At 42.6% G+C, this 502,207-nt stretch overlaps 2 protein-coding genes across 3 annotated transcripts in view; one reads left to right on the top strand and one right to left on the bottom strand.

The window, feature by feature from the left end:
• Positions 1-57,434: 57,434 nt before the first annotated feature.
• On the bottom strand, positions 57,435-442,801 carry Tmem178b (transmembrane protein 178B). Its single transcript, XM_004851291.3, has 4 exons — positions 442,118-442,801; positions 316,252-316,365; positions 98,818-98,955; positions 57,435-66,998 (listed from the first exon to the last, which is right to left on the bottom strand). The coding sequence occupies exons 1-4, from the start codon at positions 442,497-442,499 to the stop codon at positions 66,748-66,750; spliced, it is 885 nt and encodes a 294-aa protein (XP_004851348.1). The 5' UTR covers positions 442,500-442,801; the 3' UTR covers positions 57,435-66,747.
• Positions 442,802-496,731: 53,930 nt separating this feature from the next.
• The window catches only part of Mrps33 (mitochondrial ribosomal protein S33), an 8,404-nt gene continuing 2,928 nt past the window's right edge, over positions 496,732-502,207 (top strand). The window contains exons 1-2 of one of the 2 annotated variants that reach the window (XM_004851289.4): positions 496,732-496,882; positions 501,146-501,387. In XM_004851289.4, coding sequence (XP_004851346.1) covers positions 501,173-501,387 — 215 coding nt within the window. In that variant the 5' untranslated portion in view covers positions 496,732-496,882; positions 501,146-501,172. The other variant, XM_004851290.4, reaches the window with a different exon arrangement.

Here is a 502,207-nt window from a genome sequence, read left to right as displayed (position 1 = left end):
TAGCGTTCACTCCCTCCATATTCAGTAGATATTTGTTGCATGTCTACTACGCAAATGCCACCAGCGTAGGCTCTTGGGATTCATTGGCGAGCAGTACAGAGAATTCAGACAAAAGAAATCTCTTTCTCAGGAAGCTGACGTTTCAATATGTGTGTGAATAGAGCTATAGATGTAGATGATATAGATATAGATACAGATTTTTTTTTTAAATTACATGTTGAATGGGTCCAAGAACTCGTTGGCAATATGCTGTTCATGTTGCTGGGCTCCTTCTCCAGGACAGGTGGCCTAACTGAGGTCTTCTGAGTAAGTGGCAACTGGTCTGAGACCTGAGAGGCAGGAAGGAGCAAGGCTAGCCAAGGTCCAAAGGAAGAGAGAGTCTGGCAGAGAAATGGCATGTTGGAGGCCAAGGAGGGTGAGTCCCAGAGAGCTGGGAAGAAAGGTGTGGGATGAAGATGGAGAGGTAGGCAAGACGTGGTGATGTCGGAGCCCAGTACACAGATCACTGAGCTGAAACTGCAAAAGAGGAACAGATGTAGGAGAGCCTCTCGTTCTAGTATCAGCCTCTCCATCCGGGAGAACAAGATTAACCCCTGAAGACAGAGTGGGATTAAGGTGACAACTTTACTAGCCTTTATCTGCCATTTGTTTGCCATTCCCCAAGGTGCTGCCCATAAAGACTAAAAGTTCTTTTTCTTTGTTTTGTTAGGTTTCCAAACTCACTGTTCTTTGATAAAAATGCTATATAAACCAAAGATCAAAATCACTGCTTTTGTTTTCTTGTAGTGTGCACAAGTTAATAAATATGCTTATTTGCTCTTGTTAATTTGTCTTTTGTTACAGGAATCTGTCCCAGCTTATGAAAATTGAGAAGAAATTGTATTTCCTCTCCGATAGAGGTAAAGAGTTTGAACATTACACCTAGTAAGATGGTGTCTTAGTTACCTTCTTGTTGCTGACACCCATGACTTAAAGAAGGAAAGGCTTATTTTAGTTCACAGTTTGTAGAGGTTTCAGTCCATAGTCAGCTATCCAAGGCAGGATAGCATAACTGAAGGACATAGCAGAGAAGAAATGGCTAGTAGCATGGCAGGCAGGAAGCAGAGAGGGATCAAAGGAAGAGGAGGGATACAGACTCTCCCAGGCTGTGCCCACAGTGACCCACCTCTTCTCACCAGGCTTCACCTCCCAACATTACACACAGCTATAAACCCATCCATGGACTAATCCAGTGATTAGTATCACACATGATGAGTCATGTCCCAAAAGCCCCACCTATAAGCAGCTTTGCAGGGACATCTAAATATACACCAAGAGATGGGATTTGGTCAGGGAATGGTGAAATCTGACTTACATTTTACACATCTCTCTGGCCATGCTTAAGTGAGTGGATTCTAGAGAACAAGAAAGAAGCCAGAACCTCTGTCCTTAGTGCTTCATATTGGTGTGGGGACCAAGTCAAGCAACATAGATTTCTTTCTTTCCTTCCTTCTGTCATTCATTCAGCCAGCCAATATTTGGTGAGTGGATGTGCCAGGGCCCACAGGCCCTGAGGATGTTGTTTTGTTCAGCACTCTTCATGGTAGCTGCTCTCAGTGAGCTTCCAATCCAGTCTCTGTGATCCCTACATGTAGGACTCCATCCTGTCAGGTCCTCCTAGATGGATGTGTGAAGGAAAATGAGCACATTCAATGATGTTATAGTACAATAAAGTATATTCCATGCTCTGATTCCTAATGGGCCATACTACACAATAGTGTGAGCTTTCTAGCCCTCTCTCCTATAATCTCCACCTGTAAATTAGGGAACTGAGGAGCTCATCATTTAAAAAAATAACCTCTTAGTTCTAAAATATTGTGATATTAAGAGAATGGGATGGGAGACATTCTTTTTAACTTGTCTTTTCTAGCCATCTAAAATGTTTGTATTTGGGAATGAGTTGCTGAATTGATGTCCTATGGGTTAGAAAAACCAGGTCTTGATGCCAAGCAGTTAATGGGCAGGTCTTAGCCTGGGCTTACACATGCTTTAGGGGCCAGGGGGAAAAAAGGAGAGAGAGTTTCCTGAAAACAGGAAAAATTCAGCTTTTGTGGATTTTCCATAATTTTCCAGTCAGAAAAATATTGGGAAAAGCTTTTTTAAAAACCCACATATATAAATGCTTTTTTCTGTTTTAGAGCTGATTTTGTTTTTGCTTTAGATTATATGTGCATGGGGAATACTCTTCTCATTTCTCTTTTTGTGACTTTTAAAGACAAGAATTCAGTATTCCTGTGACATCCACATTACATGTGGGTGTGAATTTGACTGCATGGAATGTTCCTGTGCTTTTAAGTTTTCCTGTGATTCTCCCCTTGAACCAGAAAGAATACAACCCTCCAGATCCACTTTGCACTTCTGTCTACCAAAACTGTAAGATAATAAATTTGTGTTGTCTGAAACTACTAAATATTCAGTAATTTGTTACAGCAGCCACAAGAAACTAATACACATTGTCTTTGAGTGTGCTTCCTAGAGAATCCAACCTGTGACAGATTGCTATTTCCACACTTTCAGTGACTCAGTATTAAAATTCAATTATTTCTGTCTTCCATTTTGCTTGTGTAGGGCCACTCCTACACTCATCTGCAATGCAAACGTGTAGTCTCCCATTCCCCCTCCTCTCTGCTCATCTACTATGGTTCAAATGTCCCAAACTGAAACTTCATGGTTTACTTTTGTAATAGTAGTGAGAGATGAAACCTTTAAGGAGTGATTAGCTTACGAGACCTCTGCCCTTATTAATAAATTAGTGCCATCATCCTGGGGGAGTGTTCCTGGTGTCAAGGGTGAGGCACCTGCAGACTTACACTTATTTGCCTCGACTCCTCATAGGCCCATTTCTAGTTTAAGCTTGTTTTAGTCCTACATGTTGACCTTAGTTTGACTTGGAGTGATCTGAACCCTAGAAGAAGCAGACTGGGCCCTTAAATGCCTGGAGCAGAACCTTAGGCCCAACCCCTAAGGCTCAATGATTTCATGCCACACATCCACACAGATGTGCACAGGCGGATAGAAGGGCTGGGCTTATGTTCTCCTTTTTCCATGTCCTTTGTTTGGCATTGCTAATCACTGAGTGATGTTCCCAAGAACAGAAAAGTAATCCCTAGCAGCTGTTTGGAATTTGTCCTTATCTTCAACTCTTACCTGGGAAAAATGTTTTGCATTGTCAAGGATAGTGAGTTGTGTCTCTTTCCACATTGAACACATGGCCATATATAGTACCTTTTACATATTGAAATAAGCTACATATTGGAAGTATGAGCTCTCTTTGTTGAAAAAATGAATTCATGTCCCCTTAAAGACGCTGACTATTAATTGCCACCTATCAACTTGACTGGATTAAGAAACACCTAGCAGGTTAGCAAAGCACAGTTCTGGGTATCTCTGTGGGGGTGGTTCCAGGGATGACTGGGACATAGCCCAGCACACTGAGAAGGGGAGTCCCACCCTAATTGTGGTTGGCACCATCCAACAGGCCTGTAGCCTGGATGGAATAAACGGGAAATAAGGAGGAAGTTGTCATGTGTTTGAAGAGCTCCATCCTGCTTGAGCAGATTCATCTTTTGCTGCAGCTTGTGGACATCAGTTTCCAGTTCTTTCAGCCTTCCAGGGCAAACTCATACTAGAAGCTCTCCAGGGAGCTTCCAGGGCTTCAGTCTTGTCCTGGTGCTATACCCTTGATCCCTGTTATTCTGTGGCTTCCAGTTTCTTGGACTGATCAGCTACTAGATCCTCTGATTCTCCAGCATGCAGAGAGAGCGATTGTGGACTATGCTGTAAGCCTACCTAATAAATTCATATATATTTTTCTTATATTCTATCAATTCTGTTCCTTTAGAGAACCCTAACCAATGCAAAGACATTGGATAAATGTGACATTGGATATATCCAGTAGCTCCCAGTATTGGAGGAGGAAAATTACTTACATTTCAATATATGTGATAACAGACCATCCTGGAAACCAGTAGCTTCCCACTATTCCAGCCCGGAAGTAACATTCTCTTGTCTCAGAAGAAGTTAGAGAGAAATGACCTCTGACCAGATGTAAGATGAGAGGAAGTTGGGACAAGAGTGCCATGCTCACTCAACATAGAGTATTCAAGTCCCCAATCAGAATGCGTCCTACTGTGGAAGAGTGTAAGAGAACATGAGACCAAACCACAGGAGAAAGAAACAAGATTTAATATTTCAATATTTCCCATTAATATTTCCCACATTTCAATATTTTCCCATTAATAAGAATTGAAATAGTCAACATCACTACACAACACACACACACACACACACACACACACACACACACACACCCCATACTTGGAACTTCTCTCCCAGTTGCATGCATCAACTACATAACACTGAAACAGCAAAGACGGTCACCCAGAATGTTGTCTGTTGATTTCCTGGGAAAAGGTCACTGTGCAGCTCTCACTCCCAATTACATCTGTCCGCCTTTTCCACTTACCTGAAGCCTGGTGGTAGAGTCCATCGCAGGGGTGGGAGTCAGAATGGCTGTAAACTCACTGCCCTAGAGCCTGAATGCTATAGTCCAAAACAAAAAGTCAAGGGGAAAGGAAGACTGGTTGAATAAAATAAACCAAAGGTAAATATGAACTCTTTCACCACTGATCCTTTCTTCTACTTGTAAATACTCACCATGTTGTGCTATCATGTGATGTACATTTTACTTTCTTATCCAACATCCATTTGCCCCGTTCTTGCTAAAAGGAACTGAAATTTGCTCAGGAATCAACCCCTCACAGTCCCAGTCCCAGTTTGCCTGTGACCATGTTGCAGGTGATTGCATGACCTCGTTCCTGTTGGTTTACTCTCATTTCAGGTAATCATATTAATTCCTCTTCCACTGCCAGTGGTTATATTAGGATCCTATGGTGTAGATCAGTTTAGTCCAAAGAGTCTTAAAAGGAGGTCTGTTGAGAGATCTTTAGAACAAGTTTCATTCTTAAAAGTGTGAGTTCAAGAAAGAAATGATGGTCAACCTTGAAAACATCATTCTAGGGAAAATAAACTAATTACAAAAGACAACATAATGTATGGCTCAACATACCATATGACTCATTCTGGAAGTATAAACATCTAGATTTCTCAAACACACAGAAATGGAGAGTAGACTAGACGTTGCCTATGGCTGATGTTGGGAGGAGGTTAGGGAGAAATGGGGCATAACTGCTAATGGATATGGGATTTCTTTTGGGGGTGATGACAAAGATCTAAAATTGGTGGTGGAAATGGTTGCACAGCTCTGTGAATATACTAAGCACTAGTAAATCATAAACTTTAAATGGAAAAAGTATATGGTATATGAGTAATATCTTAATAAATCAGAAAGAACAAAAAAAGAAAGAAAGTCAATCAGTTGATCCTATTCTTTGCCAGAAACAGGGTCATATAGGTCTATGTAATGCCTGAAGCTGCTACTGTCATTGTTTGTCTGTAGAGGGAGCACCCTAGGGCAAAGCCACATCACAGAGGATGACAGAGGAGAGACCTGGGTCCTTGATGACCTCTCAGAGCCCAGTGGTTGTGCTATGTCGGGAGCTTGGCCAAACTCTGTACATCCTATTATGTGAAATAACAAGGCCCCTCATTGTTTAGGTGAAAGTCAGGGTTTTCTGTTCCTTGGAGCCATGAGTGCCAATTTGATAATCTATAAGCCACGGGCTACTGGTGAGTAGGAGGGTTTTAAAAATGATGATGTTCAGGTTTGAAGGGGAAACAGATGGAAATCAATGACAGAAAAAATAGTTGACATCAGTGGTATGCTTGACCTTTTGTTGTTCCCAGAATCCTTCTCCAGTCATTTCCCTGGACCTTGGACCTGTGCTATGCTCATTTTCCATACTTCACTATTAGGAAAACAGAATTTAAAAGCTCAGGAAAAAAGAATGAATAGAGGGCTGGGGATTTAGCTCAGTGGTTCCACCGCCTCTCCCGCAAGCGCATATGGGAACAGATGTTCCCCAGAGTGGGGGCTTCTATCATGAGAAATATGTACAAGTTCTTTTAACATTCATTTTGGTGTATTTACTTACTTTATGCACATAGATACTTCCTTAGACTACTTTGTTAACTCTAAGAAAAAAATATGAAATGGTGTTCTTGTGATATTTATGCTTAAAATCCTTTCCTTATTGTGACCTTTAATATCCACTGAATCTACTACTACCAGATTGGTAACATGTAAATGAGGCCTTTCCAGGAATCAATGGCATCCTAGGAGAGAAAGTATTTTATTTTCCACATTAGCACACGGGACGTTAGAAGAATTCTCTATAATACACTGTCACCATGATCTCCATGGGCCCCGTATAGTCACACATAGTCCATATGACTTCCCATCTTAACATGTCCCTTTGTCATCTTTGCCATTTCCTTCTCGACTCCAGCTGCCTGTTCAATATGAGGCTGAGAAGGAACAAAAGCAGGGCCCACACTGATGGTATCAAGCAAGATCTCTTCCCAAGTATCCTGAAACAAGGAAGAAATTCTACAAGAGAATATTTTTGTTTTATTTTTATTCCTGAGTTGGAAGTGAGACCTCTCCCTGAGCCATTAGGGAAAAAACCCTACCCACCCACCTAGGAAGATGCCAAGCAAGCTAGCTTCCTATCCCCACACAAGTTCAAGGTGGAAAAAAATCTCTCTTCATAAATTAAGACGGCAAATATGTGACTGGATCGAGAAACACCTGGAAAATTAGTAAGGCACACTTCTGGGTGTGTCTGTGAGGGTGTTTCCAAAGATAACTGGCAGATGGGACAGCATACTGATGGGGGAGAACCATCCTGAATGTGGGTGATTTCATCCAATAGGATGGGGCCCTGCATGGAACAAAATCAGAGGGAGGAAGCCCATGACAGAGACTCTCTGGTTTTCCCCTTTTTCTCTGCTTCCTGGCAACCATGAGCACAGAAGCTTTCCTCTGCCATGCCCTTCTGTCATGATGTTTCACTTTACCACAATCTTAGAAGCAATTGTGCCAGCTGACCATGGACTGAAACCTTTGAAATCATAAGGCAAAAACAAGCCCGTCCTCTTTTAAGCTGATTTATGTCAAGTATTTCATCACCCTGCTAGAAATATGACTTAATATGAAAGTCTCAAAACAGGGAAAGTTAATATAAAAATTGGTCCCAGATGATAATACCTTGAATATCTGGCAGAACACAAAAGGATTCTAGGGGGGAAGAAGATGTCCCACACATCAATCAGGCCACAAGGAATTTCCTTTATTCCTTCATCCAAAAAAATATTTGCTAATGTCTTTTACTTACCTTTTTTATATTTTCCCACCTTTGCTCATGTTTGTTTTTAATTATAACAACTTACCTAAATGACCAAAGAACCAAATTTTTTAAGAAAAATGATATAAATTATATCAATATTTTAGTTTTTCTTATCAATTTAATACAACCTCTTTTGGCAGTATATTAGTCACTTTCCCTTTGATGGGGCAAAATACTCAACACCTATAACTACAAGGAGAAGAAGTTTATTTGGCTCGTGGTTTTTGTGGGTTCAGTACATGGCTGACTGGTTCCAAGGCAGAAAGAGCAGGGTGGAAAAGCACGATGGAAAACATCATGTGGCAGCCAGCAAACAGAAAGAGAAGGGAGAAGCCAGGGACAAGAATACACCCTTCCAGGTCAAATCCCCAGGGACCACCCTCTTTCGACTATGCCCCATCTTCTAACAGCACATTCAGCTGTGAACTTTTCACAGGACCAACACACTCATGTGTATAGTGTCCCCGTGATCTAATCACTTTTTAAAATCTCCACCTCTGGACATGAGCATTCTTGGGGAATATTTTAGATCTACCACAACATGCAGTAAGTATGATAATCTTTTGGCTTTTATGTTGCAAATATTTTCCTGCTTTATTTGCCTTTGTACTGGACTAGTGATATGTCTTGGGATAAGAAACTCTTGAATTTGTGTTAAGTTGTAATCACATTCTAAGAGTCCTTATCTAGTGATCAGAAATTTAGGTATATTTCCTACAAGTTTTCCATGGTTTTATTAATATTTTAAAATTCACCTATAATTATTTTTTCTGTATCAGCATGTACGGAGATCTTTCCAATGTCTTCTCTGATGCTTTTCCATTCATTCATCCTCTGACTCCTACACATCATCCTTCCTCTCTGCTCAAGAGTGGTTCAACCCAAGAAAGATTCCCTGAGCACCTGTGTAATGAGGTTTCAGGACTTGAAGGGTACTCGATGGCAGAGCACTTGCCCATCATGCATGAGGCCCTGGAATTCAACCCCAGGATCTAAAAAAGAATTTTTAAAGTGAAATTCCTTCTGTTAAACTCTCCCCTAGCTTCCTGTCCTTTATGGCATTCAGAATAATCTGTAATTACATATTTCATTGTTTATTTGTTTAATGCCTGACATCCCTCCTCCATGAGATTCTAATTTCTATGAGAGCAAGAGGTTATTCTTTTTCCTAAAAATACACATATCCTCGAATACATATATACATATACATATATATATAAATTAAAAACTGAATAAAGGTTGCACAAGCCAGGGCCATCCTCCACTCTCTGCCCTCCCACATACAAAATTCCATTTATATTCACTCAGTCCTGCCCACCACTTTCCTCCACTGCAGCTCAGGAGAGAAGGCTGCCTCCTCTCATCCAAGGCTCACCCATTCGCCTCTGTCCTGAGGGAACCCCTTCTCCTCCCTTCAGGAAAATCTCTTATCAGTTAGCTCCCTGCTCTAGTATTTTCTGTTTCCATCTCCACTATCTCAGCAGGAAACCTACTCAAACCTGTCCACCTGAATATAGAAATATATCAGTTATTGACCCTTACCAGTCCTTGTAAGATTTAAAGTAAATCATATTGACATATAATCTACATGAAATAAAACGCACATAATGTATTTAATTATATAAATTGACGACTTCTGATAAATGTATGCTTTCTGATAGTGGCCATAACAAAGATGTAGAACATTCCCAGAGTGTTTTTCTGCCCTTCTGTCTTATGCCCTCCAATTTACTCCAGCATCAGGCAGCCAACAGTCTGCCTTCTGTCACTGCACATTCTGTTTGTCTCTGCAGTTTCATATAAATGGGGTCTTACACTATGTAAACTTTTGTTTCTGGCTACTTTCTCTCAACACAATGCATTAGTACTTTGTTCCCTTTATTGGTGAATAGTTATAAGTTGTATGGATTTACGATATTTGTTTATCCATTCAGTTACTGATGAACATTTAGACTGTTCAGGCTTTTTTCTATTATGAATAAAAGTGCATTCAATACTGGTATATATGTCTTTCTCCAGGCATATATTTGTGTTTTCATTTCTTTTGGGTAAATACCTAGGAAAGTGATGGCTGGGTTGTATGGTAAGTACATGCTATATATGTTTAACTTTTTAAGACACTGCTAAACTCTTTTCCAAACTGGTTGGACCATTTTCCCTTCCTAGAAGCTGCATATGAAAGTTCCAAGAGCTCTGCATCCCTGCCAACACTTACATCAGTTTTTAAACTGAAGGCAGCTTAATTTATCGAATGTTTTTCTAGTAATTCTATTTTGATGTGGCTTCTATTCAACTGTTTTGCCTACTTTTTAAAAATATGTAATTTTTCTGATCATTAAATTGTAAGACCACTTTACATATTTAATTTAATTTATTTATTTATGTTTGGTACCGGGATCCAACTTGGGCCCTTGTGCTTGCAAGGCAGGCAGCGGCACCACTGAGCTACATCCCCGGCCCTACATATTTTAAATACAACTAATTTTTCAGATATGTTTTCCAAATGTTTTCTCCCGGTTTGTACATTGTCTTTTCATTTTTATAAGTCTTTTGAAGAGCAAAAGCTTTAAATTTTAAAGTATAATTTAATGATTTTTTTCTTTTAGAGTTCATGTTTATTTGACCTCTTTAAGAATTTTTTTTGCTTAACTCAAACCATTAAGAAATTTCCTGACTCCTTTTAAGTGTTTTATAATTGTCATGGTTACATATAGGTCTATGACCCATTTTAAGTTGATTTTGTGAAAGTTGTGAGGTAAGGATTGAGGTTTAATCTCTCTGTACGTCCATCCAGTCGTTCTGGCATTATTTGTCAATATACTACCCCTCCTCCTTCTGACTGACCTTAGAAAGTCATTAGCTCACATGTATAAGGAACTGTGTACTCTTTACTCAGCTCTATGGGTCTATGTGTCTGTAGTATGGTATTATACCAGTACCATACCATCCTGATTAATAAGTCTTTTTAGTAAGCCTTAAAATTAAGTAGTATCAATTGTTAAATTTTGTTCTTTTTCAAAACATTTTGGTTCTACATTATTTGAATTTTGATATGATGTATAGAATCAGTTTTTCAATTTATCCAAAGAAGAACTACCTGTAATTTTAAGCCCAATCATGTTGGATCTATAGACCGTTTCAAGGAGAAATAATCCTTTTACAACATCAAGTCTCCTAATCCATGAACATGACATCTATCTCCATTTAGTTATTTAATTTATAAGTGTACAGGACTTGTACTGTACTTTCTTAAATACGTTTTTCGTATTTTAGAACTATTGTAAATGGTACTGTTTAAATTTGAATTTCCAACCACTGTAGCTAGAATACAGAAATACGTTTTTAATATTCACATTGGACTCTGAAACCTTTCAAAACTCAATTAGTAGTGATAATTTTTTTTTTTTGTAGCTTGGAGGATTTTCTGTGTACACAATCATGTCATTTGTAAATAAAGGCAGGTTTACTTTTTGCTAATTTGAATATATTTTTTCTAATTTTATTTGCTTCTATTTCCAGGGTATTATTGTACAGAATTGGTAATTATGAAAATTCTTGTCTACTACCTAATCTAATGATAAAAGCACTTAGAATTCCACCATCAAGAGTAAGACTAAGTATACGTTTTTCATAGATGTTCTTCATCGTGTTCAGTAAGTTCTCTGTATTTCCTAGTTTTTATCATAAATGGTGGTTGCACTTTTTCTGCATTTGTCTGCAACTCCTGGCCAACACTTAGGGCTGGGATGTGAGTCCTAGTATCTTGGTCCATTTTGTGTTGCTATAAAAAATTATATGAAGCTGGCTACTTTATAAAAAAAAAGTAGTCTTAGTTTTGGTGGTTGGAAAGTCCAAACAGCATGGTAGCAACATGTAGTGAGGCTGAGTCACAATACACAAAAGGGGAATTTGTAAGAACAAGAGAGCAAGAAAGCAGGGAGGGGCCAGGCTCTCTCCTTTACCACAACTCACTGAGGGAACTTATCCATGCCTAAAAGTCCTGACCCTTCCTGAGAGACAGCAGTAATCCATCCCAGGAAGGTAGAGCCCCGTGACCTAATTACCTTGAGCTAAGCCCTGCCTCTGAAAAGGTTTAGTACCTCAACACTGCCACGCTGGGGAGGTCAAGCTTCCAGTACATGAAACTTTGGGGCACACATTCAAGCTACTCCCTAACCATACCGCCCAGTGTGGGCAATGAGTCCACTGGCAGAGGCTGAATGACAGGAAAATACAACAGACAAGTTTAAGGTGAAAGAGTCACATAAGCTTAGATACTTTCCCCCTAAATCTTCCCAAAGCTATTTGCAAATTAGCAGTTAGAGGTCTAATTATTCCAATTACAATCACTCCTGAAACACAAAGGACTGATAATATGATGAATATTAACTTGATCAGGTTGTTTTCCTAACATCAAACTGACAAGTGCTGAGGAACTCAGAATAGGTGTGAGAGGTATCCATGGAACTGTATATGCTGGGATGGGCAGAGAAAGATGGGCTGCTGGAGGGGGAACATGCCACAAAGAGAAGAGAGATGTCAGGGAGAGAAATGAAAGATACCACAGACACATCTTACATTTTCAGTGACAGAGCTGGTGACAGTCATTATACCTTCAAATTCCTGCTCTCCTATATTCATTATTTCTTGAACAAGGACGGTTACAAACAAGTACTTTAAAATAAAATTAAGCTTTGAGCTGTTTTGGGCATATACATCTAAGAACTATTTCAGAGAACCGCATCTTTATTCAAGGTACAACTATCTCTCTGGTCCAGATCTCTCCAATCAACTTCTCCAGCATATTATTGTCCAGGCCAGCATCCCTCACAGTGTTTTTCGGAGTAAAGTTAATAGACACATGTACACATAAGCCCACACTCTCAAAACCATCATTGCCACGACCAACAATAATTCCATGAGCTTGGGGACATCAGGCTAAACATGTGCTTTTATGTTAGAACTCAATTGAACTTTGGTATAAAAATGAACATGATGAATGTCATATACTGTACAGTGTTGAATGTAGTATTTAAGCGGGGAATGAAATAGACTTCTGGACTTTGAGTCTAATGGACTGAAGTGGTATGGTAGGAATACTACTAGTCTTTGAAATAGGAAATCTAGGTTCCATTTACAGTATGTTTTAGTTACTTTTCTCATTGCTGAGACAAAATACTCGACACCCAAAGTTAAAGGACAAAAGTTTTATTTCAGCTCACAGTTTGTAGAGGTTTCAGTCCATAGTTAGCTGGTTCCAAGGCAGGGTGGCATGGCAGAGGAGAAATAGTCCATGGTGTGGCAGGCAGAAGGCAGCAAAGCAATGAAGCAGCAGCAGCAGCCTGCCTTTCCCTTTTATCCCATCCCAAACCTTTTGGATCGTGTCACCCACACCCAAGTGGGCCCTCCCAATATCATTGACAATAAACCAACTAGTGAACTAATCCAACACCACACACCCTTAATCCCAACATCACATACCCTAGATCCAGCCCCCTCCAAAAAGCCCCACCTATGACCGCATGAGGCTTTGGGGGAACATCTAGAAACAAGCCATAATACAGTATTATGTCACTGGGGGTGGTGATTTAAAATTTCTGAGTTTCTGTTTCTTTAGTAATTTAAACACAATGCTCTAATGAATCTCACAGGGCTAGTCAGGGAGAATAAATAAATTAGTAGATACAAAATCACCTAGTCAGTTTCTGCTGTTAACTAAATGCAAGTTGTCATTTTAATTCCAAACCATACGTTTTCCAAGAAAATCCAGATTTTTAAAATCTACTGCAAATTGTGCAATGAATAAAAGTATCATTAATGATCAACTCATTAATTATGATCTAATTCAGATGAAAATATATATACAGAGAGGAACCTAAAATGTTATAACTAGGAAAAGAGATATAAACTAACATTTTTATAGGATAGTAGTGGCAAAGCTATGGCATGTGTGCCACAGTGGGAACACCGAGTCCTCTCTGCTGGCATCTGAGGTTTTTTTTCTAAACTAAAACCTCAGTATTCAGGCTTAATTGCAGTGTTGGCACTTTGCAATAAATGAGTGGGTTTTGGATTGCAATTTGAGGACTCAGTCTGTAAAAGTCTTGCCATCACTAGTATAGGACATTTAATGTACATGTCATAAACTTCCACTCACATTATGAAAATTCTAGTTCCTTCATGGGAGACAGAGTGACACAAGCCATTGGGAGGATAATTTGTGAGTTTAGACTAGAATAAAGCTGACTGGCCCATCATCAAAAGACTATCTATGCAATTGCTACAAGGCAAAGCAAATGTTAAAAGAAAGGAGGCTTGATGAAGCAACAGAGCAAAAGGGAAGGAACGGTCCATCCACTTGGGGTACTTGCCTCATCAGACATTTGACCTTGGGCATTTAATAGAGACTTAGGCTGAATCAGATTCTCTTTTCAACTTCCTAGGTCTTAATTTCCTTTGCACAGCTTTAACTTTTGATCTTGGCCTCATTGTCCAAAATTCCTCAATGCCCAAAATTTCAAAATGATTGACACAAATAGAAAATTCTGCTACTAATTGTGTATGTAATTGCAGAGAGTAAGTTATATCAATTAAAATTCTCTGACACTAATCCTAAAGCTCTCAATTTGTTCGTTAGTACTATATAGTCTCTTATCTTGGACTTTAAGAGGAAAGCCTCAGTCCTTGCAGTTTTAAAACAGGGCATTTGAGTCCTGGTCGTCTCTTTTGTAGTGCAGCCAGCCTGACAGTGGCCACTAGATGGCGCTGAAGATCCAGCTGTAGGGGGCGATTTGGAGCTAAAATGCGCAAGCACGGTCCCCACTCTGGGTTGGTCTACTGGATAGCGCTGGGCTATTTCCTTTGTTGTCCTTGTTGGGGGGCGGAGAGGGTTCTTGTCTTGAGTCTGATGCAAATATTCCCTCTGTAGTTCTCAGCAACTGTTAAGGGAGTCTAGGGCTTGGTAGTAGTAGCTCCAAGCCTGATCAGAAGATCGCTACTGACCCATTCTTTCTGCCCCCTCTCTCCACCTTCCCTCAAGTCCCCAGGTTTGGGGGCCTATCCAGCTCTTCCTCAGTCATTTATGCAAATGTCTATTGCTCACAGTTATGTGGCAGGCAGACACCTAGGAGTCTTAATCTGACCTCAGTAGCATGCCCAGCTACCATGGATTAGGGTGGCAGCTCAAGCCCTTCACTTAGGGGACCAGCATTTCTGGTCAGGAGCAGAGGAGGAATATTGTGGCTCTTCTATTCCTAGCCAGCCCATCACCCACCCCTTTACCAATGCACACCATCTTCATGAGGACCTATACTTCTCTGTATCAAGCTGCTGCCCTCTTCACCTTCTTTTTCTCCTTAATGTAGCTTTGAATATTTGTTTTAACTCTAAGACAATGTAGTCTTTGGCCATTTTTTTCCAAGTAAAAACTCTGTTGGAAATATATTCACAAATTGGAATATTATTCAGCAATGAAAAATGATCTATCAAGCTACCAATGAAAAATCCTGGAGAAACTTTAAGTGCACATTGCTAAGTGAAAGAAGCCAATGCAAAAGGCTACATATTGTATGACTCCAACTATGTATATGACATTCTGTAAAAGGGAAGGATATGGAGGTGGTAAAAAGATCTGTGGAGTACAGGGGTTTCCAGGGAAGTGAAGGTATTCTGTGATACTATGACAATGAAAACGTATTTCTCACATATTTGTGAGAAGCATGAAACATACCATGAGGAGAATGAGTCTTCATGCCAACCATGGACTTTAGTTCATAAACATGTATCATTGCTGGCTCACCAATTACAACAAAGTAATGTGCAAGGTTAATAATAGGAAGAATTGGGAAGTGGGTACATGGAGATTTTCAGTACTTTCTGCCTAATTTCTCTGTACAAATAAAACTGCTAAACAAGATAGGCTATTAATTTAAAAAGAAGTCACTTAGGAAAGATCTTACATTTACAAAGGGTACTACAGTTTTCTAATCAATGTATTTTATTCTTAAATGAGTACTGTAAGAGGGAAAGAAATGGTATTGCCCCAGGTTTGCATATTTGAGGTTAAAAAAAAAATCAAGTGACTTCTCAAGGGCACACAGCTAAAAACAGTAGGGGAAGAACTTGTACCCAAGTCATGTTATTCTAAGCTACAGGGCTCTTTACTTTACATCCTGTACAGTTCGCAAGCAGAGGAATCGGTGCAAGACTTTTACGTTCCTCAGTGATCATTACTTTTTTTCTCCTAGGGTTTGAGACGTGCTCAACTCAGAGGAATAGTGTAAGTTATAACTCAAGACTTCATGCTAAGGCTGAATGGCTTAATGTAAGGATTGCATGTACAAAACTGGACCTACTTTCTCATCCCAACTCTACTGCCAGTTCTTTTCCCCAGTGTTTCTTAGAAACTTGGCTCCTCCTCCCTACTTTTAGAAAAATCCATTTAAGCAAGCGTGAAAGCAGAGAGAGAAGCTAGGAGAGGCTAGGGACCCTTTTATGGAACTTAGCACTCAGAAGAGAGGTGGCTCTCCTTAGAGAATCACAGCAAGAGGGGCCGGGGATTTAGCTCAGTGGTTCCGCCACCTGCCTCACAAGCGCAAGGGCCTGAGTTTGATCCCCAGTACCAAAAAAAAGAAGAAGAAGAAAAAAAGAATCACAGTGACACTTTAGGGGAATGAAAATCCCTAGCAACAGAACACTCAAGAGACCCCAGTTTTATCTCCTTTTGGGAGACCATCCGGACTCAGCTTGAGACGGTACAAACCTCCACATTTCTAAAATGAGGTGGGAGAGTGAAAGTTCCCAAAAAAGGCATCTGCTTTCCCTGATTTATTATTTAGACCTTTGCCCAGTTGAGTAGCATATATTTATTATTTTATGAAAATGTATATATTCTGTGAATTCCTATTTTCAGCCAAAACAATGAGCTGTAAATAAAGTAGGATAATTGCATATATATATATATATTTTTTTTTTTTAAAGATATGACTGGCCATTTCTGTTTCCTGAGATTGTAAAGCAGTTCACAATAACTACACTAAGGAACGTGATGTGCAAAGATGCATTTGGAAAGGACTGAAGTAGACAGGGGCATCTACACAGGGCCAGAGCTCAGGCCGGGCAGTAGAGATGTGTGGTGTCTTTAGGGTTTCCAGAGGATTCACCCCTATTGCACTAAGCACTGTCCAGCCTCAGCAATGGGTCTGAAACTGAAAACAATGAAGATGAGATTGCAAAGGGAGAGGCCAATTTGGAAAATGAAGCGATGGTTGGTGAAATGTACCCAGAAATTTGAACTTTTCCTATAGGGAATGAAAGCTGCACTTCAGGAAGTTATAGTAAAGATAACAGATCCATATTTATTACAGCAGGGCTGGGCTCAAGAGAGACAGCCCCTGTTTTCATGGCGCCTGTCACATTGTGAGTGCGGTGCATACTCTACTTGGGAGCACAGAATGATGGGAAGGCGGCCTCGAGCTGCTCATGTTCTCACCCTTGTCCAGCCTGCCTGATCTCCGATACTGCTGTTCCCCACAGCTTACCCTGGGCACCTGTTATGGGCTGTGTCCTCCACAAAGATGTGTTAAATCCTACCTGCAGTATCTCAGAGCCTAAACTCTGTCTCACAGGTAAAGTGAGTGAAGTGAGGTCATACTGGAGTAAGTGAGCCCTTATTCAACACGACTGGTGTCCTTAAGAGAAGAGGAGGCAGAAGTACTCGGGAAGAGGGTAGCACATGAGGACACAGATGCATCAGGCAAGGATGCCTTGCAAGGATGAGGCAGAGATCGGAGTGCAGCATCTTCAAGCTGAGATATCCCAAGGATGGGCAGCAGACACCTGGAGTTAGAAGAGGCAGAGATTTTCTGCTACAGGTTTTAGGTTTCTGACTTCCAGCCTCCAGAAAGGTTACCCAGTGGTGGAACCTTGTTAGGACCACCCTGGGAAATGAACCTGGTTCTCATCCTGCCTCACTGCTGCCTTCATGACCTTATCCATAGCCAGAACTTAAGGAACCATCTGTTGGCTGATGATCCCCCAGGTTCAGATAGTAAAACTATATTAGGTGAACAGGGATTTAATTCTACACAATGGGAAAAGGGAAAAATTCTTACCTTTCCCATATTTCCATTTCTATAAACCAGGCTTTGGCTTCATTCAATCGGGGAAGATATTCTTGGGGAGAAGGTAGGTATAATGGCTTCAAGGCAGAGAGGAAAAGAAGGGAATTCCTGGAGTTGCAGCTTCTGAAGACTCAGACATGGACTGACAAGGGTTTCCAAGGATAATTTCTTTCTTTTTTTTTTTTTTTTGGTACCAGGGATCAAACTCAGGACCTTGTGCTTATGAGGCAGGAAATGGCACCACTGAGCTAAATCCCTGGCCCTCCAAGGATAATTTCTAAATGTTAATGCTGAGTTTATAAATCAACCCTGAGGTTAATGCATCTCTATGACATTTCCAGCTACCCCTCCCCTCAGGCCCCTCGACATGTGCACAGGGACATCTCACAAGCATCTCAGACAAACTTGTTCCAAAATTAACTCTGGACTCTCCTCCCTAACCAGTCTCTTCCTGTTTCTGTCACCACTATGCTAACCCAAGCCATTACGATTGTCCTCTGAAATTCACTGGAAGTGGCCTCACTGTGACCCCTGCTATTCCATTTGCCTCCATGGACTCCATTCTCCACACAGCAGCAGTGTGCCCTACCTATTCTGCTTAAACTATTGACAAATCTTCCCAGTGTCCCTAGAAGAGTCTCTATAATCTTCAACGTGGCCACAAGGCGCTGTGCCATCCCCTGCCTACTCTCCAACTGCACCGTATGTCACTGTCCTCCTGGCTCCCTTCATCCTGCTCACACACATGTGCCAAGCTCCTTCCCACCAGGCTGCCTGCTGCAGGCAGAGGGAATGGCACATGCGAGGCATTTGCATGGCTCCTTCCCAGCCCCACCCATGCCTCTCGCAGGGGCCTTCCCTGACACCCTCTCGGGCCACCCTGCTCCTTCTGTGAGGACTAATGCAGGTGCACTCATTTATTAGTTTCTTATTTATTGTCAACCTCACTGATCCTCCCCATTCTGCCTAAATGAGAGGCCTTTTGGGCACAGGGACCCTGTCTATCGTGTTCATCAGTGTAGATTTGGTGTTGGGTACACAGTAGGCACTCCAGAAACTTGAAGAGATAAATGAATTGTGCAATCAAAATCCCACAATTATGGCATGTTCTGGGAAGGATAAATAAAACTGGCTCTGAGAACAAATAATACCACAACCTGACACTGGCTGGTCTGAGGAAGCAGGGCTGGAGTTGAAACCCAAAGGACTGGCGTGTGCAGCCAGGCTAGAGCCTGAAAGGTGGAGTTGACAAAGTAAGAACGAGAAAGATTCAGGAAGAAGCTAGTGAAGCAGGCCAGAAGCAGCCCAATCAGTTTGGACTGACAAGAAGCCATCTTAAATTCAGGAATGACTTGGCGTGACCAGGTTTGCCTACTGAGACAACTCTGGCTGCTGTGGAGACTTTGTCAGATGGGACTGGAGTGGGATGGAGTGAGGTATGGATGGATGTGAAATGGGATGGGAAATGACTGGAAGTCCCCAGAGACAGCATGGAAACTGTGGCTTATGCTAGGGTGAAGGGCAATTCCCAAAGATATTTACACAGATATGGAAAGAAGACAAAGACATGGTCCTTGCCCTCAAAAAACTTACTTTTCTTGAGCATGGAAAGGTGTTTGGAGGGCAGACATGGTTAGTAGATGAGGCTAGGAACAAACAAGAAGAGGCAGGAGTGAGACCTGCTAAAATAAAATGCTGAAAGTATTAAAAAAAGAATTCTGGGAGTAGACAGCCAGGAATTGTGGGAAGATGAAAATCAGAACTCCCCTGCCCAATGCTGTTGGTCACAAAAACACTGTGTCACAGAGGGGCTCCAGCACACACCGGTTCATCACTGACAACCGTGTTTGTATTAACAGTTTTGGCTTTCAGCCCATCTTCATGCACTTTCAGATCTGATTTTTTGGTTACTCAACAGATTGCACTCTTGGTTGCCTTTTAATTATTGAATTACTTTTCTTTATCTGCAGCCTCTGACCAGTAACCTTATTATAACAATTGCCCGAACTGAATAGTGTGCAATAAAAGTCCACAGTAATGAAAATGCTTAAATTAAATAAAAAGAAAAATCTCCTAACATGTAGCAGAGCATGCTGAAATGGACTGTATGAGTCACCGACTATATAATGATTTATTTTAGAAGTTATGTCATATAAAGAAAATCATATTTTGATCTCAACATTCGATACCCAGGCCAGCTCTAATGCACTTGTCACAGAGCCTCTGAATGAAAGTTTCATGTACAGATGATTAATCTATAAATAATATCCTAATAGTCTGTTAGTAGTTTATGACTATTTTTTTAAAAAATACTTCCTAATGGCTGTACTAATTGTTTTATATTTCTTTCCATTGTCCCTTACATGTTTGTAATTTTGGGTGAATGTATGTGTTTTATGCTGTGATCTCACTAAAATCTCTATACTGTGGTAGCCAGGAAGAATCTGCTTCAGTTTGCCATACTATTTTAAAGAAGAATAAGAAAAGAAAAAACAGTCTCATACAATATTAAAGAAAATCCTAATTTTGTGACTTGTGAAAGCAGAATGGTTTTATAAATAGTTAATGAGAGCTATATTCTAAGTTCTGTTCCTCTTTCACGATAACAGCAAAAAGAAATAGCATGATATGAAGAAAATACCATTTTATCTTCAAAACTCAAAACTTTTCATACCAAATGTGTGGGTTTCCCACACCAAGTAAGTCTGACACCATCTACCAGGGGTCAGTGCGGGCCCCCAACTCAGATGCCAATCATAAGTAGTAGGGACCCAGGTCCCTAAACACCCCAATTACAATGAGTGAAATTGAAAATGTAATAAAATATTTACCAACAAAGAAAAGCCCAGGTCTGGATGGCTTCACTGCTGAATTTTACAAGACATTTAAAGAAGAACTAATGCCATTACTCTTTAAACTGATCAAAGAAATTGAAAGGGAAGCAATACTTCCAAATTCATTCCTGGAAACAAGTGTTACTTTGATTTCAAAACCAGGGAAAGGCCCAACCCAAAAAGAGAAGTACAGGCCAATCTCCCTAATGAACATAGATGCAAAAATCCTCACCAAGATACTGGCAAACAGAATACAGAGGGTCATCAAGAAGATCACACACCCTGACCAAGTCGGATTTATCCCAGGGATGCAAGGATGGTTCAACGTTCTGAAATCAATAAATGTGATACACTATATTAACAGAGCCAAGGACAAAAACCATATGATCATCTCAATAGATGCAGAAAAGGCATTTGACAAAATCCAACACCCATTCATGATAAAAACCCTACAGAAAATTGGAACAGAAGATCTTTATCTTAACTTGATTAAGGCTATCTATGAAAAACCAACAGCCAACATCGTACTAAATGGTCAAAACCCCACACTTCTGTCTGACTTGGTTACAAATCAGGGGTCCCCAACATCTCCTTCCTCAGGTTTGATAATTTGCTGTAAGGGCTCACAAAACTCATAGGAACACTTACACTTACTGGTTTATTATAAAAATATTATAAAGGATATAGACGAATAGGTACACAAAGTGAGCCGGAGAATGGTCTCAGCCACAGGATCTTGTGTCCCTAGGAGTTGAGGCATGCCACCTTCTTGGCATGTGGATGTGTTCCCCAACCCAGAGGCTCTGAGAACCCCACATTTCAGGGATTTTTGTGATTTCATCACACAAGCACGGTCAATTACTAACTCAATATCTAGCCCCGCTCCTCTTCCTGGACAATGGAAGTTGGGGCCGAAATTTCCAAATTTCTAATCACAGTTGGTCTTTCTGGTAACCAGCTCCAATCTAGGAGATCATCAAGAGATGCTTTTATCACTGGGAAATTCCAAGGAATTTAGGATTTCTGTGTCAGGGACTGGAGTCCAAAATCAAATACTGGCGTAAAAGATACTCCTGGTATCTCTATCACTTAGGAAATTACAAGGGTTTTAGGAGCTTTGTGGCAGGAACTAGGGATGAAGAACAAATATAAATATATTCCACCAAAAATGTATGCACTCTCCAGGAAAAGAAAAACTTGTATAAATATTTAAATACTAAATTTATTTATTGAGATTCCATGAGATTAATACAAGTTACCTTTGGCCTCTACAATTACAAGAACTGGTCAGCCACATCCTCTGGTCTCAAAGTCCACCCCCATGGCAGTCCCCTTTTCTTAATCTGACATCATGTCAGCCCACAGCCCTCTCAGCATCCTGGCTTAGCCAGGTCAATAGGTCTGGATCAGCCAGCTCAGCTGGCTATGGGGAACCCAAAGTGCTGCCTCAGGGTCCTACCTCCAGTCCCTCCCTCAGTCAGTGCCTGGTGACTATTACCTTGTCACCTTGGACAGGTTGGTATTAGCTGGGAGCCACCTCTAAGATGTGCCCAGGGACATGTGTGACAGCGCATCATTCACCTGTTCCCTTCCTCTACCCTCCTTTGAGAGAGAGAGAGAGAGAGAGAGAGAGAGAGAGAGAGAGAGAGAGAGAGAGAGAGAGAGAGAGAGAGAGAGAATTGCTCACAACTTACAGGAGAAAAATGTTCATTTTGGCTCATGGTTTCAGAGGTTTTAGTCCATGGTTGGCTGCCTCTGGGGTAGAAACATCACAGTGGAAAGGCATGGCAGAAGAAAGCTGCTCATTTCATGACAGCTGGGAAGCAGAGAGGGCAAGGGAGATCCAGAGGGTGGAAGGAGACAGGGACAAGAATATCTCCTTCTAGGTTATGTCCCAGTGATCTACTTCTTCCAGCCATGCCCCGCTTCTTATCACACATTCAGGTATGAACTAAACATGGACTAATCCACAGATGGGTGTAGTGTCCCCGTGATCTAATCACCTTCCCAAGCCTCACCTCTGAACACATGAACCTTTGGGGGGAACATTTTTTATTCAAACCCTAAAGTGCACACACACACAAACACACACACGTATGCATTCTACCCTGGGAAAGACAAAACAAATCTAAATGTCCTCTCACCCTAACTCTGTCTTTCCTTACCCTTTATATCCTTCTTCCTAGCACCCCTGGCACAGGTCTTTGCTCTGTTATGGACCTCCAGGTTCTAAAACCCACCCACCTAGCCAACCAGACAGGGATATCGAGGTGTTAAAGGAGGTGTTCTAGAATTCAGAAAGTCCTTCTCTCTTTCCCTAAGGTTTAACTCTCAAGACAAAGCACCTGATTATGCAGTCAAGCGAGACTGGGCACTGGAGGTGACCAGCTGCCTCTTAGTTCTATATCAATAATGGTGAATCTTTTAGAGTTTTCAATGATACAGCAGCCCACTCCAGCACACATGCCATAGGTTCACCACCACTGTGACCTATATGGATTCTGCCTTCTTCCCCAGCTTGGTAAACTCCATGGCTCAGGCATGGAGGGATAGAGATAAAAGGAATAAGGAGAAATGAAAATAAATTATTTTGACATGACGCTCTTCTCACCTCAACCATCTACACTCACAACAACCTACCCTTTCCTTTCATTCCCTGTACAGCTAAAAGAGAGCACAGGGAAAGAGGGAAATGGAAAACGTTTTAGGCCTCTTGCTGGGTAAGTGGGGGCAGAGACAGAGAAATAGGGTGAGGGCCATGTGGGAAGGGAGCAGAGTAGACAGCAGGAGAGGGGAGAGGAGAGCCAGCAGCCAGACCATCCAGCTGAGAATGCAGGGCAGGGTGGAGCATCCCTGAGGCTCCCTTCTGGATCTACTCCAGGCAGGGAATAGGCTGGGGGAAAGGAGGAGTACATTTTTAGCCTGCACCTCTCCATCCCTGGAGTCAAGTTCTGAGGCAAGCAGAGGGGAGCTGCAGGGAGTTGCTACTGAGCCCAGCAGAGATTTAGCACATTGATTCTTCCTTTTATTATTTTTTTCTGGGCACTGTGGTTTGTGATTGAGTGGGGAGGTTGGGGAAGACAGCCAAGGCTTTTAAAGGTGCCAATACTCTGGCAAGAAATAAGGAATCCTGGCTGCTAAGAGAGCCTAGATACCCCGTCTTCCCTCTTGTGCCTCATTTTTCTCTTCCTCTCTGTTTTCTTTAATGACCCTGCCTGTCAGCGAGGTGGTCAGAAGCTGTGATGAAGCACAGAGCAGGCCTAGGAGAGGTCATGAGCATGACCAGTGATGACCTTGAGCACATGGTGGCTCAGCATCTGGCTCCCTGACTGCCTGCCTTCTTTCATTCTTCATCTGTTGGGTAGGTGTGCAGTGCGTTATGCACCAAGCACCAGGTGTATACCTGGGAAGGCATGCTTCTGCTCTCAAGAAGCTTAAACTCTACAAAGATTGATTACACTAAATAAAAGACAATAAGCAAATAGGCGATCATAGATAATGGTAAATTCCACAGAGGAAAGCAACAGTGCAGAATGAAAGAGAATTACCTGGTCAGATTGCCTGTTTTGAATGGTGGTTAGGGCAAGTGACATTTAAGCTGGAGCCCAAAGGAGGAGTTAAAATAGAAGTGAAACCTGGATCACCACCCATGAGCATGGTGTGCCAAAGAAAACAAGAGAAATAAGGAAAAGAGCTCAGACTGACTCTTCAAATCTAATAGATCAAGGTTAGCAACTCCACCCCATACTTTCCATTATGCTTATTCATTAGCATCACATGTAAGTTTGGATCTAGTAAAGGAAGCAGAGCAAGTGTATTTCACGCTCTTCAGTGGTACAGGCCTACTACTTTTTTTTTTTTTTTTTGTACCAGGGATTGAACTTGGGTCCTTGCACTTTCGAGGCAGGTGGCAGAACCACTGAGCTAAATCCCTGGCCCATGGCCTACTACTTTTTAAAGTAGAACTTTCCCAATTAAATTATAAATGATGCTATAATTTTAAAAATACTTTTTATAATGAAAGTCAACAAGCAAGCTTACTTATAAAATTAACTTGCTTCCTTATTTTCACTGGGAAGGGCCTCAAATTCTTTAATAAGAAATTAAAAGCATTCCCAGATCTTTCTTATATGGGGGTAACATTCCCAGCTTATAGAGGTTTGGGTTATTACAACCGAAGGTCACTGAAGGATGTTCTATGTTGCACTCAAGAAATACTTACTGAACACCTAAAGTGTGCCAGGCACTGTTCTTGCCAAGAGTGCAGCATTGAACGAAATGGACCATTAGAGACTGGGTCCTTTTCTCGGAAGCGTTTTTTTTTTTTACTGGGAGGAGAGAGTCAATAAATAAACAGATCAATAGGCAATAGCTAGAAAAATTAGGCAGAGAAAGGGACAGAGAGCGAATCACAAATTCCCAGTTCATTTTCAAATAAGAGAGGATGATATTTGAGCATAGACCTAAAAGACAGCAGAGGAAGAGAATTCCAGGCCCAGAAGATACAAAGGTTCCAAGGTGGAATTATATTTGGTGTGCTCTAGACCAGAGATCTGGTATGGCTGATGTCAAGTCAGGGGTATCTTAGTTTGGGTGATCCTTGAGATAAGGGTTTGTGCACAATGGTTAATTCTGGAAGTGATGTTAGGAAACACTGTGATGGAATGGGGAAGTAGAAAGAGAGAAGAAAGGAAAGCTAACAAATTGGACATCAGTGAGTAGGTTAGCACTGTGGGGAGCTGAGCTCAATCCTATTGTGGAGATTAGTGGTGGAATATGGCTCAGAACTGCCCAACTGTGGGGTCAGAGGCTGTTAATAACTCATGTCGTATTGGTACAGATGACTCCTGGAACCTGCCCCTCAGCCCTTGGGGTGGATGCAGGAAGGCGCTAGGGCATGGGATGGTGTCTGCAGGTGACCGCTTGGCAAGCAGTGTCTACTGGAGGAGAGTGGGTAGGAGATCAGAGAGGAGGCAGGGCACAGGTCATGGAGACCATGACAAGGACCTTGGATTTAATTTTTGGTAAGATGGCAAGCATTTGAAGAGTCTGGGCAACATAATCTGATATCCATCTTGAAATAAAAATATGACTACTGGAGAGGGGGCAGTACTGAGGCAGGACTGGAAGTAGGAGAGCCAATTAGAAGGCCTGTGCAACAACAGAAGCAAGGGCACAGGGCGTTGGCAGCCTGATGCCAAGAAGTAACTAATGTCCCAGTTTGTATAGAGAGCACAGCCTATAGAATTCACTAATGGATTAGATCTGGGACAGACAGGAAGAGAAGAGTTAAGACAAGCTATGTTTTCTGGCCTGAGAAATTGAGAGGACAGATGCTTATAGAGGTGGGTTGGGCTTAGGGAGGAGCCATTTAGGATCTGCTGGATGTAGAATGCCCATATTAAATCAAATATGCACAAGGAGGGTGATGGCCCAAACCTGAGTCCCCATGCAACATACTGCAACCTAACTTATCATGCAAGCAAACTGAAAACCTAACTTATAGACACCCATGTCTTAGCTAATTACAAACAGCTGAGCTTAAGTCAATCACAGTCAGCCAACTGATCATACCATGTTCAAATAAGGCAGACATGCTCTCCAATAAGCAAGTTATTTCTGTACGTTACTTCCGTTTTCTCTCTGTACTCACTGTCCACTTGATAGAGTGGTGCTCACTCAGCTGCTTGTGGTTCTGAGTGCTGCCCAACTCATGTATTGCTTCTTGCCAAAATAAATTCTGTTAAATTTAATTTGCCTCAGAGGAGCAGAGGCCCCCCAAGCCGAGCAGCTGAGCTTTTTGGGCTATACCACTGCCCTCAGTGGAGAGGAGCAAAGCCCCGCCTAACACTGAGGAGATGAGCCTCATGGGCGCCAGCATCAACACCCCCCCCGCACGTTGACATGAGAAGACACATAAACAAGTCTCAAAACCAGACTTCCAGATCACCTAAAGCAACCCCAAAAGGGAAACGAGATGGAATAATCTAATATTCAACCACCTGGACTCCCTGAACTGGCAACAAAAGAGGATCTGGGAAAAATGAAATCAGAAATAATTTCTCAGATAACAGCAGAGATTGTATCCAGAGTGCAAGGCATGATTAATAAATCTAGAGAAGACACGGATAAAAAAATAGAGGATCTGAGGAATATGATGGAATCCCAACACAGAAAACAAATGGAATCCATAAAACAGATGCAAACAGATTTCCAGGAGATGAAAAACTCCATTGAAAGTTTATGAAGCAGAATGAGCCAATGTGATGATGGAATTTCAGATATAGAAGATAAGATTGCAATTAGTGACCAGGAAAAGAAAAATTGCTTTAAAATTGTAAGGGACCATGAGAAATCAATCCAGCAGCTGCTAGACAATGCAAAGAAGAATAACATAAGACTGATTGGAGTCAATGAAGAAACAGGAGAGAGTGCAGATGACATAAAAAAACTTCATAGGAGTGATGGCAGAAAACTTCCCAAGCAGGGGAAAGAGCTTGACATACAGAGAAGTGAGGCATATAGGACTCCAAATAGCCTTGATCAAAAAAAGTCTACACATAGGCATATCATTGTTAAGATTCCAGAAACACAACAGAAGAATAAAATTCTACAAGCAGTTAGAAAAAAGAAACAAATCACATACAAAGGAAAGCCCATCAGAATCACAGCAGACTTTTCAACGCAAACCCTCAAGGCAAGAAGAGCTTGGAGTGACATATTTCAAGCCCTAAAGGAAAACAGCCTCCAACCCAGATTGGGTGTACCCTGAAAAACTATCTTTCAAAATTGATGGAGAAGTAAGATACTTTCATGACAAAGAGTATCTTAGGAAATTCATGAATACCAAACCAGCACTCCAAAAAGTTTTAGAAAATATCCTAGGAAAAGACAATGAGGATCACAACCCTAGGAGGCCCAGCAGAATGAACCCATCAGGTGTGACAAGAAATTAAATGTAAAGGGGGAGAATCCAACAAAAAGAAAAAGTCATGACAATGATAAATTAATACGTATCAGTTAAAACTGTCAATGTTAATGGTCTCAATTCACCAGTCAAAAGAAATAGCCTGGCAGAATGGGTCAAGAAGCAAGATCCAACAATATGCTGCATACAAGAAACACACTTAATTCAAAAAGAAACTCATAGACTGAAAGTTAAAGGGTGGAAAACAATACTCCATGTGACAGGAACCCCCCAAAAAAAACAGGAGTAACTATCCTCTTTGTGGATCAAGTGGATTTCAAACCAACACCGATTAAGAGAAACAAAGAAGGACACTACATCCTTGTAAAGGCAACAATCCAAGAGGAAGAGATGATAATTATAAATATATATGCACCAAACACAAGTGCACCCAACTATATAAAACAAATACTAACGGACATGAAAAATCAAATAAGCACTAATACAGTAGTAGTGGGGGACCTCAATATCTCATTGTCACAAATAGATAGATCAACTAGACAAAAAATAAGCAACAAAATACTAGAACTCAATCATACTCTTGAACAAATGAACTTAACAGGTGTTTACAGAGGATTGCACCACATAAAATCAGAATATACATTCTTTTCAGCTGGACATGTGTCATTCTCCAAAATAGACCATATACTCACTCATGGAACATGTTTAAGTAAGTGCAAAGGAATTGAAGTTATCCCTTGTATATTATCAGACTGTAGTACAACAAAATTGGAGGTCAATAGAAAAGAAACTGCAAGAATTTCATAAACACATGGAAATTAAACAACACACTTCTGGATAACCAATGGGTCACAGAGGAAATTGAAGAAGAAATCAGACAGTTCCTACAATTAAATGACAATGACAATACAACATACCAGAATCTATGGGACACAATAAAATCAGTTTTACAAGGGAAATTCATAGCAGTGAATACTCCTATTAGGAAAACAGAATGAACCCAATTAAACAACCTGATGCTGAACCTCAAGCTTCTAGAAAAGGAAGAGCAGGACAAACCCAAAGCTCATACAAGGGAGGAAATTATAAAGATCAGAGCAGAAATCAATGCAATGGAGACTAAGAGAAAAATACAAAAAATCAATGAAGCAACAAGTTGGTTCTTTGAAAGAATAAACAATATTGACAAACCCTTAGCCAACCTTATCAGAAAAAGGAAAGAAAAGGCCCAAATCCATACAATTAGGAATGAAAAGGATGAAATTACACTGGACCCAGCAGAAATCCAGAGGATCATCAATACCTACTTTGAGAACCTATACACCAATAAGGTGGAAAACACAGAAGAAATGGACAGATTCCTATATATGCATGAATTATTAAAGTTGAATGAAAAAGACCTAAAAATTCTAAACAACCCAGTATCAATCAATGAAATTGAAAATGTAATTAAAAACTTACCAAGAAAAATCTGGGTCCTGATGGCTTCACTGCCGAATTCTACATTAAGAGAGGAACTACTGCCACTACTGTTTAAACTCTTCAATGAAATTGAAAGGGAAGCAATACTCCCAAATTCATTCCTGGAGCAAGCATCACCTTGATCCCCAAAGCAGAGAAAGACCCAACTGAAGAAAAGAACTATAGGCCAATCTCACTAATGAACATAGATGCAAAAATCCTTAATAAGATACTGGGAAATAGAATGCAGAAGATCATCAAGAAGATCATACACCCTGATCAAGTGGGATTCATCCCAGGGATGTAGGGATGGTTCAACATATGCAAATCAATCAATGTAATACACTATATCAATAGAGCCAAGGACAAAAACCATGTGATTATTTCAATAGATGTGGAAGAAGCATTCAACAAAATCCAACATGCATTTATGATAAAAACCCTACAAAAAATTGGAATAGATGGTCTCTAACTCAATCTGATAGAAGCCATCTATGAAAACCCAACAGCCAGTATCATACTAAATGGTCAAAAATTGAAATCCTTCACACTAAAATCAAGAACAAGACAAGGATGTCCACTATCACCACTCCTGTTCAATATAGCTTTGGAAACATTAGCCATGGCAATTAGACAAGAGAAAGAAATAAAAGGAAAAAAGACAGGAAATGAAGAAGTCAAATTGTCATTATTTGCAGATGACATGATACTCTATATAGAAGACCCCAAGAACTCCACCAAAAGTCTTCTAGACTTAATAACCAAATTCAGTAAAGCTGCTAGATACAAGGTCAACACACAAAAATCAATAACTTTCCTCTACACGAATGACAGACTCACTGAGAGAGAAATAGGGCAAACAATTCCTTTTACAATAGCATCCAAAAAACTGAAATACCTAGGAATCAACCTAACAAAAGAAATCAAAGACCTCTTCTGTGAAAACTCTAGCACTCTGAAAAGAGAGATTGAAGATGATATGAGAAAATGGAAAGACATCCTTTGCTTGTGGGTAGGAAGAATCCACATAGTGAAAATGGCCATACTTCCAAAACTGCTATATAGATTCAATGCAATCCCAATTGAAATCCCAGCAGCATACTTCACAGACCTTGAGAAAACAATCCAAAAATTCATTTGGAACAAAAAGAGACCTAGAATAGCAAAAGCAATTCTAGGCAACAGAGACATGGCAGGGGGTATCAGAACCCTCAATTTGAAACTATACTACAAAGCTACTGCAATAAAAACAGCATGGTACTGGCAAAGAAACAGACTAGAGGACCAGTGGAACAGATTAGAAAATGCAGAAACAATCCCAGACACACTCAGCCACATCATCTTTGACAAAGGAGCCAAACACCCTCACTGGAGGAAAGATAGCCTCTTTAATAAATGGTGCTGGAAAAACTGGGTTTCAACTTCCCAAAGTTTAAAACTAGACCTATATCTCTCACCATGCACTCAACTAAAATTAAAATGGATTAAAGATCTAAATATTAAAACAGAAATGCTGAACTGGCTGGAACAGAGGTTAGGTAGAACTCTTGAAGACATTGGTATAGGAAAGATTTTATGAACAAAACCTCAGTTGCCCATGAACTAGCACATACAATCAACAACTGGGACCTCTTCATATTAAAAAGCTTCTGCCCAGCAAGAGAAACCACCAACAGTGTGAAGAGACAACCCACAATGTGGGAAAAAAATTTCACCTGCTCTTCCTCAAAGGTCTACTATCTAGAATCCATAAAGAACTTTAAAAAATCAGACCTCACAAATTTAAAGGCCCAATCCAAAAATGGGCATCTGAAATGAACAGGCATTTCTCACACAAAGAAATACAAATAGCAAATAAACATATGAAAAAATGTTCAACATCAATCGTCATTGGAGAGATTCAAATGAAAACAACACTGACATTCCACTTCACTCCAGAAAGAATGGCTGCTATCATGAAATCAACCAATAACAAATGCTGGCGGGGCTGTGGGGAAAGAGGAACCCTGCTCCACTGCTGGTGGGAGTGTAGACTGGTGCAAGCACTGTGGAAATCAGTATGGAGATACCTCAAAGAACTAGGACTGGAAGTCCCATTTGACCCGCTATTCCACTGCTGGGTATCTTCCCCAAAGAATTAAAAGAATCATACCGCAGTGATATATGTGCACCCATGTTCATAGCAGCACATTTTTTCAGCTAAAACTTGGCAATAGCCCAATGCCCATCAACTGGAGACTGGATAAAGAAAATGTGGTTTTTTAAATAAAATGGAGTACTACTCAGCCATAAAAAATGAGAAATTAGAGACATTTATAGCTAAATGGATGCACATTGAGGCAACACTCTTAAGTGAAATAAACAGGACACGTGTAAATACCAAATTGTTTCTCTAGTGTGAGAAACTGAAAATGTAAATAAGGACTAAAAGGTATAATAGATAATGTGAAATAGGAAGAAAAGGGGCAAAGGGGAAGTGGGAGGGGTAGAGGAAAGGAAAGAAGGGAATGGAATTAATATGAGAAAATGAAAAAATGGAAACAAAGTCTTTGTAAATAGGGAGGGATGGAGGGGTGGAAGGAAGGGCAGGGGAAGGGGGAAAAAGTAAGAACCAAGAGAGACTATGTAAAGGTGCAAATTTCCAATGATGAATGTCAGTATATTATGTACCTATAATGTACCAATAAAATTAATTTTAAAAAATAACAAAATAAAGTCCTCAAATTTAAAAAAATTAATTTGCCGAAAAATTTGAACACCTATTAGATATCCAGTTGGAGACACTGATGAGATAGAGACGCACATGTGTCTGGGACCTACCTAGTGCTTTGCTGCTCATGGCTTTGGCCGAGTCCCTTGTGGCCAAGCCAGCGTTTCCTATCTGGGCATAATGCTCCATCAGAGTCTTCAGGCCTGGGCACTTGCATTCTCATCCCGCCCTTCTGAGTACGTACCAGTTTTTCTGGGCTCTTATACCCTTTCTTCCCCGTCCCTAAAAAACAAAAGATGAACAGGTGGTGAGAAAGTACCATATGTTTGGACAATGACCATTGTGAGGCCTCCTTTCTTCTTATTTCCCACTCTTTTCCAGGACCTCCTGAACCAAGGCTTAAGTTGTGTTGCAGCCAAGTACATAAACTCTTAGACCTCTGCTCCACTTCATACTCACAAAACAAGCTTTGAGGACAAGGTTTCTCACATATCTTGGTTCAGTGTAAAGGGTACGTGGAACAACCTACACAAGTAAAGATACACATCATAAAGTTAATGCTAACTCTTGAAGTAAACCAGCTCTAAAGCTCAGTTTCTCCATACAATAAAGGTTTATTTCTTGCCCACATCACAGGAACCTGTCCTGGTGACTCTCTTCCATGAGGTGACTCAAGGACTCAAGATCCTTCCAGGGTATGTCTTCCCCATCAGAGTCCTTCACTTCTGGAATTTTGGACACTCTGTGGCTGCCTCTAGAAGTGGCACTGGTCACTGGCCACATTCCCTAGGCTAGAACTCATCATACTGTCGGAGCTAAGTGCAAGAGGGGCTGGTGAGTGTCGTGCTCACTCTGCTACAGTTTATCCCTCTTATTAAATTAGTACTTTGACGCTTTGGTTTTGTTTTCTCTTGTGCATATTATATGGTGGCTTTACTTTGCAAAGTGTGATCCATTCTTGGCGAATCAAAAGATAGTTTCAAAATCTACAAAGTTGGTAACCAAACCATACAGACTCCAAGGGAAATCAAGTCACAGAATTCCACTGACCACATGTCATCCAGAACACTGCACCCTGTGTACCCAAGAAAGGACCCAATAAGTTACCTGTTCTCTGTTTCTTACGTCTGGGAAGTGTGTCTAAATTTAGTAATTTTTAGGCTCTCTTTCTATACTTTCCCCCTAAGCCAGATGCTACTGTGGTCACCTGCTACCCATGGGTAGGGAGGTAGCTGAGGAAAAGAGATTTAAAAAAGAAAGAAGGAAAGAAAGGAGGGAATGGCCTGGGGTAGGGGAACAGGGAAAAGACAAGAGCTGGGCTAAACTCTGACAATAAAAACAAGCAAAAGAGAGAAAGGAAGAGTAGCTGCAGGGAAAAGGCCCTGGAGAGAGGAAGGGCGAGGGAGGGGCGAAGGTAGTCAGGTTGCAGACCTGGAGAGGAGAGAGGGAGGGGGAGAGGGGAAGGGGGAGGGCCCGGGAGGTGCCCGCGCGGAAAGTGGGAAGGGCCCTTTAAGAGGGTGCTGGGCCGCTGTTAGCAGGGGCCAGAGCTGTGGCCGGCGAGCTCATTGGGCGCCGCCAGCCCGCAGGCTGCCATTGGGGGAGCCGCACTGCTCACCTCTTTGAGCGGGAAGGGCCTGGGAGGGCGGAGGCAGACAGAGAAAGGAAGGAGGGAAATGGGGGACGGGGCGGGGAGGCTGCCGCTGGAAAAAGCGCAAAGCAGCCCCTGTGAGCTCGGCACGTTAGGTGTTCGAAGCTGACTCGGTTTGGGAGGACACACTCGCCCTACTCCCAAAACTCAGGCCTCCCACCCATCGGAGCTTCCAGCTCTTGGGCTGTCCCAGAGCTGTACCTGGCCGCACCTGGGCTCACCTGGCAGCTCCCAGCCAGGAGCTCGGCTGCCCCCTGGACCTTGTCCTGCTCCGCGGGAGAATACAGTGAGACTACCCCGGAGCGCGAGGTGGGGCAGTGCAGACTGGAAATAGAGGACTCAAGAGAGTGCTGCGGATCGGGCGGAGCAGCAATGGCCACGGAATCAGCCCGAAAGGGTCAAATTGGCCTGTTTTCTCCTCCGAGCTCTGGCCTCTGCCCTTTGCAACATTCGCAGCTAGGGGCTATCAGCCCACAGCGCATGTGCAGAAGTTCAGGTAGCGGGAGAGCCCAGGAGCTGCCTGGGGGTTGATCCCATACAGGTGGAACTGGGCAGGTAGGGTCGAGGGGGATGGGGGTCCTCCAGGGAAACTTCAAGCCGAGGCATCTGTGGCCTCGAACTCTGAACGCCTTAGTGTTCCATCAAGTCGGCCTTGATTCCTCTCTCTATCGCTCTGTCTCTGTCTCTGTTTCTCTTTTCTTTTTCTCTTTTCCATCTCCTCTCCCTTGGCTTTCTTCTTTCTGGGCCACAGAGGTGTTACTGAGTATACAGCACACTTAGGACAAAGGGTATCCCCCAAAGCCACTCCAAAATGAAGGTTCTTTTCATTTGGGTGGCTTGGAAAATTGTATTACTACCAAGTCTCCTCAACTGCTAAACTCCCCACCAAGGCTGCCAGTAAAAATCGCACGATTTATAGCTGTTTAAAACAAAGGAAAGGAAGATCAGGTGCTCACAGGTCAGCAGAGTTTTACAATAAGAAAATCTGACTCTTTGAGCCATTACAGTTTCTACTCCAAAGGTTCATAGGTGATAAGAACAATCTTAGGATTGTTAGAAAAGATTGGTTAGAAAAGATTCCAGTTTAATAGTCCTGGGGCAGGACTCAGGAACATGGCTTTCACAAGCCCTCCAGGTGACTCTGATGTCCTTCATAAAGTAATAAATATTGTTTTACTTAGTAACCACACCACTTGTTGTTCAACCTACCCTCTGTTTTTCCCTAGACTCAAACTAACTTACCCTGAAATTTTAATTCTTTTTTTCTGATACTGGGAATTGAACTCAGGGCCTTTGGACTGAGCCACATCTCCAGTACCTTTTTTTTCTTTATTTTGAGACAGGGTCTCACACTAAGTTGCCCAGGCTGGGCTCAAACCTGCGATTTTCCTGCCTCAGCCTTCCTGAGTGCTGGGATTGCAAGTGTGTACCAAGATACTCAGCTCCTTAAAATTTTAAATGTGAAGACATAACATTTTGAGGAATCTTCGCTTTAGCAACTTTGCTGGATGTCAAACCTACTAACACTTCTCTCCTATGGGAAACTAATATATTGGCTTTTGAGTTTATTAGAAGAATACATTGTTGCCAGTTCTATAGCTCCTCCTCTGCAGGTGACAGAAACAAAGAAAAGGACCAGTTAAGCCACAGATTCAAAGTGGTTTCCCCACTAGACGGTTTGCAACAATCAATAACAAACACCGAGGTTTATTCACTAAACACTTTCCAAAGCAAAGATCACACGCTCGGGATTAGATACAATTCTGCTTCCCAAGCAGCTGTTCTAAGAGCTTGAGGTTTAAAAATCTAAGCCATCCCGGTCCATTTAATTGGAATTTAACAAGATATTTAAGCAGATAAGGTAATTTCTTCACACACTCAGATAATCAGAAACAGATGTGACTAGAATAGTAAAAATCAGGAGAGAGGAAATCCTTCTAGTTCAAGAATTTAATCAGAGTCCCTAGTCGCTGACCTGTAAGGACCCATTCTTCCAAGATTCTGCCATTTGTTTTTCACTGTTCAATTGCTTCTTGGCTCTGGCCCATCATTCCAGCCTGTTGTGAACATTTGGAATCTGGTTTAATCTTCTCTCTCATATTAGCTACTCCTTTAACTTGGATTCATCCTCCAATTTGATTCGCAGGCCTATGAAGAAGTTCTTTCAAGCTGGCAATAAAAACCTGGACCAGGACAGACCTGTGACCATACTGCAGTGAAAGCAGACCCATTCACTCGTCACATGGACACTGCCCCAGCTTACACGTGGAACCTCAGTACATACCTGTCATCGCACAGAGATATTAGGGGTATTTTCTGTAGAAGGTAAAGGACACATAGTAGATGACAGTCAGGCCCAAAGGGATGGGGGCAGTGGGAGCGCATGGAGATGGATCAGAAGGACTACAGGATACTCATAATAGTCATGAGCCATGACATTGAGCTGCCCTTTCTTAGCATTGACTGCACACCCATCTCATGCCTGCACTATCTTATTAATCCTCCAAGATCTAGTGGCCATCAGCATGGGCTCTGGGGCCAAATGACTCATATTTGAATCTTGACTCCAGCCCTTACTAAGCATTGTGTTGGAAAGCTAGTTATCTGCTTGAAGAGCCTCATTTGAAGATGACAACAGTAATGGCACCACTTGTGGGTTTGTGCAATTAAGTAGGGATCTCTAGCTGCTGTGACAGATAAGCCCTTGAGTCTTTAGGGCTTAATATACTATTAAAGGTTTACTTCACACAGACAACAGTCCAAGTGGGTGTTCAGTGAGCAGACCTCCACATGAAAATTAGGGACCCACGTTCCTGCCCTTTTTCGATTCTGCTAACTGCTGGGTAGAGAAAGATCACTTGGGGGTAGGCTGGGGGGTGACAGTAGGGATTATGGACCAGACCTAAAGGTGATGCACTTTTTGCCATACACAGAACCCACCCACAGGGCTTCTTTAATGGCAAGCCAGGCTGGGAGACGGAGTCTTTGTGTCCAGGAAGAAAAAGAAATGAATTTGGTTACTTGCATAGGTTAAACATAAGTTCTTTGCAGCAGTACCTGGCACATAGTAACTGCTCAGCAAATGATACTGATGATTATCATTCCTTCCTTGTCTCCCTGGTGCCTGTGTCCAAGCTATCCCAACCTTTCCTTCAGAGTTCCCTCAGACTTAGTCTGTCCTCAGATTTGCGATGTTTGAGGGCTTCTGAGAACCTTCAAGCATGGAAGCTGGCTCTGTTCTGAACATCTGGCATCTTCCCTGAACTTTAGAGGTCACCATGACACCAGCAGGATATGTGAGGGACATGAGACAAGGACAGGCTCTGTGGGTCTGGACTGCTCCCTGGAGACCCCAGCAGGCTTTGCATGGCAGACCCCCTCCTCAACATTCCCAGTATGGTTTTTTTTTTCCCCCTAGTACTGGGGATTGATCCCAAGCCCTTACTCATGATAGGCAAATGCTCTACCACTGAACTACAGCTCTACCCCTTTTTAGTTTTTAGTTTGAGACAAGGTCTTGCTAAATTAACCAAGCTGGCCTTGACTTTGAGATCTTCCTACATCAGCATCCCAAGTAGCTGGGATTATAGGCCTGGCCCCAACATGCTTTTTCATTAAGGCTAAGGAGGCCTTCACAACAATTTTTGTCTTTTGCAAGAAAGCACATGATTTATGATTTCTTTCTGTGCAGTCACCATATCAATAACTGAGTAAGCAACTTAATCTTTTCACCTTCTACCCCTAAAACCCATAAATATAGTCTTGCTACAAGGTTTGGAAGGGGGATTGGGCATAGAATTTTGAATATGGTAGTGTAGATTTTTATTTTCTATCTTGATGATAAAATATTTGCAATTCTCACATCATAGAACAAATTGAACTGAGTTTTTTGCAGTTTATATATAGATATAATAAACTTGGAAAAATCAATCTTGTTTTTGTTAGCATAACGTAATATGAGGTTTGATCAAATGATCTGCATGTGAATTCCAGCTCCATATCTTAAAGCCTTTTGATTACAGGTAAATTACTTGAATGCTCCAAACCTTGATATTTTCATCTGGTAAATGAAGAGAATAACTTCATACTTGTGTCACAGTGTGGTTTTGCATGGTGCTTGGCAATGGTAAACTAAACAAATGGTGGTTAGTTTTGTTGTAATGTTGATCCTACACACATACACACAAATACACCATGCACATGCCCATTTCTTTCTCTGTAATGTTGAAGTACATGTGCTCCTTCCCAGAAAACCAGGAGTGCCCTAAATGGAGTCTGAAAGGTTTGGAAGTTGCCTGTGGCATTCTCATCCTACATTTTCCACCACATGGACACACACATCCACTCCCATTTTCTTTGAATATATGAGATAGATGTCCTCCAAAGGTTATTCTCTAAGCAATCTGACTTTGTAGAAGCCAGGGACTTTAAAACATAGGTTCCTGACAGGTGAGGGGTGCATATGAGAAGGAGGCCACCTGAGCACAGCCTGGCTGAGGCTAGGGGTAAAGAATCCTAAGTGCCCTCATGTCTCACTCCATCTATTTGTTAATCTTCCTGATGGCTCTGTTTCAAATTTTTCTGAGGTTCTGATGATAGTCATGACTTTAACCTAGGGGGAAAAATGCATTTCTGGCACACATGAAAGTTTGCAATCAATTTTACTGGGTTCAAAATCCCTCCATAGCCATTCTATGGATTGCAAGTAAAGATGCTGTTAAGGCTTATATTTAGATGTCCCCCAAAGCCTCTTGGACTTATGGGTGGGGCTTTTGGAATGACTGGCTCATGGGTGTGTGATGGTGGATCGATCCACTGATTAGTTTAGCATAGTTGAGTGTGACTGAATGATGGACTTAATGAAGAGGGAAGACCCACCCTGGGTGTGGGTGGCACCAACCAATAGGCTTGTAGCCTGGATGGAATAAAAAGGGAAAGAAGGAAGGCTTGCTGCTTTTTGCCTGCCACACCATGAGCTCTTTCTCCTCTGCCATGCCCCTCTGCCATTCTGCCCTGCCTTGGACCCAGCCAACTGTGGACTGAAACCTCTACAAATTGTGAGCTGAAATAAACTTTTCCTCCTTTAACTTTAGGTGTGTGGTATTGTTTCCCAGCAGTGAAAAAGTAACTAAGACAGAGGCACTGCTCATGTGGTCCACTTATTTTTTTTGTTTTTTGTTTTTGGTACTGGGGATTAAACTCGGGACCTTGAGTTTGTGAGGCAGGCGCCAGAACCACTGAGCTAAATCCCTGACCCAGGTCCACTTGTTTTTGCATATGTGTTTAAAGAGCAGCCCAAGGCTAATGAGAGGAAAGGCATTGCCCTCCTGTGCCCTGGAAGCCTAGTACAGGCTGCATTTGATGGCTGTGATTGGAGGCAAGGAGGCCAGCTAGATGCTTCCAGAGATGAGGATCCTGATTTGAGGCAGCAGTGGATAGGAGGGAGAGGAGACTCCTTTGGATGCAGAGGAGCATTCATCACTACAGGTATTGGGTGGCAGTGAAGGAAAGGGAAATTCCAAGGATGATACCCATAGGGGGCAAGACTGCCTCATAGTTCAAAAGAGGGCCAGAGAGGAGATTTTGGAGTCAAAATAAAACCTCAGGTGATTGAACCTGCAGGATGAGATGAGAAATTGCACAAAACATGTATTGTGTGGGAGAAGACGGAGGCCAAGATCCGAGTTGTGGGAACACCAACTTGAAAAGCCATTTGTATGCCTCAGGCTTCTGCCACCTGTTCCACAATTGTCCTATAAGTTTTCCTCAGGTCAGATCACTTCACTCTGCCTTTGTTAGTTTATTTTGGAAAAAAAATGTATTATCACAATAAGAAATGAGAAAGTAGTATCACTTGCCATATATAGAAATCCTAAAAACAGATACCAATAAAAAATATAACAAAAATCTATTTCTGCATTCTAGATGGTTCAGAAGAAAAAAATTCTAAGTTTTAGTCTTTCCCAGAAAAGGAAGATTAGCAAGCATGGGAGAGGTGTTAAACCTGTACTTACTAAACTGGGATGTTCTCTTTGTTTAAATCAGAAAAATTGGAAGAGAAAAGAGAATCAACTTTCTCACCACACAGCTCACATTTTATTTAGTGCTGGCAGGGCTCAGATCTAGAACATTGCATCCTATTTTATGCAGTGTTCACACCCTGCTTGTGATCTTGTACCATCTAAAATTATCCCCCCTGCCACCAGTGCTATGAATTCTGCACACTGGAAAAACCAAGAGTGATGGAATCATGGTGTCTAGGCAGGGCCAGGAAAGGAGCGGTCAGTTCTGGAGGCTCAGGGAGGCCGGGCAAGTCAGGGCCAAAATGCACTTCTTGAATCAGGCAAGCAAGGATCATGATATCTTTAGAGGAGTGGATGTGATTCTACGGTGAGGGATGACAGAACATAGACCATGGAAGAGTGAATGAGCAGCAATGACAGCGACAGGCATTGAGGAGCTTGGCTGTGAAGGGAGAGAGAATAAGGGAGAGATAAGAGAGCCAGGGAGATGTTTTGCTTCTATTTATAAAACACTGGTACATTTGAATGTGCTTTTACCTGTTGGGAAAGGAGGTGCACACACAGCTGTAAGTCCTGGAAAGAGGTCATAATAGACAGAGCAAGGTCAGATCAAGAGTTCAGATCAAGGATATTTTCCTTACTTTCCTTAACTTTGAGGGTAGGAGGTGAGGGCACATGCAAGCAAGGTGATTGTTTTGACTGTGGAAGCAGGAAGTGGAAGGAGTGGAATTGGCTCATATAGTTATGGAGGCTGGTACTGCAGGATAGCCTGGCCAGCTGGATACTCCGGGAAGGGTTGATGTTGTAGCTCAAGTTCAAAGGCAGACTAGGGCAGAATTCCTTCCTTCTTCCAGTCCTTCGAATGAATGAGGCCTACCCATATTAGCAGAGGATACTCTGCTTTACTGAAAGTCTCCTGAATTGTTAATGTTGCCTTTAAAAATACCTTCCTAGCAACATCCAAGCTGGTGTTTTACTAAATATCTGGGTCTTGTGGCCTGGTCAAGTTGACACATAAAATTAACCATCATAAATAATATAGTCTCATACTTATCAATAGAAAAGAGATGATACAAAGATAGGACTATAGCAGAGAGAATCCTTTGGATTCTAGAAGGTTCTGACTCTGTTGACCACACAGCTCCTAATGGAGCTAGCATGGGAGCCCACTCCATCTTCAAGAAGAATATCATATTAGCATAGATAGATCCTAGATCCTCTGAAAATGAACCTTATAAACAATTTCTGATTATGAACTCTCGTTAACAAAACAGCTGGGCATCCTCCTCCTGCCTCTTAAGTAGCAGAATGTCAATGCTTCAGAGATAAATTCTATGATTATCATTCATTCTTTCTTCTTCCTCTGTTTTTAATATGAGTCAAAAGCATATGGATTTATCTCACTGGGATCAATTAAATTATTTACTTTATTTTCAAGGTTGCCTTTTCTCGGTGTCATGGGATTTCCACTGGGGCTTATTCCTTTGTTTGCTTACAAGCCAGAGGTCTTTCCACATCCATCCTGTCCTTGGCAGGAATCCTTGGAGAGTAGCCTGGTGGTAAGCCACCTGCTCTGGGTTGAGGGTGGATCTATTCTAGTCTTAGACTTTGTGATCTGGACAAAGGAACTGAGTATGTGTCTGCCACATTGTCAGGCAATATTAAATTTGGCAGGGAAGCTGAATTCTAGCAGAAAAAGCATGCAAAATAAGGCTTAGAAATTGGGGGGAAATTGTCCCACAAGAAAAAAAATTGAATGAAACTCAATAGGAATTACATCGTCATAGAATTCTAACTTGAGATTTGCAACGAGCTATGTGACCTTGTAGAATGTGAGCCATTCCTCAAATATAAAATGGAAAGTTATACCACACCAAAACATTTTGGAACCAATGAGCCTTTGAGAAGAAGCTCCCCATCCTTAGACTTTATATACATTAGAAAAAAATGATTTATTCTAACATTAAAATGATTATGGTCACTTCCTCTTGGTTTTCCATTACCTGAATCAGAGCAACTCACCCCTCCAGTCCCACTGGCCCCTGATCTTCTCTTGGTAGCACTTGCTGTACCCCACCTCACATGGTTTACCTGTCTGACTCCTCTTCTGGGTTATTAGCCCCTTGATAAGAGCATCTATCTTCAGCACAGATGCAATTATAGATCTAACTACATTTCAATCTGTGGTTGGTTGAATCTATAGATGCAGAACCGTGGATATAGAAGGCTGATTATGTTGGTTAACTTTTTTTTCCCTACCTCAGGTTCTCTTCTCATTATATGTCATAATTCAGCAACTCTCATAAAATTGTAAAAGGCAGAAGATGAGCACAGTTCTTTAGCTCTTTGACCAGCGCAAAGTATAGGGAGAAAATGCCTTGTGCCTGAACACTTCTGGGTGGAGAAAAATCATAACTACATTGGCCTTGTTTTTTGTTTGTGTTTTTTTTTTTTGGTACCGGGGATCGAACTCGGGCCCTTGCGCTTGCACAGCAGGTGGTGAAACCACTGAGCTAAATCCCAGGCCCAACATTGGCCTTGTTTTAAAGTTATATCCCAGTAAGTTTGTGGTCAACTGAAATATTAAGAGGACTTCGTGTGGCTTTCTGCCAAGCTGCATTTCCTTCCATTCTGCATATGTGCAATTGATCTGGAACTCAAAATTTAAGATTTTGTGTTTTTTGAAGTCCAAAATCACTTTGAATTCAATGCTGTCCATGATTACATTAGCAAACCTTCCTCATTTCAGGTCATGAGTGAATTTCACATACATGTATTTTCATCTTTAATCTCAGTCTTCGCTGAAAGGATTGAGGCCCGGGTGAAACTTCGGTGGTAATCATCCTGTCCCACATTGACCCAAGCCCACTCATAAAGCCTATGGGTGCAGATCATGAGCTGAAAAGGACTCCCAAAATACCATCAGGTATCCCTTATGTCATCATCTTATCCACAGAGATCCAAAAATGATGTTTCAAAAATATTTTCTAAAGTACATCGGTACATTTTCCCACAAGCCCCTAAAGCTTGGCAGCCAAATAATCTGTTAACATATAAGTGAAACAAAGCTTATGGTACATCTTCCTAGCATGTACGTGCATCTTCGTAGCTGGTCCTGTTACCAATGTTGCTCCTTTCCAGATGTTCACAATCTACTGCTCCTGCTTCGGAAGGATGGTCATGAATCACTTACCAATGAGAATATGTTCTGATGTATTTGTCTGGGGATGATTTTGCAGTTGTGAGAATATCACAGAGTGCTTACGCAAGCCTCAGTGGTATAGTCTCCTGCATGGCAAGGCTATGTGGTATAGCTTATTGCTTCTAGGCTATAGACCTGTATAGTCAGTGCTCCTGAACTGAATACCATAGACAATGAGAGCACAAAGGTAAATATTTGTGATCTAAACAGAGAAAAGGTACCATAAAAATACTAGGCAATAGGAATCTCTCAGCTACTTTATAATATTATAGGACCACCATCATATATTTGGCCCATCATTAGCCAAAATGTTGTTGTAGTGCATTGACTGCAAATCAAACTCAGACCATGCATTGGAATTGATACTCAGCTGCCTTTCCATGACTGAGAATCCACTGATGGCCATCTTCAACTCTATTTGTCTCTTTCATGATTCCTCAAAAACTAATAACTGTGACTTTTAAATTGCAGTATAAGTTTATTAAATGAATCATGTTACTGAGCCTTAAACATAAACTTTTGGGGTTGGCCTTAAAATGTATGACAGGGTCATAGATTCCCCACTTAAGAGACAAGATTCTGCGATCAGAAAGTGATTATTATTGATTCCTGATTTTTAAAACCTGATTCTGCAGGATTAGATGATTTAATGAGCTTTTGTTACCTTGAACATCTTCAACTATTAAACATAGCTATCTGTTGATCTGCTGCTTATCCTCATGTGAAGATGCTTAAAATTTTTTTCTCTAATTGACCAGAAGAATCAATACCTCTTACTATTCTGATCTTTGATGAGGACCATATGAAGGCCTTGAATGATAGCCCTTGTATCAAGAGTCCAAGCTGGTCTTCCCAAAGTGCCAAGGACTTAGAAGAAGATCTTCTAAATCAAACATGCCAGATGGAGGAGCGAAGGCTCCATGCAGACTTGCTCTGATAATTCTTCAGGTTGCCAAAGAGGAGCAAGTGCCAAGGCACCAGGTGATAGGAAAATACCCTAATGCAGAAAGAGTTTTCTGCACTCCTGTACTCCTTGTTCAGAATGTAAGTCTCGGAATTGATGGAAGACATCCATGTTCTTGTTTCCAGGGTGTGTGAACCAGAACAAGCTTGATGAATATCCAAAGTCTTAGAGAGCTAAGCCAGGCTTTTCCTTTCCCCCTGATTCTAGAACTCCAAAAGTCCTTTCCAAAGAGTGCCCATTACGAAACCCATTTCAGGGGCAGAATATCAAAGTTTGAGCCTTTGAGAGGTAGCTTAGGGATAAAGCAAATTGCCTCCTTTTTATACCACATTTCCCCCCAAATAAGACCTAGCTAGAAAATAATCAGCCTTGACAACTAGAAATGAAAAATGCCAGCCCCACCAGCCTACCCTTGCCTTTTTGGCCGTCATTAGTCTCTTGCTCGGTGGCTACTCTGTAAGGCAGGTAAGGCAAGGATGGGCTGATGGGGCTGGCATTTTTCATCTCTAGTTTTCAAGGCTGATTATTTTCCAGCTAGGTCTTATTTGCAGGGAAAGAGGGTAGGTAAAGAAACTGAAGCCCAAAGAGGTTTAATGACTTGGCTAAGGTCACACAGTCAGGAGATAGTGGAGCAAGGCCTTGAGGGCGGGATTTGCAGTTCTGGGCTTCCTTCATTATAATAAGCTGTGCTTTCTTTGTTCATGAGTTGTACTTTCTCTGTCAGCTTTTATTTCTGCCTTTCCAATTTTAAGTGCCTTTTCTTCCAAGACAATAGTGAAAGAGAATGGAGTTTGAATAATTCTGGCTTCTGCTAATATCATGCCACATTTTCTAAGAGTGGGAATATATAAGGTGGTAAATTTAGACACAGGGAGGTCAGTCATGGGGAGATAAGGCGGATGAAGACCGATTAGATACAGGTGGGACACAGAAATACCAGTGAGGTCAGAGTTGACCACAGGTGAAGGATGCAGCCAAGGAGTGCTATTGCTGAAAAGCCAAAATGATACTGAAATATATTTATAGAAGGATGCTATGCAAAGCCCAGGAAGCGATCACTGGGCTACAGTCTATATCAGTCAGCTCTCTGTTAAATATGATGCTCGATTTGTCACACTTTGGAATATCCAGAGGGAGGAACAAAGCCATAGGAAATCATAACTTAGAGTCAAAGTTAAGGAATTTGGGTTGCTGACGGCAATGATTTTCACAGATTCCACCCATGGTCTGGTTGCTTGCACAGGTAAGAGGAAAGATGGGTAAAGAGGAGTTTTCGCAGGCAGAAATTTCCCTCCAAGCAGCTGGCTGCTCCACACAGAATTTTAGAAGCTAATCCTGTTTTTTGCTTTTTGGTCAGGGTTAAGGTTCTCTGTTAAGGTTCCCTCTAAAGTGCAAATAAGGATCAAAATGTATAATTGGTAATGTGAAATAGGAAGAAAAGGTCTAAAGGGGTAGGGGAAGTAGGAGGGGTAGGGGAAAGGAAAAACTATGAGAAAAGGAAAAAATGAAAACAGTCTTTGTAAATAGGGAGGGGTGGAGGGGTTGATGGGAGAGTAGGGGCATGGGGAAAAAACAAGAACCAAGATACGTCATGTAAAGGTACAAGTTCCCAAAGATGAATGTAACTGTATTGTATACCTAAAATGTACCAATAAACTTAATGAAAAAAAAAAAGAAAGATTCCCTCGAAGTCTTGAGGTCTTATTGAGTCAGTTCTCACCAAAGCTGGCCTCTCTTCCCATGCAGACTCCTGCTGTGAAAGTTTCCCCTCCAGGTAGTTTCTCGGGCAATTCAAGCGCACAGTGTTTGAGCAGCCACAGACTTGGGACTGGAGCCCCAAACTCTCCATAGCAATCCCCTGGCTCCACTTGGTTTCCAAATTTGTTTTCAGCCTGTATATGAAAGATTTTCTCACTCTGTCTTTACCAAAACCCTGTGGGAATCTAAATCGCTCCCATCTTACCCCTGTACCTGAGTTGCTTTAGAAACCAGCACTCTGATTATGATGGAAATATATAGGTCAACCACAGAGACGTAGCACTGACTTCCAGAAGTTAAACACACAGGATTTTTCTGATTTGATATATTTTACACAGTCATTCCATACTTTACAGTAAGATGGTGACTTTAAAACAATTCTGTGCCATGCCTTATTTGCTCTTTTATGGCACTTACACTTATCTGTGCCCTCAGAAATGAAAAACAAAGACACACAAGTATATCATCATTGGGATTACATATTGAGTTCTTGTAGGTCAATGACTGAAAGTAGAAACGTCCCAGAGCTGCCTTTCTCCATCTCTCCCCAAAAGACATTTCTAAGAAAAAAAATACCAAGACACTGCTTCTCAACAGCAGTAAGAGAATGTCAAAAGCAGAGTCCAGGGCTTGACACTGGGGGCCAGGTCTCCCTAGAAGCATAGATTTGCTTGCTCTGTCTGGCCCCACAGCTTAGGGGCTCTTCTCAAGAGAGCTCTGGGATACACAGGCCAAGGAAGTGCTGAGTGTTACAGAGAATGTCCCGGTCCCCAAGTTTGTGCCATCAGAATTGCTGATCAAATATATTAACATAGAAGCCAGGAATGGTCCCACCTCCAAACATCTTTAACATATAAATTTGATGATTAAGTTTCTAATACATGAAATTTGCGGGACATATTCAAACCATAAGAAGCCAAGCACAGGCTTAGTGACTGGACAGACTTGGGATTGAATATCAGTTCTGTCAATCCCTTCCCCCAGCACAGGAGGAGTCTCAACTATGTCTAAGGACAAAGCAACATACCTTCCAGAAATTGCTTGTCTTCTGTAGGATCAAATTATATGTCTGGTGTCTTCTCCTTCATGTTTTGTCTTATATATCTTTCTATCCCAACACAAGGATTGACCTTGATTGTTTTAATGACTGTATGATATTCCACAACATGGCCATATTGATTTTTGTCATTTCCAAGGATGAAGATGAAATTGTTTACAATTTTTGCTGCCATAAATATCCTTGTACAAATATCTATAAATGAATATAGCTGCAGCAAAATCCCCAGAAAGAGAATTTCTGCAAGTGCTTTTAAAATTTTGATTCCCCACCCAATAATGGTACCCAAGGAAGCTTCTCTCGACAAGGGATAAGGAAGGGAGGATGGCAGATGCAATGAGGAAGGATCTAACAGTCCTTTTGTTATCCTTTCACCATCCCCAAAAGCACTGTTGCTGCTATTTTGGGGGTCCTTGGGTGCAGAGGAGAACACAGTTGAGCTTTTCTCAGAGGGGATGTCTGCCAGACTCTGGGCTTATTTTTGGCAACTCAGTGACACACTCCCTGCCTTTCCAGGGTACTCTCGGTTTCCCTCAGCAATGACCCATTTGTGGCTGAATATTTTGCTGGCCTTTCAGCCCTCACTGCCTGTTCTGCAACCTCTTCTGAGATTTGATATGTTGATTCCCTGAGCAAACTGTGAGATATGAACCCCCAAAGTGGAATCTTACACTCTATGTTATTTGGCAAAGCACACGAGTAAACATAATAAAAGCTTAAATATTAAGTAATAAAAATGAAATGCTAGGTGTTACAGCACTTAATACTTAAGGTTTTATTATGGAAAATGGCAGGGATATATAAAAATAGAGAAAATCATATGCTGTGCCTCTGCACTTCCTCCCACCCAGCTTCACTGATGATCAACTAGTGACCCTTCTTGTTTATTTGTACCCACCAATTCTCCACCCCCTGTATTAGGGAAGCAAATCCCAGACATCTTATTATTTCATCCACAGCTTATCATTTCATTCATATTTAAGTGTCTACTTTCAAAATACAAGTTATTTTCAAAAAGGTATACTCACAATTAACATACCAAAACAAATTAACAATAATTTTAGTGTACTTAGTCAAGTTCAAATTTCCAAATGCCTCATAAAAATTTAATGTGACTTTTAAATGTCAGGAAAGCAAATATTCAGAGCCAGGAGAATTGAGTTCAAATCTCAGATTTGTCCTTTTTCCCACAGGTAACTTTAGATAACTCCCTGCCTTCCATTTGCCTCTGATTTTTAGAATTGTGTAAGTCTGGAAAAGACCAACAAATCCAATTATTTTCAGAGGATGCTGATCATGAGAAGAAAATAAGAGAAAAAAAGCTCCCTACAGTAATTGAAACTAGCATCAACTTTTATATAACTTCTTTATATTAGTGACCATATCAATAAATGCCCTCTGAACTCAATAAAAGTTACAAAATCTATCTACTCTTACCCCATGAAGGATGCATTAGAGTCAGAGGATATCCTTCTCATCTCTTCTTGGTAGTTAAGTGCTTTTCAAAATGAAGTAGATATAAGAGCTGCTTTCAACTTAAGGCACATAAGTGTGTGTGTGTGCGCGCACTCGTGCGCACGTGTGTTGCTAGGAATTGAGCCCTGGGCCTCCTGCATGCTGTTGGCCTCCTGGCTCCTGTTGGAGCCACACCTCCAACACAAAGAACATCATCTTAATACTCTATTTATTTAAAATACACAGGCACTCCTTTAAAATAACCTAATGTAAGGAGACTAGAAATGGGGACAGGAGAAAGGAAGAAGAGAGGATTTGTCAACGATTCTGCAAGTCAAGTGATGCCACTGGAAGCTCTTGTGTCACATGAGATAAGAGACACACGTCTAAATTATAAAGTGCCATAAAACTGTTTTTAGAAAAATGAGGATCTCCAGAGTGTTCTCAGTTGTACCGAGCATTTTCCTACTGAATTCATATTAGCAGCAAGTGGATAAAAAGGAAAACATGTACCTCTATCAAAATTTAGAAGACAAGGTGGAAAAAGAAAAAATAAATAGCTCTATCTTAGTCTGTTTCCTGTTTCTAGAACAAAATACCTGGCAATTTTATAGATGGGTAATTTATGAAGAATAGAAGTCTGGTCCTGGAGGCTGTGAAGTCTGAGGCACAGTGCCAGTGTCGGCTCAGCTTTGGTGGGGGCTCCCTGCTGTGTCATAACGCACGGGAGACCATTCCCTGGCGAGAGACAGCACAGAGAGAGCTCCCTTCTAAAACAGTGCTCCCTTGATAACTCATGAATCCCTCAATCCACTGATCTGCATGTAGAACAATCCATTTATGAGGACTTTGCCCTTAGGACTCAATCTCCTTCCTCAAGTCCCATCTCCAAACTTTGGGGGTTAAGTTTCTAATACATGAAATTCACAGGACACATTCAATACATTGATATAGAAACAAAAACATTGCCAAAAACTTGTGGAAGTTTAAAAAGAAAAAGAAAACAACCATTGCTAATACCTTTTCCTTGATTCAGGTGTGTATGGAGCAAATGGTGGACCCAGTCCTGGAAACAGGGAGGCAGTGAGCTGAGGCACCTGCACTTCTCTTTGTGGCCTGGTGAGGGCAGAATGGAGCATGCCTTCCACAGCCCCAGCAGCAGGTGAGACAAGGGTGTGCACCTGTCCACTGTCCCCTTAGCATCCGTCCGCTGTTCCTTTTTCTTGCGGAAGGAGTTTGGGAAGGACGAGGAGTAGCTACCTTCTTCCCCTTTTGAAGTCAGCCATGCCGGGATTGGAAGAGGCTAGGTTCTGCTATTCTAATGTCATCCAGAGGGTGCCATTTGTGCCCTTTACCTGAGCACAAATGCCCACATGTCCAGTGGCAGTGTCTTCTCACATAAAGGTGGAGAGAACGGTAACAGGCCAGCCCCATGCACAGATCACAGGACAAGTGATGAAGCTGGTGCTTCCTGATGGATTATGAGGAAGGCAGAGACTGCAGAGGGGGGCCGCTGGGGAAGTCTTCACACAGCCTTGAGAGAGCTCAGGTGGGTTCTGTGGGGAGACAGGTGGTTGGTACCCTCAGCTGGCCAGTGCTGGTCAAGAGCAAGAAGATGCAGACTCACAAAGATAGCAAGACTGGAAGGGCTGCTACTTGGCAGTTTCCACAGACCTCTTCTCTCCTTTCACATGGTGTCTCCTGACCTGGGGCACACATCCGAACACTTTGTCTCTTATTAATAAGCCTCTGTGATCACCAGGCTCTGTAGATGAGGAAAGGGGGGAAGGAAAGAGCATCTTTAAGCACAGGTGGAACTGGTGATTTGAATGACTGCTTCTCACCAGTGACAGGAGAGAGAGGAGCCAGGAACAGGGGCAAGGGGAAGAGCTAGACACCAAACAGTTCATTTGTTCATTGTCTCCAGAAACCATGAAAACTGAAAAACAAAAACATTAGCAGGACCAGCAGAACTTCTCCCCAGAACTTCTCCCCAGCACATATGTCCCTTCCCACCTCCTTTTCAGAAGGCTCATGGTGGATACTGGCCATAAGCAGTCCATGCCCATGGGGTTCCTGGTAGGCACAGGCTCCTGTCTTGTTCACACACTGCGCTGCACACATACTGCACACCTACTGTGTGTCGGGCAGTGCCCTAGGCTCTGGGGCTGCAAGTCAGACAGACAGAGTCCCTGCCTTTGGGGCATGTGAGGTTTTAGGGAGGGAGACTGACAGAATAACAAGCAGTCAAACAAAATAATTACACATTGGGACAAAAGCGCACCACAAAGCGAGGGTCTGGATTAAGACTAAGAGAAAAGGATTTACCTTGGGTTGGAAGGCACAGAGGAGGTCTTCTGAGGTACTGTCATTGAAGCCACAACCTGAAGGATGAGTGAGAGAGAGGGGAAGAAGCAGATGTTCTCAGCAGAGAAACTGCATGGCAGGTAGGGAGGCAGTGGCATGCTGGGCATTGCTCGAGGAACTGGAATTAGGCCAAGGTGGCTTCCAGCTAGTGTGTAAGGAGAATTAGGTGGATGAGGATCATCAGAGAAGGCCAAATGAAGTAGGGCTTCGAAGGCCACTGAAGGTGTTTGAGTTTTATTCTTGGTCCAACAGGAAGCCATTGGATGAGTTTAAGCCTGGGGGGTGGTGTGACTGGATGTATGGTTTAATTTCAGTATGGCTTCCAGGCACAGACCAGATGGGAGGGTGGCAGTGGAGGGATGTGGATCCCTGAGTGGATTATTTTGGTCCAGGTGAGAGGTGATAGAGGCCAGGCGAAAGGACACAATGGGATTCCTGCAACAGACCTGGCTCCAAGCTCACTTGTGCTTTGCTTGTTTGTTCCCTTTAGTAGGAAAAACATTGTAAGACAAAACAGCTATGAGACAGGCTCTGCAGTCAAACCCTTAACCCACTTCCTGTGTGACTCTGGCAAGTCACCTTAATTGCTGTCTGGAAAATGAGAGTTGGCTCAGAGATCAGATGACATAATTATAAAAAGTGCTTAGCATGAGGCCTGGTACACAGTTACAAAGCCCCAAAATGGAAGTTAATGTTCTTGGTTATTGGAAGCTTCAAATCCAACAGCCCAGTGCCTGCTTTCATGGGGTGAAGATAGGAAGAGCTTTCTTTCTCCTTGACAAAAATATGAATCTATAATAAAATAGATTTGGATTTATGGACGGAATCTATGAAAGCGTAAATGTAGAGATGTTTAAGAATTTTGAAGCTATAAGCTACCTAAAGGAAGGAAAATACATTATGGTCATCATGAACATAAATTTTGGAGCCGGAGAGATCTGGGTTGTGAACCCTCAGTTTCTTACTCAGCGGCGGTGAGCCTTGGGAATGATACCTAACCTCTCTGAGCCTCTTCTCATCTGTGGTCATTGCTAATGGCCATGCTTTCAGCACAGGGTCACGGTGATGAGCTGATTAAAAATATACTAAAGGGCTTGGCTGGCACAAGGCCTAGGACCTAGCAAGGGCCCGGCACAGGCGTGCTAGAGAAAGGGTAAAAACTTATCCTGTGCTGGGGAAGGAGAGCATCTCTATGAAAGGCAAAGCTTCTTCCAAATGACAAGGGTACCACTGAAGAGTGAGACTGCGTGTGCACTCTGCTTCTTTGAACAACAGACACTTCGGTATAGGTGGGGCTGCTACAACAAAGCACCACAAACCAGGAGGCTTAGACAACAGAGATTTGTTGTCTCACATTGCTGAGGCTGGACGTTTGAAACCAATGTGTTGGCAGGCTTGGTTCCCTCTGAGGGCCTTGAGGGAGTCTCTGTTCCATGCTCCTCTTAGCTTCCAGTGGCTGCCAGAAGCCCCTGGTGTCCCTCAGTTGCTGGATGAATCACCCTACTCTGCATTTACATTCATGTGGCATTTTCTCTGTACGGGTATCTCTAGGTCCAAATTTCTTCTTTTTGTCAAGACACAAATCATACTGAATTAGGACCAAATCCTAATCATCACATCTTACCTTGATTATTTTCAAAAACCATGCTTCCAAGTAAGGTCACATTGCTAGGCACTGGGGGTCAGGGCCTCAGCATCTTTTTGGGAGGGACATAATTCAATCCAGCTCAGTAGGCATGCTAGTACTCTTCCCAGATCAGAATAAGAGATTGTTACAAATTTCCTAGTGTGAAGGTTGGGGTTGGAGTAGGGGGGATCTGGGCTAATTCTTTACAGTTGAACTCCATAAATCACCCTACCTGGGAGGCCCTTCTTCACCAAGTCAAATGCTCCTAAAGAGGCAACAGGACTTTTCCTACAGGCAGCCAATCAGAGACAGACATGGCCGCTCTGGAACCTGTAGTAACTCCTATACAGACAAGAAATGTTGACTCCACTTCCTTCACAATCTGCCTCCACTTTTGTTGGGATTCAGCCTTGTGATTGCATCACTGGGCCACTGCGAATGTTGTCCAGGTTGTGTATGCCACAAATCAAGAGGATGCCATTTACATTATAGTCTATTTTGTTAAAAGAAATACATAGAAGGCTTGAGACCACAGCCAGTCCCTACACCCCAGTTGTTCTTAACTGGTTTTTCCCAGTTGCCCGGCAGGCTTACTTCTGATCTACCAGTGGGACTCAGCAGAGAGAGAGAGAGGAAAGAAAGATGAAAAAAGTCACCCTAAGACCATCAATTATAATGATAAGCACCCAAGGAATTTGGATGCCACAGAAAGGATTGAGAAAACCAACTTCAAAGATGCCATTGTGGGATGGGGTACACAGGATAAGTAAAAAAAAGTTTTTATCTTAATTGAACACTCATTTTTTCACATCTTTTGAAATGGTGCCTTTTTCTTTTCAAGCGGACATAGTCCTTCTTGTAAATAAAATCCTCAGAAGGCAACTGACAACCATGTTTAAGCTAGGTCTCAATGTCCTCAAACTCTCTTAGTCCAGTAGAATGATCTGTGATCCTCAAGGACACAACAATGCATTTATGTTGTCATAGACAGAGGACTGTGTATTCTGATACAGATGGCTAGAGATCTTGTTGGCCTGGGATTCACTATGCAAGAGTTGTTAACTCCATTCGAAAATATGTTGGAGTGCCATGCTGAGTGGCTTATACTCAGAGCTAAAGGGGGCCAAAGGAAACTCCATGTTACGGTACTTGGCAGATGCAATCCTTGCTAAAAAGTTGAGCTATGGAGAGAAAAATTAAATAATGACTCATCAACACCGCAGTGCGGTGAAACCCTTACAATGTAGAGCACAGCACAGTGGAATGCAGTCACATCAAACACTCAATTTAGAGTAGGCTCTGTCACTCCCTGCACCATTCCTCCTCCCTCTACCTCAGGATCCAAGTGTTTGACCCAGGGGCATCCACATCCATGTACCTGGAACACACATTAGTCCCACACCCTCTCCTGCCATCTTCTTACTCATGGAGAATTACACCACCTTTTACCTCTATTCTTTTCTCTTGATTTTTCTCTAAGTAGCTTATCTCCATATTGACTACTATGTACTTCTCTTATTTCATAATCTCCCTCTCCCCGACACTATACTGTCAGGTCCTGGAGGACACAGATTTCTGTTTTATTCACTGGTCCATCTCCAGGGCCCAGGACCATGCTTGACACAAAATATGTCCTCAAAAAACACATAGCTTAGAACATGAAGTGGTATCAGAGAGGTGGGCTTCTACTCCTCAGCCTTTAGACCCACTGGGGGTGCCCGCTGGAGCTCTCTCAAGAACAGGCAAAAGCAGATACTTCTCCTGGAACAATCCAAGTATGCTGTCCCATGTGGCTGAAAATCACTTGCTCTTGCGTACACCTGCACAGAAGCAGCTGTGGTAGAGTTGGTGCTTTCCTGACACCTGCTTATTGGAAGAAATCAGACTCAATTGCTTGGCTTTGTTCCCCTGGTGCCTACCATAACAGCCAGGCTTAGGCTCAGCATAAGAGAGCTTTCTAGGGACATTAGTTAACACTGATACCTAAAACAGTCAACCTGAAAGTAAATAGTAATTACTGGAGATTGCAAAGGGTGTGAGTAGATGGTGTGTGTGTAAAAGGGAGGTTAGATTTGAACAGTCCTGCTGTGTGCATGAATGGAAGTGTCACACTGAACCTCATTCATATGTACAATTAATACATGTTAACCAGAAATTTTAAAAAGGTAAAAAAGTGATACTTGGTCTGATGGTGGCTTTGAAACCTCAGCCTGTGACTACCTGTGTTCATTGTCCTTTGAAGGCCTACTATGACCTTGACCCTAGGTAAAAGGCACTAGCAGGAGTGTTGAAATGAACTTTTAAACCACGTCCCTAGGCAAATGGTCCAAACCAGTGGATACCTTAGGACCACCTTAGATCATATGAAAACTCAGTTCTGAGGCCTGGTGTGGGAGTCTGTTCCTCCAGGAAGATTCCCAGTGATGATAATGCAGGTAGCCCAGAAACACCCCTGGAGTGGAGAGGTTCGAGTGCATTTCACTCCTGGGAAAGAAAGGAAGGACTCTGCAAAACAGAGCTCAGATTTCATCCTCTTCTGAACTAAAAACATTGCAAAGCATGATTTTATCACACACAACTCACTGTATGCCTGTGTACGATAGTGCAATGACTCGACAGTGGTTGAATACAATACATGTATTTGCATTTAAATTCTGCGTGTGGCAACTGTGCCTCAGCGCTTGATAGGGCGAGTGAGTTGGGTTCCTGTGGGATATTGAACCGTGGCTTCTTAGATAAGATGGAAAGTTTTCCTCATAAAGAAGAAAGGCAAATAGCATAGAGGATGTGAAGGGCGGCTAACAGGCCCTGTGACAGTTCTGGGGAGGCATCCTGTCATGTTTGTCACATTTGTTGACTCTTCCATTTTAAAGTAGTCTGGGGGGCAGGTGTGGGAAGACCCAGTTTACAAGGACATGGCTCGAGGGGGCCAAGTGACACAATTTGTATGGAGGGCTCAAGTCCAGATCTGCTTCAAGACTCAAGACTCAAGCGCCTGTGCACCTTCCATGCCCTACCCCACCCCAGCCTCCTGTGAAGGGCACAGGGATCTTTTTGAGGAGAAGCAGATAGAAAGAAGACCACCCACTGTGCAAAAGGCCAAGCCAGGCTTGTCTGTAGAGGATCAAGAGGAAGATGGAGGATGTTTGAATGCCTGCAAAGGAGCTTTAACATGGACAGGAAGTTTGCTTTGTTTGTTCTAACCCCTCTTGTAGTTTAGTGTGCAGTAAGGGTTGACTCAGCGGGCCTGGGATGACCAAATCCTGCACATTCTGAGAAAAAGTTTGACCCTTGACTGGCTCCTAAGACACTCAAGCCTGTGGAGTTCCCTGCCTGATGAGGGTGCCTTCATTTACGTGACTTGGCTGAGTCATGCTAGACAGTTTATGCCAATAGTGTGGTTGTGTTTGAGGTCAGTTTGACCTCTGGCAGCACTGGAGACTAAGTAACTACAGTCAGTCACTTGGGCACTCCATGTCTGCATGACCAAGCGCCCCAGTATCCCCAGGTAGCAAGGCTTATTTGGGCTTCCCTAGCTGCCAATACTCCGTACATGTCACGAAGCCTTGCTGGGAGAATTAAGTGCTGTTGGTACCAATCCACAGGAGGGAACAATGGAACTGTGCCCTTGGTCTCTCCTGAACTGTGTCCTGTGCACCTCTGCTAATTTTAAGCTGTGTCCTTTCAGTGTAATAAAACATAATCTTGAGTATAACAGCTTTTCTGCATTTGTCAGTTCTTCAGGCAAATCAGTGAAGCTGAGGGTGATCTTGGGGATTCCCACAACATTTAAGGAATTTAATATCGACAATTAATGATCAACAGGAGGGTTTGGATGGGAGACTTGATTTGGTTTCGATCAGTATTTATTGAGCACTTACTACACACCGCGCATCACTAGTCATCAAGCTATAAAGATGAGTGCCTCAGAATTCCTAATCTTCTAGACAATTTAGTTCCTGAGGAGATCCCAAGGGAAATAATGATTTCATCTGCAAATGCTAAGTGTCACAAAACACAGCATGGTACCCGGGGCTTGGGGAAGAGCACAGAGTCCGAGGTGGGCATTCTAGGCAGGATTTCCTGAAGTTCCCCTCCAAGGGCCACCCTGGGTATTTTGGGGACTTGGTTACAGATGTGGGAGCAGCATTTCTGCAGTTATTCCACAGCTCTCAGGATAGGGATATTTGTGCTTAGAGGCACTGGGCCTGGGGTGAGGAGAGTAGGTGCATTTGCTACAAACCCAATTCTCTGTTGAACTTGGTGGATTGCAGAATTCATCATAGATGAGGAAATCAGAGTTGTGTTTCATTAGACAAAGAACAGACTGTTCGTCTCTTGTAGCTTAGCCCAGGCTGTCAACATGCCATGGGGTATTTTGCCTCAGATAGCTGCTGGTGACTCCACCCGCCCTTCAGGTCAGCTCCTCCCCATCTATTCACTCCCAACCCTCAGGGTAGGGTTCTGTAATTCTACCCACTTCCCCCTGAAGGTACAAAGGCTGGAAGGTCTTGCACACTGAAGATCAGTGGTGTTTCTATCCTTATTCTCTTCCAAGTGACACTGCTACCCAGATGGGTGGGTGGGGGCTTAGGCTTCTGGTCTTCCATTTCTTCACATTCTTCTCCACTCACATCTCTCCCCTCATCTATCCCATACAGTACCTACCTCTGACCTGCACTTACTTTTGACATGGCTTATTGTCTACTTCCATTGCTGCCAAGGTGTCTCCTTATTTTCTAAATTTCACTGTTTACATTGTGTTTGTGTATAAGACTAGATTCACACAGGTGGGTCTTTGTGTACAATGCCCAGCATTGTGCACTTCTCCCCACAGAGGCTACAAGCCATGGTATTACCTCGAAGACTGTAATTTGTGTCACACCCACCCGGCCACTCTTCAAATGTACCACAGGGATGCAACAATATACCTCTCCTGCAGGATTCCTTCTTCTCTTTTCAGTATCCCACCTCCAAGGGACATAGTTCCCTCTTTCACTGCCTAGCATCTATGTTTAGGGGATTGTTTGCTCTATGAACCTGGTGGGAAGTAGCACTCACTACCCAAGAGAGAAGCTAAAAAAGGCTCTACATCTGTTCCCCTAATTTCCTTCACTAGTGCACCCACCTGGGATTCTGACACAAGAGCTACCGCCTGAGAAAACAGGGATGTATTCTGGTGGAAGTGGCAGCAGAGGCAGTCACATGCATCCTAGGGTGGAGGCAGCAGCCTGGCAGGTCCCGGCGTCCAGAGACCAACAGTCCCCAGGGTCCGGGTCACACCAGGATATAATTCTGGCTGTCTGTTTCTTTCTACCTATGCGACAGGCTTCCAGCTCCTGTGTTTTTTCAAGAAACTACTTTTCCACTTACATCAAACAGAGCCAGTTCCTTTCACTTAAACTTAGAGATGCTGATTGAGAAATGAGACCACTTAAAAACCACTTCCTTCCAGTCAACTTCCATTTTCCCCCAGCTTTCCTACAAAGGCGCGAGCCAGAAACTTTTAAAAGGTAGGTGTGTAGAAAGGAACGGCAACTTCAAGTTAGGGGAAAAGATGATGAAGACAGATAACTAGAAAATAGGTTGAGGAGCTAGAATGTAACTAGTAATTCTAGCATCTTGTAAAACCTTTTAAAATTTATTAGTCTAAGTAATAAGAGAAAAGAAATAAGTTTTCCTCTTTTTCTCTGGAATCCTTCTCCATCTTTTTCCCTTTCACTCAACCTCAAAGCATGTACCTTTGGCCTACACATGATTGAAATGTTTACTGTCTACTTCCTTCTGGATTAGCATTTTCAGTTGGCTATCTCTGAAAGAGCTGTACTATTTATTTTTATACAAAACCCGAGGGAACAATATTATTCTCTATCAAACATGGCAGCCTCTGTACTCCCTACATCCCATAACCCTCAAGCAGACAGAAGACACCATTGTTTAAAACACACAACATGATCTTCTTTATTTAATTGTTTAATCAGTTTACATTCCACAACTGACAGATTATTTATTTTTATTTTTTCCATGAACAAGTCATTTAATTAATTACCAGACACTTTTTTCTTCAATCGATGGAAATACAGTATTTCTGCCAATTTGAAAAAGAAAATTGCAAGATGCAGTCAGTTTCAGTGAAGTCCCCAAATGCTCTCTGCTTCCTCAGTCCTTTCAAAGTCACAGGAACCTGGCAATTTCCCTTTTCATTCCCCCCTCCCACTTCCCTCCTAAATTGCTCTCAGAATATCACAAGAGTTTCAAGATCTGGTTTGGATCACCTTTCCTGTAATTAATTAATTATGAGAAGGAACAGACAGTACAATAGATCTGATAAGATGTAGCATTCTTGTTAAGATTAAACAATACATTTATTCACATCATAAGAACAAATTAACATAATATTTAATCTTATTTTAGCACCAATATCCACAGGAATTGCTGCCTCCAAGGGGAGAGTCATTTTTAGAATCCTGCAGTATACACCACTTTTTATCTAACCAATCAGAAAGCACTATGCAAATTAAAGTGAAGGTAAGTAAATTTATATTGACGGAGCAATAATCTGGTGGACCATAAACACTCCAGGTGTTTGAGAGCTTTGTCGGTGATGGCCCTTGTCTAATGACCATATATAAAACATACTCACCAAATTGGCTCGTTTTCTCTTGCTTGGTAACACAAGGCTCATAATATTATAAATGAATCAAACCCTTGTCACACTGGCTCTTCGAAAAGCTGTGAGAATGCCCAGCTTGTATTTTATTCTGTTCTATACACTAAGATTTCACTGTTTATCGTTTTCCCCCTGAACAAGTTTCTTCAAACCTATGAGAGGTCTCTAAGTAGAAAAGAAAGGTGGGCAGTGGTGGCCTAAGTCACAGTACAAGGATAGAACTTGTCACTGCTACCTCCTAGGAGACCTTATTTCTCATTAGCTTGTGGCTGCCACTCTTCCCAGTGTTTCTCCTTTTTAACATTCGATTGTCAGATAAAAATGTAAGGAAATTGAGGGATGGAGAAAACAGCTCCAATTATTGGTGAGGTGTTCTTAGCAGGTGACCAACCACCAGATTCAGAAGGTTGTGGAGTGCTTTACTCTTCACAAAGAGAAGGCCTGTCTGCCCCTCTTCCCTGTGAGATAAAGGACATCTGAATAAGAGAGGGCAGTGGCTGATGCTCCTACAGCCAAAGAAAATGACCTGCTTTACCCTCTAGGACTAGGACAGGTCCTCAGGGCCATGCCCAGGGATAGGGCTGGCGCCCTCTGGGGCAGATGTGACATGCTGTTCACAGCTGTGGCTGTCTCCCTCACTAAACAGATAAAGCAAGAGAGACGCCTGGACACAGCTGTGTGCTATCTATCTCAACCAACCCACCTTCTGCCTCTGTCAGCTACGATGAAATCTATGACATGCGTGACTCACCATTAAGGGACATCCTGCCTTATTTCCTAATGAAGAAAATAAATCTGTACTGTCCAGGTAGTGGCCAGAAGCCATGTGCAGGAAATGTGGATGGTCTAAATTGAGACGTTTTCTCAGCATAAAATGCACATTGGATTTAAAATATCTCATTTGAAAAAAATTAAAAAGTACATAATTTCTTATGTTGATTCCATATTGAGGTGATATTTTTGCTATGTTGGATTAAAATGTAGTATTAAAATTAATTTCACCTGTCTCAGTGAACTTTTGAAAATGTGGCTATTAGGATACTTAAAATTGCGTACGTGGCTTATATCATGTTTCTGTTGGACAGTAGTGGTCAGAATCACTTTGTGGGAGCTGGTCCCAGAGATGATCAACATGGGCCATTAGAGAAGTTGAAAGTTTAGACTGAAGGTGCCTATAACCATGAGTCAGAAGGGGTGCTGGCACTGAGCGAGCTCGGTGTGGATCCCCTCTTTGGGGTGGTCTTGGGGGCAGGCAGCCCTTTGTACCGGAGGATTACCCATTTCCTGGTTCCTCTTAGCTTTGGAGCTTTCTCTGTCGCTATACTGAAGGCATTCTGGTGATTCAGCTGCTTCTCTATTGGGAAGGTCCCTCCATCTAACCTCCACCTCCAACCTGCAGAAGACCATGGTCTCCAAACCTCCACCACCACCGCTCTTCATTCTCACTTGGTAGTATCCCTTGGCCAGACTCCCTGCTTCTGATACTATGAGAGCCACATTTGTAGAGCGAGTCACAGATTACAAAGCAGTTCATATCCATCATTTCCTTTGATACTCTTTCTCCTACCAGTCCAGTACAGAAAGCTCTGTCAGTAGAAACAGTAAAATGAGATCATCAAAGTGGGTGGGAAAAGGCATCTGAGAATAAAAAGGTCGACAAAAAGGCTTTGAACTCTGAGCACAAACTGGCTGTTCACTTGAGGTTACTTTCTGAGGAGTGAAAATGTGGGGCAAGAGTGGCAGGGAGAAAAACTCTCAGATTTACCTCAAGGCAGTCAGCACACACCAACCAGCATGGGCACAAAGTCTCTGAAAATAGCAGCAGAATGGACCAGGAGACATAATGTCCAGGTGTCCCCAGAGACCCTTAGCCCATTAGGCTGAGAGGACACGGAGACAGCATGAGGTAACAGGACTCACCTGAGGCCCAAGTGAGCCAGTGACAAAGCTTCTGACGCCACCCCGGAATTTGGTCTTTGTGTTGGTCTCTGCCTCGACCTCCACCCTTCTGAATTGGATGATATGCTTTTGCTTTTTGGAAGATATATTTTTCTTAAAAGGCAAAGCCCTTCAGAACAGAGAGTTCTAAGCAGACACTAGTGACTCAGAGAAGCAATTAGAAAAGTCTCCTTCACCATGGTGTCCCTCTTTCCAAGTGCCACCAGACGAAGGATTCTAGGGCAGTCCACTTAATGTCCTCAGAAAACTGAGGGCTACATCATTGCATCTTAGTAGTTGCCATACCCCTCCCCTTTATATTCAGTTTCCATTTTTATTTGTACATTTTTACAGATAGTCTTGAGTAGCAAAACAGTCACACCATGGGTGGAAGCGGGAAAGGGTGAGTCTGCAAAAGCTCTCTGTGTGAAAGGCCTCATCACTCTCACGACACAGACACACCAGCACACACAGATGAGAGGGGGTCTCTGGGCCACCCGAAGAGGAAAGGAAAAGCTTGGGTTCCAGGAGAGAGAGGGGGACACAGGGTTCCCTAGGGAGCAGCGCCAATCCTTGGCGTGAAGAGTAGGAGGCTGGCATCTGTAAGAGATACCAGGTTGAGCTGCCGCCGGGCAACTCCCAGGTTGAAGCAGTGTTCTGCTTCTTGACACTGGACAAACACCCGTGCAGTTCGCCAGTTTCCCCCATTACTGGCTGGGCTGTCATTATAAAGAGAACAATGACTTGGACTCCCCTTAGGGAAAGTCTCAACACAATATTGATGTTTGATTCACTGCAAAGCAGAAAGTGTGGGGAACCTTTTGGAAGTGGATTCTTGTCTCATTTTGAAACTAGGACTCAGTTTGTTCCATACTTGGAACGTCTTAGTGAATGAGCCATCCAGGGAACTTTTATAAAAACCCACAGGCTTCTGATGAAGTCACTGGCTTTGCCATCTGACAAGAGAAAGCAGATCCTAGCCCACCCTAAACTTGAAACCTCATTAAAACCTTTCAGGATCATTCATTCCCACCACTTGGGCATGTACAGCTAGAAATAACATCCAGAATTGTTAATAAGCTAGAAATAATGTCCAGAATTGTTAATAACAAACAAGGTACTAACCACACGCCTTGGTTCAAAGTCAACTGTTTCAGCTCATCTATGCTCTTTGCCTCATGTGGTTTACTTGTTGCCTCACTTCTGGGAATAATCAAGACGGGTGAGATTACCCCTTGCAAAACTGGCTTTGGACAAAGGAAGTTTGGAAATGGATAAAGTAAGTGAAGGAGCCAATTTCCCTGGAGTCCCCAAATGAAGGGAAAAAGAAATCTCATGTGCTTCAGTGGGCTAAGTACAACCAGCAACCAGGATGACCTTTCTCTCCAGATTATCCCTTCAGCAGCGAGGCACAGAGTCTACAGCGGAGAATTCCCTTTCGGGGGTGGGGAGGACTCTGCCGCTGCAGGATAATTGGATCAGTGCATAATTCATGTGACACTTCATGTTTGCAAATCACTTTGCAATTTCTTTGTCACCTTTAATATACCATGAGGTAAAGAGTTATCACTATCCTCATTTTGTAGATGAGGAAGTTCAAGTATGGAGAAGACACAGTGCCCAGAGTCACAAATCATTTTAGTGCAGAGCGGAAATGAAATTTACAGTAACTGCATTGTACAAGTGGAGCTTAATTAGTGACTTACTCTGGCTTCAGTGCTCTTATACCCATGATTAGATTGAGGTGGTACCTGGAAAAAAGAAGAGCAAGAGGAAGAAAGAGAAATTCCCTCAAACAGAAATCTTTTCGCCCTGTTCCACCTGCCCTCTAAGTCTGGCTTTGAGTTTTCAAAGGCCTCTTTGCTATCTTGGGGGCTCAGAAGCCTGTGCTCCTGCTGCTCCTGTGCTCCTCCATACAGGCCAGTGTGATTCTGAGGCCATTCAAAGTCCTAGCCCCATCTGTCAATCCAAAGACGACCACTCACTGGGGAGGATTTGGGGTTATGGCCACTAAAATTGAGCACACTAATGACATCTCAGAGTGATAGAATTATGACCAATCTTGTATTCTTTGTATTGCATTTTATTTTTCTAATCTACAATGTGCATGATTACATTGGATTTAAAAAACCCAATAACCAATAACATATTCTAAGAACTAGGAATAATGTTTCAAAAACCTTTTGCACCACGGCAGCATCAATGAAAAGAAGACAAATACAGCCTCAGAAGTCAACTGCTTCAAGAGACATCAGAATCATTTGTATGCATCACCTCTGGTGGGCCTGCTTAAAAATCTGTCCCTTTTCTCTGTCACATACCAGCTGGAAGGCAGCACCAAAGACAATTCGGCTGGTAGGCACCAGTTATTTCTATCTGTGGTAAAATCAGCTCTCACTCTGACTCATCATATTTCCCTGAAAAGAGTTGGATGTGTTCACTGGAATGCTTAGTCCCTGGAACAGAGGGAAACTTACAGAAAACCAACTTCACTTGAACTATAAGAAACAACCGAGTACCCCACACCAGCCACACTGAAGGATGACCAGGTGTATTTCTTCCCACCACTTCCAACAGATATTTGAAAACTAGTTACTGCTCTCAGCATAAGCCAGGTAAAGATTGTCCATTCTAAATGCCTCTGAGTCCTGTATTTTTTTCATTATTTTGAATATGACTCAGGTAGGTGGCTTTGGAGATCCAACTGGCACATCTTTCCATGAAATTGGGTTAATCATACATGGTGGTACTTTCCTACTGGGCCTCTTATCATGAGTATGGACAAATATTGAGACAGTATCACAATATCCTCTCCTCTTATGGAAAGAAAGGCAGCACCACTGGGTGGATCCACTAACCCCTAGTGAGAGATTACACCAGTATGGCACTTAGGGCCCTGGGTGCTGCATAGGGGCATGAGGTTAAGAAAGGCTGGTCCCCACTTGATTCTGTCCAGTCTTTGTGCCTTCATGATCCCTGGAGGTGAAAGGGTAGAGTTGTTGAAAGGCTGAGGCTTGTGGAAGGGATGAAGCTGGAAGAGGCACAGTTTTTTTACATTTTATATCTTGGTGCCAGAGAGCCACAGGCCTCCTCATGAAACCTACAGCCACAACAAACAAAGAGACTGCTTGGGATCTATCTATTCTCTAGAGAAGAAGTATTTAACTATTTAATTGATGAAAGCAGATGCAGAAGGAAAATAGAAGTGAGTGGGGAGAGAGGAAAAGGAAATAGAGAAACCACACCTTCCAAAAGAAGAAAAAAGAAATAGGACCTCTCTCTAGGAGACACCCCAGACTCCCAAATCCCTAATGTAGTAGGGAAGGAAGGAGGTTGGCTTGCATGGAGCTTGCAGCACTTGCTTGAGTATATACCTTGCATACACACAACTATAAGGAATTTGAACTTGACCTGAATTGGAACTGGGAGCCTTACTGAGGCCACTGGTCCTAACTCCCCTGAGAAGGGACTTGGATTTGAAGTTAGTAGCATTTGACCTAGAGCCTCACAAGTCAAGGATCTTTTCTTCCTTGTCCATTGTTTCTTTCTCAGCCACCTCACAGCCAGAAACCTTCAGTAACAGCTTGGAGGTGCAGGTTTTTATCTGTGGTCAAACCCCTGTGTGTGAAAGATCAAAGTCATCTTGGAATTTTTCCCATTGGCCCAGGTCTACAGTGGCTTCCACCCTGACCATGTGGTTGGGAATGTTTTTTGCACCCAAGCAGGAGTAGACCCCAGCACGTGTATTTGTACCCATCTGAACCCACTATCAAAAAAGCCACTCTATGGCCCTGCGTTGCTGACTGTGAGTGGAGCCAGATGGTTTACACATTTCAGGGACGTTCAAGTTTCAAAGGGATGCAGTAAGCTTTGTCAAAGGTCTGACACAAAGCTAAATAATTGGATAGAGCACATGACTTATTTATGTTAAGTATGGAATTTTTAAAAGGTATAAATAATGATGGGTCTAAGAGGCAGTATCTTGAAATGTGGTTACTTATGTTATGGTTGATAGTGAATCATCCCCTTTAGAATTATTTCCTCTACCTTTCTGCAACTGGAAAATGACTGGAATTTGCATCTAGTCACAGACAATCCCCTTCACCTAAACGGAAGCTTGTGGACACCTTCTTGTCCCTGCTTTTTTTCGAGATGCTTGGAAGGGTCTCAAATACAAGGCCTCTCAATCTGAGTTGCTTTTCTTCACTTTTCCTCAAGCCCAAGTATGCCCTTCCCCTTAAGGGTGAAATCTAACCTTAAACAAAAACAGAAAATAAAATTCCCAATGGAAAAACTGGGTTTTCTTGCAAATCATTTCCCTTCTCATACAATAAATCCTTTGTCTTAAAAAATAACTCCAGAATTCTCAACTGGAAGCCAATAGCACTTCTTGCTTCCCAGCTCACTCCCATGGCCCTGCACACCCATACCCAGGCACTCATGCATGGGACCTTTCACAGAAGCTGACCAGGGTTCCTGGAGAGGAAGTCTTGAGTTGATACAAACATAAAGATGCACCAGATAGAGGCGCACATACACACACACACACACACACACACACACACACACACGCACGCACTCACACAGAACCACATCAAACCCATTCATTCGCATCAGATGTCCTATCTGGGTATGTGTTACACACATACACAGTCCAAAAGAGCAGATGAAACAGGCAGGACTTACTGCCTGGTGGAGAGAAGAGAAAGTCAGAGGTTAGTAGGTGAGAAAGGGGCGGGGTCTGGGGGAGACTGGCAGGAAGATAGGCCGGAAGACACGTAGATGAAACAGAGCACATGGGGAAGGAAGGCTGCTGAGTGGTTGGCAAAGTTCCCAAAGCATGTTTGTTATGAAATAACCGGATGCTCCGCTGTGTGACCATGGCTACACCAGGCTGTGGGTTCTGTCATGCCTCCAGGGCTGCTCGGCAGCAGCTGGGCCTCTGGGGTGATGGTGAGCTGCTGCAGCCCTAAGGCATTCACAGCTCTCTGGCTGACTTCCCTCACTGGCACTTGTGATGCCAATTTGCTCAAGTGGGCCTGAGACAGGTGGTTTATTCTGCCTCTGTTTGGGTGCTAGCCACTAAGACAGCTATTTTGGGATTCATGCCCTTGAATATCAAGAGGAAAAGGAGGAGGATGGAAAGAGTCAAGATTTCTCCATAAATTTACACAGTATCATACAAACTTGAGCCTATGGGAAATGGAGGTGCTTTCTGCATGTGACCCATTTCCTTTCATCTGTACAGAGGTCACCCCTAGGAAAGGGGTAGATGTCCAGTGACAAAGGACAGCCCCAGTGATGGGGAGTGAAGGTCTTGTTTGTTATACGTACTTGTACAACAGCAACCAGAGGCAACATTCCTTCTCCCTCCTGAACCGTGTGTTCCCCCTCTTCTCTCATGGGTTTTGTGCCCAGTTGTGTCTTGAACTTCCAAAATTAAGAGGACTAAATCCTGTGGCGTCCCAGACTGCAATGTGAAGAACCATAGGGTCCTCTGGCCCAGTGGTTTTGTTCTCGTTTCTGCCCTCTGGGAATTTGAGCTGTACCAAAAATAATTTTTTTAAAAATGCAACACAAACAATAAAGCCTCACACTCAGAAAACATCCACCTCATTCATTCATTCCTCCCTCTGTCCTTCTCCCTCTCCCTCCCCCCTCAGAGATCTGCAGCTGCAGCGTTGGCACCCATAGAGGCCTGGCCCCTCATGGTACTTCTTAGGTCTCCTGGCCTCCATCTTGGGCCACAAAACTACTACAGTGATAGACAACAGTCATAATGCAATATTTTCATTTAAAAGGTGGAAAGGAAAAAGAAAACCACCCAAAATACACGCACAAGCACACACGCGCACACACACACATCACAGCATTACTCCAAGGCTCCGATCTGCCCAGGGAGTGCAGCAGGGAGGACAGGGTGGCCTCTTGTTTAACTGGTGTAAGGCAGCTGGAAGGTAAGACTGGGTTTTCTGAGCATCCACCGAAGTGTCCTTTTATCGATGTGGATCGTGCCTCTCAGAGTGTTCTCTCTCCTTCCCACCTCTCAAACTTTGTCCAAAAGTTTGGCCACAAAGAGAAAATTTGCTTTCCTGTTTGTTTTCTCATCCATTCCGTGTGTGTCGCTGGTGGGCCAGAAGGAGCTCAGAACAGGAAGAGCAGAAAATGAAATGGTTCTGAAATAGCCTCAGAGACGTGGCTACATTCTGTGAACTAGGGGCCACGTTTCCCTGGGAGATGAATGGGGGGTGATGTCCTCTCTTGCTGGCCCAGAGCATGACACTTCCTTCTCTACACCTGGGTTGCTTCAGACCACTGCCACTGTCCCTTCCAGCTCACCACCACATCCTCAAGAGTGACGGGGATCAAGGTGCTATCACAAGTGGTGGCGTTTGCTCTGTCTTCAAGAAACCATGAAGCCAAAAGTCAAGAATTGATGGAAGAGCCACAGGATGGGAACACTGTCCCCATCTTGGTGATGAAACAACACAAAGTCCGGTGAGATGCAGGTGCCTGAGCCAACTCAACTCTACCTTGGCACTGGCGTCGTCTTGATTTAGCTTTGTTTTATATATGTATATTATATATATATTTATATATATATATATGTGTGTGTGTGTGTGTATGGGTTTGTTTTTTTAGCACACTGTCCCATTCTCGGGTCTGGATTTAGGGCAGTTGGTCCTCGGGACAGGTTGAACAGAGGGGGCCAAGGTACAGAAGAATCCCGAGATGAGTGTGAGTCCCAGGCCCCCCCATGCACAGAACATGGACCATCCATAGCCATGGCTGATGTCGTCAGGGAGTCCATACAGGTATCGTGGGTAGCGCGACAGCTCGAAGTTGATCCCAGCCACACAGGTACACAGTGAAATGATGCAGAAGGTTCCTGGAGAACAAAGGAAACAAATACGGGGTGGGGACATAGAGGAGGAAAGGGAGAAGGAGAAGGAGAGAGAAAGAGAGAAGTTAGGATTATTACATTTTCAATTTTCTTGAGTAGGAGAAGTGAGGAGATCCAAGTAAGAGCAGGCTACTACCAACGGCACCATCTGAAAGTATTCACAGGGAGAAGAAGAATAAGTGATCATCACTTCCTTATTCCCTAATAATCACCCAGTCTTTGACAAATTCAGGAAATCTCTTATTTGGGAAAGTATCCCAAATAAATGTCTCAATAGCGTTTCATGTAGGATGGAATGAGGCAGGAGATCATTCGGTTTCTTTTTCTAAAGCACTTTGAATTCATTGTCTTTCTTTGGAGACACAGGAAAGATCTCATTTGGAACTTCTTTAATAGGAAAAATTTATTTTTTTCTTTCTTATATAGAACATCTTATATAATATCAAGTGTTCTTATCATCTATTCACCAATGACTCTTTGGCCACCAAGAGAAAATGTTCCTGCTCAGTTTGTCTTCTCAAATTTCCAACTCCTGGAAATCCTGTTTCCTATAAGACAACATTTCCCAAAGTATTCTCCTTGGGAAACTAACCCTCTGAGATCCTTTGCAATATGCATTTCCATAGGACATTAAGGCAGAAGTACAGAGGACAGTCCAGAGTTAGGGGCACAGCTAGGAGGCTAATGTAGTAGTCATCAACAAGCAGATATGAGGCTCTGGTAAGGTGGGTGCAGAGCCTGAAGACTCTAATGGCTTAGTGAATGCTTGTTTTCAGAATGACTATTTGGAGAGACAACTGAAAGTATTGTCATTAAGTATTGGCTATAAACGTAGTATAACTAAAATATGTCCTGTGTGTCTGTATGTCTGTCTGTGGGTGCGTGTGCACATATGTGCATTTGAAGTGCATTATAAGTGTGCACATCTGTGCGTGTGTGTCTACAACTGTATGCATGCACACATGGCACCAATATCACTTGTGAGAATAGAGTTCTCAAACTTGCAGGAGTTACAAAGCATCCAGGTTCCCTTACAGTCTACCCCAGAGCTCAAAGTGAATTCTCTGGTGGTTCCCAGGACGGAACAATTCTCAGCTCAGACTTTCAGAATCAGAGTCTCTTAGGGGAAAGCATGGGAATCTTTTGTTTTTTGAAAGTTTTTCAGACGACTTTTGTGGAGCAGCCTGCTGGAATCCTGTGTCAGGGCAGAGAGACTGTGTGTGTGTGTGGGATGCCCCCTCTGGGTGCAAATAAAGGGACAGCAATTGAGCAGAGGGGGCAGGACAAAAGCAAAGTGTGTCTTGACAGTTTCAAATAATCCAAATTGAACAAATCTAAGCTGGCCTGCTCATGTTTCACACATTGCTGTTATGCCTCCAATTGCTGGCCAGGGAAACTATCATTGAGTGTGCAATGATATAATTCCTAGATTTTAGGACAGGACAAGTGTGTGTGTGTGTGCGTGTGTGTACGCATGAGTGTGCACATGCAGTGTCATCTAGCAGTGGCATAAATTTAAATCTGAGCTGCCTTGGGAGGACTGAGGCACTGGGAAACATGGATCTGAAGCAGGATAGAAAGTTCTGAGCTAGGGATATGGATGGAGTTAGCACCTTATAAATCAAAGCTCTGGATGTGACAGAGGTCCCACGAGGGCTTGACAGAATGTATATCTGTGTAGGATACTGTGGAAAATGGGGACCTTTGTTCTCATTAACAGTGGCACTATTCTCTTTATTAAGTCCAAGGATTAGTTTTTCAAGAGAATGTCTATTGCAAAGAAGTGGTAGTCTTCTCAAGCCACCTGTGGCTGAAAAAGCTTGATGTACATACTTTGATGGTACATTCTGCCAGCAGGTTGGGCAAGACACAATGGATGTGGGTGACAAATGGTGAGTGGAGAGATAAGGTCCATGTGGAACTAAATACCAATTGGGAATAACTCAACTTCTTTTTTTTTTTTTTCTTTTGGTACCAGGGATCGAACTCGGGACCTTGCACTTTTGAGGCAGGTGGCGGAACCACTGAGCTAAATCCCCGGCCCCTCAACTTCTTGATAACATACATCTTGTTAAGTGTTAATATGGGCATTGTTATGGTATGGATATGACATGTCCCTCAAGCCTCATCTGTTGGGGGTTTAGTCCCCAGTGTAGCAGTGTCCAGAGATGGGAAGGGTTGGGAAGTGACAGGATCATGAGGTCTCTAACTTCATCAATGGATTAGCCCATTGATGAGTTCATAGCTAGATGGCCTATTGGGAGGTGGGGCTAATTGGAAGAGGCGGATCACTAAGGGCGTGGCTTTGAGGGTATATCTTGTCCCTGGCCTCTTTCTCTCTGGCTTTTCCCCTCTCTCTTTGCTTCCTGGCAGCTATGAGGTGAGCAACTTCCTCCTCAGTACACTTCCACTGCCATGATGTTCTGTCTCACATCTGCCTCAAAGCAATGGAGCCAGACAACCATGGACTGAAACCTCTGAAGCATGAGCCAAAGCAAATCTTTTTGCCCTGAAGTTGGCTTCCTCGGGTATTTAATTACAAAGATTGAAAGCTAACTAACACAGACATCTTCCTGCCAATTGTTCTGTGATTCTGGAACCTTTAAAAAATTTTTCTTGTCATACGCCAGGTGTGGTGGCGCATGCCTATAATCCCAGCACTGGGAGGCTGAGGTAAGAGGATCACTGTGAGTTCAAGGCCAGCCTGGGCTACATGGTGAGTTCAGACAGCCTCAAGTGCCTATGGAGACACTGTCTCATAACGCCCCCACCACCACCACCAAAGTTCCTCTCATCAATACTCCCATGGACATGAAAATCTTATGGTTCTCACTTAAAATGATCTTTTCAGCAGGCCATCTATGCAATTTGCTAGGACATTTTCCTCCACAAAGATGGAAGAGTTGGAACAAGCTTTGTTTGTTTCCACATATGCTACTCTTTTCTGTTGTGAACAAGGATTTATATTTTTATGTACTTCTCTGTTTATAAATTCAAATTGGAAAATGTACCTTAATAATTATAAATGGACAGATGCAGGCATATAGATGCTCAAGAAGTGAACCACGTGAATAACGTATTCTCTTCTCTTCCTAAGCACTGCATTCTGACAGTCTAAGCAACAATGTCCTTTGACAAACATCAATCCAGTCCTGGAGAGTTGGGGAGAAGGAAAACAGGGGGCAAGGGCCCTGCGTGACTGAGTTCTCTGATGTGATTTACACAATTCTGCCTGTAGCTTGGTAGTGAACTCAAAGAGTTCAGGGTGTCAGAACTTTCCCCACTCACTTACTGGAGTTAGGTGAGGACCTCTGGGGAGTGAAATGCAGATTTTAAATGCCTTTTTTGGAAAATATGTGTCAATGAAAGGAAGCAATATCTATCACTGCCCAGGACTCAGCCTCCTTCGTTCACTAAAAGTGCAGCAGTTCTTTGGGCAAATAGCACAGGGCTGCCAAGAGCTGCTGAAACATACAATGGGCTTCTGTTCAGGAAAGTCAATATTCAGCCCTCTCTATGGGAAATATGAAGTTGTAAACCATGGTCTTGGAGGCTAGGTCTTTAGACTTTGTCATTGGGATTCTCATGAGCACTTCATGAGTCCAAGAAAGGCAATAGTGATAATGCACAATCACGCCTTCTTCGTAGACCCTCCCCCCAACTTGGGTTTATGGGTTTTGGCCTAATTCCAGCCATACCCCAATACTAATCAGAGTTACAGTGTCACAATTAAGTGAAAAGGACTCAATTCCCAATCCCTTCCATCAGGGAACAAGGATCTCGTCTGTGTTGTGAACACGGCCGTGAGCAGTGCCAAGTGTCACCCTGGCCAGGCAGTATGCTGGCAGCAGTGGCTGTACTAAGCAATGTCGGGCCTGGAGAAGGCACAGGTTGTCTGTGATAGGGTGGGGGAATTTCCTGTGGTAGTGGGCTCCACAGAATGCAGAATAGATGATCAGCAGATATTTGTTGAACTTCTATATTTGAACCAAGCACTACACTAGATGCTATCAAGATACAAGGGAGAATAAGACATGATCCCTGCTCTTAAGAATCTTTAATTAAATCTAAAATAAAAAGCTAAAGAAAGGAGCTTATGACCTAGTAGGAATAGAGACATGCATAAATGAAAAGGTGAGGATGAAAGGAGAATAGTACTAGACTAGGGGTTAAGATAGCTGAGTTTATCATCAGCTGAGCTCAAGGTCCCCTCGTTTGTGAAATCAGAGATGATTTTAAGGTCCTTCCCAAGTCTAGCAGTGCTAGGAAAAGAGTAACTCTGATACAGACAGTAATGCTGGATGAGGGAGGGTTTCCCGTGGGAGTGGGTCCTGACAGAAAAACGAGATATTGGCAGGAAACAAACAGGAGGGGGTCCTCACCTGCTCAGTGCCCCACTGTCCTAGAAATCCATGTCTGAGATGAGACAGTATGCCACACACCCCTCCCTGCACCTCCCTGCACCTCAACTGCGAAATGTTCACCACTATCACCCAAGTCAAGTTTCCATCATTTCTCACATGAGCCACTGTAATAGGTCACTAGCATCCTGCCTTCTACTTTTGTCCCATATAGTGCCAGTGATATTTTAAAAATTTAATCAGTTGATGATTATTTCCTTTCAATAGGTTCCAATAAATGCAATCCAAATTCCTGTAGCCTACCCATATGCTCTTACCTAAGTGGATTCCACCTACCTGTGACTGAGTTTCCCACCTTGACTTCTATAGCGAGCTACACTGCAGCCACACTAGAGAGCATTTTGTTTCTCACACTTACTAAGCATATTTTACCTCAGGGCCTTTGCATTTGCTGTTCTCATGCCAGATGGCCTTCTGGCTCCTCTTGGATCTCAATTCAACTGTCACTCTCAGAAAGAGTCTCCCTGCCTTCTTCTGAAGTGGTACCTGCCCTGGTAGTTTTCAAATCACATTCCAGGAGATGCCTCAGGAACTGCCACTGGAAAAGAGGGAAGGAGTAGAAAAGACTGCCAGATCTCTCTCCTCCGAGTAGAATACCTCTGCTTTGATCTGTTACCTTGGGTAATTTCACTGGAAGAAAAGATTCTAGTGACAAACATCTTTGCAAACCACGGGCCTCACCCATTTTCAAGGAGAACCTAAAAATGTCATTGCAGGAACACTCCTTTGGACAGCAAAGTCCAATGGCTGCTCTATCAGTGACAAATCCACACTGTTGGCAGAAATAGCTCATCGATCTCAACCTTCATTCCTGCTGGTCCTGTAAAGGCCTCAATCCATCCCTCTAGGCAGCCAGCGGCAGCCAGCCAGTCACATCCGGCTGGAATGAGAAATCAAAACTAATTACCCTCTCTGCACCAGGATTCTCTCTGGCCTGGGCCTGCAGTTTGAGGGTCCAGTTAGAGGAAGATATGGCACCACCCCAAGCAGCTGCGGGCTGAGAACTTGCACTAACAAGACCTAGGGTATGCAGGGAGTGGCGCCCTCTAGATCCCGTGCTTTTTGTGACCCTATTTGGAGATTCCACCTGGGAGCAAGAAGCTGTGGTAGATGGGATAATGAGCTGTGTACACACACACACTGCCCTTTGACAAGGCACCTCCTTCTTTTGATGTCTGTCCCGCCTGAAGCTCTTCAGTGTACTGGATGAACAATGCACCTTGTGATCATCCACCCTGCTCTGGACACCAGTCTCTTTCTTGGGTCACCATCTGGATGAAGAAGGGGAGACTGTTGCAGAATTCTGGGATTGCTGCCCCCTAGCGGCCTCTTCCACTCCAGATAGGATGAAAGACAGGCACATGCTTTCAGGCCCAGACTCCTGTTTCAACAGCAAATACAGATTCCTCGTCATCTCCTTCACATTGCTGTCATCTCTAATTAATGTTTCTCTGGTTGCCAAATACTAGACTCTAGTTTTCTTGCTAATTTTAGTTTCTTGGCTATTTGACAAGTTCCTCCTGCTTGGATATCTCTTCCTTCAGTTTCCAAGCTGCCCTGAAACCAGGCTCTGTTGCACCTCTCTAGCTGTTTTCTCTCAGTCTTCCAGGAGTTGCTCAGCCTTCATTTGTCTTTGCCAACTTTATGGTGCCTGGCTCTCTTCTTGTCCTGTGTTGCACACTCTCTGGCACCAATCCATGTCCTCTTACTGGGACTACCCTCAGCACATGAGTGATTCACGTATTTCCCTCTTCCCACACCCTGCCTGAGGGACACAGAACGTCCATGGCATTCCCTGGCCACACATGGATTTTCAGAGCTACTCCTCCATGCTATGATTTGTATCCATCCTTAAAAGTTTAAGTGTTGGAAATTTGATCTCCAAATTCATATGTTAAGGATATTTGAAGGTGGTGCCTTTAGGAAGTGATGAAGTTGGGGCTGTCACGATGACATCAGTGGTATTATAAGAAGGGGAAAGAGACCTGAGCTAGCATGCTTTCTCTGTCTCTCCCTATCCTGCCATCTACCCTGTTATGAAAAAGCATGAAGCCCTCACCAGATGCTGGTGTCATGCTCTTGGGCTCCCCAGCCTTCAGAACCATGAGCCAAATAAACAATCTTTACAGGTGACCTAGTCTCAGGTACAGTCATGTATCACTTAATGATGGGGACAGGTTCTGACAAATGCATCATCATGTAATTTTATGATTGTGTGAGCATCAAAGAGGTATATGAGGTTCCTACGAGACAGGAATTTTTAAAGCCCCTTTACAATCTTATCGGACCACCATCATAGGTGTGGCATTGCTGACCATCGTTGTCCACATGACTGTATTTTGTAACAGCATCAGAAAATGGACTATCACATCCAATAAGCCAAAATTGCCTTGTTTCTTGGCTTCTTTTACTTTTCAAAGCTTTTGCAGAGAGACCAACCATCCCTGCCTGTTGGAGAAGAAAGGTTCCTAGAACTTAAGACTTCCAGTCCTGTAACTGGGAAGTCCTGGGCTGGAAGGAGAATTTGCCAGCTTACCTTCTGGCTTCTTTAACACCCTCCTCTCCACTCTGGGGCCACCAGGGAGGCTTGCAGTGACTATTTCAGTGAATCCCTGCTCATGAGCTACAGAGAGCATGATGTTTTTGCTAGTAGAAACACAGAGATTTGGATCTTGGAATATGTTCTGATGTTAAGGAATGCTAGGCCAGGATAACATTGTCTGGGAACAGCGGATTCTTCTGTGACCCTGAAATGTCACCAGGGAACACTTAATCAGCAACCCAGTACCATTTTAAAGGTTAATGACCACGCCATCTTTAAGCTGATATGGAGAGTTATGGTATTAACTCTTGCTCAGCTTCCTTCTGAGCACTAATTGCAGATGCACAAAGCAGACAAGATGGTGCCACCTGTGTGGTTGTTGCCAAATGAGCCTACGCAGGAAGAGGAGGGTAGAACATGTGTTTCCACGCCCCTTAGGGATCCTCCGAGAAGAGTGTATATTGCACTGCAGTAATGCCCTGGCAATGGACCCTGTAGAGAAATAGCATCAAAATTTAGGCCTCAGCTAGCAGCAGAGATGCGCTTACTAATTCAAGATGCCATCTCCTAGGAAACCAAGGAGTTCATGAGGGTTCTCACAGGGATCTGGAGTGGTTACATATTGCATGCACAAGCTTTTCCCCAAATCTTGGCTTTTTATGTGACCAAGTTGTGCCCAAAGCTTCATGAGCACGGATTCACCGAAGCAGTCACTGCAAGCTGGCAAATTCTCTTCCCAGCCCAGGATTTCAATTTTTGCAGCTTTCTGGAGCTAGAAATCCATTTGTGTGACATTTTCTGCTCCCAAGATTGAGGAATGACGCCCTGGTCCACTCCCTTGTTGCTATGTGGGTTGAGGGGCTCTATTCTGACCAGAACCCAGCAGGTCTCTGCAAAGCTGGTGCTGCAGAAGTGCCCATGTGGATGTGCAAATCAGGTGTCTAAGCAGATGCACCTCAAGTCCTACCTAAGATAGCCCCCTCCAATCCCCACCCAATCTTTTTTTTTTTTTTTTTTGGCACCAAGGATCAAACTCAGAATCTTGTGCTTGCAAGGCAGGCAGCGGAACTACTGAGATAATCCCTGACCCCCCACCTAATCTTTAAAACCATAAAGGAGCAAACAGAAAAAGAATCCTTCCTCCTTCGACAGTGCCACATTCATCCCAGGAAGCCAGTGTATACTAATCCTTCCTTTGCTTAAATTAAATGCCCCAGCAGCATCCAGCTCTCAAGAGCACTTTATAGCTATGTTTCAGACCTGCATGGAATATAAACAGCCATTGAATTATACTCCACCGCATCATCAACTGTCAACAGGCAGGTCACAGGGTTTCACATCAAAGGTGCCTTAAGGATTCACTGGGATGAGGCAAGGGATGGGGGATGTGCTGAGAAAAAAACACACTGGCCGGGTTGGGGCCACGAATTCGGACAAATTCACTCACATTCTGCACAAATGCTCTAGGACAAGATGCTGCCAGGAGTGGAACCCAGAAGCCATACCTCTGGGACAGGCAGGAGTTTTCATTCCTGAGGCTGTCTACTCCACAATGCTGTTCTCCACCCTGGCATGTTTAGGCCACAGTAGTGCAGTATCCCCAGCTCAAGCAGCCAAAAGGACTGGTTCATTCATCCAAGTCAGCACCACTTCTAAAGAGAATACAGTTGGCTTTCGTAGTTATACACCTGCAGGTCCAACCAGCTGCAGATCAAAACATTTGAAGCAAAGATTTTGTCTGTGCTGAATATGTACAGACGTTTCCCCTTGTGGTCATTCCTGTAGCAATACAGTATAACAATTATTTACATAGCATTTATATTGTATTAGATACAAGTAATCTAGAAATGATTTAAAGCACACAGGAGGATGTTTGGATATTTTATGTAAATTTTATATGAGACTTGAACATCCACAAATTTTGGTATCCCTGGGGAGTCCAGGAACCAATTTCCCTGGATACCAAAAACTGACTATACTTCCAGATTCCTATCATATAACCTGAAGTCTTATCCAGTGCTTTGTATACATCTACAGGGCGCCCACCAAATCTGGAAATGCAGGTGTATAAACTGAATTGTGTCCCTGAAAAATTCATGTTGAAGCCTTAACTGCCCTCAGTACCTCAAATGTGACTAGATTTGGAGATAAGGCCCATAAAAAGGTATTTGGAAAGTTATTGTAACCCAGCATGGCCAGTGTATCTAAAAGTATACCTTGATTTAGTATAATTGTTTTATATTTTTATATGGTTTTTGGTCTGTTAGTCTGGCTATTAATCTGTATTTATGAGAATGAACTTGATAAGGACTCAAAAATAAATAAATGCGATGCTGGCAAATTAAAATAAAACGGGGTGGAGGGGAAGGGGAAATAAAAAGAATTAAGATGTGTTATGTACATGTACCAATTCCCCACAATAAATGTAATCATTACTGCAAATAGTACATGCTAATAATTTTTCTAAAAAGTAGATGTTTTAGGGGCCGGGGATTTGGCTCAGTGGTTTCGTCGCCTGCTGCGCAAGCGCAAGGACCCAAGTTCGATCCCCGGTACCAAAAAAAAAAAAAAGTAGATGTTTTAAAGTACATATGAGAAAATAGTAGATATTAATACTTTCTTGCATAGTATAAAAACATAGCTCAGGGCCGGGGGATTTAGCTCAATGGTTCCGCCACCTGCCTCCCAAGTGCAAGGACCTGAGTTCGATCCCCAGTACCAAAAACAAACAAAAACCAAAAACCATGGCTTTATGGTCTGGGGTGTGAGGGTCAGCGGTAGAGTCTCCACTTGATCTTAGCCAAAAGGCCAAGAAGCTATCAGCAGTAGAGTCTTGCCTCACATACACTGGCTGGGAGTTTTATCCCCAGCCCCACCTAAATAAATAAACAAAATGAAAAAATCATAAAAAGGGAGCTTACACGCGGTGATCAAGGTGGGCCCTGATCCAATGTTACTTGTGTCCTTATAGAAAGAGATTATGACATAAACAGAGATCCCATGGGCTCAGCCACACCTGTACAAGGAACAATTATGGGACAAGGCCAACAGCAAGGCCATCTGTAAGTGAAAGAAAAGAGAAACTATCTGGTAGCACCTCAAACTTGAACTTCCAGCCTCCAGGACTATGTGAAAATAAATTTCTGTTGTTTAAGCCACGAGGTCTTTGGTGTTTTATTATGGCCATCCTGAAACTCTAACAGGACAGGTGAGTACATAACAATAATTGGCTTCTTAATATTATATTGCAATATATGATAAAGTAAGAATATGTTTCCAGACTTGATGGCCACCCCATAGCCAGAACAGGCATCAAAACATAGCCATATAAACTAATAGCCGCTGGGAATCTTGTGATTTTAATTTTTCACCGTGTAATCTCCCTCGTGTATTTATTCTCACTCCTACTCATGTTATGTTTAGATCTATACTAAAACCAGAGCCTGTGCAAGCTCATCAGGGTCAAAGTGCTGCTGTTCAGTCACCTTGACTGGACTGTGACCTTCCCATCCTCTACCCAGTTCTTGACACAGAGTCCTTGAAGGTATCCTTTAGAGTCCAGCCACATCCTAAATCCCCCAAGAAGCCTTTCCCAAGTGTACCCAGCACGAGACAATCCTCACTTATTTTGAATCCCGAAAATTTCTATGGTCTGAAACAAGAAACCCAACAATTAACCATAGAGAATGCTTCTTGTCTTGTTCTCTGTTTTAGTTTGTGTTCAGCTAGTCTGCGAGTTTCTCAAGAATTGGTGTTGACAGAGGTGTCTCCTTTTGAATGACACACAGCACTAAATATCATTTTTATATCACTTGAAGAAGTAGGACTTTCAGTTATGGAAATAACTTTAAGTGAAATATGGATTTCGAGACCTAGAGGGGAATGAAGTAGACTCTTTGCTGGTCCTCCAACTCTCCTGCCCTCCTCCTAAATTGTGAAGTGGATGCTGAGGTGTTTGTGCACCTGTTGTGTGTGTTTGTGTGTGCACCTGTGTGTGCACATACGTGTGTGTACCTGCATGCATGCATGTCTATATGAGACTACTTTGCGTTTCAGCTGGTACCTTGGATTTCAGGAAGCATTTTTATTTTGCAGAAATTCGGCATCAGAATAATGCCCTCTCTGCAGGATTATTTTGAAGAGCGATAATAATACATGTGAAAAGGCTGAGAGAAGTTAAAATTGCTTTCTATATGTAAGGTGCAATATTAGAAATGGAAAGCTTTAAGTGAGGTTAGAAAAATTGTTCTTAAGGGCAAGAAAAAAAGGTAGTTGCTGTTTTCATCTCCAACAGCCACTGCATTCTCACACTGCCTTGTCCTGGGGTAAATGCTACCCCAGGGAGCAACTGTTCTCAACAGAGACCAGAGGAAGTGCTCACCCAGGACTGTTCATTTTGTGCACTTTGTCAGAATCAGAACCACAGAACTCGAGGGGTCTCAAAATCTATTTGCAAAGACAGACCTTCCTGGAAATGAAACTTGTCTTTGAGGTTGTGGGCTCAGGGGCCACATGATGACACTGTGGGGTTGTGAAGATGTTTGGTGTAGCTGCGGTTCTGACAGAAGGGTAAAAGGAACCAGCATGTTATGGCTTACATCTAAATGTGCCCCCAAAGCCTCATGTGTTTGAGAATGAGGCTTTTGGGCAGTGACTGGATCATGGGTGTGACTGGATTGATCCACTGATGGGTTTATAGCTGGGTATGATGAAGCCTGGTGGGAGGGGGTGGGTCACTGTGGGTGTGGCCTTACATATGTATCCCTCCTACCTTGAGCACTCACTTCTTCCTGTCTACCACTCCATGGACTGTTTCTCCTCTGCCATGCCACCTTGCCTTGGAGCCAGCTGACTATAGACTGAAACCTCTACAAACTGAGCTGAAATAAGCCTTTCCTCCTTTAACTTGTGGCTATTTTGTCCCAGCAATGAGAAAGTAACTAAGACACAACCCTAAAAGGATACTGGGAATCACTATACAACATGAGTTATGGACATTCCTTTTTAAATTTCATTATCTTGCCAGATGTGGTGGCACACATCTGTAATTTCTCATCACTTGGGAGGCTGAGACAGGAGGATTGCTGTGTGTTCAAGGCCAGGTTAGGCTACATAGTGTGTTCAAGACCAGCCTTAACTACATATTGAGACCCTGTCTCAAATATCAAAAAAAAATTCATTACCTTACTTTCAATTCATTATTTTTCTTAATTAAAAAAAATTACTGGGGCCAGGTGTAGTGACGTACACTTGTAATCCCAGAATTGGAGAGGCTAGGCTGGGGATTTAGCCCAGTAGTTTCACCGCCTGTTGCACAAGTGCAAGGACCCAAGTTCGATCCCCGGTACAAAAAAAAAAAAAAAAGAATTGGAGAGGCTAAAGTAGGAAGATTGTCAGGAGTTTGAAGTCTACACAGCAAGATCCTATCTCGTCCCCCCTCCCCAAGAAAAAAATCTACTGGGGAAAAGTTACAATCCATTTAGGAATGCATACAAGATTTGAATAGATGCTATCATTTTCTCTCCTTGATACTGCCATCTCTCCCAACCTAGATATCCATTGCTGAGAGGTGTATACTCTGATAGTTGTTTTAAGGAAAAAAAAAACCCAACTTTTATGCATTTTTATAAATTTTTTTCCTACAAAATCATACTGTTTTGTACCTTGCTTTGATCACTTAATGGGCTTTTGATAACATTATATGTATCTATACATAAAATCTGAATGAACATAATGTATATTCCACTGTATGTATGTACCAAAGTCAGCACACTTCCATGAGTATGTGCATGGCTTCCAATTTTTCAATATTACAAAGAATCTCAAAATAAATACCCAAGCTGGGGCTTTTAGAAGTGCTTCTGGAGAGGGTCTGATGTTGGTCTCTCTTGGAATTCTGAGATAGCCTGGGTGGCTGCCGCAAACTTCCATCTAAAATGATGGGAAACTGCATTTTCACTCTTTAATCTACACAGCATACTCTCCTTTCTTTTTCGCTTTCTTTCACCACTATTCTTTCTTATGAGAATTCCATTCTGCAGTCACAATGTTCAATTCAGACATAGCCACTTAAGCCTCAGTTTCTGTTTCTTCTACATCTCTTGGGATCACTGTGAGATTTTATATATATATATATATATGTGTGTGTGTGTATATATATATATACATATATATATATATATTTCACATAGAAGTCCCATGTTAAACTAATGTACTGAAGCTCTCAATGCATGTGACAAAGTAAATATTTGATTTTTCTGCAGAGCCTAAACTATTTGCCTGCAGAAGCATCTAAGAACTAAACTATCCACTCCACTTTCTTCCATTGGTCCAACTAAAAAAATAAAACTAAATTCCCTCAGGATAACAGGGATCTCTCAGGATTCCCTCACTGTACTTTGTCCACCTGGCCGTGGGTATCTTATGCTTCACAGAGGAAGATCTGCTCCGAGCTGTGTATGTAGGTTGGGATGGAGAGTCTGGTAATGAAGTTAATTAAGAGTGCAGCATCTCATATTTTTCCTTGTGAATCTTCAAAGCTTCGTATCCATCTGGGCTTTAGTTTAGAGCTGAGAGTTAGTGGGATCCAACTGGCTTCTCAACTAAACTGAGAGTGGCTTCTACAGCTGTGCAGAAAGGAACATTCTCAAACTGTGATGAGTGAGCTTCCAAGAGTAGAGCCACTTAGAGCATGCCATCTTCCTGCCCTGCTTCTCTTTTCTCCAACTCTGTCTGGCAGATGACAATGGTCCATGGAGCAAACTGTGAGAACCTCTTGGGCAGAAGGCAATCTTGCCTGGGTTTCTTGCAGAGGAATAATGTTTGAAATAGCATAAAGCCTCCTGTAGAACTCTGGCACTACAGCTTTCTGGTTTCTTTCATCATTCACCTTCCTATGTACCATGCACCTTAGTTAGCTTTCCTGTTGCTGGGAGAAAATACCTGACACCCACAGCATAAAGGAGGAGTAATGTATTTGGTTCATGTTTTCAAAGGATTCAGTTCATGGTCAGCTGGCTCCAAGGCAAGAATATGATGGTGGAAGGGTGTGGTGGAGCAAGCTGCTTAGCTCTTAGTGGCCAGGAAGCAGAGGAGGGGGACAAGGAGAAAGAGGAAAGGACAAGAAACAAGATATAGATCGAAACTCCAACATCACGTCCCCATATCCCACCCAGACACACCTAGAGGTGTGCTTTACTAATCTGCTAGGCATCTCTTGATGCAGTCAAATTCACAGTCCCAAGTGATGGTCACACCATGCAAGAAATTTACAAAGAAAGTCACACTCCTCCCCCACCCCACCACCACCCAGGCTAGCACGAGGCCCCATACACTGGCATTACATTTGAAGCCCTGTCTTGGTGGCCATAAGGCTCTTCTGGCTTACGAGGTATCCCAGCCACCCAACAGGACAGCTGCAACTTACAGGGATGTGGTTTAATCAAAAGAGTATTCCACTAAGGATCGCAAAACCTGGGTTCTGGCCCCATGCATGGCCATAAAGTGAGAAAATCACTTCATCTCTCTCAACCATAAAATACAGGGATAAGGTCCCTCATTTCCATCTAAGGAACTCTACAACTCTAGGTACAGGGTAAGACGGTGCCATTCTGTGACTCCTTGGATTAGCTGTCACTTAGTTTGTCTAACAGGAACCACTTGGGGAGAAGTTGCTGCTTCTCACCTCCTGGCAGGCACAGAAGGGATGGTGGGTGAGATCATTAGATGTCATTATTTGACATCGATGTGCACATGAGCTCTCCTCTAAACTGCTTTGATTTTAAACATGGAAGGATGGGGACTCAGCTGTTGAAGTGTCTGGAAGAAATTGGCTCCTGAAAGAAATCTCTCTGCCGTCTGCCCTATCTGATCCAAGCCAGTGCCATGATAATTAGTAGAGGAAGTAGCTGGGGTGGTAGCCAGAAGATCAGGCAAGCCTGCCACCTGGCTTGGTTTATGTTTCCATTTGCCCGGCACATTTGTCAGCTTGGACCTGGCCTTTCTTTGGAAGGAAAACCTATACCCAAGTGATCTTTTTCCATGCTGTCTCCTCTTCGCTGGGTCACTGAACACATTCATAGCTTTAGTAGATAAAATGTTTATATATAATATTTATAAGATAGGTATTATTCCAAATGCCTCACAACGATTAGCTCTCTTAATCCTCCAAGCAACCTTAGAGATTTCAATGAGGAAATTGAGGCACAGAGCAGTTAAGTCAGTTGTCCAAGGTCACACAGCTATAAGTACTGGAGCCAGGATTCAAGCCACTCATTATGTTGTCTCTCATTATAACTATTTCATGCACATGTGTGTTGCTTCTCCACTTGTACCGAAGTCAAGGTTAGCAAGAAGCTCTTTTTCCTCAATGAGGCCCTGTTCATAGCAATGCTGAAATAAGATTTATCAACTAGCTAAGTGAGATCAGGAGAAAAGACTGGGAAATGTGGTCCTAGGAGGTTTGGGGTGCCCTTCAGATGCATGGTCCAGTTAGTAAAATCTTGCCAACTTCTTCATAGAACTATGGAAACTGATCTCGACCTGAACATAACCTCTCTGACCTTTTGTGTCAGGCAGGAGGGTGACTCCCTCTGGAGGAACATGAGTTTATGTGAGCAGAAGGATATAGAGGTCAAGAAAGGAAATGAATCGAGATCAGAGCGCTACATCTCTTTCCATGAGAATCTTTGTAGCTTCCCAACAAGTTGGAAAGTAATCCAGTAGACAGAGCCAGTGGTGGTCAGAAGAGCCCACAGGAGCTGTGATGGGACTCAGCCTGGCACAGGCGTCCTCCTCACCCTCAGCCCTCCCCAATCTGCTGCCCTCAGCCCTTCCCAAGCCGTGACCTTGGCTTGTGCCCTTCCAGCTCTCCTTTCCTCTTAGGCACTTGAGGAATACTTCTTTATTGCTCTTTTTCCTCCCACCTCTGACTTCAAACTCTAATGAGCAAAGAGCCACAGAAGGAGGTGGACAAGGAGAAATACATCAGCTTTATTACCAAGAAGGCTAGTTCAGCAAATGTGGCTTGACTTCTGGCCATAGTCAGGCTCTCCAGAGGGGCCCCCAGGCCTCCATTGAAGGAAGGTTTTCCTAAGGGAATATTTTGGCCTCAAGAGCAGGTATGCCCACCCTATGGCCTATCCTGGTGGGCCAGAGAAAGAAAGCAAGACAGGCCTCCAAACAGACCTCCTGGAGCTGGCCTTGTCCTGGGCCTTGAACCCAAAGGCTGACCACACAGAAGAGTAAGGGAAGAAGAGCTGTGTGGTGTTGGGCTCCACAGGGTTGGCCTCCCCTCCTCACCCCACTGATCAGAGCAGGCAGTGTGACTCCTGCACCTGTAGTCAGTGGAGCCCTAACATGATATAGACCCTCCTTGGTCAGGACCCTCCCAAATACAGCAGCAAAACTTCCCACTTTATGGGTCTTTAATGAGAACTCTGAGACAAGGAAAGCATGGCTGACCAATGTCTGGGGGCCACACTAACTCAGGGGCCATAAAAAGCCGTGACCCGGGCCTTCTGGGAACTGTGATTTCCACAGAACTTATCTGGAAACATTAAGAGCTGTGCTACAGAGCACTTTAATTGTCATTTTTAAGAAAAGTGCAGCTGAGCATGTAGTAGACTTACTCTTTAACTTTATATAAAGCTGCTTAAGCATTTTTCCTTTTTTTTTTTTTTAGTAAAAGGAATGTTTGCTTTATTCGCTGCCATTACATGGAAATATAGACCTGGCTTCTGAAAAGTTGTCAGCTCCAGGACCAGGAGCAGCTTCCCTTAATAGGTGGATATGAAAAGCTCTTTGAGGGGCAATGGCAAGAATAAGGCCAGTTTACTTCCGACTCCCCCATCCTTAGCTCCCTAGTGAGGGTGCCCCTGGCTCACCAGCAGAGGGAGCTCCTGAGCACACTCAGGATCCCTATTATGACACCTGCCACTCAGTGCGCCTAATAGCCCCACTCCACTTGCCTGGGTACCCTTAAGGACAGGACTCATACATGTTTTTGTGTGTTCCAGGTGCTATCACAGTGCCTAATATTCAATCAACAGTTATCAAATTGAATGTAGTTGATAAATGAAACGATTAAGAAGTGCAATAGAATTGCCTTTAAAAATAGGAAAGATTGTTGGAGGAAGTTACTGACCTTGGTTTTTGTCACTTTAGCAGAAAGAACCTAAATGAAGTAAATGGACACTACCAGAAGCCCCATTAAGGTTTAAAATAAAGAAGACAAAATGACAACTGGAGTAAACAAGGAAAGGACCCCTTGCCATCATGGAAGTTTTGACCCAGAGGGGAGACAGGAAATGACTTGAAATCTGTGCTGCAAGATACAGTGAGGCAAGTGCCTCAAAATGGTATTAGTGCTGAGTTCCTAGGCAGAGTCTGGGTTTACTTAAGACAATCAAAAGGTTCCTGGACCACATAGGCTGTATGTTGAACCTTGAGGAAAGCACAGGGCTTCAAGATAGAGAATGGAGACACAGCGCAGGTGGAGGTGAGTTGTCTATTTGAGTGGAGAACAGGACATGGGCCAAAGACACCTGATAGTGACTGACGCAAAACCCCAGCCTGGGGACACATTGGGTTTTATTCTCTAAACATCAGGGAGCCACAGAACATTTTTCGTCAGAGAAATGACATGATACTAGTGTATTTTAGAAAAGCAGTGTGCTATAAAGGGTGAATTTAGTGGAAAGTAGGGAAATAAGCATTTATGGCACACTTATTCTCTGCTAGATGCTTCTTTTTATCTGCACAACAACCCTACAGGGCAGTAAGCACAATCTCAATTTTACAGAGGAGAAAATGCAGGCTCAGAGGCTGGCAGCTGAATGGTGGGAAAGAGATTTCTACCAAGGACTACAAGACTCCCAAAGTACCACAGTCTTTATAAGGGCCAGATATAGCTGGAGGAATGGAGGGATGGGAGTTAGTGGAGGGGGCACAAAGAGCACTGGAATGGGAACAACAACAGATGTTGACAAACGAGGGAAAGGTGAGGGTGAAATGGAAGAGTGAAAAATGATTCAGATGACAGACCGATCTTCAAGGATGTCAAGAAAAGAAGCTTATGCTTTGAGGGAAAGGAAAGGATAGGAGCTGACATCCATGGGGTGCCCTCGGCAAACAAGGTAAACACAAAGCACACGTGTAATGTAGGCAGGGAAAACACAAGTCTGGTTGAAGGTATGTCTGAGACTAGAAGGGTAGAGCTGTCTAGCAAACAATTAGCAAACATGAGACCAGAGCACCAAATAGATGTTCTATACAATGGCTCGGACTCAGAGAGATCATTATCACCATGAGTGTGGGTGTTGTTGACAAGGGGACATGTTTACAGGGAAAAAGAAAAGTCAAAAGTCACAAGCAAAGAAAATAGAAAAGGCACAGAGGACAGGAAGAAAAACATGAGTGTGTTGTCATGGAAGACAAGAAAGCTTCAGAAAAGACAGGGCTAGGTGAAGCCTGTGGAGGTCAGGACAGGTGACAGGTGACAGGCGAGTCAGAGAGGAGTAAGCTCATCGCTGAGAAAGCAGCTTAGCTCTCCTGGCATGGTGAGGACGGAGACCAGGCTGCGAGGGGTGAAGTGGCTTGGGAGTGAAACTATAGAAGTAATAAGTGAGGATTATTCTTTTTGCCTCATGAGCCCCATGCTTTGCCTTTTTTCTCAGAAGATAGGAAAAGATAAGATCCTCAGCCAAAGACTCATTTGCCTATTTCTCTAAGAAACATTCCATGAACAGAATGAGCCTCCTCCTTTCTGATACCTCCAAAGCAACACCATTCGTCTGTTGTGATCAGACGTCTGCGTGGGGTCATCTCTTGTTCTACCAGGTCAAGAGTTGTTTGCGGATCAAATTATGCCCATAAGTTAATCACTGTTGGGGGGATGATGCTACATGAAAATTAAAAGCCAAGGATTATCAGTCAAGTAGATTTGAGTTTGAGCTTTTGGGCAAGGTGCTTGAACTCTCAGCAAGTGCTAGGAACTGCAAAGAAGGTAAGAATTAGTGGCAAACTAAGCACTTTTATAAAGATGTACTAAGTGCTCACTGCATGCCAAGGATGGGTCTAAGCATTTTACACATCAACTAATTTAAATTTCACAATACACCTGCAAGGCATTTATGATGCTACAGGTGGTAAAACCAAAGTATGCAAAGGGTAAGTGTGCCGAAGATCATAGAGCTTTGACTCTGTGTCCAACCTCAAATGACCCTTACTGCTTCTGGACTTGGTGCTATTTGGTCACACTTTGGCGGTGGAAGTGATTCCCTCAGTGCCCTCTCTCTTCCTTATGTTTCACCCTAAGTACACCTCTACCTGCTCCTGGCTGCTGGGAGTGGAGGAGAACCCTATGGCTGATGGTTGGAACAGGTGATCAGCAGTGTGTGTCTGCCCTGCTCGATAAGTCCTCAGGATTCTCCCTCCATCCTACATGGCTGCCCCCTAGCATCCTTTTCTCCACATGTCCCAGGGACATGGAAGAAGAGCAGGGGTTGGTGTGAAGACCTTAGATTAAGGCTCCACCATTCACTCACTCCCTGTCTCTGGGTCTAATTCTTAGCTACAAAGTGAGGATGGCAATGTCTTCCTTCAGGGATGCTGGAAAGATGGCAGGAAAGAGGGTTTGAACAGTGTCTCCCCCCTGACAAGCGTGGATACTCTGTTTATCGTTTTCCCTCTCTGCCTCTTCAATTTGCCTCCAAAGGAGGTTGGAAGTCAAATGAGTTCTTACCCTTCCTTCAAAGCACTTTCCCTCCCTAAGAATGATGAATGGGTAAACGATGGCCTCTTTTCTCATAAAAGACATAGTTCTTTTCTCTTCATAGTTTGCACTTAAAGTTATCAGTCATAAAAGGAAAAGTTAATTTATCACACTGATTGATCTAGGTGTCTGACTCCTCTCTAAGACTATGAGCAACTCCAAGGCCAAGAGAATTGGTTTTTCTTTTTCTTTTTTACTTTATCTTTCACAGCACCCAGGACTTAGTAGGTACTTCCCAGCAAATTGTCCATTTAACAAATAACGAGCATTGGGCAGACTTCAGTGATTCATTAAAGTGAGGACGGGTTTGCCCTTTCACAGCCACGTCTTAGACATCTGTATTTAGAGCATGTGCATTTTTAAAAGCCCAAATCAAGACCTGAGGATGAGGCATTATTTAATCACAGGAAAGTATATTTGAAATCAGGGAGGGATCTTCCTTCTCCAATTAGCTTAGACATGATAGGAAATACAAGCCACTACCCATCTGTCCACCAGAGCAGAGTCCATTCATACCTCCAGGGCCACGTTGGTAAACCCTCGCCAGTGTAAAGTTATGAAGTCTCCCAAGAACCCTCTCCCTTGGGCTCTCAGCCTCTGTACAGTGTGGGTGGCTGGGCCCACTAGGCTTGGAAGGTGCAGAGATGCTGCCCAGGACCACGATGTTCCTTGCTGAACACTGCAGTGGATGCCCCTGGGCCCTGCTCCTCAGCTCTCTGATCTGGGCCAGTTCTTAAGTTTCCAGTACCCCAAGGGAGCTGGGAGCCCTAACTCCCATTTCTACACTCCAACCTGCCCACTGACAATGAGTCAGTCCAAGTACTAGGGGTGAAAAAGAGCATTAAGAAGTCAAAGAACCCATTTCCTTGGGTCTGCCTATTTTTGACCACCTCTCACCTGTCCTTAACCCTTCTAGTCTCCCCTGTTATGGTTTGTGTCCCAAAGCCTCACGTAGTCCTAAGTGGGGTTTTTTCAGAGGTAGCTAAATTTAGAGTGTGTGACCCTAGGAATTGATTCATGGTGCAATGCTAGACTCAAGGGCACTAGAATTAAGGGTGTGAGTGCTACTTGCTCTAAGTAGTCTGGATAGGACAAAAGGGGCAGAAAGATGCTGTTAAAATCCCTTGTTGCTTTTGCTACCTTGTGGGTACCATGAACTGTCTCCTCTGTGATGCCCCTCTGCCAAGTTACCCTGCCTCAGAGCCAGGTGATTATGAACTGAAACCTCTACAAACTGTGAGCTGCAATAAACCTTTCCTCCCTTAACTGGGTGTCAGGTATTTTGTCTCAGTAACAAGAAAAGTAACTAAGACACACACCCCCATCACTATCCTCACCATTCCCACCCCCAGAGGACAGGAAAGAAGAAATTTCCCCTCATTTACACCTGTTCCATCCTCTTAATAGTTTCCTGGAAGCAGCTTTTCAGTAGAAGGAGGGGCCACTATTTACTCCAGAAACAAGCATTTTTCTCTGATTTGTGACTGGCTTTAATGGCCAGACCTTGCCTGAAAATTCCCTTTCTCTGAAACCCCTGTAGGAACATCCCAGAAGAGCCCAGGGAGGGAGGCCTTTGAAATAGCTTAGAAATTACCTCAGTTTCCATAGTAACCAAGCACTGTGGAGTCACCATGGCATTCTGGGGCTTTGTTTCCCCTAGAAAGGTGGTGGAGAAACTGTTCTTCCCCAACAACCACCCCACAGAAGAGAGAGTCTCCCAACTGCCCTTCCCCAGCCACTCTGTCTGTCAAGAGTCCACTGTGTAGAAGCAAAGGGAGTGGTGTTAATTCTGCCTCAGGAAAGACATGGGCTCACTGGTGCTGAGAGAGGCAGGCCTTTGGGGGTCAGGGTCCCAGGCCTGGTAATTCAGACACATCTGGCATGTCTATGTGGCGTAGCAGACCAGCCAGGTGGGCACCAGGCCATGAGGAAATCATCCATTCTATGAGAGAACAAGAATCAAAACCCTAACCCACCCTTGGCTGGACACTGAGAACCAAGGCCAGGCCTCACTGTCCATGTGAACATGGCTTTGCTCTTCTGCTTCTGGGACTATGCTGCCCAATAAATGGGTTATTCGTTACAGGAGCTTCCCGAAGATCCGTCAACTTTTCCACCAAAAGCACCCATAGAGAGTGCGTTGTCCTGAGATCCTTTGAGGCCCTAACCTCTAAATTCCTACCTGGCCGTTCCCATCAGTTTTGGATTCTTACCCAATCCTTGTGTCATTGTTCATACCCAACCTCAATCAAATATCTGCTGTGAAATAATGGCCTCAAATCAAACTTCTAACTCTCAGTAAATTCTGTCCCAGCTCCTCTCTTGGAGACCTCACCAAACTTTTGGAGGTGATGCTCTCCCCAGTTGCATGAGCAGTACAATCAGCTTTCTCTTCTTGATGAGTGGTATTCACTATATTTGGGGAGTCAGCCTTGTCCACAAGGGACATACACATGTTTTGTGAGTATTTAGTCATCAAGACAGCAGACTTGGCCCTAGTCAGGGAGGAGAGGAGCTACAAGCAGATTAGAGAATAGATGTGATTTCTTACAGTCTCCTGCAGCCCCTGCAGCCACAGGCTGTGGCAGGCTAGAGGTGGGGGTTGAACTGGCTACATGCCTATGCACCTGAATGAGCTGCCTTCATGCTGATACACTCTGCTGGGGCCCTCTTGAAACGCTTGCTAATGTCTGAACAAGGAGTCCTGGGCTTTCATTTTGCACTGACTCATTCAAATTGTGTAGCCAGTCCTGGGTGAAGCAGAGATATGCTCACGGGTACACAGCACTGCTGTACCTCTGGAGAGTATTACAGCACCCCAACACTGACCTGGCCACGACAGGCATGGACCCAGTGCTCCCCCCACCTCCAACCTGGAGGGTCCAGTTGTAAGGAGACACTGATAAAAGTTACACAATATTGAATGTTGCCCAGAGGAGAGCTCCAGGGCAATTTGTGAAACAGATGAATGGCAGGGAAGAATGGGGATCGATTCCCCTCAACAAAGCAAGCCCTTGAGCACGGCCCCCAAGGCCCTTCATGACCTGCATCATCTAGACATCTCACTGCACCTGTCACAGTTGTCCTCCTGCTCAACTTTTCCCAACTCAACAAGCTCATTCCCATCCTGGGTCCCTGGCACATCCCAGGTTCTTTCTGTAAGGAATGACCCAGCCCTAGTCCTTTGGGCAAGACCTTATTGCACTCCTGAGAAAGCTTCTCCGCCCTCCTCCATCCACTGGGTTATTAAAGCCTCCATAACTCTCTTCCAGTCTTATTCCCCCGACAGGTTCCATCACCAAATGTGTCCCATGTATTTATGGTACTTGTTTTGTGCTGTCTTTTCAACCAAAACACAAGCTTCATGAGGACCTCATCCCATATTCCCCAGTACATTCTGAGCCAACAATCTCTGGTACATAGTAGACAGTCATAATTTACTGAATGAACAAAAGCATGAACCAAAGTGTAAGCAGGGTGGTGATCAGCCAGAGAGACATTATCAGTCTAAGGCTTTGTGTTTCTTGTTGCTATGGCACACAAGGTGTTGTGTGCTGTTGGTAGAGATGTTACGAGGCTGCTCAGGGCACAGTGTCACTGGAGGGAGTTATTTTAAAACAAAATCTCAACAACTAAAATAATAATATCTAAAAATTTACTGAGAACAATCCGGGCATTGCTGTAAGCCCTTCACATAAGTTAACTCTGTAATTCTCACAGCTATGCTTGAATCGGATACTATTATTAGCCCTTTTTAATAGATGAGAAAATTGAAGCAAAGCATAAAAGGCAGATAAGGGACATTCCAATTCACATGGCTAGTCCAAGGCTCCTTTGATTCAGGACCAGATCTCCATGAAAGAAATCACAATTCTCTCTCTGAATGGAGTGGTTCTACTTCCTGAACAAGGGCTCTGACCCCAAGTTAGGTGGCAGGGGATGGCAGGCAGCTCATGGACAAGTGCACACTGAAGAAATGGGGGTTGGCTTCCTTTACTGGCTCTTCTAGGTATTCTCACCAGCCCCCTTCCCTCCCATCTCCTTCCAGGATCTGCACATCTTGGCATTTCATCTGGGAATTAATGGCAAAGCACCCACCCTGCTCTGGCAAATGAGTGGCACTGTGGCTTTGTTGAATGATCAGTGGGCAGGTTATTCTGATGTGACCCTCACTGAGCTAAGACTGCTCACTGTTCTCTTCTGAAGCCTGCACCTACAGTGGGGCAGCCCCACCGAGAGGCAAGGATGTGACCTCTTTGGATCTGTTGCTACTCTAGATGAAAACAAAGTCACCCTGCTGCCTGGGTTGCTGGAGTGGTCGGTCCTGGCCTCTGGCTTTGAATTAGGTAAACCAGGATATTTCTTCCTAATCTTCCTGACAACATGTCTCCCATGTTCTAACTGACGTGATTTACTCCCCCAGGGATTATTTTGAATTACCAAATACTAACAATATTAAAAAATGTTCCTTCCAAGGGGCAAGACCTGTTACAGGATATAACAGTGGTTTGTGAATCTCTGCTTAAGGTTTGGCAGACTGTAAGGCAAAAAACATCAAGAGACAAGTTGTAACATTCTAGTGAAGACTCACATAAAACTATAAAAGCAGATTAGCAGGGTCGGTGGGTAGGTTTTATGCTAGAGTCACCTTTGATTGGTCACAATAAGATTGTGGACACTTCTCTGCCTATTAGAGTGGATTTTTCTTAGGGTACACATATTATAGCAACAGCTATCATTTATTATGAGCTTTGCATTTTAGTAAGTCATTGGCTTATTGAATATATTCTCCCTCTACAGAATATCTAATATAATCCCCTGCCCTTTGTCTCCCTTCTCTGACCCATGAGTCATGCAGTCATGATCTGAAAGCTGAAGTTTAAGGCTTACTCCCCCTGATATTATAAACACTCAGTCTCATTCTTGTTTCTAAGTACAGTGCTACCTCAGTTTATGAACTTCTTTCCACAATTCTGGTCCCAAATTGAATTAGACGAGAACTGAATCAAATTTCCCTATAAGGTCAACATTGAACCTATCCATTGAATTTGATTTGGTTCTCGTCCAATTCAGTTTGGGACCAGAATCGTGGAAAGAATCAAATTCACGAACCGAGGTACCACTGTAGAGCCAGAGCTAACAAGGGCAGCTGAGAGAGGCTGGGAAGAAAAGACTAATGGGGAATGTTCATGTGGTTCGACTTTATAAAGGTCCCTAAAATTACTGCCTAAATGAAACAATCCTCAAGGCAAGACACCATCACCTTGGACTTTTCCTTTTAGGTTCATATGTTTTCAGAGATGCTGGGCCTTTTTATCAAGGTCATTATCTCCCAGAAAAGGGGTATTATGCTCAGGGTCTGGGGGCTCATTGCACAGCTGATCTGCTCTCTGACAAGAGGAAGAAGCAGCTGTAGATGCCAGACATTTGGTATCATTGGTTTACAAATCACCACAATCACTCAAGCCTAATAGCCTGAACTTCTTAGGGCATTCTTTTCGTTCTCCATGACTGGCTGGGAGGGTACAAAAGGTCACACTGATCACAGGTGGTAGGAAGAGAAATTTAATGATTTCCTTTTCCCATTACCATCCATGCCCTCTGGTCTGGCCACCATCTCCTCCATCTGCCCCCTTTGTGCTCTGGGAAGGGAAGAAAAAGAAAGAGGGACTAGGCCTGCCAGTACTAGCTGGGGACCTAGGACAACTTGACGTAATGCCTCTTGTGTCAAACACAGGGAGGCCTAGCCAGACAGTGTCTAAAGTCCCTTCCATTTCTAATATTCTAGAATTCAGTTTAAAGACAGGATGCTCTTCGTGAATTCACATATAATTCACACTCTACTTCCAAAAGGAATTTGAGATAGTTTATAAGAGAAGGCGACAGAGCCTAAGACTGTTCAAATAAAGATAAAAAGAGAATAAGGAAGCCCACAGAGCAGGAGATGATTAGAACAGGAATGATAGATAAGACAGGGTGGTTTTTTGAAGAACTGCTGCTCTATCGAGACAAAAGCAAAAAAACTTCGTTTGTTGCACATAATTTACTTTTCTAACACATTCCCTCAGCAAATCTTTATCAAGAGTTCCCAGCACGGGGACACTCAGGTGGTGGCACCTTTTGCTGAGGCAGACAAGGCGCCGAAGCTCATGGAGCTGACATCTTCGTGCAGCCCCAGAGAAAATGAACAAATACAGAGAGCTAGAATACTACAGACATCTAGAGCCCAGATCTTGGTTTCTAACACCCTTACTCAACAAACAGAAACAAGACTCCTCGGAGGATGGCCTGATTCTAAGGCTGGAGCAGGAAATACACACAGTGAGACCAGAGCACCTCATAGTGTCAAAAACCAAGTGCTCATAGAAGCAAAAGAACAAAACAACAAGGAAAAACAAAATCCTGAATGGATGGGGGTATGTCAGAGGGGCTCAGGGCCAGCAGACAGAACTCCCAATGGCCAAAGCTAGAGCAGCTGGAGCAACAAAATAAAGTAGAATTGGATTGTAACTCAGAGTGCAAAATCAACACCCATGAGTCCACACTGATCTAAACAAATGACTGAATAGATTAATAATTGGAGGAGAAGATAAACTTCTTCCACGTATAAGAATCCCAAATAATATATGTGTCTACTCCACCTAATGGAGGGTCTCCATCCCAGGTACTGCATCTTAACTCCCCTGTTCCTCAGGCAAGGGTCTCGCACAGTGACTTTCTTCCAATGAATACAGGATGGAAATGGGGGGCAGGGGGGAGAATAATTTTACAGTGGAGAAGTATGACAAACACTACTTGTGCTAGGTAATCAGGGCAATACACACAATCATAAATCATGTTGACATGATGTGATAAGAATGGCACTTTACCTCTGTGATCTCCTGCTCCTAACTCATATAGCAGTCTAATCATGAGATAAACATCAAACAAGAACCAACAGAGGAGCATTCTCCAATATGCCTGACCAGTACTCTTTCAGTCTTCCAAGGTCATCAAAAACAAGAAAAATCTGAGAAACTCACAGCCAAGAGGCGCCTAGAAGACAGGAGAATTAAACACAGTGTGGTCTCTGGATGGCATCCTAGGATAAAAAAGGATACCAAGTAAAAATAAACTATGCATGTTAGTTAATAACAATGTATCTATGTCTATGTATTAATTGTCACAAATATGCCCTATTTGTGTAACATGTTAATAAAAGGAGAAAGTCTGCAGGGGCAGAGGCTAATAATCTGTTAACTATGTGCTCTCTTTTTCTTTAAATCTAAAACTGTTCTAAAAAATAAGTGTTTGAAAAAAAAAATTTTTTTAAAGAGTGTCTAAAGGCCAGAGACAAAAGTCAGGCCCCCTCTCTTGCTGGCCTTGAATAATAGCTTCCATGGGCTCTGTAAAGAAATTAATCCTGCCACCAATGTGCCGATCTTGGCAAAAGACCTCAAGCTTCATGTGAGACTCCAGACCAAACCACAGCTTTCATCATAGGTTTGGGAGAACCCAGATAAGCCGTACCTGGAATTCTAATCCATAGGATTTATGAGATAATAAATGTTTGTTGCTTTAAGCTGCTAAAAAAAAAAAACATACCAAAACAAAGCCAAACGTAACAAACATTTCGGGAAAGAGTGAATGTGCTCAAGAAAATTAAATTAAATTAACATGTAGAAAGTGCCTGGGTGTCTTCATTAAAATGGGTGGTTGAAGATGCTTCTCAGAGGGGAATCTCTGAAGGGGAATCTGAATCCAAAACATATTCTGGGGAAAGCTCTGGCCAAGGGATCAGCCAGGCCCAGGGCCTTGCAGTAAAACTTTGTGTGTCCAGGGTAGAATGGCAGCCAGGATGACGGCTGGAATGAGCACTTCTCTGTTTCAGATTTAACTATTTCTGGATTAGAAAGAGGGCATCTCACACTCTATGAAATAACTAGCAACCAAAGCAGGTGCAAGGGAAGGAATAGAAAAAGAGGTGAGAGGGGCCGGATCAGCCACATTATAGAGGGCCTCTAATGAAGCATAAGGAATTTGGATTGTATTTCCAGTTCAATTGCAAGCTGATGGACCACTGACAGAGACAAGTGAATATCTGATTCAGGGTTTGAAAACATTATGCTAAATGCTCTGTGCAGGGATGACACAGGGTGGCCAGAGTGGGGCAGTCAGACAGGAAAGAATTTTCAGCATCAGCCCAAGTAAAAGATGGTGGAGCCTTAGATCTGTCTGGCTCAGGGAGAAAGGACAGAAGACCTCCAGTAAGTGTTAAGTGTTGGAAGTTTGCAGGGTTCTTGATGGGGTGGCAGGGACCGAGGTGTAGGATTATCTGCAGACCTGTCTGTGTCCCTAAAGTACACCCAGGGAGGGAGTCACAGTGGACCGTGGCACTCACACACTCCCTCACCATGCAGTCTTTCCCTGTGTCGCCCTGTTCCCGAGCTTCTGAGAATCATTGATGATTCATCAGGACAGCTGCTGGCATCCAAATGGTGCTCTGCCAGTCTGAGCTACATCTTCCCTGGAGGCTCTGCCAAAAGGGAAACTGGATCCCCACCTCCCCCAGCCTCCTGGCCAACAAAGCCATCCTGCTTCATGAATCGCTTCCTCTGCATTGAGCACTAATTTAACTATTTCTTGCTAGTTATTTCACAGGGTGTAAGAGGTCCTCTCTTTAACCCACAAATAGTTAAATCTGGAACATAGAAGTGCCCATGCTGGCCATCATTCTTCATGTGGGGACAGAGAAAAGGCTGTGAATAGAATTCTTCCATGTTTATTCTGGCCCAGGCAGTTTCACCTAAAGTTACCTGCAATTCCATCTTTGGACACCTGACTCCAAATGGATCTTTTTTATTTTATATTTTACTTTATTCTGTTTTCTACCTGCCCAGGCCTGTCAAGCTCTTGACACTGCTGCTATTGGTCTTTCCTGGGTGAAGGCTAAGGCTGTGGGGCATTTGGGGGGGGGGTCTCACCTTGCAGGAAACATCTGCAGTGTGAGGGACTGATTGTTTCTCTGTGTCTGGGAGGTGGCTGTCACAGGTGGCTGATTCTCCAAGTTCTTCAATAGGTCAAGCGTAGATTAACCCCTAGGGGACAGGGACAGGCAGGTTCTGGGAAGGGTGGGTGTTGAAATGTATCCTTAACACATCAGCTCAACGCCTCACTTCCGTGGTGCCTGACCTCTCACTTTAGCTCCCACAGCTAAGCAGGGGTGGGGAATGCACAGCCTGCTCCTGAGTCTGTCTTTTCCCCAGTTCCTAATGAAATCAAGCTCCCGGGTCAGCAACTGGCAGCTGGGCTTCTGGACACCAGAGGCTGTGTCCAGCCCAGTGAGATCAGACTCAGTTGTGAGAAGAGTCGCCTCCAATCCCCTGGAGCTGCATCTTGCAAAATAATCTAAAACACCACTCAAGGCATCAACAGCAAGTGCCTTTGCTCTCTTCAGCCCCGCTGTTGGTGCCTGGCCCAATGGTATCCATGAGTATGTGAATGCCACTTCCCTCCCATCCTCTTTCAAGAAGACATCACTTCTCTGAGGGACAAAGCTAGCAAAGCTCCAGGGTGGAGGAGAAGGCTTCGAGACCTGTGAATGACACAGATTCCCTCCAGCCTGGACGGTGCCATGGATAACAGTTCCTGGAACAGCAGCTTCCCCAAAGCCTATGTCACACTAAGACTTTATCAAATAGTATGGCTTTGCCATTTTTTAAAAAATCCAGTGCATATCCAAGAAGAGCAAATTTATTTAGGTACCCTGGTAATCAGGGCTTGGATGGGCCTTCCCAGCGATGCCAAGGCCCATGAGCACTGCTCTGTCTCTTTGTGCATAAGGCTTAGAGAAATAGTCATAAAAGATCAGGTTAAAAAATCAGGAGAGGTCTTGACCAATCAGTGAGACCCTAGTTTCATATCACATTGGAACTGGAAAAAATTCTAAAGTTCTCCTCTCTCACTGGTTCTTGGCTCTGATTGCATTTGAGGGTTACCCTAGAGGCCTAGAGCTTGGCTGGTCCGGGTAGGGCTGGGGAGCAGCATCAATTTTCTATAAAAGCCCTCCAGGTGGCTCTCCTGAGCAGCAGGTAAGACCCACTACCCTGGCAAGCAGAAAACAAGGTTCTGTTCTTTTAGCCTGCGTGGAGGCTACAGGCTCCTCACTGAGCCCAGGGCTTCTGGCCAGCTGGCCTAGAGCCCCCGCTTCAGGGTGGTGGCTCAGCAATGGGGAGCACAGCTCTTACCTACTCAAGGTCGCAGGTGAGTGGGAGGTGACCCAGTGGCCTCACAGCAGTTACAGCTGTTGGCCCAGCCACCGGCACTCAACTCTGGCCTATTTTTTGCCTGATGTGTAGGACGTGGGGAAGATAAAGCAGCCGATGCCGTGCTGGCTCCACCTCTGCAAGCTGGCTGAAGCAGCGCAGAGGAAGGAAGCTCTCAAAGAATTGAATGGTCCTGGGCTTAGCGCCTGGGCAGGACCCGAGCCCTGTGCCTGCCTGAAGAGATGGCACGGAGTGGAGCAGGTGCCCAGGAACTGCAAACAGCGGGAAAGAGACGGAGATGAGAGCAAGTCAGGCCCCAGGGCTCCCAGATTCCCGCTCAGCCCAGCTCTGTTTGCCCAGCTTTTCTCCAACTCCTGGGAGTTCTCTCCAGAGCCATAGGAAAGCCCGTCTGCTGGAGCTTTCTTTGTGGCTCCAAAGGCGACTTAGAGAAGCCTCACTCCGAACAGAGTTGTGCCCCTTTTGTACATTTAGGGGTCCAAGTAAAGGTTGGCTTGCAGAGGGGGAAATAAAAAGAATGCCACTGCCAAAACTCAGCGTGGGAATGGTGGCTTAGCGGGATTGGTATTTCACTGAAGGGACAGTCGTACAGAGAAGGTGAATGTGACTGTTTTCCACAGCCATTGTCTCTGTCAGAGGCCGGACGGGTGTAGGGACTGCTGTGAAGAGCCACACATCCCCTCCAACGCCCAGCCTCTGTCATATTCGCAGGCATGGACCCAGCGGAGGCAGCTCTGACATGAGACATCTCCATCCTGATGGCAGAGAGTTTGATAGCTCCTTGGAAAGTCCCTGCTTGTTTGGGTACTGAACGGATATGCTTTAAGGAAACAGTGAATCTGCAGGCTCCAAGTCAATCCTACAAAGATCTCCTCCCCGAGGTAGAGCTGCCCTGGCTCCAGGGATCTCTGTGCATGGAGAGGGCCAAGCCTCCTTTTCCCCCAGCCTGATCTGTACAAAGAGCCAGCAGGCCTCCACCTCCTACCTCTGCTCAGGAACCCAAAGCCTGGCTGTTCACAAAAAGGACCTGGGTTGGGCATTTGCTCAGGGGCTGGGAGCCCAACGGACATTTGTCCCCGTGTCTAGTACTCATTTCCCTTCTCTCCATAAGTATTCCTAACTCCCTCCGTCCAAGCCCTATTCCCCACCTATCAAGAGTCGCACAACGCATCCATCTACCTTTCCCTGAACATCCAAACCTGCAGCTCTGAACTGTGACTCCAACCAGGAGACCACAAAGAATGTTCTAGCTCTGATGGGAAGCAAGAGGCACAGCAGACGGTAGGACTTTCCCTTCCAATGGCTGGAATCTATTCCATTTGGCTACATAGTTCTCCTTATGTACAATGCTATGTAAGCCTATCAGGTTGGCACCATGATCACCATAACAACAGAGGAAGCAAGACAAGGATGAGAGGGGCCAGGGCCATCCCATGGTCTTATTTTCAATGAAGAGGAGGTGTGGGGAGCCGTAAGTTGAGGGTGAGCATAGGCCTTCAGAGGGGATGCTAGCTCCCCAGGAAGTACCTCCCTCCTTGTCCCACACAAAGGCCCAGGGCCCAGGTATATAAATATTTCAGCACCTCCTAGGTTTCTTGCCTTCCAGGTCTGAGATCTGTAGCTGCCATAATACAAGTCTTCTAACCCTAGAGTCTCTCTTCCATGCCAGCCAGTCAGATCCCAGAGGGTGAGGACCACATCTTTTTCTCTTGTATCCCATCTATCCCATGCCTTCCTGCCACTCTCCCAGAACTCCAGGAGCCAGGACCTTTCCGCCCCCATCCCATCTCCAAGCCCGTGGCCTTACCTCCCATGAGGAAGAGAAGCCCTGCCACATACTGCATAAGGCCTCGGTCCCAGCAGCAGCCTAGCACGCCAATGATCCAGCCGAAGAGGATGATGGCCACTGCCATGCCCATGAAGCCAGCCGTCATTCTACGCAGGTCTGTGGGGGAAGCAGGTGGCAGAGGTGAGCATCAGAGGCTGGTAATCAGGGTCCATGCACCCTAGCCCTGGGGTAGGATGGAGAGGGGAGGGCACTGCAGGGGCAAGAAGGCTCCTGTCAGCCAGCACCGCCCTGGTGCAGAGGAGAGAGACCCCCATGGGCACTTTTGTCCTCCTGTGCACAGAATGCCAGGACCACAGGGTTGCTCAGCATAGGAAGAGCTCAGCGCCATGCATCTGTCATTGCTTGTGCACCTCACATGTGCCAGGCAAGTGCTGTCCTCCCCATCCATCTGTGTCATCCTTGGGAGACTGGTGCTGTCTTTATCCCTCCCTGCAAAATGGAGCAACTTGCTAAAAAGACACGCAGCTAGTAAGCAGTAGAACCAGGACTCAGGCTGGCCTGGCCAACCCCAGCAGTAGCCAGACTCTCGGAGCCAAGAAAGCCAGGGCAACAGGCTGTGGGAGCTGAGCAAGGTCTCAGCAGTCAAGCTGCACCTACCGTACACCTGCCTCCTTCCTCCTGGGGTCTTGTGGGCTCTCGATTGTGAGAGAAGTGCTGGGCTGGGGCTTCCTGTGCTTCCTTGCTCAGGACCCATCAGACAAAGCCTGGAGTGGCTCCAGGAGGAAGGGGGCTGCCTGAAGGGCAGTATTTTTAGCTGAAGGGAGAGGGCAGAGCTGCTGCCTGGGCTCAGCTGGCTACTCAGCATCTTTCTCAGCCCACTTCCTCCCTGGCCCCTGCAGTCCTGTGTCTAGAGGAGGCTGCCAGAGCCGCTCACCCAGGCCTCCCCAGCCTGGGTGGTCTCCCTGCAACTCTCCTCTCCTTTCCCTAGAACCAGCCTTCCTGCTGGGAGCACCCCACCCCGTCATATTGGGCACTCCCTCCACCTGCCCCAGTGCCACCTACAGCTCCCTCTCAGCCACCTGTACCTGAGCCCATGAACCAGCCCCAGCCCACCAGCAGGAGTTCAAGTGGAGCAAAGCCATTTGCCTGGTCTCTTCTGCAAGATCTGGCTCCCCCAGGATTCAGAAAGGGCATGGCCTAGCAGTCTGGAGGTCCCCAGGGGCATTTCCTCTCCAAGCAGGGGTGAAGAATGAGGCGGAAAGGAGGGCGTTATACAAGCACACGTGGTACCGCCTGGACAATCTCATCTTACCCCAGAGAAAGAAATGCCTGAGGTTTCTTCAGGGAATGCCTGGGGGTCTGTATGCCTCCAGAACAATCAGGCCAGCACCTCTGTTCCTCTCACCCCAGCCACCCCTACTGGGGACCATGTGGAGTCAACTAGAGGACCCAGGCGCAGTGTGGCTGGAGCCCCTCTGTGCAGTTCTGGTTTCCTTGTACAGAGTAGGACCAACACAGTCAGTCCAGGGAGGAAGCTGCTGGGGGTGGGGAGGGGCAGGGCACAGAGGGAGGATCGTGGCTGACCCTCCCCTCTGGTGAGAAAGGCTGACAGGGCCGGTCTCAGAGGTAGCACTGGGTGGGGGTGGGGGGGCTGGAGAACTGCCCAGCAGATCTCTGTCCTGCCCGGCTCTCCTTTACCTTCCCAGCGGCCCCAGCACACCTGCCCAGGCCAAGCAGAAGTAACACTCACTGCAGTTACTTCTGCAAATGGCCAGTGTTGCCTAATTACCATGAAGCTCTGTGCTGATTGCTTGTGTCACCAAATGACTCAGATGAAGCTCAGTCAAAAGCATTATCTAATCACAATACTAATACCACAGCTAGCTTGCAGTGAGGGAAAGGAGGAAGGGCCATTCCTGCCCACCAGCCAGTCCCACTTTTATGGAACCACCCATGGCCATCATGTCCCTCTCTTCTCCCTAGATATGTCATTGCCACCAGACTTGGCCTTAGGCCCTTCTTTCTTCACCACAGGGAACTTGATTGAATGGGGCCTGAGCTGCCTCCAAGGGCTAGGTCCCAGAGGACACTTGAGCCCATCAGGATTGATTTCTGGAAATGGGATACTCTTTGCAATCGATACTTCTTCTCTCCCTTCTGTCTTGAAGGGCAAGAAGGAGCTGGGAAGGGGAACAGAAGGACTGACTTCCAGCATAAGATAATTTCCCTTTGGGAGGTTCATATGCTCTGGTGCAGGAGGTACCAGGAGGTCGAGCTGGCATATTCCTTCTGGGCCCTTCCCTTTTTGGTGCAGGAGGGTTTCCAGCAGGGGCAAAGGGATCCTATCACCTCTGGCAGCAGCTGAGACCCACAATCCCACTGAGCCCCTCTGCTACAGGCTGGACTTGAACTTGGTCTTGAGCACTGAGGACCTGTCCCCCACCCCCACCCCGAGGAAACACAGGAGCAAAGGTGCTGCCTGCAGGGTTAAGTGGACAATGGGTCACTTCGTGTGAGTCCGCTCTGGCCACAGATGGATGGAAAAGTGAGCTGGACAGGAAAGCCAAAGGGAAATGCAAGGCCAAAAAGAAGGGAAGGTGATTGTTGTTGGAAGATGCAAGCAAAGTGTTTTACTTAGAAGGAAACACACACACACACACACATACACACACACACACACACGTAGAAAGGCACAGAAATAGGGAGAACACTTCCTCTTCTAAGTGTTCTAGGCAAACACTTGTCACCTGGGTCCCAGCTCAGGGAGGACAGTTGAGATTAGCATCTCTTCCCTGTCTCCCACAGGGTTTGGCAAAGAGAAGCAGAGGGCTACGCTAGGCCACTGCCCTGGAAACGAGGATGGAAACCAGGGTCCTGCCTGTGAGTTGCCACTGACCTGGGAGGGTGCTCGTGTCTCCCTGTGGGTCTCACTTTGCCAGAACTGTGCCTGAAATGTGGGTTATTGTGTCCTTGGATTTACATGGTAGCTCAGGCAAAGTTATAAGGTAGACAGGAATGCTCCTCTTTTACAGATGAAGTAAGCAAGATCCAAAGATGATAAATAACACTGACAGACTCAAACCCAGTGAACTAGAAGAGTAGTTAACTGCATTATTGAGTTATGTAGAAAATAAATAATGGAATTAAAGATTTATTAGGCTATAATGCCAGATTGAACCAATGTATCTAGCATTTCTTCCTCCCAAACCAAGCGAGAACTACAGTTTAAATTTGGGGTTTTGTTTTGTTTTGGTTTGGTTTTTTGGTTTTTTGAGGCAGGGTTTCCCTTTGTAGTTCAGGCCAGCCCTGAACTCACTATGTAGCCCAGGCTGACCTTGAATGAGGCGATTCTCCTGCCTCAGCCTCCCAAGTGCTGGGATTACAGGCGTGTGCCACCACGCCTCACTTAAATTTGGTTATTTTTTGAAAGACAGAAATACACAAGGATGGGGAAAATAGGAAAGGAGGTGATGACAGGAGTAGGAAGCCTGGGAGTTGTGGAACTGACAGACAGTGTAACTGACCTAGAGGAAGAGCCAACCAGAAGCAGCATCAGGGATGCCTGCCGAGATCAACCCTCACGGTGCTATGCACGCAGACTGGCACACAGGTGCCCTTAGATCAGGTAATTAAGCAGAGGGGAGGGAGATCAAACAAGGCTTTGGAGCAAGGTGTCGGAGAAGGACCTGGATCCCTAGATCCCCTGTCCACTCCATGCCACTGAGGGGCACCCCTCACTCCCCACCCAAGGGCATGAGACAGAGAATTCAGGAAAGCGGTTGAAGGGCTGAGGGTTGGCCGGCCCACTGCAGGGTCAGGGTACTGCCCTAAGCTCACTGCCACACACTGATAGGGTGGCTGTGTGCCTTGGCTGGTCAGCCTTGCCGTGGAGACCCCAACCCTCTTCTACTTGGCTCCCACAAGCTGGATGCCAGGCCTTTGCCTCCAGCCTAGATACAGGGAGGGGACTTTATGGCCCCATGAACAGCTCCTTGGCCACTCTACAGTGAAGCCCTAAATTGACTTGGGATCCCCTCACTGACTCAGTGTTCACAGCTAGTTCTTCAGCACTTTACTTTTACACATGAGCAGATAAGCAATTATCTCCACACATCTGAGAAAAGCCCATAACCTGGGGGTGGGGTGGGGAGACAGTTTGGGGAGACAAACTGTGCAGGAAGAAGACAAACATAATTCAGAATGATTAACATCCCCGGAGAGATAAGACCGGAAAGATATTGCCTCTATGAAGTAAAAACAAAGTATTATTAAAAAAGACTAGATGGGGAATAAAAACAATACCTTAAAATAAAAAAGAATCAAAGAATCAAACTCTATAAAATTTTTTATTATAAACTCCATTTATGAGTGGTCCTATCCATGCTCCAAAAGGACTTAAGGAGGCTTATAAACCCACACAGTAGACCAGCATAAACTAATGATGTGAAGGAGAAAGAAAGGGAAGATGAGGCCAGGTGTCACATTCATACGGAAAACTTGGTCCGTGCAGCTCTGAGGAAGGTCCCAAGGTCCCCATACGCAAATTCAGAGGCATTAGCGTACAGCGTCTCCATTGTTTTAAATGTCTATGGCATTTTGTTTGCACTTCAGTCTCCACTGCCACTCTGCCTGGGGTATGGCCTCATGCAGATGGCACCATTGCCATCCAGCTGCCTGGACCTGTGGGTCTCTCTCTCTAGGGTTAAGAGACTCTGTTTAACTCCTCCAGGTCTTCACTGTGCTCACAGCAGTGTTTTGCACTCACGAACTTACATAGCTTGCACTCCTTTCCCTATTTCTTTCTTTTTAGATAAAAGGAAGGAAGGGGGTAGGGAGAAGGAGGCAGAGAGGAAGGGAGAATGAAAAGAAAAGAGAAGGGAAAGGAAAGAAAAAGAAACAGAAAAGGGGAAGGGGAGGGAAAGAAAAGAAAAGAAAGGGAAGGAAAGGAAGAGAAAGAGGACGAAGAGGAAGGAAACCAACTCACCCCAGACCTTGGAGAAAGAGCGTCCTGAGCTGTCCTAAGAAGAATTCCACTGGGAAGAACCTTAAATGTAAGTTTGACTTCTGTCCAAGACTGAGATGAAAAATTGTCTCACGATTCATGTTGGGTTTGAGTCCATTTTCTGCCTTGCATGACCCTAACATTTAACATTCTAATGTTTGAGATAAGAAAGGTGCCTTCCAAACTCTTTTGAATTTAGTTCAGCGTGGCGGAAAGGAGTGGGCAGAGTGAGGTTGATAATGAGGCAGGGTGGAGGAGGAAAGGCAAGAAGAGCCATTACAGGGAGCCAGAAAAAGCAGTTCTCCCTCATGGAAAAATGTTGATTTTGAAGTTTACACTCTTATTACCATTTAAATGGAAAGGTATTGCTTGCAACTCTACATGGGAAACCACGTATCTGCATTTAAATAAACACCACTTAGAGAAGGAAAATATATATTGGGCTCTGAATGTTTTCTATTTGCTCTTTAAAGATCTTGCACAGAAAAGTGATAATGATTGGAATTTTTTTTTTCTCTTTAAAAAACAGAATTGGTGAGGGGAAGCAAGCAGGAGACCTTGCTTGGAGGGTAAAGACTGGGTCTAGAGAAGGGAGCTAGATGTATTAATGGTACCAACAGTCAGAGCTCGGGGTTGCTCTGTGGATGGGAGCCACCCGGGCCACGTCCTCTGCTGGCCTCCTGGGAAGCTCGAGTGAGCCTCACTGCCACAAGCTCTCCCTTCTGCAGACCATGAGCACACAGCCCTGGCTGTGAGGGTGGGAGAGGGTTGGCTTCCCTGGGAGTCGACAGTCATTCAGACACTGATCAAGGTCGCAGGTATGGAGGGCAGGGCAGAGTGGTGAGAACAGAGCTCCAGTGTTTTTGCCCCAAGGGGTCAGTCAGTCTAGGACTTAAGAGTGGAGAGGGAACACGGAACTTGCTAGCCATGGGTGGGATCCAATCAGGACCAAGGGGCTCTTAGGACAGGGAATGTCCTAGGGCTCAATCACTGCAGCCATTGTCTTTGAACGAAGTGGGTTTTGATGCTGGGGAGCAGTACAGAGACATCATCGGTGGGGATGAAAGAATGGATTCTGAGAAACAGGGTGCCCCAGTTCAAATTCCACCCTTTGGCCTTGGGAACTTGAGCAAATTAGTCCATCTTTCTGGATCTTAGATTCAGCATCTGTGAATGAAGGTTAGGACAACACTCAAAGAGTTATTAAGAGGACTAAGTAAGTTAATATGGGTAAACCAGGTTAGAGCTACAAAACTATAAACAGAAATGGAAGTCACCTCAATTACAGCAATTCTCTTTTTTCACACACTGCACTGCAATCTTTGCATTTGCCATATATGAGCATCTAAGGAATCAGGTAACATGCTGAGGGTGCACCCTTATTTAAGGAACTGGTACCCAGAGGGAGCAGGCTTCTGGAATCTGTTCTTCTGTCTTGCAGGTACCTGAAGAGGCCAAGTGGATGGCGTTATTTATGAATATGGAGATGGACCCACCCTGGGGTGTTGTTGTTGCCTGTCTTCCAAGGACCAAAACAGCTGGAGGCTATGGCAGCTAATAGCAGAGGTGCCAGTGCCACCGAGGCTATTTGAACCCTGGGCTCAGTGAGTACATTAAGGAAAACGGAAACGGCAAAGTACCTAAGCATATTCGACATCTCAGTGTAGCTAAAGTTAAGGAATTATTTTCCTGTGAAATTAAAATAGTTCTTAGGGTTCCATAAGCAGTGGCTGATGTGGGGTTTCGGTCCCTAAACACTGCTCTCTCCATCCCTGTCTCTCTGTTCCTCTTCTTTGTTTAATTCATTAAGTTTACTGGTACTTTTTAGGTATATCCTATGATGACATTCATCATTGGGAATTTGTGCCTTTACCTTATATATCTTGATTCTCTATTCTTTTTGAAACCCCCTACACTTCTGCCTTACAAAGCAAAGTCCTCCCCTTCCCTCCCAGAAGACACTGTACTCTCTGCATCATGGCTTCCCAACATGCTGTGTCTGGCAACTCATCACCCTTGAAGATTACCCTAAAGGTCAATGTCTCTGGGTGGATATTGTGGTACCTCAGCAGACCCTCACATCCAGCCTTCAGGGTCCCATAGCACTAGGTTGATATTGCCACTACACCTTATTAGAATTGTTTATGTCTTCTCTCCAGTAGATTTAAGCTGGTTCAGGGTTGTGTTTGTGTCTGGTTTCTTCTCTCTTCCTAGTTCCCAGGGTGTTGCCTGACATACGCAGATGCTCAGCAAATATTTGCTAAGTAAGTTCACCATCCCATCCTATAACAATTACTTAAACTGTTGGCACCATGGAATAACACAGGTGAGAAGAGTGTATCCTCACAATTCCACCCACTTCAGTGACTCAAATGTCATTGTGACTTGAAGCCAATTTTTTTCTCCTTCAATCTCAATTTTTTAAAAATAAAAAGCCAGAATTAACTATTTCTTAGCAATTCAACATAATTTCTTATTGTATACAAAGGACCCATCAGATTCCAGATGACACACAGCCATGACGCTTAAGCACGTGCAATACACCACAGATTACAAATGCAACAGACCTTTCCGCACTGTCCCTCTCCTAAGTCAGGAAGAGATGGTAGGGGAAAACAGTTGCTGCAGAAACAAGAAGTGGTTTCTGGGTCAGAAGACAGGCTTGAAGTTTCCTCCTCCTCAACCCTACCTCTGGATTAGAGAGCTGCCATAAATAGGGATATTATCTGACGCTGCCATATACAACTCGCATCCATTGTCAAAACAATGAAAGGCAAATCACACAACTTGTGCTCGCCTGATGAGAGCTAGGTCAGCAGCTACAGCAAGTGCTCAAAGACAAAAAGGGAGAGAAAACCCAGCACCAAGAGACAGCAAACCACTCCCCCGACAAAAAAGTCCACACGAATGGCTTCCTTCTCCCCACCACACAATGCTGAACCAACAGCAGAGTACAGAGGCAATAGCAAACGGACACCACAAATCAGCTACCCAAATGGACCAGGGCAATCTGCTCCTCCACTGAAAGCTTCCATTTCTCCTTCACTACCTCAGGTGTCACTAACAGGGCTTGAAGTGTAAAGAACAGAACCCTGAGGGTGCTTTGTGAGAATGTGACCCCAGAGAGTCACTCCAAGCAAAGAAAGTTGGGAGTTTTAAAACCTATGGGCACCTTAGAGGGTGCTAGACAGCCCAGAAAGATGTTCTAATTGCTTGGGAACTTCTTGATGGTAAAGAAGTTGAAAAGCCCAGAGAAAGGGAAGATAAGCAGGAATTCACATTGGTTGTCCATTCACTATGGGCAGGAAGTGTTGGGAAACATGCATGCACATGTCAGTTCTTTGCCCCACATTAGGCAGCTTTCCCATTACTGACACACAATACCCGATACACAAAAAGGAAGAAAAGTTTACTCTAGCTCATGATGTCAGGGGATTCAGTCCACGGTCAGCAGGCTCCAAGGCAGAAACATCACAGTGGAAAGGGGTGGCATAGCAAGCTGCTTAGTTCATGGGGGATGGGAAGCAGAGCAGGGGACTAGTGCCGGAGAGGAAGGGGACCGTATGTACTACCACAGGCCATGGCTCCGTCACCCACGTGGACACAGTGGCTTGCTAAACTGCTAGGCCTTTCTTAACCCAGGGAAGTTGACACATCAGGATTAATGCTCCGTGAGGTAGACACTGCTTTTCCCACTTTGGAAATTTAGACAAAGGATTTTAACTGACCAAGATCACACAGTCAGTAAGAGGCAGCTGGGAAAACATCTCTCTTCCCATGCCCTTTCCATTCCTGGTGTTCCTCATATTCTGTGCCACTTCAAACTCCAGAAGGGAAGTTAACATTCAATAAAATGTTATCCTGTTAATTTTATCCTGTTGAAGAATGCCAATGATGTAGAAAAGTGGACGACAGAATATTAAATGAAAAGCCATGCACAAGCCTACGTGTTCTACATGACCTCTATGCTGCAGGTGTACACACAGCGCCCATGCCTGTCACCACAGGAGAGGACAAGTGCACCAGGTGTCAGCTAGGGCCCCCTCTGGCTTATGACTTGGGGAGGTGTTATGGTTTAGATCTAGAGTTTACCCTAAACTCTCGTGTGCCCAGAGGCAGGCCTCTTAGAAGGTGATTGGATCAGGGGGACACTATGCTCATCAGTAGATTCATTCACTAATGAGTCCATTAGCTGAGTGTGCTATTAGGAGGTGAGGCTTGATTGGAAGAGACAGGTAAGTTGGGCGATGGCCTGGGAGGGTGTACGTTTTAGTTACTTTTCTCAGTGCTGAGACAAAATACCTGTTGCCCAAAGTTAAGGGAGGAAAGGTTTATTCAGCTCAAAGTTTTGGAGGTTTCAGTACATAGTCAGCTGGCTCCAAGGCAGGGTGGCATGGCAGACAAGCATCACAGAGGAGAAACAGTTCATGGTGGGAAGAAGGTAGCAAAGCAAGCAAGGGTCAAGAAGAGCCTCCATCTCTCCTTTATACTGTATGCAGACTACCTGCCCTAGGGCATGTGTAGCACTCACGTCTTTGATCCTACCCAGAACGATGCCAAACAAATCAGTGCACTGATTTAGTAATCATACATCACACACTCTAGATCCAGCCACCTCGGAGAAGTCCTCCCATGACTGCATGAGCTTTGGGGGGGACATCTAGACACAGGCCATAACAGTATATCTCCTTCCCTCACGCTCTGGGCTTCCTGGCCATCAGGAAGTGAGCAGCTTTCCTCTGCTATGCTCCCTTGCCAGGCCTTTTTTTTCTGTTTTGTTTTATTTTGTTTTTTGAGACAGTTCAGGCTGGCCTTGAACTCATTATGTAGCCCAGGTTGGCCTTGAACTTGTGGAGATCTTCCTGCCTCAGCCTCTGGAGTACTGGGATTACAGGCATGCACCATCCTACCCAGTGACTCTTGCTATGCTGTTTCTGCCTGGAGCCAACTATGAGCTAAAAACTCTAAAAGCCATGACCCCAAATAAACCTCTCCTCCTTTAAACTGCAGGTGTGGAGTATTTTGTCCTAACCATGAGAAAGTGACTAAGATAGAAGGTTTGCTTGTTCTCTTCTACAATGAGAATGTATTACTTTAAAAACCAAATTTTGAATTCTTTGGGAGATGTGGGCTTTACTGTTTTTAAATAGCTCTCCATACAGATCGTGAGCCGAAGGCAGGCTGCCTAACAGGAGCGATGACACAACCCAGGGGTCTCAGGCCTCCAGATCCTTTCTTAAAAGGGCTTCCTTTTAAAAGACTCTGCTTGTCTCCCTCTGCATCTTATCTGCAGTTTCAGTTTCCCGTGATCAACCAGAGTCAGAAAATATTGAGTGGAAAATCCCAGAAATAAACAATTCAGAATTTTTCAGCAATTTTTATTAAAGTATATTGTTATAATTTCTCTATTTTATTAGTAGTTATTGTTGCTACTCTCTTTTGTACTATTATTGTTACTCTGACTAATTTATGAAATAAACTACTATAGGTACTTGTGTATATGCAGGAAAACACAGTGCTTAAGGTCTGGAGTGTGGTTTCAGGCACCCATTGTAGATCTTGGAAGGGATGGACACCCTGCAGATAAGCAGAGCTAATGAATGTACTGCTGCTCTTAAATCACTTATTTTTAACAATGAATGCTACAGACCTGCTATGCTTCCTTTTGGCCAAAATGTGTACTGTAGAAATACTCGCTTTCAGCACTCCAATCTGGGTCAGCGCTGGTTGGTGGCCAGGAACGGGGTGCTCAGTTGTCACTGTCCACAACTGCTGTTCTCTTTTGCATGTGACACTTTTGCGTGTGCACAGTTCCCTGAGTACCCAACTCTCCCACTGTATCCTGCAGTATAGGGACAAGGTGCTTTGTGAGCAATCTAGAACCTCAAACAAAACTCATACAAATGTCTCTATAAAAAATTTCTCATCCCAAAATATCCCTTCACCTACTGAATTCCCAGTAAACAAAGCACAGCAATTTCTGTTTGAATGCCAAAATGTCATGGGAAAAACAATCAAAATACCGAACTTGAGGTTATGTAGCCAGCATTTGTGTCTGGTTCTGTACATCTTGGTTGGGATGCATTGTACAGATCACAACCAAACTGTCTTACTCTGATCAAGGACAACAGAGAACAAGCCCGTTCTGCCTCCATAATCTACATCTCTGTTTTCCAGTATGGTAGCTACTGGCCACATGTGGGTGTTGAGTCCCTAGGAGGATTAATGAGCACTTGAATTGAATAAGTGTAAAATACACACCAGGTATCAAAGACTCACTGTGAATTTCTATAAATTATCTCTTAAAATTATTTACATTGTTACAAGTCGATATGACCATAATTTAGATATATGGGATTAAATCAATATAAGATGAAGATTAATTTTACCTATTTCATTTTATGCCTTTAATGTGGTTAATAGAAAATCTTACATTACATACGTGTTTTGCATTATGCTTCTATGGGACTACACCACTCCAGAAGAGGTGCACAGCCTTGTGCAGACAGACCTTGCTATGAGGTGCTCCAACCCAGTTCTGCAACTTGTATGTAGTGCACCCCCACCTCGAGTTCACATACAACAAGAAACCAGGAGACTGGGGAAGGAGGCTGGGGAGTGACAGCTCCTTAGGAGAGAGTCATTTGAGAAATCTTTTCCCTCTTTCCCCATGGAGGCTTCTCCATTCCCACCTACCACAAACTCAAGTCAAGGAGAGAGAAAACCACTTGGAGAGCTGCATACTTGGGTGCTCTCGGGCTTGGAGAACACAAGGCGTAGTCCATACCTGTGGCCTGAAAAATGAGACATGAAGCTGAAGCTGCCTGTGGCAGGGGAGCCAGGACCACTATGAGTTCAGAATTTAGCTGTGGGAGGAGCTCAGGCTCTTTCCACAGGCTAAGCTATGCCAGCAAAGACTAACACACTCTGAGAAGATGCTACCCTAGGGCACTGCCAATATGGTGAGATGACTCCTCCAGAAAGTCCCAGTAGGAGGCAGCACCAAAAGTGGGATGGAGGAGGGAATGAAACCAGGTCACCTGGACAGTGCCCTGCCCACTTCAGGAGACAATGGTGCACTGTTGTTCCCGCAAAGCTTCTCCAAAGAAATTACAAAATTGCCCTACAAGAGATGGAGCCAGCATTTGGGCTCTGCCACATGGAAAGCACCAACAGAGACACCAGGCATATGAGGCTCCCTGGGTCTTTTACCAGCCCTCCTGTGCCCAAATCCAGATCTGGAGGAACCAGAAGTTCTAGCACTAATGGAGAGCAGACAGAACAATGAGAATAATGAAATGGAACAGATCTCTTTTCTTTGTGCAGGTTCCTTTGAGACCAAGCTGGGAAAGAGAGAAGATCTAAACTAGATATAGGACTGGTGTTTGGATATCTAATCTGATTCAAATTTTAACAGCTCCCAACAAAAGCTTATTAATGAATATCTGAAAAGTTATCCAAAAATCTGTCATTGAGGAATGGAAAGGGAGATTAGACATAGTGGGCTTCAAAGGTTGTAGTAAGAAAAAAAAGTTGTAAGGTATAGCCTTTTTCATAAAACAGTTAGATGACCTTATATGAGCCATCCCTGAAATAAGAATGACACACAGTAATAATAAAGCTAGAGTTTATGTGCTAAGCTTACCCTTGTCCTAAGCACTTTCTATATATTATCACATTCCTTCAATGGGTTTATTACACTCCCCTTTTACTGAAGAGACAATAAGGAGATTGCCCCAAGCTGGAGGCTTAGATGCAGTAGAATGAGGAGAGACCTGGCCTGACTCTAAGGCAGTTGCTTTTGATCACGGTGTTCTGCAGGCTGCTAGAGTCAGGGATCAAATGAGATTTATAAAAGCCCTTGGTAAACTATAAAGTGCTACCACAAATGCCAGCGATCCCTTATGTTCACTGCTAGGCTACAAGACAGAGGAACAAATACAATGGACCCGTTGGCTATTATCAGTATCATCTGATGTGTATTTAGCCATCCAGGGCAGACTAGTCTTTTCAAACAACATGGGAAACATAATACTATCGACTTTTTTTCCCCAGTAAATCTTTTAAATTCTGCAATTCTGGCAAATTTTGTTTTCTAATTTAGAAGTACAATAGCAAAGGGGCCTAAAAGAATATGTGCTCACCTCCATCTACATATAAGTAAAGATGTTTTCCGAAGGCCATGTGCATGTGAGGACAGGAACAGGATGGGGGGAGAAAGATGACTTTTGGGGGGGGTGTTTAAAACAGGGTCTTACTATGTAGTTCAGGATGGATTTGGGCTCATTATGTAGCCCAGACTGGCCTCAAACTCATGGCAATCCTCCTGTCTCTGCCTCCCGAGTGCTGGGATTACAGGTTTGTGCCACCCCACCTGGCTAAGAAGGGTGATTTAGAGTAGAAAGAACCATGAGATCTTGGTGAGTGCCACCCTGGAGACCAAGGATGCCCACTGAGCCCGTCTGCTAGCTCTGGTACCTTAGCCAACTCACATGATTTCTGCATTTATGTGCCTTCTTTCTGCACTGGAGGTAAGAACGCCCTTCCTCCTGGGGTACTTGATTCTGCTCCAGTAATTGCAATTCTCAATGACGTTTTTACAATATGCCAGCTTGTCTTTACTTCAAGAGACAAAGCAAAATTGGAAAATAAAAGGCATGTTATTAAAACACTAATAATACCTTATGGAGCCATTTTTGAAGAATGCTGGGGGAATCATAAATTAAATGTGATAACAAGGACCTTAGAGGAAAGGTTCCTGTTCGTCTCACAGTGCTGGGAGTGACCATGCCTCCTCCTCTTCCTCCCTTAGGCAACACCTGTGGCTCCCTCCCTGACAGCACACAAGTGGGCTTGCTCATCTCTCCTTTCCCCCATTTCTTTCTCTGTGGCTTCATTGACTTATTTTCGAAGGCTGCCAGTGACCCAGCCTTCTTTAGCAGACAGGTAAACTCATTCAAATAAACATCTTGCCCAGAAAAGAACTTCTGTAGAAGGAAACTAAAGTTTATATCTGCCTCCCACTTGAAAAAAATCCCATCCATAGAAAATTCGTTCTTTGGGGACATCCAACATTCATTCATCAATTCATTCAGTGCATGCTTACCAAGCAGCTACTATGTGCAAGAGATATAGCAGTGGGCCAAGCTGAGTCCCCGGCTTCATGAAACATACCTTCCAAGGAGAGAGACACATTACATATGTACATGCGTACATATATACGCATGCATATATATATATATATATATATATATATATCAGGTGGGGATAAATGCTATGGAGCCAAACTACATAGGTAAATGGGATGGGGGAATTGGAGGAGGTGCTATTTAATATAGCAAGTCAGGGGCCAGGGATTTAGCTCAGTGGTTTCGCCACCTGCTGCGCAAGTGCAAGGACCCAAGTTCGATGCCCGGTACCTATATATATATATATAGCAAGTCAGAAAAAGCTCTCTTAATAATGTTACATCTACGTTAGGTACCTGAGAAGGGGAGGAAGCAGGCATGCGGTTTTCCTGGAGAAAAGAATTCCAGGCAGAGGGAATACTAGTAAATACAGACAATGAAGCAGGAACCTGCTTATCCTATTTGAAAAAGAATAGATATACTATACATTCTATATATTCCTATGAGATGTTTTTCACCTAATAATTATTATACATGCTGAATTAGAGGCACATTATCTTAGTGGTCTGTTAAAAACAAAAAAAAGTATTTGGTATAAGCAGCTATATTCTCTTTCAGGGAATAAATACATCTTTAAATTTTCCATTGTAATAACAAGGGGGATCATGGAGACTTTTTCTCATTTAAATTGCCTTGGCTAAGGAATCTATTTGGTAAATCAGTCACCAGGAACTTCATTTGCCACACTTAGAGTTTACATTTCATCCTTAAGTTCACGAGGAGCCATGGAAGCATTCTAATCAAGGGAGAAGCTGGCTAGGTTTCTGTTCGCCCTAGGAAGATAATCGTGGTTGCAGTGTGGAGGGCCAGTTGGGAGGGAGGGCATCTGGGAACAGACAGTCCTGTAGGGTGGGAAAATGAGGTAAGGGATGAGAGGAGAAAAATAAAAGGAAAATTACGGTGAAAACAACTTTTCAAGAGCTGTTCCAAATGGAGGGGGAGGCCATGGAGAAAGGACTTAGGATGCCAGCTGCGGCATGGGAATGTAGAAGTTGGTCACCCTCTGACCACAGGCAGCTAGGACAGATAATTATATTGTGGCAGAGACTCACGATGTGCATCAGATGGTGTTGGGCTCTTGCGCAGGGACAATGTGACCAAATATATATGTTCTTGTCTCTATCTTCTATCAGCTACATAGCCTCTGTCAGATAGCACCTGTTTCTTCTCAATTTCAATAAAAGTTCCCTACAAGGGAATTTTTATCACTTTGTACTCCTCATCCATTTAATCTCCCACGTTTCTGGCCTTCTTTGGAGCAGTGATTCAGAGCTAACAGAACCTGCATCTCCTGACTGCAATTCCTAAGGCGCCAAATAAACTCCTTTTTACTTCTGCAGTTTCTAAGCTTGGATGGATTCAGAGAACGCAGTTGAAACAATGGGAATTGGTGACTGAATGTAAGAATTAAATTAGAGATTGGGATGAGTCACTGATGACCTCCAGGTCTCTAGATTGGATGACATCTTCGACCAAGACACAGAGTAAAAGAGGAAAAACAAAAGGTTGCTGCTTATTTATTATGTTTTGTTTTTTGGAGGGGAGCTGGGAGGATAGATGAAAGGGAAAACCTTACAAAAGAAGAGAGATGTCAAATTCAGTTGATTAAGTACCAAATGCATACACGGCAAATTGGAGATGTCTCTGGTGGCCCTCATCGTATGGGTCCAGTGTATAGGAAAGAGATTAGTACATGAGCCACCGCTTTGAAAACATTATAGTTAAAGCAGAGATACTGAATGCCTGCTCTCCCAGAGATGTTACATAACACAAGAAGAAAAGAAGATTGAGGACTGAATTTATATATCAGCATTTAAGGTAGGAGAAGGAGCAGAGAAGGAGAATCAGAATGGATGGCCAAACAGAGTTGTATGGAACTCAGCGTGGTAGACATCACGATAGTGAAAGATGAAAAGGTTTCTCTTGTGGCTGATGTTGCTGAGATCAAATAGACAAATTAAAGCTTTTGATGAAGACTGGCTGAGCACCAATTGTGTTCCAAACATCATGCTGGCCTTAGGGGATAAAGTTTCTACCATAGCATGTTTCTTGCCACACGGAGCTTCCTAGATTCATAACTAGGAGAGGTGTCATGTGACCTTCACAAGGGCTCTTTTCGTGGAAGCCAATTTCACTGAATTACTAGGAACAAATGGGAGGTAAGGAAGGAAAAGTCACTCCTAAATACCAGGCTTCAAGTAGATTGGTAGGAGAGAAGAGGGAAGGAGTAAACGATAATTAAGGGAAACAAAGAAGGAGGGGGACTGTTTTTCTTTAAAACGTGCAAGACTTGAGCATATTTATATGCAGAGGAAAAAGCACTGGCAGAGAGGATGAGCCTGAAGATACTAGGGATTCTGCTTTCACTTGCTCTGAATCTTACCCAGGTTACTAAGGCAGACAAACATGGAGACTCAGGGAAGTAAGTGTCCCTGCTTCCACTTGGAAACGTGGACCGCAAAACAGAGTGCTGAAGGACACTGGGTCTGTGCCGAACTATCTGAGGTTCAATCCCAGATCCACCTCTTACTAGCTGGGTGACCTTAATGTTTTCATGGCTCAGTTTCTTCATTTGTGAGCAACAATTCTGATAATACCTACATCACAAGATTGTTGTGAGGATTACATTTGTATATCACTTAGAGGTTTGCACAAGGCTGGCGATTTAGCTCAGGGGTTCCGCGCCTGCCTCGAAAGTGCAAGGTCCCAAGTTCAATCCCCGGTACCAAAAAAAAAAAAAAAACAACAACTTAGAGGTTTGCACAAACAAGGTGCTGCACAAGTGCTCAGAGATTCGGGCTTAGAGACACACACACAATGTGTAAGTCCACCCACCCACCCCCCAGCTCCCAGGCATGCTCAGTGGAAGGAGTTGGCTGAGAGAACAAAGGGGAGCAAACCTTGGTATGGGAAAGGGAGGGAAGTGGAGAGCAGGTGGATAAACTTCCAGATGAGAGGCACCTTTCCTGTTTCCTAGGAACTGAGGCTCAGCTCAGGCCCTCATTCTCTCTGCAACCTCATGAGTGCTCCTACCTGTCACCTCCATTCTGGAGGAAGTTCAATCCTAGAGCATGGTTGGCTGGATTTCTCAGGGCACATCTATTCATTGACTGACTCATTCATTTGTTCTTTGGCTGAGGGCCATCTCTCAGCCAGTTATTTTTCCAAGCACTGAAGATATAAGATGGGGAAGACACCAGCTCTGCACTTGAGAAGGTCCCTGGTCCTACAGCTTTGGGCTTCTCTTGTCCTGCGCTGCTACCATTCTGCTGCTGCAGTCATTCAGTCACTTGGAGAACTGAGGCTGAATTCTTCTGCTGTGTCTCTCCCAGCATTTAATATATAGCAGAAGCTCTGATCCTGCACAGAATGAAGGAATGTGCCTGTTGTATTCGCTGGGAACATGAATGAGTAGGAGCCCACAGTGTCTTATCACCATGAGCAGTTAGCAAGGGAGAAAGGAGCTGACATTTATTTAGCACTTATTATGCACCAGGCACTCTTGACAGCATACAGGACACAGCTCACTTAGAGCCAGGTGATGAGAAAGCCTTTTCTATTTGTTTTGTTGAAAAGTGAGGCCTAACTTTAATGTTTCCCATTTTCTATGGCTAATTTGCTATGCTCAAAGTGTCTCCCATAACTGGAAGCATTTTTTATGCTCCATGTGTAGTCGGTCACTTTTGAATTTTGCTGATGTTTTGCTGTTAGGTCTTTTGTTAAGTAAATGCTCATTATATAGTTCATATCTGGTTCTACAAGAGACAAGCATCCCCACCCCTTTGGCCCTGTGTGCACCAACCTCTCCCACCACCCTCAACATTATCTTTGTTCTGTGGCAGGCTATCCAAACCTGCTGAAGCAAGGTGTTCACTAATGAGGCTAAGGTCATTGGCAGATATATGAAAACCTAAAACAAAACGGGAAACATTTGGGCAAAACATTTTTTCAGTTTCAAAACATTTTCAGTTCTCCCATACGAGTTAAAGTGTTTGATTTACCAAGTTGGAAAAAAACTAAATGGATCATGGATTTTTTTTTAAAGTGTGCTAGATAAAATATTTAAGGCAAGGACCTTATATATTGATGTCCAGTCTTTTCTGCTTCCCAGATGATCTCTAAAGAAATAATAGGCATGTCATTTATCTGAAACTAATCAGTAGGCCTTTATATTTTTGGTGTCTTCATATTGAGCAGCACAGAACAAATTTTCAAGTTCAAGGTACATTTCTCCCTTCTGGAGATACCATCTTTGTCGCTGGAGAAAAAGAAGGACAGGGTCTTCTGTGTTTGCAGAACTTTGGGTGTAGAGGTGAGGGAAACATTCCTGGGCCCTGCGCTTCCCCTCCTAGGTCTGGTGTTTTCCAGATACCCTTGGGGAAGTTAGAAACAAGTAACTCATTGCCTTGCCTGCAGCAAAGGTTCCTGATGAGAATACACACGGCAAGATCAAGGTTTTGGATCTGGAAGTTGAACCTGGTTCCTTCTGGCTCTGGGAATTTATCAAAGAATGCAAAAAGGAATATTCTCTTTGTTGAAAGGTAAGAGTTTAAGTTTATCTACACTTATAATAAATTGTACTTCAGCTGTATTCAAATATATTTGTAATCTATATGCCATGGTTTATATCTAGATATCTCCCAAGAGCCTCACATGCTCAGAGGTGGAGCTTTGGAGAGATGATTTGGATTATGGGGGATTATAGCTGACTTGCTGTTCGGAGGTGGGGTCTGGTTAGAAGAGGCAGGTCACTGGGGGTTTATCTCCCTCCCCAGCTCCTTCCTTGATATGCTCTTTGCTTCCTGTCCACCATGCTGTGAGCAGCTCTCCTCCACCTTGGCCCCTCTGCCTTGGTGCAAGCCAGCTGGCTACGGACTGAAACCTCTACAAACTGCACCAAAATCAACTTCTCCTCCTTTAAGGTGTGGGTGTTGAGTATTGTGACTCACCAAGCAGAAAGTAATTCAGACCCTACATAAATCAGAGCTGAATATCTACTAATCAGATGTCTGTTACATCTATATCAGCGGTGCAGAGCTTTCTCCTGGCCTTCCGATCCATATTTCTCCTGGGTTTCTTGGCATGTTGATAGGGGTATTCTGATATATCTCTAATTCTGAACTTCTAGAACCCAGTTACTCACCTTCACCCTCAAAGTGCTCCTCCCCTACTCGTGCCAAGGGCATTACCAGCCTCAGGATTCCCTGATGTCAGCCGCATTTTGAGTCCCAGTCCTTCGTTGTCCCTTCATCTCTGTTCAGTTGTCAAGTTCCCTTGATTTTGTTGCCACGCTAAGTAATGCACTTAGCTCTCTTCTCCATCCCCAGACGCTGCCTTTGCTCTGGCCCTCCTTCACCTGACCCTGAGCCCCATGGACTCAAATGAGCCCGAGCTTTGGTTTTAGGCTCACACCTGTCTTTGTCACTTCCTTTCCTGTGGGTGGCAAAATGCTTTCCCTAAAGGGCCCTGCCCCATGTCTGGGCCTTAATAGGAGCTCAGTTCATGCCAGTTCCACCCCCAGGATCCTTTCCAGAGTTCCTTCGCTCTAATCCATTTATGCTATTTTCAGATGAATTCTTCTAGCGCAAAACTCATTCTCTCACCTCTGCTCCAGCCTTGCGTGGCTTTCTTCTATCCTGGTAGAGTCCACCTCAGTCACCTAGGGTTTGGGTCCCTTACTGCCTGACCTTCATGCCAGTGCAGTTTCTCTCTCTCCCTCTCTCTCTCTCTCTCTCTCTCTCTCTCTCTCCCTCTCTCCCTCTCTCCTTCACGGGGTCCATGTTGTGGCTAAGATGAGCCATGAACATTGTACCCTCCCCACGAGCACCCTCTGACTCAAAAACCTTCTCTGCCCTCCCGTCACTCACCTTTGTTTGAGCTGAAGTGGAGGCAGCTGCACCGCAGACACCCAACCTAACCCTTCACCCTTTAGACAGATGTGCTCTCCTGCTTATGACAGACATGGCGAATTTAACCTTATGTGTGAAAATAATGAGGAGGAAAGCATGTGTGGAATTTACCCAACTTCCGGCACTCTGCAGGGATGTTTAGTTTTGAAAGTTAGATAATGTTTATGTTAAGGAGATTCCTTCACTAAATATATAAATTTGTAGGCTAGTGTATTTGTGGGTACTGTATGTGGATATGGACAGATTAGACAGATACGGAAGATGGATATAGTTAAAAGCTACATACTAGCTTTCTATATGAAATTTCCATCTCTCTATATAGTAAATTAGTTTGAAAAATAAAAGTCATTTGAGAATCTCAGGTGTATTAATTTCCAAATGTTACGGGGTGACCAATGGTATCTTTTTATGTGAGAAGCATATTGCAGACATTAAAAATCCTCTTGTGAAAAACTGAAAACAGCCTCAACTGTTCCAACAATTGGGATAGGGTTAAATAAATGATGGTCTACTCACATTATGGGCTATTATACAGCCATAAAGCTGATGTTTATGAAGAAATTAAATGATGCTGAAAAACCTAGATATAAAGTATATTCTATCTGCTCCCGGATATATAATTATAATGATTATAAGCACTAACAATAATACAAAGCAAGAAAAAAAAGATAAAAAGAAGTACACCAAAAGGTTAATAACTGGGGAAGAGGATTATGGGTGATTTTTACATTTTTTATCCTTTGCTGTGGCTTCTAAAGTCCTTACAATAAGTATGTGTTGCTCTTACATCAAAGAGAAAAATACTCAAAGCGTTATTTAAAGACCAGCATAGAAACAAACAAACGTCCTTAGGCTTTGATAAGAAATATGGAGAGAAAGGAAGTTCAAACAGCTCTTTTCAGCATCTTCAGGCAGAAACTGTCGCTCCTGGAGGCATTTGGTTTCCACAAAGCAGGTTTCCTCACAGCAGCCACTGGGCCCCAATCCCTGCAAGCAGCTGCACACTGAACCCCACCAGTGACTCCCACATAGGCAAGATGATCCCAGAATGCTTGGAAAACGGATCCAAGGACTTGCAGAACAGAGTGTTTGCTTGTGAAACTTCTCGGCTCAAGACCGACAAGGCCTACCTGAAGAAGTCTTTCTTTTCTTTATTTGGTTTTTCACATCCTTAAGAGTGCTTACTGTGCCACTGGTGCCCTAGGCAATCTCTGAGTCGGTCTCTTTCCAGGGTCAGAATATACATGGGAGCTTCCGAAAGGAGCATCCGTGTTGGGGTTGGGGGTGGAAAAATGTGATCTGAAACCAGTTTTCTACAGAAAAGGAGAATTAGAAAATGCATATGGCCTGAACTATGTACCAACGATAACATCCTGAAGGTCAGACAGAGGATGGGGGTGGCATAATGTTGTCTTGGACATGCCACCAAGAGGTGCTCAGTCCATATTCTTGGTTGACTGATGGACACTTCTTATGAAAGATCAAAATGACATTACCATAAAACACTGTCAAGCATGTCTCTTTGTGAGAGTAGGAAGCTGAGGGTTCTTCCAAAGACCCAAAGAACAGCCAAAGACTTCACCACTTCCAGTGATATCTTTAAACTGCAGCTAAATACTAAGAATCTTGAGACCCACAAGTGTCTGGAGTTGGATTTCTGGGTTTCAGCACTGGTTCCTGTCAACCATGTGATTTGGGGCCTCATTAAAGCTCAGTTTTCCTGTCCACAACATGGAGTTAATAACACAATGTAAGGGTTAGAGAGCACTATTGTTTGGATATAGTTAGAGTTTGTCTCCTCAAATTTCATGTGTTAGAGGCTTGGGTTGAAGTGGGGAGCCTTAGAGGTGGGATCTAGTAAAAGGTGGTTAGGCCATGGGCGCTACCCTCAGAACGGACTGAAGCTGGTCTCACAGACTGGATTGGTTCCAGCAAGAATGGGTTGTTACAAAGCAAATTCAGCTGCCTTGGCTCTTTCTTGCTTCCTGTCTGCCCAGTAACCTCTTCTGCATGCCCTTCACCATTGTGCTGCCATCTGCCTAGGGGGCTTCACCCGAAGATGAATGGACAGCTGGAGCCCTGTTCCTGTACCTCTAGAACTGAGTTCAATAAATCTCTCTCTTCTAAAAAAAATTAAGTATCCAGCTTTGAGTATTTTAATACAGCAACACACAGTAGATGGAGCAACACACAGTACAAGGGCTCCTACTCGGCCCATACGAAGGTGAGCCACAGGGGAACATGGGGTCTGGGTGTGCTCCACTCCCTCTGAGTTCCACTGGACACCCCACTGGCAAAGAAAGTCTTTTTCCATTCTCTCATCTGAATCTCTTTAAATATTTTTTAGGAAATGACTCAGATCAAACAAAACCCAAAATTTTGCAGAATCTAAATGCATGAGTGCAAGTTTTCTTGTCAATAAAAAGCAGGAACTATGTTGTCAGTCAATTCATGCTGCTGCAGCCCTCTTGGGTCCCTAACTCACAGGCTGCCTCTGAACTTGCAGACGGTGGGGCACATTCGAGCCAGTTGTTGGACAATTGATGTCTGAACAAGGCTCGTACAGAATTTATAACTGGGTTGGATTTTACACTTGGTCCCTGTGTCCCCCACTCTCATCCTTAGAGTGCCTTGTGTTTCAGCAGTGACAACATTTATTCAGCACATATGCTGTGTGGAATAAGCCATGGCTCTGACGACTTTTAAAATTTAACTTGTTTAATCAGCACAACAAATCTTATGCCTCAGAGACAGTTTGGAGAGACACCTTGTCCAATGGAGTCACTTCTTACTGAAAAACGACAAGTTGACTCAATTCAATGGTCTTTGGAAATGTGGCGATCAGAGGGGTATACAGAAGGGGTAAGTCATTCGAGCTCAGCCTGAAATCCAAGAACCACTGAGTCACTGTTTGCAGAGTCCAGCGTTGGAAATCTTGAGACCCAGAGAATTTCTGTCTCTGAGATCATGGGTCCCCCCATCCTTCATTCCCGTGCATCTTGGCATCTGAAGCTTGTCCCCAAGGCCATTCTGGACTGGTCTCATCCACCCAGTGACCTGAAGGAGACTCATCCACCAGACTCACAAGGACAAAGAGATTCTGGATTCTTCAAGATCAGCAGCAAATAGCAGTTGCTATTTGTAATAAAAATGTTGACCTTTTAAAATGCAGTTCAATTAGTGCCTTTCCATTGATTGTTTCATTCAGCGCCGAGCACTGTGCCTCCCAAATAGCTCCATAAATGTGCTGAATGGGCACCTTGATGTCTGAGTTATACTTTTACATGGAATACATCAGGCATGATGGTTTTGTGAATGATCCAAGCTAAACCTAATCTGTTTTTATATCCTAAAGTTAGGAGAATGAGTTTGAATCAATAAATGGAGCTTTAAAAGAAGTTATGTTTATATTTTTTATTTTTCCCCAAATGTTCATTATATGATTTAATTTGGGGGGAAATGGTTCCTTTCTTTTAAAATTGTATTTATGCGTAACAAAATTTACCATTTTAATCATTTTTTTAATGTATAGTTCAGCAACATTAAGCACATTCATTGTTGTGCAACTATCACCACCACCCACCTTCAGAACTTTCGCTCTTCCCAACTGCAACTGTTGATAGCTTTTTTTTTCCCCAGTACTGGAGACCAAACCCAGAGCCTTCACACTGACCTACAGCCCAATCCCTTTTTTGAGACAGCATCTTGTAAAGTCACTAAGTTACCCTTGCTGGGCTTTAACTTGTGCTCCTCCTGCCTCAGCCCCCTGAGTGCTGAGATTACAGGCATGTGCCATAATATCCAGCTTGATGACTCATTTTTAACATGATCATCATAGCAGAGCAACCACAGATGACAGTGTACCAGAAAAGAGGGCAGAAGATCAGGGTTAGGACATGGTCCTGCCTCCCCATCTCTGAGCCTCAAATTCTAGGTGTCCTGGTGACTCTACCAAGCCAGGGCATGGGGTAGATTATTACAACCAATGCTACCCTTGGTTTAAAAAAGAAGAAGAAAACAGGCAACGACATAATCCAAAGGGAAGTCGTGGAAGTGATAACAAAGACAGAGTGGACAGCCCTGCCAGGTGAACGTACCTGCTGGGGGTTTGCTCAGTGGCACTTGTCACAGCTGCATTGGCAAAGTGGCTCCTCCTGGCTGGCAGCTGTGGCATAGAGACGGGCTCATTATGCTGCCCAGACATCCCATGAAGCGCTGGAAGGTGCACCAAGTAAAGCAAAGCACTTGGAATAGAAACGCAGGTCCCTGCATCCTGGGAAGAAGCAGGAGACTTCCCAGAGAGGTGACAGGGTGTTGCAAAAAGAAGGAAGGCAGCCAGCAAGGGAGCCTGGGACAACGGTGGGGAGGCAGTGGGCTCAAGACCCCCTGGTGGCTGAGCCCAGGGCGCAACAAGGACAAAGGAGCTGCCAGAGGTGCACAAGTCCCCAGGGCTCAGGAGAGAAGAGAACCCCCAGCTCAAGCCCCAAAAGAGAAAGGCTGAGTTTGAAAGGATCCAAGAACTGGAGTCCCACATTGTGTTAATTAACAGAACTATGATTTGCCAATGATGGCCCAGCAGGGACGATCATCTGTTTGATGGAGGCTCTCGGCTTTCCTGATGGAATCTCAAGTGCATGAGCCATGAAATTACTTCAAAAAAAAAAAAAAAAAAGACAAAGACAGTCAAAGAGGATGAGCACTTGTGTTTGTGGACTGCAAAGCCTCTTGCTGATCTTTCTTGAAGGGAGCAGGCTAATTACAGAGACCAGAGATGGAACAGAAATATTCAACCATATCATCTCCCCCAGGAAAGCAGAGTGGAGAGCACTTAAAATACACTTGGTGGCATTTTACTCACATTATCCCATGGAACCCTTTCAACACCACACTACCATCCTCATTTCACAGGCGAGCAGCCACACAGAAAAGCTAAGTAACTTCCCCAAGGTCACACAGCAAAGTGGAGTCAGCACAGACATTCTGTGTTCCATCCTGAGACATTCAATAGCTATCTCATGATTTTTTAAAAATGACCTAAAATAAGGTCAGCACAGGTTCCAAATAAAATGCAGCACACTGAGGCATTTCTTCCCTCTTCCCCACTAGTCATCTGGAGTGCACTGTCCACTGGTCTCCCAGGCTCTTTGTCACCCTCACGACAGTGAGTGATACATGGTGGCCTTCTTCCAGCTCGGAGTCTCCACATGGTCTTGGCATCTTCTTCAATGCACACTGTCATTCCACAGCTCAAAATCTTTCCATGGCTCCCCATTGCCTTTGGAATAAAACCCAGATCTTTGACATGCTGCTCAAGCCTTCGGTTTCTGCTGCTCTTCCACTCTCTCTCTCACTGTTTCCTGCCTTCCTATCTCTTGCTCACAGATGCACTGGTCATGCCAGAGCCCACTCAAGGGCCACCTTCTCTGCAAAGCCTGCTGTACCAGTTGAATGTTGGGCTTCTTTTCTGTTTTCCACATTGCTGTGGTTTGAATGTACCTTCAAAGTTCATGTGTTACAAACTTTCTCCCTAGCCCAACAGTGTTGGGACATTTAAGAGGTGAGAAGGTCACAAGGACTGTGCCCTCAGGAATGGATTAATGTCCTTATTGCAGGGGTGGGTTTGCTACCTTGAGAGTGAGTTCATTAAAAGAATGTTCAGCCCTCCCTTGGTCTCTCTCACCCACATGGTGTCTTCCATTATATTAGGACACAGGAAGACGACCCTCACTGGATGTGGGCCTCAGCCTTGGACTTTCCAGCCTCCATTAATTATGAGCAATGAATTCTGTTCATTGCAATACCAGTCTGTGGTATTCTGTTTTAGCACCAAAAATGGACCAAGACACACTTACCTCTATTATAGTTCTTTCCACACTGTAATGATCTATTTACTCATTGCCTCCATAGACTTCTCCTTCCTTCCATTCATTCATCCATCCACCCACCCATCCACCCACCCTTCCATCTACCTACTTGTCCATCCATCCACCCATCTATTCACATATATAACCTATGCTGAGGGCAAGAACCACTACTGCCTCTGAATGGTTGGCTGTGTCTCTCTCTCACCTCTAACATAGTGGCTCAAAGTGTGATTCAAGCATCAGCATGGCCAACCTGGGAACCTGTTAGGAAAATCTCAGGCTTCACTTTGGACCTACTGACTGAGAAACTATGAGGCAGGATCCTGTCTTAACAGGTTCTCCAGGTGGAGAACAAGTATTCTAATACAATGCTTGGCATATTGTAGTCAATAAATGTGGAAGGAATGAATGCACAACTGTCACTAGGAGCCAACCACCTTGGAACCTTTGGAAACTTCCTGCTGCACCTTGGGAGATGGTCATTCAAACTTTCTTGGACTAGCTCCCCTATCTTGCCCAGAGGCCCTTGGCTCAAACTTTTTTCAACCCTGTTTTAGCTCTATTGTCAAGTAGATGGATGACTTTGAGTAAATCAAGTCAATGAATCTTCAGATTGTGTGTACAATCTTGGAAATCTAATGAACCTCAGGGTCAGAAAACTCAGCTAAGAGGCCCTTACTGGATGACGGATGTGTCCTCTCTTATCCTCCATCCCTCTTCTGAACAGGATGACTGCTGCTATAGTTTGGGTGTGGACTGGCCAAAGGAAATATGGACAGGTTATGTGTTGAAGGTTCCAGCTAGTCCCTAGCTTGGTGCCACTGGGAGGTGGTGGAACCTTTAAGAAGAGGGGCCTATTGGTAGGTCTTCTGGTCATTGGGAACACACCCTTGAAAGACATTATGGAACCCCAGTCTTTTCCGCTGTCTTTTTCACTCCCTGGCTATGAGGTGAGCAGTTCTTTTCTGCCATGAATTCCCACCATCACGAGCCACCATGGGCCCAAAAGCAATAGGGCCAGTTGATCATGGCTTGAAATCTCTAAGGCCATGAGCCAAAGTAAATCTTTCCTCTTTTTAAATTGGTTCTCCCAGCTATTTGTTATAATAACAGTGAACTGTCTAACAACCTGCCTGTCTTTCGGGCTCGGCATGCATAGCAAATAAGGATATCTATGTGAATGCACTTCAACTTTGAAGCACTTTTTACATGTTAGTTACTACGTCAAAATGAGATATCTGTTGAGCTAAGTGTACCAAAGTGCTTTAGCTCTGAAATTCTATGGTTCTTTGAAGTCCAGATAAACTCCCATTTCAACAAACACCATAAAAAGATGTGCTTCTTATAGAGAGTGTTGGGTGGGTCATGACGGACGTTTAGGCATAAGACTGGGTCCTAACTGTTCTGTTGTTTCTGTGTGACATGGGAAAGTTAGTTACCCTCTCTGTACAGAAGTTTTCTTCTCTAGAAAATGGGTGGGTGGTATATTTGAGTATGTTCCAGATACTTAAAACATATTGTAAGCGTTTAATAAATGTTGAGACTCATGGCTGTGAATGCACTGTTGCTATTGTTAATGATGCTGGTTTCATGCCTGAGGGGAAGAACACAAAATAAGAAATCACCTGGTGGTAAACAATCCACAAACAATAATCTTAGTCATTGCAAACTTATTATGTGATATCTCATTTTATTTTTTTGTAATCCAGACTATAGAGAACTATTTCTTTTGGTTTGGTTCAGTTTTATTTAGTTTATTTAGACATAAAATAGGGAAGCCTTTCCAATCTTTAAATATCACATGGACCATCACTGCCAAGAATTTTATCCATGGGTGCTACATAGCACAGAGGTTCCCAAAAGCTAAAAGCAGGGCTCAGCAAACCTTTTCTATAAGGGGCCAGATAGCAAATACTTTAGGCTTTGCAGGCCATACAGTTTCTGTTACTCAACTCTCCCATAGCAGTACAAAAGTATTATAGACAGCTAAGTTAAGTAGAAATATAATAGACAGTCAGACAGGGCTGGGCCCTCAAGAGAGTCCGTGCAAAAGATGAGAACACATTACAACTGTGGCCGGAGACGCATCTGCTGGGGGCCAGGGCTCAAGATAAAGACCAAATGACCAGGCCTACATACTTCCCCAAGGGAGAAGACGAGTGGTAATAACACCTGGCCCAATAAAGTCTGGATAGACATCAGTCACCCTAGTGGGGTCCCTTCCTAAAAAAGTTCTTTTTTCTTTCCACGTACACTTGCTGCCTGACTTGCTTCCCCATTGGGTCAATATTACCTAAGCAGCTGTACTTACAATATTGGATCAACCTGAGGGGCACATACTTGCTGGTTGATGATAGTTTTGTCCCACATTTTACCTACCTCATGAATTTGCTCTATAAAACTTCCTTTAAGAAGTGGGGCTCGTGGCAACCCACTTGGGCCCCCTCCTGTCTCTCAGGAGCTAAAATCTCTCCCTCTCAATAAATATTTCCTACTCTTAAACTCTGTTTCTTAGAATTCATGCTTTGATTTTGGGGAACACCAACTCGGCATATCTAACATCTAGGAGATTGGTAGTTATATTATTTCCCTTAAATCATTTGCAGGTCCTATATCAAAAGGACAATGCACTTGGTCAGTTGTGTCTGTGCCTGCTCACATGTAGAGTTTGCTGGCTACTGGCTTAGGAAAACCAAGGAAATAGAGGTGCAAGAATCGTGGCTCTCCATTCCCCAGCCTCATTTAAAATACCTGCTCTTCCTCTTCTTCCTCCTCTTCTTGTTCTTCTTTTACTTCTCTTACCCTATTTTGTTTTTTGGCTAATTTATTATAAAGAAACCAATTATCTACTCTATATTATCTCTAGTTCATGTATCCTGGGGGTGTGAGATCTAGAAATCCATGAATTGTAATAAAATTCCACGTCAACTTCAGAATTTGAATAATGAAATATTCGTTACAAGATTTTATCTTAAATGGCATTTGAAGGCCTAGTACTATAGAACAAAACTAGCTAATGTCAGCCTACACAAACTATTTCTCTTTCATTCTAGTTAGAATATGGTACATTTTATTAAGTAAAAACTTATGCATACCACATGTATTTCCACTTATCTCTTTCTAGGAGTTAAATTTATGGAAACATGGTCCTTTTGACCCCACATATATTACAGTGATGTGTAAGAACATCAATATCATGATAAGTAACCTTACCCAGCTGCTCCCTCAGTAACATGGGGTTGAATTAGTAGTTGTTTTGTTGTTAGGAGTCTTTAGGATTCAAAGTTCACAACCAACTCTGGTACATTCTGAGAGAGAGGTTTAGGGGCTTGGTCAAGTGCAGGGTCCAAATGAAAGGCAAAGAACTAGGTAATGAATGGAAAAAAGTAGGGACTCCCTGACATCTTAGGACAATGGCCTCATGGGATACAAGATGGAGAAGGGGCCAGAACACAGGAGATGAAAACCGGAGGCAGGGACCTTCCTGAGAAAGGAAGGAGCAGAAACAATTCCTGCACATTGCCAGGAAGCTAAACAAATCAGATTCCAGTGATACTGCACAGGGCTTCTGACATTCTGGTAATGTAACATTTAACATACAACGTGCAGGGAACAGATGTGAGCTAGAAAATGACAGGGTGGGGAGAGGTGGGTGTCAATTTTATCTGCCATTTGAACCTGAACAGCCCAGTTTTAGGAAAACAGATAAAAACCAATAAATAATGTAGCATACCTCCTCTGTGCCCCGTGGCAATGGGCTTCCATTTTAATGAGGATTGAAGGCAACACAGACATTTTGACACCCTGACACATTCATTAAAATGGAAATCTGTGTGGAGAGCCTGCCATAATAGCTTCTCAACACTAGGAAGCCCATCTTCACTCTGAAGGGACCCAGAGGTTCCGCGGTGGTGAGAGAAGAGCCCCACAGCCATTGTCATGACTCATGCCTTCTCCTTCAGGCTGGATCTTCTCCCCTATGAAAGGAGGGCACTTTTTTGGACTTGAGCAGTAGGGCAGGTGCACAAAATGGAAAGGCACCCAGTTTCTCAGGAGGCCCAATTTAGCTTAGGGGAGGGAGGGACTGCAAGGATAACAACAAACTAATCTTCACATTTATATAAAAGCGCTTTTATATAAAGTGGCTCACTTGATTCTCACAGCCTGGGAGACAGACGAGGAGTGGCTTCTTATATCCTAAAGCTGGGAAGCCAGCCCCATGTAAGATCTAAGTCGAGGTCAAGGTGAGTTGTACAGACAGATCACAGCCTTGTCTCTGGACTTCCAGAAAGGCCTCTGGCATGGCTGAGGTCCCTCCTCTGGCCAAGTCCTGGTACCTATGAATGTGACTTTATCTGGAGAAAGTCTGTGAAGATAGAATTAAGTGCAAATGTAACTAAGTTGAGGACCTCAAGAAAACCACACTAGATTTAACACGGGCCCTAACATCCAATTACTTGGTCCATGTAAGAGAAAGGCAAGGAAGACTGGGACCTAGAGACCCAGGGGAAAGGTCAAGTGAAGGCTGGGACCGATTGAAGCTATTTATCCACACACTGAGGAAGCTGAGGTCACTAGAAGCTAGGAGAGGCAGGAAAGAGCCTCCCCAGAGTCTTTGGAGGGAGCAAGACTTTTCAGAGATCCCAATATGGACTCTGGTATCCAGAACCATGGGAAATTAACTCACCATGCCCAGCTTGTGGCAAATTATCACAGCCAGCCTTGGAATCTTAATGTAATGGTGAGAAACACCTTATTCTGCTCCCCTCCTGGGTGGCCATGAGTTCCAGTGGCATATTGGAAATGAGCACCTTTTATAAGGTGCAACAGACAAAGTAGTGCAGAAATCATTTTCTGGAGATACTTGGGTTCCTGCAGAGAAATCTGCAGTTATTACCCACAATTGCTTCCTTCCTCCAGGATTAGGAGCTGTCAGAGAGAGGGATTTCCTGTAGCAATAGACAAGCTAATAAAGACTGAGGGTGGACCACGCTCCAGGCATAGAGCTAGGAGTTGATGTAGAGTAGATTATCTCACTTAGTACTTTCACAACTCTGGGAGACAGGATCCATTATTATTCCCATTTCTAGAAACAAGAAAACAGAAACTGAGTACCCTGCCCAGGATCAAGCTTAGCAAGTGACAGAGGCAAGATTCCAACCAGGAGAGTCTGAGCTCTTCCCCATCACAGGAGGATGAATAATCATGAGCTTTCATCCTGCAGGGCTGTGTGCCTCAAATCAGGCAGCTGAAACCTCTGACACTAAGTTCTGCTATGAGCAGCTACACTGTGCTCAATACTGGAAAACACACTTGAAAAATGACCTGATCGAATCACAGCAGCCCTAACACGTCTCTTTACAGCAAAGGCTGATGCTCAGGGAGGGTAAAATAGATTTCCAGGATCACACAGAAGGTCCCGGCTAGATCTCTTGACTCCAAACCCTTACTCTTTAAGTCATTAGATGGATCACATGGGACCCTGTGAACCACTGCCCTATCTACCTTCCCAAGGTCTTCCCAGGAAAACCAGGGGCAGAATAGCTTTGCCATGGTGTCTTGCTTCGGCTTTCACCACCACACAGGATTCTATCCATGGTCTCTGTGACCCCCCAAGTCAGTCTTTCAAACAGCCACAAGCCTAGGGCAGATGAAATGTATACCAGCCCCATAAAGAGTGACAGCATTCCTATGTCCCACTTGGGACAAGCCTCCACATGATCACAGAAAACAGCACTCAGAGTCCTGCCCAGGGCGGTGGGCTCCTCCTTACAGGGGCTCAAGGACAATGAAGGCTCCTTCCCTCTCTCATCTCCCCCTCCTTTTACTCATAAGTCAGTGCCCTCTGCACATGCTTGGCTGCTGCCAATACTCGGGCTCACCTTGGCACAGCTAAGTGCCTATAATAACAGGCTGGTTGGAGCTCAGGTAATTACAGACCCAACTAGCCAAGGTTGTGACATTTGTCTCCTGTAGTCTGTCAGTCTAGCTCACTCCATACCTGTCCACCTGTCTCCAGGCAACTGCTCAGACTTCGACTTTCCTCCTGCCTTTCTTTTCTCCTGTCCTCCCCTTTCTCCTTTTGTCTTTGTATGGACCTCTGACATGCTTGATCCTGGGTGGCTGGCATGGCACACTGAGGTACACCCACTGCACCCCTGAAGAGCAAATTATTTGATCCCTGCCAACACGCAGCTCCCAACACGATGGGTGAAAAGTCAGCAGGAATGACAGGCAGGAGAGGGAAGGAGAAAAGGATCAGGAAAGAAATCCGACTCCCTTTTCTGCAGACTGCACAAAGGAGGGGGCCCCACCTCTGCAAGCAGACAGGCAGACACCCACGCTTCAGACAAGGGGAAAACGAGGTTAGCTCAACCCACAGGCATTAAGGAGCTTCTGCCAGGAGGCTTCCTGCTCTTTCATGCCAGAATGGATTCCTCTCCCCCAGAGCCTGAATAATATCTATTGTCTGTGAGCTCCTCCTCTTAGCCCTTCTTTGGAGTGCCGTGATCAGCCCCCAGAGGGCAGGACTGTGCCTCTCCCTTCCTTGTGAACCCTTGGCACAGTGGAATACCTTACATCCTGGTATACCCAACAAATGTTTGAAGTTATTTTATTGACTGAACGCAGCACTGGAGATTGAACCCAGGCCTTCCCACTGAGCCACTCCCCCACCCTTTGTAAAATTTTTCATTTTGAGACAGGGTCTTGCTAAGTTGCCAACTGCCCAAGCTGAGCTCAAACTTGTGATATTCCTGCCTCAGCTTCCCAGAGTGCAGGGATTACAAGCATGCATCACCATGCCAGGCTGTTATTTTAATGGAGGAAAAAAAAGTCCCTAAGGCCATCCTTTCTGGTGTTTGAAAATAACTGTCCAAGAGTTGGAAAAGATTTACCATGGATCCTTTCACTGTGGGGTTGAGAGGTGTTTGCCTGGAGTTATCTGCTTCTTTAGGGGTATGCACTTTGGTTTGATTTGCTGTTTACTATTGATTAGGCCATTTACAACTTGTCAGGATAGATGTTAACTTTTAGGAAACTGATAGCAAGTAAATGATTCTGTCCAATAGCCAAGCGAATGAACATGGTTCTGTAGAGATATAGTGATTTTTGTCCTGCAGAAAAGAACCCTAGGGCTATTCATTGCCCTGTGGTTCATTGTATCTTACCTAGCAATCTTATTCCATTTCATTTTAGATATAGTTCCCTATGGAATATATAATTCTTCCTCTTTAAGGGGCTTTGAATCTACTCTGCCATCATATTTTCTCCCTCATTAATTAATGAGTTGAATAAATTTTGCAACATACTCATTCAATTTTGTTATGAGAATCACACTTTGAACATTTAAAAAATTACACTTTGACATTGGATAGAATCAGCATAGGGGGAACCCCAGTCTGTAGCTGCCCTAGAGGATCAATTACCCATTGGAGACTTGGATCATTAATGGCACTGGCTCACACTTTGGTTCCTCCTAATAGTGTTCCCAGTATGGACTCCCAGGAGGAGGAGGAGGAGGTCCTCAGTCTTTGGGAGAAGGTTTTAGAGAGTAAGGAAGAAAACTTAGATTATTGAAACAACTGATTATTGTCTGAGCTCCTCAGGTCAGATGGCAAAGAGGACAGGTCAGAGGTCATGATTGTGACGTACCTTGTTCTTGCACACTTCCTGTTTATTGTGTGCTCCACTGGTATCTTCTCATTCTTAGAATACTCTCATGTTCTACCACTCATACTTAAGCCAAGATCAAAGGCTACCTCATCCCAAAGCCTTTTTTGACCACCTTGACCCTCCAGGAAGAACAGGCTGCAAGTGTCTTGTTACAGAGGTTCTTGCTCTACAAAGGAATTTGAACCTTTTTCCAAAACTGCATAAAAAACTTAACTCCAACATAGGACTGCTAGCTGCCTTAAACAAGAGTATGGATCAAAAACACTATTCTGGGAAGGGGTGGATGTATTCTCAGATGTGTAAATACTGAATAGTCTCTCGAGTGTGAGAAACTGAAAGTGTAGATAAGGATTAAAATAATTAAAATGAATAATTGATAATTTGAAATATTAAAAGGTCCAAAAGTGTAGGGGTGGTGGGAGGGGAAGGGGAAAGGAAAGAAGGGGAAGGAAAAATTATGAGAAAAGAAAAAAAATGGAAATGAAATCTACGTAAATAGGGAAGGGTGGAGGAGGTGAACAGCGCACAGGGAATGGGGAAAAAAATAAGAACCAAGATACATCATGTACAGGAACAAGCACCCAATGCTAAATGTAAACATATTGTATACCTAAAATGTACCAATAAAAGAATTTAAAAGAGAAACAAAAAGGAGGGCATGGGAGGTTCTAGGAAATACAAAAGAGCCTTGGAAAAGGGAGGGCAAAATGGATCCAAACTAAGGGGACACATCCATCCCAGGGCTGGAAGTGAAACCCTGGGAGGTACTGGGAAGATGCAGGTATGTCTGCAAGAATAAGCCAAGGACAAGGACCTGTTGGGCTCAGTGAAGGGGGAACTGCAGAGAGGACAGGGTAGAGAGAACACTGTGCGTCTGAGCTTCGGTATTAGTTAATTTGGATTTGTCTTTCTTCTTATTATCTGGTGAATAGATTCAGAAAAGATTTTTTAAAATACAATCATTAAGCTCTACCAGTATGAACAGCTATAAGGAGAATGTCGGTGGTGGGCGAGTGGTACTCACAGCACTTGTAATGCCATGGTATGATTATTTGCATCCTTGCTGTTACTTCCACTTGACCATGGTGCCTTGAGATCAGATACCAGCTTGTATTCATCTTTGTGTGCTGGTACCCAACAGAGTTTGCTATAGAGGAGACTAATGGGTTTTAAAGTTTAAAGTTTAAATATGTATTTTTATTGTCCCCTAAGTTTTCTTTTCAAATAGAGAATACCTGTGCATTTATTTTTAGATACAACAAGGAAGGAGCAATGAAAATCCCAAGACCCAAAGTAAGACATAACTTTCAAAAGGGAGTTAAAGCAGAAAGTCCCCGGGCCCAGTGGAAGGAACAAAAAGATCCACAATGATGTAGACATGCCCTTGAAGACTTAGCAGCCTAGAAGGCATCTGATTCCTAGTTTAGTGCAAGCAAAGACAGCTAACAAATCAACACCTCCAAACCATCTTTCGAGAAATGACAGAGACGTACATCTAGAAAACAGGGTGAAATCAGGTACCTGGCAGAGGCCCAAGGGTGTCTAGCAAAGTTAACTAAGGACAAATCACCTTCCTAGGGCATTTATGATTATAAGGAATATTCCATTACTCCAAATTCCTCATGCATTGGCAACTGCCTCACTTGGGCTCAGGGAAAGAGCCTAAGACTGAGTCAAGCGGCCTGAGTTCCTGTCAGGATTCTGCTCCGACTGCATATCAGCTCTTATATTCAAATGTGATTCCATCACACCCCACGTTTCCCACTCTTGTCCCATACCTGCTTATTCTGGTCATCAAGTACAGCACTGCCCAAGTCAGACACAGAATGAGGTCCAGGGCCCACCAGATGGCTGCAGCTCAAATCTCAGAATAAGGAGAAAAGCCTTATACTGGCCTACACTGACTTGGGTTGAAGGCAAGGTCAGGCACCCAAGGATGAGAAGCCAGAAAGCAAGAGGGAAGTTCAGATGGAGGAGAGAAATCCACGAGAATTTGCATTGATGTGAAACCTTTCCAAAATTAAAGAGAACAACAGAGGCAGCAAACAGATGCCGAAGCTGTGCTGCCTGCATATTCAGAGCGCACTGATTGCGGTTGATGCTACCTAATGCAGGAGGGCTGGGAGGCGATGTGCCTTCCTACTGATGAGGGTGCCTTTTGCACCACTCCCCTCATTGCCTCTTCCTTGGAAATGTACAAAGGGCTTCAACAAATACTGACAAATAGTGGGGCTGCTGTCCTGCCTCAGTCGCCTCTGGGCTTTGGGATCTCACAGAAGCCAGCTCACCTTTCTGGGTCTCACAGCCTCATCATTAGAGAGGGTTGGACCACAACCATTTTGCCCTGCCAGCTAGCCCTGGAAGCTCCCACCAGCGGCCATTAGAACGCAGCTCAATGGAGCCTTCTGCAGCACCTCCTGCAGCTTTCAGAAAGCACGATTCTCCATCAAACCAGCCCAGCAAATCTGATTTTCTGCTCCCTGCTTAATAGTCTAATTTGCCTCCCACATGCTCTTGCAGATGGCCCAGTGAAAAGACCACACGTGTCTGAAGCTCCAAGCCTTGGCAATGAGAGAAACCTCACTGTTGTATGGAACAGGCACAGGCAGCATCAGAGTTGGGGGGCTGCCCACCACTGGGGTGTTCCCCAAACTTCATGCACAAGGTCTGGATTCCAGCTGCCACCACACAGTGCTGTCAAACCAGGGATCTCTTCATCCTTGGTGTACCTGGATGGCAAAGGTTTTCAGAAGCTTCAGGCTTGAAGAGGGCTCTTTTTCAAAATGGGCCTTTAGAACTTAAGTTTGTGCCTCTGGTTAGACTCCAAGAGTAGCTACAAGTTGTACTGTGAAAGTCAAGCAAAGATCTCAAATATTCTGAAGTTGGCCTTTGATGCCACCCTTAGCCCTGGTGGAAATCTTCCTAGGGGCCAGTGTGCTAGAGTCCTGCAGAAACCCATCCCTGCCTCAGTGGCCACTCGTCTGTACTCCCCACCCTACTCTCAATCTCCTGACTCTTGAAATGAACCTAACTCAGATCCAGTACATCCAAGCTGGGCACCTTCCCATTTCCCCTGCTACCATGTGCCAGAGGTGAATCTTATGGCTCCAGTCCTCTTCTGAGGCCCTACTTGTCCAGGGCTACAGAAGCCAGGTACTGGGCTGCTGGGAGGCAAGGTGGGCAGGGCATTCCCTTCTGGCCCCAATAGGACAGAAGAGATGTACTGCCAGCGTTGCATAGTAGAAACTGGAATATAACTTCCCATGGAAGTATTTGCAATGCTGATTCAATTCCATCTTATCCAATACAGAGGAATAAGAAGGCTTCAGGTGAGCAAACCAGAGGCTGGAACTAAATGACTTGTTCATAGCCACATAGGCAGCAAATGAGAGAGCTGAAACCACAGCCAAGGCTCCCAGCTCCAGCTCCATTATAGAAAGGCCAAGTGGGCTTTTACTTACTGTGGGGAGCCTGCCACCAATTTATAGCATGGTTTCTAACAGAGATTGTGTTCTGAGTTCCAAATCTCCAACCACAGAGAAAGTCTGGATCATGCTCATTCTAAATTGGAGACCAGAAGCTCGGTGGGTCTGTAGGTCTCAGCACTTACTGGAGGGGTCTGACATTGCTCCTGGAGGTTCTGCCAACAGAGGGACTCTGATGTTAAAGCATGCCCAAGAATTACTGGGGAGAATAATCCTTTCTAATGTCTCAGGGCCAAGTTTAGGTTGTCTTTTTCTCACCACACTACTGTCAAGGGAAAAAAGCTGAAAGTGACAGTTAGTCACTATGATTTTGGAGAGAAACTTCCACAAGCTCATTACTTCAAGCACCCACTGAAGTTCTACCTGACTCTCAGCCTTCAGTCAAGGCCTGCTGGCACCACACTGCTTTCCAGGGTGATGATGGTGACACTATTCCCACTTCTCCTTGCCCCTTGCCAACATGTCCATGGGCCAAAAAGTAAGTTCAACCTGATGACATTTTGTTCTCATGGCTCTGTTTCTCCCCTGAATGACAATAATCACAAACGTCTTAGGGTTGCTGTCCTCAGATGAAATTGAGGGAGAGATTTCAACAACACCTGAATCGAGGTGACTACAGAAGTGGGCTCTTCCCCGACTCTATCGTCCTTCCTTCTCTTATTTAGACTCCAACAGTGAGCTTCTTTCTGATCTTCCTCTTGGCATCACCTGGACTTCTAATAGACTGCTAAGTGGTCACCATGCTGACTGTCTATGTTAAAAGTGTTTTGTTCCCTGAACCTCATTCTATTTTTCTTTAAACTCACATCGGTAGTGGCCTTTTACCTAGGAACAGATGAGGCTATTATGGAGAGGAGGTGAAAGGCAGTGGGCACCTACGTGTTGGTTGAACTCAACATTGTCACTCCGTATTTCTGAGGCTCTGTTTTCTTTCTGTCACACGAGAGGCCTGAACTGGTTGAGCCCTGAAGGTCACTGTGGCTGTCCAGGCCTTAGAGGCTCTGAGCCAGTAGGCTCACGGACTCCCTGAGGGGCGGCAGATGAATGGCAAGGGACATCTTCATGAACCAGGCTGGAGAAGGGCAGATGGGAGTGGGTGTCAGTGACAGAACAGTGGTAGGGTATTGGCCTCTTCCGATCTTTGGGAAGAAATTCTTTCTCCTCTCCCTTTGGGCTTTGGATAGCAAAATCCTGGGAGAGGAGGTACCCAAGGAGATGGGCACAGTTTAAGATGAGCCACAGATGAGGCACCCCTGCTTGATAATGTGGCTCTTCTCCTGGGGTAGTGACATGCCCCTCCTCACTCACTTTTTACTCCCCATCTTTGGGGGTGACAAGAGCAGAGGGGCCTTCAAACTTCTCGTGTTATCCTGCCTTACGGGACAGGGCAACCACACAGAGGGGAAGGTCCCCGCATCTCCACAATGATTAGAAGGGTGAAGATGATTCTATTACCAGTAATAGTATGTTGTAAATATCCCATCTCCACTTGTTAATTAGTGCCAACCCCTCCTCTTTCCTCTTGAATGTGAAGCAGCACTGTAACTGTGACATTTTGCGGGTGATGCTGTTTATTATACGTGGTATTTCAGTGGTTTGTGTAGGAGAAAGAATTAATTATAGCTCCCTGGCTCCAATCCGTTTCCAACCCTTTCCCAACCCCCAGCCCTGGCCTCTTCCCCTTTCCCTGATATAGAAAGCCATATGCATATAAATAGGCAGAGTAAACAGAGTGCAGATTTGCTGAGGGGGAGCAGGGCATCCTGGGGCCAGCACTGAGCTAGCAATGTGGGCTTAGGTTTGGAAAAGAAGCTTTGGGGACACTGAGGGTCACTGTGCTTCAGCTTCCATGTCCTAAGAAGGGACTAATAAGCGTGTCAGGAGACTTAGAACAGTGAACTGCTGGAAACTGCCATGCTGTCAAGATGTATGGTTCAATTCTTCAGAAATGTTCGTGCTCCTGTGAAACCCTTCTGGAGTGTCTGAAGCCAGGTGTCTTTGTATAAGGAAATAGTCACATTTACTTGGGAGGCTGAGACAGGTGGGTCACAAGTTCAAGGCCAGCCTGAGCAACTTAATGAGACCCTGTCTCAAAATGAAAATGAAAAAGGGCCAGGGGTTGTAGCTTAGTGGTAAACTGTCCCTGGGTTCAATTCGAAGTATACCCTCTCCCTCCCACACACAATCACAGTGATTAGATCCAGACAAGCAGATGCTTGCAGGGGCTGCTAAAGCCAGGACATGGCAATGGGACATGGAGTGAGGGGTCATACTGATGCCCAGTAGCAGGAGGGGCCTGGGGATCAACGAAGATCTTCAAGAGGGCAGAAGGTCAAAGGTATCAGAGATGGGAAGCACATATTTAAAACATGGGACAACCACTTTAAAATGGACCAGACACTAGGAGAAATTTAGAGTAGAGAGGCAAAGGAGGATTTGGGGTGAGATACTGCTGAGAAGAAAATATTTGCATATTTATGTTATTCCTCTCATCTATATCTTAGTAGAATTTGAGAATATGCAAACTACCCAAAGCATAGATGCAAAATGGAAAATGACAGAACTTGATGAAAATGCCATAGATCTACATTAGCAGTGCTGTGGGTGGAAAATAATATCTATATCAGGGGCTGGATCCTTGGGATGGAAATATCACACAGCCTATGATTCTACACAGGGGCTGTGATGTGACTTGTGTTACCATACATAGCAGAAGGTAAGGAATGTTATAATTTATAATCCCCTGGACAATCCTTGAAGTTAGATATTATTACCTCAATTCTATTGATCCAGAAACCGAAGTTCAGAAAAATAGATTTCTTGTCCAAGCCTAGATAGGCAAAAGTGGCAGGGCTGGGCTTCAAACCCATATTCAAGTCCTGAGTCACCACACTGAGCCACTTCACGTGACAAACAGGAGGGCTAGTGCTTTATATTAAGCCACAGGGCTGGAGGTAGGGAGGCCATGTCAGAGCCAAACTCTTCTAGGCCCAAGCCTAAGTTCTCACCATCAAACCACAACCCCATGTCCAGTTTGGATGCCTTGAGAGAAACACACCAAGACCACAGGTCAGTCAGGTGTGGCCCAAGCTTCCTGGAGCTGTGACCTTCTTCCCACTCTCTCCAGTGTCTCTTATGAGGCACAGAGTTCTGCTTCAATTGTTAGAGGCCAAACTCTTGCTCAAATGTCATAGCATCAATCTTTAAGCAGAATCTCCCAGAAATAAAACCACAAGTCAAGAAGAAGCCAAGTGACAAAGCTTTCACATGATTTACTGAGACCAGTAAAGGTGGTTATCTTCAAAGCGTCTAGTCTTTTCAAAGTAAAGAGCTCATAAATTAAAGCAACAGAAGGTAAATGCTATTACCAGTAATAGTATGTTATAAATATCCCATCTCTACCTGTTAAAAATTAAGCTGTCCCTTCTGTCTAAGGAAAAAGATAATTCTAGGCTACTAAATTCTTCCTTAATTAAGGTGGAAATCATGTCTTTCCATGAATTTCCCTAAATGGAGCGTCTTAAACCTGAAATGCACTTGTCAGGTTGACCTACCCAACACTCTCCACTACTAAATTCTTCCTTAATTAAGGTGGAAATCATGTCTTTCCATGAATTTCCCTAAATGGAGCATCGTAAACCTGAAATGCACTTGTCAGGTTGACCTACCCAACACTCTCCATGTAGCTCCCAAAGAGAAAATGCGTGTGTGGTCTGTGATGACCACAGAGCCTAAACATCAAGGAAGAATGAACTGAAGGTTTCCTGGGAAACACAGGAGCATCTTGTCAGGAGATTCCTGAGCTTTTTGTCCCTAAGGACCTTCCTCTTTGGGACCCCAGCAGCTGGTATATCCGGTAAGTGGAGCATTTCTATGAGTAGCACCAAATGCAGGGCATTCACTAATGTCTGATCCTACAAGTTTCAGGGTTTGGAATTCTTTCCCATCTCCCAACCTCTTAGTCACATCCCACACATGTTCCAAGACCCTTCAGCCTTTGCTTTTTCTTGGAACTTCTCTGAATCCTTCATTCCTTCATTTCAATCTTACCCCTTCTTTGAACATCTGCTACCATGTGCACTCTTGGTTAAAAACATGGATCCTGTAATTATTATGCTTTTATTAGTTCTCCCTCTTCTGGATTCAACTGCTTTATATTTCCCTTGACTCTCCCTCAGTGCTGAGTAAATAGTTGTCCCTAAGTAAATATACTGCTGACTCACTAACAGATTGAGGACTTAGGAAGGCTTGGCTTCGTGGTAGGGAAGATACAGACTTGGATGCCCTGGGGAGAAAATGCCCCAGTCTAGCACCTGGGGTTGACATCCTTCCCCAGGAATACTTTCTTCTTACCAGCGAGGGGAGAACCCTGCAGGGAAAAATGAGTTATCAAACACACTGTGAATTCCCACATCTAACAGGCCACAAAAGCACAGGCATTGTTCACCTCAGATAAGGAGACTGGGAGGTGGGGCGTGCAGAACTTCAGGTTGTTGGTAGCAACTCACTGTCAGTCTTTTTTTCAGACATGATGAAGATTTGGCAAAAGCCTATGGCAGATAAAAGTCCCTTTAGAATCTCTATGTGGTTTGCCTAGGGGTAGGGAATTCACCCTTCAGTCTCTTTTTGTCTAAAGATCTTATTTTCTTTTTTGAAGTTCCTATGTTTGTGATACATGAATGGTGCATTCATTTTGAGGAACTGATCAAACCATGATCCTTTCTCATCTCCTTTCCTCCCATCCCCTCCCCATTTCCCTGATCTCCTTCCCTATTCCTTATTTATTTTACTCTTTATTTATATTTTGGGTTTCTCATATAAGAGAAACCATGCAATATTTAACTCTATGTGTCTGACTTATTTCAGTCTCTCTCTTAGATCCCCTCCCAAGAGTTAGATTTAGTCCCCAAGGCCCTAGAGGAGGCCACAGGTCACAATGCCAGATTTCAGTTGGTCTCAGCGCTCCCTGCACAGAGCTTCCAGGGATTGCCTTTTATCCACTGCAGAGTCAAAGCCTGTCACATGTGACGCTTGGTTATCTGATTCTAGTTTGGAAAAAGAAAGCAGGAACTGACATTCATGGGACAGTTGTGGACATTAGAATACAAAGCAAAGGTGATGTTAGGAAATTGTTACCTTTGTTGGATAGGATAATGACAATGTGATACATAGGGGGCCTGAGGTACTTAGGGATGAAGGGTCATGATACTTGCAATTTACATCCAAGTGATTCACTACAAATAAAACAGTTTTGATAGAGAGGAAAATGAAATAAATATAGCAAATTGTTGGTATTTGTTGGGTTTGGATTATGGTTGCTCCATTTCCTTCTCAAGTATGGGGGCATAAACCTTCTTTTAAATGAGATCAGAGTTTTGTGCATGATACGGGCTCAAGCACTAAAGGTCAGAACTCAGAAATTATGATCTTGTCTCTCAATCTCAAACTATATTAGCTAATGAAATAGCTTTTGAGGGCTAGAAAGTTTGAGTTTTGTTTTTAATCCAAGTGCTAAGGTACGGGTATTTATTGTACTTTTCTTCCAATTTTGCAAATGTCTAAAAATTTTCACAATTAAAACAGTATGGTAATTTCTCTAGAAGTTAAACACAGAATTCTACTTCTCACCATATGTGAAAAGAAGTGAAACACCTATTTCATACCCATTTTCACAGCATTATTTACAATAACCAAAAGGTGAAAGCAACCAAAGTGTCCACTGATGGATGAGTGGATAAACAAAATGAAAGAGAGAGACAGAGAGAGAGAGAGAGAGAGACAGGACATAAATATGACTTAGCCTTAAAAGGAAGGGATTTCTGACATGTATTATGACCTGGAGAACATCCAACTAAGTGAAGTAAGCCAATCACGTAAGGACAGGTACCATGTGGTTCCACTTGCTTGACGTAGCCAGAGAACTCCAATTTATAGAGACTTAAAGGTGAATGGTGATACCAGGGATTTGGGATAGCAATGGGGAGTTTCCATTGAATGGGGTCAGAGTTTTAATTTTGCAAGGAAAAACTCCTAGTGATGAATGATGGTGATGGCTGCACAATAATGTAACCCGAATGAGTGCCACTGAACTGCACACTTACAAGTGGCTAAGATGGTAAACTCCATGTTATGCACACTTTACCACCACACAAAATTCATAATAAAGAGTTGAAAGAAAGAAACTAAGCATACAAATAGTAGGTTCCTGCCTAGCCTTTAGGTGGTCTCGGCTCTCCTGAGCAGCTCCTGTCCAGCCTCTTCAGCCCTCCCTCTCCTCTTGCTGACCCTGCCATCTGAAGTCCTTCTGCTCTTCTTCCACCTGTCAAATCTCATCTATGTTTGGAGTCAGATTTAGGTGCCATCATTTTTAAAAATTACTATTTATTTTATTTTTGTGGTGCTGGGGATTAAACCCAGGACCTTCATACTGAGCTACATCTCAAGTCCTTTTTTTATTTTCTATTTTGAGATGGGATCTCACTGCTTCCCTAAATTTCCCAGGCTGGCCTTGAACTTGCAATCCACCTATCTCAGCCTCCCAGAGTACTGAAATGACAGGCATGTACCACCACACCTGGCAGATACCATTTTCTTTTAAAAACCCTCCCCAACTCTCCTGCCCAGATAGATTCTTTTCTTCTCTAATGCCTACTGCATATGGTCTGCATTTTCCATAAATGTTTGCTTACAGATAAAGACAAACTCAATGTTCAGACACTAGCCCAAATGGAATACACTGTCTACATGGATCATCTGCATTTCCCTTCAGAGGTGGAGGACTATAAATTTTCTGTTAAGGAAATATGCACATTAGAAAAGTTATGGGTCACATGAGACTGAGGGCTAAAGGTCAGAACTGAGAAATTATGATCCTTACGTTCAATCCCCAGCCACAAATAAAGTTTCTAACCAAATGTCATCTCAGAATGGGCCAGGCAGTTTGAGAATTTTTGGCTTTGAGGACACTGAGGCAAGGTAAGCCGAACTGTAGGATGCAAGATGTGACCTTAGAACCTCACTGGGACACGAGCCAGCCCTGTGAGGTTGGGCTGAGCCTGGTCCCTGTGCTGAGGGAGCAGATCCCACCAACAAATGTAACTCACTTCTGAGGGAGAGCAGATCGCACAAAGCCGGAGATAGACTTTTGAGATAGAGTACATGCAAACACAAACAATCAAAGAAACTTGAGCTCAGGAACAGAAACCATGAAGATAGGTCCATAGTGAGGGCCTGGGGTTCAAAGCCCACAGTGTATGTGGTGAAGAATGGTGTAGAACACAACTTCAAATCTGGGTTTTGTCCCTAAAACCAGAAAATAAGGAGGTTTGCAGAGAGAGAGGAACAATCATTTACACTTTTATTCAATTTTCCTTTGCCCGCTCCTGTTCTCTTTTAAGCCTAAATGATTCTATCTCTTTTTTGAAGGAAATTTTTAACATAAAAGGAATGGATTTTAGTGCTTGAAGTATTGCTAGGTGAGATGCTAAATTGTCCCTTAGTAGTAATTGCCTTGGCTAGTACAAGATGTTTCCAGCACATGCTTGGTCCCTGAAGGCCACCTTCTGTCACATATTCAAAGCATCTAAAAGCAAACAAGAATCTCTCATTTTCTAGGCATCCCAGGCAGACCTTTGGGGTCCCCATACCAGTCACCCCTTTAAAAAACTGAGGTCTCCAAAAATATCCTTCCCCCTCCAAAAAAAATCTCCAAACAACTCCTTTTTCAGACCAAAATCTGTAGACCCCCATACAATTTTCTCTCTTGAGATTAACTTAGACATTTCTGAATGATTAAAGCTTTTGACACTGATCAAGGACAATTTTGAAAGTAACGGGGATTGTCACTCTATTGATAACTTTGACAGCATGGTACTGCCTGGTGACAGCTGGTATAATTGGTATGCTAGTGTGTTATTATTGGCTAATCAGAGATTTTAAGATCAGAAGAACAGCAGAACCTCCCACACCCATCAATCTTCCCAAGATTTAAGTGGTAAATACATAACAGCTCTCACTACTGTGTCTTTTACTACACTGTATTAAGTTGTGTACAAATGTAACCTCTTTCTTCCATTAGGCTGTATAAATGGAAGTCCAAGCCTGGATATGACCCAGTTTCAAAACCAGTTTACTAAAGAGACCACTCTAGGGTCCACAAGGAGCTATTAGGAGAGCGGATATGGCTTCCTGGGGTGGTGAGCTGATAATAGAGGAAACATACTCATTCCCTTTTAAGTTACATGTTACCCATGTAATTGACAGAGGAGAGCCAAGAATAGCTCCACATTTTTTACTATGAATTTTCTACATATATCCTCTGGATCTAACATAAACAGTGGTATCGGGGAAAACCTTGCTGGCATTTTCCTGCTGGCTGGGGGCCAGGGGAAGGAGCTTTTTTCTGCCAGCTTAAGGACACCTGGTTAGGCCCCTTTTATGAGGCCCTGTTAATCAGAGGTAGTGAATACTATGCTACACTCAGCTGGACTTTGGAACCTAGGAAAATACATTGAAACCCTACTGCTGCCAGGAATGAGGTACACAAGTCAGCCTTTGGATTGGCCCAGGATGCTTATGAAAATACGTTTGCAGAAATTTCAGGAAATCTAGGATATTTGATTTTTTTCACTATTTTTGTTTGAGTAGATCACTGAAATGAGGGCAAGTCTTCCTCATGCCTGCCTTACTTATCCCCAAACTGTTCATAAAATTTCCAGCCAGGGCAACTTAGCAAGACACGGTCTCAAAATAAAAAAACAAAACAAGAGCTGGAGATGTAGCTCAGTGTAAAGACTCTGGAGTTAGTCCCCTAGTACCACACACACACACACACACACACACACACACACACACACACACAGACAAATGCTCCAGCATTGTAAAACTTCAGAATAGCAATGGAGTTGGGCATGGAAAGACAAATGCTCACTACCTAGGTTGCAATGGCTGATGGGAATAGTTAATACCAACCAAATTGTTGTTACTCCAGTCCTTTTTGTCTCCCCTTAAATCATTTTGAAGATTAGGTTTTTGTATGTCCAACATCATCTTTCTGATTGGCAAGATATCGGGGCGGGGGGGGGGGCGCGATAACCTCAGGAAGAAAAAACAATTTGCCTTCTTGTTGTTTAGAAGAAGTCAGCATGAATCAATTAAAGTATGGAGAATATTTTTCACCTAGGGAAATGTATATCAGTCTCTAGTGAGTTCACAGTTATACTCACAGCAAACCAGGCTATCATTTATCACAGGCAGCCATCTCCACACAAAGCCTGACTATTTAAGCAACTGAGGGGGCAGTTCAGGGTAAGCTCTTATTGAGTCTACCCTCCAGTCTGTCCCTGTACCAGGTGTGTAGGAGCCAAAGACACACTGAGCTGCTTCCCAGGAACATTTGAGTCACCTGATAGCACAGAGGAGCTGGAATAACTGTATCTGTGTAAAGGAAGCTGCTTACTGGCAGAAACGTCATCTAGATCTTCCCAAGTGCCTCAGTGGACACAGTCTTACACCCACAGAGGCCCATGCCCCACAGAGTCACCGGATGGAAAGCTAGACGGATGTGTGGCTTGGCAGGTTTTCATGTTGAGAAGTTATATTTAGCAGACACTTTCCAGAGCACGTGGAAGAAGGCGGTTTCAGTGGCAGGTGGATAGGAGGTGAGAGAATGGGCTTCCTGTAGAAAGCAGGAGTGGCCACAGGATGACCACGGCGGGAGGAGTCTGCATGAGCTCTGGGTGAGGCGACAGAAGAACAGAGCAAGAGTGGGTGGCTGAGCAGCCCAGAAACAGAACAGTTGTGGGTGAGGCATGTGACGACGGGAGACAAGTGTCAGGCTGCAGGGAGACACAGCAGGAGGTGGGCGGGTGGGCAGAGGGAGGCCACCCACTGTGTGAAAGAAATGGGGGCACGAGGATGTGTGGAGGCTGAATGTTTTTTCCCTTTATTTGAAGGCCTCTGCTAAATATAGCATTTCACCACGGAAACCTCTTCAAAGTCCTCTGCAGCCCTGATAGACGAAAAGATGGGCTTGAGGGGGGCTTGTCTTCTGTGAAATCCATTGTAGGTGGGGACAATGTGTGGTTTACCTCTGACCTATTTAGATGAACAAGAAATAAAATTTGGGTCTCCAGTAACTCAGAGGAAAGAGTGGGCTGTAACATGTTATGAGGACCATTTATGAGGAGTTTCAGGATCCCAAGCTATCTTTCTTGTTCTATAGTGAGTGTTTTGGTTTCCTTATCTATAGAATAAAAATAATATGCACTTGTCTTACAGTGTTACTCTAAAAACAAAATCTGAGAGCATGTAAAGTGTTTAGCCTAGTGTCTGACACATAGCAAATGCTCAACGATGCAATGTATTATCTAAGGTTCATTCCAACTCTAATATACTTAGCTTCTATAAATTCTGTCAAAGCTAGTTTAATCTTCCTCCAAAGCAAGAGAAGCTTAAATGCCCTGAAATTTCATGAAAGGTTCCTAGGAAACATGCCTGCCCACCTCACAATCATGCCCCATCGATAGAGAGGGACCCAATGAGCAGCCAGCCTTCTGGTATACCTGACAGATTCTGACTCAAGCTAGGAAAATTAATTTTTTCTCCTGAGATTTTGTAATTTGGGGCACAAAAGGACAGTGGGTATTACTAGAGCTGAGTTATTGAAGATGAATACAGGAGAAGACCCTCAGTATCATTTTCTGGGCACCCAGGACAGCACCGGGACCTGCCCTTATATATATGCCCCTTTTCAAACCTGGGAGTGAGCCCAGCATCCTTCTTGCTGGTTTACATTGGCCAGAGTTAATATTCTCTGCTTTCATACAAAGGACAGGTCAATGATAAAGCACATATACACATAATCACATTATTTTGAAAGAAAGTCCATTGCTTTTATGATCGTTTCAGAGCAGTATTTGTGACTCTCCCTTCCCATCTCCCAAGAATGGTTAAAATCCTAGAACTCAAGACCTCGATGAGGTGAGGTGGTGGGGAGAAAGCTCTATGGAGAACAAAAGCAGTGCTTCATTCGATTTACTGGGGAGTGAAGTTTCTGGAGCGGATCTGAATGCTCTGACTTCTCCCATCATTTGGAGTCCAGGGAATGGTACTGAAGATCCTGCCAAGTCCCTAAACGATCCTTTGTAGTAGAATGCCACCAACAACCAGATAAGAGTTTTAATCGAGTCATTACCCAGGAGAGAAAGGAACTGAAGGAGGAAATTGGGAGCACTAATTAAATTCATGACAATCCAGAGCCCAGAAGATGGGAGCAAGGTTTTAAAACTACCACAGCCTCTCAAAAATCCCTGTTATTTTAGAAGCCAGCTGCTCCTGGGGCCCAAGCTTTCTGGTCCTCCTGACTTTGATGCACAGATGTTGAAAGGTGCTGAAAGGTAGGGGGATGTTGTGGGGAATCCAGAGCCCTACAGAAAATCTTGTCATCATTATGTAATCCAATGAGTTCAAAAAGAAGCCCCAGGAAAAGGGTTCTATCTCATTCTACAACAAGCCCAGGTGGGGTCAAACTAGGAGTCGGAAGCATTTTTTTAAAATAGTATGATATAGATGGAAGGGGCTAGCTTTGAATTCTCAGAGTTGCTCTCCTTAAAGGGTAGAAGTGGAGCCAAGGATGTGACAACAGCCATTCCTAGATAGCAGAGACTAGAACAACAGGTGGCCCAGGGATAAGAGGAAATGTTCTGATAGTGTCCAGATGTGTAACTTGCAATACGGCTGAAAACAGGCAGGACAGATAGGTAGAACTGGCTAAAAAGGCATGGTCAGCCTCCTGACAGAAAGAATCGTGGGAAACACCACTTGCTCATGTTATCTGAGCAGTAACAGTATGCTTTTAGAACCCAGAAGACTTTTTTTCTTCCTAATTTGCTCTAAGGTATGACTTAACTATACATAGAGTTCAAGGTTAAATGTATATGTTTCTAATTTTTTACTGCATATCTCCATATAAAATTCCAAGTGGCTGAGTTGTACGAAGTATCTCTGTAAATCCTAATTGGGCTTATAGAAAGTCAGCCCACTTTTCAGAATGCCCCAGAAGGGACTATTTTATGGCAGGTCTCTAATTATGTATATAGACCCCAAGGGATCTGGTTCAACTTTAAGGGTTAGTCTTGCAACATATTATTTCAGTAATGGACACACTACCTGTGTTGCAGCTCTGACGTAATTAAGGACCCTGAAACATCAGGAATAGGGTCATGAGATTTATCTTGAAAAATATGGAAAGTAAGGGAAGGATTCTCATGTTGATGCAAAACAATTAGAGGATCCTTCCGAAAGGCTATACAAATGTAAGTTAGGATGATCATTTGGAGCAAAGAATGTTTTGGGTTTAATTTTGAATTTGAGGATTCATAACACACTTAGAGGAAAGGTTTGGTTTATCTGGGAACAAAGAAATGTGAAAGTGGATAAGGGTACCAGCAGGCTTCATAAGAGGAGACAAGTACACTAATTATGCATGATGGATTTCCATGTTTCATCATTATCGGAATACTAGGTAGTCAATGAGATCTCAAGAACTTGGCCTACAGAAAGTAGATCCCTGAGAACATACTTCAAAACATATAGGAAGATTAATAACTGTGCTAGGCAAGTGTCCCCTCCATATGTTCAAAATAAAAGTAAGTCTAGAGCAATGGTTCAGTGCCAGTGTGAATTCAGGCAAGGGAGATAAGTATAGGCCAGGCTACAGCCTCCTGCCTTGGCCCTGGGGTCAGCACAGCTTGTGACACAGCCACTGAGTCCACTTGCCAAACTCCAGGTTTTCAAGGTGAGTGGTTAGCAGCATGGGGAAGTGGTGGTGAACTTACCCAAGAAGGTGCGGTGCCTCTGTGCCTTCACGCTGGTAGATACAGCTGTGACATCTGCATTTCTCAAGAGACTCCAGAGGCACAGCTTAGAGCTGAGTGCATCAGGAGGTCTGTTTGGGGCTAAATCATTGGTAAGAAAGGCTAGTCTACCACCTCGAAGGCCCAACTCCATGCTTTAGTGCCATTTTCTCTTTGTCATTACATAATGTACTAACGTTCATAGGGATCATTTTATAAATTGCCTTTCTTGTGAAAGAAATGATCCATTAAAGAAAGCCCATTGCTAATGTTGGTAGTAAATGACAGAAGTCCTAGAAAATGGTGTTTTGTATAAAATAAAAAGCAAACTATTGAATTTGGCAACAGATCAGACATGTGAAATAAACAAGTTCACTTACATGGATTGCGGAAATAAGAAAATATAATTTATGAACGTTATAACTAGTACAAAAACTGAAATTTATGGGAAATTTTAAATAGTGTAGTAATATTCACAAATTGGTGGACTGTCAAGGTCTTGGGAAGCCCACCAGACTCAGTTCTAGGAAGGCAGACTTTGTCTGGTACTTCACAGAGAGCAGGGCCCAGCACTCAGAAGGCCAAAGACAGCCCACAGCCAAGGAATGCAGTACCTAGTGTCCATGTGTAGAATTTAGATACTGATCTAAGTGCAGTGGGAAGCCTTCAGCCATCTGTACGAAGCAGGTGACAGGATATAGTTTCTGCTTTAAAAGGAGACCCACTTCATGTCTGTGGAGAACAGCTGAGAAGAGGAGCATTTGCGAAGGAAGTAGACAAGATATAAAGAGGTAGACTGGGTCTCACTATGAAGAAGATGCCTAGGGTTTACCATGTGGAGGATCACTGTGGTATGGATTTGGGGTTGTCAACTGGTTCAAGATAACCCTGGAACCCATAGCTTCACTGATGGAGTGGGTGGCAGGTTGCGAGAGAAGCAAGCATAATTTGGGCGAGAGGCTGGATGGTGGAGCCATTGATTGGGATTGTGAAGATGGTGAAACTGGTTTGGGGGAAGAGAATCTGGTCCTGTGGGACTTGCTATGACTGAGGTGAGTGCTAGACATCATGTGGAGACACCACTTGGACCACAGATAGATGCCAGTCACTGATCCTGGAACTCGGAGAAGTTCACAGAGCAGATATGAATCTAGTACTAAAAATAAATACTCTTCGCATTAAAAAATGGAAAAAGATCTAGTGAAGACAAAATAAGTATAAATGCATTCAGTTGCCTTTAGTTAAAAGAGAAAATGTACTTTCCTTGTGGGCAAAAGGGGAGAATCTGAATTGTCATCCTAGCACATGAAAGTCCCTCCTACACTTGTCAACCTACTCTAATTACACAAAACCCCAAAGAAGTAATTAAGAATTTTTTTAATGTCAGAAATGTTGGCTGCCGAGGCCCTCCTTTTCTTGAGAGTCATTATATTCTAATCATACAGGGTTGGAGGGGTATCTGGAAAGAAGAAATGGAAATAGAAATACATGTTTTAAATAATAATTATTAAACCAAAGTATGTGGACTCAGTAAAGAAAAGGAAGAATATACATAATGAAAGTTGTTTCTTGAAAGGAAGGAAAAATTTCATACAACACAGGTCTCTGACAAAGCAAGTGTGACACAGGACCTTCAACTAAATGCAAATTACTTCTTTCACTAGTACAGGGAAAGAATCTACATCTTTATTCAGAATGGGAGGGTGGAACTGTCTGTTACTTGGCTTTAGGATCCAGAAGAACTTAAGAAGTATGAGCAAGGTCACCAGAGGAAAGCCAGGAGAATCCGTTACTAAACTGGCCGCCATATTCAAATAGGGCAGGAGGGTCATATCACTGAATTGCACAGAAAGGTCATAGCCATGAGCCCGGTGACACTTCCTGTCATATTATGGGATAGTGAGAGAAGCATACAAAGGAACTATGCTGTGTACTATATTAGATGTGGGCGGTGCTGTGGTTATGGGAGAGGAGGATGGAAATGTGGATAGAAGGTGGTGATGGATCTGTCACTAGGCACCCAGCAGCCGCAGTGTTACCTCTGTGGTGCCTGTTACAGGTCTGTTTCCTTCTAGATATATACTTGAACCTAAAATTTCCCAACAGACTGGGAGGTGTACGTTTCCCCTCAGAGATGGTGCCCTGCCCCTAAAATGCACAGAGTAACACGTTCAGCTGACTCACTGCCCATGTGGCAACCAGCAGAAAAGCTCCCACAGACCTGAGGGTGATTACAACTTCTGTGACTGACTGTCTTAAGGATCAGGATGATAAAGGCATTCAATTAATATTTGCTTATAGAAGGGCGTAGAATCTTCTCCCAAATAACCTTATATGCATGCACACAATGACAAAAAAACTGCCTGGATTTTCACTGCTAGAGGGGAAAAGAGAACAGCACTCTTCTTAAGTTTAGTAAAATTGCTGGTCCTGACCTGAATGTGGTGGTACCTGCCTATAATCCTAGAACTTTGGGAGGCTGAGGCAGAAAAATTGCAAGTTCAAGCCTAGTGTGGGCAACTTTGTGAGACCCTATCCCAAAATAAAATTTTTAAAGGGCTGGGAATGTAGTTCAGTGTGAAGATCCTGGGTTCAATCCCCAGTACCCCCCCCCCACGGGCCTTGGGCCTGAATGTGGCACAAAATAATCTTAGTAGCAAAAATACATTCTATTTGAGTGAGGCATTTGGTAAAACATGTATTCCAGTCAGGAAGGCAAAAACATTAGTAACCTAAAAAGTAGATCTCACAAAGAAGGAGTGTGGGATATCATTTTCTAAAACTACAGAAAGGTTTCTGCAGTTGAACATAAGCATGATGGAATCTCCTATTCAATTGCTTAGAAAGATCTTCTCAAAAAAAAAACAGGATATGATTGAAAGATTCAGCTGTTCCAAATGTTTTTCTATTGATCTAAAATATTCCTATATTTCCCATACTTAGATTTTTGTGCATAATCAACAAATACTGACACAAGTCACTTTCTTGTCCTCCCCTACTAACCACTGTTGGACTATAATAGGCTATTGAAATGCTCAGCACAAATGTCTGGAGACTTTAATCAAGTATCCCCCAAAATACACATTTAGGACTAAAAATTGTGTTACTGAAATAATGCTTTCTTAAAACTGAACTAAATTTGTTTTCAAATTTACATTTATGGGTCTGGTTGGCACATGATGTGAATTCTTAGTTTATGTCTCAAGTAATAAGAAGAGATAGGTAGAAAGGCCATTCAGTGTGAAATTCTGTAAGTTCATAGGCATTTCTAAATTCTCTGATAATAAAGCATTTCAGGGAGATGTGTAATATACCTGAACAACCCCCAACTTGAGAAAAATCTGTCAAGATATTTTCCATGTCTGCCTAAACCAGAAGAGAGAGAAGGGGTGGAGACAGAAGTAGGGATCATGAGGGTCCCTGAGAGAGAACACCTCATCTAGGTACTGACAAGGACCCTCATGTTGCAGAACACTAGAAGGACACAAGCTCTCTACTGAACGAAGAGTTTGTGGGAGAAGAGCAAGGTCTAGGATTTAAAAGATATTAGTAAACCAAATAATTTTAGAAATAATGTGACTGTTCTGGGTTTTCTCATCACAAAACTGCTGAGGGGTTCCGGCCCTTTTAGAAGGGTTTGGGGTGCCCTGTCAGCTGGCCATCTAAAAGAGCTGGGGGCTGCAAAGCCTGTCTGAGTGGAGAGGATGGGTAGAGAGACACAGGGACACCTGCCTGGCTCTCTGATGTCTCTGTGGTTCCTCTTGGTTGGTGCTTTTCCCCAGCAGGGCATAGTTTGGAGACATCCATGTGTCTGTCCTTTGGTGCTCATGTTATGCACTATGTAATAAGCTTCAGTAATATCACAGGACTTGGACATCCAGAGAGCCACAGATGGTAATTCTGAAATGTCATTTAGCAAATGGCAACAGAGCCTAGTCCCCAAGTGTGAAGGGATGTCCACTCGGGAAGAGTGCCTGGCTAGTAGCTTTTCTTTTTAACTCTAACATCCCTTCCTTTCTCCTGCCACCCTTTCTCCAGTGGCAGTGAAGGCTCTGGAAATTGCACATAACTCCTACAAGGGAAGACTACTACTCTCACAAAATGAAACCAGATTTTCCAAGCTGAACATGGGAAGGAGGAGCTCCAGGTTGGCGGAGGGTCTACATGGAGGCTAAACAAGGAACCCAGGCTTTCTGCCCCTGAGTGTCACATTTCTTTTAGACTCTTTATTTATTATCAGCTCCACCAATGCCAGAACCCTACTTGTGTTTCCATTAGATAATGCTCTTTCAAAAGTGAGCAAAACTTAACTTCTTCAAGCTTATATCAAATTAACTTGTGCTCTGGTTTTTTGCAGGGGAGGTTCAAAAAAATATATGGACTAGATTCAGAGGCTCACTTCTAGAATAAAGTATGGAGAGGGAAATAGTAATTTTTTTAAAGTCACTAGAAAAATAGTAGAGAGTCATGAGAGATGCTACCTTAGCCGAGGTGCACTTTGCCAGTGGTTAAGTCATGTTGCTGTCCCACACCTCCTGATAGAATGCAAGAAAAAGTGTGCCTGACCTCCATGGCGTTCTGTTACAAAACCTAGACCCCTGTCTAACTATGAGAAAAGCATCAGACAAATTCAAAGCAAGGCACAGTCTACAAAATACCTAAGCAGTATTCTTTCAAAACTGTCACGGTCATGAAAAGTAAGGGAAAACCAGGAAACAAGCACAGACCAGAGGAGATTCAGAAGATGCAGCAACCACTGTAATGTGGTATCCTAGAGCAGAAAAAGGACTTTAGTGTGAAAAGTGATGAAATCCAAATGAAATTGAGTGTTTTGGTAACAGTAACATGTCAGTGTTAATTTATTAGGGTTTTTTTTTTTTTTTGAGACAAGGTCTCGTTATATAGTTCAGACTGGCCTTGAACTCACTATGTAGCCTAGGCTGACCTCGAACTCATAGTGATCCACTCGGCTCAGGCTCCTGAGTGCTGGGATTACAGGCATGTGCCACCATGCCAGGAAATTTATTAGTTTTGACAAAAGTATTTAACATTAGGAGAAAAGGGGTGAAAGATATACAGTAACTCTATATTCTCTGTGCCACTTTTTGATAAATTAAAAATTACTCCAAAATAAGAAGTTTATTTTAAAAATACTTGAGTTCCAATAGATCTTAATACAAAATGAAATCTTAGTTTTTTTGATGATTTATGGTGATGTCTTAAAATAATAGAAGTTGCACCATACACTCCAGAAAATTATAAAATATAGACGAAAGTAAAACACACATTTCTACTACTTGGGTATCCACTCTTCCTGACTTAGGGAATATATTCTCTCTGGCTCTCTTTCTAATATATGTGCACATGTATAGTTTCTAGTATGAGATCTCAGAATACATACTGTTCAAAATCTTTTTTTTTCCTAGTCAACCAGATCTTCTTTTCCCTTTCAGAAAATCTGCATTATCACCCAATGAATGATCTTACCTTATTCAAAGTCCTCCCACCAATTTCCTTTCAGCTAGCTTATTCAAACCAGCACCTAATCCTGGACAATAGAACCTGACAGTTATGACCCTTAAACATTTTTAAATCCAGCAAGTTTTCCCTATTGATTTGTAAAGACACCAGGCAAGTGACCCTGCAGAATATCTCAGCTTCTGGATATGTGTGATTACTTCCTTATGGTGACGCTTAACTTGTTCCTGTGGTTCCTAGAAACTGAAAGATCTACCTAAAGTCTTGATGAATTAATGCTAAACATTTTTGTCTAGAATATGTCATAACTGATGTATTGTATTCAATTGCATCAAGAACATACACCATCAAGTTTTGACGGTTACCAGATTAGGGTGATATTCCTTATGTTGTATACTTCCTTATGTTTTCCTGTTGAAGTCAGAAAGCAACATGTATAACCAGTGTGATTTTGGTAGTATAACAAATGTCCTTTTCCCCAAAAAGCTATATTTCCAATGATTTTTAACATACTGCCTGAATTAATAATTTCAATTGAGATCAGTGAAAATATTTTTAAAATTCTATTATTGTTGGCTGGCTTTCTTCTGTGAAGTAGAACAGTCTCTAATCAACTGAGGCTATTTGGTAACCCTTAAATACAGTTCCTTGCAGAAAAGGCAAGAGAAATACTGGCTGAAACATTTAAATATTTTACTTATGGGAAAACAAAAGGAAGATAAACCCAGGAGTTTGTATTGTCTACAAAGATTAAGACAGGTGCTCAAAGGACTGGAACAACTTGAAGGTCACCTGGCCTTTGTCTCTGGGTAGCTGCTCCTGGGCTGGCTCCATCTGAACCAGGCTTAAAGCCAAGAGGGCTCCTCCTCTTGCAGCTTGCCGGGGCTTGCCCTCTCTGTTTCTATTTTCTGTCTACAAATTTGGCCTCTTCCCCAAGAATGGTATCTCCCTTTAAGTGAGCCCCCTATGTGCTAATTAATAGAACAGAGCACTAAGTTCTTCCAGGCCCAGAACATGACCATTTCTAAATACCCTACAAGAGCCTATGGCTTCCTAAATTTAAAAAAAAACATAGCTTCCAATAACCAAAAATTACATAGAGTAACAGGGTGCTCATTTTCTTGTGGCTTTCCTAAGTGAAAATTGTGCAAGAACCCCTGGAGTCGAATTATGTCCCCTGGAACACAACTATTTCCTACCGTAGTAAGAAACGGGATGTAACACAGTCTGCTTCTAACACAGTTCTGTCTGTCATAATCAGCATCATAAAAGGTTTCTACTGTATTTTTAACTCCTTATTTTTTTCATTTAAAAACAAGGGCCTAACTGTGACTACCTCTATTACGCAGGTACAATCAGGAGGGATGTAATGGAAAGATTTACTTTTTGCAATTCACATGGCACACTAGAAAGAACCTGAAGTGATGGGGTCAGTGTTTGCAGGCTTTGAGCAGTTTCAAGTATGAGCCCTATGAAAATCTTTCCATTGTTTCAGTGTTTCAAGGTTGTGTAATCACAGGCATAAGGGCTCTTGTTAACTATTAACATTTCAAGAAAATAGAACAACAGTTAAATGGCTTAAAGAAACAAATGAAAGCAAATGGTCATACTTATCTTCCAGTATATAAAGTGAGAAGGCAAGCCGTCCATTATGTCTGCAAAATCTTGAAGGAAAAGCATCTGTCAGTACCCAAGGATACCTTAAATTATGAAAAAGAAACAGCACGGAACTAGGAAGATAGACTCTCAAATCCCAGCCAAGGGATATGGGGGCACACATCTTACAACAGATACAAAGTATACACTGAGTAAGATGCAGGAGGTGTTGAGCCTTGGGATTCTGTAACTGCATTTGGTTCTCTGCCTTGTTGCGTTCAGCCTAGGTGGAATCAGGACTGGGAGATCTCTAGTAATGATTGCATTTATCAGATGAAATGTTCACAAATTCAGTTCAATGCTAGAGATGAATCTAGAGTCACACAGAGAAAATTGGCTGCAAAAGTAAACATCAGAGTAAAATCAAGTGACAAGTCATTGATGTGGGAAAGGAAGTCCCACGAATGCTTAAGTAATCATCACATGGGATGTGGGACACATGCAGGAAAACCTGGAAAGAGGCAATCACACAAACAACAGGAACTCTTGAACTTCACGCATGTAAGGGTTCTTGTCTATACCACTGGGCTCATTCTCACTCCACGTCCTCCCATGAACAATTATTCTTTCTTACCCACCTAAGTGCACTTATTTTTTGATGATGGACATGACAAAGAGGTGAGAAGAAGGCTGTGTGCATGAGAGCATCTGCACGTGTGGTCCACACTGTGTTCTCTGTGTGTGCACACAGGTCATGTTTCTCAACAGTGGTTAGCCAATGGGGTGCCTGTACCCTGGAAATCATCTACAAGATGCCACAGGCCTTTAGAGCCTCAGGCTGCTGGTGGGGTCCTACTCAAATGCTGGTTTCAAATCCAGAGCATGTACTAAACACCATCTTAGTACCACAAGGCTACCAAGGGGGTACAGCTGCCAAGTGTTTAGTCTGAGCTTCACATTAAAATGCTGGAAAGCTGAAACACACCTTGGTAATCGGCTCAGTGCTTCTGTTCTTATCAGCTACAGGACAGGGCCCCCTTCACAGCTGCTGTGTAAGACATTAGATGGGAGGGGTGGAGGTCCTTTCACTAATCAGTCATTTTAATATGATTCAAAAAAAAGAATAAAATCTTGTCCTTTGCAACAACAGGGATGAGCCTAGAGGACATTATGTTAAGTGAACTAAGGCAGGTGCAGAAAGATAAATCCTGAACATTCTCACTCACATACAGAAACGGAATAAGTTGATCTGATAGAAGTAGAGAGTAGACTACTAATTACTGGAGGCTGAAAGGACAGACAAAAGGAAGGGATCGAGAGAGGTTGGTTACTGGATATAAAATACAGCGAAGCAGAATAAGTTCGAATATTTTGTAGCACAGGTGGGTAACTAGTTAACAATAATTTATCATATATTTAAAAATAGCTAGAAGAAAGGATTTTGAATGTTTCCAACACAAAGAAATGATAACTCTGTGAAGTAGTGGATAGGCTAATCACCCTGGCTTGATCATTATGCATTGCATACGTGTATCAGATATCACACTACGCCCCGCAAGTGCATGCAATTGCTACATGTCCATTAAAAATGTTTACTATCATGGCCCTTTCCTTCTTGTCTGTTAATGTACATCCCATGGAGATGGGTGTAACACCCAACTCAATGTTTGCCCACATAAGAAATTTAGTGCACTACTTGGAATCCCCATGCACAATTTCAGGGTCACATTCTGACTGCTGAGCAGGCATTTAAAGACTTTCAATCACCTACCTTGGAACTCAGTGATACTGCAGTTCGTGGACCAGCTTACCCTTCCAGGGCCAAGTTCTCATTCGCCCTGCAGTGGAGAGCTGGGCTGCTTCAGGGTCTCTTGGAGGTCGCTTCCTAGAGCTACCTCACTCTGGGGGCTGCTCCTCCCTTGAGGGCAGCCTGCACCCAGTGGCTGGTGAAAGGCTTGGTTCCCCGTCTCAGTTGGGTCTTCTCTGAAGAACCAGCCAAGCTCCAGAAGTCAGCAAAGGCCTTGATTGCAATTTCATGGCACCTCAGCCTCCCTCACCCTGTAATGGTTTTTATCTAGATGTCCCTCTAAAGCCTTGTGCAGGACACATGGAGCTTTGGGGGGATGACTGGAATTAGTCTGCTGATGAGTTTCCAGTTAAATGTGATGTTGGAGGTGAAGCCTGGTTGGAGAAAGGGGGTCACTGAGGGTGTGACCTGGAAGGGTGTATCTCCCTTCCCTCCCCTCCCGCAACCTACTCTCTGCTTCCTGTTCTCCCTGCAGCTCTGTTCCCTATGCCTCTCTCCCTTGGAGCCAGCCTACTATGAATTGAAACCTCTACAGACTAGGAGCCAAAATTAAACTCTTCCTTTAAGTTGCAGGTGTTGGGTTTTGGGTCCCAGGGACAAAAGTGACTAAGACGCCCCACCCTGGACAGTCCTGCTGCCCTCCCTCCCAGCAGGTGTTACTCCTAGATGGCCTCCTGCGTGTAAATCTCAGAGCCTCACAGAACACTTCCCAGGGCCCTGACCTACGACAAGCCCCACTCTCAACAGCAGCTCCATGTCAGACACCAGAATTTTTTTTGTACCGGGGATCAAACTCAGGATTTCACGCTTGCCAGGAAGGCACTGTGCTGCTGAGCTACATCCCTGGCATGAATTTATTGTTATTTGGTTTGTTTGGGACTGCACGTTATCAACATGGCCACATTCATAACCATCCACGTCATCTACTCGTATGTGACAAGTTTGGTTCTCATATTAAATCTAATCATCAAGTTCGTACATTTACTTACTGTATCTCTTTCTGGGCTACACAAAACAGTTTTCAAAGTAGTTCTCTGCATTGTCAAAGCATTTCTCCAAGATTTTCTTCAGAAATTTGTGTTTGTTTTGTTTTTTGAGACACACCCTCACTGCATAATTCAGACTGGCCTTGAACTCACTAGGTAGCCCAAGCTGGCCTTGCATTCACTGCAGTCCTCTTGCCTCAGCCTGCCAAGCGCATCACCGTGCCCACCTATGTTCAGAATTTTTTGATAATTAAAACTCACATTCATTTGTGAACCTAGACACGTCTAGGAACTTCTTGTGTGTCTCTTGTGAGACTCATACAGCTGGAGAGGGTAATGCGGCACGCCTGTCCTCTGGGATTGCAGAGGAAAAGACTCTGATGGGGGACAGGCAATGGGTTTGGGAACCTACAATGTGCCCAAGCATGTGACTCTTATAATGTAATTGTTGCATGAATGGTAGCCCTACTGAGCAGGTGACATTTCAATAAAGAACGGAAGGAGGCAAGGCAGTGATTCACGGGGTTCTCCACAAGGAAGATCTAACACTGCAAATTTCCTGAGCCGAGATCATACCTGGTCTGCCTGAGGAGTAACCATAAGGCCAGTGGGTCCAGGGGGAGTGAGTGACGGGACAGTAGTTCATGATAAGAGACACAGCCAGGGTTTATAGGTGATGGAAATGATCCTTGCTGCCCCACGAGCTAGGTCAAGTGGAGAAGACTGAGTTTGACTGCTGGATTGGCAATATGGCAGCCACTGGTGACTTGGACAGTGGTAGATTTTCTGAAGTGCGGCAAGGAGGGTGGTGAGAGCCAGAAAGAAAGGAGAGAAACTGGAACCAGAGAGGATAAGCTAACTCTTCTTGTATAGCTTTACTACAGAGAAAAGATAGGGAGAATCTGTTGTCAGGAAACATAGGATTGAGAGGAGACCGTTTTAAAATGAGAAAATAATACATATTTGTACATTCCTCAGACTGGTCCAATGGAGAAAAAGGGGAAAAACACAGCTAGAGAAGTAAGAATTGGCATAAAAATGTCTTGGCAAGTCAGAGGAGACAGGATTAGTGAGGGGTGGAAGGAAGAGGGGAGAAAGCAGTTTGTGTAGGTGAACAAGTAAGCTAAGATGGTCTTGGCCACTGGACATTTGATATTCTGGCTCCACTGATAGGCCTAACTTTAGAGCAGAAATGTACACTGAGTTGCACACTTTAGATGATCTTTGGTGTTCTGGGGTCATGCATTCTGGTCTCATTGAAGGGACCAGGGATGGCTGTGACAAAGATGTCTAGTTTGTCTTAGCCTAGTGCCATTCAATGACTTTTCTTCTAGCCTGACTTATTCTGTGTTCACCTAGTAGCTTCTACTGCTTCTGCTCAGAGATTGGCCCACATGGGAGGAAAAAGAGCTGGTCACTCGAGCAACTGAATATTCCTACACGTGACTGTTGCTGTGTCAGTGTGAGTGCATGCTGTAGCTCTGGTTTCCTACAGCAGTCCCCTGAGCTGAGTAGCTGTGCATCCTCTCAGGAAGGGATGGACCCATTCTCAGAATGCTGACACTACCATGCTTCTGAGCCATGTCTAGAGATCAAGGAGCAGGCGCCTCTGTCCAGGTGGAGATCAACATGCATATCCCCACCATTTACAACGTGTAAAGAAAAGAGCTATGTTTCCTAACCCTTAGGAACAACTAACCAACTTCTAAGGGGCCAACCTGGTAAAAATCACTCTACTAGATATTGGCAAAAATCTCAGAGCCAGAATCTGAAATGCCTTGTCCTCCTTATCCTGACCTCACTCTCCAAGACCTGGCATGAAACCTCTTCCTCTCCAGGAAATGCTTAACTACTTCAGTCTAAATGAGATTCTCTTTCTCCTGAGCACTAACAGAGCTCCCTGCCTACTGTCCACACTGGAACACATTATCACATGTTGCTTTCTGTGACCATCTGTTGCACGTCACTCTCCTCCACTGGATGGGAAGCTTGTTGAGGACAGATGCCATGTTCTGCATAATTTGCTCCTGTTTCCCAAAGCTCAGCAATGTTCCAGGGGTGCCCAGCCATGTTCACATGGCAATGCTTTTCCAGCTCCCAACATAGGGCACAAGACTGGCTTTGCTTCTGCACTGCTGGCCAAGAAGAAACCTGGATCCTCGGTTCCTTCTCTTGGCTTTGTTGGCCATCACTTGTGACACCCTGAGACTGGGTCTTCTCTGCTTGAATCTCTGCAATGTTCCTCTCCTCCCTGCTGTGGCTCAGTAACACAGGTTGGGCTGGCTCACAGCACCACCTGGGCAAGGATCCTCCTTCCTCAGTCCTGTGAGTGCAAACCAGCATGGAACCCACTGCTATTTAGGATGATTGAGGTCTGGGTCTGCCTTGTGCAGCCAGAAAGAAGGACAAAATAAGCAGAGGTGTGTTCTTTGTTGTTGCTTTTATACTTATATGATTTTTTTAGGTTTGTTTTTCTCCAAGCTATGTGATTCTATGAGCCTTTTCAAATGATAGAATATTTCTCTACTTGCCAGGCACATTTCCATTTTATGGTTTATTTAAAAAGTTGTGTTTAAAAAAAGTCATTGTGGAGATGAGGTAGGAAGTAATCCTGGCTCCAGGGGACAGATGGAATGACCCACTGGGATTGTGCCATGTCTGTCCCCAAGAGAGAAAGTGGCAGAAAGTATTTGTCTGAAGAGAGTTTCCGTCAACCTGGGCTCACAGCCAGTCTGCAGAGAACAGGCTGCATTAGCAATGTGCAGAGCAAGTGCTGCCCCGCTCAGCATCCTTGCTCTGGGAAAAATCAAAATACCTTCCTTTGAGCTTTCTATTTTTCTCAGACCCACAAACAAGGAAGGAAACAGGAGGCCAGCCATTTTAAACAGCTGGAAAAACTCGGGAAGCTGCACTGAGCTTTGATGAAAAGGCAGAGCCAGAGAGATCAACAAATTTTACCTTCTCTATGGAAATTGTCTTCCCTTTCCTTTGCATGTGCATATGTACACACACACACACACACACACACACACACACACACAAACCTGCACTCACACATGCGCACAGGCAAAAAATCTTAAAGGAAATTCCTATACAGTATCACTTAAGAAATGACATTTTTCTTAATGCAACAAACACACATTGGCTATCTTTTCCTTATGGGGAATGAGTGGGTCCATAGGGTAAGAAAATAGCTTTTAGCTTTTGATGAGCAGAATGAGGTGGATGGTGGCCTGGGAGAAAAAGAGAAGCCAAGTTGAAGCAGAAGGGATGTTTCTCTTTCCACAGCTTGAAAAGCTCTTGAAGCCCAAGCCTGGTGGGCAGGGAGAGCAGAGAGCCAGGGCCTGTTCCTGAGAGCAGCCTGTCTGCTGGGGCCCAGGCCGCACAGAGCAGCTTCTCCTACCACGGCACTCACTGTAGTTCCTTGCTGAGTTCCTGGTTCAGATCCAGACATAGGGAACTAAGCGGGAGTGGTGTGGTCTTCTCTTGGGAGACCAGATCAAGGAGACTACCAGACAGAAGGGATTCAGGAGTGCTATCATTTTGTTGGAAATCCTCGAGGGAAAAACTCACCTTTCTGCAATCTGGCAATATGTATCCAGAGCCTCACCATGTTTATTCCTGCTTTACCTCTAGGATTGCTATGAAAATAACCAGACATGCACCAACACTGACACACAGTAATATCTGCTGCATGATACAACAGAGCAAAAATAAAAACAAAAGAAATGCACACACTGAGGAACAAAGAGAGAGGTACTCGAGGGGAGAATAATATTCAGTCTGCAAGTCTCATATTCTTGAAGTACTCTTAACTGCAAAATTGTTGTGATATGTCCCATTAAAAAACAATCACAAGTTTATAAGCATAGAGCCTGTTGAAGTAAACAGCTAATGAAGTAAGTATACACTTAAGATAGATACACTTCAGGCACTTTACTACATGTGCATCTCAAAAAAGTACAAATATGTAAACAGCATATTATAACAAGTCTAAAGAGTGGCTTAGTTATATTTCTTGTGTTGTTGTTTTGTGGATGTTTGCTTGTTTGTCTGTTTTACAGTACTCAGGATTGAATCCAGGGAGTCCTGAACTACCTTCCTAGCACTTTTTATTTTTTATTGTGAGACAGGGTCTCACTGAGCTGCCCAGGAAGGACTAAAACTTGGAATCCTCCTGCCTCAGCTTCCCAAGTGCTGGGATTACAGGCACATGCCACTATGCCTGGCAATAGTATTTCTGACAATTTTTTCTTTTTATATTTTTCAACATTTCCTTACTTTTGAGGAATGAACATGGCCTCTGGCCCCCACCTTGGGTTTGGGGCCATTCAGCCCTCACTCCCCTGCTCCTGGGGCCTGCTGGTCTCCAGATCTTCACAAGCCCCAGGGTCCACTGCCCTCCAGGCCTTTGCACTAATACTCTGTACCTACAACCCCACCCCCTTTGCCTTCCCTCTGTTGAGCCCTGTCCACTCCTCTGTTCAAGGCCACTGCCTCTCAAGGCTCCTCGGTCCCTTCCCTCCATTCCGTGAGATGAGGTCAGGTGCTCAACACAGCCTGGAATTACAGATTGCCTCTGTAATTATTTGTATATTGACCAGTAAGATCTTCTGGCTTTAAGAGAAAGTTTTACCTAACATTATGCTTCCAGCAGCCGGCCTGATGCCTGGTCCCTGCTAGGAGCCCCAAAAGTAATTTTTTAAATTAATGAATGAAGGATCTTCTCACACTATTGTCAAATAACTATACTGAAAAGAAGTCCAAACCTTTAGAAAAAGATAGAAATTGCCAACCCCCTCCCTCTCCCAGTGCAGGGAGCAGGTGTTGGGGGGTCCCGTGCCTGAGAATGAGGCCTAGAATCTCAGTGGCACAAACCAATGAACAATAAAGAGACATAAATAAAAAACTGTCCATAAAGGAGCAGTTCCACCACCCAAACCTGCAGATTCAATTTAGTATCAGCAATCTGTTTTAGGGGTCAAGGAGATTGAATAGTTTTAAGGTCTGTAAAACAGATTATAAACTGTCACAGACACATGGCAGAGTGTATTGTGGGCTGAGTGGCCCACGAAGGCCCTGGAATGAAAATACAGCAGAGGTGAACCGAGAATCTCATCGAAACCAGTTTTAAGGATGAGTGGGAGAAGAGGAAGGGTAGCTATGTTCTTTAAAGAGAGCAGAAGGGAAATGAGGAAGGAATATGGAAATGGAAGAGAGGCAAAGAATAAAAGCAATGAAAAAACAAACAAAATGGTGACATAAAGAAAATGAAGGGGAAACTCAAAGGAGGCTGGGAAAGGGTGGCCTAGAGCACACAGGGGCTGAGACGCCAAGAGCTCTGTACCCTCTTCCTTTCCTCAAAACAGACAACATCTGAGTGGAGGTTTTAAACCTTCAGAGATTTATAGGTCTTAAATACAAGGAAATCCATCCCTCTGGGTTTTATGCAAAGATTTGAAAGCAAGATACCTTGAAACTAATTTGCTATGACCCTGCGTACCATTTATATATTTAGGTTTTTGCAGTACTGGGATTGAACCCAGAGCCTTTACACTGGCCTGTTTCTCCACACTTTTTACATCTTTTTGAGACAAGGTCTCACTAAGTTGCCCGGGCAGGCCTGGAACATGCAATTCTGCCTCAGCCTTCCAGAGTGCTATGAGTATAGGCACGCACCATCATGCCCGATTACACTGATTTTCTTTAAGAAGGGAAACAGTATATTTCCCTCTTGGGCCAGAACTCATGGACATGGCTTCAGTGCAGGGAGGGGAGAGGGTGGTCAGGAGAAGTAAAAATGAGAATAGTGTTAAAGGGTTCCATCAGCAGGTTCCCAGGGCTCCAGGGATACGGCAAACAGGTTATTAATAATAAATACTACAAGCTTTTATTTTTAGGATATCTCCAGAGGAAGGCACACACTCAACAATCATCACCTCTGACCTTTTCACATCCCTTCCAGGGCGAGAACAAACTGCTACCATACAGTGCTCTCTGCTTTATAGACATGTGCCCCCACACTGCTGCATCTGGTCTGCTAAGCAGCTCCCAGAAATGGGTGAGACAGACCAAAGACAGAAGTGATTTGCCTGAGCTCATCCTTATGGGCTGAATTGCACCCCCTGAAAAGATACGCTGCAGTCCTTTTCCCTGGCACCTGTAAAGGTAACCTGGTTTGGAAACAGGGTCTTTGCACATCTAATGAAGATGGAAAGTAAAATGAGGTCTACTGGTGTAGGGTGGGCCTTTCACCCAATATGACCACATCTTTACAAGAAGAAGAGAAGAGACACAGAGACAGGCACACACAGAGAGGAGAATGCCACATGAGGGGAGGGACAGAGATTGGAATTTTGCAGCTGCAAAGCACAGAACACAAAGGTTTGCTGGAAACCACTAGAAGATAGGGAAAAGAGCTTGGCTCTGCCAACACCTTGAGTTTGAACTTGTAGCCTCCAGAACTGTGAATGAAGCAAACTGTTGTTTTAAGCCACTTAATTTGTGGCACTTTGTTCAGCGCCACCAGGAGACAAATAGAGTCACACAGGCAGTAGCTGTGGGGTGTGACTGAAACCCTGGCCCCATACTCCACACCTGTTCTTGATGCATCTCCAGTGAGGGGCACCCTGTCACCATGAACCCCTAGGGCCCAGCGGATCGAGCTGCTCTCACAGTCTCCTTTTTCTCCAAGGTCACCAGCCACCTCAAGCTGTTTACTAAAGTCCCATCACACAGCATTAGCGAACCCCAACACCAAAACCCGTCCCGCCTCACTTGGCAACCCTCCTAACAAGTTCCTGCACTCTGTGTGATGACCCCGTATGATGAGGAGAAACTCTGATATCTCCATAAAGCTTTGTGGAAAAACAGAACTTAGTAGTGATATTTATTTAGTGCTCTGTGTCAAGGTCTTCAGATCCATTTCTCATCCTTAGAACACCCTTACAAAGTCCACTGGGAGTCGTCACCATTCCTATTTTACAGATGGGGAAACTGAGGCTCAGAGAAGTTAAAGAAATATGCTCTGATTTTTACAGGTACTAGGAGCCAGCACACGAATCAAAGGGCTTTGGTGTTTGTTTTTTTTGTTTTTTTTTTTTTTGGTTCTGGGGATTGAACTCAGGTCCTAACAAATCAAAGGGTTTTAATCCCAAAGCTCACCACTAGCACTGCCTGGCACACAGCAAGATCAGCAGCAGCCAGTGGAGGCCTTCAATCTTGACTGACTCATTTTACAGATGGAATTATCCTTGATGTTTGCCAAGGTCATACCCCAACTTGCCTTCAACATATATTAAAAGGGCCAATTTGAACACTGAATGTCTACAGGAAGGGTTTGAAGATAATGATCTGGTTTGAAAGATGGAGTTTGCAAAGCTGCATTTATTTACCCAGTGTTTTACTAGATTAGAATTAGAAGGCACCACGTATCCCTAGGAAAGAAGGGAGGAGAGAAAGATTTCAAGATGAAGTTGCAGGCTCCCATATAAGACCTTGGCACCATCATCAGACCACAGATGTGCTTTGTTTAATCTACACATTAGTTTAAAATTTTTTCAATGAGTTACAACAACAAAAGGTCAGAGGACATTACCTTCAAATCTTGATTTCCAACTTTTATTGAAAAACTAGAAGACTGGCAAGATGAGATTCACATTCCCACCACAAGCATCATGAGTTAGAGCAGAGAGGTGACACCGCATGTTATCCTCAGTCCCTGCCACTCCCCTCATCCCACACAGGGGCTGATGACAGCTGCCTTTTACAGCCCTCTTTACATCAGGTCAGCTTTTCTTATCTCTACCCAATTTCACTCTTCTGGGCCATCTGCCTGACTTGTAGACATTTTAATATGGAATCACTGACCCAATTTTTTAATGTGTTCCTAATACTTGGAAACAAATATTTAGGAGAGATATTTGCTTTTAAAGGGAGCATGGCCCAGAAGCATAGCACAAATAAATGTATCTCTAATTGTAATAAGATGGTACAGTTACTGGAAGTTATTTTGGGGCAGGAAAAGGTTCTAACCTTGTGAAGTAGGAATTGAAGGAGTTAGTTATGGAATAAATCAAAAAAGTCACATTTTTATTGTAGGCAGAAGACATACAAACCCATTACCTCCAGAAGATATGACACTATAACCAGATCCCAAAACAATTTTATATATATTCATGGGTAATAAATACATAAGCAGCTATCAGGAGGGAGTCAAGTAATTCATGGAGTCTAGTCAACCTTTACATACCACAGGGAGGTCAACTACAGCATCTTCTCCATTCCCTGGGCTTATCTTTATTCCAAACAGCACTGTGCTTCAAGTGAGCATCTACAAGAGACTTAACTTCCACAGAAATTCCTTTTTCCCACTCCTGCACGTACTGAAAACAGAAGGGGATTTTTTTTTTTTTGAGATGGGGTTTCACCATGTTACCCAGGCTGGCCTTGAACTCATGATCCTCCCAAGTAGCAGGAATTCTAGGTCTATGCCACCGTACTCAGGTAGGAGAGGATAATTCTTAAGAGATGTGTGAAACTCACTTTGAGAAAACGTTCATCTCACGGGGCACAAACAGCACTGCAATTAGAGTCAGAGGATTGAATGCAAGTCCTGGTCTCCCACTTATTAGCCTAACCTTGGCCAATCGCTTCACCCACTCACTCCCCCTGCCTTCAAAATTCAAATACTCCCATCTGTCGATGTCAACGGGTCACTTGGAGGGGGACAAGAGCCTGGTGTGGAAGCATTTTGTGAACTAAGTTACGATACATGGAGTAAATGACCAACCAAAAGGTACCTGAAACAGACCCAGGGAAGAAAATAATGTGTAATGCATTTTTCTCCAAATAGTTTAGCTCTTGATGCAAGATCCTAAAGGAATTCCTAACTGTTTACTAACCCTGCACAGGCAGATCCCTAAGGTTTCACACCAGCCCCATTCGTGAGTCACAATATTCTGATTCATATTAAGATCTGCTCACTTTTTTTTTCCAAGCATTAATGAGCTACTCTGTTTTAGGCCCTTGGGACTTTTCTGATGACTTTGTCCCTCTAAATTTTCTGCCCTGCCAGTTCTCCCAAGCCCACTGGCATGAGACCACTTGGCCTGTGTTTTCCCCAGAGGCCAGACTCTTGTCTGCCTTCCCAACTCTTGCCAGAGCTGCTCAAACAATTTCCCTCGCTGTCTGCCATGTTTCCAGCCTCATCTGATTTCTCCAGGGTCTTTCCAGGTGCCTGGCAGACAGTCACCTGGACTGGATGGCATGGACCGCCCCTGAGCATTTTCCTGGAGGTTTTTCTGTCACATCTCCTATAACTTCCAAATTTTTCATTGCATCTCTGCCCAGCTGAGGTGGGGGAACTCAGAGACACTTTCCCAACACTCGTGGGTGTCCAGAAGTCAGAAGGTCAGTGAGGTCACAGCACTGACCTCAAAGTACCAAATGCTCCCCAGGGTGCTCCCTTCTCTCTGGAGCAAACTGCCCATGTCCTAGCCTCCTGACACCTCTTAGATTTGACATTTTTGTCATAAAATTATCAAGGCCTCCTTGTTCTACAGAACTCTTTTCTTTTAGTGGACAAATTAACAGCCTGGCTAATTAATAGGTCTTTTAAAATGTACATGTGTTAAACTTTCATGCTTAGGAGAGATCCTATGTGGTAGTAGCAGTGTGATAGGTACCAAGGGTCAGCATTTTACAAAGAAGCATGAGAGATGGTCAGGCTACAGGGAACTTGTCTGTACATCTCAAAACCAAAACAGGTCCCTTTGTCAGGACTACAGGGTCATGTGTTTATTTCCTTGTACTGGAAGTGAGTGAATTTTGTCCCAGCAAATGGCTCAAACAGAAGCTTGAAAGCTGGTATCAAGTAAGGGTCCATTTACCGAAACCCAGGGCTGCCTTGTGCTGGGTGGAGATTGCCTGTCATATCTTAATCTGCGGGGCCTACTGAAAAACACTAACTGTGATCACCAGATAGTGAGATTCCTTCCATGACTCCATGCACTAATTAGCAATGGCATTTGTCAGGCTCGCTGTCATGCAGCAAAGGGTCTGGAAAGCTGAATTAATTTAGCCATTGCCATGCACGAAAGATTCTTTGCTTGTAAGAATAATCAACCTTCTCACCTCTCTTCCAAGAGGAATGAGTTTGAAGGTGTCATGAAGACAAATTTCCATTTGTGGTCTGTACTGCAGTTAGAGACTGGTTTGCAAATTCTGAGGCCTACAGGTGCTGTGAGGCAGCTAATTTTAATGATGAAGTGGGCCTGGTGTAAGAAACATACAACCCACTCTATCCATTCTCTTGTGTTCCACTATCAAAAGAGACAGTCACTATTATGAGACAAACAACACTGCAAGAGTGATGATGAACTAACACATCAGCCTTAGTGTCATAGGCAAAAAAGAGGATCATGGTGGCAAACTAGAGAGCACTTGCCAAGCTAAAATTGGACAAAAGCCACTCTGTTCCAACCAGAGTGTCATGCAGCAATGCAGACCTAATGTTGCCAGGATAGCTGATTGTTAAAAGAGGCCAGGAATATGAAGTTTTACATAACATCTCGCAATGTCTCAGTGTCACCAACTAATCTTTTAAACACATATAGTAACCAGCTGAAGCTAGTTATTCTCCTACTCTCCCCCAACTGTGCAATAGACCCTGAGAAACTGAAGATTTTTTCCCATCCCAAAGATTTTTTAAGTTCTGGTGTTGCAGGGCATTCTACAGGTTACCTGACACTCCACTTGGGTTGCTCATCCACTCTTGCTCCCTCACCTCAGATCTTGGAGGGATGGTTCCATTGTGCACCCAGGCAGAGGAGTGAGGACCAGAGTCATGGTGCCACACACAGCCAGGGGCTGGGTATGCTCACAGTCAGGACAGGGGCTCAAGACCCCAAACAAGACTTCCTCCTGTGAAAGAGTTCCTTATTCTGGCCCACAGCCCTGGAAAATATCCATGCAAGCCATTGTGCCTTCCCTGGTTTAATCCTCTCTGACCTTTCTCTCTCTTCTCTCTGGCTGGAGAAGCTCCACTCCTCCACTGTTTCTCTGCTTTGAGGTCCTGTCTGCTGAACTGCCTGTACTGATTAATATTCTCTTTGCTGGCTGCCCTTACAGCTCCAAAATGTCACCAAGGCATCTTTTGTCCCCTTCAACCAAGGAGGATTGGATGACAGTTTGTTACCAAATTTCCTCTAAAATATTTGGCTCTTACTTAAAATGTTTGAGTCTTACTACATCAAAAAACCAGAACCTAGAACTTGATTCTCATCAAAATCCCAGATGGACAAAGTAGTCAAATGCTGTATATTAAGCCCAAATCAGTCAAGAACGTGTTTGGCCACAGGTATCAGAAATCTGACTCATGAGAATTGTTTATTTACCCTACTTGACAAGGAGTCCGAAAGTGGATTATTACAGGACTAGCACAGGGGCACAAGAACATCAGGATGTGGGGTCAGCATTCTGTTTTTCTTGCCAGCCCATCGTGCTTGTCAGACAGCTTCAGCAGCTGCAAACAACGAGCCTACACCCACCATGCTGAGCACAAGGGAATGGAGAGAGAGAGGGCTTCCCCTCATCAGGATCTGGCCTTTTAATTGGAATCAAAATCCTTTCCAGAAGCCTTCAGAAATGCCTCCTTTCCTCTTATGACCCATAACAGTCCCATGGATATTCCCAGATGCATGGAAGGCTGAAAAAGAAAGTATCCATCAGATATTCATGGGTTTACCATGGCTGGCTCATGTCAATCATAACATTCTCCAAAGTTGTCAAAATGTACCAATAAAAGAATTTAGGGGAAAAAAAATACCTTCTCTATCTTCCCATCCCTGTCCTTATTTGAATCAAAGCAGGATTCTGTTAGCGAGAAAATGACAACCATGTGGCTACCATAGAGGCAAAACATGCCACAAAGCTAAATTTACAAAATAAATAAAACTCTCAGGATGAGGAGCCATATACCCAAGAATTCTCAAGGAACTCAAGAATGATACTGGGCTGCAGCCTACTCCTACAAATGGCCACCACTTCCGGAGACTGGTTTATTGAAAATGCATCCCCTATTCAGAACTCCATGCAGACCCAGAGAAACGGCAGGTGGATGTCAACCATTGTGAGCCACATTGTTTAGTAATCCTTACAAGGTTATCTGTCACAAATGTTTACAGTTGTCTGGTAGAGTAGGGCCAACAATTGAGTTAATGATAATGGGTCAATTAGGAGAGATTGGAATTGAGGTTTGGAAAGGGTGAATCAGAGAGACTGGATGAAAGCATGAAAAGACAGTAAGGAGAAATTCTACACAGAACTTTGCCAATACCATCAGGTGCATTAATTATTCAAGACTTAGCCACAAGGAGGGCACTAGGCTGACAGGCTACACCCTGGGGCAGAAGTGATGAGTGCTCCTCACTGAGACCAGATGCACTCTGGAGAGGCAGGGAGAAAACAGATCATCAATAAATCAGGTAATCAACACAACACTGGAAAGCCTGCTTACTAGGATAAATGTCTGGATTCTGTATAAAGGGTCTCCGAGTTTCTTGAGGCCATTCCAGTCAAACCCTAAACACAGCTGCTGTCAGTTATGGTAACTATGAATGTCTGTGCAGAAAAAAATGCAGAAGTAAACATGCAGACTGAACATCTGGGGTTGACTCATAAGGCTCTTGAAAGTAAGAATTCAACATCCATTGGTGATTTATCTAAACTACATCTCTCTGGGATCTAATATTTATAAAAATATTCATTTTAAATAGATAGCAATAAATTCTAAACATTTCCCGATAAGGGGAAATCCAGACAGTTCAAAAAGGAAAACTCATGTCTGCTGACTTAGAATTCTTTGAGAAAGGAAGAATATACTGTCAATTTTTTTACATGGCAGAATTTCTTTCATTAATAAAAATTTCCTTATTCAATGATTGTTAATTGATACAATGAGTGGTCCTGGGGTTGATGAGATTCATATACGAAGAATTGGTTTTAAAAAACAAGTATATTAAAAAGTATCTCTCCTCATGACAAGATCCCAATGATGAATGTAACTGTATTTTATACCTAAAATGTACCAATAAAGTTAATGGGGAAAAAAATAAATAAATAAAACAAAAAAGTTTACACAGAAAAAAAAAGTCTCTCTCTGCAGAAAGAAGAATAAAGTGAAGAGCTTGTTTTCTCAGAGATGAGCACCAAGCCAGTCTTGCGTAGCATCTTTATAAATGATGTAGAGGAGAAAAGACATAGGGGTAGGGTTGTCTCATAGATGATACAAACTCATGTGGAGAAAGGCCAAGCTATTGAAAAAGAATATAGAGAAGTCTTACAAATCCATAGACAAGGTAACGCACTTTGATATAAATAATCCAAACTACCCATGTGGAGCGAAATACAATCAGTTAAGAAAAGATGATATCCTGAGGATCCCAGGCCAGTCTGCTGCTGAGAACCCAGGTCAGGAAAGTGTGGATCATCTCAAAATACAAACTGGAAATGAGCCAAAAAGGCTCACCTTTCCTTTCATAAACCATGACATTTCAGTTTCTAAAATGCTCTGTTCAATTTTGTCTTCAAGAAGTATATTAGCACTAGATTTCCAGATAAGAGCAGCTAAAATAGTCTTCAGGATACATGAGCTATGTATGAAGATAGATTTTCAAAAAAGCTGAGTAACTGTTAGTCTGTAAAACACATCCTTCACTATTTTGTGTCACAGACATTGTTAGCAATGCCTTGTATTTATGGATGCCTCCTCAGGATAATATTTCTAAATATATAAAACAGAATACAACAGGCCGGGGATTTAGCTCAGCGGTTTTGCTGCCTGCTGCACAAGTGTAAGGACCCGAATTCGATCCCTGGTACCAAAAAAAAAAAAAAACCAGAATACAACATACTACTAAAGAAACCAATCATGATGCTATCTAGATACCAAAAACATCTCAAAACAAATTGGTGATATAGTTGATATATGTGCTTCTTTATTAACACAGTAACATGAACTCGCAGGTATAATAATTCCATACTTTCAAAGTGGAGATGAGCATGAATGTATTTCAATATATCGGCAATAAATATGGCATTAAAATATCTGATGCTTTGAGCTGGGATGGTGGCACATGGCTGTAACACCAGAACTTCTAAGGCTGAAGCAGGAGGATCGTTGCAAGTTCAAGGCCAACCTGGGCTACATAGTGAGTTTGAGGCCAGCCTAAACTACATAGTGAATCCTTGTCTCAAAGAAACAAACAAACAAGCAAGCAAAACAATAAAATATCTGATATATAGTGGTGGAGTGTTTCAATTAGATGTTAATGAGAATAAAGACACAATTTTCCCATCTAAATTCATAAATCTCCTTCATTTCTCCTATAGGCCCCTTGGGGGTTTAGGAACCTGTAGTAGTTTTTCAGTTTCTGTGATCAAAATGCTTGACATACACAAACATAAAGGAGAAAGGTTTACTTCAGCTCATAGGTTCATAGGTTTCAGTCCATGGTTGGCTGGTTCCAAGGCAGGAACATCACGGCAGACAATGTGGTGGAACAAAGCTGCTCACTTCACAGCAGCTGGGAAGCCGAGTGAGTTGGAAAGAAAGAGGAAAGGCCTAGGAAACAGGGATAGTTCTCAAGATCACATCTCCATGGCCCACCCAGACATATGTGCTTTACTATCTGCTAGGCACCCTCAATCCAGTCAGGTTGATAACCATGGTGGAGAATCACAGACTTCAGGTTGGTGCCCTGAATAAGTCAAATAAACTTATGCCACATGCCAAAGGACATGAAAGTAGGTAGGGGGAAAGAACACAAGAAACATGACTGAAGTGCTGTAGGATCCAAAGAGGGCAGTTTACAACAAGCTTTATAAAGCCATGCACCCTCATTATTTCCTTAGATGGGAACTGGAAATATGAGAAGATTCACACAAGGCTTGGACAAATTTGTCCATTTAGCCACAAAAGACTCCTAAGTGAGGAGAGCGGGAGGCCTACTTAACCTTTACTATTGGCATTAGGGAAGACAAGAGAAACCTCATTTGAGGATATCATTTGTAACAAAAGACAAAGCTGGAGACAGTGGGTGCAAACTAATATGGCAGTATTTCTTTCCTTATTTGAGAATCCACTCTTGCTCTAACTAAATCTTTTACTGTGTTCACAATTAAAACAAATTATTACACCATGCACAGTAATTGCATAATGTGCAGTTCTTCACAGACCTCACCTTCAAGTAGTGAGCACTAAAAATCTGTACTCCAATTAATGGACCACAAAATATTGTATTTGCAGTGATGTAGGAAGAGAGAGTGCAGAACCCAGAGAAGAAACTGAAAGGAGAGAAGGCTTGAAGCCCTACTACTCAGAGTAGCAAGAGGGAGAACCCAAGTTCTGAGACATGGACTGTAGGGATATGGATCGAGGACAGAGAGGGGTCTGAAAGCCCAGTGGAGTCAGTACCTAGGACAGCACAGCTATGAGCAGAATCTTCCTTTCTGCCTTTGTTCTAGAAGGAATTTAAACTCACTCTGAATGTCCATCTGGGCTTCCCTGACTCCCACTTGCTCTTCCTATCCATCACATACCCACCCCATGTCACTCAGAATTAAAAGCCTTGACGTTGTTATTAGAGCTTCTTCCCCTCGATGAGAAAACCAGTGATCTTCATTTGTCCGAATCTCTTTCAATTCATGTCAGATCCATGACTGATGAGGGATTGTCGGGAGTCCTCAGGGGTCCCTGTGTGTCTCTGAGGCTCCATGGCAGGGAGAAAGGCCTGTCTGGCCATGCTTCTGGTTTTCTCCTATGGTTTTTTTCATCCCTTTGACTTCTTTTATTTCCTGAGTTAGTCACCAGGTCTGAACAGTAGCCAGAGCCTTGACAATATTAGCAAGAAAATTTGATTCCTTTCAATAAAGTTGGAGACAGTCCCCTAGAAAAATTAGTACTTGCCCTGGGTCTCTCGCTGCCTCCCGAGGGACAGTCCTTCATCCTGCCACCCCTTTCATTACAGCAGCAAACAGCCTGCTTGAGGAAGCTGTTTACTTCAGTCTGGCCACTTTTAGTGATTTTTTTTTTCATTAACATGAATAACTTTGTTTCTTCTAAGCAAAACAAAGGCAAAATAAAAACTTGAGGGGAAATACATTAATCTTAAATAGAGAGCAGCCAGAATCTCTTAAATCTGTAAGGATATTCAAAATCAGTTCACAAAAAGTGTGGAGAAAGCCAAAGACCAGAATCCCCAAAAGAGTGAAACTCAGAGCCAGATCTCAGAAGGTGGAACAAGTACTCAGTCACTTATACTGCAACTACCTCGTGGAGACCTTTTAAGCATGAACCACGAACTATGGAGCAAGGTGATGGAAGGAAAGGACTGCAGACTCCTTACAGCCTACCATGAGAATTTGAACTAGTTCTGTTTTGCTTTCAAATAATTTGATGCTCACATTCTATTCTCTCACTTTATGCTCTATGAGGAAGAAAGGGTAGATTTATTCTTATCTAACTAATGAGAAAACTGAGACTTCCTCAAGGTCAAATGGCTTTTGAGGGGCAAGCAGCATCTTCAGACCCCAAGTCCTATAATAACTATACAATACGGTGCTACTGTCCATCAGTATAACAAAAACAAACTTCATATCTTCCACTTCTTTCTGGTTGGATTTCATTCATTCTATTACTATTAAGTGACAGCTGGTGGAGAAAAAGGGTTGAAAAGATAGGATCACACTTAAAGGAGGTTACAGAAAAAGACAAAGCAGAGAAGAGATGATGATGATGCAGAATCATTGTAATGGAAAAGGGAAACTGGAGCTTATACATGAAATAAGAATACAAGTCTGAAGCCATCAAGCAGCTGTAAGAGCTGTTTTGAGTTCCATGTACAGCTCCTAAATAATGTAGGTATCTTTTTTGGGAATAACCTGCCCTCAAAGCGAGTTAAAGTCTTTAGGCAGACAGCTGGAGAGGGATTGTTCTTGTCACAGTGTACAATGTACATAAGGCGAAATATCTGAGAACCATTGGCATTTCAAGAAACTGTCAATGGTTCCTTTTTTCTCAAGAATGAAATGCGAGTTGAGCCTAGAGAGATGGTGGAATGAGAACGAGCCAGCTAGAAAAGGTCCAGCCTGGCAGGGAGAGATCGTCTGCGGTCAGCCTTTAGGGTGGGGGCATCCACAGAGGAATTCTCCCAGGGGAGTGTCACGCCCAAGTCCGCACGTGAAGGGACATCCTGGCAGCAACATGGGCTCAGCCAATAGCTTGGCAGAGGAGGAGGGATGGAGTTGGGGGACAAGCAAGAAGGTTGCACTGTTGTCATAGCAACAGATGAAGAGGACTGAACTGAGGGGGCGGTGGAAAGGATGCATCTGAGGAGTCATTTAAAAGCAAAATCCACAGGACTGTGTGTCTGAATATAGGAGCAAGGGAGAAACACCATCCAAACAATGTTAAATAATTTCAAACCTGGAATTCCTCAACAACAGAGGTTGTGTGACGTTCACCTTGGGTTCTCCCTTTTCTCAAGCCTACACATTTGGGAATGCTCAACCAACTTCTCTGAAATCATGCTGCTTTCAAGGTCTTATTTGTCAGCCACAACAGCATATTAAAGATGGGACACATTAATTAATTGTTTCTTATCCCTAGGAGTAGCTGGTTCAGGGATCCAAAGCTAAAAGGTGCTCAGAAAGATTATGAAATTAAGATTTCCATGTTTTCAAAGAATGACACGAGAAGGAAAAGTAAAGCAGCCATGTAGATAGAAGCAAAGAGGTGAACTGATGTCAGTCTCTGGGCAGACTCTCTACAAAAATGGCCAAGCTTATTCTACTTCCTCACATTGTCCTCCTTCAAACGTGACTCTGAAGTTCTCCTATCAAGGAGTGGAATCTATTTCCCATGAATGCAGCAAAAGTGACCTTGTACTTGCACACTCATGCCTTGCACCCTGCAACTCTGTCAGAACCCCATCCAGCCACCATACGAACAAACCTTGGCTGCCCTTTGGAGAACAGGAGGCCCCAAGGAGCAGAGAGAAGCCCTCCCAGCTGAGGCCATTCTGGACCAGCCAGCCCAGAGCCAAGCTCAGCTGACTGTTGATGCAGAGTGAGTGGCTGGCAATAAAACTGCCCAGCTGAGCCCAATCCACAATGTCAACTGAGAAATCTGTGCACTAATGTTGCTTTAGCCACTCTGTTAAGGGATTACTTGTAGCAAAAAGCTAAGGATAAATTATCTTTATAAAAGATAGTCTTCCTTGACTCTCAACTTTGGATGTATGTGCATGCATACTTATGGGTGTACTAGGGATTAAACCCAGGGCCTCACACATGCTAAGTATGCACCCTACCACTGAGCTACACCTCCAGTCCCAGCTCCCGTCTTTGAAGGAAATCAGTCTATAGGACAGTTCTTGTGATGGAGTCTGGTCATCACACAACTACCACCACCTTGTGCTATATACTGCTGCATCCATCACCCAATAGTGATGGGATTAGCTTGAAAGGAATGTCAGAAGGTAAACAGCTCAAATGTGGCAGAGGACCCAGGTATGGGACTACCATTGCTGGGGGAAAGGGCAATTCTTTGCAGGATGGACAAGACCTTTATAGTTTAAGTAACCAGGAGCTGCTCATTACTAAGCATTGCTACTTTGAACATTGAGACTCAAACACTAAAACCTCCAGGAAAGAGAGAGAGAAAGAAATGGGAGGGACATTTATACCATAATAAAGGCATAAATGGGTATTTTATGTACTATTCTATTTGTCTGAAATATTTTATAATTTAAAATTAAATATTTTAACCTTCTAAAAATACATTACATTTTCTTGCTGTAATAACATTACTTTCATCTTCTCCCTTACATTGTCCCCAGGGGATTCCATGCTAATATTACTTTTTCTACTCACTACTACATTAGGAGATACAAGGTCAGCAACACCATATTTAATATATTTCTCTTTTATAGCATTTCATTTATTTATTCATTTATTCAACAAATGCTATTAAGCATCTTCTGTGTATCAGGTATTATTGTGGTCAGTAAGGATAGTGAAATGAACAAAACAATTTCCCACTTCTCAGAGCTTACATGCTAGTGTAGGAGAGTAAAATACAAATACAGTAACAGGGCCTGGGGTGATGTGTACCCTTAAAGTAAAGTAAAGTAAAGCCTGGTCAAGGATTAAAAGGGCATTGAAAGGGCTCTTCTACATTCTACATAGGAAAGTCAGAGAAGGAATGATCAAGCTGAGCCTGAATGAGGGATATTGGGGGCAGAGTGTTGTAGTGCCATTGCTGGTTCCTTGCCTATTTTTTTTTCCACTGTAACATCTTAGAGGTAGGGATCGTGTCTTCATTTCAGTATCTTCAAGCCCATTACAGTCTGAAGTATGTAGGAGGCCCTCAATCTTATTGGCTGGCTGGCTGGCTGGATGGATGGATGAGTAGATGGGTGGATGGATAGATTCCTCAAAGTTCAGCAAATAGGAAGAAGGAGCTACCCTGTCAGTGAAGCTTTCCCCGACTCTGTTGTTTAATGCCACTTTCTGCCCCAGCCCCACCCTCTTATTCTGCTATATCTTCCTTTATTCAATAGCAGTGATCACCTTCTGACATACCTGATAAGCGAATAACCTTTGTTTATTGCTTGTCTCCATTACCAGAACAGAAGCTACTAGAGGACAGGGATGTTTGTTTTGCTCCCCAAGCATTGCTCCCAGCACCTTGTGCAGTGCCCAGCCCATAGCAAGAGCTTGGTGAATGTCTGAAAAGGACTTTGCCTGTCTTGGTTTTTCTGAAGCATGTTCTGAAATCAGTCTGGGTTCCTCTCCTTCTACTTATATTCTCCTACAAGATGTCTGCTTCTTCTTCTTCTTCCTTTTTTTTTTTTTTTTTTGGTACTGGGGATTGAACTCAGAACCTTGCACTTGTGAGGCAGGAGGCAGAACCACTAAGCTAAATCCCCATCCCCCAAGATATCTGCTTTTAGGATGATCTATCTTTCCATTGTTCCATCCAGAGGTTGGAAGTTACTCCCATGAGTAACTGACATTTAAAAGCACATCATATTTTTTGGCAATCTCAAAAGTCAAGTAAGCTTGATCCAGAGGAAAATACAAATCAGATATAGAATACTTTAAAAATACAAAGCAATTCTGATCTATAAATAAACACTGCATTCTTAATGAACTGATAACAAAGTCAACTACTAGAGTACAGAAGAAAAATATGATGGAAAAAATGCAAAATAGACTCATTATTTGTCCACTCTTTTCTTTTGCTGTGTGTCTGCCACTGTGGGTAGGTTTCCTGGTCCTGTCAATCAGCAGCACCCTGTCATGAACTCTACTTGTCACTCTCAAGAGTGGCTTCCTGAGCATCCTCAAGGCTCACTAATGCTCTGACTTCTTTGTAATCTAGTTAAGGTTTCATTAGTTTAACTAGGCTAGAGATGTTCTTTTTTCAGACAAAATCAGCCTTCCACCCAGAGTAATATACATTAACTGAAATTGCTCCTTTTCGTTACAGGCCCACTTGAAGCTCATATTCTGATTTCTTTGTAACCTAGTTAAGGTTTCATTAGCTTAACTAGGCTTGAGATATTCTTGTCAGTTAAGATTTGCTTTCTGCCTGAAATTATCTTTTGGAAATGGCTCCATTTTTCTCACAGTCTAAATTAGATTAACTAACTTCAGGCTGCTTTCCCCCATATTACAATTTGCCAAGATGGCCCAGAGATGGTTTCTCTCTTGCAGAAATCTGTCTAACACTTGACTCCCCACTCAAGGTGCCACCCCCACACAGACTTCTCCCCACTCCAGCTCTCCCCAAAAAGCCAGAACCAGTATCCTTTAGAGACCACACTGTCCATCTGAGGTGCATGCAAAATGCAATAGATTGCATAATTCCTTCAGTTAGGAATTGAGAAAACTGTCACACACTTTGGGCTTTACTACAGAACAGACTTTGATTCATTGATTTTGGGATCTCATTTTTTTAGTAGAACAAAACAACTGTAAAATTTAGAAACAAAAATCAATAAAAACAACCCATAACAGCAAAAACCAAGATTTTAGGTAACACAAAAATGAAACAAGATATAATAAAATGATCTGGGTAATACAAATCTCAGGAGGAAGCAACAGCATATTCAACAGTGTTGTTGAACGTGGTTAGACCAGTTTAACCCCCCCACACACACACCAATCCCAGTGAATATTGTTTTTAAAAGGTGCTATAGTCATAGATGCAAACCTTTGGAAATTAAATTTTGGAGAGTTTTATGACAAAGCCTATCTGTACAGTCATGTTTCCTAGGTAACTACCGAGACACAGCAAGATTGTCACAGTAGTTTGTCCTGGGTTGCATTTATTATGTACTCTTTCCACTCGAATGGATGCCACGATTGGCAGAGGTGGGGGAGGAAGAAAGACAAGAGGGAAGGGAAGTGGGACAGGAAGGTGAGGGAGGGGGAAGGCAGAGGAGAGAAGAGGGTTAGGGAGCAGAGAGAGGCAGACCAGAGCTGATCTGGAGCTTATACAGGACACTCCATGCAAGAGCAGAGAGGGTGTGAGCAGGAAGTCAGACGCACCAACCTGCTGGTCATGGCTCTCCTAGCTATGAGCATCTTGCTGCACGGAATGTGATGCTGATGCTTAAAGCCTAGTATTTTTCCACAATGTGGCTTCTGTAGTTTGTATATGGTTTGTCCCCTCCAAAACCTATATTGAAATTTAATCTCCATTGTGAGACATTAAGAGGAGGTTCCTTTAAGATATTATTGCCTCAATGAGTGGGTTAATCATTCACATGATTAATGGGTTAACGGGTTATCCAGAGAGTAGATGTGCCATTCAAGCCAGTATGGCTAGGTCTCTGGTGCTCCCTGTCTCTCACCAAGCAATGACCTGAGCCACGTTGGGATTCCACCACAAGTCGGCAATAGCCAAATGCAGCCCTTCAACCTTGGACAAGAGGCCTGAGCAAAAATAAAGCCCTTCTCTTTATAATGTGCCCAGTCTGCTGTCCTGTGTTATTAGCAGCCCAGACATTGGTTCCTAATCGTGTCATCTGATGTTCAACTGGTCCAGCAGTAGCACCTTCCCTCACTGAGGGACAAATAGCTCTGCTGGGCACCCTCAGAAACTGCATGCCAGTCTCCAGTGCAGCACAACCCAAAGGGATCCCAAGGGAGTCATGTCCAGCTTACGAACTGACTCTCACCTTACATTCTAACTCCAGAATCTATATACAATGTCATGACCATCCTCCACACTGTATTTAAATTTTATGGAAATCTAGGTAATACCTGGTCTAGTGGATTCCTTATGGGCTAAGAAGCATCTCTCATTTCTCGATGAGTAATTTACCTTGTAATAGAAAGTAAAAAGATGTAATTCCATCAGTATTTGTCGATGTATGGACATTGTTGGAGTTTGCACATCTCAGTGGTTTGCTTTCTTCTCCCTTCTTCCATGCAGGGGAGAAACGTGAGAAGTCCAAAGGAAGTGAACAAGAAGAGGGGTGTGTGTGTAGAGTTGTGTGTGTCAAGTGTATAGGCACAGACTTGTAACCACAACCTGTATCTGGGGTTGCTGAAGTCAGAACAAGGAGCAAACACAACGACACATAATTCCCACTCACAAGGTACTAATCACTGTACACAACACTGGTTATGACTGAAGCCAAGAGGTGGGTAATGTCCTAACAGGAACTGATTTTCTAGGTAACATTTTGCATAAATTTGGAAAGAAGGAAGTCTGGTTGTAATACTAGGGTTGATGAACAACTTCCAAGAATTGAAATTGTGGTCTCAAATTGCACCTAGGTCTTTATTATTTTAGTCTCTCTCTACCTGATTTTCTATAGTTTGGTTTACTCTTTTCTATATTCCCTATTTAGTAAATATGTATTTTAAAATAAATTTTATTTTATCCAATTCCCACCTCAAGCCCCCTCCCCTCCCTATGTACACAAGCTTTGTTTCCATTTTTTCCTTTCATTTTCATCTTTTTTCTTGATGCTTCCTTCCTTTCTCCCTCCCTCTTCCCTTGTTCTCCTTCCCTCCTCCCTTGTTCTCCTTCCCATTGGGACACTTTCTTCCCATTACCCAACATCCATTATATATCTCAGTCCTTCTTTCCACATTCAGTTTCTCACAACACAGAAACAATGCTGCATTTAAACATATGTGTTCAATTTATTTCTCTTAAGAGTATAGTCTCAAGGTCCATCCATTTCACTATAAATGTCTGAAGCTCATCCTTCTTTATGGCAGAGTAGTACTCCATTGTATTTAAAAAAAACCCACATCTCCTCTCCCACCGCCATCCCACACTCCTAGGGCAGAGAAGCTGAATGGGTCCCAGCACCTGGAAGGAAGCTCCCCTGGAGCCATCCCAAGCTCCTAGGACAGAGAAGGTGAGCCGTGTGGGTGCCAGAAGCACCCCCCACCATGGAAATGAGAAGACACATAAACAAGCCTCAAAAACAGACTTCTGGATCACCTAAAGCAACCCCAAAGGGAAACAAGATGGAACAATCTGATACTAAACCACCTGGACTCTCTGAACTGGCAACAGAAGAGGATCTGGGAAAAATGAAATCAGAAATAATTACTCGGATAACAGCAACGATTGTGCTCATGGTGCAAGACATGATTAATAAATCTAGAGAGGACACAGATGAAAAAAATAGAGGATCTGAGGAACATGATGGAATCCCAACATAGGAAACAAATGGAATCCATAAAACAGATACAAACAGATTTCCAGGAGATTAAAAACTCCATCGAAAGCCTGCACAGCAGAATGAACCAATGTGAGGATAGAATTTCAGATATAGAAGATAAGATTGAAATTAGGGACCAGGAAAAGAAAAATTGCTTTAAAATTGTAGGGGAACACGAGAAATCAATCCAGCAGTTGCTAGACGATGCAAAGAAGAATAACATAAGACTGATTGGAGTGAATGAAGAAAGAGGAGAGAGTCCAGATGACATAAAAAAAACTGTTCACAGAAGTGATGGCAGAAAACTTCCCAAGCAGGGGAAAGAAACTGACATACAGATAAGTGAGGCATATAGGACTCCAGCTAGGCTTGATCAAAAAAAATCTACACATAGGCATATAATAGTTAGGATTCCAGAAATCCAACAGAAGAACAAAATTCTACAAGCAGTGAGAGAAAAGAAACAAATCACATACAAAGGAAAGTCCATCAGAATCACAGCAGACTTCTCAATGCAAACCCTCAAGACAAGAAGACCTTGCAGTGATGTATTTCAAGCCCTAAAGGAAAACAGCCCCCAACCCAGATTGATGTACCCTGCAAAACTATCTTTCAAAATTGATGGAGAAATAAGATACTTTCATGATAAAGAACACCTCAGGAACTTCATGGATACCAAACCAGCACTCCAAAAAATTTTAGACAATACCCTAGGAAAAGACAATGAGGATCACAACCCCAGGAAACCCAGCAGAATGAATCCATTGGGCGTGACAAATTAAATGCAAAGGGGGAGAATCCAACAAAAAGAAAAAGTCATGACAAGGCTTTTAAAACTTTTGACTTCATCTCCCTAATGAGTGTATAATTCAATCTTGTTACTGTTCATGATTAGTATTTTTCTGATTCTAGTGCTGCACACCTTTCCTTGTGCTGTACTGGCTATTTATCATCTTATTATGTCTACTTTTTAACTGAGTTGTCTATTAATGAGCTCTAAGAATTCTTTATATATTCTGGTCATAGGTTATATGCATTGTAAATATGGTCTGTTTAAGGACTACTTTTCATTTTAATGATGTCATTTAAAGTTCTAAATTTTGATGGAATTCATTTATCAATTTTTTTCTTTTATACATCATGTCTTTTGTATCCTAGGTAGTTCTTGCCTACCCTGAATTCATAAATATTTTCCCTTATAATTTCTTCATAAAGTTTTATACTTTTAGGCTTTCATATTTAGGTTCATAGATCCCTTCAAGTTATTTTCATGTATGGAAAAAAAGAGCTGAGGTTAATTTTTTATATACGGGTATCAGGTGTTCTAGTGCCATTTGCTGAAAACACTATCTCTTCCTAGGCTCTTGAATCAAGTTTATATTCTATAAAATGCTAATGTTAAATAATCTTTCAAAACTCAGTGGACCATATATGTGTGGTTCTATTTCTAGATTCTCTGTTTTATTCAAATGATCTATATGTCTTTCCTTACACCAACACTGCCTTGATGACTGTAGCTTTAGAGGAAGTCTTAAAATTAGGTACCAAACATCTTCCAACACTGTTTATTTTCTTTTTCTTTTTACTTTTCAAGGTCCTTTGTACTCCTACATAACTTTTAAATTTCAATATCCAAGTCTTCATTTATACCAAGTATACATAGACCTGAAGTTTTATACATACCTTGTGTTTTCTAATCCTGCCAAATTCAAATACAAGTTCTAGGGGCTCCTAGAGATTTCTTAGTATTTTCTCTGTAGATGATCATTTCATCTACATATAAACATTTTGCTTCTACCTTGCCAGTCCTATCCTAATTGTGTCATTTTATTGCCAGACTATTTTGGTGGGGCCTATGTTTCAAAGTTTAATGGACAGATGAAGAGTAAGTATATTTGCCCTTGTTCCCCACCTTAAGGATAAAGCATGGTATCTTCTCCATTCATATAAGGCGTTCTCACTGAAAGTATGGAGTACATGTCTTTAATCTGTTGAGAAGGTTCTGTTCTACTTCTAGTCTCCTGATAGCTTTTACCATGAATACGTGTGGAATTTAGTCCAATACTTTTTCTCCAACTAGTGACAGGATCATATGGCTTTTTCCTTTCCTCTGTTAAAAAGATGACTTTTGGGGGGTGGATCTTCCAATGCTGAACCAACACTGCCATCCCTATAACAAGACCACTTTCTACATCCTGCCAGATCTGACTTCTAATAGTTTGTTTTGTTAAACAAATTTCTATCTATGTTGATACTTTTTTCTTCTATCATCTTTATCCCGTTTTAGGATCAGCACAATGTTGATTTCCTAAAATGAGGGGAGAAGTGTTCCTTTTTTCTGCTTTAATTGTTTGATATAATTTATCAGTTAAAATGTTTATGAGCCTGCTGTTGTCATATAGGTAGGTTTTCAAGCTAGGAATATACTTTCTTTAATAGGTGCTATTCAAATTTTATATTTCCTCCAGAGTTAGTTTCATTAATTTGTCTTCCAAGGTACTTCTTAGAAGTCATCAAATTTATTTCAAAAAAGATTTTTGTAATATGCTTTCTATATCCTTTTCAATTCTGTAAAATCTATGGTAATGTCTCCTAGATCTTGATATTGTAATTTTAAAAATGTGTAATTGATATTGTGTAACAGGAAGGAAAGGTCTAAAGGAGCAGGAGAAGTGGGAGGGATAGGGGAAAGGAAAGAAGGGAAAAGAAAAAAATATGAGAAAAGGAAAAAAATGGAAACAAAGTCTTTGCAAATAGTGAAGGGTGGAGGGGGTGAAGGGAGGGCAGAGGAAGGGGAAAAAAATAAGAACCAAGATACTCATGTAAAGGTACAAGATCCCAATGATGAATGTAACTGCATTTTATACCTAAAATGTACCAATAAAGTTAATGGGAAAAAAAACCCATATCTTCTTTATCCACTCATCAGTTGATGGGCATTTGGGCTGTTTCCAAGATTTAGCTATCACAAACTGTGCAGCTAGGGCTGGGGATTTAGCTCAGTGGTTTCGCCACCTGCTGCGCAAGCACAAGGACCCAAATTTGATCCCTGGTACCAAAAAAGAAAACAACAAAACATACTGTGCAGCTATAAACATGGGTGAGCATATATCGCTGTGGTACAGTGTTTTTAATTCTTTTGGGAAAATACCAAGAAGAGGTATAGCTGGATCAAAAGGAACCTCTAGTTTTAGTTTTTTTGAGGTATCTCCACACTGATTTCCACCATGGTTGCACCAGTCTACACTCCCACCAGCAGTGGAGAAGGGTTCCTTTTCCCCCACACTTCCTCCAACATTGGTTATTGGTTGCTTTCTTGATAGCAACCATTTTTTCTGGAGTGAGATGGAATCTCAACATTGTTTTAATTTGCATCTCTCAAATGACCAGTGATGTTGAACATTTTTTCAAATGTTTATTTGCTGTTTCTAATTTTTCATCTGAGAAGTGTCTTTTTATTTCAGATGCCCATTTTTGCATTGGGTCTTTAAATTTTGGAGGTTTGATTTTTTTGAGTTCTAGATAATAGTCCTTTATCTGAATACCTGGTAAAAAATTTTCCCACTCTGTGGGTTGTCTATTCACTCTGTTGGTGGTTTCTCTTGCTGCGAAAAAGCTTTAAAATAAGATGAGGTCCCAGTTGTTGATGCTTTGTAGTATTTCTCGTGTGATCTGGGTTTTGTTCATGAAGTTTTTGCCTATTCCTATGTCCTCAAGTGTCCTATCTATTCTCTCTTCCAGCAGATTAAGTGTTTCTGTTTTAATATTTACATCTTTGATCTATTTCAATTTTAGGTTAATGCATGGTGAAAGATATGGGTCTAGTTTCAATCTTTGGCATGTGGAAGGCCAGTTTTTTCAGCACCATTTATTTTTATTTATTTATTTATTTATTGGTACTGGGGATCGAACTCCGGTCCTTGCGCTTGCAAGGCAAGCAACGGAACCACTGAGCTAAATCCCCGGCCCATCAGCACCATTTATTAAAGAGGCTACATGATGTATTATTATTATTAAGTGAATAAGTGAATAGAGATTTTATGGGTAAGATCTGAATCACATAATAGAGTGAATTTCCTATCTTGCATCAGCTGGTGACAGGTTATCCAAATTGCAATTCTAATTTGGTGCACAAAAGTCCTAAAGCTTAAATGTTAAAAATGCTAGCCTAGGGCTGGGGATTTAGCTCAGTGGCACTGTCCCTGCCTTGAAAGTGCAAGGTCATGAGTTCAATCCCCAGTATGAAAAAAAAAAAAGCTAGCCTAATATTAAAAGTAGTATATAAAGTAAGTAGTAAAGATATTTTAAATGAATATTTATAATTTGACTCAGTAATTAAATCAACCTCTTCAACATTTTTCTTTTTTTTTCCCTTAAATTCTTTTATTGGTACATTTTAGATATACAATACATTTACATTTCTCATTGGGATCTTGTACCTTTACATGATATATCTTGGTTCTTATTTTTCCCCATTTCCTGTCCTCCCTTCACCCGCTCCACCCTTCCCTATTTACAAAGACTTTGTTTCCATTTTTTCCTTTCCTCATAATTTTTTCTTTCCCTTCTTTCCTTTCCCCTACCCCTACCACTTCCCCTGCCCCTTTGGACCTTTTCTTCCTATTTCACATTATCTATTATACTGCTTAGTCCTTATTTACACTTTCAGTTTCTCACACTAGAGAAACTATTCTGTATTTACACGTGTGTCCTATTTATTTCACTTAAGAGTATCGCCTCAATATGCATCCATTTAGCTATAAATGACTCTAGTTTCTCATTCTTTATGGATGAGTAGTACTCCATTTTATTTTTTTAAAAAAACCCACATCTTCTTTATCCAATTTCCAGTTGATGGGCACTTGGGCTGTTTCCAAGTTTTAGTTATTACAAACTGTGCCGCTATAAACATGGGCGCACATATATCACTGTGGGATGATTCTTTTAATTCTTTGGGGAAGATCCCCAGCAGGAGAATAGCTGGGTCAAATGGGACTTCCAGTCCTAGTTCTTTGAGGTATCTCCATACTGATTTCCACAGTGGTTGCACCAGTCTGCACTCCCACCAACAATGGAGAAGGTTTCCTTTCTCCCCACAGCCCCGCCAACATTTGTTATTGGTTGATTTCTTGATAGCAGCCATTCCTTCTGAGGTGAGGTGGAATCTCAGTGTTGTTTTCATCTGCATCTCTCGAATGACCAGTGATGCTGAACATTTTTTCATATGTTTATTTGCCATTTCTACTTCTTTGTCTGAGAAATGTCTGTTCATTTCAGATGCCCATTTTTGGATTGGGTCTTTACATTTGGGAGGTCTGATTTTTTTAAGTTCTTTATAGATTCTAGATAGTAGACCTTTGTCTGAGGTACAGCAGGTGAAGATTTTTTCCCACATTGTGGGTTGTCTCTTCATACTGCTGATGGTTTCTCTTGCTGTGCAAAAGCTTTTTAATAAGAAGAGATCCCACTTGTTTAATCCTTATGACAATCCTATGAGTATGGGTGTCCCTGTCTTCATTTTATAGATGAAAGAAATGAGAGATTTGGTGACTTCTCTAGAATCACACAGCCAGTAAATAATAGAAACCAGATTCCAGTCAGAATTTTTTTTTAAATTCTTTTATTCATACATTTTAGGTATACAATATATTTATATTTATCATTGGGTGCTTGTACCTGTACATGATGTATCTTGGATCTTATTATTTCCCCATTACCTGTGTGCCCTTCACCCTCTCCACACTTCCCTATTTATATAGATTTTGTTTCCATGCTTTTTCTCTTCCCATATTTTTTCCTTTCCCTTCTTTCCTTTCCCCTTCTCCTCTTCACCCCTACATCTTTGGACCTTTTTTCCTATTTCAAATTATCAATTATTCATTTTAGTCCTTATTTACACTTTCAATTTCTCACACTAGAGAAACTATTTGGTATTTACACGTGTGTCCTATTTATTTCACTTAAGAGTATGGCCTCAATATGCATGCATTTAGCTATAAATGACTCTAGTTTCTCATTCTTCATGGCTGAGTAGTACTCCATTATATTAAAAAAACACATCTTCTTTATCCAGTTTCCAGTTGATGGGCACTTGGGCTGCTTCCAAGTTCTAGCTATTACAAACTGTGCTGCTATAAACATGGGTGCACATACATCACTGTGGTATGATTCTTTAAATTCTTTTGGGAAGATACCCAGCAGGGGAATAACTGGGTCAAATGGGAGCTCTAGACCTAGTTGTTTGAGGTATCTCCATACTGATTGCCACAGTGGTTGCACCAGTCTGCATGCCCACCAACAATGGAGAAAGGTTCCTTTCTTCCCACAGCCCCGCCAACATTTGTTATTTGTTGATTTCTTGGTAGCAGCCATTCTTTCCAGGGTGAGGTGGAATCTTAGTGTTGTTTTCATCTGCATCTCTCAAATGACCAGTGATGTTGAACATTTTTTCATATATTTATTTGTTGCTTTTACTTCTTTGAGAAACGTCTGTTCATTTCAGATGCCCATTTTAATTTGAGGGGGGTCTGATGTTTTTCAATTCTTTATATATTCTCGACAGTAATCCTTTGTCTAAGGTACAGCTGCTAAAAATGTTTTCCCACATTGTAGGTTGTCTCTTAGCTCTGCTGGTGGTTTCTCTTGCAGTGCAGAAGTTTTTTAATAAGATGAGATCCTAGTTTTTGATTCTTTGTGCTAGTTCCCGTGCTACTGAAGTTTTGCTCATAAAGTCTTTTCCTATGCCAATGTCTTCAAGAGTTCTACCTAACTTATCTTCCGGCAAGTTTAATGTTTCTGTTTTAATATTTAGATCTTTAACCCACTTTGATCTCAGTTTAGTCCATGGTGATAGATATAGGCCTAGTTTTAATCTTGGGCAGGTAAAATCCAATTTTTCCAACACCATTCATAAAAAGGCTATGTTTCCTCCAGTGAGGATGGTTGGCTCCTTGTCAAAAATGAGGTAGATGAGTATGTCTGGAGTTGTTTCTGTATCTTCTAATCTATTCCACCGATCCTCAGGTCTGTTTCTTTGCCAGTACCATGCTGTTTTTATCACAGTAGCTTTGTAGTATAGTTTCAAGTTGGGGATTGTGGTACTCTCTGCCTTGTCTCTGTTGCCTAGAATTGCTTTTGCTATTCTAGATCTCTTCTGGTTCCAAATGAATTTTGGGATTGTTTTCTCTAGTTCTGTGAAGAATATTGTTGGAATTTCAATCGGCATTGCATTAAATCTATATAGCAGTTTTGGAAGTATGGCCATTTTCACTATATTGGTTCTTCCTACCCAGGAGCAAGGGATGTCTTTCCATTTTCTTATATCCTCCTTGATCTCCTTTTTCAGAGTGCGGCAGTTTTCAGTGTAGAGGTCTTTTGCTTCCTTTGTTAGATTGATTCCTAGATATTTCATTTTTTTGGATGCTATTGTAAAAGGAATTTTTCCCTAATTTCTCTCTCAGTGAGTCTATTATTTGTATATAAAAAGGCTATTGTTTTTTGAGTGTTGACCTTATATCCAGCTACTCTACTGAATCTGTCAATTAAGTCTGGAAGGTTTTTGGCACAGTATTTTGGGTCTTCTATGTAGAGTATCATATCATCAGCAAATAATGACAGTTTAACTTCTTCCTTTCCTATTTTTATTCATTTTATTTCTTTCTCTTTTGTAATTGCTGTGGCTAATGTTTCCAGAACTATATTGAACAGGAGTGGTGACAGTGGGAATCCTTGTCTTGTTCCTGATTTGAGCATGAAAGCTTTGAGTTTTTGACCATTTAGTATAATGTTGGCTGTTGATTTTTCATAGATAGCCTTCATCAGGTTGAGATAAAGACCTTCTATTCCAATTTTCTGTAGGGTTTTTATCATGAATGGGTGTTGGATTTTGTCAAATGCTTTTTCTCCATCTATTGAGATGATCATATGGTTTCTGTCCTTGACTCTGTTAATACAGTGTATTACATTTATTGATTTACATATGTTGAACCATCCTTGCATCCCTGGGATAAATCCAACTTGCTCAAGGTGTATGATCTTGTTGATGACACTCTGTATTCTGTTTGCCAGAACCTTGTTGAGGATTTTTGCATCTATGTTCATTGGGGAGATTGGCCTGTAGTTCTCTTTTTTGGTTGGGTCTTTCCCTGGTTTTGGAATCAATGTAACACTTGCTTCCAGGAATGAATTTGGAAGTATTGCTTTCCTTTGAAGAGTTTAAAGAGTAATGACCATAGTTCTTCTCTAAATGTCTTGTAGAATTCAGCAGTGAAGGCATTAGGATCTGGGCTTTTCTTTGTTGGTAAAGTTTTAATTACATTTTCAATTTCACTCATTGTAATTGGTTGTTTAGAATTTCTATATCTTCTTCATTTAACTTTGGCAATTCATGTGTATCTAGGAATCTGTCCCTTCTGTGTTTTCCATTTTATTACAGTACAGGTTCTCAAAATAGGTATTGATGATTCTCTGGATTTCTGCTGGATCTGTTGTAACTTGACCTTTTTCATTCTTAATTGCATGGACTTGAGCCTTTTCTTTCCTTTTTTTGATAGGGTTGGCTAAGGGTTTGTCAATTTTATTCTTTTGAAAAACCAACTCTTTGATTCATTGATTTTTTGGTATCATTCTCTTCATCTTCATTGCATTGATTTTTGCTCTCATCTTTATATTTCCTCTTTTGTACAAGCTTTGGGTTTGTCATGCTCTTCTTTTTCTAGGAGCTTGAGGTTCAGCATTAGGTTGTTTATTTGAGCTCTCTCTGTTTTCCTAATATGGGCATTCACTGCTATAAATTTCCCTGGTAGAACTGCTTTCTTTGGGTCCCATAGATTCCTGTATATTGTACTGGCATTAGCATTTACTTGTAGAACCTGTCTAATTTCTTCTTTAATTTCCTCTGTGACCCATTGGTTGTTCAGGAGAGTGTTATTCAATATCCATGTGTTTGTGGGGGTTTTGTGGTTTCTTATGCTATTGATGTCCAATTTTATTGCACTATGGTTTAATAATATACAGGGGGTAACTTCTATTCTTTTGCATTTACTTAAACATGCCCTATGAACTAGCATGTCTATTTTGGAGAATGACCCATGTACAGCCAAAAAGAATGTATATTCTGATTTTGTGGGGTGGAACACTCTGTAGACATCTATTAAGTCCATTTGTTCAAAAGCTTGGTTCAGTTCTAGAATTTTGTTGTTGATTTTTTGTCTAGATGATCTGTCTGAGCTGGGAGTTTAGCTCAGTGGTTCTGCTGCCTGCCTAGATGATCTGTCTTTGTGATAGTGGGGTATTGAGGTTCCCCACTACAATTGTATTAGTGCTTCATTGGTTTTTCATATCCATTAATATATGTTTTGCATAGCTGGGGGCATTCGTATTTGGTGCATATATATTTAGGATTGTCATCTCTTCCTCTTGGGTTGTTCCCTTCACAAGGATGTAGTGACCATCTTTGTCTCTCTTAATTAGTTTTGGTTTGAAATCTATTTTGTCTGCCAATAAGATTGCTACCCCTGCTTTTTTCCAGGTTCCTGTCACACGGAGAACTGTTTGCTATCCTTTTACTTTCAGTTTATGAATGTCTTTTTGCATTAGGTGTGTTTCTTGTATACAGCATATTGTTGGATTTTGCTTCTTAATCCATTCTGCCAGTCTCTTTCTTTTGATTTGTGAATTGAGGCCATTAACATTATGGTTATAATTGATAAATATTGACTCATCCTTGTCGTGAAGTTTTACTGTTGTTGGCACTTTTATTTTTTATTTTTCCCCCCTTTCCCTTTAGTTTCTTGCCTTGCCTAGTGGCTTCACTCTGTTGGGCCTCCTGGAGTTGTGACCTTCATTGTCTTTTTCTAGGATATTGTTTAGAATTGTTTGGAGTGCTGGTTTGGTGTTCATGAAATTTCTCAGGTGTTCCTTGTCGAGGAAGTATCTAATTTCCCCATAGATTTTGAAAGATAATTCTGCAGGATACAACAGTCTAGGTTGGAAGTTATTTTATTTTAGGGCTTGAAATACTTCACTCCAGGCTCTCCTTAACTTGAGGGTTTGTGTTGAGAAGTCTGCCATGATTCTGATGGGCTTTCCTTTGTATGTGATTTGTTTCTCTTCTGTAACTACCTGTAGGATTTTGTTCTTCTGTTGTGTTTCTGGGATCTTGACTATTACATGTCTAGGTGTAGTTTTTTTTTATCGTGGCTAGTTGGAGTTCTATATGCCTCACTTATCCGTATGTCCAATTGTCCACCTCTGTCTGGGAAGTTTTCTACTATTACTTCTGTGAACAGTTTTTTTTATGTCATTTGTACTTTCTCCTGTTTTTTTGTGGAATCCTATCAGTATTATGTTATTCTTCTTTGCATCACCTAGCAGCTGCTGGATTGATTTCTCGTGGTCCCTTACTATTTTTAAGAAATCTTGGGCCGGGGATTTGGCTCAGTGGTTTCGCCACCTGCTGCGCAAGCACAAGGACCCAAGTTCGATCCCTGGTACCAAAAAAAAAAAAAAAAAAAAAGTAATCTCTGTTTTCATGGTCACTAACTGCAATTCTGTCTTCTGTATCTGATATTCTATCTTCACATTCGCTCAACCTGCTGTGAATACTTTTAGTAGAGTTTTTAATCTCCTGGATATCTGTTTGAATCTGTTTCATGGATTCCATTTCTTTCCTATGTTGGGCAATCATGGTTTCCATTTCTTATGCTGGGCATTCATGGCTTCTAGCATGGTTCTGAGCTCATCTATTTTTTTTATCTGTTTCTGTTCTAGAGCCTCTAATCATGTCTTTCACTCTGCTCACTATCTCTGTAGTTATCTGGGAAATTATTTCTGTTTTGAATTTTTCAAGAGCCTCATTTATCTGTTTTGTTACCTCCTGTGCTATCAGTTCAGGGTGTCCGGGTGGTTGAATATCATATTTTCCCACCTTGTTTCCCCCAGAATTTGCCTTTGGTTAGCTGGAAGTCTGTGTTTGTGCCCTGCCAAGGTGTCTTCTCATTTTTAATTCTATTATTGGTGCTGTTTTTTGCTTTAATACCTGGGCTGATACTTCAATATTTCCTATTTTGAGTATCTTTATTACTGGTGTTTAGAGCCCCTGTGAAGTGATTGCTTCTCAGAGATATTTTCCAGGTATAGCTGGACTTTTTACGCTTTGAGTCTGTAATGACTCTTAGGCAATCTCGTTTTCAGTATACCAGGGAGGACAACTGCTTAGATCAATCACAACACCTTAGCCCAATTGACACAATCAGCAGCAAACACAGCTTAGAAAATGATAATTTGTGGTAGCAGTTAATCTGTTACCTTTAATCTCGAGAGCTAGATCAAAATCTAGGGCCAGCCCAAAATATGTTTGTAGTAAGTAAATCCTTCAATATGGCAAATTTACCCTTCGGGGTAAGGATTTAGCAGGGGTTGGGGAGGGAGGGGTAGAGAGATAGAGGGAGAGGGAAAGGTTAGAGGTGAGGCTAGAGGGCATGGGAAGATCACGCAAATTGTGGGGGGTCTGTTGAAGACAGGAGGAAAATACAGAGCGAAAGACCAGAGACAAGTACAGAACAAACTGACAACAACAGGGAAGCTAGAAATTGTATTCACCTTCCTATAAAAGTGACAGTTGAGAGGACAGAGAGAGAAAAAAAATTCAGAATGGGAGAGGAACAGGAACAAAGAGGGAGAAAAATATAGAGCCAGAGGGATAGAGAGGGGAAAAAAGAAAAGAAAAAAAGAAAAAAAAAATATATATATATAAAACAAAACAAACAAAAAAGGGTCTTCCTTAGTATATGTCTCTGCTGTCCTGGTAGGCAATGTGGGCAGCAGCAGTGTGTGGGTCTAAGTTGATTAGTCTCAGCAAGCCAGCTGTAGTCTACTGAAATTCAGGCTGATTTCTGGCTACAAGGTCCAAGTTGAGGTCCCTGACCTCCTGCAGGATTAAACTCTGCAAGGTTCTACTGCAGGTTCCAGCTGTCCTGCCCACTATGTGATCCCACCAATTTACCAACCACGATGGTCCAGTGTGCTTTTATTGAAGAGTTTTTCTTCACTTTCCCAAGGGCTTCAATTTTCATTGAGGAACGTCAGAAAGGCCCCCTCTGTTGTTCACTTCTGCTCTATCTTCTGGGGCTCATTACCATGGCCTTTATGTTCCCCCTGGTGCCTCTGCTGTGCAAATTCAGATGCCACGCAGCACGCGGTGTCCACCCCCTGGCGGGCTGCTGGCATCCGCGGGACCAGGCTGTGGCGGGGCGCCTTCAACTTTTTTCTTTATGAGATGGATATTAATTTTTTGGCCCCATCAGATCTTTCACGTTTCCTCTGAAGCACCAACCATCTGTCCCAAACTCATTACCTAGCGACAATAACGACAAGATGACCTAATAGTTGAATATAAGAAGGATAGCACGACCCTAATAAACGTACCACAGCTTATTCCATGGTAACTTTATCATTCACTGTAACGGTGTCACCTTCAGCCTAGCTTGGCAAGGAAGGAGACCAAATACTATAATAATGAGGATAGAAAACAAAATCAAGGTAGGAGACAACCAGTTTTTCCAGAATCTGTGTGAAAATTATTTACTACCAATCTCACAGTGTTGACATTTGCGGGTAAAGATTTTATCACAGAATTATTTAGCCCCTCTCTAATTTGATTTGTAAATTTGGAAGATTTTGAGAAACAACTTGCCATTAATTTAGGCACTACTGTAAATGAATTTGTGACAATTTGCCCAAGGTTAAGTTCAAATGCAGCTGTCTTCTAACTATAAATGGAAAAGAGGGAGGAGTTCTAAGTACTAATAGAAATGAAAGTGCCCAAGAGCACTTTTGCCACTTCTTACTTATTTTAGGGCATAATTTCTTCCCAAGCTCTTCTTCATGACATTTTTGTATTTGATGACTACTTTAATTTCTTCATAAAAGCAGAAGCTATTTCTTTTTTTTTCCCAGAAGCTATTTCTTGACTATGTTCTGTAAGCCATTAGTTCAAGTTCATTAATCAACTAATGAGTCATTGCCAAAGACTTGGCAGGGTCTTATTTCTGTAGCTTTACAGCTGAGACCACTGAGTCCTGGAGTTCACTGACTTGTCCCTAATGCCACAGCCAGCTAGAATCAGAGTCACAACTAATATCCAGGTCTTCTGATTCCCCAAGTTTGAGCTCTTGACCTTCCCCAGTGTCTGGTTGGCTTTCTTTTCTTCTTCCTCATTTTCTTCCTTCCCCCTCCTCCTCTCTTCTTCTCCTTTCCCATCCTCTTTCTCTTCCTCCTCCTTCCCACTCACTCTCCAGACAGAGCTTGAACTCAAGATCCTCCTGCCTCAGCTTCCCTGCTGGAATTACAAACTGTGCATCACCACACCCAAGTTCCAGTGACTTTCAAACTAATCTTTGAATTTCTAGGAGCCCAAGGAGGTAGGTTTCTGGGCTTCTGGGTCTATCTTTATTGTTTATATTTTAATCTTCCTTCTGTGAGATATTTTCACTAAATAAATATAATTAAAAGCCATGCCTTTAAAAAGTCTTGAAATCACATTTTTAAAATATTTGAAAGTTTAAAAAAGCAGGCATCTAATATTCTAAAATTATATTATAACTCTTCATTATAGAATTGAATTCTAGAAGTTAAGTTTTTTAAATGCTATCTGAAACATTTAGAGACTAAAGGGCCATAGGGCCAAGATTCTGAGTTTAGGCCTTGAAGTCAGAAACTTGGGACCAAGGCCTCCACCCTGTGACTGAGGAAAAATGATTTAACCACTCTAATCCTTAGTGTCCTGGTCAGCAAAAGGGGATTTATAAAGCTTTATGGCATCAAGGATTAAATGAAATACTTCATGCTAATGGCTGCTGATGTCGACATGGTCTTTATTAGATAATATCACCCTAATATTAATACTAGAGAAATGCAGATCAGCATATTGTGAGGTGACAGCGCACTAGGTATTTTCACATTTGCCACGATTTAATCTGCCCTCTCCTCTGCAGGGTGAGCAGGTAGCTTTATTTTACTCCCAAGGAAGTTTGAGAATCATAGGTCAAAGTCATGGATTCTGTAGGCTACAACAGGAGACCAGTGGCTGGGGTAGCTGGCTCCACAGTTGTCTCTGAAAAGCAAGCCAGAGGGAGCAGAGAGGCCTTTAAAAAACGCTCCCATCACATCTGCAACCTCAGACAAGCCTGATTGTGAGCTGGGCAGCTGCAGGAAGGTCAGCAGCCTGGACACCAATCTGCCCTTATGTTCTGAGGTTGCAAATGAATCCAACAATAGGCCTAGGATTTGGGGAGCACCAGCCCACAGGCCTCTCTAGGGGGTCATCTGGCTTTGGAAACTGGAAGTCAGAATCTCAGGACCAGTCTGAGGGCACAGAGGTGCCTTGTTTCATTTGCCCGGTTCAGCATAACACATCTTTACTATATGTGGCCTTGTCAGATGCAAGGCTAGAGTTAGTGTGACAGGGATGAATGAGATCTATGTGGTCCAGGGATATGGCTAATATCCAAGCAGCGTTTGTTAGAGCATGGTCCCTGAACAGCAGCATGAGCATCTCCCAGAAGCCTGGTAGAAATGCACACTCCGTCATCCCTGCACCACCTACTGAATCAGATCTCTGGAAACCAGCCTTACTGCTGGGCTTCAGCAAGCCCTCCAGGTCAGTCCGATATCGCTGAGGCAAAGGAACTAGTGGTGTAGGATGTGTTTAATAAGAGTGGCTAGACAGGAGCAATAGAAAATAAAATAATGACAGGAAGTTGGCATTCTGTCAGAAAAGGTGTCATGTAAACCCCAGAGCATGAAGAACCTACCAGTGGTGGGCAGAGTTGTCGATCAGGCTGAGAGAAACTGCAGACTGATGCAATGTGAGACAGGGCAGAGAGTTTCACACCTCACTGACTGCAGACACTCAAATGGAAAAAGCCAGACATGATTGAGTCGTCCAAATGTGAGGAGAGTTTTGTTCAAAGTGGATACTGAGCTTACTCTCCTCCCCCTCCAAGAGAGGAAAATGAACTGAAACTTACCCAAAAGAGATTCCTTGTCAACCGAGGGGCCAAGCAACCAGCCAAATGGGCATCGAGCATCATCCTGAATGTTCTCCCCTCCCTGAAGGTCAACAGGAAGACCAGGGATGTGAAAACTAACTTGATTTTAAGGATAAAACAAGCATGAGCTTATGTTTTAGGCCTATTTCAAGACAGTCCTCACTCAGAAGGTTTGAGAAAAGGCTGAGAAATTGTAAATACAGTTTTTAAAAAATATGCACTTTTAACAAAGGATTCCCTCTCCTGGCTCAGTTGATCAAGTTTGAGAAATACTAGCTAGCAATTCGCTCATCCAACAGCATGAGGTTGGAGCTAGTCCTCCCAAAAGGTCTATGAGTCCTCTTTTATCCAACACTTCTTTGCTTTTCAGTTGTATTTTTGATGGGATTTGTAAATATCAATGAAGAAACATAGGAGAAGATAAGACTAACTTCTGAAATGGAAAAAAAGTCAATGGACTCCTACATCAAGGCAGCATGAGGTTGATGAAGAGGAAGTGGAAGTTTTCTGAGCTTTTTAAGACAGGAGGCTTGCCAGCATTTTTCCCTTTCTAGTTGAAAAGAAGATTCATTTGAAACTCCAACCCATTGCCCCTAAGTTGAATGACTAAAATGATCAATCAGTAGATCACTAGACATGAGATTGGCAGAGCCCTCAGTGGTCATTCTATGCAGCCTTCCAGCCACCCCAGAAAGCCACTCCCTGGGCCTCCAGAAATGGAAACCACCCCAATCCCAAGGCAGGCAGTCTGTTGCTAGGGACATCTTCCTCACAGCAGGCTGGACACACTTCCTCTCTTAGAAATGAGATGGGCATGCTGTCTTCAGATTTGTGGGTAGATTCTTTACTTTCTTAAGAGGAGAGGTGGGAAATTAAAAAAAAAAAATCTTAATTGGATTATGCAAATAACCCAATGACAACACAGAGGCCCAAAATCATATCCTATGTCCTTCACCTTTTCCTCCCCTCACCTTAGTGGCTTAGCAAACCCCACCATTTACCAAGTTGCAAGGGTATGATGTAGAGACAGGAAGAAAGAAAACCCCATTTTGTTTTGTTTTTTAATTCTTAGATGTCATCTTATTCCCTCATTTTTATGGCCTTTTGTCTCTGCCAGTTTCCATGGCAACATCAACCAGTTCACATCCCTCTCTCCAGCTTGCGTGTAGATAATTCCAAACGGGGTCAAAAACAGCTCTGGGTTGAAGAAGAAAGTGGAAGATTCACTTCTTTCTCTGCAGTTACGTGTGCATTTGTTGTGAAGGTGCATATATCTTTCTGTGCATTGATCTCACTCAGTATATTTTGGCTGCAAGTGCTTTTTCTTTAGAGTTTACATTTGTTTCTGATCTGAGGGAAGGGAGCAGTGAGTTTCATGGTCAGCAACATAAATGAGAACATACAGATACACAATTAACCTAATATTGAAAAAATAAGGAGCATCACATGGTCTTAGAGAAATAAGAGCTATAACATTCTATATGCACCTGAGAAAGAAACTATCTTCTGCATGTGTACTGGGCTCATGCAGTGTTTATAAAACCCTTTCCAAGTAATCAAACTATTAGATAGTTTCATGTCAAGGCATGAGATTTTGCTTTTATTTTACTTTTAGTTGTTACTTTAGTGTTTTTCCACTGCAATTGTCCTGGTGTCTTTTGTGCTTTCCCTAGATATTTTTTCCTACAGTGAAGATTGTTGCCAACTGGTGGTGGTATGGTCACAATTAGGATCCTCTGAGAAGCGCACATCTGTTGACATAGGCAATTTGGGGCTAAGACTGAAATAAGTATGATTTTACTTTTTTTAAGACATTAATCCGTATTTAAATACAATGTCTTAATACATTTTACATATCAAATTAATGTAATAACAGAATTTATTGATGAAATTTCTAAAGCAAGCTATTAAATAAGATAAATATCTCAGAAGAAAGCAGTACTGGTATTAGTTTTCTAATGCTGCTAGAACAAATTATCACAAATCTTAAAACAACACACTTATTATCTTACACTTACGTAGGTGAGAGTCCCCAAACTGGGCTTCTTTTCTTTTGTTTTAAAGGGAAAGATTTATTTAGCTTACACTTTGTACAGGTTTCAGTCCATAACTGGCTGGCTCCAAGGCAGGGTGGCAACAGTTCATGGCAGCAGCAAAAGCAACAAGAGACCTTAAGAGCATCTTTCTCCTCCTTTTATCTTATTCAGACTACCCAAATTGGGTTTCACTGGGCTGAAACCAAAGTTTTAAGTGGACCACACTCCCTCAGGAGTCTCTAGGGGGCAATCTCTTTCCTTGCCCTTTTCCTGCTTCTAGAAACTGTCAGTATCCCTTGGTGCAAGGCTTCCTCCATCTTCAAAGCCAAGAATGTCACCTCTTCAAGTTGCTCTTAATCATATCTACAAGGTCCCTTTGCCACATAAGGTCATGTGTTCATAGGCTCCAGGGAATCTGATGTGGGTATCTTAGTGTCTATTATTCTGTCTTCCAATCTCTTACATCAGTCATGTCTAACAGTAATCATGTTTCAATTTGATCCTGGTCTTACTCTTAGACTTTAACACAATGACCTTTTGCAACTTGCCCTAAATTCTTCGTACCGACGAATGTCCTGCTCTTTTACTTCAAGCCAGGATGACGGCAAATGTTTTTGCAGTTTCTACCAGCATGAGTAAGTCCACTCAAGGGCAGTCTGTGGCTGTGCCAGTTCTTCCACTCCTTTCCTCCACCCACACTCACTCCATCCCAGACAAGGGCTCTCCATGGCCTGTTCCCACCTATAGCATTCAGGACTGGCTTCTGCTATAAGAGTGACAAGTCCTTGAAGATGGGGTGAGAATTTGCTTAAATGTTCACATTTTCTTTCATGAAACACATGAATGATTTTCTTTTCTATTTGATTTCATATTGAACTCACCAACTTTTTTAATGCCCTACCCTTTTTCAGTTTCCTTTGCTGATTTTAACGTATTTTAGTAGACCTCTTGCTGAAGTGTAGTACTAGGTTTCTGACCTCCTATGTGGCCTGACTTCTGAAATCTGACCAGTAGCTGGGTGGCTGTCTCCTAAACCAGGACTAATTCCAACAGTGTCCCAGCTGCTCAGCTCTGGATGCCCTGCCTGGGGTCTGCCACCCACTGCCCTTTCTCCTGATTTGGTCTACTAAGTTCCACCAGAGAGTTCTGCCTTGCCCATCCTGGCTGTATGAACTGTCCACTGCTGAAATGATCCATCCCTGGCTTCAACCCCTTCCCTTGGGAGGACCATCTTTCTACTCCTTAGTGAGAAGAAATCCAAAGAAATAGAAAGCTAGAAAGCAGACCTAAGGACATTGCTATAGTTGTCCTCAACCTGCATATGAAGAAACTGTCCTGCTCAGGGATTTATAATACATAGCTACCTGTTAAAGATATAATCATATGATCACACACACACACACACACACACACACACACACACACACAGAGAACCTTCTCTCCTAACACCTGCTACAGAAGTCCCCATGTGTTTCTGAAATAACTATTTACATTTTAATTGGCAGTTCTGGCCTCTGGGTCAGAGGTAGCTCCCTATGGCACAATAGTTTGTGATGGGCAAGAAATGCACCCAGAAAGAACATCTCTAAGACCCTGTTTTAAAAAAAAAAAAAAAATGAGCGTATGCAGAGATGTCATCACTGACCAGTGTGAAGTAGTTCTGACAGCTGTGAGAGGCGGAATGACAGAGCCAGCCCCATCGCCCTCTGCATATTCATCTACCGCATAGCCATTTGGCCTTGTCACTGACCACTACCTGCCTGCATCTTTGTAGGCTATCAGACATCATGAACTCATTCACCAAGCTAAGCAGCCCAGGTCTGACAGGCGGTGTGGCACTGGTGCCTGGGATCACTGAACAAGGTGCTTCCTTTTTCTTTTGTTCTAAGCAAGAGAACAGACATCACCCCTGCCTTCCTTCTGCCACCGTCCAGGGTCAAGTAGAGGGCAGGCACTCGAGGGTCCCAGGTGTTTTCATTACTAACCATCTTAATGAGATGGTTCTGGCCAGAATAAGAGTGCTCTCCAACCAGAACCTTAAACACTACCTTTTCATGCTTCTTTGATTTCCGGGGAAGAAAAAATAAAGTTGGGAATGAACAGAAGGAAAGGTTGAGAGAAAGTTCGATTATATAATTGACTAATTTACAGCATTTCTCCACTGATTATAATCACTTTTAAACAAAATAGGCTTATTAGTGAAGGTTTTAACCACATTATGACCAAAGTTTTACCATCCTTCCCTCTCTAACACCTCTATTGCTCTAATTACTTTCTCTCACAGAATTTCAAAAATACAGTAACCTTGCTTTTTAAATATCAACCAATCTGCTGGATCTCTCCTAAATATTTTCTGCCTCTGTTTTGATAATGTTTGAAATGGACAAAAAGGTCCCCACAACCTCTTTATTGTCAAAATGACGAAGTACACGGTGATGTATATAGAAACACATACATACACAGATACAAAAGCACACACATAAATAAATGAGAGGCGTAGCCAAAAGCATAGAATAGGATCACAATCATCACTTATTAACTCTCAGCTTGGGAAGACTGCCGAGTATCTCCGAGGCTTACATCTGTCATCTATAAATGAGGCTGTTAATATTGAAAAACGAAGGTAATATTTGAATCTTTCATAGAATTTTTGTAAGCATTAAGTGAGTAAATACACAGAAAGCATTTATAACTGCGTTGCAAGGAAGTTCAGGGAGTCTCTTGTCGCTGATTTTAATGGTGGTGGTGGTGGTGGTAGTGGTGCTGTAGTGGTAATCATGGTGATGATAATTGCGGTGATCCTGTTGGTAGTGATAATGCTATAATGGTGAAAAGTTACAGAATATGTATTTATTGGGTGAAAGAACATTAGAAGTAAAACTATATATGTACAATGTGCATTTTTTAAAAAATACACTGTCCCATGGATATATAATCTTTACAATAAAACTGAGATTAACCAAGCCAATCCTTGGGTTAGGAATTTTACAACACTGGCTCTAGAAATCACAACAGGCCAAATGAGCAGGTATTCTTAGACTCATTGTACAGGTGAGAAAACAGAGGCTCGCACCAGGAAAGAAGCAGTCAGGCTACATAGTGGACAATGGTGCATCCAGGATTTTGCTATTGAGCACATATTCTCCACCCTGCCAGTCTCTCATCAAAACTCAGTGTTTCCCACAGGATAGGGCTTCCAGGGAAGCAGGCATTGTTTCATAAGTGTTTCATCATGTGAAATGATCTAAAGCTGCAAAGCATAAAGCCTTCTTTAAATGGCCCAGGAATGGCTCCCCAAAGAGGACTAAACCTCAACCGCAGAGTAGGCTCTTTTCCCAAAGATACTGGGAGGAAAATAAGAAAGTTTCTCCAGCTTGAAGCGAAAAGAATGTGGCCTTGGAGCCACCTGCCAACTAGACACATGTGCACCACTGCCACTGCAGGTTTCTCTCTAACACACTGCCTAGGCAACTCCCTCAAAATGCCCAGCTTCCCCAATAGGAGCAGTCACAGATGTCTTCTATACAAGCTCCAGAGATGCAAGCAGATCCCACCCTATTTTGCTAACAGGGGAGAGGTGAGACAATGAGAAGTTTAAAGGGGAAAAAAATAGCAATCCTAAACTGCATGCTGTACTATGACTATATTCTCAGGCTTCTCTCACCAACAGAAGTTGCTAATGAGCAGCAAGACTGTCTATGTGTGGATTCCTTTCTTCTGTTCTCCCAGAACCACTGAAAGGTGCAAATGAGCCACAAATCTGCAGAGTGCCAAACAGCAGGGAGAAAGAGTGATGGAGGCAATGGATCAGCCTTGGATAAGGCCAGGGCCAATGGTCACACTAAGACCACTGAGGAGAAGAACGAATGAAGAGTAGGAGAAAGGGAGAGGGCACTGCCGGGCACTTGGGGCAGATACTTGGCTGTAGGAGGGAAGGAGATCAGCTGAAGGCATCATTTATGTGACCCCAGGGCTGCTTCTGAAGTTCTGTCTGTCCTGGACCACCTGTCTTTTTGTTTCAGATTGCTCCTTCTGTCCCACAGCCCAGCTGCCAGTTTTCCAATGACAGGCGACACCTGCATAGTAGATCCTGGGCTAATCCCTACTGCACCCCTCAGCATATGGCATCAACAGGATTTTCTAAAAATTCCCAGCGCTAAGAGAGCCCTTTCTCCACTCTACCCTCTGCTCCAGCTCTAGGAACCTTCTTAGAATAACTGGATCAAGACAAAGGAGACTTTCATTCATTCAACAAATGGTTACTGAGCACCTAAAATGTGCAGGAAGCATTTTAAGAACTGGGAAAACAGCTGCAAACAAGACAGAAAGAGAGACCAGGAATGGGAAACTTCAGCTAGTGGAAAGTTTAGGAACTGCGGGGACTCAGGAAGCACCCCTATGTCCCCTTTGGCTCCTCCACAGTTGGACAGAACCAAAACCATGAAGCAAGATTGGGTCCTACCTGGCCTCACTTTTCTCCTCTGTTCTCAAGACCCAAGTAACTACAAAAGTCAGTCTGCCAGCACCATTTCCAGAGCACAGTCCAGGGCAGAGCCCCAGCACCAGATGCTGAGGCAGGAGAGGAGGACAAGGCACCAGCATGTGTACTAGTGGCTGTAGTAGGGCTGGGGCAGTGAGCAAGGACCTCAGTGCACAGGCCGGGAGCCCTGGGGGCTTGGGCTGGGACTGAGGGTCCAGGTAGCACCATCCTCCTACCCACCACTTGAAGAGGTCACTCATGCTGTGGAGCTGGGGAGACTGCTTGGTCTCCTGACCTCGATTTCCCCTCCCTTATCTAGGACATGGTTTAGGATGTCCCCCCAAAATAACCATGTTTATAATGGTTTCGATCAGAATCACAGGGGATGCACTAACCAAGCAGTTAAAGTCATTGTCTGCTATTGATTCAGCAGCCCTGGGGGAAACTGTGGGCACCTCAGGAAAAGCAGAGACAAAGATGAAACAAAAGAGCCTCCAGAATGGTTTTCCCCACCCCTCCTAGGACCTGCCCTGGACTGAGAACCATTTTCCAAATCTTTACCAGCTGCCTGGCAGCTTGCCACAGATCAATAAGTCTTCTCAGAGCTCCAACTTGCAAAAATATTTACTGTACATAATTTAATAGAACCCTCTCCTGGATAAGGAGCTGACACTTTTAATTACCTGCATCAAGTGCTCTCTTCCTATAGGATACGGGACGCACATGGCTCAGAATGCCAAGTGCATGCATTTCTCAGGCTCTGTGCTGTTGATGTGAGGAGGAGGAAGAGAAAGTCTGAAGACTGCGACTTCCAGGTGAGTCCCTGGGGCAAGGAGAGCTAGACATAAGTTACTGACTTTTTTCCCTAGGGAAAACTTCAAGTACTGCCCCCCCATCCTTTTTTTCTCCTATCTGCTCTTAGATCTTCACACACTGCACACAGATTTTTTTTTATTAGCCTGAAAAAAATGAATCAAAATTTTTTTCCCTATACAAAAATGGGCAATGCATACAATTATTTGTGAAACATTAAGCGCTATAAAAATCAGGAGTTTACATTATATAAATATAGTGGATCTTGCATTTTTCAAAGATTAATTTTGGGGGGAAGTAATATTGTTATTATTATTGTATATCCTTTTATTGGTACATTTTAGGTGTACAATATAATGACATTCATCATTGGAAATTTACATCATTACACAATCTCTCTTGGTTCTTATTTTTACCCCCTTCCCCTGCCCTCGCTTCAACCCCTCCAACCCTCCCTATTTACAAAGACTTTGTTTCCATTTTTTCATTCTCTCATGTTAATTCCATTCCCTTCTTTCCTTTCTCCTACCCCTCCTACTTCCCCTTCCCCTTTGCCCCTTTTCTTCCTATTTCACATTATCTATTATATGTTTTAGTCCTTATTTACACTCTCAGTTTCTCACACTAGAGAAACTATTCGGTATTTACACATGTGTGCCCTATTTATAGATTATATACACAGATTTTTTTTTTTCCCTGCTCTTTCTAAGGAATTTTGTTGTGTATCTTTCTTCAGACTCAGCCTGGGAGAGCTAGCCCATAGGGTTCATCTTTTTCAAGTCCCCAAGGATACATGACTGAAAGTATACAACTAGAATGGACCAGCAAGAGCCACAACACCTTCTGTGGGTCAGACAGACACAGCTTCTCAATCACCTTTATATTTAAGTTGCAAAATAGACCTGCGTGAAAGTGATACTAGCCCATTTTTCAGATAAGGAAACAAGTTCAGAGATATTCTATCATTTGCCCAAGGTCACCTAACTAGTAAGTTGCTGAGCCAAGTCTCAAGTGCACATCAGTCTGACTGAAAACCTGAGTTACATCTTAAGCCCATCCTGAAGAAGTCCCATATATTCCCAGAGAATATGTAGAAGTCCTACCCTTATTTCTATACCATAGTTGTGAAAGGATGAACAGATGCTGAACTGTTTTGGGCACTCTTCTGGCCTCCTCCTGTGTGCTTGGCTCCTTCTCCAGGCTACTGCTTCTGGGGTCCTGGGAAGACATCCTCCCATCTTCCCACACACTGGATGGAGCTTGAGTCCAGCCTCCACCCAGCTGTGGCCCTTTCTGGTCACTGCATGGCATCTTCCCCAGCTTCCCCTCCAGCCAGTATGGACAAGAGGTCACTGAAATGTAAGCATTTCTCTCAAATGCTAATTAACTTCCTTTGGCATCTTACACAAAAGCAATCCCCTGGCAATCGTGTTCTGCATAGCACCTAAAAAATTTGTGGGTGTACAATAAATATTCAGCTCCTAACAGTCCCACACTTGCTAATGATTGTGTGGGTGCATTTGGTTTTATAGGCAGAAAAGCCAAATAAGAGACTGCTGAAACCAGAAAGGGAATTATAAACCCAAAGTAGCTGTGTTTTACGGTGCCAAAGAGATGGTGCTGGGGAAGCGGGGAGGGTGGGAATGGAAACCTCAACACCTCCATGAATCATGAGTAATCCTGGACTGGCCTGGTCCCAGCAACGAATATGTAACTGAACCGCAGGAATGCTGTGACTAATGCTGTTTTCAACACCACGGATTATAGATCCATTGTGAAGACAGGTGTTAATTCTGGGCCATCCGGAAAGACTACTGTCCTGCTAGGAGCAGTGAAGGGATGGGTTGGAGAGGATATGATGGGTAAAAAACTAGGAAATGTAGAAGCAACAGTGGATTCAACATGGATGGGGGAAACGGTTCAGCCAAGTGCTCTTTGGTGTGAGCCAAAGGAGGGTCCTGCAACCTAGTGAAGCTGCATCATCCAGCAAGGGGAAAAATGAGCAGCAAAGAAACAAAATATATCCATCATCAAAACACTGAATGAAGCACTGGAGCCATTTAGGGTGGGGTTTAATTTATGACATGCACTACAAGGTGGAGAAACACTAACCAAACCTGACACATTTGCAAACTTCAGGGGAGATGGGTGAAAAGTACAGTTTTGTACAGAAAGAGCTGCAGGCAGGAGACGAGCTGATCTGCATTTTGCACTTCTATTCTCTGGGGAAACAACTGTCATGCACGCAGCAGATGCACACATTGCTGTTTTCTATAATTTGAAAATAATGTTTAGAAGAAATGGTTGAAAATCTCCTTGGACATTTGTGTGACACTGTTGCATGTCTGTAAATCAATGCTACTTCTCTGAGAGGAGCTGGCGCTAGCAGAACAGTGTGCAGAGGAGGACAGGAGAAAGCTTGGGAAAAGAAGAATGAGGACACAGTTGCCACAGCTGACAGGACTGTCGACTGATCTGAATGAACAGAGCTTAACCCACTGTGTATGTTCACATTGCGTATCAGTCCATATATGGACCGCGTGATGTCACTCACCCACCAGATGAGGGTGGTGGGCCTGGAGAATTTTCTTTGCCTTTAGTATATCAGTATATTCAATTTTTGATAATATAATATGTTATTTGGGGAATTGGAAGGAGTTTTAAAATATTTGGAAGATGAGAGGAGTAATTAGCACCTAATCTGTATATTAATGAACAGAAGTGTGCACAGAGATTTGGAAGAGGGTCTTCCATCTTGGGCATCAATGCAAGATTATTCAGAGCAATGAGTCAGGCTAGATTGACTTGGATTGACATGCGAAGGCCAGAACTGTGTTGATAGAGAGTCACAGCCAGGAAGGCATCCCCTTGCCCATTGGAAGAGTACAGTTAAGGCCCTGTGAACAAAGTGGAAAGCCAATCCAGAGGATACAGCCTTGGGAGGAGTGTTCTCAAAGGAGTTGGGAGGATCCTGGATGGGAAAGTAAGGGGGTTAAACCAAGGCAATGGTATGGACCAAGAATTATAAACAAGGACATCACCAAGAAAATCCCAGGGCCAGCCATTGACCCAGGAGGCCACGTAATAACTGGCCCAAAAGTTCAACATAGTCTCCAACCCCTCTCCCCACTGCATCACCCCTGAAACTGTCTTCATCAAAAGCCAGTAACCTCTTTGATCCCCTTCCACTTCCAACTATCCCTTCTCCATTTCTCTCTTTCTCTTGACAGTTGAACTGTTCAGAAGAGATACTGTAATTGTAGTCATTATATCCAATTTCTCATCTCCTATTTTCTCCTGAAACCAATACAACCACATGTTTTTCTTCCTCCACTTCTCCAAAACAGTTCTTATCACGGTCACTCTTGCATTTGTGTTGTCAAATCCAATGGAAAAGCAGACCCTTTTCCCTACCCCATCAATAGCATTGATCACAGTCCATCATTTCATTGCCTTGAAATGCTTTATTCACATGGCTCCAAGCACCGTCCCAGAAGGTTTTCCTGCTAACTCACACAGACCACAGCTTTTCCATCTGCTTTGCTAATTCTTCCTATTTCCCCAACCTCTTAACTTGGACATATTCCAGGGCTCCATCCAACACTTATCTTTTCTACTTAGATTCACTCCCTTAATGGTATCATCTAGTCCACAGCTTGAAAGACCATCTATATGTCATAGACTTCCAAATGTATGTCTCTAGTCTCTAGCTCACCTTGAACCCAACACTTGTAACCCTCTTGCCTACTTAATATCTCCACTGGGATATCTAACAGCATCCCAAATTCAACTCATCCAACACGTCCCTATAAATCCAGCCCTTCTGCTCTCTTCCTCATCTCAGTGACAGCAATCCCACAGTTGCTCAGGCCTGAAGCCTTGGAGTCAGCTCTGACTTTTCTTTGACACTTCCCACCTAGTCTGAAAGCAAATCCTGTTGGCACAACCTTCAAAACACAGATTTCAACTATCTCACAAGCACCATGGCCATCTTCCTGGTCAAAGCCTGTCATCTTTGCCTAGATTATTGCCAAGACAGGGTCCCTCTGTGACTACCCTCTTCTCACCCCTAGTATATATTCAACAGGGGGAAACCAGGGGGATCCTGCTCCAAAACCCTCCAAATCAAAGAATTGCCTTCAAAGCCATCAGCTTATTTGTTTGTTTCTTACTTTCTTTCTATCTTTCTTTCTGGTACTGGTATTTGAACCCAGGGCCTTTCCACTGAGCCACATCCTCAGCCCTTTTTGAATTTTTAAATTTGGAGACAGGGTCTCACTAAATCACTAAATTACCCAGGCTAGGCTCAAACTTGCAGTCATCCTGCCTCAGCCTCCCAGAGTGCTGGGATTACTGCCATCACACCCAGCTTCACTGATTAGTTTTTATCTACACTTTACTCTACATTTCCCTGCTCTGTGTCAAGACCACCCCACACCCACACCCATATGATCTTCTCTACCCAGCAGCCAGTGTGATCTTCTTAAGAGAAATCTGATCATGCTCCTCTCCAATTAAGAGCTCTCCAGTGGGGGTCCTGCTGCCCTTAGGGGGAGGCCTAAATTCCTCACGGTCACATGGCTGTGTCCTGAGCTCAAGCCATCTCCCTTGTGGGCCTTAGCAAGCTCCTTCAGCTTGTACCAATCCCAGGTGGGCTGTATAAGTTAACTGTCATTAGATACCTTCTGATGAGCTGCTATCTATGTGAGTTTGATCTCTGCAATCAGACTGTTTTCAGCTCTTGTGAACTAGGATAACACCCCCGTTTTATTTTCTGTCCCTCTATCTGCTCCCTGATTACAGCAGTTCACCTGATACTTGTCTAATTAATGGGGCAGAACAGACTGTGTATCTTGCATAAAAGGATGCCTGGTAAGTGTTTCTGGGCCACAGGTTGATTTTCCTCCCCAGCACATTTGCAGTGACCATTATAAAATGTTCTATCTCATAGTTGATGTGCTAGCCATTAGGTACAACTCATTTTTCAATTCCTTTGGGCAAAAAAACCACCAAGAACAAATGACTTTACCTGAATATGTTGTAATGACAGAAAAACTTCATCCCCTAGGACAAGAACAAAAGGCAGCCCTGCTGATCTGCTAAGTATCAGGATGAAAGGCTGATGATTTAACACAGTGGTTCACGAGGATGTTCGCTAGCTTGTGGAATCCACTACATAGCTAGGGGAAGGAAGCGGTAATGAGGACAGCAACCACGATGGCAAAGCAGGCAGAACCCCAGCTCTCCTCCTGGAGGGTGCCCCAGATTCTGCCCACAGAGACGTGGCCACACATCTGTTCCCTCGTGTAGGGTACTAAGGATGTTATTATTTCATTTATTTTATCATGGTGTGCTTTTCTTGCCATAATAAATTTCTTCCATGAAATTTCTTGCCAAATATCTCAAGGTGGGCTGATTGGAGGGGGTAATAGATGGTGCCTCCCTTGGAGAGTTTTAGAATAATCAATGTCAATGCCTTAAGCACTCTACCTCCTCATTCCAAGTCTCAGAGGTTGACTCTAAGGGCACAGGAGTAATAAACTTAAAGACACCATAGATTTGGGGGGACATGTTAATTTATAGGAGAATCAATCTAAGAGGAAGTATAGCATATCAAAATGAGCTGTGAGTCCTGAGACCTGATTCTGGCTGTTAATTCCCTGAGTCACCTTGAGCAAGTACAGAACCTCTCTGAGATTCCCTTGTCTGTACAAGGGAGGATGGGGGAGTATAGAAGATCTTACACTAGCTCATCTTCAAAGACCTTTGCAGGTCAATGAGCCTGGGGTTTGTTATAGGAAAGGAAAATGAAAGGCATCTTTGGCCTGGATCATTTAGCCTGGGGATGGTAAATGACAATGGCCAAGCTCTTTGCCTCACATCAAGGAAGATCCAGGACAACAGCTTCAACTTCCTCTACTGAGCAGAGTACACACATCACTCCAGGCATTGTAGCAGGATATAGCACAGGATGGAGTCATCAGTTTACAAACCAGAGTGGAAGAACTCACACAACTCAGGCACACTTCTCCCTTGGTTCTTTGTTTAGACCACAGGACCTGAGTGGCACAGTCACATTCTCAGTGGCCCATGTGTCTTGTTCCTTAGGCCAGAGGTCTCCCTACCATGTTATCTGACTTTTATGAGCTGAAAACTCTCTCAGCCTCTAGCCTCTGCCAGCTGGAACAAAAACAAGATCAACTGTCTTTCTTCCCATCAGCAGGTATGTCTAAGATCCCCACCACCACCACCAAAAAAATAGAAGTATTAGATATTAGATACCACTGGCCAAAGTTTGGAAGGAATCCCCAACTGGCATTCCTCTCCACCACTCCAGTCACAGAAGCAGTGGCTCCAAAAGAAACACAATAACCGAGAAATAAAATATATACTCCACATTCTCCCTTGGAAGTGACCTTCATTTGGGAAAGAGAAATGAGGATGCAACTGAAGGTCTTATGACCCATGTACAAATGACAGGAAGACCAGCAAAGATGCAAAGTTGTCTGTCTGTTCCTGTTCATCTTCAAAAGATTTGATCTCCACTTCCAAGCTAGCTGAATATTGCAAGTTGTAGGAGGTACTCAGAGTGCGTGATGATCCTGGCAGAGATGGACAGACTCAGTTTCTCTCCAAGCTGTTATTAACATTTACATAGAGCTCATGTTGAATTACACACACTCTACATTATATAGATGTGGTGCTGCTAAAAATTATTTCAACTATAACTACAACTTGAATAATAGAACACCTTCTATTAAAAATACCACTGTACCTTTTAACAGGCTACCAACATTTTGCCCCAATTATGTTCATAATTTAGAATGTATAAGCTTCATAAAAACCCTAAGACATAAATAGTGCAAATTAAGTTATCCCAAATTTACAGACCATGTCTTTATCTCCTACCCCAGTCTCATTTTGCCTATACCTCATTTTAGCTGCAAATGCATTAACGACACTGAGTAATAAAACACAAGGATCTTCAGTAGGGATATAACAAAATTAAGGTCATCCCTGAAAGACTCTGAGGTTCTTACAATGTCCTTCTAGTATGCTCCATTAATAATTAAAAATCAGAAGGGAAGGAGAAGTTGACACTATAGGTTATTAGATTGTTACTATCAACTGAGGCTTTGAATAGAATAAATATAGCTTTCAAATTACAACATGATAAAAATATTACTGCAGATAAATATATTATAGCATGTTGCCTAATATGGTGATCTTGTGGCAAAGCCACATTCTCTTTATCGTTGCAAACAGAAGAGCCAAACTCAACCTCAACTGGAAGAGGCCAAAGTCAAAGGAGAAAGTTCATGGACCTCAGGGCTTTGTTTAGAGTAAGTGCAGTCAGTTTAGAAATGGGAGCTATGTAATTTCTGACAAGAACAGTAAGCAACACTGGGAATATGCGTCTTCCGGGGAAAATCAGGCTGGCTGTTTGCATTGTTTGCTCTTCTATCTATGGGATGTCTCTTGAAAGCACCTGAGAATAAGTAGGAAAAATCCTGATCTCATGAGTGCTCAGGGTGGGGAAAGGATGCCTGAAACATCTAAAGCGCATACTTACATATTTTCACGCATTCACTTCTAGTTTCAGCAGAGAAAGGGAGGAAATCAGAATCAAAAAGCAGATCAGTGATTTTCTTCATGTTGCTTTCTCGCCTTCCAGCACCTCCTCCATCATCCTCAGCCTGCAACCTGCCTTCCAGTCTATCCCTAAAATGGTACCTTTCTTTACAACTGTGCAGCAGATTGTGAGCTTTATCTAGAAACCAAAGGCTGTGGTTAAGTTACATGCCATCTTTGTTCATTTTGTGCCACACACTGAGCAATTTCCAATGAGAAGAAATTTATTTATTGGCTCATGGTTCCAAAGGCTACAAAGTCCAAAATCAAGGGGCCAGCATCTGGCAAGGGCTTTCTGGCTGCACAATCCAATGGTAGAAGAGCAAAAAGAAGACAAGAAAGAGAGAAAAGAGGACTGAATTTGACCTTCTATATGGAAACTACTCCTGAAATAATGCCATTAATATATTCATGTGGACAGCACCTTTATAACCTAAACACTCCTGAAGGTTTCCCCTTAAACAGCTCTGCATTGGGTATCAAGTTTCCAAACACATGAACTTTGGGGAACACATTCAAACCACAGCACATAGCTCGTCCTTATCTCCCCAAGAGGGATTTGAATATATTATGATCCATTTATTTGTCAAATGCTATAGAATGTACAATGAACAGTGAACCCAATGTAAATGATAGACTTTGAGTGATTATAATGTGCCCGTGTAGGTTCAGCTTTCTTAACAAATATACCTCTCTGATGGGGGATGTTGACAGTAGGGGAGGTTATGCATGTATAGACACAAGGGATATATAGGAATCCCCTGTACCTTCTGCTCAGTTTTTTTTTATTAAGTTTGTTGGTACATTTTAGGTATACATTATGATCACATTCAATATTGGGAATTTGTACCTGTACATGATGTATCTTGGTTCTTCTTTTTTTCCCATTTCCCTTCTCTCTCTTCCACCCCCTTCACACCTCCCTATTTACAAATAGTTTTGTTTCCATTTTTTCCTTCTTTTCTCATATTTCCTTCTTTCCCTTTAGTTAGTTTTGCTGTGAAACTAAAACGGTTCTAAAAAATATATATAGTTTATTTTGCAGTACTGAGGAATGAACCCAGGACCTTCTACTGAGCTACATCCCCAGCCCCATTCATTCATTAATTCAATCACTCAATCAATCAATCATTCATTCATTTATCGATTTAGAAACAGGGTCTTACTAAGTTGTCCCAGCTGGGCTTGAACTATTGATCCACCAGCCTCCACCTCCCAGAGTGCTTGGGTTATGGGTATGTGCCATCATGCCCAGCTAAGCTTATTAATTTTTATTTAATAAAGGATATCAACTCTCTGCTCAACACTGGATATTTCCTCTGAAAAATGTTCCATAATGAGGTATTCCTGTAGAAAACTTTATGAACTTTGGACCTCATAAAAAGAGGCCACAATCTACTCAATTAGGAATAGTGAGGAAATTTTGATCAAAAGAGTTTGGGGAGGACCTAGAGAACAGCATTACAGGTAGAACAGCAGCATGGAAAATAGGATCAAAAGGACAAACTGAAAGCATGTCACCGTCTGGGCTACAGTCACATTGCCCAATTCAGTAAACACTCACCACATGTATTTATATTTAAATACCAATTGAAATTAAAATGCTAGTTCCTCATGCCCACTAATCACATTTCAAGAGCACATTAGACACAGGTGGCCAGTGGCTGCCATATTGGACAGTGCAGGCAGTGACATTTACAGTTGTTGCAGGAAATACTAATGGACAGAGCTACTCCAGAACAGGGATCACAAACTTTGTAAAGGGCTAGAGAGTGAATATTTTAGGCTTTGGGGGCCAAACCATCTCTGCTGTAACTACTCAATTCTGCTATTATAATGTGAAGACAGCCATAGCTATTATGCAAATGAATGGGCATAGTTGTGTTTTAATAAAGCAATTTACATAAACAGGATGTGATCTGTAGGCCAAGATTGCCACACCTTGGTCTAGAGATACTATTCATAATCTAGGGGCATTCAATTCCCAGGAGGCATTAATTATTGTGTGGCATCTACCCATAAGCCCTACAAACAATAGCCAGAGATTGAATAAATAATATGCCCAGCTTTTCCCTGAATCTCCATCAGAATATCTCTACATTATCATGACTGATATAACACACATTCATTTCAAATCATGATTGCTGTCCAAAGAGTATTGGTCATTGTCTATTCAAGAAATGAACCATGAATTTTTGTCTCTTTTATTATGTTTTTCTAATAAAAGTAATGCACATTTGGTTTAGAAAAATGAGAAAGTAAGATAAAGAAAGGAAAAGCAAATCACCTGAGTTTCTACTTGAGAGATTTTAAACTATTGCATTAATATGTAAATATAAATACATGGTTCTTTGTTCACTGCCATATACAGTACCTAGTACCTAGAATAATGGTGAATGATGTTGGACATAATAAATGTACACTGAATGAAAAAAATGACTGAATGCCATAAAAAAGGCGTGTTGAGGATGGACCTCAAGAATTGTGTTAACTGCCTGGATCAGTAATGCTGAGTGAATGTGAGAGTTTCTACTGTGGTCTATAGTTTTCATCGAATTATCAAAGCTTTCTGGGACACAAAAAGGTGAAGGATTCTGCAGTCACACCTGAGCTGAACCTAGCAGGCCTTCACATTTCTGTACACATACAGCTCAGTTCCCGGGAGAGGCAGACATGATTTTCCCAGGCAGTCTTCCATGTTTAACCAGAGCCATCTGTCTGGTCCAGACCATCCCAGGTAAAAAGCTGCTTAGCTGGACTGTAATTCACTAGGGGGAAGATGGCAGGAGTTTCTGATGTGGTTTATCCAAGTCTGAGAATAAGGACTTAGTGTACAGAGAAAGATCTCCTGTGGGCTTCACAAGAAGTTCAAGATGGTTTCATCTTCTTTGAGCCCTGTCAGTTCAGCAGGCTTGAGCATGATGCTAATGCAGTCAGACCATAAGCCCAAGCAGCTGCGATGGAGGTGTCATCATGGTTTGCCCTAGGTCCTAGAAGATGGCAGGAGGATGAGCAGAGCTCTTTCCACAGTGCTTGGGATGTCCCTACTGTGGGTAGGTGGTGCCCAGGATGACAGACAAAAGCACACCACCATGCTTGCTATTATTAACAATGAAGAGTTAACACAGGAAGGCTAGGAATGTTTCATTCTCGAGATGCTTTTGTAATCTGGGGGGAAAATGACTTGAGATTTATAGAACCCATTTAGAGTTCTCTCAAGCATTTTACCTGCATCTGCTCCATAAGGATGCAAGCTTAGCTTTCTTTTCTCAGTCTTCATAATATAGCACAGTCAAATCAGTGCCATTAATTGCTAAGTGTAAAGGGCTTTCTGATGCCTAATGAAATCTTTAGGAAGGCAGGCTCTTCAGAAGCAGTTCTATTTATAGACCGTACATTTTTCCTGGCCTCCTCCTCCTCCTATCTCTGAGAGCACGGGTAGGAGGCAAGAATTTTTCTGCTTCTGAGAAAATGACCATCTGCCCCTCATACTTATTCTCCACCTGGCATCCCAATCCCAATTGTGACATCCTAATCATTTCCAAGAGCAAGCCACTATACTGTCAAAAAGATCAGATTATGACTTCAATGGGAGAGAATGGCTAAGAGCTAATCATCATTTCAGAAACAAAAGGCTCTGTTTTATGCAAATAGACATAGTAATAAAGAATGTGCAGAGATAGCCAACCAAAAATGTAATCTATGGTAAACAGATTTATGACTAAAACAAGATGTGTGCACACATAAAAAAAGTAGCAAATGATTCTTAAAAGAGATGTTATACCCTGATTTAAAACTATGATGAGGAAATCAACTAAAATCAAACAGTTGCATTTCTCAAAACTGGGAGCCAACCTGTGCCTTAAATGAGACACAGCTGTAAAGAGAAATTGTTCAAAGTCATACTGCATCTCAAACCTCAGCAAGCCCTTTCTGCAATGGTCTGAACGTGGCTTGTCCCTCCAAATTTCATGTTGGTGTTTAATCCCCATGTGAGGGATTATGGGGGTAGAAACTTGATCTGACTACAGTGTTCCAGGTTGAGGCCTCTGGGAAGTGATAAGGTCATCAGGGTCAAGGCCCCATGATTGTAGCCAGTGTCTTTATAAGAGAGACACAAACCAAAGGACACACACACACACACACACACACACATTCTTACTCCCAGACTCTAACCTTGTGGTGCTGGTGCCCAGCGCCACCTAAGGCTCTGCAAATAAGACAGTCGTCGCCAGACTCAGCCACTTGCTCTGTGACCAGAACTGTGAGCTGAAATAAATCTCTTTCTCTATAACTTCCCAACTCTGTGGTATGGGATTATCATCAATAGAAAACAAAAAGATACACCTCCTCTTCAACCAAGCACCCCCACTGGCAGAACATTCAGCCCCACCTCTGAGAAGGGCAGTTTCATTCTTAGTCACTCGCTTGGGGTAAAGCCCTGGGATTCTCTCCTTGTCTCCTCTCTCGCACTTGTATCCATACACAATCTGTCAGTAAGTCTCCTTGGGACCAAGTGTATCCGAAGTCCTGGTGCTTCTTACCATCTCCCCTGCTATCACCCTAACCCAAGCCACAACATTCTGCTACCTGGAATATTAAATAGCCTCCTGTCTCTCTGCCTTCAGCCATGATCCGACTAAAATATAATTCAAATTATATCACCCTTCTAATCAAAACCTTCCAATGCCTTTTCTTCTAGGAAAAGCCCCAGGACTCAAATGATCCAACTCCTTACCTCTCTCATATCATCCTCACTAAGCTCTCTCACCCACTCTACTCCATGTTCACGGACCTTCAGGCAGTTTGATTGTTCTAGCACTTTGATGCCTCAGGCATTTGTACTTGCTTTCCTGCTGCCTGGAATTCTTAACTGCTGATATTCCTATGGATAGGTCCCTCAAATCCATACCCAAAAGTCCTACTGTGGCTAAGACCTTTCCTGAAAACCTCAATTTCTGGCCCCAGCCCATAACACTTCATACCCCCTTCCCTGCTTTTCCCCTTCTTAGCACTTATCATGCCTCCACACACTGTATCATCTATTTATTTACCTTCTTCATCATCTATGTCACATTAGAATTTGGACTTGGAATTTTTTCCTTTTGTTCATGTGTGAATCACTACTATACTGCTTAGACCAGTGTCTGGCTCTCAATAAATTCTTGCTGAATATATGAACACTGAAAGCGTAGTAATTGGCACCCCAACTGTTAATTACAAGGAAATAATAGAATGCAATCAGAAAAAAATTAGAAACAGCTTAAAGGCCTACAAATAAGAAATTGGTTAGGTAAATAATGATGCAACCATAAAAAAATACATGATGCAGCCCCTAAAATAATAATGTAGCATTTACTCACTATTGTGGAAAGATCATCACATATTAAGTTAAAGAAGGGGCTGAAAAACAGCAGGTATCCCCTTAGCCCAGTGTAAAACATTAGATGCACATGAAATGTGAATGCATCTCATATTTACTATAAAAGTCCACTTGCGTCTATGTGTATGTACAGAGAAATGAGAAAGAAGGAGGAGAAGTAGATGAATCAAATTTTGTAGAAGAATTTGAAGAGATTTTTGCTTTCTTTACTCCCTGTGCATTAATTTTTCTACAACAAGCATATTTTACACAGAATTTCTTTTCTTTTTTTTTTTTTGGTACCGGGGATCGAACTCAGGACCTTGTGCTTGCAAGGCAGGTGGCTGAACCACTGAGATAGAAATCCTGGGCCCTACACAGAATTTCTTTAAGAGTTTTCTCTTTAACATTTGCCAGGGGTTGGGGAGAATTGCCAGGGGTCAGCTACCAGCAGAGGACCCAACTAAACTTAACATCTCAGAGAAAGAAGCATTCAAACCCCTTCAGTTCAGCCTTCCAGGAGCTGTCTGACAGCTTGCTCTTCAGAATTCCAAAGAAGATTTACCTCATTCCCTTAACAACAAAATGGAAATGGTGAAACACAAATAAGAACTTTAAAAATCAGGTCCAGAAAAAGCAAGAGCCAAAAGTCTAGCTCACTAACTACCATTTCCTTGGCCCAAACCACAAAGTATAAGGGGGCAGGGGAAGGGGTGTGCTCACAAGGAATATTCTTCCTTTCTCAGCCACCCCTTCTCAATCTACCCTTGATCTCTCCTTTTTTTTGAGGTGCTGGGGATGGAACCCAGGGCCCTGTGCATGCTAAGCAAGTGTTCAACCACTGAGTTACTTCACAGCCCTTAATCTCTCTCTCTTATCTGGCCACTCAGCCTCTGAAGGCCCCAATATAGGCAGATTGGGATAACTGTCTTCCAAATATGCCCCACACATTGTCACCTCGGAGCCTTGTTCCCATCATGCCCCCATCTTGAATGTCCCCTATTCTTCTAGGCTTGCTAAATCCTCTTCCTTTAACAAAGCATTTTGACCTCAGACTTCCACGACTCTGTACTCTCGTAGCATCTCTAACTGTCACTGAAGATATATTCCTTTGTCATCATGGGACAGGCACTGAGAAGACATGCGATAAAGACAGGCTGGCCCTGCACCTTGAACAGTTCAGATCCCCAGGAAATCTGTAGGCATCTAAGTTGATTTCTACCTCCTTCATTCCCAGACAGACAGAGCACTTTGCACAGATGAGGAGCCGCACAAAGACATCTTGGCAAGAATGATGATGAGCCCTGGCTGCCTTTGGTTAGTGAGAAATGGCTTCTGCTTCTGCTTAAATCCAAACCCCAAATCCTGGAGCAGGGACTAAGCCCTGTGCCCCAGAGCATCTCTATCCCTGGCTGCACGTGTCTCACCTAGGGACCATTTTTTAAACACTGGAAAGGTGGATCAGGAACTCAAGGATAGAGCCACAACATTGGTGCCCTTTAAAAGCTAATTTTTCAAAAGCGGTTCCAATGGGTTCCAAGCCAGGGTTGAGAACCAGTGTTCTGGTCTCAAGACCATTTTCCCATGTGACAAACATAAACTGCTTCCCTCTTCCGTTGGGAATTCATCCAGGCCTGGTTCTATCAGCAGAACAAAGCCACAACTGCTGGGAGCAGTGCTGAACCCTTAAAGCCATTGTCCAGGAATCACAGGAGGTAAGAGAGAAAAGATGAGAATAAGCCCTTGACTGCAGGGTGAATAATGGCTCTTGTGCTGTGCTTGCCTCCTTGGCATAGCTTCCTCAAGGAGTCTAGTCTGATTCATCTGGCCCCAGTGACCTCCACAATGGGGGCCATAATAATACCCAACAAATGCCACTTGCCATGGGGGGTCAGTGAGGTTCTGCTGTGTGTATAAGTGCTGATCTTTGAGAGAAGAAATGTCCAAGCCCATGAGGGTCAAAGTCTTTGAGAAAGGCTATTGGTGTCTAGGATCATATGCCTAATTTTACAGGGTGTTCAACCACTAAAGAAGGGGAATTCCCAAGCTGATTACCAGCTGCATTTCTCTGGCAGTGTTGGAGGTGACCAGGGCTGTGGCATTTGGTCTTGGCCACTTCCAGATGCTGAGCTCACCCAGATGTTAGCACAAATTTAAAACATGGTAATGGCCAGGAGATCCTTGATAGAGAGGAGTTGTACTTGGAAGGAGTGCATTTTCCCAGGAAGCATGAACAAGGGACAAGGTCCCATCTGTGACCTTGAATGAGGTATATTCTCAATCATAACTCTAGGAGCAGACCCAGGTGAGCTAGGACAGGAAGTGAATTCAAAAGCACCCTCATCTCTGGTAGGTTCCTCTGCAAGGGAGGCCAGTCTTTGTCCAGCCAGCTCACAGGTTCAAGGGCTATGGCTTGGAGATTAAGAGCAGGAGTCCACCTGAGCACCCAGGTCTCCTTCCCAGACTACTTAATAGCTAGGTGACTTGGAAGTTACTTAACCCTTCACTGCCTCAATTTCTTTCTCTGTGAAATGGGGTGATTATGAGAATACCTCAATCATCGGGTCTTTTAAAGGTTTAATACAGGGTAACATTCAAAATACCTAACAAACGGTATGGTAGCAGCATGCTAGACAAATGAAAGAAAGAACACAAGAAAGATGACTGGATGAGAAATGTGCTACAGAAACTGGCCTCCATATTGGATACTTTCAGCATAAAAACAAATGCTGAGCTGGACCCCTATGCTCAGGCAAATGAATTCAAACTAATTTGAGCACCCAAAGACTAATAAAACAGTGACATACACTACAACTGTCCAGCTCAGTCTAAAACTTGAGTCTTCTGCCATTGTGACCAGGTTCAGAGGAACACATGGCTAGAAGCGCCCAGGACAAAGCTGTCCTGTTGGTCAGTGTGGCATTATCATCCTAGAGAAAATCTAATGTAAAACATTGCTCTTTGGGATGTATCTTAAAAGCCAATTTATTTCTATAGACTCTCCTGCACTCTCATTCCAAATACAGTGGTCTAGTGGGATCTTCAAGTCTCTCTTAATTTTATGCTACTCCTAAGCCTTCTGCTTTCCAATTTGCTCTTCTGGAGATTAGCTAGAAATATGTTCTACAGTATTTGACAATTCTCTCCAACCATCGCGGTGACTAGTTTTTTCAATTGCTTAAAACTTGGTAAAATGGTTGATTTTTTGGCAGAAATATCTCATGTTCAAGCTTAGATCGAAGGTAGGCATTTCTGGCACATATGGTTAAAAAAAAAGATGTCTTTAACTGAGTTAAGACAGCATGGGAAATATACATTCATTTAGCCCTTCTCCAAAAGTTGATTTCTAGCCGTTTAACAATATTTGACAGCATCATTCTTAGCATATGTGGTGGAACTCTTGCGCTGCTCTCTGTAAGGTAACATATTATAAAACCAAGATGAGCTGCAAACCAGACAAAATTAAAGCAGCAAGTCCAGGCTTCTGAAGTGGGGCAGAGGGTTAGCTGTCAACAACTGGGTGAACCTGTGCAGGTCCAAAGAGAAGAGGAATATTTTCATGCCCAATACATCTCTATTTCTCACTGACTAACTAGCAATATTTGCTTTAAATATGAGGGAAATTTTTGAGTATCAGATGAAGGATATACTCAAATAGATGAGGGCTAAAGAAAAACAGCAATAATTTTCAGAATCCACACACTTGAACTTTTTTCCCTACTAAATAAATTCAAGCCTGGTTGGATATGTGAACACTCAAGATTTGAAGGACTGAAACACCCAGCTATTGATTTTTCAGCTGCATACCCATGTCAAAATACATTCTATGAAAGGATAGTCAGCCATCATCAGATGTTATGCATTTAGGCTCAAAATTTAGTATACTTGTGTGTCATTTACACAGGAAATGTCATGTTGTGGGCTCAATTAATTATTTAATGGAAGAATGTGTGGATGGATGGAAAGACAGATGGATGGTCAACCCATACCAGCCCAGGCTATGATTATATTATAGTCATAACACAAGGTCTGAAAACAAAAACTTGTTCAATAAGATATATTTAATTAAATTTAAAATAAATTTATTTTTCCTTCTCAAATACCCACCTTTGCTTTTATAAAGCTAAAATCTAATAATTATTTAAAAATAAATATTAGGTGATAGATAAATGCTTCTGGCATTTTACATTTGTAGATGTTAACAGAATTGCATTTTGCACTTACAACAACCCTATTCAGCCACCACAGTTACAATTTTTAAGGTGCTTAATAGATAGCCGGTATAATCTGTTTCTTTGTCACCAGTCCTGAAATTCGACAGACCCAGATGAACTTTGGTCTTATCCCTAGTCCCTGGGAAATCACTCTGCTCTAACTCATTGTGAATCATATCTTGGAATGAAATAACTCCAAGGACCAGATTATGCCTTGGAGTTTCCGATCAGTTTTGTGCCTCAAGTCTGATTACAGCACATCTTCCATAACCACACCAAGGCTCTTTGTCTTAGCATCTGATCCCTCCTGGGCAGACACCCCAGGAATGTCAGCCCCGGGGTAAAGGTCATCTTGGCATTCAAAGTCCTCCCAGATGCTCCCATGCACCAGAGTTTTCTGTAGTTCTGGTACCTTGCCACCTGGGTTAAGTAGCTCCTGCTAATTATAGACCCAGCCTGACCTGCCCTTTTTGCCTCCTCATCAGTAGAAAAGCTCTGCCATTCTCACTAAAGCATCTGCAGCCAAGTGGGCAAAGCATAAGAGGGAGGATTATCCCCACAGAGGGCCTTTCTCTGCTCCAGCATGAAACCCTGTCCTCTTTTTGTCCCCACTTGGACAAAGACAACCTCCCACTCTACTACTCAGAGAATAGGAAAGCTCAGTCCCTGTGGAATCTCCAGTACTAGTTGTGCTGCTAGAGGCTGCTTTCAGATACAATGGCACTTCTCAATGTCATCAAGAAAGCAAATGGATAGGAACTTCCACCACCTGCCTTGGCCACAGAGAGCTTTCACAAGAGCTCCTCAGGACTGATTTCTATAAGGGTTTCTCCTCTCCTCCATGGAACACAGAACACGCAAAGTTTCCAAAAAGATGGAAGGTAAATTCACAAGCATATGGTCTATGTAACTTAAAAGAAAAAATGGAAATGTTTGGATTGAAAAGTTAAGAAAATCTTCCCAATACACCTGAGAGGGGCAAGAATAACCAGCACCAAAGCCAGAACTGAGGATTAGTGGCAAATACTCGCTCACAGACTCCCATGTCCTATTACTATTACATGGGTACAAGTACAGTGTCATCTGGAACTGGAGAGGTTAGAAACATCACTTTCAGAGCCAGGTGTGCTGGTGCATGCCTGTAATCTACCACTCAGGAAGCTAAGGCAGAAGGATCGCCACAAGTTTGAAGCCAGCCTGGGCTACATAGTGAGTTCAAGGCCAGCCTGAACTATATAGCAAAACGCTGTTTCAAAAAAACAATTAAAAAAAAATAATGTGACACAAAATTGATGGCATCAAGCAGTTTTATGTAACACATCCACTTAGAAGACTTGTAAGACACAAAGGAAATGACTACGTGCAAAGGAGTTAGAAAAAGAGAGCTGATAATTAAGAGTTTGTTACCACCTAACTCAATGCAATCCGAAGAACAGACACTGTCCATGGACTCATGAGAGCAGAAATGGTGCCTGTGTCCTCAGCACTTAGCAGGTGTTCAGTGAGCACTTGTGAACAGCAGAGGTGAATGTGTAGGCACGTGTGGGAAAATGTGTGTGTGTGTTGCCAGAAGTCCACAGGTAATTCTCCTGGCTCCCCCAGAATTTGAAAGACTCCCCAAAACCCATTGCTCTAATTTTTCTCATGATCACCAATCAATTCCCTGGTTTAGAATTGGGTTGTCCAGATGCCTTGATGTCTTCCAAATATCATGCTAGGAAGTGAATCTGAGCCTATAAATCCTTAAAATGTGTACATTAATGGCAAATTCATACCATGGAATGCTGCTTTACAACCAGGGTTTATGGGTTTGGTGAACATTAATTTCCCCCTCAGAAAAGGTGGTCAACTGTTAAGTAAGTGGCTGGATTTGCCAAGCTCAGAACCAGGTCCAGCCTCATCAGTCAACCAATCTCTCTTTAATATTCTTTAATGTAAGTCATCAGATCGGAGTCGGGTTTAGCAGTTGCAACATGTGGTATTGCTTCTTCATTCCTTCTCTGGGCTTCAGACATGTGATAATAAGCATGATTCCACCCTAGGCATCACCCTCACAGGCTCATCAAGGAAGAGCCAACAACATGTCTTTAAAAACAAGGATTATATTAGTATGTCTTGGCTGTCAATCATCCACAATCAGGCTCACAAATAACAAACAGAACACTTTTTGATGAATAAAATTTATTTTTACATATTGATGGCAAGTTGGGAGGGATGAGTAGGCTAATAATTTTGTAGAGAAAAAAAATTATTTTAAAAATAGATTTCCTTGATTAAAATAGAGTAGAAGTCTCAGGTGACCTTAAACTTCATTCTGTATCCAGTGCTGAGTAATTCCTACATGCCAAGCCCCAGATGAGAGGGGTGAAGATGGCACAAGCGGGAAACAGACAGCTCTTGCCTTCAAGAGGCTTGTAATTGTGTCAGGGCAGTAAAATATAAAAAGAAAAAGAAAAATTTCCACATCCAAAAATGAAATTGAAGTATCAACAAAAGGAAACAACACAACAGATGAAATGCAAAAGAAGGACGGTATGTGATTAAATAAGTGCAGGCAGAGTGAGATTGCAAGAACAATGTGTTCCCTGGGTAGACACAGCCACCAAGCAGCTGGTCCATATTCTGCTGGATTTTCATGAGATGAGAGCACTGGGTAGGCATAGCTGAAGAGAGCCAATGGCTTGGCCACTAGGGTGATGGAGACCCCAGAGGGAGGACAATGAGCATTGAATGATAGAGTGAATATCTACAGAGAGGGAGGAACCCAAGAGTCATGGACAGAAACAGAAAGAGCCATCACTGAGACTGAAGGAGAATGAGATACAATGGTGACAGTATGGCTATGGGGCAGCAGCAAGCACTGCTGAACAGAAGAGAGAACGAAGATGTGCCAGGTCCTGCACTATTGGGTTCCTCACACCATGCCACCCTGTAGGCCAGTGAGGATAGAAGGTAGGCCACATGGGGCCAGGCAGTGGGACATGGGAAAGGGCACAGAATGAAAGGTTACCACTCATGTGAGCAACCACTAACGTAGCAGGGAATGCGAGAGGATGGGCTGAGCACACAGCAGCCTGGCCAGCTGACACTCTCATCGCTGCCCTAGCAGAAGCAACACTTTCCCAACACTAGTGGAGTAAAAACATTCTGCAAGCAAAGCACTTGCCTCCACTGAGCCAGGCCAGCCATGCATCTTGCAGCAGAAAACCATCCCATGGCACCAACAATGTGCGAGAGGCCTGAAACCTGCCATTGCGAGAGCTGAGCCAAATGCTGGCTCTTCCCTCTCCACAATGTTCATTCCAGCTGGCAGGGCTTGAATGGCTATAAGATGGGGAGAGATGAGAAAAGGAATCTCCTGGGTTTCCAGGCAAAGAAGCCATGGTGGTGCAGCTAAATAAGAGAGGTGTCAGGTGGTGGTGACACTCAGAGGAAGAGGAGAAGGCTCAAATGGCTGCTCCACAGGCAGCCAAAAGTTTTTGCTTTGTTTGTTTTCACCTCATTGCTTGTAGATCTCGCTGGCATCATTTAGCAGAAGCTCTATCAGCTTCCTGTCTCTCCCTATCAAAAGCTGGATTTAAATCAGTGATTTCTGCACTTAGTGATGCTTTTGTCTCATCGGGGAGGTCCTGAGCCAAGTGTGCCTCTCCATCTTTCTGAAATACAACCCCTCCCCCAGACACACACCAATAACACAGAAAGGGCAAAATCAGACCTTTTTCCCAAACAGGAAATTATGTCCAGAATGCCTGTACTTGTCCACTGAAAGGCACAATTTCATTCCACTTCCAGGCTGGCACCTTAAGAACGGACTTGGTAGCAATAGCCTTAACTGTGGAGAGCAATACAAGCATGAAAACAAAGCATTTTAGTCAAGGTCATAGTCTTTGGGGGCCCAAAGCTCCTTTGGGGCATAAAACTTTCTCTAGTAGTTGTGTGTGAATTTGTGCCTTCAACTTCAAAGATCTAATAAAGTTTCCTTGAAAGAAAATTCTTATGGTTCATTTCCACAAATTAGCAGGAGGCATATGGGTATTCTCAGGGAGCACTTAGATTTGAACCACAGAATGGCAGGATTCTAGGCAGGGTTCAGCTCTATCAAGTGATAAGAGACATAATTATCTGGAAAAAGGCAGATGGATAAAAAAGGCCTGATTTCCAGGCAGACCCAGGATGGAAAGGGGGATTTCTCTGTTTGATGATCTTAGTGGTTTTCAGAAAGAATGTGGTGAGGACGGAAAAGAAGAAATCACAGCAGAGTCTTGAATCCCAACTCTTACAACTAGAACATTCTTTCCTATGTGGTCAATGCTAGAATGAAACATGCTGTTTCACTTTCTCTGATTTTTTTTTTGAACAATGACTCCAATACCTCCAAACACGTTCTTTAAAAGCTTTCTCACTTTGCCTTTTCCCTCAAAGATTTAACTAGCCCTACCTAGTTAAAACTACTTTAACTTGAAGCTTTATGATGCTTATCTAAAAAGGATCATCCCCATTCTGATCAACCAGTTGCATCTTTTGTTAATAAAAAGAAATACAATTAAGAGCCAATTCTACTCATTTGAGTTGTCTGAGAAATTTCTCTTTAAGAAGCATCCACCTGCTTTAGAAACCACATTATCCACCCTCTGTGGACCACCAGGAGAGGATCTAAATTCTGCTGCTCAGTTGTTGCCCTACATGATCTGCAGGTGCATCTTCTTGAGAATGCAAATCATAGAAGAAAATTTAAAACCTGTTTTGGAATAGGTGCCCTTTGGAGACTAAATTTGCAAGCTGAAGATTGGGGAGGTTATTTACAGAAGCCTTATCCTGGTGGAAGCCTTAGAAAATTTGTCTCCCAAATGACCTCTTAGGACATTAAAACACCAGAGCTTTATTTCCCAACTCAAAGAATGTTGTCTCTCCTATTTTAGCTCTCTGTGGAGCTTACTCTAGTACTTACTCATTCTCAGCCACAGAACATCTTCACATTAGTCTAAGTTTCTCACAGAGGTGTGATTCTATTTCTTCTGCCCCTACCTTTCTAAAAGTAGAACTCTTATGCACCTTGAGTCTACAATGCCTGGAAAGCAGTTTCATTCTGCTCTCAGACTCAAGAATGAACTTGGTAGCAACAGCTTTAAGTGTGGAGGGTAATCTCACTAAGGTAAGGGGCCCTGATAGTTGGACTTGAGAGGGAGGAGGGATAAGTGAAGATAAGGTATTGTTGAGACCATGCAGAATGTGAGATGAGACATCTAACTATTAGGTAGTTGAATGGACTCAGCTCAATTTCAGAAGAGAGGTCCGGGTGGATGTTACATATTAGTGAGTAGAATCTTTAGCATATGGAAGTCATTGAAGATGTAGGAATAAATACGACTACCCAGGGAGACTAATAGAGGAGTAGAAGGCACAGGGCCCCCACTGGAAGTGGGATGCAGAGGAGCCACAAATTGTCTCTGTTTGTATATGTCTTTCTCAGCCTTGGTTTCTACTTGCACAATGGGTACATCCTGTGGGAATTCATTGCTTGGCCCTGAAGGTCCAGTTATCACAAGCCTCTTCCCCGGTCTTAGGTTCCAGCTCCCAACAGGGTGCTGTCCCCTCATCCCAAGTCCACTCTTTCTCCCTGCTCACTTCCATCCTAAGATGCCCCCAATAACTGCTCCAAGCTGTGCTTCGCCTTCCCTGAAAATCTTTCCTACACTGTCCCACCTTGGTCAACTGACCAATAGAAATACGCTACCCATGGGCTTTCAAGCTAACTGAATAAAATCAAACAAGGAAATCAAGAGAAAATACTTTTCAAAGTATTAAAAAGTGGATAATCACAAAGAAAAAAATCAATAGATTTGAACACATAGTCTAAAATAACAAAATTAAATCAAATGTAAAATAAAAACTTATAGGAAATTTTATATTTGTAAAATTTTAACAAATTTATTGGAAAACCAATAGCAGAAGAATTAAAAAATGGGCAAAGAATAACAGCCAGTACATGAAGCACTCAAATATCAAAATATAACAAAATATGAAAAAAATAAATCTTTCTAATAATCAAACAACTTAAACATAAGAGTCTATTTTAGCTTATGAAATTGTGCAGAGCACCAAGTAGCAGAGCTGCCCCCAGCGCAGAGGAGGTGAACCTTCCAGACCAACATACCATGGCCCCCAGCGCCAAGGAGGTGAACCACGCAGGTGCAAGCAGCACACATCCCTCCCCCCCACCCCACTGAAAAGAGAAGACACGTAAACAAGTCTCAAAACCAGACTTCCAGATCACCTAAAGCAACCCCAAAGGTAAAGGACATGGAGCAATCTGATACTCAACCACCTGGCCTCCCTGAACTGGCAATGAAAGAGGATTTGGGAAAAATGAAATCAGAAATAATGTCTCACATAACAGTAGAGATTGTGCCCATAGTGCAAGGCATGATTAATAAATCTAGAGAGGACACAGATAACAAAATAGAGGAGCTGAGGAACATGATGGAATCCCAACATAGGAAATAAATGGAATCCATACAACTGATGCAAGCAGATTTCCAGGAGATTAAAAACCCCATTGAAAGTTTACACAGCAGAATGAGCCAATGTGAGGACAGAATTTAAGATAAGATTGCAATTAGTGACTAGGAAAAGAAAAATTTCTTTAAAATAGTAAGGGACCACGAGAAAGCAATCCAGCAGCTGCTAGATGATGCAAACAAGAATAACATAAGAGTCATCAGTGTCAATGAAGAAACAGGAGAGAGTGCAGATGACATTAAAAAACTGCTCACAGAAGTGATGGCAGAAAACTTCCCAAATAGGGGAAAAGAACTTGACATACAGATAAGTGAGCCATATAGGACTCCAACTAGCCTTAATCAAAAAAAAAAAATCTACACATAGGCATATAATTGTTAAGATTCCAGAAACCCAACAGAAGAACAAAACTCTACAAGCAGTTAGAAAAAAGAAACAAATCACACACAAAGGAAAGCCCATCAGAATCACAGCAGACTTCTCAGTGCAAACCCTCAAGGCAAGAAGAGCTTGGAGTGATGTATTTCAAGCCCTAAAGGAAAACAGCTTCCAACCCAGAGGGATGTACCCTGAAAAACTGTCTTTTAAAATTGATGGAGAAATAAGATACTTTCATGACAAAGAGCACCTTAGGAACTTCATGAATACCAAACCAGCACTCCAAACAATTTAAGACAATATCCTAGGAAAAGACAACAAGGAACACAACCCCAGGAAGCACAGAAGAATGAATCCATTGGGCACGACAAGAAATTAAATGAAAAGGGGGAGAATCCAACAAAAAGAAAAAGTCATGACAATGATGAGTCAATACGTTTCAGTTATAACCATCAATGTTAATGATCTCAGTTCACCAATCAAAAGATATAGACTGGCAGAATGGGTCAAGAAGCAAGATCCAATAATATGCTGCATATAAGAAACACACTTAATTAAAAAAGAAACACATAGACTGAAAGTTAAAGGGTGGAAAACAATACTCCATGCGACAGGAACCCGAAAAAAAGCAGAAGTAGCTATCCTCTTTGTAGACCAAGTGGATTTCAAACCCACACTGATTAAGAGAGACAAAGAAGGACATTACATCCTTGTAAAGGGAACAATCCAAGAGGAAGAGATGATAATCATAAAGATCTATGCACCAAACACTAGTGTACCCAACTATATAAAACAAATACTAATGGACATGAAAAACCATACAAGCACTAATACAATAGAAGAGGGGGACCTCAATACCCCATTGTCACAAATAGATAGATCAACTAGACAAAAAACAAGCAATGAAATACTAGAACTCAATCAAACTATTGAAGATATAAACCTAACAGATGTTTACAGAGTGTTTCACCCCACAAAATCAGAATACACATTCTTTTCGGCTGCACATGGGCCATTCTCCAGAATAGATCACATACTTGCTCATAGAACATATTTAGGTAAGTGCAAAGGAATTGAAGTTATCCCCTGTGTATTATCAGACCATAGTGCGATGAAATTGGAGATCAACAGCAAAAGAAACTGCAAAAACTTCATAAACACATGGAAATTGAACAAAACGCTTCTGAATAACCAATGGGTCACAGAGGAAATTAAAGAAGAAATCAGACAGTTCCTTCAAATAAATGACAATGACAATACAACATATCAGAATCTATGGGACACAATGAAAGCAGCCTTACGAGGGAAATTCATAGCAGTGAATAATCATATTAGGAAAACAGAGTGATCACAATTAAACAACGTGATGCTGAACCTCAAGCTTCTAGAATGAGAAGAGCAGGACAAACCCAAAGCTCATAAAAGGGAGGAAATTATAAAGATCAGAGCAGAAATCAATGCAATGGAGACTAAGAGAATGATACAAAAAAATCAATGAAGCCAAGAGTTGGTTCTTTGAAAGAATAAACAAAATTGGCAAACCTTTAGCCAACCTTATCAGAAAAAGGAAAGAAAAGGCCCAAATCCATGCAATTAGGAATGAAAATGATGAAATTACAACGGACCCAGCAGAAATCCAGAGGATCATCAGTACCTACTTCAATAACCTACATGGCAATAAGGTCGACAACACAGAAGAAATGGACAGATTCCTAGATATACATGAATTACCAACGTTGAATGAAGAAGACCTAAAAATTCTAAACAACCCAATATCAATCAATGAAATTGAAAAACATAATTAAAAACTTACCAACTAAGAAAAGCTCAGGTCCTGATGGCTTCACTGCTGAATTCTACAAGACGTTTAGAGAGGAACTACTGCCACTACTGTTTAAACTCTTCAATGAAATTGAAATGTAAGCAATACTCCCAAATTCATTCCTGGAAGCAAGCATCACCTCGATCCCCAGAGCAGAGAAAGACCCAACTGAAAGGGAGAACTATAGGCCAATCTCACTAATGAACATAGATGCAAAAACCCTTAATAAGATATTGGCAATGCAGAAGATCATCAAAAAGATCATACACCCTGACCAAGTGGGATTTATCCGAGGGATGCAGCAAATGAATAAATGTAATACATTATATCAATACACAAATCAATAAGTGTAATACACTATATCAATAGAGCCAAGGACATAAACCATATCATCATCTAATAGACGCAGAAAAAGCATTTGACAAAATCCAACATGCATTTATGATAAAAACCCTACAAAAAATAAGAAGGTGCCTGCCTCGCAAGTGCAAGGTCCCGAGTTCAATCCCTGATACCAAAAAGAAAAAAGAAAATTGGAATAGATGGTCTCTACCTCAATCTGGTAAAAGCCATCTCTGAAAAACTAAGAGCCAATATCATACTAAATGATCAAAAACTGAAATCCTTCACACTAAAATCAGGAACAAGACAAGAATGTCCACTATCACCACTCCTGTTCAATATAGTCTTGGAAACATTAGCTACAGCAATTAGAAAAGAGAAAGAAATGAAAGGAATAAAGATAGGAAATGAAGAAGTCAGATTGTCATTATTTGCAGATGACATAATACTCTATATAGAAGACCCCAAGAACTCCACCAAAAGTCTTCTAGACTTAATAGCCAAGTTCAGTCAAGTAGCTGGATAGAAGGTCAACACACAAAAATCAATAGCTTTTTGCTACACGAATGACAGACTCACTGAGAGAGAAATAGGGCAAAGAATTCCTTTTGCAATAGCATCCAAAAAACTGATATACCTAGGAATCAACCTAACAAAAGAAACCAAAGACCTCTTCTCTGAAAACTCTAGCACTCTAAAAAGAGAGATTGATGATGATATGAGAAAATGGAAAGACATCCTTTGCTCGTGGGTAGGAAGAATCCACATAGTGAAAATGGCCATACTTCCAAAACTGCTACATAGATTCAATGCAATGCCAATTGAAATCCTAGCAGCATACTTCACAGACCTTGAGAAAACAATCCAAAAATTCATTTGTAACAAGAAGAGACCAAGAATACCAAAAGCAATTTTAGGCAACAGAGACATGGCAGGGGGTATCACAACCCCCAACTTGAAACTATACTACAAAGCTACTGTGATAAAAACAGTATGGTACTGGCAAAGAAACAAACCTGAGGACTAGTGGAACAGATTAGAAGATGCAGAAACAATTCCAGACACAGACACACTCAGCCACCTCACCTTTGACAAAGGAGTGAAACACCGTCACTGGAGGAAAGATAGCCCCTTTAATAAATGGTGTTGGAAAAAATTGGGTTTCAACTTGCCAAAAATTAAAACTAGATGTATATCTCTCACCATGCACTAAACTAAAAATCAAAATGGACTAAAGATCTAAATATTAAAACAGAAACTCTAAACTGGCTGGAAGAGAGGTTAGGTAGAACTCTTGAAGAAATTGGTGTAGGAAAAGATTTTATGAACAAAACCTCAGTTGCCTGTGATCTAGCGCAAACAATCAACAAGTGGGATCTCTTCTTATTAAAAAGCTTTTGCACAGCAAGAGAAACCACCAGCAGTGTGAAGAGACAACCCACAATGTGGGAAAAAATCTTCACCTGCTGTACCTCAGACAAAGGACTACTATCTTGAATCTATAAAGAACTTAAAAAAATCAGACCTCCCAAATGTAAAGACCCAATCCAAAAATGGGCATCTGAAATGAACAGACATTTCTCAGACAAAGAAGTAGAAATGGCAAATAAACATATGAAAAAATGTTCAGCATCACTGGTCATTCGAGAGATGCAGATGAAAACAACACTGAGATTCCACCTCACCCCAGAAAGAATGGCTGCTATCATGAAATCAACCAATAACAAATGCTGGCAGGGCTGTGAGGAAAAAGGAACCCTGCTCCACTGCTGGTAGGAGTGTAGACTGGTGCAAGCACTGTGGAAATCAGTATGAAGATACATCAAAGAGCTAGGACTGGACATTCCATTTGACCCAGCTATTCCCCTGCTGTTTATCATCCCCAAAGAATTAAAAGAATCATACACAGTGATATACGTGCACCGATGTTCATAGCAGCACAGTTTGTAATAGCTAAAACTTGGAAGCAGCCGAATTGTCCATCAACTGGAGACTGGAAAAAGAAGATGTGGTTTTTTAATAAAATGGAGTACTACTCAGCCATAAAAAATGAGAAATTAGAGACATTTATAGCTAAGTGGATGCACAGAGGCGATACTCTTAAGTGAAATAAATAGGACACACATGTGTAATTACGGAATAGTTTCTGTAGTGTGAGAAACTGAAAGTGTAAATAAGGACTAAGCAGTATATTAGATAATGTGAAATAGGAAGAAAAGGGAAAAAGGGGAAGGGGAAGTGGGAGGGGTAGGGGAAAGGAAAGAAGGGAATGCAATATAAGAAAATGAAAAAATGGAAACAAAGTCTTTGTAAATAGGGAGGGATTGAGTGGTTGAAGAGAGGACAGGGGAATGGAGAAAAAATAAGAACCAAGAGAGATTATGTACAGGTGCAAATGATGAATGTCATTATATTGTACCTAAAATGTACCAATAAAATTAATTTTAGAAAATAAATTGTGCAGAATTTTTAAAGATAATACTCAGTTATGTTAACAATTTAGAGAAAGAGGTAATTACATATACTTTTGGCATTGAGTGACCCAAAAGTCCCATTTTTTGGCATCAACCCCAAAGAAATAGTGCAGATAAGATATACATGCAAACTCCAGAAGAAGAGACCTTCGTCCAACTATCATAAAACAAACGCCTGGAATGATAGGTCTCCCACCACCTCAGCAGCTATTATGTATAGTAGCTGCCCTCTTCCTATCGTGCCTTGCCCCCTCCCCTGTGTGACATCATGCCAAGATGGTTGCTCCCACCAAAGAACAAACCCTTCTTCCCAGCATTCCCCTGTTCCCGCCTAGAGAGTAACCTAATACTCGCTCACCTCCTACCAGCTAGTGACATCACCAGCTCCTCCATTCCCTAGTCACTACCTCACTCAACCCCACCTCAGCCCCTACAAACCCCACCCCAGTCTCTATAAAAGACTCTCCCTGCCCTGGCCATATTGCTTTTGTCTCTCCTTTGTTCAGAGACAGCCCGGCAGATCTATTCCCCTAATAAAGGCTTGTTGTGGCCTGGTCCAAAAAAAAAAAAAAAAAAGATATACGTGCAAATATATTATGTGTAGAATTATTCATAATAGTGAAAACTTATAAGTAAATTAAATTATAATGATTAAATATAGACTCCTGAATTATATAATCAATATTTTTACAGTGTTCAAAACACATATCCAGACACACATCTTTAACCTGCAAAGAACATTTAAAAATCAAGAAATATATAAGAAATGATTGCACATGGACATGTAATTCATAGACTAAATAATCAGTACCCTTTTTTGTTTATCAAGTAATAGAAGATGAAATTAATATCTATCCCTAATCTATCACACCAAAAAACATTTAAGCATAAATAATATAATTACATTAAGAATATCTAAATATGAGCAGCCATAATAAAAAGACTAGAAAAATATCCACCACAATGTTAGCTATGGTTATTTTTGGGTACTGAGATGACCACTGATTTTTATTTTATTCTTAGTTCTTATCTCTAGTTTCCAAGTTTCTACAATGAGTATATACTACCTTTGTAATAACAGAGATATACTGTAATTTTAACAATATGTTGATGATAATGGAAAGGGCCCAGGCAATGGTTTACAGAGCAAAAACCAAGAGACAACATAGAAAACAACTGGCATCACTGATGGATATTTGCATCATAGAAGAAAAATACTGGAAAGAGATGTACCACGCCAAGCTGTGAGCTCCTTGTGGAAATATGGTTGGTTTTTATTTTATTTCATTTTATTTTTTCTGTATTTTCCAAGTTATTTTAAAATGCAAATACATTGTTATCATAGAAAATAAAATGCATTAGTTGAAGCTCTTTCCCTTCTGGTCAGCAAAATAATGCCTCTCCTATTTCAGCTGAAGCCCTGGCTGCTTTCTTCCAGGCCACCCCTCTGATCCCTTTGGCTTTTCCTTTTCTTTTTTTCCTTGGTGGTACTAGGGATTGGACCCAGGACCTTCACACTGAGCTATGTCCCAGCCTTTTATTTTTTATTTTGATACAGGGTCTTGCTAAGTCACTAAGATGCCCAGACTTGGCTCAAACTTGTGATCTTCCCGCCTCAGCCTTCCAGAGTGCTGGCATTAGAGGTACGTGTTACTCCATCCAACTGGTCTATTTTCTTGATTCTCCTAGTGCTTAGCAATCAGAATATCCTTACATTCTGTCTGCTTCACATTTGCATTCATGCTCTGGAATGTTATACTGAAGGAGACAGATATGACAAAGGTGACCAATTACAACAGAGGCTGGGGGTTGAGGACCGAGTCCTCATACCACCTGCCAAGACCATCACTCAGCTTGGCCAGGTCACATAGCCTCACTGGGATTCAGCTTTATCACATGTAAAATACAAAGGTTGGGCTGGATGCATGGTTTTCATGTTGTTTTGGGGGGTGTTACTATAGGGTGATGGGGAGACCGTGTGGGGGGACCCAGGCCCTGGGTCTCACCCTCACCCACAGCCTCCCTAAGCTCCCGATTTTACTGGGGCTCCACATGAAAATATGTCTTTAGAGAGGAATAGTTGGGGCTGGGAATTTAGCTCAGTGGTGCCAAGCCTGCCTTGCAAACACAAGGTCCTGAGTTCAATCCCCAGGACCCCACAAAAAAACCCAAAAAAACAAAAATAAACAAACAAAAACCAGAAAGGAACAGTTCAGATTGTTTACAAAACAAGCTCTAAAAATATAGGTAGAAAACCTTCAACACAATTCCGATGCCCCCCCCTCACCTAGGAAACTGGATTTGTCTCTTCTGCGAGGCAGATCTACAAGTCTATAGAGTCAGAATTATTTCTCTCAGCTGGGGTTCTATTTCATTAAAAAGGAAGAAGATGAAAATGTATGAGTTCTAGAATCAGAGAATCTTATTTCTAGTCTTGGTTCTGCCCCCAACATTCATTTGATACGTAGCTTGTGGCAAGCCATTTATCTCTGACTCCCACATTCTCCATCTTCAATGGAGACATAAATTGGGTCTCTATCACAGACTAAGTAAGATACCATAAGTGGCCAGGCGTCACGCCACATGCCTGTAACCCCAGCACTCTGGGAGGCTGAGGCAGGAGCATCACACTTTGAGCTCAGCCTGGGCAACTTAGGGAGACCCTGTCTCTAGAAGAAAAAAAAAAAAAAACGGGCTTAGAATGTAGTTCAGCACAAAAGTCCTGGGTTCAATCCCAAGTATGATAATCAATCAATCAATAATTACACACACACACATCATGTACCAAGAACAGAGTGGCTTCCTAGAAATGAAGAGGGGACTCAGAGCAATGTTCCCTTGGTTCCTATCTATTCCATAGTTCAGGAAGGCAAATGTGGGCTCTTATGGGAGCCAAGGAAGATGGGGGTGCACCCCACTCCCCTGACAATCACACCCTGTTCAGGACTCTGTGACTCAGTGCTGCTCTGAAATGCTGGACTCGGGCCCAGAAGTGCTCTTCTAGGGTCTACATGATGGGAGCCCCCGGTTGGGCTGGGAGCAGGAGCCATGGGGGCGGGGTACTGCGGAGGAAAGGAGCTGGCACCAAGTGAGTGAGTAAGTGAGTGAGTGAGAACCAAGTGTGTGCCAAGACCCCCTGCCAGGGCCCATCCTCTGCCAGCTGGTGTGTGTGTGTGTGTGTGTGTGTGTGTGTGTGTGTGCTTGCACCACAGTCAAAGACTTGCATCATTAACAAATTGCTAAAATGTGCCCTTACAGGAATTGCTACACAAGTAATAGTTAATGCTTGCTAAATTAATCCATTTTACTTTGTTTTGTTTTTTGAACAAGGTCTCACTAAGTTGCCTAGGCTAGGATCAAACTCTCTCAGAGCACTGGGATTATAGGTATGCACCACCAGATCTGACTTACTTTTCTTTAAAAATATATCCACTCTCTTAACTGTAAAAAAACAAAACAAACAACAACAACAAAAAACCACAATTTCTGGCCAAGGATTTAGCTCAGTGGCACTGCGCCTGCCTCATAAGCACAAGGTCATGAGTTTGATTCCCGGTACCCCTCAAAAAACAATTTCAGTAGTCAGGCTAAACCAGACAATAGTCTAAGCATTATTGTAGGGAACAAAGTAGATGCAAAAATGATACCAATATCTCCAATTTTCCACTATTTAACCAACCAATCAAAAACTAAAAAGAAAAGGGGAAGAGGAAAATAAAGATATGTCATGTACAGGAACCTAATAACTTCAATGAATGTAAACACAGTATGCCATAACATGAGCTACGATTAATAATATCAATAAGAATGAAAATCGATCGGGATAGAGGAATTAGAGGAGGAGCGAGGGTGGAGGAAGAGAAAGAGAAAGGGATATTTTAAAGCTGTAGTATGAACATGGGACCCACTCCCCCAGAAGGACTAAACTGCCTGTACTGCAAACATATACTAATAAAATTTTTTAAATATAAAAAAGGGAGAAATTCTATATAATATAGGCTCAGCATGTTCCAAAGGATCCTGGGCCAGAGAAGGAACATGTAATGAGGTCACTACCCTATGAAAAAGCCAATCTATTTTGGAGATAAGACCAACACCCAACAGTGCATGAAAATATAATTGAGAATTAATTGTGTGGTACAGACTACATATTTAGAGGTTTGGAAAACAGAAAGTGACATTAGTGTGGGTTGAAGACATCAAGGAGGCCTTTTGGGAAGAAATAGAAGTTGACCTATGGCTTGAAAACCAAGCAGGATGCCACAGGTATGAAAATGGTTTACTTTGGGGAAAGCAGGACCTGGAGTCGCTGTGGTTCTTTAAACAGAGGGATGGCACAAGGAGAGCAGAGTACAAACAAATAAGACTTGCAGAGAAGACAAAGTAGACTAGAGCAGGCTGAATTCAGGGGACAAAAGAGATTGGGTGAAAAAAGAGAACAGGCTCTGAAGGTCATGGGCACCCCATATGCTTTGCTTCCAACTTCCTCCTTGAAGCTAATATACTTGCAAGAATGAATTATATTAATAATGCTTGATTCTTCAAAACTAAGTAAACATAGCACAAGAAAGACATGCTTTTATTAAGGACATCTTTTTGGGATACAGAATTTCCTTCCTGGGATACAGAGCATGAACCTGTAGCCTCAGGTCTCATGAGTGCCATTAACACAGCCACGAAAACACATCCATCCTCTCCTTCCCCTCAAGCAAAGGGCATCCCTCCACCAAGGCCCCTCTCACATGCTTCTCTGAAAGAGCACAGGTAATTGCTGAATACTGATGAGCAAGCAGGAGAGGATTTCATTTCCATCTCAGCTTGGCACCTTCCTTTTCCCTAAGTTGATTGGGTTTATCTAGCCTTACAGAAAGAAGGGACTATGGTACATGGATGACAGTCAGAGCCGAGGAACCCAGAATGTGAATTCAATCCTATTAACTTCAGTTCAATTGATGAAATATACCCAACACCTACTATGTGTAAAGAAATTGTGAGCTAACACAGAGGATACAGATGCAGAGGAGCTAGTCCATGCCCTTGAGATTTTTCAAGAAACCAGACAAGATAATCCAAGGTATGTGTGTGTACAATATTTGGCAGACACCAAAAGAGAGAACCAGAAACAAAGAGCCCAACTAATGGGAGAGCATTGAGGGAAACCACAGAAAGACAGGGCATCTATGAACCCCAAGAAAAAGATGAAATTTAGACCAGCAGAGGTGTTGAGGGAGAATAAGCTCAACAGGAGCAACAGTAGGAGAAAGGCCTCATAAAAAGGAAAGCATAGGCCATGACCCCCAACAAGAGATCCATTTATAGAAGATCAGTGCCTACTAACAGCATGGTCATGAGTAGTTAAAGGATATAAAGTACTTAGAGCAGTGCTCAGCCCATGGAAGGTGTTCCCAGACCATTGGCCACTGCCTTTATTGTTCAACCACATTTACTAGTGGTTATTATTTACCATTAGAGCTATTACCCCTTCTATTTTTGGTAAAGCAAAGTGATGGCAAAACATGGAAAAGTGATTGGGGATCATAAGAAAGCCCAAACTGTTCCAGACTATAAAATATTTTTCACAGTTTGTGTGTTTGGGGATTTACTTTGGGAACATTAATCTAGCAATAGGATAGGATAGAGTGGAGTACAAAGAAATGGAAAGTAGGGATACCTATAAGAGACATTACTGAAAACCCCAGCCTTGGGTCTCAGTCTCCTACGAGGCAGTGTGACGTCTACAAGACAGGAGAGAGAGAGAGAGAGAGAGAGAGAGAGAGAGGAGAGAGAGAGGGAAGGAGGGAGAGAACAAAAGACACAGAGACTTGAGAGAAGCTGGGTCTTGGGCTGATCTAAACTTTTCAGGGCAGCAAAGACAAAAGACATCCAGTGTTTATTCATTATGGGAAGGAAGGGAGCTGGGCAGGCCTTGGGACACCTGCTGATAGTGGTTGTCATAAGCAGGGCTGTAGAATGAGGACACTAGCATATCTTTTGCTGAAGAGAACAAATGGTTAATTCAGAGGGGAAGAATTTAGTTGGAGTCAAGTTAACCTTGACTGGAAGTGAACTCAGCAAGGTCCTGTTACTTTTAATGTAATATAACTGAATTATGGAAGGGCAAGAAGCTTGTGCCACTTATAGCCTGCTAATACTGGGCAGAGATGTCTGCTACAGGTACCGGATAAGAAGTTATTCTTCTCACTTGTTGAATATCTCCACAAGAATCAGGTCTAGGAGGTGCAAACGGAGTGAGAAGTGCTAGGTCCTTAGGGGGTATGCAGCACAGAGATGTTAAATTTTTTTAAAATGAGGAATGGATGCTGGAGACACTGAAAAGGAAGTCACATGACTTACAACAAGTTAGATATGGAAGGTGAGAGGAAAATTCTAAAGAGGACTGGACTAGGAAGTGGCTACAGAATTGCAGTGCTGCTGAGAGGCCAGATGGTAGGAGTTTCTTGGTGCAAGAGGAGGAGAAAGGGACTGATAGCATGCTGAATCAAGATGGTGGAGCAGAGCTGAGGGGAACTGCCCAACGGGAAGTTGGGAAGCAGACCTGAAAAGCAGGAGACTGGGTAGTGATGATGTAGAAGGAACTGAGAACCCCTACACGATGGTGGCCACAGTAGTGATTCGGGTGGCAGTAGTGAGAAAGCCCTGAGGAAGAGAATATGCAGGAGAAGACAGCTCAGAATAGAGCCTCGCTATGGGAATGTCCACATGCAGAGGCAGAAGGTGGGAAGAAGATGGGTGAGGACTTGTGCACAGAACTAATGGAGCAAATCCACTGCCTTCTCCAAAGAGCCTAGAATTGGTTCAGAGGAACAAAGTCCTGCTGCCCACCCCCCCACCAATCATCTGCTCTTTCCGTTCTCCTCCATCTTTATCTCTAACCACCAATATATCACAACATGTGTAAGATATCATGGGTAGGAGAATAAAGAGGAGAAACAATGCAGTACTTTTAAAAAAAATAAAACCAAGTAATAACATGTGACTCATTGGTATTTTGGACGAAGGTGGTTACTTTCAGTCCTAAATATCTGGCCCTTACAATAAGCCCTCATCCCTGAGCAGCTCCATTATTTATATTTATTTATATATATATATAATATTCCTTCTATAAAAGAATATAGAAATTCACATCCAAAATTCTGACTGGTCAAGAGATGCAGATGAAAACAACACTGAGATTCCACCTCACCCCAGAAAGAATGGCTGCTATCATGAAATCAACCAATAAACAAATGCTGGTGGGGGTGTGGGGAGAAAGGAACCCTTCTCCATTGTTGGTGGGAGTGCAGACTGGTGCAGCCACTGTGGAAATCAGTATGGAGATACCTCGAAGAACTAGGGCTGGAGGTCCCATTTGACCCAGCTATTCCCCAGATACTGGGTATCTTCCCCAGAGAACTAAAAGAATCATACCACAGCGATATACGTGCACCCATGTTTATAGTGGCACAGTTTGTAATAGCTAAAGCTTGGAAACAGTCCAAGTGCCCATCAACTGGAAACTGGATAAAGAAGATGTGGGCTTTTTTATAAAATGGGTACTACTCAGCCATAAAGAACCAGAAACTAGAGACATTTATAGCTAAATGGATGCATATTGAGACCATACTCTTCAGTGAAATAAATAGGACATACATGTATAAATACTGAATAGTATCTCTAGTGTGAGAAACTGAAAGTGTAAATAAGGATTAAAATGATTAAAATGAATAATTGATAATTTGAAATAGGAAAAGGTCCAAAGGTGTAGGGGTGGTGGGAGGGGAAGGGGAGAGGAAAGAAGGGAAAGGAAAAATTATGAGAAAAGAAAAAAAATGGAAACAAAATCTATGTAAATAGGGAAGGGTGGAGGGGGTGAAGGACTCACAGGTAATGGGGAAAAAAATAAGAACCAAGATACATCATGTACAGGTACAAGCACCCAATGATAAATGTAAACGTATTGTATACCTAAAATGTACCAGTAAAAGAATTTTTAAAAAAAATTCTGACTGGAATCTGGTTTCTATTATTTACTGGCTATGTGATTCTAGAGAAGTCACCAAATCTCTCATTTCTTTCATCTATAAAATGAAGACAGGGACACCATACTCATAGAATTGTCATAAGGATTAAGAGGAGGGCTATGTTCTGTGGACTTAGCACAGTGCCTGGAACTTAATAAATAGTAATTTTTGTCTATGTGTACTATTAAAGGAGACCATGACAATAAATGTCCTTTGTTCCTTTCTTTGACCTGCTTTGAAAAGAACTTCACATTTTCTCTCCCTCAAGAATTGATGTCATTACTCCCATTAGGTAATGGGAATTGGTAGAGGAAAAATGTAAGAATCATTGATCCTAAAGCTCTCTCTCCCCTCTCCCCTCTCCCTTCTCCCCTCTTCTTCATCTTCTTCCTCCCTCTCTCTCCCTCTCCCTCTCTCCACTAGACTGGATGCACATCTTGCCTGACCTGGAGTAAATAATAGCAAGGGCAGCCCAGGGTCTCATCTGTCTGTAAATTAATAAGCCTTCCTCCCAGCAAAGTTGATGCCCACTGCAAGGTCCTGCTGAGTTCAGAGCTCACGAAGTGTGGGGAGGCCATGTCTGAGAGGTGTGCTGCCTGAGTTACAGGACATTAGCTACTGTTATAGACCAAGCTCTTACAACAAGTGTCTCACAAGGATGGGATGTGGACAGATTCTGAATCTCCCCTTAATTGAAAAATAATTGTTGATCCTAACCCATCACAACAATTCATGGATGATACTACACACATGGTATTTGGCCTTGTACCTTCTGGCATCTACACAAACCCTGCTAACATAGGTGATTACTCCAGCTAGACACATTTCCAATTCCACAGAAAAGCTACAAGGTCATGTGATTAAAGAGGAGGAGGCACAGCAATGGGCAAAGACAAGCTAACATCCCCACGGTGATGCAGACATCCAAAGAGCAGTCTGGCTCCTGGCAGGAGGGAACAGCACTGAATAAAGATGCACTACCTCGAGGAAGAACCTAGTTGCAAATTGGTTAACCATTTAAATGACCAAATTACCCCAGACATAATTAGGACAGCATTTCTCCCCCCTGGAACTCCTCTATGTGAATTAATGGACCCTTCTCAGTGAGCCAGGCTAGCACTAATAGCATTTTCTTTCCCTCGGACCATTTAAATCATTAATCCCTTTTCCAAGCTGGCATTTGTGTTTGCATCTTCCGTGCCCAGAGGTCAAGTCTCTATCAGGCTGCCTGTTGCTCTCTGGCATGCAGTAATGGTGGACATCTGTCAGAACAGGAAGAACCCTTCCTAGTACCATGTGCACTGTCTTCCCAGGGTGGGAGTTAACACTAACCCAAAGAGCACTAGCCTGGGACACAGCTTTATTGGTGCCTTGCAGCCTGCCAAGACTATTTCCTTCTGTTGTAGCAAAACATACATGACATAAAGTTTGCTGATTTAACTATTTTTAAGTTTACATATCACTGGCATTAAGGACATTCACATTGTTGTGGAACCATCCCCATCATTCACTTTCAGAACTTTTTCATCTTCCTACACTGAAACTCTTCACCCATTAGACAATAACTCTATTCTCCCCCACACTCAGCCCCTGACAATCACCCTTCTATTTCTGTCTCTATGAATTCACTACTTTGGGGACCTCATCATTCAAAAGGAATCATACAATATGTGTCCTTTTATGCCTGTTGTATCTTATTTAGTATCACATCTTCAAAGTTCATCCATGTTGGAACATGTATCAGAATTGCCTTTGTAAGGATGAATAATATTCCATTGTACGGACAGATAGACCACATTGTTTATCCATTCATTTGAATTTTTGCCTTTTTAAAGAAATGACTAGCAGCCATAAAACTTTCTTTGCATTATAATAAAATGTAACACTTAACCATTTATCAGCATACAGACCAGTGGTATTAAGTACAGTCACAGTGAGGTACAACCATCACTGCCATCTGTTACAGCTTGTAGCTAGATGTCCCCTCAAAGCCTCATGTACTCATAGGGGGTGATTTTCAAAGGTGATTGGATCTAGGGTGTGTGATACTGGGATTAAGGGCATGTGATAACTAAATTGGTTTAGCATAGTTCTGGGTGTGGATAATAGAATCCCCATCCTGTGTGTGGATGGCACCAATCAATGTGCTTGTAGCCTGGATGGAATATAAAGGAATAGAAAGCAGGCAAGCTTGCTACTGCTGCTGCTGCTACCCTGCCATGGACTGTTTCTCCTCTGCTGTGCTGCCCCACCATGGAGCCAGCTGACTAGAAACTGAAACTTCTACAAACTGAGCTAAAATAAACCTTTCCTCCTTTAACTTGTGGATGTCAGGTATTTTGTTCCAGCAACAGGAAAAGTAACTAAGACACTATCCATTTCCAGAACTTTTCATCTGCCCAAGCTGAAACCCCATAACCATTAAATGATTATTCCCTGTTCTTCCTCCTCTTCAGCCCCTGGAAACCCTTCCAAGAATTTGTCCTGTACCCAGCATCAGCATCTTCATATGAAAATGGACACTGTCTTCACAAATGTGAGCCCAGCAGTTGTTTCAGTGCCAACGAGGTCACAGTCATTCCACTCAGGCTCCTTTGTCTGGGGGACAAAGTCTCCCTGGTTCCCCCTTGAGTTCTCCTTCTGAATTGGTGCTTCCAGGTAGTCTTGGTGGTGGCTGGATTCGAGGACCCCTGGGAATACACCCAGGTCCCATGCACACAGGAAAGAAGCCAAGCTTCCCACATAGCAAGGAGTGAGTTGTTCCTAACCTTTATACAAACCTATAAAACAGTGTTCTTGGGCTGATTAAACACACTTAGCTCAAGGCCAGAAAAGCCAGGACAATGAGAACAATCTAAATAAAGTTCCCATTTTTTTCATTCCAACCTTTCTGGACCCAAACTTAAAAAAAAAAAAGAAGAGGAGGAGGAGGAGGAGAATGTGTTTTGATTACTCATTGTTATCTCCTGTAAGAAGAAAAAATTATAAATATCATCCACCCAGTGGTAAAACACAAATACAGGAATTTGCCATCTCCTTAAAGAGAAGAAAAATAAGTTCCTGTTGAAATTAAGAATCTCACTTTTGGCAACAGAGCCAGTGTCAACTTTATATTTGTGCATGTTTATTAGAGTTTAACAAAGAAGAGAAATTTTATGTAATTAGTCACCAGAGGATACCCACACAACCCCATAAACATAACAGAAGCATATTGACAGTGGCATAAAAGGAAACGCTAATTAAATCCAAATTTCCTCCAAATACTGCCAGATCTTTCAGGTACAACCTCACTTCCTGGGCTACAGAGCATTCTCTCCAATGTACCGGATTTTAGAGTTGGCGCTGCAATACAATGAAGAACCTTCAGGGGCAAAGTTTTACTCTGCAGCTGGAGCACACCTTGTACACCCTAGGAAAGTAGAATGGAGGTCAAAGGAGGATGCATGGATGGGTCTCAGTCAGGAGAAGTAGAGAGAGCAAGCTGAGGAACTTTCTAGAAATACAGAAATGTAATGCAAGGTAAAGACACCATATTACAGTAACACATGCCTGCCCACATTTATAGCCACACAACACATAATAGTTGAATCACAGAAGCAGCCTGTATGTCCATCAACAGATAAATGGATAAAGAAAATGTGGTATTTGTACTTGATGGTGTACTATTTTGCTATAAAGAAGGATAAACTTTGTAGGAAAATAGATGCACCTTGAATTCATGTTTCCTTCCTTTTAAATTGTATTTATTTATTTATTTATATTAGTTTGCAGTACACAATGTTTACATTCTTTGTGTGGACTTGATATGTGTGTATATAACACATCTTTGATCTTTTTTTCATCTCCTTTCCCTCCCTTCCCTTCCCACTCCCTTCATCTCTTAATCCCCTTCTCATTTGGGGAAGATCTCCTTACTTCCTACTATCTATCTTTTATTTTTCTCTTTATTTATAATTTGAGCTTTTCATATAGGAGAAACCATGTGATATTTAAGGTTGTGTGTCTGACTTATTTCACTTAACATTATGATCTCAAGGTACAGCCATTTTTTTCACAAGTGACTCAAGTTTATCTTTCTTTATAGCACAGTACTATTCCATTGTGTACAAATGCCACATGTTCTTTATCCATTCATCTGTTGATAGACATATAGGATGCTTCTAAGATTTAGTTATTATGAATTGTGCCGCTATAAACATGGATATGCATGTGTCACTGTAATGCAATGTCTGTAACTCTTTCAGGAAGATACCTAGAAAGAGAACACCTGGGCCAAATGCAATTTCTAGTTTGAGTGTTTTGAGGAATCTTCCATACTGATTTCCATGGTCATTGTACTAGTTTACATTCCCACTAACAATGTAGAAGGGTTCCTTTTTCCCCTGCAGAAAAATTCCTTGCCAGAATTTGTCGTTATTTGATTTTTTGTTGATAGCCATTCTTTCTTGGATAAGATGGAATCTCAGTGTTTTAATTTACATTTCTTTAATGTCCAGTGATGAATCTATAATGTTAAGTGAAAAACACAAGCTTAAAAATCATATGGTCAATCTTATGTGAGAAACCTAAAATATAAATAAATCAAAGAGCAAAATAAAAGATGATAGGAGATAGGAAGATAGATCTTTAGCAAATGGGAAGGGGACTAAGGGGGGCGGTGAATGCAAAAAGAAATAAGATGTGTCATGTACATGTACATGTCCCAACTCCCCACAATGAATGCATTCATGATACACTGCAAACATGGACTGATAAAATAAAGAACTGTGGGTTAGAAAAAACTAAAGAGCAGAGGTGAAAGAGCTGGACAGGGAAAAGGAAAAGAGAAAAGAAAGAATGTGAGGTCTGGTAAGGCACAGAAACAGTACAGCATGTGGACTGAGTGGGGAGGGCAGGAAGGAGCGGTAAGGAAGGGAAGGGAAGGAAGGTAGGGGCCCTGGAACTCTGTGCTACCCCGTCCACACTAACAACCTCAGCAAATGTTAGAAATACACGCTTTTCCCTGCCACCACCAGATGTCACTTAGTTAGATGTCAGGCACTGGAATGAGCTACACATGTGGTAAGGAATGGCAGGATCCCAGAAACTAAGAGGTGGAAGAAGATGGTGTCCGCACTCCTGGACTCTTGCTCCTCTCTGACATTTCATCAGAGGGACGCTGTAGATTGGGTCATGAAGGTGCTGGACCATCCTGCTAATGGACCAGGAGCATGGCCCTTTCTCCTCCATTGTTTCTCATCTATCTCTCCAATGCTGAGGCTTGGCAAATAAAAACAACCTTTACACCTGAGAACCATCATTGGCCCACCAAGAATGTGAGTGCCCAAGGATGTGCCCTACCGGTTCCTGAACAGAACCAGGGCGACCATGTGCCTCTGGCTGGTTAGATGCTTGCTGAGTGAGACAGGCAGAGGCACTCACAGAAGCACATGGACTTCGAACAAACCAGGCCAAGTGCACCCTAAAGGGGGTGGCCACTGCTTGGCTCCTCCTAATCGCTCTGTGAAGGTGTGAACCATTACCTTCCTGTGATGTCTATTTGATGTTAACACTGAATTTTAAAGGAACAAAAGAAGCCACTGCATGGACCTCACCAAACTGTTGCCAGAAGCCTACATTTTCTGGCCTCTGGGCTCATGGTCAGAAAGGGACCAAAGACAGAACAACTTCATTTCCTATCCTCTCCTGTTCTCAGTGGAAATTCTGCAGAGAACCAGGGGAAAGATCAGGAGGGGTTTCCCTATGATGCCAGAGCAGGAAGGCAGGGAGCCCTAAGGAACAAGGGGCTGGGAAGCTAAGGAGGAAGGTCTGGCCCAGGAGACCTGGGGAAGGAGGGCATGGAAGACCCCTGAGGGAAGCCTACAGGTCTGGAAGGTGGAATCTCAACCCTGCCTCAGGAAAGGCAAGCAGCAGCATCTGGATAGCTGCCAGTAAAATGGGAAATGCAAAAGATCACTGTCACAAACACAGACTTGCTCTCTAAGAGAAAGTAGGCAGTGGGTCAGGCCCCTCTCTAAAATAGCACCCTAGCTCCTCCCAATACCAATGGGCAGATTTCTTTTTGCTCAAATCAGACTTTTCCGGTGACTCTTTCCTCACCCAGCCGTCCCAGAAGCAGCCTCCTAGTCCCACCTCCTGCAGACAAAAGCCCACTGTTCCTGCACAATCCAGGTGTGTGTGCAGCCAGGTGAGCTGGGAGGAGGGCTAGCAGGGCTCAACATCCTAGTTTGTAAAGTAAGGTGACCTCCCAATGGCATTTGCAATGTCACTCAACCTCCAATGACCTTCTTCACACAAAGAAAGAAGTAAGGCTCTTGGTACTGGCATGTGGCTTGTGCAGCTGCAGATGGGTGGTGCTCAGTGCTTTTGAGGACTGACTCTCTCTTCACCATACTGACTGGCATACCAGAGCCTTCCCCTTCAACAGGTTCCAGAAAAGTTTACTTCATCCTGCCTCACTCTGATGACCATAAATACCAGATTAGTGTAATGGGGACCACTGGGAACTCATTCGTATCAATTCCAGAAACTTAAAATGAAGTCCTGGAGAATTCTGCACACACTGGGATACAAGCTCTCTCTCTTCCCTGCTGGGGCCTCTTTCAGAGCTTCCTTTCAAGTGGTTTCATAAAGATAACCAAGCTCTGCTTTGGGTTACAGCGGGGTGGGAAAGAAGGACTAGGATGGGAGCATCAGACAGTCCCTGTCCTATAGCACCACCCTCACAACACTGCCTGGGATCCTGTGAGTCCATGGTTTTCATTCCTTTGTTGAAGTAGAGGTTAAGGGCAGGTGGTTAGACAATCTTGGCTCTGCTATTAGCAGCTGTGTCACTTAACCTCTGTGCCTGGGGGATGGTCACAGGACTGGCCACATAGAGATGCCTTGAGGATAAAACACTGCAATACATACAAAACCCACATACAAAGTTTAGCCCATGGCAAAGTCTTGGCCATGGTACCGCCATTAAAATAATATCACTTCCTATTATTCTATTTAAGCCAGTAATTCTCAATTCCCTAAGGATGCACCTTGCTGTACACGCAAATAGTGACAAAGCAGACAAAGCTTCCTCCCACCAAGCAGATCACCAAGGCAATGTGAACTGTTGACTGATTATTATTATTGCAGAGACCCTGCAGCAGGAGAAGACTGTGGCATGAAGACAAGGAAGATCCACTTAATAAGAGGAAAGCAAAGAACAGATGGTAGACAATGCAGAGAAAATCCACTGAAACATATCAAGAAGGCTTCCGGGTTGTGTTACCGTGCTGCACAACGTCACTACAGGGGAAACTGAGGGAGAGCATAAGGAACTCTTTGTCTTTCCCTGCAACTGCATGTGAGCCTAAAAATCTCAAAATCAGTTTGTTAAAAGAAGTCTTCTTGAAGCTCAAGTCCCTAAGATTCTTCTAATCCAAATCTGTGCACCCCGAGGGAGCTGGCTCTTTTAATACCGTCTCTGGCCCAGGCTCCCAGAGAGGAGGGGCTGTTTCTTTTCATCTTTGCATCCCCAGCCTAGTACTGTGCCTGGCACACAGGAAACTCAGGAGAAATGTTACATCAATGCATAAAAGGAATAATCCTCTTTCCCAAACCCCTTTCCCCTATAGATTAGTTAAAAATACGCCTTCGCCATTGGCAGCAGCAAAAACGTTTACGGTTTTGTTGCATTTGATTTTTCCCTGTGTCTTTGGAAGCCTCCATTAGAAGAGACATGTGCACAAGACTGTCAGTGGCAGACACCAAGCCAGGAAAGGTTACCGAGAATGCAAACCAGTCCCATTAGCATCAGGAGGTTAATGGCAACAGGGCTGTGGCTGGACCATCTTCAGATTTCTGGAAATGTGGGACAAAGGTTAGTCTCTCTTCTGAGCTTGTGTTCCCTCCTCTCTGCCCTCCTGCCTGCCTCCAGTTTGGCAGCCAAAATATCCACTCTAATTTCATTCCCAGCTCTTGGCCATGTGCTTGATGAATTGCCTCTCTTTACACAAGATAAAATGAATGAACAGAGGAATCAGCCCCCTGAAGACACCAAAGGCAAGGCCAAGTCTGTTTGCTAAGAAAACACCCCCTACTCACCAACCACAGGTAGCTGCTGCTTTGGCCTCTTCTTCGTGCTTCATAACAACCCTTGAGCATCTGGCGCTGCCAACCCCTCAGCTAAATGTGCTCATGAATAAGGACACCAGACCGGGGATGGCGGGGGGGGGGGGGCAGGGGGGCGGTAACACAGTAGACCAAGAGATAGTTAATTCCCAGAGAACTCAAGAGAAACAAAAACCAAAAATGGATGTCACATGCTGGGTCAGAGGTTGCACCGCTAGATGTCCCCTCTTCCCATGGGCCTCCCCAGGGGTCTTTCCTGAGCCCTCTGTACACATTCTCAAGCTGAATACCTCACTTAAATTTCCCTAAGGATGCTAGGAGAAGCAAGATTCACCCTACAAAGGTACTTGATCTCCTGCAATCCCCATTCTCCCTCACATCCTGTGTTTATATTTTTAGACTCTGGGTGTCTTCTCTACCTACATTCCTTCCACAGAGTAGCAAAGCGAATACACAGGCGTAGACATCCATTATCTCCAATGCAGGTAGGTAGCTCCTTCAGACCATGAGACCCCACCAAAGGAAAGAGCACTTTTCACCACAGCATCGCAGACCCTCCTTGTCAAGGAAGCAGGGCCCAAACATAAAACTGCAAAATTACATGTGCAAGGGGAGTTTCACCAACTGGGTCAGTTTGAAAAAAGCCCACGTTTGATGTCTGCACAGGTAACTGCTCTGCACCTGGTGAGATGCATTCCAGAAGGATTTAGAACAAAGAAAAGGTAGAGAGGGCAGGGGTTTCTATAAGACATTCCCTGTAATTCTCTGTATGAGAGTGCTGAGGATGAAATGAAGAATATTCGAGATGGATCTTCTCCCATTCTTTTCCCTATATTCTCTCAAGGAGCCTGAGCTCCAGAAAAGAAGGTGGGTGGAGACTTCTGTCACCCTATAACCAACCTGGTTTCTGCTGGGTCAGGCTAGGCACTGGAGGGCGACTGAGTTTCTTGAGGAAGAGCACCATGACTCAGCTTATTGTGCCCACTTACAAAGATCTAATTGGGAGTCTGAGTTTAGTTCACCTTTTTTGAAAGCTGTAACAGCGGAGACAGGATGTCTCAGAAATTGCTGTTTCGGCCAAACATCCTTGAACTCGACCAGCTCTCGGGAGAGATGGCATCCTGCTGCCTTCACTTTGGATCTGAGACCCTGGGTCTCAAAATAAAGTGCGTGATTCCTCAGAAAGGCCCTGTTCTCTTTTTTCTGGATTTAAGTAGCTGACATAGGCAACGTGGGAAGGTGACTTCAGGAACCTAAAACTTTACCTTGACCACTGGTCATCATAGCAGCCACTCTTGCCGTTTTCTCATTACTCCTGTCCATATCACTTTCTTTTATCCTTAGAGCACCTGAGGGCAGAGGGTGAGAAAGATTGTTCCCCATAGGTGAGAGAGAAAAACAAACTCGCCCAAGGTCTCCTAACTACTGAGTCTGCCGTCCCCTCCTCTGCCACCACACAGTCCTCTCCTACTGACCTCAGGCCTTTAGGGGGTGACAATGTTGAAGAGAAGAACCTTTGCCACCTTCCACATCAACAGGTCAAGAGAGAAACCACAACATGTCCACCTGGTACCCTCACGGATTTTCTAAACCCAAAGACTCGGTGGCGCACGGAGTCGCCACCTATCATTACAGATTTATAGACTTTCAGTTGTCTTTCTGTGACAGGCATGGTGCTAAATACCTGCATGAAACTTTGGCAAGCATCACACAGCAAACTTTCCTGCTGTTAACAACAAAACCCCATCTTTTGCTCTCCCAATAACACATCAGAGAGAAGCAAAGAGAACTTTTGTTGTCTATTGTGCAAAACCACATCAAGCAGTTCCTGGTGACTGCTCAGCTGGAGACTGAATCCAGTAGAGCCAACACCCTCACTCATCTCTAGTACTTTCTTCCCTTCCATTTCCTGCATCCCTGTCTTTGCCACCATCCCACTACATCCTCATAATTAGGGGGCTGCAGATGCAATCACTGCATCCGAGCTCCTTGGTATACCCACCTCTGAAGGTCACTTTTTGCCCAGGAAAAAAAAAAAAAGAACAAGAATCGCAGTCAAAGAGGCCCAGTCAGGAGTCTCACCAGCACAGCAGATTGTTCCCAATGAAAGGATTGCCAGAGGGAGCCGCACTCCTGGTGGGGGTCAGCCCCCGGGGGAGGGAGCAGGAGATGGAACAGAAGAACACCTAGAAGGTTCTCAGGCCAGAGAAAGGCAGAGGAGCCCCAGGTGGCACTTTTCTTCGGGTTCCAAATATGACAGACCAAAGTCAGGGCTGTTGAAGCCACAGGTGTTCAGTTTAAGATTTCAGATCCCATTTCAAGTTTATTTCACCCCAGGCCCAAGATAAGTCTGCCTCCCCATATAAGAGTGATTTGGGTCCTCCCCAGTCTTGCCTCCAAGAACAGAACAATCAAGAGGTCCTACATGTCTCTGTAAAAATTTCATTTCTCAGGACCCTTTGGCCATGACCCTGGTAATGCTAGAATGGCAGGCTCCGCCATTCCCCAGAGTTGTGGTTGGATAGCTGAATAAACACAAGATCTGAAAGCAAACTGAGGGCATGCCAGAGGCTGGGGGAAACAAAGACAAGCCGCAGGAAGGATATTGGTAAATTAGTGACCAGAGCTCAGGGGTGCTCATCAGTGACTTGTGGGTGTGTGCTGGCCGCCCTCCTATTGTCCTGCCCTGTTGCAGTGTGTCCTTACACACTCATTCCTCTGTCCCCAGAGATGAAATGATTGATGGATGACTCTTTACAGTCTGGTTTATTAGACAAGATAAAGGGAATCTAGACAAGATGACAACAAAAAGATACTTCTGAGAAATCAGAACAAAACCAAAGATAAGGGGGGATGATGTTAAAGAATATAACAGTAGGTCAAAGGGAGAAGAAATCTAACTTTGCAGCTCTGTTCCATATGCATAAATATTCTGGGTCTTCTAAGTAAGAACAGTGTTCTGTGCTCTGCAGAACATTTAGGTAATTCTAGCATAGATGGAAGGAAACTCATTAGAGCCCCAGGGGGGACTGGTTCTTAGATGCTCCCCAAGGAGAGGCACAGGGTGGCTCTTTGTAACCTGACAAAGCAAGCGGAGAGCATTGTCCTTCTGGAATGTGTATCCAAGATGAAATAACAGAAAGCCATTGTGGAAGGGAAAAGACCAGGCAGGGCTTTGATATGGGGAGGGGTGCTGTGAAATACACACACGAACTAGGGTGTACAAACTCAGGAGAGCACATTTAGGTTGGGACAAAAGGAGGTGACTGGCAAGTTGCCAAAATACTGGCTGTCCCACAATGAACTGGACAAAACTGATTTTTTTCAGCACCCCCGAAAAGGAAGTTTGGCCAAGACAGTAAGAGTCCAAAATTTCCCACTAACTGAAGGCGGGATTCTCGGATGATCTCTACAGGTCTGGGCTCAGGGTTCTCCTGAGGTCTTAGGACCTGGGAGAAGGGTAGAAAAGGGAATAAGATGCTCTTCCTCTGTTATCACCTTAGCATGGGGGAAGAATCCTGAGCCCGTGGTGTCAATTTTCTTCCCCACTCTGGACAGGGAGTAGTGCATTTCTCCCAACAAAGAAAGGAAGTCAGCATGATTACTCAACAAAGAGCATTTTCAAAGGAAGCAAGCAGCCATGGCATGATCTCACTCAATGCGGTTCTGCCCACTTTTACCTCCATTAAATGGGGCACACATTTTGCTTTAACCTACTTAAGAATATCAGACAATAGGCTCCATTTGTTAATTCCACCTGCTTCTCATAAGAAAGGAAAGTCTTCTACATGGTGATGTCAGAAGACCTTGAGATTAAAAAAAAAAGATTTCCCAGAGGGTCTCCTAAAATAGGAGAGGCGACCAGAGTCACTTGGTTTGAGGTAATCAGGTACAGAACACTCTTCCAGCTGCTGGGATAAATAGCACTGTCCCAATATAGATGGCAAACAGTTCTCCAAAGCCAGTGACAGCAGTCATATCAAGAATCCCGCTATCTCTTGGAGGCCCAACTCTATTACAAGGAGAACATCAAACAGATCCCCGCCTTGTCCTACTGACAATTTTATCTCTCTAAAGGTACAGAAAGCAATTAGGGAAACTGCTATTCTTGACACAATTCTGACATCAAGGAAGAGCCAGCTGGCAATGTATAAGTGGCAGAAATCTCCTGAGTGAGTGACCATTTTATCTGAGAATAAAGTGTAATAGCTTGGGAAGGGATGCTACATACAGGTAGACATGGTCATCATCCAGAGCCATCAGCTATGAACAGAACCAGGCTGTGGGTTCTGCCTTCCAAGGGCTGCTGGTCTACCTAGATGATAAATAACACGAGGGCATCTTATCGGTGACAAGGTGAAGTTAGAAGGGGCAAGTGGTAGAGAATACGAGGAGGAACAGGATCTTGTGGGTGGGATGAGGTGAGAGAAAGGTAGGCTACAGAGGCCTGAATTGAGCTGATTTATGGAAGGTGATGAATGAAAGAAAAAGAGACCGAGGAAGGGAAGGACACATTCCAACATGGACAGTCACTTGAGAATTAGGAGATCAATGTCCACCTGGCAGGCATGAACTCTGGCCCAGTGGCAAGCTCTTGTAAGATGACAGGAAGCATGGCAGCAAATCCAGAAGCTAGCAAATCTCTTCTAGGTGCTCTGTGAGCCCCACCTGTCTTCCCAGAATCAGGCACTGCGACCACATTTGTTCTAAGGTTCCATCTGCCCCTCACCGCCCCCCCCAACACACACACAGCTGTTTGGATTGGGCCAAACATGTGGCAAAAGCTGAAACCAAACCACACAGCCTTGGCTGTCCCCTAGGAATTTAGATTCTCTGCTGGTCAGCTGCTCGATGGGTGCAGAAACACAGGAACTTGGGGGACACCATCTGCTCCTAGGAACAAAAGGAATGGAAGGCAGTCTGCAGCAGATAAGGGCAGGAAGCAGACAAATGGAGCCCAGCAAAGGTGAGCCTTTGTCTTGTGCTGTTCCATCCTGGTCTTGATCCTCGGGAGTCAGGCTGCTCTCCCTGCACTGGAGTCCCTGCACTTGTGCATTCTCCTTTTAAGACAAGCCAAGTAGCCTGGACTCTGTGATTGCTCTTAAAGGCCAGATAATGGTACTCATCCGGCACTGAGTCGAGCATTTCACAGAGTTATGGCAATAAATCAAGGCACTTCTGTGGATCTATAGAACCTGCAGACGCCCCTAGGATGATGGCAGGACCAGGACTAGAACCCAGATCCTCTGACTCGGAGCTTGTGCTTTCAAAGGCTTGTGTTCAGCAACCAGAGCTATGAGCAAAGACTTTGAACTTAGTACTTCATATAATATAAGTAGTTGGGGATTTTGACCAAGGGGCTGGTTGATATGTATAAGGAGAGACTACACACAGGAGGGAAGATCCTGGGGCCAGGCAATCAGAAGAATCATTCAGGGTTATTTGCAGAAGTCTTGAGCTTAATTGGGAAAGAAGTAAAAACAAAACTGGGAGGAGAGCCAAGGCTGTTAGCCCAGAGGGACAAGAAGCTGTCAGTCTGCTGGGGGAGGTGAGGCTTGAAAGGTTGATTGAAGAGCTAGGTTGGTAGCCAGGTAAGACAAGGCACTGGAGCAGCCTACAAGGTAAGGAAGGGGCTGAAGTCAGCCAGCACATGGCCAGGGGGTCACTTTCATCAGAGCCTGGGGTGGGACCCTCTTTGGAAGAACCACACAGGAGCTCCTAGCTTCAAAGACATCAGGAGGCCAGAAGTCAGTCCGCAAATGACCGAGGAAAGAGTGGGCAGAGAGCAAACAATGTGATGGCAAGACTGTCAAGGAATGAGGGTGCAAACTTGAAAGGAAGAAGCAGTACAGCAGTCGCTGGAGGGGAAAGCCAATCAAAGGGGGCTTTCTTTAACTTTTCCTTTATTTTCATTTTAAACTTCTTTTTTCTTTTCTTTCCGGACAGGGGAGCTTATCTACACAGGCAGCAGGTGAGGAGCCAGCAAGCAAAAACCAGAGCTGCAACCAACAAAGAAGAAAGGATGGTACAAGATCCTGGATAGGCACCTGGACTTTAGGAAAAATGAGTTGAAGACATTATTGGTGAGAAAAAGAGGTAGAATGCCACATCCGCATAGTCCAACAAGTAAAGCGTTCATCTGAGGAAGATTACAAGAGGTAAAATGTCAGCAAAATAATCAAAAACAATCCCAGAGGAGAAAAAGAATGGGAGTCGTCTAAAGGAGGCCGCACGGTCACCCAGACAGCTGTCTCAGAGCGGCAGCACTAAAGGGACAGGTGCAAGTACAGGGAGGAGGGGCCCCCACCACAGGGGCATGTGGCTGTGCATCAGGGGCCAGGGCTAGCGTCAGTCGGCAGGGCCCAGGGCTCCAAAAGTGCTCCACAATGTTTAAAAGAATTTTTGAGCTGGGTTTGAAGGAGAAACGTGCAAGGAAAGATGAATCTACTGCTCAGGAAAGATAATTTAATGCTCGCAGATGGCGATAAGATGGCAAAATTCCTGTTCTGTTTGCCTTTCCTTAGGAAAATGATCTTGAGAGGAAAGAAGGTAAAATAAACATCACAAAGAAATAAGTGGAGCACAAGAGAGTGAAAAGATAATAAGAGAACAGTTGGCTTCTTTAAATGAGTTCAATGATTCAGGGCCGGACAAACCACAGCCCCAGCACTGAAGGAGTGGCTCAAAATTCTGTCTGGGGACATTTTCAAAGAGCGGGAGGAGGGGCCGGGGATTTCGCTCAATGGCGCCACCGCCTCACAAGCTCAAGGTCCTGAGTTTGATTCCTGGTACCAAAAAAAAAAAAAAAAAAAAAGAGCAGCCAGGGGACTGCGAGGTACAACCTTGTCCAGATGAGGAGGAGGAGGAGGAAGGGATGTTCTCCAAATCCCAGGCTGACCCCACCATGGAAACAATTATTCAACTAGTGGCTTGTGAATATTTAGAAAAGAATATGTTGAGTACTAAAAGCCACTGGGAGTCATAAATTGTGCTCTGTAAACCTCATTTCTATATTTTAAGAGGGAGAGGTAACTAGACCGTGATTTGTTTGAAGGTTGATTAAAGAGATACCAAAACTCCACCAAGATACTGCAATTTGCAAATATATGAGAAAGAAAAAGGGACATCAAAGGACAAGAGAGGCATTTAACTGAAACAATAAATTAAGACCAAAGTTAACTTGTGTGCCATAGAGTTCTACCCACTTGTTAAACCGGATTCTATTCATTTGCTAAAGACCAACAACTGATTTGATTCTAAGTGCTCTATCGGGTCACAACAAAAGAGAAACCCGATCAATCATTCATTTCCCACCATCTATGAAATTTCAAAAAGGAGGGAAGAAGAAAAGCAGGAGCTAATGGGAGAAGGACAAAAGGAAGGAGGAAAGAAAGAAATCAAGAAGTATAATTATTCCCAAGACCAGACCTAAAAAAACTTCTTCAGAGGAGCGTAAGAAAGGAGACTCTGTGTAACTGTGATAAACAAATGCTTCAAAGACTTTCTGGCAGTCAGATGTAACATGTAACCTCCAAGAATCCCTCTAACTCTATGCCTATAACTATTTGTAATTCAAATTTGAGTAAACTGCATTAAGAATCCTGGTACTGCCAAGGCATTTTCAGCCTCCAGTGTTGACCTGATTATTTTAAGCAACCTGAAGTGCAGGTCAGTTATAGGACAAACCATGTACTAATACAACACAGTCTGGAGGACTTTATATTCTCTCGAGTGGCACCTCATGGTCACTGTCCTCTGTACTGGTCTGTCCAGGGCTGCTTGAGGAGACTCAGGGTCCTCTCATCCTTGGGGACGGTGGTCAGTGTGTTCTCCCTCAGCTGGGTGCGCTCACCTGGACAGCCATGACTCACGGTGGGAAGGGTCTTTGGAGGCCAGCATTCCCGTTTTCCAATAACACTAAAGGCAGGCCACCTCTACCACATCCATCGCTCTCTTCACAAGGGTCTTCTAAATTATTCTACCTTCTCTAAGCAAAGAGGTTTCATAAGTGTTCCAATGATTGGGGTCAGGGAATAATATACTAGTAAAACACTAGACTAGGAAGAAAAATGGAGCCCTGGCTCGATATCTACAAGGTTATGAATTTGTCCAAGCCATTTAACATTTTTGGACCTTTCTGTGTAAAACAAAAGGATATGTACTTTGATGACTGTTAAGCATTCTTTCTGAGATAATACTCAACAATTTAAGAGTATGAAGTGAAAATGCATTTAAATATGTTCTATAATTATAAAATACAATATATATAGTTAGTTATCCTTAAAATTTATTACATAAACTATGTGATTTACAGAAATCCGATTTACACATAAGTTCTCAGGAAGATATGCTTTACAATGTACATAAAATGATCAAGATGGGCTCATTCTAAATGCACTATGGTAAACTGGGTTGGATCTTAAAACAGAAAAGAAAGGACATTAATGGCAAAACTGGTGTTACCCAAATAAAGTGGGTAGTTTTTTAAATGTAGCAAGGGGAGATTTTATCTGTACTGTTAAGTCTGGCAGATTTGGACCTATATTTCACAGCCAGCCCCCTAAAAATACAATCCTTCAAATCCTTACCTCTTCTGGATTGACCTTGGACTCTGCCCTCTCAGGGCCCCCCCCAACTTGGCTCCAGACTGAATCGTTGCTCATAGTCATGTCTCTCCTTTAATCAGAGAGCCCAGTCACCCTTAACATTCTTGAGATAATATGAGCCAGCCCAGGCCTTCATGGACCATGTATGTATCATTTACCCTTTATATTAGATGTGAATAGACAGTGGTATTCAGTGGTCATCCCTTGGTCTAACAAGCCTCACTGACTCCATACTATGCCTTATATCATCCTATCCTAATATAGTTTGGAGTAAGACCATGGCATTCTAAGATAAATGCCATTTTTATGCTCAATTCTTGGTAAAGATAATGTGATCAGAAAGGTCAAGCGAAGGGCAACTGAAATAATCAGAAGATGGAAAGGGCTCCTTCCGAGGAAGAGTTAAAGAAATTAGGAGTCTGCGAGACAAATAAATACATTAAGATGAGACTATCTCAGTTTCCAAAAAGTCAGAGAGAAAACATTGAATTCATAAACCAAATTCCAGAGTACCAGACTGAAGTATTATCTCTTGAATCTTAAAACCAAGAAATACAGGCAGTTAGAAAGAAATGACTCATAATAACCACAAAACTGGTAACTTGAAGATACAAAAAAACTAAAAATGTAAATTTAAGTAGTGTTTAGATAAAGTCATGGAAAAATCTAAGCACATTAGCAAGAAATTAAACATCTCCAAATGGGAGACAAGCTCAACTCCCAAATTGTTTGCTATGCTGATTACGGACAGCTGAGCTCTACTAACTGTAAGACCTTGCCAGAGGGGCTTATGCCCTCAAGGGTTTGAGTTGCTCATTTCTTGTAATGATTATCCATGCAAAAGTGCATGCATAGCTCAGTGCTGGGCACCCTCAGCCTTAATAAACAACAACAGCAGCCATGTAGCTGTAATTATTATATCATTCAGCTGAATGAAGTTGGATACAGCCCAACCTAACAGTGCTTCTGCTAAGTTATTATTCCATCCTCACTACGTCAACAATTACCATTAATCAGATATTGCTGTCAGGTCCCTCATTTGGGATGGTTCTTGGACATTCAAGATAAGGTCTTTTACACTTAAAAAGTGGATCTAGCACTAGAAATTTTCCAATGTCAATCAAAATCATTCTGGTCCCAGAAAAAAATGTTTTCAGAAATAATAAAAACATGTCAGACATCTAACTTTGTAATAAGACCCATCAAGGGTGAAAGATAAATTGAAAGGTGAATTATAAGAAAAAGAAGATTTCTAAACACACACAAAATTAATCGCAAAGCAGAGTCCATCTGGGGAAATGACACTTCCTTCAGTGCAAGAGACAGGGTAACACATCAAGGAAAGGGATTCTCATAGCCCACCGTGAGCTTCCCAGGGCCAGGCAGATAGCTCTCAAGGAGCAGCCCCGAAACTCATCTTCTGCATCTCCATTTGAGAACACTGGTATGATCATCTTCATTCCCTCTGGTCACTCTCACCTTGGCCTATGACACATTTGTTGGATTTGTAGGGCCCAGGTAAAAGCAAACCCAGCAGGAAGATGCTGGTGGAACTTTTTAGCCAAAGAGCACTTGTGAGACATTTTGAATCAACCTCCACCTTTTGCTGATAAATAAGCCAAGGGCCAATTCATTCAGGAAAGAGCTGACTCTAAGCCTGGCTCTTCTGACCTGGCCAGGTCTGCCTGAGCCAAGAGGTCATGACATCCTCTGAACCACTTTCACGACCACTTGCCCTCCACGCTCCCTAATACCGAAATGAGGGTAATAACATTCCTCCCTTATAAGTGGTAGAAACATCAGATGAGATTGCTCATGAGCTATGATGTCCAGAACCATCTAAGCATTTAATAAATTATACCTATTATTAGAGTTCTTCAATGTCATTTCCTTTCCTCCTCCTTGTCTCCACACAGTTGGGAAGGAAGAATGAATAACGAGGAGATGTTTAGACTATTTGCTGCCTGCCATTCCAGCATTTTCAAGTGTTCATTGACTTAATAGGCTGTTCCTTGATTACAGTCCTATATGGGTTGGAATTTACATTCCCAAGTATGTTTGAATTTCACTAGTATTCCTCTCTAGGGACTCATGCTAAGTCAATACCTCTCATCCAATATGGCTTAAATTGATGTTATAAACCACCATTTGGACTCCATAACAGAATTGCAAATGTGGCGATAATTAACAAATTTCCCAGTTATTCTTCTCTGTTCTAGATTTACCAGGCATTGTATCTTTAGAGTTGTCTTTCACCTTCAGGAATATCATGGGCAAAGAGGATATTTTAAAAATGCCATTGATTATAGGCAGGTGGTTTAATTCTACAATTTATTCTACACAGTTGAGCGATATTTTAGCTTCTTTCCTTCTCTCTTCTCATCAACCATGTAAATCTTTTTCTCCCATCCCCAGTGGATGTTTTAAGCTGTTCTTATTAAGGAAAAGGTAACAAAGGTGTCATACTTTGCAAAGCTAGGTCTAGTTTTCAGGCCTTAGAACCATTTCCTTTTTAAAATTTTCTCCTCCTTGGCACCTGGTCTTTCTCCCATTTCTCTGACCACTCCATCTAGGTGTCTAGCATCTCTCTTTTTCCTGTACCTTCTAAACATCTCTTTTTTCTATCCATTCTTCATCCCAGTGCCCTGGCCTTGTTCAAACCTTTATCATTGTCCCCCAGACTACTGCCATCACTGTCAGAAAGGTTTCTTCATCAACCCCACATACCTTTCAATATAGTTTTCACTCTACCGGCAAAATGCTCCTTCAAAGAAGCAAATTCAATCACATGGATCCTTATTTTTTTTCATCTGCAGCATAGCATCCAGACAACTCTATGTACACACAAATCCACTCGTGATCTGGCCCTCCAGGCTTCCCTCCTGAATTTCCAGTGGCTTTCCCAGCTCTCCCTTCATGGCACCTGCCTCTGTGCAGTGCTGTATCTTCCCCTTTGCACACATGCAGGTCCCTTGGTCAGAGATGTCCCTGTCCCTCCTTCATTGGCAAATCCATGCAGTCCAGGGTAACTCTTCCAGGAATCAGTAAGTGGCTCCCCAGCACACAGCACACCGGGAACCTCACGTCATTAAGTGTGTTTGCTCATCCATCTTTGCACTGGGCAGAGTCCCAGGGTCTGTGTCTCACTGGACTCTGTCCCCAGCACAGAGCCCTGCAGTCCTAAGCCCCTCTCAGCAGCTCAGTACTCAACCAGATACTTGGCTACAGTGACTAGAGAAGACAGATAAGTATCCTTTCACAAAGATATTTGTAAACCCCACAGAAAAGATGACAAAAACCCCTGCACCTGCTCACGTGAGTGGCACTCCATGGGGCTTTCAGAAAGAAAAAAACCTTGTGGCTCTAACTGATGGCACCAGAAGAACAAGCCCATCCCTCAGGTACTATTTAAATTCCACTCAGTGATTTTCTTTTTAATTCATTTTTATTCCAGGTGCAGCCCTGCAGTTATTTTAAAACCGAGACTTAAAATAAAGTAATACTAATAGCTGGAGTTATCACAGGCTCCTGCGGTAACAGGGTACCTTGAATCCCAAAAGAAAGCCCTTCATGGAGTTTTGACAAACCCCAGTATCCCTTCCCCAGGAGTAGGTGGAGAATGAACAAAAAAGGCCTCCTTATCAAAGGATTGTGCTTCCCTTTGCAAAAGCATTCGCTCCTATATGCCTGGGAATAGTTCGCTTTGCACATTTAACGGTTGGTTTTCAAGTTATAGACAACCTGAAGGGAAGACTAGAGTGCTGGGAAACACGCACTTCCTCCCAGGGTGGCCAGCAGACTACCTATGACAGTCACCCGAGGCCCAGGAGGCTGAACACAGCTCCAAATTCCAAGTCCAATTCAGACCCACAGAGTCCAAACCTCTGCTGGGAGGAAGCAGTGTCATTAATTCATTTATTTACTTAGTGCTTAAAAAAAAAAAAAAGTATGCATGTTTCTGGAAAGCATGCTCAGGAAAGCTGCCCCAGGAAATGGAACTTTGTGAGCGGTGCCCCAGAGGCCAGCCCTGCCCCTGACCTGCTTGTGTCAGCAAGAGCCAGCCTTGTTTCTTTCAACTCATTAATAAAAAAAAAAATCATGCTTTAATTACTGGCCTGAGCCAGCAGGGAGTCCACAATATTAACACAGCCTAGACAGGGAATGCTTTCCAAGCAAGGAATGCTGGACATTGATAGTCTGATCAAACTAGCCCCCATCCCTTACTCCCCTCCCAATTTGGAGGGTTCCCTTCCTTCTCCTCATGGCCCACCCAAATGTACAGCACAGACATAAAAGGCAGCCAGCACCACTGAGTGCTGGGTACTGGTGGAAAGGGGGCGGGGCCCCAGAGGGTTAGGGCTCCTACAGAGAGGATGGTGGTGGGCAAGGCTCCCATTCCCCCTCCCACACCCTGGGAAGTGATCCTGTGACTGAGTTGCCCAAGTTGGGTTTCTATCATTTGCAACCAAGAGTCTTGTGTATTATGCAAGGTCGAGCAAGTTAAAACAGAGTCAATTCCAAGGTTTCATCTCCCAGGATCCCAGAAAGGAGTCAGATGGCACAAATCCAGGGAGACCTATGACAAGATCCTCCAATGGCCACAGAGAAGGACCAGCGCCAGGCTATCTGGTCACAGCAACCTCCTCTGAGACACCGCAGGTATTTCAGTGAGTTGGTCAGTGCAACAGACTCAGACTCCCTGGGACCCCCCCAACTATATTCCCTGCCCCCGGAGTGCATGGCTTTGAGGCCAGCTCATCAGTGGTCACCTAGCAAGGGGCACTTCCCGTTGTCCAATATGGAAGTGGCCATCTCTCCCTTCCAGGAGTTTCCACAGCATTTGCTCTTCCTGCCACACATAGAACTTATTTCCAACCCAAGCCAGCCTTCAAGACAGAAAGATAATTGCACAGTGTTTCCCAATTTCTTAAATTTCACAGCCTATAAAAGCCAATGAAAGAGTCCCAGCATCTTCTTCCAATAAGTAACATCATTTTAAAAATGCAATTCAATCCATTAATACCATCCCAACACAAAACATTCTCATAGGAAAATTGAAAACCACCTGAAAGACTTGACTTAAAGTTTACTCCACTGCCACCTCCTGTTCTCCTCCTCCTGTTTTATTCTTTTCATTTCGGTTTGGACCAGAGGAGAGCTTCTCACAGAGCAGGCCAGACCATTGTGGAGCAATTTTGAGCCTTGACCTTGGCCCTTCTCTAGCGGGACCACAACCAGGTGGAGGCAGGGAGCGGCCTGCAGGGGGTGCTCACCTCCATCCAGCCTCACTCCAGCAGAGTCCTTGCTTGGCAAGAACATTTAAGGTTACAAAGAGTTCGCATGTGCTTTTCTCCTATTTAATTTCACTTCATTCTCATCACCAGGCTATTGCATAGATGAGAAACTAAAGCTGTCACTTGCTGTAACTGTGGTAAAGGATTTTCCTTACTTGGGGCACAAGTCTGCCTCCCTTAATGTCTAACGCATACTTTTGGGTCCTTATTTTAACCTTTGGAGCTTTCCTGCTACAGGTTGTTCTTAAATTTCTCCCTTAGCTCTTGTCCAGGCTCACTGGACCACCCACATTGGGTTTCTTCAAGGACAGCAAGCTTCTGTCTGAATCCCTAACACATTCAACTGCACCTGTTACAGGGGAGATACTGGCTCAATGTTTGTTGAATGGGTGAATGGAGTACTCCTCACTCGGCATGATTTCTAGACCCTGCACTTCCCTGGCCATGTCCCTGAAAGCCATTGCAATCTTTGAATGTGCCTCCTATGGGGATGTGGCACAACCACTGAAGCAAGGGAGAGAGCCTGCCCAGCATATACAAGGCCTGCAGTTTGATCTCCAGCACCACCAAAAAGGAGAGTAAACTACATTGTACACATTGAGACACCCCTAAAATGTAAAACTAGGAGGGAAGTAGGGTAAGGGAGGTAAAAATGATTAAAGTATGGTATGTATATGTACAAATCTGCCAAAATGAAACCCATTAATTGTATAACTGATAAAAGGGTGGATAAATGACTATGTCTCTTGGAACTGTCACACGCAGAACTGTGTCCCACATGAGCTCAGCTGGGCAGAATGCCAGGCCCCCTTGGCCCTCCTGCCCTGAGCACCCAGCCTTGATTCTGCAGCTTAAGATTGTTTTTCTTTGCTCTCTGGAAGCCAATTTGCACTGCTGACTCCTGTGGGACTGTAGTCAACAGCAGTTCTCAGATATCCCAGGTTCTGAATCTGGCCATTGGTATTTCAGATCCAAGAACAGCTCTTTAACATTTAGTGCTACTGTATTTCTTGTTGTCAGTCAGCAAAATCAGTGTCTTCCCTTCTTACATAACCCTTCCTGGCTGCCTTTCTTACCTCTCCAATTCAATTATAAGGTTCCAGGGGTGGTATCTTATATACTTTTATAGTAGGAATAAGTGTACATGTCAGCATGGAGACATTCAGCAGGCATTCAATAGACATGTGTTGGTTCACTGCATTCCACTTTTATCCTAATATCTCTTTTCTCAGGACACTTGACTTCTGAAGAATCACACTTGCGTCCCAGCGCCTAGACCTGAAGACTTGTGCCAACCACCTTCCTACCCACATACTGCAGCCCTGACTCTTCTTTGCCTCTTGGGACTTTCTGGATGTCCCCAAAGTGGCCAGCTTGCACTTGGACCCACACTGGCCTTGATACATGACCCTCAGCTCTGTCACTGTCCATCATACTCACTGCATTTCCCCTACATTCCCTCCGCCTCTCCATTCAGTCCACGTGCAAGAAAAATACCCAAACACTTGGGTGAACACTCACTTAACCAAAACAGAGGAAGAACTGTTCACTTTAAACATGGAATTCTCTATAAAATGATTTGTCATGGAGTTTATTTTTATAAAAGACCCCTTTAGTGTATTTAAAATATGATTTGATGTTCCCAGACGCAGTTAAAATGCAACTGTCCATGAACACATCCATTGTAGAGGGAGAAGCCTCTGGACCATCACAAGTAATTGTTCCCTGCAGCGCTGCTGTTTCTACACACCAGCCGATGGCCTTGGAGACACTGTCACCAACTGAGTGACAATGGACCCTGTACAACACATAACTATAAGGAGTGCTCTCCCCAGGCTCGATATATCGCACTTTTTCAATAATCTTATAGTGAACTAAAGAAACCATAGACTCCTATATCTTGACCTTGATTGAGCTATTCATATCCCAGGCAAGGAGAACTGAGCTAGCAGAGAAATTTACACTACAGATGCTTCCAGACAAACCCATCATTAACTGGAAATATTGCAAATGGAAAATGCATTTAATATATGCAACCCACTAAACATCCTTGCTTAGGGTCTAATTTATACATACTCCAAACACCTTAGTCTGCAGTTGGACAAAATCATCTAAAACAAAAAATATTTTATAATGAACTGTTGAACGTCTCACGTGATGTATCAAAAACTGCGCTGATGGTGAAAAACAGAATGGCTGCACGGGTTTTCTTTTAGACCATCATAAAGTCAAAGAATCATGTTGAACCACTGAAAGTGAGTACCCATCTTGTTACCAACAACTCCCCAGTGCTACCCACCTGTGAGCGCCCCCTGTGGAGGCTGATGCTACTGCTCCCATCCGCCCCCTACAGTTGAGATGATTCTCACCAATTACTGTTTCACAGAAGCAGTGGGACATCAGGCCCTCTTCATCTGAAGCTCCTGCAGACCAGTGGGGTGTTTCATAGCAAACTACGCAATATTTAAATATTTCATTACAAAAAGAGTAAGCTAGATTCCCTGCTGCATATATCAGTAAAAACTTAACCATATGTACCTTTACTTACTCAAACACTGCTTTGAACTTGTCTTCTCTTGGGAGAGGAGGCATGGTGCTTGGCTGGGGCTTCCTGGGACCTCTCACAGTTCCTAGGACAGAACTGACATAGGAAATCTGGCAGATCTGCCTGCATGCTCATAATTGGAGCCTAATGAGGGAATGAAAACAAACTCACTCTCTTTGCAGTCACAATTACTGCTCAATTTGCTGAAATAGTACCTGTTTAGAGGGCTAACGATCACTGCTCTATTATTTGTAGAATGTTTTGGTTTTTGATTATGTCTTAGGTCAGTCTTTAACTCATTTGTGCCTTAATGTATCTGCAAAAATGCCTCAATTTCTCATTCATTTATATTTTAAGGACCCCAAGGGTTTTAAACTGTTGCATTTATAGTAAATTTTTTTATAGATAATTGACAAAGATTGTATATATTTAAGATGTACAATGCAATGGCTTGAGAAATATGCAGTGTGTAATGATCATTACAATCAAACCAATACCCATTGCCGCCCATACTATACATAGGTACCCAGAACATATTCGTCTTATAATGAAATTCTGCACACTTGATCAGCATCTCCCCATTTCTCCCACTCCCAACAGTCATCAACTGCAGTTCTCAGATGTTTCCAGTTCTGTATCTGGTCACTGGTATTTCAAATCCAAGAACAGCACTTTAACACTTAGTGCTATTGTATTTCTTGTATCCCTTGTATTTCTTGCTTTACTCTCTGCTTCTGTGAGTTTGACTTTAGATTCCACATATGTGTTGCATCATGCAGTAGTTCCCTTTTTGTATCTGGCTTATTTCACTTTGAAAAGGGCCTTCCAGTTTCATCCATGTTGTCGTGAATGGCAGGCTTTTCTTTTTAGTAGGTGAATAATATTCCACATTTTCTTTATCCATTAATTTGCTAGAGGACTATGTTGTTTCCATATATGGCTATTGTGAGTAAGGCCACAATGAACACAGGTGTGCAGATGTCTCTGAGATACTGATTTCATTCCCTTTGGATATATAAGCAGAAGTGGGATTACTGGATCCTACGGTAGTTGTGGTTTAACTTTTTGAGGATCTCCATATTGTTTTCCATCATGGATGAACTATAAGCTGCTATTATCTGAAAATCACATTTAGAATCAGAAAAGAGAAGGTGCACAGATCCAGGGAGCCCTCAGAACCTCTGGGTAAGGGGACAGAAACAAGCGGTGCCTACCAATATAAATCCCCAGCCGAGGTGGCCCAGACCTCTGGTGGAATGACCCCAAGTTAGGTTTCAAAATGGGGACTTGGAGCCAGGCGAGGTGGTGCATGCCTGTAATCCTGGCACTCAGGTGGCTGAGGCAGGAGGATCACCAAGAGTTCCAGGTCAGCCTGAGCTACATCGTGAGTTCAAGAACTACAAAGCAAGACCCTGTCTCAAAAAACAAAAACAAAATGGGGACTTGGTTTTTTCCAGCAAAATAGCATAGTTCACACTAAATATTATGTGGAGATTTGACTTTAGCTGGTTTAAACCATTTTTGTTTTAATGGGTCATTTCATGGAAATAGCCACAAATCATTCCTTGTTTTATAACAAAGTTACTTATTAAATAGAGACGGATTGGAAAGGTGAATTATGTTAGTAAAATACTCAAATTGCTTTCCACAACATCAATCCAGTGAGATGCATTCCTGCCTTCATAGGTAATGGCCCAAATTTAAAGTAACATAATCAACAGCCCAGATTTGTTTAACATACACTGCGTGAGAATTATGCTAACCACCGAGGCAGATGCAAAATGCACCATGAGTTACCCTCTGGAATTGTGCCCCACCACTGGGGAGCAGAGACATGAGCATGAGCTATAGCATAAGGCAGAAGAAAGCAGTCCACAGCATGAGCTCCATGACCTAAGAGCTCATAAAAGAGCTCACTTGTGCCCGAGGCCTCCACCGAAGGGGTGGAATCTGACCTGAGCCTTGAAGCATGGAGAACGGGGCCCAAGCAAGGGGAACATGTGTACAAGGACAAGAAAGTGAGGCAAACTAAGGCAGTCAGCATGGTAGGAAAGCAAATTTAACCCAGGACACTTAGAAGCTGTGCGGCAAGTTGCTTGACCTCTCTGGGCCTCTAGTTTCTCACTGTAAAAGTGAGCTACTAGAGGAGCCTAGCTCACAGGACTGCTGTGAAGGCTGGAGGAGACGATGCAAGGGAAGCACTTAGCAGCATCACGCTTGGAACTGGGGCAGCCCTCAGTCGATGTTAACTATTGTTCCACTTGCACGAGCACACACAAGCTGTGGGCTGAGCTCTATGCTGGTGCCAAGATCAGTGACCAAGGGCCTTGTTTTACAACAGCAACTCATGGGCAGGGAGAGGAAGTGGGTCATACAGCTCCACTGCGTCTGTCGTGAAAATGAAGGTAAGGGAATGATGTGGGAAAAGAGGTCACATCAACCCCAGCAGACACTTCCCAGGCACGGGGGCCACCTCACCAGGGCAGTGATTCAGTCAGTTTGCCCTCACCCACATCCTAGCCCATTTCACTGTGTAAGCCACAGGGTCTCCTGGAAGAACCCCCTGGAGAACCCTTAGGTAAGGCATCCTACCACGCTTATCCTTGGGCATCCCAAGTCACAGAAGGCCCAGGCGGCTGAGAGGAATGACCGGCAGGTGGAGAGCAGGGGCAGACGTGATGCAAACCTCCCACCTCAGCCTTTGGCAGAGACCCGAGACCCGAACCCTCACAGCAGCTTGTCTCCCCAGGGCACCATCGCTGGGCTGGGGACACCTATGTGACTAGGGACAAAGAACAAACCGAGGAGACAGTCAACTGTCCCTTCAGAGGAAGACTTCTGGAGCCCATGTTGCTTAGAGGACTGGGGACCAAGAAAGCTGTCATCACTGCTTATCGGCCCATGCTCAGGTGCCAAGATCTGCAGCAATGAACATGGTACAGCAGAAATGGAGCTCAGGAAGGCTCAGAGCCAGGGACTCGGGCTGATCCCCGGGAGCATCTCCCACACTCACACCAAGCAAGGTAGCCAAGTGGCCACAGTGTGGTGGCACCTTCTCCTCTGGCCCTAGAGATATAATGACATAGTTCCTAAGGACGTGGTAGCATCCAGCCGTGAAGGTTGATGTGAACTATGGCTTTGGTTTCTTGTAAAGAGAGTTTCTTTTCCTTCACATCATTTTGATTAAGTCATGTTGCCTTACACAGTGTTTTTTTTAAAAAGTCCATATTTTAATCAGAAATGATGCTCGAGCAAGATTGGCGATAATAGCAACAGAAACACTGAAAGTAGTGAAACAACTTTTGGTAAACACATTGGACAAACAGGCATGATGTGAAAAGGTGGTTGGACGCATCTGTTGCTAAACTGTATGAATCTCCAGGATCCAAAGAGAACCATCCCAAAGAGAATTCTTGGATGTCAGCTTCATATTGGATAAGGTCTTGTCTTCCCACTGCAGTGGCCTGGGCATCAGGTTTGAATCAGGTAGACCTACAGATTGTAGAAAAGCCAGAGGCTGAACCAGGTGTTTCCCCAGCAGTTTGTGCTTCTGCTGCTAGATTCGAAGGACACACAATTCTTACAGTACCTCAGGTACCATGGGCCCTAATCCAAAGACATAAAGATCAAAAGACATATCTGGGGAAACCATCTACCATAAGTGTCCGATGGTCGGTCTGCATTTCACATTGTTGCCAAGTGAGAAATATGGGCCAACAGGTCTATATCAACAGAGAGGCATGGGAGACAGTTCCAGAATGGGGTAAAGTTGGCCTCTTGTTCCTTATCTGGGCAACACTGGCTTTTAGGATGAACTTTGAAAGGCCTTACCGAGCTAAGTGCTGGCACCAGCTCGGTCTATGGAGGAAATGACTATCAGCCTGGTATCCTCCTTTACTACCCAATGACAGGATAAGAAGTAGAGATTCAAGCCAGTAAAGCCCTTAAGTGGCTCTTACAGAAAGGCTTCATCCAGCCAAGGATACACCATGAACTGAATACAAAGATATCCCAAATGCTGGAGCAAGAATGCTGGCAAAGCCCAAAGAACCACCAGGCAGTGCCAAAGAGGCCTGTGGCACAGAAGGCTCATCTCTGACCTCAGCCCCCACTCCAGTGTCTCTGCAGATGGGCTCAGCTCTCAGCCTGATGCTCGATGTCAGAACATAACTAGGGCCGCCCTCTTCTTGGCCTGGGCCCTGGGGAATGCTGGGGCAAAGCCAGGGTCAACCTAACAAAGAAGAGGCCAAGGGGAGCTGGCAATGCAGGGGCTAATGAAGGTCACCTCAAATGTCTTCGTCATCGCAGAGAATACACCCACTGTGGACTGGTCCTTCTTTTGAATTCAGCATTGTTTTCTCTTTCAATCACCTTCTAAAAACCCAAAATCTACCAGTACTCTGCAAGGCTGAGGCAAGAAGACCACAAGTTCAAGTCCAGCCTAGGCAACTTTGTGACATGGTGAGACCCCATCTCAAAATGTGAAAAAAAAAAAAATTAACAAAGGGTTGGAGATGTTGCTCAGTAGGAAGGTCCTGGGTTCAATCCCCAGCACCAGAAAAAAAGAAAAGCTATATTCTAGGTAGGAACTGCTCAAGATCCTACTACTTTAGTGTAAATAAATTTAACAAATCATTTAAGTCTTTGTTAGGAAGACAGGGAAAACCAGAAAGAAAGGCCAAGAGACATTAGAGTGCTTTGCCCTGAGTTGACCTCATCTTGGCTGCAGATCAGCTGTATGGGCGTTCTGTTCACTTCTTTCCCCCTCTACTCACCACTTCAGGTAGTAAGAACAGATAGGTTGACACCCAGGGGTCTCAGGCTAAGAGTAAAGCCCCTGGGAGCATGGCCTGGCTTCAGCAAAATGAGTGGCAGGCCGTGTGGGCAGGGCGACAGCATCCAGAAAAGAGTGTTCAGTGGAACAGGGATTTAGCTCAGTGGTTCCGTCACCTGCCATGCAAGCACAAGGTCCCAAGTTAGATCCCCAGTACCAAAAAAAGAGAACAGAACGTGTCCAGGCTAGCCAGACCTTCAGAAAATACCACCTAAGGTGAGGACTTTGAAATGATCCGTAACCCAGGTCTTTGTCTCCTCTCCTCTCTCAGTTGGCAGACAAAATTGCCCATATAATTGACAACTTTCATCATCGATGAACAAAAATGCAACATTTCTGAAAATTGTGTTGTAAATAATCAGCACCTTGTAATGTCTCCGTTCAATACAATTTATCTTTAGTCCTGGGTTTCCCGAGGCTAAAGGCAGCAACAAGAGCTTGCAGAGGAGCCATGACAGGAGGAACCCGTCTTCCTTGGCTCTCCAAAGAACTGAACCCACCCTTCCTTAAGCTAGGGACAGGCAGGAACTTCCCTTTAGTTGCTTCCCTGAGACAGAAGTACCAAGAGCTGAACCCACCAGAACACTCTGTGGACACCAGGTTTACATGAACTCACAGCTCTGGGTGTACATGTGCTGAGAAAGGACACTCAGGATTGTGAGTTTTAACAGAGACTTGGACACCAGAAACAAAACTCCTCTCTCCACTCAACCTTCCAGGATCACAGGGGTGCAATGGCCACACTCCGAGGCGCCCCCTGCTGGTGAGGAAAGTGGTCACTAAGCACATTGCTACTGGTGGTCTCGTGAGGACGCTGGGAAGATAAATGAAATAATCTTCCCCGCTGAAGGAAAATCCAAGCAAGTCATACCACAAATAGGGGCTACTCATGGCTAGAGGACTCTTTGGGGCTCCAAGTTTCAGTGTTTTTCATAAGGAACTTGAGAGCTTTTGGGAGACATAATAATGTCTGAGATGAAAGCACCTTAAAACCATAATGCACCACAAAAATATCAAGTATTATTTTTGAAGTATTTGAGAGTCTTTTAAAAATATATACAGTAGTAGAAAAGCTGTGTCTGTTTCTTCAGTCTTCATCAGGGCCAATCCCAGGAGTGGCATGCCCTAGGTACCTACTTGTTCACTTATTTAACAAACATTCATTCAACATTCACCATGCAGCTAGATGCTGGAGCTAGAAAAATGGACAAGATCCCTTTCTCACCCACAGTGACAGTAGGTCCAGAGAATTCCAGCACTGCCTAATCCTACCTCCCTTTTTTATTCCTAACCTGCAAATCCCACCCTATCAAGATCTCTTTGCTCAGGAGCAAATAAACCATCTCCTTCCCAGTACAGAACAGGCCTGAGTGTTCAACCTCACCTTGTGAACTAGTGAACTCATTGAAGTTAGGTCCACACACTGTCATGAAGGCAGGAAACTCAGCCTTCCCCATCCCACCCCATCTTCACAGCCCCTTCAAACCTTTCATGTCAAAACCTGAGGGCCCTGGTGCACACAGCGGAAGCACAATCTTTTGGAGCCACTTTTGGAAAAACACATGAAACACCACACAGATAAACCAGAGGTGTATCTTCACCACTGTGCCCTTCAGGGAGACTCATAACAAGTTAGGCATAGAAAGACTGGGTTTGAATTCTGGTTTGGCCTCCTTTGAGTCTTTAAGCTGATTATTGGACTACTCTGAAGCTTAATTTTCCAGTTTGTAGAACACAGCTAATAATACCTACCCCATTAGTGATATTCATATAATTAAATGTGATAATGTTGGTAAATAATTTAAACATGCTTGGCACTTGTAAGAACTCTACAAATGGTAGCCATCATTATTTATAATTATTATAGTCATTACTATTGAAATGCCTACAACACAGCCCATTTCCTCCCCCCCACCCCACCCCCGATATCTCTAGTGCCTATATGGATGTACCCAGAAAGCAAAACTTCCTTTGACTCTAGACCAAGTTATTTCTAATCTAATTCATGAACCCTAATTCATCTTGCCTTATGGCAAAACTAGTTTTCAGTCCTGAAGGTTACAATATATTTATCCTTATTTAGTTTAACACTCACCCAATGGACAAAATAAAAGAATAAAACACAGGCGGGAGATTTAGCTCAGTGGTTCCGCCACCTGCCTTTTCAAGCGCAAGGTCCCGAGTTTGATCCCCGGTACCAAAAAAAAAAGAATAAATCACAACCTAAAGCAATATTTCACTTACCAAAAAATTCACTGGGTTTCCTGTCTCCTACCTCATTCACACACTGTATCTTGGTACACTTCCTAGCAGATCCCCTTCTTTGCCAACTACAGTTTTCTCTTCACACCATCACCTCTCTTTTTTGTGGTTCCCTCCCCTCCACCTCCACTCTACCAACTGCCTTGTACAGCTCTGAAACACTGCCTTCACTGAACACTCATCTGCAGCTGGCATGGGACACTCCACAGAAGACACAGATGACCAGAAAGAGGCTGTGCCCAGAGACAATCAGCCTCAGCCCTAGGTTTCTGGGAAGTCACCTCTAAGACTTTGGAAGGAAATGACTCACAAAAGGGTCTTTGCTTGGGGATGCTGGGTCACACAGCATAGTATAACACTGTGACTTAAAGCAGAGGCTTTGGGTCTTGCCACATTCTCTTAACCTCTGAAGTGGCTGCAGACGGAGCCAATCCTCCCTAAATAGAGGAGCCTTCCCCCAAAATCTGGACACAGTGGCCCTCGTTGGTAATACTCTGTGCACACTGTCATACATTGATGTCAAGAAAGTACGGCTCCCTGTGATGCCTGAGGAAAGGAAAACAGGATGGTCCATATTTGGAAGTCTGCCTGGGATTTAGCTCAGTGGTTTCACCACCTGCTGCGCAAGCACAAGGACCCAAGTTCGATCCCCGGTACCAAAAAAAAAAAAATAATATTTGGAAGTCTCCTGGACTCTGCCCTATGCATCTCTTCCATTGGCTGAATTCATCTGTGGTTTTTAACTGTAATGAACTGTACCCAGTGCTTCAGCGCATCCTATGAGTCTATGGAAAGTAAGAGTGGTCGTGGGGAACCTTGACCTTTTAAATGGTATCACAAGGAAAGACAGCACTGTGGACTGCTCCTCTAACACTGCAGGGGACACTGGGACAATGTCCACAGATGGACAGCCAGAGTCCAGTGGATATCAGGGCATCCTCTAGGAAACCAGATAACCACATCTTCAGACCATTCCCTGTCATCATATGGCAAATCTCAAGGCCCAAACATGTTTACTCTGCATCCCCATGTAAGTCCTTGTGGCATCTGGGTGACTGGCATCCCTGAATTAACATACCCAGTAGATGCACTTTGCCCTACTGCAGCCCTCCCTGTCCTCTAACCTCCATACATAGCAGAGGAAAGTTCCTGCCTTGGGATCGCTTGGGGTGGCTAAGTTTGGCACAGCCATAGCAGGTAGTAGATGGAAGGTGTAGCCTATGGAAGACTGTACCTGGAAAACTGCCACCTGTGACCATGTGTCCCATCTGCCAGGAAGACATTACAGTCACAATCCTCAACCCAAGAGAGGAGATTATACAGACAGGAAGGGAAACGGGAGCCAGGGAAGTTCTCTGGGGAAGCTGGAGGCCAGTAAGAGCGCCATCTACACCATCACTCTGAATCTTCTCCCATGAGGACACTTTCCTCAGGCTCACTGGGCCCCCTCTGCTTAGCGACAAGGCTCCTTTTCAAGGCTCCACTGCTATCTGCAGTGGCTTAGTGTTCAGATAACTGGAAAGCAAAGAGATACATGCTCAAGTCAAGACTCAAGGGGAAAATACAGGAAGAAGAAATGTCAGCATTTGGGCACCAATGGAAATGGAAAAATCTCAAAAATAGCAAGAAGAGAAGAAAATGTATTTTGGTGATAATAGGACTGGAGTGAGCTGAGGCTGGCTGAATGCTATATTGGATCTGAACTAGCCACAGTATCTTCCTTTGTTAACCTTGAATCCCAGCCAACTGCCCCAAGAATGCCAAGTAAAATTGAAAGAACATACTGGACCCCATATGTTTAAAATGAAGTGGTTTCAGGGCTGTATCAGTCACTTAAGCCTAATATTTGGATTTCCTTTAAATTGCATTGTCGTCAACGGCTGTTCGGGCTGAGTTGCTTAGACAGTAAATTCTGGTTCTAGCTGCCATTTCACATTATGCTAATGTATGTGAGAAGCTGTCTCCCTGGATACCACAGCAAATTGCTAGCTGAATCATAGAAATGCTGTCAACTTTTTTTTTCAAGTTTTCCTTTTTTGCTTTGCCATTGTATGTAGTCAAGAGAAACCAAGAAATGTGGGCAGGGATGGAAAAAAAAAAAAAAATATATATATATATATATACACACCTATTTTTTCCTCAAGCTTCCATTGGATTGGTTTTCCCTCTTTAAGAAAAAGCTGTAGCTTCCTCCCTTGTGTCTAAAGCAACCACACACATGCTTCCATTTTATTTGAAGTCATTTCTTTGCCCAAATATCTGTGTCAGCTTCAGAGAATCAGCCTTGAAAGCCAGTAGAGGGAGAAAGAGAGAAAGAGAGCACCAAGCCCTGATTTTCTATAGATTCCACTCAAAATCAGAGCCTGAACAAGGAGGCATTAGCTGAGCCCAAAGAGAAATATGCAAATCAAATGGATCCCCTAGGTGAGGCAACTTTCTGAAAGACGGCCCAGGCCTCCTGGTGTGGAGCACATGGCATTGGCTTGCAAAGTGCTTCTAGCTTTGGCTCTACTCTCCTCTCTCCTTGGATGACCCCTCTGCTGCGAACAGTTCCTTTGTAAAGTAGAGGAAGGAACTGCATGAGCCCAGAGTTTCCTTAGAGCTCTAACGTCCTACGTCGCTGGGGCAATTTTTGGCCTCAGCTGCTTGTGGGACTGAAGACAATATCTTCCTATGGGGGAATCGGAGGCTGGACCTAAGAGACTAGTAAGGATCCTTCCAGGCCTAAGAGCCAAGATTCTGTGACACCATGGTACAAACTGGGTCATTTCCCCTACAGTCAGCTAGCAGAAGAAACTGGTGTGTGCAAGGGTTGAAGACCGAGCCCACACTCCCCGTCTCCCTGCCCTTCCCTTTGGGATGCACACACTGAACTCCACTCCACTTTGCCATGACCTGGTCTTGTTCTGCCTGCTGGAGTTGTGGAGGGCCTGGGACACCCGGCAGCGAGCCTGGAGCAGGGCAGGAGCTCAGTTACAAGAGTCATGATGACAATCACAATCCCATTCACCCACAGCTCCCGAACACTCATTCGGCTTTAGGCTCCCTGTCCTGATGGTGCGTTAACTCTGGGACCTTATTTGATGAGAAAGCTCATCCATAACCACAATTTCTTTGCCTAATCTGTCCCATTTCCAGTCACTCAACAGCTCCACCCATGCCCCAGTGGCCACTTTTTCCGTAAACAGAGATTATAATTTCTGTCCCTACTTCACCCTCACCCTCATCTAGAATTCCAGCAATTCAGAGGTTGAAAGTTCAAATGATTTGGGGAGATAAGCAAGAAACTTAAACTTGGGAAGTTGCCCAGTTTGAGGAATAGGGAAAAGTACGACTATGGCTTAAGAGAGCAGAGAATACCGTCCCCGCCTCACAAACAAGGCACTGAAATGGAATTTTCAAAAATATTGTGCAGGGATGTAGCTCAGTGGCAGAGCACTTTGCCCAGCATGGGCAAGGCCCTGAGTTTGATCCCCAGCACCACAAAACAAAACTTTGTGCCCCAAACAAAATGACTACAGAGAAAGTGGGCTCCCATTCCATTAGTTTTTGTGATGAATCTATTCATTCAATGTGGATTTCTTTTTAAATATAAAAAGATATCTGCATTGAGACTTCAAAATTATTTTCAGTGACTAAGGCTCAAATAGGGTTAGCATGAACATTATTGCAAAATGATCTTTTTAAGTTTAATAAATCCTAAAGCTTTCTTACCATAAAAATCCATGTGATCTTTTAATAACTGTTTTAAGTCTAATCTTTACAGCTTTTCTATAATTTTTCAATGAAAATATTCCTGAGAATGAAGTTCTACCTGTATGGTTATTCCCAAAGTGACATCATTAAGTATAAAGTTTATCTGAAGTCTTATAGTTTTATCTTTAAAATTAAATAATTTTTATAAATTTTGTGCTCTACTCTGTTTAATTTTTAAATGTTTTTTAAAGATATTCACCACTTACTTAATTCTTTACTCCAAATCTTCAAGCAAAATGGACATCTCTAAAAGATGCACCATGTTTGTACCTTAGATGGGACCTAGGTTTCCCTGTGCCACATTAATGAGAAGATTACTTACCGCCAGCTTCCTAAGGACGAGGTAAGGTATGGGCTTGCACAAGTGCAGTAGAATCAAAGACGATCAAAATGTGGGGACAAGAAGTGACAGCTGGAACGTTGGTGAGACGTTCAGCTAATTAATCCTTTCCTCATCAGTGAATAAGGGAAAATAGCCAAAAACAACAATATGAGAACTTTGAGGCATTGACCAAAGACGTAAGGCAAACATTTATTCAAGAACTGTGGGAGAGAGCCAGGTGTTAGCCTAGGGAGGTTCCCATCTCCATCTCTAGTTCCAAAGACACAGTAGGTTCACTTAAAGTGGGACAAGACATGCAAACCATCAGCTTTGCTGATGAAAGTAGATGACTGGATTGGAAGTAGAGTGCAAAACACATGCACACTCCTATGAAAACAATTCTCTGGGCACGACCCTAACAATAGTAATCTTGGTGGCAAATACATGAGGAAGACCAAGGTCAAAGGTAGCTCAAGATTTTTGTCCTGGTTGAAGTAAGGAACTAAATTAATATAATGAAGAGAACCAGAGAATAAAACAGTAGGCCTGACTGTGGTCCCTAATAACTTGAGGGCTCTGAAAGGCTGGCTTATAAGAAATAATAAAAATCCTCCAAGCTGAAAGGAAATGATCTGTATACATTCAGAAAGATCAGAGAGGGTGCTGGCTATCTACACAGACCTCACGAATGTGAGGCCTTGGACATGTACAGAGAAGACACAAGAAGGCCTAAGAGAAAGTAAACACTGGGAAGACTTGTAGAGAGACTGAACTTTGAATGCACACAGCAAGTCACACACAGATTCCCAGCAAAGGATGGAAGGCTTACCACACCAACGTGAGTTCAACCTCTGACCAATTCCTGGTTGACAACTTAGCCAGGCCAACCCAGAGACAACACCTAGGAAGGCAGACTTAAAAATAAGGAGAGGAATCAGGAGCTGTGAGGCTGAAAGGGGAAACTGAGGAGGAGAGTTTTGCATCAGAATGAGAATAGCTAGAAAGCTCTGTTATCAGGATTTTAAAGCCTCTATTGTCACCCAGTTGTTAAAAAGAAGCAAAGTACAGAGTCCCAACATATTCCAAGGGACACAGTCCTGAAAAACATGTTGTATCTTGTACCTGAGAAACACAGATCCTACAGCGTTTTAGTCAACAGCTTGTTGACAGTTTTCTACAGCAGGAGCTATTTGGAGGACAGTACAGACAACCTCAAGGCAGAACTAGGGGAACCAGAAAGTGGGGGGCTTATTTACTTCCTCTGTCATTAGAGGATCATTAACAACAGGCTGGTTGCCTGGGTCCTGAATTTCCACCTTACCCAGATTTTCTCTCCTTTTGAAATAGTCAACCACTCCATCCTCCCTGAAATACCTTCTTTATGTGTATTCCGCACCATCGATGCCCTGGTTTCCCTCCTTTGTTACTGGACACTCCCTTGTCGTCTCCTTTATTGGATTCCTTCCATCCTTGGGGCTCTAACTTGGGATCCCCTGCATCTCAGTCATTGAATCACTTCTGTCTGTGCCTCCTGCCCTCCCTAGTGCCCTCAGCCAATACCAGGGCTGTCAATGCCACTCTGCACTGATGACTCTATATAGACTCTACTCTTCAGCCCCAACTGGATGTCCACCATGCATTCCTTAGTGTTGCACATCTCAGAAACTCACTCCCTTTCTCCACACCCTACATCCAATCTTGTTAGCGACATCTTGAAAATATATCCCAAATCCAACTGCTTTTTAGTACCTCCATTACTTTCTGATCTAAACTGCAATCATCTCCCACCTGGCTGAGTACAACCTCATCCCAACTGGTCCCCTTACTTCCATCCTCCTTCCTTCAGACAATGCTCCCAGCAGCCAGTGTGGGACTTTAAATATCGGGTTTAAGATATCACAGAAAACTCTGTAGCACTTTCCCATCACCTTGGGAAGGCGTCTAGAGACTGGCCTTGCTGTAAGGCTGCATAAACTGGACCCCAGCTATCCCTCCAAGCCTGCCTCTTACCACTGTCCCCTTCAGCCACACCAGTTTCCCTGTAGTACACATCTCAAGTACCTTCTACTTTGCACTTGCTCTTGGCTCCTGGAAAGCTTTTGCTGATCTATTTTAAATAAACTCTTGGGTTATTTTTCAGAGCCCTAATACTACTTCAACTGTTTGCTTGTTTATAATCTTCTATTTCAATTCCATGAGAGCCAAGCACGTCTATTTTGTTCACACCAAATACCCAGCATTCAGAACAATCTCTACCACAGGTAAAGGTTTCTAGATAGTTATTGAATGAATACAAGAGTAGATGAATAGATGGACAAAAGGATGAAGGGCTGGCCCATCTCAGCCCTGGCACAGACCCCAGCTCCCTTGATCCCTGATGTGTTCCAACCTTTTGCTCTAAAGGCCCCCAAATGCCACCCTGAAGACTCATGCTAGTGTATAATGAAGTTTATTTTCACCCAAGAAAAATATAATTAAAAATAAAAACAGGATGGTGATTTTCATTGAGCTCAATTTTTATAACTGTCCTTCATTCTAAGACTGTCCTCATATTGGTAGAGACCCTAATTAAAACAAAGAAAACCTAAGAAGAAAAAAAAAGGCAGAGCCTGAAAACTGAGTGCAAAATATGTCTTGCATAGGGCTAGGGATTTAACTCAGTGGTGCCCGTGCCTGCCTTGCAAGCACAAGGGCCTGCGTTTGATCCCCAGTATTACTACTGCTACTACTACTACTACTACTACTACTGATAATAATAATAATAATAATAAGTCTTGCATAGTAAATCCCTTCCTCCTTTTGACCTCATAGTTACCTCTCTTCTTTCATAGTTGCCTTTCAGGAGACAAAGCCTTCTAACACATTAAGTTCTTACACTTCTGAGAATCAGTGACCTGAGACACTTAAGGGAGATAAGAAACTTTTCATATTGTAAAGTGAAAAAACAAATTTTACATGGAGAAAGACTGCCTCCTGATTCATAGATTTTGTAAGTCTATACTATGATTTATCAGCTGCTGTTAAAATTGGGTCACCTTTACTTGGCACCTGGAATCTAAGGACTGTGCATACTAAAGATCACTACATGACACAAATATCACCCCTTTTGAATTCTGCCTACAGTAAACAGCTTGATGCAAGCTAAGGGGCAGTAGCTGCCTCTCCTGGGGAGCTGGAGGTAGCACCTGTGGGCAGCGGTGGTCATCTCAGAGAATAAGCTGCCCAGTACCAGGCAGCCTTGTTGACATGGCCTGCTAGCGTTAATCTCCAAAGGGTCATTTCCCCACCCAGCTGCCTCTGTACTTTGCTAAGATCACCCCAATCCTCAGATGCCAATCAAGCAGGAGAATAAAGGGTTATTTCCCTCTTGAGAAACAAAGCAGGTTCAAATAAATGTCCCTCCTTTCCATCAAGAGTGCTCTTTACTGTTTTGCTGGCAGAGTCCAGGTGAGCCTCACTTTTGTAATCTTTTGAAAAGCAAAAATCTAAACTCACAAACAAACAAAAAGCTAGAAGGGTGAAAAGAGTAAGGGAACAGGGAAACAATTTCCTTTACCAAGAGATATACAGCTCTGCTTGGAGACGCAAATGCAACTCTCATCCTAGGAGGAGGCACTTTGTTCTCTTTGGGGCAGGATTAAGGTCCCTTGTGTTAGCAGCTACTACTCATTGAAAAGCCTTCCAAACAGAAGCCAGAATGTGCATCTGAAATGCAAACAGAACTAATAAATGTGTCTCCTAAAGCAGCATTTCAAGAGCACAGCTATTCTGCAAACCAAGGTACACCTGCTGCAGAGAATTAAAAAGAACATAAGCAAGGTGCATGCTGAAGCTGCTGCTTTACAGATCCAGGAGCCAGGGTGGATGGAAAGAGCCTGGATCCATCAGGACCCATGGGCTGCAAAGGGCACCCTCAGGAGGGTTAACTGAAGAGAGTGCACAGAGTTGGACAGAACTAAAGCAGCCAATAAGGGAAATGAAGCACGCAAGTGTGGGCAACAAGGGCCAGCTGCTCCTGCTCCTGGGGCTGGGGAACAGGAGAAGGGATGCTGGGAGCTGGCAAGAGCCAGCGCTGAAGAAGAGGGTACAGGCAGGAGCTCCACACGAAGCACTGGAAGGGTGGGGAGGGGTTGGGCACAGATAAAGATGGCCAGCTCCAAATGACCACAGCCTGGAGGAAGGCTGACATCCAGGGAGGCCAGGCCCTGCAGTCCATGCAGCTCTCCCTCCCAGGCAAGAATAATGTGCTAAGGTAAACACACCAAACCCAGCAAAGAGCCTGGACTGAGGGTCAGGACACAGGGTTCCGGCTCGGCCACTACTGGCTTTGTGACTTGGGCCAACCCTCAGTATACCCACCCTTCTCAGAAAGAGACCACAGGACAGTCTCTCAGTTTTAACATTTGTGACTCAGTTTATTCTGGGAGTGATGTACATCCAGGAACTATACCTATCCAGGGGACACACACAATTAGTAATAACATTTTAGCTGCCACAGTTACAAGGCTTTACACCAGAGCCCTTAAATCTACAAAACAGTCTGTTTACAAACTCCAAAATCTAGATGGGCATCAAATCCATGGGCACAGAAATACTGGCCAAAGGTATTCTTATCTCTTATATCTCAATGACTTTATCATTAGAGCTACTTCACATCTCCACTGGTTTGCCTTGTGGTTATTGAAGAGTTCAGAATTTCATGTGGCTGCCTTGTTTCTTTTGGGAATTGCAAGTCTGGCTTCTGTTAGAACATGAGGCGTGTGGGACTCCAGGACTTCGGAGGCTGTGCATGCATGACAGAGGCTCAGACAGCCTGCACGGCAGGAAGAGACTGACATTCAGTTCTAATCACCGGGACAGCCTCTCCGGCCACAGAGCTCCCTATTCCTTTGCATCCTTTCCACCCATGGACTGGTGCCTGCCCCCTACCAGCTAGAGGGGAACGGATCCTATGGTCAAGAGGGTCATTCTCTGTGCCCTGGAAAGAAAGATCTTACCGGGCAGGATGGCACATGCCTGCAATCTTAGCACTCTGGGAGGCTGAGGCAGGAGGATCACAAGTTCAAGTCCAGCCTGGGCAATTTAACAACTTGGCAAGACTCCATCTCAAACTTTAAAAAAAAATTAAGGGAGGAGCTGGGGATGTAGTTCAATGTGAAGGCCATGGGTTCAATCACCAGTAACACACACACACAAAAGATCTTCTGCCCTTTCCTTGTCTCATTAACAGCTCCTAATGACTCTATTTCTGCAGCTTTACAAAATCTTCCTCATATCTCAAAGCAGTGTTGAAATGGACACTAATAAGTAGAATTCTGGCCGGGGATTTCGCTCAGTGGTTCCGGCGCCTGCCTCACAAGCACAAGGCCCTGAGTTCGATCCACGGTACCAAAAAAAAAAAGTAGAATTCTGTATTTTTAAACTTGAAGCAAATAGCATTGTGAATAAATTTCTTTCTCTTAAGAGAAAAATAATAATGAGAGAAACATGAAGTTGAATAAAATTTCAGAGATGTGGCTGCCCCAGGAACAAAGGTGCTCCTTCTCCTATGAGTGGTTGGGAGCAACTGAGATCCTCAGAGCCAGGGGGAACCAGCCTAAGAGAAAAGTAGTTTTAAGACCAAGGCTACTAATAAGTTAAAGAATGACAGCCTGTTAACCTTGGACAGAGGGCCATGAGTTGGGGCACACTCTAACAGTTAAGTACAATGCAGGGTAGATAAATTAAAGTATACCTGGAGTAATAAAAGCTCTAATTTTGTTTTATAAGTTTACCTCAGAGTTATGACTGTCATTATTTTACTTAATAATTATGGCTTAATGTGTTAATAATTTTTACTTATGCAGTCAGCTTTCAGGCTAAAGTAGTTACCTGGGAACTCTATATCAGGCACCTAGTAGGTCCTGGCAACATAAGTTAATTGCAGTGTTTCCAGCTTCCGCGGCTGGGAGACCACAAGACACCCTGCTGTCTCTTCATGTCTCCTGTTCCCCATGTCCAGCAGCGTCCCGCACAGGCTCCCTCTGGTGCAGTCTCTGAGCATGTGCTGTGTGTCCCTGCACATCTGTCCACAGGCATTGCCGCAGCTCCCTCTGGCATTTTATTTTTTCAGTACTGGGGATCAAACCTAGGACCTTCTCACTGAGCAACATCTCCAGCCCATTTTTTATTTTAAGTTCTCCAGTCTGGACTCAAACTTGAGATCCTCTTGGCTCAGTCTCCCAGAGTACTGGTGTGCATCACCTCACTAAGCTGGCTGTCACTTTGCAATGTAGTTTTCTGGTACCTATAGACGGTTTTGATCATATAGAGAAGCTTCTGGCTAAAAGACTGCATCCTCCTCAGGGACTGAGGCACCCATACAAGTCAGACCACGAGTCTCGGGAGATGAAGGCTTCTCTCATTTGTCATCGAGTCCTTGGGGCTTAGCAATGGAGGCCACAGAAGACACTTTGGGAAGGTTTGATAAGCTAAACTGAGTCTTAGGTAAAGTGGAGCCCAGTGAAGCCAGGGAAACACAAAATTGAATGCAAAGCAAAGGTGCAGGAAGCAAACCTCCTTCCCTACAGCTTGAAGTGCTGAGAATATCCACCCATTGGAAGCGGGAAGGAACAGAGGATGCTCTAGAGCTAGTGGCTAAAGGAGAGATAGAGGGGCCTTGGGGGGGAGGGAGGGGAAGGGAGGAGAAGGGAAGAGGAAGAGAGAGAAAAAAGAGAAAGAAAAGAAAGAAGGGGTCCAGGGAGGAGGGAGAGGAAGGGAGTGGAGGAGAAGGCACAGGAGGGTGGGAGGGGAGGGAGAGGGGAGGGATGGAGGAGGGAAGAATGGGGAGGAGCGAGAGTGAGAGGAGGAAGGAGGGAGGGAGGGTAGAGGCGCGTGATCCTGGGGGACTCAGGGGACTCGGAAAAGGCCAGAGGGAACGATTCGGATGTGGCCCTATTCGGTAGGAACTATTCAAAGGTGATGGGAAAAGGAAACTGGATTCAGTCCAACTTGTCTGGGCAGGGGCTGAGAGAAAACTCCGTGTGGCCCTGGGAGAGGCAGTCTGTGGTAAATGGCAAGGTGCCCCACGGAGACTGAAGGGAGGCGGGCTCTGAGTGCGTCAGACACTCCATCCTACGCTCTTTCTTTTGAGCTCCCAGAACCAAGTGGTCCTCTCTGCTCCTCCACACTTTCTCTCCTGAACAATGCATCTCCTCCTGGCCCCACCCCAGGCACACAGAAGAAAGAGCACTGGTCCTTCAGGTGGACCATCAGGCCTCTCTCATTCACGAGCTGTGTGACTTTGGACAAGTGCCTTCTCTTCTATGTACTTCATTGTTCTCACCTATAAAATGGGATGCTGAATGGCACCTACTCAATTTTATGAAGAGTCCATACACGCATCATGAATGCTGTAAAAGTGACCCAGAAGCTCTCTGTCCATGAGACTCCCCAACATTCAGTGACCACATCTGTAAAATTAGCTACACCAAGCTATCTCATCAATAACAGCCATCCTGCAGGGAGCTTGAAAGGATTACAAGCAATGAATAAGTTCAACATAAAATGCCAGAACTACAGCAGTTGCTTGACAAATAGTAGCCATTATTATCATTATTAACAACTGGGAAGTATTCTGAGCCTGAAAAGTCTTTCATTTGAAGAGTTTTATTTCTTTAAAAAGAATCTACAGTCTTGCTTCCTGCTATAGTTTGAATATTGGTTTGTTCCTGTCAAAACCTATGCTGATGCTTGTTCTCCAGTGCAGCAGTGTTGGGAGGCGGAGCCCTCAAGAATGGATTCATGCCTCTCCCCTAAGGTGCGTTCTCCCTCTCACGGGACTAGACCACCAGCTGCCAGAGCAGGTTGTTATGAACAGAGGCTGCCCCATCCCTGTTTTCCTCTTCTATATACATACTTCTGTACACACTCACTTCAGCTGCTGCCTCCCAGCACAAGGCCACTGCCAGCAGTCAATAAGATGCATACCATGGCCCTGGACTTCCAGCCTCCAGATCTGTGAGCCAAAATAAATCCCTTTTCTTGGTAAATCATCCACTTAGATATTCTGCTATGTACATTTAAAAGTTGTTTATTTAGCTCAGTGGTTTCGCCACCTGCTGTGCAAGCGCAAGGACTCGAGTTAGATCCCCGGTACCAAAAAAAAAATCAAACAAAGTAAGGAATACCTGTGTCAAATTAATAACCTCCACTAAAGCCTGCCTCTGGATGATCATAATGATATGAGATGATGAGAAGTCTCAGATTTAATATAGCCACTTGGAATGTCTTTTCTAAATGCTGCTATTCTGAACTGTATCTCCAGGGAAAAGATGGAATTGTATCAACAACTGTTGGAATGGAAGAGGATAAACTTTCCAGTGAGATCAGAGAAAGGACTCCAGTTGCGAGCTCCTGCCATTTTCCAAACATCATTACCCTTGGTCAGGCACAACACAGAGGGGTGACGCTCTCACTGCTGCCCCAGTGAGTCCAATGACAGAGCTCAGTGTCAGCTTCCAGCTTACACTGGCCCAGAACTGGGGCTTCTCCTCTCCCACCACCAGCCACTCCTGCCCTCCCAGCAGGGTTTGCTCTCCATTCTTCTTATAAGGAACCACTGATGCCCAACAACCCTCCATTATGTACAGCTCTGGAATATCAGCAGAAGCTCTGCAGCCACAAAAGAGATTCCAGTTCTGCACCCACATTGAAATATCTGTGACTTAGGGAACAACTTCAGAGAGCTATAGAAATTGATTCCAACAGCAAGGAAGGGGGAGGACTGACACCTATATCTTAACAGAGGACAGAAGACAGAGTCAGGGCATGTAACATGCCTTAGGAGTGCCAGACACAGGCTCCTGAGAGGGTCCTGAGATCCCCTGATTAAAGCTGCCAGATTTAGAGGGAGGAAGAAGCAAAATCCAGGAAACATGAATTGCAGATAAACAATGAATAATCTTTCAGCACAAGTATATTCCAAGAATATTATCTGCAATTCAGATTTCACTCACCATCCTAGATGGCCTGACAATCACACCGCTGATACATCCCGGTATTAACTACTCCCAATTCTTGGAGAAGCTGCTAGAAGTCTTCTCCCATTCACTCTTCCATGTCTCCCACCACTAGAGATACATAAGCAAATGAGGCACATCCCCATCCTCATTTCCTTTCTCCTCTGGCATAGAAGAAAAAGCCCCAAAGAAAGCCCCTTCCCCAGGTGACAGAGGGAAACTGTAGATGCAGCACCGTCGGGAGCAGAATCCACACATCCTGAACAGAACATGTGACCTTAATCTAATCTCATTTCAGGGTCCCTCGTAGGTCTCAGGATGGACTATAGGGGGTGTGCTGGGATGTGACTGTGTCCTCCCAAGTTCAAATCCCCAGAGCAACAGTATCAAGAGGTGGGATCTCTAGAGGGGATTAAGACTTCAGGACTCTTCCCTCAAAAATGGATCCATGCTGCTACCACAGGAGTGGGTTCACTGTCACAAGAATAGGTCTGTTAGGAAAAGCCAGTCTGACCTCTCATGTGCACCTGCTCTCCTCTACCCTCTCCCTGTCCCTTTCTCTGTACCCCTTTTTCTACACCATGTGCTCTCTCTGTCTCTCTCTCTGTCTCTCTCTCTCTCTCTCTCTCTCTCTCTCTCTCTCTCTCTCTCTCTCTCTCATTCTTCTACCTTCTACCATGGGATGACACAGCCCAGCAGCTCTCACAGGATCCCAGCACCTTAATGCTGGGCTTCCAGTCTGCAGAACTGTGAGAAATAAATGCCAGTCTGTGGTTTTCTGCTATAGTAACACAAAATAAGCACAGGACCTATGGCCAGTCTACAATATGTGCAAAATTTGGAAGTATGCATTTTTCAGTAATGGATAAAGAGAGAGACAGACAGAGAGGGAGAGGGAGGGAGGGAGAGAGAGAGAGAGAGAGAGAGAGAGAGAGAGAGAGAGAGAGAGAGAGAATGAATGAGAATATGAATATGAATGAATGTGCAAGGCATCAGGCACCATGATAGATGTTGGGAAGGGCCTTACAGGGAATCAGAGACGAGGCCCCTAACCTCATGGGGCCCACATTCTAGCAAAAGATATAATCTGTAAAGAAGTAAACAGATACACATATTTCAAAGAGAACTAAGCACTCTAAAGAAGGCTCACTTTGTAATGGAGGCAATGGTAATTTGCCCACACTCAAGTTCTTTCCCACACTCAACAATCTCTTCAAATTATCTATACTGCACAGGCCTGGGGATGTAGCTCAGTGGTGCCATGCCTGTCTGGCAAACTAAGGTCCTGAGTTCCATCCCCAGTACAAGGAAGGAAAAACATTAAATAAATATACATACATATATATGTATATGTACTATATACTATATATACTATATATATACTACATACTATATACTATATATACACTACATAAATACATACTATATATATACTACATATATATATATATATATATATGTCCTGCATGATCCCCTCCATGCTGTGTACTTTAGGTCACCCTCTCTGGCTACTCCATCCCTTAATATTTTTAACTCTCTCTGACTTCTCAGCTTACAGGCTATTTCTCAAAGTGCCTTATATGTACATTTAGCCAAATTATTTTAAAATCCTTTTATTGGGGTTATTCTTATCTCTCTACCTAGGTTATAACTTCCTAGATGATTGCTACCAATCCAAATACACTACTCTAGACTCAAAAACACCTCCCCTTACACTGAGCCTAACACTCACTGGAATCCTGAAAGATCTGCCACTTGCATCAATGTGGGGAAACAGGTCATTACTAGGGAAGCATTTTTCAATTTCATTTTACTTGGGGAATAATAAATATTTGATAATATGATTTGATTTGAACTAAAATAAGCATGGCTTTGCTGGGATGAACTATTAACAAAAATGAACAAATCTGCTGCCATTCCTTGGTAGCTGTCCAGGAATTGGATGAAATCTCAGATCAGAACCATCTCTGACAAATTTAGACAAATTCTAAGTTGTGCTAGGCTAAGCTAAACAAGCATCTCCTGAACCCAAAGAAATCTCCACAAGTTACAGGTTAAATTGGAATTCAGCAAAACCAATAAACAACCCCATTTTTCTCAAACTATTATTCCCATCCCTGCCCCTAAAATCTTTTCTAGTCTGATGATTTCTGGAGGACCAAACAGTGCTTGTGCACATAACACAAGTGGATTTACAGCTGACTGCACATGATAACATTTCTATCATAAGCCACAACAAAATTCACTGGACAATTTACACAAAAGAATATGGGTTCAGGGAAGGCTTGGAAGTAGATCTACTCTTCACATATTGGTTCTCCTGTCTCTGTCTCAGTTGTAAAATTCATAGACCTCCCCAGATTACACACAGCTCCATCAGAGAGGCTGGCGGGTGCACACAAGGTAACTGCACTTGAGCTTGGGAACAAGTGCAAACATGTGAGCATTATTTGAAGAAATGAGAAGAGTTTACAGAAGAGTATCTCCAAAGGGAAGGGAAACAGCTCTGAGACCTCAATGATTTCTCTCCTTGCTGGAAAATGAATAGGCTCTCAGAGACCTCTTTGTGGTGTTTTTCTATTTTGGAAAATGTTCTCAAAAGCGGACTCAACCTCTGTAACAAAAGGTAAACACCCAGCCTCGGAGCAAAGTTATCTGCAAGTGTGAAATGAACAAACTTCCATCTACAAATGTCCTTGCCCAGTCTTCCTCCCGTTCAGCCTGGGTTCTCTTTCTGGCCTTTGCTGATGCTTCTGTTCCTCCCCTTTCCAGGCAGCAACCCACACCCCAGGGAACCTTCCCTCCCTCTACCTTCCCCACACAGTGCTCTTTCCTTCCCTCCTACCTCTCCAGCCAATCCCTCTGTGGGCCCTTTGCTGACTTTTCTTCCCCATAAGTGCAACCTGTGTGTACTTCATACTATTTTAGCCAGTACTCTTCTCTCTCGTTTAGGAAATAAACCCTAACTTATGACTTCATGATCGCTTCTATTCCAAAACTCTCATATCTGTATTCTTCACTGTTTTTCATCCTCAGTTCAGTTCAGATGCCTACAGCATCTAACTGGACACATTATCTTCACAGACTCTATGTGCCCCATGCTGAGATCATGCTTCTTGCTCCTCTAATAGCCCCACTGGGTTCTGTCACTCGGGCCCAAAGGCCTGGAGCTATTCATTTGTTCACTCAACAATTATTTAGTATGTGTGTCCTTTATTTCCAATATCCTTATAGTCAACCATAACCAAAGTTCTAACCCATATCATTCCTCCTCAGAATGCTATCTTCCCCCTCCCTTTATCCTTCATGACTACCTTCAAGGCTCAATTTTAGTTCTAACTCATCTCTTCCTTCCCCAGATATCTGAAGCCTTTCTTTATTCACCTTATTATCATTTGGGAACTCGATAAAACTTTCCCTTGGACTATTAGCTATTTCATGAAGGTATGTTATACACCCTGTTACTTTACATGTCCAAACTTACAAGCTTCTGGGTACAGGTATTGTGAGGGCTTTTTAAGTAACCACCTACCCTAGCACATAGTGAATGAGCTATTTGTTATAACATGCTTATTTTAGGGCCTGGTGCCAAATGAGAGCCTAAAAATATAGGCCTAGAAAAAAATGAATAAAATGATAAATACTTGGTATGGTAAGACTGAGCTATAAAAAAATGCTCCTCCTAAACATCCACAGTCCCAATTCTGCCCCTCCTACCAGTTTTAGTAGAAGACTAAGAACACTGGGTCTTAACTAGTCCAGGCATCCTAGAGCATAAGGGTACCTGTGGATGTTTAGTGGTGGATCCATGTTTGAGCCTTGCCAGGTGTTATGATTTGTATCTAGATGTCCTCTCACAGCCTCATGCACTCATAGGTGGGGCTTTGGGGGGGTGATCGGCTCATGGGGACATGATTGTCTGATGAATTTACAGCTAAGTGTGATGTTGGGAGGGGAAGCCTGGTTGGAGGCAGGGCCTGGGAAGGTACATCTCCCTCCCTCCTCTTCTCTTGATCCCTCTTGCCTGGTGTTTCTTCTCTGCCAAACCACCCTGTCTTGGAGCCAGCCAACTATGAACTGAAACCTCTATAGACCGTGAGCCAAAATTAACCTTTCCTCCTTAAGTTGTGGGTGTCAGGGGATTATCTTAATGATAAAGAAAGTAATTAAAATACCAGATCAAACCAAAAGGATTTGTATGGACTAGAATCCCTTGTTGAGTGAAAATGGAACATGGAAATATTCTACTATTTTCTTCCTTCCACACATTACACACTTTAATAATGTAAATGCTTGGTTTCACCTCTTCTCAGCTCTGTAACCAGATGTCTGCCCAGCAATGAGAAAGAGAGAACTATGAAATGTGGATCTGGACCTGAGGGCTGGCACAGCAGAGAAACCACACAGTCCAGCTAAATGTGACACTGAGAAAGCCCAGGCCCAGCGATGGGAGTGACTTGCCCAAGGCCACACCTCCACCAGCCTAAATTAACCGAAGGCCCTTGCCAGCCTCCCATCCTGTTCTCATTTGGTGACAACATTCAGCCCCAGCTGTCTTTTCCCTCAGTTTCATAAATACCTCCCTCTTCAGCTAAGAAGCTTTCTTGTTACTTCCCATGGCAACCATGACCCCACCAAGCAGAGGGAGGTGATCTCCCTTCACCCCATGCAAGGACCCAAGTCATTGATTTCCTTCTCATCTCCAAACAGAAGTTAATAGTTGGGGTCAGACAACAAAACAAGTGGCCATCCCAGCATCCCCCTGGCAAAACCCCGCTCAGGGTCCCCAGCTGACCTCAGTGGGTTTGGCAGCAGAAATGTTTTTCCCCTTCATTAGTCAGTGACTCGAAAGCAAAGGAAATCAATCCAGGGTCACTTGAGCTTGGTTGTTTAGGTTTGTTTAAATTTTACTTGAGACTGAGATATCTAAGCTGTCTCTCCTTTTTGATTATGGAGAATTCAAAGCTATTTGACATTTTTTTAAAAGACCAATTTAAAAAATACAGACCTAATGGCTAATTCATGAAAAAAGCCAGAAGTGAGAGGGGGAGAAAAAAGAAGTAAAAAGGCCAACCAGACATTAGAAAGGCAAATAAGGGCTACAGCAATTATAACCCCATATGAAAACTCAAAAGGTCATTAATCATACACCCACACACACAGACACACAGACACACACACACACACACACACACATGCACACACCTTGAGCCACACGTGGTGGTAGACACCTGCAATCGCAGCACTTCGGAGGCTGAGGCAGGAGGATCGCCAAGAGTTCGAGGCCAGTCTGGGCTACACTGTGAGTTCAAGGCCAACCTGAACTACATAGCAAAACCCCGTCTCAGAAAACCAAAAGCAAAACAAAACAAAAGCCTTGAAATTTGAAAATAGCCACACAGAGAAGTGGTGTGAGTAAATCACTTCAAAGTGTTGTTCTGTTAATATGGCATTTTTTTCAATTCAACAGTATGTTTAAATATTCTAAAGAAGCCCTGGGCAGCTACTGAGTACTGGGACTGTGGCAATTGTGTTTGAGAAAGTAAACTTTAAATTTTTAATTAAATTTAAATTTAAATTTAAAAATGAAAGCAGTATAAAGTCTCTTTCCACTAAGCATGACTTAATTCGGTAGGCCTACTTTTTACTTGGCTTCACCATCAAATCACTTCTTCTAAAAAGATAAACCAGTTTTATTAATAGAGATGTGAATATTAAAGAAAAGTAATCTTTTGAGTAGTCAATGTAGGTACTAAATAACTTTTAAATATGTTTGGAATGACTTAGATATGTATATACATTTTTTAATGGTGACATTTATGAACTCTAAATAAAGATCAAGCATTTCTTTTTTTTTAGCATTTATCATTTTATTTATTTTTCCCCTCATTAAGTTTATTGGTACATTTTAGGTATAAAATACAGTTACATTCATCATTGGGATCTTGTACCATTACATGATGTATCTTGGTTCTTATTTTTTTTTCCCCCTTCCCCTGGCCTCCCTTCACCCCCTCCACCCTTCCCTATTTGCAAAGATTTTGTTTCCTTTTTTTTCCTTTTCTCATATGTTTTCTTTTCCCTTCTTTCCTTTCCCCTACCCCTCCCACTTCCCCTGCTCCTTTAGACCTTTACATCCTATTACCCAATTTCAATTATACATTTTTTAAATTACAATATCAAGACCTAGGAGACATTACCACAGATTTTACAGAATTTAAAAGGATATAGAAAGCATATTTCAGAAATCTGTTTTGAAATAAATTTGACAACTTCTGAGAAGTACTTTGGAAGACAAATTAATGTAACAACTCTGGAGGAAATAAAAAATTTGAATAGCACCTATTAAAGAAAGTATATTCCTAGCTTGAAAGCCTGCCTATATGACAACAGCAGGCTCATAAACATTTTAACTGATAAATTATATGAAACATTTAAAGCAGAGAAAAGAAGGAACACTTCTCCCCTCATTTTAGGAACTCAACATTGTGCTAATCCTAAAACTGGATAAAGATAATAGAAGAAAAAAGTATGAACAGAGATAGAAATTTGTTTAACAAAACAAACTATTAGAAGTCAGATCTGGCAGGATGTAGAAAGTGGTCTTGTTATAGGGATGGCAGTGTTGGTTCAGCATTGGAAGATCCACCCCCAAAAGTCATCTTTTTAACAGAGGAAAGGAAAAAGCCATATGATCCTGTCACTAGTTGGAGAAAAAGTATTGGACTAAATTCCACACCTGTTCATGGTAAGAGCTATCAGGAGACTAGAAGTAGAACAGAACCTTCTCAACAGATTAAAGACATGTACTCCATACTTCCAGCGAGAATGTCTTATATGAATGGAGAAGATACAATGCTTTCTCCTTAAGGTGGGGAACAAGGGCAGATATACTTACTCTTTATCTGTCCATTAAACTTTGAAACCTAGGCCCCACCAAAATAGTCTGGCAATAAAATGACACAATTAGGATAGGACTGGCAAGGTAGAAGCAAAATCTTTATATGTAGATGAAATGATCATCTACAGAGAAAATACTAAGAAATCTCTAGGAGCCCCTAGAACTTGTATTTGAATTTAGCAGGATTAGAAAACACAAGGTATATATAAAACTTCAGGTCTATGTATACTTGGTATAAATGAAGACTTGGATATTGAAATTTAAAAGTTATGTAGAAGTGCAAAGGACCTAGAAAAGTAAAAAGAAAAAACAAACAAACAAACAACAACAACAAAAAAAGTGTTGGAAGATGTTTAGTACCTAATTTTAAGACTTCTTCTAAAGCTACAGTAATCAAGGCACTGTTGGTGTAAGGAAAGACATATAGATCATTGGAATAAAACAGAGAATCTAGAAATAGAACCACACATATATGGTCCACTGAGTTTTGAAAGATTATTTAACATTAACATTTTATAGAATAAAAACTCAATTCAAGAGCCAAGGAAAAGATAGTGTTTTCAGCAAAAGGCACTAGAACACCTGTTATCCTTATATAAAAAATTAACCTCAACCCTTTATTTCCATACATAAAAATAACTTGAAGGGATCTATGAACCTAAATATGAAAGCCTAAAAGTATAAAACTTTAAGAAGAAATTATAAGGGAAAATGTTTATGAATTCAGGATAGGCAAGAACTACCTAGGATATAAAAAACATGATGTATAAAAGAAAAAAATTGATAAATGAATTCCATCAAAATTTAGAACTTTAAATGACATCATTAAAATGAAAAGTAGTCCTTAAACAGACCATATTTACAATGCATATAACCTATGACCAGAATATATAAAGAACTCTTACAGCTCATTAATAGACAACCCAATTAAAAAGTACACCCAACAAGATGATAAATAGCCAGTACAGCACAAGGAAAGGTGTGCAACGCTATAATCAGAAAAATACTAATCAGTACAATAACAAGATTGAATTATACACTCATTAGGGAGATGAAGTTAAAAGTTTTAAAAGCCTTGTCATGACTTTTTCTTTTTGTTGGATTCTCTCCCTTTGCGTTTAATTTGTCACGCCCAGTGGATTCATTCTGCTGAGCTTCCTGGGGTTGTGATCCTCATTGTCTTTTCCTAGGATATTGTCTAAAATTTTTTGGTGTGCTGGTTTGGTATTCATGAAGTTCCTGAGGTGCTTTTTATCATGAAAGTATCTTATTTCTCCATCAATTTTGAAAGATAGTTTTTCAGGGTACATCAATCTGGGTTGGAGGCTGTTTTCCTTTAGTGCTTGAAATACATCACTCCAAGCTCTTCTTGCCTTGAGGGTTTACATTGAGAAGTCTGCTGTGATTCTGATGGGCTTTCCTTTGTATGTGATTTGTTTCTTTTCTCTCACTGCTTGTAGAATTTTGTTCTTCTGTTGGGTTTCTGGAATCCTAACTATTATATGCCTATGTGTAGATTTTTTTTGATCAAGGCTAGCTGTAGTCCTATATGCCTCCCTTATCTGTATGTCAAGTTCTTTTCCCCTGCTTGGGAAGTTTTCTCCCATCACTTCTGTGAACAGTTTTTTAATGTCATCTGCACTCTGTCCTGTTTCTTCATTGACTCCAATCAGTCTCATGTTATTCTTCTTTGCATCGTCTAGCAGCTGCTGGATTGATTTCTCGTGTTCCCTTACAATTTTAAAGCAATTTTTCTTTTCCTGGTCACTAATTGCAATCTTATCTTCTATATCTGAAATTCTATCCTCAATTGGTTCATTCTGCTGCACAGACTTTCGATGGAATTTTTAATCTCCTGGAAATCTGTTTGCATCTGTTTTATAGATTCCATTTGTTTCCTATGTTGGGATTCCATCATGTTCCTCAGATCCTCTATTTTTTTATCTGTGTCCTCTCTAGATTTATTAATCATGTCTTGCACTATGGCCACAATCTTTGCTGTTATCTGAGAAATTATTTGATTTCATTTTTCCCAGATCCTCTTTTGTCGCCAGTTCAGAGAGTCCAGGTGGTTGAGTATCAGAGTGTTCCATCTCGTATCCCTTTGGGGTTGCTGTAGGTGACTTGGACGTCTGTTTTTGAGGTTTGTTTACATGTCTTCTCATTTCCACAGTGGGGTGGGGGGGAGTGCTTCTGGCACCTGCAATGCTCACCTTCTCTGCCCTAGGAGTGTGGAATGGCGGCAGGGGAGCCTTCTTCTGGGAGCTGGGACTGGTTCACCTTCTCTCTCAAACATTTCTGATGAAAATTCAACATCCCAATTCAGATGCATTTTAAGTATAAAATACCCACCAAATTAGTACTAAAAGAGAATATAAAATATCTCAATAATTTTTTGCATTGATTAGTTGTTGAACCAATGACATTTTAGATGTATAGGATTATTGTTTTGATTTCACCTCTTCTCAGCAGTGTGATTAGATAAAGTAAAATGCATTATTAAACTTAATATCACCTATTTTTTAATATTTTAATGTGGCTATGGGATAATTTCAAATTAGATCTGAAGCTCATGTGTTGCTACTGGACACTATTATTCTAAAGTAACCAAAGCAAAATTACTTTTAAAAGGTCTAGTAGAGGGCCAGGGATGTGGCTTAGTGGTACAGTGCCTACCTGGAAAGCACAAGGCCCTTAGTTCAAGTCCCAGTACCAAAAAAATAAAAGGTCTGGTAGAGCCAGGTGCAGTGGCACATGTCTGTAATCCCAGTACTCAGGAAGGCTCAGGCAGGAGGACCACAAGTTCAAGCCCAGCCTGGGCAACTTAGTGACTTACCAAGACCTTGTGTCAAAATTAAAAATGTTTTAAAAGGGCTGAGGGAGTAGCTCAGTGCAAAGACTCTGGGTTCAATCCCTAGTACCGCCCCCAAATCTTGCCAGAGCCTTGGTAGCTGAGAAGCTGGATAACTCTCATTAATCTATACATGTGACTCCTAGGATGACATGAACCAGGAAAGCAGGCAAGTTTTCCAGGTCAAAAAGTGATCCTGGAGGAAGTGTCAATGTGCTCAGCTGCTGGGAAGGCTTCTGCCGGCTTCCCCACTGGGAGGAGCCACTAAGGCAGAAAATCCCAATGAAGCCCAGCCAGCACCCACCTTCCAGATTACTCACCAAAAGCCTGCAGACACCTAATCACATGGAGGAGTAAAACACAACCATAGTGAAGCCAAAGGAACATAACCCAGAGCAGTGGAGGATGAGAAAGCAAATGAGAGCCAAGTGGGGTGCACACCTGCGTGCTTTGCCTGGAAAATCATTCAGGCCCAACAGAGCAGGTCCAACTCCCTTATAATAGTGCTTTGTTTGGGGTAAAATACAATCCCATCAATTAAAAAGGATTGCCCAGAAATATTCTTAAAAGTAAAATTTGTACTCACAGAAATTCTTGTCCTTATTTGCAATAGAGAAAATCATTAACTTTCTATTTTGGGAAAGTAGAGGGTTTTGTCACCCTTGAAAGAGAGAAAAGTACCTTCTACCTTTGCAGCCTAATACCTGGTTATCTTGGCATTTCTTAAGGTTTTCGATGCCAGCATTATGTCCAGTTGCTTCCAGGTGTTGATTTTGAAATTAAGCTCTATCCCCTCTGGAAATTTGCCTGCTGGGCTCCGGGGGTAGCTGCTGGCCAAAAGCAGCTGTTTCACCCAAGGTGAGACCTTTCTAAGAAGCAGCTGCCCCCAGTTACAAGTCAAAGCCCCAGGCATTTGCCTCAGCTCAGGAAACCTTGCAGGGCTGTCCCAGCCCCAGAGCACTGGGGGACCGGCCTTCCTTGCAACTCCTTTCCTTGCAATTTCCCTTCAGGATCCCCTCTGTCTGATCCTCACTCCGCCAGAGCACTCCCCAACAAACTTCCTGCATATGAAGCTCTATATCAAGTTCTGCTTCCCAGCCAAACACCCTGCATCCCCAATATGAAGGCCACATTACAGTAAACGCGCGTGTGTGTATGAATACATGCACATGCATACACCTGCACACACAGAACAGGGCCCAGGGGTGACATCTTGTTACTTGAGTCAGCAAACACCAAAAGAATGAGCTCCTACCAGCTCCTACAGGCTCTCTCAGTTGTGAGGATGATTGTAAAACATTCTTCAGTCCTGCTCTGCCAAGCAGAGGAAAGAAGTCCTGACATGCAAGTGCTAACTACCCAGGCAGCTGGTTATCTTGCCCATTTAGAGTCCTTTGCTAATAATTCCAAAGAAGTAGGCTTCTGCTGCCCCAAGGGAGCCAGTTAGCTTCATCCTGTTCCTTGACCACAGACTACACCCCCAACCACACAGACTCCCAGGAGCACCCACACTGAGGGTTGCACAGAAGCTGTGTAGGAACACAGGCTCAGGTTAACATGCACAGTGACCAGGCCAGGTGACCCTCAAGGGCACACCTCCGTAGAAAAGGATCCAGCTTCATGTCTGCTGCCACCCACTTCAGTCCACCTGCTGCCTCCATCACAGACACAGCCATTCCCCTCCAAGATGACTGTTCTGGGTTCCTAATCATTACACATTTTCTCTTCTTCTTTGGGCCATCACTTCCCTACTTGGTCCCCAATCAACCCTGATATTTTAATGCAACAACACAGCTATTTTCTCTAAAGCATGGAGAATTGGGGTGCAGGTGGGACACAGCTGAGGTAACTGCAATTATGTCCTTTTATTACGCACTGAGTCTGAGCAGACAGCACACCTGTCTTTTCTCAGGCCCTTGGGAGTCCTATTCTCGGTCACCCTAACCCTAACCACCACCGAGCTGCCCCATTCGAGCTGTGGAGAAGTAGGACCTTCCCAATCAGGCCTCAGATCTAATGCCTGGGTGTCAGGACAAGACCTATCTCCTGTCAACACTTACCCCTGGGCTCGAGCCTGGGGACAGTGACATGATTTACTAACTCAGCTGGCCCTCATGAGCACCCCCAAATCATCTTGTCCCTCAGCTCTGCTCAACTGTGCCCTGCTACCTCCTCCCATCCTACCTTCAAAATGAGGCCTTTGGTGTTGCTGTTGTTTTAATTCAATGAATCATACATGTTTATAGGTGCAAATAAGAAAAGAACTTCAAAAAATCATAGTCATATCACCCAAAGATAACCACTGTTAATATTTTGGCTTATCTCCTTAGAGCCCTTTTCCACCCATATTTGTATATATTTCCTCATAACATTCTAGATAGGAAGATAATCTACACATAATCTACACATATTAATTTTTTTCAATTAATATTCAATATGCAAGCATTTCTTCATGTCTAAGAATTCTGCACAAATGCCACATTTAATTATTACAGCATACTCTACTACATAAATGAACCATGATTTGTTTTAACTATCACCTCCATTTCAAGACCATTAAGATCATTATTGGATTTTAGTATTGAATGATTCAAATGTCAAACTTTCTGTGTATTTCAGTTGTTTCCTCCAGACAGAGGCCCTTAAATGAAATCACATCCTCAAAGGGGATGAACATTCTAGGACTTGATAAATAGGGCCAAACTGATTTCAAGTAAGGTTATATCAATTTCAGCTCACACCAACAATGAGGGTTAATTTTTAGAGAAAAAAATATATATCATTAATATATATTAATTTTCATGTTAAATTATTTGGTGAAACTCAATACTTTTCATGTTTATTGGAAAAGTCAGTTTCTCTTTGCAATCATTCACATCCTTTAGGAATTTATTCTTTGGCTCTACACCTATTTGCAGGCCTTCTTAGCATACTTAGAATTCAGTTACTATTTTATTTATCTTATTTGTTGCCAGTATTTTTCCAGTTTCCAGTTTCCTTGCCTTTTAATTTTTCATTAATTTTTTGACCTGTGTAATTGTTGGTTTACAAGTAAACAAACCTATTGGTCATTTCCTTAAGCTAATTTCCCTTAAGCTTAGAAAATCTTTCCCCCAACAGCACGTCAGATAAATATTTACCTATTTTGTTCTACTGTGTTAATGGTTTCCATTGACTTGTTACTCTCAAGCCATTTCTAATCAGCTTCTTTCCTGCCCTTTCCTTACTCTAGATCATTTTATCTAATCCCCCCTCCCATAAATTTCTCTTGTTCTTAGAGGAGGAATAGACACAACCTCTTTCAAAGGACCTCAAATATTTTGGGGAAGATGCTGTGTAGGCAGTTGGCTTAACTCTTTTGTCATCTTCTTTCAACATTGTGCATGGGGTCAGGAGTTGGTGCCCAGCAACACACACGCATACATACACACACACACGCACACACACACCTGCTTTCCCCTTTTCTTCTCCATCTTTCTTGTACTCTGACTTCTTAGAAGAGCAGACAATCTTGAGAAAAACCACACCCTAGACTGGCCCAAAGCCAACAAGAAAGGACTGTGTCAGACGCAAAGGACAGGAACCACATCTGTCTCATTCACTATATCCCAAGGCCAGAAGAGTACCCAAAAGTTTCTTGGGGTCTGGTCAATAACTGTTAAGGAATGACTGGAAGCATCCTCTGTCATGTACCCCCAGGAAGTATGGTGACCAAAATATATGTACAGTCAACTATGTAGAATTATCCACAGAGGGCTTGGTGGGAATTTTGTTTTGTTTTTGTAACCATCGTAGGTTTTTTTATCCTTGGCTAGTCCATGCCCTATAAACACACTATTTGTACTTCAACTGCAAGTTCCTTAACTTTCTCTAGGACTCATCATTAAAATGACCAAGTTAGAGTCAATGATCTCAAATGTCACTTCTGGCTATAAAATTCCATGATTAAATAATTTAGAGATGAATGCTGTTATTGATGGTTATAAATTCTGTTCTGTCTCAATATGGGTTTGGAATCTATGCCATAATTATATCTGACTCTACTTTACTGTAAACTAAAGTTCAAAAGGGAATTGGAACCGTGAATGGTGTTTGCAAGCCTATAGTATACACTACAGCACAGCCACAGAAATCAGGCTCCAAGCAAGCATTCCACACAACTGGGAAGTTATTACCAACAAAATAATATATTCCTTACCACAATAAATCAAAAGCCTTTATTCAATGATCATGAAACTTGGTAGCAGTTATTCCCAGCTTTGTGGGAAAAAAAATGACAAATAAAGATGTGTAGATGGAAGCCCATTTGCCATAGAAGTCACTGTGGTGGGGATTTCTTATGCCAACCCTGTGGAGTGTTCTAACTGATACTAATGTAAGTAATTAATATTAAAATGAAAATCAGTCATTAGACTTCTTTTTCCACACCCTTTGAGTTTGGTGGCATGTGTTCAGGGAGTGGCAATTCGTTTGAATATTTGTCTAATTAGGAAGGTGAATCTGCTGCTCCTGCTGCTGGCAATCATGTTGTGTGTTTCAAAGCCAAATATAAATGCCTTTTGTGTCACCTACTGATTTGGAATCTTCACCTCCCACGTCGGTGCAGACAGTGCAGAACTGACCAAACTGTTTCTCTTCCTGCTCCTCCTCTTCCTCCCTCACCAAGGCTTGAGTTTGTCGCATAGAAAAGAGCACAGATGGCAGAGAACTATTTTGAGGGTGTGGAGTTTGAGGGGATCACACAGGAGGGATTAGGACTTGAACTATTGTGATGAAATGTGATGGTCACATCCCTGGACCAGGTTCCGGGGCAGAGGATGGGACGATGTTTCGTCCTGCTGGGCAAATAAGAAAATCCTGGCATGGCTAACTATGTCCCTGCTTTGGCCTACTCTCCCTTGGTAAAGTCCCCTGCATCCTCCATTCTAGCCACATGGGGTCTCCTCCCTGCCACTCAGACATGGCCATGACTTGCTTGAGTCACCTAGGAAATCTTCATTTCCCAAATCTGCCCGGGAATTGCCATTCTTCAAGGTCCACTCGTTTCGAATCCTACATCCCATAAAACTCTCACCAGATCATCCTAATGTCAATAAGATCTCTCCTCCTTCCCATTTTTTAGGGCATTTGAATTGCCTCAGGTGCCCTTTTTTTGAAGTGATTTATCTATAAATGTAGACACTAAGTTTTATGAAACCAAAGAAAAAGGCACTATCTTATTCTTATTTTATGCCCAGCAATTCCGATCACAGTCTACACAAAACTACAGACAAGCAAGAAGCAAGCTATAGAAAGAGTAGCTACCTTCTTTTGTTATTATCCCCTTTCCCTCAAAAGAAGCCCTAGCTGGAAAATAATCAGCCTTGAAAACTAGAGACCAAAAATGCCAGCCCCACCAGCCTACCCCTGCCTCACCTGCCTTACCGAGAAGCCACCAATCAAGAGGATGCCGATGGCAGGTAATGCGAGGGCAACTTTTAGGAGCATCACAGAGGACGTTGCTCCTAGGGAGGCAATGTCCCATGACAACATCCCATCTCAATATCAGAAATTATCCAACTTCAGCAAGCACATTGGAAGAATCTTCAAAATCTTAAAATGCAAATTCCTGGGCCTGTTCAGGATTTTGATTCAGTAGTTTGAACTGATGGATAAAAATCAGGGTTTTGGTTTTTGTTTTTTGCAAGCCCACTCAGGTAATTCAAAGCTGGTGTTCCTTGGACTACTATTAGAAAACCCTGCCCTAGGGAATATTTCAAGTAAGAGGAACAGATATGCAATGATGTCAAAGAGACTCTACTAGACATTGCTCATTTTGCAAAAGGGAAAAATATTTCTTGGTGGAGAACTAGCAGGATGCATAGAGCTCAACAGTCCTTGACCAGCAAAACATACAAGTCAGTGTGTTCATGGTTTTCTAAATACTCATGGAAGTATCTGTGTTACAGAGGTCTAAGATGCTTTATTCCCTGATAGAACACATACCCAAGAGGTCCAGGCAGTGGAAGCTCTCTACCTTGCAAGCAGGTATCTGAGAGGACCCTTCCAGCCCCAGGGAGCAGGCCGTTTCTCTCCCTGCATAGAAATGCTGCAGAGGGGATGCCATGTCAAATATAAATAGTAAAGAGAAATGGCTGTACTGAGTGTGGAATTATTTTACTAAGCAAGTGTTTATTTTTATGAGGCATCTGCAATTTTTCTTAAGGTTACACACTGAGTAACTGCAATCATTGATTACATTAATGGATTACCTCTGGAGAAGGAATCTAATTACGTTTTTGCACAAATTGCAAAACAGATTAATTTCAAACTTCCTTGCAGCTGTGTGGTTCTTTTCTTGAACTCAGTGATCCAGCTTTGGGTCAAGAGACCCAAATCATGGCAAAGCCAGAACCTGGAGGTGGCTTTGTTCTATCATTCAACAAATACCCACTAAGATCCTTGACTTCTGCACACACACCAGCTCTATCTGAAGCACTGAAGATACAGATGCAAACAAGACAGTTTCTCCTCCTTGAGTTTCCTAAAGTGTTAAACAGCTTCAAGAGCCATATACCCCCAAATATTCCTGCACCCATTTAAGTAGCTGCTAGACTTTATTTTCTGAACACCAGTTAGAGTGTGATGCCTCCAATCTGGGAGTTGTCTTTGGCCCTAAAAGGGAAATCTGAAAGCACAGGAAAAGGATTAAATAGGAGGAAACATAAGAGGGCAGCTGTGGCCATGTGGCACCCCTACTGAAGCCTGATTAATTTATTCAGAGATGGCACCAGCAAAGGAATAGAAAACTAAGGACAAAGCAAATGAAGAGAGAACTTTACAAAGAAAAACACAAATGACTAATAACCATTTCTCACTGTGCTTCCCACAAGCACAGTAATGAAAATTTCAAAAATAAATATTCTTCATCAATCAAATTAGCATATATTTAGGGGCAGCAAAAGAATTTTTGATGTATGTAAAACTGAATAGGACTATAAACTGGCTCAACTTTTCTAGAAAGCAATTTGGCATTACTTATCAAGGACCTCAAAAAATGTTTATGTCTTTTGACCAAGTAGTTCCTATTCTGGGCATTTATCCTACACAGATTATCAGAAATATTACCAAAGATTTATGCACAAAGATTATTACTATAACATTAGTATAACAGCTCAGAACTAGTTAACATGAATATTTAACTTTAGAGGAAAGATTAAGTGAAATATATCATATCCATATGGTAGAATATTATGAAGTCATTATGTTTATGAAGAGTTTTGATGACAAGGGGAAATGTTTATCATATAATTATAAACAAAACTAGGGACATAAAATTATATATGTTGTTTATACTATGGAAAACACAGGGAAATGCAAAGGATATAGTCAGCTATATGAATCTCTTGATAAATTTTTTCCAGTTCTTTATACTTTATTGCCAATTTTTCCTATAATAATCATGTTTTAGTTTGATAATCAGGAGAAACGAAATAAGTAGATGGAAAAGAACATATAAAAGGAGGGGGAAATGTTAATATAATAAGGAAAGTAAAAAGGATGTCTCCTCCTGTTCCATGGAACTGGGTTGGGGAAGTGGTTTCAGAGGACTGAAACCAGAGACTTTAGAACTTGGTGACAATGTCTGTCTCAAATTTCCTCCCTCCTTTCCAGATTAACTGGATTTACTGTTAGATTTCGATCTCCCCAAGAAGTCTTAAAGTTGGTCTGAGTCTTATTTGATTCCACCGTCTTGGGCCTCCAAGTGGAATCCTTGCTGGTCCTAGAAACTCTATACATTTACCCATGAAAAAAAAGTTTCAGCTGGGGATTTAGCTCAGTCGTTTCGCCGCCTGCTGCACGAGCACAAGGACCGGAGTTCGATTCCCAGTACAAAAAAAAGTTTCAAAAGAACTACAGTATTTTTCAAAATAGAGTGTAATATTAGTGTAATCAAATTTTAGTGCAATCATGTTTTCTCCCTACCCGCCCCCCCCCAAAAAAAATCAAAACAAAACTGACTGTAATCAGTTCAGATTCTTTCTCTGGAGACTCCCTCCCCTGAGCAGAAGAATTAGTCCTGGAAAGCTTCTAAAAAGGGTGTCCCATATGTTCAGCACTTACCTTTCATGCAGTAAACCATCAATACTTAATGATAAGGCCCACAGCAAAGACTAAGTTGATCAATAATGAGCATAGAGACAGCATTTCATTTCCACGCACTGCCGGGATGGATGCCCAGCAAATGGATGGAAACCACCCTAGAGAGGAGGCAGCTGGCTGCTCCTCCCCGCCTCCCTCCCTCACCCACTGGTCGCCCCCTGCTGGTGGCAGCTCAGAGTTCCCAGGGTGGGGGCTGGGGTTGCTGGGAGACCCTGCTACAAGTTCTGACAGCTGACTTGGAGGTTACTGGCCATTTCCTCACCGGTCTCCTTTGTCCACACAATTTTTTTTTTCTTTTTTTTTTTTCAGTACCGGAGATCGAACTCGGGTCCTTGCGCTTGCGCAGCAGGCGGCGAAACCACTGAGCTAAATCCCCTTTGACTATACAATTTTAATAAGCTCAACCGCAAGAAGGGAAAAAGGAACCTGGAACCGTACTGAATTATTCACAGCTCCAACCCTGTGGGCAGAGGAACCCCTTTCCTGAAAGCGATAGCTATTCACTGATGCTCCCCCTTCATGACCCCTAGATGAGAATCCAGTTTAAAAAGCAAAGGATAAAATCTACCTTATTAAATCAGGGTTTGTAAATAATTAGTGAATTTATAAATTGTGTTCCAGTTGACTTTTTTTTGTCAAGAATAATTTTGAGACTTTAGACTCAATTAGGAAAAAAAAGAAAGGACTTTGGGTTGGCCTTGGTATATTTACATTTATTTAAATATAACACATACATGGATACTAAATTTTTATGGATTAATGACTCTGATTAGTGGACTTGTTAAATAACAATAAAAATGAGGGTTATCCTTCAGGATTCTAGGTCAAAAAGATATAAAGTTCATGTATTTATTAGATGCCTGGCTTAAGCCATTTTCTGTTGCTATAACAGAATGCCTGGTACTGGGTAACTTATACAGAAAAGAGGGTTACCTCATAATTCTAGTCTAAGAACATAATGAAGGTCTTGTGTTGTTTTAATTCATGGCAAAAATGGACAGATAGGCAGGCACATGCAAAGAAAGCAAAACCCAAGGATGACTTCACTTTTCACCAACCTGCTCTTGTGGTAACCAATCCAGTCCCATGAGAAAGACATTAATCCCTCTCAATAGCCTAATCACCTCTTAAAGGCCCCACCTTTCAAAACCCCCTATAAAGACAATTAAATTTCCACACGAGTTTCAGAGGGGACAAACCATATTCAAATGCCTAGGTTGAATATATTGTTTCTGAGTATGGAAAGAGAAATATAAGCTCAACAAAAACATAGTTTATTCTTCCCTATGTTTTAAGGAAAGCTTGTTTCCTAGGAGCTATCCCGTAATCAACCTCTGTCAGCAGTTTCCTCATCTTTCAGATATGACATTTATTCATACTACAGCTGGGGTCTAAGTGAAATAATGCCTTCCCAGGACTTGCCACAGCTGCTGGCATGTGTTAAGCATTCAGTGACTATTATTTATTATTACACAAGGACACAAGCTCCACGAGGGCAGGAATTGCTGCCTTTTCCATTCAAAGCCGAGAATCATTCCTGGTAAATGATAAATGAACTCTAGGGTGAGGGATTTAGCTCAGTGGTTCTGGCGCCCACCTGGCAAGTGGAAGGACCTGAGTTCGATCCCCAGTACAAAAAAAAAAAATGAACTCTATATTTCACTTGAGTCAATGATTGAAGTATTTAGTCCATTTTAAATGTCACTATTCCTCACCTGTTATTCCAGTTTCCTTCTCTAGAAGACACAACTGGCATTTTGTTGGTCCACAGCTCATAGCACTGGCCCCCGTCATCCTGAGTCAGTGTCATTTCTCTGCATCCTCTAGGAGGGCAGAGGCTCCCCTGGCTCTCTCCCTCCCACCTCCAATACTGTGCAAGCCACAGACCCTCAGTAAACACCAAGAGTGAAGGGCTGGCCCTGCTAGGTCACTCCAAGAACCACCAGACAGCTCATTAGCCAGAGCCACAAAGCTCTGGCCAGGACTTGCAAATGCTCAGAGTCCCAGCCCCTCTAGTTTGAGTTCATGAGGAAACAGCTGATGAATGATTGTTTAAACTGTACGTTTCTGTTAGGTCAGCTAAGCTAAATAAATAGCTAAATTTCAACTCTTAACCATAACCCAGATGGTTAAGATAATCCTCCTCCTGATGTGAAGTGATTTTTACTTCCTAGAAATAAAAAGCACCCTTGAGGGTAGGAACTGATGACAACATAGGATTGGAAGGTGGCATGCAGTACTCATGTGACACTCAGACCAGGCCAGGCTGGGGTGAGCGATGGCAGAGGTGTTGGCATGGAGCTGCCTGTGGGGACATGGTGTCAGCATTATACTTGTGGACAACTGCCTGAGGGATCCCTTCCTTCTCCTCTACCCCTTCCCCCAGGAGGATGTGCCCTGAGCTCTGGGGAGGAGACATGTGTACAACTACTTTGCCTAGTTTCCTTAGCAACCACACAGGATCTAGAAGCTCCAGGATGAGAGAGTGGGGTGAGGGGGCATGTGGAATGCAGATGCTGATGTCAGTCAAACGTGGAACCTCCACACCCATCTTTAACAGCTTTTCACCTTCAGAAGTTTACACACACACCTCTAACTGTTCATTCCTAATTTGGTGCCAGATGCCCAAGCAAAGAGCCTCTGGGAAATGTTATATAATTAGTCTCATTTAACCAAAGTGAATAGAGACTGAGGTCTGATACTGAATGATCCCTAGCACCAAGGACACTAGATGTCCCTTGGTTGGATTTCAGGATTTTATCCAAGCCTACACACAACACACCAAGGGGCGTTCATTAATTTTGTATCAGCAGCTTGTTATGAGCTGAGAACAAGAGACAGGGAATCGGCTTTCACCATGGTTGTTGAGGACATCAGCTTTGGGGATCCAGCCTCAAAATGACAACTATAGGCAGTGGGGGAAGGGCAAAGCCATTCAGAGGCTAAATTGCCTAGAAAGTAGAAAGACGTAAAGTCTCCAGCTTTGAAATGAGTTCTATTCTAAAACCTCATTTGTGAGTCACTTATTTAGAATTCAGAACCCATTTCCAGAGAAGTCATGTCTGTTATAAATGATGATTGGGTTTTTAGGCTAGTCCACAAAAGCCTATTTAACTCATAATGTAGATGAAATACTATACATTTGCAATGAAAAGCAATAGAAAAAATATCCTGTTGTGATACCAGTAATTAAATGAAAAAGAAAAACAGAAAAGTGGAAAATAAATAGCTTTCCTTCATTTCTTTTGAATGCTAGAGCCCTAAGATGGAGGGAGTGGCCAGCCTGGGGCTCTGAGGGTGAGGAGGGCTCCTCGTCTCACGAGGTGATGGGGCAGAGATGATTAGTTCCACTCAGGGTGGCTGGAGGATACAGCAGAGCAATCCTATGGGAGAAGAGAAGGGAAGGGGCCTCTCCCAGGACGTGGGTGAGCTCCCTGGGGCGGGGAAAAGACCATGAACGATGCCACACAGTAGCCTGGTTCCAGGTCTACCTCCACCTTTTCCAGCTTTGGTGAAGATGCTGGCCCTTCTGAGACTTAGTGACTCCCCCAGCAACCTCGACTGACTACTTCAGACGATTGTCTGCATGGGAGTCATGGTGCTCGGCCCCGCCCCCATTCATGGAAAGACTTGCTGCTCAGGTTCTCAGAAGGCCACTAGCCATCAGCAACAAGCCCCTTCAGGGATTACTCAGACACAGACAGCCACACACCCACTGCCATGGCCCTCATCCTAGAAGGCTCCAATGTGGGAGGCATAAATGTGCAGCCATTTCAGCATAACTCAGGAAATTCTGAAGGGCCATTCTTGAACCAGAGCCCTCCAAGGTGTGTCGCTACCCCTGCATCCCAGCCTGGCCTCTCCCTCTGTGGACACTGCTTCCTCCCCTTCCCTGCTATGGAGTGGACATAGAGGCTGCTTCCTAGGGAACCCAGCCTGTGACAGCCTGGCCTAGATTAGGCACAGGTAAGTGATGAGACCTTCTCCTTTCTGGCCTCCTTACCCGCACAGGGCCTAGATCAGCTGAAAAGTCTAACACCCTAGGTAGCAATGAGATTGGAGATACTGTGAGCCCAACGGCAGAATGACAAGCAAGGATCTGGAGAACTCAAAGAAATGTGCCCTCATATCCCCCTGTTTTAGTTATTTTTTGTCACTGAGACACAATACCCAACACCCACAACTTAAAAGAGGAAAGGTTTATTTTGGCTCACAGTTTGTAGAGGTTTCAGTGCATAGTCAAGTGGCTGCAAGGCAGGGTGGCACATGGCAGAGGGGAAGCAGCTCAGGTCAAGGAAGGAGGGGGGAGACTCACCTTTCCAGGCCACACCCTGACTGCCTCCTCTGACCAGAATCCACCTTCCATATTTAGCTATCAACTCATCAGTGAACCAATCCACTAATGAGTATCACAGCCCATGACCCAGTCACCTCCCCAAAGTCCCACCTATGAGCACATGAGGCTTTGAGGAACATGTAGATATAAGCTATTTAACACTGGCTGAAAATGGCCAGGTATGCAGATAACCTACAAGGTTGTGCTTTAAGGTGTTAAGAATCACACAGGCTCCCAGCTCCACCCCTAGAGATTCTGGGCTAGTGCCTGAGAATTTGCATTCGTAACGAGTTTCATGATGATGTTGCTGCTCAGTCATGGACCACATTTAAGTAGCACGGGTCTCTACTCTGGTATGACCATTGCACAACAATTTAGAATTTGGCTTTTTCTGCTACACCATCCCAGTTTCCAGCCACTTCCTGTCTCCCCTCCCCATAATCCTACCAATATTCAGATCCCACCCCCTGCCCCCAGGACCAATCCTGATCACAGTTTCGCCTCCTGCCTTGTTAGTACTTCTGTCCCGTGTGGCCCATTTCTGGCTTCTCAGCCACAGTTCCCTTTCTCTTACTCTACCTCTCTGATACTCCAGACTCCTCAGATTCCTGGCTTTACTTCCTCTACCTACTCCCTGGGAAATGAATCATGCAGTCCTGAACCCCCAAGTAGCACCTACTATCCACAAACCTGCTGACCCACTGCCTTGATGTCAGTTGCCTGCCTGCCCAGATATCTGTGTTTGCCGAATCCAGATTCCCTCTCACTGAGCTGTCTTTGCTGGAAAACTCAAGTCCTAGTACTTTCCCTTCTCACTGTGGCGGTGTGCCTGGATGCTGAGCTCTGGTTGTCTTAACTGTTAGAAAGAACCACTTACCATAGTTTCATTCTCAGCACTAGAGAGTGGACAGATCCCCTAGAGGGCAGATAAGAGGCAGATCCTAGCCCTCCCCACTTTGTCCTTACTGTAACAACCAGGCCAGAGTCAAGATATATCATGTAAAGGTACAAATCACCAGTGATGAATGTCTTTATATTGTATACCTAAATGTACCAATAAAATTTTTTTTAAAAACAGGCCATATCTCTGTGATATGGTAGTTTTATATTATATTCTACTTTTATCTCCCCCACAATGAATCCTTGCTGATTTGAGTATGAAAGTTGGAACTCATGGTGTGTACAAGTCGGCAATATTAGCCTTCACTCTGGGCAGTCAATAAACATTAAGCAACAACCAGTTTGATCCCTTGCTTTGTTGACCCCTAGAAATACTGTATATCATCCAATTTGGAAAGCAGAATATCGCAATTTTCCCTCCAGCACCTAACATGGGGTTCTCGGAGCAGTCACTCCGTGAATACTGAATGAGTCAGTGAACAAATGGATGGAAGAGGCCATTGAGGTTGTGCCCAGTTCTCCTTGGTGGTACCCAAATCAGCATGTTCAACCAGGAGAAGACAACTTCTGATCTGCAGAAGCTGAGAGAATGCCTCCAGGCCAGGCTTCCAACTAATTCCCAGCTCAAAATTGGACCTGCATATTCAGATGAGCTGTAGCTTGAAGACTGCGATTATACCAGCATAGGAATACTCAGATTTTTTTTTCTGTATGTGGATGTCTTTAATACCAAAGACTATACTGTGCTCCACCCCTACTCCAGACCTCCTCCCTTCCCTGTCCCTTGGTCATCTCAAAAATAAATTCTCCCTCTTATCCACTTCATTTTCATCAATGGCCCCTGCCCAGGCCAGCTATCTGAGCAGACGCAATCAATAGTTGCATGTGTAAAGCATCTCCATCTATCTGTAAGCATCTCCCCATCATTTCTTTGGGTGGATCTCCTGAAAAATTAAAAAATAATATCCAGGGAAGGTACCCAAGATATTAATGCCTTAGCTCAAGAGGTTCATCAAATTAATGAATCTGTTTTCCAGCAGAAGCCTGAGGGAGGAGACAAAGCAGAGGTAAATTTTGGCAGGCAGAAAAGCTGCACAGGACAGGAAATGTTCCCACGTGAGTTACTGCTGCAAGGGCATATCTAGGTGTATTTCTCAGTAAGGGATCTTTGTTCTCAGCCTGGCGTGCTGCAGCAACACCACAGGAGCTCCGGGAGGACAAACACAGAGCAGCTTGTGGGCTGCAGGCTGTGGATGTCCCAAAAGGTTTACAATGTTCCTGCAGGAGTTGGGCCAGGGAGATGTGGAATGGTTTGCAAAGAGCAAAGACTCTGCTACTGGGCAACATACAGTGATGCTGTGTTGGTTGAGTTTGGGTGCTACCAAGCTTTCTCATTCTGGGGATGGTTTCTTGCTACTGATGATCCCCATGGATTCCAGTCTTGCAAGCAAGAGGCAGCTCAGCCAAAAACAGAAAGAAAACAATATCTGGAGGGTGGAAGTTCAGACCTGGATTCAGATTTCTCAGGCTCCTCTGAGACTGAAGTGGGTTCTCCAAGCATTCCCTTCCTTCCTGGCCTGGTTACCTTATCTGCAAAGGAGCTGTAACAGTGCAGCCTGGGCTCCTGGAAGGAAACACCGGGTCACCTCCAAACACTATTACAGCTGATGTGAACAAAGATATGGATACCGTTGTATTCACTGGTAGTTCCATCCCAAGCCCTTTGGTCTACAACATTCACCTGATCATTACCAGGGACCGCTTAGGGAAATGGACCAAGAGTCCAGGCTGCTCAGGGCTGAGTGGAAAGAAAGCCCAAAGAGAAGCCAGTTACAGACGAGCAGGCTGGGCTAGGAACTCTCAGGTTAGTCCCCCGGAAAAGGGAGGGCAGGTGCTATCGGGCAAAGAACCAACAGAAGTCCAAAGCAAGAAAGTCCATGCCAGTGGGGAGAGGGACAAGGAGCCAGCTGGGGTCCAAGAGGTAGGCAGGACCTGGGGTGTCTGGAGAGAGTCTAAACAGCACTGGAGAGATGGGGTTCAGTGCAGGACCCTCTAATTCTAGAAAGCAAAAGAGTAAGGAAGTGGGCATAGAATTGGCCAGATGAGGGAGACCAGGTAGGGCTTGGCCAAGCAGGATGAAGTACGAGTTCTACACCATGATCCACACTAGAGCAGCAGGATTCATGGGCTTCTAGTCACATACAAGTTGGTGGGACCGGTCCCCAAGACTGAGCTAACCTGCAGGCAAGAGTCAGAGATAAGAGGTTCCAGGAGCTGCAAAAGCTTTCAGGCATCCATCTACAGCAAGCAAAACATCCTGGGCTATGACCTCTTGTCCCTCTTTGGGTCCACCAAAATGCCCTTGCTCATCCACAAAGTCCGTCTCCATCTCCATCTTCCTCACCCCTCACTTCACCACCTCTCTTCTAGCTAGCCTTGACTTTTCCTACAATCCCTGCACCCAGCTTCACGGTGGCTTCTCAGCACACATGTTCTCTGCCCTGCTGGTAACATGAGCACTGGGTGAGGCAGAGGTGTGGGAGCCCCATGCTGTGGACAGAGGCAGCTGCTCCAGGGTGCCCAGCAGGTGCCTTTCCAGAAATCGCCATCCAAGCCAAGGTGGCAACCTTGAGCAAGCCTGTGTTGGGTGTGGTCGGGGCAGGGAAGCCAGGAGAGAAACCATCTCTCTCCCTTCCCCCAGCTGGAAGTGTGCCACGTGACCATCCAGATCAGGCTTCCAAAAAAAACCTCTAGCTTTCTTGGCTCATAGCCTCTCAAAAGATAACAGATCTGATCACAGCAAAGTGGAGACTCAGCTCTGTGAGTCTCACGTCCAGCAGCAATCAACTGTGAGCTCAAATCTCCATCTCGCCCAGGCAAAGTGGAATGAGAAACTGGAGCTCACAGACACAGTGACGAGTCTCGGGAATCCAGCTGGGAAGCTTGGCCACAGCTACCCACTGAGTCCCTGCTGAGCAGATCAGGAGACGGGGCAAGGAAGGCCCTTCACATGCCTTCCTGCAAGTGTCTGCCTGCAGCTTCAGACAGGCTCTGTTACCACAGTTCTGCCAGCCCACCCTGGCTGCCTGGTCTTAGTCATCAGCCACCCAGCCTCTTCCACCCATCTGCCCTTGCCCTGCAATGAGCAAGTGTCCAGGCTGTAGACCACAGGACACTGTGCCATAAAGGACAAAGGCAAAGGCACTCAGGATGGGCTTGGGGCTCTTGGGCATTGCTTGAGGACACACAATTCTCCAAACAAGTGCAGCCACCTCAGGCTGAAATAAGAGTTGTTAAAAGCCTGTGGGGACATGTAGTAGTCAGAAGAAGGAACAGTGCCACTGAAAGTGCCCCTGCAGTGCCAGCCAGCTTCCCTGGCCATTCCAGCCACTTAAAATCAGCTTCTGTCACGTTCAAAGCATTCAACCAATCCAAATGCAAGGCTGCCTGTTCCCTCCTCACTGGCCAGTAACACTAACCCTAACCCTGGAGAGGGCAGGAAGAGCTGGGTGAGGAGCCCATGGAGGTACCTGTCCCACCCCTGCCACACACATGCAGCAATGGGTGAGAAAGCAGCAGTGGACAGCTGGGCCTGGGTGGACTGAGGACATAGATCCTCGCTCAGGTAGGACTTCTGCCTTCTTCTAGGGTGGGAAGAAGAAACAGGTACCTACCATGCCTCTCCAGTAACTGTCACCCACACCAGTGTCAGAACCTTGTCCTCAACTCATCCAGAGAGCTCAGCACTTGAACCTCAGGCACAAAGGCCACCCCTCTACTCCCCACATACATATACATACACATGCATACACATACATACATACATACATGCTCAGGTTTGATCCTCCAGCCTCTACGACCCCTGAAGCTTAACTCTTTACACTTGGATCTGCAAGTCTCAGTGATTTCAGCTGCTCACGGGCTCGCAGCTCTGCAAGTAAGCCTCCCATTGGTGGGCTTAACTTTCCAAAAAACATAGTTTTAAACCAAATTGTGCTTCTTCCTATTTGAAAACATTTTCCCCACAACAATGGTTGATGATCAGATCACATGCAAATTCCTGATGAAAAGAATATAATCCGAGGTTAACCAAAATCCAAATACTTGCCAGAAATTGTTTCACAAAAGACAAACTCAAATTGCTTTCCTTGGGCAAAAATGAATCAACTGAGAAAAGTAAGATATTAAGATCAAATTATAAAATGATAACTTAATATCAAATGAATTTATTCATTTGATCTCAGAGTATTAAAGAATTCAGAACTCTCAAAACAAGCAAAGAAATCAGATTTGGGGTTTTTTTTCATTTTCAATGCCTGATAATAGGAGTCTGCTCATCTTTAATTGCTGCCACTTTATGTTAAAAGGGGTTTCTGTGCCCACTTCCTACCTAATGTCATCAACACTTGACCTTTGAAAATTAATGTGGACACTTATTGTCCTTCCCCATCATGCCAGCATTCCCAGTCACACTTAGTACCAGCTTCACTTGTGACAGATGTTCACCTGCCCTCTGGCTCAAAATAGCTGTCATGGAATTCAGAATGGCAAATGCTCTCTGCCAGTTTAATAGCCCATTAGACAATTTTGAGAAAGAGGCAGATGAATCCCTCACCAAAGAGTAGCATCAATTTACCCAACACCATGTGCCAGAGACCTTTACATATATCAACCGTTGTGATGATTTTATCAGTTAAAAATAGACCTGTTAGCACCCCAGTTCACAGCATAAGCTACACATTAAATTTTTCAGGACCCAACAGCACTACAATTGGATTATGAGCTCCCTAGAGACATACAAGGCTCAAAGAGCCCTCTTTGTCTTTGCTGATGCCCTGTGACATGTTTCCAGTGATGCTTTGTTGGGTGAACTCTTTGCATTCCAGACATATTCAGGGTGTATAGCCAGGAGAATTCTACCAGCTTTCCCTTAAAGTATATCTGTGCACTTGACACCAAAATAGTTCTCCTTGCTGAAAATTCCACAAACCATCTTAATTGCTTGAAGCAATTCTCCTATATTGTAATTACCTCATTGCCTTGTAATTATTTGCTTTGTGATTGTCTCTCTCCACACCCACCCTTCTCCACCCCCAACTCAAGCTCCTTAAAAGAGCTCCCAGTGGCCTTGGTATCCACGGTGTCTGGCACTTAGAGAAACTCGGTAGCCTTGGTTAAATTAAGTTCATTTGAATTGAAACTGCGATGTCAATAATTTCTTTCTTCTTAGATTCTGAATCCTTTTAGGAACCCCATAATCTATTATAGTTAAGTGGCTAATCAACAAGACTTCTGTATCTGTATTAAAAATCTCTTTTAGGGGGCCAGGGATTTAGCTCAGTGGCACCGTGTCTGCCTTGCAAGTGCAAGGACCTGAATTCGATCCCAGGTACCAAAAATATATATATATATATCTTTTAGGTTCCTATTGAGTTACTATACTAGGCCAATATATTGCAGGAAATAAGCAATTGTCATTTATTTCTATATTTGAGTCTTTACATATCTACCTCCATAAAGAAATTAAAACCCCCAATGATTAGTCTCTAAGGCAAATCTCATATTAAAATTAAATAAGGATGTGGCATGCTTGGCTCAATGTCAAGCACACTGGAATGCTCTTTAAGCTCTTTGTTCCCGTGTGCTGGTGTCTATAGTAATGGCTATAGCTTGTAGGGGCAGCAGTCTGGTTAATGCCAACCCATCTGCTGGCACTTGCTCTATGATTGCAGGCCAGAAGCACTGGGTAACAATCATCTGGACACCCAAAGTTTTTCCTGAAACCAGTGAATGACAGTTGTGTTTTGTTTAATTTTTCTTGTCTTTCACAATTCCCCACTCCCCACCCCAGGCTATGGATGGTTCATTAAAGTCAAACCAAAAAGTGAATCCCACACATGCAAATAAAACTAAGCAACAATAAAGAAAGACATTTTGGCTTGAAAAACTGCCTTCTTCAATTTCATCACTTAAGGGATTCCTAATATCAAGAAACAAAAGCTTCTTTGCCTATGAATGTAAACTGAACCTTCACCTTGGGCTGTTGAGTGGAAAAAAAAAAAGAAAGAAAGAAAAGGAACATCTGACCAGTGCAAGAGAAGAAACAAGGCACTTACTCACAGGACAAATGGGTCAGCAAGAAGATCTGTACCAGCAAAGAGGGGGAGCTCTTCTGCCACAGACAGGCAGCGGATCCCCACAGGGCAGAAAGTAAAAATAGCCAGGGGACTCGGTTGGCTCATTAAGTCACCCTCTTACTGCAATTTAAGTCCTAACTATCCCCTGGCCGAGAAATTCCTTAACCAGTAGGCACAAATTCGGATTCTGATCTGTGTTAAGCAATTACAGGTGAGCTGAGGCCTAAAGGCCATCATTGGAGACTTGTGGTGGAGGCAAGATCTACCCCCTTTGTGCCCTACGCTGGTGCAAATCCCCACAGTAATACAGCCTGCAACCACGGTAGATGACAACTGGAGGCACTAACAGGTTGCCACAATAATATTCCTAGCAACTTGGAGACAGCTGAAGTCAAATCCCACAAGCAAGTACAGTGGGGTAGGTGAAACTTTACATGCCTACCAAGATAGGGCAATAAGATCGTTATCTGACTGCCAGTGATTTGGTTTTTGTTTTTAGTTTCGGTTTGAGTATTGCTTTTTTTTTAGAAGCAAGCCCCCCAGAGCTATAATTCAATCAAAAGTTACTGAGGAAATTCTGACCCATTAATATTGGAGGATCCAGTACAATGTCCTGAGTCTGTACACAATCCCAGAAGGCAGAGAATCCAGTCCCCCAAGCCCTCCAGAGGTGACATCACGCACAGTCACAGCCAGAGCAACTGAGGTGTACTTACGCAGGGCATGCCACTCGTCCTGACGGATGGTCTTCGTGATGTTGAATGTGAGGTTCCTGGGGATGGTTGCTGAGGAGTAGTGGTACTTGATGTATGTGCATCGCTCAATTTCTCCTGGAAAAGCAAGGGAACCGAATGTTAATGACATTGCAACCATGTCTGCAGCAGCTCTGGGATCCATTTTACCAACCTGGAGAAAGGGACTTGTTTCATCCTTGGCCTGGTGACCCCTAGTTTATATAAGACAGTAACTTTGGCTCAAAAAGAGGAAGAGACCTTTGATTTATTTTTTAAAAAATACATCTCTGAGATCATGTAGACGTGGAAAGAGCCAAAGTTTAGGCTGCTAGAAGCTAGCACTGAAAAAGGGGGGTACCCATGTTTCTCTAACATCCTTAACAAAAATCAGCTCTCAAGTTGAAAGAAGTCTGGTGTCAAAAAACATTAACATTTTCCACCCAAGGACCAAGAAAGAGTAGGCTTGGCCTTCATGCTATCGTTTGCTCTTTTAGTAGAAATGTTGCACTTTAGTCTTCTACATAGGGAGCTGGGTTGGGGAAAATTTCTTCCCTTTTTCCCTCTCCATCCCTCTGCAATCCTCTCCAACCTCACCTCTGACCACAAAGTACTCAAATCAATCTCTCTCTCTTTGAACTAGGCTCAGGCTTCTTGGACAAAATTGTGGCACCTTAACTCAACACTTGGTCCAATGTATCATTATTAAATCAAAGCATACTTTGCCAGTCCAATTACTATCTTAGGGCAGAGATTCTCAAAGTGTGGTCACAGGACAATCAGCATCAACGTTCCCCAGGAACTTCCTAGACATGCAACTTCTCAGGCCCAAGCCCAGTCTTCCCAAAGCCAAAAACTCCAAGGTAAAGCCCAGCTGAGGTTTATTAAGCCTTCCAGGTGATTCTGTTGTGTACTTCAGTTTGAGAACTGCTGCTTTAGAGACTCTAACACAATTACCAATGTATCAATTCACAACTCGCCCCTGTTTGCAAATTCCAAAAGAAAGACCTGATTCAGAGTTCCTTCCTTGTTACATTTGGTCTCCTCCAGGCATTGCTATTGACAATTGCTTGTATCTGGAGAATATTACAACTCAATGTCAGGGCACTGTGAAGAATCAGGAAAGGAGTGATTTTTAAAGGTTAGGGGTTCTGAAATTTGGTTTTGCACCTGAATGGATTTTGATGGTAATCCATTTTGCACCCCACTGATTTTCAATTTATAACTGGCGGCACCCGATTGAATTGTTTGACCTCACCCCACCCCACTGTCAGGAGGGAACCTGCCAATTGGTGAAGTGCAATAATTTAGATGGCGTGCCTTGGGAAACTGATGCCTTATTGTAAATTATATCTGAACAACTGCCTAGTTTCCAGGTATTGGCAGACCTTCCTCAAATGGGACAGACTCTCTCCAAAGAGACAAAAGTCTCTTTGAAAAGTGGTCTACACTCTTTCCCTGTATCTTTAGTTTGTCAAACTCTGTGTCTGTCCTCTTAGCCCACAAACCCTCTGAAGCCTCTCACAGGTCCCCCAGCTTCCCCCAAGCACACCTCCTCCCTCACCTCCACCCATCATCCTACTTTCTTGACTTGCTGGAGTTTGTGAAAAAGTATCTACCAGAGTCCACTTCTTCAACTCAAACCCACCCCTCAAGCCTGCACACTTTAAATTCATCACAAATTCCATGAATAGCATCACTTCCAGGCTATACCAGCATCCCCAATGCCTCCTCCTCCTCCTCCCTAATGGTGCCCTCTCTTGCTGACATCAGCTGGTCAGTAAATTCTGTCAGTACTACTCCAGAAATGTCCCTGAAGTCCGGTGCCTCCTCGCAGTCCCCACTTTCTCCATGGTAGCTGTCCTAATGCAGTGATGTGCATCATAATGACTTTCCAAAGCGAGGCTAAATATGACAGTAGTCCCCTAAGATGGCATCCCCTGGTGATGTCACAGCCATTCTCATCTGTGAAAGTACATGCTGCAATGTTCACACAGTGCCAAAACCATCTAACAGTAGATTTCTCAGTGTGTCTCCATCGTTAAGTGATGCGTGACTACAGTGACGTATCTCAATAAACAGCCACATTTAGTGGAAACTTACCAAGTAGGAGAAACTTGCCAACTGCTTTAGAAACCAGTGGTACCTGCTTTACACATCATGAGGCTCACAGAGAGGATATTTAGAAGACACCCTGGAATAAACAGAAAAGGCAGCCCCAGTCCAGACTCCCTGACAACCGAAGGAACCAGCATTCCAAATACACTTGGAACCCATTTCTGGGGTCATACTTGTCCCACCACTGGGAGACTCCATAAAGGAGTTGCTGTTATCACCATCCCTGTTTCAAAAATAGGAAAGCTCCACTTACTCAAGAAGATTAAGTGACCTGCCTAAGGAAGTGACCACACCAGGATTAGAACCCAGGGTTGTTCAACCACTCCAGAAAGCCTCTCTTTCTGGAGCCATCCTCTGCTCATAGGCCTCCACTGGCCTTTGTACACACAGGAGAAACCCCACACTGCTCAGGCATGAAGCCCCCAAGCTCCACTCCAGCTCCCCTTTGGCCCCAGCCTTCCCACCCCCCACAGGCTGCTGCCCGGGGAACCTTCCCACTATACCCTGAGTGTGCCACATCCCTTCATAGCTGTCTCTAGGCTCCTCCCTGCCTGTCTCCCTGAGGACACTGATTGTCCTTAGAGGGAGCTCAAATGGCAGCTCCCAGGAAAGCCTTCCTTGCATCTAGGAGGTGCCCAGCAGCACCCAGCAGGAACACTCATCTGGGCTGCTCCCTCCTCCCCTCCTGCTCCCCTGAGCCTCCTCCTTATGCACCCAATGCACCCATGGGCTGTGATTTATCTGTTTACATGCCTCACTCCCCCTCTAGATTATGAGTTTCTCAAGGACAGGGACGTTGTCTTATTCATTTATCTTTATCTCCCAGCCCCCAACACAAGGTAAGCACCTATTCCAAGTGCTCCAAAGGAAAGCGTGAATAATATGAGATGCCCTTGGTAAGGCCATGGTGGCAAAGAAACCAATTGTTTTTATTACATGCAAGGAAAATAATTGAGGCAAAGAAAATGTAATCAGTGAAAGGAGATAATCGCTGCAGAACTCAGGGAGCCTACAGACGACACCTCTTCCCCATCTGGACAATGTAAGGAGAGACAATCAATCACAGTGAGGTAAAAGAAACCCCATATGATCACAGAACAGTGTCTCACTGCACTGAGCAAAAGTAATCCAAGGGGCAACTAAGTCAATGGTTTGGGGGAAAAAAAAGAGTGGGGGAAGGTAGAAAAGAAATAAGAAAGCAATAGTAGAAGGCTGTAACAAGAATACCATCAGGAATTGTCTTGCACAGGTCCAGCTGGGCAGGTTGTGTTGCTATACAAAGGCATTTCCTGAATACTTGGTTGCTGAGATCCAGCTGCTGCTCTCTTGGCCAAGCCTTGTACCTTGGTGAGGTGGAGGTCAGGACTGCCTCTGCCAGAAGGGACTCCTTTATCTAATTTGCACAACAGTGCCATATGAACTAGCCACCATCCTACATGCAATCATTTCAAGATCAAACAAAACATTTCCTGGACCCAGCCTTGGAGCACAAAACCGGATTTCACTGGTGATGGCCAGATTTGTACCTGTCACTGTATCTGAGAAAAGTGCCTGATTTCTCAGCTAAGGGCAGGCTCTCTCAGCCTCAACACAAACTCAACAAGTTGTCACAGGCTCCCAGAAATCTACAGTCAACTTCCTGAGCCCCTGCACCTGCAGCCCACCCAGCCAATGAGGGAAGAGGCCCCTTGACCCTTAGCAAGAAACCAGGGAGCAGGCAATGGTGACAGCCAGGAGACCTGCCTGGGGCAGCAGGAACAGCCCACTGGAGGCCCTCACTGTTTGCTTTGCATTGGGGATTATAACATCCTGCCTTTGACAGCAATTAAATCTGAAAGATTCAAATATTGCCTAAGAAGAAAGGCAAAATATTTATCCATGTGTCTGCAGGTCCTGTCAGTATGCTGGGCTTTTGTAAATACAGGCACCATCTGGGCACCCAATACGTGTGCCCAGAATGTGGGCTTCTCAATGCAAGCAGGTTTTCTTGCAACAAAAGATGAGGAGGGGCTACCTGGAACACGATAAGGAAGCCCATGGCCCTACCTGGAAAAGAGGTCAAACCCACCTTTACCAACACCTGCAGCCCAACCCAGAGGCTCAGGGTCCCCCTCAAGAAGCTGCAGCATGGGTGGAACTGGGCTTCCGACGTGCTCTGTCTCCTGAGCTGGTGATCATGCTGCCTGCTGGTCAGAGTCCTAGCAAAACACATAAGTGATGCCCAAACAGGTAACCAAGGAGAGTTCTTTAAAAGGACAATTTAACTCAAAAACCTGATCGAAAAATGGGCAAAGGACTTGAACAGACATTTATCCAATAAAGATATTTAAATGATCAACAGATACATGAAAAGACGTTCAACATCACTAATCATCAGAGAAATGCAAATGAAAACCACAATGAAGTATTACCTTACACCTGTTAAGATGGCTGCTATACCCCCACCCCAAAAAAAGAGAGAGACAAAAGATAACAATGGTTGGTGAGGAGGCAGAAAAATTAAAACTCTTGTACATTTGGGTGGGTGTATATTTTGGCTATACCACCATGGACCACAGCAACGAGGCTCCTCAAAAAGTGAAATAGGCCAGGGATTTAGCTCAGTGTTTTCGCCATCTGCTCCGCAAACTCAAGGACCCGAGTTCAATCCCCAGTACCAAAAAAAAAAAAAAAAAAGTGAAGAGTAGGATTACCATGTGACCTAGTAATCCCACCTTAGGTATATATCAAAAAGAAATTAGTATCTCAAAGAGATATCTGCACACCTATGTTTATTGCAGCATTATTTACAACAGCCAAGATATGAGTGTCTATCAGTGGATGACTGGATAAAGAAAATGTGATTATTTTGGTAAACATAATGGAATATTTTTTTTTTTTTAAGAAAAAGGAGATGCTGCCATACATGACAACCTGAAAGAATCAAATTCTGCATGATTCCACTTAGATGAGGTATCTTAAACTCAGGAGCAGAGAGTAGAATGGTGGTCGGCAGGAGCTGGGGGAGGTGGGAATGAGGGATTGTTCCACAGGCATAAAAGTTCAGTCACACAAGATGAGAAAGTTCTAGAGATCTGCTGCACAACATTGTGCCTATAGTTAACAATACTTAATTGCACACTCAAAAATCTGATAAGATAGTAGTTATGTTAAATGTTTTACCCCAATTGAAAAAAGAAAATGTAGAGAAGGACAATTTTCACAACTGAGCACAGGGTACAGAGACCAGAGGAGGATGGTGGAAGGCCCCTGGGGTGACAACGGAAAGAGCTGGCATCACCCTGAGTCCTCAGGGCAGAGGAAGGAGCCATCACCAGAAGCTGGAGAGGGTGGTCATATGGAGGGAGGGTCACAGCCAGCTTGCGATGAGGGAGCAGGGAAGACATTTAACCTCTCACTGCGCCTACCTTCCACTGTGGCACCAAATCCAACTGGAAGCTGGGGAACAGAGCAGCCTGCAGGAGTTCAGAGCAGGCAAGTCAGAGCCATGCTGGGAGTGGCAGCCAGAGTTCCCCTCACTACTCTTGCACCTCCCTGGGCTTCTGCGGCAAAAGACAACCACAGGGAACTTGAATGAGGAGAGTTTTTCCATTCCTTTTTTTCTACTGCAAGTCCTACAAGACCCTAGGCATAAGTGTGGTAACTCGGGTCAAGTACTAACTGAGATCTCTACACAAAATGAGTGCTTATTATTATCAATGGCTACCCTAAGACTGCTCTAAAGAGATAGGACACAGGAAATAAATAATATTAGCAAAATGTTTATATTGGTGCTACAGATGTATATCTGTATCTATAGAAACCTTTTTTTTTTTTTTTTTTACCCCCAGGTCCTTGGCACTGAGCCACATTCCCAGCCCTTTTTAGTTTTTGAGACAAGGTCTCACTAAGTCACTAAGTTGCCCAGGCTGGGCTTGAACTTTCGATCTCACAGCCTCAGTCTTCCAGACTACTGGGATCACAAGGGTGTGCCACCACACAAAAACCATAAGAGGCAACAACTGTAGTAGAGCAAGAGCTCTGAGATAGAGGGAAGAAATGAAGAAACAGAGGTGGGGGTTGTGGCATCGAAGCCAAGTGCACTGGAACTGAGTTCTGGATTCTGGTCCCACCCTGCAGCACCAGCAGGATAAACAAAATGTAGTGATTTAGTGATTAACGTTGTGTGATCTCCTAAGTCCCTGTCAAGGGAGGCTTCACTTGAGAGTAATACAGACTAAGCAGGACCCCTCTCAGGCAGAGTGGCTTTTGAGAAAGCACAGGGCCCAAGCTTACCCCATCTAAAGCTATCTTCCCTGCACCCATGCTTCAGTCTCCCGCTAGAGAGCTATAAAATATTGTTCTCCTAGACACTCACTTTTAAAGCTCTTTTGAAGAAGACTGAAGGGTACACCAACATCTAAGTGTAAATGAGATCCCAGAACCCCCTCCTCCAGACCAGAGGAGCCCTAGGGACAGGAGGCTGCTATCGAGGGGAGAGGAGAGCATGACCCAGGGGCAAACCCTTACAAGTGAACCTCACAATTGTGCCTGGCACTGACCTGGGTGGTGCAAGGAAGAACCAGAACATGGGACCCCTCTGCCCCTCACCCTAAAAGTGCTGGGGTCAACGCTGCCTTGATGACTGTAGCTTTAGAAGAGTCTTAAAATCGGGTACTAAACGTCTTCCAACACTGTTTTGTCTGTGTTTTGTCTTTTGTTTTTTTTCTCTTTACTTTTCTAGGTCCTTTGTCCTCCTACATAACTTTTAAATTTCAATATCCAAGTCTTCATTTATAGCAAGTAGACACAGACCTGAAGTTTTACATATACCTTGTGTTTTCTAATCCTGCTAAATTCAAATACAAGTTCTAGGGGCTCCTAGAGATTTCTTAGTGTTTTCTCTGTAGATGATCATTTCATCTACATATAAACATTTTGCTTCTACCTTGCCAATCCTATCCTAATTGTGTCACTTTATTGCCAGACTATTTTGGTTTAGGCCTAGGTTTCAAAGTTTAATGGACAGATGAAGAGTAAGCATATCTGCCCTTGTTCCCCACCTTAAGGAGAAAGCATTGTATCTTCTCCATTCATATAAGGCGTTCTCACTGAAAGTATGGAGTACATGTCTTTAATCTGTTGAGAAGTTTCTGTTCTACTTCTAGTCTCCTGATAGCTCTTACCGTGAACAGCTGTAGAATTTAGTCCAATACTTTTTCTCCAACTAGTGACAGGATCATATGGCTTTTTCCTTTCCTCTGTTAAAATGATGACTTTTGGGGGTGGATCTTCCAATGCTGAACCAAGACTGCCATCCCTATGACAAGACCACTTTCTACATACTGCCAGATCTGACTTCTAAGAGTTTGTTTTGTTAAACAAATTTCTATCTATGTTCATACTTTTTTCTGCTATTATCTTTATCCAGTTTTAGTATCAGCACAATGTTGAGTTCCTAAAATGAGGGGAGAAGTGTTCCTTCTTTTTTCTGCTTTAATTGTTTGATACAATTTATCAGTTAAAATGTATATGAGTCTGCTGTTGTCATATAGGTAGGTTTTCAAGCTGGGGATATACTTTCTTTAATAGGTGCTATTCAAATTTTATATTTCCTCCAGAGTTAGTTTCATTAATTTGCCTTCCAAGGTACTTCTTAGAAGTTGTCAAATTTATGTCAAAAAAAGATTTTTGAAATATGCTTTCTATATCCTTTTAAATTCTGTAAAATCTGTGGTAATGTCTCCTAGGTCTTGATACTGTAATTTTAAAAATGTATAATTGATATTGTGTAATAGGATGTAAAGGTCTAAAGGAGCAGGGGAAGTGGGAAGGGTTGGGGAAAGGAAAGAAGGGAAAAGAAAAAATATGAGAAAAGGAAAAAAATGGAAACAAGGTCTTTGCAAATACGGAAGGGTGGAGTGGGTGAAGAGGGCAAGGGAAGGGGAAAAAAAATAAGAACCAAGAAACTCAGGTACAAGATCCCAATGATGAATGTAACTGTATTTTATACCTAAAATGTACCAATAAACTTAATGAGGGGAAAAAATTAAAAAATAAAAAATAATTTAAAAAAATAATCCTACGGGACCAGAAATAAATAAATAAATAAATAAATAAATAAATAAATAAATAAATAAGTGCTGGGGTGGCTGGGTATGTGTTGGTCATGGCATTTAGGAAAAACTGAGTTAAACAATGTGTAAGCTGTTTATTTATTGCAGCACTGAGCAATACATACATTGTGACTCCCCAAAAAGGACAGTGACAGCATGCAGACAGTCCTAGATTCGTTAACCCCAAATCCTTTTTCACACAAAGAGCAGTTTCTACCACGCAGGCCCATGAGTTCATCAAAATCAGAAAGCAGGTCTCTTGTTTACATTCTCCCTCAGGCCAGGCGCACCCAACCAGCACACAGTCCTCAGTATATATTTGGATGAGTCAAAAACAAATATCAGGACCTGATATTTGACTATATGATCTACCAGGTAAATTAAATAACTGGCTCCATGTGTTTGCTGGTCTTTTCTCCAAGCCTGGCAGCAAGGCAACACCAGGGCTGAATGCCCCTCATGAGCTGTGTTTGTATAATGCCTTCGGTGTCCTGCACCACATCCCCCGGGGCCACCTGTGTGTGATCCCAGTGTCTTGCAGCTCCAGTGGATGCTCTTGGGCGAGCTGGCAGTCCACCAAGTCACCCTCCCTTTTGAGGAGACCTGGACTGCCCAAAATGACCCAGAGAACAGTAGCGGAAGACATTTATACATTTGAGAACCCTGCAGTGGTAATCACTGAAAGGAATTGGCACAGTTTAGTCTTGAGGCTACTTGGAGGGTCACATCCATGCCTAGGAGGATGCAGCCTTCTGGCTTTCTTTTCAGCTTCCCTGTGTGCTTTTCCTCTGTGCTATTCATGCACCTGACCAACCTAGGGAGGCACTACTGGGCCCCTTGCAGATCTGTGTGTTTACTTCATCCTCAAAGTTCCTTTTTGTTATTGTTTTTGGGGTTATTTTGGGGGGGTACTGGGGATGGAACCCAGGGCCTTCACACTAAGCAACATCTTCAGCCCTTTTATTTATTTTTTATTTTGAAACAGGGTCTCACTAAGTCAGCCAGGCTGGGCTTAAACTTGTGATCCTCCTGTCTTAACCTTCCAGAGTGCCAGGATTACAGGTGTGCACCATCATGCCGGGCTCAAAGTTCCTTTTTTTAAACAAATCTATTCCATGTCTTGCACAGACCAGATCTCACAAGTTATCCCACATCATCACAACAGCTCTGAGAGGGAAACGTGAGCATCCTATCCCTGTGTGACCAGAGAAGAGGGAGTTCAGACAGATGAGGACCCTGCCCAGGGCCAGCCAGGCAGCCAGGAGGAAGCCAGAATGAAAGTTCCAGTCTCTGACACATCACAGTCACTACTCATTGGAAACAGGATTCTTTCTGCAGCCACAGCCTTGCACAAGGAAGGAACTCGGTACATCCATTGAAGGATGAAAAAAAGGCAGGAAGGTTACATCAGCTCTGCCTTGCATGTTGCTCCTCTGTCCACGGTGCCCCTGCCTCACCAGGCTCTCCAGCTTCCATGCCCAGGCCCCAGCCTGCTGTGGGATAGGCCCCACCCCAGAGAGTCTCACCCTCCTGTCTGTCTCCCCTACCAGGTTGCAGGCTCTTAGTCATCTTTCTAGCCCCAGGCCTGACTAGTGTTCCATGCTTCTTAAAAAAAAGATTACATAGAAAATAGAAAGAGCACATGGAAAAAGTAGAAAGCTAGCAACAAAAAATGATGGAACAGATCTTTAAGATCTAAGAGACTTTTCTCAACAACAACAACAAAGTTAAAATTACATCTTAGTCAGGGGAACAAGTAGAGGAGTGTACCTTTAGCAAATTAAGAAAGCCACTTCTCAGATCTATAAGCATTTTGTTAAATTCTTTAGAAGCCCAAAACAGGGGGCTGGGGTGGAAGAACATGGGAGTTTAGGGAGGTAAAGAGTTGATATTAGAGGTAATGAAAAAGCAAGGCAGGGATATTCCAGGGGCTCAGGAAGGTAGACTCGGGCTGGTGGATACCAGGTCTCTCAGCTCGTCCCAAGGCACAAAACTGGGGGGAGACAGAAGGCACACCCTGCCACCTCCACACCCAACAGCACTGGCAGGACTCTCAGTATTTAAGAAGCAGCTCTTCACAAAAGCTCATTACAAGAAATCTCCTTCCCACCTCTCCATGTCTTCTCTTTAGCACCTTCTGCTCCTCCCAGATGTTCTGAGAAAGATTTGCAAGGCTTATTGCTGCTGCAGACCCAGCCATAAAGTCTCTCTTGTCTTCATACCAAGGAAAAGTGTTAGCTACCTTTTTGTTTTTAATGGCTTCAGATGCATTCCTTTCTGAATGCTTTATATTCTCTGTTTGTGGTATCAGCATCGCTTTTTAATGTTGTTTCATATGCACAGCCTAGATTGCATCTTAAATATTTAATTCATTTCTATTCTATGTTACATTAATGTTTGCTATAAGCAGTATTCAGGGAACCTCCTGATTATACACACAGAGTTCCATTTTTTAAAACCATCAACTCCATCCGCCCCATCACCACATTTCTGACCCTTTACTCCACCCCAAACATCATCTGCTGGCTACTCTGATAACACAGTTATTTGCATATTAATCATGTATCTCTATCTATGATAATGTTTTTTTATCTTTGTACTCCTGATGGCCAAAGTGGTATTTTGAATATTGTTACTCATTTTCATAATAGCTGCTATTTAGTGAATGCTTTCTGTGTTCCACACTCTACAAAATGCATTATTATGCATTTTCTCACTTGATTCTAAAAGTTAGGTACTATTATTATTCACATTTCGCAGGTGAGGACATAAAGGTTTAAAGAGTTACCCTACCTAAGAATGCATAGCTATCAGGTTCCAGAGGTGGGATTCAAACCCACCCAGCACACTCCTTAAGCAGTGTCCTTAAGCAGACACTGCACATGTGAAGAGAAACTGGTGAAAATCAAGCTCTTCTGAAAGAAAGTGGGAGCCCTTCCAAGGTTTTATATTGCTTTTTATATAAAGCAAAACTTTTCCACTCGCAGGAATTTTCAGCAGCTACAGCTCCTGCTGCTCTTATCAGAGTAAGACAAAATGTTTGCTTCCATAGCTCCCCTAATGGGCTGAAGAAAAGCTAACTCGGTAGTAACAGAGAAGCAGAGAAGAGGAAGAGGGCTGGTGGAGTGTTTGCTGGTCATGCACCTGACGCCTGTGTACTGGCCACATCCCAGTCTCCACTCCCTGGATAGCAGGGGCCTCTGGGCAAACTGCTCAACCTTTCAGGGCCTCCATTTCTTCATCTGCGAAATGCAGATAATAATAGCACTCCGCTCATAAGATTGATGAGGAGTAAATGAGATAACCCATGGCAAACCTGCTCCATAGTGAGCCTTCAATAACTACTTGCAGCATTCATTAGTTATGCCTTTGGAGACACACGTCCTGCTCCCATAGAACAGCCCATAAATATTTAAAGACAGCTCTCATGCCTCTCCCCACCCCTAAATCTCCTATGCTTCTAGCTGAAGGCATCTAAATTCCCCCAACCACACTGGTTATTCTAAAGGTCCAGTCCATGGACCAGTATCTCTCCCAGTCCACAGAGAACAGTGGCCCTCGTCCCTTGCATGCACAGCCAGACCTGTGGAGCTCACAGGACCACAGCTCCTGTGGCATAGCTCTAATGACACAGTGTGGCTTCCTTTCAGCTTTGCTGGCAGCCTTGTCATAGGGCTGATCACCCAGAGGGGATCATGCCGAAGCGGTTTCCTCCAAAGAAGCTAAACCTACTATGGCCCCCTCCATGTGCTTGGGCAACTATCTTTTCTCACTTTTTGGTTTTGCTTTGGTCTGTTATCCAGGTGTAGGATCTCCTATTTGTTCCTGCCCCCAAGCAAGGTTTTGGACCGTGATCTTGTCACTCTATAAATCAGCAATTAGTCCCACACACTTCATTAGCAGGCCATCCCCATTCTCGTCCAAGCCATTATTAAAGTACCCCCACACGGTGATACACACACACACACACACACACACACACACACTCTCTCTCTCTCTCTCTCTCTCTCTCTCTCTCTCTCCCTGTGAGCAGAAATCAAAACATGATGAGAGCTCTTCGGCTGTGAGTGCTCCACCTGCCACAAATCTACCTCCTGACCTGCCTCCCCCAGGCCCACTTCCCCATCTCATTCACCTGGACCTCATGAGAGACCCTTCCTACAGCACTCAACCTGATTGACAGGTCTAAGAATGGCACCCAAAAAAAGAAATGAGGCAATGGGGTGTGGCTTGCTCAGCGCCCAGGTATCCCAGCTTCCTTGCTGAGCACTCACCCACTATCTGCTTCATCAGCTCTCCTGACAGTTTCCCAGAGCCCCCTCGACTGAGCTGCTGGTCTGTGTCCATGAATCCCCCCAGACTCTTCTTCATTGACACTCATCTCTAGGCTCCCTTTCACCATTCTGCCTCCCTCCATACACAGGAAGACTGTACTGGAAAAGCCACCTCTCATGAACCTCCCTCTCCATCCACCCTGGATCATGGTCAACACCCCAACTAAGAAATGAAAATGAGGCTTACCCAAGTTGACCACCAGGCCACAGTTGCTATTTCTCCAACTTTGCATTCATTGCCAACAAGATTCTTTTTATTGCTTTATCAAGGGACTCTTCCTTTACTAAATATTGTGGCATCTAACATTCTGCAACCTGCCATGCTAAACATCCTTAAAGACATCATCTTTTTTTCTCTCTCTTTTGGTACCAGGGATTGAACTCAGGACCTTGCACTTTCAAGGCAGGTGGCAGAACCACTGAGCTAAATCCCCATCCCTAAAGACATCATCTTTTGTGGGAACTCCAATCTTGTTCATCCTACCTTCTTCATCCTTGGAATCGAATGTCTTTTCCCCTTTTGTAAGTCTTTTTATATGCTTGATAGATTGACTGACTGACTGACTGATTTTGAGACAGGGGCTCACTGTGTAGTCCAGGCTGGCCTCAAACTCACAATTGTCCTGCCTCAGCCTGAGTGCTGGGATCACAGACATGTGCCACTACACCCATCTACTTACGTTTCAAACAAGACATTTTTTTTTTTTTTTGTACAGGGGATTGAACTTGGGTCCTTGCACTTGCGCAGCAGGTGGCGAAATCACTGAGCTAAACCCCCAGCCCCTAACAAGACATTTTTAAATGTCGCTTCATGGTCACTTCCGCACAAAAGGAAATGACTGAGCTGTGATTGCGACCACCCCACTGTCCTGCTAGTTTCTGCCTGCTGGTTTCCCGTTTTGCTCACATATTTTCCAGCTTGAAACAGACTTGATGGGAAAGAATGAGAGAGGTAGGTGTGGCTTTCGATTACCATTTGGGGTGGAGTAAATAATCTGTTCCCTCATGCCCACTGCATCTCTAAGAGCCTTCCAGAAAGTTCCAAGCCATGAGCTGGCCCTCCCCTGACCGTGGCACCCTCCCCCCAGCACACAGACACCCGTCACCCGAATCTGCGGCCCCTCCAGGTACAGTTGCTGCTGGGAGAAGGATCATCCATCTCCAGCTCTGACAGATAGATGAGGCGAGAAGGAGCCCAGATCTGGTTTTTCACTGGAAAACAATGAGCTCATGCTCTCTCTCCAGGGACCTAGGGAGTGGAGCTAGATCTGGAGTTGGGAGACAGGATGGATGGAGGCAGGCAGGAGCGATGAAGGATGGGCCTGGAAGGGGAGGGAAGCCAGGCTGGCACTTCTTTAATGTCCCTTTTGATAAGAATCCCCAGCTCTCAGGCCAGAGGGAAGCATCCATTTTCTTTAAATTAAGGATTCACCATGAGGCAGTTGTCCTAAAGGGGAAGAATGGTGAGAAGATAAACAGGATTGGAAATTCCTCATTCCGACTTCTTCAGACAAAAGTAAAATGATTGTTCATGAGTCACCAGAATTACAGATGCCAAGGGAGCGAAGCTTTAATGTTCTCTGCCGCTGTCGCCTCTGGGTGTGGGGTCAAGATGTGATCGTGGCCGCTCAGGCCAGCTCTGTCCCTGCTGGACCTGTGTCTCCCGGGTCTGAGTCTCTACACGGCCAACAGGCTGAGCCAGACAAAAGTCAGCAATTCGGACAGCTGCCTGGATGCTTCCAAACAGCTGAATGAATGGTCTCGGCTGGGGGGTGAAAACTTCAGATTACCGAGATTGGCACTTTTCATGTGCAAAGGGGGTCATAATAATATGATTGTCCTTTTTACTACTTAATGCAAAGAGAGGTAAATAAAAACAGAATGGGGAAAGAGAAAAAGCGGGGAGACAGAGACATACCGAGAGATATGTGTATGCATTTTCACATGGTGTTTTAGGAGGGAGGGCAACTGGGTTGTATCTAAGAAGCCAAACCCAGGTGATTATTTTACTCTTCAACCTGTTGTGTGTGATACTTAAAAACTGGACAGAAAGTAAAGATCACAAAAAGAAGGTAGAAAGCCCAAAGAGATGAATTATGTTTTTCTTTACACCTCTACTTCCAAAATTGACTATTTTTCATGTCTAAGTTAAATGACTAGATTAGAGCTTTTAATTACAGAGTTAACCTCATTCTCTAGTTACACTCAAAAACAGAAATGAAAATAGAAATCATGACTAATTCTCTCTTTCCCGGCTGGGTCCAGAAGCACTGTCCAGGGATAAGTGTGGGTGCTGGAGTCCTCCTGCCCCGGGGTCAGATCTTGATCTTGAGGCTTTCTGGCTATGTGATCTTGGCCAAATTAATGAAGCCCTCTGTGTCTAAGTGTCTTCTCTTTAAGGGAACAAGATGGAAGTATCCACCTTTTCAGGAGTTTGTGAAAATCCAGTGAATTAATTCAGGCAAAGTACTTAGTGTCTGGAACCCAGTAAGCAGTCCATAATTATTATTGCTAATATTATACTATACCACAAAGAGGGCAAGACTTACTATATATGTTGCACACCAAAAATATCATTTAACGCATATCATGGTTTACCAAAGAAATGGATATCTGAGTAGACAGCTTCCTGAAAGCTTGTTTTCTCCTTGCCTCATCTTTGGATCCTTGGTTTCTTTCTCAGCCATTTCTCAACCAAGCCATCCTTCGTCATCCTCACTTCCACCCCCAGGCATCGGCCCCTATTCTCCGGCCGTGCTTGCATCCTACTATCTGCTCCTGGCTTACAGACAAAGCCCACGACTCCCCAGTTTCCAGCCTCCTTGGAAATCAACTGCATCAGCATCCTATCAAACATGTCTTCCCTACTCATGTGTGAGACCCTCCCAGAAACAAAAGCAGAATTGTGACTTCAATGGCACATTGCCAAGTATAGTTTGATCTTTGATGCACCTGGGAATATAAGGAAGTAGAACTCCCTTTTGACCTAAGAAGACAATACGTGGTAGTTGAACATGTGTCCCGAAACCCCCAATACCAGCCCTAACCTGACGAAACACAAGTCCAAGCTCAAGTTGGAATTTCTCATTTTTTAACTTTCTAGAAATTCTGTTCCACATTCCACCTCCCCATCAAAAAACTCAGGTAATATTAAAGTTTGGTAAAGACAAGAGAAGAACAAATTTGCAGATGCTGTTGGAAGTATAAATGGTTACAAACACTTGACAAAACCAGGTAGAAATGTATATGCCCTGTAGCCCAAAACTATACCCCTAGACAAACTCCTACATGTGTGTATGGGGAGATGCGCATAAGGACATTCAAGTACCATTCCTTGCAAGAACATATGTCCATCAATTAGGAAATAGAGAAATAAAACATCATTAATTTTACTTGATTAAGTAGTATCTAACAGTTGAACTGTACATGTTAATATACATATACAGACACATCTCAAAATTGGCAGAACTGCAGGTTGATAGGTTCTGTATATGTAAAAACTGTCAAAGCACAAAAGCAACTTGACCCATTGCCTAAGTGACATCATTTTGTGATAAGCATGAGCACAGAAGACACCCACGTTCATGACAGCGTTCACCCTGGGGAGAAACTGAAGAAGCACTCCAAGAAGCCTTCACCTTCATTTCCATGTTTTCTTGAGTGACACCAAGTAACATTAGCACTTGCTAATTCTACGCAGCAAGTGCAGTGGCATTTATTACAGTACTCTTTGCACTTTTGTGTATTTTAAATTTTTTCTCCCACATAATATGTTCCTTTGGGACCCAGTGGAAAGATACCAATCACTTCTCAAAAAGAAAGCCATTTACTCCCTTAATAAAAATCAAAGCCATCGCTCCAACGTGGGGAAAAGACAGGGGCTATGGCCCTGACGCTCCTCCCCATGGGTCCCCCCAGGGGCTTCTCCCAGACTCCTGTGAGCCCTCTCCTCTAGCACACTTCCATCAGGGGCCTGCTGAGGTGTGCAGATGTGGCCAAGAGAGGTGGCCGCCTAGAGAGAGGAATAAGACCCAAGGCAGGAAGGCTAAGGGAACACAGGACAGGGTGGGAGCTGGACCATGCCAGGGACGGGGAGTGCAGAAGGTCACGGATGGCAGAGGAAATCAAGGAAGGCTGATGGAACTCAGCTTGGGGGAAAAGGATCCCTAGGTTCAGACTCAGATGCCCCAAAGTGTCTGTGGAGTCTGCAACCAGCTGAGCTAGAAATAGAGCTGCTCCAAGGCCAGAGCCTGAGGGGTCTACTGGGAGAGGCAAGTAAGCTGGGGACAGGACACTGAGGGGAGGACCCGTGTAGGAACCTTTGTGTTATCCAGGCACCAGAGTGGAGCTGCATGCGGCTGCAGACATTGACAGAGAGGATGCATGAGTCCTCTGGTCTGCACATGACTTCATGGCCCTTTGACATTGACCTTGTCCTTGCAGGGCCAGGCCCAGCCTCAGTCTCCTGAACACTGGGATGGCCTTCCCTGCCACTGAGTCCAAGAGATGCTTTAACTTCTCAGGCGAAGGAAGGGAGCAGAGTATGTGGATGCCTCTAGGATCCCAGGATCCAGGCTAAGCAAGAGGAGAGGAGTAGATCATGGTGCTCTCTAAACTGGGGCTCCTGTTACTCCAAGGCCCCTGAAGACATTCCAGTCTTCTCTGGAATCAGCAGCCAGCATGCAGAAGCAAAGCATGCCAAGACAGACACACAGCTGCCTCTTGTCTTCTTTTGCAAGGCTTAAGGGAGCCATTCCAGTTGCTATGATAAACAGAATTGCTGCTGCATGAGCCCGCAAGGAAGCTCCCTCAAGGGGCCTTGGGTTCCAGGAAGCAGAGCCAGGAGGACAGGGGTGGTTCCACGGAAAAGCTGGATGGGGATGGGCTGGAGAGTGGCAGAGGAGACCAGGGCAGGGGTGGGGTGAGGAGATAGAGGAGGGCCTGGCAGCTACCACTGGAGAAATTTCCATGTACTGAGATTTTTTTTTCCTGCTTACCAATGATGGACTACGTGAAGATTTTTTTAAATAAAAACCAATATCCCACAGTGAAGATGCCACCCCTGGAGAGTCAGTACTCAGAATGCACGTCACAGAGATGTCTTTGGAAGTGAAGCTATCAAAGCAAGCAAAGTCTAACTGCTAAGATAGATCGAGGCGAACGCCTGGGAATGAAGTCCCCTTCTTTCCCTCTTCCTTCCATGCTGCAGCAGCCCCCAGGAGGTCCCAGATCTCTCTTTATAGCGCTTTCTTTTGCTGCATAAGCACTCCGAACCCCACAATTCTCCCTTCCCCAAGTGGTGCCATCTGTGTCCCCCCTCCGGACCCCCAAAAGCCCTTCTCCAACCTCACTAGTGACCCACCCCGCCTTGTCCTCTCCTGCTCACCTGGAATCCTCTGCCTCTCCCTTCTCCATGGTCCCTTGAGCCCCCTTTCCCCAGCAGGGTCCTGACCCTCCCCTGCTACCCAGGAGGAGAGCAATGCAGTGAGACAGAGAAGGAGCTGGACCTTTCAGAAAATCCAGCTCAGCCCTAAACACATGTGTTCTATAGTGACAGTAACAGCAGCATCTCAAATCACTAGAGAAAAAGATGGCTTCCTCGATAAGTGATAGTCAGAAAACTGGGTAATCTAGAAAAATAAAAATAAAAGTAAAGGTACCTTTTGCATCTTAAAACAAGATAAATTCCCAAGTGGATAATTTTTTTGTAAAAAAAATATATATATGGCACAAAGTACTTGAATAAATTGTGAGAAATTTTTATGTAGCCTTATAGGAAGAAAGCCTTTAAAACTACGACCAAAGTCCATTTAAAAAATTCATAAATTTCACTGCATAAAAATACAAAATTCCTCAGAGCGAAACCCATCATAAGCAAAATCAAAAGGGAAATATCTGCAATTCATTTCACAGACAAAGGACTAATTTGCTCCAACTAAAGCACCTACAAATTGATAAGAAAATCACCAACCAATCTAATTAAAAATGAGCAAAAGATATGACCAGATACTTTGAGGAAATATAAATATCTCTTAAACATATAAGAAGAAGCTCAAGAGTATTCAAAATAATAAAATTACAAAATTGCCAATGCAATTATCACTGTGACCAAGCTTGAGAGTACGCTGGATGGTTTTGGTGTGAAGAAACCAACGCCGTTATGGGTTGCTGTTGGGGTATAAACTTTGTAAATTCATTCAACCTCTCTGGAGAGCAATTCATCAAAATCTCTCAAAATTACAAAGGTTCAACTTGACCCAGAAATTCCACTTTTAGTAATTTATCTACAAGATGCAATTGCACAGGTGGAAAGTGACACATGTACAAGGTTATTCGCTGCCACTTTGCTTAAGAGGGACCTACATCTCCACCAATAAGAGACTGATTAAATAGATTATGGGATAGCCACACAACAAAACGCAGTATAGCCAATTTTGAAAAGACAAAACTCTTGACAAACTGATACAGAAAGCCTTACAAGATATATTAAGTGAACAGAAGCAACGTGCAGAAAAGCATGTAATATAGACTACATTTATGGAGTGAAAAGGGGGAAAGAGATGATCACTATAAATATAGATGTATTTATTAGTGGATGCTTGCATACGCATAAAACCTCTCAAGGGAACTAATAATGTTGGTTGTCTACGGTTAGAGAATCGGGAGGTTGGGAAAGTGCAAAGGGAAGAAATATTCCTCCATACCTGTAAAATATGGAACCATATGAATGTATTGCCTATATTTTAAAAAGTCAATCATAATGCTAAAAACAAAGCAAGGTAAAGTCAAGATCACTTAAAAAGGGATCTAGTGGGTTTGTCCCAGCTCAGCCCAGGATGATTTGGGGCCGCTTTCCCATCTCTGAACCTCAGATTCTACACCCTGACCCCCACTTTGCACACTCAGTGTCTTGGTGGTTCTTGGAGATGCTTCCATTCCTAGAGCTCAGAGCCCTCCACTTCCCTACAACCTGAGCCACCTTCCATTAGCCTTAAAGCTGGGCCAACCTTTCCCAGGGGCTCAGAATGGCTGGCAGTCAGGGTGGAGGCCCAGCCTGACGTGGGCCAGCAGTCACTCCACACTGCCTGCCCTGGACTCAGACACCAGCCCCGGCAGATGGGCCTTTGCCTTATTTTCCCATGTCTATGGCCAGACTGTATGGCCACTTAATCCACACTGAGGACTTAATCCAGCTGAGGACTCCACCTTCCCTCTGCCAGATGCCACCAAGGATGAACCTGTTAAGGCACAGCCACTGGCTGCCAGACCTCCAAGCCATGGGGCCAGCAGGAGACAGACATCCCTAAGGTCCTGCTCCTCTGCCTGTCTGCTGTCTGCCCAGCAGGATGGCCATGCAGGCTGGGCTGGCTCATTTATTCCCGTTGCCTCCACCCCTCGTGTTAAGGGCTGACTCATGGGTGCCCCTTCAGCCACTATGAGGGACAGCTCTGCCTTCACCTGTATGCCTGGCAGGGCCAACCCACCTGAGCCTTGCTCTTGCAAACTGCTCTTCAAGTCCTGCCCTCTGGCTATGTTCTAGTACACTGTAGTGCTGGCTTCTCTCTTGTCATTTGATGATCATTCTTGCTTATGTCAAAACGGCTCAGAAAACCTCTCAGGATGTCCTCAGCAAGCTCAGGTGCCATGGCTGTCTAGAAGATGAAACAAGGCCTCAGCTTTGCTCGTTTCACTACTCTATAATTCCAAAAGATACAGTCGCCTCCTCAGCTGGGGCTTCTGAGTCCTTTTCAACTTATTCACATCAGGTCCTGTGGCCCCAGATCTTCCTCAGGCAGCAGCATCCGGGGACACCTTACAGCTCAGTGTCACCAACAAAAATCTCTGACTGTGCGCAGGGTTTCAGGGTTTGGGCGAGCACGTGACCTTGGTTCTCTCTGGGCTTATCTTCAATCCACAGCACATCTCAGACTTCGCGAAGCAGCCTGTAATTTCTGTGTCCTCTTGTGTGAGTACTTCAAGGTCACAATCACCAGCACATCACAATCATCAGCTCTCAAATGACTGTCTTAATGGATGTTGTTTGCAGCTTATCCCAACTAGAACGTAAGCTTATTTCTGTTTTATCTCTCGTAACACCTAGGGAAACACACCGTTCTGCATACAGATGATGATGGAGGGGAAGGAGAAGCTGGGGAGGGAAGTCAGAAGGCTTAGGCCTGAATCTCAGGGTGCAACACTGGCAAGTCTTTCAACTCTGTCTGACTCCGTTTCCTCATACGCAGATGGAAAAGCACCAATACCCACTTCATGAAGATCCAGTGAGCTCAGGTAGGTGAAGGTGTGGTGTTAGCCCAGAGCTGTATGGGTTTAATGTACTGAAAGTCATTTTATAAGCATCCTTTCAAATAAGCTCCTCTAGGACAGTGATGGCAAATATTTTAGAGACGAAATGCCCAAACTGCAACCCAAAACCCACTTAGTTATCACAAAATGCCAATGCTGCAATAAAACCTGAATACTGAGGTTTTAGTTGAGAAAAAACAACTGTTATCTGATGCTCGGCTGCTGAGGCAACTTGGCGCACATGTGGACAGAAACAGCTCTGTGTGCCTACTCAAATGCGCGCCATAGGTTCGCTCTAGGAGATACGCACTCCGTCTACCCACACAGACTTGCCCTGCTGCTCATTGTCCAGGGCAACTGAGAAAACGCCCTGGCACAGTTCCATAGCTCTCTCTCCTAGAAGCCAGAGCAACCAAACCTTGACCACCCATGACCTGGGGCTCAGCACAAGATCACATCCTCCCTCTAGCTCCAGAAAATGTTACCAGCTGACATGGACAGTGTGCCATGAGATGAAGCTGGTAGCAAGGAAAACAAAGTGAGCAAAATGCAAGTTAAACTTCTAGGGGAGACAGGCAGGGAGGACTGGTGAACAGAGTGGAGGAAGAGGGAAAGGCAAGAGCCCAGAGAGGGAAGACAGGATCCAGGCTGCCTGTTCACAGATTCCCAGTTCACAGCCCTACCCCGTCAGGCGCATCCTTCCAATGAACATTGTTTACGTGACATGATCAGGGCAGATTTCCTGACACCAAGGCAGCCGCACCCTAAACCTGTGGCACCCTGAAAACGCACCCAATTTCCAAAGTGTAGCTCCTTCCCTGGACACAGCTTCTGGATCACCCTCTCAGTTCTTGCACCTACCCTGGGTTTTATTGGATCAGCTCTAGTTCCTACACTTGACCTTGATTCTGACGTCAAACAAAACCTGTCACCTGATGGATTGATAATGGCTTCCTCTCCACGCCAGCACACACACACCCCACCCTCAGCCTGCTTTCCCTTTGTTATGGTTTATATCTATATGTCCCCCCTCCCCAAGCCTTGTGTACTCTTAGGCGAGGATTTGGGGGAGGTGATTGGATTAGTTCGCCATGAGTTTATAGCTAAAGGTGATGTTGGGAAGTGGAGCCTGGGGGCATAGGCCGGAAGAGTGCATCTCCCTCCCTTCTCCCTTGATCTCTCTGATTCCTGAATGCCATGCCCCGCTGCCATGCCACCCTCCCTTGAAGTCAGCCAACTATGGACTGAAACCCCTACAAATTATAAGCCAAAATAAACCTCTCTTCCTTTAACTTGTAGGTATTGGGTATTTTGTCTCAGCAGTGAAAAAGTAACTAAGACACCCTTTGTCACGGTATCCATCACAGTGGGCAGGAAATAAGAGAAGTAACTGAGGATCTAAGAGATTTCAAGAAATTGACATTGCAAATGGAAAAAATTCTCAGGGAAAGCTTATCAAGAAACAATGTCCCCACTGATATCATAATTAAGATCAGGTTTGGAACCTTGGTCTGTGCAGGTCTCTGAATGAGCCACAAAATACCAGAGCCCCAGAAACAAACCAAAAGCACTGTGGGAGCCGCACAAGCCAGGACGGCCCGCAGCGTTAGACATGTCTGGCCACGTCCAGAGGGTCAGTAGAGCAGCAGCGGTTTAGAGCCAGGAAGTGCTGACTGGAATTCAGAATATCTGCAGTCTAGTTCCAGGATTGCCTGGCTCTTCCCCACTCTGGGCCTTTAGAAGTTTATTTGTATCAAAGACCAACATGATTGCAGGGAAAATATGCATCCTGAGAAAAGGGTCTCTGCACAAGCTTGCCCCAAGGACACTGGGTCAGAGTGAGTCAAGGATTGGTCCAATCGTACAGGGCTGTGCAGCTTTGCAGTTCCAGGCTCTTGGCTCCAGGAATTTGTGAGAAAGCCCTCGGAAAGAGAGGTTTAACAGAATAAGCAAAAAAGCCAGCCGCCAAAAGCCCACATACCCACAGCAGCACAGGCAGATGAGCAATTCTTCTCTAATGAACTGAGAGTCAAAGACCAAGAATCAAGGAACTGTAGTCCAGGGCCCACCACTGAAACTGGACCAGCTATGTCTGGAACAGCTCAGAGATCAGACTGAGAGGGGCGCGGCACAATGCCTCAACGGGCAAAAGAAACCACAGAGCGGAGGTTGCTGATGGAAAGGACAGGGTCCTGACCCATTCTCAAAATGTCAGAGCCCTCCAGCCAAGAGCATTTGGAAATCCATGAGACAGCTCTGGGGACATCTTCAACCCCATTCAAGGAATTTCAGGGTCCCTAAGAAGCAACAGCAGAGAAGAAAGACAATGAAATGGAGGACAACCAAATCTATGCTTAAAACCCAAAACAAGACCATAAAGCAACTGCAGATCCATCACTCATGTCAGCCAGACAAATTCAATCAAGTACCAGGGAACTGTGCAAAACACTGTACAAGATGAAGGAGGAGCGACACCATCCAAAATCTCACCATATAACCTACGTCCTGACATTTTCCTCAAACTGTAAAGGCAATTGCTATTCTCACTGATAATGGCTTATAATACTCTGGGGTTCTGTAGGAAAAGGAAACCCTAAGAAATCCACAGGAACATTTCTCCTTTGGGAAAATCCTGCAAGGAAAAGGAAGAATTCCAGGAATCATTAAGGTTAGGAGCCCAGCTCGGGGAGTCACCCAGCCGGAGACTGCATCAGAGAGATCTAGAGGTAATGTTCTTCACTGAGGCCAAATAGGCCACTTGAGCATGAAGGCAGCCAGTTGTCCCATGGCACTAACTCAGCCACAGGCCAGCAGGTGACCAAAGCCAGCCATCAGCTCAGAACTGGTCGCTTCCAGAAAATCCTCTTGTTTATCATACTCCTAATCTTCTATGTGTTCATGATTATCCATCATTATCAGACACAGCATAAGGGGCTGGGATGAGAAGATTAGGGAACAGTCTTGGCCTCCTAGTTTATAATTCACAGTCAAGCACCACTTAACAGTGTTCGGTCAACAACAATCAACACCCATGACAGTGGCCCCTGACATCATGTCACCCAGGGACCTCGTGGCCATCTTCGTTTGTGTAAGTACACTCTATGATGTCCACGTGACAATGAAATCCCTTAACGCCACATTTCTCAGAAGGTGTCCCCAACTTTAGGCAGTGCGGGACTGTCATTTGTTTTGAGGGAAGCAGAAATAAAGATAAGAAAGAGGAGGAGGAGGAAAATCAAGCCTAAGGGAATTTTGCTTTAATAAACATAAAGAATTATTTGATGACTCACCCATCAATGGTTAGGAAATAAATTCACACCTCTAAATTGTTTGAAATCAGAAAATAATACATCTCCAATGTACTCAACTATTTTTTTCCTAGATAATGCACAGAAAAATCCCAACTCCAGCCCTGATTGCAGAATGAAGAGGTCTGATTTAACAGAGCACTCACTTTTACCATTTACCAAGTCAATTCCCTTTGCATTTTCAATTATTACTGGCAAAAACAAAGGGCCTGGAATCTGATAGCAAGCACACTGAGGAGGGGACAGGCCGTGGAGGAGCCAAAGGTTAAGAAGTTGCCTTCCCATTCTGGGCTTGTTTCATTTCAGGCTGGAAGATTTCCACCTAGGAGGAGGTCAGCAGGGATGCAGTTTTTACGCTGAGGTGCTCTGACCTCTGTGTTATGATTTATCATCAACATTGCCTTTATAACCAATTAGGACGCTGGACAACTCCATTCATTCAAGCACATGGAATTCTCTGCTAAAAACCTCTGGCCAGGAGACAAAATTCAGGCCTGTGAAACCTTTGGGCCTATTGTTTCACTGACCTATTTCAAATGCCTTGATGCACACCATTGCAACATGTTGACTGCTCAGCACTATGTTCACTTTATCTTGTTTCCCTCATTCTTTGCAGCCAGGTGGCCCTCTTCATTTCTCTTCCCTGTGTGATTCCCAATGGGCCAGGCCCTAGAACTGAATTAGAACCCAGGAGGAAGAATCTGAAAAGCTTCTTTGCTGCACACAGTATGTCCAGGGTTATGCAGGCCTTCTCAGTGGTAGCATCCTGAGATGGCTGCCCAGCAATCTGGCCTGAGTCACCCCCAGTACCCAGGACACTTGTCCGGCCCCATATCCCTGATTTTCCAGTCCCCCCAAATTCCTACTTCCTGTCATTTTCCTCTGTCATACTTCTTGTAAGTCCAGCATTGAGACATGAGGTCTTTAGAAGTAAGGGAATAAGAAAGGGTTTGACTGGGAAGAAGCAGCCCTAGGTAGAAAACTACCCAATTCAAGGTCTAGCCTTGAATGAGAAGGACCAACTGTCCAGATACCCCTGTCCCTAGTGTTACTGAGATAGTTAACAGGCAAAAGGGCCAAGCTGATGGGTAGACTCCAGCCCCAGGATTCTGGATTGAGTTGAGCCTCCTAGTGAGGCAGCTGGTAGCCCCATGATTCTAGAGAAAGGAATGGCAGATCAGGGACAGTATCAGTTCCCAGGGAAGAAAACTTGCAAAGAGTTTTTAGAAAAATGAGACTACAGCTTAGCATGATGAGATCCAAGGGCCAGTGATAAAAGAAGTATACATGTGGCTGTGACTTTGCTGGTCCCAACTTTTGGGTGTAAACTTGAACTCACTGCCACTCTCAGTCTTGGCAATGACAATGAAGACTAATTACAGATCTGAAATGACAAAGGTACATTCCTTTGCAAAAAAAAAAAAAAAGAAAAGAAAGAAAGAAAAAAGCATTGTTAATGAGTAGCAGCCTTCCAAAACTAAAGCAGAAGAACCAGATACAAGTTCTCAACACACTCATCTCAAAAATTTCTGGGAAATTAGTTTATACTGAGCCTCTCCTTAGTCAGCCAGTCTACACGGGCCACCACTATACTACATATTCCCACTGTACATTCTTTGCCCTGAGTTTCAACAAACATGCATGAAGAACTTAAATGGGATAAAATCTCAAAAGGCTCACAATCTATACACTTAAAGATGTGCTTATGATCAGATCATTGCGATGATGCAAACCTGCATTATTTTCTAGACTCTATTTTATGTATCTAATTTTATCTCTAATACTAAACTATAAATTCCCTGGAGAAAGAGTTGCACCTTCTATGGCTTTTGAATTATTACCAGTTCACTATCATTCTTTTTTTTTTTTTTTTTTTTGTACCAGGGATCAAACTCGGGACCTTGTGCTTGCAAGGTAGGTGGCAGAACCACTGAGCTAAATCCCCAGCCCTTCACTATCATTCTTGACACATGAGAAATAGATGTGTAGATGGATGGAGGGATGGATGGATAAATGGATGCATGGATGGATGGATGTTGATGGAATTTTTCTTCTGCAGAGCCCTTTTGAAATGAGATTTAGAGGTACCGAAGGCCAGAGCAAAACAAAACCCAGAATTTGACAGAAAATTACCATGCAGACACGTGGTCATATATCTCATTTCATAGGTTAAAACACTGAGGACCAGAGAAATTAGGTGACAAGTCCTAGGCCACATCACTAATAAGTGATAATCACACTTATTTAGGAACTAACAGAAGTACCATTGTCCTTTGCAAGGTGGTACTACAAGTATTAAAACCAAAAGGATAATACTTCAAATAGAATCCATCACATTAATCTGGATAGACCAAGGTAAAATAGCTCCTAAAATACAACCAAGTTTCATATAAGCTCAATTTGGCATAATTTACCTGTGGAGTATTAATTTTGTTCCTATGAAGAACTAAAGGTAGGTGGAGTGAGTGGCATTCAAGTGCCAGAGATAGGAAGAAGAAGTAGGGCCGGGATGAACAGTGTATCGTGCATGTGTTCTTATTCTATTTAAATGCATAACCATTTTTAAACCACAGCCACCAACTCTTCCCCTCCCATTCTGACAAACTGACAAACACAAGGGAAAAGACCCACCTCTCTCCACAGTATTTCAAAGGCTTTACTCCATGGAGAGATAAGAACCACTATCCATTCACATCTGAAGTTAGTCTAATTAAATTGCTTTTCTTTTAAAAATAGGTCAAGACAGGAGGAGTGATGGAGGGTAGTTGGGAGCTAGGGACCCCATGAAAGCCTGAGGGGAGCAGTGCATGAGTGTGGACAACCCAGTGCGACCGAGAGAGACAGAAGGCTCTGGTAGAGAAGGCTATGGAGGAGACAGCAAAGTGAATTAAATGGCAACAATCAAACTTCATCTCCTTTGCAATTTGGCCAAAGATCAGCCTGGCCCTGGCCTGTCATGTGGCCCTGGAGACAGAGGACACTTGTCCAGGCTGGCCTTCCCTGACACTACCGCGCCCCTCTACCTTGCCCTTCATACCTTGCCCTGTCCTTAACCACTTAAACCCTACTCCCTGCAGCCCTTTCTCTTTTAAAGGTCATTTTAAATTCTAAATATTGTCAAATAGAACCTGAAATGCAACTATTTCTCTAGACCTAATCTTTTGCTGTCAGCAAGTTCAGAGGGAAAAAAAAAATCAATAAAGGGATTAGCTGCGAGTGGCATTGCATATTACAGCAGCGGGACATCCCATCCATGCTGAAGGACTTACTGGATGACGCATATTATGCAACCATTTGCAATGATGGGTTTTTATCAGAAAGCCTCTCCTTCCCTCTCATCCCTCATAAAAAAAAGAAAAAATTTAATTTGCCAAAAAATGCCTTCTTTCAAAACTTTATCCATTTTTCCATTTGGCAAATTCTGTCACAGTGTTGCCTAAATTGTTAACCTTTCAGATCAAGAATTAACTTTTGCAACTTTCTGATATTATACACTCCTTTATCCAAGAAACCAAATTCTTAAATCATAGTCTTTTCTTCCAATCTCCAAGAAGCTAAGCACATTCTAGCAAGTGTATCTCCGCCTTGCCAGCCTGGTCTTATTCTCTAGACCAGTGGCTTCCAGTCTGACCTGGAGGGCTCATTCGTTAAATCAGTTTATCTACTGCAGCCTAGTTATACCTCAATGTCCTGAAGGCCACTTGTGGAGCAACTTCGACCAAGGAAAAGCCAGCTGAGAACCCACAAGTAAGCAGCAAGGTTTCAGAGCAAGCCCAACACCCATGCCCAGCAAGTGCACATTCTTTCTTCACAAAAAAAAAAACTCCCTCTGCCTTCATTCACAGCTGCTCCCTACATCAAATTCCACCAAAGCTACAGTACATGATTTTGGAGGCCAGAGGAAATTATAAATAAAAAATGATAAACAAAAAGGGCTACAGCTCAAAGCTGACAAACTGACAGCTACCAAGAGCTTGTCAGCAGCCATCAAAGAAGGATTCAGAGCCACGAGTGGTGGCACACACTTGTAATCCCAGCACTCTGGGAGGCTGAGGCAGGGGGATCACAAGTCCAAGACCAGCCTGGCAATTTAGTGACTTAGTGAGACTGTTTCAAAAAATATTTTTTGAAGGGCTTGGGATGTAGCTCAATGTAAAGGCCTTGGGTAGTTCAATCCCAGGTACCTGGGTTTTATACCCAGTGCAAATAAATAAACAAACAAATAAGTAAATAACTCAGGATAAAGATATAAGATATCAGGAGCCAGGGCAAACTGAGACCATGTAGTTCAGAGGCAAGCAGCCCAGTAACCATCAACGACATCACCTGACACAGTGATGACAATACATCACCAAGGATACCTTAAATAACAACTGGCATGATCCATGTAAGAAGAAAAATATTCTACAATCCTTTCTAGGGTTATTTCCACTGTGTGTAAGTTCTAACACAAAGCTTAAGTACCTTGGGAATTTTAGCTTTGTGGTTCAGTGCGTACCTCAATGATTCAAGGAGAAATGAGGTATCATTACATCAAAGTAAATAGTGCTAAAACATCCATGCTTCTGTCTTCCCAGATGCATAATTGCTTTCAGATAATCAATGTATTTAAAGACTGCACCTCCAGTAGGATCTCTTCAGAGCCTATTCTAGCCACTCAGTCTGATAAGAATATTTTGTGGTGGGATCATGTGACCTCTTTGCTTATGTGACTTGATACCAAACACCGGCAGACCGTGCTAACCAAGGATCTGCTTTCCACCTCTCAATGGAGTTGGGACATAAAAAAGGAGTAAGGATTATATTTAGAACCCCAGAGATTTAATGTGTGACGCAACTGCCACCAGCACCCCTCCCATGGCATGGTGAACATGGCCAATCAATACAGTACAGAGTAAAGCTTGCAAATCCGTCAAATCCAGTCAACTACCACAGATTGACATTCAGATGGAAATGGCCCCAAGCCGAAGTTGTTGTTAAATGGCCTCAAGTTAGATTGAGTGTGTTGTCAGGTGCAAGGTTTTCTGTGAGATAGACTATCTTCTTTGGTGTCTCCATCTCCTCAGTCATGACCACAGTCCAACCTTTAAGACATGGCTCAAATAAAGCCTTCCCATGACCCCCAGGGGAAAGGGTCGGAGACTATGTCCTTTGTGTCAGGCATGGTGCTAGGCACCAGGGATATAAATCCATATATGGTATGGTTCTTGCCTTCTAAGTGCTTACCATCTACCTTATAATATTTCCCTCTGTTTTGAGTTCTTATGGGGAAAGGCTGTGTTGCATTCATCTCTGGGCCCCCAGGGCCAAGCACAATATGCAGCACTCCTTAAGAGGCTTTTCTGGTCGCCTGCCTCAGGACTTCAGGGGTCCTTCAATACTGTTTCGAGATTTTGATTTTCACATCAGTGTGTGTGCAGCACACCACACACACACCACAACACATTTTTGTGGATCTCATTTTTAACAATACCACAAGGAATAATTTAACTAGGATTTAATGAGAACAAAAGAATTAATTGAGAATGACTAGTTGTGCTTTGGGATGGAACGCACATATCATCAGGTGTAGCAAACTATCAGCACTCTGCCTTCATTGTCTCCTCATCACTCCCCTCCCAAGGAGCTACTCCCACCTTCCTGCTGCACCTCCTCCTTGGAGCCTCCTCTGTGACATCCTGAGGGCCTGGGAAGCATCAAGTCCTGTCAGTGACTTCTGAGGACACTCTGTGACCAGTCTGGCTCCTCTGCTGGGAACTGGGCAAGCCCTGCTTCCTGGGAACTGAGGGCCCTACAAGCCACCCTCCTCAGCTGTAGGAGCCCTGTCCTGTCCTGTGTCTTCTGCAGCACTGTGGTATCTGCAGTGCTCTTGCTGGTCTCCTTTCAGGTATGAAAAATAATTTCCAGCTTAAGCTCAAGCTGAAAAATGCCCCTAGAACTTCCCATCACAGTCAGAGACACAGAGCCTGGTAACTGTGTCAGTATTAATGTCCTCCCTGGCAGCTGCAAATCAGAGGATGCACTCTTTACCCCAGTGCCTAACACTGTGGCTGGCACATAGAAGACTCTCAATACATGTTTATGAATGAAGGAACAAATGAATGAATTGTTGAAGTAATGAGATCATGAAATAAACTTTTTTGTGCTCTCTGTCCTATAATTTAGAATCCTGCTTCCATCTCTGTGACCTTGAAGAAGCTAGCTAATCTCCTTATGCCTCAGTTTCCTCATCTGTAAAACTGCAATGTGTTAGCATACAGTAGGAATTGGGAAGAATGGAGGGAATGTATATAAACACCAACCACAATACCTAGCACAGGGTAAGCAGCAACAAAGCTTGTGACCATGGCACTAGCGCATACTAGGTACTTGACAAATATTGGTTGAAAATGAAGGTGTGACGATTCCCACTAAATCTGCAGGCACACGCTTCCCTTACCCTGGCCCCTGGGCCCATGTCCACACTGTCTTGTTCAACCATCAGCCCTTGGTCCCCCCCTCAGCGGGCTTTCCTCTGACACCACAGCTCCTCCACCGAATAGGGTCTGCAACCCTCTCCCAGAAGGCAGTGTCACAAGGGACATCAAGGCCTGGCAGATGAGGTCATGTGAACCTGCTTCAAGTCCAGGCCATAGCCTGAAACTCAAGTGAAGACCTGAGTTCCAACCCTATCTGTCACCCACTGGGTGATTGTGGGCAAGTTACTTGAGCTCCCAGAATATTCCCTGATGGGTCAAATGGACTCCATGGTAGTACCTATGTCATAGCACCATTGTGTGGATAAAATAAGATGATGCATGGAAAGAACTCAGGACACTGTCCATCACGTAGTGAAAATCCTGACACTAGTTATTTTAAAATAGATAATCAATATATTAAGGAGCTAAGAATAGGCTTCAAGATTAAAATGAGAAATACTATACAGTATTTTAAGAATTTATTTTACAATTACTTGGGGGGGGGGCAGGACCTGTAATAACCCCTGGCCCATTCGTGGGTTGTAGATTAAGATTAACCACTCAGAACCTGCCCTAGAGAACAAGGTATATGGCACTGATTGGCAGGGGAATGCTGACTTTCCCCTGTGACTTGGCATACATGGGGCCAACCCAAGACCTGTGACAGCGTGGCTAGTAACGGAGTCCCAGGTGTGAAATGAAGGCCTGACCAACAGGAACTAATCTGGGATCAGTTCTCTCTTAGGCACTTCCAGGCCTATCCACGTAGGTAGATATGCTTTATGTTAGATGGCCCCTCAAGCCTCTTGTGCTCATAGGTGAGGCTTCTGAAAGGTGATTTGTCATGGGGGCACTATGTTACATATGATAGGAGGATGTGGGGCCTGGCTGGAAGAGCTGGTCAACATGTGACCTAGAACGATGTATCTCCTCCCCAGCTCTGCCATTTGGCTCTCTGCTTCCTGGCTGCCATGCTGGGAGCAGCTCTCCTCCACCATCCCCCTCTGCCATAGCCTCCTGCCTTGGAGCTAGCTAACTATGGATTAAAACTTTTTAAATGTAAGCCAAAACGAGCCTCTCCTTCTTTAAATTGTGTGTCTCAGTAACGGGCAAATGATTAACATACACTTCTACCCCTTCCCACCATCCCCACCTTAGTACATGGATACAAAGCATGGAGGCCTTGTCAGCTGGTAGGAACTTAGTGACATTCATGCTAGGGAGGGTCATTCAGAACAGATAAAGAGAGACTTGAGAAGCAATCAATTAAACCATCAGTGGCAGCTTACTTCTTTATCATCCCATGAGTTCTACTGTTTGATTCCCAAAACAACCCAGAAACAGCTGATGGTCCCCATGTACAGATGAGCAATGAGCACCTAAATTACTTAACCCTGATCTCATCATGGGTCCCATCCCAATAGAGAAAGACCTGAGAATAACTGTAATAAAAGGAAGAAGGTTCAGTCAATCAGAAGACTGTAACTGCAAAGACCCCGATATTTAATTGTTGTGGATGGAAGGGACTCTGTCAATAGATAATTCAGGCCAGGAAAATTAACTCACACTTTGTTGGTGACAATAAAATAATCCCATTTAAATAATAATGTGAACCTATCAAGAATCATGAAAATGTTCAATCTTTGACCCAGTAATCAACTTGAGGAAACCTAAACTAAGAAAATAATCCAAAAGAATTGTTAAATGATATGCCAAAATATTGCAGTTGTACAATGACAAAAATGTAGAAAGCTAAGTATCCAATGGTCACAGAAAGCCAGAGCACATGAAACACACACTTGATTTAATCTGTGTAGCAATATGAAAAAACATTTATATAATACTGAAGAAGAATTATAATTTATGCAAAAGTAATTATGTATTCCTGTAGACACAGTGGAAGAGAACACAGGCTATTAAAAAGAGCTTGAATTGACAGGGAAGGCATTGTGGGTCAATTGTTTTTTCTTTCTTTAATTTGAAGTTGTACAAATATTGCAAAATATTATTGGGATACCACACAAACATTTAAAAACTAAAATGAGGGAAATTGCACTAGAATCTAGAAAGTTTCTAATAGTGTCAGTAATCTCTGTGAGCCTTTTAAGGCCAGCATGAATCATCTTTGCATCTGAGAGTTTTCTGCAAGTGACGACCTCAGTAAATAGTGGCAGGGTATAATAAACCACCACATGGATAATTCTCTGCCAATCCCCAGACCACTGGATCACCAGGTCACAGCAGGGACCCCCCCAAGAGTCATGTGTCTACATATTAATTAAATGAATCAGAGGGTCAAGAAAATATCCTAGAGGGGCTATTTCCTAAGAGGAGATCAAAGCAAAATCTAAGGAAGAGAGTGCTTGATTGAGTTCATACATTACGGTCCCCAAGACCAAGAACACAAGACAGACTTGCTCTAGCTCCCATCCTCTAGGGTCTGGAGACTTTCTCCAAAGCAGGGCTCCTCTCTGGAAAGAGAGGCTGTGAAGTCTTCATTAAATTCAAGGTCATCAGAAGAAAGACTTAAAGTCAGAAGGCAACCAAATTATAACAGGTCAAAGCATGACCTCCATAACATAAATGACCCCGCCAGGTACAGGGTCCATCCCCACCAGCATAAGCTAATCACTAGACTTCTCTGGGAGTTGGATTCCTGGTCTCTGGCCTGGTCATCTCCCAAGGATGTTGTGAAAACCAAACATGTTATGAAATGTACATACACAAAAAAGAGGCATAAACATTCAAGTGCTACATAAGGGCCTGGCCACAGCAAATTCTTGGAGCAAAATAAGTGCATCAAAGGGTGAAAAGAAGTCATTTGGTTACATGATTTTACAGAAATGTAGGGGCAAGTATAAGGTGAGTACTGATCTACATTAAGAGCAGAGGGCATAGCCATGTGCCCAGTGCATGATGGGAAAGAGATGGAGGATTACTGGCAAGTTGACCTGGGGACAAGCCATTGATGGGCCTCTTCCTTTCTTTTTTCTTTTTTTTCATCTTTTTTTTCTTTTCCAGCCATACTGGGTATTGAACTCAGGGAGTACTGAGTTCATCCCCAGCCCTTTTTATTTTGTTTTGATACAGAATATTGCTAAGTTGCCCAAGCTGCTCTCAAAACCTGCTATTCTCCTGCCTCAGCTTTCCAAGTGCCACCCAACCGGGCTACATTTTTACAGGGCCTTTAAGGGGTAGCAGTCATGAAATCAGGAATTGAGCTACACTGCATTCATTCACCATGGATTTGAGGACAGCACAGGCATGAGCATTTTGCAAAACATTTTCCATTTATGGAATTGCAAGGAAGCCTGTCGTGAGAGGGCATGTCAGGCACCATCTGGAATCAAAAGAATGAAAAAGAGCAAGGGATGTTGGTGACATGGATCCAGGCTCCTGGTACTCGGTGACATGATTAAAGGCACACACCTGCTTCAGAGTTGTCATTCCTAATAGAACCTAACCAGAGAGAGAAGCAACAAGCCAGCAGGAGCACAGTCCAGTTCACAAACACTCCCTGAATCTTCCCGATGCAGGGGCAGAGCTGCCTGTGTGGGCGCTACATGGCATCATCCAAACAAATGATGCAGTGGGTACACACCATGGGATGGGATTCACAGGCAGAGAGGCCATCTCTTCGGCCCTGCAATGAAGGATGCGATGCAGAATTCCAGGGCAGCTTGGCTGATGTGTTAGGTGATGAGGTCCACTTGCTCTCCATGCAGGGGAAGAATCCAGAGCAGATTTTGCTGGAAGGGACCTTAGGTCATGCAAGTCAGCACCCTCATTTTACAGATGAGAGACTGGGACCTGGAGAGGTTAAACAATGAGCTCGAGGCCACGTGGCAAGTCACAGGCTGTGACCTTTAACACCATCATCCTCCAAGCATTATATTATGTGATGGGCATGAACCCGGTGGAGTCAACACTAGACTAGGGGAACTGTCTGTTCCAAGGCACCCACACAGTGACAAAGAAGGGGAAGGAATGATTGTTAAGGGCACTTGTCAGGACCAAACTTCAGGAGGTAAAGCCATGGTCAGACAGAGAACACAGACTCCAGCTGAACTGCAGGCTTTGGATCTCATCCACAGGAGCAAAACTCACTCTTGGTCTTTTCTCTTTGTGTCTGCCTTTCAAAACCGAAAGGCAAGACTTGAAGTGATTCAGTCCTCGGCTCCTGGAGCTACTGTCTGTCCTCTAAAGGAGCACCCGACACACGACAGACAGGGGTAGGAAGGCCCTAGGCCATTCTTGCAGGCTCTGTTTGTCAGCCCTCCACATCCCCAGAGATGTCCTTTCTCTGTGCCTCCTGTCCACAGATGATACGAGGTGGCTCTGATCTTTGCAAAGCCCTGCAGCCCACTGCATCGTTTGTGGCAGTTTCCAAAGGAGCCGCCTTCCCTTCGTAGAGATGAAATGTTGGGAAGAAAGCAAACCTCTCAGACATTTCCAGACAGGCACACTGTTGCTTCCATCCACACATGCTAGGTGTGAACCCCTTGAAAAATGTCTCCCACAGGCATTCCAAAGCAGAGAGGAAAGCCGACTGCCCCTCCAGCAAGACCCATGGTGCTTGGTGACCTCTTAGCTCCCACTCTCCTGGGCCTGAAGGGACCCTGCCCAAAAAAGCCTTTCTGCTGAGAAAAATGGTCACATCACAGTCCCTCCTCCTCCTATAGGTCCGGTGGCCCAGATCTGAGCACAGGGATAGTGGCAGACAATGCTGCCTGCCTTTTCTTCCTTAGTAACAGCAGCTCGACTTTCAGCTAGCTTGGCTTGTTACATTTTAGGAAAAAACTACATTTCTCGCCCTCACTTATAGCTAAGTGTGGCTGCAGAACAATGCCAATAGCTCACATTCGTGGCACCTTGTGGTGTGCGGAGCACAATTCTAAGCACTTGCACATACATAAATTCACTTAATCTCATAATGACTCTGCGAGAGGCATCCTAATTGTTTCCTTTCTGCAGGGCAAGCTAAGACACAGACAAGCAAAGTGATTTGCTTAACTCACACTGAGCAAGCACAGAGCAGGGCTTTGAACTCACTCCACTGGTGCCCAAATCCCAGCCTTGAGAGCAGAAATTCTGCACGAGGCAGAGCTTATTTCCCCTTCCCCTGAGTGTAAGCCAAACTGAGAGACTGACTTCCAACCGAGAGAGTCTGGAGAGGGAAAAGGAGTCAACTGACAGTGGAGAGACCAGGCCAATACCACCTGAACCCCATGATCAAGGTCCCTACCACCACCAACGAGCTGTGATCTTTGGGCCCCAATATCCAGCCATGACCCATGATCCAGCTTTGTGGGATTCTGCCCAGAACCCTCGGCCCAGTCTTATCAGGAGAGGACATCAGATCACCTCAACTAAGGAACTTCCCACACAATACCTGCCCTGACTCTAAAAATCGACCGAGCTCATAAAAAACAGGAAAAGATGGAAAGACTCACAGAGTAAAGACTAAGGCAACTCAAAGAGGAAATGCAGTGTGGGGTCCAGGACTGGATCCTGGAACCCAGAAGGGACACTAGTACAAGAACTGGCAAAGCTGGGTGTGGTGGTGCACACCTATAATCCTAGCACTATGTAAGGCTGAGGCAGAAGGATTGAGAGTTTGAGCCCAGCCTAGGCAAGTTAGCCATTTAGCAAGACCCTGTGTCAAAATTAAAAAAAAAAAATTAAAAAGGGCTGGGGATGTAGCTCAGTGCAAAGGTCCTAGGTCTAATATCCAGAGTACTGTAAAACACTAAAAATAAATAAAAACTGGTAAAAATTCTAATAAAGACTACAGTTAGGTTATTAGTATTGTTATCAGTGTTAGTTTCTCCATTTTGATCAGTGTAGCATGGTTATATAGCATATAAACACTAGAAAAAGTTGACTGAAGGCTATATGGGAACTCTGTACTATCTTTGCAACTTCTGTATAAATCTAAAAATATTTCAAAATAAGAATTTTTCCCAAAAGAAAAAGGCCAAGTACTGTATTCCACCCACCCACCCCCACCTTCCTGTTTCTTCCTATTGCTGGCCTGTTAAATGATGGTGATTGCTGGAGCTTCAGCAGCCATTTTGACTCATGAGGCAAGCTTGAGGTCACATTGAGTATAAAAATCATGTCCTAAGCATGGCAGAGCAGAAATGCAACCAAAATTAATCCTTGTGACTAAAATGTACAGACATGTGTCCCTGAATAGCTGGGATGCATTCTGAGAAGCTCACCTAAGTCATTTTGTCTTTGTGTGATTATCTTATGGTGAGTGTGCTCACACAAACCCAGATAGCGTAGGGCAACCATTATCATAGTCTCCTTTATTCTTTCCTTTTCTTTTTTCAGTACTGGGGCTTGAACTCAGGACTTTCACACCGGGCTACATTTCCAGCCTTTTTTTTTTTTTTCATTTGAAACAGAGTCTTGCTACATTGCTAAGTTGCCAAGACAGAGCTCAAACTTGCAATCCTCCTGCCTCCGCCTCGGAGAGTGCCAGGATGACAGGTGTGCACCACCACACCTGGCTTTGTCATCGCCTCGGGATGCCACTGAGAGGTACAGTAAACACACAAGGCATGGGGCTACTATTGGTGTAGCACAGCAGCTGTGTTACAGCCAGCTTCTTCTTCGAGCAGAAAGAGTGCATGCTGAATAACAATGAAAACTGGGGCCGGGGATTTACCTTGGTGGTGCCACTGCCTGCCTCGAAAGCAGAAGGTCCCAAGTTCAAACCCCAGTACCAAAAAAAAAAAAAAAAAACAATGAACAGGTCAGTAGAGTAAATACAGAGTGTGACACTGTCGAGTCTTCCCACTGCCCAGCATCATGGTCTGTGCGTAACTATCTGTGCTCTACTTCCAAGTGACTGGCAGCCCAGTAGGTTTGCTGACACCAGTGTTACCACACACCCAGGAAATGTGCTGTGCTTCTGTCCACACTGGCTCTCACATCCCCAGGCACTAGAATTTTTCAGCTCCATTATGAGCTGAGGGGACCCATACCCAGTTATGTGCTGCACAACCATAACTTCTGAGTTTCTCTCACCAGTGAGAGAGGCTATTTCTATACCCTTGAATCTGGGCTCTGCCATGTGACCTGTTTGAGCTGATATGACACTGTGAAGTGACAGCATGCCAGTTCCAAGCCTACGCTGGAGGAGGCCCACATGCTTCCTCATGCGCACGAGCCATTTCCACCATGGTGGTGACAATGACAAGTGGTGGCAACTTGTTTGTCCTGGGAGGTGACAAGGAGCACATGAAGAACTGTCCCAGCCACAGCACCCAGGCAAGTCCCCACCAGCCTACAGATTCGGGAATGAGCCCAAACAGGCAGCAGAGAGCAAGACAGATCCACAGCACCCTGAAGCCTTTGAGGTCTTGTGGTTGGCTGTTATACAGCAAAAGGTAGTTTATATTTTGCCTTAAAATCTCAATTTTGAGCTAGGTGTAGTGGCACACACCTGTAATCCCTGCACTCTGGGAGGCTGAGCCAGAAGAATTGCAAGTTCAAGCCCAGCCTGGACAACTTAGGGACTTAGCAAGTCCTTGTCTCAAAAAATACAGAAAAATGCTGGGGGCATAATTAAGTACAAAGGCCCTGGGTTCAATCCCTAGTACCACCATCAAACAAACAAAAATTGGAGGGAATCTATTATATTTGGTGAGAACTGGCTCTGTGTGTCTGTCATAAAATGCTCTGCAGGAACAGACTTGCTTTGCTAGTGAACCAAAGGACTGTGAGCCCGCTGGGCTCCACATTCACAATCCACCTTGGCTCCCGGAAGGATCAGGAAGTTGCCTCCCTGCACATGCGCTCTCTCAGGCTCTGGCCTCCACTCCTTTGAAAGCATTCCAGTGCTAAATTATCTACAGGACTCCACCTTTTAAACCATAATTTAGAAACCATTCATACAAGTCCTTTGCAGCAACTGAATTCAACCAAATGTTGCTCATTTGGATTAATGAAATGAAATGTGAATATTGGTACCATGGGAATAAGATTCTTCTCTAACTATGCATTGGTAAAAGACTAAATTAGATGTCAGCATCCCATAATGGGCTGAATATTCCTTTCATCCCCAAAGGCAGTAGTAGTAAAAAGCAAATGTATTTAGCAGGGCTCGTTTTGCTTGTTTTTTAAAATTTACACAAATAATACTTATTAAGCATAAACTGCTCTATGCAAATGCTGTTCAGGTGTCAGCCTTGGGTGCAGGCAGCAGCCAGGTGGGAAAAACCTGGGGCATCTCACATGCCAGCAACCTAGCCGAAGAGGTGCCAGGGGGCACTGCAGGGGTCAAAGGACAGCTGGGCCACAAATGCTAGGGGCAGCGCTGGGATGTTCGACAGGAGCGGATCCAAGCAGAGAGAGCAGCCAGAGAAGAGGGCACGAGTGCAGGGGGCAGGAGTTGCATGGCTCATGGTGACAGAGAGGTGGCTGCCTTCCGGCCAGGCTCTGCTTCGCTGTGCTTCCTGAGGGGTTTGGGGATGGTCACTGGCACCGGACTGGGGGCAGCTGGAAAATCAGCTCCTGGCGAGGGATTCTGGGTGCTGAGACAGATTCCTGGGACAGATTCTTCCCTTTGCCTGCAAATGCACACCAACACACACACACACACACACACACCCCTCATCTCACACACAGAGACACACAGATACATTCTCTCATATATACACTATATGCACACACTCACCCTCACACCCAACACATTCTCTCATACACACTATACACACACTCTCACACCCATACAACATATTCTAACACTCACATGCACACATGCGTACACATGCCACATGTCCTCACACATGCACACTCACAACACATACACATCCTCACACGCATTCCAGGCCCTCTGCTCCTGGCTCCAGGCAATGGGCATTGCCAAATCACCCCAGGAGACCACTGCACCCATCCTGCCCTCGTGTCACCCAGGGCCTCTCTGCCTCCTCATCTTCGCTTTTCCAGCTCCCACCTCTCCTTTGTCTCCTTCCCAGGCCTTTCTGTGGTGCCTCCTGGAGCCCTGTGGCCAAAGGCACCATCACCTCCCACTCCACTCCCCGCCACCGCCATCCCTGTGGCCCTGGCCTCTCACATCTTTCTCTCGTTCTAACAGAAGCTCTCTGAGCCAGACTGTGTGTGTCTTTCATATTCCTAACTCGCAGCCCCTTCCCTTATGCCTTAAGCATGAACAACATCCAGTGAAAATGTGTTGGATTCAAAGTTAATAACTGAATCCCTTTGAAAGTCGATTGATTGTGTTAGTCCCATATTAGGCCAGTTTCCATCACTGAGCCCGGCAGACTAGACCAGCAGTCAAGGCTGGTCCAGCCTAACTCTGACTCTCTTCATAGCCACCCAAAAACATGTCAGAAAATAATCTCATTAGCAGTCAAGGAGCAGCTAGCACATGGCAAGCACTCTCCAGGCCACTGGGGCACAACCAAAACACAGATTAGGGATGCAGACAGCACCATAATGCACCCTAGAGACTGAGATTGTAGGGGCCAAAGGACCTGAGACCTGGCCCCTATGAAGGCAGCAGCCATGCAAGTTTTCTTCTGGGAGAAGAGATGGATTGGCCAATGAAACAGCAAATGCTCATGAGCTCAGAGACTCCGAAGTGGAACAGTTATCTGACAGGAGGACCCAGATTGGGTGGAGACCTGCAGGCTGCAGGAAATATAAATTCCTTAAATTGTGGTAGAAGATACAGATTTTTAAATTGTTTGGAAATGGGAAGTTCATTCATATTATGCTGTAACCAATCTCCAGAATTTCTTATCTTGCTAAACTGAATCTTTGCACCCACCAAACCATTGCCCATCTTCCTGCCTCCCCAGTAACCACCATTCTGCTGTCTGTCCCTATGACTTTTTCCATTCTTAGTAGAGCAAATATCTCCTTTCATATAAGTAGAGTTGTATAATATCTGCCTTTTTGTAATGGGCTCATTTCCCTTGCTATAATGTCCTCCAGCTTCATCTGAAATATTCTATTGTATATAAAGACCACATTTTGTTTATCCATGTACCTATTCCCAAGCACTCTGTGAATAATGCTGCTATGAACAAGGAAGTACAAATGTCGTTTAAGACTCTGTTTTCGATTCTTTGGGGTAATATTCCAGAAGTAGAATTGCTGGATCATATAGTATTTCTGTATTTAGGGTTTTTTTGTTTGCTTTTTTTTGGGTACCGGGAATCGCTCAGGTCCTTGCACTTGCGCAGCAGGCAGCAAAACCACTGAGCTAAATCCCCGGCCCTGTATTTAGTTTTTTGAGGAACTGCCATGTTGTTTTCCATAGTGAGGAGTCTGGATTTTACTCTAACCGAAACTGGAGGCCAGCTGAAGTGGGAGAATGACATAATCTCATCGCTCTGGCTGTGGGAACACACTGAATGGGTTCTAGGGAGCAAGAGGAGCAGCGGGGAGACTGCCGCAGTTAGAAGGTCATTGTGGGGTCTAAACAGAGACAGTGGGGAGGCGGAGTGTGTGAGGGGGCTGAAGTGGAACAGTTAAGGGGAGGGATGCAGGCAGGTGGGATGGGAAAGGGGGCACTGGACAGCACTCTTGGGTCTGAGGCCTGCACCATGGGATGCATGGTGATATCATTCACAGAGATGGAGCAGAGCCAGGATCATATCTTTAAATAGTTCATAAAAGGTTCCAATACCCTGCCAAAGCTCCTTCCTCCTTTCCTTGTCCTCCCCCTCCAAATATTTTACAACCCCAAATCTTGATTTAGCTTTCATCTCTCAGGCCTCCCTCTCTGGCTCCTCTGCAAGTGGTCACTCTCAGAGCCAGGCATGGTAGCACATGCCTATAATCCCAGAACTCTGGGAGGCTGGGGCAGGAAGATCACAAGTTTGAGCCCAGCCTGGGAACTCAGTGAGACTCTGTCTCAAAAAACTTTAACTAAATAAATAAACGGAAGTCACCCTCAGGACTGAGCTCAGCAAGCAGGAAAGAATGGGCTAGCGGGGACACAGGCTCCACTCCAGACTCCCCAAGCCAACGGCCTTGGTTCCCTTGGCATGCAGGCTGGCAGGGAGTCAGACACACGTATCCCTAAATAGGCCTGCGAGCTGGCCAGTCAGTGGCCCAGCAGCTTATCAGCAGCTCCTTCTGCTCAGGAGCATCACCTAAGACCACATTGCCAGGGCCAGGCTCCAGCAAAGAGTGACCTTGTCCGCAGGTCCAGCCTCTTATCTCAAAGAGTCCCCATGAGTCTTGTTCTTCCTGCTGGTCTTCTTGTCCTTGTCATATCTCCCAGATGAAGGACAGCTCTGGAGAGGCTGAGATTCATTTTTAAAAGGCATTCAATAAATATTTGCTAAGCACCTACCACGTTCTTAGCCATACAGCAGCAAAAGGGATAGAGAAATGCATCAGACATGGATTTTGTCCTTGAAGGACTTTAAGTGCAGACATCCACTGGCAATATGAGGCTACACACAGTTAAATACAAAATGGTAAAGAGGAAGAGACTGTTGTGGACCAATGTCTGTTAGCAAAAGAAAGCGGGCCTCATGCTGGCCTTCAGGGAAAAATCACAATTAGGGCACAGAGAAGAGGAGAGGGTGCACTGAGCAAGGAAAGGTTCTTCATTGAAGGCACAGAGGCAGAAGAAAGCTGAGCCATGAGGAGAGGACAGGAGGCAGGGCAGAGGGGGAAATAGGAGGCTGGTGTGACATCTAGCCATGAGAGACAAGGGTCAGAGATGGGACGGGAGGAACAAACATCTTCTCAATACTCACAGTGTACCAAGCATTATGCTTGAAGTTTCATAGCTGTTACCTCACTCATTCCCATGGCCACCTGGGAGGGATGATATTGAGGGTATTATCCCCATTTCACAACTGTGCAACTGATGTTTAGTTGCTTTCAAACGTGCCTTCCAGCCACTGACAGAGAAAACGAAGCAGCATTTACATATGCCCAGGGCCCTCTCCCTGTGTCATTACAGTTGTTATCATTGTTGGGCAGCTTTATTTGTTTGCTTGCTTGTTGGTTGGTTGGTGTTCGGTGGTTGGTTAGCTTTGGTTGATTGTTTGATTTGCTGGTGGTTGGTGGTTGGTTGGTTGGTTAGTTGGTGGGTGGTGATTGGTTGGTTGGTTGGTTGATTGGTTGGTTCACGGTGGGAAGACAGGGAGAAGGGCTGTGAGGAGGCCTCCTCCCTAGGACACAGCATGACAGGAGGAAGGGAGTGGCCATCTCTGCCAGTCCCAGTCCTTCACCTCTCCTATCCTCAAAGTCAGTTATAGCTTAGATCTAAAATGTCCATAGTCTCAAAGCTGTGACTTCTGAAAGACAGTTGGATCACGGGGGCTCAATCATGGCTAAATCTGCTGCTAGGAGTTGGGGCCTGATTGGAGGAGTGGGTCACTGGAGGTGTGACCTGGAGTGTATTCTTGTCACCAGCTCCTCCCTGGGCTCTTTGCTTCCTGGCTGCCATGAGGTGAGCAGCTTTCCTCTGTTGTATTCTGCCAATATACTGTTTCTGCCTTAGAGCCAGCTAATCACGGACTAAACCTTCTGAAACCATAAGCCAAAATAAACCTCTCCTTTAAGTTGTTCGTGTCAGGTATTCTGTCCTAGTGATGGGAAAGTGACTAATACAGTCACCATGTGACTTTTTCAGTCTACCCCATGGGAAGTGGGGAGCACAACCTGCCCAGCATGGTCTGGATTGGCCAAGGACTGACCATGGGCAGTAGAAAATAACAGAAGTATCGCCAAGGCTCATCTGAACCAAGATCTCTAGAAGCACTGTGCATTTCCACTGTTCCCTTGGGTGAGACTACATATAGCCATCCACTGACCGGAAAAAAATGAGACTAATAGCTACATGAACCAGACCTGAACTCCAACTGCAGCTAGGAGCCGAGTACACCCTAGTTCTACAACATTCACAAATGCCCCTGGTGGCAAATCACTGACCTGTCCCCAAACCCTTTTCCAACAAACACATCTGACGCCCAGAATGGAGAAATGGTCCATGGGAGCCTTACAACCACTTGGAAATTGGGCCTCCAATTTCTAATCTGGTATTTTTCCACTGTACCATCCTATCCCATCAAAGGAATTCCCTACAGTCTGGAAGAAACTAGAAGAAATCTGAGATGCCAACCAAATAAATAATTAAGCAGAATAGATGCAGTCAAAAGCATGAAGGCAAGAGTTAACCTGGATAACCCCTCCATAATTTAGACTTGATGTGCCTAAAAGAATGCCTGTTGATTTCCCAGAAGACACTTTGGTCTCAAATCAGAACCACAGGGAGCTTCAGAACTGAATTTCTTTGTTCCTTTTTTTTTTTTTTTTTTTTGGTACTGGGGATCGAACTCAGGACCTTATGCTTGCGAGGCAGGTGGCAAAACCACTGAGCTAAATCTCTGGCCCCAGAACTGAATTTCTTAACCACATCATCTTTAATGTGTCAATCTTGAAAAATCAGCCTGATTTTTTTCCTTTTGGAATTTGTGTTTTATTACTAGGTTCTATGTTACTCAAAAATAGCAGTTCTTTCCCAAATGACTTTGCATGTTTATGCTTCACACACATTATAAGCCAGCCTGAATATTGCCTTAGCAATATCATTCCTACAAATATTGCTATTCTTGCAAGATTTTTCTAATTGTAGCATGTTAGGGCTGGAAAAGAACTTAGAGATTGTCAATTCTAACCTCATTTTTTTAAACAAATAAGAAAACCGAGGTTCAGGCAAGGTCATTGAACTTCTTGAGGTCTCTCAGCTAGTTTGTAGCAGAGCAATCAGCAATCTAGCAAGAACATTCTAGAAATAATGCAATACATGCCATTGTGTATGGGATCTTGTGGAAATGGGTCACTCTCTAGCTGATAAGATGCCCAGTGCCAGACTCATGCACTGCAGCTGGGAAGAGGCTGAAGAACAAAAATAATGGCCTGGATTGGGAAAAACTGAGACCTCCCTCAAGAGCCAGTAGGTACCAGAGTTACTGGTGCCCCAGAGCCAGGTAGAGCCCAGATCCCTTAAGTAGACACAGCTCTTGCTTCCGACACAGATGCCAGAACCCAGTAGGGTGCAGGCAACACCACAGCCCCCCTCCTGAGAACTGATAGCTTAATTTTGTGACCCAGTTGTTAATTTTGTGGCATGTTGCAAAGTCAGGCATGGTGAAAGTATTTACAACACAGAAATTGGCAAATGCTAAAAATTGTTATTGTTTTCTGAGAGCCAGTTTACTCACAGTTTACCAATACCAGTTTACCCCTCTTGCAGGAAAGGATGGCCTGCCCTAAAACTAAGAAGACCTTTCCCAACAGTGAGGGATACTCAAAGGGGGATAAAACTGAGTTACCAAGAATAAAAGAGCTCCTACCCAGATTCCTGTCAGCAAGAGCCCAGGAGCTCTGTTCCTGTACAAGGAGTGCCTGACTCACATCTGCCTGGCATGATCTCTCAGAATTCCTATCCCAACATCCTGACCCCTGCTGTTCACAGTGGCTCCTGATGTCATCCCTGGGTCACCTAACACTATATCCTTTGAGTCCTCTACAGATCAACCAACCTGAGGCAATAACAAGCAAGTCAGCCTTTTTTCTAATTGGACAGGTCAATAGCTGTTTCCCACATGCTGAGGTCCATGGCTCCAGGTGGCCAGTGAGGAGATGAACCACGCTATCTGACGGCCACTGTGGGGCCTTGGCCTGTCACCTTTCCAGGGAGAAATCATCTAGTACATTGTCATGTGAAGAAACTGCTTCCATGACCCAGAAGGTCAAGACTCCAAAAAGGAGCCTACTGCAATTAGCTTGGAAGGGTGCTCCATGTCCCCCAGAGGCCAGTATGTTAAAGCTTTAGTCTCCAGTCTGGCACTATTAGGAGATGGTGGAACCTTTAAGCGGCTAAGAGGCAGAGCCTAGTGGAAGGTTTTTAGGTCACTGGGGTGTGGCCTCAAAGGGAACTATACAATCCCTCCTCTCCTGTTCTGCCTCTTCCTGGACATAAGGCAAATGGTTTTGTTCCACCCGTGAGTTTCCACTATGATCTGCTGCTTCATCATGAGCCCAAAAGCAATAGATCTGCCTGATTATGGATGGAACCTCTAAAACCATGAGCCAAAATAAAGGTTTTCTTGTTATAATTTGATTATCTCAAGTCTTTGTTATAGGGATGAAAAGATGGCTAACATAGGGCTGCATGACGTTCAATGGGTCAAGTTCTCTCACCCACACCATACCACCTCTGAAGGACCAACCACACAAAGAAAGAAGCTGACCAGGAACTCGGGGGTTGCAGCAGAACTTGAAGGTGCTCTGCCCACACTTGCCCTTTAGGCCCAGCTTCAGGAAGGAAAGCCTCAAAGCCCTGTGTGGGATGAGCCAGCCTGTGGCTGGGGCCCTGGAATTTTATAGTCTCATCTCTGGGTAATACACATTCCATCAGAGTAGAAAGCCATTCTGGCTGAAGCCTTTAAATGCTGGCTTTGGCTAAAGAATTCTCCTCTTTACCCTTTCCTTCCACAGAAGACAGAGCCTCTGCGGGCGAATTCAATTAACCTCAACTAAAGCCAGGCATGGTGGTGCACACCTGTAATCCTAGCACTCTGGGAAGCCGAGGTAGGGGAGCTGCAAGTGCAAGACACACACAGGCAACTTAAAGACCTAGACCCTGTCTCAAAATTTAAAAAAAAAAAATTAAAAAGCAGGGACAAATCTCAGTGTGAAGGCCCTGGATTTAATCCCCAGAAACAAACAAAAATAAACCAAATAAACCCCAACTGACCTAATCAAGAAAAAAATCTTATACTTCTCTCACTGTATTTAAAAATAAATTTCAGGAAGATGGAAAAAGTAAATAGAAGAGGGAACCTCACCCTTTTACTTTTCTTGTATGTCCCCCAATGCCCATAAATACCAGGTATAGAGTAGCACTCAATAAATATTTGTCAAATGAGTGACTTCAAAATGAGTAAAAGAATTCATTTTTATAGAATAAAAATACCTGAATCACCCTGCAGAGACCCAAAAGGAAAAACAACAAAGGCAAAGGTTGGGAATTTTTTTTGGGGGGGGAGGGTTACTGGGGATCGAACTTGGGTCCTTGAGCTTGTGAGGCAGGCAGCCGAACCGCTGAGTGAAATACCTGGCCCAAGATTGGGAAATTTGATTACCTAAAACTTTAAAACCTCTCTATGCAAAAAAAATAATAAAATATAAAAGAACATGTTGGACAACTACTATATATAAAACATATGTATGTTGTAATATATAACATTATATATTAATATGTTATATTATAATTATACTGTAATATAATAATATATATAGCAAAAGGTACATGTCATATCATAATATGTAAAGCATTTCTACAAATCAATAAGAAAAAGATGAACATTCTAATAAAGTTAAAAGCAATTCACAAAAGAACCAATGACCAATGCTATTGTAATCAAAAAAGATACTTTCCAACTGAGAAAATTTACAGAGTTAAAAAACTATGAATTACTCAGTGCTAGCAGAGAAGTGGGGACTCTTGTCCTCAGCTAGATGGGAAGTAACTAGTGCAAATCTCCAGAAACTGTTTTTGCAATCACACCAGAAGCCTTTAAATGAACATGGCTCTTGATGAAGCACTTCTAAGAATTAATCCTCAGGCAGTCTTCTGAGTTATATGTAAAGATGCATGAACAAAGTTACCAATCATGGCATTGTGTATCACAATAAAATTTATAAGCACCCTAAACTTCCAATAATAATGATAGAATTTTTAAAGTAAATTATGGATTTCTATATAATGAAATACTTTGCAGCCACTAAGACTCAAAGTATTGAAAATATTTAACATTGGAAAATATGTTCAAATATAACACAGAGTGAGGGGTAGTCCATAAATCAATACTCAAACTCAAGTTTTTTTAAAAACCTAAACACATATATGCCTGGAAAAATATTAACAATAGTTATGTGTAAATACACTGTAGATGATTTGGCTTTTTTTCCCACCTGTAATTTTTTGTTTAGGATGTAAAGTTTGGTGTTTTTAAAAAATGTTTTGTAAATTTTCTACTAAGCGTGTGATTTTCTTTTTCAGTTGGAAGCAGTACAAGTACTCAGGCCTGGGTTTAGTTCCTGTTTCCACAGTTTTACCAGCTGTATGACTCAGGATTAGTTATCTACTTTTCTCTGCACCTCCATCTCATCATCGGTAGGAAGGGATTCTGGGATCTGGTAGGATCTATCAGAATGAAATAAAATAAGTTTGGAGAATTTAGCACAATTCCTGGCACACAGTGAATGCCTGGTAAATGTTAGCTACTGTTCTTAGAGAAAATGAACAGTGACTGTTATCTTATAAGAGAAAAGAACACATTTTGAGGTTTGACCTTGGGCTCTGTGGAGGTCTAACAGAATCTACCTGACTGCTTGCCTGTTCAGCTAAAAGGCCAGCTCTGTCCATGGAGATAAAAAACCCCGGGCTGGAGGCCCTTTGCTCAGTCACAGTCTGGAGGCTCCGCTTACCATCCTGGCCTCTGCTAATAATATTCCACCTTTTGAGTCCATGACACTTGGAGCCATGACAGAGCAAGGCTACCTCAAGAAATTTTTTTTAAAGTAAATTAAAATTTCAATACTGTCTAAGTATCCCAGTCAGGACAAAGCCTGATCTACTGATGTAGAAGTGATGTATGGCCATCCTCTACCCTCGGCTCCAAGGACTCATGAAAATATATTGTCTGAAAATGAGCATCCGGAAGCAAAAAGAGGCAGTAATTATTTTTGAGGTGACCCCTATTTTGTGAAGCCTGGAAGCCAAGTCAGCATGACTTGTCAGATCCCCAAGCCCTTCCTCCCAGAGACGGTCCCCAACACCAACCCCAAGCCATGAAGAAGGGACTCCCTGTTTAGAGCAGCACAAACCCAGCCCATGCCCAGGACTGAGAGTCATTTCCACCCTCTGGGTACGTGGCCCTGGGTGCCTGCATCCCACTCCAAACCCATGTTCCCCTGCTTGGAAGCTTCTCTCCATCTGTGCTTGCTTCTTGGCCCAACACTCAGGAGGGTGGCTGTCACAAGTTCCCTCCAGCTCTGCACAATGCCATTTATCCCAGCTTAGGCTGACTCCCTGACCACTGACTCCTCTGTTCCCAGAGTCACCATCCATGCAAGCCCTCTTTCTACCTTAGCCCACAGTCCTACTGCAGCATGCTGTCCAGTGGCAAGGACACCACACAGCAGGCTCTGCTGGTGGAACCCAGTTGCCAAGTCCATGCTACAGACCCCACAGGATGCAGCTCTCATAGCCAGGCGGACCTTAGAGGTTAGGAGCACTGATTGTAAAAGAGGTTCTCTCCCATGTGGTGACACCCACCATCCACATGGCTATGCCACAAATCTGGTATAATGAAAAAATCTCCAGTAGAGAGGCAGCCCACCCTACTAAAGGTGATTTGGCAAGGAGAGGAATCTTTAAAGATTTCATAGATTAAGAGAGTAATGGTATGGATTCACTTGGCCTTTCCCTCCCTACAGAGGTCTTGATTCTACTTGGGCACAGCAAGATCTAGGGGCTACATTTCCACGATGATTATTACATTCAGCATCAATTTTTCTGATGCTAAATGCCAACCCAGTAGAGGAATTCCATCTGACCATGAGATCCACTGAACCCACCCTGTAATCTACAGCACAACCTGCCTTGTAGTCAGGTGGAGGATTATTGGTCAGTCGACCACCAGGTGGAAAGATTATAACCCTGACCACCAGGCACAACTCATCCATCCCTTTCCAGCTGTAAAACCCTGGACCAGCTACTTACCTTTTTCAAGACCCAGTTTCCTCATCTGCGGAGTGAAAAAAAATAATCCTACCATATAGGGTTGTGGTGAGGTCTAAATAAGATGATGGCTATATGGTGCATGGAACCTAGTCAGAGATCCCTGTTATTAGGGATCACATTTTGGATCACATTTCCATGCCCATTCCTAGCACACAGCTATGCTACTCACTCAACAAGGAGCTCCATGAGTCAGTGATAGCATTCAGAGTGTTCATCTTATTCACCTCTGTGTCTCTCACTCACCACCTACCAGGCATATTGTATAGGGCAGACCCTTAAATATTTGTTGAAAGAATGACTTAGTGAATTCCATTGGTCCCTGAAATGAGTCTTCTGTATTTTATCATTTCATGAATGATGTATTATTCCATGACCTTTTAGATTTGCATTTAATCATCCATCTAGGTTAAATCCTGATTTATTTCTATGACCCTGAACATGATGCAGCTCTTTTTCTCCATATTAGCCCACCTACATGAACACAAGCTCTGCAGTAAATTTGTCCTTTTGTACAACCAACCTCTCTGAAACACTGTAGCTTAAAACAACAATTTATTATCTCCTTCAGTTCTGTGGGCTGACTTGATGGTTCTCCTACTTAACTCACTTGGACTCACTCACTTGGCTACAGTCATACCGCAGCTGCTGGGACTGACCCAAGATGGCGTCTCAACTGTCAGGTGGACCTCTCTCCAGTCTTCAGTGGTTGAGCCCAGACCTCTATAGATGGGAGCACAAATGGTGCAAGAGGACAGAATCATAAGCTGTAGCCTCTGGAAACAAAACTCTGAAATTAGATCACCATCATTTCAACCACATTCATTGGTCAAACAAGTCCCAAGACCAATACAATTAGGGGTCAGGGTAGAGTTTGGAAGGAGGAAGAAACTCCATCTCTTGATGAAAAGAACTTCAAAATATTTTGGCCAGAGTTTCAAACCAGATCAAGTAAAAGAAATACACACTATTTAACTCAATCCATGGAGATTTAAGGGAAGACTACTCATCTCCACTTGGACCCATAAAAAGTCAAGAGTATCTGACACTGGAAAATACCTTTTCTCCACAGTAGAATTTTCAAGGCCAGTTAGGTTTGCTTGAAACTTCCTCTGCCTGGGTGATTTCACTTACTCTCATTATTTCAAACCCATCTATATGCTAATGACCTTCAAATTTTACCTCCGGCTCAGCTTCTGACTCATACATTCAACTTTTGATTTCCTTCCCCGACTTGCTCCATCCATAGTCTTCCTAATCTCAGAAAGGAGAATTATCAGCCACCTAGTTGCTCAGGCCACAAATCTAGTTTGTCCTCAGTTGCTCCTTTTCCTTCACTTTCCACCTTCGATCCATCAACAAATAATGGCAACTCTCCTTCCAAGCCACCACCTACCTCTACTACTAAATCAGTTTCCTTTGCCCACCATGACAAAGCTCCACATCTGGTTGGCTTAACACAAAGAAATGTGTCATCTTACAAAAGTCCAAAGTCAAGGGGTCACCAGAGCCATGGTCCCTCTGAAATGGACAGGGGAGGCCCCTTCCTTGCCCACTCAGCTTCCGGTGGTGGCTTTAGGGTTCCTTGAATTGCAGTTGTGTCCCTTCCATGCTTCAGTCATCACCACCTGGTGTTCTCCCCAGGGGTCTCTGTATCTGTGTCCAAATTTCCTATATGGACACAAGTCACATAGGATTAGACCCACCAGTTCAGTATGGCCTCATTTTATCACATCTGTAAAGATTCTCTTTGCAAATAGGATGACACTCATAGGTACCGGGGGATAGGGCTTCCACATATCTTTTGGGGGAACACAATTGAACGCATAATAGTTATTATAATCCTGATCCAAGCCTACATCATTTCTCACTGCAATCATTTTTATTAGTATCTATGTTTTACTCCTGGCCCTCTACAACAAAACCTCAAAGCAAAATCTAAATCCCTTACGTGGCATTGCAAGCCCAAAGCCATGACTTGCAGAACCTTTCCCAGCCGCGTCCGCCACAGCCTTCCTTCTTACTGTCACAGTACGGGCACACCAACTGCCTCTCTCTCCCCAACAAGCCGGGCCACCAATCTGAGGGGCTTTTGCCTAACTGCTTCTTGGAATGCCTCCCCCAGGATTGAAATGACTCCCTCTTGTCATTCAGTCTAGGCCTAGATGTGAGCTCTTCAGAGATTTTCCCAGTCCTTCTCTTTCACACTTTCCCTAATTTGATGCCTTACAAAGTATTTACAACTACAAGTTCTGTTTACTTGTTTGTTAATTCAATTCCTGTCTTCCCCATCTAGGATGTCAGCAGGGAGTGTGCCTCTGTCTCTGCTATGTTCTGCACACCCAGAATAGTCCCTGGCACAAAGCAAATGCTCAATAAATATTTGGTGAATTCATGAACTCTTTTTTTTTTTTTTTTTTTTGTACCAGGGATCGAGGCAGGCAGTGGAGCCACTAAGCTAAATCCCCAGCCCTCATGAACTGTTTCTTGATCATCATCACCAATGGACTTTTTTTTCAATCTTTATCCTACTGCACTTGACAAAAGCAATCACTCCATGTGCTTAAAATTCCTGACCATCTCCTACCGAAGGCCATCTCCAGCCTGAAGTTCATGGTCTCCTGGTCCTCTCCACTATAACATCTCTGCTTCCTTTGCTCACTCCTCTTCCTGTCTATACCTTTAATGTTGGTAAACCTTGGGGGTTTTGTTCAGGTCCTTGCACCAAACAGCATAATGACCCCCAAAGGTGTCATGTCCTAATCCTTGGGGCCTGTTAATTCACTCTCCTACATGGTTACGGACCTGCACTGGGGAGATGATCCTGACTTGTCTGGGTGAACCCAATCGCACAAGGACCGTTACAAAAGGGAGGCTGAAGAGTCAGTGTCAGGCAAGAAGATATGGCAAAAGCAGAGGTCAGAGCAATGTGGCCACAACCAAGGAATGTGGGCAGCCTCTAAGAGGCCGAGGGACCATTCTCCCCACAGCCTCCAGAAGGAGTGTGGTCCTGCAACACCCAGAAGGTTCATTTCAGACTTTTGACCTCCAAAGCTGTAAGAAAATAAATGTACTGTTTTTAAACCACTAAGTGCATGTTCATTTGTTACAGCAGCCACAGGAGACCAATACTGTTCTCTTCCCCTTCTACATGTCCCTTTGAGCAACTAATTTCATTTCACCCATAGCTTCAATTACTATCTATGAGTAATGACTAGAAACTTCTCCCCAAAAATTCAGACTTCCAGATTCAGCAGCTCATTTAACATCTTTAACCGCATGTCCTGTGAGTGCCTCAAACTCAGCATCCTCAGCTCAATGCCTCTCCCACTTCACCCCAACCCGGTCCCCTGCTGACAGCAGCATTGTGCACTGTCCTCCTTGGAGGCTCCTAAGGATGCCCCCTCCTGCATCCTGGTGTCCGCTTGGTCTCCAGTCTTCACCTCCTCTCCTCCGCTGCTTCTGTAACAACTGTCTCCATCTCTTGCCTTGATTTCCATCACGTGTTCTCCTGGGCTTCATCCTTGAACCTTTCAAATCCATCTCCATGTTGCATTTTTATTTTTGAAAGGCAAGCATCTCACCACGTCCCCCTGCTCATGGATCCCATCTGAGATAAAAGTCAAGTTGCTAAACACGGCTTTCCTCAGTCTGCCTCACCCCAGCCTCACCTCCTCTGCACAACCACCCACGTTTCCCACCACCCCAAATGTACTCCTCTATCAGAAGGAGGGGCAGGGACAGAGGAAGAAAGTTGGTTTCCCTCCCAGATCTTTTCTTCCCACACTGTCCCCTCTCTAAAACCCCAAGTTGACTGACTCCTTTCAAGAGAAGGAGAACCCCCCAAGTATCAGACTCTGGCACCCGCATATATCAGCTCTTATACATTCTCATTTCTCCTCCAGACACATCACACTCCAATGCAAATGGCTGTAACCTTCATTCCTTATGGGTAGGCCCACTCACAGCAATACAAATGCAGAAGACACAGACAGATGCTCCTCCAACTGCAAGTGCCATAACTTCCCTTAAAATCAGAAACTTCCTATGCAGACACAGGCTGGGTCACAGATATCCAAGTCAGGAAGCAAGTAACTTCCATGGCTTAGAGAGAAAGAGAATAAAGAGATAGGAGAGGTATGAGAGGATGGTAGAAGGGCTGAGGGTAAATAGAATGACCATAGAGGAGTCTACTAGGATATCTCCATTCCCCACAACATCCCTAAGCCTCACACTTCTAAACAATAGGACACCAAGGTCTTTAGTAGTGGTAATAATAGCAGCTAATGATAGTGGTCATTATATACCAGGCACCAAGTGGTGGACTTTTGTTAATTCCTTTAATCTCCAAAACATGGAGGTAAACACTATAATTATCCTCAACGTCTACATAATATAATGAGGTCCCACGTCATGTGTGAAACTTGGCTTTCAGATTCCAGAGTCTATGTTCTTACCTACCTCACAAAGCAAGACCCTGCCTGGAAGCAACTCACAGACCACAGACACTGAGGAGCTGAACTTTGGGGTTGATGTCTTCTTCCCTCGGCGGGGGAAGCACGGATTAACACTGGCACATGCATATATCAGCTCTTATACATTAAAATCATGTGGGGCTAGACCCAAATGCTAGCTCTGCCACTCTCCAGCTGTGGAAATTTTAGCAAGTTACTTAACCTCTCTGAGCACATCAATACTTACTCTGTTGAGTTTTGCTAGAATTAAATGAAATAGTCCATGTGAAGTGGGAAGTACAATGCTTAGCACACAATAAGTACTCAACAAATAAGTAATTTCTTCCTCTTACTCTTGCTCCAACAAATAGTTATTCCTCAATTCCCCAAACCTAAGGCTTTCCAGAAGCACTAGAAGAGCAATTGTAAATTATAACTCTTAGACATGTACATTGTTTGGCCAGTAAAGTATGCTTTCAGAATCACAGCAACTGCACAGGAGCTTTAATGGCCACAAGCCAAACAGCTCCACGCCCAGGACCTTTTGCAATTACAGTCTCCCCTCAACCCCTCAAGGTATTTGAGGTCTAACTCCAACATTAGACCCAAGGCATCCAAAAATGGGCTGCTTCTGAACCACAGAATCACACTTTCCCAGAGAGGGAAATGCTTAAACTCTGTACACACTTCCCTTTGAGAACTGCTGAATTGAAAAGTAAAGAGACACTGTGTTTTCCAGTAAGATGCATGGCTCATGGGTGAATGAGCTGACCACAGTGCTGCCAACTTTGGATGTTTCTTTCACACAAAACAAGAAATAAACAAAGGCCATTTCTCTCTTCCTGGAAAGAAGTGGTCCTCTTAAGCATAAGATGTCCAGGAAATTTTCCAGGGGAAGCCCTGGGCTTTCTTTGCACGGGTTTCAGAAGCTAGGAAAGCTACCCACAGCAGGAGGAGGAAGGGTTAAGTCTAGCAGGAGGCAGGAGAGAAGTTCCTGGGGGACAGAAACCCAGATTGTAGTGTGTGGGAGGAGAGAGTGGAAAATAGTCCTCATTCGACCTCCCTTCAGCAGGGACCGGATGGCCCAGGGCACAGGGAGCAGAGCCAGGGGCCAGCTCCGAGGTCTACTGGGGCTGAGTGAACACAGTATTTCTGCTGCATAGGAACAAAGCTGTGAGTCACAGCCCCATAGGGAATCTTGCTGACTGACTCAGCGTGCAAACTAACGTGACCTTCAATAATTTCCTCAGAAAAGTAATTATGCCAGAGCTAAAGGTCAAATAGGAAACAAAGACCCCAGCCTCAGGCCCGCTTTTCTCCTCTACTTAGAGGCAGGGTCATGTGACCAACCTCCTCCCCTGGCTCTCCAAAACCCCTGCAAGCCCAAACTGCCCAGAGCCTTGGTGGATGAGAAGAAGCCACTAAGGTGTCCTGATCCAAATGGGCGTCAAGCCTTGAGTCTGCTTCACTGGCATCCTGCCCTTCGCCCTGGCTTCCACCTGAACTCCCTTGCTGGTGCCAGCATGCCCTGCTTCCTCACTGACCTTAAGTGAAGGAGTATTCCTGAGCCTGTGGCTGAATGTGGAAACTTGCTCTCTGCAGTCAGACAAGATGTGCAGCCCTCAGGGTTCGGACGTCTCAGCGTGGTCTGTCTCCAGGTTCTGTGTCCTAGGGACAGAGTGCTCTCCAGGCATGTTCTCCCCCAATGAGCTCCAGAACCTGGAGAGCCTTCAAACCTGGCCCTTGTCCCCACAGTGCCTGCGTAAGGGCCCCACCAGCCCCATCCAGCCCTCTGTACCTTACCATGACCCATTTTGGTTATTACAAAACATAACTTTCAACAGAGGAAAATGAGCAAATTGTGCCTCAATTTGTACTTCTTTGCCCATGGCTTTTCTTTCTTCCTTTCTTTCTTTCTTTTGCATATAAAAAAAAAGTTTTTACTACACTTTCTTCCAGTAAGTAAAAATGAGTTTCCACTATCCAGGTATCTCACCTACAGAAAGCAATACTCAGACTTCATAGATACCTTTGCTAATCATAAAGCTTAATTATCAAGCTGCTTCAAGAATTAGAATATAAACATCAGCACGATTAATGAACTTGTCAGCCTGGTACAGATGAAGGGAATCTTTAATTTCATATACAGTTTTTGACCAAAAAGAGGCCTGATTCTAAGGCCAGGGCAGAAAATGTACAAGATCATTCTGGAATGGCAGGTAATACCAGAAAGTAAGAAGGCTCTAAACTCACACATACATAGGGACAGGACAAGGTCAAAGGATCTCAGAGATCAACTGAAAGAGCTCCCAAAAGCCAAATTGGAAGAACTAGGACAATAAAATAAAGCCACATTGTATTATAACCCCAAACATAAAATAAATATGCTTTACTTCATATTGACAGGAATAAATGATTGAATATATTAATAAATGGAGAAGAGACAAATTGCTCATGCAAACAAACTTCCAAGTAATTTATGTAGATGTACCACCCTAAAACAGGAGGGGCAGAACTTCCAGCTCCTTGGGAGTGAGCTGTGCTCCATGACTTCACTCCAAAGAGTCTGGAATGGAAAGGGAGGAAAGATTGGCTGTACAGAAAAGAAATCTGACAGACATAATTCAGCCAGGTGACCAAAGTCAACAAGGACAACCAGACTTCATGTTGACAGGATATACCCTTAATAAGTGACAGGAACATGCTTTATCATCTACAATATTCCTGACCAGTACTCCTCAAAACTGTCAAGATCATCGGAAACAAAGTCTGAGAAACCATCACAGCCAATGGGAACCCAAGGAGACATAAAAACTAAATGTAATATGGTATCCTGGGCGGGACCCTCAAACAACAAAATGGATACTGAATGAAAGCAAGGAAACCTGAATCAACTATAGAGATTAGTCAATAGTAATAAATCAGTATTGGTTCATTAATCAAAACAAATGTGTCACTGTAATATAAGAAGTTAATGGCAGACAATTTTTTTTTCTTTTTTAAAATTTATTTTTATTAGCACATGTTTACACTACATAATGATTACGCACATTCATCGTGGGAAGTTGGTGCATGTGCATAACACATCTTAATTCTTTTTACATTCCCTTCTCCTCCCAGGCCTCCCCCTCCCTCCAGGTCTTGGTCCCCTTCCCATTTGCAAAAGATTTATCTCCCAGTTTCCTATTATCCATCTTTTATTTTGCTCTTTAATTTATTTATACTTCGGGCTTCTCATGTAAGAGAAACCACAACATATTCAAGCTTGTATACCTGATTTATTTCACGTAACACTATCATCTCAAGGTGCATTGATTTTCCCACAAATGACTCCAACTTGTCCTTTTTTATAGCACTATAGTACTCCATTGTATATAAATAACATATCTTCTTTATCCATTCATCTGTTGATGTACATATAGGCTGCTTCCAAGATTTAGCTATTATGAGCTGTGCTGCTATAAACATGGGTGTGCATGTGTCCTTGTAACATGATGTCTCTTAACTCTTTTGAGAAGGTTGAGAATAGGAATATCTGGGTCAAATGGAATTTCTATTTTTAGTTTTTTGAGGAATCTCCATTCTGATTTCTATAGTGATTATACTAATTTACATTTCTACTAACAATGTTCTAGCTGGGAGTTCTCTGTACTTGCTGCTCAGTTTTAGTAAATCTAAAACTGTTGGAAGGAGAAGGACTTTGTACTTAGAGCAGAAGAAGCAATGGAAGGAACAGAGTCTCATTAGTACGGCTGTCATGTAGCAGTGCAATTATGGAATATTTTATTATAATCATTGTACAAAAGTGAATGGGAAAGAGAATGCTGGGGACAAAACCTGGAGTTCTCTTCAACAGTGCAGGGTGAGGATAGAAGCCACTGGGGAGACTGAAAAGGTAAGAGTAAGGTGAAAGCTAATTCATCTTTGGACATTCACTGAAATTAAGTTGACTGTGTCAGAATGAAGGAAAAAAAGCAACTCAAAGAATATGTTCAGAATATGTCATTGACGATTATGTCTAAAGATAAAAATGTAACTTGGGCTTTTATACTTTGTTGTATCTCTGAGGACAATATCCTCTTGAAAACACGGAAGTTTGCTTTTGTGCACGATGTGAGCCATGAAAGACAGTAGGAAACCACTTTTGTCTTTTCTACACATAACTGTTTTCCTCAAAAGCTTGACTGAATTTTGAAACAAGTCACGATTTTCCTCAGTGCCCTCCCCTCTGCAATCTGATTCCCACGTCTGCGCCGTGCCCCCTCATCCGCACTCTAGATCACACTGCAGTGTCCACCCTCCTTCCCTGACACACACACCCCTCCACCCTCACCCTAAGAAAGCAAGGCCTGGGCGAGCCCACCTGGGCCAGCTTCTCATTTCCTGTGTCTTCCTTCCCCAGATTTATGGAGGAATTGGCAATGTAATCAGTTAAACTAATTCCCTAAATGGATGCATATGACTTTTTCCTTAAAATTTCAAATTTTAAGAGATTGAATTTTAAGAGATCTCATGAAAATAAGAATACCTTAAGCCAAGAAAAAAGTCTTTACCAATATACATTTTAGGAGTTCTGCCAATCTGGTGGAAGAGATTTTGTAGCCTTTTTCCATATACCACATGGCCAACCAAATACTGAGCAAACACAAAATCCCCACTTATCATTAACTTCTGTCGATTTTCTTCAGTTATTTCCATATCCTTCTTACCAAACCATATTCCATTTTGTCTTTAAGGGAAAAAAAACCAAAATATTAGATTTAGCAGTATCAGAAACTCCTAATATATAAATCACTACATGCTGATTATAGTGTAACTACATTATACTTTCATAGTTTTCAAATGTATTCATTAAATAAATATTATTATAAGCCAGCATTGCTCTGCAAGCTAAAGATATATAGTAATGGTGATCAGATCAGACAGTGTCTCTACTCTTACAGAGATTACTTTCTGGTTAAATTTGGTTAAAACCAAACTTGCATTGGAAAATGGCAATGCGGCCTTAGAGGCCTAAAAGGAACTTATGAGCTGCCAACCAAGGATAGGGAAACCTGGGAGGAGGGGATAATCTTATTTTCTACAGTAAAGAGAACCAAATCTGCAGTGAGAGTTCAGGATAGGAAAAGAGAAAGAAATCAACAGCATCATCTAACAGAAGGCCAAAGTCTACGTGACAGAGGAAGAAGAAGGGAATTGTATCAAGACAAATGGTGAGCAAAATTAGAGCTCATTAAAACAGAGCTGCATGACAAGACCAAATGTCTGGAAAGATGAGAAGCAACAGAAACTTTCATCCCCTATTGGGTATATAAAATAGTTGAACCACTTTTGAGAACTGCCAGTTTCTTATAAAGTTAAACATATGCTTACCAAAGAATATCATCCCTAAGTATTTACCCAGGAGAAGTGAAAATCAGTGTCAACAAAAAGACTTGAACAAAAATGTTCATAACAACACTAGACATAGTCCATGGTACACTCCTACAGTCCCAGCTATGAGGAAGACTGAGGCAGGAGAGCAACTTGAGCCTAGGAGTTTGGGGCCCATTTGGGCAATGGAGCAAGACCCTGTCTATAAAAAAAAAATTGTAAGGCAGAGGAGCACAGGTCCTGAGCAGCTGCAGGCCATCTGGTGTCCCTGCCCCTGCACCACACACCCCCACACACCCAGGACCAACCATCCCCACCACCACCTGCCACTGGTCCAACCCAGAACTTGGATCCACACCACTGAGGGGCAGTGGGTCAGAAAAGACATTGATCTGAGCTCCAGAAGATAGAACAGAAGTGAACAAGAGAAAGAGGGCCCCTCTGAGGCTCCTAGATGAAAATTGAAGCCCAGGGGGAAAGTGAAGAAAATCTCTGCAATAAAGGCACACCAGACCACCGTAGTTGGTAAGTTGGAGGGATCACCACCTCCCATCGGAACCTGGACTATCTTCAGGGGAAGGGCAGCTGGAAGCTGCAGTAGAAACTTGCAGAGTTCAACCCAGCAGGAGGTTAGAGATCTCAACTTGGGCCTTGCAGGCAGAAATCATCCTGAACCTCAGGGGATAACTGCTAGCTTGCTGAGACTAACTGACTTAGATCTGTACACTCCTGCCCACGCTGTCTTTAGTGACAGCAGAGACATACCCTGAAAGAGACCCTTTATTGTTATTTTTTATTTTTAAAGTAATTTTTTCTCTTATTTTTAATATTTTTTCTAATTTTTATCTATTCTTCTCTCTTCAAATATTTTCCCTTATTTTCTCTTCTTTTTTCTCATTTCTTTCTCTTTCTCTCTTGCTCTCTCTCTCTCCCACCTTGTTCTTCATTTCTCTCCCTTTTTATTCCTGTTCCTGTCCTAATTCGAATTTCTTTTTTTTTCTTTTCTTTTTCCTCCTCTCAATTGTCATTAGCTTTAAAGGAAAGTGAATACGGTTTCTAGCCTCCCTATTGCTATTAGGTTGTTCTGTTTTAGTATTTGTTCTTTTGGTATGTCTTCTCTTCAACAGCTTGCTAGAGTGTGTGTGATCTTTCTCTGCCCTCCAGCCTCCCTTCTAACCTTTCCCTATCATACCTATCTATCCCTCTCTCCCCAACTCCTTCTAAGTCCCCATCCCAAAGGCTAAAGTTGCTATATTGAAGAGTTTATTCACTATAGATGTATTTTCGGCTGTTCCTCAATTTTGATTTATTTCACATGTTTAAAAGTGATAGATTAATAACTACCACAAATTGTCATCTTCTAAACTGTGCTTGATGCTATTGTTGCTAATTGTGTCACTTGGGCTAAGGTGTTGTGATTGATCGAATCAGTTGTCCTTCTTGTTATACTGAAAACATGATGGCCTAAGAGTTATTAGAGACTCAATACCAAAAGGCCAGATGTATCTGGAAGACACTTCTGAGAAACAATCATTCCATAAAGGTTCTAAATACAAGCAACAAAGATACTTAAAATAAGCAATATGGAAGTATCAATCCAGGAATTTAACAAAAAACAGTACCAACAACAAAAATTTAAATGAGAAGACACCTAAGCAAGACACAAAGTCAGGCTACCAACTCACCAAAGGCAAATCCTGGGGGAAATGAGGTGGGAAAGTCTGATAATCAATCACCTCAACACCCTACACTGATGGCACAGGAAGTAACAAAAGAGATGAATGAAGCACTAGAAAAATTCAAAAGAGAAATAATTTCCCAGATAACCAAATAGATGGTGAGCAGAATGAAAGACATGGTTAGAGACTCTAGAACAGAAACAGGTTAAAAAAAAAAATAGATGAGCTCAGGCCCATGATGGAAACCATGAATGCCCAGCATAGGAAAGAAATGGAAACCATGAACACCCAACATAGGAAAGAAATGGAATCCATGAAACAGATTCAAACAGATATACAGGATATTAAAAACCCTATTGAAAGCATTTGCAGCAGAATGAGTAAATATGAAGACAGAATATCAGATATAGAAGACAGGATTGCAGTAAGTGACCATGAAAAGAGGGATCTCTTAAAAACAGTAAGGGACCATGAGAAATCGATCCAGCAGCTCCTAGATAATGCAAAGAAGAATAATATAAGACTGATAGGAATCCATGAAAAATCAGGACAAAGTACAAATGACATTAAAAAAAAACTGTTCACAGAATTAATGACAAAAAACTTACCAAACAGAGCAAAAGAATTTGACATACAGATGAGTGAGGCATATAGGACTCCAACTAGCCATGATCAAAAAGAAATCTACACCTAGACATACAATAATCAAGATCCCTGAAAGCCAACAGAAGAACAAAATACTACAAGCAGTTAGAGAAAAGAAACAAATCACATACAAAGGGAAGCCCATCAGAATCACAGCAGAGTTCTCAACACAAACTCTAAAGTCCAGAAGAGTCTGGAGTGAGGTATTTCAAGCCCCAAAAGAAAACAACCTCCAAACTAGACTGATGTATCCTGCAAAACTATCTTTCAAAATCAATGGGGAAATTGGATACTTCCATGACAAAGAAGACCTGAAAAATTTCATGAATACCAAACCAGCACTCCAAATAATTCTAAACAAAATTCTGGAAAAAGAAAATGAAGCTCACAACTCTATAAGGCCCAACAGAGCAAATCCACCAGGCAAGGCAAGAGATTAAAGGGGGCAGGGGATAAAAAATAAAAGAGCCCAAAAAAGGAAAATAACATGACAAGGATAAATCAATACATATCAGTTATAACCATCAATGTTAATGGCCTCAACTCACCAATCAAAAGAAATAGACTGGCAGAATGGATTAAGAAGCAAAATCCACCCTGCCACCATTCCACCGCTCCTAGGGCAGAGGAGGTGAGCCAATCCCAGCACCCAGGAGGAGGCTCCCTGCTGCCATTCCATCACTCCTAGGGCAGAGGAAGTGAGCCAATCCCAGTGCCATGCAGGAGGCTCCCCACCACCATTCCACCACTCCTAGGACAGAGGAGGTGAGCCAATCACATTGCCCTGGAGGAGGCTCCCTGCTGCCATTCCACCACTCCTAGGGCAGAGGAAGTGAGCCAATCCCAGTGCCCTGGAGGAGGCTCCCTAGCCACCATTCCACCACTCCTTGGGCAGAGGAGGTGAGCCAATCCCAGCACCCAGGAGCAGGCTCCCCTGCTGCCATTCCACCGCTCCTAGGGCAGAGGAGGTGAGCAAATACCAGAGCCCAGGATGAGGCTCTCTGCCACTATTCCACCACTCCTAGGGCAGAGGAGGTGAGCTGCGCGGGTGCCAGCAGCATCACCCCCCCCCATTGGAAATGAGAAGGCATGTAAACAAGCCTCAAAAACAGACTTCCAGATCACCTACAGCAACCCCAAAGGGAAACAAGATGGAACACTCTCATACTCAACAACTTGGACTCCCTGAACTGGCAACAAAAGAGGATCTGGGAAAAATGAAATCAGAAATAATTTCTCAGATAACAGCAAAGATTGTGCCCATAGGGCAAGACATGATTAATAAATCAAGAGAGGAGACAGATAAAAAAACAGAGGATCTTAGGAACATGATGGAATCCCAACATAGGAAACAAATGGAATCCATAAAACAGATGCAAACAGATTTCCAGGAAATTAAAAACTCCATTGACAAGGGCCCAAGTTTGATCCCTGGTACACAAAAAAAAAAAAAAAAAAAAAAACCCATTGAAAGTATACATAGCAGAATGAACCAATGTGAGGGCAGAATTTCAGATATAGAAGATAATATTGGAATTAGTGACCAGGAAAAGAAAAATTGCTTTAAAATTATAAGGAACCATGAGAAAGCAATTCAGCAGCTGCTATATGATGCAAAGAAGAATAACATAAGAGTGATTGGAGTCAATGAAGAAAGAAAAGAGAGTGCAGATGACTTAAAAAAACTGTTCACAGAAGTGATGGCAGAAAACTTTCCACGCAGGGGGAAAGAACTTGACCTACAGATAAGGGAGGCATATAGGACTCCAACTAGCCTTGATCAAAAAAAATCTACACATAGGCATATAATAGTTAGGATTCCAGAAACCCAACAGAAGAACAAAATTCTACAAGCAGTGAGAGAAAAGAAACAAATCACATACAAAGGAAAGCCCATCAGAATCACAGCAGACTTCTCAATGCAAACCCTCAAGGCAAGAAGAGCTTGGAGTGATGTATTTCAAGCCCTAAAGGAAAATAGGCTCCAACCCAGACTGATGTACCCTGCAAAACTATCTTTCAAAACTGATGGAGAAATAAGATACTTTCATGATAAAGAGAACCTTAGGAACTTCATGAATACCAAACCAACACTCCAAAAAATTTTAGACAATATCCAAGGAAGAGACAATGAGGATCACAACACCAGGAAGCCCAACAGAATGAATCTGTTGGGCGTGACAAATTAAACACAAAGGGGGAGAATCCAACAAAAAGAAAAAGTCATGGCAAGGCTTTTAAAACTTTTAACTTCATCTCCCTAGTGAGTGTATAATTCAATCTTGTTATTATACTGATTAGTATTTTTCTGACTCTAGTGTTGCACACCTTTCCTGCTGCTGTACTGGCTATTTATCATCTTCTTGTGTCTACTTTTTAATTGGGTTGTCTATTAATGAGCTGTAAGAGTTCTTTATATATTCTAGTCATAGGTTATATACATTGTAAATATGGTCTGTTTAAGGACTACTTTTCATTTTAACAATGTCATTTAAAGTCTAAATTTTGACGGAATCTCATTTATCAATTTTTTCTTTTATACATCACATTTTTTGTATCCTAGGTAGTTCTTGTCTATCCTAAATTCATAAACATTTTCCCTTATAATTTCTTCTTAAAGTTTTATACTTTTAGTCTTTCATATTTAGGTTCATAGATCCTTTCAAGCTATTTTTATGTATGGAAATAAAGGGTCGAGGTTAATTTTTTATATACAGATACCAGGTGTTCTAGTGCCATTTGCTGAAAACACTATCTTTTCCTCAGCTCTTGAATTGAGTTTATAATCTATAAAATGTTAATGTTAAATAATCTTTCAAAATTCAGTGGACCATATATGTGTGGTTCTATTTCTAGATTCTCTGTTTTATTCCAATGATCTATATGTCTTTCCTTACACCAACACTGCCTTGATGACTGTAGCTTTAGAGGAAGTCTTAAAATTAGGTACCAAACATCTTCCAACACTGTTTATTTTCTTTTTCTTTTTACTTTTCAAGGTCCTTTGTACTCCTACATAACTTTTAAATTTCAATATCCAAGTCTTCATTTATACCAAGTATACATAGACCTGAAGTTTTATATATACCTTGTGTTTTCTAATCCTGCCAAATTCAAATACAAGTTCTAGGGGCTCCTAGAGATTTCTTAGTATTTTCTCTGTAGATGATCATTTCATCTACATATAAACATTTTGCTTCTACCTTGCCAGTCCTATCCTAATTGTGTCATTTTATTGCCAGACTATTTTGGTGGGGCCTATGTTTCAAAGTTTAATGGACAGATGAAGAGTAAGTATATCTGCCCTTGTTCCCCACCTTAAGGATAAAGCATGGTATCTTCTCCATTCATATAAGGCGTTCTCACTGGAAGTATGGAGTACATGTCTTTAATCTGTTGAGAAGGTTCTGTTCTACTTCTAGTCTCCTGATAGCTTTTACCATGAATACGTGTGGAATTTAGTCCAATACTTTTTCTCCAACTAGTGACAGGATCATATGGCTTTTTCCTTTCCTCTGTTAAAAAGATGACTTTTGGAGGGTGGATCTTCCAATGCTGAACCAACACTGCCATCCCTATAACAAGACCACTTTCTACATCCTGCCAGATCTGACTTCTAATAGTTTGTTTTGTTAAACAAATTTCTATCTATGTTGATACTTTTTTCTTCTATCATCTTTATCCCGTTTTAGGATCAGCACAATGTTGATTTCCTAAAATGAGGGGAGAAGTGTTCCTTTTTTCTGCTTTAATTGTTTGATATAATTTATCAGTTAAAATGTTTATGAGCCTGCTGTTGTCATATAGGTAGGTTTTCAAGCTAGGAATATACTTTCTTTAATAGGTGCTATTCAAATTTTATATTTCCTCCAGAGTTAGTTTCATTAATTTGTCTTCCAAGGTACTTCTTAGAAATTGTCAAATTTATTTCAAAAAAAAGATTTTTGTAATATGCTTTCTATATCCCTTTAAATTCTGTAAAATCTGTGATAATGTCTCCTAGATCTTGATATTGTAATTTTAAAAGTGCACAATTGATATTGTGTAATAGCAAGTAAAGGTCTAAAGGTGCAGGGGAAGTGGGAGGGGTAGGGGAAAGGAAAGAAGGGAAAAGAAAAAATATGAGAAAAGGAAAAAAATAGAAACAAAGTCTTTGCAAATAGAGAAGGGTGGAGCAGGTGAAGGGAGGTCAGGGGAAGGGGAAAAAAATAAAAACCAAGATACATCATGTAAAGGTACAAGATCCCAATGATGTATGTAACTGTATTTTATACCTAAAATGTACCAATAAACTTAATGGGGAAAAAAAAGAAGTAAAATCCAACAATATGCTGTATACAAAAATCCACTTAGTTCACAAAGAAATTCATAGACTGAAATTAAAAGGATGGAAAACAGTTTTCCATGTGACAGGAGCTCAGATAAAAACAGGGGTACCAATCTTATTTTCAGACAAAATACATTTCAAACCAAAACTAATTAAGAGAGACAAAGAAGGCCACTAAATCCTTGTAAAGCGAACAATCCAAGAGGAAGAGATGACTATCCTAAATATATATGCACCAAATACGAATCCCCCAACAATACAAAACAAATATTAATGGACATGAAAAACCAAATAAGCACTAATACAATTGTAGTGGGAACCTCACTACCCCACTGTCACAAATAGACCATCTAGACAAAAAAATCAACAATGAAATTCTAGAACTCAACCAAGCTATTGAACAAATGGACTTAATAGATGTCTACAGAGTGTTCAACCCCCAAAATTACAGAATATTCATTCTCTTCAGCTGCACACAGGTCGTTCTCCAAAACAGACCACATGCTAGCTCATAGGACTTGTTTAAGTAAATGCAAAGGAATTGAAGTTATCCTCTGTACATTATCAGATCATAGTGCAATTAAACTGGAGATCAACAGCATAAGAAACCACAAGAACTGCACAAACACATGGAAACTGAATAACACCCACCTGAACAGCCGATAGGCCACAGAGGAAATTAAAGAAGAAATTAGAGACACTTTCTACAAGTAAATGATAACACCAGTACAACACACAGGAATCTATGAGACACAATGAAAGCAGTTCTTCAAGAGAAATTCCTAGCAATAAATGCTATATAGATGAATTACCAAGGTTGAATGAAGAAGATATAAAAAATTTAGACACCCCAATTACAATCAGTGAAATTGAAAATGTAACCAAAACTTTACCAACAAAGAAAAGCCCAGGTCCTGATGACTTCACTGCTGAATTCTACAAGACATTTAAAGAAGAACTAATGCCATTACTCTTGAAACTCATCAAGGAAATTGAAAGGGAAGCAAGGCTACCAAACTCATTCCTGGAAGCAAGTGTGACTTTGATTCCAAAACCAGGGAAAGACCCAACCAAAAAAGAGAACTACAGGTCAATCTCCCTAATGAACATAGATGCAAAAATCCTCAACAAGATACTGGCAAACAGAATACAGAGAGTCATCAAGAAAATCATACACCCTGACCAAGTTGGATTTATCCCAGGATTCAAGGATGGTTCAACATTCAGAAATCAATAAATGTAATACAATATATTAACAGACTCAAGGACAAAAACCATATGATCATCTCAATAGATGCAGAAAAGGCATTTGACAAAATCCAACACCCATTCATGATAAAAACCCTACAGAAAATTGGAATAGAAGGTCTTTATCTCAACCTGATTAAGGCTATCTATGAAAAATCAACAGCCAACATTATACTAAATGGTCAAAAACTCAAAGCTTTCATGCTAAAATCAGGAACAAGACAAGGATGCCCACTGTCACCACTCCTGTTCAATATAGTTCTGGAAACATTAGCCACAGCAATTACAAAAGAGAAACAAATAAAACGAATAAAAATAGGAAAGGAAGAAGTTAAACTGTCATTATTTGCTGATGATATGATACTCTACATAGAAGACCCAAAATACTGTGCCAAAAAACTTCCAGACTTAATTGACAGATTCAGTAGAGTAGCTGGATATAAGGTCAACATTCAAAAAACAATAGCCTTTTTATATACAAATAATAGACTCACTGAGAGAGAAATTAGGGAAAAAATTCCTTTTACAATAGCATCCAAAAAAATGAAATATCTAGGAATCAATCTAACAAAGGAAGCAAAAGACCTCTACACTGAAAACTGCCGCACTCTGAAAAAGGAGATCAAGGAGGATATAAGAAAATGGAAAGACATCCCTTGTCCCTGGGTAGGAAGAACCAATATAGTGAAAATGGCCATACTTCCAAAACTGCTATATAGATTTAATGCAATGCCGATTGAAATTCCAACAATATTCTTCACAGAACTAGAGAAAACAATCCCAAAATTCATTTGGAACCAGAAGAGATCTAGAATAGCAAAAGCAATTCTAGGCAACAGAGACAAGGCAGAGAGTACCACAATCCCCAACTTGAAACTATACTACAAAGCTACTGTGATAAAAACAGCATGGTACTGGCAAAGAAACAGACCTGAGGATCAGTGGAATAGATTAGAAGATACAGAAACAACTCCAGACATACTCATCTACCTCATTTTTGACAAGGAGCCAACCATCCTCACTGGAGGAAACATAGCCTTTTTATGAATGGTGTTGAAAAAACTGGATTTCAACCTGCCAAAGATTAAAACTAGACCCTTATCTTTCACCAAGCACTAAACTAAAAACAAAGTGGGTTAAAGATCTAAATATTGAAACAGAAACACTAAACTTGCTGGAAGGTAAGTTAGGTAGAGCTCTCAAAGACATTGGCATTGGAAAAGATTTTATGAACAAATCCTCAACAGCACAAGAACTTGCACAAAGAATCAATAACTGGCATCTCATCTTATTAAAAAGCTCCTGCAGCCGGGGATTTAGCTCAGTGGTTTCGCCGCCTGCTGCGCAAGTGCAAGGACCCGAGTTCAATCCCAGGTACCAAAAAATAATAATAATAAAAATAATATTAAAAATAAAAATAAAAAGCTTCTGCACTGCAAGAGAAATCATCAACAGAGCTAAGAGACAACCTACAAGGTGGGAACAAATTTTTACCAGCTGTTCCTTAGACAAAGGTCTACTATTTAGAATTTATAAACAACTCAAAAAATCAGACTCCCCAAATTCAAAGACCCAATTCAAAAATGGGCATCTGAAATGAACAGACATTTCTCAGACAGAGAAGTAAAAGCAGCAAAGAAATACATGAAAAAATGTTCAACATCACTGGTCATTTGAGAGATGCAGATGAAAACAACACTGAGATTCCACCTCACTCCAGAAATAATGGCTGCTATCAAGAAATCAACCAATTACAAATGTTGTCAGGGCTGTTGGGAGAAAGAACCCTTCTCCATTGTTGGTGGGAGTGCAGACTAGTGCAACCACTGTGGAAATCAATACCACAAAAAACTAGGATTAGAGGTCCCATTTGACCCAGCTATTCCCCTGCTGGGTATCTTCCCAAAAGAATTAAAAGAATCATACCACAGTGATATATGTGCACCCATGTTTATAGCAGCACAGTTTGCAATAGCTAAAACTTGGAAACACCCCAAATGCCCATCAACTGGAGACTAGATAAAGAAGATGTGGGTTTTCTATAAGATGGAGTACTACTCAGCCATAAAGAATGAGAAACTAGAGTCATTTATAGCTAAATGGATGCACATTGAGGCCATATTCTTAAGTGAAATAAGTAGGACAGATGTGTGAATACTGAATAGTTTCTTTGATATGAAAAACTAAGAGTGTAAATAAGGTTCAAATGGTATAACTGGTAACGTGAAATAGGAAGAAAAGGTCTAAAGGAGTTGGGGAAGTGAGAAGGGCAGGGAAAAGGAAAGAAGGGAAGAGAAAAAATATGAGAAAAGGAAAAATGGAACCAAAGTCTCTGTAAATAGGGAAAGGTAGAGGGGGTGAAGGGAGGGCAGGGAAATGGGGGAAAAGTAAGAAATAAGATACATCATGTAAAGGTACCAGATCCCAATGATGAATGTAACTGTATTTTATACCTAAAATGTACCAATAAATTTAATGAAAGAAAAAAGTTCATAACAAATTCATTTTTAAAAGTTTTTAACATTAAAATTACCCCAGGGCCAGGGATTTAGCTCAGCCGCACAGCGCCTGCCTGGCAAGTGCAAGGTCCTAAGTTCGATGCCCAGTACAAAAAAATAAGAAGGTGGAAGAAAAATATCCCCAAACTGGAAATTACCCAACTATCTATCAGCAATGTTTGTTTAGATAAACAAATTATCAACCATTCATACAATGGACTATCACTCACAAATAAAATATACATACTGATGAATCTCAAGCACTATGGATAAGCAAAAGAATCCAGTCATCAAACAATGCATTCTCTAAATTCCCATTTGTATAGAGACCAAGAGGAACTAGCAATACTAACCCACACTGAACGAAATCAGATCTGGAGTCTCCTGTGTCTGGGAAAAGGTAGAAAATGGAGGCGCGAATATATAGAGTGATAGAAATATTCTGCATCTTGATTGCATCAGCTGACATCAAATAAAACACTTAAAATATGAGTATGTTATGATATGTTAATGAAGGCTCAATTTTTTAAATTTAAGCTGCTTAATATAGAGTTAACAATAAGAAGACACAAAAAATACCAACAAACAGCTGAGCTGAGAGAGCTGATCTCTTAAAAGTTAGGAATATACGAAGTCCTGGTGGCCGCCCTTGGGGTTCAAGGTCAATAGGAACAGGTTGTGTAGACCTGTTGAGTCCAAGAGAAGTTTTGTGGCAAATACTTTCTGATATTCAAAAACAAGTTGCTCACAAAGAAAACGGCTTTTTTGTAAGTAAGAATATTTACTGAGGCTCTGGGTGCTGAAAATTCAGTCCCAAATCTGCCTAGCTCCTGTTCCAACGGGGGGTGGGACAGCAGCAGGGAGAGAGGGTCAACTATAAAATAAACAAAATGTTAAAATTAAATTATTTCAAATGCTGATTTACTATGCATGCACTTGACTTGTAATTAAAAGGTCATCTTGCTTTTAAGTTTTTTCTAATTAAGGTAAGAAATTGGAAGGCAGACATTTGTAGCAATAAAAAGCATACATAAGCTATGGCTACAGAGCACTTAGTTAATTGCTTTCCATAATTCCTGACATACAGTAAGATTTCAATAAGCTTCTGTTGTTATTATCATCATTATTTCTCTTTTCTCCCTCATTTCTTATAAGAGAAACATGAACTTTGAGAATATATGTGTAATTAAGGATATGAACAAAAACATTCATAATAGTTTCACTCATAACAGCCTAAACTGGAAACTACCCAAATAGTAGAATGGATAAATAAATTGTAGTATATTCATATAATGGAATATCTCTCTCAATAAAAAGAATAAACTGCTCCTACACAGCAATTAACAACATGGCTGAATCTCACAGACGTAACACTGAGTGAAAGAAGCCAGACATTTAAAAACCACATACTATGTAATTTCATTTAAATGAAGTTCAAGAACAGGAAAAATCAGCCTATAGAAGTCAAAAGAGTATTGATATTTGGCAAAAGTTGCTGTCTGGAAGTATGAACTTTCTTGAATGTTGAAAATGGTCTTTATCTTGATCTAAGAGCTGCTGACATGGGTGTACACCTGTGTAAAATTTAACTGAGCTGTTCACTGCATATCTGAGCTCTTTACTGTGTGCACCTTATACTGAATAAAAAATTTTTTAAATGTTAAGTTCAACTAAGCAAAATAAAGAAGTACATTGGGAAGTATGAATATTTATTATGCAGTATGTTGCAGTGAATAGGAATGTTGGACCTCCTCGGTCATAAACAGTTCATTCACTCAATACACTTTTCCTGGGCATCTCCCAGCTGCCAGGACCATGCTGGATGCCTAGGCCATGTGAATGAACATGACAACACAATCCTGGCCCTCCAGGCATCCCTGAAATGGACAGTAAGTCGTGCCACCCACTACCCTGGGAAACTGGTAGCAGCTTCTCTAAATGTGGCCACAGGGCCTTGCAGGACTTCCCTGACCTCCATAGGACAGACCTGGACAAAAATGTCATGTACGGTCATTGTCTTCTCCCCAGGAACAATGTGGTTAATACAGCTCAGGTCCTGGTACTTAATTGTAATTGACATTTCTCGGTCACTAGAGGCAATGGCAAACATTCTCCTGGAAGGCTTCTTGTTTGTGACAACAGAAAGCAAATGAGGCTAATTTTAGAGAATGTGGCCCAGCTTCTGCTCTGTGGCACAACAGCCAACAGACAAGTCCTTGTCCTCTCAGTGGCAGCACTGATAGGGGACTCATGAAACAACGTCTGACCCCAGTGACTCTGCCGCCCTCCTCACAGGCACAGGGACACTGCTCTGCACATGTTCAGCATCAGCCCCATGCAGTATTAATGTGACAAATTCTTTGCTCCTATTTCTGGCATAAAAATCAGTTAATCTTAGTTAAATTAAGGTTTTGGGTTTTTTCAAGGATCCAAGCTAACCTATATTGTACCAAAACATGCCTGATTTTCTTGCTCACTGTAGAGAAGCATTTTTACAATGCTGAGTGGCAGAAAGCAACACATAAGGTATCCAGGGGCTGTTTCAATACCAAAAGGTCTGAAAACCAAACAAGTCTGAAACTCTTGAGCTGAAAAGAAATAGGCAACTCCTGAACAGAACCAACAAGTGGAAAGGGATTCAGAAAGGCAGATCCTGGACATCCTGAGACCTTGCTGCTCCTAAAGCCAGGAAAGTAATTATTCCTGACTTTCATATGGACAAGATCAGAAAGGAGACCCAATGGTCTAGGATACAGGTATGACCAAGAAGAAGAGTGACCAGATGTCCTGACTCACTTGTGACAGTCCCAATAAACACCTGTTACAGATACAACAGTGCACCCTTTCACCTGAAAAGTGCCCCAGTTTGAACAATAAGTTATATGCTACCTTATCAGTGAGGGAAGTGATACCTGGTGAACTAGAATTGATACAGCCTTTAGGGAAAGAGACCAGCTCTGCTTATATCCTGAGATTTACCCTAGACCTGCTCAGGTAGGTCAGGGCAGATTCCAGGGCCAACATTCACAGAGAAGAAATAACATACAAAAGGAAGTGGACCCAAACCATAACACCCTTACATGAAAAACCTCACAAAGACCCAAAATAAAATCTTCTAAAGGGCTAGGGATTTAGCTCAGTGGTGCTGCCACCTGCCTCACAAATGCAAGGTCCCGAGTTCAATCCCTAGTACCAAATAAATAAATAAATAAATAAATAAATAAATAAATAAATAAAATCCTCTAAAGAAACAAAGACTACTACTTAGGATGGATGATGAGGCTTGAGCACAGGGAGAAAGGAAGCTCTCTCTGCCCGTGGTTGTGGCATTAGATCCCTAGAGCGGCCATAGCCCATAGCAAATTACTGCAAACCAGGTGCCCTAACCATAGGAACTTACTCTCTCATAGGCCTGGAGGCCAGGCATCCAAAACAAGATGTCAACCAGGTTGGTTCCTTCCAGAGGCTGTGAGGAGAAGCTGTTCCATGCCATGCCTCTCTCCTAACTTCAGGGGATTTGCCAGCAATCCTCAGTGTTTGGACATTCCCACTTCTGCCTCTGTCTTCACATGGATGTTCCCTCTGTGCACCCTTGTATCACCCTGTCCTCTCTTCTGATAGCCACTGCGCTCAAGGCCTACCCTAAATCCAGAACGACCTCTTCACAGATCCTGCATGACATCTGCAAAGACCGTTTTCCCAAATAAGGTCATATTCCCAGGTTCCAGAGATGAAGACTTGGATATAACTTCTTGGACACTAGAGAACTTATATAAATATATAGATATAAATAGATATAGATGTCTGGTGAGATGAGTAGAAGTTCACCAAATATTCTTTTTAAGAAAATCAAAAAGTCTTTTCAAGCTAAGTTTAGAATAATAAGAAAAAGAACTAGATGCCCTGCAGGAGAGGGGAGGAGTGAAGCAGACCCAAGAGATACAGATACTTTATCTCTGTGCCTGCTTTTGAGGTCCCTGTGTCCAAGGAGGAACTGCTGGGGGCCTGGGGATATGGCTCAGTGGCACTGTGCCTGCCTGGCAAGCGCAAGGTCCTGAGTTCGATTCCCAGTACCAGAAAAAAATATCACAATGAGGAACTGCTGGGCTGGCTGGTGGCCAGTCCCCACCTCTCACCTATAAGGTATCCCTGAAGCTCAGCCACACGCACACAAGGCCATGGGGAAGAAAGTGATGAATCTGACACAAATCTGCTTAGCCCCAAAGCCTTCACATTTCTCATGTTTTTGTCACCAAAATTCTGGATTGCCTCTCATGTATACTTTAGGAGGACTCCAGAGAGAAAATGGGGGTCTCCTTTTCAGGCCACAGCCATCAAGAAAGATGGGTGACTTCAAACCCAAAACTCCCCCTAGGGTTTTTCTAGACAAAGATCCCACCTGACCATGTGATTTTTCAAACCAAACACCAATCCAATTTAGAGCGTCTGGTGTTTACCAAATGCCTGCAACTATAAATAAGACAAAAATAGCACAAAATTGAATTTTAAAACAAATGATACGTAATCATGTTTTAAGATTTTTCACCCTCCTGGTAGCCCATTGCTGCAGCCCACTGATATAGCAGCATTTTCCCAATGGTTTTCCATTTACTCTCAGAACAGAGTATAGAGTAAAGAAAAAGGAGGCTCAGGAAAGACACTGTGGATTCCAACAACACATCTGCATTTCTGCCCACTTTATGAAACAGCCCTCCATGTAAAATTCCAATGTAAGGCTGGGTGTGGACATGCATACTTGAAATCCCAGCACTCTGGGAGGCTAAAGCAATAGGATCCCAAGTTTGAGCCCAGCCTGGGCAACTTAGTGAGACCCTGTCTCAAAAATTAAAAAGTTAAAAAAAAAAAAAAGGCAGACCAGGGATTTAGCTCAGTGGTTTCACCGCCTGCTGCGCAAGCACAGAGACCCAAGTTTGATCCCCAGTACCAAAAAAGAAGAAAAAAAAAAAAAAAGGCAGGGGATGTAGCTCAGTGTGAAAGCCCTGGGTTCAGTCTTCCATACCAAAAAAAAAAAATCCATTTTAGGGAGAACTGTAAGGTTGAATAAACAAATTAAGAAAGCCACTGATTTAAGGCATAAAGACCTAGCCCCAAGTGCAGGGGCTTCCCAAACCAGTCCCCTGTCCACCTTGCCTGCCTCCACTCTTGTTAATCCCCTTACCTGCACCATGGCCCCTCCCCATCAGCCCATGCTAATACCATTTTGTCCTCAGCTTTGGCCCATGATGCTCCTCCACTCAGCACATCCTCCCACCTGCAAACTAGGTGTCCCACCAAGCACTGCTCTTCCATGACATCTTCTTCCTCCACTCCAATCCATGGCCTCCTCTCCTTTCTCCAAACTCCTGCACACTGATGATCTGATCTTTCCCTCTTTCCACATAATCTTCTCATCTCTTGATACTGTTAACTTGCCCAAAGCCCTTTCACAAAGAGAGCTCCAAGCACCAGCAGGTGGTGTCCTCTTAACAGTCCCTTAATAATGTCTACCAGCTGATGAAAGTCAGTTACCTGAGAGTCTGAGGGAAGTTTCAGAGCCAGGCTTTAATAGGTAAGTACAATTTTGCCTTTGGTCCATCCTTACTAATTTCCTGAGCTTCTAGTGCCAAAAAAAAAAAAATGTTCTAGCAAGCTGACTTCCTTCACCTGGAGAGCTGCAAATGCCAACTGTAATTAGAGCAGCAACTTCATTTTCCAGGAAGTTTCAGGTGACATGTGGCACTAGAGTTTACCTCCTCCAAAGCAGTGAAGAAACTGAGTTGTTTCTTTTTCTTTTTTCTTTTTGTTGTTATTGTTTTGTTTTTAATTGTTTGCCAGATTTTCTAACAGCCATCTTCCTCCTGAAGTGATGTATGGCATATCTGTTTAAACCAAAGCAAACTACAATTAATTTTGATTTGAGAATTTTTTTTAAATATCTTAACACCTCTGGAGCTAATTGGAGACACCTGAGAATGTCAACTATCAAAACTGGATTTGAGGCAGGAGAGAGATCATCTTCCAAATCAAACACAGACATTCTCTCAGAAGTATTTTTTTAAATTGTTTGGATAAGAAACAACTAATTAACATCCCAGTAGGAGGCCTCAGACATTTCTTTTATCCTTGGTTAACTTCCAACAAACCAAAGTACAAAAAGGATAGAAAAAAGACGAGGTGTAGGTAGCCTTAATAATTCTTGAAGCTTTCTTTTTATATTTTTCTCTTTTGATTCTGTTTGGTGAGACAAAAAGACTTGAAATTCTAGGGAAGAGGAAAGTGATGAGTAATGAAAAAGGAAACCGCTTTGTAATCCTCTTAGAAAGGTTTTTATTTCACATGATATTTTCCCTTCATAGGATAAATAAAATAAAATACTCATATCCTACCTTGCTTATGCTGCAATTTCAAACAGTCACAATACTTAGAATACCATATGTTGGGCATTCAATTCAACAAATGCTTATTACTTTCCTGGCACTGTGCTGGGTGCTAGAGAAACAAATGAAACATTACCAACTTTCACTTTCATTTTCAGCACCATGGACAGGTCTAAGGAGCTCTCCAAACCTGGAGTTCTGCCCTCAAGGCGCTTACTGTCTTGGAAACAATGCCTGCCAATATTGCGGGGGGGGGGGCTCTCGTTGCTTCTTAATATTTGATATTCACTTTGGATAAACTAATTGGTGTCCAATGAGACAAAAGTTTGTGTGACACTTTCAAAAATTGCATGTTTCAGATTACTGTTAGAAGAAAAGCAACCAATATGAAATCCGAATCTATAGGATTAGGAGATAGATAGATAGATAGATAGATAGATAGATAGATAGATAGATAGATAGATAGAGCTTTAGGGAATGTTCAGACACCGAAATCTTTAGCATCCCTCATTACACAGTGAAGGAAGCAGAGGCTCACCAAGGTCAGGGCCTGCCTGAGTCCCCAGGCCACCAGTATGGGCAAGGGTTCAAGGCAGTTGCACCACACTAACAGCTGCCCTCTCCTGTTCATGTCACAAGTACTTCTCATGGACTCCAGGAACTCAGGGCTGATGAACCAAGGAGGGAGGAGGAGGAGCTACTCTTGCTCCTGTTGTCACCTTCACCTACTCCTGCAGTCCTTGGGCAATCTTTGGGATAACTGATTGTCACCAGTGGCTCTCGCACTAGTCATAATGGAAGGAAGGTGGGAGTCACCAGGCCACATGAGACACCTTGCCAAACACAGCTTAGTGCTTCCTTTCTGACCTGCCAATTCCAAAAGTCTGTCTCCCCACACCTTGGGTTTAAGTGCTATGTTTCTGTTCACCCCTGACAAAGCATCAAGAGGCAGAATGGACAGAGCCAGGAGGGCAAATATTCAGTACCCTCAGAAGAACCTCAAAGCAAAGGGATAATAACAAAAATAATTACGGAGAAGAAACAGGGCCAATACCAGAACGTTGGAAATAAAATAAAGTCTGCAGGGCTGGGGATTCAGCTCAGTGGTTCCACCGCCTGCCTCACAAGCGCAAGGTCCAGAGTTTGATCCCTGGTACAAAAAAAAATAAAGTCTGCAACTAGACTGAAATTTGGGCAGAGGTCCTGACTGACCAAAACTAGAATTTCCAGAGTTTAGGTTATGCTTTTTTTTTACAGCTGCCTTGATCCACCTGCAAATGTGAACAGAATAATGTATTTGGCTATGAAAGCAAATGAGCTATAAGGTTTATCTTTATAGCACAAACAAACAAGCTATTATGGTTATCTTTCATTCAAAGCCTTCAGATTTACAAAGAAGAAAAGGAGTAGAGAAAGAAGAAAATAATGGACAAGATGAAAAAAGAAAAAGCCTTTATCCATAATTTCCTCTCTTCTATAATTATATATTACAATCATGTAATCATATTTAAAATTGAACCCACAGTCTCCACAGTTCAATCACATGTCACTGGTCTCTACGTTTCATCTTCAGTGGTGCTGGTGGTGGTTCTCAGATAAAGTGAGATGCCCTTGCTGAGACAGGATGGAATTTGTTTTGCATAATCAATGTACTTTATTTTACCTTCTTGTGTTCTTGGACCTCTGGGGCCAAAAAGCATAAATGTCACTGCACTTATACATCATTTAGCACTTTTAAAAGATGCTACAATAATGGCCCATTGATAAATCCATTATCAATAACAATTCCCTGACCTACAGTATCTGCACAACCTGCATTAGACAGAACCAGCCTGGATTTCAACATTTTATCCTTCCTGACACATCCCTATAAAGTCCATCATTGGGGTGAGGGTGGAACTCACTAGAGCTCTGGCTTAGCATGCCCGAGGCCCTGGGTTCCATTCCCAGCACCACACACACACACACACACACACATACACACACACACACACAGAATTCCTCACTGAGACATTTGTCCCTCTGAGACCTCTTCCTTCATTCTTCCATTTCTTTTTTCCTTTGCCCTTCTCTGCCTCTCCTTTTCTTGGCCAGTACAATCCTTATTTATTTATTAAAGGAAAGACATTGAATACATTATGCTCCAGTTTTCTGGGGAAATTTGCAGGCTATTCTCACTTATTTCTAACAATAATAAATTTCTAGTCAGACAAAGCAAATCAAATAACACTGTTCTCCTCTCCAAATGAACTCCACCAGTGGAAGGAAAGAAATCTGCAGTCTGCAATCCACAAAAATAAAGAGAACAGGAAAGGAAACCTCAACATATGAAACATGGTAACACACTTTTGGAGGAGAGTACCTGACTGAAAAGAGTAGAGGAAGTTATGGTGTCAGCAAATCAAAGGGGATACTAAAAAGAAGGGACAGGTGCATGTCCCCAGAGCCCAGGAAAGAAAGGCTCAGACCTGACAGTGCTAAGTTCAAGGGGGATAATCAGGTCTCACACAAAGAAGCCATCTGAGAGACATCACCTCTATCGCTACCCAGAAAACAACTCATTCATGCCTTCAAAGGGGACGCAATTAATTTCAGATTAGAATTCCCTTCCCAGTCAAACTATCAGCCAAGACTAAGAGAATAACACATTTTCATGCAAAGACAAAGACTTAAAAATGTACGTCCTCCTTAAGAGGCTACAAACAGAGAGAAGAATTAAACTAAGAAAGCAGAAGACACGGCATGGCACCCATGGAAAAAGGAACCTAACCAGGGCAGTGATCAATGAAAGCCTCTATAACAGCCTTCAGAAAATCCAACTGGAGCAGGAAGAAAGAGAGTTCTATGGCTGGAAAAATGGAACTTACAAATTACCTGACCTACTTTGGTGTTGGGAGAACAATATTGCCAAGTATTTAACAAAATCTACTCAAATCCCTGAGAAATGTGCCTTTAGCAATAGGTACTTTAAAAGCTAAGAAACAAGTTTAAAGGCAATTATTACCCCCTAGGAAAATAAAATGATGCACAAGAAGTAAACATTACCAGAGCTCACAATTTGGCTCTGAAGTGTTATTTATGCGGTCATAACAATGTAAATACTAACAAGGGATTTAACCAAAAACTGTGATATAATTACATTGAGAAAACAAGAAGGATATGGATAAAGAGTAGGATATAAGGGCTAAACTCCAACCATGTCAGAAAGTTGAATATGCAATATCCAAAGCTGTCCAAGAAGTAGCAGAATACAGATACCATTTTTAAATATATGATACAGAAGAAAACAACTAAAAACATCCAAAGTGACACCTCTAAAAAGTTGGCTTGAGAAATAGTTAGGGGACAGCTTTTTTCTTTAGGCCACTTTTCGTTATATTTTACCAGCACTGTTTTACTTTGATTAAAAGGTATTAAGAAAAAAACCTAAATTTAAAAACTTGTATCCCATAAATATATACTCTGAATTAGCACTTTATAAAACCTGCCATTATCTTGTGAGTAGCATAATTGCATTGCATTATTTCATTACAAGCATCTTATTGGATGTAAATATTTAAAATATTCCCACTGTTAGCCAGGTGTAGTGGCACGTGCCTGTAATCCTAGCACCCTGGGAAACTGAGATAGGAGGATCCAAAGTTCATACTCAGCACGGACAACTTAGCAACTTAGTGAGAAAAAAATTTAAAAGTTCTGGGGATGTTGCTCAGTGTGAAGACCTTGGATTCAATCCCCAGTAGTGAGATAGGTAGATAGATAGATAGAGATACATAGGTAGAAAGAATATTCTACCATTTAAAAAAATACATAGATATGCTTGCCCATCTAATCTTCTCAATAATCTAGTAAGTTCTCCACATGAAGAAATGAAGGTTGAACTTGCCCAAGGTCACAAGATTCATAAAAAGCAGAGACAAAACCACCCAAGGACTCTGACACCAGGTCCACAAAACACACCTTAGATTCTGCCTCTCTTCTAACCCAGACCACTCAAGGCTGAGCCTCCAAATTTTGCCTATGAATGTCAAAAGTCAGTATCCTTCCCAAAGCTACAGTTACAAGATCCCTCTCCTCCCACCTCACCTTCCCACCCCATCTAAAACCTGGCCACTGGCCATGACAGCTACAGCACCAGGCATAGCACCTAAAAGCCCTCTTTAGCACAGGGTGCTGGCCAAGCTGGTGGCCCCGATCGTCCAAACACCAGGAAGCAAGCAGAAGCCACCTGGCCCCTCACATTCCAGGGGCCTCATCAGCCTGCATGGTCCTGGCTCCTTTCTGCCCACACTGTCCCTTTCTCTCTACACTCCCCACCTGGACCAAACCAGGATGACTAGGGTTCCTCACTGAAGACATTCAGGGAGAAGATCTTCAGAACACATGAGAGCATGTTCATAAAAATGTGTGCCAGGTGCTATCAAGAAATCAACCAATAACAAATGCTGGCGGTGGTGTGGAGAGAAAGGAACCCTGCTCCACTGCTGGTGGGAGTGCAGACTGGTGCAACCACTGTGGAAATCAGTATGGAGATACCTCAAAGAACTAGGGCTGGAAGTCCCATTTGACCCAGCTCTTCCCCTGCTGGGGATCTTCCCCAAAGAATTAAAAGAATCATACCACAGTGATATATGTGCACCTATGTTCATAGTGGCACAGTTCATAATAGCTAAAGCTTGGAAACAGCCCAAGTGCCCATCAACTGAAAACTGGATAAAGAAGATGTGGTTTTTTTATCAAATGGAGTACTACTCAGCCATAAAGAACCAGAAACTAGAAACATTTATGGCTAAATGGATGCATATTGAGGCCCTACTCTTCAATGAAATAAATAGGACACACATGTGTAAATACCGAATAGTTTCTCTAGTGTGAGAAACTGAAAGTGTAAATAAGGATTAAAATGATTAAAAGGAATAATTGATAATTTGAAATAGGAAAAGGTCTAAAGGTGCACGGGTGGTGGGAAGGGAAGGGGAAAGGAAAGAAGGGAAAGGAAAAATTATGAGAAAAGAAAAAAAATGGAAACGAAATCTATGTAAATAGGGAAGGGTGGAGGGGGTGAAGGGTGCACAGGTAATGGGGGAAAAAAATAAGAACTAAGATACATCATGTACAGGTACAAGCACCCAATGATAAATGTAAACATATTGTATACTTAAAATGTACCAATAAAAGAATTTTTTTAAAAATGTATGCCAGGGCTGGGGATTTAGTTCAGTGGTGCTATGCCTGCCTTGCAAGCACAAGGTCCTAAGTTCAGTCCCTGGTACCAAAAAAAAAAAGTGTGCCAAGCAGTGCCCCCCTAGGGTGTAGGCCTTTCACAGAGCAGAGGATTTGACAATCTTCTTCTGTGTAGTTAACAGTGACATCAGACAGAAGACACATCTTGTAAAATCACACTAAGTCATACTAATCAAGAATAGGATGATATCCCACCTCGAGGCCCCGCCTGCCTATATCCCAAGGGCTTCCAGGCACTGGAGGCCCATCTTAACCCTGCCACCTCCCAGCACCAGCCATCCATCCCTGACAGCTCCTTCTGGCCACCAGAGGTCACTGGGACTATGCAGGTCTGGCCCCATGACTGGAAATGTCAGGCAGTTGACCTCTCCACCCTTAGTAGGCCTCAACAAATGACAGAGGACAATCAGTAGGTGAAAGAATAAATAGCCCAGCACCCCCATATGTCAGCTGTAGACACTTGAGTTTTCTGCATTACCCAGTGGGACCAAGGCCCAGTTGCCTGCAGCAATAATTTGCCTATCAGCTAAGGAGTCCTTCCTTTCCAGCCCCTCCCTAAGCTTCCTCCCGTTCTTGGCTGTGGACTATGGGGGAATCAAACTAATACAAGGCCTGTCTGACTCAACATAATGTCTTAAGAGAGCCAAGTGGGTCAAATAACATCCTTGGGGACCTGGTATAATAAATAGCTAAGACTAACACATAATTAGCACATCTGGCTTTTTAATGCAAAATAAATGTTGTTAGAAAGTAGGAGTTTCTGAAGTCCCTTGGACAAATCCCTTTTCATTTTGCTTATGCTGGTGTTTTCTTCACACCATCTCCTCATTGCCCTTTCTTCTTGGCAAAGGCAAGCCTCCAAACCACTAAGTCCAAAGAAGCAAATGAACAAGATCTGGATGATAAAGGTTCTTGATCATCTTGGTGTGGTCTCTTTAGCAATCTTCTGAGTCGTCAGCCAGCACTTCCTCTTACAGAGCTGTTCAGGACTCTAAAGAGCAAGCCCTGGGCTTCCTCTGCAGCCACACAACCCTGATTTAGCTGACATCATTGTTGTCACTGCCATGTACTGCTAATGTAGCTCTTACCCTATTCTGAGAGTCCTAAACACGTCACATTGACTCCTTTCATCCTGGGAGATGGGCATTATTACTATCCCCACTGTACAGATGAAAGGATTGAAGCACAGAGTTTAAGCAACTTGTCTAATATTACACAAAAAATAAGAGAAGCTAGGATTGAAACCCAGCCTACCTGAGCTTAGACTCTCACTCTAGGCTCTGAAGGGCAGAGACCAGGCTTCCAAATGGAGTCCAGTTTGCGTAAGAGGCCTCCTCAAGTCTAGGAAGCAGCCTGAGAAGAAAGTCCCTGGGGCTGGGCCATGGCAGGAGCAGGAACAAGCCACAGGTGGGAGCATTTGCAGAGCTGACCAAGGGCTTTGCAACTAAGTTCCCTTCCATAGGATTTCTTGCAATATAGTAGTTTCACAAAATGGTATAAGAAATAGTCAATCATGCAATAGTTCACCAAGATTTTACCCCACCCTAAGATGTCATAGAGGGGTCCCTTGATCCAGAAAAAATAACTCACTTAATTGGAATTTAATAGTCCAAGAAATTACCTTCAGTTTCCTAGCTGAAGTAAGTATTCGCCTCCATCGTTCCCAGAAAGAGGGACCTGCTGGTTCTCCCCAGGTCTCCTACCAGCTTCCTACCAATGCCTCCTTCCACCCTCCTTGAGCAATGCTGGCATCCACTCTGTTTGTGCAACTGGCAGCGCTAGCACCAAGCAAAGCACTTCCATTGTCTCCACTCATGGGAACAGCAAGGAGCAGCCTCACAGGTAAACAGTGTATATTCGACCATGAGCAACTGTGCAAACCAAGGCTTCTTGATGGCTCTGAGAGAACAACAGGTGGTAGAAGGGATAAGGACACAACACCTGGAACTCAGAGTCGAAACTCAAGCTGCCAACATCACCCTCATGTGCCAACAGCAATTTTGTTTGAGCAAAAACCATCGTCCATCAAATTAAATTAATGCTTTTATTTGAATTTTATCAGATTTTGTCATTTTGTTTTTAATGTATATATCTCTGCTGGTTTTATGGATGTGCAAGAGTTTTAAGTGTGAGGAGCTTATACCTAGCTTTATTTTATTCCTATTTAAATAACATAATAAAAAGAATTTAAGAAAACTCTAGAGACCATATAAATTTTTCCTTATTTTTTTCAGTACTGAAGACTGAACCCAGGGCCTTTGCACTGAACTACATCCCAGTCCTTTTTTTTTTTTTTTTAATTTTGAGACAGAAACTTGCTAAGTTGTCCAGGCTGAGCTCAAACTTTTGATCCTTCTGCCTCAGCCTCCCAGAGTGCTGGGTCTACAGGCCTGCGCCACCAGGGCAAGTGGATTTTTCCTCTTTGGACAGTAATCTTACTGACAGACCTATTTCTGAGATGTGAGTGCCTCTTGCTAAGGTGTGTCTTGCTGTTCTCCATGGAACTGTGCTCCCCACAGATGCTCCATGACTTTTCCAACCCACAGGGTCGCTAAGCTTGGTCGCTTAGTGATCTGATGCCCACTTCTGTGTCCCGGCAGCTTCTTGTCCCTTTTTCTTCCCTCTCCAACAATCCTCCCCATTTTCAAATTTCCATAAATCAGTTCTTACTTTTTATCAAATTTAGAGAAAACCCTAAATCCTAATACAGGCCTTGAATTGAAGGATTCCATGCAATCTGATAACTCCAAATGCGCCTTTCACTCTCTCCCCTGTGATCCTCCCTGCTCCACCCAGCTTTTCGATTTCTTCTGTTGCACAGCACTAGAGTTTCCTGTCCTCCTCTCTCCCACTCCAATCTATGGATCCACAGGTTCCTCTCCTGATCCACTCATCCCACAGCTCCACACGCAATGACCTTCTCGCTTCCTTTCTCTGACCAAACCCGTTCTATGAATCACCCATTTTGGCTTCTACCTATGTAGCACATGCTGAAGTAACCCAGACGTCCCACACCACCTCCCAGTCAGAGCATAAGCTCTTGGGCACAGGAAAAGATCTTGTGACTTTCTTTACTCCCAGACCTAGTCTGAATTCCCTCCAAAGCAGTATGTGGAAACACCGTTCATGAGGTAGGTTGTCTGGGTTGGATCCTAGGAACAGGAGTGAAGAGGAAGGTCATGGGCAGAGGAAGCCCATGAGAAGACAGATAGCCACTGCGGAAGTGCTTTCATGAGCAAGTCACCATGCAGCTCAGTGTGGCTCAGCCCCATTGGGACCTTTGAAACAGAGGAATAGAATGTGTCTCAGAATTGGCCACCCAAGGGGCAGAAGGAAGGGCATTTTACCACCAGCTCCTACCCCTCACGCACAAGGGTCAGCCAGTGGGCTGTTGTCCTCTTGAGTCTCCAGGTGGAATGCGCATGAAGTCCTATGAGTGTCTCAAGGTGGTTCTAGCAAAGGACAGAGGAATGATGCAGCTGAACACAGATGTCATCCAGTGGCACCTGTGCAAAGCTGGCTCCCCAGCAATGGCTTGAATAAAAGATTGTGGACAGGAAATGTGGCAGGACACAGGAAGCTGCCACTCTCCACAGCAAACACCATGCTATGCTCAAAGCTGGAAGGCTACACTTTCTAGCAGAGTTAATGCCACTCTTCCTCCTCAAGGCCCTCTCAGATTAATTAGTGATCTGCCATGGTCCTCCAACTTCAGATCCGGAAATCTCCAGGCATCCTGCTCATACAAATTAGAACACATATTTGACCCCCATACTTAAATGCCCTTAACTGTGAAAACAGCAAAAGAACATGACCATGACTTTAGATTTTGAAATAGCATTTCCATGCACTCATCATACTATCTAAATAACCTTCTCCCCTTGCCTGAGGTAGCACAATTACCATACTCAGAAATCTGAAATTATACAGCTCAAATGGTAATTAAATGATGACCAAATGAAATGGTCTCCCCAACTCAATCCCACAAACATTAGCTGAGTCCCAGTGACTTACCATTACCCACTTACCATTGTAAGTGCTGAGGAGAGGTAACAATGACTAGTCACAGTCCTAGGCAATGGCCCAGTTTACCACACAAGGACACACCAAGAGGAGCACCAGAGAAACACAAGGACAGCCAAGGTCCGAGGGAGGGATTAAGAATGGCTTCACAGAACGGGGGATTTAGCTCAGTGGTGCCGCTGCCTGCCTTGAAAGCTCAAGGTCCTGAGTTCGATCCCCGGTACCAAAAAAGAATGGCTTCACAAAAGGAAAGGGCTGGAAGAGGCACGAGAACAGGAAGAAGAGGGATTCTGACAGCCACCTTTGGCTGGGCAATGTCCTTTCTTGCACTCTACTTTCTGGTCAGATGGTTTTCAAGTCCAAGGATTTCAGGCTGTGTTCTGTGTAGTCCCGGGATCTCAAGGAACAGATGGACCATGATGGGACAGATGGGACAGAGCACCAGGCTCCAAGGATCCCCCTCCCACCTTGACTTGAGCAACTGAGTTAGAGCAAAATGAACTCCACCAGTAAACAAGCAAAAACCACACTTGGAATTAAGAGCACCCTTCTGGGAGTTAGAGACCAGCCCTGCTCCAGCCAGCCACAGGAACAGGCAGGACCTTGGAGCCTTACATGGCCTGGAATTCTCCCAGTCTCTCAGCCACTGCCAAAATGTCTCCAGATCTTCCTGTTGTCTGTGAATCATTGGCCAGCTTTAGGGAAATCTACTTAATATTTGGACACCTGGTGGAGGGTTTGCTGATATCCCGCGGTCTCCCTCTGGCTAAAACTCACAGGAAGTTCCAAGTCACATTAGATTTTACCTCCTTCTACTTCTCTTCTCCACGCAGGGGGCTGAGTAGTAAGATAAATGAAACATGCTTCTTGGCCACTCATCCAGCAAAAGCCATTTATCACCGTAGCCAACAGGGTGAGTGACTATTTATGGGCAGGACGCATGGCTTTGTGAGTGTCCAGGTGAGCTGTCTCCTCTCTGATACACAGAGAAAGTTCTGCCCTGTGCTGACACTGACACCCCCCCCCCGGATTCCCAGAGTTGCACAGCTGGAAAGGATGTGTGATGCCCTGGATAACCATGTAGGGACAGCAAAGCAAGGGACAGGAGAAATTGCTGGTCCTTTGGGCTGCAACTATTAATAGATGGTTAAATTCCCATCCAGTAAAGACAGTCAGAGAGGTGGTTTCTGAAAATAAAAATGGTTTGAAGTAAATAAACCTTCTCAATTTGAATTAGCCCAAAATGTATATGAAAACATGCCTTTGGGAGTTAATACTTCCTAACCATGTATTCATACAGTATATACACACATCAAAACTAAAGATCAAATAGAAGCAAAGACCAGGAAAAACAATTATTGACTTTGTAAATTGTGCACCTTTAATACTTCTAATCTAGAGACCAATGTTTTGGGCTTTGTCACGAAATGCCAAGATTGTTAACTTCAACTCCTTCTATAAATTAGTACACACATTTTAGTTTATTGACCGGTATAATCAGAATGAAAATATTGATATAAGCAAATACTCATTCCTGGCAATAGAAAAGTAAATATCAACACAATTCAGGACCGCAGCCATTTGTCCGGTTCTTTCTCCTCCTGGGATTATCATAAAGTGTTCTAGCACTATTACATCTGAAGACATGATGGAGAGTCTGTTCAGTTCTGACCTTTCTTCCCTCAATTTTGTTTTAACCTAGAATTAACATCAGCAAGTCCATCCAACCTTTGAACATTTGTCTGCTCTGATCTATGAAAGCTGGCTTCTCCACAGATGGGGCCAACAGCAGCAATCCACACATAAGGAACATACTCTAGCCCAATGAGCTGTCAGCAAGGATACCAGTTTTAAAGTAATCTCATATGCTGTAAATGGAAGATTAGCACATTAGATAAACAGAGGTCAGCAGACATTGTATTCTTCAAATTGTAGACAACAGTTTTCCAGTGCCTACATTAGTCAGCTCTGCAGTAAACAACACATTTATTTTCTCACAGCTCTGGAAGCTGGAAAGCCCAGGATCAGGGTTCCAGCAGGATTTAGTTTCTGGAGAGGGTTGTCTTCCTGATTTATGGATTGCCACCTTCCTGCCAAATTCTCACTTGGCCTCTCCCCAGTGTGTTTGTAGAGGGCCCTAATGAGACCTCATCATAAAGGGACTAAGATCCCGCCTTATGACATCAGTTAGTCTTCATCGCTTCCTTACTTCAAACACAGCCACACTGGGAGTCAGGGCTTCAATACATAAATTTTAGGGGGGCAGTGCATGCATTAGCCCATAAGAGGGCTTCTGGAGAAATTTCTCTGGAATTCAGATAAATTATTTACTCACTCAACATTTATGTGTAATCTCCTACTATGCACCAGGCATTTTCCTAATGGAGAAAGGAAAGAGAAGAAAAGAGAAAGGGTAAGTCCAGAGGAAGGGCAAGTGTGAGTATGCACTCATACCCTAATGACTGCCTGTCTGCTTATCTTTTGTACACTAATCTTCGAGTGTATATTTATTGACTCAAAATACTGCCTCTATACGTGAAGTTGGTGCCTCGGGTGGAAGCGGTACAATTCAATTGAATATGTGTTTGCTCTTCCCAAGTGTTGATGCAATTAGATATTCCAAATTGTATTGTTGAATTTTCACTACTTATTTATCAAAAAAAGTTCATTCTTCAATCAGTTATAATCTGTAAGACCTTTAGGGACTTTGTTCTATTCCATTGAAACCCTCAGCTACACAGCATCTGATACATAGTTGACATCCATACAACTGTTGAATGAATAAAGGAACATCAATAAACACACCCAAAATTAAAAAGATATTATTTTAAATAAATTTTTTTAAAAATAAGCTCCTAAAATCCAATTATTAATTTTCCCACTCTGTAATTTCAATTTCCCATAAATGAGCTTTTAAAAATAGTATGAAATTTTGTCTTTTAATGGATATATCAAAAATTGTATAAAATCATTTGATTTTTGCTTAAGAGTTTACTTTCGATTCCTGTATTGATGTTAGCACAGCAATCTGGGAAGAGGGGGCAGGAGGATCACAAGTTTGAGGCCAGCCTTGGCAACTTAGCAAGACCCTATCTCAAAATAAAAACGGGCTAGAGCTGCAGGTCAGTGTAAAAGACTTGGATTCAATCCCCAGCACATAAAAAAGGAAGGAAGGAAGGAAGGAAGGAAGGAAGGAAGGAAGGAAGGAAGTGAGGGAGTGTGAGGCTTCCTTTGATTGCACAATTATTTATCAAGCTCCTACTAGTTGCCAGGCACTGTACTAGACAGGAGAATTAATAGTGAGGAGAAACTGACATATCTCTGCCCTCATGATGCATACAAGCTTACAGAGGAAACAATCACACTAACGAATGCATAGTTACAAATGGAGTCAACTGTACTGAGGAAAAGCAGCACAAGCCTTAGAAAACTGAGAGGATCAGGTAATAATTCAAAGTCCTCATCAGTACCCAAAACAGCAATTCCTTTGTAAACACAACTTTATGTGTCACCCTCTGACTTCTACCTCCTGAGTTTCCAGCTTGCTCCCTCTAGTCCCCCTCCACCACTGTCCTTTGACCCACCAGGATGTCACATTCATGACCCTATTGCCTATTTCCTGTCCCTCCTCCTTTCTCCCCCTCGCTCCTTTTTTCCACATATTCAGCCTGGATTCCATCACCAGTCATCACGCCATTCCATGCCTGTGCCTGCCTTTCACTTCTTCAGACTCTATTCAGGCACATTCTTGGCCCACTCCCTCCAGCTCTCGGCCTTCTCCCTACTTTCCCCCATGCAGTAAAAGACTGCCAGAGAAAAACATAAAGCCAAACTAGTCTCAAGTTAGACTCTGGACCACAAGCCATGAGCAACTCCTAAGGCTTCCCCCAAGTTACTGTCACCCCAAGTCCACTCATTCGCTCATGCACCTAAACAATTACATATTTCATACCTCTTCCTTCCTCTTCATCCCTCTGCAACCTGCTTATCCATCCTCACACTGAAATGAGGATCTTCTGTCCTATAACCCTAAGAATTGATGCAACAGACAGAATTTCCACAAACTCCTACTGCTAGATCTGTCTACTTACTGGCATGGGTCCACCACATACTCTCCCTTCTCTCCTACAGATGGATGGCCCATGAACCTGTCTAATGTGAACTTGTGCGCTGGAAAGCATGCCCTTGTCCTGTTTACTGACATCAATCTAAAGGTTTTCCCTCTCTTCCACGTGAGCTTATTGTCTGTCTCTACTGCACTTTTCCCATTATCATTCAAACCTTCTATTATTTCTCCCATTTCTGAGAATCCCTCACTTACAACTCTTTCACATTCCAGCTAATGCTGCCCTCTACCACTCTACAACAAGCCACTTTGAAAAGTTCTCTGCATTCGTTGTCTCCAACATTTCTCCTTCCAACCCTTCATGAACCTACCCCAATCAGGCTCTCGTTCCTCCACCACCACTACCCCAACAGTTTCCAAACTGCTGAACCCAGTGGTCAAATCTCAGTCCTCATTCATTCATCCAGCAATAGGTGACATAGACCACCCCTTCCCCTTGCAAACACCTTCTACACATGGCGTGCAGAACACCCTAAGCCCTAGGACATCACCCATCTCCTCCTTCTCCGTCTTTGCAGTTCCTTTTCTTCTCCAGAGCCTCTTTATGTTGTAAGCCCCAAAACTCAGCCCTTTGTTCTCTTCTCACCACTCCCTTGGGGACCTTCTCTAGTCACAGATTTAAACACTATCTGCTCTCAAAACTCTCAAATTGCCATTTCCAGACCAATTCACTCTGCCTCACTCTGGACACATATATCGAAGCCCCTACTCTGCGATGTATAACAGATGTCCCCTATTTAACATGGCTAAAACCTGCTGTAACCATCACGGCCCCCATCTTGGTTAATGGCAACTCCACTCTTGGTCAAGCAAAACCGTGGCTTCTCTGCTGAGTGCTTTTTCTCTTTTATCCCTCACACCCAATCTATCCATAAACCATTTAACCTTGACAATACCTCCATACTCTAACCACTTTTTACCACCTCCTCTGGCCACACTGTGGCCCAAGCCAACCCACAGTCTGCCCCCATGATGGGAAGAGCCTCCAAAGTGATTTTGATTTCATACTTACCCCCTCCTATCTGCTGTCAACACAAGGACTAGGATGGCCCTTTAAAAACATAAAGCAGATTGCAACACTCACCTGCTCAAATCCGGTGGCTTCCCACCTCAGACTCAGAGCCCGAGACCTCAGCGAGACTACTTACTTTTTACCTACTTCTTACCTACTTAGCCTTACCTACTTCTCCAGCACCCACTTACTCCTCTCCACTCCAGCTTTAGAGATTTCACACAGGTTGGTTCTTCACTCTTCCCTCTTTCCTCCAGAAATGTGCACTTCCTCAGTCCTTTAGCTCCTTCAGTGGCATCTTCTCAGTGACTTCCTTGCCCAGCCCACTTGAAATTGCAAGCCAGGATCCCAACTCCATCTCCTGTGCCCGTTACCTTTCTGGTTTCTTTTCTGAAACACTCATCAGCTTCAAACAGCATATTACTCACACTTTATGACTGCTGCCTGCCATAGAACATAGGCTCGGCAGGCAGGGGTTTAGTTCATTTTTTACTCCATCTCAGATGCCTAAGACATCGCCTGCCTTGCTGTAGGCAACCAGTGAACATGTGTTGAGTGACTATGGTAAATGAGAGGCACTGACATCACCACAAAAGTAGCTATTAAAATCTGCATAGTTTATCCACAGTGGAATGGTGATGAGGGAGAGGACCACTGTGCTGTCATTAACAAGTTAGCCTTTGTTAACACACTTGCACAAATGTGTTTACCAAAGGGCCCGGAGGCAGAGAAAAAGCTCCAAACACATGGTGTCTCCATGAGAGAGCCTACATACTATACTTCTAGACCATTACTACAGTTCCAAGCTCCAAAGAGTACATGAGGGTGAACTTGTACTTCAAGGGTAAACAAAAAGTGGGCATGGTCCACCAAACCCTAAATTTCTTTAAAGAATCACGTTTCAGCTTTAAAAGTCATATACATCTTACATTTCCATCTGTAATATGTCTATTTGTTTTAATATAAAAATGTTAAGCCAGTTGTGGTGGGGCACACCTGTAATCCCAGCACTTGGGAGGCTAAGGCAGGAGGATCACCACAAATCTGAGGCCAGCCTGGGCTACATAGTGAGTTCAAGGCCAGCCTGAACTGCATAGTGAGACCCTGTCTCAAAAAAATCATAATAATAATCTTAAATTATTTAACAGCTTAACTCACTGATTTCCCAAACAAGTCTGCAGGAATATACACAAACCAGAAAAGGATGTCGTGTTTGCCCTGGGCATCAATTACTTCCTAGGAAGCATGGGACCCCAGTTTGAGACTCACCAGACACTTGGGAAATACCAAGCAATAACTATGCAGAATGCAAAGCCAAATTGAAGCATAAATACAGATTTGCCTATTTTACAATCTTGCCTAAGCTGACCCTAACAGGCTTTTCTTAAATGTTTTATTAAAAGGTTCCTTTGAATTGAGTGAGCTCCAGGTACATTTCTGGCTCTGCTTTCCTAATCTTCTAATGACCCACCACTTGTCCTAGAGGTATTTAGAGCAGTTACGTCCCACATTTTATGTTTCCCCTTTAACATCCTTCGCAGCTCTAACTTAGAAGAAGTCATTGCAACTGATGAGAGAAATTAGAGAGAGAAGCCTTTTTAATGAAAATGATATTAATGTGCATTTCCACTTGGAATTAAATAAAACAAAAGAAATAAAATGTTCCATCTTTTAGATCATATCTTAGAATGGAGGGAGGTGGAGCTCTGAGCATTACAGATTAGCCAGCGAGCCTTTCTCTCCCTCGTACAGATTGCTAGTTTTTTCTTCTTTTTCATTAGCACACGTTTGTGGTACATAATGAATACATTATGTGGGGAGTTAGTACACGTACATGACGCATCTTAACTCTTTCTATGTGCCCTCCCCCTTCCATCTCTTGGTCCTCTTCCCCCTTGCAAAAGATCTCTCTCCCTCTTTGCTATTGTCTACTTTTCATTTTGCTTTTTAATTTATTTATTGTTTGGGTTTCTCATATAAGAGAAGCCATAAGATATTTAAGCTTGCTTGTCTGATTTATTTCACTTAACATTATGGATTCGAGGTGCATCCATTTTCCTATAAATGACTCAAATGTGTCCTTCTTTATAGCAGAGTAATGCTCCATTTTGTTTATGTATTCATCTGTCAATGGATATAGGCCACTTTCAAGATTTAGCTATTGTGGATTCTGCTGCTGCTAATAGATAGATAGATGGATAGATAGCGATAAGTAGGAAGTATGGAAAAATTCGTATATTTCCCCAAATTACATATTCTATTATTTAAAATATTTCAATATATATGCTAATTTATTTCATTTATACTATACTAATAGTTTATCTAAGTTCATTGAAAAGAAAGTTTGTGTTATTATGTTTGTTTCTTTTTGTAAGAATCTTTTTGGTTTACATCTTGTACTGAGTAACTACTTTGAAGATAATGATACACAGTGTAATAACTATTGTTATTCTCCTATTTGGTTATGAAGCTTTATGTTTTCATAAAATAAAAAATGCACTGTGCAGCTATAAACATGAGTCCTACTCCTGACCCTTCTTCTCTCCTCCCTCCCCCTCCATCCACCTTGGAGGTGGGGGTAATTCTTTGCTATGGTGGGTTTAAGTCAGACCCTGACTCTTTCAATGTAACTGTCCTTAAAGTCTATGCAGAGTTCAGACTTTCAGCTGTGCTCAGGGCTGACCTGTATCCCTCAATTCACGGGTTGATGTTGTAATCCCGAGCACCTCAGAATGCAACTTTATTTGGGATTACAGAGGTAATTAAATTAAAATGAGGTTATTAAAGAGGCCCCTAACCTAATGTGACTGGTATCTTTATAACAAGAGGAGATGAGGAAACAGGAAGCTACAGAAAGATGACCATGTGAAGACACCAGGAGGATAACGACCATCTATCAGCCAAGGAGAAAGATCTTAGAAGAAATCAATACTGCCGACATATTGATCGTAGACTTCTAGCTCCCTAATGAAGAGGAAATGGGAAGGACTGAAGGTAGTTGATGACAGTGGCCAGAAGGCAGAAGCAGAACAACAAGTAAAGGGAGAATAAAAGCTGAATGTGGTAGTGCACTCCTGTAAACCCAGTTTCTGGGAGGCTGAGGCAGGAGAATCACAAGTTAAGCCCAGCCTGTGCAACTTCATGATTTAGAGAGACCTTGTCTCAAAATAAAAATTTTAAAAAGGGCTAGGGATGTAGCTAGACGAAGGCCCTGGGTTCAATCCCCTGTACTGCAAAAGAAAAAAATGGGGAGGGAGTGTTTCCTGAATATATTATTATGTTTTCAGACCCAGAAAGATCCTGGCTTTGTGATTTAGGAGTTACCCCTCCACCCACTGATGCATCTTTGCTACCTAGAGAAGAATCTCACCTCTCTTGCTGGAAGTAGAGGGCTTTGCAGAGCTACCCAAGAGGCCCACGCCAGCTTTCCATAGGTCACTGAGCATGAACTACAGACTAAAAGTGGAGGACCCCTCACCCTCCAGCCAAAGCCAATGCAGCCCACATCCCATGAGCCTCTAGGTAAGGCAAAGGCTTTGCCAGCTGCCCAGGATGCAGCTCCCACACCTCAGGAGGCCCAGGAAAAGCAAGTGTTATTTATTTCACATTCAAAATTAGTAAAAGTCTGTGGGGCGTAGTAGAGCATGTCTATAATCCCAGCACTCAGGAGGTTGAGCCAGAAGAATTGTAGTGAATTTGAGGCAATCCAGAGCTACGCAATGAATTCAAGGCAAGTCTTGGATACATAGCAATACCTTGTGTCAAAAAAAATTTAATATTAAAAAAATAAAATTTCTGACCAGGCTCAGATTCAACTAAACCAATGTTAGGGAGAAATCTATAAATGCATGAATGTATTCTTGGTTGTACATGGCAGAGGGTAGGTTAGGATGAAAAAAAGAATAATTTCTAGTTTTCTAAATGATATCCAGTTGCCCCCAGTGATTATGCAGAGGAACTGGTTCCTGAAAGAATCCTGAATTAAATCCACTCTGTTTTCTTTGCAATGATAAGGGTTTACCAGGGAAAATCCATAATCCCAGCACTAATACAGACTTAGCAAAATCTGCCAATAAATCTTTAAAGGAAAATGTGCTGGCAATGAACTAAGAAAAGGCCAGGTCCTGATGGCTTCACTGCTGAACTCTACAAGATATTTAGAGAGGAATTACTGCCAAACTCTTCAATGAAATTGAAAGGGAAAGCACAGAAAGACCCAACTGAAAAAGAGAACTATAGGCCAATCTCACTAATGAGCACAGATGCAAAAATCCTTAATAAGATACTGGCAAATAGAATGCAGAAGATCATCAAGAAGATCATACACCCTGACCAAGTGAGATTCATCCCAGGGATACAGGGATGGTTTAACATCAATCAGTCAATGTAATACACTATATCAATAGAGCCAAGGACAAAAACCATATGATCATCTCAATAGATGCAGAAAAAGCATTTGACAAAATCCAACACACATTTATGATTAAACCCTACAAAAAATTGGAATAGATGGTCTCTACCTCAATCTGATAAAAGCTATCTATGAAAAACCAACAGCCAATATGATATTAAATGGTAAAAAATTGAAATCTTTCACACTAAAATCAGGAACAAGACAAGGATGTCCACTATCACCACACCTGTTCAGTATAGTTTTGGAAACATTAGCCACAGCAATCAGACAAGAGAAAGAAATAAAAGGAATAAAGATAGGAAATGAAGTCAAATTGTCATTATTTACAGATGACATGATACTCTACATAGAAGACCCCAAGAACTCCACCAAAAGTCTTCTAGACTTAATAACCAAATTCAGTAGAGTAGCTGGATACAAGATCAACACACAAAAATCAAAAGTTTTCCTCTACACAAACAATAGACTCACTGAGAGAGGAATAGGGCAAAGAATTCCTTTCACAATAGCATCCAAGAAACTGAAATACCTAGGAATCAACCTAATGAAAGAAATCAAAGACCTCTTCTCTGAAAACGATAGCACTCTGAAAAGAGAGATTGAAGATGATATCAGAAAGTGGAGGGGCTGGGGATTTAGCTCAGTGGTTTTGCTGCCTACTGGGCAAGTGCAAGGACCTGAGTTCGACCCCCAGTACCAAAAAAAAAAAAAAAAGAAAGAAAATGGAAAGATATCCCCTGCTCCTGGATAGGAAGGATCAACATAGTGAAAATGGCCATACTTCCAAAACTGCTATATAGATTCAATGCAATCTCAATTGAAATCCCAGCACCATACTTCATGGACCTTGAGAAAACAATCCAAAAATTCATTTGGAACAAGAAGAGACCCAGAATAGTAAAATCAATTCTAGGTAACAGAGACATGGCAGGGGGTATCACAACCCCCAACTTGAAACTATACTACAAAGCTACTGTGATAAAAACAGCATGGTACTGGCAAAGAAACATACCTGAGGACCAGAGGAACAGATTAGAAGATGCTAATATAACTCCAGACACACTCAGCCATCACATCTTTGATAAAGGAGCCAAACACACTCACTGGAGGAAAGATAGCCTCTTTAATAAATGGTGCTGGAAAAATTGGATTTCCACTTGTCAAAGATTAAAACTAGACCTATATCTCTCACCATGCACTAAACTAAAATTGAAATGGATTAAAAATCTAAATATTAAAATAGAAACACTGAATTGGCTGGAACAGAGGTTAGGCAGAACTCTTGAAGACATTGGTGTTGGAAAAGATTTTATGAACAAAACCTCAGTTGCCCATGAACTAGCACAAACAATCAACAAGTGGGATCTCATCTTACTTAAAAGCTTCTGCACAGCAAGAGAAACCACCAGCAGTGTGGAGAGACAACGCACAATGTGGGAAAAAATTTTCACCAGCGGTCCCTCAGAGAAAGATCTACTATCTTGAATCTATAAAGAACTTAAAAAAAAATCAGATCCCCCAAAATAAAGAAAATGTGTTTTTTATTAAATGGAGTACTATTCAGCCATAAAAAAATGAGAAATTAGAGACATTTATAGCTAAATGGATGCACATTGAAGCAATACTCTTAAGTGCAATAAATAGGACACACATGTGTAAATACTGAATAGTTTCTCTAGTGTGAGAAACTAAAAGTGTAAATAAGGACTAAAAGGTATAATAGATAATTTGAAATAGGAAGAGAAGGGGCCAAGGGGAAGGAAGTGGGAGGGGTAGGGGAAAGGAAAGAAGGAAATGGAATTAATATGAGAAAATGAAAAAATGGAAACAAAGTCTTTGTAAATAGGGAGGGATGGAAGGGTTGAAGGGAGGGCAGGGGAAGGGGGAAAAATTAGAACCAAGAGAGATTATGTAAAGGTGCAAATTTCCAATGATGAATGTAATTATATTGTATACCTAAAATGTACCAATAAAATAAAACTTAAAAGAAAATGTGCTGGCAATGCTGCTATTAAATGGATGGAAAACATATTACATGGTATAAATTCAAATAATACACCTCATTATTCCATAAATTCAGGTTCCTTCCAGGTCAAATTTTGTTCCCCAAAGCTACATGGAAGCCAAACAATAAATAGCCCTGGTCCTCCTAAATCAGGTGTCAAGAGTTCATCTAGTCAGCCAGAATTTGCCTACTATGTACAGGCAGGGTGACAGAAATAGAAACAAATAACAAATGAGATATAGTTCCTGCTCTTACCCTGTTATCAGGCAAGGTAGGCAGACACAGATTGTCACTCATAAGTTATACTACAGTGTGATACTGCAACAGGGGCAAAGCAAGAGCAGAGAGAAAAACTGGAAAAGGTGGGCCTTCTGCTGAGGATTCTGAAAGTCCTTGAGTTTTAATTTCTGCAAGCCATAGAACATGCTAGTTTTACTATTTCATCACCTTAACTAAGTCTGACAATCATTGCCTGTTAGCAGCTGCTTCTCTCTTTCCTACCCCCACGGGCTACACCACAACCATGTTCAGCAGGTCCAGATTGGTCTCTGCCTTTTGAAGACCTCAGAAGAGATGAAGTGATACCAGCTGGAGGTGGGGGGAGCAGAAGAGGTAATCATTTTTCTTCTCTCCAGACCTGAAAGAAAACTAGGTGGAAAACAATAGCTAAGATGGTAGCAAAACCCCACAAATGACATGAAGTGCTGTTCTGGGTGTCTGAGCTCCTGGATTTCACTGCCACTTAAAGCATAGATCTTGGGACAGAAGTAAGGGTTGCAGCCTGTGATGGAGAAGATTCCAGATAGTGACTCCAAAGACCTGGCCCCATCCACCTTAGCCACTTAACTGGACACATTGAATTGAATCCTATCAGCTTTAACCTCCTCTAAAGTAGGGTCATACCACCTACCCTGCCTACCTCACAACAAGCTTAGGAAAGCAGAGGGACTGAGATAAGGAAAATGCTCTTATGCCTGAAAAACACTGCAAATATAAGAGAAAGTTATAATTAACCTAGCCACAGAGCCTGATTAAAATACACTGTACCCTCTGGATTGACAAAGTGTGAATATGGTTAAAAAATAGGGACAGTTACTCCTAAACAGACAGTTGGTGTGTGGGCAAAGCCCCATAAGCACTTTCTATGCCAGGAAACTTGCATATGCTTAGAAACTATCACGTTTCTGTTGGCCTTATAGCAGGAGTGTAGGAGCGCTCACAAAATGAAGTCAGTAACAGGCAGCACCACTGCCAAACACAACTGTCCCAGCTCCCAAGAAACATGCTGATTGCCAACCCCTGTCAATGGAGTAGAATATGCACCCCACCGCTAGACAAGGGAACCCTGTACAGCAGAGACATGCATGCTAGATGCAAAAAAAGCCTCCAGGAAAGTGACCACAACCTGCATGGTTAAAGCCTGTGCATAAAATCCCCTTAGTAAGAGAAGGGTTCCAGACAGGGAAACACTCTCCCCATCCTGACAAATGATACTCAAAAACAGTACTTTTTCTATCTGATTACAGTAAATTTTCCAATACAATGAATGCTTTGTTTGGCTGAACCATTTAATAGTCATTCGTGCTCTCTAATGAAACTACTAATTACAAAATCTCTGCATTGCAGGCAATAAGAAAGGGTTGCTAACCTCTTTACAGTGCTTTGGTTCTGCCATTAAGTAGCAATTACTCTTCCTTAGCCCTCCCTCTTTTTCACTGATTCTCACCTCAAACATCTCAATTAAACCTACTGAAAAGAGAATTCAATTCTTTCACATTCATAAGTAAGCATAGCATGCTCACACACAACACACACACACACACACACACACACACACACACACAACCCAGAAACTTGAAGAACTATAAAAGGAAATGACAAGGACCCCAGAGAACCCCTGAACTTAGATTGCTCCTTTGCACTGGCTAATTCAGCAAAAGTAGGGTTTCAGCTCAATACACACTGGAAATGTGATTTTTAATAACATGGCCATTATGATTAAACTTCACCAAAACACAAATATTTGATACCTAATAAAGTTAGTTCCATAGATGGGCCAGGGATTTAGCTCAATCATGCTGTGCCTGCCTCACAAGCACAAGGTCCTGAGTTTGATCCCCAGTACCAAAATAAAAAGTTGCACGGAATAAATTGTGAATATTTTTATTCACAGCTAGTGTCTTAGGCTCTTTCCCATTGCTGGGACAAAACAACTGACACCCACAACGTAAAGAAGGAAAGATTTATTTTGGCCCATGGTTTCAGTCCATGACTGGCTGGCTCCAAAGCAGAAATGGCATGGTAGAAGGGAATATCAGAGAAAAGTTGTTCAATCCATGGCAGCCATGAAGGGAGGTGGGGGGGGGGGGAGGGGGGGGGAGGAGAAACAGAAAGACAGAGAGACAGAGGAAGAGGAGGATGAGGAAGAGAAAGAGGAGGAGGAGGAGAAGAAGGAAGAGGAGGGGGAGTTGGGAGAAAAACACACCCTTCCAGCTCATGTTCCCAGTGACCACTTCCAACCAAGACCCACCTCCTAACAGCACTCAGCTCCTGAATTCATCTATGGCAGGATCCACTGATGAGTATAGTTCCCCCACGATCCAGTCACCTTCCAAACACATGAGACTTTGGGGGGACATTTCAGATATGAACCATAACAGCTAACTAGCTGTTAGCAGTCAGTCTCCCCAGCTGCTGTGCTCACACAAAACAGAGGGATGCACTAAGGCTGATTTCTGGGCTGTTACCATGTGGCAGCTTCCAAGCCAGCAGAACCATCTCCAAGCAGCTAATATGCCCTGGACCCAGGCCACATGGGCATCTCACCTGCACAGAAAAAGCAGGAGTCAAGCACTTCACCCCTTCCAACCAAGGCTCTTCAATTTCCAAGGAGCTCAACACCTGAAGACATGGGCATTTACCACAGAAACACAGGCAAAATGACAGGGGGGGAGGAATCTATCATTCTAGTTTCTAAGGGTTAAAGGGAAAAGCAGAAAGATTGCATGAAACATTTTATTGTAGTTCATTAATTAATTAATCAAGAGTTAGAAAACAAGCAACAGATTTAGAGTAACTTGTGCCAAATCCAAATTGGGTTCAAAAGAGCCAAAATATTTCTGCCAGATTTGTAGGTGATAGATTTGGAATTTGGTGGCTTATCTAATGTTCTAGAGGATATATCTCAAAGGTTTATTTAATAACTTGGGAAAAGTAGTCAAATCAAGCTCTGGAGTTTGTTTTTCTTCCAAAGATCCATGGACTGACTAAGAGCTTTGAGGATACTTAAGTCAAAATATGTCTTCTACCTACAAAGTAGACAGACTATATGAAGACACCTGTTTACTTAAACAAATACTGAAATGTACACATACTGCTGAGTGTTCCTCAAAAAGGTAATGTAAATTAAGGGCTATATAATTATTCCACTGCTCAAAATACATTTGGCATTCTTTTTAGAGATAGTTTTTAGAATTAGTTCATGAGCTTCACAAACTCAGCTTATTGTCATGCACTATACATATATATACATGTGCACACATTTCTATCTACAGAAGAGCTTCAGAGTGAAGGGTGAAACAGAAACTTCTATTAGGTTGAGCATGCTCCTGCATGTAAGAACATATGTATTTTAGGGCCTTTGTCCATTTATGTTAATGAAAATAACACAACCATATGACGAGACTGGGTCAGGAATATCTGGGAAGTTGATCCGTTATCCTGCTCTACAAAACCCAGCCTGTAATCTACTCCAAGCTGGTTATGAAAAATACTGGCATCTCTCATTCCTCCCAAGAAGGAACATATACCAATGTTTCCACTTAGATGGAGCACAGAATGAGAAATTAGGGGGAGAAAATTACCACCAAAAAAAAGTTTTTTATATACAAAGAGCATTTTAATTAATTTCTTTACACGTAATTGAAAGTGACGTTACAGTACGTAAGTTATTTACAACTGTGCAGTAATGTGTTGGAAAATAATCTAGAAGGCAGCAAAGTACATTGTGAAGGTACATAAAATTGTACAGCATAAGCGGATATACTCTGTATAGAATTATTGGCTCTGTAGTGTTTTAAGTTACGTTCTCAGAAAGAGAAACAAAATGCCCAAGATTAAAGAAAAATATATACAAACCGTGTGGATTTGACTCCATTAAAAACACCGTTGGAGAGTCCTGGCTGCATCCCTCTGTGGCCAGACAGGTAGCAGCCAGGACCTCAACACACCAGGGTCCCCAGCATCCCTGTCTGCCCCGAGGACGGGGCCAAGATGGTGCTGTCCTGCCTCTCACCTGGCGGTCACTCCAGGGGGGACCTGGAGGGGGTGACACCTTGGATCACGTCCTACAGATGATCAGAATGAACGAGGATCTGAAGCGCTCTGTCCTGCGGCTGCTCCTGGGCGCTGTTCTCCAATACGGAGCCGCAGTCCCCTCACACCTCAGTGTCCTCCTTCTGCCGGGTGGCAGGCTGCGATGCTGGGCCTAGTGCTCCTGCAGTAGCTGGTAAAGGGATGAGCTCCATCTCCCTAGCATCCAGCCAGTCTGGAGGGGAGGCAAGGGCCAGGTTCAACCTCACTCCTCTCACCTGGCACTCCTCCTCCACTGGGGCTCATTGGCAGCACTGGCGACTGAGTGGCCCTCGCCTGTCCTACGGTCCTCCTGTGGGTGTGACGTGGCAGCCATACAAAATCATCATTGACATCAACCATGGGCATGTAGAAGGAGGGCACCTCGTTTATGCACAGGGACTTGTGCCCAGCAGGGTCCAGCTCCTGTGCCTTCAGCTGCCACTCCATCCTCTGCACGGCATTGAGGACCACTAGCCTTGTGCTAATGCTGTATCAGGAGGCACGTCACATGAATCTGTCCAGTAAGTCTTAATCCAGCCTTATTATAGAACACCTGACACTCTAGGTGCTATTGTTTAAAACTTAAATGTCCCCAAAGGCCATGTGTTGAGGTCTTAGTCCCCAGACTGTGGTGCTACTGGGAAGGGGTGGAACCTTTAGGAGCCAGTGCCTAGTGGAAGGAAGTTAGGTCTTTAGGGATGTGCCCTTGGAGGGACTTTGAGACCCTGGCCTTTTTCTGTTTCTTTCCCTGATTCCCAGCGGCCATGAAGTTACAACTACCTTCACCGCACATTCCTGTCATGATGTACAACCCTACCACAGGTGCAAAAATGATGGGCCCAACCACCCATGAGCTGAAACTGCTGAAACCATGAGCTAAAGTAACCTTTTCCTCCTTGTTAGTTGTTTATCTCAGGCATTTTATCACAGTGGCAGCTGACCTGCACATGAATTCGAAGTGATTTTTTTTAATGTAAATTGGAGATCTTAGAATCTGCAGAGTCTTAAGCTTCCAGGTGTTTCTGATTGTAGCCTGAGCTTAAAGATAGCATTTTCATTTCACTTTACAGACCAAAGCTCCAAAGGGGGCAGATCTGGAAGTAGAAGTCAATCTAGCACAGTGATCTTTCATTAAATGTCACCATACCTGTGATTAGACAATAATACATTAATCCAGTTGATACGTATGAATTGTGATTTGTTATGAATGGACAATAGTGCACATCAAGGTTCTCTACCCAACCAAGAGACCAAAACATTACTGAGAAATGGAACTCTAGTCTAATTTGTGTCCCTCTCTGACAGGCCTCAGCTTAGGTTCTTTAACAATAAATTGCTAGCTGCATTTAAGTCCATTCAGTGATCTGACAATTCAATTCAGAATTAACTAATGTGTAATGTGTAATCAGGGCCTGACATGTAAGAAAATGAAAAATATAGGTATTTATAATAATATTAGAAAGAAGTCTGTGGGCCACAAAATACTCATCCCACCTAGTAGCTGAAATTTCATATTAGAAATGTATACCTTTGCCTTAAATCTTAGTCTCCATATCTATAGCAAGTGCTCCTAGGAAGAGACAGGCATTGAGCCTTACTGGTCATTTACAACTGAAAGTAAAAGGCCTGCTCAGATTCTTTCTTTCTTTCTTTCTTTTTGCTTTGGTACCGGGGATCGAACTCGGTTCCTTGCACTTGCGAGGCAGGTGGCAGAACCACTGAGCTAAATCCCCGGCCTCAGATTCTTTCTTGAGATGAAAGGCTATAACAAGAGGGAAGACAAAGAAATGTTTCAATTCCTAGAAAAGGAAAGACAAGATTCTGAAAGAAGAAACTGAGATCTTCAAAGATAAATTTCACAGCTGCCCCTAGAAGCAATCCTGTCATGGATGATGATGATAGATGTTCAAATTGGCTTTAGCAAAGTTAGAAGAGTTTCATTTGAGGGGGAAGGGTATGACAGATTTTTTCAGCTTGTGTGTGTGTGTGTGTGTGTGTGTGTGTGTGTGTGTTGAATTTTGTGAATAAAGCTGGCCAAGACGGGACCAAGAACAGAATAGTAAAAGAGCAAACTTCATCCAAAAGGTGAAGGCAAAACTCCAAAGAAATTACAACAAGGCTGGACACGTAGCTCAGTGGTACAGAACTTGTCTAGAATGCATGAGGTTCAATCTCCAGCACTGCAAAAAATAAAAATAAAAAGAAAGGAAAAAAAGATGGAAAACCAATTCCAACTGGAAACTTTCAGATATGTGCTTACCTGCAAAGTATTGCTGACAACACAAATCATTTAGGTAATTACCTAATACAGAGACCTACATATAAATTATCCTGTTCAATCCACACTATTGTCTTGTGAATTTTAAACATGACAGTAATAACCTATACTTCTTTGTGACAGGAACTGTTCTATGCCCTTTATTTATATTAACTCATTCAACCATCAAAATAGATAAATAGGTTACAAATGTAAAGTAGGTTAGAGATATCCATTTTACAGATGTAAAATGTGGAAAGTTGGTGCATATATATATCTTAATTCCTCTTTTTGGAATTTTTTTAAAAGATTAAGTAACTTGCTCAAAGCCACTCAGATAGGAAAGCATGATGCTGGGGTTTGGAAGCAATCAGCCTCCAGGGTCTACACTCTTAATTACTCATTTTCTATAAAAGATATCTAAAAGAGTAGCCTAGACCACCCACTTTTCACCCAAATATTTTTAAATCCAGGTAATGCCAAAAAGGTTTTAATATTTTACTTTTACTAATATCCATTAATTTCACACATTAATGATATTCAGTGTGATGTTTCAACCCATGGATACAAGCATGTACTGATCAAATCCAGCCCCGGTTCTCCTTACCCCCACTTTACCAACATCTAATATCACATATAACAGAAAACATGTGGTATTTGTCTTCCTGTATCTGACATATTTCATTTAAAACAATATTCCCTAACTCCATACATTTTGCTGTTAATGATAGGATTTTATTCTCCTTTATGGATAAATAATATTCCATTGTGCATACACACCACGTTTTCCTTATCCAAGGTTGATTCCATACCTTTTGAGACATGGTCTCACTATGTAGTTCAGGCTGGCCTCAAACTCACTACATAGCCTGAGCTGGTCTCAAACTCATGGTGATCCACCTGCCTCCACCTCCTGAGTACTGGGATTACAGGTGTGCACCACCATGCCCAGAGATTCCATATCTTAAGGTATTATAAATAGTGCCACAGTAAACATAGGCATGAAGATTTCTCTTTGGGATGCTGATTTTATTCTTTTTAGAAATACATGCAGGAGCAAGATTGTTGGATCATATGGATTAGAAGAATTGAAATTGTGAAAATGTTCATATTTCCCAATGCAATTTACAGATCTAATGCAAACAGAAGTAAAAATTGCTTTTTAAAAATTGTGTTTTTACAAACCTGGTAAAACTTGGACTTAAAACCTTAAGCCCTTTCAGATGATTTCTATTTTTAAAAAAATTACACACCAAGCGTGATAAGGTTTAAAGAAGAAGATACATTTAACACTTGATTAAAATGTTAATGACTTCAGGACCATGGACAAACCCCATTGGGCACTACTGGCCATGAAGACACAAGATGGGGTTGGTCTTCTTCAATTTTGAAATAATACCACACAAGGAATGTAAACATTATGCACTACAAACATGTACCCAAAAAAAGGAATTAAAATATATATATATGCACCAACTTTCCACATAATGTAAACATTATGTACTACACACATGCACTAATAAACTAAAACATAATAATAATACTCAGGATTAGGTTAACTGATCCTTGATAATACTTAAAAATTTGGAGAAAATAGTACTGAACTATCTTTTATTTCTTCAAATCTTGTTTAAGATGCACATAGATGAATACATAAATGAATAAAACCCCATTACAATGTTGGTGTTGAAAGACAATCTAAATCTAGAGCTTATTGTGCTAACCTGGATGTAAAGAGCTTACATGCCTTAATGGTGGCTGCAACATAGGTTTTCATATTAGAGTTGAAAAAGTTACATTAAATCATTACATGAGTAAATAATGACATGCTCTCTACTGTAACAAATGAACACTAAAATCTCACTGGATTAATTAAGACTTTTATGTATTGGTCACTAAAGTCCAACTGGCCACCAAGATAGAGGAGGTTACTGTTTCTTTTATTCAGGCTTCCCAGGGCTTTACCATCTTAAATCCGTGCTTTCCAGTGTCACCTAGAGTATCAGCATCCAAACGGAAGATAGAAGAAGAAACTGGATCACATGGGAAGATTTTATGGGACAGGGGTGGAAGTGGAATATAGCACTTATATTCACACATAACTGCCAGACACTGCAAGGGAAAATAAACAGGTTGTACACCTACAGGCATAGTGAACAGAAAACTACTCTGCTTCATGGGTAATCACCTGACCTACAATACAATTTCAAATATAATGTAGCAAAATACTTACACTAGAATACTACTCTGTCAAACTAGTTCTCCTTGAAATCATGGGTAATGCCATTTATGAGGACTAAGAGAAATAGTCTGACTAAGAAGCTCATTGTGTTGAATTTTCCCTTCCAAACACCACGTCACAGGTGATCCGTGCTGGGAGAAATATGGACTGGTTCTATTGGGCTACCATGAGTCCATACACTTCCTTCCACCACCTAGTTACACCTATGGATGCAATTACAAAAGGTGGGTACATAGTTTTCCCTCACTATAAAAAAATACCTGAGACAATTAACTTATAAAAGAAAAGGGTTGCGGACCGGGGATTTAACTCAGTGGTTCTGCCACCTGCCTTGCAAGTACAAGGTCCCGAGTTCGATCCCCAGTACCAAGAAAAGAAAAGTGTTGTTTTAGGTCATGGATTTGGAGATCCCAGGCCAATATCTGACAGACTCATCAGTTCACCTCACTGCCAGGAAGCAAAGGAGGAAGAAAAGGAGCTGGGGCCCATAATCCTTTTGATAGCATACCTCCAGTTACCTAAGCACATCTCACAAGCCCCCTACTTCCAAGTATTGCTACCCTGGGGACCAAATCTTTTACACACAGGCCCTCAGGAGAAACTCAAGATCCAAATTATAGCAACAGGTAAGAGTAGAAAACAGAAAAACACTTAGGCACAGCTCCTAAATTTACCCAGCAGTTACAGGTAGCATCCTGGAGTGTGGTGGTTGAAAGAACACTGTGAAGGGCAAAAGTCCTTGTCAAACCACAATTGATCACCTTTTTTAATTCATCTGTCTTCCACATGTAAATGAAAATAATCACACCACCCCTGTACATCATATATACGAGTGAGGTGGTTCAGGGTTTAATTGTGTTTTTTAAAGTGTTGATGAAATGATATGACTTAGAAAATAAGCAGGGACTGAAAGAGAGAGTGAAAGTAGGTGGGCGAAAATGAGGGAGAAGAGCAACCAATTGAATGGCTTATTGGATATACTGTGATCATTGTGAAAGGAGACAGCAGTAACATACCAAGGAATATCCAAGCGAAAATATCTCCAAGGACTTGAAAAAATAACATTGATCATGAACCCCACCCTGAAAGACATTTTATGGAAATCTATGACCTACTTGCTTACAATGTATTTGTAACTGTAATGTATTTTCAGACACAAAAGAGGAAAGAAAAAGGTCAAAATTTATGTGCAGACAGCAGTGAATGACAATCCTCACATGGTTTCCAAATTAGGGGCAAGTCTTCTTTTCTCATTCTCAAATAGGAGGCAAAGGTGAAATTATATCCCTACCTGCTCTACTAACTTGAACCTATTGCTGTGTCTTTGGAGCTTTTACAGTTTTTCTTAGATTTTTGAGTACTTAGAATCCCCAGGGAAGAAATAAAAGAAACTAATAACATCCACACCTTCTAAAAAAAATGTACAATGCAATTGCCTGTAAATGTAGCTCATAATTTTTGCACAATAGCCAGGCTCTTTTTTTTCCAAAAGAAGAGGAAGATTTTGTGCCTTTAATTCCTACTTTAATGGTAGAAGATATTTATTGCCAAGAGGTTACCCAAAGTTCTTGCCTTTGTTTTCCAGAGAAACTTACAGTATAATGGACAAAGAAGACTAATTCTGCACTACCATAGGTCTTCAGTCATTTAACCAGAGCCTCTGAAATGCAGGCACAGTGCAGCAGTTTTAGGATGACAAGGCAAGAATGTGGCTATTCAGCCTGAAAATAAAGCAGCTTTATCTCAAAAAATGACCTGAATGTCATCAGAGCAAAAGCACCCTAAAATTCTAATTAGAGTGATGCTATTAAATGAAAACTGCAGAAACCACTGGCTAAGCATCCCTGTAGGAGAAGCAGCCAGAAAGAGAGATTTGAGGATGAACTGTCCTATCTTTAAAAAGAAGTGAAACTTTAGTTCAAGCCATAGCATGTCACATTCCAGCTAACACCCAAGGGGCTTAAAGTCCCAGAATGTCTAATCACCAGACAATTGGTGCTTAGAACACAGCCAGGCTACTCTGATCAGAATGTTTATAAAGGATAAAGCAAAGCACAAATAGAATGTAGTAAGGTGCATTCTCCATTCCTGCTTTCTTCAGAGGACTCTCATTGAATACTCAACAATAGTAAGGTGCTAAAATGCTATAGAAACATTCTTCTAAAAGCTTAGAGCTCTATGGTCAAATTAGCCTGCAAGCTCAAGCTCATAGTGACAGCAAAATGACTGGTCATTTGCATAAAAAAAGACAGTTTCACCATGTGTGGTGGTGCACGCCTGTAATCCCAGCACTCTGGGCAGTTGAGACAGGAGCATCACAAGTTTGAGCCCAGCTGGGGCAACTTAGCAAGATCCTACCTCAAAATAAAAAGGGGCTGGGGATGTAGCTCAGGGTGTGAAGGCCCTAGGTTCAATGCTCAGCACTGTTAAGATGGAAAGGAGAAGGAGGAGGAGAAAGAGGAGGAGGAGGAAGAGGAGGAAAGAAAAAAGGAAGGGGGGGCCGGGGATTCGGCTCAGTCGTTCTGCCACCTGCCTTGCAACCCCAAGGTCCCGAGTTTGATCCCCATACCAAAAAAAAAAAAGGAAGGGAGATAGGGAGGAAGGGAGATAGGGAGGAGGGGAGAAAGGAGGGAAGGAGGGAGCGAACTTAATCTCAGATTATTAATCCCTAACTCACCTAAAACATGTGTTTCTTCCTGTGCCATTTTTCTTTCTCTCTACCTTTTTCTCTACCTTCCACCTCAATCTCTCCAGCAGTTGCTCCAGCTACTCTTCCCTACCTCTCTCTTTCTGCACCACCAATTTTGTTCCTACCTATGAACCATTCCCCTCAGCCTACAAATATGTTTTTGTTTCTCTAATTAAAAAAAAACTTTCAAAGTCTCTCTTGACCTAACTTTCTCAGTCCAAATAGCATGTCTTCATATCTTTACCAAAACTTCCTTAAAACATTACCCACATGCTTGGTCTCCAATTCCTCTCCTCCTCCAGTCTTAGCCCACTATAGTCAAGTTTCATCCCCAGTACTGAAATCAATGATCTTCACATTATGAAATCCATAGTCCAAGGCTCAGTTCTCATCTTACTTGATCCACTGACTGGATTTCACACCCTTGATTACTTCCTCCTCCTAAACACACTTTCTCCACTTGGATTCTAGGACAGCGCACTCCCCTAATTTCCCTCTTACTGAACTAGCTGTTTCTCTCAGTCTCGTTTCCTGATTTCTCCTTCTCTCCTTGAGCTCTACAAAGCCAGTGTGCCTGGCTTACTCCTTACACCCTTTCTTCTCCATTTATGCTCACTCTGTAGGTGATCTCATCCAGTCTCGTGACTTGAAATACCATGACTAATCACTCCTCAAAGTACTTCCGCAGTGAGACTTCTCACTGAACCTAGTCCTATACAACCAGTGGATTCTTGGCATCTCTATTTGACCATTTAAAAGGTCTCCCAAAGTATTGTGTCCAAAGTAGTAGATCCCTAAAACAAGATCCTACTCCAGTATATCCATCACAGTTATGCAACTCTGCCCCAACAGCTCATGTTGAGAAACTAGTTGTCATCTCTGACCCCTCTTTTCCTCATTTACCCTACATCTGACCCATTAGTCAATCCTGACAGCTCTCCATCCAAAAACATCCAGAATCTAATCTTCTCAAAACCCTGCAATGGCTCCCATCCTACTCCTTCTGTGACCTCCAAACCTTCTGTAACTCTGCACCACATTCTACTGCAACCATCCATTCTGCCACCCTTATAATTTTTCCAATATGCTAGCTATCCTCTCACATCAGGGCCACTTCCCTTGTTACTTCCTCTGAAATCTTTTCCCCCAGCTAACCCCATAGCTAGTTCCTCACATCCATCAGATCTTCCCAGTTACAATGGTACCTCAGTTCATGAACTCAGTTCTCCTCACAATTCTGGACACAAACCAAACTAGATGAGAACTGAATCAAATTCCCCCATAAGGTCAACATTGAACCTAACCATCGAATTTGATTCAGTTCTCATCCAATTCGGTTTGTGACCAGAATTGTGAAAAGAATTAAGTTTGTGAGCCAAGGTACCACTGTAGTTTTCCCTGGTCACCCCAGCTACAATTTCAACCTACCACCTCACACTTTCTGCTCCTTTTCTGTGCTTTGGTTTTCCTCCTTAATATAATATATATATTTATATATATATATAATTTTTTTTTATTTATCTTCTTGTTGTCTGTTTTCTCTCATGGAATATAATGTGGACAGAGGGTTTTGCTTATTGGGTGCTCTACTTTACCTTAAGCCCCTGATATAAGTCCTAGCATGTAAAATTATCCTCAAATATTTGTTAAATAGGTGAATATATAATCTGTGTAATTTACCCACATATCATGAAAGACAAGCACATGGTAGAAATCACTACTCCACTGGAGAAAGCCACCATCCTCTCTTATGTTACATGGACCTCAGGTCTTACCTAGATATAAGTAGCAGTAGGAATGACCGGTCACCCAGCACAGGTAAACTCTATGTGTCCCCACCTCCAAGTTAAGAGTCTTAGTCAAGGATCCCTGTGCTAGCTCTCTTAAGTGTCTACTGCCCACCAACTCCATCTATACCACTTTGTTGTCAGGTCCTTTACTTTTCTCAGTTCCTCACTGATACTGGATCCAAGTCCCTTAAAAATCAGTGTTCAAATTACATGAATTTTTTTTTTAAATAGGAAAACCAAGAATAACTATAATCAAGTAATGTTTGAAGCCAAAAGATCCAATCCCACCTTTCTCTGGGAATTACTCCATTAAAACAAATTGAATTTGCTTTGATTTCAGCTGTAACCATAGAAATAAGACCTCCTAGAATGTCTGCTTCACATGTGAAGGTCTCTATTATAGGACTTATCACCTTGAGAGAGTATCTTCCTTCTAACTAATAATGACCTTAACAAAGGGATACCGTTGTTTTTATTCCTAAATGCACTCTACTACCTGGAGACCATCTGTCTTCTGTGAAGAAGCCATTATGGTCTCTGATGCATCTCCCTTTTTAGCAGCTTATTGATCTACAAGTGCCCAGCCAGCCACCACCACTATGGATGTGTGTAATAAAAGCTGATACAGGCACAGTGCTGGCAAAGGAGCATAAATGTTCTCCTTTGAAATGTCCACACTCTGCTGACCCAGAAAGATGAAATGCCACCTTTGGTTTGAAGTGACCCTCCGGATTCCTATAGATTTTAAAATAAACATATACAACAAGAAGTAGTTTTCCAAGTAATGGTTATCTACCATTTTATGAGACTCATATTATTATATCTCTCATCAATAATTTTATAATTAATTTTTACAATTAAACCCAATCCTTCAAAACATGAGTGTAATTGAAACACCCACACATTGGTTACTAAACAATACATAATCTTAATTTTGACCTGTCGCATTTTATACAATTTGGACAGAATGTGGTGGAAATTGTTTTTCAACTTAACCCAGCAGAAATTTAACTAAATAAATCCAGGAGTTATGCTGGTCATAGGAAATATTTCCTTGCTATAAATCATTTATTCAACTTAGTCTAGACAGCCAAGCAACACACCTGCATCTATATTTATTGGCTGAAAGAAAAAATTACTTATCAAAATGAGATGGCAATGGGCTGTGTTCTTAGCAGATTTTATGGCTGATAGAGAAGTCTTTAAAACCCAGACAATGAGGTGACTTAGCCTGAAAAATGTCACTGCCATTTCCAGAAAGAATCCACTTCTCTGTGAGACCCTGAGGAGTGAACGTCTCTCACATCCAGATCACACAACTGGACTTTGGTAGTCTTCATGAGCAAACATATGCTGACTCTGGCCATGACAGTTCTGTCTCTGAATCCAGCTGTTGAAGATGAATGCTTTCTGTGAATAATGTGTTTGCTCACCACAGTCGGGCCATAGTGAGGACTGTGGACCTTATTCTGACTGGTAAACTGTGGGGAGCCCCCTGAAGCATTTTAAGCAAAGCAGTGACATAATTAGAGTTGCATTTCAGAGAAATCGTTCTGAATGGGAAGCACTGAAAAAAACATGGGATTTGAAGATAGAGAAGCCAATCATAGAGTGCTGGAAGGGCCATGGTGATCAGGACTGAGGATGGCAGCAATACTGGATAGGATGCACCTGAGGATTCAAGGCAGATACTTGTCACATTTTCCCAACATCACTGATGCACTCCTTTTGAAAGCTATGAAAAGTAAACTAAAGTATGAACCAGAGGGGAGCACATTCTGTTTTCTGATCATTATCTGACCAAGATCACTTTCAGAAGAGATAGGAGGAGGCTTCCCTGAATAAACCTAAAGACATTGCTGATGATGAGTATTGAGAAACATAAAAATGAACCCTAGAGGAGTCATCAATTATGCTAGGAAGAGACCCAGAGTTAGTTTAGAAATTCTTAGATCTTCAGGAAGAACAGAAATGGAGATAACCTTTGTTCTATCAGTGGTCTACTGGATGGGAGGACCCACCAGGTAAGGAGAGCAGAGAAAATGGGCATGATTAAAATGAGGTCTAATCCAGAATAAAGTGAAGAATCTGGATATTAAATTCTTCTCTTCTGGATCAGAAATATGGATGTTTTAATAGACTACAAACTTCTCAAAATGAAACAAATTGAAGTTTATTGTATGTACTACAAAACAATTTACAGCAGAATTCCATTTAATAGTGAGTCCTTCTAGTCCAGTAAAGTTATGAATCTTTTTTAAATGAGATTTCCAATTCTACTGCATTAACTGAAATAAACCTTTATTCACCCAACCAATATTTATTAAATGCCTAACATGGCCCATGAATTACATCTATATATTATGTAAAAAACTACAAACAAAAAGACTAATAACAAATAATTCAAATTTAGTCTCAAAAAAGAGGGCAACATCTGGGCAAGCAAATGAATATAACAAAATATCATTGGTAGGAAGAAAGTGTATCTGGTGTGTACCCTACAGGGAAAAGAAGGCAATGCTGCCTGAGGGTGCGGGTGAGAAGGCATAAGGCAAGACAGGAAGACGAGACTTCAGCTGATTTGTAAAGGGTTAGCAGGCATTGGCCAGGCAGCCTTGGAGTGGGGCTTCATCTGTATGGGAGTCCTTCATCCTGGCTGAAGGGATACATACTGCTGTGGAGAAAAGCACAGAAAAGAGTAACATAGCAAAAATGGGAAAGGGGGCTGGCTCGTTGCCAGACCGGTGAGGTTTTATGTGGAGGACTGTGGACCTTATTCTGACTAGACAACCATGGGGAGCCACAGAAGGGTTTCAAGCAAAGTGTTCACATGGTTAGAGCTGCATTTAGGAAAAATCACTCATTGACTTATTGAGAGAATGGAGAACGAGATGCCAGAGAGTGATGAAGAGTCCAGGTGGTCAGCACCTAGGACAGCGGCAACGTCAGCGTTCGATGGGGCGATGGGCAGAAAAGTTATGAGTTAAAGTCATTTGTTCACTGCTTAGATGAGGAGAGCAGGAGCAAAGATCGCTCTTAGAATGACTCTCAAGTTTCCAGTCTAGGCAAGTAGAGAGCAGTGATGTTATTCCTGGAGAAGGAGAAAATGGAGAAGGGGTGAGTCTAGGGATAAAAGATACAATAGGTTCTTTTGGGACACATGAGTGACCTCAGTGAACATATCCAATTGGTTAGATGTTTGCATGGGAATTCTGAGCTGGACATGCCCAGTGCAACTAACTATGATCAAGAAAAAAAATGCTCCTACCATAGATGAGATTGACCAAGGAGAAGGTGAAGAGTGGAAAGAGAGAAGTGGAATCCTGGAGAATAGCTACACAAGCCAAGAAAGGAGAGGAACTGAGAATAGAGATGGAAGTGGTCCAAAGTGGAAGGTCATCACCCAAGCAAGTGCAAGGTGCCTAACCCCTACAGGGCACGATGGGTCCAGTAGCTCATCCTGGCCCACTCCAGGCCAGGCCTGTCCAGGTTGCCTCTAGATATCTCTTCCTGCCCTGTGGTTACCAAAATATAAGCATGGAAGTTATTCTGCCAAAACACCCCTGAAATCCCATGAGACTTTCATGATTCCTTGGTAAGACTGGGCCCAGCTTTGGATTTTTAAAGCATGAAAATGGAGGCCTTGTAAATTAGGATCAGCTTTTTCTGTTCCAGCTATCATTTGTGTAAGTAGAGCAGGCAGGAAACATTAATACAGGGGCTCATGCCTGAAGCCACCCTCATAATTTTAAGAAAAAGTAATCTATATATGTACCTTATTCATCAATAATAAAGCTAACCAGTTTCCAAAAAATGATATAAAAACTGCTGAAGAAGGAAAGTAAAATTCTGACTCTTCAAATCAGTTCTTAACCTTTTTTCTTTACTAGATCATACTGAATGTTTTCATTTGGGATTAAAATACCCTATAAAAAGTTTGTGCTCAGTTTCTGGTTTGTTCTCACACTCAATAGCTAGTTACACTCTGTTTCAGTTCCCTCTCTATTTCAAGTTCAGTGTCTGAATAAGAACTGAAGGGATGGCTTTAGTTTAACCTTCTGGCCTTTAGAATTCTTGAGTTTTCTCCACAAGCAGCAGAAAAAAACAGTGGAGGGTTGTACATTAGTTTCTGTCTCAGCAATTAATCGTATTAAAACCCTTCTTCTTACACCACATCAGAAGGAAATACAACTTAATTTTATTCTTTCTAAAACTTTTGTTATCAGCTATTTTCAATGAGAACTGTTAGTTCTTGGTTACCTGATTTCTCTCTTTTTTAAATGCCTCTTGTCATGACTTGTAAGAGTCAGACACAGGCTGCCTCAAAGATGAAGCTTTCCAAGAATTGTCCCTAAAGATGCTGCATACTGTGCCCTGAATGGTAGGGTCCAAGTAAGATATTAGTGTTTCTGTCAGGATGATAACGACCTCCCACACAGCTTGCATGTGCGTGCGTGCATGTGCCATGTCTGCTTCAAATCCTTTTTGAGTGTTTTTTAAAAAAAATAAAATACCACAGATGCTTATAAAGCCTCCTGGCACAATTCCCAACTCTACTTCTTCCCCTCTCTTGAGAAAGGTAAACACCATCCTTCACTTCATGTTTATTAGTTCCATGCATATTTATATATACAGTGCAAATGTGTTCCTGCAAACACTATCCGATGTTGTTTTACTAGTTTGGAACATCATATAAATGTCATCCTACTCTGCATTTCATTCTGCACACTACTCGTTTCACTCAATTTTATGGGGGTTTTTTTTGAAATATATAGATATATTACATGTATTTTAACCACATGATAGTTTCCATTGTAGTAATATATCATATCTCATTATTCATTTTTTATTAATGGGCACTTACATTTTTCCTTTTTGCCTCTCCATTTATTTTGCTATTATCAACACTGGTGCCAGAGACATTCTTGGGTGTGTTTCACATACTCATGAGCACATAGCCCGGAACAGACCTGCCAGGCTATGAGGTGGGTGTGGCCTCACCTCACAACACAGTCTCCAGTTGCTCTCGAGTCCTACAGCTGACCTGCAGCAGCGCATGAGCACAGAGCTTCCCCATGGCAAAAACAGGGTGTGAACTACTCCACTGCCTGGGGTAATTGGAGTCGGGTTGCCTAAGTAGAATCACTATTATCAAGATGAAGAGGAATTCAGGGCAAAACTGAATGAGAGACACTCCAGAGCGAATAAAGTGTCCAACAGAGTGAGGTCCTGAATATGAAACAGCAGGGCATTTTAAAAAGCAGGAAATGATATAAATGTAGGAAGATGACCTAATATAAAGTAAATTGCCTTTTCTTGGCAAAATACTTTGACGCCAAAAAAAAAAAATCAATGGAAATAATTCAGATACTGCAGTCTCCTATAAAAGCAGCAAATCTGTCAAACTTCTTTGAATGCCAACAGCAGCTTGTACTCAGGTTAAACATCACTGGCAGATGACTCCCAGGGGCCCGTGGAAGGGTCCTTTAAACATCCTCTCCATGTATATGAATTTACAAATGATAAATACTTCTCATCCTTCAATCACCTGTTCATTGCCTGGCATATATATATATATGCTATTGTTTTTAAATACTGTGAATAGAATGCCTCTGCTGTGATTTATAAGGATCTGGTAACAATGGATGCCTCCTGGGAGAAGTCAGAGAATCTTGGAAACAAAAGGGAAGGGTGAAAGATAAGCTCCATCAAAATTCTTTGGTAATTTTTGTTTGTTTTCAGTACTGGGAATTGAACTCAGGACCTTATGCTTGCTAGGCAGGCATGGTGCCACTGAGCTACATCTCCATCCCTCTTTAGTAATTTTAAATGAGACTAAGATTTCACCCCATCAGTCTACAGTTGCCTCTCTAAGAATATTTTAGGATCACATGTCCACCTTTCTGCAAAATCTTTCCTGTCTGCTCTGAGATGGTACCCAGTCACCCAGGACCCCAGCACAAAAATCTCTTATAGAAAAAACAGGGGCCTTAGGTTTTCTAGTCTGCCCACATAGCTTCTTCTTTCTTTACTCTTCAAGGACAGGATCTATGGATTCAACTCCAGATCCTCCAACCCAGATAATATGCCTGGCATACTTGCTGTTCCATAGACATTTATGGAATAAGTACAGTGAAATGTTCTTCATCATTCAATGATTTTTAAATGACTGGAGGAATTTACTCATTACTTCTATATGTTTTATATATTGGTGTTCTTTAAAGGTTTTGTTTAAAGCTGGAGGTACAGCTCAATGGTAGAGTGCTTGCCTAGAATGCCTGAAGCCCTGGGTCCAATCAACATCACTACACACACAAAAAATGTTTAAATGTAAGCCCTAGAAGGGCAATGATCTTATCTGTTTAATTAACTTCTGTATCTTAAGCATACTCTGCCTACTGTATGGCACATAGTAGGTGCTTAATAAATGTGCTGAATGAAAGAAGACCCTTGGCTATGAACTATTGTGTATATCTAACAGAATCTAACTCCTCTTTCTATTAGATGTTTAAATATCTCTTGTTATTTATTCAAACTTGGGAATCCCACAGTTTGGATCTTAAATGTCCCCCATATATTAAAGGCTTGGTTCTCAGCTCGGGGTGCTACTGGGAGATGGTGGAACCTTTAGGAGGTGGGGCCTAGTGAAAGGGTGTTTGGTCACTGGGGCGTGGCCTCAAAGGAGAGGCTGGGGCTCCGGCCCCTCCTGTTTCTCTCTCCTCTGCTTCTTGGCCTCCACAGGGTGAGCAGCTTCCCCTGCCCCATGATACTACCATGATCTGCTACCCAAAAGCAAAAGAGCCAGTTAACCACGGACTGAAACCTCCAAAGCTTTGAACCTAAATAAACCTTGCTTCTATAAGGTTCTATCTTTAGGTTGTACCTAAAGATATTTTATCTCACTAACAAAAAGCTGAGTAAGGGCAGGGGATTTAGCTCAGTGGTTCCGTTGCCTGCCTCATAAGTGCAAGGACCAGAGTTCAATCCCCACTACCAAAAAAAAAAGAAAAGAAAAGAAAAGAAAAAAAAATAAGCTAGTGCCATAAACACAATAAATAGTAAATAATAATGAATTTTTTTTAAAGCTGAGTAACAGAAGGAGAAACATGCATAACATAAAATATTCCATTTTAATCATTTTAAGAGTACAGTTCAGTGGCATTGAGTACATTCACATTTTTTTGCATCCATTGCCTTTATCTACTAGGTTTTAAGTTTTTAACCCCAATCTGCAAAATGACAACTCAAGCCATTAGAAAAAGAAAAGGTTCACTTTTATTATATGATTGTATAATGGTAAGAAATTAGCCTCTTGGCTTCCACCTCTCTTTCTCTGTCTTTCCATTTGTTTTCTTGCTCTCTTCTCCAGTCCATCACTCACCTGATGTACAGCCCATAGTCTCTCAATAAACATTTATTGAATGACTATGAAGGGCACTACTGAGGACATCAGAATAACTTTCCCTCTGTTCATCCACTGAATCCTGCACTGTGCACTATGGGGCAGCAAGTTACAAAAGTGTCTGCATCTAAATAAACATTTATGGCTCTAATGTCTGACACCTGACATGGATGTGGTGTGTGTGTGTCTATCCGTCCATCTGTCTGTCTGTCTGTGAGGAAAACATCAAACTGACCAGACCATGATGAGCACTCTGCCTGAAGGCCTAGCATTACCTACTAATATCAGAGAAGGGGAAAATATTTTTAACTGGCAATCCAAAGTGGAATATACAGAATTGATCCTTACCAACCCTACTATAAGAGAATAAATAAACCGACCTTCTGGAACAGAAGTAAGGCTGTTGAGTTTGTTGACTCAATAAATACAGCTCGGCCCTGCAATGCCTGACTAGTGGATTACTTGCTGCAGATGTGATGGTTGGGGAAGAGCCTGATCTGCTCACGCATGACAAGTGACTTGGGGAGCTGAGCTAGAGTATCATCTCCCTCAGGACAAGAACTAAGTGTGCCTCTTTGCTCTCTCTGTCCCAGTACCTGCAAAGAGCCTGCACACCGCAGGTGTCTGAGGGTATCTCCTGGCCCCAACCATGCATCTGACCTCTTTCCTGATTTTCAGCTCTCCCAGAGTAGTTGTGTTTTGGGATATTTACAAGGAGAGGTGTGACTATGAATGTTTTTACTTATTACATATGAACACACATTTAACATTTATCTACAAAAATGTGTGCCATCACTGTTTGCATGAGTTTTCTGTGAGTCTCTGTAGATTTAAGAGTTTTATTCAATCAGCAAATGGTTTTTCTGGACCTACTATGTGCAGCAGCCCATATATGTTGAAGAAATTAAATAGCTCCTGCCTTCCAGGCATGTGTGGGACTTCTCCAGTTTCAGTAAGGTTTGCTCCTCTTTTTTCGACAACACTCAAAGCCTCCTTATAGAACTAAAATTAATGGAACTACTTCATTTTTGCCTTACTTGTTCTCCCCTTTGTGCTTCTAAATACAAACACACTTCATGACACTCACTACCTTATGCTGTATCAAACGTTGATTAGACTACTCAATATTATTTTTATTCCATAGATATTGATTTTTGTTTCTCTCTTACCCCTTGGCTAGAATGTCAGCTTCTCCTGTCCAACACTCCACCTGACATGCAGCCCACAGGCCCTCAATAAACATTTACTGAATGAGTATGAAGGGCAAGACTATGTGTCTAAAAAACTTCAGCATCTACTGCACTGACCACAGTAAATGTCTAAAACTTACATGACAAAATATATAATAACTTCTCTGAGTGGGTCTCAAAATAAAGTACATGAGCTATCTTAATCATCTTAATTTAGAATTCAGATTCTAAAAGTATTACTGCCTTTGTTTTCCAATTGGGGAATCAATATATTAATCTCTTCTTTACCCTAGCCCTGCCCCAATAGATTCCATCAGACAGTTGAGGTGGGGGGTTCCTAGACCTGAAGCCACAATTCAAATCCTGACACCTTCTCTTACCAACCTTAAGCTCTCACAAGCTATGTGATGTTTGTGTGCCTCAGTTCCCTCTACTATAGGATGGGAAATAAAAATAATATGAAGAATGTCCACCGCATGGGGTTATTATGAACAATAAGTTAATGAATATGTGTAAAACTTTAAGAAGAGTATCTGGCATCACGTTTGGCTATTATCATTAATCTCCTTTTCATCCAGTCAACTTTGCAGGTTGTTTTTAATGGAGAGGGAAAGAAGGGAACAAAGAAGAGGATGGGAGAATTCTCTGAGTCAATGATGGAAAATTAATCAAATACAGATTTAGCATGAACTAAAACTTTATGCCCAAAACATTCAAGAAGAAAAGTTTCTTAAAGAATAACCAGTTGTAATAATATACTTAAATTTAAACCCAAATTACCATGTAATTATCCTCATCTGAAACAAAGCATGTGCTTGCTCTTTTTAGAGGCTGTAGGCTTTCTGTAGTGCTGTCCAAAAGAACTCTCTCCGATGGTGGGAGCAATCACTGTAATCTGCACTATCCAATCTAGCAACCAATAAATACCCACATGTGCCTATTAAGTATCTGTGATGTGGCTAATGCAGCTCACAAAATTAATTTCCAGATTTTATTTAATTTTGGATATTTTAAGTTTAAGTAACCACAGATGATTAGTGGTTAGACTGCTGATCGGCACAGCTGTAGCTCCTTGATTTGGTCCTTACCTGCCCTCCAGCTCTTCCCCCCCCCACCCAGAATTCCAATTCTCCTTTTCATTGAAATAACCTTTCCCCCACCCACCTCCAAACCTCATCAGATCTTGCTCAGATTTTACTTAGCTCCCTAATTTCATCTCAATGCTGACAGTCTACCTCCTGTATATGTTTCTGGGGCTACCCTCATCATCTTGAAGTTGTTAATTTATCCTCTTGACACTAAATCTACAAGAATATAGAGAGCCAGGTCTTCCTCATTCCTTCATCCTATTATTGTATGCCCATCCATCACATAATACATGTGCAGTTTACATCATTGATTTTTTAACATGCACACTACTCTGTTAAAATAGTTTGCAGCATATTGACAACTGCACTATGATTGTGGAAATTCTTTGGGCCAACATCAATTATAAGGCAAATTTTCAAGTAATAAAAAGTTATTAGACTATTAGTTGAGGGTCTCTTTATCTCAAAGCTTAGTAACATAACAGTTCAGTGCAAATCAGAGAATATAAATGTTCGCTGGAGCAAAATGTTACCTAGAGGTACTCTTCCTGAAGATCTGGAAGTCTTGGATTTTAGAAACTGATCTTGCCAGTGATCTGTCCCCTGTCCCACAGTGACTTCAGGGAGACAAGGATGAGGTTGAGATGCAAGAAGATAAGAGGACCTGATTTCAGATTCTTCATGGGCATAGTCCCATGGGAATTTAGAGTAATCTCTCCTTGCTGCGCCCCCTACTGAATCCTACCTCCAAGAAGAAAATAATTAAAATCTTATCTAACATGAAAAATAATGACTCTTGGTGATGTGGGTCTGTTCAGTGACATATGTTATCCAAAAAGAATTGTGGGTTTCCCATATTCCTTGGAAAAGCTTTAGCTCAAGAAACCTTCTTTCCTTCCTAGTATCTAGCATCTGTTGCAATACTAACCTAGCCTGATCACCACACTCATTCATTTTTTTTAAATCATGATTTTCCAACTAATTTTTTATTTGGATTCTATGTATGTATTCCTATAATTAGAATTAGCTCTTGATGGATAAATTTCTTTAAACTTGATGTAAATTTCCAAGGTATCAAATATCTGGTGAGTGAATTTTATAAGTGTTTGTCTTTCCTGCCCTCCAGGAACTTACAGTTCAATCATGCAAACAAATAAATACAGTGACCAGAAATACATACTTGTGGGTTGGGGATTTAGCTCAGTGGCACCATGACTGCCTTGCAAGTACAACGTTCTGAATTTGATTGCCAGTATTGTGAAAGAAAGACAGAGAGAGAGAGAGAGAGAGAGAGAGGAAAAAAGAAAAGAGAAAGAAAGGAAGGGAGAGAGAGAAAGAAAGAAAAAGAAATACATACTTGTGAGTACAGCCATGGCAACAGGGTGTTGAATAAAATGGATTTCAAAACGAATATGAATCTAAAGGATTTTATCTTCAAATCAGATACAGATTTGCATTTTGTTATTATTGATGGTTTTATTTTAAAATGCTCAAACAGCACATTCTAATGTAATGAACATGGGCCGGGGATTTAGCTCAGTGGTTTCGCTGCCTGCTGCGCAAGTGCAAGGACCTGAGTTCGATCCCCGGTACCAAAAAAAAAAAAAATTGTCTACATCTAATGTAATGAACATTGATTTGACAAATGACTGAGTTCCTTAGGGCTATATGATCATTTAGATAAATCTCTCGTTTTTTCATAATATTGATAGATTTTAAAGAATCTGTTTTCTGGTTTTCCTTACTCCTTGCCCAAAATATTTATTTTTTTAAAACACTTTGAATCCCAGGTCTTTACACTGAGATACATCCCAAGCCCTATCTTTTTTATTTTTTTGTTTTCATTTTGAGACAAGGTCTTGCAAAGTCACTAAATTACCCCAGCTGGGCTCAAACTTGCTATCTTCCTGCCTCAACCTCTCAGAATACTGAGATTACAGGCATGTACCACCAATCCTGGCTTCCCAGAATTTTAATAGAAGGTGATTTTTCAGAAAGACAAAGGTGTGGAGGAAAGATAGCCTCTTTAATAAATGGTGCTGGAAAATTGGGTTTCAACTTGCCAAAGATTAAAACTAGACCTATGTTTCTCACCGTGTACTAAACTAAAATTGAAATGGATCAAAGATCTAAATATTAAAACAGAAACACTAAACCAGCTGGAAGAGAGATTGGGTAGAACTCTTGAAGAAATTGGCATAGGAAAAGACTTCATGAACAAGATCTCAGTCTCATGTGAACTAGAACAAAGAATCAACGAGTGGGTTCTCATCTTGTTAAAAAGCTTCTGCACAGCAAGAGAAACCACCAACAGTGTGAAGAGACAACACACAATGTGGGGGAAAAAATTTACCAGCTGTTCCTCAGACAAAAGACTACTATCTAGAATGTATAAAGAACTCAAAACTCAGACCTCCCAAATTTAAACACCCAATCCAAAAATGGGCATCTGAAATGAACAGACATTTCTCAGACAAAGAAGGAAAAACAGCAAATAAATATATGAAAAAATGTTCAACATCACTGATCATTCGAGAGATGCAAATGAAAACAACACTGAGATTCCACCTAACCCCAGAAAGAACGGCTGCTATCTTGAAATCAACCAATAACAAATGCTGGCAGGGTTGTGGGGAAAAAAGAATCCTTCTTCACTGTTGGTGGGAGTGTAGACTGGAGCAACCACTGTGGAAATCAGTATGGAGATACCTCAAAGAACTAGGTTTAGAGGTCCCATTTGACCAGCTATTCCCTTGCTGAGTATCGTCCAAGAAGAATTAAAAGCATCATACCACAGTGATATATGTACACCCATGCTTATAGCGGCACAATTGTTAATAGCTAAATCTTGGAAACAGCCCAAATCCCCATCAACTGGTAACTGGATAAAGAAGGTGTGGGTTTTTCCTAAAATGGAGTACTACTCACCCATAAAGAATGAGAAACTAGAGCCATTTATAGCTAAATGGATGCACATTGAGACCGTCTCTTAAGTGAAATAAATAGGACACACCTATGTAAATACAGAATAGTTTCCCTGGAGCAACTGAAAGTGTAAACAAGGATCAAAACATAAAATATATAATGTTAAATAGGAAGAAAAGTTCAGAGGGGAAGGGATAGGGGAAGTGGGAGGGGTAGGGGAAAGGAAAGAAGGGAAAGGAAAAAATATGAGAAAAGGAAAAAAATGGAAACAAGTCTTTGTAAATAGGAAGGGGTGGAGGGCTTGAAGGGAGGCCAGGGGAAGGGGGAAAAAATAAGAACCAAGATACGTCATGTGAAGGTACAAATTCCCAATGATGAACGTCATCATACAGTATACCGAAAATGTACCAATAAACTTAATGAATAAAAAAAAAGACAAAGCTCTAAAATATTTTTGAGGCTTAGGAATAATGTAAGATAAATATCTTTCCATATGATATCCTAGAGTTAAGTATAGAAATATCAGTTTCCTTTTTTAACTTCCACATAAAATCTGCTTAGAAGAACACTAATTAAGTCTAGAAATTATGTTCTATATATTATTGGAATTTCCTGAGAGTTCTATTAACATAAGATGCACTTATTTTCAAAATGTGTCTATTGCTATTTGGGAAAAGAAGCTTTGGTTTTTGAAGATGATGTTTTGAGGTTAAAAATGGAGACAGTGACCTTAGTCTCAAGATTTGTGCGGCTGGCATGCCATCTATCTCAATGATACCTAACAAGATTATCAAATGGACATAAGCAGTCATGGTAAGCGGGTGCTTGCAGCTGACAGTGACGGCTGTATTTGGGGTGATGGGGAACAGCATTTCTGTTAGTTCAAGTGAAATACAATGCCCTGCCAACTCGAGGTATCAGTGTGTTCAATCCCCCTGCAGTGCATGTCCATTTTCTGTTGCTGCAATTAAAAATCAGTCGATACAAAGTCAAAATGTTGTACATTCTTCCCCTATCCCTTTCCCTGTCACTGTGTTTCCAGCCTCACCGGAAGAACATGTCACTATGGTAACCAATCCCTCTGGTGCACAGACCTTTCCAGTCAGATTGCCAAGCAGAGTACCACAGAATCAAAGCCCTGAATGCAGCCACCAGAAGCCATGAATTCTATGCCCCTTTCTCTAAGTGGGGTCAATCAATCCCAGACAGAATGCCTGTCATGTTCTAGATGGTGGTCAAGGAAGGAAATTCAAGAATTCCTTCAGCAAATCCTGCCAGCGTTTGCCAGGCATTATTAATGTGAATTCTCCCCTGCTTTTCAGCTAACTTCCTGCCGTTTCTATTTTAAAGAAAGCAGAAAATGATAGTTAAAATAATACTTGATGAAGCTGCAAACTGTCATAGTCACCTCTTCTCAAAAAATACTTTTACTTCCTCTTGTTTTCCTACTTCTCAATCTAAGCCTACATTGTTCTCTTTTGGAGTCCCCCAGTATTCTGCACATCTTTATAAAGTTATAGAGCTCAAAATGGGTCACCCCACCCTAATAAGATCCTCATCATAAAGCAGATGGGATGTCTATGGCATGAACACACCCATAACTGATTCAACTGAAATCCCTAGTCATCCTAAAGAAGCTACAAAACAAACAGCAAGATGGATTCTCTCTGGACCTACCTACCACCTAAATGTCAACTAGCTTCCTCCACCATAGACACTGCTTGTCATTTTTAAACAAGTGATTTTTTTCAAATTGATATTCTTTCTGATCAGTCCAATACTTTTATAAATCAAAGGGCATCACTTCTCACAGTATTATTTTCTTTTTTGGTTTTTTCGTTTGTTTGTTTGTTTGTTTGGTATGGGGGATCGAACTCAGGACCTCACAGTTGCGAGACAGGCGGCAGAACCACTGAGCTAAATCCCTGGCCAATCACAATATTATTTTCAAACATCAGCAAACCTCACAGCCATATAATAAGAGACATTAAGGACTGCTGTATGTCTTGTCCTCAAAGCATCTTGCAAATAGTAACATCATCACTGCTGGGCTTTCTCATTTAATAGTTGAAGAGAATGAGAGGAGGTGAGACTCATAACCTCTGCACATCTTCCCAGGGTGCATGCAGCCACCATGGAGGAGAACGCATTCCTTTTTTCCAAGCAATATTAACACACATCACATCCAAACAATGTTTTGGTAGGTTTATGGAACAGGGTCATGCAAGATTAACAAATTGTATCAAATAAGGAGAATTTAAGACTTAATCATACTAAAGTATCAAGTACATTTTTATCTTTAGTAAATGTAGCTTTTTTCTTTTTTGGTATACTTTCAGTATTTTTCATGTGAACCTTCTGAAAACTGTAATTTTTGTCTCTGAAATGCCCACTTTGGTGTTACTTTCTTTGTACTCAGTAGAACCCACGAATATTCAGTGCACACAAGTCCCTTTTGTCACCACTTTTTTGAAGGAGAAATAAAGAACTGTGATGTTATGCTACTGCCCAACAGGCTTGGGACTGCTCAGGGCAGGGGCTATGTATGATGTGTTGGTGTCTATATGACCAATGCCCGCACCACGCCTGGCATGGCACGGCACTCAGCAGACGTTTCTGCTAGGAGCAAGGCCTTCTCTGTGAGATATGCCCCTACTTCCCTTAATTGGATCCGTTCAACATCTAAAATAAAATTCAGATTCGAACCTGTTATCCCCAACACGTCACTCTTAAGGGTTTCCTCTTAAGGACACAACCTAATACTGTGGATTCCCTTCCTTCTCTGAAGCTGATGAAACATTATCCTGGATAAAAACCCTGGACCAGCAGATTCCGGGCGAATATGGACAGACAAGAGTAAGGCCAGAAATGGGCAGAGAGTAAAGCCTCCAGCACGCTGCATTACCTGCATTACCGTTGTGGGAAGGCGCGGCCAGGGTAACTGCACCTCCCGGAGCCGGTATTTGGGGCAGTCGGGGGAGAGCGAGGCGTGGGGCTGCGGGGCCTAACGGAGGCGACCGCTCTCCGCAGCGCCACGCCTCGGGCCTCTCACTTACCCTTCCGAATGAGGGCGGCGATCTCGGGGTCGAATCCCTGCCGGTGGCATTTCCTCCAGAGGCCCATGTTGGTGGAGTTGTACTGCCGGCTGCACTCGTCTGCCGGGCTCATGGCGAAGAGCTGCCGGCGGTTCCGGGCCCGGAGGAGTTTGCCCTCCCAGCGGTCCAGGCGCGAGCGGCTGGCCCGGAGCGGCAAGTTGTTGTTGTTGTTGTAAATGAAGCCGGGGTCCACCCGGCGGGTGTTGAAGGCCTTGCACCTGTCCCTGTGCTTCCTGGCGTCCGTCTCGTACCAGTGGTCCGAGCAGATGGCCACGGCCAGCATGCCGAGGGCGCAGAGCGCTAGCGAGAGGCCCGTGTAGAGCAGCAACCTTCCGGCAGCCATGCCTCCGCCTCGCCTACACCTTGGGCATGACCCGCCGCGGCCTCGCCTTTCTCCGCGCGCCGGCCGGGGACCAAGCGGCGGCGCCGAGCTGGGGGTGGGAACAGCAATAGCGGGGGACTCGGCCCGGAGACGGGGGGGATGGCGGCGGGCAGCCTAAAAAGTTCTGACCGCACTCCCGGGCATCTTCCGGGACAGGGGCAGCCGCTGGCGGCGGCGGACTCCACGCGGCGGCTTCCCGCCCCCTCCCCGCCCCGCTGGGAGCGGCTGCTCCGAACCTGCGGCCTCTGCGCGCGCCCCGGCTCCGGAAACCCAAGCCCGAGCGCCCTCGGCTGCGGTGGAGCTCGCTGCAGATTCTTTGTGCAGCGAAGAGGCTGGGGAAGATTTAGGGGATGGGGCCGTGCGAACAGGAGCACCCGCTCGTCTACGGCTACGCAGCCCGCCGGCGGAGGAGACCGCCGGGTGCCAGGGCCGGCCGCCCCGAGTCCCGCCTGGATCTGCCTCGAGTGTCTCTCCCCTTTCTGGTCTGCAAGCGGAGACCCGAGATGTGCACTCAGAAGAGATCTTCCTCCCTGGGTCGGGTCTTTTCGAGATCTCCGTCCTCAGGTCCCTCGCCGGCCCACGCGGGGCTCTCAGCGCCGGGCTTCCCGCGGACGCGCGCTCTCTGCCCACCGTTCCCCGCGAGCTACCCGGCTGTCGGCCTCCGGCCTCGCCATTCAGGCAGACGGCGCGGACACCCGGGCGGAGCTACAGGACGAGTCCTGGCCCGGGGTTGGCGGAGAATGGGCGGCCGCGGACGGGCGCGAGGGGCGGGCTGCGCAGAGGAGGGCGCACCGGGCAGAGAGCGCGGCACGGGGCGCCTTCAACACCATGGACAGGGCGCGCAGTCGCCAGGAGCTTCTGGCCCCGCGGCAGGTTCCCTGGGCGTCACGCCGCGCTCTCCGGCGCCTTCTTCCTGAAGTGTCCCCCCGGCCACCACCAGGCCGCCTCTGCCTCACTTCTTGTGGCTCCCCGAAGCCCGGGAGCGTGCAGTCCAGGTGCAAAGAAAACGCTGCGGGCTGGGAGGAAAACCCGGGTCCCGGCTGCTCCAACAACCCGCCCCCTTCTCCCGCCACCTGAGCCTGGCACTCTAGCGCCTGGTCCGCTCTGCCCAACTGGGGTCAGCCGCTCTGCGATTGCACCATTTTCTTCGCGGCCCGCCCGGGCGCCGAGACGCCGGCTCCCTAGGCAGCAGCGAGCAGCGAATCCGGTCCCAGCCTCGGCGTCGGGCGATCAGGTTCCCGGCACGCGACGGTCGCCGAGGTGAAGGGGGGGGGCGGGGAGCCGTACGGTTCGGTTCCCCCTCCCTGCCTCCTCCTGCAGCCGCGGCGGCTCCGAGGCCTCACGGGTGTCTGGGAGGAGCAGGAGCCCAGGCTGCGCCCCGGGAGCTGGACGTCGCCTCGCCCGGGTGCAGGCACTGGAGAAGCCGCTGCAGCGCTCGCTCACTCGCTCGCTCGGGCGCCAGGCGCTGCAGCCTTGGCTAAAACCCACCGACGAGAACACGGAGCGCGCAGCCAAAAGCTAGTGATGTCATCCGTGCAACGTGAGCCTCATCTCTTATTTTTCTAGCCTTCTTAAAGATAAACCGCACTATTTCCCAGGCACGAAGTGTCTCAGCCTTATTCTCTGACCAGGCAAGTCAATGGTGTCTAGGTAAGGTATGTGCCCAACCGCATCCATATTTATGCACATATACATATATGTGGCATGTAGCATGTTTACGTGTATTCTTATACATTTAGGGGTGGTGCCTACATCTATTTCTTCAGAGCCGTGAAAAATTCCCTCCAATCCACCACAGTGCTTTAAAGAAAAGACTGCTGATTGCAGAGTGAGCCCTTGGGACCTGAGCGACCCCAGTATCCGTCGCTGGTGTCTCGGGGTCCGTTTGATCTTCATTCCCCCGCCCCCCAAAGCCACAGGCATTGCCTGGCTTGCTACAAGCTTTTCCACTCGAGGCTGAACAGGGAGCGACCTCGGGGATCACGGCCGGCCCAGGCCAATGCCGGCCTCTACCCCCACCCACCTCCACCTCCCTCCCTCCCTCCATAGCAGGAAAAGAAGAAATTGGACCAATCCTTTCATGATCGCAAGAAGAGAATTTTAATGGGGGATTAAGGACGGTTCAATGTTTTGAAACGTTGGGGACTTGCACTTTGGGGAGGGGCGGCCGGTCAAAGGCATCCTCGGTATAGATTTGTCATTCTACACAGGTGGCGGCTGGATCTCGGCTCTGCAGGACCCCAGACCTGGCGCGAGTGAGCCTCAGGCTAGCTGGCTGCGTCCCGCCCCCGCTCACGTGAGACCGCGCCGCAAAGGCAGGGAGCCTCCCTCCCAGTTGCAAATACTGGGGTGCTCTCTCCAACGGTCACCCTTCTTTGTCACCCTCTCTCCAAAAAGAGCTGCCCTGGAGAGAGAGAGTGCCAGGCACCCGGCGTTGCACCACGGGGCTTCTCGAGAGCACCTCCACCATGTTCTTTTTGTCTTTTTTCCACCCTCTCTCCTTCCTGCCTTTCGGAAATTCGAACAAGGCGTTTCAGTGCCATCTAGTGGGGGAGGGGCGCCCCTCGCTTTCCGCCCCTGGATCCCGCGATTCCGCAAAGGGACCCACTGAAGAAGGGACGGGGCCCGCAGACACGTGCCCTGGGCCAGATCCCTGCCCTCTGAGTTTCCTAGGATGTCTCAGCCTCAGCCGAGCCAAGCTTCGACCACAATCTCACCTCTCACCTTCCTGTCTACCTACCTCTTACCAGTTCTCCCTCTCCAGCCCTGGAAAATAGGGAAACAGGCACACACCCCCGCACACAGCTTTCCATCCTGAGAGCTTTTCTCCCCCCCCCCTCCCCGGGCCCAGAGCACTTTTAGGCTAATCCGGCCCTGCATATAATAACAAGAAAGAAGCAGAGTGATGAGATGCCACCCAGAGGGCACCACCAGCCTTAGAGCCTTAGTCCCCTAGTTCCCGACTCTCCCCTCTCCTTAGAGCCAGCTCCTGGCCTTTGGCAGCACACATGGGGCCCATTCACATAGGTGCTCCTGCTTCTTTTGTCCTTACCTTTCCTCCCCCTCCCTGACCCCACCCTGCTCTTGCTTTTGCTTTTTGACTTCTCCTGGCCTATGTCCTAGGCCTGCTTCCAGGGATGTGCCTTGGCCCACATCCCCATAGTCCTCAGCAGTCCTGTGTCTCAAGCCCCCCTGGAAAAGGAACCCATGTGCGACACAGCCCTCTTTTCTCTGAATGTCATTAACATTCCATTTTGAAATTTTTGTCCTTGAAATGCCAAAAATCCTGTGACAAATGTGGACCTGGGGCTTCCTTTGAAGTGCAGCCCTCTACTACTTGGGGATAGTCCTGATTCCCGGGGTCCAGACAGTAGTGGTCTTCTCCTAGCCTATCTGAGGGGATGACTGTCTTTTATCAAGTAGGCAAGGTTCCTCCATCTTCTTCCGGGTCTTTCCACCTGTTAGGCACAGCATCACCATCTTGCCTCTCCAAGCTGTTCCTTTCCATTCACACCAACATTGCCCTAAGGTCATAAAATCTCAAAATCCAAAGGGACTTCAGAGGCAACCACATGATGATGCATTTAAACATTTGCATAGAACATAGTGCATAGAGCATTTCCCTAGGAGAAAATGACTGGCATCAGCTTGCGCGCTCAAAGGGCTGTGAACTGCACCCTAACAGAAAGCACCCCACTCCTCTACTGGACAGAGTAGGTGATAACATAGTCCTTCCCTCTAGTGGGTCTTCTTCTAGGCCTCTGTAACTTCTACCCAATGGCCTTTATCTTTGCCTTCTAAAGACCCACGTGTGGTATCTGATTCATCTTCCATATGATCATCCTTCTCACACTTGACATTAGCCATCACGAAGCCTTCTTTTCTCCATGCCAAATATCCCTTGGTCATCCCTTCTTTATTCTTGCTCTTCTCTGATTTCTTATAGCTCCAGTTGTTGGTGCTCCCTTTAGGTAATACTCCCTACATTTAACAATCATGTGATCCTATAAGAAAGAAAGTTGGCCAGTCACGGTTTCACGTGACCTATGTAGTGTTCTAATGACCCTCGCGTCTTTGCTGGGGTCCCACAACTCCTCCTCTTCTTATGCTGTCTTGGGATCTTGCCCCAAAGTAGCATTAAGATCACTGATTTGCAGTTCATGACATCTACTTTTTTTTTAATTCAGAATTCCACTTGCTCACACTCCTTGTTTTAAAGCAATGCCCTGTAAGCTCTCTCTGAAGTCCCCAACAGAACCTGAGACATCCCTGAAAGTTCCCTCCTGTGTTCGTTACTTTTCTCTCGTTGCTGAGACAAAATACCCAACACCAAAGTTGGAAGAAAAGGGATTTATTTGGCTTACAATTTGTAGAAGTTTCAGTCCATAATCAGCTGGATCCAAGGCAGGGATGGCAAACAGGCAATGCAGAGGAGAAACAACATGGTGTGCACAAGGCAACAACAACAAGAGAGTTAACAGTGTCTCTCTGCTCCTTTTATCTTATTCAAACTACTCAGGGTGGGTAGCACTCACACCCTTAATCCTAATGCCCTTGAGCCTACTGCATTATGAATCAATTCCAGCTTCACACACTTTAGATCAAGCCTATGACCACATGAGGCTTTGGGGGGAACATCTAGACCCAAACCTTAACACCTCCATTCCCTGGAACACAGACCACCTAGAGAAGAGATGCTTTCTGACAATTTCTTCTCTCATTCTGCCCTGTCTTCAGCTACCATGTTGTTCTATCCCACACTCCACCTCATTCTGAAAATCTTTTCCTTGGGATTGTCCATTGAAAGTAAAATAAAAGGTGTTGGAGTATGTTTCCTCTTTGTCATCCATCAACATTACATCATTTCCCTACAGAAAGAAAAAGTCCCTACATATTCTTATTTCTGTTTTTGTAATTCACTTTGCAGTTTGGCTATTTTGTGTAAGCCAACAGTGATTATGAGCTCAGCTCCCAGGTCTGTGACATGCTAATATTCATGCTTACACAGGCGCCCTTCCTCACTGACAAGACCTTCTTTCTAAGTCTAGGCTCACTGGAGAATCATATTGGTCTGTTCATCTTCCTTTCTTCTTTTCTGTTTCCTTAGATCAGTATAGAGAATGGCTGTTTTTACTGTATTCCTAGACATCTCAGTTCTCACTTTGCTTCTATTTTCTTCTTCCTCCACCACACCACTATATTAATCTTCTTAAATTCTATAGTTAGCTTTTATTCAAAATTCTGTAGTAGTTCCATCTTTCCTAAACTATAGAGCTCCCACCCATGACAGCCCTACCAGACCTTACCCTGACTCCAGTCTGTTTTCTCAAGCAGACTTCCATACTGTCTTAGACACACCCTCCTAACCTGTTCTGAAAACCCTCACATTGGCATCATTCCCTTTGCCCATCAATATTTAACTGCTCTGCCTTTTAAAGTTCTTACGTTACAGGTGTCTCATATCAATAGGTCAAATAAATATCATTTGATCATCACACTAGATGCTGAAAAAGCAACCAATTAAGCCCAACAAATATGCTTGATGTTTAAAAGCTCTTCCTAAACTAGGAATACTTTAAAGTGAATAAGATCATCTCCTGCATAAAGAAATATTTTAAATTAGTAAGAATAAAATAAATAGCACAACAGAAGAATGGGCAAAGTTTATAAAGACATAACTTACAGGAGAAATTCAAATGAAAATCAGCATATTAAAAAAATTCAACCTCACTAGTCATCTGGAGAATACAATTTTTTAAAATACTGACCTGATTTTACCCATCAGATGAGGGGAAATGTACATGACTGTTAACACGTCAAATGTTGGCTGAGACACAGAAAACATACTGTTGTGCACTTCTGGGAGGGGCAGCCACCCTGGAAGTGTACTAAGCTAATTTAGAGTAGCTGCTAAAATGAAAAGACACATTTCTTATGACCCAGCACATGTGCTTCTAGGTATCTAGCCTGTAAAAATATTTGCACAAAGGCAAAAGTACTGGAGAGTGAACCTAGGGCCTTTGTACCGAGCTATATCCCTAACCCTTTTTATATTTTAAATTTATTTTGATCTTGCTAAATATAAGTTGCCCAGATTGGGCCCCAATTTACCATCTTCCTGCCTCAGCCTCCTGCAGTGCTAGGATTACAAAGATGTACCTCCACACACAACTGCAAGGGGTACCTTTTGTTTTGTTCTGTTTTGATTTCATCTTACTTGATCTGTTTGAAACAGGGTCTCACTGTATAGTTCAGGTTGGCCTTGAACTCACTTTGTATTGCAGGCTGGCCTCAAACCTGGGTGGATCCTCTTGCCTCATCCTCCTGAGTGCTGAGATTACAGGCGAGCACCACCATCCTCAGCCTGCAAAGAGTATCTTTAGCATGTTACCTACACTCATGTCCTAGGGCTTCAGTGACAAAGCACCACAAACTACATGTCTTAAAATAGCAGAAATTTATTGTCTCGCAGTTCTAGAATATAGGAGTCTAAAACCAAGGTGTTGGCCTGACCATGCCACCTCTCAAAGTAGGGAGAAAGCTTCCTTGCCTCTTCTAGCCTCCAGGGTTTGCTAGACATTCCCTGGCTTAGAGATGCTTCACTCCAGTCTCTGTCTCTGTTATCACATGACTATCTTCTCTTGTGAGTCTTCACATCATCTTCCCTTTGTGCATGTTTGTCTCTAAATTCCCTTCTCATAAAGACATCAGTTGTATTGGGTTGGTGGGCCCACCCTACCCTGATCCAAAATGACCTCAGCCTCACTAATTGGATCTATGCAAGTTATCTCTAAATAAAAGTACATTCGGAAGTACTGGGAATTAGAATTTCAACGTAGCTTTTGAGAGGACATTACTCAACACATAACCATAGAAAATAAGGGGATATTTAAAAATACATGGATCTGTTTATTTGTGCAAAATGAAAGTATAACGGAAGAACGAGAAGGCCAAGAACCACAAAGCCAAGCAGACAACAGGAAGTTGATAGCTGGAAGTCATTCTCACGGTAGGTTAAAGTCAGGCTTCCCCCTGATATTCAAAGAGCCTGGGCAAGCCAGACCTGACAGCACAGATCTGTAATCCCAGCACTCTGTGAGGCCCAGGCAGAAGGATTGCAAATTCTAGGCTAGTGAATAACCTAGCAACTTAGCAAGACCTTGTCTCAAAATATAAAATGGGCTGGAGATGTAGCTAAGCGTGAAGACCTTGGGTTCAATGCCCAGCACCACCAAAGAGCCAGGGTGAGAATATAAATGAAGGCCCATGCAATGTCTGTCTAAATCTTCAAAAGGTGTGAGCCAAATGACAGATTGTTAATAAAAGTGTGTTCCATCTTTCTACCTTACAAATACCTTCATGATGAAAAAATGTGAGATACATGTAATTATACATTTTGATGAAGAAAAGTTGACCAAATAAAATACCAACCAAATTAATTATTCTTATTTATATGTTGATGGACCAGAAATGCTCAACAAGTAATAAAACTGTTACATCATTCATAACTTATACGTATTTCCTAAGACTTATTTCTCCTAACTTTTATTTCACACAAATCACTAATTCAATTGCTATAATCAACATATTTCACATAACTTCCATTCTATTGATGGTAATGTCAAATGTTTTGGACAACTGTTTTGACTCATTATAGTTTTTAATAGTTGTTTGTTTAAACTGATTTCCATTAGGAGAAATTTCACTCTGCTAAGGCAGTAGGATTTACATTAAAAATATTGATTAAATTCTTAAATAATACTTACACTTGGAATTTTACATGATATGTTCAAGCATTATAACAAAACATGAAAACTTGTTTATGCAGAAAATACTATATTTCACCTTTATCATATAAATCATCGCATATATCGTTATTTTTATCATATCTTAAAGTGATATCTAGATCCATATGATATTTCTGAAGTTTTTCTTCCAAATATTCCAATTCTAGCCCAAAGAAAATGAGAGTATATTGCATAATTGGCTCAAATTTCTCTACAATCAAAACTATATCTCGATCTATAATGACTGGAAAATTTTCTTTGACGCTATTTGAAATTATGAATCTTCTCCTTTAAGGCCATGAAAATATTTTAATCCCCCCCTTTTTGGAGACAGGTCTTATTAGATTGTCCAGTCTGCCCCTGAACTCTTGGCTCAAGCGATCCTGACTAGCTAGGACTAGAGGTGTGTATCACTGCACCTGGCTTTATTTCCTTGTTCCTTTTTCTGGGAGGAAGACAATATCACTTTGATTCCATATGCACTTTGATTTCATATTTAGAAAAACTATTTTCTTTAAAAACTTTAAATTCCATGAATTTAAATGTTTCATTTGTTAGATTCAAAATAATATCATTTTTTTAAATCTTCTAGTTTCTTTAGAATATTTCATAATTATTGGTTCAAGTTGAGGCTACATCTCTAGTAACATATTGGAATTATGTACCATACATGGTACTAGCATATTTCTGGACTTTAAGCCAAAATTCAAGTTATGTATAAAAGTACACTCCTAGGGAAAGGCAACATAAATTGTTTAATATTGCAAAACATTCCTCAGCAATTGTGTGCAACTGTTACAAAATATCACCCTGATGCATGTGTAACTTCATCACTTCTGGGAACTGATTCTGCCTTATTCAAAAACCTTCCAACTGACAAGTCAATGTTTTGTCTTCTCTTGTATCTAACAGTGTCTATCTTCAGATCCTCACTCCAAAGCAGTATTAATCCCCAACATCAGCAGCAACACAACCCATGAAACTTAATGAAATTATATGCAGCTGCCTTTCATTTTGAGGATCCAGGGCAAGAAGTGTTCCAAAGCACTTCCCTGGGCCCTGCACTGTTACTATGGTTTAGAGCTGCAGTGTCTCCGAAAGCCTGTGTTCAAAGGCAGGGCTTTTGGAAGGTGGTTGAATAATGGGGAGCAACCATGGATGAGTTCAGAGCTGAATGTGTTACTGGGACATGGGGCTTGGGTGGAAGAGCAGGTCACTGAGGACAGATCCTGTAAGGGCATCTCTCTCCAGCAGCTCCTCTCATCTCTCCCTGATTTCTGACCACCATGACATGACCAGCTTTCATCTGCCAGACCCTTCTACCATGCCATTTCTGCCTCAGAGCCAGCCATCCATGGACTGAAAATATCAGCCAAATAAAGCTCTTCTCCTTTAAGTTGTGGGTGCTCAGTATTTGTCCCAGCAGTGAGGAAAGTGACTGTGTTAACAGAAGAGCAGATGTTCAGGGCCACAGCTATCCTGCACCCGCTCAGATGCAGGATCCCAAGCCATAGTGGCAACCATGAGTTCTTCAATACAGTTTTTCAGTGTGTCTTTGTTGTATGTGGGGCCCTCTAAAATGTGAAATGGAGAGCAGAGGCACTCTTGCTGGGGAAGCTCGGCTGGAGAAGAAGAAGAAGAGGAAGAGGAAGAGAGAAGGAGGAGGAGGAGGAAAAGGAGGAAGAAGAAGAAAGGGCTATTTCTTGAGCCCAAGGTCCAGTTTCACCCTACAGAACTGGAACCATAGGGACACTTGTCTAGCCAGAGATGGAACCATGCAATGCAAGCAGCTGCTGCTGGAATCATTCCCTGTGGCAGAGAATAGGGCAGAAATACCCAGCATCTCCTTTTCTCCTGCTCACCAATCTCTTGCCAGGATCACTCATTGCCTGCCTTCTATCAGAAGCCAGCTGTCATGGGAGCCAAGGGATGTGCAGCCTGCAGAGTCAGCCCCTGGCAGCACAACACAGCAGGGAAAGGCAAGGAACAAAGTTGGCACATAGGCCAGGGTGGGCTAGTGCACTGTGAAACCTTTGAAATGTTCACATAAAATTAGGATCAAGGCCAGGCATGGTGGTGCACTCCTGTAATCCCAGCACCTGGGAGGCTGAGGCAGAAGGATCACTGCAAGCTCTAGGCCAGCCCGGGCTACATAGTGAGTTCAAGCCCAGTCTGAACTGCCTATCAAGACCCTGTCTCAAACTGAAAAACACATTAGGGAACCCGGGGATTTAGTTCAGTGGTTCTGCCACCTGCCTTGAAAGCGCAAGGTCCCGAGTTTGATCCCCAGTACCAAAAAAAAAAAAAAAAATTAGGATCAAGAAATATCAGGCCAGCGATTTAGCTCAGTGGTTCTGCTGCCTGCCTCGCAAGCTCAAGGACCCGAGTTCGATCCCTGGTACCAAAAAAAAAAAAAGAAATATCTGCCCTCTCCACCATCATGACCTAATAGAGGTCAAGAACAGGGCAGGAAGTAGAAACAAGAGTTATGGTCATTGGAAAGAAGGATGCAAAGCTATTATTATGTATGCATTATATGACTAAAAACTAAAAAAATGAAAAACCCAATAGTACTAGTAAGAAAGTTAACTAAGATTGCTTAATACAAGGAAAATAGGCAATATCAATACTTTCCAAATTAATTGCTAGAAAACACATCAGAAATATTTTATATTCATAATACCAACAAAAATTATAATATACCTAAGAATAAAAGTAGTAAAAAAAGAAGGTGTGAAGAAAACTGCAAAACCTTATTGAGAGACATAAATGGCTTGATATAGAAAGCTATCATGTTTTTGAATGAAACGACTCAGTACTGTAGAAATGTTGATGCTTTCCCAAAGTCTTTTATAGATTTAACACAGTTCCAATTGAAATCTCAATATGTTTTATTTGGTGTTTTGTTTTGTTTTGTTTTGTTTTTGTACCGGGAATCAAACTCAGGACCTCACACTTGCAAAGCAGGTGGCAGAACCACTGAGCTAAATACTCGGCCCTCAATATGTTTTATTTGGAACTTGAGAAAATAATGCTAAAATTTACCTGAAAAAAATAGTCATGAAAATAGCTTAAGATATTATAAAAGGGTAAGTTTTCTCTCTAGGAAATATTAAAATATTTCTAAAAGGCAAAATGTTTTAAATAGTGTAGTGCCTGCCTCTCAGACTGTGCTTCTTCCCAAAAGTCCCAGGATTATGCATAAATAAAAAGAAGGAATTCCATTCTAATCACACATTAAAAAGCCTGGAGAACATGATGTGCATGAATTTAGACTTAGTGGCTCCATTTCCACAAGGTCTAGAAAACAGATGGGCAGGCAGCAGCCTCCAGACAGGCTTGGCCATTATGAGTGCTTGGTGCCACCTGGCTATGAAATGCCCCGGCATTTTCCAAGCATTGACTGAACTAAGGAGCCGTGATCTGTGTGAATAGTCTCATTATTCTGGATCTTAAGTGTTCTGGACCACCTGCTACACCCTCTGCTATGGACTAAACTGCAGCCACCCCAATTTTCACGTGATGAACCCCATGGGATGATATTTGCAGATGAGGCCTTTGGACATAATTAGGTTTCAAGGAGAGCATAATGGTGGGTCCTCATGATGAGATCAGTGCCCTATAAGAAGAGGAAGAAACACTAGAGCCCTGTCCTTACCATGTGAAGACATGAAGAAGGCGACAGTCTACACGCCAGCAAGAAGGCACTCACGAGAAACGAACTCATCAGCACCTTGATCTTGGCTTGATAGCCTCCAGAACTGTGAGGAACTACACATCCATTGTTTGAGCCATCCATCCATTCTATGGTATTTCATGATGGCAGCCTGAGCTGGCTAAGAGGAGAGCGAATTATCCAAAGAGACAAAGTTGCATACTCACTGGAGGGTGCCTGAGAAATGGCAGAAAATTCCATTTCTCTCTCTCTCTCTCTCTCTCTCTCTCTCTCTCTCTCTCTCTCTCTCTCTCTCTCTCCCCTACACACATGGGCACACATAAACACACTTTGGCTCACTAAAACATGGCCCCCTCTCACCCAGCAAACCACAGACTCCAGGTTGGCAGTAGGGGCCATCCTTGCCAAGGAGAACCTTAGGTGTGGTTTCCTTCCTCCGCCACTTCCTGCAGATGCTGGCCTTTAGCAGGAAGCACCCACTGGAGAGAAGGAATTGTTTGTCAACAAAGGCCTGTGCAAGCCTGGGAGGCACAGCTAGAGCACTGCATTGTGGGTACTCACATGGCTGCTGCTTGCAGAAATGGACATGGACACAGAGAGCTGCTCACTCATAGCAAACCAGGGGGCTGTCTTTTGTCAAGTTTCCCATTTCATATGTGCCACTGGAAAGGGCTTTCTCCCTGAAGATAATACAGTTCTGTCATAGAGAATCCTCCACCTAGAACATTGTTGTCAGTTATTCCCACAGAACTTGACCTTGGTGGGTCAGTATAAATAGCAGTCAGGGCTTCAGGAACAGGCAGGAATCTGGGAAGTGTAAAGTGCTGAAAAGGAACTGATTTAAGGGTATAACTGAATAAGTATTCAAAAATGGAGGATCAAATATATACAGTGAAGTGTTGTTTACAAATATCCAACAATGGGAGCTGGCTGAATAAATCATAATATAGTCAATCAGTGGAATGATGAACAGCCATTAAAAAGGATGTCTTGGAGGAAGGAGTATTTAAGAATATTGTAAAAATGAAGCCAGATATGGTGGTGTATGCCTGCTAACCCAATTACTCAGGAAGCTGAGGCAGGAAGGTTGAGAGTTTGAGGCCAGCCTGAGCAACTTAGGGAGGCCACAATTTTTTATAAAATATTTATATTTATATATACTCATCAGATACTGGTAAATACACAAGAAGTAGGATATAAAGCTGAATGAAAGGGTATCCAAATTTTGTAAAGAAAAATAAATTGCAAGGAAATACAACAAAATGTTAGAATTATTTCTGAGTTACCTTCTTGTTAAAGGTTTTTGTAATTTCTAGATGTCTTAGGATGAGTATGTATTACTGTAATGCCTGAAAACAATGCCAATATTAAGACAATCATGGTGCTCACGTTCAAATTTTTATATGTGTGATTAATTCTCCATGCAGTGAGGCTTCCCTAAGCTCCAGCTGAACAAATTCATTCAAGAGGCACAAAAATCTATAAAAGCCACTGACATTCAAAATTAAAAGTACTCTCCTTAGAGATAATTCTGCTTCTAAGTGCTTTGAACTGTACATTTTTGCCTTACTCTTCAACAGTAAAAGGTCTTTTCAAGCGATAAAAAAAAAATCATGGCTTTTCCAGAGTTTTCTCCTTGTTTAAAATTTTCCATTCTTTTATGACATTTGTGTGGCAAAGGCCATCTCCTCCCTCGGCCAAGTTCCATATGTGCTATAAAGGATGTGCTATAAAGAAGCACAGGTAATCCAGGACTCACACTGGCAATACAGGACCTGCCTCACCTGCCTTACAGAGCGGCCACTGAGCTAGAGAACAGTGAAGGCAGGTGAGGCAGGATAGGCTGATGAGGACTAGCATTTCTGATCTCTAGTTTTCAAGGCTGATCATTTTCTGGCTAGGTATTATTTTGGGGGAAACCAGAAGGGTTGTCTCACAAGGAAAACCTCTGAACCAACTGATAACTGACACGGAGGACAGTGCACCCAAATAGCAATGAGCACACAGCTTCCGAGTGTTCACTGCCTCCTGGGTCCCAGGCATTGTGCAAAGTGCTTTTTACTTCATCCTCACACTAGTTCTATGGACGGCTAACTGTCCTCATTTATCAAGGAAAGAGTCATTCAGTAACTTGTCCAAGTTCATCCAGGTGGTAGATGGGGAGAGGGTGTTAAATCAAGATGTAGCTGACTCCAAATCTCACTACCTGTGCACAATGAATCTATGCAGACCACAGAACTAGGAGACAGTGAAAGGAAAAGTGATTTCTCAGAGTTGGAGCTAGAGAATACAGGGGAAGATTGTGGCTCTAATATTCACATAGGTATAATAACAGATGGTCAAGCAACCCCAGGCAGAAATCAACTGACAGAGGATGCAGCGGATGTGTACAGATGATGATAATAAGTCTACCTGAAGTCAAAGGAATCCAATTTAACATAGGAAAGTGTTCAATTCGGAGTTCAAATCAGAAAATTCTTCCCAGATACCAGGTAGAAAGCTGACAGACAGTTCAAGGAAAACAAAGCTCATTAACAATGACAATATTATAGATTATACACATAGGCTGTAAATCTGCAGAAGCTAAATTGATCAGGATCAATACTATAAATATCTATACTTTGAATCTTCAGTATTGTAAATCACATGGGTGTGTGGGTTTGTATGTGTATCAGCAAATGGTTTGTAAGGGCTCACTCATGTAGGCTGATGTTATATCTGAAGAGAAACTGCTCTCTCTGCATGGATGACAGCAATTATCAGTTTTTGCAAAATGAGTCAATGGGAATAATGTGGAGATGATGTGCTCCCCTGCAGTTCTGTATTTTGCCTGCATACAGATTGACCAGTTTGGAAATACCAAGCCACCTGAAACCCCACTACTTCAGGACCACCTAAATACTCTACAGAGGGAAAAGCTTTGTTCAGTCCTTCATTTCATAGCCTCAACAGGGCACTAGAAGACTTACAGACTTACCTTCTTTAACTGTGACTTTTTTTTTTTTTTTGAGACAAGGTCTTGCTCTGTTGCCCTAGCTAGCCTCAAATTCCTAGTTCAAGCGATTTTCCTGCTTCAGCCTCCCTGGTAGCACAACCATAACCAGCTTAACTGTGACCTTTTAATAACTGTCTCTGTCCATGGACCCCTGCCAAACCAATAAAGCTTTTTTTTTTTTTTGCACAGGGATTGAATTCGGGTCCTTGCGCTTGCGTAGCAGGCAGCAAAACCACTGAGCTAAATCCCTGGCCCCAATAAAGCTTTTTTTAAAATCATGAGAAAGTGCTTTTCTTCTAGAAAATTGTGTAGAAAACTTAGAAAATTCAGAGAAGCAAAAAGAAGAATATAGAGCTCACCATCAGCATTTTTCTGTATAGATTTTGGATGGGTAGATATAAAAATAGATATTTATTAATCTACAAAAATCATTCTCAGTGTACCGTTTTGTCAAGTGCTTTCTTTGCAGCTATTGATATGGTTGTATGATTTTTCTTCTTTCACTTGCTGATGTGATGAATTACATTAGGTGATTTTCAGATGTTGAGCCAGATTTGCATACCTAGAATAAATCCCACTTGGTCATAATCATTTTTATACATTGTTGGATTTTATCTGCTAATATGTTATCGAGGATTTCATCTGTGTTCATGACAGATGCTAGTATATAGTTTTCCTTAACTCTGTCTGGTTTGGTATTTGGGGAATACTGGCCCTAAAATACAATCGGGAAGTGTTTCTCCTGTTTTTGTTTTCTAGTACAGTTATAAAGAACTGATTTAATTTTTTCCTTAAATCATTGGTAGAATTTATCAGTGAACTCATCTGGGCCTGATAGTTTCTATTTCTATTTTGGAAGATTAATCACTGATCCAATTTCTTTAATCAGAATAGGCCTATCCAGAGTGTCAATTTCTCCTTATATGAATTTTATTAGTTTGTGTCTTTTAAGAAATTGGTTCCTTTCATCTAGGTTATCAAATTTGAAGGGATTGAGCTGTCCATCATATTCTTTTCTTATTCTTTTTAAAATTTTTGTTTTATTAGTACATGTTTGCAATTCATGCAGTTTACAATCACCTCAGGGATTGATGGTTCCTCTTTCATTTTTTCTGACGCTAGTAATTAGACATTGTCGTCTTTCTTTTTTTTTTTTTTAGTTAGCTTAGCTAGGGGTTTATCAATTTTATGGATCTCTCAAAGTACCAGCTTTTAGTTACATTGATTTTTGTCTACTGATTTCCTGTTTTTAGCTTCATAGATTTATGCTCTAATTTTTAGGGGTTTTTTATTTTGATTATTTTGGATTTAACTCTTATTTTTCTAGTTTCAGAAGGTAGATGTTTATTGATACTATATTGTTTTTCTTTTCTAGTATGTACATTCAAGGATATAAATTTCTAAGCACGGCTTTCATGGTAACTTTTTTTTTTTCTCAGTACCAGGGATTGAACTCAGGACCTTGAACTTGCGAGGCAGGTACAGCACCACTAAGCTAAATCCTCAGCCCTCATGGTAACAATTTTGATGTTGTATTGTTTGAACTTACTACAAATAGAACCTTACATATGCTAGAGTTCTACTACTGAGCTATGGTGGCAACCCTTTTTAAATTTTTTTTTTTTTTTGAGACCTGTCTCACTATGCATTCCAGGCTGGCCTCAAACTTCCAATCTTTCTGCATCAGCCTGAGTGCTGGAATTTACAAGCGTGCATCATTATGCCCAGCTTAATTTTTATTTTGTAGCAGGGTGTTGTTAAGTTGCCCAGGCTGACCTTGAATTCTTTCAGTCTTCCTGCCTCTATCTCCCAAGTAGGTGGGATTACAAATGTGTTCACCATACCCAGTGTATTCTTTTGTATTTGTTTAGTTTGAAATATTTTTTATTTTTCTTAAGATTTCTTTGAGTCTTATTATTTAGAACTATGTAGTTTAATCTTCAAGAATTCTATCATTTTCTAGCTATCTTTCTGGGTTTTATTTCTGGGTAATTCTATTGTGATCTGATTTATATTTTATGATTTCTATTCTTTTAAATTTGTTAAGATGTGTAGTATCTAGGTAAGTGTCCCATGCAGGCTTTAAAAGAAAGTGCATTCTGTTGTTAGAAGAAATTTTTTAAATAACTTTATTATCAAACACACACACATACAAAAAATTAAAACCATTCAAAGAAGAAAATGCAAGGGGGAAAAAACTACAATAATATTCAAATACAGTAGAACCAATACAAAACTGAAAAGCACTTAAACATTTTTCCATGTAACTTTAAAAAGCATCTCAAGCACCAATAAGACAGAAGAGGATGCGATTTGTTTCAGAGAGGTCCCCAAAACCAACACTGAACAAATAATGATCTGGAAAAAAACACCAGTTAGTTAGCAGACTCCACATAAGCCAAACTTCTCCCCAATTTAGGTTTTGATATAGTCATATGACACGCGATGGAAACACAATGTGAGAAATATGCTATTAGGCTATTTCATCTGTGTGTATCCTTAATTACACTTTCAGTTCCTCACACCAGAGAAACTATTCGGTATTTACACATGTGTGTCCTATTTATTTCACTTAAGAGTATGGCTTCAATATGCATCCATTTAGCTATAAATGTCTCTAGTTTCTCATTCTTTATGGCTGAGTAGTACTCCATTTTATTAAAAAAACCACATCTTCTTTATCCAGATTCCAGTTGATGGGCACTTGGGCTGTTTCCAAGCTTTTGCAATTATGAACTGTGCAGCTATAAACGTGGGTACACATATATCACTGTGGTAAGATTCTTTTAATTCTTTTGTGAAGACACCCACCAGGGGGATAGCTGGGTCAAATGGGATCTCTAAGCCTAGTTCTTTGAGGTATCTCTATACTGATTTCCACAGTGGTTGCACCAATCTGCACCCCCACCAACAATGGAGAAGGGTTCCTTTCTACCCACACCCCTGCCAGCATTTGTTATTAGATGGTTTCTTAATATCAGCCATTCTTTCTGGGGTGAGGTGGAATCTCAATGTTGTTTTTATCTGCATCTCTTGAATAACCAGTGATGTTGAACATTTTTTCATAGATTTATTTGCTGCTTTTAATTCTTTGACTGAGAAATGTCTGTTCATTTCAGATGCCCATTTTTCAATTGGGTCGTTGAATTTGGGGAGTCTGATTTTTTTCAGTTCTTTATATATTCTAGATAGTAGTCCTTTCTCTAAGGTACAGCTGTGAAAAAATTTTTCCCACATTGTAGGTTGTCTCTTAGCTATGTTGGTGGTTTCTCTTGCACTGCAGAAACTTTTTTTTTTTTTGGTACCAGGGATCGAACTCAGGTCCTTGCACTTGCACAGCAGGTGGCTGAATCACTGAGCTAAATCCCCGGCCCAAAACTTTTTAATAATATAAGATCCCAGTTGTTGATTCTTTGTGCAAGTTCCCATGCCATTGAGGTTTTGTTCATAAAGTCTTTTCCTATACCAATATCTTCAAGAGTTCTACCTAACTTATCTTCCAGCAAATTTAGTGTTTCTGTCCCAATATTTAAATCTTTAATCCACTTCGATCTTAATTTAGTGCATGGTGATAGGTATGGGTCAACTTTTAATCTTTGGCAGGTTGAAATCCAGTTTTTCCAACACCATTGATTATATAGGCTATCTTTCCTCCAATGAGGATGTTTGGATCCTTTGTCAAAGATGAGGTGACTGAGCATATCTGTAGTTGTTTCTGCATCTTCTAATATATTCCACTGATCCTCAGGTCTGTTTCTTTGCCAATGCCATGCTGTTTTATCACAGTAGCTTTGTAGTATAGTTTCAAGTTGGGGATTGTAATACCCCCAACCATATCTCTGTTGCCTAAAATTTCTTTTGCTATTCTAGGTCTCTTCTGGTTCCAAATGAATTTTTGGATTGTTTTCTCTTGTTCTGTGAAATATGTTGTTGGAATTCCAATCAGGATTGCGTTAAACCTATATAATAGTTTTGGAAGTATGGCCATTTTCACTATATTGGTTCTTCCTACCCAGGAACAAGGGATGTTTTTCCATTTTCTTATATCCTCCTCATTCTCCTTTTTTAAAGTGTTATAGTTTTCAGTGTAGAGGTCTTTTGCTTCCTTTGTTAGATTGATTCCAACATATTTCATTTTTTTGGATGCTATTTTAAAAGGAATTGTTTCCCTTATTTCTCTCTCAGTGAGTCTATTATTTGTATATAAAAAGGCTATTGTTTTTTGAGTGTTGACCTTATATCCAGCTACTCTACTGAATCTGTCAATTAAGGCTAGAAGTCTTTTGGCAGAGTTTTTTGGGTCTTCTATGTAGAGTATCATATCATCAGCAAATAATGACAATTTAACTTCTTCCTTTCCTATTTTTATTCGTTTTATTTCTTTCTCTTGTCTAATTGCCAAGGCTAATGTTTCCAGAACTATATTGAACAGGAGTGGTGATAGTGGGCATCCTTGTCTTGTTCCTGATTTTAGCATGAAAGTTTTCAGTTTTTGACCATTTAGTATGATGTTGGCGGTTGGTTTTTCATAGACAGCCTTAATCAAATTGAGATAAAGACCATCTATTCCAATTTTCTGGAGGGTTTTTATCATGAACGGATATTGGATTTTGTCGAATGCCTTTTCTACATCTATTGAGATAATCTAGAAAAAATATTTTGTAAATGTAAATTACAGTCAGCTGATTGATGGTGCTGTTCAATTATACTGTGTCCATCCTGATTTTCTGCCTACTGGATCTGTTTATTTTTGATAGATAAGTACTGAAGTCTCCAACCACCATAGTGGGTTCATTTCTTTCTCTTTGCCTTTCCATTGGTCTTTTCCCCTGTGTAGCTCAGTGCTCTGTTGTTAGGTGCATATGCATTAAGCATTGTTATATTGTCTTTAAAAAGCTGACTGCTTTGCTTTATTCATTACATAAAGCACCCCCCCCCTCCTTTTTTCCTTCTTTTCTCTCTACAGTACTAGGAATTGACTCCAGGACCTTATGTTTGCTAAACAAGTCCTTTACCATTGAGCTTCTTTTTTTGTTTGTTTTTGTTTTGTTTTGAGACTAAATTTGTTTTTGTTTTGTTTTGAGAGTCTCACTAAATTTTACAGGCTGACTTCAAATCTATAATTCTCTTGCCTCAGCCTCTCAAATAGCTGGGATTATATGTGTGCACCACCAACCCTGCCTTATAATGCCCTCTTTATTGGTGATAGTGTTCCCTGCTGTAAAATCCACTCTGTCTGAAATTAATACACCAGTAGCTACTACAACTTTCCTCTGATTAGTGTTAACATCCATGTCTCTTCATTACCTTTTTAGTCTATTTGTGTGCTTATGTTTAAGGTGGGTTAGGCAACATGTGTTTTTTTTAATCCACTTTGTCTCTGGGTTGTGTACTTGTATCTGAGTTGTGTATTTAGGACATTGACAGTTAAAGTGATTATAGATATGGTTGGATTAATACCTACCATGTTTGTTGTTGTTTTCCATTATTGACCCTAATCTTTGGTGGGGGGTTGGTTGGGGGGGTTGTTTTATTTTTTGGTGTTTGGTTTGGTTTGGTTTTGGGGGTTTTTTTCCATTAAGGTTATTGGTACATTTTAGGTATACAATACAGTTACATTCAACATTGAGATCTTGTACCTTTACATGACATATCTTGATTCTTATTTTTTCCCCATTCCCCTGCCCTCCCTTCACCCCCTCCACCCTTCCCTAATTACAAAGACTTTGTTTTCATTTTCTTCCTTTTCTCATATTTTTCCTTTTCCCTTCTTTCCTTTCCCCTACCCCTCCCACTTCCCCTACTCCTTTAGATCTTTTCTTCCCACTACACAATATCAATTATACATTTTTAAAATTACAATATCAAGGTTTAGAGGAAGTTACCTCAGATTTTACAGAATTTAAAAGGATATAGAAACCACATTACAAAAATCTTTTTTGAAATAAATTTGACAACTTCTAAGAAGTACCTTGGAAAACAAATTAATGAAACTGACTCTGGAAAAAATATAAAATTTGAATAGCACCTATTAAAGAAAGTATATTCCTAGCTTGAAAATCTACCAATATGACAACAACAGGCTCATATACATTTTAACTGATAAATTATATCAAATATTTAAAGCAGAAAAAAGAAGCAACACTTCTCCCCTCATTTTAGGAAATCAACATTGTTCTAATACTAAAACTGGATAAAGATAATAGAACACAAATGTATGAACATAAATAAAAATCTATTTAACAAAACAAACTATTAGAAGTCAGATCTGCCAGTATTTTGTAAGTGGTTTTATAAAAGGGATGGCAGTGTTGGTTCAGCACTGGAAGGTCCATGCCCATAAATCATCATTTTAACACAGGAAAGGAAAAACCCATATGATCCTGCCAGTAGTTGCAGAAAAAGTATTGGACTAAATTCCACACCTGTTCATGGTAAAAGCTATCAGGAGACTAGAAGTAGAACAGAAACTTCTTAACAAATAAAAGACATGTACTCCATACTTCCAGCAAAAACACCTTATATGAATGGAGAAGATACAATGCTTTCTCCCTAAGGTGAGTAACAAGGGTAGATATGCCTACTCTTCATCTGTCCATTAAACTTTGAAACATAGGCCCAAACCAAAATAGTCTGGCAATAAAAATGAACAAATAGCATAGGATTGGCAAGGTAGAAATAAAATCTTCATATGTAGATGAAATGATCATCTACAGAGAAAATACTAAGAAATCTCTAGGAGCCCCTAGAACTTGTATTTGAATTTAGCAGGATTAGAAAACACAAGGTATATATAAAAATTCAGGTCTGTGTATACTTGGTATAAATGAAGACTTGGATATTGAAATTTTAAAGTTACGTAGGAGTACAAAGGACCTGGAAAAGTAAAAAGAAAAAAAAAATAACAGCATTGGAAGACATTTATTACCTAATTTTAAGAGTTCCTCTAAGGCTGCAGTAATCAAGGCAATGTTGGTATAGGGAAAGACATATAGATCATTGGAATAAAACAGAGAATCTAGAAATAGAACCACACATATATGGTCCACTGATTTTTGAAAGATTATTTAACATTAACATTTTATAGAACAAAAACTCAACTCAAGAGCAGGGGAAAAGACAATGTTTTCAACAAATGGTACTAGAACTCCTGGTATTCATATGTAAAAAATTAACCTCAACCCTTTATTTCCATACATAAAAATAACTTGAAAGGATCTATGAACCTAAATATGAAATACTAAAACTATAAAACTTTAAGAAGAAATTATGAGGGAAAATGTTCTTCAATTTAGGGTAGGGAAGAATTGCCTAGGATACAAAAAACATGATGTACAAAAGAAAAAACTTCATAAATGAGATTCCATCAAAATTTAGAACTTTAAAAGACATCATTAAGAAAATGAAAAGTAGTCCTTAACCAGAACATATTTATAATACATATAATCTATGACCAGTATATGTAAAGAACTATTACAGCTCATTAACAGACAACCCAATCAAAAAGTAGACACAAGAAAATGATAAATAACCAGTACAGCACAAGGAAAGGTGTGCAACACTATAATCAGAAAAATACTAATCAGTACAATAACGAGATCATATTACACACTCATTAGGGAGATTAAGTTAAAAGTTTTAAAAGAACAAATGTCAGCTTAGGTGTGAACCAGTTAGAAATTTCTAATACTGCTAATGTGAATGTAAAATGATAAAACCATTTTGGAAAACAATATAGAAATTTCTTGTATTACTGTTAAGAACCAACAATTCTGTTCTTAAGTTTTTACTTAAGAGAAATGAAAACACATGTTCACAATAAATTTGTACATACAGGTTGACTGTCCCTTATCTGAAATTCTTGGGACCAGAAGTGTTTCAGATTTTGATTTGAAATCCACTTAATCTGCAAAGAGGAAAACTATTTCTGCTTTTTTTCAGGTTCCTGTCACATGGAGTATTGTTTTCCACCCTTTAACTTTCAGTCTATGAGTTTCTTTTTAAATTAAGTGTATTTCTTGTATGCAGCATATTGTTGGATCTTGCTTCTTGACCCATTCTGCCAGTCTATTTCTTTTGATTGGTGAATTGAGACCATTAACAATGATGGTTATAACTGATACATACTGACTTATCATTGTCATGACTTTTTCTTTTTGTTGGATTATCCCCCTTTGCATTTAATTTCTTGTCAAGTCCAATGGATTCATTCTGCTGTGATTCCTGGAGTTGTGATCCTTGTTGTCTTTTCCTAGGATATTGTCCAAAATTTTTTGGAGTGCTGGTTTGATATTCATGAAGTTCCTAAAATGCTCTTGGTCATGAAAGTATCTTATTTTTCCATCAATTTTGAAAGATAGTTTTACAGGGTACATCAATCTGGGTTGGAGGCTGTTTTCCTTTAGGTTTGAAATACACCACTCCAAGCTCTTCTTGCCTTGAGGGTTTGCATTGAGAAGTCTGCTGTGATTCTGATGGGCTTTCCTTTGTATGTGATTTGTTTCTTTTCTCTATCTGCTTGTAGAATTTTGTTCTTCTGTTGGGTTTCTGGAATCTTAATTATATGCCTGTATGTAGATTTTTTTTATCACAGCTAGTTGGAGTCCTATATGCCTCACTTATCTGTATGTCAAGTTCTTTTCCCCTGCTTGGGAAGTTTTCTGCCATCACTTCAGTGAACAGATTTTTTATGTCATCTGCACTCTCTCCTGTTTCTTCATTGACTCCCATCAGTCTCATGTTATTCTTCTTTGCATCGTCTAGCAGCTGCTGGATTGATTTCTCGTGGTCTCTTGCTATTTTAAAGAAATTTTTCCTTTCCTGGTCACTAACTACAATCTTATCTTCTATATCTGAAATTCTATCCTCACATTGGTTCATTCTGCTGCATAAACTTCCAGTGGAGTTTTTAATCTCCTGGAAATCTGTTTGCATCTGTTTTATGGATTCTATTTGTTTCCTATGTTGGGATTCCATTATGTTCCTCAGATCCTCTATTTTTTATCTGTGTCCTCTCAGGATTTTTTTTTTTTTTGGTACCCGGGATCGAACTTGGGTCTTTGCACCTGTGAGGCAGGCACCAGAACCATTGAGCTAAATCCCCAGCCCCCTCTCTAGATTTATTAATCATGTCTTTCACTATGGGCACAATCTCTGCTATCTGAGAAATTATTTCTGATTTCATTTTTTCCAGATCCTGTTTCGTTGCCAGTTCAGGGAGTCCAGGTGGTTGAGTATCAGATTGTTCCATCTTGTTTCCCTTTGGGGTTGCCTTAGGTGATCTGGAAGTCTAGTTTTGAGACTTGTTTATGTGTCTTCTCATTTCAATAGATGCAGCCTGCTGTGCCTTTGTTGAGGCAACTTTTTGCTCACCCAGTGGTCTTCAATTCTCAGCAAGCCACAGAGCTGCCTTTTCTCTGCTGCTCACCAGTACACTAATTCATGGGTTCAGAAAGGTGGCCTTCTGGATCCCTGAGCTGACCTGTTGTCTGGATGGGCTTCTGCCTAGGGCCTGTGCACACTTGGGATGGTATCTAGGTGTGCCACTGGCTAGGGCCCCTATGTAGCTGTTGTCTGGGAGGGCCTTTGGCTGGGGGCTGTGCACTCAAATTACTGTTGTGTGAGCAGGCTTCTGGCTAGGGTCTTGCACACTTACTGATGGTATTGGGATTAACCTCTGGCTGTTGCTTGTGTGCCTGTGCAGCTCTTTTCCAGGCAGGCCCTTGGCTTGGGCCAATGTCCCCCAGCCTCTGTGGTCAGGGCAGAGCCCTGGTTGGGATCTGCTTGCAGCCATGCTGCTCTGGTCCACACCACTGCTCCTCCAAATCAGGTGGTCTGGTGTGCCTTTATTGCAGAGATTTTCTTCACTTTTCCAATGGGCTTTAATTTTCATCAATGGGCCTCAGAGAGGCCCTCTTTCTGTTGTTCACTTCTACTGTATCTTCTCCAGCTCAGAACAATGTCCTTTATGACCCCTGCAACTCTGCAGTGTGGATCCATGTAATGGCTTGGCACAGCCAAGGGTCGGGGGGGGGTGTGCTAGTGCCCGCACAGCTCACCTCCTTGGCTCTCTTGGGCAGTGGTATGATGGCCAAGAGGCTCACCTCCTCAATGCTCTGATTTTTGGGGGTCTTTTTTAGACAGGCTCTCATGTTGTAGTCCAGGCTAGCTTTGAACTCACTATGTAGCCTAAGCTGGCCTTGAACTCGTTGCAAGAACTACAGGCATGTGCCACTGCACCCAGCCGATGTTTGGTTTTAGTATTTTATTTTTTGTTTTGTTTTTGTGTTTATTTGTTTGAGACAGAGTCTTGCTAAATAAGTTGCTGAATTGCCAGGCTGGACTTAAGCTTGTGTTCCTCCTCCCTCAACTTCCCAGAGTACTAGGATTTCAGGCATCCACTACCAAATGTGGCTTAGTTTTTGTTTCTGTGTAGGTTTTTATTTCCTGCCTTGTTTTGGTTTTTATCTTTCACTCTGCCTTCTCTGGGTTTGGTTTTGTTTTGTTTTGTTGTTTTGTACCAAGGATTGAATTCAGAACCTTGCACTTGCCAGGCATGCACTGTGCCGCTGAGCTACATCCCAGCCTTGCCTTCTCTGGTTTTAACTGAGCATTTTATATGATTCTATTTTACGCTCTTTTAGCATATCATTTATACTGCTTTTTTTAAACTTTTGTGTTTTAGTTTTCCCATAGAGTTTGCAGTGTTCATTTACAACTAATCCAAGTCCACTTTCAAACACTGCACTATTTTTCTGGTTACAATGTCTCAGTTCCTCTCCCCATTCCTTATGACATTAATGTCATCCATCTCACTTGTCCACAAACTACAATCAAATAATTGTTGCTTTTATTATTTTGAAGAACCTGTTTTCTGTCAGATCGATTAAGAATAAGGAAAAAACATTTGTCTTTGCTCATTTCTCCTCTAACACTCTTCCATTCTTCATATAGACCCAAGTTTCTAAGCTGTATCATCTTTATCTCCCTCTGCAGACCTTCCTTTACTATTTCTTCCAAGCAGGTAAGGTGGTGTTACCGTGTGGATCTGAAATGTTCCCCAAAATCTCATATGTTCTGGGTTTGGTTCCACATACAAGTGTTCAGGGTTGGGACCTATGGAGGTGATTGGATCATAAGGGCTGTAACCTCATCAATGGATCGATCCATTGATGTGTACATAGCTTAATGGGCTACTGGGAGGTGGCAGAAACTTAGGAGGCCAGGCCTAGTTGGAGGAAGTGGGTCACAGCAAATGTGCCCTGGAAGTACATTTTGCCCTTCCCTTCCTGGCTGCCATAAAGGTAAGCCTTATCATGCATACTTCACCATAATGTTCTAGCTCACCACAGGCCCAGAGACAACAGACCCAAGTGATCATGGATTGAAACCTCTGAAAACATGAACCAAAATAAATCTTTCCTCCTTTGATTTCTCAGGTATCTGTCACAGAAACAGAAAGCTGACTAACACAAGAAGCAAAGTGTGGCGACACAGGATGCACTCCACAGTCCTATGATTGAGTCTCAATCTCTCAGTAAGCCTGTGCTTCTCAGCTGTGCCCTTCACTAGTGTCTCTCTCCACCAGTGAGAAAGGCTAGAGGGAGATGGAGTTGGGAATTTCCCTTCCCCCAGGTCAGTTAGGATTTGGTAAAACCCATTGTGGCTATGTGCTGGTCAAAGTTTCTTTTATGAGCTGTTTAAGGGAAGACTTCTGTTAATGAGAACAGAATGCTCTGGCTCATTTATACATGCAAGAACTTTCTTAGGATCCTGGAAGTTAAACTCATAAGAATGGGGGCCCCCATAAGGCTGGATCCCCCTGGAATAATTAACTTGCCCACACCAAACTCCAGAAATTCACCATAATAGCTCAAGTTTTCCTATACAGATGTGGGCTCTGGCAGCAGACTTCAGCTCCTGGACCTGTAATTGCAGTACCCACAGGGCTCTACAATTCTAGAGGCAGTGCCTTGCCCTGTGACTTCTACTCTCTGATAGATCTAAAAAGAGTTGTTGATTTTGTTTGTTCCCCTTTTTTCTTGTTTTAAGCATAAAAAATAATACCAATTTCTTTATCCATTCATCTGTTGGTGAACATATAATGCACTTCTAAGATTTGGCTATTTGCACACAATGGAGTACTACTCTGCCACAAAGAAAGATAAACTTCGGTCATTTGTGGAAAAATGGATGCACCCTTGACACCATAATGTTCAGTGAAATGAATCAGACACACAATTTACATATCGCATGGTTTCTCTTACATGAGAAATCCAAATTATAAATAAAGAGCAAAATGAAAAATAGATAATAAATGGGAAGGGGATCAAGAGATGGAGGGAGGTGGAGGAAGAGGAGGGAAAGGGATGTAAAAAGGAATTAAGACATTATATACATGTACAACTCCACAGAAGAATGCAAACATTATGTACTGCAAACATTGACTAGTAAAGAAAATTAGGTTTCTGCTCATGGCTGCTGCAGAGGAAGCATCATTAAAGTCTTTCTTCCCACTGCCATCAGGTCTGAGTCAGTGACTCCTAAGGAGCCTGAAAGGCTTTGGATGCTCTTCATCGGAGGGCTGAGCACTGAAAACTGATGAGAGTCTAGACGCCATTGTGAACAATGGGGGACACTCGCAGACGGATGAGAGATCCAAACACCAAACGCTCCAGGGCCTTCGAGTTTGTCACTTAACTACTGTGGAGGAGGTGGATGCAGCCATGGATGCAGGGCCGCACAAGGTGTCTCAAGAGAAGATTCTCAAAGACCAGGTGCCCACTAACGTGAAGAAGATCTTTGTGGGTGACATTAAAGAAGATACTGAAGAACATCACCTACGAGACTGTGTTGAATGGTATAGAAAAAATGAAGCGGAGCCAGGGATTTAGCTCAGTGGTTCCGGCACCCGCCTCGCAAGTGCAAGGTCCCGAGTTCGATCCCCGGTACAAAAAGAAAAAAATGAAGTGACTGAAATCATGACTGACCAAGGCAGTGGAAATAAGAGGGCTTTGCTTCTGTAATCTTTGGAGATCATGATTCTGTGGGTAAGACTGTCATTCAGAAATATCATGCTCTGAGTGAAGAGACACAGCAGTGAAGCGAGGAAAGCCCTGCCAAAGCAGGAGACGGGTGGTGCTTCACCTAGCCAAAGAGATCAAAGTGGTTCTAGAAATGTGCGTGGTGGTCATGGAGGTGATTTTGGTGGCAATGGCAAGTTTGGTCATGAAGGAAACTTCAGTGGTTGAAGTGGCTTTAGTGACAGTGGTGGTGGAGGAGGATATGGTGGCAGTGGGATGGCTACAATGGATTTGGTAATGACAGAAGCCATTTTGGAGGTGGTGGAAGCTACAATGATTTTGACAGTTACAGCATTCAATCCTCAAATTTTGGACCCAGGAAGAGAGGAAGTTTTGGCGGCAAAAGCTCTGGCCCCATTGGTGGTGGGGGCCAAAACCGCCAAACTAGGAAATCAAGGCAGCTCTGGCAGTTCCAGCAGCAGCAGTAGCGATGGGAGTGGCAGAAGGTTGGGGTTTTTTTTTTTTGGTACCGGGGATCAAACTCGGGACCTTGCGCTTGCACAGCAGGCGCCAGAACCACTGAGCTAAATCCCCAGCCCTGGCAGAAGGTTTTAGTACCACCAGGAAACAAAGCTTAGGCGGAAAGGAGAGCCAGAGAAGTACAGGGAAGCTACAGGTTACAACAGACTTGTGAACTCAGCCAACCACAGCGGTGGCAGGGTCCCGCTGCTACAAAGACATGTTTTAGACAACACTAATGTGTGTGGGGAAAAAAACCCAAAGGATTGTATTTGTGACTAATTGTATGACAGGTTATTTTAGTTTCTGTTCTGTGAAAAGTGTAAGGCATTCCAACAAAAGCATTCCAATATTGCAACCATGCTATTCTATTGATTGCTAAATGTAATATCCTGATCATGACACTGAATACATGCCTTTTTAAAAAAAAGGAAAAAGAAGATTTAAAAAAACAATACCATTCAATCTCCTTATGTGGTAGACCAGAAAAGAACTGTCAATGTACTATTTTGAATCCATTTTCGCTTTTAACTACGATCATGAGTATTTCTATACTGATAAAAATCCTTCTACTGGGCCAGGGATGTAGCTCAGTGGTGCCACTCCTGCCTGGCAAGTGCAGGGTCCTGAGTTCAATCCCCAGTACTGGGGGAAAAAAATCCTCTATAATCCTTCCTTTTTAATGGCTGTGTAGAATTCCATTTATAGATACACTTGAGTTTATTCTATTAGTTTTCTGTTTGAGGGCATTAAAGTTTCAAATTTTCTTTATAAATATTTTATAAATAATCTTTATAAATAGTATTGTTGTTATTCTAAACATCCTTTCTCTGTATCTTTATATACCTCTTATATTTCCTTAGACTACATTTTGATGGTACGTGCCTGTAATCCCAGCTACCTCAGAGGCTGAGGTGGGGTGATTGGTGGTTCAAGGCCAGCTTGAACAATTCACCAATACCCCGTTTCAAAAAAACAAATACATAAATTTTTTAAAAGGATACATTTTTATAGAATCGGTGGATAAAATACATGGTGTGCAGAAAACTAAGGCATTTGTGACCATCAGTTGTGATTGTCAACTTGACTGTGTAAAGAAAGCCTAGCAGACTAGTAAAGCCCACTTCTGGGAGTGTCCATGGTGTTTCCAGAGATGAGTGGCGTGCAGACCTCAAACTGAAGGGTGTGGCACCATGCAAGAGCCTGGCAGCACAGACAGAATGAGAGGGGAAAAAGGAAGTCCACCTGCCATTGAAAAGCTCTGTTTGCTGGAGCAGGTGTGTCTTTTACTGCCCTCTCTGCTGTGGACCCAGACCTGGCTTCGGCCTTTCACCACATTCGCACCATGACTCTCCAGGGGCATCTAGGCCTTCAGTCTCACACTGCTGCCACACCCTAATCCCTCTTGCTCTGCTTGCGCTTCTTGGACTGATGAGCTACTGGATGCTCTGGCCCTGCGGCAGGCAGGCAGCCACTGCGGCCTCTCGCACCTCTGATCTGTAAGCCTACCTAATAAATCATCTTGCATAAATATATATATATATTTATATATAGGCTTCACTAGAGATCCCTAATCAATACGAAGTTCCAAGCTGTGCTAATAAATTTTACACAAAAAAAGGAATTTCTCTCCATAGAAAAGTGTGAGAGTTCTTGGTTCTTCATACCTTCAGCTATGCTGAATAGAATAGCTTGGCAATTGTGTGTGTGTGGTGCTGGGGATGAAACTTAGGGCCTTGCACATGCTAGGCAAGCACTCTACCATTGAGCTACATCCCCTCATTCTCTTTTTAATCTTGTCAATTTGATTTCAGGGGGAGGGAAATCATATCAAATACTACACATACTAATTATATTGCCAAATATCCCTCTTACACATTTCATCAGACACCATACAGGTCATCAGCATTTTAAAAAGTATTTTTGTTTGCATTTATGGTGTGGTGTTGGTGCATGTACCTAACACATCTTAATTTCTTTTTTTCCTATTTTTGCAAGCATGTGCGAAAAAAAAGAAGGAAAGAGATCAGGAGATGGAGGAGGAAGGGAGAAAAAGGAAGTGGGTTGAAAAAAAGGAATTAAGATGTGTCACGTACATTTATCAATTTCCCACAAGCAGTGCAAACACTATGTACAATGAGAATGTACATACTAAGAAGCAAAATGAATAATAATAATAATGAAAGAAAGAAAAATTAAAGGAGAAAAAGAGAAAAAATTTTAAAATAAAAAAGTGTTTCTGGTCCGGTGTTGTGGTGGTGCACACCTATAATTCCAGCACTTGGGAGGCAGAGGCAGAAGGATTGCTGTGAGTTTGAGGCCAGCCTGGGCTCTATAATGAGTTTAAAGCCACCCTGCACTACAAAGCAAGATCCTGTCTCCAAAAACACAGTGTTTCTGAAAGTGTGTATACAGTAGAGGATGTATCTTCATTGAAAAATTAGAATATTCATCAATTTAAGCAGAAAAGAGATTTTTAAAGGGTTAATTGTTCACAGTCATTTGAAGAGCTAGAGAAAGGATCTCAAGCCTCAGCTTCTGTTCCACAAAACTATCCTAGTGAGTCAATATTTGCTATCACCACCCACTAAATGCCAAATGAAATTCCTGATTCAGAACTGCCAATGGCAGGTGACTGAAGGTAAAACCTGAATTCAATTTGACTGCACTTCTGCTCAAAGTGGCTCACTGGATCTTCCTTTGGCCCAAGCAACTCATGTGGCTGGCCTGAAATGTGGGTAATATACTCCTCCTCCAGGAAGGCACCACCAGGCAGACAGTTACAGACAGAGCTATGTAACCCTCTGTTAATCAGATTTTCATTGCTAAAACAAAATAACTGAGGCCAGGTAATGTTTAAGGAAAGGGAGTTTCTTTAGGTCACAGCTTTGGAGGCTGAAAGTCCAAGACTGGGTGGCCCCATCTGCTCAGTCTCTGTGAAGCCCCCTGGCTACAATACACTATGGCATGTGGCATCATGGTGGGGGCACATGTGAGAGGAAGCAGTCACACAGTGGGACAGGAAGCAAGTGCGAGGGAAAGCATCAGTCTTACTCTTTTTTACAACTCACTCTCTGAAAAACTAACTCATTCCTTAGACCAGCATTAATCCCTTCTCAGGGCAATACTCTTAATGACCTAATTGCCTTCCACTTTTGGGGGGGCGGGGCGTGGTGAGACAGTGCCTCACCATGTAGCTCAGGCTGGCCTTGAACTCACCATGTAGCCCAGGCTGGCCTCGAAATCGAGGTGATCCTACTGCCTCAGCCTCCTGAGTGCTGGCCTTATATGTGTGTGCCACCACGCCCAGTGGCCCTAACTCTTAATGGTTTGACTACCTCTCATGTTGACACCTTGGGAACCAAGCTTCAGCACATGAACCCTTGCAGACACACTCAAACCACACCCAACCTTAGCACTTTCTTACACAAAAGGCAGTATCAGGAGTAGCATCATCTACCTATTTATAAATTACCGACTACCACTAACCAACTGCTAACTGGACAAAATATTTGAACCATTTGTTAACTGGAAAAAATATTTAACTTATCTCTTTCCTTGGCTTCCACATTTTACTTAGAATTCTAAATAAAATTTTATATCTTAAGTCAAATAGTTTACTCACTAAGGTGAATAATTTTTTTCCTCAAATTCTTTTATTGGTACATTTTAGGTACACAATACGATTACATTTATCATTGGGTACTTGTACCTGTATGTGATGTACCTTGATTCTTATTTTTACCCCACTCCTTCCCCTCCCTTCACCCCCTCCATCCTTCCCTATTTACAAAGACTTTGTTTCCATTTTTTCCTTTTCTCATAATTTTTCCTTTCCCTTCTTTCCTTTTTCCTTCCCCTCCCACTTGCCCTAACCCTTTGGACCTTTTCTTCCTATTTCAAATTATCAATTATTCATTTTAATCATTTTTTCCTTATTTAGACTTTCAGTTTCTCGTGCCAGAGAAACTATTTGGTATTTACAGATGTGTGTCCTATTTATTTCACTGAAGAGTAGGGCCTCAATATGCATCCATTTAGCTATAAATGTCTCTAGTTTGTCATTCTTTATGACTGAGTAGTACTCCATTTTATATATTAAAAAAAAAAATCTTCTTCATCCAGTTTCCAGTTGATGGGCCTTTGGGCTGTTTCCAAGATTTAGCTATTACAAATTGTGCTGCTATAAACATGGGTGCATACATATCACTGTGGTATGATGCTTTTAATTCTTTTGGGAAGATACCCAGCAGGGAAATAGCTGGGTCAAATGGGACCTCTAGTCCTAGTTCTTTGTGGTATCTCCATACTGATTTCCACACTGGTTGTACCAGTCTACACTCCCACCAACAGTGAAGAAGGATTCTTTTTTCCCCACAACCCTGCCAGCATTTGTTGTTGGTTGATTTCTTGATAGTAGCCATTCTTTCTGGAATGAAGTGGAATCTCAGCTTTGTTTTAATTTGCATCTCTTGAATGACCAGTGATGTTGAACATTTTTTCATATGTTTATTTGCTGCTTTTACTTCTTTGTCTGAGAAATGTCTGTTCATTTCAGTTGCTGATTTTTGAATTGGATCTTTAAATTTGATTTTTTTTCAGTTCTTTATATATTCTAGATAGTAGTCCTTTCTCTAAGGTACAGCTGCGAAAATTTTTTCCCACATTGTAGGTTGTCTCTTAGCTCTGTTGGTGTTTTCTCTTGCAGTGCAGAAGCTTTTTAATTAAGATGAGATCACAGCTATTGACTCTTTGTGCTACTTCCCGTGCTACTAAGGTTTTGTTCATAAAGTCTTTTCCTATGCCAATGTCTTCAAGAGTTCTGCCTAAGTTATCTTCCAGCAAGTTTAGTGTTTCTGTCTTAATATGTAGGTCTTTAATCAACTTTGATCTTAGTTTAGTGCATGGTGATAGATATGGATCTAGTTTTCATCTCTGGCAGGTTGAAATCCAGTTTTTCCAACACCATTTATGGAAGAGGCTATCTTTCCTCCAGTGAGGGTGGTTGGCTCCTTTGTCAAAGATGAGGTAGCTGAGTATGTCTGGAGTTGTTTCTGTATCTTCTAATCTATTCCACTGATCCTCAGGTCTGTTTCTTTGCCAGTACCATGCTGTTTTTATCACAGTAACTTTGTAGTATAGTTTCAAGTTGGGGATTGTGATATCCCCAGCCATGTCTCTGTTGTCTAGAATTGCTTTTGCTATTCTAGGTCTCTTCTGGTTCCAAATGAATTTTTGGATTGTTTTCTCTAGTTCTGTGAAGCATATTATTGGAATTTCAATTGGTATTGCATTAAATCTATGTAGGAATTTTGGAAGTATGGCCATTTTCACTATATTGGTTCTTCCTACCCAGGAACAAAGGATGTCTTTACATTTTCTTATATCCTCTTCAATCTCTTTTTTCAGAGTGCTATAGTTTTCAGTGCAGAGGTCTTTTGCTTCCTTTGTTAGATTGATCCCTAAATACTTTTTTTTGGGATGCTATTATAAAAGGAATTGTTTCCCTCATTTCTCTCTCAGTGAGTCTGTTATTTGTGTACAAGAAGGCTACTGCGTTTTGAGTGTTGACCTTGTGTCCAGCTACTCTACTGAATCTGTCAATTAAGTCTAGAAGGCTTTTGGCAAAGTTTTTTGGGTCTTCTATGTAGAGTATCATATTATCAGCAAATAATGACATTTTAACTTCTTCCTTTCCTATCTTTATTCCTTTTATTTCTTTCTCTTTTCCAATTGCCATGGCTAATGTTTCCAGAACTATATTGAACAGGAGTGGTGATAGTGGGCATACTTGTCTTGTTCCTGATTTTAGTGTGAAGGTTTTCAGTTTTTGACCATTTAGTATGATGTTGGCTATTGGTTTTTCATAGATAGCGTTTATCAAGTTGAGATAAAGACCATCTATTCCAATTTTCTGTAGGGTTTTTTTTTTATCATGAATGGGTATTGGATTTTGTCGAATGCTTTTTCTGCATCTATTAAGATGATCATATGGTTTTTGTCCATGACTCTTTTAATACAGTGGATTACACTTATTGATTTATGTATGTTGAATCATCCTTGCATCCTGGGATAAATCCGACTTTGTCAGGGTGTATGATCTTCTTCTCATTTCCACGGCGGGGGGGCTTCTGGCGCCCACGTGGCTCACCTTCTCTACCCTAGGAGCTTGGGATGGCGGTGGGGGAGCTTCCTTCCAGGTGCTGGGACCAGCTCACTTTCTCTGCCCTAGGAGCCTGGGATGGCAGCAGGGGAGCTTCCTTCTGGGTGCTGGGACTGCTGAGCTTCTCTGCCATGTATGATCTTCTTGATGACCCTCTGTATTCTGTTTGCCAGTATCTTGTTGAGGATTTTTGCATCTATGTTCATTAGGGAGATTGGCCTGTAGTTCTCTTTTTTGGTTGGGTCTTTCCCTGTTTTTGGAATCAAAGTAACACTTGCTTCCAGGAATGAATTTAGAAGTATTGCTTCCTGTTCAATTTCATTGACCAGTTTAAAGAGTAGAGGCAAGAGATCTTCTCTAAATGTCTTGTAGAATTCAGCAGTGAAGCCATCAGAACCTTGGCTTTTCTTTGTTGGTAAAGTTTTGGTTACATTTTCAATTTCACTGATTGTAATTGGGGTGTCTAGACTTCTTATATCTTCTTCTGTCAATTTTGGTAATTCATATGTATCTAGCAATCTGTCCATTTCTTCTGTGTTTTCCATTTTATTAGAGTACAGGTTCTCAAAGTAGGTATTGATGATCCTCTCAATTTCTGCTGGATCTGTTGTGACTTCACCTTTTTCATTCTTAATTGCATGGATTTGAGCCTTTTCTTTCCTTTTTTTGATAAGGTTGGCTAAAGGTTTATTGATATTATTTATTCTTTTGAAAAACCAACTTTTTGATTCATTAATTTTCTGTATCATACTTAGTCTTCATTGCATTGATTTCTTCTTTGATCTTTATAATTTCCTCTCTTGTATGAGCTTTGGGTTTGTCATGCTCTTCTTTTTCTAGGAGCTTGAGGTTCAGCATTATGTTTTTTATTTGAGCTCTCTGTTTTCCTAATATGAGCATTCACTGCTATGAATTTCCTGAGGAGAAGTACTTGCATCATGTCCCGTAGATTCCTGTATGTTGTACTGGCATTACCATTTACTTGTAGAAACTGTCTAATTTCTTCCTTAATTTACTCTGTGGTCCATTGCTTGTTCAGGAGAGTGTTATTCAATTTCCATGTGTTTGTGGGAGTTTTGTGGTTGCTTATGCTATTTATCTCCAATTTTATTACACCATGGTCTGATAATATACAGGGAGTAACTTCAATTCTTTTACATTTACTTAAACATGTTCTATGGGCTAGCATGTGGTCTATTTTGGAAAATGACCCATGTGCAATCAAAAAGAATGTATACTCTGATTTTGTACAGTGGAACACCCTGTAGACATCTATTAAGTCCATTTGTTCAATAGCTTGGTTCAGTTCTAAAATTTTGCTGTTAATTTTTTGTCTAGATGATCTGTCTATTTGTGATAGTGGGGTATTAAGGTCCTCCACTACAATTGCATTAGTGCTTATTTGGTTTTTCATGTCCATTAATATTTTGTATAGTTGGGGCCATTTGTATTTGGTGCATATATATTTAGGATTGTCATCTCTTCCTCTTGGGTTGTTCCCTTCACAAGGATGTAGTGACCATCTTTGTCTCTCTTAATTAGTTTTGTTTTGAAATCTACTTTGTCTGCAAATAAGATTGCTACCCCTGCTTTTTTCTGGGTTCCTGTAACATGGAGAACTGTTTTCCATCCTTTTACTTTCAGTCTATGAATTTCTTTTTGAGTTAGGTGTTTCTTGTATACAGCATATTGCTGGATTTTGCTTCTTATTCCATTCTGTCCATCTATTTCTTTTGATTGGTGAATTGAGGCCATTAACATTGATAGTTATAATTGATAGATATTGACTCATCCTTGTCATGATGTTTTACTGTTGTTGGCTCTTTTATTTCTTTCCTCCCCCCTTCCCTTTAATTTCTTGCCTTGCCTGGTGGCTTCCCTCTTTTGGGCCTCATGGAGTTGTGACCTTCATTGTCTTTTTCTAGGATATTGCTTAGAATTTTTTTGGAGTGCTGGTTTGGTGTTCATGAAATTTCTCAGGTGTTCTTTGTCATGGAAGTATCTAATTTCCCCACTGATTTTGAAAGATAATTTTGCAGGATAAAACAATCTAGGTTGGAAGTTATTTTCTTTTAGGGCTTGAAATACTTCACTCCAGGCTCTCCTTAACTTGAGGCTTTGTGTTGAGAAATCTGCTGTGATTCTGATGGGCTTTCCTTTGTATGTCATTTGTTTCTTTTCTCTAACTGCTTGTAGGATTTTGTTCTTCTGTTGGGTTTTTGGGATCTTGACTATTATATGTCTAGTTGTAGATTTTTTTTTTATCCTGGCTAGTTGGAGTTCTATATGCCTGACTTATCTGTATGTCCAATTCTCTACCTCTGTCTAGGAAGTTTTCTACTATTACTTCTGTGAACAGGTTTTTTATGTCATTTGTACTTTCTCCTGCTTTTTCGTGGACTCCTATCAGTCTTGTGTTATTCTTCTTTGCATCATCTAGCAGCTGCTGGATTGATTTCTCTTGGTCCCTTAGTATTTTTAAGAAATCTCTGTTTTCATGGTCCTTAACTGCAATCCTGTCTTCTATATCTGGTATTCTATCTTCATATTCACTCAATCTGCTGTGAATACTTTCAATGGAGTTTTTAATCTTCTGGATATCTGTTTGAATCTGTTTCATGGATTCCATTTCTTTCCTATGTTGGGCAATCATGTTTTCTATTTTTTTCTTATGCTGGGCATTCGTGGCTTCCAGCATGGCTCTGAGCTCATCTATTTTTTTATCTGTTTCTGTTCTAGAGCCTCTGATCATGTCTTTCACTCTGCTCACCATCTCTGTAGTTATCTGGGAGATTATTTCTGTTGTGAATTTTTCTAGAGCCTCAGTTTTGTTACTTCCTGTGCTATCAGTTCAGGGTGTCCAGGTGGTTGATTATCAGACATTTCCACCTTGATTCCTCTAGAATTTGCCTTTTGTGGGGTGGAAGTCTGAGTTTGTGCCTTGCTTAAATGTGGTCTCATTTTTGTTTTCGGTACTGTCCTTGGTTTAGTTCCTGGGTTGATACTTTGATATTGCTTATTGTAAGTATCTTTGCTGCTTGTATTTAGAACCTTTATGGAATGATTGCTTCTCAGATGTGTCTTCCAGATATAGCTGGTCTTTAGGTTTTGAGTCTCTAATGACTCTGAGGCTATCTTATTTTCATTATACCAGCAAGGACAACTGATTAGATCAATCACAACACTTTAGCCCAAGTGATACCATCAGCAAAACAATAGCATCAAGTGCCTCTTAGAAAATGACAATTTGTAGTAGTTATTAATCTATCACCTTTAACTGTGTGAATTAAATTAAAATTGAGGACCAGCCCAATATATGTTTTTAGTGAATAAATTCTTCAATATAGCAACTTTGCCCTTTGGGATAGGGAGTTAGAAGGAGTTGGGGAAGATAGGGAAAGGATAGGTAGAAGGTTAGGGAAAGGTTAGCAGTGAGGCCAGAGGACACAGGAAGATCATGCAAACTCTAATAAACTGTTGAAGACAAAAGGAAAAGACAGAATGAAAGAACAAAGATGAGAACCGAACAACTTAACAGCAATAGGGCAGCTAGAAATTGTATTTACTTTCCTTTAAAACTAATGACAATCAAGAGGAGGAAAAAGAAGAAAAGAAAAATAAAGAAGAAATCCCAATTAGGGCCAGAACAGGAACAAAAAGAGAGATGAAGAACAATGTGGGACAGCAAGAGAACTAGAGAGTGACAGAGAGAGAGAAAGAAAAGAGAAAAGAAAAAAAGAAGAAAAATTTGAAAAGAGTAGACAAAAATAAAAATAAGAACAAAAAAATAATTTTGAAAATAACAAATAAAAAATAAAAATGGAGGGCCTCCTTCAGGGTATGTCTCTGCTGTCACAATAGACAATGTGGGCAGCAGTGTGCAGATGAGTCAATGAGTCTCAGCAAAGCAGTAGCAGACCCGTGAGATTCAGGCAGATTTCTGACTGCAAGTCCCAAGTTGAGCTCCCTGTTCTCCTGCAGGGTTGAATTCTGCAAGGTTCTATTGCAGATTCCAGCTGCCCTTCCCCTGAAGATAGCCCAGGTTCCAATGGGAGGTGATGATCCCTCCAACTTTCCAAGTAAGGTGGTCTGGTGTGCCTTTATTGCAGAGATTCTCTTCACTTTTCCAGTGGGCTTCAATTTTCATCAAGGAGCCTAAGAGAGGCCCTCTTTCTGTTGTTCACTTCTGCTCTATCTTCTGGAGCTCAGGACAATGGCCTTTATTTCCTCCTGTGCCTCTGCAGTGTGGAACCAGGTACCTGCACAGCCAGGAGGCCGGGGGCGGGGGGGGGGGGTGCTGCAGGCACTTGGGGGGCTAAGGTGGTCACGGGGGGGGCGGGGCCACTAAGGTGAATATTAATAGGAAGCATAAGAGAAGCTTTGTTTGAAGTGAAGAAACATTTTAAATGCAAATAACCATTCCTTCAAATAGCCATTTTGTCAATCTTATTTCTCAAATACCAGCTTCTCTTAAAGTGAAACTTCTTTAAATGCCTGTGCTTTTCCTGTAAAGTACAGAAAATCTGAAATGTAAAGGTCAATATACTGTGAACCTTAGGAAAATATCAAATTTTTGTTTTAAAACAAATAAGAAACTACAACATTTCTAATATTTTCATTTTCCTGCAGTGTTTATGAGATATGTTGAAACCCAAAATTCACTCAGGAGCATGAGTATTAAATAAGAAAGCTTTTGAAAGAAAAATCTGACTTGATAAAACACATAGAAAATAAGTTTTAATTAGACAAATTAACAGAATAATGAAATAGAGTTAATTCTTGGGATTGGAGAGGTAGCATTGAAGGGTTAATTTACTCTTTAATAATTGCAAAGTCCACATCATGTAGTAATAGAAAATTTTACTAAGACATTAATTTTAAGAATCCTTAGGGGAAGCTGTAACTTTTAAGGTAGTCAATTTCGTATCTTGTTCTAAGAGGAAACCAGAAACTGAATTATTCTAATTTTGCCAGGTGGTTCTTACTTGGGTTTATCATTTAGGTTTTGTAAAGGAAATCATCCTTTTTGACTCATTATGACTTTTGTTCTTAGGGAAGCAGGAAGACTCCCCAAGTTCTGATAACCTCAGTGTGTTTCCCTAATTTAAAGCCATGTTGAGGGGCTCCATCCCCACTTTCTGGGTCAAAGTGAATTAACCCCACGTTGGAGCACTGGAAACTGTTATTTGCAAACATTGCTGATACCATTTAGAAATATGTGCACTACCTAAGTTTTTTGTCTGAGAAAAACTACCCACCTATAAAAATTGCCTTGACAAAAAGTTTTGGTTTGACTAATCATTTTGCTTAAGTGATAAGTGTGCAAGGTGGATCCTTGATGAACCAACATTGCACTGTGGATACACATCTATGTTTATGCGCTATTAGAACAGAAATGTTGTTTTGAAGCAATATTTGCAAAACACACACACTTCTGTATCTGTATTTGGAAAAAAATAAAACAGGTTCTTTATGTTTCAGTCATGTAAAAAAAAGAAAAAGAAAAAAGAATCCTATTCTGATCTATGGCCTGCAGCATTCAAATCTCACTGCAGCTCTTTTGCCCTTGACTTTTTGCTATGGATACATTCACTCTTATATGCACTTTGCTGCATTTAGGAAGGAATTAGATGCTGTAATGTTCATTAATAATTAATGATTCATGACAGTCACTGGAAATTCTCAAAAATCACAAACTTGGGCTAGTAATGCAGCTCAGTGGCACAGGTCTTGGGTGGAGTTGTAGAGAAACAGTCATCCAAAGGAAACTCAAGGTAGAAAAGCAAATGTATGATGGGTGAACAAAACAGTAGACACTGCCTACTGATACTTAAAATAAAAGTGAAAAACCCTGTGCCATCAATACATGAGAGCCAGATTCTCAGCAAGTGCTGCTGGAGTATGAAACCCTCCCAGTTTGGAAAGCAGGCGAAGATGAAAGGCCCCTGGCAAAGGCAAGTGTTTAGGGAACTGCAGCAATTTGTGGGCACCTTGTGGCTCCTCCAGAAAAGCATCTTAAAACTTCACTGGCAAGGGTCATCTCTCTATGTTGAGAACTTTAATTACTAATGTGATAAAAAAAAAAAATATGGTGAGAGCCGGGGATTTAGCTCAGTTGTGCCGTTGCCTGACTCACAAGCGCAAGGTCCTGAGTTCAATGCCCAGTAGCAAAAAAAGAACAAAAAACAAAAAACTATGGTAAACATTTCACTTTTTAAAAAATTTATTACAGTTCAAGACATGTCACCATTAATCCCCCTCAGAGTGTTCCGCCCCATTTTGAACACATTTATCCTATCATTCCTGCTGCTTTCTGAAGCAGGTCTGAAAGTCCTCTCTGTCATGACTCTCTGTAGTTGTGCTGTCATGGCTGCCTTCATATCTAGAATGGACTCAAAATATTTACCTTTCATGCTCATTTTGACTTTGGGGAAGAGCCAGAAGTTGCCAAATTCAGTGAATAAAGTGGATTAGGGCACACTGCAATGTGTTATGAGCCTGCCTTTCCACTGGATGGCACACAGAAACAGCATTCACCATATTTTTAATCACACTTTGTAAAGATACTCAAGATCAAGAGCACTTCCAGAACTGCTTCAGGGTGTGGCAAGAATGGTATGTGTTCAAAGTGAGGGGGAATATTTTGAGGGAGATTAATGATGTGTCTTTTACTGTAATAAATATTTTTTATTTAAACATCCATTGTATATTTTGATCTGACCACATACTTGTCAGAGAAACCTTGCCATCAACTCACTATTCTGTGCTTGAATTAATGACTTTATTTTCCACTGAGCCAACCTTTAGTGCATCCAATGAGTTTATTTTTTCATGACTAGCAAGACCCAAGAGTGTCTTTATTTATTAGATGCCCCTTTTTGTGCTCTTAAACACATCTGGGAAGAAGTAAAATAGATTTTAGCCAAAATACTTCTTTTATACCATTTGAATTTTTATATTAGAATTAAATTATGTAGAAGACTGACACTATGAATTCAACATCCCAATCTCAACCAAGAAAACTTAACTAGAGTGTTACATTTTCTCCATCCCTATCTGAAATGGGTCAGTAATTCAAAAAGTGAATAGAACCATGAACCCAAGCCAATGGTTCACAGAGCACCATTGTGCCCTTCTCAAACAAGTCATGGAATGATGGCGACATGTAGGGGAGCTAGGAAGTCAGACTCTGAGCTTAAACCCTGGCTCTACTTTGTGACTTTAAGTTACTTAGTCTCTCTTTACTTCATTTTCCTCAACTATAGAGACAATAGCAGCTCCTGTCTCAAAGGACTGTGGCAGGATTAAATGAGATATTAAGTCAGTAACTGACCTGTAGCAAGTACTGAATAAACATTAATTGCTAATATAATACCTATATAAAGTATTTGGTTTGCATGTTTCTCTTCCCTAAACTTTCTATTTGTACAATATAATTAATCTATAATTCATCCAACCTAAATATGTCAATCACTCACTATATATAATTATACAATGAGGGACATGTGCTTCTGAACATAATTGTGTGTAGAGGCTATAATTGAATATTTCACTATCAATCCTGTGAGGTGGTGTAGCTCATTATCCTTCCTTTATAGATGAGGACACTGAAGCACAGAAAAATTAGTAACCTCACCTAAGGTTAAGAAATTGGTAAACATTAGGTTGAGGATTTGAACTCAGTCTGCTTCCAGATTATAGAATCTGGTGGGGCTGTCATTGTTGTCGTTGTTGTTGTTGTTGTTGTTTGTTTTGTTTTGTTTTTTGGTACCAGGCATCAAACTTGGGACCTTGCACTTGCGAGGCAGGCGTTGGAACCAGTGAGCTAAATCTCCAGCCCTGTTGCTACTTTTTGTTTGTTTCTTCTTGCTGTTGTTTCATTGTTTTTTGTTTGAGATGGGTGTTTTGCTATATCACCCAGGCTGATTTCAAACACGTGGGCTCAAGTGACCCTCCTGCCTCAGGCTCAGAGTAGCTGGAGACTACAGGTGTCTGCCTCTGCACTCGCTGCCAGTTGCTTTTCACCTCTGTTTTTTAGCTGCTAGCAAAGGAAGGGTTGAAAGAGGGAACACAGGCATCAGCTTCTGTCACTTTATTCAGCAACCACTGTGCTGTGGCATCAATACCTACTTTAGTCTCCACTAATACTTTTAAGAAAAATCATAAAAAAAGATTTTTATAGAGCACTTAAATACCAGTGACCACTGAACTGTGTAGCAGCCCTATGAAGGAGATGCTGTTACTACTGTTCTTGTACAGAGAAAGCAAGTAAAGCTTAAAAAGACTCAGTGACTTGCCCAGTGTCACACAGGTGGGGGACAGTGAAGCTGGGCTTCGGCCCAGGCTCTGTGGCTCTAAACTTCTTACTTTCGAGCACAGCCCTCTCCTAACCCCTGACCCTATGGGGTGTACACAGCAGTGCTATCATTAACAACAAATCACACAAATATTTATGGAGACTCCCTTCAAGGACCCTGACCTGACACTATTTCCTCTCACTTCAGAGGTAGGAAAATAAAGCCACAGAGACTAAAGAGATACTAGAAAACTCCAATGAAGTGTCAGCTGGGTCACTGGAAAAACTAACTGTGGCAAATTTGGAGAGAAAATGAGTATTTCCTTTGGCATTTCCAAACTCTTCCAAATCTCTTTCATCCTGGTAACTGAATCCCCTCGGTGGTACTGGAAAATAATATATTCTTTCCCAATTATTATGACTCAATTAAGAGCTCAAAGTGAATGTACACAGAGCTATAAGTGTGAAGTTCTCAGAATGCTAATGCTGTCAGTAGTAAGCACAAAGGCAAGTGTTTCCACAAAACACGAATTTCTAACATTCCAACATGGACCAGGGACAAGAACACTCTGCCACCTGGAACAGAACTGTGGAGGAACCAGAAACTTTGAGAAAACCTTTAGATTCAGAAATGAAGATATATGAAGAACAATTTAAAAGCAAACATTGTGCTCACTTTGGCAGCACATATACTAAGAGCAAACAACACATGGGTCTGCTCTCATGTTAGTAAATGCCAGAAACAGAGTTTAATTCATGGAATTACTTGACAATTCCAGAGATATTAAGGCTTAGGTAATGACTAATGGCAAACACAGACCATGTAATTCACATATAATTCTCACAACTGCCTTGCAAGGCAGCCATGACCCTTGTCTTTGTCACTTTCCTCATTGCTAGGACAAAATACCTGACATCCACAGCCTAAGGGAGAACAGGTTTAGTTTGCCTCACATTTCAGTCCTCAGTTGGCTGGATCCAAGGCAGGACACCATGGCAGAGGGGTGTGGTGAAGGAGGGCTGTCCACAGCATGGCAGACTGGAAGCAGAGGGTGAAGGGAGGAACCCAGGAGGGTGATAAACCCTTCCAGACCGTCTCTTCCCTCCAGACCTCACCTCCTAATAGCAAGTCAGCTACAAGCCCCATCATCCAGTCACCTTCCAGAAGCCTGCCTCTGAGCTCATGAAGCTTTGGGGAGACATCAGATATAAACTACAACAATTCATCTGTTCTTTTTTTTGTTTTTAGTGCATGTTTGCAGTACATAATGATTACATTCAATGTGGGGAGTAGGTACATGTACAGAACATATCTTATTTCTTTTTATTCCCCTTTTCCTCCCCTTTTTTCCCCTCCCTCCAACCCTAAATCCTCTTCCCCTTGCCATTTGTAAAAGATCTATCTCCCTGTTATCTATTGTTCATCTTTTATTTGGCTTTTTAAATTATTTATTCTTTGGGTTTCTCGCATAAGAGAAGTTGTATGATATTTAAGCTTGTTTTATTGATGAAGCACAAGGCCAAGAGTGCCTAAGTGTCTTTGGTAGGCGACACAGGATTCACACCTAGTTCTGTCTAATTCCAAAGACACCCTGCCCCCATCCTTGCTCCAGAGAAAGAACATGCCTCTCCAAGATCTCAGAATCTACCCTGGTCATGGAATAGAAAGGTAAACTACCAAAGTCCAAGGTGAGAGTATCCCAGTGTGAATGTGCCTATAACTTACATATAGCACCGTGCTCCTTAAACAAGACCCCTCCCAAATGGCCTGCTGGCTGTGCTAGACTGTGTTCATTTCTGGGGCTGCTCCCCCCACCCAAGAAATCTAAATGATAAAACTCTTAGACATTGATGGGGACACATTTCCCAGTGACCTGTGTGTCGTCAACATCTTTGTCTGGATCCTTTTTCTCTGATACGGGCAGGTGACTTTTATTTTGGCAGAATCTTAAGTGCTAAGATTTGAGTCTGTGTTTGGGAGTAAAAAGGCCTATCACAGCCAGATTTCCATATTCATGAGACCTCAGGCCAAAGTACCAAGATAAAGTTGCTCTAATTAGTACCTCGTTACAAGGTCCCCAACAGGCTAGGGTTTTTTGTTTTTGTTTTTTTCAAAACAATACTGTACTTGTAAATTTTAGACAACTTTCAGGTTTACAGCAGAGAAAAATACAAAGATCTCCCCTCTATCTCCTGCCCCTGCATTCAGAGCCTCCTTGTTACCAACATCCCTCACCAGAGCAGCTCCTTGGTTATGCTGATGCCCTGCGCTGACAGAGCACTGTCTTCCAGGGTCCAAGTTTACTTTAGGCCTTAGCAGTGTATCTTAGTGTTGTGCATTCTGTGAGTTGGGACACGTGGTAATGACGTGTATCCGTCCTTACAGCTTCACACAGAATAGCTTCACCACCCAGAGTTCCTCCGCCCCCTCCCATCCCCCAACCTGGGGCAGCACTCAGCTTTTTACTGTCCATAGTTTTGCCTTTTCCTGAATGACCTATAGTTAGAATAATACTGTATGTAGCCTTTTCAGTTGGTTTTTTTCACTCAGTAATATGCATTTGTGTTTCTTCCATGTCTTTTCACAGCTGGATAATTCATTTCTTTTTACTGCTGAATGTTTCATTTTCTGGATACACCAATAGTTTATTCCTCTATTTCACCTATTGAAAGATATATTGGTTGCTTCAAAGTTTTATGTTAAATAAGAATCCAGATCTTTTAGACGTGTGTACTGACCTCTTTGAAGTCCATCTTCCTTCAAAATAATACTGGAGCAGGAACTAATGTGGGAAACAAGATGGGCCATGAATTGGTTATAGCTGAAAACAAAAAATGAGTATACAAGGATTATTTTACTTTATCTACTTATGTATATGTTGCAAATTCTCTATAATAAAAATATTTTAAATGCTTTCCTGCCACCAAGTTTTTGTTTATAACATTCTCACAGCCTGCAACACACTTCCCTTCTGAAAACTGAGGTGCTGTGTTCTCTGTGACCCTTCCTCTAGCTGCTCCAGCCTGCAGGGCACTCTCGCTTCTGCAAAGTCACCATTTCTTTAAACACACGTATGAGTAAAGAAGAAAAGTTGAAAATCAATGCACTAAACCTCTACGTTACAAAGTTAGGGGGAAAGCCAGCAAGTTCAATCCAAATAGAGTTGAAAGATGATAATATAGAAAGCAAACATACTGTTGAAAAGATTATATAAGGCTAAACTTTGTTATTCAAAAATCAGTAACCCAAGAGCCAGGTGTGAAGTCACACACCTGATTCCCAGCACTCAGGAGGCTCAGGCAGGAGGATCACTTCAAGTTCAAGGCCAGCCTGGGCAACATAGGGAGTTCAAGGCCAGCCTGAACCACACAGCAAGACCCTGTCGCAAAGAAAAAGCAAAAAAAAAAAAGGTAATCTATGGCACATTGTGCCTGCATTAAAATTGTGCTATCAACAACTTTCTGGAAAATATATAACTTACCAAAATTGAAATATGTATAAACAAAAATCTAGACCTTTGTCTTAGATGGGGGCGAGTGGAATTCTGAAAAATTAAGAATAATAATGATTTTTAAATGAATCTACAATTAAAGACAAAGGAAATTGAAGCACAAATAATTTCAAATAGCCAATGAAGTCTACCAAATATCTGTGGAAGAAATAATGCTAATATCAAAACGATTGCAGGGAGCAGAAGAGGAATGTCCCCTGCATTGTTTTATGAGTTAACATAACTTTGACACCAAAACCTTTTGAAGACATTTTGAAAAAGTAAAATTATAGACAAATCACACTCGTTAATATAGATGCAAAATTACTAAACAAAATATTTTCAAACCGAAATATACAAAAATAATTGTGTATCACAAACAAGTTGAGTTTATTCTAGGAATGAAAGATAACTCAATCCTTGTTTTTACCACATTAACAGAAAAAAAGAGTTTAAAAATCATAGTATAAATAGCCAGCAAACACATGAAAAGGTGTCCAGCATCTCTTATCTCAAAAAAACAAAAAAGATCCTATTTTGCAAATGGGAAGGGGACCAAGAGATGGAGGGGAGGAGGCGGGGGAGGGGAGAGGGATTTTAAAAATAAAAGAATTTTATTAAAAAAAAAAAAACCCACATCTTCTTTATCCAGTCTCCAGTTGATGGGCATTTGGGCTGTTTCCAAGCTTTAGCTGTTACAAACTGTGCCGCTATGAACATGGGTGCACATATATCACTGTGGTATGATGCTTTAAATTCTTTGGGGAAGATCCCCAGCATGGAGTACTACTCAGCCATAAAGAATGAGAAACTAGAGTCATTTATAGCTAAATGGATGCATATCAAGGCCATACTCTTAAGTGAAATAAATACAACACACATGTGTAAGTACCGAATAGTTTCTCCAGTGTGAGAAAATGAAAGTGTAAATAAGGATGAAAATGATTAAAATGAATAATTGATAATTTGAAATAGGAAAAAAGGTCCAAAAATGAAGGAGTGAAGGGAGGGGAAGGGGAAAGGAAAAGAGGGAAAGGAAAAACTATGAGAAAAGAAAAAAAATTGAAATGAAATCTATGTAAATAGGGAAGGGTGGAGGGGGTGAAGGGCGCACAGGTAATGGGGAAAAAAAATAAGAACCAAGATACATCATGTACAGGTACAAACACCCAAAGATAAATGTAAATGAATTGTATACCTAAAATGTACCAATAAAAGAACTAAGAATTAATTAATTAATTAATTAATTTTAAAAAATAAAAGAATTGAGGGCCAAGGATTTAGCTCAGTGGTTCTGCCACCTGCCTTGCAAGCAAAAGGTCCCAAGTTTTATCCCCAGTACCAAAGGAAAAAAAAGAACTGAGATGTGTTACGTACGCATACCAACTGCCCATGAGGAATGTGATCACTATGTACTGTAAACATGTAGTAATTTTAAAATAAAATTTTTAAATGATTAGAAACAATAATATTTTGTGATATAAAAGTTACATGAACTTAATATTTGTACCCATTAATAAACGTTTATTGGAATACAGAAAAAATTATAGAACAGCTTTAATCAATTTATTTGAAATCATTATTGAAATGTTTTCTACACATTTAATGAAGGATAAAAGTATGTCCTAAAAATATTAATCTGTTCCACTGTGGTGGATTAAGTAATGGTCAACTTGGAAAGCCCAGCTGAACTGAATCAGTTTGGGCACTGAAAATCCACCTGAGGACTGTTGCCAATGGCATAGAAAGAGAACTTAAGGGGAAGATCAGATCGTTGCCTGTTGATTTTCTTGGAGAAGCTTGGTGCGGATGGTTTTCCTGATGGGAACTTGGCTGTTCTCTCATCTTAGGAGGAGCTTGGGTCCTCGCTGTGGCTGGGAATGGCTGCTGTTCTCATCAGGGGAGTCCTGATCTTTTCCTTGAACATCACTTCCTGATTCCAGTGCAGATCCCTCAGCCTGGTGGCACAGATCTTTCACTCCACCAGCGCAGGCTTTTTAGCTTCCACCACTGTCCTTTGGGCCTTCCCAGTGCAGATCCTTGATACAGATAAGCATGAGACATTGCCGTGGGCTCTAGGCCTCTGGCTGCACTCAATGGAGAACAGTGCCTTAGACTCTAAGCCTTCAGCTGGACTTGTGTGGGACATTGCTGTGGGATCCCTGCCCTTGGCCGGATTCTTTGGGTCTCTAGTGCACAGTTAGATCTCTTATACTGTGCATTTGCCTTTTTGGGTGACCATTATAAAATAATCCTATAAATTATGTGTCCTGTATTAAATCTATTCCCTTGTAAACCCTGACTACAACACCCACTAAAACATAATTTTTATTTTCATAAGAGGCACAAAGTATTAAACATGTTAAAAGACGAAATAAGATCAGGATTGAAGTCATTATATACATCATAATAGAATTTGATAAGTGTGTGGCACGGGATAAGCTAGGTCGTGTGACAGTAACACACAACAAAAGTGTATAATTTAAAACAACAAAGGCTCACCTCTAACCTGAGCTGTATTTCCACCCTGGCTGGCAGAAGAGAATCTATTCTGCCAAAATCTCTCAGGGGCCTGGATGGACAGAGAAAGAGTTCTCATTGTCAGAGGGAAAGAGAATGCAGGTGTTTCATAAGGGTAATTAACTACCCCAGATAGAGGTGACACTTCACATTGGCTCATAACTCATCGTCCAGGGCGAGTCACATGGCCCTGCCCAATCCCAAAGGTGCCATGAAATATAACCCAGGCAAAGGGGAGAAAAACTGGAAACATTTGACTGCATCACTGATTATTACTACACATGTCTAATTTCACTATGGGCAGGTCACACAAGGCAAAAGTATCAAACAGTTGGTTTTAGTGTATTGTATAACTTTGCTGTATATCAAACTAATTTTTATACATTTTCATCCTAAACCTCAAACATGAAATTAATAATTTGCCTATTTATTTACAACCCAATTGTGATTCTTTCATTAATAAAAGCTAATGGGGAAAAAAAAAAGATAATGGAAAAGAATCCTTTATTAAGCTGATGACTAGCCCTACATTTAATTTCCCTGCAGTGTATGAAGAAGTATTGTGCCAGAGTATTTAAAAATATGTAATATTTTATTGATAAATCTAGCCTTTAAAAGGAATACATTTTAGGATGTCATAATTTTGATGTGAATTATGCAAATACTTATAATATGCTGTTTATTAAATATTTCATGTTTCAAGAGATTCACTTAATTGCCTTTTGCCCATGTATATTCTGTAGTCTATCTGCAATTGTTTTTTAAATGACATTAAAAGAATAGTTTATGTAGAGAAACATTAGTGGATGTTAATTGTCTCCCACCTGTATCTATGGGTGTTAGTTCAACTGCTTTGCTAGTTACAAAGCCATATTATCAGTATAAAAGTGTAATTGTAAGCTAATGGAACTGAAAATTAGGAATAAAACCATTTTCTTACATTAAAATAAATAAAATTATGTGTGGCTTTTTGCATGTTACTCTAGTATGATGTGGAAAATATGAAGGTCCCTGAAGATAACCCATACTGTATTTACAATTATCAGTGTTGCTAACCTCTATACTTCAACAGTGCAAAGCTGCTTTTATTTCCAGATAATGACACATCCTAGGGGCAAGACTGAACATAGCTGAAAAGAATTGTTTATGTTTAAGTACATGGAAAAAATTGAGGGTTGAATATCTTCTTCAGTACTGGCTTTGCCTTACTCTCACCAGAGAATGAAAGAGATGTGATGATTAAAGGAAAATTACTATTACTCCTACCACTAACATTCACATAATATGTCTCATTTCAGAAAATCGGAACAAATACCCAGTTACCATTTATCTGGCAGCCGTAGTTCACCAGTAACTGGAATATATGTAGGACAGGATGAAATAAGAAGCTTAAGAAGGATCTACGGTGCCTTGATTAATCATTACAGGAAGCTAACCCCAAAACAGTGTGGATTGTCCTTTTGTGTGTCATCCTGGAGGGTTTTACACCCTGGGTGAGAGATGTACCTTTCTTTTGTAAAGACAGAACTATTGAAAATTCAGGAGTTGAAAAGAACCTACATAATGCTAAATGTATTTATGGAAATGGAGGAAATCACTCTTGTTGCTTTGCTACTGTCTGTCTTCCATGAACTGTTGTCCTTCTGCCACCCTGCCTTGGAGCCAGCTAATTATAGACTAAACCCTCTACAAACTGTAAGCCAAACAAACCTTTCCTCCTTTAAAAAAAAAAAAGAAAGAAAGAAATGGAGGAAATCTATAAATTGTAATAAGAATCCACCTTGGGTTGGGTTATGCCACACAATAAGAGCAGAGAGGGGGAGGGAGGAAGGGAGGGAGGGAGAGAGAGAGAGAGAACTTGAAGTCTTAAAGTTCATGTGAGCTCTAACTCTCGCTCTGCTTAATAGCATAGAACATTTGCCATACAGGCTGATGAATAATGAAGTTACTCATAGTAGAAGCTTTCTATTTCACCACAACCTAGAGTAAGTGTATTTTATTTTGTGATCCAGTGCAAATGTGCATATTATTTCATGAAATAATAATCATTCCCACTGCTTGTGATGCACTGTGATGTTCTCTAATGTCCTTCAATACTGGCCTTGCCCCATTAAATTGATGTCATAACCAATTATGTTAGTCAGCTTTCCATTACTGTAACACATATTTGAGATAAAGCAATTTATAAAGAAGAAACATCTATCTTGACTTACAGTTTTGAAGGGGTTAGTCATTGCTTTGAGCCTATGGCAAGGCAGCACATCATGGTAGAGATCATGTGGCCAAGAAAACAGCTCGTGCACCTCATGGCCGGGATGGAGAAAAGGAGAGAAGAAGAGGCTGGGGGCATCATAGCCCCTTTGAGAAGACCCCTCCGATGCCCTGCTCCTACTAGGCCCCACCTCTTAAAGATCCACCGCCTCCCAGTAGCACCCACCTGGGGAATAAACCTATATCACATGGGCGTTGGGCACATTCAAGATCCAAACTACAGTGCTAACCAATGATTCTCAGCCCACAGTGGGAAAATAGAACAAAGAACATAGGAATAAATATAAGTCATAGCAACTGACTATAAAGCAATCTCTGATTATAAGAGATATCCTTAAAGAAGCATTGGCCTAGGGCCAGGGATTTAGCTCAGTGGTTCCGCCGCCTGCCTCACAAGCACAAGGACCCGAGTTCAATCCCCGGTACAGAAAAAAAGAAGAAGCATTTGTCTAGAGATACAAGTGGGTGAGCCAAGGCCCAGCAATGTCAATGTCCACAGAAATTTAAACTTTATTTTATTACATTAGTTTTTCCACCCTTAATATTTTAACTTTCTTGTTGGTCAACAACAGTCTCGGGTTGTTCAATTCCATAGGTTTACTTGTTCTATTTTAGGCTGAAAAAGTTTTCTCCAAAATACGAGGTTCTAATCCCTGGATTTTCCAAACATTACCCTATATTGGAAAAGGGCTTTGAATATGTGATTAAATTAAATCTCTGGGCCGGAGATTTAGCTCAGTGGTTCTGCCACCTGTCTCGCAAGCGCAAGGTCCCGAGTTCCATCCCCAATACCAAAAAAAAAAAAAGAAAGAAAGAAAGAAAAATTAATCTCTTGGCAGGGCATGGTGGTACACACCTGTAATCCCAGCATTCAGGAAGCTGTGCCAGGAAAACCACAGCGAGTTCAAGGCCAGTCTGGGCTCCATAGTGACTTCAAGGCCACCCTGAATGAACTATATAGTGAGACCTAGTCTCAAAAATAAATTAACTAAATCTCTTCAGTTGGAGAGAGTATCTTGGGTTAACAAAGTGAACTCTAAATGCAATTTTGTGGGGAGGTTTTGTTGTTGTTGGGACAAGGGTTATTAGGGTTTGGGGTTTTTTTTGTTTTGTTTTTTGTTTTTGTTTTTGTTTTGCAGTACTGGGTATTAAGCTCAGGGCATTCACACTGAGCTATGTCTCTAGCCCTTTTTAAAATTTTGAGACAGGATTTCAATAAATTGCTCAGGCTGGTCTCAAACTTGTGATCCATCTCAGACTGTCAGAGTGCAGCGATTACAGGAACATGCCATCATGTCAAGATACAGGTATCCTTATAAGAGGGAAGCAGTGGGAGATCTAACACAATTAGAGAGGGGCAATAAGAAGAATCAGGGTAATATTTGAAGATGCTGGCCTTGGAGTGATGTGGGCACCAACCAATGAGTGGCAGCAGCCACCAGAAGCTGGAAAAGTCAAAGAACTGATTCTTCTCTGGAGTCTCTGGAAGGAGTACAGCCCTGTCCACATCTTGATTGTGGTACAGTGATGATGAATGTGAATGTACGACCTCCAGAATGTGCCAAGTTTATGGCATTTTGTTATAGCAACCTCCAGAAATTAATATGAACTCTATGAATTTGACTTATGGAGAATCATAATAAATATTTTTTAAACAGCCACCTGCCACTCTTTATATCTTGTGCTTGGACTTGAGCGTGGTTTGAGTGTATCCCCCAGAGGTTCATGTCTGGAAATTTAATCCAATTATGGGGCCTTTGGGAGATGAGGATTCATAAAGCCATCAGAGTAGAGCCCTTACAACTGAATATTGGTGGAGTTATAGTAAAAGAGAGTGACCACAGATGATACACACACACACACGCTCCCTATCTCTTGCCATGTGATGCACTGCACCATCTCGAAACTGCCAGCACCAGATGTGGACCTCACCTTTGGAAGAGAACTGTGAGCCAAAGCAAACCTCTTTCTTTATAACTTACCAAATCTGTACTGGGTTATTAACAACAGAAACTGAACTAATACATCTTGTTATGTTTCAAGAAAGACTGATAGCAGTTTATGGAGATTCACAAAGCATATCATTAACACAGACAGTAGGCAAAATGGAAAAAACAAAGATAGATACACAAATGGAGCCAACAAGCTTATGTAAATACCGCTGGCTCTCCATATCCATAGGCTCTGTAGATTCAATCAACCATGGATGAAAAATATTTGGGGGGAAAACTATCTGTAGTAAATATAGATGGACTTCTTTTGACGGTCATTATTCCCCTAACAATACAGTATAACAAACACATAGCTTTTATACTGTATTTGGTGATATAAATAATCAAGTGATAATTTCAGGTACATAAGGAGCTATGCACCAGTTATATGCAAATACTACATTTTACATATGTATAAGGTATATTATATATACCTTATATATATGTATATACATATATATATATTTACGTATATATAATAAGAGATGGCTCTACAGCACAATACTTCTTGCCACAGTCAACTATAAATTTGCCTTTAAACCTTCTAACAGCCAACATGTAATGGAGGTCTTGTTTAAATGATAAAAAGGATATTAGATAGGGCCGGGGATTTAACTCAGTGGTTTCGCCGCCTGCTGCTCAAGCGCAAGGACCCAAGTTCGATCCCCGGTACCAAAAAAAAAAAAAAAGGATATTAGATAAAAAATAAGCCAAGTCCATAGAAATACAACACCCAAGTGAGATTTCTCCCAAGAACTCTGCTATCGAGAACATTTTTGGAATGTAATTATGCACATGATTCCCATAACCCCCAGTGTAAATGTAATTGTAGTTCCTACACCCAAGTTTATGGTACTGCTTACTATATTATAGGTTGACATGTCAGAACTTAATGACCACAAATTTTGTCAGTTGAGTACTCGCCAAGTGTACAACTCGGTGCTAGTTTACCTTAAGAGAGTGGAATACCTATAGTGTTTCTACTGGGGAGTGAGAGGAAGAAAGAGAGAGAGAGAGGGGCAGAGACAGCGGGCTCAGAGACCTAACCCAGCTAACAGCGAACAAGGGAGGCCTCCGGCAGGTGATCCTGACTGCTAGAGGATGAGTAGATAAGACGAACAGGAGGGAAATGGCACTCCTCGGAAGTCAGAAAGACTATCCCCTAGCGTTAAGTAAAGCTCTGGGAACACGGAAGGTCTACGTTGGGTGGGGGAAAAAAAACAAGTGAGAGGAAGAAACTGCATTTCATCTTCCCATTACGGAGCGCATGCATCGCCACTGCTTCAGAACTTATGGAGGCAGCTCTGTAGCCATTCCCAACAAAATTACGCCGACTTTCCCAAAGATGTAACCCTCCTCCTTAATATCCCCGTCTCACTGCCCCGCCTAGTAACAGGCGGAGGTGCTAGCCTCACTACGCAGGCACTAAGTATGACCTCTAAGGCCCCACCCCAAGAGAGGACGCTAGTCATTCCGGGTCATTACCAGGGCTCCGCTCTAGCCGCCAAGCTTCCGTTTCTCTACTGTTCTCTGTAGGGGCTGGCTGGAGCCGGTAGCCGGGTAGAGGCGGGCCTTCCGGGTCAGGGAGCGTGGTTGAGGAAGGGCCGAACCAGGTAAGGTTGTCCGTGACTGTCCGGGTCTGCACCGAGCTAGCCAGCGGTTACATGCTAGAGGTCCTGCGGGAGCGCCATGCTTGTACAGTGGCCAGGAACAGGAAGAGTCCATTTGTTTAGTGATCAATTCTGAGGTTTCACGTGCATCTCACGAACACCTCGGCCTTTTCCTGCGTGAGTTGAGGGAATTTACCAAACGAGGGACACCAGCGTCTCTGCTGCTGTAATTTCCTCTCCGGCGCAGTTCTTCCCCAGGCTACTACAGTCACGGCTCTGTTTCTCTGCTCACCAAACGGCCTTCTGCACGGTAGCTTTGTGTGGGGCACTCAGATTGATTTTGTTGCTAGTTTAAGAAAAATATTTTCGCATTGCCCTGTCAATTCAAACGTGGGAATGTGACACTATTGAAGATTCCATCACAGGGGGCGGTAGGGTCAGACGGGGTTAAGATTTGTTCTTAATGAATTGAATAAAAACATATTCAGCGCCCTTCGTGCCCTTCTAACCCAATAAAATAATTGGTAGTGGGCTTTAAAACTGAAAAGCATTCCGATTGGGTTTTCTGTGACAAGACGTGCAGTGTGTGTACGCGTTCCTTGGATCCTCATGATCAGAGCAACGTACTGGCCACGAGTTTTTTCGTTATCAGCCTCACAATTCAGTGTTTTCTACTGTCATTTAGTAGATGGGAGAACCGAGGCATAGAATACGAAAATGACCCTACTGTTAAAAGGCAGAAATCAACCAGCTTATCTACCTCGAAGCTGATGCTGTCTGCTAACCACTGGTTTTTGACAATTTCTTCCCAGCAAAATTACACATATATGTGCACATTTAAGTATACAGCTTTACAGGTTTGAAAAGCAGAGGCATCTCCAGGTTAAGAATTCCAGCACTTCATCCTCATCTTCCAAAGAGAAAAGGCAGTCCTAACTCAAAGCCAATTATTGAAATAAAATGAAAAAAAAGAAAATCACCTTTTAATGCATAAGAATGCATTTAAATAATGCATAAGAATGCATTTAAATAATGCATTGAAATGCATCAGAAAGATCAAAGAAAAATTGCCCTATTATACCAAAGGAGAAAGAAATATGAGAATTTTCTTGTGTAGCCTTGTTTTGGTTAGCATGTGTGAGTACTGTAATTTGTTTTGCTTAGCATGGTCAACTGCAGATATTTTTTTTCTCCACAAACCTGTAATTTTCTTTAGTTTCAAAGTGACATTTGAAAGCAACTATTTTGACCCCTTAAAATGGTCTTATGTGAATCAAAATCTAATTAACATGTAAATTATTTGCCTTTTACTTTAATGACATGAACATGGTCATCATGTTTCTTACTTTTCTTTTTCCAGATAAAATTGAAAGATTCTGTAAGGAAATTTTACCAGAGTCCCAAAAAGGCCTATGTAAGGCTTTTTGGTTTGGTTTGGTTTTGTTTTGTTTTGTTAATTTAAAGCTAGTAAAAAATAGTAATTTGTCAGTCTTGAGAACAAACTTATGGACAGCAAAACCTTTAGACTATGTTTTTAAAAAATAGAATACCAAGTTCCTCTGTCATTCTCCATCAGTGACAAGTGTCTGTGTTCTGTGGAAGGAGAAAAGCAGTGGTGTGGTAACTGTTGTAAGCATTTTTGGTTTCCTCTTGTTTAGCAAGTGGTTCTTTGCTTCTAATAAAGAACTCAGGTGTGGAGTGGATTATTATTCCCTTTCTCTGTCATAAAATTTTTAGGACTTGGGTTTTGTGGTATAACCATGTTCCAGTGGATTCTAATGTGACCCTACTACTTACGAGTAATGTAGCCCCATAATCTACCTTATTGCAAAATGGGCATGGAGATCACGTAGCGTCCTGTGACGGTCTCAGTGACCACTGTCCTCTTTGCTACCTGTCACATTACCAAGGTGCTGGCACCTCCCTACCATATTTCCTGGCTATCAGGCTTTGTAAGTGAAGATATCATCTCAAAAAGGTACTGTACAGGTCTAACTGTATAGTATTGTTTTTTTTTTTTCTTTTTTCCATGACTAACCAAGGACAGGTAATCAACAGATGTGTCTGTGTGGAATATATGAACCTTAAACTTGCAAAGAGATTTAGAGTATTTTTTAAGTTACTATTTTCTCAGTGCCACTTAATCATTTCTCACAGTAGTCCTGCAAGAGAACTCTCGAAGCCAAGGTCCCTCCAACCCCTCAATCTACAAGCATTGTTTTCAGAAAAAGGAAACTCAGATTTAGAGACAATAAGTAACTTCAGCATAACACGGATAATAAATGACAGAGCCAATCCTCAGGACTCCCTGCTGCCTCTGTTTAGTTTAAAAAGAGGTTTGGAATTGAGAACACGTTTTCCTGAAAACGTTTCAGTACGTGATAATTCCCAGACTAGCTTGCAGGAATCTGTGGAAAGGCTGTGTGATTCCAGTAGAAATTTATTCTGATACCATAATGCTTTTGTATGTTAGACGAGTCAGTGAAGAAATGGTTTGTTAAACTGGTGTTTTGAAAAGCACTATTATAACAGGGGAAGGAAGAGAAAGGCTACAGCATGCAAAGAAACTTTGCCGCTTCCAAAGGGACTTCGGACATTTGCAAGGTCTTTAGAGGTGTATGGTACTGGTATGTTACCAGTTTCTATTGAGACGTTAAACTGTTAATAACCTCTCCTCATTGATAAAAATACAACCCTAGTTCTAACAGAACCAACCCAATCCCACCTGCATCCACGTAATGGAGCAAGAGTTGGGAGAAAAGTGGTTGAAAAGGGCTAAGAAGGAGCAAAGCTTGTGGGGATCCCTGCTCTGGGTAGGGGGACCTGATGCTGATGGTTCCCCTCTTGCTGGCCTTCAGGTGGCACTGTTGGCCCAAGATTGCTTGGTTGGTGAGCTTGACTTTCAGCTTTTGCTCTCTTAATGGATCTTAAGGGGGTATTAAAACATACTTAGTTTATACACTGAATTTATTTCCTTGCAAACTGTTGAACTTTTACTAGGTGAACAGAGGCCCTCCCCCACACTGCCTCTTAGCAAGTGTGTAGGAACTTGCTTCCGCTGTTGATGGCAGTTTTGTTGGCAGTTTTGTTCTTATTTCCTCCCCTCAGCAGTGTTTTGTTTTTGTTTTGGGGTTTGTTTGTTTGTTTTAGTTCAGGTTGGCTTTGAACTCACTGTGTAGCCATGGCTGGCCTCGAACTTGTGGCTCTCCTCCTGCCTCAGCCTCATGAGTGCTGGGACTACAGGCATGTACCATCATGCCTGGCTACTGGCATTTTTAATTTGTACATTTTTATATATTTGATTAAAATAAGCTATGGTTCACCTATAAATGTGTAAAAATTGGAGGAATTATTTGGCACCATACCTGCTTAGTTTTTTTGTTATAGTTCTCCCATTGGTTTTTCATGTTAGGTGTATGCTTTTCTGTTTGGAAATCAGCTTCTTTTCATACCAGCTAAACTGCTCCAGATAGTTTTTTAGTCTCACTATTAAAATTTCACATATATTCACATCCAGCCAACAGTAACCATACATCTGATCTAAAATGGAATAAATAGCAGTTATTCCACCAGCTGCAGTCTAGATTTTTATGTGTTCCCTCTATACTTTTTGATGTCTGTTAGTTGTAATTTTTGTATATCGTGGCTGTCATTCTTATTTATTGCCTATTTAAACATTTTGTGTCTCTAAAACAGTTGCTGTTAATAGGAACTTAGCTAGTTTGTATTAAGGCTGAGTCAGGTAACATCACAATTCCTAGGTGACTTTTGTTCAGGAATAAATGAATCTTTGAGCTGTTGATCCTTATTTTGAGCTGTTGAGTTTTTGTTTCCATAAGGCTACTATGTGTTTTTCCCAAGTGGCCCTCAGTCTCCAGGCAGAACTCAATCCAGTAACCTAGAGGCCAAATGACCTCATAACTCATTAGCAGTTCTCAGAGCCATCTGGTGCCCTTGAAGAGAACAGTGTTCAAAGGCCTGGTGATAAAGACAACAGCATAATTATTTCTCTGCCATGATTACACCTTTAGATGGCAAGCAGTCAGCATATTTATTTGCAGATTGCTTAGGTGGTTGTTTTCTAAAGGCATAATAACAATGCTATAGTGGAATAACTTGTTTCCCTGTCCTCTCCATCCAGCCTGCAAATAAGTAAACTGACTGCCAGTAAATAACCTACTGGATCACAAAACAGTGCATTGTAAAAGGGGAACAATCTGAGAATTTCTCACACTAACCTGCTTCTCTTCATCTCATTTTCTGTAGGGAGTCTTGCTCTTTGCTGCTTAGGAAATGTCTTCACTTTCAGAATATGCCTTGCGCATGAGCCGTCTGAGTGCCCGAATCTTCAATGAGGTTGCCAGCCCGACTGACTCCAAATCCATGAAAGTGGTGAAACTTTTCAGTGAGCAGCCCGTGGCTAAGAGGAAGGAGACCTACGACTGGTATCCAAACCACAACACATATTTCGCACTCATGGGCACACTCCGTTTTCTTGGCCTCTACAGGTGATAATAAATAAATAAATAAATAACCACAAAGAGGGAGTTTTTAATAGATCATCAGAGGAAGAAAACATGGCCTTTCTATCCTTATAGTTTTATAATTCTTATGAGAATGCCCAGGTAGTTCAGACAGTAGAGTTTGTGGCTTCTTTAGAAATATCCATAATGAGCAAACCAAAACAAAAGACATATTTTAATTATGTCTAAAACATGACTAATGTTGAATTTTTTTAACTGTATATCCTTTCATTGGTACATTTTAGGTATACAATATAATGACATTCATCATTGGAAATTGGCACCTTTACATAAGCTCTCTTGGTTCTTATTTTTCCACCTTCCCCTGCCCTCCCTTCAACCCCTCCATCCCTCCCTATTTACAAAGATTTTGTTCCTATTTTTCCATTTTCTCATATTAATTCCATTCCCTTCTTTCCTTGCCCCTTCCTCTCCCACTTCCCCTTCCCCTTTACCCCTTTTCTTCCTATTTCACATTATCTATTACACCTTTTTGACTAATGTTGAATTGTAACTGAGCTATAAAGAGATGCTTAATTATTCATTCATCTAAGAACACTCTCAAAAGGATGTAGGAAAAACCAGCCCAGAGGTAAAGGGAGGAAACCCCAGGAGCACCAAGGTTGCCTGGGAACCAGGTTCCTGGTGTCAGATGAACAGAGTCCCTGCCCTGCACGTGATCTGCCTCTTGGTGTGTAGGCACCTCCTTTCTCTCCTGGCGGCAGTTTTGTTGGCATTCTTAGTCCTCTCACTCAATTCTGGCATTTTTATTTCATACCTTTTTGATACATTAATTTGATCTATA

Source organism: Heterocephalus glaber, unplaced genomic scaffold, assembly GCF_053883595.1.
Source record: "Heterocephalus glaber isolate CG9 unplaced genomic scaffold, H.glaber_assembly_v1.0 deba00000621, whole genome shotgun sequence".
Lineage (NCBI taxonomy): Eukaryota > Metazoa > Chordata > Mammalia > Rodentia > Bathyergidae > Heterocephalus > Heterocephalus glaber.
The sequence above is the reverse complement of the archived record's forward strand: the minus strand, read 5'-3'. Positions and strand labels throughout refer to the sequence as shown.

Excerpts from the sequence above, each read along its gene's own strand:
- Tmem178b (XM_004851291.3), bottom strand. The coding sequence starts at position 442,499 with ATGGCTGCCGGAAGGTTGCTGCTCTACACGGGCCTCTCGCTAGCGCTC. Across the intron at positions 316,366-442,117 it reads CGCCGCCCTCATTCGGAAGG|GAGAAATTGAGCGATGCACA; the intron begins GTAAGTGAGAGG and ends TTGCTTTTCCAG. Across the intron at positions 66,999-98,817 it reads GCTTCTCTTCCTCATGGGAG|GAACCTTCTGCATCATTTCA; the intron begins GTAAGGCCACGG and ends TTTGTTCTCCAG.